The following is a 576,716-nucleotide window of genomic DNA, read 5'->3' on the forward strand; positions in this document are numbered from 1 at the left end:
CGGGGCTTCTTTCCCTTCCATAGGAAATTGGTGATTTGTTTCTCTATCCCCTTAAAATATGACACTTGAATTTGGATCGGAAGTGCGTTATATGTATAGATGGCTTTTGGTAGAATAGACATTTTTACTATGTTAAGTCTTCCTATCCATGAGCAAGGTATGTTTTTCCACTTATGGAGGTCCTTTTGAATTTCTTGTAGTAGAGCTTTGTAGTTTTCTTTGTATAGGTCTTTTACATCCTTGGTAAGATTTATTCCTAAGTATTTTATCTTCTTGGGGGCTACTGTGAATGGTATTGATTTGGTTATTTCCTCTTCGGTGTTCTTTTTGTTGATGTAGAGGAATCCAACTGATTTTTGTATGTTTATTTTACAACCTGAGACTCTGCCAAACTCTTCTATTAGTTTCAGTAGTTTTCTGGAGGATTCCTTAGGGTTTTCCATGTATATGATCATGTCATCTGCAAATAGTGATAGCTTTACTTCCTCATTGCCCATCTGGATACCCTTTATTTCTTTGTCTAGCCTAATTGCCCTGGCTAGGACTTCAAGTACGATGTTGAATAAGAGCGGTGATAAAGGGCATCCTTGTCTGGTTCCCGTTCTCAAGGGAAATGCTTTCAGGTTCTCTCCATTTAGAGTGATATTGGCTGTTGGCTTTGCATAGATGCCCTTTATTATGTTGAGGAATTTTCCTTCAATTCCTATTTTGGAAAGAGTTTTTATCATAAATGGGTGTTGAACTGTGTCAAATGCCTTTTCTGTATCTATTGATAGGATCATGTGGTTTTTATCTTTTGTTTTATTTATGTGATGGATTACATTAATGGTTTTTCTGATATTAAACCAGCCTTGCATACCTCGTATAAATCCCACTTGATCAGGGTGAATTATTTTTTTGATGTGTTGTTGGATTCTATTGGCTAGAATTTTGTTGAGGATTTTTGCATCTATGTTCATGAGGGATATAGGTCTAAAATTTTCTTTTTTTGTAATGTCTTTACCTGGTTTTGGTATCAGGGAGATGGTAGCTTCATAGAATGAGTTGGGTAGTATTCCGTCTTTTTCTATGCTTTGAAATACCTTCAGTAGTAGTGGTGTTACGTCTTCTCTGAAGGTTTGGTAGAACTCTGCAGTGAAGCCGTCCGGGCCAGGACTTTTTTTTGTTGGAAGTTTTTTGATTACCGTTTCAATCTCTTTTTTTGTTATGGGTCTATTTAGTTGTTCTACTTCTGAATGTGTTAGTTTAGGTAGGTAGTGTTTTTCCAAGAATTTATCCATTTCTTCTAGGTTTTCAAATTTGTTAGAGTACAATTTTTCGTAGTAATCTGAAATGATTCTTTTAATTTCATTTGGTTCTGTTGTGATGTGGTCCTTCTCGTTTCTTATTCGGGTTATTTGTTTCCTTTCCTGTTTTTCTTTAGTCAGGCTAGCCAATGGTTTATCAATTTAGTTAATTTTTTTCAAAGAACCAGCTTTTGGCTTTGTTAATTCTTTCAATTGTTTTTAGGTTCTCTAATTCATTTAGTTCAGCTCTAATTTTTATTATTTGTTTTCTTCTGGTGCCTGATGGGTTCTTTTGTTGCTCACTTTCTATTTGTTCAAGTTGTCGGGACAGTTCTCTGATTTTGGCTCTTTCTTCTTTTTGTATGTGTGCATTTATCGATATAAATTGGCCTCTGAGCACTGCTTTTGCTGTGTCCCAGAGGTTTTGATAGGAGGTATTTTCATTGTCGTTGCTTTCTAGGAATTTCCTTATTCCCTCCTTGATGTCTTCTATAACCCAGTCTTTTTTCAGGAGGGTATTGTTCATTTTCCAAGTATTTGATTTCTTTTCCCTAGTTTTTCTGTTATTGATTTCTAGTTTCATTGCCTTGTGGTCTGAGAAGATGCTTTGTAATATTTTGATGTTTTGGACTCTGCAAAGATTTGTTTTATGACCTAATATGTGGTCTATTCTAGAGAATGTTCCATGTGCACTAGAAAAAAAGTATATTTTGCAGCAGTTGGGTGGAGAGTTCTGTATAAGTCAATGAGGTCAAGTTGGTTGATTGTTGTAAGTAGGTCTTCCGTGTCTCTATTGAGCTTCTTACTGGATGTCCTGTCCTTCTCCGAAAGTGGTGTGTTGAAGTCTCCTACTATAAATGTGGAGGTATCTATCTCACTTTTCAATTCTGTTAAAATTTGATTTATGTATCTTGCAGCCCTGTCACTGGGTGCGTAAATACTTAATATGGTTATGTCTTCCTGATCAATTTTCCCTTTTATCATTATATAGTGTCCTTCTTTATCCTTTGTGGTGGATTTAAGTCTAAAGTCTATTTTGTCAGAAATTAATATTGCTACTCCTCTTCTTTTTTGCTTATTGTTTGCTTGATATATTTTTTTCCATCCTTTGAGTTTTAGTTTGTTTGTGTCTCTAAGTCTAAGGTGTGTCTCTTGTAGGCAGCATATAGATGGATCGTGTTTCTTTATCCAGTCCGTGACTCTCTGTCTCTTTATTGGTGCATTTAGTCCATTTACATTCAGCGTAATTATAGATAAATAAGTTTTTAGTGCTGTCATTTTGATGCCTTTTCATGTGTGTTGTTGGCCATTTCATTTTTCCACATACTTTTTTGTGCTGAGATGTTTTTCTTAGTAGATTGTGAGATCCTCATTTTCATAATGTTTAACTTTATGTTAGTTGAGTCGTTACGTTTTTCTTGACTTTTTTCTTGAGTTATGGGATTGATATTCCTTTTTGTGGTTACCTTATTATTTACCCCTATTTTTCTAAGTAAAAACCTAACTTGTATCGTTCTATATCGCCTTGTATCAGTCTCCATCTGGCAGTTCAATGCCTCCTATATTTAGTCCCTCTTTTTGATTATTGTGATCTTTTATCTATTGATTTCCATGATTCCCTGGTATGTGTATTATTTTGTTTATTTATTTATTTTTTAGAATTAATCTTAATTTGTTTGTTTTTGTGCTTTCCCTGTTTGAGTTGATATCAGGACGTTCTGTTTTGTGACTTTGTATTGTGCTGGTATCTGATATTATTGGTCAACTGACCAAACAATCTCTTTTAGCATTCTTGTAGCCTTGGTTTGGTTTTTACAAATTCTCTAAACTTGTGTTTATCTGTAAATATCTTAATTTCTCCTTCATATTTCAGAGAGAGTTTTGCTGGATATATGATCCTTGGTTGGCAGTTTTTCTCCTTCAGTGTTCTGTATACGTCGTCCCATTCCCTTCTTGCCTGCATGGTTTCTGCTGAATAGTCTGAACTTATTTTTATTGATTCTCCCTTGAAGGAAACCTTTCTTTTCTCCCTGGCTGCTTTTAAAATTTTCTGTTTATCTTTGGTTTTGGCGAGTTTGATGATAATATGTCTTGGTGTTTTTCTTTTTGGATCAATCTTAAATGGGGTTCGATGAGCATCTTGGATAGATATCCTTTCGTCTTTCATGATGTCAGGGAAGTTTTGTGTCAGGAGTTCTTCAACTATTTTCTCTATGTTTTCTGTCCCCGCTCCCTGTTCTGGGACTCCAATCACTCTCAAGTTATCCTTCTTGATAGAGTCCCACATGATTCTTAGGGTTTCTTCATTTTTTTTAATTCTTTTATCTGATTTTTTTTCAGCTATGTTGGTGTTGATTCCCTGGTCCTCCAGATGTCCCAGTCTACATTCTAATTGCTCGAGTCTGCTCCTCTGATTTCCTATTGCGTTGTCTAATTCTGTAATTTTACTGTTAATCTTTTGGATTTCTACATGCTGTCTCTCTATGGATTCTTGCAACTTATTAATTTTTCCACTATGTTCTTGAATAATCTTTTTGAGTTCTTCAACAGTTTTATCAGTGTGTTCCTTGGCTTTTTCTGCATTTATCCTAATTTCATTTGTGATGTCTTTAAGCATTCTGTAAATTAGTTTTTTATATTCTGTATCTGATAATTCCAGGATTGTGTCTTCATTTGGGAAAGATTTTGATTCTTTTGTTTGGGGGGTTGGAGAAGCTGTCATGGTCTGCTTCTTTACGTGGTTTGATATGGACTGCTGTCTCCGAGCCATCACTGGGAAACTAGTTTTTCCAGAAAATCCGCTGGTACGCTGGCTCCTGGCTCTGAAAACAATCGCTGTCTCCCCGTATTTGTTCGTTTTCCGTCTCTAAATCTTTGTTTGTTGTTCAGAGTTCGTAGATTGTTATGTATGTGATCGATTCACTTGTTTTTCCGAGTCTTTGTTGCAAGAGGGATCCGCGGTAGCGTCCACCTAGTCCGCCATCTTGGCCCCGCCTCCTGATGCCTAGTTCTTCTTTATGCAGTTCAACTTCTCAGATTATTTGCTCCGCATACAGATGAAAAAGTATGGTGTGCTATGCACACCTTTCCTGATTTTGAACTGCATAGTATTACCTTGTTCTGTTCAAACAACTGCCTCTTAGTCTAAGTACAGGTTCCTCATGACCCCAATTAAGTTTTCTGGAATTCCCAGTATTCACAATGTTATCCATAACTTGTTATGATCCACACAATCAAAAGCATTTGCATAGTCAATTGAAACACAGGTAAACATCTTTCTGGTATTCTCTGCTTTCAGTCAAGATCCATCTGACATCAGCAATGATTCCCTCATTCCACATCCTTTTCTGAATCCGGCTTGAATTTCTGGAAATTCTCTGTAGATGTACTGCTGCAACCACTTTCGAATGATCTTCAGCAAATGTTAACTTGCATATGATATTACTGGATAATTTCAGCATTTTGTTGGATAACCTTTTTTTGGAATGGGCACAAATATGGAATTCTTCCAGTAGGCTGGCCAGGTAGCTGTCTTCCAATTTCTTGGCAAAGACAGAGTAGAATTGTCCCATAGGATTTCCTAGGCTGTAATCTTCAAGGAATCAGACTGCCGTGCCTTTCTCCTGCAGAGTGGCTAGTGGATTCAAACCACCAATATTTCATTTAGCAGCTGACTGCTTAACCACTGCACCACTAAAATAGGGCTCCATAAATCAGCAATTGCCCATAAATCAATGCAGAGCCATTCATTTGGTCATCTCTTTGTCCAGAAAAGGTAGACAGTAAAATGTACTACTCACTGTTCTGCCTACCAGGATGATTTCATTTCACGCTTTCCTTCAGGGCCACTCTTGAGTGGAACGGTAATACTATAGCTATTTACCTGTGCTTAGTGCTAGCAAATCATACATCTGTAAATCAGGCCTCAATTTTTTTCCTCCTCAGGCAACTGGTCATAAAGAGCTCCCCATAGGTCTTAAAAGCTTGCAAGTTGCCATCCAATGTACAACAATTGGTCTCTATTTACCTAGAGTAATAGAGGAAGAAGGAGAATCAGAAATAGGAGGAGAAAATGGAATACATGGCTAATTGTCTCCATGAACAACTGCCTCCCTTGCTATGAAACCAGAAGAACTGGATGGTGCCTGGCTACCATTATTGAACAACTTGATCAAAGAACCTATAAGAATAATCTTTATCAAAAGAGGGAAAATGTGGAAGAGAACTTCAAATATTCATGTAACCCAAACTTTCTGGAGCCATTGAGACTGAACAAGCCCTGATTCTATTGACTTGAGGTACTCTTTAAACCTTAAACCAAAATATCCCCTAAAGTTTTCTTTAAACCAAACAATCAAACTGAAAACCAAACCTACTGCTGTCAAGTCAATTCCGATTCGTAGTGACCCTACAGGACAGAGTAGAACTGTCACATAGAGTTTCCAAAGAGCACCTGGTGGATTCGAACTGCCAACCTCTTGGTTAGCAGCCCTAACACTTAACCAGTAGGCAATTAGTGGAGGATGTTTGCCTTGATCATTGTGCTCTTTTAAAGAACAATCTATATGAGATCAAATCAACAACACCAATTTGAAAGATCAGATAGTAACCTTAGGGGGCAGTGAGTTTATGTCAAGGGAGTAAAACAATTCAGAAAAGGAGGGTGAGAATGATTACACAACTTGAAAATGTAACCAATGTCATTGCATCGTACATGTAGAAATTGTTGAATTGGTGTATGTTTTGCTGTGTATATTTTCAACCATAAAAAAGCAACAACAACAACAAAAAAAAGGGCACAATGCTCCTAGTTTAAAAAAAAAATATTGTCTTCAAGTCCATTCCAACCCATAGCGACCCTTTAGGACAGAGTAGAACTGCCCTGTAGGGTTTCCAAGGATTGGCTGGTGAATTTGAACTGCCAGCCTTTTGGTTAGCAGTCATAGCTCTTAACCGCAGACATGCTTTATTAATTAAGCTAAACTTTTTTTTATAGGGTCACTATGAGTCGGAATCAACTCGATGGCGATGGGTTTTATTGTTAGATGAGAAGTTTAGGGGGCAGTAAATTTACATTAATGGTGGTGGAATGACTTGAAAAATGATGGTGAAAATATTTGCACAACTTGAAGAATGTAATTAATGTCACCAAATTATACACATAGAAGTTTTTGAAATGGTGTATCTTTTGCTATGTATATTGTCACCAAAAAATAAATTTAAAAACTCAAGTAAAAAAAGAGCTCCCCATAATATCCTAAATGTGTCGTGATAGAAATGAGGCAATGCAGGAGGAGTGAATGAGAAAGGAGTCTGAGCCATCTGTTTTACAACTTATTTGTGTCTTTTAGACCCACTTGAGCCCCATCTCTTATATACCATTTTCATTTGATGATAGAATGTTGCTGTGCATGGCCAATCTCATGGCCCGGTTGGTCATAAAATACCCAGGTCAAGACAGAAATCTCAGGACATATGGTCACTTGATGTCCCATGTTTAGGCATTCAGTCTCTAGCAGGACCTGAAGGCAAGCCAGGAGATGTTTCTCAGAGGAAGAATAATCATCTGAAGGAGAGAGCTTGGGTTTACCACAAAACTCTAGAAGTCTGAGATTCTCCTTTGGGTGCTTATCAGAGCCCCCACACTGTTATCACTATTTGCCACAGATACTAAGTATCATTGGATCTGTTTGGTAATAAGGCCCAACTGGCAGAGCAGCTTGTATTGAAGCATTAACTTGCTGCAGAACATTCTCCTGACCTTGTCTTCACTCAAAACGAGGAACCTCATGGGTTACTCAGGAAATGGTCCCAAATAACACACTTAAATAAGGTATAGGTTGTCTCCCAAATCCATAAAGGCCACCAAGCATTATGCTTATTTTAGTGGTAGGTGCAGCATCATGTCTTCTACCCTTGAGGGGATATCTTAGGATCCAGATCATTGGACTTTCAAAAACTTCCCTGAACTGGCAGACTCCTGAGTTTTATGGGATTATCTCCCTACCTCTGCTTTTCATATATCTTACAATCAAGAGCCCTGGTGGCACAGTGGTTAAAAGCTCTGCTGCTACCCAAAAGGTAAGTGGTTTGAATCCACCAGCTGCTCCTTGGAAACCCTATGGGGCAGTTCTAATCTGCCCTATAGGGTTGCTATGAGTCTGAATTGACTTGACGGCAACGGGTTTGGTTTGGTTTGTTTAACCAATCAGAACAATTTATCAATGTAGTTTCTGTTTTGCAACAACCCTAAGAAAACTCTATCTGTGGACTCTCCTTTACAATGATTAGACTGCCTTAGTGGGTACAGTTTTACATAATTCCATGCTTTTAGATGACAAATAGCATACCTTTGTATTAGCTTTCTATCGTTTCTATAACCAACTACCACAAATTTAGTGGCTTAAAGTGGGAAAAAAAAACTCCTATCTTTTAGTTCTGGAGATCAGAAGTTCAAAATGAGTCGGCAGGGCTGTGTTCCTTCTGGAGGCTCTAGGGGTAAATCTGTTTCATCTTTTCCACCTTCTAGAGGCTACCTGCATTCCCTGGCTCATGACACTACATCACTCGGAACCTGTACCTCTGTCATCACCTGTCTTTCTCTGACTCTAACCTTTGTACCTTTCTCTAATAAGGATCTTTGTGATCATATTGGGCCCACCTGGATAGTTCACAATAATCTCCACATCTCAAGACCCTTAACTCTGTAAAGTCTCTTTTACTATGGAGGGTGACATAGTCACAGATTCCAGGGATTGGGATGTAGACCTTTTTAGAGAGCAATTATTCTGCCTAACATGTCTTTCTAAACTGAGAGCTGACTGCAAACTATTTTTAAATTATTCATATCTCTGTTGTTGTGGTTGTTGCCAAGGACTGCTATGAAGATCAAAGGAAATGCTTTTTCTCAGGCTGGTCGCTGAGTGATACAAGTTTTGCCTGTCTAGACCTTGCTTTGCCTTAGGTTGTAATTAGAAGAGTAAGGAATGTGTCTAAGGGGAATAGTGGAAAGAGACGGTGTTTTAGATAGACTGTTTAGGGTTTGAGTTTTGGCATTAGCGCTGACTAGTGGGGGTTCGGGTAAGTTTTCTTATATGTAAAGTAATACCATTTTATTGTAAGATTAAATTGCATGATGTATGTTAAATACCTCACACAATATCTGACACAGAGGGAAACATTTCATAAGGATAGTTATTATTATCAAAGCTACAATTATTAATTTAGATCAGATGTTCCCAAATCTGACTACATATAAAATTCATTAAAAATTTAAATCTAGACACAACCATCAGAGATTATTATTGCATTGGTCTGTGATGGGTCCTGGACATCAGTGTTTTTTTTTAAAGCGCCCCATGCAATTCTAATGACAATCAGGGCTGAGAAAACGCTGACTTAGATGAAGTTAGCTAGGATATTAAACACATTTTTTGGTTATATTTTCCATAAATACCATTGTGGTACATCTAGTAAAAGCTACTGCTGTCAAGTCAATTCCAACTCACAGCAACCTTATAGGACAGAGTAGAACTGCCCTATAGGGTTTCCAAGAAGCCGCTGGTGCATTCGAACTGTCAACCTTTTGGTTAGCAGTTGAGCTCTTAACCACTGCACCAGCAGGGTTCCCATCTTCTAAAACTCCTTTTAAAAGTCCTTATTTAAAAATATCTGATATAAATATAATATGACTAAGACACGTGTGGTGAAAAGATGTACAATGTTTGCAGAAGACTTTTTTCCTTGAATGTATCTAGATTTGGAAAAAAATATTTTCTGATTTTATCTTCTGGCAAGTGATATTTTCATTTGAAATAAAAATTATTTATTTATTGGGAGTTCATAATATACTTATGTTTTTATGTATTTTCCAAAAAGATGTGCAAGGTAACGATTCCAAAAAAATATCATTTGATATTTAATGTTGGGATTTTAACACAACTGAGAAATTATTGTTTCCAATGCACTTGGGGATGTGCGCTTGTTGAAAATAATCTCTGTCATTTTTGCTGTACGTCTTAGAGTATCCTTTGAAATAAAGATTCTAATTTTACCTCCATAAAACTAAACAAGATGATTTAAGAAGTCAGAACAACCAATTGGTGAGGGTAAGAAAATCTTTGAAGCCAATTATGTGAATGGATTGACAGGCTATTTGAATTTATCTAATTTTCTAAGTGTCATCTGCAGATTTCAAAAAAAAATTATTGGTGATTTAAAGAAAAGAGGTTTATATTATATTCCAAATTGCAGGAGGTTGGATTGCTGTTGTTAAGTCTTGGGAGGATTGGTGAATTAACAAAATATTTATAGTTCCATAGTAAAAATTATTGTTTTTATGTTATTTGACTTGTATAATCACGTGACACTTATTGCCTATATAATTTGGTTAATCTGACTAAGATGGGATTGCTTTATTAATGTTAACATTTTAATTGTAACTAGTAGGTCACTGTTTCTCAAACTAGGTCCTGTTGAACACTCTTAGGGAGATGTTAACTGGGGTGGCTGAAAGAAAAATGGCTCTTGATGAAATAATGTTGGGAATCAATATACTGTACTACAACACTTTCTTGGAGATTCACAATGAATATTAGCATACTGAAGTTTCCTGGTAACCCCATAGTAAAGAAACCTTTTGAACTTTGATTTAACTAGCATTTCCCTATTTTCTGTGAGCATGAAAGTTTCTCAGAGTGCATGTAATAACAACCAGTAGATCAATGTATGAAGAACTTCACTATATGAAGAAGAATGGGGCATCAGGATTGGAGGAAGACTCATTAACAACCTGTATTATGCAGATGACACAACCTTGCTTGTTGAAAGTGAGGACTTGAAACACTTACTAATGAAGATTAAAGACCACAGCCTGCGGTATGGATTGCACCTCAATATAAAGAAAACAAAAATCCTCACAACTGGACCAATAAGCAACATCATGATAAATGGAGAAAAGATTGGAGTTGCCAAGGATTTCATTTTACTTGGATTCATAATCAACACCCATGGAACAGCAGTCAAGAAGTCAAAAGACAGATTGCATTGGGCAAATTTGCTGCAAAGGACCTCTATAAAGTGTTGAAAAGCAAAGATGTCGCCTTGAAGACTAAGGTGCAACTGACCCAAGCCATGGTATTTTGAATTGCATGATATGTATGTCAAAGCTGGACAATAAATAAGGAAAACTGAAGAAGAATTGACACCTTTGAATTGTGGTGTTGGCAAAGAATATTGAATATACCATGGATTGCCAAAAGAATGAACAAATCTGTGTTGGAAGAAATACAACCAGAATGCTCCTTACAACAAGGAGGGCGAGGCTGCATCTTACATACTTTGGACATGTTGTCAGGAGGAATCAGTCCCTGGAGAAAGACATCATGCTTGGCAAAGTACAGGGTCAGCAGAAGAGAGGAAGAGCCTCAACGAGGTGGATTGATACAGTGGCTGCAACAATGGGCTCAAACATAGCAACGATTTTAATAATGGCACAGGATGAGGCAGTGTTTCATCCTCTTGTACATAGGGTGGCTACGAGTCATAATCAATTCAATGGCACCTAACAACAACAAAAACAAACCACTGATCTGAAAATCAACCATCGTGGAAGTAATCTATAATATAAAAGTAAATTTACATAAATTTTTGTCATCGCTTTATCACATGAGTGTTTATGGAGATTTTTTTAACCAAATTTAAAGGCTATATTTAGGATGGTCACATTTTAAATATGTTTCACGTGCAATATACAAAATTTATTTCAAATGCTTTGATGAACATCTCAATTTTTTATTCATCAGATTAGTGATATGTTGAATTTAAGCATTTTAACTTTTACACTTTTCTCAAATTTCATGGTTGAGAGGGCCTCAAATGTTCTTAAATTTTTTAGCAAATAATGTTTCTTTTCTCCTGAAGATAAATGAACCTTAATTTGTTAACCATCGACCAAAATTAAAAACATGAGAATTTTGAGAGGATTCTAAAGTCTTGTTAAAATACATAAAATAAAATGACGTTCAACATGAAGAAAATGTAAAGGCCAGTAGGGACAGACATAGATAGGGCTGATGTTGAAACAGAAGCATAGCAATGAAGTATTAAAAAGCCACCCCCTGTAGGGCATGTAAAATGTGTTTCAATAAGAAACTTGTGCAACTGCTCTGGAAGAAGCAAGCCAGACGAAGAAAGAAGACATGAACAGTACTTTAAAATCAATTATGCAAAGGAATTGGTCACTATTTTCAAGCTCCAAAATGCAGAAGTGAGCTTAAAATTACATGCCAGACAATTTGCAAGATTATGATCTAGGCAACTACTGATTCTAACAAGCCACTTAAATCTTTATTAAAAGAGCCACATCTGAATTCAGACATCAAGGATATATATTAGGGTACAGAATAGGTCATTACAACATGGTATGGAAGAGAAGAATCAACATTTATCAATTATTATCAATATTCAAATAATTTATGTGGCAAATCTTGGTGGATCTACTATCCAAATTTATTAAGTATCCCACCAACTCCATGGATCCAATCAGCCATCCTGCAATCTTACCTGGATAATTGCAATGCCTTCCTAAATAGTGTCTTTCCTGTACTTGCACTCCTACATCTGATCACCTACATGGAAACAGGAGTTATAATTTTAAAATAAAAATCAAGAGATGTCAGTTCCTGAAGGATCATGGGGCAGCTTAGTTTTGAACCATCTCACATTTCCTAAAAACCAGATTTTAAGTACAAAAATGGATAACCAAAATATTGATGAAGATGGTCAAACCACATAAAATAGCAGGGCTGGCAAAGGGTCCACAACAGCATGGTGGGAGCAACAAAAAAGAAAACGGAAATGCTGACAAGTCCTACCACCTTGGATCACACAATCTCCAATAAATACTTACCCCAGAAGGAAAGGAACTTTTTTAAGTAGGTCTGGAAATAAACAATAAAGCTATATAGCAGAGGAAAAGAAAATTGCATGCTCCAAATTGCAAGTAACTGCTCCCAAAGACAGAACCCAAGATGGGTGGAACACTTCAAAATCTTGGGAATCTTGAGAAAAAAATCTATTCCAGGAGGGGAGAGTCTCATTTTAAGAAGAAACTACTGAAAAAATGACTCAGAGTAAACCAGGCAAGATTGCTGGAGGGAAACAGAGTTATCAGATAGAATGGGTGGAGAAGTGCAGAGAGGAGAAACCTCAGAAGTGCCGGTAAAACATAACTTTTCAGCTTGGGAGTATCACTTTATAATGCAAAACCTGTGGCAAATTGAAATGAGAAACTTTCCTGAACCAGGTTGTGTTCTAAAATCCAGAGGTGACCCACTTTGACCCCATTCACAACAGGAACAGGGAAGGAAGCCCTTGAATAACAAATCTAAGAAAGCAGCATTGGGCCATTCTCTAGCACTAACCCCAATCTCCTGTAACTTATTCAGAAAAACTGTATCATTTAAATATGCTAATAAGAAAGGAACATGTTCGGCCTTCGAACAAAAATAGTATAAGATAAAGGAAAAAATGAGCGGCATAATTGTTGAACAATAAAATTTCAGTAGAAAAAATATGAGTCCATAAAGGAAATTATAAACTTAATTTTTTCAAAATAAATTAAAAAATTCTAGGAAAGCAATAGAGTATTTGAAAGAGTAAAGGAAAAGAAAATTAAGGGAATAGCTGCAATAACCAGATAACAAATAGTGATAGAAGTGAATGACCTGAAGCAGGAACTTCCAAACTCAGAAAAGAAGGAAGGAAAAAAAAAGGCAAGAGAAAGAAACAATAGAAATAATAAACATATTAGAAAATGAAAACTAAATTTAAAAAAGTAAAAGAAAGAATAAACAACACAGACAGCACAATAACAGAAAAATTGAAAGGAGAAAAGTGAAAGACAATAACATAGTCTTCTATCAAGATTTTAGTTTTTATTTTAGATAGTAGGTTAAAAGTCACTTATATTATAAAATCAATAAAATTAGAGATATGACAGAATTTTAAATTAATAAAATATCTATAATAAATATGTACAGTAAACATAACATAAAGTGGCATGACAATTAAGAACAAATATATTTATCATATCAGTAAGTGTTGCTCTTGTTGTTGTTAGGTGCCATCGAGTTGGTTCTGACTCATCGCGACCCTAAGCACAAGAGAATGAAACACTGCCCAGTCCTGCGCCATCCCTACAATCGTTGTTATGCTTGATCCCATTGTTGTAGCCACTGTGTTAACCCACCTTGTTGAGGATATTCCTTTTTTCCGCTGACCCTGTAGTTTGCCAAGCATGATGTCCTTCTCCAGGGACTGATTCCTCCTGACAACATGTCCAAAGTATGCAAGATGCAGTCTTGCCCTCCTTGTTCTAAGGAGCATTCTAGTTGTACTTCTTCCAAGACCAGTTTGTTCATTCTTTTGGCAATCCATGGTATATTCAATGTTCTTCGCCAACACCACAATGCAAAGGCGTCAATTCTTCTTTGGTTTTCCTTATTTATAGCCCAGCTTTCACACGCAGATGATGCAATTGAAAATACTATGGCTTGGGTGAGTTGCACCTTAGTCTTCAAGGCGACATCTTTGCTTTTCAACACTTTATAGAGGTCCTTTGCAGCAGATTTGCCCAATGCAATCTCTCTTTTGATTTCTTGACTGCTGTTCCATGGGTGTTGACTATGAATCCAAGTAAAATGAAATCCTTGACAACTCCAATCTTTTCTCCGTTTATCATGATGTTGCTTATTGGTCCAGTTGTGAGGATTTTTGTTTTCTTTATGTTGAGGAGCAATCCATACCGCAGGCTGCAGTCTTTGCTCTTCATTAGTAAGTGCTTCAAGTTCTCCTCACTTTCAACAAGGCAGATTGTGTCATCTGCATAAAGCAGGTTGTTAATGAGTCTTCCTCCAATCCTGATGCCTGGTTCTTCTTTATATAGTTCAGCTTCTTGGATTAGTTGTTCAGCATATAGATTGAATAGGTATCGTGAAAGGATACAACCCTGACCCATAACTTTCCTGACTTGAAAACACTCAGTATCCCCTTGTTCTGTGCAGACAACTGCCTCTTGATCTATGCACAGGCTCCTCATAAGTACAACTAAGTGTTCTGGAAATTCCATTCTTTGCAATGCTATCATAATTTGTTATGACACACACAGTCTAATGCCTTTGCATAGTCAATAAAACACAGGTAAATATCCTTTGAGTATTCTCTGCTTTCACCAGGATCCATCTTACATCAGCAATGAGATCCCTGGTTCCAAATACCCTTCTGAATCCAGCCTGAATTTCTGGCAGTTCCCTGTCAATATACTGCTGCAGCCACCTTTGAATTATCTAAGCAAAATTTTGCTTGCGTGTGATATTAATGATATTGTTCAATAATTTCCACGTTCTGTTGGATCACCTTTCTTGGGAATAGGCATAAATATGGATCTCTTTCAGTCAGTTGACCAGGAAGCTGTCTTCCATATTTCTTGGCATAGAAGAGTGAGCACCTCCAGTGCTGCATCCATTTGTTGAAACATCTCAATTGATATTCCATCAGTTCCTGGAGCCTTGTTTTTCACCAATGTTTCAGTGCAGATTGGATCTGTTCCTTCAGTGCTATTGGTTCCTGATCATATGCTACCTCTTGGAATGGTTGAATGTCGACTAATTCTTTTTGGTGTAATGACTGTGTATACCTTCCATCTTCTTTTGATGCTTCCTGCATCATTTAATATTTTCCCCATAGAGTCCTTCACTATTGCACCTTGAGGCTTGAATTTTTTCTTCAGTTCTTTCAGCTTGAGAAACGCTGAACACGTTCTTACCTTTTGGTTTTCTATCTCCAGCTCTTTGCACATGTCATTAAAATACTTTACTTTGTCTTCTCGAGCCACCCTTTCAAATATTCTGTTCAGGTCTTTTACTTCATCATTTCTTCCTTTTGCTTTAGTTGCTCAATGTTCCAGAGCAAGTTTCAGAGCCTCCTCTGACATACATCTTGGTCTTTTCTTTCTTTCCTGTCTTTTCAATGACCGCTTGTTTTCTTCATGTATGATGTCCTTGATGTCATTCCACAACTTTTTGGTTATTAATGTTCAGTGTGTCAAATCTATTCTTGAGATGGTCTCTAAGTTCAGGCGGGATATACTCAAGGTTGTATTTTGGCTCTGGTGGACTTGTTCTGATTTTCTTCAGTTTCAGCTTGAACTTGCATATGAGCACTTGATGATCTGTTCTGACTGATGATATTGAGTTTTCCATTATCTGTTTTCACCAATTTGATTCCTCTGTATTCCATCTGGTGAAGTCCATGTGTATAGTCGCCATTTATGTTGGTGAAAAAAGGTATTTGCAATGAAGAAGTCGTTGGTCTTACAAAATTCTATCATTCTATCTCTTGCATTGTTTTTATCACCAAAGACATATTTCCCAGCTACCAATCCTTTTTTGTTTCCAACTTTTGCAATCCAGTCACCAGTAATTATCCATGCATCTTGATTGCATGGTCAGTCAATTTCAAACTAAAGAAACTGATAAAAATCTTCAATTTCTTTACTCTTGGCCTTAGTGGTTGGTGTGTAAATTTGAATAGTAGTCCTATTAGCTGGTCTTACTTGTAGCCGTGTTGATATTATCCTATCACTGACAGCGTTGTAGTTCAGAACAGATCTTGAAATGTTCTTTTTGACAATGAACGCAACACCATTCCGCTTCAAGTTGTCATTCCCGCATAGTAGACTATATAATTTTCCAATTCAAAATGGCCAATATCAGTCCATTTCAGCTCACTAATGCCTAGGATGTCAATGTTTATACATTCCATTGCATTTTAGATGATTTCCAATTTTCCTAGATTCATACTTTGTACCTTCCAGGTTCTGATTATAAATGGATATAATTAATATCATCCACTCAATAAGTGTAAATAGGTTTAATTCACCCATTAAAAGAAAAAATATTTCCAAATTTTCTCACAAAGCAAAACCTGGCTGTACATGATACTCAAGAGAAGTGCCTAAAACAAATTGATTCAAAGGTGAAAAACAAGGGATTGGAAAGATATCATACACATATTCCTAAAGTGAGTCTCAGAATGAGAAGAGGAAACAGAAAAAAATATATTTGAAGAAATAGTAGCCCAATCTTTTTCCAAATTTGATATGAATTATAAATGACCCCTGGTGGTACTGTGGTTACAGTACTTGGCTGCTAACCAAAAGCTCAGCAGTTCAGACCCACCAGCCTCCATGGGAAAAAGATGTGGCAGTCGGCTTCTGCAAAGATGACAGCCTTGGAAACCACATGGGGCAGTTCTACTCTGTGCTATGGGGTCACTATGAGTTGGAATCAAATTGATGGCAATGAGTTTGACTTTTGGTAGGCAGAAGTAACTAACATATGAAGAAACACATCAAGGCATAGCATAATCCTCTTACTGAAACTAGTTATCAAGGGAAAATCTTAAAAACAGCTAGAGGAAAAAAGATATATTATATATCCCAAAACCCATAGAGGAACAAAAATACAAAACTCAGCAAATTTTTATCAGAAACTATGCAAGTCAGAACATATGGAGTGAAACCTTCAAAGTTTTCAGGGGACAGAGAAAACAGATTTGTCAATCTAGAATTCTATGTTGTTGTTAACTACCACTGAATTTGTACTAGCTCATAGTGACACTGTGTACAACAGAACAAAACATTGCCCAGTGCTGCGCCATCCTCACAATCCTTGCTTTGTTTGAGCCCACTGTCGTAGCCATTGTGTCAGTCCATCTCATTGAAGGCCTTCCTCTTTTTCTCTGACCCTCTACTTTACCAAGCATGATGACCTTCTCCAAGGACTGGTCCCTTTTGGTAGCACGTCCAAAGTATGTGAGATGAAGCCTCGCCATCTTCACTTCTAAAGAGCGTTCTGGCTGCACTTCTTCCAAAACAGATTTGTTTGTTCTTCTGGCAGTTCACGTTGTATTCAATATTCTTAGCCTGCACCGTAATTCAAAGGCATCAATTCTTCTTCAGTCTTTCTTATTCATTGTCCACCTTTCAGATGTGCATGAGGCAGTTGAAAACATCATGGCTTGCATGTTGCTGTGATGCTGGAAGTGATGCCACTGATATTTTAAATGCCAGCAGGGTCACCCATGGTGGAAGGTTTCAGCTGAGCTTCCAGGGTAAGACAGACTGGGAAGAAGGACCTGGCAATCTACTTCTGAAAAATAGAATTCTATACCCAGAAAAAAACTTTCAAAAGCTGAGAGATCTCATAGTCTTGTACTACAAGAAATGTTAAAAGAAATTCTTCAAGCAGAAAAAAAAGAAAATACCAGATGGAAATTTGGATCTACAGAAAGAAATGAAGAGGGTCAGAAATAGTAAATATGTGAGGAAATAGAAAAGAATATTTTTAATCTCTTTAAAAGATAATTGACCTTTTAAAGCAGAATAATAACAGTGGTGTGTAGGGCTTATGACATATGTAAAAGTAAGATATGACAAGTGATTGCAAAGGAAGGTGAGGGAAATAGGAGTACATTTCTGTAAAGTTCTTAAAAAGTATGTGAAGTGGTATAATTCTAAGACAGAATACATGAGCATGAACCATAAAAAAATGTGGTAAGTTGGTTTTCACCAAATTAAATCCTTTCTTCTCTCAAATATAATAACAATACAAAAAATGGAATGGGAAAAAGTAGTTTCAAAATATATCTGACAGGAGATTGTATGGAGAGTATGTAAGAACTCTGACAACTAGACAATAAGAAAATAAACAGGGTTTTTTTTAAAAGGGGAAAATATTTAACACTTCACCAAAGAAGATATATAAACCACAAGTAAGCACGTAAAGAGATGCTCAACATCATCTATACTTAGAAAAACACAAATTAGAACCACAATGAAACTCCACCACAAACCCTCTTAAAAAAAAAAAAAAAACCCAAACCCATTGCCACGGAGTGGATTCTGACTCATAGTGACCATCCAGGACAAATTGGAACTGCCCTATTGAGTTTCCAAGGAGCAGCTGGTGGATTCCTCACCTTTTTGTTAGCAGCAGAGCTCTTAACCACTGAGCTACCAGGGCTCCAGCTAGAGTGGCTAAAATAAAAGGACTAACAATGCCAAGTGTTTAGGAAGTTTTGGAGTAAATGGAACACTTATACATTGCTGGTAGAATTACAAAATGGTACGGCTACAGAGGAAAACAGCTTAGCAGTTTCTTATAAAGTTCAACATATCCTTTCTATATAGCCCAACAATTTCATATACAGGTATTTATTCAAAGAAAAAAAAAGATATATATGTACATATGCATGGTCACACAAGACATATTTTAGTGTTCATAGAAGCTTTGTTTATAAGAACTAAAAATCTGGAAACAAATGAAACCTTTATCTACTGTAAACAAATAAATTGTAGTGTATATATACAATAGAATACTATTCAACAATGAAAAGGAAAAAACTACTGATACATGTGACAATATGATGGAATCTCGTAACCATTTTTCTGTGTAAAAAAGGCCAAACAAAAGAAGAAAATATAACAGATGATGTCATTTATATGAAACTCTAGAAAAGTTCAACTATGTGAAAGAAACCCAATTAGTGGTTGTCTTGGATCAGAGGTGAGATAGAGGCTTAACTGCAAAGGAACACAAGGGAATTTTAGGGATGACCTAAATTGTTCTATATCTTGATTATGTAAGTGGTTGCAACACTGAATACATTTTTCAAAACTTATGGAATAGTACACTTAAAATTTGTGAATTTTATCATATGTTGATTAATTATATCCCAATAAAACTGATACAAATATAGAAAAAGAATGATCAAAGTAAAGAAAGGTGAGCAGGATAATTTAAAAAGATGAAAGAAAAAACTAACGCATTTAGAAAACAGTCAAACGGTAGAATTATAAAATAGCTGGTTCTTTGAAAATGTAAATGGAATACATAAATCACTATCTAACCAATAAAGGGAGAAGTCAGAAACCAAGAACACATGAAATAAAAATTAAAAAGAAAATATAACCTTTGAAACAGAGAGAATTTTCAAAATCATAAGTCTTTGTAATGCATAGGTATATGACAGTATTTTATAAAGTTATATGAAAAGGATAATTTTAGGAAAATATAATTTAATATAATCGATTTCAAAAGAAAATGCTTAAACTGATTAATTTCCACTAAAAAATTGCAGAATTTTTTCAATATTATCCCCAATAAAACACCAGGACAAACTCTTTCCAGGAGATTTTGACTGAATTCTAAGAAGAAGATAATTCCAATGCTATTAAATTGTTTCAAATCATAGAAAATGAAGTAAAACTTCAAAAAATATTTTATGAAGCATTGATAACAAAGCTTAGTAAAGATTAGCAGCATTTTTGTGATAGCAAGATATCACAAACAACCCTTGTCTATAAATAGGGGACTGGTTGAATAAGTTCTGTAGCATATCAACTGAGTGCAGAATTAGTAGTCATACAAAATATGAGAAAAATCTCTTTCTCTGTGTACTGATACAGAGATATCTCAGGATACACCATTAAGCAAAAAGTATAAGAAAAAGGAAGAGTCTAAGAAAACATTAAAAAAAACACACTGAGGAGATGAATAAAAAACTAGCAAAATGGTTATCTACATGAGGAGGGGTGACAGGTGGAAAGGGCAAGCAAGATTTCTCTGTATATAGCTTTTTATATAAACTTTCAAGCTTTGAATCAGGTCTATTTAACAACATTTTTTAAAATAACCTTAAAATTTTTAAAGACAAATGAGTAATGTATTTTAAATTTGGAAAAAAAAAAAAACTGAAACAAGTAAATCCAATCTAATATCTGATTGGTCATTGTCTTAGGCAGAGTTCTCTAGAAAGGCAAAACCACGAAAGCATATAAATATATATAGAGAGATTTATAACAAGGAAATGGCTCACGTGGCTGCAGAGGCTGGATCATCCGATGTCCGTGGGTCAGGATAGAGGTTTCTCCTGATTCACGTAGCTGCAGGGGCTAGCAAACCCAATATCGGCAGGTCAGAGAGCAGGGCTTTTGCTCACAGCTGCAAAGATCAACAAATCCCAAGATCAGCAGGCAAGTCTGCAGGTAAGCTGCTAGTTCAAGTCCCAAGAACCGGAGGTCAGATGAACAGGTACCAGCTGCAGGATCCAAAGTAAGTAAATGCCCACGAGCCTTGCCAGAATATCCACTTATGTTCCCATCATGGAGGTGATGACATTATGTAAAATCTCATCGTGGAACTGATCACAACGTCATACAACTGCCAAACTACATCCTAACTCCCAAACTGCTGAGAATCATGGCCCAGCCAAGTCGACACACATCTTAAGCATCACAGTAATGCTACCCTTTAGAGAAAGAATTTCTTAAAGAACAGTCTTTTCACAGAGTATCTTTAGTCGAATGAATTTCAAGAACAAAAAGAACTACTTTCCTCAGTAATTTTACCATTTGAGCAATAACAAGACTGATAGTTTGGCTTCCTTGTTGTTGTTGTTGTTGTTGTTGTTGTTGTTGTTGTTGTTGTAGGCCAAAGCAAATGTTCAGCAACATTATATTAAGGATGTAAGGAAATAAGATATTCGGTGTAAGAAAAGAGCCATTGTTGGCTTTGAAAAGGGAGGAAGGAGGCAGGAGCCAAGAAATCCAGGAGTCCTATAAAAGCTGGAAAAGACAAGGAAACAAATTCTTCATTAGACCTATAGAAAGAAATGCAATCCTCCCAACACCTTCATTTTAGACCAGTGAGACTCATGCTGAACCTCTGACTTACAGACTATAAGATAATAAATGTATGTTGGCTTAAACCACTCGGTTTGCGTTAAATTGTAACGGCAGGTATGGAGAAATTAGTTTCTTTATGTGGTCTTTTGCCTTGATTCTCTGGAAAAATTGTTTGAAAGATTTTTCCCTTAAGCCCTGAGGAGTTATCTTTGCCCTAGTTTTTACCCCAGAGGATTTGTTACTTTTGTGCAAGTTGATTGACATTTCCTGGGCAAGCTGTAAACAATTTGACTTTTTGTCTGCCCCTGGGCTGCAGCCTGCCCTGTGATTGGTATGCACCTTGCAGGAATAGGTCATTAAACGATACGAATGAGGTGAGTTGTAGCTCATTATACAAATTAAGTGTCCGTGGCTTACTAAGAGAGGATTGGTCATTTCATGGCCTTGGTCGAATGTCATGCCTTGAAACTGACAAAGAGTTTATGCATTTGAGCAGCCAGTCCCACAGGGGTTTTACAGACAGGAAGAGAAGCAGAAGGAAGAAAGAAGAAGCAGAGAGAGAGGAGGACAGTAACCTCCTAAAAGAGTTGTAACATGGGTCAAAGGCTGGAACCCTGAAGACAGCAAGAGGCCTGGAAAGGCCAGTGGTAGAGCTGGGATTGATAGACAGCAGGACCAAGAGGTGCTTGTCCTGAATAGGCTGAGAGAAGCCTGTCCTCAGGGGCTGAGAAGAGGCAGTCCTAAGGGGGCCGACAGGAGACTGTATTCAAGGGGCTGAGAAGAGGCAGTCCTAAGGGGGCCGACAGGAGACTGTCTTCAAGGGGCTGAGAGGAGACCTGCAGTATCAAGAGGAGCTGAGAGAGCTGTCTTGCACTGAAGAAGAGAGACTTTGTCTACACGCTTCTTAATCCTGATCCTGAATTGTAGCCCATTGATCCTGATTCTGAGTTGTACCCTGTTCCTTAATAAACCACTTAACTGTAAGTACAGTTTGTGAGTTTTGTGTGACCATTGCAATGGACTATCGGACCCCCAAGAGAAGTACAGAGTGTCATGGGAAGTATAGCTGGTGTTAGAATTGGTTAAAAAGGGTTGGAGAGTGGAGGTATGTCTGATCTCTACATGTCTGTGAATAATTGATTTGCGTTATTCTCCTTGAAGTTAGACAGGTTCTGATGTTATTACTACTACTCCTACCAGTTTCATTTAACAGCAGCAATAGAAAACTATCAAAGAATCCTTAACAAATTTTATAGTCTATGCATTTCTTTAGTGTTCCAACTATATTAAGATAGAAATTATATTGATGAAAATATTTTCCACAATATAAATGGTAAATAACTAAAAATTTTTATACTTTTATATGACAAAGTCTAGAAGCCAATAACTTTTTACAATTAAGAGGTGTCATTGCTCACAAAAGGGCAAAGAGCTATCTTCATAACAAGTAAGTTCTACAATTCAAAAAAAAGTTCTTGCATAATACCAAAAAATAACTTTATATAATTTTAAAAGTATTATGCAATATTTGACATCAAAAGGAACCACAAAATAAGTTTGTTTTTTTCTGGATCTCACAGTCTATACTAACCTTAGCCAAATAATGAAGTATTCTTATCAATACTTTAAGAAGTAATTAAATTGGAGCTTTTTGCAATATGTATTCATTACAACTCTAAGACTTTGGTGTATGAATAAAAGCAAATAGCAAGATTCATAAACAGATGTTGAAAAAACACATCAACATCTGGAAGTTACGTCATGGGAACAGAAATTATAATGGGAGCAAAAGAACAAAAGATTAATTTTCTGAGAATGTTTGCTTCCTGGAAACTAAAGACTATTTCTTATAAAGTGAGAAATGTTGTGAATTAAACACAAAATCAGGATAAAACAAAACCTAACATACTCAAAATGAAACTCTTGAAATATAATGTTATCTGAACATTTTCTATAATAATATAACATTTGTTAATATACTTAAACAGAACTTGGGAACAAGGCACCAAACATGTTTAGATATCTCTACATGCTTAAACCATTCTGTTAGATATTGTGAGATGATTCAGAAAATCCTATCTCCAACATTAAGGAGTTTTAAAACTCTCAGAGCCATTAAGACAAGTGCAAGTGAAATGACAGAATTATTACATGGCCGCTATCAAGAAGTATAAAATGGCAACTACCAAGAAGTACACAATATTAAAATGATGAGGAAGCTGATAGGAATCAAACGCAATTTCCCAGGGAAGACAAGAAGTGGGCAGACATGCCCAGAAGTACATTGGGTTTCCTGCTGCAAAATGGAAATGGAGATATACTGAGAAAGCCATTTTTAAAGGAAAAATATCTGTTTACTACCCATTCAAGTTAAAATTTTCACCACTAATCTGACCTATAGATTTATTAAGAAAAAAAATTAATCAAGTATCAATCAAACACTAAGCATGGGTGCCAATGTAGGTATTTTCCTTTCTTCCTTCTGGCCTTCAGTTTTCAACCATCTGAAATATGATTGTTCTCTGGAAGAGACAACATAGAAAGTCATTATCAGATGCTAACTTGTAATTATGATCTGCACCTTCCTCTTCTCCTTCACCTCTAACTTCAGTAAAGAATTACAATAGCTTTTTTTTTTTTTTAGCTACTTTCCAATTAAATACAGTACTGCCAGAGCAATCTCTTAAAATCATAATTCTCATTGTCTCCAATTTACTATTCATAAATCAAAATGTATCTCTCCAGTGGCCCTATTTTTAGGTCTCTGAAAGGATAACCGAAGTGAAACCAAGAAAATTTAGGTAGAGGTGGGTAGGGGGTCAGGAAAAGCCTAGACCTGACTACTTTATGAAGTCTATAGGTCCTGGGGAAACCCTGGTGGTGGAGTGGTTAAGTGCTATGGCTGCTAATCAAAAGGCCAGCAGTTCAAATCCACCAGGCATTCCTTGGAAACTCCATGGGGCAGTTCTGTTTTGTCTTATAGGGTCTCTATGAGTTGGAATCGACTTGATGGCAACAAGTTACAGTGGGTTATAGGTCCTGGTGAGAGACTCAAGTGAGAGATAATAGGCAATGATAAAATGGGGAATAAGTGAATGGATACATTTTGAAAGGCATAATCTTCTGGGAAGAAAGATAAAAGTTCAGTATTTAATATGAGCATGGGTGATCTACAGACAACTATAGAGATTTTGGAATTTAAGATAGACATTTAACAGTCAATTCATGTAAAGTTGGTAATTCATATTGAGAATGGAGGCGCTTCTGAGAAGGATAAATGTTAAAGAAGCAAAGAACAAAGGATTAATTCCTGGAAATTTCTGAAAGGTGGTAGAAAAAAAGAAAAGTCAGAGGAAGAGCATTAAGGGAGAAATAAGAAAAGAAATGAATGTGATACAATTTGCATTAGGGCTTTTTAGAAAGTTCTGTCTTATTGCAGTCAAAGAGTTTGTGTATGGGCGCTCACTTTGGCATAGCCCCTGCACAAGGATGACAAGCAGATTCATGAAGTGTTCCATATTTTTTTTTTCCTTGATGGTTAGGAGAGTGGGGAGGGAGATAGAGGGGTATTCACTAATTAGATAATAGGCAAGAACTATTTTAGGTGAAGGGAAAGACAACACACAGTACAGGGGAGGTCAGCACAATTGGACTAAACCAAAAGCAAAGAAGTTTCCTGAATACAACCAAATGCTTCGAAGGCCAGAGTAGCAGGGACAGGGGTCTGGGCACCATGGCTTCAGAGGACATCTAGGTCAATTGGCATAACAAAATGTATTAAGAAAACATCCTGCTTTCCACTTTGATGACTGGCGTGGGGATCTTAAACGCTAGCAAGCGGTCATCTAAGATGCATCAATTGGTCTCGACCCAGCTGGAGCAAAGAAGAATGAAGGACACCAAAGACACTAGGTAAATATGAGCTCAAGAGACAGAAAGAGCCTCATAAACCAAAGACTACATCAGCCCGAGACTGGAAGGACTAGATGGTGCCCGGCTACCACCAATGATTGCCCTAACAGGGAATACAATAGAGAATCCCTGATGGAGCAGGAGAACAGTGGGATGCAGATCTCAAATTCTCATAAAAAGACCAGACTAAATGGTCTCACTGAGACTAGAGGGACCTTGGGGGTTACAGTCCCAGGACTGTCTATTAGCCCAAGACTGGAGCCATTCCTGAAGCCAACTCTTCAGACAGGGATGGGACTGGACTAGAAGACAGAAAATGATACTGATGAGGCGTGAGCTTCTTTGCTCAAGTAGACACTAGAGAATGTGGGCAGCTCCTGTCTTGAGGTAAGATAAGAAGGCAGAGAGGGACAGGGCTGATTGAATGGACACAGGGAATACAGAGTGGAGAAGAGGAATATGCTGTCTCCAGGGAGAGCAGCTAGGAGCACATAGCAAGGTGTGTACAATTTTTATATGAGAGGCTGACTTGATTTGTAAACTTTCACTTAAAGCATAATAGATAAAACAAACAACAAAAAAAAGGGTTTGTGTATGGGATGATGTAACTAAAAAACCAAACCAAACAAACCCATTGCCATTGAGTTGACCACATTGAGTGACCCTATAAGACGTGTAGAACAGCCTCATAAGGTTTCCAAGGCTTTAAATCTTTACAGAAGCAGACTGCCACATCTTTTTCCCACAGAGCAGCTGGTGGGTTTGAACCGTCAACATTTGGGTTAGCAGCTGAGTGCTTAACCATCATGCCACCAGGGCTCCTTGTAACTGAAATAAAGTATCCTGTAAAATTCCCCTTGATTTTCCTTTGGGTCAGGTAGGTTTTGATATTAAGCAGGCTAAATGGTTTCAATTTTTCTTTTCTGGGAATTAAATAAACCAGAGCTGCTTTTTTGACTGTTTATAAAAGAAGAAAATGAGCTGCCAAGACACAGTTAATAATATTACTTATGTTTGAGTTTGTCATGGAGGAACTTTTAACAAGCCCTAGCATGACATCTTGTTTTTCACATATCCCCAGCCAAATAACTTGCCAAATGTCTTATTCTTAAAATGTCTATTAGTGTAAGTTGGTAGCCAAAATGCAGTATTAGCCAAGAAACATCGCTTAGTCAGCCACTAGAACAAACAGAGTTGCTTTAAGTGATTTTACCAATTGATTCATTAAATCAAACCACAATAATCCAATCTTTTTTTTATGTCAAAGTAGCTGAAGGCTAAAGGTGTTTTACTTTATCAAAAAGAGTTTACATAGAACTTGAGTATGAAGAAAAACACTATTTTGGGATGATATCCAAGAACATAGACCCTACATGAAGTCACAGGGATAGAGGAATGAAAAGGCCAAAAGAAAAAGAAAATTCATACAGTCTTCCAACTCTTAAATTGCCATTATCGAAAAGTTTTTGAGGTTGATACGACCAGTAATAGCCAATCTTTGGCATGTACTACCATGTCCTTATCCCTTACCCATTGCCAGTTGGTTAAATCTCTCCTTTCTGCTGAATGGGGCCCTGGTGGTACAGTGGTTAAGAGCTTGGGTGCTAACAAAAAAGTCAGCACTTTGAATCCACCAGCCGCTCTCTGGAAACTATGGGGCAGTTCTACTCTGTCCTATAGGGTCGCTATGAGTCAGAATTGACTCAACGGCAACAGGTTAACAGAGGACTCCAGGCAGCTACTCCCAATTGATTGGACCTAGCATGCTATTTGAAAACAAATTGTCCTCCCCAATACATTCAAAAGCTGTCCAAGGAAAGAGTTCAAAAGGAACCATTTTAATGTACTTTTTGGATTAGAATATGGAGCCCTGATGATGCAGTGGTTAAGTGCTCAGCTGATAACTAAAAGATCAGTGGTTAAAACCTATCAGCTACTCCATGAGAGAAAGATGTAGCAGTCTGCTTCCATAAAAATTAAACCAAAAAAACCAAACCCGTTGCTGTCGAGCTGATTCTGACTCATAGCAGCCTTATTTAGGACAGAATAGAACTGCCCATAGAGTTACCAAGGAGCACCTGGTGGATTCACACTGCAGACCTTTTGGTTAGCACACATAGCTCTTAACCACCACACCACCAGGGTTTCCATAAAGATTACGGCCTTGGAAATCCTATGGGGCAGTTCTACTTTGTCCTATAGGGTCATTATGAGTCAGAAACAACTCGAAGACCCATGAAATATATGATCACAGTTCCATGAATCCATGATCAAGGAGAATGACACATTATTATCTGTCTGTTTGTCCATCTACATTTCCCCTTAGCACAGGCTCCTGGGAGCTACTGCTTTGAAAGGAGCTTTAAATTATCATTTCTGGATCTCACTCAAATTATTAATATAATCTATAAACTAATTGCAAGTGAAGAGTGTGTAGCTACACTTGTATTGATATTATTTTGGCGTTATTGTAATCCTTACAAATCTCTGCTTTATTCTATCTAATCTGCAACTTTTTTCTGGTGCCAATTCCTTCAGCTCTTAAAAGAAAAGCATAGCTTCCATTTATGCTACTTGTATTGACCTGTTGTGTTGTGTGCATATGTAGTGTGTATTATAGTATCAGAAGTTAGGAAGATAACGTGCAAGTCATTTAAAATTATACTGTGAGAGCAGAGCAGGGAGAGTACTAGCTCTTCTTAGGACAGTTGGAAATTCTTCCAGAGGAAGCGATATTTTCCAGAGAAAGGTTGAGTTCTTCAGAAAAGCCATAGAGATGCAAAAAGACTTGGCATTTTCCAAAAGTATTCGGAGTCAGAACCCATGGGATACAGACATAGATATTGAAGTCAATATGATACTTAAGACCAAATGTGAAGTGACTTTGGGTGCCAAGATAGTGTTCGGATTTTTATACAGTAAGTAAAAATAAGTCAGTAGAGATTTTTTAAACTGGAAAGTGAGAGGCATTATCAGATTTGGAGTGTGGCCTTGTTAATTCCTATTTCAGTTTTAGTTATTCTTTTTTTCTTTTTTTTTTTTGCTTTTCAGGAAAGAATATCTCGTTATGTTTTAAATTATAAAATTTTATAAAATTATAACATTAATAAAACCATGGAAAATCAAAATCACCTAAATTCCACTCACTTAGATACAATCATTAACATTGTGGTGGGTCATATGCTTTTTTACATGAATTGCAATAAATATAAATATGACGTCTGTATCGTATTTATAAATATGTATTTTTTTAATAAATCATATTGTTGCTGCTGTTAGGTTCCGACTCATAGCAACCCCATGCACAACAGAACAAAACTCTGCCTGGTCCTGAGCCATCCTTAAAATTGTTGTTATGCTTGGGCCCAATGTTGCAGCCACTGTGTCAACCCACCTCGTTGAGGGTCTTCCTCTTTTCCACTGACCCTGTACTTTACCAAGCATAATGTTCTTCTCCAGGGACTGATCCCTCCTGAAAACATGTCCAAAGTATGTAAGATGCAGTCTCGGCATCTTTGCTTCTGAGAAGCATTCTGGTTTTACTTCCTCCAAGACAGGTTTGTTCATTCTTTTGGCAGTCCATGGTATATTCAATATTCTTCGCCAACACCACAATTCAAAGACTTCAATTCTTCTTCACTCTTCCTTATTTGTTGTCCAGCTTTCACATGCATATGATGTGACTGAAAATACCATGGCTTGGATCAGGCACACTTTAGTCTTCAAGGTGACATCTTTGCTTTTCAACACTTTAAGGAGGTCCTTTGCAACAAATTTGCCCAAAGCAATGAATCTTTTGATTTCTTGACTGCTGCTTCCATGGGTGTTGATTGTGGATCCAAGTAAAATGAAATCCTTGACAACTTCAATCTTTTCTCCGCTGATCATGATGTTGCTCATTGGTCCAGTTGTGAGGATTTTTGTTTTCTTTATGTTGAGGTGTAATCCATACTGAAGGCTGTGGTCTTTGATCTTCATCAGTAAGTGCTTCAAGTCCTCTTCACTTTCACCAAGTGTCATCTTCATAATGCAGGTTGTTAATGAGTCTTCCTCCACTCCTGATGCCCCATTCTTCTTCATATAGCCCAGCTTCTCGGATTATTTGCCCAGCATACAGATTGAACAGGTATGGTGAAAGAATATAACCATGATGCATAACTTTCCTGATTTTAAAACACTCAGTATTCACTTGTTCTGTCCGAACAACTACCTCTCGATCTATGTACAGGTCCCTCATAAGCATGATTAAGTGTTCTGGAATTTCCATTCTTTGCAATGTTACCCACAATTTGTTATGATCCACCCATTCAAATGTCTTAGCATATTCAGTAAACCACAGGTAAATGTCCTTCTGGTATTCTCTGCTTTCAGCCAGGATCCATCTGACACCAGCAGTGAGATCCCTGGTTCCACATCCTCTTCTGACTCCAGCCTGAACTTCTGGCAGTTCCCTGTTGATATACTGTTGCAGCCCCTTTTGAATGATCTTCAGCAAAATTTTGCTTGCATATGATATTAATGATATTGTCTGATAATTTCCACATTCAGTGGGATCACCTTTCTTGGGAATAGGCATAAACATGGGCCTCTTCCAGTCAGTTGGCCAGGAAGCTGTCTTCCATATTTCTTGGCATAGACGAGTGAGCACTTCTGGTGCTGCAGCCATTTGTTGAATCATCTCAACTGATATTCTGTCAATTCCTGGAGGCTTGTTTTTTGCCAGTGCCTTCAGTGCAGCTTGGATTTCATCCTTCGGTACCATTCCTTCCTGATCATATGCTACCTTTTGAAATGGTTGAACGTCTAATTCTTTTTGGTATAATGACTGTGTATTCCTTCCATCTTCTTTTTATGCTCCTGTGCCGTTTAATATTTTCCCCATAGAGTCTTTCACTATTGCAACTCGAGGCTTTAATTTTTTCTTCAGTTCTTTCAGCTTGAGAAACACCAAGCATGTTTTTCCATTTTGGTTTTCTATCTCCAGCTCTTTGCACATGTCATTAAAATACTGTACTTTGTCTTCTCAAGATGCCCTTTGAAATCTTCTGTTCAGTTCTTTTACTTCATCATTTCTTCTTTTGCTTTAGCTGCTTGACGTTTGAAAGCAATTTTCAGAGTCTCTTCTGACATCCATCTTGGTCTTTTATTTCTTTCCTGTCTTTTCAATGGCCTCTTTCTTTCTTCACATATGATGTCCTTGATGTCATTCCACAACTCGTCTGGTCTTCGGTCATTTGTGTTCAATGAGTCAAATCTATTCCTGAGATGACCTCTAAATTCAGGTGGGATATACTCAAGGTCGTATTCTTGCTCTCGTGGACTTGCTCTGATAGCAGAAGAAATCATATTAAATATCCTCATTTTGTAATCTGCTTTTTTCACCTAATAATATACTGTGAACATCTTTTCAGCAAATTCCCATCATTTTCAATTTTTTAATATCAGAAACAATGCTGATGTTCTGCATTTATACTTTTACATGTTTATTTAAATTATTTCTCTACAATAAGTTCATAGAAGTGGAATTGATGGAACATAGAAGATGGATATTTTAAACCTCATGATTCTGTTTTCTACATATTCTGTCTAAAACGCTGCATGTATTTACATTCACATCAGCATTTACGAAAGTGTCTGTTCGACCATGCCTGCAATATTTAGTGTTATCGTAATTTTTCTTTCCCTATTACATTGGGAGAAAGATCTCACTGTAGCTCTATTTTGGAATTGTTGATTATTCTTGAGGTTAAACACTTTATATGTACTTCTTGATCATTTATTTTGGGACTTTGTTTACCCATTGCTTTCTTTTCCATTGGAGTACTTATTCTTCTTCTTATTATTATTATAAATATTAGGAAAGCAAACTTTTGGTTGCAATATATTATTCAAATATTCTTCCAGGTTTCATTTTTATTTAGTTTGTTATTTTCTTAAAGTTCAAAAATTTAAATTTTATGTAGTAAAATCATACCACCAATAAAGAAGAGCTGGGTGTGGAGCATGTCCTTTTTCCCCTGGGTCCCTGTGCTGAGAAGCTCCTAGATAAGGGAAAGACTGATGACAAGGACCTTTACCCAGAGCAAACGGAGAGAGAGAGAAAGTCTTCCACTGAAGCTTGCACACTGAATTTGAATTTCTAACTTCCTAAACTGTTAGAGAATAAATTTTTTTGTGAAAGCCATCTACTTGTGGTATTTCTGTTACAGCAGCACCAAACAGCTAAGGCAGAATTTCATACTGAAAAGTGGGGTGATGGTCTAACAGATACCTAAAATGTGGAGGTGGTTTTGAAACTAAGCATGGGTAGAGGCTGGAAGAATTTTAAGGTGCCTAATAAAGCAACCATGCGTCCGTCAGTTTGTCATGCTGTGGTGGCTTGCAGGGTCACCCATGGGGGGAAGGTTTCAGAGCAGCTTCCAGACTAAGACAGACTAGGAAGAAGGACCTAACAGTCTACTTCTGAAAAAACTGACCAGTGAAAATCTTATGGATAGCAGTGGAACATTGGTATTGTGCTGGAAGATAAGCCCCTCAGGTTGGAAGGCCCTCAAAATACAACTAGGGAAGACTTGCCTCCTCAAAGTAGAGTCAACCTTAATGACATGGATGGAGTCAAGCCTTCAGGACCTTCATTCATTGTGGCACAACTCAAAATGAGAAGAAACAGCTGCAAACATCCTTTAATAATCAGAATATGGAATGTACAAAATATGAATCTAGAAAAATTGGAAATCGTCAAAAATGAAACAGAATGCACAAACATCTATGTTTTAGGCATTAGTGAGCTGAAATGGACCATTTTGAATCAGACAACTATATGGCCTATTATGCCAGGAATGACAAATTAAACAGGAATAGCAAAACATTCATTGTCAAAAAGAACATTTAATGATCTATCGTAAAGTGCAACACTGTCAGTAATAGAATACATCCATACACGTAAAAGGAAGACCAGTTATTACAAGTATTATTGAGATTTTTCCACCAACCACTAATGCCAATATGAGGAAATTGAAGAGTTTTACCAACTTCTGAGGTCTGAAATTGATCAAACATGTAATTAAGATGCATTGATAATTACTGGTGATGGAACTGTGAAAGTTGGAAACAAATAAGGATCAGTAGTTGGAAAACATGGCCTTGGTGATAAAAAGAATGCCAGATATTGAGTGATAGAATTTTGCAAGACCAATGACTTCTTCATTGCAAATACCTTTATTAACAACATAAAGAGTGACTATACATGTGGACCTACCAGATGGAAAATACAGGAATCAAATCAACTACATCTGTGGAAAGAGACAGTGGAAAAGCTCAATATCATCATTCAGAACAAAGCCAGGGCAGACTGAGGACAGACCATCAATTGCTCATATGTAAGTTTAAGTTGAAGCTGAAGAAAATTAAAACCAGTCCATGAGAACAAAATAGGGCCTTGAATATATCCCACCTGAATTTAGAGACCATCTCAAGAATAGATTTGACACATTAAACACTAATGACTGAAGGCCAGATGAGTTGTGGAATGACATCAAAGGCATCATACATGAAGAAAGCAAAAAGTCATTAAAAAGAAAAGAGATAAAGAAAGACCAAAATGGGTATCAGAAGAGACTCTGAAACTTGCTCTTGTATGTAGAGTAGCTAAAGCGAATGGAAGAAATGATGAAGTAAAAGAGGTGAACAGAAGATTTCAAAGGGTGGCTCGAGAAGACAAAGTAAAGTATTATAATGACATATGTAAAGACCTAGAGTTATAAAACTTGAAGGGAAGAAAATGCTAGGCATGTTGAAAGCTGAAAAAACTGAAGAAAAAATTCAAACTTTGAGTTCAAATACTGAAGGATTCTATGGGGAAAATATTGAACAACACAGGAAGAATCTAAAGAAGATGGAAGAAATACACAGAGTCACTATACCAAAAAGAATTGACCAATATTCAACCATTTCAGGAGGCAGAATATGATCAGGAACAGATAGTATTGAAGGAAGTCCTAGTTGCACTGAACGCATTGTTGCAAAAGAAGGCTACAGGAATTGATGAAATACCAATTGAAATGTTTCAACAAAGGGATGGAATGCTGGAAGTGCTCACCTATCTATGCCAAGAAATTTGGAAGACAGGTACCTGGCCAACCAACTGAAAGAGATCCATATTAGTGACCATTCCCAAGAAAGGTGATCCAACAGGATGTGGAAATTATCAAACAATATCATTAATATCACACACAAGTAAAATATGGGTGAAGATAATTAAAAAATGATACCAGCAGTACATTGACAGGGAATTGCCAGAAATTAAAGCTGAAGAGGGCCTGGAAGGAGGGATATCATTGCTGATGTCAGATGAATCTTGGCTGAAAACAGAGAATACCAGAAATAGGTTTACCTGTATTTTATTTACTATATAAGGCATTCAACTATGTGGATCATAACAAACTGTGGACAACATTGTGAAGAATGAAAATTCCAGAACACTTAATTATGCTCATGACCGAGAGAGGCAGTAGTTCAAACAGAACAAGGAGATATTGCGTGGTTTAAGATCAATAAAGGTGGGCATCAGGGTTGAATCCCTTTACCATAATTATGCAATCTGTATGCTGAGCAAATAATCTGAGAAGCTGGACTGCATGAAGAAGAACAGGGCATCAGGATTGGAGGAAGACTCATTGACAACCTGTGATATGCAGATGACACAACCTTGCTTGCTGTAAAATGAATAGCATATGAAGCGCTTACTGATGAATAGCAAAGACTCCAACCTTCAGTATGGTTAACACCTCAACATAAAGAAAACAAAAATCCTCACAACTGCACCAATAAGTAACATCATGATAAATGGAGAAAAGACTGTATTTGTCAAGGCTTTCATTTTACTTGGATCCACAATCAACATTCATGGAAGCAGTAGTCAAGAAATCAAATGATGTAAGGAGAGCTTGACCCAAGTTACAATATGTTCATTTGCCTCATATACAGGCAAAAACTGGGCAATGAATAAGGAAGACCAAAGAAGAATTGATGCCTTTAAATTATGGTGTTGGTGAAGAATATTAAATCTACCATGGGCTGCCAGAAGAACAAATAAAGTTGTCTCGGAAGAAGTACAGCCAGTACGCTCCTTAGAAGTGAAGAGGCCGAGACTCTGTCTCACATACTTTGGACATGTTACCAACAGGGACCAGTCCCTGGAGAAAGACATTGTGTGTGGTAAGGTAGAGGGTCATGAGAAAGAGGAAAACCCTCGACAAGATGGATTGACAAGGTGGCTGCAACAAAAGGTTCGAACATAGCAGTGATTGTGAGTATTGTGTGGGACCAGGCAGCATTTTCTTCTGTTGTGCGTAAGATTGTTATGAGTTGAAACTAACTAAATGGCACCTATCTTAGTTATCTGTTGTTGTTGTTGTTAGGTGCCATCGAGTTGGTTCCAACTCATAGCAACCCTATGTACAACAGGACGAAATGCCACCCGGTCCTGCGCCATCCTCACAATCATTGTTATGCTTAAGGCCATTGTTGCAGCCACTGTGTCAATCCATCTCATTGAGGGTCTCCTTCTTTTTCACTGACCTTCTACTTTACCAACCATGATGTCTTTCTCCAGGGACTGATGCCTCCTGATAACATGTCCAAAGTATGTGAGACATAGTCTCACCATCTTTGCTTCTAAGGAGTATTCTGGCTGTACTTCTTCCAAGACAGATTTGTTCATTCTTTTGGCAGTCCATGGTATATTCAATATTCCTCTCCAACAGCACAATTCAAAGGTGTCAATTCTTCCACGGTCTTCTTTATTCATTGTCCAGTGTTCACATGCATAGGATTCGATTGAAAACACCATGGCTTGGGTCAGACATACCTTAGTCTTCAAGGTAATATTTTTGCTTTTCAACAATTTAAAGAGGTCCTTTGCAGTAGCTTTGCCCAATGCAGCACATCATTTGATTTCTTGACTGCTGCTCATAGGTGTGGATTGTGGATCTAAGTAAAATGAAATCCTTGACAACTTCAATCTTTTCTCTGCTGATCATGATGTTGCTCATTGGTCCAGTTGTGAGGATTTTTGTTTTCTTTATGTTGAGGTGTAATCCATACTGAAGGCTGTGGTCTTTGATCTTCATCAGTAAGTGCTTCAAGTCCTCTTCACTTTCAGTAAGCAGGGTTGTGTCATCTGCATAATGCAGGGTGTTAATGAGTCTTCTTCCAATACTGATGCCCCATTCGTCTTCATACAGTCCAGCTTCTTGGATTATTTACTCAGCATACAGATTGAATAGGTATGGTGAAAGGATACAATCCTGACACACACCTTTCCTGACTTTAAACCACACAGTATCCCCTTGTTCTTTTCGATCAATTGCTTCTTGGTCTACGTACACGTTCCTCATGAGCACAATTAAGTGTTCTGGAATTCCCATTCTTCCCAATGTTATTCATAATTTCTTGTGATCCATGCAGCGGAATGCCTTTGTACAATCAATAAAACCCAGATAAACATCTTTCTGATAGTCTCTGCTTAGCCAAGATCCATCTGGCATCACCAATGATGTCCTTCGTTCCATGTCCTCTTCTGAATCCAGCTTGAATTTCTGGCAGTTTCCTGTCGATATACTGCTGCAGCTGCTTTTGAATGATCTTCAGCAACATTTTGCTTGCAAGTGATGTTAATAATATTGCTTGATAATTTCCACATTCAGTGGGATCACCTTTCTTTGGAATAGGCGTAAATATGGATCTCTTCCAGTCAGTTGGCCAGGTAGCTGTTTTCCAAATTTCTTGACATAGACAAGTGATCACTTCTAGCACTGCATCCCTTTGTTGAAACATTGCAATTGGTATTCCGTCAACTCCCGGAGCATTGTTTTTCTTCAATGCCTTCAGTGCAGCTTGGACTTCTTCCTTCAGTACCATAGGTTCCTGATCATACGCTACCTCATGTAATGGTTGAATGCCAACCAATTCTTTTTGGTATAATGACTCTGTGTATTCCTTCCATCTTCTTTTGAGGCTTCCTGCGTCATTTAACATTTTCCCCCATAGAATCCTTCAATATTGCAACTCGAGGCTTGAATTTTTTTCTTCAGTTCTCTCAGCTTGAGAAATACCAAGCATGTTCTTCCCTTTTGGTTTTCTAACTCCAGGTCTTTGCACATGTCATAATATTTTGTCCTCTTGAGCCACCCTTTGAAATCTTCTGTTCAGCTCTTTTACTTCATTATTTTTTCAGTTTGTTTTTGCTATTCAACATTCAAGAGCAAGTATCAGAGTCTCTTCTGACATCCATTTTTGTCTTTTCTTTCTTTCTTATCTTTTTAATGACTTCCTGTTTTTTTTCATGTATGATGTCATTCCACAACTCACCTGGTTTTGGTCATTAGTATTCAATGCATCAAATCTACTCTTGAGATGGTCTTTAAATTCAGGTGGGATGTACTTAAGGTCGTACTTTGGCTCATGTGAACTTGTTCTAATTTTCTTCAGCTGGAACTTGAACTTGCATATGAGCAGTTGATGATCTGTTCTGAAGTCAGTCCCTGGCCTTGTTCTGACTGATGGTATGGAGGGTTTCCATCATCTTTTTTCACAGAGGTAGTTGATTTGATTCCTGCGTATTCCACCCAGAGAAGTTCACTTGTACAGCCACTGTTTATGATAAATTCATCTGTCAGTTTGTCAAACTATGGGGGCTTGCATGTTGCTGTCATGCTGGAAGCTATGCCATTGGTATTCAAATACCAGCAGGGTCACCCATGGTGGGCAGGTTTCAACTGAGCTTTCAGACTAAGACAGACTAGGAAGAAGGACTTGGTGGTCTACTTTTGAAAAGAGTTATCCACTGAAAACCTTATGAATAGCAGCAGAATATTGTCTGATAGAGTGCTGGAAGATGAGTCCCTCAGGTTGGAAGGCACTCAAAAGACACTGGGAAGAGTTGCCTCCCCAAAGTAGAGTTGACCTTAATGGCATGGATGAAGTCTAGCTCTCAGGACCTTCACTTGCTGATATGACACAACTCAAAATGAGAAGAAACAGCTGCAAACATCCATTAATAACCAGAACATGGAATGTAAAAAGTATGAATCTAGGAAAATATGGAAATCATCTAAAATGAAATGGAACACATAAACATTGATATCCTAGGCATTAGTGAGCTGAAATGAACTGGTATTGGCCATTTTGAATTGGATAATCACATGGTCTACTATTTGGGAATGACAGCTTGAAGAGGAATGGCATTACATTTATCATCAAAAAGAACTTTTCAAGATCAATCCTGAAGTACAATGCTGTCATTTATAGGATAATATTCATAACCCTACATGGAAGACCAGGTAATACTGTTATTCAAACTTAAGCACCAACAACCAAGGCCAGAGATGAAGAAATTGAATATTTTTACCAACTTCTTCAGTCTGAAATTGTGATCAGGATGCATTGATAATTAGGGTTGGCAGTTCAAATCCACCAGGCACTCCTTGGAAGCTCTATGGGGCAGCTCTACTCTGTCCTATAGGGTTGCTATAAGTCGGAATCAAAGACAGCACTGGGTTTGGGTGTTTGAAATGGAAAAGCTGGAAACAAAGAAGAAGGATTGGTAGTTGGACAACATGGCCTTGGTCAAAGAAAAGATGCTGGAGATCACAGGCATGATAGAAGTTTGCAAGACCTACAACTTCTTCATTGCAAATACCCTTGGCTTTAGGCAGCCCCTTTTTGCTAGTCTGTCTGAGTAGCAACCCTACACTTTGAGACCCCAGAGGTTATGCCCCTACTCTATTAGACTGAGGCAGCTCTGCTTCCAGTGTTTCTTGTCTCTTCAGCTTCTGCTTCCTGGTTCCTTAGACTCATGGCCCCTCAGGCCTCTTCGCTTGTGTCTTCCCTGGGGGGACAAGTTTTCCAAAGCTCTTAGCTCCACTGATAAGTGCCTGGAGGCACCCCACTCCACTAGTAAAGGCACTCAGCTGGAAGGCACTCAGCTCTCTTGCTCTATGGGTCTGCAACCTAGTTCTACCAATAAGTTCTTAGAGGCACCTTACTCTGCTAGGAAACCTCCTGTACAAAGACACTTAGCTCTCTCACTCTGTGGGTCAGCTCCAGTGCTATCTTGCACTGGCCTTCTCATTCTGCTGCTGCCATTTCTCTGGTGCTGCTTCTTGCCATCTGCGCCATCATCAGTGTAACAGCTATCCTCATTTCCTTCTGAGCCCTCACCAGAATTGTCTTTGATGTCCATAATTCCACCAACTTTTTCTTCAAGGCAATCTAGGCTTCTGCTGTTAGGCACTTTAAAACTCTTCCATCCTTTATCCATTCACAGTTTCAAAACTGCTTCCACATTTTAGGTATCTGTTAGAGCAACACCCCACTCTCATGGCACCAAATTCTGTCTTAGTTATCTAGCACTACTACAACAGAAATACCACAAATGGATGGCTTTAACAAACAAAAGTTCATTCTCTCACAGTCTGATAGACTAGAAGTCAAAGTTAGGATCAGCTCCAGTGGAAGCCTTTCTCTCTCCATCAGCTCTGGAGGAAGGTCCTTGCCATCGATCCTTCCCTGGTCTAGGAGCTTCTCAGCACAGAGACCCTGGGTCCAAAGGGCATGCTCTGCTCCTGGCACTATTTTCTTGGTGATATGAGGTCCCCATGTCTCTTTGCTGGCTTCTGTCCTTTATATCTCAAAAGAGATTGACTTAAAACATAATCTAATCTTGTAGTTGAGTCCTGCCTCATTAACATAACTGCAGTTAATCCCACCTTATTAACATCATAGAGGTAGGATTTACAACACTTAGGAAAATCACATCAGATGATAAAATGGTGGATGATCACACAATACTGGGAATCATGGACTAGCCAAGTTGATACATACTTTTTGGAGGACACAATTCAAACCATAACAGCACCTAACAACAACAAACTCCTTCAAGATGTTTTTTAAGTCATTGATTCTATTATGTCTGTAATTAATTTTATTATATAATATGGCAAAGGGCTTTAGGCAGTCATTCCAACATTATATATTTAAAAATGTATTTTTCCTTAGGAATTTCAAATGTCACCATTATCACATTTTAAATTATTAAGTAAGTATAGCTGAGTGGATAAGCATATATGAATTGACATCACAGAAAATCTATTCCTAACACTTTGACCTAAGGTCTCAGTTTCCTTAAAAGGGAGAGACAAACCTTTTTAATGTTGTGCTGAAAGTCCTAGGTAGAGCAATAAGGCAAGAAAAAAGAAATAAAGGGCATCCAAATTGGTAATGAAAAAGAAAAGCTGTCCCTATTTGCAGAATGATATGATACTATACATAGAAAACTCAAAAGACTCCACGAGAAACCTACTGGAACTAATAGAAAGATTCAGCAGAATTGTAGGCTACAAGGAAAACAAACAAAAATCAGTTGGATTTTGTTAAAGAGAACAACAAAAGGAAGTCAGGAAAACGGTATCATTTATAATGGCCCCTAAAAAATATAAAATACTTAGCAATAAATCTAACAAGAGTTGTAAAAGGCTTACAAAAGAAAACCACAAAACACTACTGTAAGAAACCAAAGGAGATCTACATAAATGGAAAAACACACCAGGCTCATGGATAAGTAGACTCAATGATGTGAAAATGTCAGTTCCACCCAAAGCAATTTAAAATACAATGCAATTCCAATCCAAATACCAATAGCATTCTTTAAAGAGATGGAAAAACTGATGATTAACTTTATATGGAAAGGGAAGAGGCCCAAGATTAGTAAAGCACTATTGAAAAAGAAGAACAAAGTAGGAGGGCTTGCACTACCTTACCTCAGAATTTACTATATATATAGTTAAAATAGCCTAGTACTGGTACAATGACAGATGCATTGACCAATGAAACAGAATTGAGAGCCCGGATGTAAATCCATTCACCTACGGTCACCTGATCTTTGACAAGGGCCGAAAGTCCATCGAATGGGTAAAAGACAGTCTTTTTAAAGGACGGTGCTGGCAAAACTGAATGTCCGTCTGTAAAAAAAGTGAAACAGGACCCATACCTCACACCATACACAAAAACTAATTCAAAATGGATCTAAGACCTAAATATAAAACCACAAAGTATAAAGATCATAGTAGAAAAAATAGGATCAATGCTAGAGGTCCTAACACACAGCATTAATGGAATACAAACCAGAACTAACAACACATAAACTCCAAAAGATGAAGCTAGATAACTTGGACCTTCTAAAAATTAAATAGTTATGCTCATTAGAAGACTTCACCAAAAGAGTAAAAAGAGAACCTACAGACCGTGAAAAAAAAATTGGCTATGGCAGATCCAACAAAGATCTAATCTCTAAAATCTACAAGAAAAAGAAACTAATTTGCACTATAAACTTTCACCTAAAACACAATAAAATAAATAAATTAATTAAATACTTAACAATATATAACCACAAAAAAAGAAAGGAATAAAATGTCTGAATGTTTTAAGGGTTAAGGACTATCTCTGCTACCCACATGATGTCCTAGACCTATATCATGTATGAATCTCAAGGGCTTCTTTGACTTTTTCTGCTTATGAGCATGAGTAGAGACTACTTGTTCCTTTACTGCGGCATAGAAAATCTGGCCTATATTTCTGTATCTGACATTCCAACTAGGTGTTAAAGAGTAAAAAGTTGCCTACTTCACCAACCCTGTCCTCTGAGCTACACTCTCGTCATACTTGATTATTCAAGACTTTCAAAGACATTCTTTTCAAGAGTGTTCCCAGACATGATACCATACATAAGCCATCTTGGAAGGAAGATACCGAAGAAATAATGATCAAAGGAGAACACACTCAAGACAACAAAGCACCATGAAGAAGTGAGAATTATTAAAAGAACACATTCTATAGAATCATAATCACTTACCTCCACTCCCTAAAACCCCCAACACCTGCCACGTTTAACCCTCGCATGTGCCAACACTTGGTGCATCAATTCTAGGAAGCCAGTGCCCAAAACAGTGGCCTTGACACATGACCTTAATGGTCAAGTTAATTTTTTTTTTTCACTTTTAATTATTAATGGTTTTCTGTCTATTATTATGTCCTAGCCTATTATCATTACCTCCTTTACTACTCTTAAATCTTACCCTTCCTTTCCTTTTTTCAGTGCATTTCATGCTCAATTTTGTTTGAGAAGAAATCTAAATCAGGTTAGAAATTCATGTGGATACCTGTGAAAAGAGCATTCTAAGCAGAGAGGGAAGGAAGTACAAGGGCGTTGAGATGGTAGCTCAGCAAGGAGGTTGGTTGAGCTGGATGCAATGGGTGAAGAGGAAAAAGACATGAGATATGGCTGGAGGAAGTACATGTAAGATCCTTTAAGGCACATTAATCAGACTTTTTTTTTAAATTATTTCTTTGCAGATTTTCAAAAAAGGATACAAAACCCAGAAAGTGTGAAAAAGAAAAAAAGTTTCTTATACTCCCTCCTGTTGTGCAATCATATCAGTTCCAATCTGTCTTTGATTAATGTCAGATTGGCCTCAGGAGAAAAACATGTTGCTTTGGAAAAAATTTTTCTTGGATTAAAAGTTTTGCAAGTGTATTTAAAATTTTTAATATTATGTATAAGTAGGACCTTATTCATGTGACAAGAAACCCAATCCAACCCAAAAAGGTTTAAGAACAACAACAATAACAAAAAAAGCAGCTTGATTGATAATCAAAAGATATCACTTGGGGGGGCAGAGCCAAGATGGCGGAATAGACAGACACTTCTGTCAAGCCCTCTTTACAACAAAGTCCTGAAAAAACAAGTGAAACAAGTATATTTCTGACAAGCTGGGAGCCCTGAGCGTCAAAGGCAAGCTTAGACAAAGAACTGAGGGGCGGGGAAGGAAGAGACCATTCAGAAGCGGAGAGAAGTTACCGGACCTGAATCGCAGGGAGCCCTCAGGCAGCATTCCCTGAGCGGCGGCTGCGGGCTGCTACTAGCCTTCCACCGCGGTTTCCTCAGGGAGAAGCAGCCAGCCACACAGCCCACTCACAACTCCGGAACCTGAGGAGAAGGGCGCTCTCGGCAAAAGCTAAGTACTTGTGTGTATTTTAACGTGTCCCCCCAAGCTGGCTTCAGTGGCTGAATCCCTAGGCCTGAGATGGACCTTGGTGAGCACCTGGAGCTGTCCTCCCAGCCTTGGGGAAGGAAAAAATTTGCAACTGGGGGAAAAAGATAATTTGGTAGCTCCATTAACCGGGGGAGCACAGGACAGAAGCGGCTCCTGTCCAGGCATAAACCGTCCGTGGACCGTGAGCACCTTTCCGTTCTGCATGGACCTGTGTGGGCCTATTTCGAGAGAATAGGCCCTTGTTGGCAAACTCCAACCATTTCAGCGGTACAGTGGAGAGGTGGATATTTGATGTTTGACATTGCTTTGCCTATTAAACAAGGCCCTTTTCACGTACCCACAACAGGGACCTAAGGACTTGTGGCTACACTTGGGTTGCCCAGCCACCCGCGACAGGGGTCCAGGGATAACTGGTACCTCCCAGTCCTTACAACAAAAACTTTGGGTGCCCATGGTCCCTCTGCAGAGCCCATCCACCAGCACGCTCTAGGAAAAAGAGATGCGTTTTCCTCAGAGACACTTGGGGGTTGGTTCTCAGCCACTGCCTTGTTCAAAGCGTGACCCCCTGCTGCAATCAGATACCGGTTTATATGCCAATCACCCCTGCCCCTCTAAGACTTTAGGACAGAGCCTGTACCACACACTTGATATCAGCTACCTGGAAACCTGAGCTGAATTCATGCAAGAAAACTGAATAGACTCCTAGGCTGATATACCTGATAACAGCTCTAGCCAGCTGGGGACAGGACACCAGAGCTCCAAAAGTGAAAATAATCAAGCTAGCTCACTCAAGCAACCCATAGGGGTATACCAAAACAAAACAAACCAAGAAGCTATGGCACAGTAAGCAAGCGCAAACTAATATAATAACTTATAGATGGCTCAGAGACAACAGTCAATATCAAGTCACATAAAGAAACAGGCCATGATCAGCTCAACAGTATCTCAAAACAAAGAATCAAGGGATCTTTTAGATGAAAGTGTATTCCCGGAATTACCAGATGCAGAATACAAAAGTTTAATATACAGAACCCTTCAAGACATCAGGAAGGAAATGAGGCAATACACAGAACAAGCCAAGGAACACACAGATAAAGCAACTGAAGAAATGAGAAAGATTATTCAGGAACATAATGACAAGTTTAATAGGCTGGAAAAATCAATAGACAGCAATCAGAAATACAGAAGATTAAAAATAAAATTACAGAATTAGATAACTCTACAAAGTCAGAGGAGCAGAATTGAGCAAGTAGAAGCTAGAATTTCTGAATTGGAAGATAAATCACTTGCCACTAATATACTGGAAGAAAAATCAGAAAAAAGAATTTTAAAAAATGAGGAAAACTTAAGAATCATGTGGGACTCTGTAAAGAGAAATAACCTATGAGTGATTGGAGTACCAGAACAGGGAGGGATAACAGAAAATACAGAGAAAATTGTTGAGGATTTGTTGGCAGAAGACTTCCCTGATACTGTGAAAGATGAGAAGATATCTATCCAAGATGCTCATCAAACTCCACATAAAGTAGATCTTAAAGTCACCAAGACACATTATAACCAAGCTTGCCAAAACCAAAGATAAAAAGACAATTATAAGAGCAGCAAGGGATAAAAGAAAAGTCACCTACAAAGGAGAGCCAATAAGAATAAGCTCGGAATACTCGGCAGAAACCATGCAGGCAAGAAGGCAATGGGATGACACATTTAAAAAATTGAAGGAAAAAAATTGCCTGCCAAGAATCATATATCCATCAAAAATGTCTCTTAAATATGAAGGTGAAATTAAGACATTTCCAGATAAACAAAAGTTGAGGGAATTCGTAAAAAGCAAACCAAAACTACAAGAAATACTAAAGGGAGTTCTTTGGTTAGAAAATCAATAATATCAGGTATCAACCCAAGACTAGAACACTGGGCAGAGCAACCAGAAGTCAAACCAAACAAGAAATCCAAAAAAACAAAGCAAGATTAAAAAAAAAAGCCCAACACAGAGTAAAGGCGATGTTATTACATAAAAGAAGAAAACATTAAAATAATAAAGAGGGACTAAGAAATGTAATCATACACCTTCCATACAGAGAGGAAGATATGGCGATACAAAGAAATAAAAGTTTGTTTTAAATTTAGAAAAATAGTGGTAAATAATAAGGTAACCACAAAGGAAACAAACTATCCTACTCATCAAAATAAAATACAAGGGAAAAATACAAATTCAGCAGAAACAAAATCAACAACAACAAATATGAGGAAAGGACAGTATATAAAGAAAATCTACTCAGCACATAAAATCAAGTGGGAAAAAGAAACTGTCAACACACAAAAAAAGACATCAAAATGATAGTACTGAATTCATACCTATCCATAATTACCCTAAATGTAAATGGAAAAATGCACCAATAAAGAGACAGAGAGTGGCAGAATGGATTAAAAAACAAGATCCCTCCATATGCTGCTACAAGAGACACGCCTTAGACTTAGAGACACAAACTAAAACTGAAAGGATGGAAAAAAATATATCAAGCAAACAACAATCAAAAAAGAGCAGGAGTGGCAATATTAATTTCTAACAAAATAGACTTTAAAGTTAAATCCATCAGAAAGGATAAGGAAGGACACTACATAATGATTAAAGGGACAATACACCAAGAAGATATAACCACATTAAATATTTATGCACCCAATGACAGGGCTGCAAGGTACATAAAACAAAATTTATCGGCATTGAAAAGTAAGATAGACAGCTCCACAATAATAGTAGGAGACTTCAACACACAACTTTAGGTGAAGGACAGGACATCCAGAAAGAAGCTCAATAAAGACACGGAAGATTTAAATGCCACAATCAACCAACTTGACCTCATGGACATATACAGAACACTCCACCCAACAGCAACCAAGTATACTTTCGTTTCCAGTGCACATGGAACATTCTCTAGAATAGACCACATATTAGGTCATAAAGCAAGCCTTAGCAGAATCCAAAACATTGAAATATTACAAAGCATCTTCTCTGACCATAAGGCCATAAAAGTGGAAATCAATAACAGGAAAAGCAGGGAAAAGAAATCAAACACTTGGAAACTGAACAATACCCTGCTCAAAAAAGACTGGATTACAGAAGACATTAAGGATGGAATAAAGAAATTCATAGAATCCAATGAGAACAAAAACACTTTCTATCAGAACCTTTGGGGCACAGCACAAGTGGTGCTCAGAGGTCAATTTATATCAATAAATGCACACGTCCAAAAAGAAGAAAGGGCCAAAATCAAAGAATTATCCCTACAGCTTGAACAAATAGAGGGCAACAAAAGAAACCCATAGGCACCAGAAGAAAACAAATAATAAAAATTAGAGCTGAACTAAATGAAATCGAAAACAGAAAAGCAATTGAAAGAATTAACAAGACCAAAAGCTGGTTTTTTAACAAAAATCAACAAAACTGATAAACCACTGGTCAACCTGACAAAAGAAAAACAGGAGAGTAAGCAAATAACTGGAATAAGAAATGAGATGGGCGATATTACAACAGACCCAACTAAAATTAAAAGAATCATATCAGATTACTTTGAAAAACTATACTCAAACAAATTTGAAAACCTAGAAGAAACGGATGAATTCCTAGAAACATGCTACCTACCTAAACTAACACAAACAGATGTAGAACAACTAAATAGACCCATAACAAAAGAAGAGATTGAAAAGATAATCAAAAAACTCCCAACAGAAAAAAGCCCTGCTCTGGATGGCTTCACTGCAGAGTTCTACCAAACGTTCAGAGAAGAGTTAACACCATTACTACTAAAGGAGTTTCAGAGCATACAAAAGGATGGAACACTACCAAACTCATTCTATGAAGCCACCATATCCCTGATACCAAAACCAGGTAAAGACACCACAAGAAAAGAAAATTATAAACTTATATTCCTCATGAACGTAGATGCAAAAATCCTCAACAAAATTCTAGCCTATGGAATTCAACAGCATATCAAAAAAATAATTCACCATGACCAAGTGGGATTCATACCAGGTATGCAAATTTTTTTTATGCAGGGATGGTTCAACATTAGAAAAACAATTAATGTAATCCACCACATAAATAAAACAAAAGACAAGAATCACATGATTTTATCAATTGATGCAGAAAAGGCATTTGACAAAGTTCAACACTCATTCATGATAAAAACTCTCAGCAAAATAGGAATAGAAAGAAAATTTCTTAACATAATAAAGGGCATTTATACAAAGCCAGCAGCCAACAACACCCTAAATGGAGAGAGCCTGAAAACATTCCCATTGAGATCGGGACTGAGACAAGGATGCCCTTTATCACCACTTTTATTCAACATTGTGCTGGAAGTCCTAGCCAGAGCAATTAGGCTAGATAAAGAAATAAAGGGCATCCAGATTGGCAAGGAAGGATTAAAAGTATCTCTATTTGCAGATGACATGATCTTATACATAGAAAATCCTAAGGAATCCTCCAGAAAACTACTGAAACTAATAGAAAAGTTCAGCAGAGTATCGGGATACAAGATAAACACACAAAAATCAGTTGGATTCCTCTATACCAACAAAAAGAACATCAAAGAGGAAATCACCAAATTTACAGTAGCCCCCAAGAAGATAAAATACTTAGGAATAAATCTTACTAGAGATGTAAAAAACTTATACAAAGAAAACTACAGTACACTTTTGCAAGAAACCAAAAGAGACATAAGTGGAGGAACATACCTTATTAGTGGATAGGAAGACTTAACATTATAAAAATGTCTATTCTACCAAAAGCAATTTATACATTTAATGCAATTCCGATCAAAATCCCAAGGACATTCTTTAATGAGATGGAGAAACAAATCACCAATTTCATATGGAAGGGAAAGAGGCCCCGGGTAAATAAGGCATTACCGAAAAAGAACAAAGTGGGAAGCCTTACTTCACCTGATTTTAGAACCTATTATACCACCACAGTAGTCAAAGCAGCCTGGTACTGGTACAACAACAAATACATAGACCGATGGAACAGAATTGAGAATCCAGACATAAATCCATCCACATATGACCAGTTGATGTTTGACAAAGGCCCCAAAACAGTTAAATGGGGGAAAAGACAGTCTTTTTAACAAATGGTGCTGGCAGAACTGGATATCCATTTGCAAAAAAATGAAACAAGACCCATACCTCACTCCATGCACAAAAACTAACTCAAAATGGATCAAAGACCTAAATAAAAAATCTAAAACGATAAGGATCATGGAAGAAAAAATAGGGACAACATTATGAGCCCTAATACATGGCATAAACAGTATATACAACATTATAAAGAATGTAGAAGAAAAACTAGATAACTGGGAGCTCCTAAAAATCAAACACTTACGCTCATCCAAAGACTTCACCAAAAGAGTAAAAAGACTACCTATAGACTGGGAAAAAGTTTTTAGCTATGACATTTCTGATCAGCACCTGATCTCTAAAATCTACAGGATACTGCAAAAACTCAACTGCAAAAAGACAAATAACCCAATTAAAAAATGGGCAAAAGACATGAATAGACACTTCACTAAAGAAGACATTTAGGTGCCTAACAGATTTATGAGGAAATGTTCACGATCATTAGCCATTAGAGAAATGCAGATCAAAAGTACAATGAGATTTCATCTCATTCCAACAAGGCTGGCATTAATCCAAAAAACACAAAATAATCAATGTTAAAGAGGCTGTGGAGAGATTGGAACACTTCTACACTGCTGGTGGGAATATAAAATGGTACAACCACTTTGTAAATTGATTTGGTCCTTCCTTAAAAAGTGAAAAATAGAACTACCTTGAGATCTAGCAATCCCACTCCTTGGAATATATCCTAGAGAAATAAGAGCCTTTACACGAACAGATATATGCACACCCATGTTTATTGCAATACTGTTTACAATACCAAAAACATGGAAGCAACCAAGATGCCCATCAAGGGATGAATGGATAATAAAATTATGGTATATTCACACAATGAAGTACTACGCATCAATAAAGAACAGTGAGGAATCGGTGAAACATTTCATAACACGGAGGAACCTGGAAGGCATTATGCTGAGTGAAATTAGTCAGTTGCAAAAGGACAAATATTGTATAAGACCACTATTATAAGACTTGTGAAATAGTTTAAACTGAGAAGAAAACATTCTTTTGTGGTTATGAGAGCGGGGAGGGAGGGAGGGTGGGAAAGGGGTATGCACTAATTAGATAGTAGATAAGAACTACTTTAGGTGAAGGGAAAGACAACACACAATACAGGGGTGGTCAGCACCATTGGACTAAACCAATAGCAAAGAAGTTTCCTGAATAAACTGAATGCTTCGAAGGCCAGCGTAGCAGGGGCAGGGGTCTGGGGACCATGGTTTCAGGGGACATCTAAGTCAATTGGCATAATAAAATCTATTAAGAAAATATTCTCCATCCCACTTTGAAGAGTGGCGTCTGGGGTCTTAAACGCTAGCAAGCAGCCATCTAAGATCCATCAATTGGTCTCAACCCACCTGGATCAAAGGAGAAATGAAAAACACCAAGGACACAAGGTGATTATGAGCCCAAGAGACAGAAAGGGCCACATGAACCAGCGACTACATCATCCTGAGACCAGATGAACTAGATGGTGCCCGGCTACAACCGATGACTGCCCTGACAGGGAACACAACAGAGAACCCCTGAGGGAGCAGGAGAGCAATGGGATGCAGACCCCAAATTCTCCTAAGACCAGACTTAATAGTCTGACTGAGACTAGAGCAACCCCGGTGGTCATGGCCCCCAGACCTTCTGTTGGCCCAGGACAGGAACCATTCCCGAAGCCAACTCTTCAGACATGAATTGGACTGGACAATGGGTTGGAGAGGAATGCTGGTGAGGAGTGAGCTTCTTGGATCAGGTGGATACTTGAGACTATGTTGGCATCTCCTGCCTGGAGGGGAGATGAGAGAGTGGAGGGGGTTAGAAGCTGGTGAAATGGACACGAAAAGAGAGAGTGGAGGGAAAGAGCGGGCTGTCTCATTAAAAAAAAAAGTCTCATTAGGGGGAGAGTAATTGGGAGTGTGTAGCAAGGTGTATATGGGTTTTTGTGTAAGAGACTGACTTGATTTGTAAACTTCCACTTAAAGCACAATAAAAATTAGTGAAAAAAAAAAAAGATATCACTTGGACCCAGAATCTTTCTACTCATTTCTGTTCATCCATCATGCTGGCTCTATTGTCAGACTCCATGCCCTTTTCCTTTGGGTAGATGGCTTCTCTAACTTCAGGCTTACTTACAATTAGAAAATAGCAAGAGACTCTTTCTAGGAATTCCTAGTAGAAGTCCCATTGCTTCTCACTGACTCTGAATATGTCTCATAAAAATCCCTGAACTTGGTGGAAAATCACCATAGCCAACCGGTGAAATATACTTATTTCCATCAGTATGGATCACAGTGGGGCATCCCTGAGCGGATCTCCAAATGACAATACTGAAAATAGGGTAAATTGATATTCAGCAGCAAACAAATGCTGAGCAGGAAACACCCATCCATTTGGCTACCCCATATTCCCATCCGTATACCTTCAAAAATGTCTCAGTCTCAATAGAAAAAAAAAGGCTCAGTCTATACTATGAAATCATATCATGCCCCACAGAAAACACACCCTATCCTGGTCCCCAAGGAAATAAACCCAAGTCTTATTTATTTACTGTGCTCTGCTCTAAGTCCACAATGTCTGTTCAATGCAGTCTTATCAGTCAAACCCATATCTAACTCCTCTTGACCCAGGGAACTAATGCTAAACAGCAAGTTTAATGAATTCCAACACATCCAATACACATTTTTTTCTAAGCTTTCATTTGAGGAAGGAAAAACATGAAGTGGTTACTGATACATAGCACATATTGTATCTTGCATGACAGGTAGAACAATGACTATCACCTAGAGGTGAAATATACTTCCTTTGTCAACCAGTCTGTCTGCCACACTTCCGCTCTCCAGGAGGATCTTTATTATCCACTGCTGTGAATGAAGAGGTTAATGGCAGTTAATAGACCATTTCTTCCCTAGTAGGGTGGAATCAATGACCTCCACCAGACCTCCTTATAAACAGGGATTGTTGTTCTTGTTCTTAGGTGTGGTCAAGTTGGCTCCGACTCATACCGACCCTATGCCCAACAGAACAAAACACTGCCCAGTCCTGTGCCATCCTTACAATCGTTGTTATTCTTGAGCTCCTTGTTGCAGCCACTGTGTTAATCCACTTTGTTGAGGGTCTTCCTCTTTTCCGCTGACCCTGTACTTTCCCGAGCATGATGTCTTTCTCCAGTGACTGATCCCTCCTGACAACATGTCCAAAGTATGTAAGATGCAGTCACACCATCCTTGCTTCTAAGGAGCATTCTGGTTATACTTCTTCCAAGACAGATTTGTTTGTTCTTCTGGCAGTCCATGGTATATTCAATATTCTTTGCTAACACCACAATTCAAAGACGTCAGTTCTTTGGTCTTCCTTATTCATTGCCCAGCTTTCACATGCATATGATGAGGTTGAAAATACCATGGCTTGGGTAAGGCACACCTTAGTCTTCAAGGTGACATCTTTGCTTTTCAACACTTTGAAGATGTCCTTTGCAACAGATTTACCCAATGGAATGTGTCTTTTGATTTCTTGACTGCTGCTTCCATGGCTGTTGATTATGGATCCAAGTAAAATGAAGTTCTTGACAACTTCAATCTTTCCTCCCTTTATCATGATGTTGCTTACTGGTCCAGTTGTGAGGATTTTTGTTTTCTTTATGTTGAGGTGTAATGTGGTCTTTGATCTTCATTAGTAAGTGCTTCAAGTCCTCTTCACTTTCAGCAAGCAAGGTTGTGTCATCTGCATAACGCAAGCTGTTAATGAATCTTCCTCCAATCCTCATGCCCCATTCTTCTTCATACAGTCCAGCTTCTCGGGTTATTTGCTCAGCATACAGATTGAATAGGTATGGTGAAAGAATACAACCCTGACGCACACCTTTTCTGACTTTAAACCAATCAGTATCCCCTTGTTCTGTCCAAACAACTGCCTCTTGATCTATGTAAAGGTTCCTAATGAGCACAATTAAGTGTTCTGGAATTCCCATTCTTCACAATATTATCCATAGTTTGTTATGATCCACACAGTTGAATGCCTTTGCATAGTCAATAAAACACAGGTAAACATCTTTCTGGTATTCTCTGCTTTCAGCCAGGATCCATCTCACATCAGCAATGAGATCCCTGGTTCCACGTCCTCTTCTGAAACTGGCCTGAATTTCTGGCAGTTCCCTGTCAATATACTGCTGCAGTCACCTTTAAATGACCTTCAGCAAAATTTTGCTTGCATGTGATATTAATGATATTGTTCTATAATTTCCACATTTGGTTGGATCACCTTTCTTGGGAATAGGCATAAATATGGATCTCTTCCAGTCAGTTGGCCAGGAAGCTGTCTTCCATATTTCTTGGCATAGACGAGTGATCACCTCCAGCACTCCATCTGTTTGTTGAAACATCTCAACTGATATTCCATCAATTCCTGGAGCCTTGTTTTTTGCCAATGCCTTCAGAGCAGCTTGGGCTTCTTCCTTCAGAACCTGATCATATGCTACCTCTTGAAATGGTTGAACATCGACTAATTCTTTTTTGTATAATGACTCTGTGTATTCCTTCCATCTTCTTTTGATGCTTCCTGCGTCATTTAATATTTTCCCCATGGAATCCTTCACTAACGCAACTCGAGGCTTGAATTTTTTCTTCAGTTCTTTCAGCTTGAGAAACACCAAGCGTGTTATTCCCTTTTGGTTTTCAATTTCCAGCTCTTTGCACATGTCGTTATAATACTTCACTTCGTCTTTTCGAAAGGCCCTTTGAAATCTTGTGTTCAGTTCTTTTACTTCATCAATTCTTCCTTTTGCTTTAGCTGCTCAATGTTCGAGAGCAAGTTCCAGAATCTCCTCTGACATCCATCTTGGTCTTTTCTTTCTTTCCTGTATTTTCAATGACCTCTTGCTTTCTGCATGTATGATGTCCTTGATGTCATTCCACAACTCCTCTGTTCTTCAGTCACTAGTGTTCAATGCGTCAAATCTATTCTTCAGATGGTCTCTAAATTCAGGCGGGATATACTCAAGGTCATATTTTGGCTTTCATGGACTTGCTCTGATTTTCTCCAGTTTCAGGTTGAACTTGCATGTGAGCAGTTGATGGTCTGTTCCACAGTCAGCCCCGGGCCTTGCTCTGACTGTTGATATTGAACTTTTCCATCGTCTCTTTCCACGGATGTAGTCAATTTGATTTCTGCGTGTTCAGCCCGGCAAGGTCCATGTGTATACTCACCGTTTATGTTGGTGAAAGAAGGTATTTGCAATGAAGAAGTTGTTGGTCTTGCAAAATTCTATCATTCGATCTCCGGCATTGTTTCTATCACCAAGGCCACATTTTCCAACTACGGATCTGTTTTCTCGGTTTCCAAGTTTTGCATTCCAATCGCCAGTAATTATCAATGCATCTTGATTGCATGTTCGATCCGTTTCAGAGTGCAGCAGCTGATAAAAATTTTCTATTTCTTCATGTTTGGATCTAATGGTTGGTGCATAAATTTGAATAATAGTCATATTAACTGGTCTTCCTTGAAGGCATATGGATATTATCCTATCACTGACAGCGTTGTACCTCGGGATAGATCTTGAAACTTTTTTTTTGACTATGAACGCAACACCATTCCTCTTCGAGTTGTCATTCCCAGCATAGTAGACTATATGATTGTCTGGTTCAAAATGTCCAATACCAGTCCATTTCAGCTCACTAATGCCTAGGATATTGATGTTTATGCATTCCATTTCATTTTTGATGATTTCCAATTTTCCTAGATTCATACTTTGTACATTCTAGGTTCTGATTATTAATGGATATTTGCAGCTGTTTCTTCTCATTTGGAGTCGTGCCACATCAGCAAATGAAGGTCCCAAAAGTTTTACTTCATCCACGTCATTAAGGTCTACTCACCTTGAGGAGGCAGCTCTTCCCCAGTCATCTTCTGAGTGCCTTCCAACCTGGGGGGCTCATCTTCCAGCACTATATCAGACAATGTTCTGCTGCTATTCATAAGGTTTTTACTGGCTAATGCTTTTCAGAAGTATACTGCCAGGTCCTTCTTCCTAGTCTGTCTTAATCTGGAAGCTCAGCTGAAACCTGTCCGCCATGGTTGACCCTGTTGGTATCTCAATACCGGTGGCATGGCTTCCAGCATCACAGCAACACACAAGCCCCCACAGTACGACACACTGAGAGACACGTGGGGGAAACAGGGATTACCTAACTTTAAAAGTTTTAGAAGGATATTTCTGCTCAGTCTGTTTTTTTGTTATTATATATTAATAAGCCTGAAATTTATGGATTTATGTATGGGTCATGGCTGGCTAAGAATGGATGTAGTCATGTGGTCCATGTAATTAAAGGAGCATAAAATAGAGGAGTTTAAAGTTCAAATGTCTTCCTTTGTGAACGATGTTTCCACGTACAATTCTCAAAACTCATTTTGCAATCTGAAACTGAAGCATGTCCTAATGTTGAAGAAAAGGACGTTTTTGGAAGCTGAGTTGGATGTTTTGGTGATCTGCAGGAAAAGAGTAGTTTTTTTTAAATCTGGTTTTTGCCTGTATTCTTTGAATTATTAATAAAATTTCATGTCAGGTAAGATCTATCGTTTGTGTGAGGTCTGCTTTGAAAATTCAATCTATGACATAGTTGTCTTCCATGACCATATCTGGGGTGATTACTGTAATTCTTTATCAGTGCACTTCCTTTAGGCTCAGTTGCTAGTGAAGGTTTCTTCAAGGCTCGAGCAACCTTAGGCTCTTGTTAGTAAGGTTCAGAGCTGCTTTCACAGTAAAATTCATCTGAACTCTTGATATGCTTTTAGTTTATTACCTTTCACTCTACACCATGGGGTAATGAACAAAGCAAGGTATCATGAAGAATCTGTCTTTAGTTCTGGGAATCAGCTTTGGATTTCCTGTCTTCGAACAGTGTCCATGGCCACTAAGCTCTGCCAGTCTCTTTAGTCCTGTGATTAATGTTCGCCTTCTTGGTATCTGTGTCCTTGTGCTGCATTTCTCCGTGGGGATAATTAATCCCCTTGTCAGGCGATGACTGCTGACGTGGAAGAACACAGGAGAGGATGGACAGACTAGAATATAATTTTCCCAGCTACCAATCATCATTCTTGCTAAGTCTCCTGTCTCTGATTTTGCTTGAGTTTAATGTTAGTTTGGGTGAGAGAGTTTGCCTTTTTCAACCCTGCTACTAGAGTTGTAGCCATCTTGGACTGCAGACTGCAGGTAGAAAAGACCCCTATATCAAAACAATATTTTCTTATCTCTGTTTTCACGTGGAACAGTTCCAGTTTAAAACTTTCTCTTTATTATAGTTTGACCTTACTAAAGGCTTTAGTAGACAACATACCCTAACATGCTGAATTTTTCAAAACAAGATCTCTAATCCTATTGCTTCATTTAACACAACATACACAGGAGACAGTTTAACCAGCTGTTTTTCTAACGCTTAATCAAATCTTCCAACTTCCCAGACTAGAACTGATTGGCCCACACTGCCCTTCACCTGACCTCATATATTTAGCCAGATTAAATACAAAGTCCCTGTGCAAATTTTGGCACAACCACTCAGATACGGCTCAGGTTGCTTCCACTTTGGTTTACTTCATTGTTTTTTCAGTCATGTAACACAGTGACTTTACTGGCCTCTATGATTGCGTACTTTGTTTTGGCTTTGTTCTCACATAGGGTTCTTTGTGGCGGGAAGATGGTTACCACAATTTCAAACTCATATCCTCTCTCACTTTAAACTTCTGAAGACACAGCAAAATAATGGATCATTTTGTTGGCTTTGATTTGGTCAAGTCCCCATTCCTAAGCTTAGTTCTGAGTCATGTGCTCTGAGCTCCACACCTCCAGAAATGCATGTACTGATGAAAAAAAAAAGAAAAAATCTTTTTTTTTTTTTTGGCGGGGGGGGGAAGGACTAAATCCTCACGTGGCCCACCAATGAGGTGTTTCCCCTTTCCTCTATTAGGAAGATAGAATGAGGGGCTTATTAATTCAATCACATATTGAGCTGGTTTGAACTGGATTACAAATTGTTTAAGACTTAATCAACTTCTAGTTCGTCCTTTTTTCTTGAGCATGGCTTTCCTAGGCTTTGATTAAAAGCCTGGTGGATTTATACCTCTTCAGTTCTAGAAGTTCTCCTTTAGAGGTCTGAGGCTTAAGCTCTTCAAATTCCTACCCCATGAAAGTTCAAATTCAGGCAAATCTATTGCAGTGGCAAGGAGTTTTAGGTTTGTTGTAGGTCTCTTCTTTTTAGTAGCTTTTTGTCACTTAAGCAAGGTAAAATTTGGGGAGATTTTACTTTCCCTTTCCAGTGAAATCCAACAATCCCGTGTGTCAGTGCTCTACTTTTATTTTTCCTCCTCCCTATTGCTACATCCCATTGTATAGTTTTCTTTTGGTGGTTTAAAAGTTCTAAATTCTTTGTGTATTTTTGTAGTATTTGTTCTTAATTTAAGCCCTATAGTCATGTTCATTTATCTTATTTACGTTTTAAACTTTTTATCAATATCTATATTGTCGGAATTGACTTGAGGGCACTGGGTTTTTGGGTATATTGTTTTGAGTAGATAAACCATTAGGAAGCTCTCATGTCCCTGGAAAGCCCTGCTTTCCTTCCAAGACTAAAGTTGGATTTTTTCTCTCCCTCTCTTTCATTGGCTCTCACTTTCTTGCTCTCTAGCTCTAGCTTTCTTGCTCTCTCACTCTTGCTTTCTTGCTCTCTCACACTTCCTCTTTTTATCTTACTTTTTTTTTTTTTTAAAACAAAATAACTTGTTACCACCTGGCCATGGAGTTTGGAACAGGATAGGGGAATTGAATACTTGAGAATGTGATGTCTAGTACACCACGGAATTCACATTTCTGGAGCTTAGAGAAAGTCTGGGCTGGAGATTTGTAATCACATATAGCTGAAATCATTGCTCCAGAGAGGGTGGAAAAAATGGTGTAATAAAAAAGAGACCATAATTAAAATACATATATATACTCTTTACTGCTCAGGAATTCATTTTATAGATATTGGGCCCAGGTCTGATTCTGCTGACAGTCCAGTTACTGGTAACTACCAGTGTCCATCAAAACAGACTATTTGCCAGGGCTCATCAAAAACAAGACTGGTCTGAAGTGGCCTTATTAATGTTAAAATCCTTTTTTATAGCTTTTCTCATTATTTACAAAGGCAAGGTGGTTTAGAAGCTCCAAACCCCTGAAATAGCTTTCACCATACCTCCTACAACTTCACAGAGTAAGACATTTACTTGAATTAACCTGTGAGATGGCTAATAAGATCCACCAATCATTCACACTTTAGTATGGATTAATTTAATCAAGCTACTTTCCTAATAATCTGAAACTAAAGCTATGAGGGAAAAGGGGTAAAGAAGACTGTTTTGATCATGAATGTCTTTAAAAAATGGCAAACTAGGATGGTTTGCTGAGGAGTGTTTTGCTTAAGGCAGAAACATGAAGGCACAAGTTTATAGAATATAAATGCTACTTGATGGGATAGACATACACTATCAGTTGATACAACAAATATGTAATTAAAAAGTGAGTTCCACAAAACATAAATTTGCCAGAGATCACCTTCAGAGACTTTTAGGCACTCTTATTTTATCTTATGCTACTTCCCTAAGGGCAGTGAACAGCAAAAGACCAAGTTAGTGTAAATTTCAGGTATCTTAGCTTGAGTTCTAATTTATGCATTTTAATTTAACCCCAACTATAACGGCTATTATACTATATAATTATAATACAATTGCAAATACCTTTTTTCAACAACATAAATGCTGGCTATACACATGGACCTTGCCAGATGGAATACACAGAAATCAAATCAACTATATCTATGGAAAGAGACCGTGGAAAAGTTCAATATCATCAGTCAGAACAAGTCCAGGGGCCGACTTCAGAACAGACCATCTATTGCTCACATGCAAGTTCAAGTTGAAACTGAAGAAAATTAGAACAAGTTCACAAGAGCCAAAGTATGACCTTGAGAATATCCTACCTGAATTTAGAGACCATCTCAATAATAGATTTGTTGCATTGAACACTAACGACCAGAGACCAGAGGGGTTATGGAATGACATCAAGGACATCATACATAAAGAAAATAAAAGGTCATTAAAAAGACAGGAAAGAAAGAAAAGACCAAAATGGATGTCTGAAGAAACTCTGAAATTTGCTCTTGAATGTCGAGACGCTAAAGCAAAAGGAAGAAAAAATGAAGTATAAGAGCTAAACAGAAGGTTTCAAAGGGGGTCTTGTGAAAACAAAATAAAGTATTACAATGACATGTGCAAAAACCTGCAGATAGAAAACCAAAAGGGAAGAACACGCTTGGCATTTCTCAAGCTGAAAGAACTGAAGAAAAAATTCAAGCCTTGAGTTGCAATATTGAAAGATTCTATAGGGAAAATATTAAACAACACAGGAAGCATCAAAAGGAAATGGAAAGAATACAAGAGTCACCATACCAAAAAGAATTGGTTGATGTTCAACCATTTCAGGAGGTAGTATACGATCATAAACTGATGGTACTGAAGGCAGAAGTCCAAGCTACACTGAAGGCATTGGTGAAAACAAGGCTCCAGGAGTTGACAGAATACCAGTTAAGATTTTTCAACAAATGGGTGCAGTGCTGAAAGTGCTCACTTGTCTATGCCAAGAAATTTGGCCAGCTACCTGAACAACTGACTGGAAGAGATCCATATTTTTGCCTATTCCCAAGAAAGGTGATCCAACCGAATGTGGAAATTATCAAACAAGGGTTTGTTTTGGTACCATTAGTATCACATGCAAGTAAAATGTTGCTGAAGATCGAACAAAAGTGGCTGTAGCAGTACATCCACAGGAAGCTGCCAGAAATTCAAGCCAGATTCAGAAGACATGGAATCAGGGATATCATTGCTGATGTCAGATGGATCCTGGCTGAAAGCAGAGACTACCAGGAAGTTTACCTGTGTTTTATTGACTATGCAAAGGCATTCAACTGTGTGGATCATAATAAATTATGGATAACACTGGGAAGAATGGAAATTCCAGAACACTTAATTGTGCTCATGAGGAACCTGTACATAGACCAAGATGCAGTTGTTCAAACAGAACAACATTGTTTTTAAAGTCAGGAAAGTTGTGTGTCAGGATTGTATCCTTTCACTATACCTATCTGTATGCTGAGCAAATAATCTGAGAAGCTGGACTATATCAAGAAGAATGCAGCATCAGGATTAGAGGAAGACTCATTAACAACCTGCGTCATGCAGATGACAAAACTTTGCTTGCTGAAAGTGAAAAGGACTTGAAACACGACTGATGAAGATGAAAGACCATGGCCTTCATTATGTATTACACCTCAACATAAAGAAAACAAAAATCCTCACAACTGGACCAATAAGCAACATCATGATAAACGGAGAAAAGATTGAAGTTGTCAAGGATTTCATTTTACTTGATCTACAATCAACAGCCATGGAAGCAGCAGTCAAGAAATCAAGACACATTGCGTTGGGCAAATTTGCTGCAAAAGACCTCTTCAGTGTTGAAAAGCAAAGATGTCACCTTGAAGACTAAGGTGCACCTAAACCAAGCCATGGTGTTTTCAATTGCCTCATATGCATACAAAAGCTGGACAATGAATAAGAATGAAGAACTGACACCTTTGAATTGTGGTGTTAGCAAAGAATATTGAATATACCATGGATCGCCAAAAGAATGAACAAATCTGTTTTGGGAGAAGTACAACTAGAATGCACCCTAGAAGCAAGGAAGGCGAAACTTCATCTCACTACTTTGGACTTGTTTTCACAAGGGACCAGTCCCTGGAGAAGGACATCATGACTGGTAGAGGGTCAGTGAAAAAGAGGAAGACCCTCAACAAGATCGGTTGATGCATTTGCTCCAACAACGGGCTCAAGCTTAACAACTAACTGTGAGGATGGTGCAAGAGTGGGCAGTGTTTCGTTCTGTTGTGTATAGGGTTGCTATGAGTTGGAACTGACTGGACACCACCTAAGAACAATAATGGCTACAAAAAAGCCTTTGTGGCACAGTGGTTATAAACTTGGCTGCTATCCAACAAGGCCAGCAGTTCGATTCCACCACCTGCTCCTTGGAGACCGTAGAGGGCAGTTCTGCTCTGTCCTACATGGTGGCTATGGGTCGAAATAGACTGGGCATTTTTTTTTTAAGAATGGCTCTGAACTTGTTGGCTTAGATGGCTAAGAGATAAGCATTCATACTAGATTTGTAATCATTTGTTTCCTATCATGACCATCACTGGCAGACATTATCTGTGCTAGCACACATATAATCTAAGCATATGCATCAAATTCCAGTCTAAGTATTGCTGATTAAAAAGTAACACTGTTTACTATGTGCTAGAAAGTGTTCTGAGCAATTTAATTCTTTTAATAACCTTATCGAGGAAAATGTTTTCCCCATTTAGAGATGAGGAAGCAAAAATATACATTAAAAATACTTCCCTAAGTTATACATCTAGTAAGGGTGGTACCAGAATTTGAATCCAGGTGGATTCAGAACTCAAACTCCTGATTATTTCACTACACTGACTTCCAACTGTGTGTGTGTAAAACTCCAAGTTTAACTCTCATTTTCTTCAATTGCTTTCTGTCACTCAGGGTTAAAAATGTGTCACTGTTATGCACTAATTTAATGCATGCCTTTCTCAGATGATTGCTAATAAACATGCTGGCTCTTGTTTGTGGGGGCAAAATATCTATACACTATTGTGTTTTTCATTATAATACTAAAAAGCAATTCAGGTTAAGGTTTTCAAAGTTATCAGTTTAATAGTGAATATTTAGAAATATGGTACACACAGTGATATAAAATGCATACAATTTTATTTTCGTATGGATCCTTAATATGGATGGGTGACAGACTTCAACAGATAAACTCTGGACTCAGGTACCAGATATGTTGGGAGGTTCTTTTTTCATTTTAAATACCATTTAGTCATGCAGACCATTAGGAGGTTTTTAAAAAAATAAATATGACAATATATGGATTTCTGAAGTATAAATCGACATATAAATCTATATACTTCTCTTAGTATTTTTCATTAAAGCATCTTTAAAGAAGCAGTATATAACATCAAGTTGAGAGCTCAAGCTAGATGTAATGAAAAGGCGTGAGGTTTTATTAGAATTGTGCAATTCACATACCAAAAATTTACATAAAAGTAAACACAAAATTGCAAAATAAAATTACATATTAGTTTGTCCTCCAAACCATCAACTTCAGAAAACTACTCACTGGATTCCAACGGTTAATAAGGAAGCATATATAGGAGTAATATGAGAAACTTAATTCTTCCTTCTGAAATGCAGTGAAGTAGTAACAAAATTGACCCTTGGGGATTGAAAAAGACTGCCCAGAACTCCTGGGTAGTATATTCTTTTGTAAAATTAAAACTCCATCCCCTCACCAGCACACAGACCTGTATGTAAAAGACCCCTCACCACCTCTATGAGTTAGATGCTCACATCTCTAAACCATAGGTTAGCAAACTGGGCTTAATTGTCCCCACCTTACTCTGTCTGATGGGGTCTCTATGAGTTGCAATCGACTCAATGGCAATGGGTTTGTTCCCCCACTCCCCAACAAAACAGGCAGCTCCAGAGGAAAAAAAAGTCCATTACTTTTTCTCACCTGAGCAGTTTAAATAAAATTTCTATTATGATTTTGAAAACCCTGGTGGTGTAATGGCTAAGTGCTACGGCTCCTAACCAGAGGGTCAGCAGTTCAAATCCACCAGGCGCTCCTTGGAAACTCAATGGGGCAGTTCTACTCTGTCCTATAGGGTCACTATGGGTTGGAATCGACTCGATGGCACTGGGTTTTGGGTGGGTATTATGATTTTAAAGAGAAGAAATAATCATCTTACATAAGTTTGCTTGAAGGAACTTAAGATCTTAAGTGGCTGCTACCAAAAGATCAGCAGTTCAAATCTACCAGTTTGCTCCTTGGAAACCCTATAGGGCAGTTCTACTCTGTCCTATAGGGTTGTTCCAGAATCGAACGGAAGGCAATGGGGTTTGGTTGGTTGAGTATTAGAGAAATATTCCTTAATGGAATTAAAATATCAAACCTTGAGTTATATTGCTTGTTAGAAACATTAATATAGGAAAAATAAAAGGATTTTCTTGAACTAATTTAGAGCAGTGGTCCTCGACCCTGACTACAAATTAGAATCACTTCCAGAACTTCTGAAAAAACTGAAGCATGGTTCTATCAGAAATTCAGATTTAATTTGTACAAAGTGGTATCCGTATTAAAGGCCCCCTACTTATTTTAAGTGGTAATATGGAGAAAAATTATTTTTTCTATAAAAATCATTGGCTAACAATATATACCATTTATAATTTGCAAAATTATAATTTTATTAAAATATTACTCAGTTTTATTATGATCTGTTGTCATGAAAATGTCTTCATATTCATTCTTCATATTCATATTCATTCATATTCCCTTCTACTATTCTGAACCATGTCATTCAATAGTATAACAGAAGTACACACTCAAACTTTTCCTCAAGATATGTGAAGAGAACATAAGAACAACATAGATTTCATTTTTCAAGTAATGATATATGAGGTATTCTCCACCTTATTTCTGGAGTCACAAGCCATAATTTAGGAACTGAAATTAAGTATTGCTTTGATGCTTAAGAGAATCTCCTTGATCAAAAATGAACTCCCACTGGAGTCAGTACTTGCTTTAAACTCTCTAAAAGAAATCTCTAACAGATCCTCAGGGAACCTAGTAGGAGCAGGTCTTTAATGCAATCCATGTTTCTCATGATCTATTTATAACATTTCCTAAAAAAATGTTACAGGAGTATGGTTTTTGAAACACACATAATTAGGAAGTAATTGTCTTATAGGAATATAGTTTGTGAAATACTACATAATTAGGGATAGTTACTATCCCAGGATAGCTTGAGCTTTAACGTTTTAAATTAAAACTATTAGGTACTATGAAACTAATACGAAATGTATTTTAACTAAAGAATAAAATCAAATTTAAATTAATAAATTTGATTTGTATCAACTCTTCAACCTAACATATTTTATCAGTTTAAATTTTCAAAAACCATCTGACAAATTTCCTAAACCTCTACTAGACTATCTTTTATAGCTGGACAGTAGGCCAAAAATGATGCAGTTTTGGTGAAGTAGTATTTGCATATATATGAAAATAAAACAGCAAGTTTTTTCTATACTTGATGGAATTAGAACAGCTTTAGAATTTTTATGAAAGCTCAGTAGTCAAAATAATTATTTAATAAAAATATACACCACAGCAAGATACAAGAGAACTTAGTGCTTCAAGTTGTCATTGTTCTTTCTTCAGTTAAACAGAATTTAATTTGGTTGCTTAAGGAATCTAAAAGGACATCAAAAGAGTGACTAAAGTGGTGTGATTTGAGAAAAAAAAAATTAAAATTCCAAATAAGACCAGACAGATAACCCTAAGATAAAAGAGAAATCTACTATGTTATAACTCAAAAGTTTAAATACAGCTGTAGTTAGACTTCTCAATGACTACGACCTCAAGAAACATGAATAGTTTGGGGAGCAAAAATCAAAGAATTAATCATGATTGCGTGATTCATGTAAAACTCTTCATATATATATATATATATATAAAACAATATACATGAGCACCAGGAGTGTGTATGTGTGTGTGTGTCTGTAAACCTTTACCTGCTTAAAAATTGCATTTTAGATGAACTTAAAGGCAAGTATACAATTACGAAAATATATTCTTGGCTAACATGTCATATGACTTATTTCAAATGTTTCACCTGGCATTCCTTTAAAAAATTAACAAAATAATAAAGTATAACATAAAAGAAGCCAGTATTCTTTTGCAGTGCAAGTCCCTTGGTTACACATAAGGATTACTGAAGAAAAAAGAATGTACTCAATAAGTGTTCTTAATCCACAGACAGATTCCAACAGGTGGAGGAAAAATGAAATAGGTCAGTAACTGAGAATTACACATAATTAACGAGCCATATGTTGAATCCGTCCCCAAGGGATTATCATTCAGGCCTCAAATTATTTTTGAGAGTAGTATAGATCATTCTGCCAGAAGGACATTCCTTCTGCAACAAAGGATGCAAATTTATCACCTGCAATATATCTGTTATATTCACCAAAACACAAAAAAATCACTGTTATATAATACATCTTGTAGGTTAAGATAGGTCTTCAATGAAAATCTTATTTTGATCCTATGTAGAGAAAACTCATGATTGCTATGTACTCTTGCTATTTTTCAAAGCTCCAGTACGATCACATGATACAGACTGAAGTTCTTTGATATCATTGTAACATGATAAACAGTAATACTATTCACCATTTAAAATACGTTCAATCTCTTCTAGTCTTTTTAAAGCAGCAACTCTTTTCTTCTCAATGTCTTTGATTTCTTTTGTTGTTTTGTGGGGGGTCTCTTTGTCTGTATTTTTTCCTAGTTGTTTGTTGGATCTCGAGTGACTTCTATCATTGCTTGCTTTTATGGTCTGTGTGGGTTTGGGCTCACTTCTGACGTCTTTCATATTTTCAGTTGGGATTTTGTCTCCTTCTTCTATACCTGAAGTCTCACCAGCTGGGAATGTTGGCTGTTCTACAAAACTAGATGAGGAAATCTTATCTCTGACTATATTCAAATGGCGCTGAATATATTCTTCATGTGGTGCTAATGCCAACGTTTCCACCAGGCATCTTTCAGCTTTCAGTAAGTCCTTCTCTTCAAAATAAACAACACAAAGATTGTGCTTTCCCTGCACATTGCTTGGATCCATCTCCAAAATTTTCTCAAAACATTTTTTGGCTCCAAGTATATCTTTCTTCTGATTCATCAGAATGTCACCCTTTAAAATGAGACCCTTGATATGATCCGGGTAGTATTTGAGTAACTCTTCCAATATTGGCAAAGCCATTAATTCCTTTGCAGTCTGAGAATACAGGAGAGCCAGATTAAACAAAGCACTTCTGAAATCGGCTTGTAATTTTATGGCTTTCTTCATCCAAATCTCTGCTTCAGCGTCCTTTTTGTCATCCATGGCAAGCATTCCCAAATTGAAATAACCATTAGCATCTTGTGGTTCTTCATTTATATAGCTTAGAAGTCGTTTTCTAGCTTCAGGTCTGAGTTTAACCTCACCTAAGAATAATTATTTTTATAAGAAAAATAATTATATTGTTAACAAATGAATTCTAAGTCTGATGAATAAAGTCACTGTCAAGTATTTATCTAGCTAGATTATAAATCAGTGACACACCAAAAGCAATTAATTTCTGTACCTAAATAAAAAAAGCAGAAAGTGAAAATCTCAAAGTCCTTAAAGGAAAGAAAGTGTATTTAAAACAGTTAAGTGATAGTTCACCTCCTTTCCTCTCAGGCATTAAGAGTGCCCCAGAAACTAAAACGGGAGAAATATCATCCTCCCTATAGTTTAGAATCTAACTGGGAGTAGCGGAGGAAGAATAGAGAACTAAGAAGAAGAGGCATGGGACTTGCCACCAAAGACATAAATTTAATCATGGTTCTGTTAACATTATGACCTTATGCGTCAAACAAGCTATTTAACTTCTCTGTGTTAACTTACTGAATTTTCTGAGAATTACATGAGATTTCTGTAAAAATGTTCAACAGTATTATCGTATAAATAAAATGTTTCAGTCTTACAGAATCAGATTTTTTGTATGTCACTTCAAATTTTTTATATTCAATGGCAAAAATATACCATTACATATAGCTATAAATTAGCATTTAGGAAATAAATATTTGCTGGGATAATTTCTACTGCAAATAAATAAATTTTTTAAGTTCTATAATTATAAACCATAGGATAGTATTAAGGTTAGTTAACTTTATTAAAAATTAGTTTTTCCTTAAATTTATGGATTTCTTGAATAACAAGCATAAATATCTCTATTTTATTATTTGACAGCATGATGTAGAATAAAGAAAATCTGAAAAGTAATCAGTAGGTGTAAGTTCTTACCCTGTGCTGGCTACTATACTAGGTATATGAAGCTGGGCTAGTCATTAAGTCTATCTGGTCCTCAATTCTTGTAGCTACTAAATGGAAGGTTGACATAAATGAACTCAAAGGTCCTCTTTAGCTCTCAAATATAATTATATCATGATTCTTTCATTTTTGGCAAAGGTTTAAAAATTTTATCTAAGAAATAAGTAAAAATGTAAATACAGAGATTTTTCCAATATAAAAATTAACAAAATATAAATTATATACACTGTTTTGAGGAAAAACTAATATTCCCATATAAATTACAGATCAAATATCCAGATGTATTGTGATTAATAATGGTTTTGATAAATTATAGGGAAATTATAATATCTCAGGAAACTAAGTAAAAATGGATATAAAATTATGCCAAAAGTATTTGGTCTTATAAATCAACAGGAAAGAGAATGCTATTTTTCCTAAGATATATAATGCTGTTGACTCTCCAGAGCTAAATTATGTAAAAAATTTGAAATTCAGATTATTTGGACAGCATATTTATAGATAAGAGGTTTTATTATACTTATGTACATAGAATGACAGAATAATAGATTAATACTAATAACAGTATTGCTTACTAGAATGCCTGAAAAATCAGTCAGCACATTCCAGAAAAACTAACAGTAATGGGGTATATGTTAGTGTATGTTACTTCAAAAGAGTTTATTCCAACTATTTTAAACATTCTTCCCACAAATCATTTATGCATACTTTTGATATAAATTATCCATTCATAAAATGTTTGCTATGGGAAACAGAGTTAAAGTTAAGGCTTTACTACTCCAAACTACAATTTGTTTAAATACAGAAATATTTGAGAAAACATACCTGATTCTTGCATTAATATAGCAGAATTAAAAAGTGCTAGCTTATGCTTTGGATTTAGTCCTAAAGCATGATTAAAATTTTTTAGAGCTTCATTTGGGTCTTTAAGTTCAATGTGAACAATGGCCAAGTTGTACCAAAGATCTGCATTATTTCTGTCCAGCTCTAGAGCTTTAAGATATGCTTCCTTTGCTTTGAGAGGTTTATTCATTTTTAAAAGCAATTCTCCTCTGTGGAAAAAATCAAACACAAGCTTTACTTACAACATTAACATGCCAGTTTGTAGATACCTTTTTCGCCAAGTTTTATTTACAGCTTTCTTTTTTCTTTTTAACTTAGACTCTTACAGTTTTCTTTCAAAAATAACTCTCTGAGACTGCTTCAAACCTGAACTCCCTAGTTTTAGCAAGTTTGGTTTAATATGTTTGAGATATCACTAAAGGAGGAAAAGCATGCCTGACCTTTAAGAGGGTACAATGTGGAGATGTCTTGAAGAAGGGGTACAGAGAAAATATATTCTTTGAATATATCTTGAAAGGAGGCAGAGTAGAGGGAATCAGAAAAATGGCAGCTAAACAGAGTAGGATGATCAATGAATTTGTTGGGAAATGAAGTAACAGTAGTATTTGGAGAAGAAAAATACAGTAGTGGTGAGGGAAATTCCACTATTCAAATCTATGTTACATGTCTTATTGTACAAAGAGCATTCAAAATTTGTAACCCCTTTTTTAAAAATTTGTTTTCTTCAATATATCTTTGCAAAATGACTATTAAAAAAAAATTCAGAAGCTAATCAGGCAGGGTAGGAGGGTGTAAGTACCACCTGCAGATACTTTTGAGGAACATATATGAAAATGAAGATCACAGTTTGAAAATCTTTGTACAAATATGTCTAATATGGTTCTATTTTCTGTTAGGAAGTAAAAAAATCATTTTGTTTAAGTACATATGCACAAATCACATGTAGGGAGAGCTAAAAAGAGAGTCACTCATTGTAACACCACTCCTTATCCTAGAATATCAGCATAGTAATGAAATCAAATGAACAACAACTATTAATTCTCAGTAACAGAATTTTCAATGAGTATCTAACCAAAACGTTATTTTTGGGGGGGCAGAGACTACCAAATAATTCTTCATGGATTAACACATGATAGGTTTTACTTATAAACGTAACTGCATTAAACCTAGTGTATGCCAACAAGTACTGGATAAGGTTGAACAAAGACAGCCCCCAGCTCATGAATGAATTTTATCTCAAAAACTTATTAAATTTTAAATGCGTTTCTCCATAGAAACAAACGATATAAATTATAATTAGGTTTCTGGGCCAAGCTACAAAAAAAAGTTTAACATATAATTTTCTTCAAGTAAAATACAAACGATAACACTTTCATAGGAAAATATATTGTTTTAATGTGATGCCAGAAAAAACGTTTTTTACTCACAACTAAAGAACTTTCTTTGTGACAAAGGCATCAAAAATCAGTCACCTCTCAATATTTACTTAAGAATGCTCCTGCGAGTTAGATATTAGAAGCACTGGTTAAGAGCTACTGCTGCTAACCAAAAGGTCGGCAGTTTGAATCCACCAGTCGCTCTTTGGAAACTCTATGGGGCAGTTCTACTCTGTCCTATAGGGTCGCTATGGGTTGGAATTGACTCGATGGCAACAGGTTTGGTTTTTATTATACACTACCAGTTTCAGGTGTTTTAAGCAGATGATGAAAAGCAAATGAAACTAAGCAGGAGCTTCTTCCATCCCTTCTTTCATACGTAACCTAAGTTTGCTCTACTAAGTCAGAGACTCCCTTGTCAATTTCAAATCAATGACATTTGAGCATCAGACTATGCTCTTCTGCACTCTTAGTTGCCATGTAAGGTTAATAAAAGAAAAAAAGCTGCCAATTTAGTCAAAATGGTCAAAATGTACAGGAAGATGCAGTTTCAATCTTCTATAATCGTAGCTCTACAGTGAACTACGATACCTGCTAATGTAAGCTTGCTTGAAGTCGGGCCTCATGCTTATTGCTTGTCGGTACAGCTGATCTGCTTCTTCCAGCCGGGACTCATTTGCCCGGATCAGGTTGGCCAGATTGATATAAACATTTAGGTGGTTAGGGGCAATTCTGGCTGCATATTTTTTACCAGGAATAATCTGTTTAGAAGAAAAGCAATTTTCATAATTTGTTATTTCAGTACCAAACATAAGTCAAAAGTCCAGTAAGTATTGCAGTGACCTACTTAAAACATATGCAGAAAATAAGATTATCTATTAATCTTATAATAATAATAAAACTCAAACCCATTAGCATCAAGTCGACTCCAACTCATGGCAACACCGTGTGCTTTACAGTAGAGCTATGCATAGGATTTTCAATGGCTGTGACTTTTCAGAAGTAGATCACCAGGCCTTTCTTCTGTGGTGCCTCTGAGCAGATCAACTGTCAACCTTTCCATGAGCAGCTAAGCACTTGCGCCACCCAGGGATTCCTTATTTGTCTTATATTGTTGTATTAAAATAAAACATAAAAATGCAAAAACGCCTGCAGCAATAACAAAATAATATTTTGTGGCACTGAACTATATTTTTTTTCAGTGATGCCAGCACAGCGGACTATTGTTAGCCTTTTATTTAGACCTATCTTTTTGTGAAGTCGTATAAATCAGAATTTTTAGAGGCAAAGGTCTCTTGACAAATTTGTGTCAAACCCAGATCTCTCATTTATCAATTCAATGTCTATTTCGCAGGATGCAAACTTTTGTTCTGCGAGCAAAATTACTTCCTGGCTGTGACAATGTTGTTGTTGTTGGGTGCCGCTCAGTTGGTTCCAACTCATGGCATAACTGCCCCCCAGGGTTTTCTTGGCTACAATCTTTATGGAAGCAGGTTACCAGATCCTTCTCTTGCAGGGTGGCTGAGTGGGTTAAACTGCTAACCTTTTGGTTAGTAGTCAAGCACTTAACCATTGGGACATGAGGGATCCTGGTTCTGACAATAGGGGAGTTAATTTTATTCCAAAATTTTACTAAAAACCTCACATCTGTCTGATGAAGTTGAGAGATAAAATGCTCTAATATCTGATTATTCAGATTAAGTAAACATTATCATATAAAATATTTATGGACCCAAATTTTTAATAAAAACAATAAATTGTATCTGATAAAAAGCTGTACCAAGTACAATTTAACTGTAGAATCCTGGTGCTGAAACAATCTTGTTATGGATTGAATCGTACCCCCCAGTTATAGATGCAATCCCATCTGGAAATAGGCTTTTCTGATATGTTAATGAGACTGTATCAGCATAGGGTGTGTTTTACGATAATCACTTCTGAGATATAAAAAGAGCAGATTAGGCCCAAAGCAAGGGAGCACAAATGGAAGACTGATGCCGCCTGGAAATCACCAAGGAACCAAGGAAAAGAGGCTGAAAGAGACAAGGATTTCCCTCCAGAGCCACAGAGAGACAAAGCTTTCCCCTACAGCCAGCACTCTGAATTCAGACTGCTAGTCTCCTAAACTGTGAGAAAATAAATTTCTGTTCCTTAAAGCCACCCGCTTGTGATATTCTGGAAACCCTGGTGGTGTAGTGGTTAAGTGCTATGGAGGGTAACAGAAAGGTTGGCAGTTCGAATCCACCAGGTGCTCCTTGGAAACTCTATGGAGCAGTTCTACTCTGTCCTATCGGGTTGTTATGAGTCGGGATTAACTCCACAGCAATCTTTTTTTTGTGTGTGATATTATCTGTCATAGCACCACTTAGAAGCAAAGACAGATCCTTAGGATATCATGTGGCCCAACATTTTTTTTTTTAAATATATTACTATTATTATTAATAACCCACTCCTCACTTAACTGTCTTGTTATCCAACATTTTGCATTTATGGCAGGAGTAAAAAAACCTACTATTTATCTTGTGCATTAACGACATATGCCTGCTGGCAGTAATAAATGCAGAGGTGCATGGTGAAGAGTAACACTGGCTGTGATGGCTAAGGTTATACGTCGACTTGGCTGGGCCACGACTCTCTGTTTGGCGGTTATATAATGATGTACTTAGGCAGTCCTATAATGAATGATGCTGTCATCTTCGATTTTGTGACCTGATGTAATCTTCCATTTTGTGATCTGATGTGAGCAGCAAATCAGTTGAAAAGGGAGTTTCCTTGGGGGTGTGGCTTGCATAATGCTGACTTTGATCTAACGAGCTGGTCTGTGGAACCTAACCATGTCATAAGTGAGCAATGGGTGTATTACTACAATTGAGAATACTGCAGCACATGGTAAACTACTTTTCCTGAGGATATCTTAAGGGCAGGATCAGATTTCGCAACTTTGATGCTATATTATTATATTCAGTGAATTTCACAGTACTTGCGTCATAGTAACTGATGGACACAATATAGCTGATCCATCCACACATTTTATCACTTTTTTTTACTCATTTCTTATAGAAATGCTATTTAGTGTTTAGTATATATAAATTTATTCATTTAAAGTAATTTAACTCACAGATAACTTGTAATAAAAAATAAATTTTATACTTTAGTTTTTCAAATGAACTATAAAAACACAGGAAAAAAATTAATTAGGTGAGGTAGAAAAGTAAATGTAATCCTTTATAAAACTTTTAGGAATAGATGGTTCACTGGATACCTTACCTTTATATCAACAAATTAGAGAAAAGATGGAGAATTTCCATCTAGATAATTTTATTCAATATAGACAGCTAATAGGTATAGCACAACAGGAACAAATTATGACAACTTACTTGAGGCATCAGTGATTTAGCCATCATGTAAGACTCTTCAGCTTCTTTGGTTCTATTTAAATTTTTATAAGTTCTTCCTACATTCATGTGGGCACCAATATCATCTAAAATTTAAACAAAATCATTTGTTGGTAAATATACGAAATAGTATTCAATGTAACTTATTGAGGAGCCATGTTTTTAGAAACAAACACACTAGGCAAAAAATGCAAAAGCAGGAAACAGGTCCTACTTTCTCCTTAAAATTGCCTCTACCCAACTTGTTATAATTTATGACCAATGATAAACTAAAAAATTATTTAAATAAAGCACTACAGGGACAAAAAATAAACACATGACATAAAAAATAAACAAAAAGGAAAGACACCTATTTGAATAGATCCTTGAAGAGCTAAGACATGTGAGGAGGGGAGAGGTAACTGTGTTTTACTATACTATACTAAGGCTTGTTTCCATTTCCTTAATCTCAGGGCTTTTAGAACCTACTCAAAAAGCATGGCTCAATTCTACAAGTGAAAAGGATCATCGTGATTCCTAGAATTACTTCAAGCGTTATAACCAACATGTATGTACCCATTGTGAGACAGGTGCAAAGACACTGAAAAAACTGCTGTTAAAAAAAAAAAAAATTGTGAATCTGGTTGGAATGAGAGTACACTGAATGAAATATCAGGATTCTATATCATTCTATATTAAGATGCAGCAGTGTATCTCTTTTAAATTATGATAAATTTCTATATAGCTTATTTAAAACTTTTAAAAAGATTATATTAATATTAGAATGTCAGGACCTTGTCTTATTTTATTATGCAGAAAACTGAATTCCCTGAAAATTCACTCAGTAACGAAGACCAGCAGTTTGAATAAGAAAGATATATGGGTTCACTGCACACTAGTTTTAAAAAAAGACACATTTCCCAGTAAATATTTCAAAGGCATAGAATAAAGATGGAAGGGAGAAGATCTTAAATCAGACAATTTTTACTCAACATGAATCTCTAACAGTCATGACATGGTTTCAAATTATGATTACTACTTGCCTGTGACACCGATGATTTTGCAATTGTGGAATAGTTCTCTGCCTGCAACTCCCAGGACACATAGGAGCCAAGCATATATTTCTTGGGCATTCCCCTAGGAGGAGAGTAACAGTCCTAAGATCTTGCCTCATTGTTTCACGTTGGCAATTGTGTGCACTGCACAAAAACTGTCAGATGCAGTACAGGTTTGTTTAGAGAACTAAGGGACACGGTTGGGAGGAATGCGGTTGACTTTCTTCTTCCTAGATGTATTGCTGAGTCTTATGGAGCTAGGAGGGCATCAAGCCAAAAAAAAAAAAAAAAGCTTAGAGTAGCCAGTCCCAATTTGGCTGTAAATCGGAATACCTGTGTAGCTTTTAGAAATGGAGACACCTTAGCTGTAACCCAGTTCTATCAAAACATATTCTTCCGGAATAGGATCTATAAAAATGTGTTTTTAAAAGCTTCAAAAACAATTTTCACACACAGCCAGGGTTGAAAATCATTGCCTTACCAAGTGCATATAAAAATACAGAGCAGACAACTTTACTCATACAGTTGAACTTTATATTATTTTTTGCATCAGATAAATCCATACCATTTGTTGTAGATGCAGAGATCAGAAAGTTACTTAGGAAAAACTAAAGATATATAGAACCTGAAAAAAAAATTGTATAGTGAGAATTTAATCTAAGGAAAAAATAAAGTCTGAATAAATGAAAGTGTAATTATGCAGCTGAGTATTTAAAATGTTAACGGGAATTAGCCCCAACCAATCTTAGAGCAAGAAGAGGTTCTCTATTTAGATGAAAAAAAAAGAAAGATGAGGCAAATTACTGCCACTGGAATCAGTTCTTAGAATCTATGGCAAGGAGATACTATCATAAATGTAGACTTCAGACACTAGAATAAGGCAACCTTACTTTGATAGTAATCATACACCCTTTAGCGACAAAAGGGCTATGCAATAAAAAAGTAAAATGAAAGGCATCATTTCTAAGCAACTTCTTCGTAAGTTACAAAATTTTAAGATTTCAGCCATCAGTTACAAAGTTCTAAGATTTCAGAGGGGATAAGAAGGCATTACTTCTAAGGTAAATTTAAATTTGAAAAAAAAAATAAAAAAAGGTAAGAAAAGCAGGCAAGATGCGAATGTCAATGACTGATGAAAGGGAACTTCAAAGAGCAAGTTCGCTTTTATGAGTACACTATCCAAACCAGCAGCAACATGAATCCAGCAGTGCGTCTTTTAATTCAATGTAACTGAAGCGTCCACAAATCTCAAATGGACCCCAATCTGTCAATGCCACTATGCTTCTCTAATCAACTCACTTTTCTAGAATCCTAGTTTAGTATTTCTTCTATTTCATTCCCTTTCTCTCAGTCCCTGGGTGGTGCAAACGGTTAAGCACTTGACTACCAGCTGAAAGGTTGGTGGTTCAAACCCACACCCAGAGGTGCCTCGGAAGCTGGGCCTAGTATCTGCTTCTGAAAGGTCACAGCCCTTGGAGCAGTCCTACTCTGCATGCACGGGGTCGTCATGAATTGCGAGTCTTTCTACAAGAGGGAATCAGCTCAAAGGCAACTAACAACATGGTAAGAAACAAAAGACTTTCTTAATAAAAACAAACAAAATGAAACTATGTTATCATTCCTTCCCTCTCCTCAAATTTCTAATACCTTACTTCTCATATCACAAGGGAAACAAGAAATCAGAAGAGAACATGTTTATTTTCTCATTGCCAAATCTATAGCCTATCTATATGAATACGTGCATGTGAGCATATGTATAAATACTAACACAAATGTGCATGCACAAAAAAAAACCAAGCCCGTTGCTGTGGAGTCGATTCCAACTCAAAATAACCCTATGAAGCAGAGCAGAATTGCCCCACAGGGTTTCCAAGAGTGGCTGGTGGATTCAAACTGCCGACCTTTTGGTTAGCAGCTGAACACTTCATCACTGTGCCACCAGGGCTCCAGACACATATATTCTGCTTTCCCTCCTATTAAAATGCATGAGGTATACTTCCCCTCTTACCTAAGGACAACCAATATACTTGTTCACTGGATCCCATCCCCATTCCCAACTTACGAGCTTTGTTCATGCTATTAAACCATCTTTCCTGCAACCTATCTTCCTACTGTTCCAAATGTTTCCCAGTATAGCAAACCTCTTTGAAAATGTTGTTTATATTCTGTTTCTACTTTCTCAATTCTAAGTGATTCATGGTCAGAATTCAGGAAATCTGGAAACTTGTAAGTGGGGGGAGGATGCATTTTTGTTTTCACTGAACTCTACAAAAGTTAGAATGTCCTTCAATTAGAAATACAGGCATCAACTTCCATTAGTATTTCCTATCCACAACACTGTGCATCAATTTATTTGAAAATATAGTTATAAACATATGGAAACTCCTAAGAATGCTTCAACAAATATTTTCATCCTGATGGTATCAAAGTTGAACTACAGTTCCACAATCCTTTTCTTATATAAACAGTTTCAAAGATTTGACGACTTGGCTAAAAATGAAGTCATTGATCTTAGGGCAAAACACCACCATCGCTACCACCGCCACCACAAGAAAACAAAAATTTAATATAATTAGGTTTTAAACCAAAAACCCTTGAAGAATTCTCGTGTTCCTTGAGAACACCCTACTCTTGCCTCGTAAAGGTGTTTACAGAAGCTGTAACTCCATTTGCAAAAAAATTATCTCTGTGAATTGGGATTTCTTCTACACTCACAACCACCAAAACAAACAAATCAAAATCAGAAGGTGGTTGTTTAATGTGACATGCATGTTGCCCGGTCAAAGACCACCACACAGCTTATATCCGTATTCCAGCTAAGCAACATGAGCCTTCACATATAATGCCTTTAAAAAAAAAAAAAAACTTAAAAATGTTAGGAATCCCTACACTATATGATCTTATGCTGTTCCATCTACAAGTGCCATCTTTAAATGTCATCACTACAAAATTTTTATCTCTAGACCTGACTACTTCCATTAGCATGAGAATTATAAATCTCATCAGTATATCTAATGGGGACAAAACAGGACACTTTGATTCTCCTTCCTAACACCCCACTGAAAAACAAGACCAAATAAATAAACAGCACTGCCATGCACCTAGTTTTTCAGGACAGGAACCTTTATGCCTCATTTTTTCTCATATCTCAATCCAATCCATTGATATAATCTGTCAGGTGAACTTCTCGTGAGGAAAACAATATCTGGGATGGAAAATACATTGGATAGGAATAATGACAAATCAGACATTGTATAAGAAAAATCTAGTGGTTTCTAACAAACATTTAAGGAAGGAATTATACCAATTCTACACAAACTCTTCCAGAAAACTGAACAAGAGGTAATACTTTTCAAGTAATTAATTCTATGAGCTCAGCATTCATTGATACCAAAATTAGACAAAAACATCATAATACATGAAAACTCAAACTAATCTCCCTTATAAACCAAAAATCACTATCAGAAGTTTTGGAAATCAAATCCAACTATGTACAGTAAGGATAATACATCATGATCACATAGGTTTTACTGAGGGAAAGTAAGGTTAGTTTAACATTATAAAATCAACCATATTAACAGACTAAAAAATAAAAATCATAATTTTAATAGATACAGAAAAAGCATTTGACAAAATCCAGCATCTATTTGTGATAAAAACTCTGTGCAAACTAAGAATAGAAAGCAATGTCTCAACTTGATAAAGTGCAAAAACAAAAAACCTACAGGCATCAACATTCCTGTGAAAGACTGAATGGTGAAAAGACTGTATACTTGGTGAAAGGCTGAACACTTTCCCATTTAGATAACAAGTCAATCACTTTGATTCAACACTTTAATGAGGGTTCTGACAATGCAATATTATGAAAAAAAAAAAAAGGAAATAAAAGGAATCCATATATGAAAGGGGAAGTAAAACTGTCTTGTCTATATGGAAATTCTTATGGCATGTAGGGAAAAAAAGCTACTAAAACTATTCAGGTTAGCAATGCTGCAGGATACAAGATCAATATAAAAAATCAATTGTATTTATAAAACAGCAAAGGACAATTGAAATTTTAAAAATAAACATTAAATATAATATCAAAGATAAGAAATAATTAGAAATAAATCTGAAAAAAAAAGACGTGCAAGATCTGCACACTGAAAACTACAAAACACTGCTGAGAGAAAAGAAAGAATACCTAAACAAAAAGAAAGACATACCACATTTATGGATCAGAAGACTCAATATTGTTAAGAACCCAATTCTCTCCAAACTGATCTCTGTATTCAATGTAATCCCAATCAAAGATTCCAGAATTTTTTGTAGAAGTTCATATACTGATTTAAAAAATTTAAATGGAAATGTAAAGGCCTAGAATAGCTAAAACAACTTTTATAAAAAAAGAATAAATTTGAAGGTTTTACATTACCTAAATTCAAGACTTTTTACAAACCTAAAGTAATCAAAAACATGTACTATGAGTGTCATAAGAGATAAACAAATCAAAAGAACAGATTAGCGTCCAGAAATAGACCCATACACATATGGTAAATTGATTTTTGACAAAGGTACCAAGGTAATTCAGTGGAGAAGGATATTCAACCAATGGTGCTAGAACTGTGAGATTCCCACACATAAAAAAATGAACTGTGATCCGTAATTTGTACCATATCCAAATGGAAATGTAGCTAAATTTAAAACTATAAAACTTCCAGGAGAACGATAAGAGAAAGTCCTTGTGACCTTAGGTCAGGCAAAGATTTCTTACATATGACACAAGTACAATCCATAAAAGAAAAATATTGATGAATTGGACGTCCTCAGAACTAGGAACTCCTGCTCTTGAAAAGACACTGAAGGAGAATAAAAACACAGGCTGGGAAAAAATACTTCCAAATAACATTTCTTACAAAAAACTTGTATCTAAAATATAAAAAGAACTTTCAAAACTCCATAATAATAATAATAAACTACAAAAAGACAATGATCAATTTACCAAAGAAGAAATATGGATGGCAAATAAGCACATGAAAAGATGCTCCATATCACTATTCATTATAGAAATATGAATTAAAAACACAATGATATACCCTACATATCTATTAGAATGTCTACAGTTAAGAAGTCTGACCATAGTAAGTGTTGGTCACCACTTGAAGGAAAAAAAAAGGTAAATCATGTCTTCAAGGCAAAGCCATATTTCAATAAGAGAAAAAAGGTGAAGGGAAAGATCTAGAAATATAACTGACAGTGTGACCTTATAATTTTATCTCCACAGCCTTTCAAGTAGTTCAGTTTTTCTTAGAACGTAGGGTATATGTCCTGTTTCCTCTCCTCCTCCCTTTCCCATCCATCCTCTACCATAACCTAGGCATCTTTTACAACCTATCTCACGTGCTTCCTCTCCTAAAAAAGCTTCCTATTTTTCTTAAAGTCACTCAGCTGTGTGTAGGTCACTGAGCTATCATCAACTATCCCTCTTAGTTGCATTCACCCACCTCTAGCTTCCTGTCACTGTCCAACGTCACTTTTGTTGAAATTCTCAATGATTTCAAAATCCAAACAGTTGAATCTTCCTTGGCCTTGATGTCCTTTCTTTCAATGACACCCACCTCCACCCCCACCTTAACTACTTAGTTCAATGGTCATAGTCATACCTACCAGAAAAGTATGGGGCTGTGTCTTCCAACCCAACGGTATTTAGAAATGTGTACGGGTACTTTCTGGTTGTCACTCTGAATCAAAAATAATGATGGTATTTGGTGGGTATCCTGCAATATGGTTCTGCATGCCCAAAATGCCAATCACAATTTTAATGGAAAATAACTGCTATAAAACACTCTATTCAGACACCAAAAATTCCTCAGACTTACTGATCCTATTGCCTTTGTGCCATCATTCACCTCCCTCACATTCCTTCTTACCCAGCTTAAATTCTGTGTCTCATCATAATCACTCTCCTATCCCTGTCTTGCTTAGTAATACATACCTGACAAAATCCTAATTCTGGCTAATCAAATTCTCCATGCCTGACCATCACAACTCAAAGTAGCAGAGAAAAATATACAACGATGTCACTGGTCTCATTTTATATGAAGTATTTCTAACCACTATGAGTCAGAATCAACTTGACGGCATGCAACACCACAACCACCTCATGTAGGAGTCATTGGGTGGCACAAATGGTTAATGAGCTCACTGGTTATTGAAAAGTTGGTGGTTCAAGTCTACTCAGAGGCATCTCAGAAGAAAGGCCTGGCAATATACTTCCAAAAATCAGCCCCTGAAAACCCTGTGGAACACAGTTCTACTCTGACACACATGGGGTCTCCATGAGTCAAATCAACTCTACTGCAACTGGTATTGGTAACCTTGAATAGGGTGTTAGAGCTGCCTGGCAACTTACTACATTTTCCTATACTTTTATAGTTTCCTAAATCTTTACTTTTCAAAGTGTAATCTGTAAACTAGCACCACCTGAAAGCTTATTAGAACTGCAGAATCTCAGATGCTACCCTAAACCTAAATCAGAATAATAAGATTTCCAGGTTATTCATATGCCATTTCACACCCTCTCCTCAAAACAAGTGGATACTGTGTGGTTTAAGGTCAGGAAAGGTGTGCATCAGGGCTGTATCCTTTCACCATACCTATTCAATCCTTACGCTGAGCAAATAATCCGAGAAGCTAGACTACATGAAGAACGTAGCATCAGGATTGGAGGAAGACTCATTAACAACTTGCGATATGCTGATGACACAACCTTGCTTGCTGAAAGTGAAGAGGACTAGATGAAGATCAAAGACTACAGGTTTTGGTACAGATTACACCTCAACATAAAGAAAAGACAACAATCCTTACAACTGGCCCAATAGGCAACATCATGATAAACAGAGAAAACACTGACGTTGTCAAGGATTTCATTTTGTTTAGATCCACAATGTCCATGGGCAAATCTGCTGCAAAGACCTTTTGAAAGTGTTAAAAAGCATAGATGCCACATTGAAGACTAAAGTACACCTGACCCAAGCCATGGCATTTTCAATCACCTCATATGCATGTGCAAGCTGAACAAAGAATAAGGAAGATCGAAGAAGAACTGATATCTTTGAATAAAGGTGTGGGCAAAGAATACGGAATATACCTTGGACTGCCAGAAAGAATGAACAAATCTGTCTTGGAAGAAGTATAGCCAGAATGCTCCTCAGAAGCAAGGGTGGTGAGACTTCACCTCACATACTTTGGACATGTTACTAGGAGGGATCAGTCCCTACTTGGTAAAGTGGAGAATCAGTGAAAAAGAGGAAGACCCTCAGTGAGATGGGCTGACATAGTGGCTTCAACAATGGGCTCAAACATAGCAACGATTGTGAGGATGGCCCAGGGCCAGGCTTTGTTCTGTTGTACATAGGGTCTCTATGAGTCTTGATGGCACCTAACAATAAATACAGCCCCTTCTTAGATCTCCAACATTCTCTTCATTCTCTACTGGTGACTTTGCTTTCTATTGCAGTGAGAAAACAGAAGCAAACAGAGGTAACTTCCAGAAGCTTCCTCCATGTCACCTACTCACTCACCTGCCTATATTTATGTTCATATGCTCTCTTCCCTGTTATCACAGGTTAACTATCAGTTCTATTATCAAATGAAGTCCTTGCCCTATTCACCAGATGCTATTTCCTCTCATCTATTCAATAATCTATTGATCTAGTAATTCGACCTCCCTCCCCTACCCTTACACTATTACATTTTCCTAACTTTATTGGATTAGGCTCATCAGCCTACATGTTTTCTTTCTCCCACCTTAAAAACAAACAAATCCCTCTCTTGACACTATACCCACCACTCCCGCCACTTCTTATCAACACCCCTTAAAACAGTTTTCCACACTAATTGTCTCCAATTATTCTTCCCCCACTGTCTTAAGCTCATGCCTTTCTTTTGCAGCCATTGCTCCACCAAAGCTGCTCATCAGTTTCACCCAACAACTTTACTGTGTTTAATTCCTTAAATGTCTGATGAGTGGTTCTGAGTAGATTATAAAATTTCAAAATAAGCCAGCATTTAACCTTGTTGTATTCATATCAGCTGGAATAAAACCTGAAAATAAAGGTAAAGAAAGTAAATTATTCAAATAGTTTTACTAATTAATAATGCTTACCTGGCTGAACATGTGTAGCCTGTAAGAAGTATTTTAAAGCTCGCTCAAAGTTCTTTTCATTTTCCAAGGCATGACCCACATTATTCCACAATTTGGCATTGTTTTTATTTACCTTAAATAAATAAGTTCAGATAAAATTAAATTACAACAACAAAAAAAAGACTTCAGGTCACAGATATTTGGTACACTATCAGAAATGAGGTATTCCATGGAGATGTCCCTGGGGATGAGGAAAGAGCCAAATGAAGACTGTTTCACCAAATTTATTTACCTCTACCCATCAGTATCAAACATATTAAAACCACAGCAGTTTTCATTACGTGCACATGTGTGCTTTATAGAGTTTTACTAAAATTTGAATTTAATCAAAGGATAATGCTACTTAAACACGCCCGCTCTACTATTCATGTTCCTTTGAGAGAGACGATATACAAACATGAGAATATTTTTAAATACTGCAGTGACTATTTTTAGGCTTGATATTTAAAGCTATTTATGCTGTCTATTATGGTAATGTGAACTCTGGGATTAAAGCTCTGAGACAATCTATGCTTTGAGAGTTCACAGATGGGCATGGTGTTCCTGTAGGTGGAAGACGGAACTTAGTTGCAATAGTTGGGGCTATGGTTTCAACCACTGTTCTGGGGGTGAAGACAAGCAGAAGTTCTGAAAGTTATGGGGCTGCAATGGCAACACAGGAGCCTGAATTAATAAATATAGCAATGAGGTCCTATTTGTTTGCAGACGTCTGAGCTGGTGGAGGGGGTGGAGTTACAGATTGGTGTAAGAGGAGAATCATTCCATCTAAGCAGATATCATATCAAAAAGTCATACAGACAACTGGAACAAGGCAGCAATCCCATAAAGCTAGGTAATGAAGAATACAGAAATAGTTAAAAAGAAATAAGCATCTTGAGATTTAAAGGGGGCACAGGTAAGGGAGAACTTAAAAAAAAAAAATCTCTGCTGACAAAACTTTTTAAAAAACAAATTTTATGATTTTTTAAAAAGCCTTACTCCTATTTATGTTGTTCACTCTATACCAACATTATACCATTCCTTTCTGCCCGTCCCTACCCTTCCTATACAATTGTAACCACTGGTTATCTTTCACACAGCAGGGTGTATTTGTTGCTATGTATTTTATTTTACTGAAACTAAGATGCTGTCGATTAAAACACTATTATTTCATGTACCATTAAGAAAGAAATAAGGTCACTAATTCATTGTAGGATGCCTCTCACTGTAAGACTTACTCTGATATTGGAGATGTTAAAAGGTGAAAAAAATGTGACTCTTAAGAACCAACAAAATATAGTACACTCTTAAGAATCAATGAAATATTCTGACTTAAAACATTTTATCGTTTGGGCTTCTAACAACTAGAGAATGCAGGCAGTTATTCATATATGCTTTGGACATACAGCTAAGGTTACTATTGAGAGCATTTGGGTCATGGCATATATGATATAAAGAACAAATAATTTTCATTAATCTTTCAGTGAAGTACTTAATATTATTAAATGTCTAATTAAAAGTAAAGTTAAAACAGCTTAGCCATAGCTATAAGAAATCATTGCTAATATACTTTCCTGTCATTCTGAAAAATACTTTACCTTCAAAGCTGACATAAACAAAGTATATTCAGACTCCCAATCCCAATTTCTGTGGAGTGTTTTTAAGGCATGAGTGAATATCACCATAGACAGACAAACCCAGGATAGCTTTTTTAATACACTGTTTAAAAGAAAAAAGCAAAACAAGAACACATTGTCTATATCACCAAAATCATTCTACCTTTTAGAACAGAGGTTAAGACATATGATCAAGTTCCTAAATATCACGTTTGAATTCATTTGAAAGAATAGGAATAATGCCAATGATCATCCCATCTTTAGAGGGAAAGGCACCCAAAGAATCAAATATTATGAATATTACCTTCCAATTCAGTCTTTCAAAATCTAAACATACAGAACTACATTATATATTCTAATATTTGCCCCTATTTTAAAAGCTCTGTTTGTATTTAATGACACAAAATTGATACAACCAGTTATTACTTGTGATTTTTTTAACAGTCCTTTGTGTCACCACCTATAACGTGAGTGTTCTACCTTGAGTTCACAACAATGCGTACTGCAGCAATTAAAAATGTTGAAACAAAAATTAAGCTGAATTTAAATTAAGTTCCATAATTGTGCAGAGATGTATCACTACATAGTTCAAGTTAACGTTGGGTTTCATTAGGCTAAACTGTAATTTACATCTTCACATTCACTCTCTGAAGATTTGTTCTGCATATAAAATTAAATATAACTGAAGAAGGCACAAAACAGGGTAAAAAAAAAACCTTGAATTGTATTGTCACATAGGTGCATTTGAAAGTGTCAACCTTACTACTCGCTATCTCTGTATTTAAAAATGTTTTTGCTTAAATTTTTTTAATACCTTAGCGAGTTTCATTTCATAATTCCAGTATTGAATACTCAAGCACATTAAGTAACACCTAAAAAGCTCAAAGTACTGCATCTTATTTTAGATTTCTAATAATAAAAAAAGACAAAAACTAGAGAATTATCAAATATTAATTCAGTGGTTCTGTACTTACACTTTCGACATGAAGGATTACGATAAAATTAGGAAACCACCGTCATACCTCCCTCCGTGCACACAGAAAACATGGTGCCAAATATTCCCTTCTTTACAAGACCACAGGTAGTTCTGACCAGTGAAATTTGGAACATACTGGCTTTTAATAACCATCAGACTTTCTTTCTTACTGGCTACGTTTAGTAGCTATCAGAGATCAACATCGGCCAGATTGATTAGGAGCAACATTACGTATAAAGTTTGCTTAAAATTTATATCACAGATTATCATGACATCTTGGAATAATTTTACATGTTAAACATCAGTGTAAAATTAACTCTTTAAAAAATAGATGCAAATTACTTGTACAGTTTTAGGCTAACTGGGATTCAATTCCTCACCTTTAAAAGGATGATTATACTCAAATAATTTCTATGATCTCATTTAGTACTAACGTTCTGAGTCTATGCTTTTGCCTCTATAGCACAGTTCAATTAATTTCATTAGACAGATCCATTTAACCTGAAGAGAGAGCAGGGATCAGAGTGAGCAGGGACATGGGAAACAGTCAGATGTAAATGTGAACCAAGACTCTGCTATTTACTGGTTGTGAGATCTTGGGTAATCAGTTAATCTTTTTGAGCTTCTACTTTCTAATCTACAAAATAGTTAAGGGGTGTGAAGATCAAATGAGACAACAATTTTAAAGGGTCTATCATGGTGTCTGGCACATGGTCAAAACCAAAATCAAACTCGTTGCTGTCGATTCCGGCATGGTAGGCACTCAAAAAGGTAGCCATTATAATTGGATATATGGGTAGGAGCTAAGAGAAAAGGGCTGGTAGATGGTGATGGACAAAGTGGATGTGCATGAGATCATCTAGGGAGAATGTACAGTCTGAGAAAAGTGGCTATAAAAAAAACCCTAAGAAACATCAATATTTACAAAGCAGATATGACAAGAAGAATCTAAGAAGCAACTGAAAAGAACAGATGTGGAAGAGAACTAGAAGAGAGAATTTTTACAGATGCCAAGGAAATACATTGTGAAAGAAAGCAATTATTGGATTTTGCTACTGGGAGACAATCTATTACATTTATCAGTGGAGTGATATAGACAGAAGTCAGAATTCAGAGGGTTGGAGTAACTGTAAAGTGAGAAGAGACAAATTGCTCTTTCAAGTTACAAATCTAAATTTAATACTATTACATTAGTATTACTTAACTACTAAAACTTTGATTTCATAATTTTAGTGCTTCAGCACATATTTACAATGAGATAATATCTATCACTATTAGTCTGTAAATGTACATACAGTGTGACCACTCTCCCCGTTATTTTAAGAAAACTGGGACATGATTAGGATGAAGATAATGATGATGCTAATAAGAAATTATGAATTGCTTACTGTGTGCGTTTTACACAGTATTGACTTGAACACTTTAAAGTTTTTTAAAAAATTAATAATTAATTTTACATATATTAATGCAATTATGGTTTGCTTAAGTAAGAAGAGTACATCTTAGTTCACTGCATATGAAAGTGGTAGTGCTCAAATGTGGCTCTAGGCTCAAAAATATTCTTGTTTTCATCTGGGTCTGATTCGAAGTTTGTTATGTCTCAGGCTGTAAAACAAAATTACAAATACGGAGTAGAACACAGGATGAGGCAGGTGCCATGGAACTTCCCTAACTTGAACTGCAGACAAATATCAAGATGAAAAACAATATAAATAATGACCTATAAAATGACATTAAATAGACAGAATTAAAATACTAGAATGCATCGTACTTAATTCTATAGTTTGTAGGCATTAAATGAACATTTTAATTCACCTTTTGTTTGATATTTTCTGCCATCCATGGGCTACCAAAATACAGAACCCCATGCTAGGAACATATAATACTCGCTCAGCAACAACAAATCCAACAGGAAAAAAAAGGTTTGATGCAGGAATAAATGGTAGCACCATTAAACAAAGTGCCTAGAAGGAAAAGACAAGACAATACATTAAAAAATATATATGGACACTTAACACTCAAATTCAAATACTTGCTATTTCTTTGGCATTTGAGTAATGCACTGTGGATCATTTTTTAATACTAGTTTAAACATAAAAGAGTACAAGATGGTAATAAGAAACAGCAGGGTGTACGCAAGCAAGGTAAGATGGAAGTTTTCTTAGATGCTACAGCTTATAAATTAGAGAATACTCATGGGCTTTCTTTGAAAAAAAGATTCCCGGGGTGCTTAGAAATTATTTCTACTTGAAATTAAAATAGAGCATTTTAAATTTGAAAACCATAATTAGCTATGTGTGACTGGTTTTCTGTGAGGAATACACTTGCATAGTCAAATATAAAAATGGTAAATATTTACACCTTTAATCAAAGCTTAGATCACAAAGGCTCATCCAATTAAATAAGAAAGTAGATGTATCTTTTGAAACTATAACATGACACTGATGATTTTTTACATATCTGACTTACATGTATGTATTAAAAATAAATTGACAGAAAGATATTCAAAGGTTTTCCAACAAAACTACAAAGGTTGACAAACAGCCAGTTTTTACAGCTTTACAACTACATGTAACCACATATTAGCAACCAAAGGAATGGAATAAGGTATGGTTCACACAAGACAGCAGGCTACTGCCTCTGACCTTAGCATTACTTTGAATAATATTCTGATGAGTCACATATATTTACTAGAGGTTTATTAGTGTATGTATAAAAATAAAACTGTCTCAAGTCAATAGTCTGTTATTCTAGGAAGATTTCTAAAGTTATAATACTGGAAACTGAAGAAAAATAAAACCGCAAAAAGGCTTATATTTCTTGGCATTTTGAAAATGGGATGGCATATGGTTTCCACATATAAAGCCATTACAAAAGCTCTCGCACAAATAACCTGTGGAAGGAAATAACTTTGGTCGTCATTAGGACATCTGTTTCAATGAACACCTGCTTCCACATTTTGTTACTCTGGTTTGTTCTACAGAATTTAATTGAATAAATACATCGATTGTTTAGCTCAGAAGTTTGAGACTCTTCTAATGGGTTGAAGGGAAAGTTTTTTTTCTTCATCATTGTTTATCAGGGAATTATGGATGTAGAGATACATAGATACTGTGAAGAATTCTTTCTCCACGAAAGTTTTATAATTTCTGATCTCCAACGAAACAATACTGAATCTGAGGAAAAGCACCATATTATACCAATTTACATCTGGTTTAGTGAGTTTTTTTAATCAAAATGTAAAATGTTTATTTTTAATCAAAAGATAAAATGATATAATTCACTTTCAATTTCTCTGAAATGCTGATAAAAATAAACAGCTAGCTATGAAACAGATAAAGAGAGGTTACTAAATGTTCTTTTTAAATTCATAGCTACCCTAAACCAATTTCATTTAAGGAATTAAACAAGTTAAACTCTCAGGAAAAAACTACTGGTTCTGGAACAAGGAATGTCCTCAATGATTAATTTACTCAGAAGTTCTAACATGTTCTCTATTAATGTAGGCCAAGTGAATTAACTATGACTAACTTAGAATCTTCTTCTTCCAGTAAACTCTCTTTAAAAAAGATGGTAGAGGAAAGAAGCAAAGGATTTGGACATAAATCTTTTACTTCTTACTTGCTAGGTAACAAAAGGTAAACTATTTAATCATCCTGAGACTCAATTTATCAAGAAAATGGGAATAATAACTACTTACTTTACGGTGTTGAGATATATATCCCATCTTTTATCAGTAAGTGTTTAACATACTACATGGTATTTGGAACTTGTTCCTTTGTTCTACTTACCCCTTCCAGAGAACTTTAAAATACCACCATAAAAAGACAGCATGCTTAGGACTACACTTAAAGCAGGATTATGCTCAATGTCAAAATTGTTCTTTTACATATAAATAATACATCATTTACACAAATTTTTTTCATTGGCAATATTCTTTATTTCATTTTTCATCCAGATTACATTATATAAACCACTATTTTATTTATCAAAATTTTAAATTCCTCTATCCTGCTTTTTTAACTGCTCTTTTTGCAGAACCCCACTTCAGGAGGTACTCTACCATTTATTTGCTCTTTCTATATATACTAATGGAAGACACAAGGAGACAGACTTTAGAAAAACAACAACAAAAAGATTTCTCAAATAATTGGAGTTCTGTGACTATAGTTAAGAGCTACGGCATGAAGTAATGAAAATCTAGGTAATGAGAATTGAAGCACTACATGCTTCTAGCTGTATACCTTATATGACATTCCTCTTGGTGTCAGGAAAACAAGAAAGTATACAATATGGTCCTTCCTTCAAAAAGTGTATAATTTATTGCGTGAAGGTAAGAAACATAAGAAAACAAACCAAAAAGGGATTCTTCATGATTTCAGAGCTCCAATCAAATTAGGAAAATTCATGTTGTAGTTGTTAGGTACATCAAGTCGGTTCCTACTCATGGTGATCCCAGGTACAAAAGAACCAAACACTGCCTGGTCTTGTGGTGTCCTCACAATCATTGTTAGGCTTGAAACCACTGCTGCAGCCACCGTGCCAATTCATCTCATTGAGGGTCTTCCTCTTTTTCGCCGGCCCTTTACTTTACCAAGCATAATGTCCCCTTCGCGTCTGTCAGTTTGTCGTACTGTGGGGGCTTGCGTGTTGCTGTGATGCTGGAAGCTATGCCACTGGTATTCAAATACCAGCAGGGAAATTCATAATCAGTGTTTATTTTACGTTCTGAACATATCATGTAAAATTACGCCTGCAAATTATATTCTGATGTATAATTTTAGGATAACTTAAAGTAAGTTCATAAATTGAGCAGATGCGGAGCAAAAGACATTGCCTTTAAAAAGATGTTTTTTATGAATTAAAGATAGTCTCTTACTGAATGTAGTAACACCTGAAAAGTTAAGAAAGTTTCTTACCATTAAAACAGCCTTAGAAGAATCACCAGGGTATCGCAGACTGAATACTCCCAAAGCTCCCAAAAAACAAAAGAAAGTAAACGTGGCAAGATTTCGAATATCCAGAAATGACTCTATAAGTGGTATTGTTCCCATTGTCCAATCACAGCAGAGCTCTGAAGGATTTAAAAGAAGCCAAGCATTCACAGGAAGAAGGTAGTTAAAAGTTAGTTGCCTTGAAGGAGTTGGGCTTACAGCAGCTGGGTTATCAAATCTGTATAAAGGATGAAAAACAGTTCTTTAAAATAAAACATTTTAACCACAAAACCAATACATAACATATATACATAAAATACTGAAAAATAATAAAAGAAATATTTTATATGTAATTTTATCAGATGACATAAATTTTTTTTTATGGATGCTTCAGACTCTTGCCAGAGTTCAAACTGTCTAACCACTATAAAAAGTCTAGCAGACAGAAGTGATATTTATAAAGGACTGCTTGAACAGCAAGCAAGTCATCTATTTCTCTAGTTTATTATTAGAACAATTCAGACATGTATACTATAATAAAATTATGGCACTGTAGAAGTACTTTCATTAAATTGTGATCTGATTAATAACACAAAAAGTTTTACAAGGTTTATTATCACATGTGTTGTATGGATGCTTTTAAGAACACTCATCAGTGGTTTCATACAAAAGACATTTCTTTAATACCTAACTGCTAATAAAAGTTATGCTTCCTAGAAAGAATTACTATGCTTTCCTTCTCTCACGGACAGGAAAAACCATATCACCTAGGAGCTTTCCCCTTCTTTACTTTGACCACTAGAAAGCTTATATACAGACCTATGTAACATTTTATTTGGGTTCTACTTTTTTTCCTAATTTATCCTAGTTTACATTTCTCTAGACCATGATATATTAAACTGTATATATTTTATTAATTTAGTCTATTTCCTGAAAACAAAGTCAAGTCATTTTTAAAACACTTAAAGTATTTCAAATAAATAGCTTCAGATTTTTATTTCTTCAATCTACATTCTAAAATTTTATTGGCTAGATTGATAGTCCTTTAAAAACCTGATTTTTCATTTTAAAATGAACAACTCCATGAATACCAGCCTCTACTACTTCTTTTACTTTTCCTTCTTCAAAACATCAAATGGTTGAGAAAAAGTAAAAACTATTTGAATAAATAATACCATTTTGAAAGCTTTCATATTTGAATCTCTAAATATATACATAAATAAATCTCAAGAGTCAGGACTCAAATTCTCAAAATCACCAGAACTGAATACAATGCTCTTTTTTTCCTGTAATCCATTACTCAGAGTTCAATTTTTATAACAGTTTATTTAGGATCGCTGATTCAATAACTCAACTGTAGAGAAAGAGTTGGCTTTATATAATTATTTTTACATACTCATATTGATCATTACCCATATTTATTATAATGCTCACAAAAGTCAAGCGATATAATCAACTTCACAGGGCAATCTAATAGAATAAAATTATATATACATAATACACATACTGTGTGTGTGGGCCTATGTGTGTGTATGTCACCGTTAGCTGCCACTGAGCAGGCCCATGATTGATTTTTTGGAAGCAGATCATAAATCCTTCCACACACGCACATAAACACCTTAAAAAATGATTACCATACTTCTATGCAGACAATGCGTGCCTTCTACATTTGCCTACTGCGCCCTCCCATGCGAGATATTTTTGTAAGGATGCTATGCTAATTTTTTTACAGCACCATGTAAAAAAAAAAATTGTGTAAAAGTATGGTATATTTTGGAAAAAAACATATGTGGAAAATGTGTAACACGTACCATACACGACAATGTATATATGCAATTTCTGGTACAAATGCAAAGAAAATGTCAATTATAACTGTTTTCAATAATTCTAAGGAAGAAATAGAACTGTTATGAATAAGAAGTTGAAGGCAGAATAAGAAAGTTACAAGAAGACAGACCAGAAAAACAATAACGAAGAAGACTTTTGAAATAACCTGTCCACATATACATAACACAAAACAAAAACACACCTATAAACCATATTTTCAGACTGTAGAAATGAAGATGGAGGATAACTGATTAAAAATTACCTAAGAGAAATGATAGAATAAAAACACTGAAACTGAAAGAAGAGGGCAATAAAAAGTATATACCTATGATTCAATCTATTTTCCATATTTTAACACCTGTATCAGTTTTTCAGTTTAGAATGACAAGACTCAGAGGTAAAAATTCATAGAATTGAAAAGTAATTAAAGAAAAAAAATTGTTATTAAGGATAGCTGTGTGAAAATGTCACACACACACACACACACACAAACACAAAATGTTAGACTTAGAGAATTATCTGAATAAAATTTATTCTAATCAGAGACAGCAATGCACTATCATGGACAGCAACATGAACTACATTCTGGCCTTTTGTTAAAAAAGAGTCCCTGCAAGTGATGCCAGTCACTTACACCTAGCTCTACGTTAAATACTGCCCATGGTCACTTAGAGCTCTACACTAAATACTGTCCGTGGTTCTGCAAAGCTTAAAAGCAAGACTTGAAAAGATGAAACTGTTTCCAAGTAACTTAACTGCATGCCAGAACACAGCTAAAATACTTAAAGGCGTATATCATACTAAATTCACATCTGGCACCCAGTAAAAAATGATCAGGTACATAAAGAAGCAGGAAATACAATCCATAATGAGGAGAAAATTTATTCAATCTAAACTGACCAAAAAAATGACAGATGATAGAATCAGTAGGCAAGAACATTAAAGGTGTTATAACCATATTCCACATGTTCAAGATGTTTTTTTTTTAAAAAAAAGACTAAACATATCAAGTAGAGACACAGAAGACATAAAAACATCAGAATTGAACTTCTTGAGATGAAAACTACAACATCTGAGATGAAAAATAACTAGATGGAATTAAGGGCATATTAGACATGGCAGATAAAGATTACTGAAATTCAAGCACAGCAATATAAACTATACAAAACGAAAAGAGGGAGAAAACACACTGGAAAAAAAATGAACGTGGCATCAGTGGGGCAACTTCAAGAGGCCTAGTATATTTGCAAAGGGAATACCTGAAGATAACGAGAGAAGGAACAGAAAAAACATCTGAAGAAGTAAATTCTCTGATATTTATGTAAAGTATAAACCTACAAGCAGCTCAATTAACCTAAACACAAAAAACATGAAGAATGCTGTTTGAGCACAAATTGCTTAAAACCAGTGATAAAGAGAAAATATAAAAAGGCATAAAAAAAGATAGATTCCATATAAAACCATAAAGATAAGGATGACAGAAGATTTCTTGTTGAAAACAATGCAAGCCAGGAGACAGGAGAGCAACATCTTTAGAGTAGTGAATGGAAAACCATCGATGTAGAACTATATAAAACCAAACCAAACCCAGTGCCGTCGAGTCAATTCCGACTCATTGCGACCCTATAGGACAGGGTAGAACTGCCCCATAGAGTTTCCAAGGAGCGCCTGGCAGATTTGAACTGCCAACCTTTTGGTTAGCAGCCGTAGCACTTAACCACTACGCCACCAGGGTTTCCATAGAACTACATACCCAGTGAAAATATCTTTCAAAAACAAAGGTGAAATAAACACATTTTTAGACATGCAAAAGCTAAAATGATTACTCACCAGCACACTCGCATGACAAGAAATGTTAAAGTCCTTCAGGTACAAGGCAAAATATATGAAAATCTTGAACTAACAAAGGAATGAAGAGCACTGGAAATGTTAACTCCATGGGTAAATATAAAAAACTTTTTTTTTCTGTTTAAAAATCTTCAAAGGATAATTTACTGTTTAAAGCAAACAAACAAAAGCAGCCCCAAAAATCGGAAACAAAAATAATTTTGGATTTCTAATGTATGCTGAAGAAAAATGTATGCAAATAACAGAAAGAATGAGAGGAGAAAAATGAAACGTAAGCTCTTGTACTATACACACACATATATGTACTTATATTCATACTATACATACTTGAAGTTATAATATCCCTTGAAGGTAGACTGTGATAAGCAAAAGATGCACACTAGAAACCCTAGAATGAGACAACAAAGATTTATATCTAATAAACCAAGGAGATAAAATGAAATAATAAGAAGTACTCAATCTAAAGGAAGGTGAAAAGAGAAAAAAGGAAACAAAGAATATATGGGTGGACTAAGGGAACAATGAGCAAGATGATAGATGTGAATAAAACTATATCAATAATCATATTAAATATAAATGACCAAAACCCTGCATTTAAAGGACAGATACTATCCAATTAAACAAAAGAGGAAAATCCAACTATATGCAGCCTACACGTAATACACCTGAGAAACAACCAAAATGTCCATCAACAGATGAATGGATAAACAAAATGTGGCACATATATACAATGGAATATTATTCTACCATAAATAGAAATGATGTCCTGACACATGCTATAACATGGACGAACCTTGAAAACAATATACTGAGTGAAATAAATCAATTGTAAAGGGATAAATATGGTAGGCCTCTATTATATGAAATACACAGAATAGGCAAAGATACAGAGACCAAAGTTTTAACAGTGGTTACCACGGGTAGGAGAAAGGGGGGAAGAGGGAGTCATTATTTAGGAAGCAGTGAGTTTCTCTTTATGGTGATGGAAAATTTGGCAACAATTATTGGTGATGGTTCAACATGATTAACGTAGGTGATATGACTAAACTATAGAAGTAAAAAATGCTGAATTGGCAAATGTTGTGTTTTATATATATATGTACATAAACATATATCTATCTTAACAACAATTACGAAAAAAAAAAAGAATATGAGATTATATCCTCCACCAAGGGAAAAAAAAGTATAACGGCTAAAATATTATGCTACACTTTGATGAGACAGAGTGACACTTGTTAGATTACTACCAATAAAAAACAGATGAAAGCATATATAAAAGTGAACAAAATTAAAAAAAAAAAAGAGAAGCCTACATTAAAGACACAGGAAGGTTATAAGGACTGGAAACAGATACACCATATAACGCTAACAAAATATAGCTAGAGTGGCTATGTTAGTATAACACAAAGTAAATTTCAGAGTAGAGTCTTATGAAAGACAGAAGCTCATTTCAAAATGATGAAAGGGGCAACTGATCAAGAGGATGTAACAATCTTAAATGTTCATGCATTAATAACAGAGTTTCAAAACATGTGGAGCAAGAATTGATAAAACTGCAAGGAGAAATGTACAAATCTACAATTACAGTCAAAGATTTCAACATTCCTCTCTCAATAACTGATAGAAAAAGAAGACAAAAATCACTAAAGACAGAAGACTTAACTCGTCAACCAATTTGGGAGTCATTATTTTTACTGTGATGATAGTTTTATGGTTGTACGCATACATCAAAACTTACTAATCTGTACATTTTAAATATGTGCAATTTTTATGTTAATTATATATCAATAAAGCTGTTTAAAAAACTCAATGTAAATCAAAGACTTTCTGGAACATTTATAATCACTTAAAATCTAAAGTCATGAAAACACAAAAAAGACTCAGAATTTCATACCTAGTGAATACTGGAAGCTGGGACTGAATAATCTGGACTCTGACCACAACAAGTAATAGTGTACTAAACATCAGGACAATAAGTTTTATTAGTGTTTGCAGCATAGAAAATGGAATACTACTCTTTCCACGGAGAAAGTGTCCCGCAGTAGAACATAATAATGGCAAAGTATACTAGGGAAAAAAAAAAGAGTTTTAAATAATGAATAACAATATACTATTATGTTTCACAACATAGCACCTCCCAAATACAACATTAAGTACAAACTGACTCTAATTATAAAACCAATATGGAACAATTTGTGGAACTGGTAATGAATAAAAATGAAGACTACCTAATAATGAATTATATTTTACAGTATTATTCTGCACTGTTCCAAATTGCCTAATAATTTCATTATTGAAACTTAAAAATCAGTCCTTAAAAAATGAAGATGTCTTTAAAAAAGAAAAAATTAAGTTTTAGTGGGTATGAAAGAAAACATGCTTGTTTTATGCAAATTTTTGGTTTGACTTTCTAAATGAATTGGTAAACAGAGTGATTTAAATAGATAGGATAGTTTCTAAAGATAGATTTAGAAAATAAAGACAATCTGATTAAACTAAGATAAACCAAGATAGCAATCAAAAATTTTATGTTTCCTTACCCCCTGGGCAATAAACACTTCATACACACAGCAAATTCCCACAACTGTTATTCCTTGTTCTTTACACAATGTTGCAACAGCCACCAAAAATACTGTCAAAGCAATTGGAGGCCACACTGCAATTTCAGAAAAGAAATAAATAAAACTTCACAAAAACAATTGTATAATAGTACAAAAATTAGACAACTACTAAACATTATGAAAAATCTTGTGATTCCATACCCATATTTCCCATTGACTTACACTGCATAATTTGGAATTTAAAATATATTTAAATTTTCTAAGTAATTGTTTTATATATTCAAAGCAAAGTAAAACCTTAAGATGTGTAACTTGAACTAAAATACATTTTTTGTTTTGGGAGAGGAAAGTTTTCCAACCAAATAGTAACTTTTAAAACAAAGGCTGGGTGGGAAAAATGGAGAAAATTACAGGTGTGAATCATAATTAACAAACTATCAATACAAAAAGAAGATAAATGCTTGAAATTATTGCATAGATAGATATCTATATAGCTTATTACATCTGTACTTCAGGATCAAAACCGAAATCAAACCCAGTGCCGTTGAGTCGATTCCGACTCATAGCGACCCTACAAGACAGAGCAGAACTGCCCCACAGAGTTTCCAAGGAGCGCCTGGCAGATTCGAACTGCCGACCCTTTGGTTAGCAACCGTAGTACTTAACCACTATACCACTTCAGGACAGATCTTGAAATATTCCGTTTGATGATGAATGCAAAGCCGTTCCTCTTCAATTTGTCATACCCGGTGTGGAAGACCATATGATTGTTTGATTCCAACTGTCCAATACCTGTCTAAAACAACTCACTAATGTCTATATCAATCTTTATGCATTCCATTTCATTTTTGATGACTTCCAACTTTTCTAGATTCACTTTATACATTGCATGTTCCGATTATTAATGCATATTCGCAGCTGTTTCTTTTCATTTTGGGTCATGCCACACCAGCAATTGAAGGTCCTGAAAGCTTTACTTCATCCTTGTCATTAAAGTCAACTCTGCTTTGAAGAGGCAGCTCTCTCCCAGTTGTATCTCGAGTACCTTCTAACCTGAAGGAAGCCCTGGTGGCATAGTGGTTAAGAGCTACGTGTGCTAACCAAAACGCTGGCTGTTTGAATCTACGAGGTGCTCCTCGGAAACTCTACCGGGCAGCTCTACTCTGTCCTATAGGATCACTATGAGTTGGAATTGACTTAACAGCAATAAGTTTGATTTTTTTTTTTAGTCCAACCTGAAGGACTCACCTTCCGGCACTATATCTGCTGCTATTCATAAGGTTTGCACTGGCCAATTTTTTTTTTGCAGAAGTAGACTGCCAGGTCCTTCTTCCTAGTCTTAGTCTGGAAGAGCCACTGAAACCTGTCCCCCATGGGTGACCCAGTTGTTATTAGAAACAACAGTGACATAGCTTCCAGCATTACAGCAACATGCAAGCTACCACAGTATAACATACTGACAGACGAGTGGTGGGGACACAAGGGCTCAATAAATAGCTGAAATATGATCCAAACATAATAGAAGTTATACTAGAGTTGCCTAAACAGTATAATTCACAGTCCACCATGTGTTATTTTTAGAAAGGCAAGTGAAGCATTGGTACCTGTATCACTGATAGATAATATCAGGTGGAACTAGGCAATAAGACTCAAAACTCCTATATTCTAGGATAATTTGGTTTTTAAAATTAGGTCAAATAGAATCTCTTAGCTTACAGTAAAATATAAACAAAATGCAGTTTTTAATGTAGACAATGTTGCATACTTTCATATTATCATACATGCTAAAGTAGAACAACGTATAAAGATAAACCAAGTGTGGCATATAAAAGGAGCCTTGGCGGTGCAGTGTTTCAAGAGCTTGGCTGCTAACCAAAAAGTCAGCAGCTCAATCTCACCAGCTGCTCCGCAGGAGAAAAGATGTGGCAGTCTGCTTCTGTAAAGGTTACCAGCCTTGGCAATCCTATGGGGCATTCTATTCCGTCCTGTAGGGTTGCTATGAGTTGGAATCGATTTGATGGCAATGGGTTTGGGTGGCATATAATGTGTAAGAGGCATCTGGCATAAATAAAAATTACATTACCAAGTTTTATAGGTATAGAAAAAAGTCAAATGTTAGACATTTACCTATGGAATTATCTGGTCCTTTAGATTTGGTATATGACAAAAATGCAGCTAGAAAAAAGATAGATGACAAAAGTTCTGCTCTTCCTACAACACCTGTTACCTAGAAAGGAAAAGAGGGAGTGAGTTTCAAATTAAGGAAGAGTATTTTGAAAATGTTACATAATACCAACAGCACTTTACATAGAAATTAAATAGTCGTAACTTTTCAAATACACATTTCTATTTCTTACACAGTCCTTGAGTGCCCTCATGTGGTAAATTTGTATAATATCCATGAATGAAACTATCAGAATGATCATTTGTAACAGTTCTTTTATTATTATTATTTAACTTACTCTGAAATAACTATAGACTCCTGGGAAATTGCAAAAAAAAGCACAGAGCGGTCCTGTGTACCATTTACCCAGCCTCCCCCAATGTAACATCTGACATAACTCCGGTACAATTACCTAGCATAGTTCTCAAAAAAAATTTTAAAAAGAACTAAGCCCTTCTTAAAATTTTTCTTAAAATACAACTGTTCTTAAAAAGCAAAAGTATCATAAATTCAATGTGTTACCTCATAATAAACCAGCAAACTAAAAAAGACGATAAACAGAACCCAATTTAAATAGAAGGGAGAGAACTAAGTTTCAATTAGAAATAAATACTATTTAGGTTGGAGTTTAAATAAAATCTTAATTATAATTTATACTCCCTTTGTGAAATAATGGGGATATATTACAAGTATAAAAGCCATATGTAGAAAGACAATGCAGTATGGGGGTGCGGGGGGAGGCACCAGTAATTAAAATTAAAAGAAGTTATTTCTAATTCTTTCTTTGTGAGCTTGGTCAGACTATCTCCATAGATCTCAATCTTCTCTTCTGTAAAATGAGAGGATTTAGAAGTCTTTTTAAATTCTAAAAATTTGTGTATAAAACCCCCAAGCTTCTTCCTTAAGAGCATTTGGGACTCACAAAATCTAAAACAACCTAACATTTTTGTAAACATGCAGGAAATGTTCAGCTAGACACCAAAAGATAGTGGGAGACGACACAGCATCCCTCCAACCAAAGCCAAAACACACACACACACACACACACACACACGGTTTAAACATAAAGACTTTTGCCTACAAACTTTCATTCGTTTACGTACAAAGTTGTTTTAAAATTTAAAAAAATGTGCGATAGAAAGTTAGACTTACTATTTTAATTCAAGAGTCTTTAAACACTTACCCTTAATGTCATGGTTAATTTTTTTTCTTAAAAACTTATAACATTATAATCAATGCATAGGTTTTCCAATACAATAATGGAAAAAAATTGATTTAGTTTTACTTACTGCTTCTGTGTGTACTGGATGTACTGCAAAAAGTAAAGAAGCAATCACACTACTCTTGTTGTCCAGAAAAAGTTTGCAGACTTTAAGAAATATCACACTAACCACAGCATGGAAAATCAGATTGAGGAGATGATATGACATTGGCTGGAGTTCACTAAACAGATAATTTAAGCGAAATGTCAATACTGTTAAAGGACGGTAAGATTTGTGGCTTCTCTCCTAAAAGAAGAAAACAAAAACAGAAACAAAAAAATCAATCACTGATTATCAAAATAACGTAGTCCCTCAGGGTACATAAATTATCACATTTTTATGCAAATAATGCACCCCTTCTATGTTTGTTTGCCAATCATGCCATCCCCCAGCAAGTTATTTTCTTAAGCACCACTATGCCAATTTTTTTTTCATGTTGCTGTAAGATAAAATTAGCTTAGTATGCTTACAAAAATATCTCCTGGAGAAAGGGCTCAGTTGGCAAACAAACATAGAAGGCGTCCGTTATTTGCGTAAAAACACAGTAATCATGCATTTCCTATTGAAGGTATATCCATTTGGCTGAGAAATAACAATAGAACAATGAAATGCCCGAAGAGTAACGCAAACATAAAAGGTACCTTTGCAATCTATGCTTTCCTATTTCCTAAGTTCAAAACCAAGGTAATCTCCCTCCAGACACATAGGGGTCACAGAATTAACAGCAGAGAAAGAACATTTGACTATTAACTCGTCTTCACAGATATACAGACTAAAAAAAGAAAAAAGTAGGGCATTGGTGGCAGTGATCAAGTTGGGGCACAGGATTCTCTTATTTATTACCAATATGTTATATAAGAGCTTCTACAACTGTTTGGCCAGGTGTTCAAAAGGTAATTTAAGAACAGAATGCTTATTAGCTCAGTTCAAATAGTGATGATTCAAAACCGAAACTAGCTGCCATCAAACCAACTCCTACTCATGGGCAACTCCACGTGCCAGAGTAGAACTATGCTCCACAGAGATATGGATAGTGGATTTTTCCAAAGTAGACTGCCAGTATTATCCACTTGTTTTATGAAAAACATCTCCAATATGTATAAGTCTGAATAGCTTAAACTCAAAATCCCCAAATACTGCATAGAGAGTAATACAAGAGCAAAAATCTGCATGGTGTGCTTTGTTGGCAATAAATCAAATTTTATGTGAAGTACTGAATTTCTTTTTAGGTTAGATGTTACATTTAACCAAAAGAATGTTTTACCAAGCATAATCAAACTAGACTTAAGAATAAAAACACAGTTCAAAAATATATAAAATATTACCTTGGCAATTTTTTATAGTTTTAATTAAACGCACCCACACTCTGCTTCCATGTTCTCCTACCTCTTACCACATTTTGTTGTAACTGTCTGGTACACAGGTACAGACATAACTAGCATGTTCGTCACTATCAGAGAGCATTAGGAAACACAAAACAAACATTCCCCATTTTGGGATTAGGATTATTTCAATATTGCTGCTGGTATTGAATACACACACCATGATATGGCGACCTACTTAGAATGTTCTTTCCTGATAGGCTAATTTTGTACATCCTTCAAACTTCAGCTCATACAAGGCTATCTGAGCACTTATCATTTTTGTTTTTTTAGAGATCGTCATCTTTATTTTTAATTTGCCATTTTAACCATTTTTAAGTGTACAATGCAGTAGCATTAATTACATCCAAAATGTTGTACAACTTTAATCACTACCTACTTCCAAAACTTTTCATCACTACTTCCAAAGTTTTTCTCAAACAGAAACTCTGTAATCATTAGGCAATAACTACCCATTTCCCCCTTGGTCCAATCCCCTCGTAACTTCTAATTTACCTTCTGTCTCTATGAATTTGCCTATTCTAGATATTTCATGTGGGTTGAGTCAGACAATGTTTGTTCTTTTGTATATGTCATATGTCACTAAGCATATTTTCAAGGTTCATTCATGTCGTTCCATGTTATTAGAACTTCATTCCTTTTTAGTCTGAATAATATGCCATTTGTGCATATACATTTTGTTTATCCATGCATATGCTGACAGACACTTCACTTGTTTCCACCTTTTGGCTATTGTGAATAATGCTGTAACGAATATACTGGTGTACATGTATCTTTTTAGTCCCTGTTTTCAATACTTTGGATGTATACCTAGGAATGCAGTTGCTGGGCCACATGGATTTTCAATCTTAAACTTTCTGAGGAACCAACTGCATTTTCTGGCATGTGAAAATCTAGTTGTTCTGGCACCATTTGTTGAAGAGTCTATTCTTTCTTCCACTGAATGAATCTGGTACCCTTGTGAAAAATCAATTGATCATAAATGTGCGAATTAAACTCATACATTTTCTGTGTATATATCTTTCAACTCCTTTGTTGTTGCTAGGTGCCATCGAGTTGGTTCCAACTCATAGCAATCCTATGTACAACAGAACGAAAAACTGTCCACCCCTGTGCCACTGTCACGATTGTTGTTATGCTCGAGCCCATTGTTACAGTCGCTGTGACAATCCATCTCATTGAGGGTCTTCCTCTTTTTGGCTGACCCTCTACCAAGTATGATGTCCTTCTCCAGGGACTGATCCCTCCTGATAGCATGTCCAAAGTATGTGAGACGTAGTCTTACCCCATCCTTGCTTCCAAGGAGCATCTGGTTGTACTTCTTCCAAGACAGATTTGTCATTCTTTTGGCAGTCCATGGTATATTCGATATTCTTTGCCAATACCACAATTCAAAGGCATCAATTCTTCTTCAGTCTTCCTGATTCACTGTCCAGCTTTCGCAGGCATATGAGGTAACTGAAAACACCATGGCTTGGGTCAGGCACACCTTAGTCCCCAGTGTGACATCTTTGTTTTTCAATACTTTAAAGAGGACTTTTGCAGCAGATTTGCCCAATGCAATGTGTCTTTGGATTTTTTGACTGCTGCTTTCACGGGGGTTGATTATGGATCCAAGTAAAATAAAATCCTTGACAACTTCAATCTTCTCTCTGTTTATTATGATGTTGCTTACTGGTCCAGTTGTGAGGATTTTTGTTTTCTTTATGCTGAAGTGTAATCCATGCTGAAGGCTATGGTCTTTGATGTTCATCAGTAAGTGCCGCAAGTCCTCTTCACTTTCAGCAAGCATGGTCGTGTCATTTGCATAACACAGGTTGTTAATGAGTCTTCCCCCAATCCTGATGCCCCGTTCTTCTTTATATAGTTCAGCTTCTTGGATTATTTGCTCAGCATATAGATTGAATAGGTATGGTGAAAGGATACAACCTTGATGCACACCTTTCCTGACTTTAAACTACGCAATATCCCTTTGTTCCATTCAAACAACTACCTCTTGGTCTAAGCACTGGTTCCTCATGAGCACAATTAAGTGTTCAGGAATTCCCATTCTTTGCACTGTTATCCATAATTTGTTACAATCCACACAGTGGAATGCCTTTGCATACTCAATAAAATACAAGTAAACATCTTTCTGATATTCTCTACTTTCAGCTAGGATCCATCTGACATCAGCAATGATATCCCTAGTTCCATGGAATATCCAGTGATATACTCTTCAGAATTTGGCTTGAATTTCTGCCAATTCCCTGTGGATATACCGCTGCAGCCACTTTTTAATGATCTTCAGAAAAATTTTACTTGTGCGCGATGTTAATCAAGTCCTTGGTTAGGCTTATTCCTAGGTATTTTATTTGTTTATAAGTTACTGTAAATGGAATTGTTTTCTTAATTTCCTTTTCGGATTTTTCATTGCTGGTGTATAAATCATCATAGCGACCCTTCTGGGTTGGGTTTGGTGTATAAACACAAAATAGATTTTTCTGTGTTCGTTTTGTATTCTGCAACTTAACTGAACTTACCTATTAGCTTTAGTACTTTTCTTGTGGATTTTTTTTATGTATAGGACCTATCCTTTTTGTTTCTAAGATACTGCACTGAACTGACATGATTTGTATGGAGTCTTAGTTACCTAGTGATGTTGTAACAGAAATACCACAAGTGGGTGCCTTTAACAAACAAATTTATTTTCTAACAGTTTAGGAAACTAGAAGTCAGAATTCAGGGTGACGGCTCTAAGAGAAGCCCATGAAGCTCCACAATTTGAAATCTAGGAGGCTATGGCTCCACCCTGTGAGACCTAGGAGACCCTGACTCCATCCTTTGAAACCAAGTCAGCCTTGCTTCCTTCCAACAGTTCTGCTACCTCTGAGCTGCTACAGAAATGGTCCTTTTCTTTTCTTGGAGGACAACAGAAGTAGCTTCTTTGGCCTATTTCCTGCCTGTAGAATTCCAAGGGAAAGGCAGCTTTTCTCCTTTTTGTCCTATCTCTGACTCCTTCTGTCTAAACTGATGGGTTTTCTGCTGCGGTAGTTGGTTAGATTCATCAGTCACGGGCTTAATCTCTTTAACAAAAGATTGTGAGCCATGTCCTTGGTGAAAATCCTAGAACATGTATCTTGAGTTTGTACAACGGGATTTTCCAAATCTTTCAGTTGTTTTTATTTTGCACAGTTCATTTTTAAATTCATCTCTTTCCTCTTGTATTTTACTCCAAGTGGCAAGAAGAAACCATGCGGCCACTTTAAAATCTTGCTTAGAAATCTCTTCAGCCAAATATCTAAGTTCATCATTTAAAAATTCCACCTTCCATCAAACATGTGAATATAATTCAGTCAAGTTCTTTGCCACTGCATAAAAAGTATCGTCTTTCCTCCACTGTCCAATCCCATGTTCATTATTTCCTTTTAAAGCCTCACCAGAAGCACACTTCAGGTCCACATTCTAGCAACATTCTGTTGATGGTGCCATATGCATTCTCTAAGATGACAGGGACTTTCTCTACAGCTCTCCTCACTTCTTTCTGACTCCTCACCAGAACTGCCTTTGGCGTTCATAATTCTACCATAACTCTGTCTCTTCAAGGCAATCTAGGGCCTTAGCATGAAGCACATCAAATTTCCTCCAAATTGTACTCGTTACCCAATTGGGAATCAACTTCTACATTTTAGATATCTGTTAGGGCAGCATCCCACTCTCGAGTACCAAATTCTGTCTTAGTTATCTAGTCCTGCTATAACAGAAATACCACAAGTGTGTGGCTTTTCCGAACAGAAATTTATTTCCTCACAATTTAGAAGGCTACAAGTCTGAATTCAGGACACCAGCTCTAGAGAAAGGCTTTCTCTCTCTGTCGACTGTGAGGAAAGGTTCCTGTCTCTTTTCAGGTTCTTCTGCTTGGTTCCTTGGAGATCTAGTAGCTTGTATCTTCCCCATCTGTTTTGGTTGCCTACTTAATCTGCTCTTTTATATCTCAAAAGAAACTGACTTAAAAAACACCCTACATTAATACTGCCTCATTAACATAGCAAAGAAACCTATTCCCAAATGGGATTATAACCACGGATATAGGGGTTAGGATTTAGAACACATGTTTTTAGGGGACAAAAACCAATGCATAACATACAGGAAAGCAGAAAAAGATTCTACTTTCTATTGCTCCATTAGGGTATATATTCTAGTCAAAAGAGTGAAGTCAGAAAGTAGAAGGGAACACATTTTTATTTTTAATTTTTAATAGCAGCATATATAATTGCTTGGTTATGTCGATTACATGCACATATGCCACAGGCAATGAGCAACTAAAAGTAGATTAATTATTAACATAATTCACTAGGAAACTAAGACTTTTGAGTAATAATCATCAGCTTATTAGATATCACATTTACTCTGAAAATACAGTAAAGCAGCTGGTTCCATTTTGAAAAAACCAATTCAGATCATTGTGACACTCAGGCATAGTAAAAATAAACTTAATTACTCATGGTATTAGATGGCAACAGAAACAGAAGCATGAATGTAATAAATAAATATGCTAACAGTTTCCTGTTAACGTGAATCTCCATACACAGGCGATAAACAACGCAGTAAGGCAGTATATCTGCAGAGGTTACCATAACACAAGGTACTTCACAGGCCAAAAGTCAGAAGAGTAGGGCTCATTATAGCTCAGTGGTTCTCAACACTAGGTGGACTACAAAATCACCAAGATGACTTAAAAATATACAAACAGCCCTTTCCCATAGCATTGACACCATGGTATGCTAACTTTTATGAGGCTCTTTCATCTGGCCAGCTAATCTTTCAAGTCGAAAACCCTACGTCATGACTATAATCATAAGAGTTACTACCATAAGATGGGGTCATGGGCTCATTTTAAAGGTCTCTGTAGATCAGGGATAGGGATGCAGGGGAATAAGCTGTCTAGAAATACTGGCTGTTCCAGTAGGGCTATTTTTTCCTTTGTTATCAAAAGATTTTCTTAAAGGCTAGAATTGGGTGAGAACAAGAAGGTGGCAGAAATATGAGTTCTACTTATATAAACAAGAAAAAATGTTTACTATGTGGTTGTGACTTGACAAATGACAGATTCCATCCATACCCTTGAGAAGGATCCAAATTTTGGGCATGGGGGAAGGGACCAAAAATGACTACTAAGGATCAAACTATTAAAAAATGTTACATGTTATACTTCAACAGCCACTTATTCAACATCTATGTGTCAGACAGGGGCATTTACGGTTCAGTGGTATAATCCTAAGGAACCCTAGTAGTGCAGTGGTAAAGTGCTCAGCTAACTGAAAGGTCGGTGGTTCAAACCCACTGTCATTCTGTGGGAAAAAGATGTGGCAGTCTGCTCCCCTAAAGATTTACAGCCTTGAAAACCCTATGGGGCAGTTCAACTCTGTCCTATACGGTTGCTATGAGTAGGAATTGATTCAGTGGCAACGGGTTTAGGTTTTTTTAGTAGAATTCTTACCCTCCATGTGGGAGACCTGGGTTTAATTCCCAGCCAATGCACCCTATATGCATCTACCACCTGTCTGTCAGTGGAGGTTTGGCTGCTGCTGTAACAGTGAACATAGCAAAGCTTCCAGACTAAGATGGACTATGAAGAAAAGCCTGGGACCCACTTCCAAAAATCAGCCAATGAAAACAATGGTCTGATCTGCAACCAATCATGGGAACAGTGCAGAACCAGAGAGTGTTCGTTTCACGGTGCACAGAGGTCAACTCGATGGCAGCTAACAACAACGACATGGGCCAGGCACTGTAGACAGATAAATTAATTCATTTATTTATCCTCATACGTAAGAAAAATGCCTTGCCATCTTAAAGTTGTCTTCCCACCAATTTCACACAGTTAATATGGCAGAATTAAAATTAGAACCAAATCTACATGATCCCAAGTCACGAAAAGTTTAAACCCAAACAGTTTAGTACTGACCATCTAAATAAACTATTGGCAGTGTAAATAAAAACACCCTCATAAAAATGAACTACACTTTTGGGTTCTCAATACAAAGCCAAAATAACTATTAGGTAAGAGATATGACAAATTTTACTTATTTAGTAAATGACTTTTTTTTCCCATGCAGAAAAATAGATAACATATATATATCTTTTACCTTTAAAATCTAATCTATTTATACTGACTTTACTATGTTTTACAATTACAGTAGTCGTATCTTTTGCCTGACTCACAAGAGAGAAAAAAGAGAAAGTCAGTTAGCAAGAAACAGGCTTGTACTGCACCTCCTGCTCTCCCTACACATTTGGTTTTCACCCACATATATTATTTTTAAAAAGATTTAAGTACAGGTACACAGCCAAAGAAAGAATCAAGTATGTTTTAAAGACGGTAATCCACGTCTTAAGCTTCCTGTTCAATTTATGACAAAGATGTTATGCCTCATAAAAATTTTGGGGAAAAAAATCCCATAATTACTATGATGACAATGTTGATAAAATATTAGGGGCAATAAACTAATTGAATATTCAAAAATTTGAAATATGATTACTTACCTCAGACATAGGGGTTCCCCAGAAGTCATTCTGAAATAAAGTTTTTAAAGGTGTAGATGGATGTAAGTCTTTATTATCCAGTATTGCTGAAACATCATCAAAAACAAAACCACAAAAAAGGCTGTTCCAATAGCAGGCAGTCACCACACCTACTATTAAGGTTACTTCTTTGAAGTTAATATTAGCCATCTTTTCCATAAGTACTCATGGACAAACACTGGAAAAAAAAATTATGAAGATGATATAAGCTACATTTTTTGATCCAAATAAATACAATTTTAATAGATGGAAAATGAATAAAGATTGAATGCTAATTCTTCCAGAGGATCAATCTTCAAAGCTCAGCTCAAATGCCATCCACCTCTAAGAAGCACTAGCTAACAATCTCTCCAAATTCTTAACATAAGGCAGAATTAACTGCTCCTTTATGTGTGTTTTCATATGCTTATTACAGAATTTTACAGCATCAGTTCATATTTGGAAACATCTCCCTAGTTAACTGGATATTAAACCCCTTATCAACTGTCTGAGGTTATCTAGAAAGCAAATATAAATAAGATAGTTCTAAAACACAAGCACATGATCTATGTCAAAAAAAAAAAAAATTTATGTCAGGAGCATCTAAATTAATCTTATGGGAAAACAAAAAATGACTGAAAAGATACTAAGCATGGAGTTTCTGAAATGTAGATCAAGCTTGTATTTCCACCGTTTATGTATCTAAATATCAACTATTAACTCAATCAGGGCTCCCAACTTATACCATGCAGCCTTGTTCAGTTTGCTCAAAGGTCTTTTAAATTTTTTTTGTCTTACTCTCACTTAAATCACAATTAAAAAAAAATTCCGTCTTGAAATTTCTAGAAACATACTACCTATTTAAACTAACACAAACAGAGGTAGAACAACTAAATAAACCTACAACAAAAGAAGAGATTGAAAAGGTAATTAAAAAACTCCTGACGAAAAAAAGCTCTGGCCCTGACGGCTTCACTGGAGATTTCAACCAAACCTTTAGAGAAGAGTTAACACCACTACTACTAAAGCTATCCATGGATAGAAAAGGATGGAATACTCTCAAACTTGTTCTACGAACTCAGGGTAACCCTGATATCAAAACGAGGTACAAACACCACAAAAAAAGAACATTAAAGACCTATATCCCTCATAGACAATGAGGGCAATCATATAGTTTACTATGCTGGGAATGACAATTTGAAGAGGGATGGTGTTGCATTCACGGTAACAAAGAACGTTTCAAGATCTATCCTGAAGTACAATGCTGTTAGTGATAGGATGATATCCATACGCCTACAAGGAAGACCAGCTAATACGACTATTATTCAAATTTACGCACCAACCACTAGGGCCAAAGATGAAGAAATAGAAGATTTTTATCAACTGCTGCAGTCTGAAATTGATCGAACATGCAATCAGGATGCATTGATAATGGTGATTGGAATGCGAAAGATGGAAACGAAGAAGGATCAGAAGTGGAAAATATGGCCTTGGTGATAGAAACAATGCCAGAGATCGAATGACACAGTTTTGCAAGACCAACGACTTCTTCATCGCAAATACCTTCTTTCACCAACATAAACGGTGACTATACACATGGACCTCGCCAGATGGAACACACAGAAATCGAACTGACTGCATCTGTGGAAAGAGATGATGGAAAAGCTCAATATCATCAGTCAGAACAAGGCCAGGGGCTGACTGTGGAACAGACCACCAATTGCTCCTATGAAAGTTCAAGCTGAAACTGAAGGAAATCAGAGCAAGTCCACGAGAGCCAAAATATGACCTTGAGTATATCCCACCTGAATTTAGAGACCATCTGAAGAATAGATTTGATGTGTTGAACACTGGTGACCGAAGACCAGACAAGTTGTGGGATGACATCAAGGACATCATCCATGTAGAAAGCAAGAGGTCATTGAAAAGACAGGAAAGAAAGAAAAGACCAAGATGGATGTCCGAGGAGACTCTGAAACTTGCTCTCGAACGTCGAGCAGCTAAAGCAAAAGGAAGAATTGACAAAAGTAAAAGAACTGAACAGAAGATTTCAAAGGGTGTCTGGACAAGACAAAGTAAAGTATTATAACGACATGTGCAAAAAGCTGGAGATGGAAAACCAAAACGGAAGAACACGCTCAGTGTTTCTCAAGCTGAAAGAACTGAAGAAAAAAATTCAAGCCTCGAGTTGCAACAGTGAAAGATTCTATGGGGAAAATATTAAACGAGGCAGGAAGCATCAAAAGAAGATGGAAGGAATACACAGAGTCATTATACCAAAAAAGAATTAGTAGATGTTCAACCATTTCAAGAGGTGGCATATGATCAGGAACCAAGGGTACTGAAGGAAGAAGTCCAGGCTGCTCTGAAGGCATTGGCAAAAAACAAGGCTCCAGGAATTGATGGAATATCAATTCGGATGTTCCAAAAACCAGATGCAGTGCTGGAGGTGATCACTCGTCTATGCCAAGAAATATGGAAGACAGATTCCTGGCCAATTGACTGGAAGAGATCCATATTTATGCCTATACCCAAGAAAGGTGACCAAACCAAATGTGGAAATTACAGAACAATATCATTAATATCACATGCAAGCAAAATTCTGCTGAAGATCATTCAAAAACGGCTGCAGCAGTATATAGACAGGAACTGCCAGAAATTCAGGCCAGTTTCAGAAGAGGACGTGGAACCAGGGATATCATTGCTGATGTCGGATGGATCCTGGCTGAAAGCAGGGAATACCAGAAGGATGTTTATCTGTGTTTTATTGACTATGCAAAGGCCTTCGACTGTGTGGATCATAATAAATTATGGATAACATTGCGAAGAATGGGAATTCCAGAACACTTAATTGTGCTCATGAGGAACCTTTACATAGATCAAAAGGCAGTTGTTCGGACAGAACAAGGAGATAGTGATTGATTTAAAGTCAGGAAAGCTGTGCGTAAGGGTTGTATTCTTTCGCCATACGTATTCAACCTGTATGCTGAGCAAATAACCCGAGAAGCTGGACTATATGAAGAAGAATGGGGCATCAGTATTGGAGGAAGACTCATTAACAACCTGCTGTATGCAGATGACACTACCTTGCTTGCTGAAAGTGAAGAAGACTTGAAGCACTTACTAATGAGGATCAAAGACATCAGCCTTCAGTATGGATTGCACCTCAACATAAAGAAGACAAAGATCCTCACAACTGGACCAATGAGCAACATCATGATAAACGGAAAAAGACTGAAGTTGTCAAGGATTTCATTTAATTTGAATCCACAATCAACAGCCGTGGAAGCAGCAGTCAGGAAATCAAAAGATGCACTGCATTGGGTAAATCTGCTGCAAAGGACCTCTCTGAAGTGTTGAAGAGCAAAGATGTCACCTTGAAGACTAAGGTGTGCCTGACCCAAGCCATGGTATTTTCAATCGCATCATATGCATGTGAAAGCTGGACAATGAATAAAGAAGACGGAAGAAGAACTGACGCCTTCGAATTGTGTTGTTGGCGAAGAGTATTAAATATTTCATAGACTGCCAAAAGAATGAACAAATCTGTCTTGGAAGAAGTACAACCAGAATGCTCCTTAGAGGCAAGGATAGCGAGACTGCGTCTTACATGCTCTGGACATGTTGTCAGAAGGGATCAGTCCCTGGAGAAGGACATCATACTTGGCAGAGTACAGGGTCAGCAGAAAAGAGGAAGACCCTGAACGAGGTGGACTGACACAGTGGCTGCAACAATAAGCTCAAGCATAGCAACAACTGTAAGGATGGCTCAGGACTGGGCAGTGTTTCGTTCTGTTGTGCATAGCGTCACTCTGAGTCAGAACCGACTTGACAGCACCTAACAACAACAACAACATCCCTGATGAACTCTAACATGAAAATCCTCAACAAAATTCTAGCCAACAGAATTGAACAACATATCAAAAAAATAATTTACCATGACCAGGTATGCAGGGATGGTTCGACATTAGAAAACAATCAATACAATCCATCACATAAATAAAAGACAAGAACCACATGATCTTATCAATTGATGCAGAAAAGGCATTTGACAAAGTCCCAACAACCATTCATGATAAAAAACTCTCAGCAAAATAGGAATAGAAGGGAGATTCCTCAACATAATAAAAGGCATTTATATAAAGCCAACAGCCAATGTCATCCTAAATGGAGTTAGTCTGAAAGCATTCCCCTTGAGAATGGGAACCAGACAAGGATGCCCTCTATCACAACTCTTATTCAACACCATGCTGGAGGTCCTAGCCAGAGCAATTAGGCTAGATACAGAAATAAAGAGCATCCAAACTGGCAAGGAAGAGGCAAAAGTATCTCTATTCGCAGATGATATGATCTTATACACAGAAAAACCCAAAGAATCCACAAGGGAACTACTGAAACTAACAGAGAAGATTTCAGCAAAGTATCAGGATACAAGACAAACATACAAAAATCAGTTGGATTCCTCTACACCAAAAAAGAGAACATCAAAGAGGAAATCACCAAATCAATACCATTTACAGTAGCCCACAAGAAGGTAATACACTTAGGAATAAATCTAACCAGAGATAAAAAAGACCTATACAAAGAAAACTACAAGACAATACTACAAGAAACCAAAAGAGACCTACATAAGTGGAAAAACATACTTTGCTCATGGATAGAAGACTCTACATTGTGAAAATGTCAATTCTACCCAAAGTGAACTACAGATGCAATGCAATCCTGATTCAAATTCCAATGATATTTTTTAATGAGATGGAGAAAAAAATCACCATCTTCACAGGGAAAGGGAAGAGGTGCTGGATAAGTAAAGCATTGCTGAAGAAGAACAAAGTGGGAGGCATCACACTACCTAATTTTAGAACCTATTATACTGCCACAGTAGTCAAAACAGGCTGGCACTGGTACAACAGATACATAAACCAGTGGAACAGAATTGAGAATCCAGATGTAAACTTATCCACTTATGAGCAGCTGATATTTGACAAAGGCCCAAAATCCGTTAAATGGGGACAAGACAGTCTCTTTAACAAATGGTACTGGCATAACTGGATATCCATCTGCAAATGAAATGAAACAAGACCCACAGCTCACACCCTCCACAAAACCAACTCAAAATGGATCAAACACCTAAATATAAAATCTAAAATGATAAAGATCATGGAAGAAAAGATATGGACAATGCTAGGAGCCCTAATACATGGAATAAACAAAATACTAACCATAACTAACGATGCACAAACACCAGAAGAGAAACTAGATAACTGGAAGCTCCAAAAAATCAAACACTTATGCTTATCAAAAGACTTCATGAAAAGAGTAAAAAGACAACCAACAGACTGGGAAAAAATTTTTGGCTACGACAAATCCAATCATGTACTAATCTCGAAAATCTACAAGGTACTGCAATATCTCAATAACAAAAAAGACAAATAACCCAATTAAAAAATAGGCAAAGGATATGAACAGGTACTTCACCAATGAAGACATTCAGGCAGCTAACAGATACAAGAGGAAATACTTGCAGTCATTAGCCATTAGAGAAATGCAAATCAAAATGACAATGAGATGTTATCTCACGCCCCCCCCCCCCAAAAAAAGGCTAGCATTAAATCCAAAAAACACAAAATAATAAATGCTGGAGAGGTTGTGAAGAAACTGGAACACTTACACACTGCTGGTGGAAGTGTTAAATGGTACAATTACTTTGGAAATTGATTTGGCACTTCCTTAAAAAGAAAGAAATAAAAGGACTGTATGATCCAGCATTTCTACTAGGCCGGGAATGACAACTTGAAGAGGAATGGCCTCGTGTTCATCGTTAAAAAGAACATTTCAAGATCCAGGATAATATCCATAAGCCTTCAAGGAAAAATAGTTAATAAGACTATTATTCAAATTTATGCACAATCCAAGGCCAAAGATAAAGAAAATGTAGATTTCTACCAACTTCTGCAGTCTGAAATTGGTCAAACGTCCAATTGAGATGCATTGATAATTACTGGTGGTTGGAATGTGAAAGCTGGAAGCAAAAACGAAAGATCGGTAGCTGAAAAATATTGTCTTGGTGAAAGAAACAATGCCAGAGATCATAGGATAGATCACAGGATAGAACCAATGACTTATTCATTGCAAATACCTTTTTCCAACAACATAAACACTGCTGACCTTGCCAGATGGAATACACAGGAATCAAAGTGACTATATTTGTGTAAAAAGACTGATGGAGAAGCTCAACATCACCAGACAGAACAAGGCCTGGAGCTGACTGAGGAACAGACCATCTATTTGCTCATATGCAAGTTCAAACTGAAGCTGAAGAAAATCAAACCAAGTCCACGAGAGCCAAAATACGACGTTGAGTATATGCCACCTGAATTTAGAGACTATCCCAGGAACAGATTTAATGCACTGAACAAGAGTGACCAAAGACCAGAAGAGTTGTGGAATGACATCAAGGATATCACAGATGAAGAAAGCAAGAGATCATTAAAAAGACATGAAGGAAACAAAGATCAAAATGGATGTCAGAACAGACTCTGAAATTTGCTCTTGAACGTTGAGTAGGTAAAGCGAAAGAAGAAATAATGAAGTAAAAGAGCTAAACGGAAGATTTCGAAGGGTGGTTTGAGGAGACAAAGTATTATAAGGAAAAGTGCAAAAACCTGGAGTTAGAAAACAAAAAGTGGAGAACTCGCTCATCATTTCTCAACCTGAAAGAACTGAAGGAAAAAATTCAAGCCTCAAATCACCATACTGAAGGATTCTACAGGGAAAATATTGAAGGAAGCAGGAAGCATCAAAAGAATATGGAAGAAATACACAGTCACTGTACCAAAAAGTGCTGGTCAACATTCAACCATTTCAGGAGGCAGCATATGATCAATAATTGATGATATTGAAGGAAGAATTCTAAGCTGCACTGGAGGTAGTGGTGAAAAACAAGGCTCCTAGAATTGAGGAAATATCAATTGAGATGTTTCAACAAATAGACGCAACCCTGGAGGTGCTCACTTGCCAATGCCAAGAAAATTGGAAGATAGCTCCTTGGCCAGCTGACTGAAAGAGATCTATATCTGCACCCATTCCAAAGAAAGGTGATCCAACAGAATGTGGTAAATGTGACACACAAGTAAAATTTTACTGAAAATCATTCAAAAGTGGTTGCAGCAGTACATCAAAAGAGAACTACCAGAAATTTAAGCCAGATTCACAACAGGAAGTGCGATGAGGGATATCACTGCTGTTGTCAGATGCATCTTGGCTGAAAGCAGAGAATAACAGAAAGATGTTTACCTGTGTTGCACTGATTATGCAAAGGCTTTCGACTGTGTCATCATAACAAATAACAGTTAACACTGCGAAGAACTGGAATTCCAGAACACTTAATTGTGCTCCTGAGCAACCTGTACATAGATCAAGAACAAGGGGTACTGCATGGTTTAAAGTCAGGAAAGATGTGTGTCAGGGTTGTATCCTTTCATCACTACTTATTCAATCTGAATGCTGAGCAGATAATCCGAGAAGCTGGACTATATGAAGAATGGGGCATCAGGATTGGAGGAAGACTCATTAACAACTTATGATATGCAGATGACACAACCTTGCTTGCAGAAAGTGAAGCGGGCCTGAAAAATGTACTGATGAAGATCAAAGACTACAGCCTTCAGTATGGACTATATTTCAACATAAAGAAATAAAAACTTCTCACTACTGGACCAATAAGCAACATGATGATTGATTTAAGAAGTAATATTGGAGCCATTATCCCCTGTCCCTGAGTATAAAGAATGTGACTCAGCTGGAGCTGCACTCACAAGAACACATCAACTGGGTCCTAAGTATAAATTTAGATAATAGTTACAACCACCTTGGAAAACATCTGTTAGGGAAACTCTCACATACATAAATCATAAACAGCACAAAGACACACATATTTTCCACTTTTATCTCTTGCAGCATTTAGTCAATAGTAAGATTTGTTGGACCAATGAAGATCCTCTTGACTGTCATTACTGAAACCTGTACCAATGATTATTAAGAAAGACAATTCAAAATGTAGAATCAAGGTGACTTAACAGCTTTTAGCCAATCTGTGAAACGTTAAGCTTTCAATGGTTTTGCCCATTTGTAATCTTAATATATAGTGATTCTATAAAGTAACTTGGACTCAGGCAGACACGGCTCTAGCAGTATGTGTGACTGTTTTCTCACTTTTGCCTATTTGGTAATTTTCCTTGGATTCAGGTAGACATAGTTCTGGCAGCATGCTTGTCCGTTTCCCACTTTTGCCTCTTTGAATATATGCTGAATAAAATCTTTCTTTCTGCTTTACTGTAACTTTGTGGTGTTTTTACCCTAAAACATGATAAATGCAGAAAAGACTGAAGCTGTGGAGGATTTCATTTTACTTGGATCCACAATCAACACCCAAGAAAGCAGCAGTCAAGAAATCAAACAACATATTGCATTGGGCAAATCTGCTGCAAAAGGCCTCTTTAAAGTGTTAAACAGCAAAGACGTTACTTTGAGGACTAAGGTGCAACTGACTCAATCCGTGGTATTTTCAATCGCCTCACAATCATGTGAAAGCTGGACACTGAATAAAGAAGACCAAAGAAGAATTAATGCCTTTGAATTACGGTGTTGGCAAAAAATATTGAATATACCTGGACTGACGGAAGAACGAACAAATCTGTCTTGGAGGAAGTACAGCCAGAACGCTCCTTGGAAATGAGGATGGTGAGACTTCGGTATTAGGAGGGACATGGTATTAGGAGGGACCAGTCCCCGGAGAAGGACATCATGCTTGGTCAAGTAGCAGGTTATAGAAAAAGAGGACGATCGCAACGATATGGATTGGCCTAGTGGCTGCAACAATGGGCTCAACCATAACGACGATTGTGAGGATGGCACAAGACCTGGCAGTGTTTCGTTCTGTTGAACATACAGTTGCTATGAGTTGGAAGTGACTCCACAGCACCTAACAACAACAACAGACATTAACTCGTATATCCGTATTATGAAGAAAAAAAAAAGCTGATGGCGCTTCTGTTTAAAGACTGAACAGAAGTTTACCTGAGTTTCCTCCCAATTCCACACTACAATGACAGTCAAGCTATCAAAAAAAAAAAAAAAAAACCAAGGGTATAAACTCACAAGGACAAAGACAACTAGGAAGGAAATCACAGCAATAAATTTTGGAAGCTGGAAAAGCCACTAAGTGATTAGTAAAACCTATAAAACTGAACCCGAAGTTGACGAGAAAAAGTTGGGAAGTTTTTAAGTTTTCTGGTTCTCAGCACCCCCACCAACATCAGTCTCAACAATTGGTGATGCCCAGGCAGAAGACTGGAAATTTACTTTCTGGAGAACATAAAACAGAAAGTCTCTTCTCTAGGGAAAACTAGATACAAATGAGAAAAAATGCAGTATATTAAAAATGAGGGTTCAAAGTCTGTCTACAAACTGTATGTTGAGATCCTTTAGCCCTCTTCCCCAACTGGATGCAGGATCCTCTAAAATTTTATGCTGGAAACAAAGACAGGATTCTAAAAGCTTCCAGAAAAAAAGCAGGCTCCATACCAAAGATTAGAATCAGAAAAAATCTTTTCAGTAGCAATACTAAAGCTGGAAAAAGAAAACAACAAAAAGGAGTAATGCTTCAAATTTCTGAGGGATAATGATTTCCAATCTAAAATTCCGTGTTAATAAAATCAAAACTCAAGTGGGAAAGTAAAAGAAATACATTTTAAGACATTCAAAGTCTCAAAAAATTTACCTTGGATGTCTCCATTCTCAGCAGATTTACAGCAGAGGGTTTATAGTAGATGAGGTATTTCAATAAAATGAGGGAGTATACTAAGAAACTAATAAGGAAATCAGGTAACATGGGATCTGACACATGGCAGATCCAAGCCAGTCATGCAAGCAGGTCAACCAGCCAGTCCACACCGGAGTAGGTCAGAAGTTCCTGAGAGACAGTCCCAAGAATAAATCAACAGAACACCCGATGCCTTTGAATACACTGAGATGAATAACTATTTGACTCTTCAATCTTAGACATACAAAATTGTGATTTAGAAAAACAAAACAACTCAGGGAATCCATCACTGAGTAGGTGAAAATCAAGTCTTGTGTACTGGTCAAAAACCTCTCTCCCATAAATAACTTAAGGTCCCTAATTGGTAACACCAATTCATTTCGAATGATAAAGCCGTTGTTTGAGTAGTTAAGTTTTTTAACCACAGAAAAGTTTAAAATCAATAGCGAAAAAGAAATTAAATCTGTGGTGTTAATACTTTGTACTTTTTAGGGATAAATGATTTTTAGAGTACTTCTAATGTTTAAATAGAATCTGACATGCTGGAGACTTTGATATATTGGTTTTACAACTATGATTTTAAATACATTATATTGCCTAATATACATAATACTAAATTACTGACCACACAATTTCTGGATGTAGGAATTTTAGTTGAAAAGTATAAGAATTTAACTAAGTTTACAAACTGTATTGGAATTTTTACAAATACTGAGGATTTGCTATAGTTTTAAGATTAATTTATTAGCTTTTTAAGTTAAGTACTGAGAAAGTTTTACTCATCAAGTCAGGCACCTGAAGTCCTTAAATATAAATGAATACATTAAATTTAAAAAGGCAGTTTTAAATTAAAGGAATTTAACCACATTTTAAATGTGCTTCATTAAGGCAACTTAGTTCAATTTATTTGAATATCAAAGAAAAAGTGACAATGACTATTGTCATGTTATTTTAAAATGGAATAAAATTTTTAGGTTGAATTTAAAAGTTTAAGGAATACAAGGTTTTAAAATGTTATTTTAATAACTTGGACAGATCCAATGACTCCTGAATACAAGGTAATTAAAAGTTCTGCAGCCACTTTAAGTTGCAAAAACACTATTACCTAGTAATCGAAACGCTCACCTTCAATATAATTCTTAAAACTATGAACTTGATTTAATGTTGGGGATCCTCTGCTCCAAGCCTGGGATTGCCACAGATGAGAAGGTTGTTGTCATAGAATGGGGATGTGGTCTATACACATTTTTTTTTTTTTTTGAGAGTAGTTAGGTTACAGTAGAATGGAGAGGGAAAAAAGAAAAGCAAAAAAGTACTTACTGTATTTTTATGCAAAATTATGCATATGTTATACTTTTTTTTGATAACTGCACAATGCTGTCGCACATTATTTTTCTGGGCGTGCTGTGTGTGTTATACGTGTGGGCCCATAATTTATGTAGGCACATTACTTGGAGAAAATATGGTGCTTGATTGCTATACTCAAAGCTGTGACTTTCATGAGTGTTAGGGTTCTTGGGAATAAAAACTCCTATTACTGGGGACTGCTCCTTGAAGTTTCTTTTATCTTCAGTTCATCCCGCTACATCAGAAAGTCCCTACTGTCTCCTTGTAAACTGGTAATATTTTCAGCTTTTCTTACTAAGGTCTATTTACAACTACACCTCTTTCCCCAACTTCTGTTCCTGCAGGTTGCTTTTTTGGACAGAACCTAACATGACTCCATAACTGAGCTCATGAGCCTACACTAGAGCCAGCTCTCTCTCCCTTTTTCTAATATTAAGCTCCCTTGGGGAATTTTAAAATTCTATTATCTCTGCCCTTCATAACCTCTGTACAGGTGAGTGGATGAGTTTTAAGAAGCATCATGTTTGTTTATCAATGAGGTGCTAATCATCACTGAGGGGATGGCACTGCAAGATGTACACTCTTCATGCCTACTCACTAAATATTGGTAAAGTACCCCAACTATTATGACAACTAAAATAAAAATGTAAGCTTATAATGTCGTGGCTCAGTAATTTGGGCTGCTGGGTTCAGCTGAGTGGTTCTTCTACTGGTCTTGACTGAGACCACCAACAAGGCTACAGTTATCCCCTGGCCGGACTAGGGCTGGATAGTCTGAAGGATAGGAGTCTCAGCTTGGAAAGCTAATCTCTGCTCAATCACATTCACCAGTAGGTTAGCCTGGGCTTCTTTAAATGGTGATCTTAGAGCAGATAGGAGAATAAGTCCCACCCAATGCGCAAACTCTTTTCAAGCCTTTGCTTATTTCACATTTGCTACTATCAATCAACTAAGTTAAACCCAGAAGCGATGTGGCAGAGGTTCTAGTGGGCCAAGACAATAGAATTTTTGAAGATTCCCCAAGGGAGCTTAATATGAGAGAAAGTTAAAGTTTTAGGGCACGCTCGTGAGCTTAGTTGTGTAATCATCTTAGGTTTTGTCCAAAAATGCAAACTGCAAGAGCTGAGGTGTTTGTGCGTGTATGTGCGTATGTAGTGGGGGAGGGGGGAGGTTAACAAGGGCATAGAGGAAGGCATGACACTGGGAGACTACTTACTATATAACAGTGTAACACACCATTTTTGTTTGCTGTGTGAACTTTTCTTTTTTCCAGGCACGGTAGCATATTCACACACACACATACAATGTTAGTGGCTGGGATCCCTGGTTTATATCTGGTACAAAAACGGGATGTCACTATATATCTTATTATAGGTAGTTCCCAAGTTAGACAACGAGATTCGTTTCTGTCTTTAAGTTGAATTTGTAGGTAAGTCGAAACAGATACATATGGTTCTTACTGAGCATCAGTTAGTCAAACGTTTCTTGTTTTCCTATATAGTATGTATTTTACCTTTCTATGCATAAACACTTAAAAACTACTGTCAAACAGCACAATGTTTTCATGAGCGTCACAAAGTAGTGCCTGCGTTCGTTATTATGAACCACTGTATTAACTCAAATTAACATAATAGGTTTTATGCCAGCCCATTCTTAAGTACGAGTTGTCCTTAAATAGGATGTTTGTAACCTGGGGACTGCCTGTACAGCTATGATTTGTTTTTCCACATCACTAATCATTTTATAGGAAACCCTGGTGGTGGAGTAGTTAACAGTTCAGCTGCTAACCAAAAGGTCAGCAGTTCAAATCAACCAGGCACTCCCTGGAAACTCTATAGGCAGTTCTACTCTGTGCTATAGGGTTGTTATGATGCAGAATAGACTCAATGGCAATGGGTTTGGTTTTTGGTTTTTTTTAGTCAGTTTATAAATAGAGGACTGCAAATTGTAAAACCAAATACCTTCACTTGGCAACAACATCCTTCAATGGACAATTAATTACATTTAATAATACAAATTTAAATATTTCTTCATCATGAACGTTTCCTATTACCATTGCTCCATTTTCTATGTTCTTATTTTTAAGAATACTTATTACCAGGAACTTCAATATCTCAGACCAATAGTCTATATAATTATCTTCTCTAACATTTAAAATTTTTTCTTTACTGCATTTTCAAAGAATTATCAAATTAATTTTTTATGAAATCTATATCCTGAAATTTTATTGGGAGCAGATTTTTTCTCAAGTTTTCTAGCATTTCTTTGAATGAATCTGTTTCAGCAGGGGGCAACTTGTTATGGATTGAATTGTGTTCCCCCCAAAACTGTGCATCAACTTGGCTAGTTCACGATTCCCAGTATTGTGTGATTGTCCACCATTTTGTCATCTGATTTGATCATATGTGTTGTAAATTCTACCTCTATGATGTTAATGAGGTGAGATTAGCTGCAGTGATGTTAAGGAGACAGGGCTCAATCCACAAGATTAGGTTGTGTCTTAAATCGACCTCTTTTGAAATATAAAACATAAAACGGAGAAGCCAGGAGAGTAGAAAGAGGGGGATCTCATACTACCAAAAAAGTAGGGCCAGGAGCAGAGCATATCCTTTGGATTCAGGGTCCCTGTGCTGAGAAACTCCTAGACAAGCGTAACATTGATGACAAGGGCCTTCCTCCAGGGCCAACAGAGAGAAAAAGCCTTCCCCTGGAGCTGGTACCCTGAATTCAGACTTCTAGTCTACTAGACTGTGAGAGAATAAACTTCCATCTGTTAAAGACGTTCACTTGTGGTATTCCTGTTATAAGGGACCCTGGACAGCCAAGACACAGCTCTACCAGAGAACTGGTCCTTTTCACCTGAACCACAGAATAACTTCGAACTGCAAGTGAAGATTACTCATGAATTATAGAGATACAAAATTTAATGCCTTCAACATAACTGAGTGTTCACTCATTGCAATGATCCAAAAATTATTACAGTATAATTATCAGAAAAAAATAAACCTATAAAAATTTTTATATGAATCTGGGAATATTTAGTCTGGAAAGGAAAGTTCTCCCAGGTTAAGGATTCCATTGTGATTATATCATCTTATTCAATAAGAGCAATCTACTACATTCTATTTTTAAAGTCTGCAAAACTTTGTTAGGCCTGCAAAGTTTGCAAAGTCTGCACGTCTGGTGACTCCTACTAATCTTTCCAGTCTCATGCTGTGGGAAGACAAGTATCAGCTTGTTGCAAACTCATCCTTCCCCGTAAGAACAAGGTGAAACAAAACATTTATTATAAACAGTGGATATTAAATTTCTTATGGCCATGCTTTATTTTAGACACTGGGAAAGTAAGCAACCACTCATTTTTCTGATAAACCAAAATCAAAAACCTGTTGCCGGGGAACTCATTCCGATTCATAGCAACCCTATTTTTCTGAGAAGGTAGCTGAAAGTATATGGAAAATCATCTAAGGAATACAGGCTGGTTGGTAGAGAAAACAGAGGTAGCAATTATAAAAGGCAAATCTTTCTTATGAAGTGATTTTGGTCAGAAAAAATTCTTCATAAAGGCCTAAGGAAGAAAAAAGGCAGGTCTAAGCAAGTTATTTATTTATTTATTTTTTAAGCAAGTGTTCCTATAAGAAAGCCATTCATTAAACTGAAACATAAATCCCTTCTCTTTGTGAAAACTGACTGATGAAGAAAATTAGATGAAAAGTAATGAAGAGTTTTAGTGATTTTCCTCAAAATTACATACTGAGTGACTGGACTAGAACTTGAGTTAAATTTCCTCATTTTTTATAGCTAGGTACAAAGAGACTGCAGCACATAAGAACCTAGGCCTTAGCTAACTTGTTTTCTGCTGTATCCCCAGTGCCTAGTGGAGCGTACAACTTCAAGTTTATTATCAGAATCAGTTAAACTATGACATTTAAGTACAATTTCGCTTTCAGTCAGGATCTGTGTTGCAATCTTAGCTTCACCAAATATTAGGATATTATTTAACTTCTCTGAAACTGTTTTCACTTCTGAAAAAAGAGACTAAAACTTATCATTAGGTCAGGTACTTTGAAGTGCTGAGAATATACATGTGAACAAGAGGGTGAGGGAAATAAGGGTAGACAACATCAATACGAACAAAACTAGGGCCCCCCCCCATTGCTGTCAAGTTGATTCCGATTCCAGGACTTCTAATAAATATAGCATGTAGTTACAATGTTTTGAAGAAAACAAGGTGCTGCAGTAAAAAATAACAGATTCTGCTTAAGAAAACAAATATATAGAAATAAGTGTAGTATCTCACATAACATGTGTTCAATAAATATTAAATTTTATCCCTACCTTCCCCCATTAAGTTATGAATTAAAAACACTGAACATGAAAAATACTTAATTCAAATTCTTCAGTAAACAAAGTTACACAGTTAGAAAGTAATACACTTGATATAAACGGAATATTGCACTTTATAAATAATGGCTCCCAGCATGCCTGAGGAGGCAGTATAGCAATTAAGAGTATGTCTTCCAGTCAGAACGATGCCTGTTAAATCACATTATTTAAGTCTGAGAAGGGTACTTGACCTACCTAAGCCTCAGCTTTTTAACTTAGTTGGAAACTGAGGACAATCTAAGCACCTATCTCATTGGATTCCTATGAAAATTAAATGAGATAATGAACAGTTTTTGGCATATAATCTTTCAGTAAACCAAAAACTCCATTGTGGTAGAGTGGATTCCGACTCATAGCAACCCTATAGAACAGAGCAGAACTGCAGCATAGGGTGTCCAAGGAGCGGCCGGTGGATTTCAACTGCCAATCTTTTGGCTACCAGTCCAGCTCTTAATTAACCACTGCGCCACCACTGAGGACAATATAAACACGTATCTCACTGCATTCCTATGAAAATTAAGTGAGAAAATGGATAGTTTTTGGCATGTAACCTTTTAGTAAAGGATTACACAAAATTATCATTCCTCCCAAAGGTCAGCAGTTGGAACCCACCATTTGCTCCGCGGGAGAAAGATATGGCAGTCTGTTTCCCTAAAGATTACAGCCTATGGGGCAGTTCTTCTCTGTCCTGTATGGTCACTAAGAGTCGGAATCCACTTGATGGCAGTGGGTTTGGTTTTTAATACAAACTTGTCTTTAAAACTTATCTCACAAAATCACTACCTGTTTTTATTTTCTACTGAGCTAATTTTTTGTTATTACCCAAACGTGGTTTGGACAGAAATCTATCATTTATCTTCAAAATAAAAAATTACTATCAGTCATAAAAAAATAAGTACAGATGAGAAGCACTGGTCCATATAGTTGGAAAAGTCATTTCAATTTCCAGTCTACTATTGATTTTTTATTGCAGAATAGGAAACCCTGGTGGCGTAGTAGTTAAGTGCTACGGCTGCTAACGAAGAGGTCGGCAGTTCGAATCCGCCACACACTCCCCGGAAACTATCGGGCAGTTCTACTCTGTTCTGTAGGGTCGCTATGACTCGACGGCAGTGGGTTTGGTTTTTTTTGTTTATTGCAGAATAGAAACCCTGATGGTATACTGGTTAAGATCTACGGCTCCTAATCAAAAGGTCCGCAGTTCGAAACCACCAGGCCCTCTATGGGGGGAGTTCTACTCTGTCCTATAGAGTCGCTGAGTTGGAATCGACTCAACCGCAACGATTTGGTTTGTTTAGTCCAGAATGGCCGAAAGCACAGAGATGGACCAAAACTTAATACGAATAGCAGCGACGAACGCCCGACAAGCGCTACCATAAAAGGGCAGCCCCCTCGGTTATCAAGCGACAGAAGCAGGACTAAGACCCCTTCTCTCTAAATCCCAGCACTAGCCTGGATAGGTACTAACCTCTTTGCTCTCGAGTTTTCACTCTACCCTAGCTCCTTAACCTTGGAGCCGTCAATGCGCGCAGGAAAAGGTGCTACAGGTAAGGGGGTAGGGTCAGAAGAATGCGGTGTCCGCTTCTCAATTCCTCAGTAACCCCAAATCAAGGTCTCGGCAGCGTTGCCCCCACTCCCCTGCATGGAGAGAGATTCCGATGCCAAACAAGGGTAAAACTTTTTTTTTTTTTTCTTTTCAGAAGGCACCACCCAGGGCGCCGCTGGCAAACATCTGAGAAGGCGGGGTCTTAACTCCTCTTCAGATCCGGGCGGGGCCCTTCGGACGCAAAGGTAGGAGATTCTGTAAATCCGGACCGCTCCTTTCAACCCCTCCCCCGCCGAGGACCGACAGCTCGACCTCACCTGGGAGCGGCTCCACCGATGGCTGCTTAAGGAAACCTCAGGAAGAGCGGCCCGGTGAGTGACGCTACCGACGCCACAGTCATGGTCTACCTCGCTCAGTCCACCAGCGCCGACGCGCCTCAGCCACCGCGCCTCCAGCCTCCCGGTCCTACCCCCGCCGTCCTGGTATAGTCGCACTGCACGCCGGGAACGCCCTACATCCCAGAGACTTCAGCTCCCAGCGTACACATGCTTCCGAGCAGAACTGCACGCCGGGATTTAGAGTCTTCATCCCACTCCTTGTCCTGCTCCTTAACCCCGAGTCGATGTACCCCCCCGCCCCCGCCCCCGCCCCCGCCCCCGCCCGGGGAATCTGAACGTAAAGCATCATTCACCGCCGTGAAATGTAGCCTCCCCTTGCATCCGGGACCTTGCTCTGGCCTTGGCTGGGTGGGGAATGGTGTCGCCTAGCAGCGGCTGCCGCTTCTGCTTGCTCGGGACCGGTTGGCGGAACCAAGAGGCCGGGTGGAACCGCTCTGAGAAGCGATCGGGGCGCGGCAGCGGGGCTCGGTTTGGTGCGTGCGATAAATGAGGGGCCGCTGGTGGATCCCAGGCTTGGTCTAGGTGGGTGGCTTCCGGTGAGCGGGAGCTACAATTCTGCATAGGTTTTTGGCCTCAGGGCCCATTTGCAACAGCTCAGCTTCCCCGTCTCTTCTACCTCTGGTCTGCAATTCTTTTGCCTTCTTTTTGTTTCAGCCCTGGTTTCCCCGGTCCATCTGCGCTCATAGTAACCAATTTTTTTTACGCGGTTTTTGTACCCAGTTACTACTAATGCGAGCCAGGGGTCATTTTTTAGCCTTTACTGCACCTCTGCGCTTAGCACCCTTGGATGTGCGCGCGCTTTGGTGATAGGAGAGGGTGAGGCAGAGGACCCAGACTCGACCTGAATTAGTTTTAGCCAGAAAGCTTCCATATTTTATTTAGCAGGAACAAGAGTTTCTTCTGACTGCGTTAGTCGTCTGCTGTAGTTCTGATCAGGGTTATTTTGGCTACTTAACTGTTTTGCAGTTAAGCAGCAAAAGCTCTTCATTAACTAGCTCAGGCAGTTATAGTGAGTCAGTAATGCTGTTTACTTTGGAAAATCTGATACTCCGGTTTTGTTACAGAAGGTAAAGCACGGTGAAAGAATTCAACATGCCACCTAATATAAACTGGAAAGATATAATGAAAGTTGACCCAGATGACCTGCCTCGGCAAGAAGAACTGGCAGATAATTTGTTGATTTCTCTATCCAAGGTGCTTAATTGATAAATAACACATGGATGTACATTTTTTTTTGTTTATGTATGTATATGATTAAGTTGTCACTGACATCATTGAATGGTGCAACCGGAAGAGTTCTTGTATTTTGATTAAGGGTTAAAGTTGTTTGTTTGTTTACTTAGGTGGAAATAAATGAAATAAAGAGTGAAAGTCAAGAAAGCTTGATACATCTTTTCAGAGTTACTCAGTCCCTAATGAAGGTTTGTATCCAATAGGCTTAATACTTTTTACTATCTTAAATAAGATGATCTTTGTGAAAGTACTTTGTGAAATCTAAATTGCTATGAGTCAGAATCAACTCGATGGCATACAACAACACAACAAATTGCCACTCAAAAATATCTCCATGTGATTGAGAGCCTTCAGTGTGCAAAACATTGCAGGTTCGTACTGTAATGTTCCTAAAAGAATGTATAGGGGAAACAATGAGTATGTTTAAAGGTAAGTAAGTATGTGCTGAGGTGCAAATGAATAATGCAGACAATGACTGCTATGGGAATTTGTTAGGAGGGGGAGAGATTTAAAAGTTTGAGGGAATCTAATAAAGGATAATAACTAGTCTTAGGAAAGTAGAGGGGAATGGTAAGATGGCAAGGGCATTCTAGAGCTGGGGGTTACTGTAAATAAAGGCAGAATAGATACTATGCTTATTCTTTACATTGAAGGAGATAACCGCAGAAAGCATGTAGCAGATTGTAGAGGAAATAGACATTAGTGGATAGTTTCTTATAGGCTATGGAAGACCTAAAGATATATTTTAAACTATCAACAATGAGGAGCCATTAGACATTTTTGAACCACAATTGATGCAATTGTGTTATGTCTAGCTTCAGCATCAATTCCCTTCAATTCATCCTATGTACCAAGCCCAGTTTATCCTTAGGAAGGATAAACTGGGCTTGGTACATAGGATGAATTGAAGGGAATTGATGCTGAAGCTAGACATAACACAATGGGTTAGAATTAAGAACTGAAATTGACAAAAGAAGTAGTAAAGAAATTTGTAAAGGAAAATGTTGCAATACTGACATAAATCTTGAGGGAAAAAGAAGACTCAAATGTGTTTCCAACTGGTTAGAATCTCGAAACTATAATTTTCAATAAGAAAATCATTAATGTATTCATTCAACAAATAATTACTGAATGTCTCTATGTGTTAGGCATTGAAGGCACTGAGAATTAGGATGGTAAATAAAACAAAATCCTTATTCTTAATGGCTATAGCTAGTGTTAAGACACTGAAATAACTTTTTATTTTTTTTTTAATGTTTAGATGAAAGCCCAAGAAGTAGAACTAGCGTTGGAAGAAGTTGAAAAAGCTGGAGAAGAGCAAGCAAAATTTGGTAAGTGCCTGGGAAGAGAGGTTAACTATGATGTTAAATAATAAAAAAAAAAAAAAAAAAATAGATTCCATTTATTCAGTAAGCACTAGAAAATGAAATCTAATATATTCTATAAAATGTGAATGTTTGATTTATTTTTAAAGATAATTTTCTAGAACTCCTATTTTGTGGGTACAGTACACAATAGTTACTTTTATGTTACTTTGTTATCACCATCCATATAGAATTTTAAATTTTAAAAGAGTTAATTTTATTATTTTATTGAAATTCATTTGGAAGTTTAATTCGAGGTAAATCTAACCAACTGAAATGTTTTCTTGGTTTATTTAATAGAAAATCAATTAAAAAGTAAATTGATGAAACTGGAAAACGAACTGGAGGTATATCCTTTTTTATTCCGTATAATTGTCATTAATTTTATTATTTTGAATTATTGCTTTTAAGTCTTTTGATTGTTGTTGGCTGGAAAAAAATCCTAAGATGACATTGTGTTAATGGTTATTTGTTCAGTATTTATATTGCACGCCTCTTATAGATGCCTTTAATTCTACTAAGGATTGAGCATCCAATTGTGAACAAAAAAATAGTCAATGACCTCATGGAGCCTACAGTCTAGAGAGATATATGGAAGGGTTACCAACTGGGGTGAAGTAAGTTAGGGTGGGAATTTGGGGAGTAGTGACAGACCAGTATGGTAGAAGAAGTAGATTTTGAGAAAGCCAAGAGACAAAAGACAAGTGTGTTGTTGAGGAACCGAATGCATTGAGATTCTTGAAAAGGTAGGAAGGTACGAAGAACACAAATGAATTAGTCTTTGAAAGGAGGATGAACTCTCTTCGTTTGTAATAGGATGATAAGAAGAATGGATGTGTACTGAAGCTTTTATGTTTGTAGGTTTAGTGCCTGAAAATTGAGATGTTGGAAAAAAAGCCATCTGCTAAACTAAGGGTAGAAGATGGCGCGGTCAAAATTTAAAGGAAGGCAGTGAGGCTTGAGATATATATAATGGAGAATAGGGAGTGTAGAAGATCTGAAGTTAGATTTCAGTTCAAATCCTGATTTTTTTTTTTAACTTGTTTACTCTCTGAACTTGGACAAGTTATTTCCTATTATCTATTGTATAGCCAGCTCCTAGGAAAATGCCAAGCAATCTGAGTAAATATTTATTAAATGAATTATGAAGTGGGATTGATTCTGTATTAGTGTTTAGCCAGGCAGCTGGCATAGAAGATTAGAAGGGTAGGGCAGTTGAAGATGTTGGTGGGAAAGAAAGTGAAGTAGTGATTATGGAATCTTAGCTGAATAGACAAGTCAAAATTGGAGGGGGGGGGGATGGTGATGCTGAAAGTTAGGGAGGGAGAAGAGGAATGAAGGGATTAGAGGGATCTGTGAGGACAGAGGACAGGTGGCCAGTACAGTGTGAATAATAGAATGTTCCTGCTTGGATAAGGTCCCAGTATGGGCATGAGGGTAGGAGGCTGAGGGAATTCAAGAAACAAGTAAAAAGAAAAGAGACCAGAATGAAAGTTATGTGGATGTGGATATTATTTAGTGGGGCTTTTAGTGGAAGGTGCCCTGGTGGTACAGTGGTTAAAAGCACTTGGCTACTTAACTGAAAGGTCATGAGTTCAAACCCATCAGCTGTTCCATAGGAAGAAAGATAGGGCAATCTGTTTGGAAACCCTGTGGGCAGTTCAAAAGTGACTCAGTGTTTTTTTTTTTTTTGGAAGGAAGAGTGTGAACCACCTGCCAAAATTGTCAGTGAATTTTGAGGAGGAATGATTGGGAAGTGGAAATGACTGGGAATTTGACTAGAGTAGGTAGAGTTGGGATCAAAAACCAAAAACCAAACCCACTGCCGTCGAGTTGATTCCGACTCATAGCAACCCTATAGGACAGAGTAGAACTGCCCCATAGAGTTTCCAAGCAGCGCCTGGCGGATTCGAACTGCCAACCTCTTGGTTAGCAGCCGTAGCACTTAACCACTACGCCAGTTGAGATAGCTGCATATTAAATGAGCTTCAAAGCAACTAGAGTTTTTACAGGATGGTGAAGCAATGATAGTCTGGAAGTCACAAGATGAATCTAGGTCATATGTGGGGTACGAAAGAATGAGGGGCTTCCATTTGAAAGAGTTCCAAGGGAATCAGTATCCTCAAAGAGTCAAATAACAGTCAAAGCAAGGAGATAGAAGGGAAGATGTAAAGAGGCCAAAGTTTTAAAGTAATAATTTTTCTTGGAAGATTTTAAACAGCATAATGAAGAACTGTTTGAAGGAGATGGAAAGAATGAAAAAAGTTGGATTAACGTAGGGGAGTAACAAAGCTACAGGGTGAAGATAAGAATGTGAAATGAATGACCAAAGAGTTTGGTGTTTTGGACTGTGGCCCAAATTAACAAGAATATTAAGTAAAATGTATTTAGTTGACTACAGAATTTAAAAAATAAATAAATAAATAAATAACCAGGCTGTCCAATACGGTAGTACTAACCACTATGGCTATTTACATTTACATTAATTAAAATTAAAATTCAGTTTTTCAGCTGTACCAGCCACATTTCAAGCTCAATATTCAAATGTAGCTAGTAACTACTGTACTGGACACAGCACAGAGAACATATCCATTAGTCCAGAAAGTTCTATTGAATAGCACTGGTCTAAATAGTGCTAGTATGAAGGTAGTTGTGAGTGGTGGAGGAAGGGCAGGTTAAAAAGACTGAAAAGCCTCAGTAACTGAGGCAGAGGCTCTGTTGGTATTTACCCTGGTTTTAGAACTTTGAGACTTAGGAAAAGCCTTAATATTTTATTACCTACATTATAAGCCTTTGCCATTTAGTGTGGTCCCTATGGCTCAGTGACTGTAGCTGAGCCTGAGTGATTGATGGTCAGTCAATTCTTTGTAGCTCTGAGTGATTCAGGACAAACTTAGGAGGTTGTCAGCCTTTGAACTAAAGCTAAAATAAGCTAAATTTTAAAAAATGGTCATTAAACTAATATCATTTTAAACATTTGCTGCTGAAGTGTAATAAAAATTTAAAGTCAAGATAGTTATTTGCTTGTTGTTGATTCACGTGAATCTCCAAATAGAATGGAATTCATTTATATTTTTGTTCTGTTACATTAAGATGGCGCAGCAGTCTGCAGGTGGACGTGATACTCGGTTTTTACGTGATGAAATTCGCCAACTTGAAAAGCAATTGGAACAAAAAGATAGAGAATTGGAGGACATGGAAAAGGAACTGGATAAAGAGAAGAAAGTTAATGAACAAGTAAGGCACATTTTTCTTAATAACTCTTATCTGTTCAAGTTACCTAAATAGTACTCCTAGTTATGCAATAGTATCAATTTTTATGTTTGTGTGCTACACTTATCTCTAAGGTTTTATATCATTCTTTATCATTATATCTTCAAAACATAATAGACCAGGTACTTCTGGTGAGTATGACTTGGAGAGTTTATATTTTGAGGTACATTTTTCTTAGGACATTAGAATAGCGTGTATAAAATTCATGCTTGGGTCTTGATTATTGGTCTCGAGTATGTTCTTTTTCTGAAGAAATTAATAGACATTCATAAGTAAGCAGTTATTTTGGGGTGAAAAGTTGTATTTATTTGTATTAATATCTTTATACTAATAGTAGATTTAGAAATTCATGTTTTAATGAGTTTTCTATACTGTTGTTGTTGTTGTTAGGTACCGTTGAGTCAGTTCTGACTCAAAGCAACTCTCTAGGACAGAATAGAACTGCCCCATAGGGTTTCCAAGGAGTGGCTGGTGGATTTGAACTACCAACCTTTCGGTTAGTAGCCAAGCTCTTAGTCAGTACACCACCAGGGCTCCGTATTCAATACTAGTCAATGAAATTCCTTATTTTCAGGTATACCTTACTTTTTGTAATATATGGGTTTTTGAAAAATTTAGTTAATGCCAGGATTTTGTAAACTCATTGATATTTAAAATCATGACGTTTTATCTTTTACATAAGCATAGTTTTTTTTTTTATTACCTCTTATATTATTCCTTGTAATTTGTAAAATAATTTGTACAATGTTCTCTTAAATTCAGTTTGAGGAAAAATTGGTCTGTAGGTAAATTTCCTATCAGAAAATAATATGTTTATCTTGTCTTAGCTGCCATTAAACTTAGTACAAAATTTGGTGCCTAGAAGCTTCTTCTACCTTTGTGTCTTTTAGGTTACTGTTTTATGAGGTACTTATAGTTTTATATTGTTCGTTGTTCTCTCAGAAACAGAGGGTAATAAATATTAACTAAATAAACAACAGTGTATGTGAGATAAATGTTGGCATATAAAGAGTACCAAAAAAAAAAAACCAAACCCAGTGCTGCCGAGTCAATTCCAACTCACAGTGACCCTATAGGGCAGAGTAGAGCCGCCCCATAGAGTTTCCAAGGAGCACCTGGAGGATTCGAACTGCCGACCCTTTGGTTAGCAGCCGTAGCACTTAACCACTACGCCACCAGGGTTTCTATATAAACAGTATCTATCATAAATTGGGAAACCCTGATAGCATAGTGGGTATGTGCTTCGGCTGCTAACCAAAAGGTCGGCAGTTCGAATCCACCAGGTGCTCCTTGGAAACTCTCTAGGGCGGTTCTACTCTGTCCTATAGGGTTGCTATGAGTCAAAATTGACTTAACGACAATGGATTTGGTTTTGTTTTGGTATCATAAATTGATTTGTGAGGAGAAGTATTCCCATTCTTGATAAATTTTGTTCTATGATTTAGAAAACTCATATAAAAATGAACTATCTCATTTTTATTCTCAGTTTTTGTAGTAGAAAAAGTATGGGTTAATGCCACCTGAAGGTTAGGAGTTAGCTCTTAGAGGATTGTCTATTTTGTTGACTCCGTACCTGTACCCATTGCCTTTGAGTTGATTCCGACTCACAGCAACCCTATAGGACAGGGTAGAACTGCCCCAATGAGTTTCCAAGGAGTGCCTGGTGAATTCGAACTGCCAGCCTTTTTGTTAGCAGCCGTTGCACTTAACCACTACGCCACCAGGGTTTCCTTCATTGACTCAGCAAAACCTAATGGACCTATAGATTTCTTAGTAATCATTAAATTTCCAACGTATCATATACAGTAACAGAATTTCATAGGGGGATATGTATGTGGTTTTCTGTACTATCGTCATCTGTCTAGTCCATGTGTCAGTCGATTTCTCATCATTCATACCACACACCCGTGATGAATCACAGCTACCCTGTCTATTCATGTCTTAGACTACTACTTTTATACTTGAATATATGTCCTATATACCTTTCTTCTGCTAGTTTCCTTCAGATGGAATGTGGGTATGAGTTGCTTTGGCAATTCCTACCTTGCCCTTAACCAGTCTGTCTTAAGCTGGGTTCTCTAGAGGAGCAAAACTAGTGAAACGTATGTATAAATATATATGAACCAAAAATAAATAAAAAAAATAAACCCATTGCCATCAAGTTTATTCTGACTTATAGCAACCCTATAGGACAGAGTAGGACTGCCCTGTATGGTTTCTAAGGAACAGCTGGTATATTTGAACTTCCGACCTTTTGGTTAGCAGCTGAACTCTTAGGCATTGTACCACCATGACTGCATAAATACGTTTGAATTTATTTCAAGGAAATCGCTCATGCAGTTGTGCAGGCTGCTAAGTCCCAAATCTGTGGATTAGGTGGCAGGTTGGGAGTTTCTCCTGACTCATGTGGTAGCAGGGGCTGACAGACCTAAAATCTGCAGGTCAGGCGGCAGGCAGCTGGCTTACATCTCAAGAACCAGAAGTCAGAGGACGATGAAGCAAATGTAGGATCAAATGCAGGAGCGAGAGAAAGCAAGCTTTGCCACAACATCCATATATATTGGATGCAGGCCACAACTCCAAGGAAACTCCCTTTTCAACTGATTGGCTGCTCACATCAGGTCACAAAATGAAGATGATTATGTAATATCTGCCAAACCACTGAGAATCGTGACCTAGCCAAGTTGACACATAACCTTAACCATCACACAATCATTTAGTTTTACTGGATATTTACAGAATGCCAGATAACTGCTAGATACTAGGGATACTGGGGGCTAGTACATTCTTCTTCTTAAGGGTATTCATAGTTAATAACAAGTGTTAACATAGAGATAACAAGATACTCTGAGGCTGTATCAGGATACATTGGGATACTCTGCCTAAGATACCTAAATCATTCTCGAGGTTCAGGAAGCGATCTGTAATCTGAGACCTGAAGTAGGAGTTTGCCCTGCAGGGAGAATGGGGTATACATGGTGGTTAAAGAAAAAGCATTCTGGGTGGAAGATAACAGTATTTGATAAAACCTAGAAGTAAGAATTGATATAGTGTATTCAGGGAACTACAGCTATTCATCTTGGGTGGAATATAGAATAAAATAGCTAGCATTTATAGAATCCTTATTATGTGCCAGAGCCCCTGGTGGCACAGTGGTTAAGTGTTTGGCTGTTAATCAAAAGATCAGCAGGTTTGTTTTGTTTTTTTTTTGGTTTATTATGTGCCACGTAATTTACATGCATTAAATCATTGTTCCACATTTGATACTTATTGTATGAAGTTGATGTTATTTGCCTGATATAACAGATGAAGAAACTGTGATACAGAAAGAGTTAGTAATTGCCTTTAGTTTTACAGGTAATAAGTGGTAAAGCCTGGTTTTGAATCCAGACAATCAGACCCAGGAGTCTGTGCTCTTAACTACTGTACAGTACTGCCTTCCAATTTTAACACTCATCATTCTCTGGGGAGCTAAGCAAGGGCCAGTTGGTGAGGAGTTTGGTCCATTTTCTAAAAGGAACCAATGAAAAATTTTGAACACAAGGATATCATGATCAGATCTACACTTTAAAAGTTTACTTCATAGAGGATGGGTTGAAGGGGGCTGAGACTGGAGCTGGGGAGATGATAAGTAGACATTTTTTCTAATTTAGGCAAGTGCCAAAGATGGCTCAATTAATGACGAGGGATTTAAGAGACGTAGAGATATGTGAGAGATGTAGACACAATTGGTTGTAGTGATTGATTGGTTGTGAGAGGAGAGGGAGAAATAGGGTCCACCAACTTTTTCGCTTGGGCCACCGGATGGGTAGATGGTGCCACTTACTAAGAAGGAACACAAGAGGAGTTTGGAAAAGTTTGAGATTATTATTTCAATTTTGCACATGTCAAGATTTAAGTCCCTGTGGGGATACCCAAAAAAGGATACCTGTGGATCATGAATTCATGAGAGATACTTACATGGATGACATGATTGGTGGGTCATCAGCATAGATACTGCTGAAGCTGTGAAAGAAGAGATTATCCAGAGTGATTGATTATAAGGTGCATCTCTGATAAGTGTCTAATAAAGGAATGAAAGAGGAAGAGGTTCTTTGAAGAACAGGCATAGGAAGGAGAAACATACAGAAAGTGTGGTGTTTAAGATACTAAGAATGCTTCAGAGTTAAGTTCATGACTCCCTGTTCTTGTTAAAACTTTTCAATTCAAAACAATGAGAATGTTTTTTAATTCCCAGATGATAATAATAATAGGCAAACTTCTAAGATTTGTATAGCACTTTGTACTTTATTATGAACTTTAAACTTTTTATTATTTTGAAAAATTTCATGCCTTTGTAGAGGTTGTAAGTAAAACAAACTCTGATATACCCTATTTGTTAACATTGTGCCACATTTGCTTTATCTTTCTGTACCTTCTACATAGGTATATTTCTCTCTATTTTTTGCTGAACAATTTGAGAATTAAAGATACCAAGGTGCTTAATAGCTAAATATTTTAGCATGTCTCCAAAACAGAAGGGCATTCTACATAACCACATATAATTATCATACTCAGAAAATTTAATACTGAGCCAGTACTATTATCTAGTATCTCGTTTGTAATCAGATTTTCTCTATTAACGATGCCTTAGATAGGCCCATCACCCCCCTCCCACATCATTATCCAAGATCCAGTGAAGGATCAGACATTGTATTTGGTTATTACAGACTTTCAAATATGTTTTAAAACAAACAAAAAAAAACAAACCCGTTGCAGTCAAGTCAATTCTGACTCATACCAACCCTATAGGACAGGTTAGAACTGCCCCATGGGGTTTCCAGGGGGCGGCTGGTGAATTCAAACTGCTGAGCTTTTGGTTGACAGCTAAGCTCTTAACCACTGTGCCACTAGGGCTCCAGGGTTTCCAAGGAGCATCTGGTGAATTTGGTCTGCAGACTTTTTGGTTAGCAGCAGAGCTCTAAATCACTGCGCCACCATAGCTGTATACTATTGAGATTCTGTCTATTCTCTGAATAAGGGGGAAAGTGAGGAAAATGTAAAGTCATAAGAGGACTGGGGTTTGGAGAATAGATGAAAAGACTATCATAATGGTTATAATAATATTTTCCTGTTGGGGAAATAACAGTCAAAAATGACTTTTATATGTGAAAAAGATCTTTTCATAATTTTTAGTTATTCCATCTACTGAGCTTTGTACTAAGGAGTGTGTGTGTGTGTGTTGGTTTGAACCTACCAGTTACCCCGTGGGGATTTTGCTTCCATAAAGATTTACAGCCTTGGAAACTCCGTGGGACAGGTCTACTCCATCCTACCGGGTCACTATGAGTGATCCAACAGCAGTGGGTTTGGTTTTTGTTTATGTATGTGTGTATTTAGTTTTTTGTCAATATGTGAGATGAGAAAACTGAATTTAAGAGAAGTTAAATGAGCTCACTGTACTAGAAATTGGTGGACAAGAGATATAAACCTAGGGGCAGTCTGATTTCAGATTGCTTTTTAACCATTATGGGATACTTACTTATATTTCTAAATAATTTAATACATAATTAGATCAAAAAATATTCTAGACTTGACATGGAAGATTAGTGAAATGATAAGGGTATTGGACAGAAAAACTACTCAGTTTTTCAGGTTTTTAAAAAGATTTTTTTCTATGTCTTTTACTTAGAATTTAAAAAATTTTTTTAAACTTGTTTGATCTTTTCTAATTCTTAATTAGCGTTCAAGAAGTTGTGGCTTATTAGTCATGCCTTGGATAGATATGAAGTTCTTAGTTAAATATTCTATGCTTTATTTGAGAGGATTTAAAATTCAAATTGAGTAGCTAAAAACCTGGCTTTATTTTGAACTGCTGCTAAATTTTATCTTATTTTATTTTTTACAATTCTAGTTGGCTCTCCGAAATGAGGAGGCAGAAAATGAAAACAGCAAATTAAGAAGAGAGGTTGGTAAAAAAAAATTTTAGTTGTGGTGGTGGTTCAACAAAAATAGTTGTTAAAAATGTTTTAAAAAATTTGTGTTGTAACCAGAACTGGAATCTTCTAAGTGACTGATCTTTTAAACGGACTGATTGTATGATATGACTTTGGCTCAGGGATATAGAAAATATATTGAAAGGTGAGGCCAGTAAGTACATTCATCTCTTAGTCTATATAGGTAAATCTTGCTTTCTGTTTTTTATGTAAGGCATTCTTTAATTTACTAATTGATTATCTGTCTGAATTTCTGTTCCTATTTCTCTTATTTTATCCAGCATTCTTTTAAAATTTCTGTTTCTTATGAAATCATATGAACTCTGATTATTTGGTGTTTCTGAGCCAAATAATGTTTTTCCATTGTTTATCCTGGTAGTTCTTATCTTTTTAACATAATCAGAGTGTTCTTTGGTTTAGCTGATAATTGCTATTCTTACTTTCTTTGGTTATCCAAAATAATATATTTCATTTTTTAAAATTTCTCATTTTTGCTTTCTTTAGTTTATGTTATTATTTTTAATTATATATTGCCTTTCTCATTTCTAATTACCCTTTTCCTGTCCTTTTCTGGAGAACAAACGTCTGAAGAAAAAGGTGAGCCTTTCAGGGTGGTGAAACCTTGGGCTTTTAAAGGTATCTTCTGAGATTACTATTTAGAGGAGGACAATTTTTGTTGCTTTTGATAGTTTCTTAATAGAACATGTTTGGTCTATCTACAGAATGAACAACTTCGTCAGGATATTATTGACTATCAGAAACAAATAGATTCACAGAAAGAAACACTTTTATCAAGAAGAGGAGAAGACAGTGACTACCGATCACAGTTGTCTAAAAAAAACTATGAACTTGTACAATATCTGGATGAAATTCAGGTAAAATGGAAAAAGTCAGTTCAAAGCAATGATTCTTATAAAACATTAATTATAACATAAATCTGGTTTTTAGCCCTACATTTCAATTCTTAGTGTAAATCTGCAACTATGCACTAATAAAATAGGAAATAAATTGCATCTTTGAAGTTGTAATTCTTTATACATCCTTTTTATATGTGCTTGTCTTGGGCATTGTTTAAAAAGAATAGATTCTTGTGTAAAATTTTCTTGACATTTAGTTTGATTTAGTTTGTCAATACTAATTGATACTAAAGGTATATAAAGAATTCTCTTTGCTATGGGGGGGCACTTATGACTCCATTTAATTTTCATTTAGCTTAAATTTCAGATTCTCAAAAAAAAATTATTTTAACCATTTTTAACTTTCTTAGGCTTTAACAGAAGCTAATGAGAAAATTGAAGTTCAGAACCAAGAAATGAGAAAAAATCTAGAAGAGTCTGTACAGGAAATGGAGAAGATGACTGATGACTATAATAGAATGAAAGCTATTGTGCATCAGACAGATAATGTAATGGATCAGTTAAAAAAAGAAAATGAGCATTATCGACTTCAAGTAAGAATTAGTGTTAGAATAGTTTATTTACACTGGTGTCATATGGTCTCATTACTATTTATTTGAAGCTAGAAAATAACTTTTTAGGATACAAATTTTTGTTTTAATACTGCATTGTGTTGCCATACTGATAGATTTGTCCAAATGTGTTTCTGTAATCCCCTCACGCACACCTTGTAATTCCTGTCATCTGAGTAATATAGATGATACTTGAATTAATGTATCGATAGCAGTCCTGTAAAGCTAGTAATTATGGGATTTTCTGCTAAAGAGACTTGGAAGTTCTACGGGCCATAACATTTAATTTACACCTTAAAATAAAGTCACTATTAATATCGTTAATTATTAATTGTAATTATAATAATATAATATATTATATTATATGTATTATATATAACATATAGTATGTATAATATATACTATAATTAACATAATCATATAAAATGTATATAAATATGATTATAATGTATAATTATATAGCATATACTATATATAATATAGTATATATTATATGTAATATATATTATAATAATATATAATATATTATTATAATATATTAGTGATATTAGTTATTAATATCATAGAAACCAATAAATTACTCATTTCCGTAGAATTAAACTTATTTAAAAATAGAATACTGTTTATAAATATAATTCTCTAGTAATGGAAAATGATTATGCAACTCTATGCAGAAACCATGAAATGTTGCCTCTTACTACAAAACTACTCAATAAATATGAATATGTAATGTATATGTGAATATATGTATGTAATAAATATGTATATATTGCACCAATTTGCAACAATTCTTGAACTGATTATTGCCTTTTAGGTGCAGGAGCTCACAGAACTTTTGAAAGCAAAAAACGAAGAAGACGATCCAGTCATGGTAGCTGTCAATGCAAAAGTGGAAGAATGGAAGGTGCTTTTCTCAACTGATCCAATGGCTTTATCGTTTTGTATTTTAGGTTTAAGTTTCATAGTCTTAGTTTCCTTCAAAGACCTTATGCTAGTTAATGGCATTTTTATTAGACTTTTTCTTTTTCAGTTATTATATGTCTTAGCTAGAAAAACTCTTCATAAGAACGGCATCAAATATAATCCTCTAGCTTATTTACGACGGCACTGGGCTGGGTTGGGCTGGGAGCCTATATATAGTTGAATAAACTCTTTAACACCAATGAGTAAAACTTTAAACTTTTGATACCTAAGTCCAAAATATAACTGTTGCCTGAAATAGAGGATTCTAAATAAAATTTAGTTTTTTTTAATGTAACTCACAGTTAGCTGGTATATATTAGTTATATTAGTTTCAGGTTTAATTTTAGTTTTTCCAGCTCTACTTTCCATGACAAATTAATCAAACTGCTGGTATTCAATGGGAATGGAAGTAAGAAAAGGGATCTCTCAGAATCATTTGGAAAGCCTTTTCAAAATACACTTATCTTCTTCCTTACCACTCCATTTCCAGCCAAATCCCCTGGCCTTACCCTATAGCTAGGGTTGTGATGGATGCATATTTTGAAAAGGGTTCTGAGATAGTGGTGAATGTGCTACTGATTTTTTTTGAAAGCTAGCAGTTTTATAGTCATCATTTCTACCTGGCCTGACAAAAATTTTGTTGGCTATTTGAAATTTGAAATTAGTTATCATCTGGAAGCTCAGATAACCTGTATTTTAAACAGAAACAGTGACAATAGAAATGAGGCCTATAGTATTGATCAGGGCTTGGCAAACTTTCTGTAAAGAGTCAAAGAGTAAATATTTTAGGCTTTATGGACCACGTGGTCCATGTTGCACTACTCAGCTCTGCTGCGATAGCATGAAAGCAACCACAGACAACAGATGAACAAAATAGTGAGACTGATTTCCAATAAAATTTTATAAAAATAGTGGCACGTCAGATTTGACCTGCAGACCATAGTTTGCTGACTCCTGGCATAAATAGTTGTGTTTACCGTATTTAATTTGGGGAAGAGGGGGGAAAGATAGCATGTTAGATTTATTCTTCAGCACTTTCCTTTTTCAAAAAAAACTTATGTCTTTTAAAGTTATTTTATATTAGTACATATAGTATTGCTTTGTTCTTTTTAGTGTCTATAATTTTTCTTTGTAGATGTGTAATTTACTTAATTGGCTCCCTATTGATTGACATTTAAAAATTTTCAATTTTTGCTCTTAGAAATAATTTTTAATGAATATCCTTATATATTAACTATTCTGCACATGAATAAGTATATTTGTAAGATAAATTACTGTAAGTGTAGTTGTGATATATATTGCAAATGTATTCCTTCAGTTTCTCATTTTTCTTTTGACTATGATTTTTTTTCTATGAGGTGTTTCTTTTTATATTGTGTAGTTAATTTTTTTTTTTTAATGGTTTTTGGCCTTTGTGTCATAATTAGAAAGGCTTCTGAATGTAAAATCATTTTCTCATGTTATAGTACCTTCTGGTTTCATCTTTAACATTTAAATCTTTGCGGCATATATAATTGACTTTGGTATAAAGAGTGAACTATGGATGCAGTAGGGTAGAATGTTACCCTACTGTCCTAATACTATTTATTTTTGTTTTTATTATGGAAACCTGGTGCCATAGTGGTTAAGATCTACAGCTGCTAACCAAAGGGTCAGCAGTTTGAATTCACCAGACACTCCTTGGAAGCTCTATAGGGCAGTTCCCTGTCCTGTAGGGTCGCTATGAGTTGGAATTGACTTGATGGCACCGGGTTTGGTCTTTTTTAAATTATTTTTATTATATATATGTAGGATATATATATATTCCTATTGAATTTGAGATTATATCTGGGCTCTTTTCTGTTATATTGATTTTTTTTTTTTACCGTCTTAATCATTGTATGTTTAAGTATCTGCAAAAGCTATTCTTCTTTGCCCATTATTCTTTTTTTAGACTTTTCCTTATGAACATTTTTTTATGTGAATTTTTGAAACAACTTATCCAGTTCTTTAAAAACAAAAAAATTTTGAAAAAAATTTGTTGATTCTTTTATTAGGTATGTGTTGTGTTTATTGTTTTATTTAGGGTGAATTGACATCTTTCTAATACTTAGTCCTTCTATCTAAGAAAATAAGATGGCTTTCCATTCATTCAAAATATATTTTATGCCTCCCAGTGGCATTTTAGTGTTTTCTTCATAAAAATCAATTGTATAAAACTTTTTGTGTTTGTATAGACGTATTTATAACTTCTTATTTATAAGTGGTTTTGACACCTTGAGATTATTTAAAGATTGAATTGTTAAAAAACAAAGCTTTATGCTATATACTTTCAAACATTTTTTACTTGTACTTCAGGTTGTAAACACAAAAGGTAGAAAGACTGAAAGATTGAAGTTGCTGATACTTTCTTACTTCAAAGTATTTTATTTCTTGTATTTCCTTGAAATATGCTAATGGTATATATTATTCACCATTAATGAGGAATGGCTTATTAGTTTTTCTTTTGTGTAACAGATGTTGTTTTGTTTATTTCTAGTTAATTTTGTCTTCTAAAGATGATGAAATTATTGAATATCAGCAAATTCTACATAACTTGAGGGAGAAACTTAAAAATGCCCAACTTGATGCTGATAAAAGTAATGTTATGGCTCTACAACAGGTAAAACCATCTCAAAATTTGATTATCAGTTTTATCAGAGTTGGTAATGGAACTCTGAAGTATGTCATATTATATCACCTGGGCCTATCCTGCTGACTTGGACTAAACCTATTGTTGTTGAGTCGATTCTGGGGTTTCCAAGGTTGTAAATCTTTATGGAAGCGGACTGCCACACCTTTCTGCCATGGAGCGGCTGGTGGGTTTGAACCACCGACCTTTTGGTGAGCACTTTAACCACTGCGTGACCAGTATCATAAAGTTTTTTAAAATTAAAAAATATCTTTTGAAATCTTTTACACCATCCAATCCCAAGAAAAAATTAGAATTAAGTTTAGAGTTAGGGTTAGAATTAACCTGAAAGGTTGGTGGTTCAAAACCACCCAGCAGCTCTGCAGTAGAAAGACCTGGTGACTTGCTCCTATAAAGATTAAAGCCTAGGAAACCCTATGAGGCAGTTCTGATCTTTTACATGGAGTAGCTATGAGTCACACACATTGTTTAAGTTGAGAATTATTTCGTAAGAAATTTTGTCAAAAACTTGTAGAAATTTTAAAATATTTTTATACTCTTATTAAAGATTATTATACTGTATCTGGGTCAATGCTGACATGCTGTATAAATGTGAAATAAGCTAGCAGTTTGCTTATAATTTGTACCAAATGAAGACATTAGTTTTGGTAAAAATATACTTTCATAGGATGAAGTCACACTTTCATCATCTCAGCTTTCTAGTCATAAACCAAAAAAAGAAGGAAATTTGGGAAGTATTTGAAGAATAAGAAAAATTGCAGGGAATAGTATTTTTGAATGACAGGAAAAATTAAATTTAGTAAAGAGAAAATACAGGGAAAAATACAAAGATACAAAATAGTAAAAAGATGGAATTGAGTGGATTATGAAGAAAAAAGTATATACAAGGAGTCATAAGAAGCCAAAGGTGTTAAGGAGTTCTGGAATTCCTGTTTTTCAGAGTATTATTCATTATATCCATCTTTAAGTATTAGAGTGAGTGGAGTTACTAACATTGTGTGGTGCAGTTAAGGTGTACCAAATAGTAAAAAGCATAGTTTGATTTCTAAAAAACTGTATCCTACAGCCTCGTTGAAAAAGACAGACTTACTTTTTCCAGACATATTAACATGTATGTTAATGTTCATGAGGTGGTATTATGTGACATATTAAAATATCTTATAGGGCATAAAGGAACGAGATAGTCAGATTAAGATGCTTACTGAACAAGTAGAACAATATACAAAAGAAATGGAAAAAAATACTTTTATTATTGAAGATTTGAAAACTGAACTCCAAAGAAACAAAGGTAATTCAATATTTTATAAGTATATAAAATTACTTTGTATGTCATATGTTCCAAAAGTATTTGATTAAAAAATAAAGTCTTGTCAAAAAATATATTATTGAACCTTCTCCATTTATATTTTATCATATTTTCAAAATTATACAGAATGTTATTAATTACTATAAAGATATTGTTGGTGTTGTTAGGTTTCGTCTAGTTAATTTTGACTTACAGTGAACCCATGTGGCAGAATAGAACTGCCCTATAGGATTTTCTTGGCTGTAATCTATACAGGAAGAGCCCTGTGGTGGTTCGATAATTAAGTGCTTGGTTGGTGGTTCAAAACCAGCTCTGCAGTAGAAAGACCTGGTGACTTGCTCCCATAAAGATTAAAGCCTAGGGAACCCTATGAGGCAGTTCTGATCTTTTACATGGAATAGCTATGAGTCAAAAATCAACTCGATAGTACCTAACAACAACAAATGTTTACGGGAGCAGATCATCAGCTCTTTCTCCCACAGAACCACTGGGTGGATTCAATCCACCAGCCTTTCAGTTAGCAGCCAAGCTCATAACTATTGCACCACCAGTGCTCCTTTTATAGATATTTCCAGTGTTTATAAATGAAGAAGGCGTTTTCTATCATTTTCTCCTTTGCTGAAAATTACGTGACCCTCTATTATCAGATTAGTTATATGAAAGACATGAAAACTGATGATACAGTTGGTTGTTTTATTTCTTATAATTAGCAAAGAATGGAGCAGAATAAAATTTTGATCAGTGTAGCACCACTGCAGAAAATAAATTCATGGATATGCTCATTGTAACTGCTGAGCATAAAAAATAAGATATAAAGGAGAAATAGCAAGGCAGTGTGTGTTGTGTGTGTGCAAATGTAATGTGGTGATGATGGTTGGGAGTGAGTTTGTAATTTAGATACTGAGGCAAAAGCCTCATTGAGGAGATAATTGAACAAAAACTTAAAGAAGGTGAGGGAGTGAGCCATGCAAATACTGTATCTGAAGGCTGGTGGCTCTAAGTAGTGAAAATAAGTGAAAAGTCTCTGAAGCAAAAGTATGCCAAGAACTTCTATAGATATATACCTTATATATCAGTAAATGTTTATTGTGGGTGAGTCTGTGAATGAGCTGTGTTAGTAAATTTTAAAGCGATAAGAATATTATATTGTGGTCTAGCCAACAGTGGTAAGATCGTACAAGTAGGCGTTTTTTAGCTGGTAGTCAGGATTAAGTTTAGCTGCAGGTGACAGAAAAATCACACACAATGATAGTTTAAACAGTATGGAGAATTTTTTCTCTCTGATATCAACGAAGCTGATGCAGTTAGTCCACGGTTGGTGTGGCACCTGCACAAATATCAGGTATCTGGCATCCTGTATCTTGTTTGTCTGCCCATCTCAGCATGTGGTTTTTGTCTCATGTTCTAAGAAGATTATTTGAGCTTCAACCTTCACGTCCATATTTGGCTAATAGAACGGAGGAAAGAGAGAAGAGTCACTCCCCTCTGGTAAAAAATATTTCCTCCAAGATGCACGTTACCTTTCCACTTGTATCCTATTGGCCTAACTTAATGACATGGAAACACCTAAGCTGCTGGAGTTGAAGTAAAAACTTAGTCATTATTTCAAGTAGCCATGTGTCTGGCTAAGAATTGCAGTTCTCTTGTGGTGGACAAAAGGGAGGCTGAACATTAGGGACAGCTAGCAGTCTCTGCCCCAGTGGTCATTCTTTGTAAAGCAGTGGTTTGCAACTATAACCCTTCGGCTAATAAGACTTTGTTGAACTCTACAACTTGTCTTAAACCAAAACAGAACTCTTATTTTTCAAATATAAAATCATAACATTAAAGGGCTCTTTAGAGGCATGGTTGGGGTTGCCGGGGGAGGTCTAGAGGCATGGTGCCATAGTGGTTAAGAGCTCGGCTGCTGACTGAAAGGTCAGCAGTTTGAATCTATCATCTGCTCCTTGGAAGCCATATGGGGCAGTTCTGCTCTGTCCTGTAGGGTCACTATGAGTCGAAATTGACTTGTGGCAACTTTTTTTGTTTAGTGGCATAGCATTTCTTCCCCTGCCTTCCCATGTTGTTGTTGTTAGGTGTTGACAAGTCAGTTCTGATCATAGTGACTGTATAGGACAGAGTAGGACTGCCCCATGGGGTTTCCAAGGACTGGCTTGTGGATTTGAACTGCTGCCCTTTTGCTTTGCAGCTGTAGCTCTCCACAGCATGTAACCGATGCATCACTAGGGCTCCTTCCATGTCAGAACCACTGATCTAAAGGACTATGAGTAGGCAGTGTAATTTATTTGTGATTTTGGTTTTTACCCGGTAGGTGCTTCAACCCTTTCTCAACAGACTCATTATATGAAAATTCAATCAAAACTACAAAGTTTAGAAGAGAAAGCTGAAGAGGCTGAGAGAACAGCTGAACTGGCTGAGGCTGATGCTAGGGAAAAGGATAAAGAACTTATTGAGGCTCTAAAGCGATTAAAAGATTATGAATCGGTATGTATTTTTATCTTTTCAATCAAGGAGCTTAGAATCATTGTTATCACTCACCGTTAGACTGTTCTGTGCCTTTTACTGCTTATCATTTATAAACATTTCGTAAGTGTTTTTTGATAAAAGGATAATTTATACTAAACTTTTCAAACTCTTAAGCAGCATTTACTTTTTGGCAGAATTATTTTCAAACCATCTCGATTGAAGCGTTTTTCACTCAGGTAATCAGTTTTGGTAAGGCAACAGGATTAGAGGCTTTGCAGTCTGTGCCATTGTGCCACCAGGTAGATGTAACACCAGTAATTCGCTTGTTAACAGTTATGACAGGAACACTGTAAACTGCTGTGTCATCACAGCCTTAGTGTGTATTTTTTTTAATGTATTTTTAATATGATTACAACTAAGTCAGACAACTAATGACTACCATATCCTGCTGATATAGCTGATTTGCTTAACTGCACCATTTCTGTATTTTGTTAAGTATCATTAAGACTCTGTATTAGAAGTTTCAGTTCTTCCCTTTTCCATTATTATTATTACTGGATTTGTTTTATAAAAAGCACAGTAATAATCACAGTTTGGTGATATAAACTTTAGATATATGTGCATTTCTTCACAGACTTAATAAGAATATAAATTTCTGAATTTGATAAATGTGTTTAAATAAATCACATTAGGTTTAAATTAGATTGGGCATTTTGCAGGGAGTATATGGTTTAGAAGATGCTGTTGTTGAAATAAAGAATTGTAAAAATCAAATTAAAATAAGAGATCGAGAGATTGAAGTATTGACAAAGGAAATCAATAAGCTGGAGTTGAAGATCAATGATTTGCTTGATGAAAATGAGGCCCTTAGAGAGCGTGCAGGTAAGCCATCTTTCAGATATGTAGTTCACTCTAATCTGATTTTCAAGTATTTTTATTGTTATTTTTAATAAATAGGTGAATGCATTTTTTCAAATAAATCCTTCTGTAAAAACATTTAAAACTAATAAAAACGGAGCAGCTCTGATTGAAATGGGATAGAGGATTTGGTGGACTTAAAAACAGCGCGGAGGCAGCCTCGAGCACTGCTTTATCCAGTTCCCTATGTACCTTCTGGAGGCATCAGTGGAATCTCTGAGGATTTTCAAAGCTCAGTTAGAAACCCCTGTGCTAGAAGTAGTAATAATACATTGTTTTAAAAATGAAAGTCTATGATTTTAGTACCACATATTAGAAGCTAACCTTTTTTCCTTCGATGAATGTGGCATTGCTATGACTCATTTAGTTTGCAGAGCGATCTTGTTTCAGATGGATTTATGTAAACATTTTGAAATACTGTTTAAGGCTTTCTCAGACCTTTAAATACTTGGCTTTTACAATTTAAACTGCTTAAGTTTTATTTTGGTTGTGTATTTTAAGGTTGCCATTGATTCTGAGAAGTAATTAGTAAATATGAATGTTATGACAGTTCAATCTAAATTGCTTTTTAAAAACAAAAATAAGTATCTAAATATTGATTTCATTATACCTGCTAATAACAGTTATGGTGCTTCCTAAAAGTTAAAATGACTCGCTGTAAAAATAGCTATTCTCTAAAACCAGACAAACCAAACAAACCAAACCCATTGCCGTCAAATCGATTCTGACTCATGGTGACCCTGTAGGACAGAGAAGAACTGCCGCATAGGGTTTCCAAGGAGGGCTGGTGGATTTGAACTGCCAACCTTTTGGCTAGCAGATGAATGTTTACGCACTGTGCCACCAGGCCTCCTCTACAAGAAAGAAAAATAAATTTTTTATCTGATTCTTTAATAAAAAGTGTCTTAACTAGGGCCCAGAGTTAAGTCAGGACCTCAAGTTGGGCTTCTCATCAACTTAATGTACTAGATCATAGCTTGGAATCTAGAATTAGGAGACAGGTGTGCTGGGGGCATCTGACTAGTAATGATAATACAATTGATAATTAATATTAATGACTACTTTGTGCCAGGCACTGTACTCAGCACTTTGTTTAGATTAGTTTTATTATACCCCTGACCAAACCCCAAAACCAAACCCAGTGCCGTCAAGTCAATTCCGACTCATAGCGACCCTATAGGACAGAGTGGAACTGCCCCATAGAGTTTCCAAGGAGCGCCTGGCAGATTCGAACTGCTGACCCTTTGGTTAGCAGCCGTAGCACTTAACCACTACGCCACCAGGGTTTCCATACACCTGACAGTAAGCTATAAATAAATCAAATACATTATTATCTCTATGACTTAATAGAAGTTAATAGTCGAAAGTAGAATTTAAACCCAGGGTTGTTTTGCTTCAAAGCTTCTATCCTTAATACATTATAGTATCTCTACTACAGCTTGCCATAGAGAAGATAGGTCCTTATATATTTTTGTCAGAATTTCCATGAATAATTAGGATAAAGTTTTAACTTGTTGGGTTCAATTCAAATGTCTAGAAAATTACTGCACCAGAAGTACTAAATTTTTTAATGATGATGGCTAACTGTGTCATGGTATATAAAGTTTTTTTTTAAGTACATTTGAATGTTGATAAAGATTTTAATTTTATTATGTTCAATTTTAGGCCTTGAACCGAAGACAATGATTGATTTAACTGAATTTAGAAATAGCAAAAACTTAAAACAGCAGCAGTACCGAGCTGAAAACCAGATTCTTTTGAAAGAGGCAAGTGCTGTGACAAAATGGCTATTTTCTTTATTAAACTAAAGAGGAATACTAATACTTCATGCTTTGCAGATTGAAAATCTAGAGGAAGAACGGCTTGATCTGAAAAAAAAAATTCGCCAAATGGCTCAAGAAAGAGGAAAAAGAGCTGCAACTTTAGGTATACTCAGTTATCCCAGACCTGTAAAAGAATCATTGAATGAGTTTTCTGAATCTAAAATTTTCTGTATGTTAGAGATATTTTTGCTATGCTACTGTGATTCTGCTAGAAGTTCAATAAATGAAAATAACGGCCTGACGAAGAGTACGTAAGTGAGTGTCATTGAGGTCAGACCTGAACCTGAAACAGTAAAACAAAACCAAACCAAAAATACCTTAGAATTGTGGACATTTGGAAAGCATACAGTATAAAAAAATAGTCTCTGTTAATTTCCAGGCATCCCTGACTGATGTGATGTGATTAATATTGATAAAATATATAATTCATACTTTTTAATATTTTCCGTTTCCCTAAGGGCTAGCCATTGAAAATCTTCTCCATAAATTAGCCTTTACTAAGTGGAAGTAGTGTTTTATTGAATAAAAATTCCCTTTTTTTTTTTGGTTTATCTTACCTGATGTAAAGGTAACAATTGGTTAAATTTTGTAATATCCAATGTAGTGCCTTTTGTAAGAGGAATATGAGGAAGGAATTTTTTTTTTTTTTTTAGCTTGATCCTAGTCCATAACAATCTGTAAATATAGCAGAGTTTTTGCTTTAGCGTTACAATCTGTATTAAAAAAAAAAAAAAAAAAAAAAACTGCTGTTGAGTTGATTCTGACTCATAGTAACCCCATAGAGTTTCCAAGGCTGTAAATCTCTTCAGAAGCAAACTGCCACGTCTTTCTCCCACGGAGCCGCTGGTGGTTTCAAGCTGCCAACCTTTCGGTTAGCAGTCAATTTTTTTAACCACTGTGCCACCAGGGCTCTTTACAACCTACATAGTACATTGAAAAACTCCTAGAGGGGTGAATTTTCGTAATTTATTAGTGTATTAACTAACTTACTCGTTATTCATGATTCTCATCTAATTTTTTGTACATGTCTTGTAACTATTCTAGTACTTATTGGTACATTTAACATAGACTGCACAAAAGGTGATAGAGAAAATAAGAATTCAGATTAGTTTCTCATATTATTAATAGCTTATTAAAAATGAGGTAGATTAGAAGGTTGTAATAATTGGCTACCATGTGGATCAAGGATTTTGAAACAACTCTACCTTTTGTTTGTGTTAAAATTTGATACTAGTTTTAAATAATTAAAAAAATTGGAATAGTGGGAGAGTTATGTTTTTTAATTTGTTTGATTCTCTTATATGTAGGATTGATGATTGAGGACCTGAACCTAACTGAAAACTTTTCTCAAGAGAGTAGAACAGGAGAAAGAAAATTTGATTTCATGAGCCTCAAAAATATTAGTGAAGCTCGATCAAAGGTAAATAGTAAAGTATTGCTATGGTAAAGAAAATGAAGAAAAATATTATTATCAATGCTTTCATTTCCCCCCCATTATCTCATTTTGAACATCTGCTTTTTTATAGTTGTTAAATAGGAAAAAAAAGTTTGCTTATTTAAATAACCTGTTGACCCAAAGATTAATGAGACCTTATTTACTCTGAATACAGATTAGGCGTTCAGATAAAATAGAGCTGCCGCATAGGAGATCATCATTCAGTATTCCACGGTCAGATCAGAGTGAACCAGAAGACAGTGTGACCGTAGGACCATTATCAAGAATCTTACCTGAAATTCATCGTAGTATAGAAAGTGGAGCGAATCCTTTTGCCTCTTTAACTAGACATTCTTCACCCGTGCAAGTAAAAGATGCTAATTCAACTCCAGAAACGATTACAATCAGAGAGATTTTTAAAGCACCATGTCTACAGTCTTTAAGGAATCTAGAATCATTAGTCAGTACCCTTAGTCGGGAGAGCTATGAAGAAATAAATGACCGTTTATGCTCTTTTTCTGATGCCTGTCTGAAGAAAGTGTCAAGAAGTCAACAAGCACTAGAGAAGACTAGTTTCATACAAAAAAGTGATTCTTTTCAAGCTTTATCAACAACTTCAGACTTAACGCAGAGGTTATCACTTAGGCAGAAATCTGCAATATTTTGTCAACAAATTCATGATAATAGCACTGACATGAATAAATCACAAGGAGAAGCATCAGAAAATGAACAGGTTCATACCCAAGTAAAATATGCTGATATCAGCTTGAAAGAAGATGTAAGAAAAAAAGAAGTATCCTTACAGACAGAGAGTTTAAAAAGTGAGTTTGAAGTTAATCTTCCGGACTCTGTGCCTGTTACCACACAGTCAAAATTATCTCAGGTAGACCCACTTGACAATCTTATAGAACAGCTACGGAGAGAACTAGTATGTCTTAGGTCGCAGGTGAGCTTTTGCACAAATTACATTCCTATGATTGCTTTTTTATTAATTCTTTTTTATAACTTCTCTAACACAGTTCTTTAACAGTTATAAGAATTTTTTGTACATTAATACTAATTTATATGCTTTCTATTTTTTAAAAAAGTCTACAAATGCAACACATTTGGTATGAACTTATTAACTTGCCTAATTTATTAAATGTTTCTTTAGAATGAAGTCATAGCACAAGATTTATTGATCAAAGAAGCACAGAATAGAAGTGCAGAAATAGAACTTGAACGGCATAGAAGCCAGGCAGAACAGGTAGTGTAAAGGCAGACTGTTAAGAAAGATGATTGTGGTACTAAAAAAAAAAATTGTATCTGTTTGCCTTTGGCAATGGGCAGAAAGGGAGAAGGTGAGAGGAAGATCACCATCTGTTTTGCTCTTCAGATTTTTTTTTTATGACTGCTGCCATTTTTCTATCACTTGGTTCTCTTATGTTATACTTCAATTGATGAAACTTTAACTTGAGAACTATATATCATTGCAATATTTTAGAAAAAGAAAATCAACTATACCCTATTTTTTGTTTAGAATGAATTTCTTTCAAGAGAACTAATCGAAAAGGAAAGAGATTTAGAAAGAAGTAGAACTGTAATAGCCAAATTTCAGAATAAATGTAAGTTGCTATTACTCTTATTTTTCTGTGTATGTTAAAAGAAATATTTTTATGTACTTAGAGTCATGGGACTTTGATACATTCTCTGTTTTCTAGCCTGCTTTATCCTGATTTACTATTCTCAAGTATAACACTCGGTGTCTCTCATTCGTTTAGTCTGTTTGCCTAACTATTTTCATTGTCAGGAAATATTCGAATCTGAATTTTTTGTGAGGATGAATAAGAGCATTTCTTTTAATGAAAATGAAGTTAGAAAACAGCTTAAAGTGTTTTTGATATAAATCATTGTTTAAGTTATGGCAAAAGTATGGTTATGATTTTTTTTTTCAGTTATGATATAGTGTATGTATATATGCATATGACTTAAATAGATTTACCATTTAATTCAACTATTTACAAAATGTATTTATATTTTAATTTCTAAAACGTTTTTTTACATTTGTATTTTCCAAATGGGTATTTTTTCCTATATGTAAAATATTCTTTATCTGTATCTGTATAGAATGGTGTAAATTAAAATAAAGATCTGTTCATTAAATGAGAAAAATATGTAATTACAGTAAGAGAATTAGTTGAAGAAAATAAGCAACTTGAAGAAGGTATGAAGGAAATATTACAAGCTATTAAAGAAATGCAGAAGGACCCCGATATCAAAGGAGGAGAAACATCTCTAATTATCCCTAGCCTTGAAAGACTAGTTAATGTAAGTTTTTTTTTTTTTTTTCCATGTGAATGGTTTTATTTTATTCTTTCAGCATTTTAAAGATGATGTTCCACAGTCTTTTGGTCTCCATCATTTCTAATCTGTTGAGAAGTTTGACATCATTTTGTGTGTGTGTGTGTGTGTGTGTATGGTAAAATATGTTGTTAGGTGTTATCAAGTCAGCTCCAACCCATGGTGACCTCATCTATTAGAGTGAAATGTTGGCAAGTTCTATGCCATCTTCATGATTGTTGGTATGTTTGAGTCCCTTGTTGTGGATAGTGTGTCAATCCATCTAAGTGAGGGTTTCCTTCATTTTTGTTGACCCCCTGTTTAACCAAACGTGATACCCTTTTCTAGGGATTGGTCTTTTCTGATGTGTCCAAAGTAAGTGAGTCAGCCTCGCTATCCTCACTTTTCAGGAGCTCTGGTACTATTCCTTCCCTGGATTGTTTGTTCTTCTGGCAGTTTTCCTTTTGTTACTGATTTCTAGAATCATTCCATTCTTGCTGGAGAAGATATTTTGTATGACTTCAATCATTTTAAATTTATTGAGACTCATTTTGTGACTAACATATGGTCTATCTTGGGGAATGATCCAGGTGCACTAGAGAAAAATGTGTATTCTGTGATTGTTGTATGGAATGTTCTGTATATGTCTGTTAGGTCTAGTTGATGGATAGTGTTGTTCAAGTCCTCTATTTCCTTATTGACCTTCTCTTTAGATATTCTGTGTATTATTAAAAGTGATGTATTGAAGTCTCTAAATATAATGGTAGAATTATTTCTCCCTTTAGTTCTGATAGTGTTTGCTTCATATCTTTTAGTGCTCTGTTGTTAGTGGCATATATGTTTATAGTTGTTATGTCTTCCTTATGAATCAATTCCTCAATCATTATATAATGTCCTTCTTTGTCTCTTATAACAGTTTTCACTTAAAGCCTGTTTTGTCTGATATTAATATAGCCATTCCAGCTGTCTCTGAATTACCATTTGCAGGAAATATTTTTTTCCTTTCTTTTACTTTCAGCCTATTTGTGGTTTTGAGTCTCAAATTGGTCTCTTGCATATAATTGGATCATGTTCCTTATCCATTTTGCCAATCTCTGCCTTTTTATTGGAAGTGTAATCCATTTACATTTAAAATAACTTTTAATAAGGAAGCACTTCTGCCATTTTGCTATTTATTTTCTTTGCGTCTTATACCTTTTTTCTCACTCATTTTCTCCAATACTGTCTTCTTTTGTGTTTAGTTGATTTTTATACTGAAGCATTTTGATTCTCTTCTTGTTTCCTTTTGTGTGTATTTTTTAGATACTTTTTTTGTAATTACAGTAGGGATGCCTTTAACATCCTAAGTTTATAACTGTCAGGTTTGAATTAATAGCAATTTAACTTCAGTAGGGTTTAAAAACTCTCTCCCTATACAGCTCTTGATTGTTAATCTGAGTAGGTGGTATAAGTTAAACTAAGTTTTATAAACTTAAATTCAAAAATAAGAAGTTAAATTGGCAAATCTTGTTATTATGCATGGCAATTAAAATAGTAAAATGCTTAAATGTTGATTTTATTTAAAGATAGATCCTTTTCTTTTTTTCAAACTATGACTATAGTGTTCCCCCCCCCCTTCGATGTAATCAAAATACATTAGGCTATAGAGTCAAAGAATGCAGAAGGAATCTTTGATGCCAGTCTTCATTTGAAAGCCCAAGTTGATCAACTTACTGGAAGGAATGAAGAATTAAGACAAGAGCTCAGGGAAGCTCGGAAGGAGGCTATAAATTATTCACAGCTGTTGGCTAAAGCAAATTTAAAGGTGAGAATTCCACTAAATAGAAGAAAATGTTAGGCATAGAAACCTAGGTTTAATATGGAACTTTTTTTTTTAATGGTTATTTAATGAGAAAATGTCCATTGGATTCATTCTTTTAGCATTAAGTAAACTCGTGTTTAGATTTTTCTTATGAAATTAAGTGAAAAAATAAATATCTTATAAAAAAGAACACAAATATTCTAAATCTTATATCTAGACATTTTTCAGTAGAAATTATTGTGTAATTAATTCCTGGCAGGGCATCCATATATGTATACTTTTCCAGATACTCAGTAGAAAAAAAAAACATGGTGCATAAGGTACTGCTTTTAATTGTGTCTTTCTTTGGTTGCAAAAGTTTGATTTTTTTCTTCCCTGGATTGTTTGTTTCAGATAGATCATCTTGACAAAGAGACCGCTCTTTTACGACAATCAGAAAGATCAAATGTTGTTTTCAAAGGAGTAGACTTACCTGATGGGATAGCACCATCTAGTGCCGATATCATTAATTCTCAGAATGAATATTTAGTGTATCTCTTACAGGTAAATTTACATGTGAATAACCAAAACCATTGATGATATGTTTCATAATTTAATCTTCATGTATTCCTTTGAGCTCTCAGAATATTAAAAGTGAGATATATTTTTAATGAATTTTGAAGTTGGATGGAATACTATGACTAAAACCAATTTATTCCACTCATCTGCATGAGAGACATGACCACACATCTTGCTGACATTATATGTCAGTCATGTGAAATATATAATTGATGAGTAGGATGACAAGTAGCTACTATAAGATTATTATTATTGTGTGCCAAATTGATTCCAACTCATAGCAATCCTATAGGACAGACTAGAACTGCCCCATAGGATTTTGCAGATGATCAGGTCTTTTCTCCCGCCAAGCGGCTTGTGAGTCTGAACTGCCGCCTTTCATTTAGCAGCTGAGTGCTTAACCGTCTCACCACCAGGGCTCCTTTACTATAAGGTAGTGAGTGATGTGTAAATAAGGTGCACACTTTTATTTGTGGCTGGTTGGAAAAGCAATGCAAGAGAGTAAAGTGGGACACAGCTTTTCAGTGTCATAAGTAGAATTGAACCTTTTTCTGTGTTAATCACAAGAAAAAACTTTTAAACCAAATTATCTTTTATATCTTCTTTTTTCTCTATAAAGTGTTAGTCCATCAGCAATTTAGAAAGAGTACTCTTGTCCTGTGTTTATTTCTTAGTTTTGCTATCTATGTCATGTTATTATGAATGGCCTAATGAGGGAGGAAACCCTGGTGGTGTAGTGGTTAAGTGCTATGGCTGCTAACCAAAAGGTCGGCAGTTCGAATCTGCAAGGTGCTCCCTGGAAACTCTACGGGGCAGTTCTACTCTGTCCTATAGGATCACTGTAGGGTCACTACGAGTTGGAATCGACTCGACAACAGTGGGTTTGGTTTGGGTTAATGAGGGAGGCTTCTCATTATTTCATTTGAAGTATGAATAGCTGTAATATCATATATACTATAAGTATAATTACAAAAATTAGTCAAAATCAATGAAAATTGTTTTTGTTTATTAGCATGTTTGTCGTCTTCTCCTAGATGGTTTATTGGTGAATATACATGAGTTATTATCAAATACCTGTTTTAGTATTTAGAAAGTACGTTAATTATTACTTTTCTGTGTCTTAAAATTTTTATGTTATCTAAGTCAGGTAATGAGACAACCTTAAACTTTTATCATGATATGATTGTATAATTTATATTATGTTGTTGTTAGGTGCCATTGAGTTGGTTCCAACTCATAACGACCCCATGTAACAGAATGAAACTCTGCCCGGTCCTGGGCCATCCTCATGGTTATTGTTACGCTTTAGCCCGTTGTTGCAGCCACTGTGTCAGTCCAGCTCGTTGAGGGTCTTCCTCTTTTTCATGTTATGGCATTACTTTTAAATTTATAATTTCAGCACTCTTTATGCTTTCTCTTATTTCTTGCAATATAAGGATGCTGTCAGCGTGCATTGAATGACAGTATAGTATTTTCCTGTTATTTGACTTAAGAATCTTGGTTTTGTTTTGTTTTCAGTTTTATATGAAAAAGCGTATGAGACAATTATGGTAGATAGAGAGCACCAGATTGGGAGTGTGAAAGCCTGTTCAGAGTGACAAAGCAAATACTTAGACTCCCATTCCTAAGGCAGCATAAAGTGATGAAAATATTAAGGCCTTTGGAGTCAGAGAGACTTGACCTCAAATGTTGAATCTACATATAGCACTGAGCTAGCACTGAGCTTGGCATTTATGCTGGTATATGGTTCAAATCCACCAGGCACTCCTTGGAAACTCTATGGGGCAGTTCTACTCTATCCTATAGGGTCGCTATGAGTAGGAATCAACTCAACGGCACTAGGTTTGGTTTGGTTTTGGTTTATGGTTGCCAAGTGCTGATGAGTTTTTTGATGTTGAGTAAATAACCTAATCTGCTAAGACTCAATTTCTTCAACTTTAAAATAGATCACTTGAAGAGGGTAATTTGAGTGGAGACATGAAAGTGTGTACACAAAAGGGTATGTGGGGCTGAGTGACTAGAGGTGAGTGTGTAAGGGTATGTTGAAACTTCATTGTGAAGACCCTGAGTTTCATTTTAAGGGAATGGATTTTATCCTGTAGTAAATCCTAACTCAAAAGAGAAACATGTTTTAGTAACAGGTTATATTTTACAAAGATACCAGTAGTAGAATAGATCCATACTGCTATTATAGATACAGATCTATATAGATCCTCCATCAATTTTCCATGCCACTGCTAGTATCTAGTAGACTAGACTACTAAAGATTGAGGAAGAATTAAAATATATGTCTAGTATTTTCTGAAGGAGCCATAGTAGCTAGCTCAGCTGCTAACCGGAGGGTTGGCACTTTGAACCCACTAGCCACTCTTCAGGAGAAAGATATGGCAGTCAGCGTCTATAAAGGTTACAGCCTTGGAAACCTTATGGGGAAGTTCTCTGTCCTATAGGGTCTCTAGGAGTTGGAATTGACTCAATGGCAAGGAGTTTTTAGTATAGTAAGAGTTGAAGAAAGTTTGTGCTAAAGTTGAATAGTGGAGGTCAGAAGGGGGACGGGTATCAGTGATCCTGGAAAAATAGAATTTCACAGACCTGATGACGCATGGAGGATGAGGGAAAGAAAAGAAAAAGTTCTCTAGGGTAGCAAATTGAATATTTGATACTGGTATAACTAAAAATACAAACGTAAGAGGAGTGAATTATTTGGTGTTGGAGAAAGATAATTTGGTCTGAGTCATGGTAAATTCAATGTATCTGTAAAAAAATCTACATGGAAATGTGGCATTAGAAATGGGGGTTTGTAGCTCAGTATTGACTAATGCTAATGACGTACAATTGGGAAGTAGTGAACAACGAGGTCTCTTAGTTCTAGTCCTTTTCTCTTACATGTCTGTAACAGACCCTTCTTATTCATTTTCTCTTTGTTTATGCCTTTGAAATCACACCCTCTCCTATCTCTCCTTTTCCTTGTTTTCTTTTTTTCCCACCTTACTCGTTCCTTTCTTTCTTTTTTCTGTAAATTTTTAGAAATTTGTACTTATTGTAACTATTATAACTAATAAAAGTTTGTGTTTATGGCAACTATTTTATTTGAAAATTTGTGTTTACTGTTATTATACCCGGACCCAGTGCTATCGAGTCGTATATGATAAAAATATTTTACCTATTATATAAATGATCACTAGTGTTTATGAATTTGTTGACTTTTTAAAAAATAGTTTTCTAAAATCCTGTCAATATAAATATGTATCTTCAAATTTAAAATGTATATTTTATGCCTTTTTCATTTTTATTTCATTTTCAATTTTTAGGAAATAGAAAATAAAGAAAAGAAGTTAAAGAACTTAGAAGATTCTCTTGAAGACTATAACAGAAAATTTGCAGTAATTCGTCACCAGCAAAGCTTATTATATAAAGAATATCTAAGGTATATGTATTAGCAAAACTTTATAAATATAAGTATGTATATTCTTGTTCATGATTAAAGTTACATAAATGATGTTTAGATATTTCATTTGACTTTTCCTTTTCTGCCTCTCCCCGTCTACTTTTTTTTTTAAACTGGTGACCTGTCAAGAACAGATTTTTAGATAGTGTTGTAGCTTAATCATTAGAAGCCCATCCATTGTCTGGAATTGTTCTGTCTGGATTTGAATTCAGACATTTCCATTTGGTAGCCATGAGACCTTGGGCAAGTTATTTTACCTATCTGTATCTCATTTTTCCTATCTGTAAAATTCCATGATGGGAATACCTTCTTGATAGGGTTGTTATGAAACTTGAGTGAGTTATACATGAAAATGCTCAGTTTAGTACATGGCATGTTATGAACACCACGCAAATGTCAGCTATTGTTAGCATCTTTCATCATCACCGCCATCATCATTTTATATATATTATCATAGGGAACTAACATGTTTCTCCTTACCCCTTTCATCATTTGATTTTAAAAAAATCATCTATAATCTGTAGAATCATTTGCTTAGTATGTATCAGAATACCTGACCAAAGGTGATTTAAACACTGAAGGTGATTATTTTCTGATCTAACAAGAAACCCAAAGCTAGTGTGTTCTCAGAGTTATAGGGTAGGTCGCACTTTTTTTTTTCCTAGTTACCATCGAGGCAACTCCAACTCATGGTGACCTCCCGTGTGTGTCAGAGCAGGGGTTGTCCTTACCTTCTACTTTGGTTGTAAAATAGCTGCAAGAGTCCAAGGTGGACAGAACCATGCCCATTAAAGAAAAGGGACATTTTTTTTACACATAGCTTTTTATTTATAGGTTTAAAAAAAAAAATTTCCAGAGGCTTCTAGTCAATTTTGATTCAGGGCTCATTAGCCAGAATTGGGTCTTATGTTTAAGTCTGAGCCACTTAGTGACAAGGAGAACGATGCCACCATTATAGATTTATGCCAGTCAGTTGGAGGCAGTGAGAAAAGTAGTCAGACATGTCTTCCCCACCCTCTTTTAAATTTAATTATTTCTAATTTTGTTTGCATCCTAATTATTTTACAAATACTTAATATTCAAACTTAAGAGTAGGGTCAGATTGAGTCTTAATTTCCAGAATTAGTTTGAAATACTGATTATTTTTCTAATCTATATTTAATAAAACGTTTATAAGACCTAGTTTCAGTTGTTACCCTTTTGAATGGAATTTGGACTTTAATGTCATCAGCTACCATGTAGCTATGATGTCTCTGTTGTTTTAAGAAAACTTTAAATTTCCATAATGTAGAGTTATCTCTTCCTAAAATTAAAGCATTTTATTATCTTTACTGTATTTTTTTTGTTTTTTTAAGTGAAAAGGAGACCTGGAAGAAAGAGTCTGAAACAATGAAAGAGGAGAAGAAAAAACTTGAAGATCAAATCCAACAAGATGCTATAAAAGTAAAAGAATATAATGTAAGTGAAACACTTTTAAGATCAGTATATAATACTGAAGAAACTAAGAGCTAGATTCAACAAATAATGTAAATATGTCTTTGGCAGAATCTGCTCAATGCTCTTCAGGTGGATTCAGATGAAATGAAAAAAATACTTGCAGAAAATAGTAGAAAAATCACTGTCTTGCAAGTGAATGAAAAGTCACTCATAAGGCAGTATACAACTTTAGTAGAAATGGAGCGACAACTTAGAAAAGAAAATGGAAAACAAAAGAGTGAATTGATATCGATGGAAGTAGAAGTTTGTGAAAAAATTGGATGCTTGCAAAGATTTAAGGTATATCTGATTTTTTTGTTTTGATTCTTATTATAAAAAATTTGAAGTACACAGAAGAGAGAATAGTGTCATGAACAGTCATCACCTGGATTAACAGTTAACATTTATTAATGTGTCACCATAATTATTTCATCTGTTTCTTGTAGGGATATTTAAGCTGCACACGTTTCTCCCCTAAATATTTTAGTGTGCATTGCTGAAAACTTATGACTTTTTTTTTACATAACCACAGTACTTTCATCACAGCTAACAAAATTAATAGACCATGCGCACATTTGTCTGATACTCTCCTTGTGTCATTTAACTTGTTTCTGTACCCCTTGTATTTACTGAAAGTAAGCTTTGAAGACTTAATTAGATTCAAGTTAAATATTTTGTCAAGAGTTCTTCGTAAGTGTTGTTCTATATATTGAACCACTTCATGAGACGTAATGTCCGGTTGCCCTACATTTCATGATTGAATGCTGTATTAAAAGAGAGACAGCTGTGTATCTTCATTAATAAGTGATTTAGTCAACAGCTTGGTGATATTTCGATACCACACAATTGACCGATTCTTTGTCAACCCTCCTAATGGCTTTAGCATTCATTGATGATTGTTACCTGACTCAATTATTTCACTTGGAGTTTCAAAATTGTGATGTTCTTATTATATCATTTTCTACATTTCTTAGCAGACATTGCTTTCTCAAATAGAGCTGTTCCTCTTTAGCTCAGGCTATTTGGTTGTCTTGAAGTATAGTTCCTACTATAAAACAAAATCAATGCTTCATTTTTTCCTTTTTTATTACCAGTCTTCAGAATACAGAGTTGATGTCCTCTGCCCATGCCTATTTTTGTTTTCCCCTCAGGTTTCTTTTTTTAAAATATCATATAACAGACTTCTAGACTTTTAAATAGTCATTGTGCTTCAGTTACCTGGAGTCATTACTCTTCTGTCAACTTTGGCCAGTGAGATCCCTGTAATGCTGGCTTTTTTGTCCTTTTGACAAGGATCTATTAGTCTTTGAGCCAAGCATTGTTGTTTTCTGGCACAACAATATATCCCCGACTTACTGTATGTCCCTCATTACTTGTTTCAGAATGGATTATAATCATAAATTCTTTATCTTCCTCACACTGTAAATTTGGTTATTCCTTGTTTATTCTTTATCAGTATCCATCAGTCTTTATTCAACTTGTGTCTGTAATTTTTATCACAGAGCAACTTACTTGGAAAGAACTAAAAGTTCAAACTTTTCGTTTTGGTGTTACAGAAATATTGCAGTGCCTTTGAGTAGTTTTTTTTTTTTAATAGCTCTGTGATGGCAACTAATAACAATAATAGCTGACAAGTAGAACATGAATCAAATAACATAAACACTTTGATATTATTTATTACAGACAACTATGATGAAGAGAAGTTTTTTCTCCCTAAATAATGTTTTCTTCATGTGAAAATAAAGTTTTCTTTTGTTACAAAGTTAGTCGAACTGTAGTAAGCAAAAAATGTTAAGCTGTAAAAGTTGACTACAGCAATGCTAATTTTGCCATTCAGCTATAAAAAGGCAAGTTGTTTTTTAACTTTATGAAATTTATAAAAGCTGTCCAAAGATACATTCTGAATGATATAATTTCTTGCTATTTATTATGCTTTCCTCAAATTAATTGAATTTCAGTTGATGACAGGAGTTATAAGAGGTATGGCTCATTTACTTTATTTTTGTTATGATTAAAGATTTCAAAATAGCGTTATTTCTCATATGAAAGAAATTAATTTTATTACTATATGTTTTCTTCTTATATGGGAAATCTTTTATGTTTTTTAAGTGGTTTTCAAATCCCTCTTACTTATCTTTCCCCAAAGTGGCTAGTGCTTAACCAGAAGAAAATACATCAAAATAACTCAGTGTATCCTTACTTACATAGGAAATGGCCATTTTCAAGATTGCAGCCCTCCAAAAAGTTTTAGATAATAGTGTCTCTCTGTCTGAACTAGAACTGGCCAATAAACAATACAATGAACTGACAGCTAAGTACAGGGACATCTTACAAAAAGATAATATGCTTGTTCAAAGAACAACTAACTTGGAGCAGTTAGAGGTAAGTTTATATAATGCTTAAGCCCTGTGATATTACCCATTCTTCTTCAGTGATATCTTTATTTTTCTTTAGCGAGAGTTTGTAGATTTTAATATAAAAAAATTTAGTTCTGTTACTGAAAATTTAAGGGGTATCATTTATGGGTGAAACTTAATTGTAAATATTTTGTTCCTGAGTATTATGACACACACATGTATAATTCCTATAGTTTGCAGAGTGACTTCTGGACACCTTCATCCAGGTCGTCTTCTGTAGCCCACTATCACAATTTAGCTGAATAAAGCCTCTTTTTAGCAAGTGTTTAGAAAAGACAAAGCAGCAGGTAATAGGTTATTGTAGTCAAAGGAGGACATGTCATTAAATACTTACCCCTTTTTCTTACCCCTGTTCCCAGAGTAAATTATTCTCATGGTCCCTGGATTCTGTTCCTTGGGATGGATGTGGCTGAGAGTAGATGAGTTACTAATGGCTCTTCCGGGACCATGGATGAGCTCTACTAGTCTCTTCTTGTTTTATTATAGAGTGGAGTATCATGGTTTCATTCAAACAACCTGTAAATATGGCTCAAAACCTTTTACTATTTTCTTGCCACTTGATATCCATACCTTTTCCAGTAGGTAAAACAAGTTCCTAATTTGTTTGTCTTGCTCATAAGCAATATGGGTTTATATCTTCTAAGATCCTCTCATAGGAGTGGGATGAAATCTGATTCTTTTGGTTCGATCACTTTTCCTTGCTTATTGGTATGTGTTTAGTAAATCAAAACATTTCGAATAGTTTTCAATGACTCCAACAAAAGTACCTGAGTCATTATGTATTAATAGTGTCTAGGATTATTCATGGTCAGTTAACTGTTTACATTTGCCAAAAACATTATTATGCTCATTTTTATAGAAAATTGTGAATGTTTAGATGTGATAATAACTTTTTTTTTTCCCTTTCTCTATGCCTTCTTCCCTCTTCCATGTAGCATTAGTAAATCCTAGCTAAGGAAATTGTTGGTACATAATATGTCAATGAGTATTTTTTAGTTTTATCTATTTTCCCAAAGACTATTTCTCCTCTTTCCTCTTTGTACACAATTAGGGGCGTATATTTTAAAGTTGCTTAATTATCCTATATACTAAAGATGAAAACATAAGTGGTCTTTCTGATTCTCAGGTCTAGAATACAAGATAGCAAGTGATAATGCCATAAGAGAGATACAGGTAACTGCACTGTTGGAGTTTAGAGAAAGAAGAGGCTATTTCTGACCTGGCAGAGGAGGTGCAGTTTATGCTGAGCCTTCAAGAGTTTTAACATGCAGACATAGGGTGGGAGTGGAGAAGACTGACTGTTTTACTCAGAGGGAAAAACACAGGCAAAGGCAAAAGATAGAAAAATATGAAGTGAGAACTTCATTTTTTCAAGTGGTATGTATCTGAGTTTTAAGTGGAAAGGATTGAGGCAGATTCATGAAGGACTAGATTAGTTTGGAATATTTTTGATAGGTAGTGGGAAGTCTTTGCCTATTTTTGAGCAGGGAAATAATATGACCAATAATATGATGGTTCTTATGGCTGGAATGGAGCCCTAGTGGCACAGTGGTTAAGAACTCAGCTGCTAACCAAAAGGTCGGCAGTTCAAATCCTCAGCTGCTCCTTGGAAACCCTATGGGGTGGTTCTGTTCTGTTCTTTTGGGTCACTACGAGTCAGAAATGACCCAATAGCAATGGGTTTGGTTTTTTCTATGGCTGGAATATTCATGTGATTGTGTGTGCAGTCCTTGAGCTTCCCATCATTTTGAACCTTTAAAAAAATGTTGATATATTTTCTTTGTCTTTTCATATATGCTAATTACTTCAACAAATTTGTTTAGTTCCTGTGTTTCAGATGTTATTGCAGTATAACAAAATGGCCCCCAAAACTTAGTACGTTAAACAGCCATTTAATTGTGTTCATAGGTTTTGTGGGCCAGGAGTAATTCAAACAGGACAGAGAGGGGATGGCACGTCTCTCACATCCGGCAACTGGGCTAGATTGCCTTGAAGGCTGATTCTCAGCTGGAACTGTTTACCAGAATGTCTATATATGACTTCTCCACATGCTTGAGCTTCCTCACAGCATGACAGTCTCGGAGGATTTGAACTTCTCACATGACCGCTTACTGCTCTAGTACTAGTGTTCTAGTGAATAAGGTGTAAGCCACATCACGTTCTGCGACTTAGCTTTGGAAGTCACATAATGTCAACCTCTTCTGTACCTTATTGCTCAAAGCAGTCACGGGCTGCCCATATTTAATCGGAGAGGACATAGCCTCTACCTCTCAGTGGAAGAAATGCTAAACATTTGTAGTTTTTTTTTTTTTTTTTTAAGACTGATATGAGTGAATTGATTCAACAGCAATGGGTTTGGCTTTTTTTTTTTTTTGAAATAGCCTGCTATTTTCTAGAAAATCTTTGCCTGGCTGATTTACAGCTACCTCAAAGTCAATATATATGAGACTCTGAATGTACTCATTTTCCCAGATACATCATCCGATTAAGAGACCTGTTAGTTGCAGTGTCTCTTTCTCTCCTACATTTGCTGCATCTCAGATATAATTCTAAACATCTCATATCCAAGGTCCCTGGGTGGCACAAACTGCTCTCATTAATGGTACAAACCTACCCAGTGACGCCACAAAAGAAAGGCAATGGCAATCTGCCTATCTGCCTCCATAAAGATTGCAGCCAAGAAAACCCGATGTAAAAGTTCTACTCTGTAACACGTGGGGTTTCCATGAGTCATAATTGACTCGATGGCAATGGGTCTGTTTGTTTTTTTCCTTGCATTCATTTCTACTGGCAACACCTTAGTTTTATTCTTTATCATTACTGTGATAGCTATTGCTCATATCCCTATCTTCGGTCTTAACTCCTTACTGCCACCAGAATAATCATCCTAAACATGAATCTGAACATGTCACTCCCTAGCCTAAAACTTATCAGAAGCTCCCAAAAGTCCATCTTGTGATAAGTCCCCTACTTACCTCATGTCATCTCCTGCTTTAAGAAGCCTCACAACTTATGTTTTATAAACTGAACTATCAGTTTTCTGCAACACAGTATTCCTTCTTTCATATGTTCTGTTGTACAGGCTGTTTTCTTTGCCTACAAAAATATATCAGTTTATCTGCTCAGTGAATCTCTATTCACCTTTCAAAACTCGTTCAGGCATTACCTTTTTTTCTGAAGCCATCAGTTATTTGTGGTCCGTTTAACGGAACAAATCACTCCACTGCCTATACTAGTTCTGTATTTTGTACATAGTTCTACTATTTATATCACATTATATCTGTTTATATATTTGCCTTCTCTACAGGAACATAAATCTTTTAATAACAGTGACTCTATTCATTTTTATGTGTTTAGTACCTCCTTTTTTTGGCAGCATTAGAGCTAATAGGTGTTGAACTGAGAGTGTGATTATTGGTGTAGAGCCACAGTGCATCAAATATGGTCATTAGGAAATCATTGATGTCTTTTAAGAATAAAGTCTCATGAGAATAGATGTGATGAAAATTAGATTTCGAAATGTAAAGAATAGAGTAGGTAATAAGGAAATAGAAAAACTGGAAATTTTATGTAGTAGAAGAAAAGAGAAGTAGAGCTGGAGTAAGGTAGGGTTAGAAGGAGGGTTTGTTTTGTTTTTAAATAAAGGTGACCAATGAAGTTTAATAAGAGGGGAAAAGAAAGTTTAAAGCTAATAGGGAAAGAATGATTGAAGATGAGAGTGGTAATAAGTAGAAGAGCAAGATACCAGGCCGGGGAAAGAAGATGGGAATTTGAGCAAGCACAAGGTTATCTTTAGAGGCTGGAAGAAATAGAAATGATTGAGTAGAAAGATACTTAAAACGTCCTCATCCCTCTTTTCCTTTTTTTTTTTTCTTCTGTATTTTACAGTATCTAGAACAGGGTTGTAGTTGTGCACTTTACCAGAAAGCCACATTTTATTTCCTTATTTTGCTTTTTTTTTTATCATAACACCCTCCCCTTTTTTTCCCTTTCATTACCATGCTTTGTAATTCTTCACAACACGTATTATCAATCATTGAATTATATTTGCTTATTTTCCAGCTACCCTGCTAAAATAAAATTTCCAGAATGGAACTTGTTTACCATTGAAATCCAGTGCTTAGAATATCAGGCACATAGTAGGCATTCTGTTTATTAAAGATTAAATGAACAGATGGCTTAAAATATGTTTTTACCACTGACTCCGACATTTATGTCTCCGGCCTGGCGTTTTCTCAGAGCTCTGGTCCACTGTATGGAATGACCCTAGTTTACAACTCATATGTTTCTTTATGTTTCATAGGCATCTAAAATTTAGTGTGTTCAGAAAAAGCCAATTCATGTTTTTCTCACAATCATTCCACTTTCAGTATATATTATTATCTAACCAGTTAGTCAAAAGCAGATACCTTAGACTTATTCTCTAGTCATTCCTTTCTCCTGTCATTTTTATTTCCTAAATGTAATTCCTATGTGCCCTTTTTTCTCCGTTTTCACTGCTGTGACCCTAGTCAAAACCAGTGTCATCACTCATCTGAACTCCTACGATACCTTCTTGACTAATTTCCCTGATTTTTCTATTTACCACTTTAATTTATTCTCTACATTACAGCCAGAATGGTTGCTTAGAGCTTCCCTGCTCAGAATGATTTCTTATTATTCTTTAAATTAAGTTTCAGTTCCTTTTCCTGATACACCCTGTGCTGCCTGTTGTGGCTCCTGATTACCTCTCCAACTTTAGTGTCTGTCACTCTTCACTTGTTCTTGCTCACTATGCCCAGGTCCTCCAACATTCCAAAACCTGTCCTGCTTTAGACTTCCCCCCATTTTTTTTCCAAATCCTTTCTTGCTTTAGAGCATTTGGGTTTGCCAATTTATTGGCTCTTTCCTTGGCTGATTTATTCTCAATACTACTCCTTCTACTTCCCTTCAATGAGACCTTCTTCAACCACTCTCTAGATGTACATCCTTTTATTAGTCTCTGGATCAGTACCGTGTTTCTTTTTAGATCTTCCCTTGTTAAATAATTTTTTTATTTGTTTACCTGTTTATTATCTGCTGCCTTCCACGCTCTCTCCAACCTCTACCACACACACATACACATAGGCAATAAATGATGAGCCTTATGAAGGCTAAAATTTTGTCCTTTTTTTTTTTTTACCATGAGCAACCGACATGTGTCGCTGCTGGTAGGTTAGGGATGGTCAGTAACTATTTGTGTGAATGAGAGAAACAATAACTGGTTTGTGAAGGCTGTGAAACCCTGAGTACTCAAGCTTGGCCAAAAAGAACATACAGCTTTAATGGTGAAGATAGTACAGATTGAGGGCCCTATTTTGGATATACAGAATTTTAGTGATCCTTTTCTTGCAGCTCGTTTTTAAATAATATTTTGTATTATGAAAGTATTATTAACCACAGTATAGGTTTATCATGCTGTTGTTATTTTGGGAAGAACTTCTAATTTTATAAAAAACTTGATTTGCATTTTTGGACTTATTACATAAACTTAAGGCAATGTCACTTCTGTGGTATTGGTCTGAATTACAGCTTTGTTTCTCAGTGATGTGTCTGTCTTATTCAGTGTGAAAATGCATCCCTGAAAGAACAAATGGAGTCTATAAATAAAGAACTGGAGATTACCAAGGAAAAACTTCACACTATTGAACAAGCCTGGGAACAAGAAACTAAATTAGGTACATGTTTACTCTGGTAGTATGAAATCATCAAGATCTACTAGTAAATATTTTTCATTTAAAGTTCCTTTTCTATACCCGACGAAAAGGAAGTACTTTGATAAAAATTAACTCTATGCTTGAAAGTTTAATTTAGCAGACAGTTGAATAATATCGTATATTAATCCCTACCCAATTTTTATTTTCTGTTCTTAAATTAGTTTTGGTGAAATCATGTATGTTAAACATTTGTGACTAAGCATTAGATGTTTTGAACCATTTAACAATTGTTATAACATTGGTGATAATTTCAAAATATCTGTATTTTAAAAAAATAGTATTATGAGTTCTTTCACCATGTGTAAGGTTATATTAGGAATATATATCATTTGATATTTTTAAATTAAAAGTTCAACATGAAACATAAAACATCGAAGAAAATTTGAAAGGAATTTTTTTGCCCATAATTCCAATACAGTATTGTCACATATTTTGTATTACATTATATGTGCTCACATTTATATGCTTTAATATGATAAATGTATTAAATATTATTATATAGTGTATTCACTTAGTAGATATCAAAAATATTTTCCACCTTTTATTCATTATACATATAAAAGTACATATCACGTAATATCCTACTGTGCTTGTGTGATTAAATCACTAGCTTTTCTTAATTTTGTTATTGCTTATAATGCCACAGTGCACACCTTCATGTACACCTAAGAGAGCTATTACTGTGTCAGAGAATGTTAAAATCTCTATGGCTCCTGCTAGGGTTTTACATATTTTTCAAATGCTCATTCTAGTTTATGACATTTTAACAATTTTGTCTCACTAGCATTGTGATTTCTCATTTTAAAATAAATCTGCTGCTTTGGATAAAGTGTTTTTGTTATGAGACCTTAGGGCTTTAATGCTATTCATGGTTAAATTGGTAACTAACACTTGTGGTTTAGAGAGGCCTAACATTTGGAATTTTAAGATAAGCTAATTTTAGAAATGTAATTTTTAATTCATTAAGAGATTGAATATGAAAGAAGATACCTTTTAAACTAAGATATAAAAGAGTTAATGCATGTCTAGTAGATTTTTGGTTCATTTTACCTTATTTCTGTAAGTGTTTAATTCACTGTAGGAATTACTTAATTTTCAAATACCTAAATCTCTCCCATGCATGGCTCTGTATCACTGCAGTTTTAAAAGCTTTTCTTCATTGCTTGTTGGCCTTATGTCTTTGTTTAAGTGTGCCACTTTCTTCACTTTTTTTTAGCCAGGAACTTATTGTTGGGCTGTTATGCCCTTCCCTCTGTCTAAAAAATTCAGACAAGAACACTTTGATGACTAACCTGTCTCATTCAGCCCCTGTGACATGCCTCTTTGCATCAGCAGAATTTAATACAGTATAGAATGTGGAGGGAGTTTTGTGTTCTTCCTATATTTAGTGCAGTTTTTTTTTTTCCCCCTTGTATCCATGGTGCTTAGGGTTGCCTGAATGAGACTATTTCATAATGGGCTGGTTTTCTAATGCTTTTAGCCTCTCCTGGTAATCTGCTGTGGTTAGCAATAAGATCACTATTTGCAGCAGCTTTGCCAAAATAGTATATTTTAAAGATACATGCAGAACAGAGTAAAATGCTTTTTAAAACTGAGGTAGGCATCAGACAGTTTTTTTGTTTTTGAAAAAAGTGTGTATTACTTTTTCAGTGACTCGATTTTAAAGTCTCATATTCAAGTTGTAAAGTGTAAAAATCTGAAGCCCTACAATTGAGGGATATTTCCAAATATGATCTTCTTGAACCACGAGTATTATTTGGACTTTGTACACATCTAATATCAGTAAAATATTTTACATTCTTTAACTAGTTGTTACACCATAATTTTTATATATGTAGTTGTATGGCTTTTCTTTAGGCACAAGTCTGTAGTTGAATGAAAAGAGAACTAAAACCCAGTTATAAAACTTGAACTTGTGAGGCTAGAAAAATAGGAGGGCATTACTGGTGTTATAAAGGATTTTTACAAAGTGAATTACTGTTTGATTCATTTAAATAATTGACTTCCCTAAGCATATGAGTTTTAATTGGCTCTCTAAAAAGGAAAAAAGTCTTTACCAATTCCCGCCCCCACTTCTGGAGCCTGTCTGTTATGCAAAGCACTGCAAAGCAAAAGTAAAAGTTTTTTCCATCCCAGAAAAAAAGGGCAAGTGACTAATGATACTTCTTTGTCATTCGTTTTCATGGTAAATTGGGGGGTTTTGGTTCTCTTTTCATTCAACCACAGAGTTGCATTGAAAGAAAAGCCATACAACTACATATATAAAATTAGGATGTAACAACTAGCTAAAGAATGTAAAATATTTTACTGATACTGGATGTGTACAAAGTCCAAATAATACTCGCGGTTCAAGAAGATCATATTTGGAAATATCCCTCAATTGTATGGCTTCAGATTTTTACACTTTACAACTTGAATATATGAGACTTTAAAATCAAGTCACTGAATTTATATTCACAAAGTCGTGTGCTTCACCACATCTCTTCTCATACAGCTTATTTCCTTTCAGTTAAAAAAATATATATATTTACTATTTTTTTGATTCCCTACATGTGATACTTCCTATACGGAGTCCTTAATGTGTTACTTCAAAGATCTTATGAGGAATAATTTTTTTTTAATTTTTAGATTAATAAAAAACATGAGTTCTACAGAGATTAAATGAGTTGTTCAGCATTATACAGGCAGGACGTAACAGAGCTAAGTCAGGAATCTAGGTCTGTCATAATTCAAGAAGTTGATGTGCTTTCCCTGGAACTGTACTGCCTTCTTATATAGGTCGTCTGAAATATCTGGCATAGGATTTTGATATGTGCAGCATGAGATTGACTTAAGTATTGTTGCATGTAGGAAATGAATCTGACATGGAGAAGACCAAAAAATCAGTAACCAACAGTGAAATCGTTTCTATTTCAAAAAAAATCACCATGCTGGAAATGAAGGAATTAAATGAAAGACAGCGGGCTGAACATTCTCAAAAAATGTATGAACACCTAAGGACTTCATTAAAACAGATCGAAGAACGTAATTTTGAATTGGAAACCAAATTTGCTGAGGTTCGATATCATAAATTTTTCATGCAATTAGTGAGTAAAGAATTAAGCTTGGAACTTGGTAGACATTGTATTATTCTTTAGAGGCTTATTTGTGTCTCTGAAGTAGTGTATTAATATAGTGGCTGTGTTGCATGTAAATAAATAAGTAAATAATTTCTTTTTAAGTCTGAAATATTTAAAAATAAAGCAGATATTTTCTGTGAATGAGATCTTGTTTCTCACCAGATTACATTATTAGATTTAGTGTGAAAGATGTTATTTGTTTAATAATGGAATTGCCTTCCACTACTATTCATTCATTGAATAAATATTTATTGAGTGCCTATTGCATGTTAGGCACTATATGGGGACTGGGACTATAGCCATAAACAAAATGGACAGTAATCCTAGCCCTCGGAGTTTATAATCTAATAGGAGGGTTTAGACTTTTTTGATGTGATCAGAGTCATTAAGCTTCTTAGCAATAAATATAGTTTGCAAATATTCAGCAATTTATGACAAAGTAGCATGCTTGTAATATTCATTTGCTTACCTGGAGAAATAGTATATGTTCCAAACCATATATATCATCTTTCTTTATTTTAAATCTATATTAATAAGATTTTATTATCTCATTTGGTTGTGCCATATTTTACACAAATAACGTGTGCCTTCTACATCTGTTTGCCAAACGTGCCCTTCCCCTAGGAGGTATTTTCATAAGCACCACTTTGCCAATTTTTTTTTTCACATGTTGCTGTAAAAATAGTAGCATAGTATGCTTGTAAAAATAGTAGCATAGTATGCTTATAAAAATGCCTCGAGGGGGAGAAGGAGCGTTTGGCAAACAGTCGTAGGAGGTGTGTATTATTTGAATAAAAATATGGTACTTGTAGGTGATACAGTATAATTGCAACAAAATAGAATGAATATACTGCATTCCAAGCAAGTTAAGAAAATCAGAGGTTCAGATATTACTAGTGAGTTGCCTAATATAAATTATTTTTGGTAGATTGAAATATAGCTATATATTTATATATATGTAAACAAAAAACAAAATTTTTTTATGTAGGTAGGTTGAAATATAGCTAGAGTTTCTAAAATTGGTTCCTGACTCATTCTCCTTTTTACCCACCCAATTCAGTATGTGAACTGATGCAAAGTAGATTGCAAAGTAGATTGCAGTATTCTAAAAACTAAATTACAAGGAAAACCTCACCAACGTTGATATAGCTCAACATTTTTTTCATGATTCTTTTCCTTAGCTTACTAAAATCAATTTGGATGCACAGAAAGTGGAACAGATGTTAAGAGATGAATTAGCTGATAGTGTGAGCAAAGCAGTAAGTGATGCTGATAGGCAGCGGATTCTAGAATTAGAGAAGAATGAAATGGAACTAAAAGTTGAAGTGTCAAAGTAAGTACATGCGAACTTTTTAGTTAGTTTGATTATATGTGTCTGCTGGAGTTTATCTTTAAGAAACCTAATTATAGGAGAAGAAGGGTAATATTCTTAGTATCAGTTGATACTGCTTTCTTTTTATAAGAACAGAGTTAAATAATATTAACAAGGTTAGTATTTAACAAGGTTAAATAATAATATTGAAGAAGAAATGGTCTCTCAAGATTTACATTTTTTAGAATCTGAATAGTATTGTGGAAAGCACTGAACTTGGAATCAAGACCTTCTGAGGCCTGGACCCTCTACATACTAATTATTTTTTCTGGGAGAAGCAATCAATTTATTTAAACTTCAGTTTCTTCACTTTAATAAACAAGTAATAGTGTCTCTTCTACGTTTTCTATAAGGTTGCTATAGAAACATAATGAAGCATTCAGATTTTGACTTAATTTACATTTATTCGGCATCTGCTGTGTACTAGATAGGCATTGCGCTCGGTACTAAACAGGTACTAACTCATACAGTCACACCTAATAATCCTGAAGTAGTGTTATTGTTTTCATTTTACATGAGGAAACAGGCTCAGCTAGCCTCTCACACAAAATCTTTGTAAGGAGTAAATATGTGTGCCAGGTAGATACTTGTTGCTCATACTCCTTTTGTAATTAGCTGCTGTTCTTGTGTGCCCTCGAGTTGATTTCAACTCATAGCCCTGGTGGCACAATGGTTACGCACTGGGCTGCTAACAGAAAGGTCAGCGGTTTGAACCCTCCAACGCTCTGTAGGGGAAAAGTCCTGGCCATCTGCTCTTGTAAAGATAACAGCCTAGGAATAGGATCACTATGAGATTAGCTGCTACTTCAGTAGAAAAAGTTAAGGAGCACTGGCAATCTGTGAAGAAGAAATAATTAGTACAAAATTGTTTCTATGGCTTACTCATAAAGTTACAGTCACCTTTTTTGGAGCCTTAATAGTCCTTTTGGGAATATCAGTTATTGCCAGCCTTTTTCATTAAGGACTCTTTTTTTTTTTTTCTGTTCTTCCTCTATCTTCATGGAACTCATCTGTTGAAATAAAGTAAATTATAATTATTCATTTTTATTATATTAGTCAAGATTTATATAACTGGAATGAGAACTTCTGCTCAGTATGAGAAAACCAGGTTTATCAATCACACTGAGCTAAAATTATTCCAGCCCAAAGCAAAGAAACTTAACATTTTACTTTGCCTATATAATTTCATCACAGCAGTCATATGGAAAATTGAAAGATTTATTACCATCAAGCGCCTTCTTTTTTTGTAATGCAAGCAAATGCTTACTTTGCTGTTTTATACATTTCTGATAACTTATAAATTAAGATAAATCAAAACATACATTAATCCACCTAGGGTATTTAGGAATTTAAAATTTCTATATTTTTAACTGTATAGTTTTATCAGACATAATTATTACCTTATTCTAGCATATCAAACTTTGGTAGCATTTCATGAAAAAAAAAAAGGTGTGGGAGAAAGTTTCTTTGGCCGTATATATTTGGAAAGTGATATAGCTAAGTCCAGTTTGAGATAATTATTTACTTTAGAACTTATTAGAACATGTAATATAAATACTATGTATTATGAATTTTCAAGGGAGAATGCGGTGTTGAGAATGGAGTCTTTCACAGAACCATTGTTAACTTCCTATGGAATCATGTTTCATGAAACATGGCTTAGGAAACCTTGCTTTAGTATTTTATACAAAGAGAGGTGCTGGAAGCTAATGACTTTTCCAGTGGTCTAGAAATTAGAAATTTTGGTGTTAACTTAGAAAATGTGCTTAATTGTTCCTGAAACATTTTATCACTTCCTAGACTGAGGGAGATTTCTGACATTGCCAAAAGACAAGTTGAAATTCTGAATACACAACAACAGTCCAGGGAAAAGGAAGTAGAGTCCCTCAGAATGCAACTGTTAGACTATCAGGTATGTACTGTATTGGCACTTCTATAGATATTTTAAAAAAACAGACTAAACCCATTGCCATTGAGTTGATCCTGACTCATAGTGACCCTATAGGACAGAGTAGAACTGCCCCCCTGCCCCATAGGGTTTTCAAGGAGTGGCTGATGGATTCAAACTGTCGACCTTTTGGTTAGCAGCCAAGGTCTTAACCACTGCATCACCATGGCTTCTATATAGATATAGTCTCTTTTTTACCTAAATTCACATTAGATATTGGGATGATTTTAGAGTTTTATCAGAAAATATGCCAACCAGAGGGTCCTATTCTTGTTAGTTGGAACCACGTCGGAAAAATACTTCCAGCTTGAAATGCCCGCTATAATCCAGAAAAGCATTTAAGTGTCTATAGCTTCATCGTTCTATTAATCAAAGCTAAGGCGCTGATAAATAATAGTCATTCATAACAATATTTTCTCTTGTATTTATATGTAGTTTTCATATATAAATTTTTTAGGATTAAAAAATAACCATTACATCATCTGCATCAGTATGATACTAATGTTCTTATTTGCATATGCAAGTTAAAAACAGAGTAATATTTCAACTTTAGTTTGATGCCATATTGGGATTTTAAACATGTTTAATTCTATGTTTTTCTCTTTGGTAGTTATTTGTATTAAAGCATGGTTAGATTTTTATAGAATCTAATGTACCATTGCTTTAAAAATTTATTTAGTAAGCTATGATTTTAAATTCATGATAAGTTTAATTGGAAAAATTTGGAATTTACTACAAATATGTATATATATATATATTTTGATATTAGGCACAGTCTGATGAGAAGGCACTAATTGCCAAGTTGCACCAACTTATTGTCTCTCTTCAAATTAATGAGGCTACATCTCTGGGTAAGTTGGAGTCAGTTACATCTAAACTGCAGAAGATGGAGGCTTATAATTTGCGCTTAGAGCAAAAACTTGATGAAAAAGAGCAGACTCTCTATTATGCTCGCTCGGAAGGGAGAAACAGAGCAAAACATCTACGCCAAACAATTCAATCTCTACGACGACAGTTTAGTGGAGCATTACCCTTGGCACAGCAGGAAAAGTTCTCTAAAACAATGATTCAGCTACAAAATGACAAACTTAAGATAATGCAAGAAATGAAAAATTCTCAAAATGAACACAGAACTATGGAGAACAAAACACTGGAGATGGAATTAAAGTTAAAAGGCCTAGAAGAGTTAATAAGCACTTTAAAGGATTCCAGGGGGGCCCAAAAGGTAAAACATGGATTTTAAATCCAGTATTTCCAAATAATTTTAAGCTCTTAATATGTGCCTCTATGAAAAATGATTAGTGTGTGACCAAAATTATAATTTATTAATTTTGATTTTATAAATTAGGAATTTTGACTCTTGAATATGTATTGTTAAAAAAAAAAGATGATTCTAAACAGAGATCTCAATATAAGTGCTTATTTGTATAAGATGAAAGAGCTTTAAACTCTAGAAACCTTCCTATATTAATTGCTAATTGTAATTATTTTTAGCCATCATAGTGCTAATTACTAGAAATCTACTCTTTGTAATTATTAGCTGTTTAAAATTGTTTTAAATAGTAAATTCACATTTGTCTTTTAATATAATTCATGTTTTATCCCGTCTTGATAATTAAATGAAGAACAGTTATCTAGCAACTGAATCTTATTCTGTAGGCTAGAAGTAGCTAGGATTTCCATTTTTTGAAAGTAAAACTAGCATTACTTTGCCTTGCTCAGTTAATTTAAGTAAGTGCTTAATAACTGTGTGAAATGAATAGAAAATGTGAAAGTGAATGTTAAGAGTGATATCCATTCCAACATAATTTGAAGAAGTTTCATGTTAAGATCTGACATATTCTTAGAAAAGAGTCTATGGAAGTTCCAAATAAGTTTTGCCATGTGGCTTGACTAAAGATGTTTTATATCTTATTTTATTATAGGATATTGTTCATTAATTTCAGTTAAAATAATTGGGATCAATGGAGAAATAATTTATATAGCATTTATATTTGTACATATAATTTATAAATCTTTAGGTAATTAATTGGCATATGAAAATAGAAGAACTTCGTCTTCAAGAGCTTAAACTAAATCGAGAATTAGTCAAGGATAAAGAAGAAATAAAATATTTGAATAACATAATTTCTGAATATGAGCATACAATCAGTAGTCTAGAGGAAGAAATTGTGCAACAGAACAAGGTTTCATTTTATATTTATTTATTTATTTATGTTAAGATTTAAATCATATGAACATTGCTTGAGTGATGACTACATTATTCTAATTGAATATAGCTCCCATTATTGTGTTATAAAATATTCTGTTTATTTTCTAAACTACTTCAGATATGCATATTTATTTATTTAGTTGTTGTAATAATAGTTTTGCTTATAAGGAACAACACATAAGCCATCTTATTCCATATGTTGGTTTTTAATTTTGGCATTAGTTATTTGACTGTTCACAGTTACAGTTTCTACTGGCTTTCACTGGTGGAAAAGGAAAAGACAGCTTGTTGTAGAAAAAGCGTATGTACTTTAGAGGCAGAGGGAGTTCATCAAGCACATGCTTGCATTAGAGGTTTTTGTTTTTCCTCTCCCTGCATTATTCTTACCCAGATACCTGTATTGTTTGCTCAAATGTCATACTTTATCAGTGCAGCCTTAACCAACCACCCCATAAAAAAAAAAATTTTTTTTTTTTTTCCCAACTGTAAATCCTACCGTCAAGATTCCCTCAATAGAGATTACCTGGCTTCATTTTTTTTTTTCCATCTGTCACTGCATTTCTCAGTATGTCCATTTTTCTCCAGCTTGTCACCCTCTGACATATTACATATTTACTTGCTTGTTTATTGTCTGTCTCCCCTCACTAGACTGTAAGCCTCATGGCTGTAGAAACGTGCTTTTGTTCACTGCTGTGTTCTCAGTGCCTAGAATAATGCTTGGCAAATAGTATCTGTTATTAAATATGTGTTGAATGAATAGGTGGCTGGGTGGATGGATGAATGGATGGATAGGTGGGTTGAAATTCTAACTCCACATCTATCTCTGTGATCTTAGGCAAGTTACTTCACCTCTGAGTTTGTTTCTTTTTCCATAAAATGAGACTATTAATAGCAACCTCAAAGGATTATTGTGAGGATAAAAAATATATGCAGAGTGAGTGTTATACGCCTGGTGAGTGTTTGCATGTGCATATCTAATAAAGACTGTCTTTTTTCAGTTTCATGAAGAAAGACAAATGGCCTGGGATCAAAGAGAAGTAGAGCTGGAACGTCAACTAGACATCTTTGACCGTCAACAAAATGAAATACTAAATGCAGCACAAAAGGCATGAATGCTTCTGTAGCCTCTGTATCATGGCCTAAAATGTTAATTCATAGGAATACTTCTAAAGTCAGATGTAATTTTAACTGATGTTATCTTTCCGTGTTTAAAATATAAGTGGAGATTTTGTGTTTTGTTATAGTTGTAAAAATTAACATTCTTCTCAGTGTTGCAACTGCTTTTTTTTTTTTTTTTTATTCTAATTCTTAACAGTTTGAAGAGGCCACGGGATCAATGCCAGACCCTTGTTTGCCCCTTCCAAATCAGCTTGAGATTGCTCTGAGAAAAATTAAGGAGAATGTTCGAATAATCGTAGAAACACGGGCAACATGCAAATCATTAGAAGAGGTAACCACATAAATTTGCATTTTAACTAGGGTATTACTGGGTATGTTTGTGTAATTTTCTAAGTTATACGTGGTTATGAGGGCAGTGCATAGAACGATGAATAGTATCTGTTTCTAATTCCACTCTGCTTTTCCTCTCTTCCGTAATGCTTGTAATAGCCAATAAGGAGTAGTAGATATGGCTGTTTTGAATTCACTAGCCATTCAATCACTACTAGTCATTTTGTGTGTACTGATCTGCTGAAAGTAATTGAAAAAACTAAGGTTTTCTTCAGTAATTATAACTAGGTTTATCATTCATGTGAATTGGCAGTGAGTTACTTGATTTTAAAGTATCTGCCTTAATTCTACTGAAGAGTAAACAGCCTTTCTCTGTTTTGTTTTAATAAACTGCAGATTTTATCATGGGGATTCATTGACTCTGGCCACTGAAGTACCAATTTCTGTACTCACCTGACCTTTTCAGATTAGTTTTATAGTGGTCTGATAGTCAGTGGACCTAAATAAAAGGAATGATTTATTAAATTCCCTTTCTAAATACAGCATCATGCATTTCTGGTTCTGAATCTGCAAGATCTAAATAAGTGCCTTAATTAAACTTCATCTTTATCATAAGGACATTTCTACGATGTGATATTCTTATAACTAAATAAAATATGCATACAAATAACTCTTAAGTGGTATTACATAGAAGTACAATAAACTTAACCTTATTTAATATCAGATGTGTATTGTAAGTATGATGTGAAAAGTGAAGTGAAACTCCTGTTTTTCTTTGAACTAATCTTGCTAAAATTCAGATGAAGCATTTTTAAAAGAAAAAATATACTTTAATAATATTAATTGTGATTTGATCATTGCAGAAGCTAAAAGAAAAAGAATCTGCTTTACGGTTAGCAGAGCAAAATATTCTTTCAAGGGATAAAGTAATCAATGAATTGAGGCTTCGTTTGCCTGCCACAGCAGAACGAGAAAAGCTTATTGCTGAGCTAGGCAGAAAAGAGGTGGAACCACAGTCTCATCACACACTGAAAATTGCTCATCAAACCATTGCAAACATGCAAGCAAGGTTAAATCAAAAGGAGGAAGTGTTAAAGAAATATCAGCATCTCTTAGAAAAAGCCAGAGAGGTATTTGGTTATATTATGTTATGCTATTTTATTTATTATCATGTTTTTAATCAACCGTCAAAATTATTTCACCCTGAAATGGTAGTTTATTTCTTGCTTTCAAATGATTCTATTTAGGAATTGTTCCTTTTACATGATTGGGTTACAGATCTGTCAGTAAGACTGACAGTTTATGTATGTGTGTCTTTCTTTTAGGGACTAAATCAGAAATAGCTTCTAGGGTAAGAAGCTATGTCTTTTTTTAAAAAATGACAATTAAGTTTGTAAGTAAGGATTGAGGCAGAGTGAAATCTGTCACACTGGTTACCAGTGGAAATCAGATTTCCTGGAATTTTGGGGAGGAGTGGAATTTAACACTGTAAAATTTTTCTAAAATTAAAACAGGTTAAAAGGTGATGAATACATATTCTTTTAGAGTTAAGAATAAATTATAATCTAAGGCTAGGCTTGACAACTCGAACATGTGCTGAGGAAAGTGAATACTAATCTAAATATAGATGATTGATTGATAGGTAGGTAGGTAGGTAGGTAGATAATGGTATTATACTTTCCCTATCTCATAGGGAGCCCTGTTGGCACAGTGGTTTAAGAGCTCAGGTTGATAACCAAAAGGTAGGCAGTTTGAATCCACCAGCCACTCCTTGGAAACCCTATGGGGCAGTTCTACTCTATCCTGGAGGGTTGCTATGAGTTGGAATTGACTCGACGGTTTTTGGTTTTTAGTTTATCTCATAGGAATTTTAAAAGATTACAGATAATAAGATATTTAAGATATTAGGAATGTGAATTCATTTGAATCACAGTTTAAGGTATAACTTTGATTTGTTGTAAAACAGGAGCAAAGAGAAATTGTTAAGAAACATGAGGAAGACCTTCATATTCTTCATCATAAATTAGAACTACAGACTGATAGCTCACTCAATAAATTCAAACAAACAGCTTGGGTAAGGGTCTAAGAACTTTCTATTTTTTAGTGATTTTTGAGACCATATAATTTAAAATTTAGCTCTTATTTACAATAGAAATACCCCTACCTTTTGTTGCCACAGTAGTCCTCTGAAAACACAGCTCTGATTATTCTTCTCCCTAGACCCAAAGTAGCTCAACATTGTCTGCAAAATCTATGTTCAGACTCCATAGTAATGCCCTCAAAGCTTTCCATGGTCTGACCTCAGTCTGTCTTTTTAAATTCTGCACATTGTAAGTTTCACCTATAACTGATTTCCCATCTTTTCAATTCAGCTTATACTTCACCTCTTTTGATCGTTTTGATCTGTAGGTGTCATGTGACCTTTTATCTCTTAACTGTGCAAATTAACATCCTGCAGCCTTAACCCATTAATTCAGTCAACATTCATTGACCCTGCACTACATGTAGTCACTTTACTAGATACTGGGAATACAAAGAATGAAGCCTTCATTGCCAAATGTTCTGTCTTTAAACTTTCATTGCGTATTAAATTTTAGATTAGATGTTACATTTTGATCATTTGAGGAACTAAATTAAAAAATACAATAAATATGGTATTGAGCTCTACATGTCCTTCCTTGGCTATTCATATTTCATAGGATTTAATGAAACAATCTCCTACTCCAGTTCCCACCAATAAGCATTTTATTCGTCTGGCTGAGATGGAACAGACAGTAGCAGAACAGGATGACTCTCTGTCTTCACTTTTGAGCAAACTGAAGAAAGTATCACAAGATCTAGAGAAACAAAAAGAGATCACTGCATTAAAAATCAAAGAATTTGAAAATATCAAATTAAAGTAAGTGTTAGAAATGTATTGTTATAAAAATAGAGAAATGGTGATATAATACAGATAAATGTAAGCGTTTGCTGTGTCGGGCACTGTTCTAAGCATTTTTTATATATTAATTTATTCTATCCTCATGACAACTTATCACATAGATTATTATTCATTTTTAGATAGGAAACTGGGCCACAAAAAGCCTCAGTAACTTGTCCAGGAGGAGGTAGGAGAACCATATTTGAATCTAGTCGGTCTAACTGAAGAGCAGACCGGTTTTTGTCCTGCATCTGGTTCTTAACCCCCTGAGTTTCAATTTTCTCATACATAAGGTGGAAATAATAATAGTCCCCCTGGCTCTTTCAGGGTGGATATGTGAAGACTAAATACTAAATGGTACTGCTTATGTATATAATTAGAAAATTTGTAAAGTACCATTTAAATATAAAACTTTTGTTTATTGAAATAACTCATATGCCTATAACAGTGCCTGGCATGTAATAAATAATAAATTTTTATTAACGAAAACTTAGCTATATTTTTTATTAACCATACTGACTGTTGAGTATTAAACAGCATTATTTATATTAGAGATTCTAAATGTCGCTCAAGCAAAGTATCAGAACATAAATCTTAAATCCAAACTAGGTTTGTAATTACCATTTTTGTACTTGTTATAGAACTATCTCTGGGCCTCAGTTTTTTTTTTTTTCCTGAAAAATGAGAAAGTTGAGCTACTTAACCCATAATATCTATGCCAACTCTGAAGCCCTTATTATTTCTTTGATTCTTTTCTCACTCCAAGATGCTTCTGACAAAATACTATTTTTACTTTATTAAGGATATGCAGGATATGCTACTTTTGAGAAGTTTGTCTCTAAAATAAACACTGGTTTAGCAGTAGCATGTTATAGTTTCAGTCTTTTTTCCTCCACTCTATTAGAATTTTTCATAAGATTTTTTTTTTGATACAGTAGGTTTCTTGTCACATTTTAGAATTTAAAATCACTTGTGCTATTGCATCTAATTCTTAGGTATAGAAAGTAATCATCCTTTAAAACTACCTTATAAATGTTATTTTTTTAACCACATGAAATACTTGAAGTAGTTGTTTTATACCTTACAGTGTTATTTAACCCTTAAAATTATACTTTTATTCTCTGTATTCACATTGTTGTACCTATTTTAATATATCTTAGGAAACTATATATCAGTTTGATTTCTTCAGTAAAACCTGATTGTTTTCACAATTGGATGATTATTTAAAGTTAGATTTCAGTTTTTCACTGTAAGTAACAAGTCCCAGAAAGTGTAACATTTGTTCATGACAAAACAATCTTCTCTTAATTAGTCAAAGTTTAATATTTGAATCTCCATATTGATGATCTTACTGATGCACTGTGTGTATGCGCAGTTCAGTTTTTCAGACTTAATAATGCTTAACGAGCAATAGGGATTAATTGAATAACTAAGTAGTAATAGTATCCCTGTCTGTTGACATTATAAATTAATAATGCACATGATTTCTGTGAAAGTTTATAGCCTGCCTTCACAACATGTCAATATAGAATAATGGTTCTTGGCTATGGGTAATTTGCCCTCCAGAGGACATTTGGTAGTTTGGAAACATTTTTGATTGTCACTGGGGGGCGCTACTGGTATTTTAGTGGATAGAGGCTAGGGATGCTGCTATACATCCTATAATGCATTGGATGGCCTCTAATAACAAAGCGTTACTCCGTCAAAAATGTCAATAGTGCTATTGTTGAGAAACCTTGATGTAGAGGAAGAAGTCATATCTTAATTGGAATAATAATGCTTAAAGTACTGTTTTGTTCATTCTCTATATTATGTGACTAGAGCCACAAAGTAACACAATGTGATCATTATCAAAAATAGGAGACAAAAAAACTAGAAGGAAAAAACGTCTATTTTATGCTAAGCTTAAGAGAAGTTAAGTGGAATAAAGAATTGTTTTTTTTTTAATTTTGATGTCTACAACAAGACTTTAGATTGTAAGGATTCTTAGGACTGATCATTTGTTCTTTGTATAGTTTGTATCAATCAAAAGAGTATTAATTGCCACTCTACTAAATACATATGCTTGCTTATATTAGACTCCAAGAAAACCATGCAGATGAACTAAAAAAAGTGAAAGCAGAAGTGGAAGATTTAAGGTGTCTTCTGGCCCAGTCACAAAAGGAATCACAGAGTTTAAAATCTGAAGTTCAGGCTCAAAAAGAAGCAAATTCTAGAGCTCCCACAACTACAATGAGAAATCTAGTAGAACGACTAAAGAATCAATTAGCCTTGAAAGAGAAGCAACAGAAAGTAAGTAACAACAGAAAATTATCAACCTGTAGGAAAAATGTGTGGTAAATTGCTTTTATAGGGAACCCTGGTGGTGTAATGGTTAAACGCTTGGCTGCTAATCAAAAAGTTTGTAGTTCGAACCCACCAGTGGCTCTGAGGGAGAAAAGACGTGATGATCTGATCCCATAAAGATTATAGCCTAGGAAATCCTAGGGAGCAGTTCTACCCTGTACTATGGAATGGCTATGAATTGGAATCAACTTGATGACACACAACAACAGACTGCTTTTAGATAAATTTGTACAAGATGATAATATAAATCTCTCTGTTGTGATAAAAAGCATGAGCCTTAGCTAATGCTGTTAAACAGGGTCTTTCCAGATAATACTTTTAAGTAGGTTTATTGATTGTTTTTTATAAATTCATATGCCCAATTGTCGTTTTTATATTGTTTGCCGTTCATTTGATTTGTGGGTTATCTGTAGGAAATGCAGGGGAATCTTAATCACATTATTTTCTCTGCTTTTCTACTGGGATTTTAAACTACAGTTACTGGTGGTATACTATTTCGAATAATTTGGAGGATTAAGAAGGAATTGTACTAATAGTTCAGTGCTAAAATTTTTGCCTTCAGTATGGGAGACCTGGGTCCAATTCCTGGCCACTGCACCTCATGTGCAGCCCCCACCTGTCTGTCGGTGGCGGCTTCCATGTTGATGTGATGCTGAGCAGGTTTCAGCAGAGCTCCCAAATTAAGACTAGAGAGAAAGGCCTGGTGATCTACTTCTGAAAATCAGCCAGTGAAAATCCTGTGGCTCACAATGGTCCAGTCCACAACTGATCATGGGGATGACACAGGACTAGGAAGCATTTCGTCCTGCTTTGAGCGGGGTCGTCATGAGTCTGGGGCCCACTCTACTGCAGCTAACAACAACAGTAGTGAGGAAGAGAATAAAGAAGTGAGTCACAGACATGATCTTGTGGGAAGAAGTTGGCCAGTAGATGATCTGATTTGTTAGATTTCTTCATTTATACCAGATTTTATGTGCTCAGATTGTTATAAAAGGTGCTGCTGTTTTTTATGCCAGCTTAAAAAATTATTGGTGAATTTTACACCTTTTCCAATCATATAATTTTCCTTGTTTACTTCTATTGATTTCAAATGGAAGGATTTAGATAAATAACTAGAATATTTGAAAACAAACCATGCCAAGTTTTTCTAATAGAAATTGTTTGATTTAATGCTGAATTTTCAAAGTCATTATTGTCAAGATTTTGAATTCTCATAGCCAGTTTAGAAAGAATTTGAAAACGTTAGTTTGCAAATTAGGTTTAATTAAACACATGGTATTTTAGGAAAATAGTATAAAGTAATAAAGCTTGTTTGTTTTTATATGTGTATTTTTCAGAAAATATCAATTTTTCTAAAAGAATTTATACGTTGAAATTTTTAGGCACTTAGTAGAGCACTTTTGGAACTTCGGGCAGAGATGACAGCAGCAGCTGAAGAACGTATTATTTCTGCAACTTCTCAGAAAGAGGCAAATCTCAACGTTCAACAAATTGTTGATCGACATACTAGGGAGCTAAAGGTGAACATCAACACACATATCACCGTAACATGAAATTCCTGACAATTCCCCTTGGAAGACAATTCATTTTGATGCGTAGTAATTTTGATAGTGGAATTTAGTCTAATGAATTATTGATGGATAAATATATACAAATACATACACATTTTTGAATAATCAGTACACATCATTGTATTATTAAGTAGTGATGAGGAAAGGATAGTCCATTATGAGCTACTTTTCCAAGTAAAATTACGTTGAAGAAACATTCTATTTACGATTTTGACTTTTATGTTATAAATAAGATAGGTGTGTAGATTTTTTGTTTTATTTCTTTTGTGTTGTGGGAATTTTCTGTCTAGCATTTGCTAGTTCATAATATAAATTATTTTTTCCCCTAAAATACGTTATGAAAATCCTATGGTCCTTAAAACATTTAATCCATATTGCTACCAGGCACTGAAGACTTTGTAAAAGTTATTTATTTATTGACAACATATATTTTTTACCTCATCATTAAGTTTGGTGATTTAAGCTTTTTTTCCAAAACATATATATTTCATCATGATTTTCAAATTTCTTTGCACAAAGTTTTAGATAGCATTTTCTAAGTAAAATGAAAAAAATCTAATTTTTATGTGTTTTGTTTGTAATTTCAATTCAGTCTCTTGGTTTATGTGTGCATGTTCTTCGCCACCATTAAACTATAAATGCTTGGAGAGTAGGAACTGGATTTTACTCAGAATTTTTAAGCCTCCTGTGAGTCGAAAGAACTCCATGGCTGTGGGTTTTTAGTTTGATTGTACCTGTAAAAGGAGCCCGGTAGTGTAATGGTTAAGGGCTTGTCCGCTAACCGAAAGGTTGCCAGTTCAACCACCCAGTGGCTCAGTCGGAGAAAGACCTACCGATCTGCTCCCCTAAAGAATCGAATCTAGAAAGCCGTATGGGACAGTTCTACTCTGTCACGTGGGGTTGCTCTGAGTCAAAATTGACTCGACAGCACCTAGCAACAACACTATTGTATCTATAATGGTTATAGGCATAGTTGACAATAAAATATCCATTAAATAAAAAAAATATAAACAAGAATAGACCTTTGTTTATGCCTTGTATTTACCTTTTTCTTAGCCTGAAATGGCTTCTCTGAACTCTTCAAATCCTTTTCTTCACAGCCTTTTCTGACTTTTCTAAAACAGCTTCTTTTCCTTCGAAGTACATTACCAAAAAAACCAAACCAATTTCCGCGAAGTCCATTCCAACACATGGCGACCCAATGCACAGCAGAACGAGTCATTGCCTGGTCCTGCACCATCCTCACAGTTGTTGTTATGCCTAAGCCCATTGTGGTAGCCATTGTGTCAGTCCATGTCATTGAGGGTCTCCTTCTGTTTTCTCTGACCCTCTATTTTCAACCATGGTGTCCTTCTCCAGGGACTGATCCCTCCTGACAATATGTCCAAAGTGCGTGAGACAAAGTCTCACCATCCTTGCTTCTAAGGAGCATTCAGGTTGTACTTCTTCCAAGACAGATTTGTTCGTTCTTTTGGGAGTCCATGGTATTTTTAATATTATTCTACAACACCACAATTCAAAGGTGTCAATAATTCTTCATTCATCCTTACTTATTGTTCAGCTTTCACATGCATAGGAGGCAATTGAAAACGCCATGGCTTAGGTCAGACCCACCTTAGCTTTCACGGTAGTATCTTTGCTTTTCAACACTTTAAAGAGGTCTTTTGCAGCAGATTTGCCCGGTGCCATGTGTCTTTTGATTTCTTGACTTCAGCTTCCGTGGGTGTTGATTGTGGATCCAAGTAAAATGAAATCCTTGACTTCAATCTTTTCCCTGTTTATCATAACGTTACGTACTGGTCCAGTTGTGAGGATTTCCGTTTTCTTTATGTTCAGGTGTAATCCATGCTGAAGGCTGTGGTCTTTGATCTTCACCAGTAAGTGCTTCAAGTCCCGTTCACTTTCAGCAAGCAAGGTTGTGTCATCTGCATAACACAGGTTGTTAATGAGTCTTCCTCCAATCCTGATGCCCCATTCTTCTTCATATAGTCCAGGTTCTCAGATTGTTTGCTCAGCATACAGACTGAATAGGTGTGGTGAAAGCATAAAACCCTGATGCACACCTTTCCTGACTTTAAACCACACAGTACCCTCTGGTTCTGTTTGAACAACTATGTATTGACCTATGCACAAGTTCCTCACGAGCACAATTAAGTGTTCTTAATTAAGAATTCCCATTCTTCGTAACGTTATCCGTAATTTGTTATGATCCACACAGTCAAATGCCTTTGCATAGTCAATTTGACATGAATAGTTTATTTAATAAAACTTGCATGAAATGCCAGCTGGTATTTCTGTCACTTCACTATGTAGAGCAGCTAGAAACTCCTTTCCAGTGGCTTCTATAAAGTTGTTATATGCCGTTGAGTCAGTTCCGACTCAGCAACACTGTATAACAGAACAAAATGCTACCTAGTCCTGTGCCACCTCACGATTGTTGCTATGTTTGAGCCCATTTTTGCAGCCACTGTGTCAATCCTTCTCATTGAGGATCTTCCTCTTTTTTGCTGACCCTCTACTTTACCAAGCATGATGTCCTTCTCCAGGAACTGGTCCCTCCTGATAATTTGTTCAAAGTAAGTGAGGTGAAATCTCACCATCCTCACTTGTAAAGAGCATTCTGGCTGTACAACTTCCAAGACAAATTTGTTCGTTTTTCTGTCAGTCCATGGTATATTCAGTAATTTTTGCCCAAACCATAATTCAAAGGCATCACTTCTTCTTCGGTCTTCTTTATTCATTGTCCAACTTTCTCATGGATATGAGGCAATTAAAAATACCAAGGTTTGAGTTAGATGCATCTCAGTCCTCAAGGTGACATCTTTGTTTTTCAACACTTTCAAGAGGTCTTTTGCAGCAGATTTGTTCAATGCAATACATTATTTGATTTCTTGATTGCTGCCTCCATGGTCATTCATTGTGGATCCAAATAAAAGGAAAACCCTGACAACTTCAATATTTTCTCCTTTTATCTTCATGTTGCTTATTGCCCAGTTGTGAGGATTTTTGTTTTCTTTATGTTGAAGTGTAAGCCATATGGAGATGTAAGTCTTTGATCTTCATCTATAAGTGCTTCAAGTCCTCTTCACTTACCTCAAGCAGCGTTGTGTCATCTGCATATCACAGGTTGTTCATGAGCCCTCCAATCCTAAAGCTATGTACTTCCTCCTGTAGTCCAGCTTCTCGGATTATTTGCTCAGCTTACACGTTGAATAAGTATGGTGAAAGGATGCAACCCTGACGCACACCTTTCCTGATTTTAAACAATGCAGTATCCCCATGTTCTCTTGTAAAGACTGCCTCTTGGTCCATGTACAAGTTTCAAGTGAGCACAATTAAGTGTTCTAGAAATCCCATTCTTCGAGATGTTATCCATAATTTGTTATGATCCACACAGTTGAATGCCTTTGCATACTCAGTAAAATACAGGTGAACATTTTCCTGGTGTTCTCTGCTTTCAGCCAAGATCCATCTGACATCAGCAGTGATATCACTCATGCCATGTCCTCTTCTGAATCTGGCTTGAATTTCTGTACTGCTGCAACCACTCTTGATGGTCTTTAGCAAAATTTTACGTGTGTGCAGTATTAGTAGTTGTTGTTGTTGTTGTTGCAAAAATGGGCTCAAGAGCATATTCCTGAGTCTCTTCTGACATTCACTTTGGCTTTTTCTTTCTTTCCTATCTTTTTAATGACCTTTTGCTTTTTTCATGTGTGATGTCATCCCCCAGCTCATCTGGTCTTCGTTCCTTAGTGTTCAATGTGTCAAATCTGTTCCGGAGATGGCCTCTAAATTCAGATGGGTTGTACTCAAAGGTGTACTTTGGCTCTCATGGACTTGTTTTAATTTTCTTCAGCTTCAACTTGAACTTGCATGTGAACAACTGATGGTCTATTCTGTGCTTGGCCCCTGTTGGTAAAAATCTTCAATTACCTCATCTTTGGTGTTAGTGTTTGGTGCATAAATTTGAGTAATATAATATTAATTGGTCTTCCTTATAGGTGTATGGATATTATCGTATCACTTAACTTCAGGGTAGATCTTGAAATATTCTTTTTTATGGGGAATGTGACTCTGTTCCTTTTCATTTTGTCATTCCCAGCATAGTAGACAATATGATTGTTCTATTCAGAATGGTCAATACCAGTTCATTTCAGCTCACTAGTACCTAGGATATTGATCTTTAATCATTCCATTTCATTTTTGATGACTTCTAGTTTTCCTAGATTCATTCTTTGTGCATTCCATGCTCAAGTTTTTTAATGGATGTTTTCAGCTGTTCTCATTTTGAGTTTTGCCATATCAGCAAATTAAGGTCCCGAAAGCTTGACTTCATCCACGTCATTAAGGTCAACTTTGAGGAGGCAGCTCTTCCCCAGTTTTATTTTGGATGTCTTCCTACCTGAGGGGCCCATCTTCTAGCACTGTAGACAGTGTTTTGCTGTTATCCATAATTTTTCAGTGGTCGATTTTTTTTTTTAGAAGTAGATCGCCAAGCCCTTCTTTCTAATTTGCCTTAGTTTGGATTCTCTGCTGACACCTGTTCACCATGGGTGACCCTGCTGGTATTTGAAATACCAGAGGTATAGCTTCCAGCATCGTAACATCATGCAAGCTACCACAGTAAGATAAACTGACAGACAAGTGGTGGTATATGTATGTATACTATACTATCTGGTATTATTCTTTTAGGTTTTGTCTTTACTAAATAGATTAAACTACTTGAAGTCAGAGATTATATTTTATACTGTTTTAAGACATTATACTTCAGTGCTTAAAACATTGCATCATGCATGGATACGTACTTATTCCTTTAATTAATTAATTCATCCTTAATAAAACATTTGTTTACTTGATAAAATTTTGTTTCTGGTTGTTCATTGAGGGTAGCGTTTGTATTTTTTTTTTTTTCAAGGTAGCCTTGGTTCAGTGGATGTGAACATGGAAAAATATATGTAGCTTGGGTTTTTTTTTTTAATTGTGTACTTTAAAAAGTTTGGATTAAAATTTGCTTTTTAACAAATATTAATAATATATACTTTCTGGTTTTTATTGCTTTTATCATTGATACTTGATGAAGATTCATAAATACTAACCTTTTCTCTCTCGCTTAGTCACAAATTGAAGATTTAAGTGAAAATCTTTTAAAATTGAAAGAAGCTCTTAAAACAAGTAAGAACAGAGAAAACTCACTAGCTGATAATTTGAATGACTTAAACAATGAACTGCAAAAAAAACAAAAAGCCTATAATAAAATACTTCGAGAGAAAGATGGAATCGATCAAGAGAATGACGAGCTGAAAAGGCAAATTAAAAGACTAACCAGTGGATTACAGGTAATTTTATATTGATAATGCCTTTGATATACAATTTATAGGTTATACTTTATTCCTTTTTTTAATCTGTAATGTTTGCTGAAACTGGCTCTTACATCACTTTGATTAGTTTCACTGACTTCATCTGTGAACTCTGTTGTATTTTTATATCATTAAAATGCTGAAACTGGTACCATTTTATACTTATATATTAATACTATCATTTAGAAAGTGTGGTTAACAGTAGCCTCGGAAAGCTTCTGCAATTGGAATGTTAATTGTATTTTCGTTTGATTTTTTTTTTTTTAATTTCTAAAATGTAAAGATACATCTATTTTTTCAGGGCAAACATCTGCTGGATAATAAACAGAGTTTAATTGAAGAACTCCAAAAGAAAATTAAAAAGCTAGAAAGCCAACTTGAGAGAAAGGTGGATGAGGTAGAGGTAAAACCCATGAAAGAAAAGGTACGTGAAGCATTATACTGATTAATATGTTTAAAACGGTGATGTTGTTGTTGTTAGGTGACATCAAGTCGGTTCCAACTCATAATGATCTTATGTACGACAGAACAAAACACTGCCCAGTCCTGTGCCATCCTCACAGTCGTTGCTATGGTTGAGCCCATCATTGCAGCCACTGTGTCATTCCATCTTGTTTAGGGTCTCCTCTCATTCACTGACCCTCTACTTTACCAAGCACAGTGTCCTTCTCTAGGAAGTAGTCCCTCCTGATAACATGTCCAAAGTATGTAAGACAGAGTCTTGCCATCCTCCCTTCTCTGGAGCCTTCTGGCTGGCTGATGCATAGATAATATATTGTATTAATTTGAGGATCTGTAAATGGTACTGGGTAATGTAGGGGAGTCTAAGACATGTTTCTATCCTTTAGGAGTGTATACTCGAGGAGAAATTTGTAATTCTCTTAATTGAAAATTACTGCATCATGTCCATTCATCTTCCTGATTTTATAATAACTCCAGAATCCCTTCACACCTATGTATCTATCACTTCTCATTCAGTGTAATTTTTTTTACCTAAGTTGGTGATTCTGGCCTTCGGGAAAGAAAGCTAGACATGTTAAGCCCTTTACTTTGACCCAAATGTGTCACTTTATCCTTCAGCAGACTAGAATGTTATTTCAGGGTAAACAAAGTTAATTGAAATATATTCAATATTTGCAGTAATAATCAATAACCAACTCTTCTCAATAGATTGATTTTATAATGTGGGAGACATTGCTTAACATTTTTTTACTGGTTACCTAGTAAACTTTTGTAATAAAAATTAGTGATAGAAATAATCAACCCAAAGAAAACCTAAAAATTTTAGGCTAAAATGCATGTCATTGAATTTGCTGTGAATGATAAACTGAACACTTCTATGTTGTTGGTAATATTGAAAATACCAAAAGTGACCTGAGAAAAATGGCTTTTTATGTCAATATTTGACCCCAAAGAAAATCACAGTGGAAGAGCTATGGTTAGGAAAAACTTTTATTGTAAAATTTACCCAGAAAATATTCAATGTCTATAAAATAATTTCATTAACTAGAGAACGAAGTGTTTTTAATGGCATCGAACAGAAAATAGGTAATAGAATTAAGAAGTCTTAATATACTCCAAAAAAATACTCTCCCTATGAAAATTCGTAAGTGTCAGTATACATCTGATTAAAATGTATTTTTATGCATGAAACTATAACATACTTGCTATCAGAAGCTCTGCTGGTGAAAACCACAAGATCAAAATGTACGTATCCCTCCTTCACTGCCTCCCTGCTTGGGAATAGTGCTGATCATTGCACACCAGTTTCTAACCTGCTTGCTATCAGAATAGCCTTGTGATCTTTGCCTGGACTCCTAACCTCTGTGCATCAGCTTATTCTTCCTTAAAATAGAAATAATAATGTTATTATTAAAAATAACTAGAAAAAGAACAAAAACACAGTGACCAACACCATATATTGAAATTCATATCTCAATATGGATCCCTATGTTGGACTGTAATGAAAATATTCTGTTAGATTCACAGTGACAGGCGTTTCTAATTTATGAATGTTTTCATAAGAGTACATTCATATTGGATGTTTGGAAATTTCAACACCTTTTTGCTCTATTAGCGGTGTTTGTAACCTAATATAATAATATAACAAAACGCACCCCTATGCCTTGCATTCCTATTCTCCTTATGCTGCTTTTCTCCATAGAATTTATTGCCATCTGACATACAACATATTTACTTAACTATGTGTTCATCTTTTGTTTCTCCTCTCTAGGCTGTAAGCTCTGATGGCAGGGACTTTGCCTGTTTTGCTCTTTATTGTATCTCTAGCACCTAGAACAGTCCCTAACATGAATAGATGCTCAGTATGTCTTGAATAAATGGATATTTTAAAATGCGATTATATTATTATGAAATGTATGCATAAATGGATATTTTAAAATGCAATTATATTATTATGAAATGTATGCATAGGAGGCTGTCAACACAAGAAAATATGAAAAGAGAACTTCTCTCTCCATCCTGTTCTCTCCCTAGTTACCTCTGATCCCCAGTTAGAACAGACCCTTGGTGACATTTGCCTTTGTTGTTTTTCTGTTTATCTTTAAATCCTGCCAGCCTTGTTTCCCCTCACTTTTACTTCAGAAGGTATTTTCAGGTAGGATAGAATTGCCCAGTTCCAACAAAGTGCTCCATGCTTCAGAATTATTAACTTATATACCTTTTGCCCTCAAGTAATATTTACATTTCTGGCAGTACAAATAAAGCCTTGTATATATTTCAGAAAAAAAAAAAAGATGCTAATAGCTATCAAACATTTACTGAAGTTTTTTTTTTTTTTTAAAAGGTACTGGTTAGCCAAACTAAATAAATGAGGTAAAAAATTGGGCAGTGTTGGAAATGATAATTTTGGTAAGGCAACATAAGTTTGTTGGAAATTTGACTTTAAACCATGGCTATCAACCCTGTCAATCCTACATCCCCTTTTATGATAAATACAGTGTTTCATAATGCCCCCTTTACTATTCTGAGTGAAATTCATTGTTAATATAAACAACCTGTATACATGCTTTCCAAAATGTCAATATAAATGTCTTAAATGAAATCTAAAGGAAAATAACTTACAACAAAATAATATATTATTTATGTTTCAGTAAGTAAGTGTCCTGGCATGGCTGCAGTGGAAAACGTGATGAAAATAGTCTTGTACACCTTTACTTAGCATTAATTGCAGACTGATACAAATGCATTAGTAGGCAGCTCATAAGTCACAATGGCATCGCCATTTGTAATTTGATTTCTAAAGTGATAAGCAGTTGTTGATGCAGTTTTCAGCAAGAGGGAGTCTACAGTCTTCCCTGGATTTGTATATGGCCATTGTATTCCTAGAAAATTCACGATGTGTATTAAAAGAATTTTAAAATTGCAAGATGTTCATATTTAGAATGGAGGTAAGTTCTTAGCTTAGATAATTTCAACTAGTGTATAAATGTCCAGTTGTTGTTGTTAGGTACCGTTGAGTCAGTTTCAACCCATAGTGACCCTGTGTGCACAAACAGAACACTGCCTGGTCCTGGTGTCATCCTCACAGTCATTTTTATGCTTGAGCCCATTGTTGCAGCCACTGTCAATCCATCTCATCAAAGGTCTTCCTCTTTTTTGATGATCTTTTACTTTACCAAGCATAATGTCCTTCTTCAGGGACTGATCCCTCCTGATAACATGTCCAAATGAGACATAGTCTCGCCGTCCTTGCTTCTAAGCATTCTGGTTATACTTCTTCCAAGACAGATTTGTTCATTCTTTTGGCAGTCCATGGTGTATTCAACACTCTTCGCCAACACCATAATTCAAAGGCGTCAATTCTCCCTCAGCCTTCCTTATTCATTGTCCAGCTTTCGCATGATATGAGGCAATTAAAGACACCATGGCTTGGGTCAGGCATACCTTAGTCTTCAAGGTGACATCTTTGCTTTTTAACACCTTAAAGAGTATTTTGCAGCAGATTTGCCCAACATCCAGTAGAATGTTTGAAAGTTGTTTAGAACATAGGACTGTTTTGCCTTATATAGGCTTTCCTTGGCCACTTTATCTCAATTATAACAAACCATTACATCTACCCTGAAGCTCCCTAATTCCCTTCCTAGCTTTTTTTTTTTTTCCTGGTAGCACTTATTCCCAGTTAGTATACTACCCATTGCCCTTGAGTCAATTCATGTTCATAGTGACACTACAGGGCTGAGTAGTACTGCCCCATAGGGTTTTCAAGGCTGTAAGTCTTTACGGGAACAGACTGTCACATCTTCAGGAGAGCCACTGTTGGATTTGAACTGCTGACTTTTCGGCTAGCAGCCGAGCACTTAACACTGCACCACCAGGGCTCTTTCTAATACACTACAGAATACTAGTTTCCCTCACTACCTGAAAGTAGAAAATTCCTATGAAACCTTCTGTAAGCTGAAATGAAATAAAATGAAGAAGCAATTACCATTAATTTATATGGGAAAATTTTTTGAGCATTCTCAGACTCAAAAAATAACCTATCCAATCATACCAAATAACATATAAAACCTAAAATAACACTGACATATAGTAAAAGCAGGAATGCTGAGTATAGTTTCCAGGGAAGTAGCTTAGTGATGCCATTCTCACTGCTCAGGGTGCGTGGTGCCTATTTAAGGACTCTCTGCAAAGCAAAGGCTGAACCGTATTTCTGCTTTTTGCCTTTTTCCTAAAACTGAAAATCCTCTTGGAATTTCTTTTGATTAGCAAAAACAAGTACTAATGTAGGTCTTTTGTAAAAGTGAAGTGTAATAAAGCGAACTTTCGAAAAGCAGGAGATACCTGTAGGTATTTTTTGTTTTTCTTGTTTATTGTTTGTGTTTTGTGCCCTTCCCCTCAATTACCTGACAAACCAACATAAACTAGACTATAAAATTCATGAAGACAGTAGTATTTTTGTCTAGCTTCTCTTCCTAGTGCTAGATTAGTACCAGGCATGATTAGCACTAAATAAATATCTGTTGAATGAATGAAGTAATTAATATTCATTGAAGACTTGAAAAGGGGCTCTGATGCTAGAGATTGTCATGGGGTGACAAAATTGTGTTGGTCGTTTGTAAATATAGATTCTTTGAAGCTTAACTTTAGTTTTGACTGTCTATTAGAATATTTAAAGACTCCTTAAGGGTGTTGGCACTAGTTTAAACCATCCCCTAGGATTTTATCTACCAAGTTATAGAATAAAGCATACTTAGAATGAAGGGCATTTTTGCTAATAGCTGGCGTACCTAAAAATTCTCGAAGTTACATAGCAAAATGAACCTACTTATGTATTTTCTAGGAAGCATTCATTTACCTTGTTCAATGTAAACTATAATTGATAAACAAATTTCAAAATGTAATTAAAAAATAATATTGTTAATTTTTTTTTTCCTTTGTTATTGCTACAGAGTGCTAGAGAGGAATTAATTAGGTGGGAAGAAGGTAAAAAATGGCAAAGCAAAGTAGAGGGAATTCGAAACAAATTAAAAGAGAAAGAGGGAGAAGTCTATACTCTAACAAAGCAGCTAAATACTTTAAAGGATCTTTTTGCCAAGTGAGTTTAAACTTAATTGTAAAATTAATTATGTGTAGTCTTCTTGTATTTACCCTGAAGTTGTATAGTTGTCATACTTCATAATATGAGAATGTTTCTAATTTTAACTTCTCCTTATTGCCTGTGATTCACTTTATGTTCTTATATTTGTATGTTTTAAATATATTTGAACAATTGTAATTGGAGCTTCCTGTGGTTTTGAAATAAGTTAGCTCATAGAGGATACAGAATGATCTAATTGTCATACATTGGTCTGGTAATGAGTAAGCCACAGATTAATAATTGAACAAGCCAAACAGTGAATTGTCTGTTTTTCATGATTACATATTAAATCCTACAGAGCTGATAAAGAGAAACTTACTTTGCAGAGGAAACTAAAAACAACTGGCATGACTGTTGATCAAGTTATGGGAGTACGAGCTTTGGAGTCAGAAAAAGAGTTGGAAGAATTAAAAAAGAGAAATCTTGACTTAGAAAGTGACATAACTTATATGAGGTAAGCTTTTACATGGAATGTGCTATGCACTTATAAGAAAAAAAAAAATTTCTTATAATGAAGAATAATTGGTTGACTGTAACAATTAGCTCATATTAGTATTTTTAAAATGAGTTTAATGTGCTTTGCTTATTAGTGTCTCTTTAAAATATGGTTCCCTGAGTTGAGTGTTGTGTTCTAGATCTCTAGATCTGACTTGATCAGGGTATAGTATACTATCAGGATAATTTTCCACCCTTAGGCTAGTAAATATGATTTTATTAACACAATATGCTTTTTTTTTTTTTTTTGGCCACCTCGTGTTGAACTTGCAGCAATTAAAATTTCTAGATCTCTCAGCTGTTCAGCTAGATTTTCCCAGCCGTTCTTTCTGTATTTGAGTCTTTGATGATGTACTCAGAGTTTCATTTCTTTTTTTGTAAACCCTTTTTATTGGAGTATATTATTATTCAGAAAAGCATACATATGCTGAGTACAACATGATTATTTAGCACCTAGTGGACATGTCTGTGACCACTTTAAGTGAACAAATAAAATATTCCAAGCACCCTGGAATTTCTCCACATTCCCGATTCTCTCTGTCCCTTCTCCGAAGTTAATCACTGTCCGACCTTCTTACACCATAGGTTAATTTCGCCAGTTTTTTTTTAACTTTATGAAATTGTAAAGGTAACAGTCCTTCCCAGATAAATTTACGTATTGCATGCAATCACAATCGTAATGCAAGCAGGTGTTTGGTAGTAGACATTGACAAACTGATTCTAAAATTTATATGAAAATACTAAGTACTGAAAACAGCCATGAAAATCTTAAAGAACGAAGTTGGAAGACTTTCCCTCCTTTGATAGCAACACTTAAAGCTACAATAATCAAGACGGTGTGGTATTGGCACCAGGATAGACAAATAGACCAGGGAAACAGAACAGAGCCTAGAAAACAGACCCATTCTAATATGGATATTTAATTTATACAATGGTAGGTAGCATTATGCAGCAGTAGGGAAAGAATGATCTTTTCCCTAATTTGTGCTAGACCAATTGAATTTCCATATTGGGGGGACTAGACGTGAAATTAAACACCTACTTCATGCTAATAAAAACAAAATAAAACAACAATTCAGGTTAACTCCAGATTTAAATGTGAAAATAGAAAACACTAAAGATTTCTTAAATAGGATATAAAAAGCATTATCCAGAAAAACACTGATAAATTGTACTGTATCAAAAGAAAGAACATCTAGCCACAAAAATATTAAGAGTAAAAAGACAACCACAGAGCAGTAGAAGATATTTACAATTAATATACACAGAGGGCTCGTATTGAGATTGTGTAAAAAATTCTATCAACAAGAAAAGACAACCCAACAGAAAGAAACAAAAGAAAGACAACCCAACAGAAAGAAACAAAAGAAGAACAATAGAGCCAAGCAAATGAAAAGGTATTTTGTGAAATAAAATACTCAAATGGTCAAGAAATATAGAAAAAGTGGCTTGATATCATTAATTATTAGTGAAATACAAAGTAAAACCACAATGAGATAATTCCATGTAGTGTTATGTTGTTATTATAAGTATTGAATTGAACCTGGCTTGAATTCCTGGAATAAATTCCATTGGATTATGATGTATTATACTTTTTATATTATTGTTGGACTTGGTTTACGATTAGTTTGTTTAGAGTATTTGCATCTGTGTTCATGAGAATGGTTGACCTGTAATTTTCCTTACTGTGACGGTCTCATCAGGAATGGGTATCACAGTTTAGCTAAGGTCATATTATCCTTTGAAATTTAAATATGCTTTAGGTACTGTATGCCATACTTCCTGGGAAGCTGAATACCTTCATGGAAATTGAGGGCTCTGTCAGGATTGAATCTGGATCTGAATTTCTTTTCTAATAAAATCTCGCTCTTACCCCTGAGGACCCGTTTCTCCGTTTTACAGATAACCTGCTGTAGAGCTCAGGTTGTCCTGAAAAGCGCTTTAGCTGCTGCACCACCATGAATTTCTTACTTTTCTTGTCAGCTCTAAGTTTGTCCCGTATTTCTTAGTCTCTCTTCTCTCTTTTATTTCCCTTCTCTGTTTTCCAATCCAGACTCCGTGTCATTTCTTTTGTTGTTGTTAATTTTATTTTTGAAATTATCAAATGGTAGAGTTGAATTTTCTCATTTGGTGTACAGACCTGTGGACTTTGCACAGAGATAGTTTTCCATCACTGTAATTCTGTCCTTTTGAGAAGGTCATATCTAGAATCGTATAGTACACTTCATGACACTCATATCAAACCTTTTGTTACTTCTCCCCGTGTACAAAGCCCTGTTCATTTTGTCTTTCTTTTCCCCTGTATTGTTTACCCTGGATAATTTCTATTGATCTCTCTTGTCTTGCCTTGCTTTTTCTTGTCCCTTGCCTCTGTCACTGTACTCTTCTCTTGAGCCCATCTCCAATCTGCTATTGAGCCTATCTAGTATATTTGTTATATTCTTCAGTTCTAAAATTTCTATTTGTTTCTTTTTTATATCTTTTATTTCTTTGCTGAGACTTTATATTTTTCCATTGTTTCAGTGGTGTTTGGGTTTAATTTTTGGAGTATTTGTATAATAGTCATTTAAAAGTTTTTGTCAGATAATTTCAACATCTGTATTATCTCAGCATTAGATTCTGTTGATTGTCTTTTCCCATGTGAACTGGGATATTCCTCGTTCTTTGTTTGCCACATAATTTTGTATTGTGTTGTTGAACTTGACTATTATGAGACCCTGTGTCTTGTTAAAATCCTATATTAAATATACATTTTTTTGTTTTAGCAGACATTTGATCCAGTTATGTTCAGATTGCAAGTTCCAACCTATTTTTTTTGGTTTTTTGTTTTGAGCTGTGGTTCCTATATCAGTTCCATTTTCAAAGGCTTTACAGTGCTATTTAGGTCTGTCCTGCCTTTGCATCTCCTAGTTGCCAGTCTGGTACCTGGTGGTCTTCAGTCTGTTAGTTCACTTCTCAGAGTCTTTGGTGTTCTGATTAGGGTCCTAGCCATGTGTGTGCAGCTCAAGAGTGAGCACAGGAGTTTTTAAACAACTCTATACAGCCCCTTTCTTGACTTGCTCCTCTGAGATCTTTTAAGATTTTTGAACGTCTTCAGAAGGACATAGATACTATGAAATATATAATGCTTTAAAACTAGTGAATATTTTAATTCAGCTAGCTGTGTGGTTCCATACACATAGATGTATGTTCTTTTAAAATGTTCACGTATTTCTGTAAATCAGGATACACTTTTTAAATTCATAGTTTAAAGGAGCCCTGCAGTGAATCCTCTGTAGAGGATGACTTTATAATATTAGTCGCGTCCTGACTTATTTTTTAAAAATGTTTAAAATTTTTGTAAAGTTTAAAATAAATACAATGTTAATAAATTCATTGCATTTTCCTCCTTTCCTTCCTATATTTTAATATAGGAAAACAGTGAATAGTTGAAGTTTGTATAGTAAAGAGTATGTGGTTGTTTGTTCATAGGACCCACCAAGCTCTTCCTCGAGATTCTGTGATAGAAGACTTACGCTTACAAAATAGATACCTCCAAGAAAAACTTCATGCTTTAGAAAAACAATTGTCAAAGGATGTATATTCTAAGCCCTCGGTAAGTGTGCATCTTTATTTCTTTTCCTTTTTCTATTTTTGATGTGTAAAAGTGAAATCTTTTCTGGCCAAAACATTATATCCCTCTCATTAATATTAATGCAGTAAATTCATGATGCCCTTCTCCAAGGACTGGTCCCTCCTGATAACATGTCCAAAGTACTTGAGTCAAAATCTCTCCATCCTCGCTTCTAAGGAGCATTCTGGCTATACTTCTTCCATAGACCAAGAGACAGTCGTTCAGGCAGAACAATGGGATACTGCCTGGTTTAAAATCAGGAGAGATGTGTGTCAGGGTTGTATCCTTTCACCATACTTATTCACTCTGTATGCTGAGCAAATAATCCGAGAAGCTGGACTATATAAAGAAGAACGTGGCATCAAGATTAGAGGGAAAGTCAGTAACAACCTGCGATATGCAGGTGATACAACCTTGTTGGCTAAAAGTGATGACAACTTGAAGCACTTACTAATGAAGTTAAAAGACTACAACCTTCAATATGGATTACACCTCAACATAAAGAAAACAAAAATCCTCACAACTGGACCGGTAATTAGCAACATCATGATAAATGGAGAAAATACTGATATTGGCAAGAATTTCATTTTACCTGGATTCACAGTCAACACCAATGGAAGCAGCAGTCAAGAAATCAAACAATGCATCGCATTGGGCAAATCTGCTGCAAAAGACCTCTTGAGAATGTTAAAAAGCAAAGGTGTCACTTTGAGAACTAAGGTGCCCCTGACCCAAGCCATGGTGTTTTCAGTCACCTCATACGCTTGTGAAAGCTGAACAATGAATAAGGAAGACCAAAGAACAATTGATGTCTTTGAATTATGGTGTAGGCAAAGTATATTGAGTGTACCGTGGACTTCCAAAAGAATGAACAAGTCCGTCTTGGAAAAAATATAGCCAGAATGCTCCTTAGAAGCGAGGATGGCAAGACTTCCATCTTACATACTTTGGACATGTTATCAGAGAGACCAGTCCCTGGAGAAGGACATCATGCTTGGTAAAGTAGAGGGTTAGTGAAAAAGAGGAAGACCCTCAACTAGATGAATTGATACAGTGGCTTCAACAGTGGTCTCAAACATAACGATTGTGAGGAAGGCACGGGACTGGGAAGTGTTTCATTCTGTTATACATAGGGTCACTATGAGTCAGAACTGACTAAATGGCACCTGACAACAATAATAACAACAACATTATTTCTGTTTTCATGTAAGACTTGGAAAAGCGAGTTACCTCCTTAGTGATCATGAAGATACAGAACCAGGCTTTAAATTCAGGTCTAACTCTACAGTTTATGAACTTACTTTCTATGAGTACACTACTTGGTCAGTTCATATTACAGCCAGAAGACAAATTTGCTTCTGATGGAAATCAAAAAGCATTTATCTTTTTTTCCCTTTATCCTTTCCACCTAGATAATCTAGTTGCCTAAGTCCTCAAAGTATCAACTAAAGTCTAAATGTTAAAAAAATATGGATGAAAATGACTTAACTTCCTACTTCATATCTGTATCCAGGTTCATAATACTTCTTTTTCTTCATTTGTTAATGAGTAATTGAGAATTTGAAACCTTGACTGTAATATCTCTAACTCTCATCAAGTAAGAATTTGATTTCTAGCAGTATCTGACTTATAATGGAATGCTCTTCTGTAAAACAATTTAGAAATACCATGAAGTTCATTATACAAGAGTTCTGTTTATATTACTTTCATGGTATATTTTCATTAAAACTTATTCTCCAGAAATTTGTAAAATCTCAACTAATTATTTTAAGTTTTATTCCCTGAGAATCAGGGGAAAATGATCCATATTCATTTACATAAATAATTACATCCATATTTTAGTGTGGAAAACTATTAAAAATACCCTCATGTGATATCTTTATCATGTAGAATTCCTCTCTTCTGTGAGTGGTATTTAGTCAATTTATATCTGTTAATCAGTGGTGCTCATAGGCACTATCACTGATTGGATAAAAAGCTACCACAGACAACAGAGAGGAGGTAAGGGAGACACAAGAGCTCAGGGACCGGGAATTATCTGATGTACTGCCTTCATTCATAAGATGCAAAACCTGAGGACCTTGTATATGGCATGATTTTCTAGTGTTAATCAATAGTGGTAGCACTGGGGTGTATACTTGGGTTGTCTGACAGAGAATAAAGTGGAGACACATTCTAGTGATTTATAAAAAGTGATTTATAGACGTCAACAAAAACGTCTACTGTCTTCTTTTTCTAGCCCCTACGTATGTACACACGAACACATTCCCTGAAACAAATAGAATTCAGGTGGACAAATGGGAACTTTCTGCCAGTGTTCTTGTATACATACCCTCAGGTCAGAATCAAATGTCTGCCTAGAATTTCTTTACATAACCTATGTTCTGTTTTCTAATTTTTTACTTTTACTACATTTTATCTAAAAAAAATAAATATTTCTTTACTTTTTTACCTAAAACCTAATACTTGAGAAATATAAAATATTTAAAAAAAGTTTTATGGAGCCTTGTATGATAAATATATTTATGTAATTTTATATTTTAACAACTGTAGGATCTGTGGAGTTATTGACTTTATAGCTATCAAGCCAGCAGAGAGAAAAAGGGGTGGGGGAGAAGAAACCAAAGCTGTTCTAAATACTTCTACAAACTTACTTTGTGTGATGCTCAAAACAATCCTATGATGTAGATGATATTCTCCCTACTTTGTAGCAAAAGGTAATCAAACACACATTTCTCTTTCAAATAACTTTTGTTTATAATGAGAAGAGAAAATGTACATAAATAATAACCCAAAGTGGATTTTGCCAGGAGAAATGTAAATATATTATGAGTGATTGCTTTAGCTCAGGGAATGAGGAGGAGCTTTCCAAAGGAGGAACAAATTGAGACAGTTCTTTCTGATGGCTCGATAACAATCATACCATGAATTAGTTTTGATAAAGCTGTCGTAAATTAGTTTAGCCATTATGAGAGTATATATGGAGGTGTTATATGTGTGGAGGTTATTAAGTTATACTTGACTCTGCTTTCTATTTTAATTAAAACAAAATACACACTCTTGCAAGTTTCATTTTCCAACTTACCTATTTTTGGTTGTTTTTCTCTAGAGCTGTCCAGTTTTCTCATTTTCCTTTAAGGAAGAAAGTTCCCTTTTGCCTCTTTTGCCATGAGACCAGAACTGGATGGTACCGGGCTACCATTAGTGAATATTTTGGTCAAAGATTCTACAGGAGAATCTTTGATTAAAAAGGGAAGATGCAGAATAGGATTTCAGATTCTTATGGAATCCAGATTTTCTGGAGCCGTGGAGGCTGAAGGAACCCCTGAAACTTGCTGTAAAATAATCTTTATTCTTAAACCTTAAACCAAAAATATCCTCTGAAGTCTTCTTAAGACCAGTTGTTTAGCTTAACTAGCCAAGAAACCCTGGTGGCGTAGTGGTTAAGTGCTATGGCTGCTAACCAAAGGGTCGGCAGTTTAAATCCACCAGGCGCTCCTTGGAAACTCTATGGGGCAGTTCTACTCTGTCCTATAGGGTCACTCTGAGTCGGAATCAACTCGACGGCACTGGGTTTTTTTCTGGGAGCCAAGAATGCCTGCATTGGGCAGTGTGCTCTTTTAAGGTCTGCCTATATGGCATCAAATTGGCAACAGCAACTTGAAAGATTAGCTAGGAAACTTAGGAGGCAGTGAGTTAATGTTAACAGAGGAGAACAACTCAGAAAAGGAGGGTGAAAACGTTTGCACAAATTGAAGAACGTAATCGATGTCGCTGAATTGTACGTATTGTTGTTAGGTGCCATCAAGGTGATTTTGACTCACAGCAACCCTATGTACAACAGAACAAAACACTGCCTAGTCTGCTAGTACTCAAAAGGTTTTCACTGGTCAAAGTAGATTGTCAGGTCCTTCTTCCTAGTCTGTCTTAGTCTGGAAGCTCCACTGAAACTTGTCCACCATGGGTGACCCTGCTGGTGAAATACTGGTAGCATAGCTTCCAGCATCACAGCAACACGTAAATCACCACAGTAGGACAAACTTACAGATGGTTGTTAGAAATTGTGTATGTAGAAATTGTTGAATTGGTGATTATTCTGCTGTGTATATCCTCAACAACAACAACAAAAATAAAATAAATTGTTAAAAGAAAAAAAGCTTTCCTTTTGGAATACTGATTTCTTATCCAGTATATATTATGTGGCCTTTATTTATAAAGCCTTAAAAACATTCCTAACTTCATTTTCCTGAAGACTTCAGAAATAGGGTCTGATGATCATTGCCAAAGAGAACAGGAGCTTCAGAGGGAAAACTTGAAGTTGTCGTCTGAAAATATTGAACTAAAATTTCAGCTTGAACAAGCAAATAAAGATTTGCCAAGATTAAAGGTAAATTTAATGTTTTTTACTATAGTTAGGAAATCTAATGCCTGAAAATTGTCTTTTCCTCCACTTATTTATTATATTATCTTATGAAGCAAAGAGGTAGAAAACTGCTATGCGTATTATTATAGTGTTAAACTTTATACATTTGTTCCTTTAACAATTATTTATTGAGGGCCTACTTTTTGTTGGGCACTCTTGTAGGTACGGGGCACAGCAGCAATAAAAGTTTTGCCCTTCCTTTTCAATGGCGATAAAAAGAAACCAAACCAAACCCATTGCTACGGAGTCCATTCCGACTCTGAGCAACCCCATAGTTTCCAAGGTTGTAGAGCTCTATAGAAGCAGACTGCCACATCTTTCTCCCATCAATGGCTAAGCTATGTTAATTATGCATTTGCTTTTACCCCTTAGAATCAAGTAAGAGATTTGAAGGAAATGTGTGAATTTCTTAAGAAAGAAAAAGTAGAAGTTGAGCGGAAACTTGGCCGTGTTAGAGGGGTGAGTATGTGAAAATATGCTATACATTTGTTTCAGTTTCAGAAGTGATAAACCAGAAATGAAAGAAAAAGTTGAGATGTGCCAAAACACCAAAGATGTGCTATTACTAGTGCCTCTGGGATTCACTTTTTATTCTGCTGTGTCTTCAATATGAAATATCATTAAGCTTTCTTCTGTGTTCTAAGTTAATTTATTTTCTCATCTGTCACATCTTATATGCTTTTTATTTCACTTGGACTCCGTATCATCTCTCTTTAAATTGCATATCCTACCACATCTTAAAAACTTTTAACTTCCATGAATCTTTTCTTCTTTTGATTGTGGTAACTACTAACTGATCCTTGGCCCGATTCTAACATTTTCTAACTCTTTTTTATGATATCAGTTGCACCAACTTGGTACAATGCTCTGTAAATGTGTTTTCCATTTTTTGTTTGTTTGTTTGTTTTGCTTTGTGTTCTTTTTCTTCTCATCTTATTTTGTATTCAGTTTATACAATTAATAAATGCTGCTTATGAGGCCAAGGCCAAAGATTTAAGTCTCTGTAAACCTCATGTGTGAGTGGTGATGGAAGTACTCATTCAGGTACTAATGTTAAAAATATGATGAACTTGGTGAATATTGAGTATCATCGGAAAATAATTCAGGATAAATAACTTCCTGATGGTCAGTAACCTTTGTTTCATATATTTAAAATAGCTCTGTGTTAATTTGACCTTTTCTATAAGTTAATCATGGAAGTGTGTTTAAATTATGTAAAACTTTATATTTCGGGATTATTTATTGTAAAGTATTTAAATACTGATTAAAATGCAAAAAAAAAAAAAAAAGCAGACTATTTTACCGTCTGTTGTCTCTATTTCAAATTATAAACAGTTATAAGTTGGTGACTCATACCTGTTGATATCTTTATGGTAGGTTTTTTGATTTTTTAACTTCAGGCATCTCTTCTATTTTTTTTGGGTAGATACTGAATTTCTAAACACACTGGGTATTGTTAGAGAAAATCACCTCTGTGTGTTAATTTCCTAGGGCTGCCGTAAGAAAATACCATGAACTGGGTGACTTTATTAAACAACAGAAATTATTGTTTCATAGTTCTGGAGGCTATAAGACCAAATTTAGGGCATGGACAGGGCCATGTTCTCTCTGTCTGAGCGAGGTGAAGATCTTTCCCTGTCTCTCCCATCTTCTGGTAGGCCCAGGTGTTTCTTGGCACTTCTTGACTTGTAGATACATCTTTCCATGGCCATCTTTCTTTCTGTGTGTCTCTCTCTGTCTGTTTTCTTATTTGTGAGGACAATACTCAGATTGAATTAGGACCACCCTACCTTGCCTTGGTATGACCTCATGTTACTGATAACATCTTCAAAGACCCCAGATTTATAGGTAGTATAAAAAAAAAATTTTTTTTTTTTTTTAGGGGTTAGGATTTCAACATATCTTTTGGGGGGACACAATTCAATCCATTACACTCTGTTATGTTGAAACTGCAATTTGGTAGCTCATAAGCTTTTAAAAACAGTTTCTCTTTTGTGGTTTTATTCCATATAAAGAAAGCTCTGGTATAGTGGAGAGTATATTAGCTAAGTAGAATATTTAAATCCTTACGTTTATTCATTTGAATCAGACATCAGGACTACACTTTTGTTCTTGGATGTTACTTATTAACTGCATGGGTTTAGGAATATTAAATTGTCTGAGATTTGATTTTCTTATATGTAAAGTGAGGATTATAATTCCCATGTCACAGGATAGTTCTAAGGATGAATTGAAATAATATGAGCTTTGCCTTGAAATGTTAGAAATTAAGAAGAATGAATATAATAATGAACTTATTCTATTGTTGGTACATTATATTCTCTGAAATATCTGATTAAAAAACATTAACATATTCTTTTGTATAGTCTGGTAGAAGTGGAAAGACAATCCCAGAATTAGAAAAAACCATTGGTTTAATGAAAAAAGTAGTTGAAAAAGTCCAAAGAGAAAATGAACAGTTGAAAAAAGCATCAGGAATACTGACCAGTGAGAAAATGGCTAATATCGAGCTGGAAAATGAAAAGTTGAAGGTAACTTTTTTAATGTGATCATTTTTATGGGAATGTTTTACTATTATAGGTCTTATTAATTTTTTAGAAAAAAATTAAACATACAATATAAAATGGCTTTGACCAACAGCCAACATCATCCTAAATGGAGAGAGTGTGAAAGCATTCCCCTTGAGGTCAGAAACCAGACAAGGATGCCCTTTATCACCACTCTTATTCAACATTGTGATGGAGATCCTAGTCAGAGCAATTAGGCGAGATAAAGAAATAAAGGGCATCCAAATTGGTAAGGAAGAAGTAAAAGTATCTCTATGTGCAGACGACATGATCTTATACACAGAAAACCCTAAGGAATCCTCAAGAAAACTACTGAAACTAATAGAAGAGTTCAGCAGAGCATCAGGATACAAGATAAACATACAAAAATCAGTTGGATTCCTCTACACCAACAAAAACACTGAAGAAGAGATCACCAAATCAATACCATTTACAGTAGCCCCCAAGAAGATAAAATACTTAGGAATGAATCTTGCCAGATATGTCAAAGACTTATACAATGAAAACTACAAGACACTACTGCAAGAAACCAAAAGAGACCTACATAAGTGGAAAGATCTACTTTACTCATGGGTAGGAAGACTTAACATTATAAAAATGTCTGTTCTACCAAAAGCAATCTATAGATACAATGCAATTCTGATCTGAATTCCAACGACATTTTTTAATGAGATGGAGAAACAAATCACCAACTTCATATGGAAGGGAACAAGGCCCCAGATAAGTAAAGCATTATTGAAAAAGAAAAACAAAGTGGGAGGCCTCACTCTACCTGATTTTAGAACCTATTACACTGCCACAGTAGTCAAAACAGCCTGGTACTGGTACCACAACAGATACGTAGACCAATGGAACAGCATTGAGAATCCAGACATAAATCTATCCATATGAGCAGCTGATATTTGACAAAGACCCAAAGTCAGTTACATAGGGAAAAGACAGTCTCTTTAACAAATGGTGCTGGCATAACTGGATATCCATCTGCAAAGCAATGAAACAAGACCCATACCTAACACCATGCCCCAAAATGAACTCAAAATGGATCAAAAACCTAAATAGAAAATCTAAAACGATAAAGATCATTTAAGAAAAAATAGGGACAGCACTAGGAGCCCTAATACATGGCATAAACAGTGTACAAACTATTACTAACAATGCGGAAGAGAAACTAGATTACTAGGATCTCCTAAAAATCAAACACCTATGCTCATCCAAAGACTTCATCAAAAGACTCAAAAGATTACCTACAGACTGGGAAAAAGTTTTTAGTTGTGACATTTCCAATCAGTGTCGGATCTCTAAAATCTACATGATACTGCAAAAACTCAGTTAAAAAATGGGCAAAGCATATGAACAGGTACTTCACTAACGAAGACATTCAGGTAGCTAACAGATACATGAGGAAATGCTCACGATCATTAGCCATTAGAGAAATGCAGATCAAAACTACAGTGAGATTCCATCTTACTCCAGCAAGGCTGGCATTGATCCAGAACCTGCAAAATAATAAATCTTGGAGAGGTTGTGAAGAGACTGGAACACTTATACACAGCTGGTGGGAATGTAAAATGGTACAACCACTTTGGAAATCAATTTGGTGCCTCCTTAAAAAGCTAAAAATAGAACCACCATACGATCCAGCAATCCCACTCCTTGGACTATATCCTAGAGAAATAAGAGCCTTTACACGAACAGATATGTGCATACCCATGTTCACTGCAGCACTGTTTACAATAGCAAAGAGATGGAAGCAACCAAGGTGTCCATCAACAGATGAATGGAAAAATAAATTATGGTATAGTCACACAATGGAATACTACGCATCAATAAAGAACGATGATGAATCCGTGAAACATTTCATAACATGGAGGAACCTGGAAGGCATTATGCTGAGTGAAATTAGTCAGTTGCAAAAGGACAAATATTGTATAAGACCACTATTATTATAATAACTGGAGAAATAGTTTAAACAGAGAAGAAAATATTCTTTGATGGTTACGAGACTGGGCAGGGAGGGAGGGAGAGGGGTTTTCACTAATTAGGTACTAGATAAGAACTATTTGAGGTGACAGAAAAGACAACACACAATATAGGAGAGGTCAGCACACCTGGACTAAACCAAAAGCAAGGAAGTTTCCTGAATAAACTGAATGCATGCAAGGCTAGCGTAGCAGGGGTGAGGGTTTGGAGCCCATGGTTTCAGGGGACATCTAAGTCAATTGGCATAATAAAATCTATTAAAACATTCTGCATCCCACTTTGGAGAGTGGCATCTGGGGTCTTAAATGCTAGCGAGCGGCGATCTAAGATGCATCAGTTAGTCTCAACCCACCTGGATCAAAGTAAAATGAAGAACACCAAAGACACAAGGTAATTATGAACCTAAGAGACAGAAAGGGACACATAATCCAGAGACTACATCAGCCTTAGACCAGAAGAACTAGATAGTGCCCAGCTACAACTAATGACTGCCCTGACAGAGAACACAACAGAGAACCCCCTGAGGGAGCAGGAGAGCAGTGGGATGCAGACCCCAAAGTAAAAAGCCCAGACTTAATGGTCCGCCTGAGACTAGAAGGACTCCAGAGATCATGGTCCCCAGACCTTGTGTTAGCCCAGGACAGGAACCATTCCCAAAGCCAACTCTTCAAGCAGGGATTGGACTGGACAATGGGATAGAAAGTGATACTGCTGAAGAGTGAGCTTCTTAGATCGGTAGACACATGAGACTGTGTGGGCAGCTCCTGTCTGAAGGGGAGATGAGGGAGCGGAGGGGCTCAGAACCTGGCTGAATGTACAGGAAAATAGAGAGTCAAGGGAAGGAGTGTGCTGTCTCATTAGGGGGAGAGCAATTAGGAGCATATAGCATGGTGTATATAAATTTTTGTATGAGAGACTGACTTGATTTGTAAACTTTCACTTAAAGCATAAGAAAAATTAAAAAACAAATAAAATGGCTTTGATGGATACAGTAGACATATTGTACATGTGGAAAAAACTTGTTGCAGACGAGTAGTTATTGAATAGCTTTACTTAGTTATCTTTATTTTGTCATAACTCTGACAGCATAAAATAATTACCTGTGGCTCTTTTTAAAAAAAAATACACATGTCCAGGCTTTAACCTCTACAGTTGATTAGATTGTTTTGGGGTGGATCCCAGCATAGGTGTTCTGAGTTACTTAATAAATTAGTTTTTTTTAATTTTAAATCATCAGGTCATTCTAATATGTACCCAAGGTTGAAAATCTTTGATATAGATGCTCAGTATTTAAGAGACTTTAATTCTAATCATATTAAATATGGCCTCTAAAACAACTTTGAATTAAGATTTATGAGTTTACAAGATCATCTTTCATTTTTTTCCTCACTTTGTTAATGTATCATTTTTTTGTTACGTAGGCTGAATTGGAGAAACTTAAAGTTCATCTTGGACGTCAGTTGAGTATACAGTATGAGTCCAAAACCAAAGGCACAGAGAAAATTGTTGCTGAAAATGAAAGACTTCGTAAAGAACTTAAAAAAGTATGACTTTATTACCTATTAAATTTTATATTAACTAAGTAATACATCTTGGGAAAATTGAAAATAGATTCTTGATGAGAGTGTCTACAAGTAGAGTTTAAGAGATTTAGTTGTCATATTTTTATGTCTGCCATCATTACATCCTTTCACCATGAGTGACATTGATAATAAAAAAATTAATATATTTTGAGTCAGTATAAGCTCGAATTCAAATACTAGCTCTGTTACTTACTGGTCATGAGAACTAGGGGAAGTTACTTAACCCCTCTCTGTCTCAATTTTCTTACCTATAAAATTGGGAATGATAATTACACCTATCTCACAAGGCTGTTGTGGGGTTTAAATGAGTTAATATTTCTGCAAGTGACTTAGAACAATGGTAAGGAGTATGTGAAAGTATTTTATTAAAAAACAGTAAGATTCATTTTTATTTCAATAGCAAAATATATTACTTGACCCAGACAAATTGGTATGGCTATTTATATGGATAATCTAGAAAATTAAATTGAAGTTGAATAATTGTAATTCTCCTCACTTGACTGTCAGTTTGTCATACTGTGGGGTCTTGTGTGCTGCTGTGATGCTGGAAGCTATGCCACCGGTATCCAGATACCAGCAGGGTCACCCATGGAGGACAGGTTTTAGCTGAGCTTCCAGACTAAGACAGACTAGGAAGAAGAACCCGGCTCTCTACTTCTGAAAAGCATTAGCCGGTAAAAACCTTAATGAATAGCAGCAGAACATTGTCTGATATACTGCTGGAAGATGAGCCCCCCAAGTTGGAAGGCACTCAAAAGATGACTGGGGAAGAGCTGTCTACTCAAAGTAGAGTTGACCTTAATGACGTGGATGGAGTAAAGCTTTCGGGACCTTCATTTGCTGATGTGGCACGACTCAAAATGAGAAGAAACAGCTATAAACATCCATTAATAATAGGAACGTGCAATGTATGAAGTATGGATCTAGGAAAATTGGAAGCCATCAAAAAGGATATGGAACATGTAAAGATCTATATCCTAGGCATTAGCTGAAATGAGCTGATATTGGCCATTTTGAACTGGACAATCATATAGAGTACTATGCTGGGAATGACAAATTGAAGAGAAATGGCATTGCATTAATTTTCAAAAAAAAATTTCAAGATCTATCCTGAAGTACAACGCTGCCAGTGATAGGATAATGTCCGTACACCTACAAGGAAGACCAGTTAATACGACTATTAGTCAAATTTATGCACCAACCACTAAGGCCAAAGATGAAATAGAAGATTTTTACCAACTTCTGCAGTCTGAAATTGATCCAACATGCAATCAAAATGCATTGAAAATTACTGGTGATTGGAATGCAAAAGTTGGAAACAAAGAAGGATCAGTAGTTGGAAATACAGCCTGGTGATAGAAACAATGCCGGAGATCAAATGATAGAATTTTGCAAGACCAACGACTTCTGCATTGCAAATACCTTCTTTTACCAACATAAACAGCGATTATACACATGGACCTCACCCAATGGAACACACAGGAATCACGCAGACTACATCTGTGGAAAGAGATGATGGAAAAGCTCAATATCATCAGTCAGAACAAGGCCAGGGGCCGACTGTGGAACAGACCATCAATTGCTCATATGCAAGTTCAAGCTGAAAGTGAAAAAAAATCAGAGCAAGTCCACGAGAGCCAAAATATGACCTTGAGTATATCCCACCTGAATTTAGAGACCATCTGAAGAATAGATTTGATGCATCGAACACTAGTGACCGAAGACCAGACAAGTTGTGGAATAACATCAAGAACATCATACATGAAGAAAGCAAGAGGTGAAAGAAAGAAAAGTCCAAGATGGATGTCAGGGAGACTCTGAAACTTGCTCATGAACATCAAGCAGCTAAAGCAAAAGGAAGAAATGATGAAGTAAAAGAACCAAACAGATATTTTTCAAAGAGCTGCTCGAGAAGACAAAGTATTATAATGACATGTGCAAAGAGCTGGAGATAGAAAACCAAAAGGGAAGAACATGCTCAGCGTTTCTCAAGCTGAAAGAACTGGAGAACTGAAGAAAAAAATTCAAGCTTCGAGTTGCAGTAGTGAAGGATTTTGCTGGTGATCATTCAAAAACGGCTGCAGCAGTATATCAACAGGGAACTGCCAGAAATTCAGGCCAGTTTCAGAAGAGGACATGAAACCAGGGATATCATTGCTGATGTCAGATGGATCCTGGCTGAAAGCAAAGAATACCAGGAGGATGTTTACCTGTGTTTTATTGACTATGCAAAGGCATTTGACTGTGTGGATCATAATAAATTATGGATAACATTTGTGAAGAATGGGAATTTCAGAACACTTAATTGTGCTCATGAGGAACCTTTACATTGATCAAGAGGCAGTTGTTTGGACAGAACAAGGGAAGACTGATTGGTTTAAAGTCAGGAACGGTGTGGGTCAGGGTTGTATCCTTTCACCATACCTATTCAATCTGTATGCTGAACAAATGTTCCGAGAAGTTGGACTATATGAAGAAGAACGGGGCATCAAGATTGGAGGAAGACTCATTAACAACCTGCGTTATGCAGATGACACAACTTTGCTTGCTGAAAGTGGAAATGACTTGAAGTGCTTACTAATGAAGATCAAAGACCATAGCCTTTAGTATGGATGGCACCTCAACATAAAGAAAACAAAAATCCTCACAACTGGACCAATGAGGAACATCATGATAAATGGAGAAAAGATTAAAAGATTGAAGTTATCAAGGATTTCATTTTACTTGGATCCACAATCAACAGCCATGGAAGCAGCAGTCAAGAAATCAAACAACGCATTGCATTGGGTAAATCTGCTGCAAAGGACCTCTTTAAAGTGTTAAGAAGCAAAGATGGCATCTTGAAGACGAAGGTGCATCTGACCCAAGCCATGGTATTTTCAGTTGCATCATATGCATGTGAAAGCTGGGCAATGAATAAGGAAGACTGAAGAAGAATTGACGCCTTTGAATTGTGGTGTTGGTGAAGAATATTGAATATACCATGGACTGCCAAAAAACTAATGGATCTGTCTTAGAAGAAGTACATCCAGAATGCTCTTTAGAAGCAAGGATGGTGAGACTGGTACTTAAATATTTTGGACATGTTGTCAGGAGGGGTCAGTCCCTGGAGAAGGACATCACGCTTGGCAAATTATAGGGTCAGCATAAAAGATGAAGTGGGTTGACACAGTGGATGCGACAGTGAGCTCAAGCATAACAACAGTTGTAAGGATGGTACAGGACCAGGCAGTGTTTCTTTCTGTTGTGCATAGGGTCACTATGAGTCGGAATGGACTCGATGGCCCCCAACAACAACAAAAATTGAATTTCAGAGTTGGAATAGTATCTGAATGTATCACAAAGCCATAGTGATACTATGCATTGAATGTGAATGTTAAATAGTGAAAATAATCTCTGTTACTTGAACATAGTCTTTCAGGTATTGGGGAGTCAAAACAATGCATCTTTTAAATGCTTGAAGACAGAATAATATCCCATTATTCCTAAAATTTTACAGAGAAAACAAAATGACAAAAACAGATTAACCACTAGTGTAAAAAGCTTATGAATGTATTTTTCCAACCTCATTTACATGATGTCTTGTTCTAATTATTATAACCATATTGCTATTTTAGAGTGAAGGAAACATTGCATTTTGATTGAAATTTTAATCAGCACTTAGAACTCCAGGTTTTTAATTTTAATTTGTAATAATAATTTTGAGTATATTGCATCTATGAAAACAGTCATATGCTTTGTCATAATATACTAATTAGTTTTTAATGATAGGAAACTGAGGCTGCAGAGAAATTACGGATAGCCAAGAATAATTTAGAGATATTAAATGAGAAGATGACAGTTCAACTAGAAGAGACTGGTAAGAGATTGCAATTTGCAGAAAGTAGGGGTCCACAGCTTGAAGGTGCTGACAGCAAGAGCTGGAAATCAATTGTTGTTACGAGGTAGGAGTAAATAGTTTAAAACTTGTATAAAGTTTATCAGTTCTATTTCTGGCATCCTTGTTTTAAAGGAATATGTTATGACCTGGTTCATTTAGTTCCTTCTCATGAACATTTTTGTTCTGTTTTTGTTTGTTTTTTTTTTTTTAACATAATACTTTTTTCCTCTCCTAGCATTGGTGAAAAACTTTCTTCTGAAAATGTTTAACTAGTTTGAGTGGGAGGGCATGGAACAGAGCAGAACTCCATCAGAGCTATGGGTGTTGGAGCTGAATGGGCATCATGAAGCTCCTGTCAACTATGTGTCCGGAATGATGGCGCCCAACTTCTCCTAGGTCCTACCTGTCTCCATCTACAGCCTCAACTTCTTGATTGTGTTAATTTTCTATAAGTGAACTCTTCTGTCACAGCCTGTGGCATACTTGAGCTGGGCTTTGCTGCAATTCTTCTGGAGTTATATCCTGGGCAACTCTCTCTTCAGGTAGCCCCTGATGGTTGAGTTGAGAACAGTATTAGTGTCTTATTAGCCTCTGCTTTCTGGTGCTTTCTTCCACCTCATGAAACTTTCCTGCCTGTGAAACTAAAATCTCTGGCTATGAAAGGGTGAAAGATTGCAGTAAACATGCAGATGTTCATCACTACCATCATCACAGTGATGGTGGTGATAATTGTGATGAGTCATCTGATGACTGTGATGAGTTGGTAAAGGCTCTGGTGTCATTCTCATTTCTAACTTTAAGCAGAGATATTTGAAAGCTGGAGATCGATAGGACCCTGGCCATGTGCTTCAACCTTAAAACCATTCTGTATGGAGTTGTGTTCTTTATTCTCCAGCACATCTGCTCACTTCCATTTCAAAGACAAATTCATCTTTATCTTGCCGTATTCATAGAGTTCCTAATGTCCACGCATTCCCAGTTTCCATTTTGATGTCTTCAAGGATTCCATCTGTCCTACTTGCTGTTGGGAATGGCCTGGATGGGGGATGAGATGGCAGCCACCATCATTAAAACTAGAATGGGACCTCAGCACTGAGGCTACCGCAGGTCCCACAGTGGTCCTGCTGTACTGCACTTGCCACTGTCAACCAAGTCTGAAGAGAAAAGAGAAAGGCTAAGGAGGCAGGTTAGAGGACAGCCCAGGTGACCAGGCTCTGGGTTTTTGTCCTAACACCATACCTAGAGTACTCAGAATCCACTCTTCCCTGCTCTGTTGTTGTTGTTGGGTCCTGTCGAGTAGGTTCCAACTCATAGTGACCCTGTGTACAACAGAACGAAACACTGCCCAGTCCCACGCCATCCTCACAATCATTGTTATGCTTGAACGCATTGTTGCAGCCACTGTTAATATATCTCGCTGAGGGTCTTCCTCTTTTTCGCTAACCCTGTGTTTTACCAAGCTTGATGTCCTTCTTCAGGAACTGGTCCTTTCTAGTAACATGTACACAGTAAGTGAGATGAAGTCTTTTCCACTCTCACTTCTAAGGAGCATTTTTGCTGTACTTCTTCCAAGACAGATTTGTTCGTTCTCCCCTTCTAGGCCTCACTTTTTCCATCTGCAAACTAGAAACAATAATCATATATCAGAGGGCTAGTATGAGGGTTAAATGAAATAGTAAGTGTGATAGTATGAAAGTGGGGGAGGGGTCTCTCTTCTTTTGTCTGCTTGGTTCCCAGCAGTGGTTCTCAGCCGGAAATGATACCAGTTGGTCCTTCATTCTTTTCTACAAGCATGTTTGAACTCAGAAAGAATTTTGAGTCACTTTGAAATTCATTTATTCTGCAAATATTTACTTAGTACCTGTACATGCTAGACTCTAGCACTTCATGCTGGATATATTTTTAAAAGGCCTATCTTGCTTAGGTCTCTTCAGTCGGGTAGCTGCCATGGCTTACAAAGACCTCATTCTCACTTTGACTTTAAGTAATTCAGTTCCTTCTGTGGATTCACGTTTTCTCATCTGTTAAGTAGATATGATAATCCCTGCTCTTCCTTTTCTAAAAGGGCTCTGTTGGGCTAGAAAAGAGATTGTCAATGTGAGAAGAGTTTATAAAATGTCTAAACACTTGCAAGGGGTGATAATGATATTTTAAAACATAAGTAGAGATGATTTTGCATTTTAGATCATTTATGTGTTTTAATCTGAGCTATACAGGTAACTGAATACAGAGTAGACCTTCAGTAAACCCTCTTAATGAAGACATAAGTCCAAGTAGAAATCAGTTGAAGGAGAAAAGGCTTATTCTGAGAACCACAAGCCTCCATAGATCAACCCCCCAAAAAATGTTAAAGGCTGGAGTGGGGATTATACACCCAGCTCAGTGAAGGGATTTAGAGATCTTTCTTTGGGACCCATGACACATTAGGTCTTCCTCATTCTGAAATCCTTATAGTTGCTCTGTTATTGACTAAAAAAACCTATTCATACCTATTCTGTGTCAGACCTTGTGATGACCCTTTCATTAAAAACGATTCCTTTCCCATATCTTAGCTTATACACAGGGGTCAGTTTTCACTCCCTGGCTCTTGCAGTCCCAAAATCACACTTTTTTGCCTATTTGTAGATTATAAAACTCAAGCCTGTGGTTATGGAGACTGACATACTCACACACATATGCTACCAGGTTAGCCATAGCATCAACTAACATTTGATTTTCACTTCCCTCTTTGTTTCTAATACCTCTTTAAAGTGAAACCTCAGTCCTGTTTTTAAGAGAGCATGTTTCCATGTAACCAGTGTTTCAAGATTTCTTAGAAGATTTAATAGTAGAGAGCTTATCAGATTAACTAACTGGTCAACTGTATTACTAGAAGCAGAATTTTTCTTATATTTCTCTTCTAAATGTGATTTTAATTCTTTGAATAATGTACTTAGTCTTTAGAATGTATACCATAGATAATCTATATATTAAAATATTGTTAATTTCCTTCAATACATTTGACAAAATGTTGAAAAATATTAATTTTATGTCATACTTTGGAACATAATGGACATATCACTCAGAAAGCCTTATGAAAAATTAAATTTCCCATCTCCTTGGTTTGACCTTTCACAGTCTAGCCCCTTCCTATTCTCTGTCAGCTTAATACCTCCCCATCCTAGGCTGTTTCTCTCACCCATGCTTTTGCATATTCTTTTCCCTCTCCCTGGAATGTCCTGTGTGTGTGTGTGTGTGTGTGTGTGTGTATAACAGAGAGAGAAGCTTTGCCATTTTTTAAATATATTCCTAAAATTATTCAGCAATACAGAATTTCATGAATTTTGCTATTTTCTTGTTTTGTGAGTGAAAAAGATATTAAATTTAAACCTTTATAGTAATTAGATTCAGGTTCCATCTTTTTATAATCTTCGATAACACCTAAATACTCTATAATGATTGGCATATCTGTTGACTAAGGATACTTATCCTTTGCCATCACCTGTTAAAGCTAAATAAATATGCAGCAAAATGTTCTACTAGAAGAAACAGTATAATAAGATATTCTTATTTTTAGTATGCTTAGTTGAATTGACTTTTAAACCATTGGGGGAGAAAACGTTTTGTATGTCTACACAAGTTGTTTCCTTTATACTTTTAGAATGTATGAAACCAAGTTGAAAGAATTGGAAACTGATATTGACAAAAAAAATCAAAGCATTATTGATCTTAAGCAGCTTGTAAGAGAAGCAACAGAGAGAGAACAAAAAGTTAAGAAATACACTGAAGACCTTGAGCAACAGGCAAGTAATTTAATTTTTATTTATGTGATAAAATAGTGTTTTACAACTCAAGCTACTCCTTGGCATTGTTTATTATACAGATAAAAATGAACTTTTCATTAATTCCTCCTCTAGAAGGCCCATCTAAGTGAATGGCATCACCATTCACCTGTTTCTTTAAGCCAAAAACTTCAGGTTATCATTGACTAGTTTCTTTCTCTTATACCCTTTATCTTTTTCATCATTATATCTGGTCCATTTTCAACGTATATCCCAAATCTGATCACTTCTCAGCATCTCTACTGCAACAGTGTTATTCAAGATATTATCTCACACCTGAGCTATTACAATAATTTCCTAATTGGTCTCTCTGCTTCCATTTCACCTTCTCCCTATCCCTAGTCTATTCTCCACATGGTTGCCAAAAGATCCTTTTAAAACAAAGCAAATCAGTGCTCACTTTGACAGCACATATATTAAAATTGGAATGAGACATAGATATTAGCCTGGCTCCTGCATGCAAATGATACTCAAATTCATGAAAATAACATGTTTAATGCTTCTGTTCTACCTCCTCGTTCGATGCATAGTGCCTGGGTTCTTAAAAGCTTGCGAGTGGCCATCCAAGGCACAGTTGCTCCCTATTTTCGTGGAACAATACAGGAAGGAGAGTCAGGGATAGGAGGATATGGAATGTGTGGCTAAGTCCCTCCATGAACAACTATTTCCTTTGCCAGAAGGCCAGAAGAACTGGATGGTGCCCAGCTACCATTACTGAATATTTTGATGAAAGATTTCATAGAAGAATCCTGATCAAAAGTGTTCCCAAAAAGCAGAACAGAATTTCAAATTCTCATGCACTCCAGACTTCTGGAGCCATGGAGGTTGGATGAAGCCCTGAAACTATTGTCCTGAGTTAACCTTTAAATGTTAAACCAAAAACATCCCCTAAAGTCTTCTTAAAACCATTGTTTAATAGTTTAGCTTAACTAGTAAAAAACTTCTGCCTTGAGCATTATGCTCTTTTAAGAACTATCTATATGGGATCAGATTGACCACAGCAACTTGAAAGATTAGATAGGAACCTTAGGGAGCAGTGAGTTTTTGTTAATGACAACAATTCAGAAAAGGAAGGTGAGGATTGTTGTACAACTCAAGGAATATGATCAGTGTCACTAAATGGTACACGTAGAAACTGTTGAATTGGTGTATGTTTTACTGTGTATATTCCCAACAGCAACAACAAAATAAAATTTAAAAAAAAAAAAAGAAATCACAGAAATCCTATCCTCAGAATCTTCTAATGGTTCCCCATCAACCCTGGAATAAAGTTGATTTCATAAATTATAAAGTTCTTTTCATAATCTTTGAGGACCTCGTCTGTCACCTGGTTTCTTCTCTCCAGCCTCATCTTCTACCACTTTTCCCCTCATTCACTGTTTTAGTTACATTGACCTTCCTTCAGTCCTTTTGACAAACCAAAATCATTCAAGCTTTGGGGCGTTGTACTTGTTTCTTTTGATTAGAATCCTATTCATCGAAATATTCTCATAGTTCCTTCCCTCATTTCATATCTCTGATTAAATGCAGGCTCCTCAGACATGCCTTCCCTAACTAGAATATACCACTTCTATCACTCTATCCTCTTACCCTGGGCTCTTTTTTGATAGTCCTTCCTACCATTTGGCACTATTATCACAACAATGTTCATTGTTTATCCTCCCCCACTAAAAGTGTAAGGTCCATGCAAGAAAAGACTGCCTATTTTGTTAACTTCTGGATCCTCAGCGTCTATCTAGGACAATGCCTGGCACATATTATTTAATAAATAATTGTTGAATGAAAGGTGAATAAAACACCATCAGGATGTACTTGTGTGCTTTTCTTTGCAGTACAGTTAGAACAGTTTTAGGTTTACAGAAAAATTACTTAGAAAGTACATATTTCTCTTACATACCCTCCCCCCCACATGCAGTTTCTGTTACTAACATCTTGCATTTATGTGGTATGTGTTAAAATTGATGAACCAATAATGATACAGTATTAACTAAAGTCTGTATTAGGGTTCACTCTTTATGTCGACAAATGCATAATGTATCCACCATTACAATATTATTCCAAATAGTTTCACTGCCCTAAAATGCTTTGTGCTTCACTTACTCATCTGTCCCCATCTCCCCCTCAGCTCCTTGCAACCACTGATCTTTTGCCTTTTCCAGAATGTCAGTATAGTTGGAATCATACAGTATGTAGTTTTTTCAAACTGGCTTTCTTTCACTTTGTCGTTAATAAAGTCCATCAAATCAGCTCATATTCATAGGTTTGTCATGTCTTTTTAGTTTGATTGATCATTTCTTTTTATCACTGAATAATACTCAGTTGTGTGGATGTATCACAGTTTATCCATTCACCTATTCATTTCTTGGTTGTGTCCAATTTTCAGCAATTGTGAATTAAACAACTATAAATATTCATGCACAGATTTTTGTATGGACTCAAATTTTCAATTCAATTAGGTAAGAACTAGGAGCTCAACTGCTGGATTGTATGATAAGCCATATGTGCTTTTGAAAACCCAACTTTTAATATTATGCTTTCTTGAAAATGTGTATCTTTATAAAACCTCAAATTTCCATGTCAGACTTTGTCTTCTAACTTTTCATTGTGCCCAAAGATTGAGATTCTCAAACATGTTCCTGAAGGTGCCAAGACAGAACAAGTCCTTAACCGGGAGCTCCAAGTTCTGAGGTACATTATATGCTCATCTGACTTTTTTCTACTTTTTTTTCCCTTTTTTAATGTAACTACGTTTGCTATAGCTACAAACGAGGATTTTTCAACCTTGCTGCCTAATAGGCTCTTTAGGTACTTAGGGACTCAACAGCAAGGGGTTTAATATGCCGATCACTGTATCTTTTACATAATTGATACTGAAAAAAGGGTAAACCCAATCCTAATGTTTGCTCTTTGTAATTTAAACTTCCTGATAGCATAGAATGTATTAAACATTAGCTTCCCAGAGACAAATACTAATGACAGAGAGGGGAAAATATAGTTGTAATTCCAGTAATCTACATAACCCATTTTCATTAGGCTCTTCCTATAGAAAAACTGCTCTTGAAAATTACATCAAATTAAATATTAAGAAATAAATGAACAATTTTGATTCCATACTGAGAATGGTTTCATTGAAGCACTGAGAGTAAAATTGAGTAAATGTTTGCCATTACAAATATTAGCAAGTTCTAAGGACCGTACTTCACTGGTTTATAAGAAATGCTCGTGTATATTCTTTAGTAATTTTTTTTTTTTTTTAATTATCATTGTGTTCTAGATTAGCTAATCGTCAGCTGGAAAAAGAAAAAGCAGAATTAATGCATCAGATAGAAGTTAACAAAGACCAAAGAGGTGATGAAAGCACCATACCTGGTAATATATTTCATAACATACTTACGGCATGTTAACTAACTCACGTTTTTAAATTAGGATTTGCCTTTTTTGTTCAGAGACTTCCAATAACTGTTGTACCAATCCCTGATAAACATTTTTAGCACTCGTTTTTTTCTCCATGCAACAGAAATATTCCCAATGAGCCCTTTGAGTTGATTATTATGGAGCCCCGGTGGCACTGTGGTTAAGAGCTTGACTGCCGACCAAAAGGTTAGCAGTTAGAATCCACCAGCCATTCCTTGGAAGTCTTATGGGGCAGTTCTACTCTGTCCTGTAGGATCACTGTGAGTCAGAATTGACTCGACAGCAATGGGTCTCAGTAACTCTCATAAGAGTAACAAGTACTCAAGTGTTTTTCTACTTGTGTTCCATCTGAGTGTTACAGATTTTATCAAGGTGCTATGATAAATAATGAATACTAGGTCTGTTGTTTCTAGTTTCTAGGTTTAGGCTCTTCTAAGCCCTCTGAAGAATTTTTTTCTAAATGTTACTAATTGTCATTTTGCTGTTATTGATTTAAAAAATAAAACATTGCTTACATTTGTTTCTTCTTTTACAAAGTAAAAAAGAAAGTCTCTTTCTACCACCATTTCCATTCAGGAGAAATGATTACTAACCCCTTCCCTATTTCATATGTGCATATGTACACACACTTTTTTTATGTATATGTATATACATATATGTTTTTGGAGGGTGGTATAAACTTGGATTCATGCTATACACATTTGTAGCTTTTTCACCTTTAACAATTTATGCATGCATATCATGGGTATCTGTTCATATAGATCTCATTTTTTAAATAATTCCACAGTATATTACCGCATGGATATACCACATTGAATCATTTCTCTTTTGATGGACATTTAGTTTGCTTCTAAGCTTCTACAATTATAATACTACGGTGAACCTCTTAACCTAATCATGCCATTATTTGATAGTTTGATGGAAATGCCAAATTCTGCTCCAAAGGAATAATACCACTTTGGATTTGTACAGTCTTTAAATATTTCCTATGACTTTCTCAACATCTTACCATCAGTCGTGTTGCTACTTTGTATTGAGGCGATCATATATGAGGTGTACCAGGCACTCTGCTAAGTGCTTTACAGGCATTCTGTAACTCCTTATAATCCTGTGTAATAGGTAGTATTGTCTCCATTTTACATGTGATAAAATGGATCCAAAGAAGTAACCTATCCCCAGGGTCATAAAAGCTAGGAAGTGCAGAGGCAGGCTTCAAACCTAAATCTCTGGAACTCCAAAACTCCTCACCACTCCCTACTCTTAACCACTATACTACACTGCCTCTCGGTGACTTAAAAGTATAAATGTCAATCTCTTTTGGCATCTCTCTTACAGAAGCCACCTGCTGTACTAGACACCGTATCAAAGATCTGTTATTTAGGTTGCTATGAGGCAAGTTCTCTAATCTTTCTAAATCTGTTTCCTCAGAGGGAATTTCTGAACCCTCAAGTTTTTTATTGCCTATGTGAAGGAGAAAAGGATACATATTTCAGAGATTGTTATTATGGCTTAGAACCAAACCAAGATTGTTTTATAAGCCTAAGGTACTATCTAAATATAGTCATTAATACTTGGAAAATGCCGAATATCCACTTTTACTGCATTATTTCCTTACCAATCTGGATCAATAAAATATCACACTAAGTCAACTCTAAAAATTCATTAGCTCTTTTCACAACACAAGGGAGGCCTTTGAAATATATTTTGCTCTATCTTCCAAAGGAAGGATGGGTTCTGCCTATTCTAATCCCACAAAATAATACCACAGACCTTTTGGTTAGCAGCCAAACTCTTAACCACAGTGCTACCAGGCTCCACAAAATAATATGAGGAAAGTGTTTTTCTCCCTTGTCCATCCTGTCTCCAAGTTATAATCAGGGGACCATTCCTGGAGCACCTTAAATTGGATCATTTGCTTCTCCCATTCATGAAAATGTGTTTGCTGCCCTTTTTTTTCTTAAATTTTAACATTATTTAAAAGGCTACCTTCCAATGGCTATAGAATAGGACCACATGACACATTATATATAGTCTTCAATTAAAATTTAAATTAAAAGATTTATCTAGCAAAGATGGCATTAAAGCAAAGATCCTATTTGCTTATTCTCATAAAATTAGAAGTATGTTAACTCCAGGGGGGAAATCCAGTAAGTTAAACTGAAGGCTCTTCTGCTAAATTTGTGTATTTTTGTTTTTCTACTTAAGTATCAGGACCATGTCTTAGTCATTTTTTAATTCTTCACCCTGCCTGAAAGTGTTTTTCTTAGTAGTTGCAGGCTAAATGTGTATCTACCTACAAGGAACAGCCAATGCTATATTGGGTAACAGAACATTTGACCAGCTGATGTTTGGCCTATGGTTCCCAACAGTCCACTTTTCTTCTGTTGTACTTACAGTACCTAGCAAATGTTCCTGTTTCTAGGATTTTTCTCTGGAAAATAAGAATTTCTTCTATGTAAAAAAATTAACCTTATTCTACACTTTTAATATCTAGTAGATGCCTCTTCTCTTTGCCTACTATGGAATAAAGCTGATAGAGCCAACATATTAATATTCCAACAAGAGTTTACCAGATGCTGAATTTTCAAGGTTCTGGGATTTTTAAGTTTCTTGCTTATTCTTTAAAACAAATTCTTTGTCTTGAACCTATGCATAGTGAGAGAAAGCAGAGCCTCATTTTTATAACTTTTTTGACAGATACCGATCAATTAAGGGAAAAGGTAAAAGATATAGAGACACAGCTCAAAACTTCAGATCTAGAAAAGCAGCATTTGAAGGTAAATATTTAATTATACTTGATTTTAGAACTATAAATGTTTTGGGGAAACAGCTGTTGAAAACTATTTTTATCATTGCTACCCATGTAAAGTATAGATTCCAAAAATTCCTGTAATTAAATTTTATATTTAAAATATTTGATCTTGATACACAAGGTTCATTATGTTCATGATTCTGTTGTTCAGAGGGTCGCCATGAGTTGGAGCGAACTCGATGGCACCTAACAACGTGTTAAAAAATATCAAACAAAAGCTGTAAACATGCAGACAAAACAAATAGGAAAGATTAAAAAGTAAATTTATTTTTTGTCACAAAAATAGTTCATTAATATTTTCTTAACTTTTGGGTCACATTGGCAACAGTGTTTTTTTTTAACACCTTTTGAAATTCTCAAGGATTTTCTCCTACTGCTTTTAAGACTTTGTAAACAGCAGGGCATGAATAGCAGAATTAGCTAGCGATCACTGGCTGTTCTAAGTAGTCTTTTAAAGCTCATATTATATACATTTTCTCAGATGCCTAATTTGTACTTAGAAGCCCTGGATCTGCCCTAATTATAAATATATTTACAAGAAGGTGGTCGTTATTTATTGAAAATTGTATATTTGTAAATAAAATATAAATGAAGCCTGAAGCCAAAATTTTAACCAAAATAACTTTAATGCTATGAACAGCCAAGTGCTTTGACTGCCTCACTGAGAGTATTGAGTATGCGTCTGAAGAAAGATTAAGTTCCACTACAATCTAAAAAAAATTAAGAAATTTTAGTCAAAGGATAGGGCATAACTTATGGAACAAATAATGTGATTTGACAGCTAATAAGTCAATTGTATATACTGTACAATGTAATCTTTTTAACAAAATCTTAAAATACTTCTGCATTTATTATGTTTACAATTAAATCTCTCTAGTCTAAACCTAGAAAATACATTCCTGTGCACTTCTTAAAGATAATGTTTCTATTAGGAGCAAATAAAAAAGCTGAAAAAAGAACTGGAAAATTTTGATCCTTCATTTTTTGAAGAAATTGAAGACCTGAAGTATAATTACAAGGAAGAAGTAAAAAAAAATATTCTCTTAGAACAGAAGTTAAAAAAACTTTCTGAAGAGTTTGGAGTTGAATTTACTAGTCCTGTTGATGCTTCTGAAAAGCTTGAAGATGAAGAGGAAAGTCCTGTTAATTTCCCCATTTATTAACTGCCACCTCTGTTTATAGTAAATGTAAAGTTAACTATTTATTAACTTTGTTAAGTTAAAATTTCATCTGGAAATCAAGCAAGTTTCTGAACTGCAGAATTTTCCTTTTCCCTGCCTTGTACCTTTTATTCAAATTGCGATTTTTAGTAAATAAAATTAATGAAATTCTTAACTCATTGGCAAAGTGTATTTTTGAAGACAGGATAAGCTATGATTACCAAATAGGTAATGAGCTGTGGTGAGTTGCTATATATTCATAGGTTTTGATTAAGTTTTTTAAAAAAGATTGACATTTTAACATTTAAAGTTGGGGGTTTATATATAGTTTTATACTTATTTATATGTGCTCAGATTCTTGGATTCAAAATATGATAATATATGTAGGTTATAAGGTTGAGCCATGTTTTGCTAAATGTCTATAAAGATTAAATTGAGCTTAAACTATTTGACTTTGAAAATGAATGACCCGAAATTGCTTTAATTGTTGTCAAAATGACTACCCAGTTCTAGTGGACAATCCAGCCTTTGAACAAGCTTGGAAGCTTACAGTAATTTACATTTTTAAGTCTAGAGTTTAAAATCTGTTGCTGATTCTGAATAAAATTTTGAATAGACATTTGCAACTGGAAAATTCATTTCTTTAAATGCTAGAGGACATACTGATATATTCAACATTGAACAATAAGAACCTGCAGGTATTTTTACCTTTTAAACATTGCAGAATATTTAAGATTCAAATATAATAAAGCTTAATTATATTTCCAGTTATACATCAAACATTATATCTTTGAGCCTACTGAATTTCTGATTATCTATTTTTGAAAAATAACTAAATAAACATTTAGAATCAAAGGCATAGTCATATTTGTTCAGGTCCATATTGATAATAACTGGTTTTGAATTCATGAAAGTATCCGGAATTGGCCAATGTAAACCAAGATGATGGCGATGGACCTGGAAAGAGTAAAAAAAAGTATTAGTGTTAGCCTACAGATGCTATGTTCATTCACTTACTTTAAGTGCCTATTATCTGCCAGAGCCCTAGTGGCACAGTGGTTAAAAGCTACAGCTACCGAGGTCGGCAGTTCAAATCCACCAGCTGCTCCTTGTATAATATAACCCTATGGGCCGGTTCTACTCTGTCCTATACAGTCGCTATGAGTCAGAATCAACTTGATGGCAACTGATTTGGTATCATCTGCCAGGCATGTGTAAATCTCTACTTTCTTACCCTTTTTTTTATAGCTGTTCTCCTCCTGACGTATTACAGATTTACTTATGTACTGTCTATCTTCCCATTAGAATGTGAGCTTCAAGAAGGCAGAGACATTGTTTTGTTGACTCTGTATTTCCAGCACCTGGAAACATGCCAGGAACATAATCAGGGGCTCCATAAAAATTTAGTGAATGATAGTCTGTTGCTGAGTACAGGAGCTAGCAGTTGAAAATTTTTGTGGGGAGGCACTCAAGCTAAAGGAAATATGTGATAAACCTCAAGGTAAAAGAATGAATGTTTTTTTACTCTTACTGCAGTTAGTTATATATGGTTAGGACATAACAATGTAGGGGTGTTTATGTGTGGGGGAGAATAGTTCTACAAATTTAAGGAAGGGCCAAATCATGAACAATCTTAATGTCACTAAATAGTTCTATGCAGGGAAGTGTCATTCTCAGCGACCTGTGCAGAATGAACAGGACAAGGGTAAGACTGAAAGATGCCATTTAGGAGAGTGGTAATAAACATGAACCTTTGCCTAAAACTTGTTGCAATGGGTTGGGGAGAGGTAGACAGATTCAGTAGTTCCAAATCTTTAAGAAGTGATAATGGGATGTATGAATTAATAAAAACAGATTAAAAATTATATCCAGTCTTCTGGCTCCAGTGAATTGTGTGGAGTTGGAGGGTTAATATCTCTTGGTCCAGTTTTGAACATTATGAATTTCAGGTAACTATGAGAAGTCAAATAGACAAAAATAGGAGACAGGTATAAAGGGCAAAAATATAAAATGATTCATTCTGTATATATAAACTGTCACCTTGACACTTTTTTTTACTTAATAGATTCTATTCTAGTTTGGGAAATACACTGAATTAAACTAAACCATACAGGATCTCAGAGAGCACTAATATGCAACATCAATCTCCAGGAAGAGGGTTGTAGTATGCAGGGTCTTCCAGAGACTTCGATCACACAACTCTTGAGATCACAGACTCTTGATGTCCCACACAATGCATGCTACATATATAAAGAATGGTGGCATGTGAGATGAGCAAATTAAATTTCTTTACTATACTTTATTTCTTGATAGACTTCTAGTGCCATTTCAACTTTGTCATAGGAATATAAAACATAATCCCACAAGCTATTTTCTGCCATTACCTTGATTAAACAGCCGTCATTGCAATGCCATACTATTCCTTCAATTTTACCCTCTCTGCAACTTTCAAACCAAGACAACAGATCATTGTGCTTCAATGTAGGCAGATTTCTTATGTGAAATGCTCCATGTGGTATAAGAAGATGTAATGGGTGCTTCTTGCTTCCTAACCCTAAGTGATAAAATTTGCCATCAGCCATATTTATTCAAAGGAACTTTTCAGAGAGAATGAGAAAATTTACCTCCCCAACTGAAAAAGTAGCACCCTATCCCATTAAATTCCAGATTCTACATATATCCATGGCCAAATCCAGCCAGACCCCAGTTTTTGTAAATAAAGTTTTATGGGAACATAGCCATGCCCTTTCATTTACATATTGCCTATGGCCCATTCCATAGGTGTGGCCTACAAAGCCTAAATATTTACTATCTGGCCTTCAACAGAAAGTTTGTTGACCCCTGTTTTAAACCATCAGCCACATTCCACTATCACTGAATTTCTGCCAAACAGTCCTGCCATGCCTCTGATGAAGTGTACAATTATTGGTTTAACTTCCTTACACCTGCCAATCAATCACTTGGGATCTCTTTATAGCATTAGTGCTTTTCCAACTTTAACCTCCATTGGTCTATCTTCTCATCCCCCTGTCAACAATGTACTCCTTACTGCCCTCAGGACTTGTACTGTATTCATTGTGATATGTTTTAGTGCTTGATAAGCAATCTGTTGCCAATTTTTTATTTTAATCCCCCTTAGCTGGATCAAAAGCAAAGACATTTTTTTCCTTTTTCATTAATTAAATAGCTAAGAGTAAATAGAAGACTTTGTATCATTAAGTCTTTTATTTACTCTTAGCTATTTAATTAATGCTGAAGACCCTGCCATGAAAAACACATTTTCAGTTAACTCAGTTCACCTAAATTTTAAACAGCAATGAAAAGTTACACCTGAGAAGATTATTTTTCATACACAGTTCTGTCATGCTATCACAGGCAAGAATAAGAGGCTAAAATCAACCTTTTAGATTAGTATATCAAAATGGTTAAAGTCATGCATAAATTGTTCCATAGACAAAACTTAATAGAAATGGTTTTAACCCTAGGAAGTTATGTGTTAAGTCATTTCTTTACATAGGTCCATTTTTTTTTAGTTGACCCTAGCAGGCTGTCTTTATAAATGACTTATTATAGCTGAAAAATGAAAAGACTTCACTCACCATATGGGTTTCCATTGATATTTGTTCCTATAAGCTCCAATGTTTGTTCTAACAGATCGGATAGTGGCACTGCACTAATTTCCAAAAGTCCTGGATCATCAGGATGATGCTTCAATACTAGAGCAATGTCAAATTCATAATTAACTACAGAGGAATGCCAGCAATACTGTTTGTTGTTTTTCTCTACTGGTACCCAACCTATCATTTAAAGAAAAATGGTTTTATTACATTGTTTTTCCTTTGGATTGAGACTACAGTTAACTTTTATTTTTGTTGTAAATTTTCCAGATGTTCTATCACATACAGATATCACTTTTAAAAGCAGTAAAAAGTTTTACCACTTTATTTTAATCATAAAGGTTCATCTTTTATTCTATTGAGAAATTAACCTATAGCTTTTTAATATTTTTTATTGTAGTTCAGATGAAGGTTTACAGAACAAACTAGTTTCTCGATAAACAGTACACATACTGTTTTGACATTGGTTAACAACCCCATGACATGTCAACATTCTCCATTCTTGACCCTGGGTTCCCTTTGACTAGCTTTCCTGTTCCCTCTTGCTTTTTAGTCCTTGCCCCTGGGTTGGTGTGCCCCTTTAGTCTTGTTTTGTTTTATGGGCTGTCTAATCTTTGGCTGAAGGGTGAACCTCGGGAGTGACTTCTTTACTGAGATAAAAGGATGTCTGGGGGCCATATTCCCAGGGTTTTTCCAGTCTTAAGTCTGGTCTTTTTGTGATCCCTTTCAGAGCAGTTGGTGTTGGTAGCCAGGTACCATCTAACTGTACTGAACGCTGGTGGTGGCCGTGGTAGATGTGGTCTGTTAGTCTTTTAGACTAATCTTTCCCTTGTATCTTTAGTTTTCATCATTCTCCCTTGCTCCCAAAAGTAACCTGTAATTAATTATTCACTACAGAGCACCCAGCATTCCCTTACTGAAGAATTTTAAACTCCCTGATTTATTAAGAATTGAGCATCACTCTAAGACATGGAAGTAAAGCTTTTCATAGAGTAAGTTTTTTCTCTACCTTCTCTCCTTTAGGACAATAGACATATGCAAGTAAATATTCTAAAACCGACTGAATTGTTCCAATATTTATTGAACAATCTGTATTCCGTATTTGTTGAATGTTATTGCTATTCCCTACCTCACTCTTGTCAGAATAAACTCCTTCACTGGGGGAATTCTTTCCAAAAATAAGACAAACTACAGCATATATGCCATTGTGACCCCCCTATGTTTGGCCTTCATTACTCACACAGATTACTAACTTCCTAATTAGTCTGCTAGCCTCCAGTGAAACCCACTCCCATTTTTATCATGGTTCTACTTTAAACTTAGTCCCGCTGTACTCTCCTGAATTAAAATCACCATCTTCAAACTCCTTTAGATGCAATACAAGGCTTTTTAAGGTTTAAGCCCATTCTACATCTCCCGCCTCAATTTTCGTAACCTCCGCAAGATGTCATACATCCAGAAATATTCTTGCCACAAGGAAGTTTAATCTGATATTTCCCAAATACACCATGCTCTCTTCTCTTCCTGGGAGTTTGCCTAGGTTTCCCTTCCCTATTCTTTGTCAGCTAACTTCCTGGTTCTTAAGCTTCAGTACAAACATTAATTCTTGGAAGCTTCCTCTAGCCCCACAGGTTAAACTAGGAATTACTCCTCTTCTCTCTCACCGTGCCATCGGTATTCTTTCTTCTTAGTCCTTAAATCATACTATTAGTTGTCAATTTCTCCTCAACGTCTAAAAGATCATCAAGGGCAAGGGGTCTGCCCTTCATTTTGGTATTACCAGAACCAGAACAGTGCTTTGCACAAAAGCAGCACTTAAGAAATGCCTGTTGAGCTGATTCTTAAGCTGGAGTACCTTCCTACCCATCTGCATACATTTCCAAAAACTTTCCCATCCCCAGAAAAACTACAGTGAGATAACTATTTTCAACTCCCTTCATCAAGATACTCTTCTGGGATCACTGCAAAAATAAACAAAAACCAAACCCATTGCCAAGTAGTCGATTCCAACTCATAATGACCCTATAGGACAGAGTAGAACTGTCCATAGGGTTTCCAAGGCTGTAAATCTTTATAGATGTAGACTGCCACCTCTTTCTCCCATGGAGCAGCTAGTGGATTTGAACCACCAACCTTTCACTTAGCAGCTGAGCACTTAACCACTACACCACCAGAGCTTCTCTTGCAAAAACATAAATCCTATATTTGCCTCACTCTCAAGATAAAAATCTATTGATATCTCAGTCCGGACTGGATCATTCTATCCTGTCAAGGACTTTAAGGCTATTTCAATGCTTTATTAATTTTCACAGACCACATCTAAGAAAATATCTTAAAAAAGATTCTAAGCCTGAGATAACATCCTTGATAAGAAACACCTTGGTATTCACATAAATTTGGTCCAGAAATTCTGCATTAATATAACTATTAGCTATACAGATAAATAAGAAAAAGAACCAGAATAGAATTATATTCTATAATTTCTGATTAAATGGACTGTTTGTTCTTTATATTAGTAAACACAAAACTGCATTTCAGAAGAGATTTCAAGATACCAGGAATGTGTCCATTTTCATCAGGGACTGGCTTCCCATCTAACTGTTCTATTTCCTTCGCTGGTATCCAACACTCTGGAACAGGTTTGAAGTCCTCCTCAACGTTCCAAAAAAATTCTAAAAGAATGAGATAATCTTATATGTGGGAGCACTTTAAAAAATATAAAATACCAAACAGATTAAAAGTAACAGGTAATAAACTCCATAACATCAGGTATCATATAATTATTCTCCACACATTATCACACAACATGACTGTACTCAAGGTTAAGGTACTGACACTTTATATTTCTAATTTTGAACACAACACCATTTGTATGTAATACATTTTCTAAAGTAGCCAATATTCCAATATGTGTGTATTTAAGGTGAATTTAATTTTTATGCACTATGAATGCAAATACATAAATTATATACATGAATACATGGAGATATACTAGATATCAACTATATAATACTTACAGGCACTTTAATGTAGTAGTTTAAAATACTAGCTTTCTTTTGAGATTTTTGCCTGATTATAAAATTACGTATTTGTCTCTTTTGTGAAGACTGAAAATCAAAATGTGACATCATTATAATACGTAGCAATTTCTGTATTTTAATTTAAAAAATGACATACTATAAACGAAGAATCACAGAAAAATTAGGAAAACATTCTAAAATATGTTTCAAGAACATTCTTTCATATATAAAAATATTCAATTACAATTTTTTCTCCAAAGTGTTTAAATTATACAGAACAATATAAATTCCATATAAGCTATATATTTCAACTCTTTAAATCATGAAAAGGAAAAATCAAGTCCACCAACCTTTTGAATTTTCTTTTGAATAGAGAAATTTTTTAAATCTTTTCTCAGCTTGTTTGTTGGGTTTTCTATCTAGCCGAGCCCAAAGGTATGGCTGACCTAAAACAAACAAAAATAAAAGGAAAAGAAAGGATAAGAGGCAAACAATAAAAAACCATGTTGGAAGATATCTCAGATTAGAATTTTTCTATAAATAAATAATAGTATCATCTTCTTTAAGAGAAGTGCAGTCTAATGACATACGAGCTAGTGGTGCCTGATATTATAAAAAGGCTGACTCTATGGTTAAAACATAATAGGAATGAGGTAAAAAGTAAATAGTTGGTCCTTTCATAAGAGCATTCCATAGCCACATTTCAACAACTAGCATTTGTGAGAAACTGAGGCTACCTTTTTCCTAACTGGAAACACAACCAGATAATTCTACTAATACCTCCTCTGTGCTGTGAGGGTTAACTCCAGCAGGCCTGCAATTAGCCTGAGCTTCTTTGCATGGCGCTCATCACTGGTCAAGGCATGAAACCATACTAATAGTGTTGTTTGTAACCACGGGTCCAAGGTGTTTCAGGGTAGTATGTCAGTATTCTTCAGTGATAATAGTTAAAACCACTGATATGCACCTCCGTGAAGACTACAGGAGGGGTCTGCTATTGAGACTGGTGACTTAGCAAGGAACATGCCTACATGACCAGTAAAATATAAAAATCCTCAGCTGAGACTCTATTTTGGACTCCTTGGTCCCTGAATACATCAGTGGTCATGATCTGAGACTGCATCTGCCAGGGCCTTACAGAGGGAGGAGCTTGCCCCTGGCCTCTCCAGACCCTCTGCTGTCAGATATGCATCCTTACTTTTAATGCCCTTATTATATTGTGTATCTTTTTTCTTAACAAACTATGGATTTGTTAACACTGTCGTTTTGGATTTTGTGAGACTTTAGCAATTCAACCCTGTTTATTGCCACCAGTATGCAAACTCACATAAAATGATGCAACTGAATGAAGCATCTTAATAAAAAAGCCTTAAAAAATCTTTTACACCTCCCTCAAAATCTAAATCAGAAGTTTATTAAAAAATTATATTTTGGCTAGGACATTTTCTATTTACCTATTAACTACTCAGATAAATAATATGAAGAACCAGATTAAAAACAGATTCTGTCACTTCTGGTTGAATGGACCTTTGTTCTTTAAACCAGTAAACATCAAAAAAAAAAAAAAAAAAACGCAGTTCAGAAGGGATTTCCTGATACCAAGAATGTGTCCACTTGCATAAGGCACTAGATTCCCATTTAACTGTTCTATTTCCATGGCTGGAATCGAGAGGTTATCTCAGCAGCCATAAGTAATCACAAAGAACATTCTTCTTTTCAACTTTTTTTTTTTTTACTTAACATAATTGACATCAATTTTTAAGTTTCTGTCTCTTTTAAAGTACATTAAAATAAAGTCAGAGACATTGCCAATGCGATTGGTACTACACTAGGCTCAGTGGAATGGGGAGAAGCTTTAGAGTTGGACAAACCTAGGTTCCGTGACCACTTTAGCCATTTATTAACAATATGGTTTTGTACAAATTCTTTAATTTCTCTGAGCCTTGATTTCCTCATCTATAACATGAAGCTTACTGTGAGAACATGTATAAAGCATTTATCATACTGCATGGCCTTTAATGAGCATCAAATGAATGTTGCCTTCCTTTCTTCCCCAAAAGATACAATGATATAAAAAAAATACAACTTTGACTTTATGATTTTGCTATTATACATAGGTTTAATCCAAGGGTTTATGAAGAATACCCCATCTCAGACTTATAAGGTTTATAAAATGATTAAAAAAAAAATTATAGTAAAACATTAAAGTTTCATTTTACCTTTGTAAGTAGTAACATAACAACATGTCCCATCCACTTTTTCTGTTGGAACTGCACTGTATATATCTGCATCTAATGCCTTGTGATTTATAGTTTCAGTTGCCAAAACCTTAAATGGCTTAAAGAGAGAGAGAAAACTCGTTTAAAGTAGACAGCTTCTTTACCTTTGCACACACTTTCACCTGTAATCTTTTTAATTTCGTTAGTTCTAAGGATGATCTCCTATTCATTTTTAAGGACAATTTAAAAAATTGCTTCTGTGAAGTGATCCTAAATCACCCTCTCCCTTCTATGCTATTCTAGCAATATGTGTTCTTCCACACAGCTTTGTAATTATTTACATTTGTAATGGAAACCCTGGTGGTACAGTGGTTAAGAGCTACAGCTGCTAACCAACAGGTCAGCACTTTGAATCCACCAGGAGCTCCCTGGAAATCCCATGGGGCAGTTGAACTCTGTCCTTCAGGGTTGCAATGAATCGTAATCAACTCAACAGCCATGGGTTTGGTTTGGTTTAATGTAAGACTACATGAGTACTCCAGAATTAGCTTGATACCACGGACTGTGCCCTATGCAGCTCTGCATCTTTAGCACAGTACAAGGCATTCAGTAAGTGTTCAGTATGTTGAACCATTTGCTTGACAATTATTTACAAAATGTCTGGGAATATAAAGGTGAATAATAGTACCTGTGTAGGTGGAACTTGCATTTTAGTGAGGGAGATAACAACAAAAGTCAGAATATGATGTTAGGGTTGATTAGGCTAAGAAAAATGGGGGAGAGAAAAGTGTGGGGTATATTTTAGATAGGGGGACAGGGACACCTTCTCTGAGGAGGCAACAATTGAGCAGATTTGAAGTGAGGGAATGAGCCTGTAAATACCTGAACAAAAAAGGCCTCAAGTCAGGAAGTTGCTTGATGTTTCAGAGTAGGAGTAAACTTAGGAAATTAGCCCCATTCTGGTACTGATTCATTCATTAAGGACTTATTACTAATTTATGACCTTGGTATCAGTGAATATCAATTATCCTTTGGTGGCCAGGCCAGATGCCAGATGTGTGTTTTATCAAACATCCTAGGCAGAAAAGTTCTCTGCACGTGGAGCTCTTGATGAGCAAATACACTTTCTATAACAACTATCTAGCACTCTTTGCTACTGACATGTCCAAAGGGCAGGATAAGACACTGAGGAGCACACAGGGTTCTCTACTTGTGATCAAGAACTTTAGACTATAGGCCCCCAGACCTTCTGTTGGCCCAGGACAGGAACCATACCCAAAGCCAACTCTTCAGACAGGGATTGGACTGGACAATGGGTTGGAGAGGGATGCTGATGAGGAGTGAGCTCCTTGGATCAGGTGGACACTTGAGACTATGTTGGCATCTCCTGCCTGGAGGGGAGATGAGAGGGTAGAGGGGGTTAGAAGCTGGTGAAATGGATACGAAAAGAGAGAGTGGAGGGAAGGAACAGGCTGTCTCATTGGGGGGAGAGCAATTGGGAGTATGTAACAAGGTGTATATAAATTTTTGTGTGAGAGACTGACTTGATTCGTAAACTTTCACTTAAAGTACAATAAAAATTAAAAAAAAAAAAGAATGTTAATATAATCCAAAAAAAAAAAAAAAAGAACTTTAGACTATATAGTGGAAAACAAGGTATGTGTGTATAAAAATATGTAGTGAATATCAACTGGGTGATCGTCTACAATTTCTGAGCAAGAGTTGATCAAAGATTGTATGCAGAAGGTATGGCTTCAAAAATTAAAAATACTTTACAGGTAATCCAGACAGAGTGACTAGCCTGAACAAAAGTATAGAGACAGAACTGTGCCTGGTATGTTCACAGGATGGAACAGACTTTGCTATAATACAGACTTCACTTTAAGTGAGAAAGTTGACTGGGCCTGATTAATGGCAGGCCTTGAATCAGAGTTAAGAATATGGATGCTATACCATAAACTATACTATAAGCTATTCTCAGCTAGGGAAAGATAACAGAAGGGCTAATTTTTCCTGCGAGAGGGTACTTTACAAATTACACCCCTCCCCGCCAACATACAAAGTTGAGAATCAGCTAAAGTGAGAATGGAAGCTAGAGTGAGAACCACTATTATTAGCTGAGATTGTGTCATAGGGATTATGTTTGTTAGGGCTTTTAAAAAAAATGCTACAGACAATGTGAAGTAATTTTGGGGGTTTGACTAGGGAAGAATGCGGGATGACCATTCTTGGTGGCAAGTAAGACTAGTTAGGTAACATCAGTGATGACAGTAGAAAGAATGGAATTAAAAACAAGCATGAACTGACCCCCAGGTTCAATCTTTAATTCAACAAATATTTACCCACTGCCTACCCTGGGTCAGGTCCTAGAAGCTGGGAATACAGAAACAACAGGATGGGCTCTGTCTTTAAATTTCTTTCAGTCAGGAAGACATGGAGAAGGTCGGTGTCGCTACTGTATTGGAAGTGTGGACGATGTCAAATGGACATGCTCACTTTGTATGATCAGCTGGAAATATCCAATTGATAACGGGATTCTGTTGATCAAGGTCTTTGCTACATATTGAAGAATTATCCTGGTTGAAAACTACTGTTCACAGTAGTCTTTACTGAGGACTACTATGTGTAAAAATGGTACTAAGAGTTTAAAACCTTGACACTGGAACACCAAAATTAGAATTAAGTCAGTAGTTACTGGTAACAATACACGGGGTCTTATCTTTAGTGGCACCCTAATTAGGCCATCGGGTCCCGGTGAGAGAGTAAAGCAAGCCTTCTAACATCTTCAACTTGTGACCACTCTCTTAAAAAATAGTAAAGCTCAGGCTGCGGTGACTATCTGAATACTTACGGGGTATCCCCGAAAAGTGCTAACCTAAAAAGATCCAGGAAAGGAACACCCACTTAGTATGTGGGTTTTCAATTTTCGCGCGAGGTCAAGTTTGAATCGCCTGATCAGAAACATTCTTTCGTAGCTTCCCTCCCTTATAAATAAAAAGGCAGAAGAACCGAGCGCAGAGCGTGCGGGGCCCATTCCAGATCTCGCCAGCGAAACGCCCCCGGCCTGCAAGGCGGCTCCAACGCGCCCGCCAAGCGTCCTCCCTGGGTTCAAACCGAGCCAGCGCCGCGGGAAGAGTCCACGCGCGTCCGCCCCGCCTTCCCAGCGCTCCTCGGTACCTGATGCTCCCTTTTGGCGGAGGGTTCCTCTTTCACCTCCGTCACAAACACGCAGGGCATTTTCCGCTGCACTGAGCCCAGGCGCCTCATGGTGAGTCCAAGAGGCACCGCGGCTAGACAGTTTTCTTTCCAGCCCGGAGAAACTACCCCACAGTCCGCCGCTGCACTCCGGACACCGACGAACTGCGGCCAGGGCGGTGCGAAGTCCCCGCATCGCCCAACCAGAACCGAGAGGCGGGGATTTACGCCCGGAAGCTACCGCTCGGCCGCGACGCCTTCTGGGAATTGAAGTCCCCCCGCCCCCCCACCGCTTCGAGGCGCATCTGCGTGAAAACCAGCGGGCGCCGTCGGTTCTGATAACCATGGGAAAAAAAAGATCGGTTTCCGGGTTGTGTGTACTTAGACACACTTACGACGATATTTTTGAAAATTAAATAATGTCAAGTTGTAAGTGATAAATTACTTCAGATGGCAATTTAACACCATTCTGAGGAAACCTACATTTCTGTTCTCTTTAATGAATTCCTGGGGGGAGTTCTGTAGAAGTTAGAAATATCCCCAGCGGAAAGAAAACTGATTTCCCAGGAACAATGTCAGGGAAGACGCTACATCTAAAACAAATGTTACCAAAAATATAATTTAAAAAATTTACCATTTGGACTGCGCTTTATTGTGCACCATAATGTGATGGAGGCCTGTTCTGATCTTCCTGGAGTAAGCGCAAAGGTTAGCCTTAGACTAATCCAAAGCCACGTGAATACTATTAACCAGATTTCAACCCCAAACCTTATATAAGAATCCCATTTATCTTAAATGTGAGCTCGAACAGAGTCCAAATGGCAGGAATTGTAATCAATAACTACAGAGCTAAACAACGGCTTTATTTAGCTTCATTACTTCAAAAGGATGTTGAAGGGGAAGTGATAAAATGAATATTTAATAAAAGCAGACTTTATATCTTATTGCAGTTCTTAGTCCTCAGCCTGAAGTTGCCATGTTTTAATATGCTTGGACAAAGGCCCAGGTCTCCTTTCTAGAATTTTCTTACCTGCATCCAACTGTCTAGCATTTTAGTGAACTAGCCCTTCAAAAAATTCAAACACTGTATCTTACCCAGAGGTAGCTAAATAATAAGGGCATTTCCAAAGAGTAAAAAAACTTCTAAAAAAGTTTACTGTTCTTTGCTGTATTCAGTGGGGAGGAAGGGAGGAAAAGATTTGCCATTTCAAAGTATTTACTTTCTCTTCTACTATCTTTAATTTTCCCATAGGAAAACAAAACAAACCAAAAAAGGCAAAAGAATAAAAGTAAAAAAAAAAAAAAAAAAAACCTCCTGATGCTGGCTGTGGAATACTGGGACCAGAAACCCTTTTATAGTCAACCACCAGTGATTTCATTGTTCTTCAAGAAGAATCCTGAAAAGCAGCTTGATTCATGGATCTCAAGGGGCCAACAATTAAATAACTTCTACAACTAAAAAAAAAAAAGAAATTTTTTTTTTTTTTTTTTTATAACTACCAACTGTTATTTCCCAAACTGCCACAGTCTTCTAGGTTCAACATTCTGTCATTTCTGTAAAAGGATCATCTTCTAAAACATTCCACGTGCTCTTTAAATAGTAGTAGCAAAGCGACAATCTCTCCAGAGTTAAGTTTCATCAGTGCCTAGAACAAGGCCTCTGACAGAAACAGAGGAGCCCAAGTAAGGGAAGATAAATAGAACCAATTCATACTTATAAACTGGACTTCTGCATATTGCCTGAGTCTCTTAAACCTGAACAGCCAACGAGGAGGTGCTACCAGCCCTGGGCACATAAAGTGGCATTGTAGGATTACAAACTGGAAGAAGGACTTTCTTCTCTGACTGATGTATCAATGTTCTGGCATGCACCCAAGATGAAAGACACTAAAGAGTCTACTTTTGCCAGCCCAATATACTTAAAAAATTTGCAGACCTACTCCAGGTGTGGAGGCAAATTTCCCATCACTGTTCATCACAGGAAGTAAAAATTCTCCTGGACAGAGCTATAGCTTTACCTGAAAAACTAGATTGAATTTCACAACATGAAAGAAGAGATAAGGAAAAAATGGCAGGGGTGCGGGGTGGGGAAGGGAAGGAAGGAAACACAAAAGAGGAAAAAAGAAGAAATTAGGGTTCTAGGTATTCCAAAGACTGCCAGAATACACATACCTATTTACTCTTCTCTGCAATGACAAAACTCGTTCCCCACTTAGGTTTGGTCACTTTTTACTGTTTCTAATTGAATTTAGCTGTTCACACCTAACTACATGAGGTAAAAGCATTTTTTCAGCCTTTCGGCTATGTATACCATAAATTCTCACAATACCCTTAATCATGGTGTTATGTGTAATCGTACAGTAATGGTGTCTGATAGCAGTATTTTCAAACACTCCAGTGCAGCTACAATTTCATAGATGGACAAGGAATTTATTTGAAGTCAAAGACCATTTAAAAATAGTCCTCAGGGGTATTTCTCCCAGTAGTCCACGTGCTTAAGATAGGTACTTGTTGTTCTAGAGTTAGAAGGTAGGGCAAAACAAAACACATGTTATTGTACTTTTCTACATATCTTTTCTAATATTTTCAAGGATTTAGCCACATCTTTTTTTTCTACTCTTTATTCCAATATGGCCATGGTTTTTTTTTTTTGTTTGTTTGTTTATTATTATTATTTTTTTTCGCACTTAAAATTATGGACCAACTCTTCTCTGGAATGTAGTTTCTTATTTTTTTCTAGATTTTTATCTTTTATAAAACATTGTATTCCAGAAGTTCATCCCAAATTGGTCTTATTTAACCAATGTAGGAATCCATATTTATCTTGATCTTTTTAAACTTCGAGTTAAAAACACATCCCAACTTAACATTTTGATCTAATATTATGTCATTTCTATGGCATCTTTTAAGTCAGCTTCTATGAATATTTTTATTAATTTCTGCAAGGTTCTCATTGTTTTAGTAAAGATACTAAGATGAAGACCTCAATAACTGCCAATTGAAATGTCTCATTCTGGAAATCAGATTACTTCACTTTGTTTTCAACAAATCTTCGGAATTTACAAGCACACTGGAAACTTTATGCTACAGGAAGAAGTTTTCCTCTTTTTATGACAAATGAAAAATGAATGGGATGTAGCTATAAGATACATAAGTAGTCCAGTTTATGTTGAGGTATCTATTAAAAAAAAATTTTTTTATTATTATTATATGGCAACCTGAGTATGATTTTTCACTCAAATCAGTGGATCGCAGTGAGTACGTATTTTAATAATTTATTATCTTGAAATATGGATATTTCCTTATTATTTATATTTAGTATAGAAATAAGTTTAGAAAATAGCTATTGTGAAATATTTATTACTTTTTAGTTATTTAAGTATATGTTCCATATTTATATTCCATATTCAATCAGAAGATTGGCAGACAGAATGTGCTATTTTATTACTATGAGCCTTTTTCGGTTAATATACTAGAATTGAAAGTAAGAGAGATACTATACAGTAACCTAAAACTAGGCTACAGTTACATGTGAGGTCATTTATGATGAGCAAACAATGGATTAGGTAACAACGAGGAAAATTCTGGAAGTTTGAGTTTGTATGCTGACTAGCAACCACTTTCAACATTTCTGCAAAGCTAGAGAAGGTATCTTCTAATTTAAATTTCTTTAAGAAAGATCTAATGTGTAATATACTGTCAACAGGAGGTCAGTTTTAAAGGATTATTACTGATAACCTGAAAGACTGTGGAAAAGAAACTTTTCCCCCCTTACACACTGATAGTTCTTATATTTGCATTCCTGCAATTTTTTTAGTTCTTGAGTGTGTGTATATATATATATATATATATATATATAAAAACATTGGATTAGCAGCAAGAGAGTTGAAAATGGCAGAAGTTGGGAATGACTGCTATTTCTTTTTTAATTCCACATGCATAAAGGTAAATATTGTACAATTTACAGTACTTCACACGCTTAAGCTTTTAGTAGGATGAAGGGAGAATAGCAGTAATTTGCATTGTTGAATCAAAATGAACTAATTTCACACAAAATATTTTCTGTACTTAAAATCTAAAGTAAAAGCTTATCATGTGTTTTTCATATACTGAATTTCTCTAAGGAAATCAGGAATACTGTAAACTTGTGGTTTGTTTGAAACTGCCCTTATCTATGGCAGCTAGATGCCTGTGACTTTTTGACATGTGATACTTTTGCCTAATGATGGCACTTTGAGACATAAAATCCCTAATATTGAAACATGTTAATGTACATCATACTTTTTTTAGTGAATGTGATTCCAACCATATGAATTCAAATTGTTGAATTCAGGTCACTATCAAGCTTAGTTTAAAAAAGTCTAATTGATTCCCTATTTGAAATTCATTAACCTAATAACTGAATTTTTCCCTGTCAAAAGTCTAAAAAACACCAAATATTTAAATATCGTGGGGGAAAAAAAGGGAAAGAAGTAATATAAACACATTAGTCAAGTTGTAAATATTAATTAACGTTTATAAAGTTAAAACCCAAAAGCCCGTTGCTGTTGAGTTGATTCCGACTCATAGCGACTCTATAGGACGAAGTAGAACTGCCCCCTGGAGTTCCCAAGGAATGCCTGGTGGATTCAAACTGCCAACCTTTTGGTTAGCAGCCATAGCACTTAACCACTACGCCAGGGTTTCCATAAAGTTAAATAGAAAAAAAAAATTGTTAAAATAATCCAAGGGATTAGGATTAATGAAACCAAATAAACATAGAAACGGTATGATTGGAGCTTCTTCCTCATGGTAGAATGAACCCAATGAAAAAGACTATGTGTCTGGTTTAAAGTGTTTCATCTTTGCTAGGAAACCTGAATGAAGTCAACCTCTTTGACGGTGGAAATTAGATTCACTTCTGTTACCTGTTATTTCAAGACTATACCCTGATGTGATAAATAATAATGGAAGTTATATTCTGTGTGGGCAGAGAGTGCAGTCTGTTTCACACTGGCGCAGTGGTTAAGAGCTACGGCTGAGTAATGTATTAACTTTGTAACTACGGGCAAGTAGAGGAGCCAGAGATTTTGAATACTGATTTATCTGACTTCAAATCTGCCCACAGCTCTGTTGTTTGAGATTCACAGATACAGTTAAAGGGAGGAGGAAGTGAAGATGGGAGTGAAAGGGGGGTAAATGATAAGGGAAAATGGTGGAGCACCTGTCAAAAGACAGAATAATTTAATGGAGTATTTTTATTACATGTTACCCAGCTCTTTTCCCAAGAGACAGTGGCCTGCAGTTTTTTCCAGCTGTGGATCTCTGTGTGTCACTAGCCTCTTGGCTCTATCCTTAGTGAGCCATACAGGGTTATAAAAGTAGTATTGTCTCAGTGACTTGTAGCTTGTACCATATAATCATTTGATTATCTTATCAGTCTTTCACTAAAATTAGATTAATTTGTTAAAATTTAGACTTACACTTTTAGATTTTATAAGGAGCCCTGGTGACACAGTGGTTAAAGCGCTGGACTGCTAACTGAAAAGTCAGTGATTTGAAACACCAGCGGCTCAGCGGGAGAAAGATGTGGCAGCCTGTTTCCATAGAGATTTACAGCCTTGAAAACCCTATGGGGTCGCTAATCCCAATTGACTCAACAGCACTGTCTTTTATTTTTTTTGGGGGGGGGTTACTTGTACATTTGCAGTGCATATTTTTCTGAGTATAATTTGATATTCCATATTTTTTCAGTTAAATAGCAACTCTAAAAAAATTAGCAACTCTAGCATGAAAATATTTTGAGTTTTCTGCACTGATTACTTGTTTTCTTTTAGGGTTCCCAGTGCCGATTCCGACACTGTGAAGAGGCCCTTGGCAGTGACACTGTGTGCTCATTATGGAGAGAGGGAAAATGTTTAGATCCGCTTTGCAGATTTAGACACATGGAAATGCAGGTAGAATTACTCAGCGTCATCATTTTTGTTAAATGTGTTGCCTTTCAGTAATATTCAACTGTATTTTTACAACACAATGATTGTTCCACTACCAATGACAAGTATTTAATCTCTGGCATTTGGCGTTTTGCTAAACTTAAATTCTTGGGAGAATGGAAACATGCTTTAGGAACATCCATTGCGTCTTTTAAAGAAAGGGCACAGCTAAGAAACACAGGACGCTGGGCACACACATGATCTTAAATCAGTAATTAAAACTGTTATAGCACACTGCATGTACTGTGAACATGGCATCTGATTGTTACGCTTCCCCCACCCCATCTGTCTAGCAAAACTGCAGCATTTCATGCTTCTGGGAAACTCAGCCTCTTGGTTGTGTGAAGATCAGTTGTATATTTTATCACAGCAAACCTCGAAATATCAATGGACTATTTTTGCCACCAAGTAGCAGTGAGTATATTTTCTGAATAACATGGACATAGCGTATTAAAATCTGGTTTTGGAGTAGCAGTATAGAATGACATTACATAAAATATGCAGGTGAGTAATGTAGTTTTAAAGCTAATAGATTATTTGAGATGATTCTATGAAGAATCATGATATGTTGCTTAGAATGGGTCGTTAAGGAGCTAACAAGATGTTGAAGTGAACATAGAAGACGTTAAATTTTCTCTGACTTTGTGTGTCTAAAATGGATTTTATTCATCTGAAAAGTGCAAAAACTACTGGTTTCACCAGATAAAAGCAGATTGTGTCCCAGCAAAACGCCATGCAACTGGAGGCAAGCTTAGAGGTTAGGGCCTTACTGATGCTCCTATAAATGTGCAGAAACTTATCTGGTAGGTGGGGAGAGCAAAGGTATGCTCTGGACTGCACACTTCTGCTTCTGGCAGAACAAGCTGTATATTGTACTTCTCCCTAAGACTTCAGTTGTGGAAAAAATAAGATTTCTTTGCTGTAAAAGCTAAAATAACATTGCCTTAGAGCATCCATCTCTATGATAGTGCAGTTGAGTGGCCATGACATGATTCAATTCAGGTGAATGGTACTGGGAGCCCTGGTGGTACAGTGGTTAAGCTGTTAACCAAAAGGTCGGTGGTTCAAACCCATAAGTCACTCCACAGGAGAAAGATGTGGCAGTCTATTTCCATAAAGATAACAGCCTTGGAAACCCTATGGAACAGTTCTACTCTGGAGCAGTCCTATAGGGTGGCTATGAGTCGGAATCAACTGGATGACAATGAATTGAAAGTGGTACTGAGACTGTATGATGTGGTGAACCTTAAGCTAGTCTCTGGGAAGGGGATGCAGAAGACACCATACACTAAAGGAGTGAATGGCAAGAACCTTACTCAAGAGGTTGGGACATCAGGTTTCCATGATGCCGCAGCTACTCCAGTCTCCTGCTGTGGCCGCCATATTTCTCTTCATGTCTTGGTTCTCAAAATGAGCTAAAGGTATATCAGTACTTGAGGATTTTAAAAAATTCACTTTGGATAATTCTCAGCAAATGGATAACTAAAAATTAAGTCTCCTTGCTCTAGTCTTCTGGAGAACACTCTACCTCATATTATTCATCATGCACTTAAGTCATCATTAAGTCTTCTCTTCCTCACTAGACTGTAAACGTCACGAGGATGGGGATTATAATCTGTCTTACCACTGCTTTGCACAGTGTCTGGAATGCTGTAGGTAAACTAGCAAGCTCTGTTGAATTATACATTGAATTACCACATCATGTATTCATTTTGGAAATATTTCCATATCTCAGAAGTCATCATCTGATCCTTGGTAGACCTAATGGCCTACAGTATTTCCAGGAGTACTAATCCAACCAAAGTTTACAGTATGTTAATCAAAATTGGTACATAAATCATCTCACATTAGACAAAGATTAAATTATAAATCTGTGCCTTTATTAAAATTCACCCCTTTTTTGTTTCAGTAAGTACATGTGATAAATTGACAAATTCAGAGTGAGTGGAGGTTATTATAATTTTTCTTGGTAGCAAAATATAACTGGCTAAGTATCACTTCATACATACCAAAAAAGAACTGTTGTTGTCGAGTCGATTCTGACTCAGGACCATATTCGGATTTCCCTAATTGTCCAATTGTGGTCATTAGAGCAGTGCTGCTCAAATCTGATATGCAATGGAATCACCTTGAGATCTCCTTACATTGCAGAGTCTGATTCAATATGTCTGCCTTGGGTCCTGAGGTTCTTCATTTCTAATAAATAAGCCGTCAAATTTCTGATACCACATGGCCTTATAATTTGTTAGTTTTTTTTTTTGGGGGGGGGGTTCCATTTTCAATCTAGGATCCAGTCAAGTATCATCTGTTGTAATTAGTTATTTAAAAAAAAATTATGTTTCTGTTTCTTTAATCTACATTTCCCAGGTTTTTTTTTTTTTTTCTTCCATATCACCAGCATTTTTAGAGAATTCAGGTGAGTTGCTTTGCAGAATATCCCTTAAATGGGTTCGTTTGCTTGTTTCCTTCTAACTAGATTTATATTATCCATTTTTGACAAGAATACTGCAAAGATGATTAATCAGCATATTTTAAAACCTACACAAGTGTCTCTAATGCCTTAAAAGAGGCATTCCTTATAGGTGTTTTTAATGAATTAATAAAAATACAGTAGAACCTCTGCTCTGTGGATTTTACAAAAATTAACACCTTTTTTGTTCTTCCAAGCACAAAGGGAAAGATAGTGCCTGACACCCAGAAAGTTTGAAAACTGAAAACTATTTGGTTATAAATAACGGAATAATAAAAAAAAAAATAATGGAATAGTTCATGCAAAAGATTCTTACCACACACACATTTTGCACTTGCATTTGTGTCATAGTTCTGGAAGGGACTTACAGCAGGAAATGTTGAATTATGACAATTGTCAAAAATTACTGAAACACAGAGAATGTATATAGTGTTTATTCTAGCAGTTCATCTGCATGTGTACAGGGTGACTTTTCTGTTCAAAGAGGAAAATAGCAGGCTAGATGCAGGTTGTAGCAGCCCTGGTGGTGCAGTGGTTCTGAAAATTGTCTTATCAATCCCTGATAAAAAATTCTTAGCACTATCTTTTTTTTCTCCATGCAACAAAAATATTCCCTATGAGCCCTTTGAGTTGACTATGAAGCCGTGGTGGCACAGTGGTTAAGAGCTCAGCTGCCAACCAAAAGGGTGGCCCTTAGAATCCACCAGCTGTTTCTTGGAAACCCTATGGGGCAGTTCTACTCTGTTCTAAAGGGTTTCTGTGAGTCAGGATCGACTCGATGGTATTGGGTACTGGTTATAGTGTTGCTATAGGTTGGAATCAACTTGATGGCAATGGTTGTAAGTAAACACAGTTAAACCTGAGCGTACCTTGTTTACTGTAAGCTCTTGTGTACCTTGCTTATTGGTTAATCCTCCCCTGATTGTAAGGATCATGCAGGAATGGGTAATGTTTCTTACACATAAGGTCACTTCATGGCAACTAACAACAAGAACACTGACTGTGGGTCAGACTGGGTTTAAGTGTTATCTCAGCATATACTTGCCACTGTGACTTTGAGCAATTTAATATTTCTCTGCCAGTTTCTTCTAGGTGTGTGTGTGTGTGTGTGTGTATACACTCACAGTATGTAGTACTGTATATATATATGTATATACATTATATATGTATATATACACATACGCATACACATACACAGTATGTAGTACTTCATACAGCGTATATTGGGTTGTTTTGGAGATTTAATGAATTAATACCTAAAAGTTTAAAACAGTACCTGGCAAAGAATAAGCACTTGGTATTTGTGTTCATCAGAAGCACCATAAAAGGGATGAAAAGGCAAGCTACAAATGGGAGAGGATATATGAAGTACATATAGTTATATGTCCCCAACGAAGGACTCAGTCTCGAAATTTGAATACAAATTAGCAAGAATGGACAGACAAACCTGATGGAACAGGTTTCTCTACATCAGCACTATTGACATTTTTAATTGGATATTTCTCCTAAGCATCGTAGGATGTTTAGCTGTATCTTTGGCCTTGGCCTCTACCTACTAGATGCCAGTAGCATCCCCCCAGTTGTGAGAACCCAAAATACCTCCAGGCATATAAAAATGGACAGAAAGGATAAACAGGCATTTTGGAAAGAGGAAATCCAGATGTTGCCAAAAAATGAAAAGATGGTCAATCTTATTAGTAATCAGGGAAATACAAATGTGATGTGTTATGACAACATTTGTGCCGATTGTTGAATTAGTACCAACTGTACCAATTCTACCAATTGCTGAATATGAGGACATTAGGAATTATTATGCACTGTGTGTTGTAGGTGTAGGGGAAACCCTGGTGGCGTAGTGGTTAAGTGCTATGGCTGCTAACCAAAGGGTCGGCAGTTCAAATCCGCCAGGCACTCCTTGGAAACTCTATGGGGCAGTTTTACCCTGTCCTATAGGGTCACTGTGAGTCGGAATCGACTCGATGGCACTGGGTTTTGGTTTTGGTAGGTGTAGGGTCTCTATGAATCAGAATCGACTCAATGGCAACAAATTTGTTTTTTGTTTTTTTGAGTAGGTGGATATGTAGCTTGGTACAGCCATTTTGGAAAACAATCTCGTGTTATCTAGTCAAGTCAAAGCTATGCAGGCCGTACAACCAAGCATTTTCACTTCTGAGGCATACATCCTAGAGAAATTCATTCCACTGTGCACCTGGATTCATGTACAAGAATTTTCATAGCTGCATTGTTTGTAATGGTCAAAGACTAGAAACATCCCAAATGTTTAACAGTGGCATATATAAATTACATGTGGGGTATATGAATTAAAGTAGAAACAGGAGTTTAAAGAGAAGTTTAAGGAGAATCATGTATTCATTCAATGGATATAGTTACGAAAAGTAATGAATAAGAGTATTATGCAAGCAAGAATGTATCTTACAGACATAATGTTGAAAGAAAGAAGACACAAAATAATAACATACTGTTGGATTACACTTTTAAAATATTTAAAAATAAGCAAAATTAAACTTTATATTTTGGGCATGAGTACACAATAGAAAAACCAGGAAGTGATTACCATAAGAGTCAAGATGGAGGTTACCTATTGTGGGTATGGAAAGGAAAGTGATATAATCTTGAGAGGACATAGAGATTGCTGTTTCTTGACCTGGTTATTGGTGTTGTCATGTTCGTTACATATTTTATGTTTGTGCACTATTCTGTGTATGCGTTGTATTTCACAGTTTAAAAAAGTTAACAAATGCTTGAACAAATTTTTTGTTAACATTTAAAAAATTATCTTTTCCTCTTCTTAAACTCCTGTTTTCATTTTAATTCCTTCACAGATTTTATCCTAACGTTTTTGTGCTTGAAAAAGTTTTATTGATCACTTACCAAGCTTAAATGCAATAAAAAGAAGTATGTTAAATTTAAATTTTGTTTTATTTCTATGACCATAAGCCTCCAAGTGTTAACACATTTCTTTAGGTTTCAGTTATTATTACAACTATTGGCATAAAATTTGTTGAAACAATATAATTGTGTTACAAACTTTGATAATTGTTGCACATTAAAGTACAACTTTATTGTGAAAGTATATCTTTGCGATGAGTAATCAAAATTCTCATCCGTTTATGAAACAGAAAGGTATAGATTTGATAAAACTATTATCTTGAACTAGCATATTCTAATTCTTGCTAAGATAATTAGGAGATATTAAACATTATAAAACCTGAAACAGGATGGTTGGCTATGATTAGAATTTGTAATACTACTTGCCACCACTTGTCTGTCAATTTTTCGTATGGAGGTGGCTTGTGTGTTGCTGTGATAGTGAAGGCTGTGCCACCGGTATTTCAAATATCAGCAGGGCCGTACATGGTGGATGAGTTTCAGCAGAACTTCCAGACTAAGACTGACTAGGAAGAAGGACCTGGCTATCTACTTCTGAAAAAAATCGGCCAGTGAAAAACTTAAGGATAGCAATGAAACATTGATAGTGTGCCAGAAGACGAGCCCCTCAGGTTGGAAGGCACTCAAAATACAACTAGATAAGAGCTAACTCCTCAAAGTAGAGTTGATCTTAATGGCGTGGATGGAGTAAAACTTTCTGGACCTTCATTTGCTAATAATGATAATTAACATCTACAAACATGCATTAGTAATCAGAACATGGAATGTACAAGTTTGAATCTAAGCAAATGGAAGTTGTCAGAAATCACTGTTCCTCTTCAATTTATCATTCCTGGCATAATAGACCATATAATTAACTGTCCAATTCAGAATGGCCAATACCAGTTCACTTCAGCTCACTAATGCCCAGGAGATCTCGATCCTTAAGTGTTCCATTTCATTTTTGAATTTTCCTTGGCAACTCTTTTCCAGCATCACAGCAACACACAAGCCACCACAGTAGGACAAACTAACAGACTGGTGGTGAAAATTATAAAAACAAAAACATAACTATTTAAAGTCTCTGGAAATTGTCCTAAGGATATACAACAAATGCCAAAACATTTATTCAAGAAATCTGCTAAGTTTTTGTAAGAACAACAGGAGCCTGTGACATTTGAGCCACAACCCGTTTCCCACCAACTCAGTGTGACAGAGGCTCCACCTGGGGCAGATGCAGCCAAGAACACAGACTCCCTCTTCCCCCAAATCTCAGTGAATGGTTGTGGTATCTCCTTGGGAGGAGCAGGCTGCCAGCATTTCTCATCCTCCCTTACTCTGTGTTGCAAGAGTGGCTGACAGGTCTGGGGCTTTCTTCTTTTACCCAGCCTCACGCAGAGGACAGAAGCTCTATGCCATGTATGGCAGACTGAGAATACTGGGACCCTGATTGCCCTTACCCCAGTTTGTACATAGAATGGAGATTCCATGCCAAAAAGACCAGAGGATACCACCCTTGCCCATTGTTTTACCTGTAAAGCAGGGGTGTGACTCTGAGAAAAGTGGGCAAATGCCCCTTTGCGCTGTTATGAAGCAGTAGCCCTGAGGTTCTGTCCAGGGTGAGAGGCAGGCCATAAGAACAGACAGCTCTGAAACTCTTCCCCAGGGAACTGGCTTTATTTGGAACTGAGTGTGCAAAAATTTAAGTTTATGAGCACTCTGGAAAACAATGGAGATTATAATAGTAAGCAATCAGCCAGCAATTAATGGAGCAATGGTTAAGTGCTGGGCAGCTCTGAGGGAGAAAGACCTGTCGATCTGCTTCCTTAAAAAGTACAGCCTAGAAAACTCTATGGGGCAGTTGTACCGTGAGTTGAAAATCTACTCCACAACAACAATGTCTAATTTAAGTTGTCTTTGTTAGTTTGTTGTAATGTGAATTAGTAATCTTATCTCTCAGAATACAGTACTGCTTCTCAGAATACAGTAATACTTGTGATAATTTTGCATTTATATCAAAAATATGCTATACAAAATCATGCTAATAATTGTTGTCTAAATTTTAAAGTCTATAAGTCTAATTGTTGCCTAAAAAATGAGGAAGACCTTCAACAAGGTGGATTGACACAGTGGCTGCAACAGTGGGCTCAAGCACAGCAACAATTGTGAGGATGGCGCAGGACCGGGCGGTGTTTTGCGCTGTTGTACATAGGGTCACTGTCAGTCGGATCCGACTCATTGGCACTTAACGACGACAACAACAACAAAGTTTGTAGCATCACTATCAGTCAGAATCGACTTGAGAGCAACAGGTTTGGTTTTAGGTTTTTTTAAAGTCTGTTAATTAGTATGGAAGCCCTGGTGGCATAGTGGTTAAGTGCTACAGCTGCTAACCAAAGGTACGGTATGTTCGAATCCACCAGGTGCTCCTTGGAAACTCTATGGGGCAATTCTACTCTGTCCTATAGGGTCGCTATGAGTTGAAATCGACTTGACGGCACTGGGTTTGTTTTTTTTTGGTTTATTAATTAGCATATTTTCCATGCCTTACAGGCAAAATCTGGTTTCTTTTTATAAGTTGGTTTAATAATCTTTCCAGAAGTAAGAAGGGAGACTTTTTAACAAAATGCAGCTTATTAGGATAATAGTTGCACCTTGAGCATCCTCATCATAGTATGTATCTTGAAAAAACTGAAATACTGCATTTTCTTGGCAGATATCACACTACAGAAAGAAACTCAAGAAGGAATTTCACCCCCAACCCAGACTCAGGAACCTCTGAAACCTCAGGAAAGTATATCACGACCCATTCACCATCCTTTAGTTTTAAAAACTAATTTTGAGGAAGAAGAGGATGAAGAAGAAGAAGAAGAAAATGGTTAGTAAATCTTTTCTCAGATGTACGATGCACATTCAAAAACTTCACAATACTTTCTACAATAATTGCTTAACTATCAGAGGTTTATAATATACTATATAAAGGAGATTTTGGTAAGAAAGTAGCTGTAACTTTTTGTCTATTAAATTCATTGTGTTTCAATTTATTCTCTGTCTACGTGTGCTTGTGGTCACCTGGGTTGGAAGGTTTTTGTTATATGATGGCTAGGAAGTAGTTATCTTGTAGGTAAATATGTGCATGTGCCTGTAGGGATACTAATAACATTTTTTTTTATATTTAACTGTTTCTAAAACACATTGATATATATATGTATATGTATGTATATCTGTCAATTTAATGATCTATCATCTATCTGTTCCACATTTAATCCTTGCACTTATAGAAAACTACAGATTACTTTACAGTTTATAAAGCACTGTCATCTGCATTATTCCATGTAACCCTCACAAAAATATAAACAGGGCTAGAACCCAGGTCTTTCATATCCTAGTCCATCCTTTCCCTTGTACGTCATCATAGCACAGTGGTGCCGGTAAGTGTGAATGTATAGGATAAAGATGCAGAAACAGATTCTCATGCTGTCTTTGCCCTGGAGTGTATCCTTCTGTGGGCAACAGGCCACCATAGTTTCTGGGCTTAGGAATACACAGAATGGTTTTTTACTCTTTTTGTGCAGCATCTCCGTGTTTCCCACGCCTACATCCTCAGCCAAGTAAACACAGATCTCAGTATGTTTATAAGAGTATATACTTTCAGTTCTCATGTCAAGAGACATCATGTATCACATTGTATCATGCAGTCATTTCTTTTCTTTTAACTTAAGCCTTTCTAAAACTTACACTGTAGCACTTAGAAACATTTACCAATGTGTAAAATTCTTGATTTTAAAAATAGAATAACCAGTAATTCATCCATGAGAACACTGTTCGGGATTTTTCTTTCTGGTTTATAAATTTTCAGATTATTTGGCTATGGGACACTTTAATTTAAAACAAATATATCCTGTAGATGCTTCTAGTTTATGGACAAAGACACCTGAAGAAATTGAAGAAAAAAGAGCAATAAAGGAGATGTGTTATAAATCTGGTAAGAAATCAAAAGTTTGTGAGTTTTCTAATACTTGGTGTGACAAATATACTAACCATTATTTTTCCTGTGGGGAGATTAGGTGAATACTACAGATTTCATACTCCTCCAGATACTTCATCATCAAAGAGCATAGCTCCTACAGTGGAAAAAGAGTTAGAAAAGCCTTTGGAAAATGACAGTGACTTACAAGAAGGTAAGAATTTCAAAGGCAGCATTTCAAGGTGATATATAATTGATACTTGGTGATAGACTGAATTATTTAGTAAGATGTACATGAAGAGAAAACTCAAGGCTTGCATTTTTTCTTCAGTTCTTTCAACTTGAAAAGTGCTGATTATGTTCTTCCCTTTTGGCTTTCTAGCCTTAACTTGCAATATTGAAGGTTTCTATGGGCAAAATATTGAATGACACACGAAACATCAAAAGAAGATGGAAGGAATACACAGAATCACTGTACCAAAAAGAATTGGTCAATGTTCAACCATTTTAGGAGGTAACATACAATCAAGAACCAGCGGTATTGAAGGAAGAAGTCTGAACTGCACTGAAGGCATTTGTGAAAAACAAGCCTCCAGGAATTGACAGAATATCAATTGAGATGTTTCAGCAAATGGATGCAGTGCTGGAAAGGCTCACTCATTTATGCCAAGAAATTTGGAAGACAGCTACCTGGCCAACTGACTGGAAGAGAGCCATATTTGTGCCCATTCCAAACAAAGGTGATCCAACAGAATGCAGAAATTATCAAACAATATCATTAATATCACACATAAGTAAAATTTTCCTGAAGATAATTTAAAAAATGATCGGATCAGTACATTGACAGGGAACTGCCAGAAATTCAAGCCGGATTCAGAAGAGGATGTGGAACGAGGGACATCATTGCTGATGTCAGATGGATCTTGACTGAAAGCAGAGAATACCAGAAAGATGTTTATTTGTGTTTTATTGTGTTTTATTGACTATGCAAAAGCATTCGACTGTGTGGATCATAAAAAAAAAGAAATTATGGGAAGCATTGCAAAGAATGGGAATTCCAGAACACTTAGTTGTGCTCATTAGGAACTTGTACATAGACCAACAGGCAGCCATTTGAACAGAAGAAGGGATACTGCCTGGTTTAAAATAAGGAAAGGATTGTTTCAAGTTGTATCCTTTCACCATACTTAGTCTGTATGCTGAGGAAATAATCTGAGAAACTGAACTATATGAAGAAGAACGGGGCATCAGGATTGGAGGAAGACCCATTAACAACCTGATTTATGCAGATGACGCTACTTTGCTTGCTGAAAGCAAAGAGGACTTGAAGCACTTATTGATGAAGATCAAAGACTACAGCCTTCAGTCTGCATTAGGCCTCAATATAAAGAAAACAAAAATCCTTACAACTGGATCGGTAAGCAACATCATGATAAATGGAGGAAAGGTTGAAGTTGTCAAGAATTTCATTTTACTTGGATCCACAGTCAACACCCATGGAAGGAGCAGTCAAGAAATCAAATGACACATTTCACTGGGCAAATCTGCTGCAAAAGACCTCTTTAAAGTGTTAAAAAGCAAAGATGTCGCTTGGAGGACTAAAGTTCATCTGACCCAAACCATGGTATTTTCAATCACCTCATATTCATATGAAAGTTGGATGATGAATAAGAAAGACTGAAGAAGAACTTACACCTTTCGGTTATGGTGTTGGTGAAGAATATTGAATGTACCATGGTCTACCAGAAGAACAAACAAATCTGTCTTGGAAGAAGTACAGCCAGAATGCTCCTTAGAAGTGAGGATGGCGAGACTTCATCTCCTGTACTTTGGACATTGTCATGGATTGAATTGTGTCCCCAAAAAATATGTGTATCGGTTTGGCTGGGCCACGATTCCCAGTATTGTGTGGTTGTCTTCCATTTTGTGACTGGTATAATTTCCCTATGTGTTGTAAATCCTAATCTCTGCCTGTGGTTAGGGAGGTAAGATTAGATTTTGTTAAAGAGAATTAGGGTGGGATGTAATACCCTTGCTCAGGTCACATCCCTGGGGTGTGGCCTGCACCACCTTTTTTATCTTAAAAGAGATAAAAGGAAAGGGAAGTGAGCAGAGAGCTATAGGGACCTCACACCACCAAGAAAGCAGCACAGGGAGCACAGGAGCATAGGGTATCCTTTGAATCCAGGGCTCCTATGCGGAGAAGCTCCTAGTCCAAGGGAATATTGATGACAAGGACCTTCCTCCAGAGCTGACAGAGAAAGAATTCCCCTGGAGCTGGCGCCCTGAATTCGGACTTCTAGCCTCCTTGACTGTGAGAAAATGAATTTGTTTGTTAAAGTCATCCTCTGTTAGAGCAGCATTAGATGACCGAGACAGATGTGTTGTCAGGAGGGACCAGTCTGTGGAGAAGGACATTATGCCTGGTAAAAAAGAGGGTCAAGGAATAAAGAGGAAGACCCTCAAGGAAATGGATTGTTACAGTGGCTGCAACAATGAGCTAAAAGATAGCAATGATTATGAGGATGGCACAGGGCCTGGCAGTATTTTGTTTTGTTGTACATTGGGTTGCTATGAGGGAAAACCAATTCGATGGCACCTAACAACACGCAAAGAGAGTTAAAAGATAAATAATACATCAGAACTGAGAGCGAGAAGGAAGTGCTTTTATGGAATGACCTACATTTAATGTGAAAAGCTGCTTTAATGTAATTATGTTTTCCCAGAAGAGCCACTGAATGAATAAACTTCATAAGCACCTGGTAACAGTACATACCACATGCAGTCATTCTGTAAATCATTTGCTTTTGCATTTTGTTTGTCTGTGCAAATAAATTGCCTTGTGAAATAGGTCTTGGCTTTTCTTTCTGAATAGAGAAGATAACTTGGCCCCAGAAGGACAAAAGATAAATCAAGGAATGAGGTTAGTAGCATAATAAGCATATATTTGTTCATTGAATAAGTTTCCAAGGCATGGAAGTGATGCTGGTGGACAATTTGAAGGGTCTGCCCTTCATGGAACTTACTCTCTGGTGAATCAGGTTTTGCTGTGGGGAAACACTTTGCCCTTTAAAGAATGACAACAAGGAATGATAAGTTCATCCCTAGGATGAACTTAAAAACAGGTTTTGCAACAGTAGGAATTAGTTGAATCTCCCCCTTTGATCAAAAAAATAAAGATCTGAATGAGTACAGGAAAAATAAAGATCTGAATGAGTACAGGAAGGAATATGTAAACTGCAATACTTGTGAGGCAACACATGGCGCTAGGTGGCAGCAACACACTGTCAGATGGTAGGATAGTCTGAAAGCCCTACCTGATAGGTGGGAACTACCCAGGGAAGAAGAGATTACAGATCCTTGTTGTCGTTGTGTGCCCTTGAGTCAATTTCAACATATTAAGACCCTAAATGACAAAGTAGAACTGCCCCATAGGGTTTCCAGGCTACAATCTTTACAGGAGCGGATTGCCAGGTTTTTTCTGCTATAGAGCTGCTGGTGGGTTCAAACAGCTGATCTTTTACTTAGCAGCTGAATGCTTAAAAATTCCACCACCAGGGCTTCTTGTAGATCCACACTACGCAGATAAGGAAAACACACACACACCAAAAAACAAGTTAGCAACACGTATTACAAATGGCAGATTGTAAAGGCAATGCTACATATGTTTATATTAAGCTTTTAACGCTTTTTATTTTGAAACCTCTTAATTCCTATATAAACTTCACTCGCATTTCCCCCAAATCTTAACATTTTACCACATTTGATTTTTAACTCTTTCTATATATATACATATACACTGTCTTAGATCTAGTGCTGTTATAACAGAAATACTACAAATAGGTGGTTTTAAAGAATAGAAATCTATTTTCTCACAGTTCTGGAGGCTAAAATTCCCAATCAGGTTGATTCTTTCCTTGTCAGTAGCCCCAGGTGTTCCTTGGTTGTCTGTACTGCTCCTTTTATAACCCAGAAGTGATTAGGTTTAGGATCCACTCGATTGATTGATTGTGTTATATTAGACTGCATTATGGAAGGTGATTAGATTACATCCACAGGTATAGGAGCCAGGACTTCAGTACATATTTTGGGAGAATAAATTCAATCCATAATGTTGACATTATTATTATTGTCTTCTCAACTGTTTCAGAGTAAGGTTGCAGACAGATGCCTCTTTACTGGTACAGAACAATGTTATATACATCAAGATCAAGATATTAACACTGATAAAAAAACATCAAGATCAAGACACTGATACAGTATATTATTTACGGACTTTTTAAAAGAAAGTTTTACCATTTGTCCCATTGATATCCTTTACAGCAAAATGAGTTTTACTTTTTTCCTGTTCTACAATCCAATTAAGAATTAAATATTTCTTTAGGTTGTAATGCCTCTTTTATTTATACCTTTAACAGTTTAAAGAAAATTATGTAAGGATTATAAGGAAAAAAAAGAGAATAATTTAATTATCACAGTATCATTAACAATTTATGAGCAATAGGAGACTCTAACAAAAAAAGCCAAACCCGTTGTCTTCGAGTCAATTCCAACTCATAGTGACCCTATAGGACAGAGGAGAACTGCCCCATAGGGTTTCCAAGGAACAGTTGGTGGATTTGAACTGTCGACCTTTTGGTTAGCAGCCATAGCTCTTAAGCACTGTACCATCAGGGTTTCCACAGGGTTTCCAGTAGAATCTTACACTGTTTACTTAAATTGATCAGGGTAAATGAATAAAAACAAAGAAATGTTACAAAATCCATTGCATGAAAAAGACATCAAACATGCTATAAACATGTTATGCACACATAGTAGTGTTAGATCTCTCAAATTCTTTTAATGGGCATTTGAAAAAGTATCTAAACAGAAAAAGAAACTTGCCGCTGTGCTGACTTAATTATAAAATTTGCTTAAAATTCATGTGCATTGAAACTTACTGTTCATTAGATCATTGTGCAAATAATACTTGCATTAACTTTTAGACTTTTTACTTTAATTGCGTATTCTATCTTAAACTGGTTATCTGAATACCTGATAGTTCCTCAGCTGACTTAATTTTTTCATATCCAGGGGATGGTCTTACGGTTCCAACAAAATTTAGCCTAATTGAACGGCAAGGTGAGATAAAAGCATCGTTGGATGGGAAACCAAGGACTGACATTGCTCCTTTTGAAAATGGAGGTAGTTTAAAGTCTTACCTGTTGACTATGACTATATTACCTTACAGATGAAAAATGAACCTGGATTTTGTCTCTCATAATTAATTTTGTTTAATGTTTTCCTTTTTTTGTTGTGTTTATGTTAAATGTAGAGACTCTATATATGTGTTACCAAGTCAGACGCTTTCTGAGGTCAGTGTCTCACCAAATGCTTTGGGAATTTGCACTCAGTGTGCAAGACATTCCATTCTTTCATATATTTTATGAGAAATCTTCCAGGGTGTGTGTAGACACAAATCCGGGCTATAATAAATACAGGTATCAAGTAAATGCTATCATATACCATCACAAAGCTGTAAACAGATGAGGCACTTAATAATTCCTTGTTTATTTGAATATGCCTACATGCTGTTGTTGTTAGGTGCCGTCGAGTCGATTCCAACTCATAGCGACCCTATGCACAACAGAACGAAACACTGCCCGGTCCTGCGCCATCCTTACAATTGTTGTTATGCTTGAGCTCATTGTTGCAGCCACTGTGTCAATCCACCTCGTTGAGGGTCTTCCTCTTTTCTGCTGACCCTGTACTCTGCCAAGTATGATGTCCTTCTCCAGGGACTAATCCCTCCTGACAACATGTCCAAAGTATGTAAGACGCAGTCTCGCCATCCTTGCTTCTAAGGAACATTCTGGTTGTACTTCTTCTGAGACAGATTTGTTCGTTCTTTTGGCAGTCCATGGTACATTCAATATTCTTCGCCAACACCACAATTCAAAGGCGTCAACTCTTCTTCGGTCTTCCTTATTCATTGTCCAGCTTTCACATGCATATGATGCGATTGAAAATACCATGGCTTGGGTCAGGTGCATCTTAGTCTTCAGGGTGATATCTTTGCTCTTCAACACTTTGAAGAGGTCCTTTGCAGCAGATTTGCCCAATGCAGCGTATCTTTTGATTTCTTGACTGGTGCTTCTATGGCTGTGGATTGTGGATCCAAGTGAAATGAAATCCTTGACAACTTCAATCTTTTCTCCGTTTATCATGATGTTGCTCATTGGTCCAGTTGTGAGGATTTTTGTTTTCTTTATGTTGAGGTGTAATCCATACTGAAGGCTGTAGTCTTTGATCTTCATTAGTAAGGGCTTCAAGTCCTCTTCACTTTCAGCAAGCAAGGTTGTGTCATCTGCATAACACAGGTTGTCAATGAGTCTTCCTCCAATCTTGATGCCCCGTTCTTCTTCATATAGTCCAGCTTCTCGGATTATTTGTTCAGCATACAGATTAAATAGCTATGGTGAAAGAATACAACCCTGACACACACCTTTCCTAACTTTAAACCAAGCAGTATCCCCTTGTTCTGTCCGAACAACTGCCTCTTGATCTATGTAAAGGTTCCTCATGAGCACAATTAAGTGTTCTGGAATTCCCATTCTTCGCAGTGTTATCCATAGTTCGTTATGATCCACACAAATGCCTTTGCATAATCAATAAAACACAGGTAAACATCCTTCTGGTATTCTCTGCTTTCAGCCAGGATCCATCTGACATCAGCAATGATATCCCTGGTTCCACGTCCTCTTCTGAAACTGGCCTGAATTTCTGGCAGTTCCCTGTCTATATACTGCTGCAGCCGTTTTTGAATGATCTTCAGCAGAATTTTGCTTGCGTGTGATATTAATGATATTGTTCTATAATTTCCACATTTGGTTTGATCACCTTTCTTGGGAATAGGCATAAATATGGATCTCTTCCAGTCAGTTGGCCAGGAATCTGTCTTCCATATTTCTTGGCATAGAGGAGTGAGCACCTCCAGCACTGCATCTGTTTGTTGAAACACCTCAATTGTTATTCCATCAGTTCCTGAAGCCTTGTTTTTCACCAATGCCTTCAGAGCAGCTTGGACTTCTTTGTTCAGTAGCATCAGTTCCTGATCATATGCCACCTCTTGAAATGGTTGAATATCGACTAATTCTTTTTGGTATAATGGCTCTGTGTATTTCTTCCATCTTCTTTTGATGCTTCCTGCATCATTTAACATTTTCCCCTTGGAATCCTTCACTATTGCAACTCGAGGCTTGAATTTTTTCTTCAGTTCTTTCAGCTTGAGAAATGCCGAGCATGTTCTTCCCTTTTGGTTTTCCATCTCCAGCTCTTTGCACATGTCATTATAATACTTTACTTTGTCTTCTTGAGAGGCCCTTTGAAATCTTCTGTTCAGTTCTTTTACTTCATGAGTTCTTCTTTTTGCTTCAGCTGTTTGACGCTCAAGAGCAAGTTTGAGAGTCTGCTCTGACATCCACCTTGGTCTTTTCTTTCTTTCCTGTCTTTTCAGTGACCTCTTGCTTTCTTCATGGACGATGACCTTGATGTCATTCCACAACTCATCTGGTCTTCGGTCACTAGTGTTCAATGCGTCAAATCTGTTCTTCAGATGGTCTCTAAATTTAGGTGGGATTTTTTTTTTTATATATACTCAAGGTCATATTTTGGCTCTCGTGGATTTGCTCTGATTTTCTTCAGTTTCAGCTTGAACTTGCATATGAGCAATTGAAGGTGTGTTCCACAGTTGGCCCAGGCCTTGTTCTGACTGATGATATTGAGCTTGTCCATCATCTTTTTCCACAGATGTAGTCAATTTGAATTCTTTTTGTTCCATCTGGCAAGGTCCACGTGTATAGTCGCTGTTTATGTTGGTGAAGGAAGGTATTTGCGATGAAGAAGTCATTGGTCTTGCAAAATTCTATCATTCGATCTCTGGCATTGTTTCTATCACCAAGGCTGTATTTTCCAACTACTGATCCTTCTTTGTTTCCAACTTTCACATTCCAATCGCCAGTAATTATCAATGCATCTTGATTGCATGTTCGATCAATTTCAGACTGCAGTAGCTGATAAAAATCTTCTATGTCTTCATCTTTGGCCCTAGTGGTTGGTGTGTAAATTTGAATAATAGTCGTATTAACTGGTCTTCCTTGTAGGCATATGGATATTATCCTATCACTGACAGCGTTGTACTTCAGGATAGATCTTGAAATGTTCTTTTTGACGATGGATGTAACACCATACCTCTTCGAGTTGTCATTCCCAGCATAGTAGACTATATGATTGTCTGATTCAAAATGGCCAATACCAGTCCATTTCAGCTCACTAATGCCTAGGATATCGATGTTTATGCGTTCCATTTCATTTTTGACGATTTCCAATTTTCCTAGATTCATACTTCGTACATTCCAGATTCCGATTATTAACGGATGTTTGCAGCTGTTTCTTCTCATTTTGAGTCTTGCCACATCAGCAAATGAAGGTCCCGAAAGCTTTACTCCATCCACGTCATTAAGGTCGGCTCTACTTTCAGGAGGCACCTCTTCCCCAGTCATCGTTGAGTGCCTTCCAACCTGGGCGTCTCATTTTCCAGCACTATATCAGACAGTGTTCTGCTGCTATTCATAAGGTTTTCACTGGCTAATGCTTTTCAGAAGTAGACTGCCGGGTCCTTCTTCCTAGTCTGTCTTAGTCTGGAAGCTCAGCTGAAACCTGTCCACCGTGGGTGACCCTACTGGCATCTGAATACCGGTGGCATAGCTTCCAGCATCACAGCAACACACAAGCCCCCACAGTACGACAAACTGACAGACACGTGGGGGATGTCTACATATATATGTATGTGTGTGTATATGTATATATATATATACATGTCTATTCAAGTATATTGTATCGTTTGTTCCAAGGCGTAACGTTCTTATTGTGATGTATAGCTCTAATGTTTTGGAACTGCTTCCTATCATCTGTTGACAGAAAATTCTAAGCCTTTGTTTAAAAAAAAATAGGGACTGTTTTTTGAAGAGGAAGGAGGGTGTAGTTAGCAGGAAGAATGTGTGTGGGGAGGAAGGAGGTTACGAAAGGGCGTCAGTATATACTGTCTAAGGCACGCTAGTGATGCTTCTTGCAGTTGCTGCTTCATCCATTTTGAATCATTCTCTCCTATCTTTTTTCTGGTACTCAAGTAATTTGGGTCTTTCATTTTCTTTCTCTTGTATCCTTTGCAGAAATTTTAGACTAACTGTTATTGTTTGGCTACCTTGAAGCAATAAGCTTTAGCTATAAATAAGAAACACTGGCAGTTTCTCCCAATGGAGTTTATATTGTCTGTATAACCTAGAGGTGAGCAAAACTGGGATCCACCTAACATGATCAGTTATAATTGTATATTTTGGTGAAATATTATTATATCATATTGCCTTTTTGATTAATAAAAGATTATTTTCCTTAACTGAGAAATGCTGCTTTCATCTAAGAAATAATATTTTTCTTTTGTTGTGACATCAGTAATATATTTTCTACTTTTAGGGGACTTAGAAAATACGAGAGTGCTATTATGCTTTTGTTAACTTGTCTAATAACATTGTTAGAGTAATAAATTGGGTAAACAACCATACCAAGAAAAGGTTAAAATGTTTTCATCCGCTCAGATACTAGGTTTCTGATATAATCAGGCTTATTAATTCTCCAGGCATTGTAACGTTCTCTATGCCACTAAATAGCATGAACTCCTTGGTTCTTATATGCATGTATGAGAACAATGTAAACATATTTAGACCACTGCATTGATAAAGCATCTTCAGAAATTAAAATCATAATAATTGAGCCTTATTAAATTTGAAGGAAAGCTCTTGAGACCGTCTTTTTAGTTTTAATATTATCTTAGTGTTTTATTAGGATTTAACTTACGTAAGTTGCAAATTGAGAATGTATAGCTTGATGAATTTTACATGTGTACAGCCATATATCCATATTTACTGCACTGCAGGAGGCTCCCTTTCTCCAAATCAGTTGCCACCTTTCAAAGGTAACTGCTACTCTGATCTCTCTATTACATAGGTTCGTTTTGTATTTCTTGACTTTATATAAGTAGAAATGTACACCTTGTCGTCTTTTATATTTGGATTCTTTTACCCAGTACTATTTGTGTGAGACAGATTTTTCTTTTGTGGATCATGCTTTTGGTCTTATATCTAAAAAGTCATCACCAAACCGTTGACCACTTAAATTTTTTCCTATGTTATCTTCTAGAGCTTGTATAATTGTGTGTCTGACATTTAAGTCTACGATCCATTTCAGGTCCTTTTCTGTGAAAGGTGTAAGGTCTGTGTCTAGATTCTTTTTTTTTTTTTTTGGCTTGTGGATGTCTAGTTGTTCTAGCACCATTTGTGGTAAAGACTATCCTTTCTTCATTGATTTGTGTTTAATCCTTTGTTAAAGATCAGTTGACTGTATTTGTGTGAGTCTATTTCTGATGATCTCTGTTCTGTTCCACCGATCTGTTTATTCCTTCGTCAATACCACACTGTTTTGATCACTGTGGCTTTATATTAAGGCTCGGATTTAGGTAGTGTTAGTTCTCCATCTCTGTTCTTCTTCAGTAATGTGTTGGCTATTCTGGGTTTTTTTGGTGCCATTTTTAAGATGGTTATTGGAAACAAATATTTTATGTTAAGAAAAGGGTAGCTTGCATGGTAATGAATATGGAAATTACGTATATAAATAATATTTAAAGCAATTATGAATATTTATCCTGAAAAATAGGAGACTCTAAGGGATATAAAAACTGATTTCATGCATCTAAATATGATATATAGAAATAAATTATATTTGCACTGAATAACTCTAGAGGGTGGAGGTGAAGATTGTTATAAGTTAAAAGAAAATTAATTTTTGCTGAATATGAATTTTCTTGTAATTAGCTGCAATATACATGTATTTATATGTACTAATCAAAACATGATATTCACAGAGATGGGGACGTTATCACTGGGAAGTGTTTAAACAAAAGTGGACAAAAGGGATATTTTAGAGGATATTCCTTATTGAAAGATGGTTTTGTATAGCTTTCTGCCATTTTTGCCACTGACTAAGTTTTTTTCGTAGGCGGTGATTGTTATGTTCCACAGAGGATTATATTTCTTGGAGTAGATGAAAGTGAAGCTTTAACTCAAGAAAAAGAAATCACCACATCAAAGTGTTCAAATACTAAAGGTAATAAATCATTCTATAATTTTGATTCATTTGTAACTTGAATAGATAAAGCTTGATTGTTGTATATACCAATGTAAGAAACAAGGCAATAAATCAAGATATACAATGAATAGGAGTCAGGAGCCCTCAGGTTTAGACCTGACTCTGTCACTAATTGTTTGAGCACCAGACTTTTTCTTAGCCTTATTTTTCTTTATCTGAAAAATTACGTTGTTGAACTACATAGTCTCAAGAAAGCTTTCTAGCTCTAAAGTTATGGGTTCTTTTAAATCATAATACCAAATCCTTTTTAGTTTTTTTTCAAATTAAAATACTCAGTATGATGGAATTGTTAGAAAGCTTTGTTTGTAAACACTGAGAATATTAATCTTTGGACAGTGACTTCTTTGTTTTGTAATTGTTGCTAGCTATATCTGTAAATAGCCAAGAGATATGATAAAATATGTCCTTTATAGTTTTACCTGCTCTTACTGTGCTTAGAGTCCCCCAGCGGGTCCCATTCTGCTGGGCATCTCTCAGCCACAGACTAAAAGTATCACTGCACTGTAATTGGGATGCAGCACATATCCTCCATCCAAATATTAACTAGTAAGCACCAGCCACATGTTTAAATTTAAGTTAATTAAAATTCAATACAATGAAAAATTTAGTTCCTCAGTTGCACTAACCACATTCCAAATGCAATAGCCATGTATGACTAACGGCTACCATATTGGACAGCACAGATTTAGCATATTTCCATCACTGCAGAAAGCTCTGTTGGACGGCCCAACTCCCTAGCATAAAACAAGCAGAAGTTGTCACGTTTAAAGTATCTTTGGGACCCCAATTTGTACAATTGCAGAACTGGCACATTTGATGTACAATTGGCTGTCTTTTAATTCTTTTGTGTGGCGTTATTAAAAATATTGTCATAATTATATCATTTACCCATTACATATAATGGCTGTAGTTATGGATTTTTAACATTTTGTTAGTGACAGTATTTGATGACCAATGCAGAAATTAGGGAATTTTAATAATGTATTCTAAAGACAAATATACATATATATATACACACACCTATTTAGAAATGGGTGTGCCCATCATATAATGTTTGCAAAGTGAAATAGCAACTGAAATATTTCTTTTACTAATAGCGATATTTTATTTTCTTAATTTGCTTCAAAAGATAACAAGGACAGTCCTCATCCCAAGCGTTCCCTAACTACCCGACTAGTACCTACAACGCATGTATTAAATGCTACTGAGAATATCAGTATGAAGTGCAGAGAGGACCCCTTTTCAAGTGAGACATTAGCTCTATCACTTTTTGGCCTTAGATATATTTGTCTTATCATGGATTTGTTTGCTTATTTGAAATAGATTTTTAAAAAGAAAGAAAAAATGGTTTGAAAATTATTCAGGACTAAGACACAATATCCCTGTACTAACTCTGATGATGAATTTGTGATGTAGGTCCTAGTAAATTATGTGCTTTCCTACTTGTTTAACTTAAGTATTAAAATTAATAATCTACTATCTACTGGGAAGATTCATTAGTATAGCATTTTAAATTTCACCCATAGTGGAATACATTGACAACTTTTTAATTATATTTTGGATTCTCCATCTTGATTTGACTTCTTGACATTCAGTACACTGAGCTACTTCACTTAATACAACTAAGGCTCATGAATCTTCCTGCTTCCTCTCCTCCTTCCCTTTTTATTTCATTTATTGAACTCCTATAATATTCCTGGGTCCCTACTAAGCACTAAAGGGAACCATGATGGCTTACCCCCAGAAGCTCAGCTTAGTGGTGCTTGTTAAAAATATGGTTTCCAAATCCTAGGACTGGGAGCTTGAGAGTGAGGGTGGGGTGTGATAGTTGAAGAGGAGATAGTAAATCAGAGCTTCATTGAGAACTTAAAACCAAAACCGAGGCTAAGAGATAGGGCAAAAACAGTCAGTCCTGGTGGTGCAGTGGTTACTACGGCACGCTACAGCTGCTAATCAAAAGGTCGACTGTTCAGATCCACCAGCCACTCCTTGGAAACCCTGTGGAGCGGTCTATTCTGTCCTATAGGGTTGCTATCAGTTGGAATCGACTTGATGGCAATGGGTTTGGTTTTTATAGAGAGTTAAAGGAGCTCAGGTGGCACAGTAGTTAAGCACGTGGCTGCTAACTGAACAGTCATTAGATTGAACCCACCAGCTGCTCCACAGGAGAAAGATGTGGCAATTTGCTTCTGTAAAGAGTACAGCCTTGTTAACCCTATGGGGCAGTTTTACCCTGTCCCGTAGGGTCACTATGAGTCAGAATCTACTCAAGGGCAACATGTATAAAAATATATTCTACATTGTGCACTTGCTGTTCATTTTCTCTGTGCAGTAGTCACTTACAAACATTTAGGAGCCCAGCACTGAGAAATAATACCGAATGCTCCTTTTGACCAAATTACTTAAAGATTCTTTGGAGAAATATACCTTAGAAATTCTTGGAGAATTAAGGATACATAAAAAAAATCTCTTGGTGTAATAAAATATGAAAATGAGAAATGAATAATTTGTTGATCTGAGCACTTACAAATCCTAGTTGTTCAATCTTGTTTGACCAAACTATCTGTACACTCAACTTCTTAAAATTCTGAAAGAATAGTAAATTCACTAAGAGTATCTTGTATGAATCCAACTTTTTCTTTAGTAGTTTTGGATAAAAAAGTACAAAAAGATTTATGTTCAAAATAACAATTCTAAAATGACTTAATAATAGCGTAATAAGATTTATAATTATATTTGGAATGTAATTTTATATTCTTATAAAGTAATCCACACATTCTTTTGAAAGAGCAGGTTTTTTTGAGGAATGCTACTTAAAGTTTTCTCATCAGTCTATTCCCAGGATAGATATTTTCAACACTTAAAAATAAATAAGCCTTTGTTCTAGAAAGAAAAGTATTAGGGTTCTGCATTTATGTTTTTTCTCTTACTTGACATGTGAATGCACAGATATATAATTATCACCTACAGTGATTTTCAGATAAAAGCATCTCTTAAAAAACTGTAAAAATTTGTATCTTCTCTAAGTGAATGATGTCCAGCCAGTGAGGAAACCTCATTTTAAAGGTGTTAAAAAAAGGAAGTGGATTTATGATGAACCAAAGAACTTTCGAGGCTCAGGAATGCAGAGAGGTAAAGTGTCCCTGTATTTGTTATTTGTAAATTGTAACTTGAAAAGAGATTAAATATCAAATAATATTTTCTATCTGAAGAACAAAGCACTGGCATACAAACATAAGTGTTATTTTAGATGTCAGTCCAACTTCTATAAACTTAAACTTAATGTTTTTTTAGCTTACATTGCCTTCCATCATACTATCAAATGCTTCAAGTGCAATATGTTCTTTATGGTGTGAAACCAGCTTGTTTTGTCCCTCTCTCCCTCTTTTCTTTCTTTTACAGCAGTGCAGTCCCCAAATTCCAAAAATAAAGTGAGTTACCATCGAAACAATAAAAACCGAAATGCTGAGAACACATCCTATGTCCATGCTCAGAGAGACGCTGTCAGGACTGTCTCGTTGAATGCACCTCCCTGTAGCAGGGCCACAAATGGGTCTAGCAGTAAAGTTGATGTTAACAAGGAACCCAAACTCAACCCCTGTCCAGGTGAGCCTCTTTATGATGTAGTTTACTCTTGTCTGTGGTTTGCATTCCCATGGAATTTCCTGATGGCCTGGCTGGTCTTCATTGCTATCCACCTCCCTCTTCATTTCTTAGGGCATCACCACTATAACATCTTAGAAAAGTAGTGAGAGGATTTCTTCCATGTACGGGAGTGACATGATTTAAATGATTTAAAGGATATGGATAAGAAATCATGTTGGGCACAGATGACTTGATGTCCTGACTCCCTAGAGTTTTGTCTTAGAGCGCTGCACTTTGTTCCCCTGGCTAGCTTTATTTCACTTCTGGGGATTGTTTTTAAGTGGTTGACATTTTCTTGTTCCGCTAACTGCATTGTTCAATTATCACTTTCAGGCTATTGCCTTGGCTTTTCTTTGGGCCTTCATGATTACTTTCTGAAAGGGTTAGTTTGGGGTTAACTGCTATCTTTTTGACACCCTGTCATCTATCCCACAATGCACAGATTGCTTATAAATCATTTCATCATGTAACAGGCAAAGTCATGGTATATGTCAGAAAGTACAAGGCCACAGGGAGGAGGGAACCAAATCATTTTCTTCCTTTCTCAGATGGATTTTGCTCTTTTGAGGCTGGGGTTTCAGTTCTCTGAACTTAACAGAGTACCATTTATTTTTTTATAATTTCATGTCTGTATGTTCCCACGTTCACACCTTAGTTATTTGAGTTCCTAGCATTGTATACTTTTTGAAACATAAAAATTCTTTCTTAGATCCTTTCTTTTACAATTAAAGTAGAAGTTGGCTTTATTTTTTTCTACTCGTTTTAGAATATAATGACATAGGGAGATTTTATATATATATATATATATATATTTATTATATACATGGAAAGCTTGGTAGCGTAATGGTTAAGTGCTATGGCTGCTAACCAAAAGTTCGGCAGTTCGAATCCACCAGGCGCCCCTTGAAAACCTTGTAGGGCAGTTCTACTCTGTCCTGTAGGGTCGCTGTGAGTCAGAATTGACTCGACGGCAATGGGTTTGGGTTTTTTTGGTTTCATAATAAATATATATATATGTGTTATATATAAATATGTGTTATATATACATATATAGATAATATATATAATATCTATATGTATATATAGATAAAATCTTAAATAATTGTAACATTGCAACCATAACCAGTACTATGAAAAAGAGGTGCTTGGTGCTAATGTATACATACCAGATGATAAACAAGGCTCTTTCCTGTGTCTTTAAGTCTTTAAGTAGAATTTGTAGGTAAATCAGAACGGCTACATACAGTTCTTATTTAGCCTTACTTTACTGCAGTGGTTAAGTGTTTGGCTGCTAACCAAAAGGACAGCAGTTTGAATCCCCCAGCCGCTTCTTGGAAACCCTATGGGGCAGTTCTTCTATGTCCTGTAGGGTCACTATGAGCCGGAATCAACTCGATGGCAACAGGTTTGGTTTTTGTTTTTTTAGTGCAAGCAAAGGCTTGAAGCCTTTTTAATGATTTAAAAGCTGCAAGTGCAGCAAGTGAAGGTGATTATAATGAAGAATTTGTTGCTAGTAGGGATTGGTTCAGTTGTTTCTTGAATGAGGACAAATTTACATAACATCATTAACCTGAGATATGCAGGTGACACAACTCTGCTTGCTGAAAGTGAAGAGGACTTGAAGCGCTTACTGTGAAGCTCAAAGACTGCAGTCCTCAGTATGGATTACACTTTAATATAAAGAAGACAAAATTCCTCACAAGTGGACCAATAAGCATGATAAGCGGAGAAAAGATTGAAGTTGTCAAGGATTTCATTTTACTTGGATCCACAATCAACACCCTTGGAAGCAGCAGTCAAGAAATCAAAGATCACATTGTGTTGGGCAAATTAGCTGCAAAAGACCTCTTTAAAGTGTTAAAAAGCAAAGATGTTACCTTAAGGACTAAAGTGCACCTGACCCAAACCGTGCTGTTTTCAGTCCCCTCATATGCATGCAAAAGCTGAAGAATGAATAAAAAAGACCAAAGAAGAATTGATGCCTTCAGTTATGGTGTTGAAGAAGAATATTGTCTATACCACGGATTGCCAGAAGAACGAACAAATCTGTCTTGGAAGAAATACAGCCAGAATACTCATTAAAAGCAAGAACAGCAAGGCTTCGTCTCATGCTATCATGAGGGACCAGTCCCTGGAGAAGAACATCATGCTTGGTAAAATAGAGGATCAGCAAAGAAGAGGAAGATCCTCAGCGAGATGGATTGACACAGGGCTGCAACAGTGGGTACAGGCATAACAATTGTTAGGATGGCACAGGACCAGGCAGTGTTTTGTTCTTTTGTACATAGGGTCACTATGAGTTGGAACCAACTTAACAGCACCTAACAAAATAACAACAAAGGGCAAGCATGAGTTGTTTGTAAGTTGGATGTTTGTAACCCTGGGACTGCCTATATATATATATATACACATACTCCTCACTTATTGACTATTTTTGTTATCTGACATTTTACATTTACAGCGATAGTAAAAAATCTACTATTTGATTATTCTGCACGTTAACAATGTACATCTGGCAGAAGCAAACACCAAGTTTCGAGATGAGAATAACACTGGCTGTGTTGGTTATATGTGAACTTGGCTGGGCCATGATTCTTAGTAGTTTGGCAGTTCTGTAATGATATAATTTGGCAGTTATGTAATGATGTGATTTGGCAGTTATGAAATGTTGTGGTCATCCTCCATTTTTTTGCATTATGCTGATTTTCACATAATGACCTGGTCTTTGGAACTTAACCATGTCTGTAAGTGAGGAGTGTGTGTGTGTATGTGTGTGTATATACATGTAATTTTCTGTTCTGCATATATATGTTCATGATATTTTTCTTATATCTAAGAATAGTATCAGTTTTTCTCTAAACAGCATTGTGTATAATGCAGTATCATATGCAGCAATTTTCATTTTAAACAATATGGTACTGTTTCATCAAAGTCTTGCTATTTGCTGTATTTTTTTTTTCATTCAAGTACTGAGGAAATAATTGATAAAAATTTGGCATATGATACTTATTTAGATGTAGTGTTCTCTCCATTAATAAAAATAGGATTTTTTTTTCCATCTGCAAGAGACACTTTTAGTCCCTCAAAAAGCCTTTAATTTTTATGTGCTCCTAATTTTCCATGCATTTCCTATTTCTTTTTTTTCTTTTAATGTACATATGTATATAATATAGCTTTTAATATTGAAATGTGTGTAGACTAAAAACATTTTGGACATTGTTGGGAGGATACACTGTGAAAAGTAAATCTCCCTCCTATAATAGGTCCTCGTTCCCTAATCTTACTTTGCAGAGGCAGTTACGCTTACCAGTTTCTTATGCATTCTATACATATATTCTGTGAAGAGGGGATCATATATATACATATACAGCTCCCTCTTTTCATCTAACTGTAAGCCTGTACCTTTGACTTTTCACATAACTCTGTGATGGTTTCATATCGGCAGATATATTGTTTTAATGACTTTAGTATTACATTGCGTGGTGGTACTATAGTTTAACCAGGTTGTTTCTAACCTTTTGTCACTATATACTATATTACAGTGAATACTTTTGTGTCTTCTGATCATGTGTTAATTTTACATTAAGGATAAATTCTTAAACAATTCTTAGGAATGAGAATTTTAATGGTAAGACCAAATTTAAATTTAAAGAGATTTACCAGTTTCAACAGTGTGAGACAATTAATAATTTCTTCGCAACCTAGCATCTATGATTTTTCTGACCATTGCGTATCTGATAGTTGAAAAATGCTATCACATTGCTCCTTTTATTTTTTTTTTTAACGTGAGTGAGGTTGAGCTTTTTCTTAAATTTAACATTATTTATATTTTTTTCTATTAACTGGCCATTCAAGTACTTTGTGAATTTTTCCTGTTAGTTCATTGACTCTTTTGTTATTAAATTGTAAAAAAAATTTTTGTATTGATAAAAATATCATTTTGTCATTTACACACTCTTTCATTCATTTGAAAAATATATTCTAAAGGCCTACTTTGTGCCAGGTACCATATAGTAGGTACTAGTGTTGCAAACATGATTTCTTTCTTTGTGGAGTTCCTGTTGTGATAGGAAAGACAAATATTAATCAATAATCACTCAAACAAATATAAAATTGCATCTGTAACCAGTACTGTGAAAAAGGGGTCCTGGGTACTATGAAAGAGGTACTTGGTGCTATGAAAGGTAATTTGGTCTAATCCAAGACATTGTCAGGGAAGGGTGCTTGAGGAGAAGTGATCTTTGAGCTGGTGTCTGAACATTGAATAGAAGTTATATAATTAAAGTAAAGAATGTGCTGGACACAGGAACCAAAATGTGAACATGCTGTGTGAGAGATGACAATGTGGTGAATATGGAGGACCAAAAGTAAGCTAGTGTGGCTGTGGTGGTAAAGCTGAGGGAACCACGGGTGGTGCACATGGTTAACATGGTCAGCTGCTAACAAAATTGTTGGAGGCCCCTTGGAAGAAAGTCCTGGTGATCTACTTTTGAAAAATCATCCATTGAAAATCATATGGAGCACAGCTCTATTCTGATGCACATGGGGTCGCCATGAGTTAGAACTGACTCCATGGCAACCACTTTTTTTTTTTTAATGTGAGTGTAATATGAAGAAAGAGAGAGAGAGAAAGACTATGTAAGACAAATCTAGAGTTATGTGTTTAATCTGGAGGTAATAAGAAGGCATTGAAATGGTTGGTGACATGGCTGGATTTTCATTTTAAAAAGATAGCCCTGGCTGCTTCTTTGAAGAATAGTTTGGAAGTAGAGAAGTTTACATACACATAGATAAGGAGACTATCCCATTGATATTTAGAGGCAAAATCCATAAGATTTGGAGAGGGAAAGGGAGAAAATCAGGGATGACTCCCTGGTTCTGGATATGCCACTGTGATGAGAAAGACTGGAAAAGATCTAGATTTTGAGGGGGGAAGTTATCAGTTTCTTGGATGTTTGCATTGAAAATACAATGAACACAGAAAAAAAACAAAACAAAACCTATTACTTTCAAGTTGATCCTGACTCATGGTGACTCATATAGGAGAGGTAAAATAGGCTATTGGATGGATGGGTTAGGAACTCAGCTCAGAAACCTGGCTGGAAATATGCAGATGTACAGATAACATTTTATAGGTGACATTGCTTAGAAAGAGTATAGAGTAAGAATAACACCTGGGCAAACTTCTTTCCTTCCTTCCTTTTCAAGGTTTGTCTTTGAAGGGAGAAGGTGAGATACATGGTAAAAATTGGAAAGGGGTGAAGAAGTACAGTGTGTAGTTTGTTTGTTTTGGTAGAGGGAAAGAGTTAAACATATTGAGAGCCAGAGGAAGGTTTTAGGCAAGAGGGATAGGTTGAAAATGGAAGAGAAAATGGATAATCAATAGTGTAAGGTTCTGAGAAGGCTGGAGGATATAGAAGCCAAAGCACAGTGAGGCAATTAACCTTAAGTGGATGATAGAACTTTTGTTACAACAAGTGAGGAGGAAGCAGGCAGACGTAGATTTCTCTGTTTGGTATCAGGAATGTGAGGACATTCCCATCTGATGACTTCGTAATGGAAAGAGTTAAATTCTTCTGCTGAGAGTCAAGGAGGGATGAGGGGAAGTAGGATGAAAGGCATTTGAGAAGAACGGAAGATTGAGGTATTTGTTATGGAGAATGAAATATTAAGTTGATCAGACAATATACTAAGATTACTACTGGGCAATATCGAAGGTCCATGTAAGGTGGGGGATCGTGAATTTATAGTGGAATCAAGATGCCTGGTTTTATGATTTTTTTTTATTCCAGCAACTCTGGGCTTCCTGGATTCAGGCCTGGAAGTTGGGGATCAGTAGATTTATCTGAGGCTTATCCAAATGGGTGTGAGGAGAAGATAAAATGCTTTCAAAATATGGTGAAACCTAAGTTGAATATTTTGATCAATTTAGGCCTAATTATGCCATGATAATATAAGAAACCCAAAAAGCTTGCTAGCTTACAACAACAACATATGGTGTCTCTTATATTCTGCACCACTTATCCTCACTTGAAGTCTGTGCTGATAGAGTAGCACCTATCTGGGATGCCACGGGTCTCTTGGTACAGGGAAGAAAGAATATGGAAAAACAATGTGATGGCCCTTGTGGCTTCTTCTTAGCAATGGTACACTCACTTTTGATCACGTTACACTGAACAAAGTAAGGCACATGGATACTGCTGAGTTCAGCAGAGGAGGATGTATAATCTCACAGACGGAGGTGGGTACCTCAAGTCAAATGACTGAGTCTGACGTGACATAAAGAGGTGGGACAGTATAGTCATCCCTCAGGGATGGGCAGTACATAATTTGAATAATGACACAATCAACCACAATAGATAAGTGTGAATGAAAAATAAGAAGGGGAAGGGGGCTGATGGAGCAGGAGAAAGCAGAGGGTCAATTAATTTTTATATCTTGAAAAAGTCGAAGAACAATTGTTGTGGAAATAGTTGAACAAAGAAGGCAGAAGGAAAAGAAATGTTGAGAGCAGGATATTTAAATTAGTGATTTTGGAAGCTTGTGTGGTTGCTAGCTGCCATTGAGTCGAAGCCCAACTCAAGGCAACCCCTTGCACAACTGGACGGAAAGGTGCCTGGTCCTGCACCATCCCCATGATCAGTTGGACATCAGACTGTTGTGATCCAAAGGGTTTTTATTGGCTGGTTTTTGGAAGCAGATCACCAGGCCGTTTTTCTTTGTCTGTCTTAGTCTGGAAGTTCCCCTGAAACCTGTTCAGCATCATACCAACACACAAGCCTCCACTGACGGATGGTGTGGCTGCAGTTGAGGTGCATTTGCCAGAAATCAAGCCTGGATCTCCTGCATAGAGGGAAAGATTCTACCCTTTACCTTAGTTACTAGAAATGACAAAGTCCAAAGTGTGGAAAAGTGGCTTGGGATGATGGTTTCTGGAGGAGAGAAGGCTGAAAAACAAAGAGGTTATGGTGTTTAATGGGGATGTCCAGAGGTATGGTAAGGTCTATGGTGGAAGAAAGAAATGGAATCAGGCAACAAAGTCATCAATGCATGTGGAAGACCTAAAAGTTTGCTGTTGTTATTGTTAGGTGCCATTGAGTTGGTTCTGACGCATAGCTACCCTGTGTACAACAGAACAAAACACTGCCTGGTCCTGCGCTGTCCTCACAATCGTTGCTATGCTTGAGCCCATCGTTGCAGCCAGCCACTGTGTCAACCCATCTTGTTGAGGGTCTTTCTTTTTTTCTCCGACCCTTTACTTTACCAAGCATGATGTCCTTCTCCAGGGACTGGTTCCTCCTGATAACATGTCCAAAGTACGTGAGCTGAAGTCTCGCCATTCTTGATTCTAAGAAGTGTTCTGGCTGTACTTCTTCCAAGACAGATTTGTTTTGTTCTCCTGGCAGTCCATGGTATATTGAATATTTTTAGCCAACAACGTAATTCAAAGGTGTCGATTCTTGTTTGGTCTTCTTTATTCATTGTCCAGCTTTCACATGCATATGATTGAAAATAACATGGCTTGAGTCAGGCACACTTTAGTCCTTAAAGTGACATCTTTGATTTTCAACACTTTGAAAAAGTCTTTTGCAGCAGATTTGTCCAATGCGATATGTTGTTTGATTTCTCAACTGCTGCCTCAATGGATGTTAACTGTGAGTCCAAGTAAAATGAAATCCTTGACAACTTTAATCTTTTCTCCATTTTATCACAAGGTTGCTTATTGGTCCAGTTATGAGAATTTTGGTTTTCTTTATAATAAGGTGCAATCCATACTGAAGGCTGTAGTCTTTGATATTAATCAGTGAGTGCTTCACTTCCTCTTCACTTTCAGCAAGCAAGGTTGTGTCATCTGCATATTGCAGGTTGTTAACAAGTCTTCTGATGCCATGTTCTTCATATAGTGCAGCTTTTTTACTAGGATTACTCGCTCACCATACAGATTGAATAAGTATGGTGAAAGAACACAACCCAGATCCACACATATCCTGATTTTAAACCATGCAGTATCCCCTTGTTCCATTCAAATGACTGCCTCTTGGTCTACGTACAGGTTCCTCATGAGCATAATTAAGAATCCTGGGGTTCCCATTTTTCGCAATGTTATCCATAATTTGTTATGATCCACACAGTTGAATACCTTTGCATAGTCAATAAAATACAGGTGAACATCTTTCTCATATTTTCTGCTTTCAGCCAAGACTCATCTGACATCAGCAGTGATATCATGTGAAATGATGTCATTAAAAAAAGTTTGCTAAATGACAGCAGTGAAATGTAGGAGAGGGTTGTCTAGCTTACTGGTGACATATGCTTTAAAGGAGCAGGTATTTTACAAGAACTGGTCTGGAAGTGGCAGTGGGAAGGAAGGAAACATCTGTTTCATCTTCCCATCCTGGGGTAAGAAAAAATAAACAGCCATTACCTGATGGAGCTACAGAGGAGAGCTAAATATCAGTTAGGACAAGAAATGAAGGAAACTATGAAAGCACTTTGTTTGCCATAATTATTACAAACATTTTTCCTGGATAGTTTGAGTTTGTACTTTGTTTATGCTGATTACATTATTTTCTCCTGTAGAAATTTTCAGTCAAATTATTCAGATTTCTCTCATGTCGTAGTTATATGTCTTGCTTACAAAGGTATTATCCACTTAAAGATGTAAAATAAACAAGAAACAAAGTCCAAGATGTTTTTCTTGTAATACTTTTAATGCTTTCTGTATACTTCTCATTTTTTCACACAGCATATGAAAAAGACATGTAATCATGACTTATAGTTTAGTAACAATAATTTTTACTGCTTCAGTAATGACATTCTTAAGGATATTCTTACGTGAGACTAGCTTTTTTTTATTATTTTACTGTCATTGCATAGCTGTGATGAATACAATGATTCTAGAACAGTTTGGTGCTGATGTCTAGATTTGTGCTGAGATACCAGCAGTTTTACTCACTGTTTTTTTTGCACCATTAGTGCAAATGTCAACACAGAGAAAAACACAAGTAAATTTACAGTGTTCCTATGGACTGCATTTTTTTTTACGGATTGCACTTTGAGAACTGCAGCTACATAATATATTTAAAAACAAAATATAATGTTGTCCAATAACAGTTCAAATGTAGAGATTTCAGAGGTAAGCAGGCATTTAAGGAACAGGTTTGTACATAAATTCTTTGGTTTCCTCAAGCAGTGAGTTCAGTATGCCAGAGCCATCACTGTGTTCATGGGATTCACTTCAGATAAAGAATAGGGAATTGGGCTACACTTTATAGGATTGGTTTTGTTTTTTATCACTATAAACATTCGAATTTTATGTAAAATCATGGCAAAGCAAAGCAATGCAATATTTCGATCACGTCCAGATATCACAGCTTTTTGCTAGCTCAGCCTCATGGGAGAGAGCCTTATCTGAGGAACTGAACAGCCAATTAAGAGACCTATAACTGTGTTCACTGATAACTTAAATGATCTTAATAAACTCACTTGTATCCGTGATGCTTCCTTCAGCTTTGAAATGGTAAAATGAATTACTTAGAGAATAGCTTAACCCATAGGGTGGTTTATAACTTTGAAACACCCTTAGAATATTTTTTTAAAGTTATAAAATATTTAATTCCAGTTTCCTCTTTTTTTTTTTTTCCCTCAGACAAACATATGTCAGCATCTTATAATGGTTCAGCCTGGCGGAAAAGAATTCCTTTTTCAAAAACATATTCAAAAACTGAAAAGATATATACAGGTAAGTATTTACTAGTTATTTTAATGTTACAAAGTTCTGAAAACAGAACATTTTTAAGTTCAAAGGACATTTTAGAAAACTTTAAAATGAATAAAATTTTCAAGATATATATGCACACTTAGTTACTTGGAATTTAGTAGGATTCTTGTCTGTTAGCAATTTAATTTTTTTTTTGTTTTATTGTGTTTCTCTTCACCAGTTTTATGACTTACCAGAGATCTTTTCGTATTTTTCTCTCCTCGTGAACAAGCATAACAGTTGCAACAATTATGTAATATGTTAAGATGCATTCTTTGCTGAACTATAAATTGTATCAGATGTATAAAATTATAAATCTTTGTCATTGAATTGTACTCATACGTGTAGATATTGTTGAATTTGTGTATGTCCTGTTGTGTATATTCTCAACAAAAATAAAATAAGTTATATTTTAAAATGTTACACACACACATGAAATATCATTTAACTAAAAAAAAAAAAAAAAAACCCTATATTTCCACATAAAATATTAAAGCCCTACCACATAGATCTTAGAGCCCTAGTGACACAGTGGTTAAGATCTTGGGCGCTAACCAAACGGTTGGCAGTTTGAATCTACCACCTGCTTCTTGGAAACCCTGTGGGGCAGTTCTAACCTGTCCTGTCGGGTCGCAATGAGTCAGAATTGACTCGATGGTAACATTTTTTTTTCTTAACCACATTTATCTTTGACAGATATTAGCTAGTATAGGCTGACAGAGCTCCCAAGATAAAGTTGTCAGTTCAGGAGTTTTGGAGTTACTGTGTTCTCTACCATGTTGTACCCTGTGCTCTGGGAAGTTACGGGGACCTTGGGAACCTACCCAGAGCAGAGACTTACAGTAGACTGAACCTCAGATTGCTCTTTTGATTGAAGCTTGTTGCCTTTTCCCGGTCTGTCCTGGGCTGGATGAGTAGGTTTAGAAAACCACAGAGAATGAAATGGTTTCAGATACTTCTCAGAAAACCGAACCTATCTGAAAAAGTGCCAGATAGGGAGGTCATACCTAAATCAATAGCTTAGTACTTTCAGAATGATCTGAAATCCCTGAACATCTGCAAATTCCAGAATGAACCAAAACAGGTTCTAGATTAGAAACTTTCCCATTTCCAAACAGTAGCTGATCATCTTCTAAAGCAGTGTCTCTCTAAACCTTTTTGACTGCAGTTGTGACTGAGTGTGCATACCTATGTATGTGTTTATATACTGAAGTCAACTTTTTCTTTCCCACCCCACCATTTCCCACATCATACTCTACTACAGTAGAACTCTGCTACAGTGTTATCTGACTATATTTTCTCTTAACTTTGGGCATATTTGAACATGCAGTTGCACTTAATTTTAGGGGGAGGAGGTGAAGAGTAGACAAAAATCCTGGAGCAGAACTAGAAATTATTGAGTCACAGCTTTTCTCCCGTGGTTTCCTTGTGGCCAAGATGATATTTGGAGCATTAAAGGATGTGCACCTCTCTCCTGTCCCTGTCCTAGTGACTGCACTTGTATATCAGAAGCCTTCTGCCTTCCTATCCTAGATAAAGAATCACAGAAGGATGTGGAAGAAGGAGGAGTGACTTCAGAACTTGCAATAGGTACCATCCACGTCTGGCACAGAAAAGTTTGATGGGGGATGTGAGCTGGCAAAACTGCTTTTTTCTTCAAATCTGGGAATTGAGGAAGAGGGTATGGAGAGTCAGCAATAGACCAGATTCAGTGTGGAGCCATTTATTCAGTATTAATTCCCTTCTCCCCACACCTCTGTCCGTTTGTCATACGGTGGTGGCTTGTGTTGTTGTTGTGATGCTGGAAGCTATACCACCAGTGTTTAAAATACCAGCAGGGTCACACATGATGGCTGTGCTTCAGCTGAGCTTCCAGACTAAGACTATGAAAAAAGACCTGGCAGTCTACTTCTGAAAAAATTAGCTAGTGAAAACCTTATGAATAGCAGCTGAACACTGTTGATATAGTGCTGGAAGATGAGCCCCTCAGGTTGAGAGGCACTCAAAATATGACTGGGGAAGAGCTGCCTCCTGGAAGTAGAGTTGACCCTAATGAGGTGGATAGAGTCAAGCTTTTCGGACCTTCATTTGCTGATATGGCACAACTCAAATTGAGAAGAAATAGCTACAAACATCCATTAGTAATAGGAATGTGCAATGTATGAAGTATGAATCTAGGAAAATCGGAAGCCATCAAAAAGGATATGGAACATGTAAAAATCTATATCCTAGGCATTAATGAGATGAAATGAGCTGATATTGGCCGTTTTGAATTGGACAATCATATAGAATACTATGCTGGGAATGCCAAAATGAAATGGCATCGCATTCATTTTCAAAAAGAACATTTCAATATCTATCCTGAAGTATAATGCTCTCAGTGATAGGATAATATTCATATGTCTACAGGGAAGACCAGTTAATACTACTATTATTTAAATTTCCACACCAAAAACTAATGCCAAAGGTGAGGAACTTAAAGATTTTTACCAACTTCTGTAGTCTGAATTTGATAAAACATGCAGTGAAGTTCCATTGATAATTGCTGATGATTGGAATGCAAAAGTTGAAAGAAAGAAGAAGGAACAGTAGTTGGGAAATACGGCCTTGGTGATAGAAATGATGCGAAGATCACATGATAGAATTTTGCAAGACCAATGATTTCTTCATTGCAAATGCTTTTTTTCACCAACATAAACAGCAACTACACATGTGGACCTCACCAGAGGGAATACATAGGAATCGAATTGACTACATCTGTGGAACGAGATGAGGGAAAAGATCAATGTCATCATCAGAACAAGGCCAGGGGCCAACTATGGAACAGACCACTGTGGAACAGACCATTAATTGTTCATATGCAAGCTCAAGTTGAAGCTGAAGAAAATTAGAACAAGTCCACGGGAGCCAAAGTATACCTTGAGTGTATTCCACCTGAATTTAGAGACCATCTCAAAAATAGATTTGACTCATTAAACACTCATGACCTAAGACCAGAAAGAATTGTGGAATGATGTGAAGGACATCATATACAAAGAAAGCAAGAGGTCATTAAAAAGATAAGAAAAGACCAAAATGGAGGTCAGAAGAGACTCTGAAACTTACTTTTGAACAGAGTAGCTAAAGCAAAAGGAAGAAATGATGAAGTAAAAGTGCTGAACAGAATATTTCAAAAGGTGGCTCAAGAAGACAAAGTAAAGTATTAGAATGAAATGTGCAAAGACCTAGAGTTAGAAAACCAAAAGGGAAGGGCACAATCAGCATTTTTCAAGCAGAAAGAACTGAAGAGAAAATTCAAGCCTCAAGCTGCAATATTGAAGTATTCTTCAGGGAAAATATTTAATGACTCAGGAAGAAAATGGAAGGAATACACAGCATTACTGTACCAAAGAGTATTTGTTGATGTTCAGCCATTTCAGGAGGTAGCATATTGTTAAGAACTGATAGTACTTAAGGAAGAGGTCCAAGCTGCACTGAAGGCATTGGCAAAAAAAACAAGACTCCAGGAACTGGTGGAATACCAATTGAGATGGTTTAACAAATGGATGGAGTGCTGGAAGCACTCACTTATCTATGTAAAGAAATTTAGAAAACAGCTACCTGGCCAACCAACTGGTAGAGATTCATATTTGTGCCTATTCAAAAGAAAGATGATCCAACAGGATGTGGAAGTTATCAAACAATACCATTAATACCAGACACATGTAAAATTTTGCTGAAGATCGTCAAAAATGGTTGCAGCAGTACAGAAATTCAAGCTGGATTCAGAAGAGAACATGGCATGAGTGACGTCACTGCTGATGCAGATAGGTGTTGGCTGAAAGCAAAGAATACCTGAAAGATGTTTAGCTGTGTTTTATTGACTATGCAAAGGCATTCAACTGTGTGGATCATAACAAATTAAGGATAACATTACGAAGAATGAGGATTTCCAGACACTTAATTGTGCTTAGACCAAGAGGTAGACATAGACCAAGAGGCAGTCATTCAAACAGAATAAGGGGACACTGTGTGATTTAAAATTGGGATATGTGTGGATCAGGGTTGTATCCTTTCACCATACCTATTCAGTCCATATGCTGAGCAAATATCCTAGAAGCTGGACTAAATGAAAAAAAATCTGGCGTCAGGATTGGAGGAAGCCTTATTAACAACCTGCAATATGCAGATGATACAACCTTGCTTGCCGAAGAGGACTCGAACCACTTACTGAGGAAGATCAAAAGCCACAGCCTCCAGTATGGATTACACCTTACCATAAAGACAACAAAAATCCTCACAACTTGACCAATAAACAGCATCATGATAAACAGAAAAGGTTGATGTTGTCAAGGATTTCATTTTACTTGGATCCACAATCAATGCTCATGGAAGCAGCAGTCAAGAAATCAGAGGATGCGTTGCATTGGGCACATCTGCTGTAAAAGCCCTCTTTAAAGTTTTAATTAAAAAGCAAAGATGCTATTTTGAGGACTGAGGTGCACCTGACCCAAGCCATGGTGTTTTCCATCTTTTTTTTTTTCATATGCGTGCGAAAGCTGGACAATGAGTAAAGAAGACTGAAGAATAATTGATGCCTTTGAATTATGGTGTTGACAAAGAATATTGAATATACCATGGACTGTGAGAAGAACAGAAACCCTGGTGGAGTAGTAGTTAAGAGCTACGGCTTCTAACTAAAAAGCTGGCAGTTTGATTCCACCAGGTACTCCTTGGGAACCCTATGGGGCAGTTCTCCTCTGTCCTATAGGGTCACTATGAACTGGAATTGACTTGACAGCAAAGGGTTTGGTTCGGTTTTTTTTGATGAGAAGATCAAACAAATCTGTCTTGGAAGAAATAAAGTGAAAATGCTCCTTAGAAGCAAGGATGGCAAGACTTTGTCTCACATGCTTTGGACATGTTGTCAGGAGAGACTGGTCCCTGGAGAACAACATCTTGCCTGGCAAAGTAGAGGGTCCTCAAAAAAGAGGAAGACCCTCGATGAGATGGACTGACACAGTGGCTGCAACAGTGGGCTCAAGCATAACAATTGTGAGAATGGTGCAGGCTCAGTGTTTTCTTCTGTTGTACATAGGGTCGCTATGAGTTGGAACCTATTTGATGGCACCTAACAAGCCCCTTCCATCCCTCTTCTCCCACCACTACCAGCTATGCCAAGTACCAGGGCATATGGATCAATGATAGAATTCCCCCAGAAATTTGGAAGAATCTGAGTATATGGAGGATCTATTTTCCAGATCCAACGTAGAGGCAAAAATTTTGGGGAGAATTTCCCAGTGCCATCTGGTGAAGGGATTGAGAGGAGGTGAAATCATGTCTAGACATGAGAGGGCTAGAGAAAGTTTCTTAAATTTTCCAAGCTTTAACGTTATATGGGAGAGCATGAGACATTCCTGTAAGCCTCAATTAAGAACTCCAGGAAGAGAGGACCAGCAAGTCTACACAAGGTCTTTTGGGTGGGCATTAGGAAGATGGCTTTGTGGTTGGATCCTATAGGTGGAGGACTCAGTGGCAATCTCTGTAGATTTCCTTTGCCAGAGAGCCTAGTAGAAAAAAGGTAGTGTTCACTGATCAAACCCTTGGTATGGACTATGGTCTGAGGACCAGCAGCAATGACACCTGGAATCTTGTTAGAAGTAAGAAATCTCTATCTCAGACCTACTGAATCAGAATCTTTAACAATACTCTTAGGTGACTGGGATGTACATTAAAGCTTGAGAAATCTTAGACTAGGTTATTTGGGCTACCATTCAGCTAGAATTAGAGCCCAGCACAGGACCCAGACATACTAAGATTGTTGAAATGATATTTTCTTTCTGGCTACCCTACAGCAGCAACCCCTTTGGGATCAACAGCAGGGAGGTAGGAGAGAAAGAAAAACATGAGAAAGAATTTTAAATCTGAATACGACTGAAATTATAAATGTGAAGTAAGAAATCACTGAACTGGACTGAGTTTATGTGCAAAGGACTAGGTTAAGTTTTCTACATCAGGAAAAATGGGGACTTAGAGTAAAGAAATGAAATAGAGTCATAACAAAATGAAGCTAACTTTCTTATTTACCCAAACTTTTGACTGAGATTTCTAATTCCTAAACTCTTATCCTTTCTGATTATTGTTGCCATCACCAGAATAGGAAGAGAAAGATTAATGTGTGTTTTCTCCTCCCCATGTTCCTGTTGGGGCACAGAGCATCAATTTTGGCCTTTCTCTGTGGACAGATAGGCTGATGGAGGGACAGAAGCAAGCTGCCACTAGCCTATTTCTCCAAGGTGCTAGAAGCCAAAGCCACAGAAGTGTGAATGGTTAAGAAGAGCCTTTTGGAATAAAGCTGCTGCATGCTGTGCTAGTTTTCTAGGGCTGCCCCAACAAAGTACCATCAACTGAGTGGCTTATAAAAACAGACTTTTATTATCTCAAATAAAGTTCTGGAAGCTAGAAGTTTGAAATCAGGGTGTTGGCCATGTTGATTTTTTCTGACAGCACCGAGATAGAATCTGTTCCATGCCTCTTTCCCAACTTCTGGTGATGGCTGGTGATCTTTGATGATCTTTGGCTTGTAGATTCATCACACATGGCTATCTTACCTCTGTGTTTCTGCCTCCATGTCTCTTCTCTTTTATAAGAACACCACTTATCTTGGACTAGGACTCACCCTACTGTAGTATGACCTCATGTTAATTCAACTGATAACATCTTCAAAGACCTTATTTCCAAACAAGGTCAGCCTCACAGGTACAGGGGGTTAAGACTTCAACATGTCTTCTTAGGGGACACAATTCAGCCCATAACAGATGCCATGAGGACAATGTAATAGAAAATGAAATGCAAGTGTGGGAATCAAGGGGCAAGAGCTAGAGGGGACTAGAGGTAAGGATATAGCTGGTGGGCTTGGAGGCACTTGTCTCCATTGGATGGATATTTATTCTGGGTGCTCCACAGTAGAGCCTTACATATAGTATTTATTTCAGTCCTTTCCACCCCTTTGCCTAAATCCAAAGCAAGATAAGGATCTGAAAGAAGCAGAATTAATTAGTTGGAGTGGTATTTTTGAAAATTTATGAATTAAAAAGATAAGCTTAGTTTTTGTTTTGCCTTTAGATTTATGATACATAATTACCAAAAGAACTGTGAAATGATGGTGCCCTGAAGAATACTGAGAAAGAAAATTGAAATAAATATTTTGTGCTTTTTATTATTAGAGCCAAGAAGAAATGGGAGCAAGTAAACATGGAGGTTGAGAGAAGAGAAAAATGAGAAAAGAGAAAAGTGCCAGACATCATCTGACTTACAATCAAAAATGAAAATTCAAAGAATGAGATATTCAAGTACTCCATACTATATACTGGATAGCCAAAGATGATAAAATGCAAATTCTGAAAATAGGATGCAGGAAGTACATTGTGCTCTTTCAAAACTGATAAAAATGCAAATTACAAACAGCTGCCTGTGTATTTATGTAGGCCTGGAATTCATTCGATGCATTGCCACAAATGTTTAATAAAATTTAAAAGTTTGATAATTAAAGTCATTCTTAATTGTAAACCAAGTTAGATTGCACAGACTGAGGAGTAAAATTGTGCCATTGATCTCCATTGTGGAATATTCTTTTTGGAAGAAACCTCACTGTTTCTTTTTTCTTTATCTAGATTTTAAGTTGAGCCCTCAGTGGTGATAACAGATATAGTGTAAACAAATTCAATGAAACCTCAGGGTTACAGTTTGGTGATGAGTATGTTAGAGAAATTCCCGTGGAAAACATATACTTTGATATATTCTGGGAAGAGACAAAGGTTGTTTATTATGCAGGGTGGTTGTGAGCAATGTCTTTTAATTGGCAGCTATAGAATCTTTCTGCTGAGATGTGCTACATTCAAAGCTGAAAATAAACATTTTCCTACTATGGAAAGAAAAAGTTTGATCATAATGGAGAAAAGGACATATTTAAGAAAAAGAAACGTGAATTAATATGTGACATCCCAAAAGACATACTGAAGTTTTGAGGCTTTAATAACTCCAGAAATTTAGATGCTTATAAACTTAAGTATTTCCATGTCTTTTGTACTTGTTTATAATTCTGTATTTTGAATAATGAATTTTTAACATTAACTTTTTATTTCAGTAAGAGTGAACCATTGCAGAGTGACTGAACCCAAAACTTAAAATTAACAATTCTTAAAACATCTCAAAAAATATGAAAGAAATATAAATAGCTTTTCAAATGATGTTTTTGTGAGTTTATACTTCTGAGTTTAGTAATGTTTAGAACTTCACTAAGATTTTGGGACACCCTGTAATTTTATTTGAATACATTTTGTGGTCATTGGTAGCCTCTTTTTCAGTACTTATGGAGGGAAATCAGGGTTCTTAGAAGTATTTTACTTTAAAACACTTTATAAGCTGTGATTCCAGCTTGTAGGATAATAAACATAGTTTGTGACTTCTGGTGTTGCTCTCTGTACCCACTCTCAACAATATGGGGGGATATAAGTGATTTTGTTTTTATAAGTAGAATGGACAGAAATGAAAACTGTGCCAGCAAAGTATCTCAGTGCAATGGATTTGAGAGGAAGGTAAGAAAATAGCTGAGTTGAAAAGCTATGTAACTGGAAGATAATAGCAGACTTCATTTAATTTTATTTAACAGATCTATGTCCGTCCAAAACTTCAACTAATTATGAGGAAGGAAGGGTTCTAAGCAAAAGGCAACCCAGGATTTTTTGCTTAAAGTACAGATACTCAGCATGTGAAATGCTGAAGAGTCATTGAAGAATGAGAACAATCTGAAGGAAGGCTTGGAAGTGATTATTCTGAATGCGCACATCTATTGTGAATAAATGGGAATTTTTATTGTGATAATCTTCGTCTAAAAGACCAAGTAGACAGTGGCATTAACCAACTCTGTTCTTATGATTTAAGGAAAAGACAATTGCTTTAAATGGGGATAAACTATTAACCAAGAAGGAAGAAAGTAGCAAACCCCAAAATAAGAAAAGCTAGGAGATGACAGAGACAGGTGGACAACACAAAACTTAGAAGCTAGCAAAAAGCTATGCTATGAATATACAAATACCCTATGTACATACAAGTAGTACATTTAAACTTAACGTTGCATGATGCCAATGGTAAGCGGTTGCTTTTCTCACACAGTTAAAGGCTTTCAGTAGATTTCATAGGTGTTCTGTGATTTTCCTTTCAAAATGCAACAGTAACAAAAATGATAATAAAAATAGCACTTATTGGATGCTTAACAAGTGAAAGGATGTGCTCTAATTTACACTTAATACATTTCATCTTCACAAAAATCCTCCTGATTTTACAGATGAGAGTATACACAAACACACTTATACCCACACACAAACACGTGTGTGTGTGTATGTGATATATGTATGTATAATTTCTTAACATATTCACAGGTTCCAGGGACCAGGATGTGGACATCTATGGGAGAACATTATTCTGCCTACCACAGCTTAACTTTCAGATGCATTATAATAATAGCTGTTACTATATATCAGGCACATGAAATAACTAAACATTACCCCTCCAATTTAAAAAAAAAAAAAAAAAACTAAGCTAGAAACTTTTATTACCCCCACTAATGAGAAACTTAAGGCTAGAGTGGCCAAATTATGGATAACATTTTGAAGAATGGGACTTCCAGAACACTTAATGATGCTTATGAGGAACCTGTACATAGATCAAGAGGCAGTCATTCAAATAGAACAAGGGGATACTGATTGGTTTAAAGTTAGGAAAGGTGTGCATCAGGGATGTAGCCTTTCACCATACCTCTTCAATCTGTATGCTGAACAAATAATCTGAGAATCTGGACTACATGAAGAAGAACGGGGCTTCAAGATTGGAGGAAGACTCGTTAACAAACTGCGTTATGCAGATGACACAAACTTGCTTGCTAAAACCAAAGAGGACTTGATGCACTTACTAATGAAGACCAAAGACTACAGCCTTCAGTATGGGTTACACCTCAACATAAAGAAGATTTAAAAAAATCCTCACAACTGGACCAATGAGCATCATGATAAATAGAGAAAAGGTTGAGGTTGTCAAGGATTTCATTTTACTTGGATCCGCAATCAACACCCATGGAAGCAGCAATCAATAAATCAGAAGATGCATTATGCTGGGCGAGCCTACTGCAGAAGACCTCTTGAAAGTGTTCAAAAGCAAAGATGTCACCTTGAGGACTAAGGTGCACCTGAACCAAGCCATGGTATTTTCAGTCACTTCATATGCATGCAAAAGCTGAATGATGAATAAGGAAGACCAAAGATGAATTGATGGCTTTGAATTGTGGTGTTGGCAAAGATTATTGCATATACCATGGATTGCCAAAAGAATGAACAAATCTCTCTTGGAAGAAGTCCAGCCAGAATGCTCCTTAGAAGCAAGGATGGCAAGACTATGTCTCACATACTTTGGACATGTTATCAGGAGGGATCATTGCTTGGAGAAGGGCATCATGCTTGGTAAAATAGAATGTCAATGAAAAAGAGGAAGACCCTCAACAAGATGGATTGACACGGTGGCTCCAACAATGAGCTTAAGCATAGCAGTGATTGTGAGGATGGTGCAGGACCAGGCAGTGTTTCATTTTGTTGTACATGTTGTACATATGGTTGCTATGAGTTGGAACCAACTCGATGGTAGGTAACAACAACAGAGTGGTCACGTAACTTGTAAGTGGTAGAGGCAGGATGGTCCCACACCTGTCAGTCTAGGTCCACTCTTCTCACTCCGCTAGACTGGATGAAGTTCAGGTTATACATTAGCTCCTCTAGCCCCATTTACTTTAAAGCAGTGCTGGATCACTCTGGGCCAGTGATATCAACCCCAGAGCCATGATGATAAAACTCTTAGTCAACCATGATGGTAAAAATTTTAATTTTTGCCCCATCACCTTCCCTTTCCCTTCCCTTTAGTATAGATATATTGTTCACCTTTCTGTCTTTTCCTTACAGAATGAGGAGCAAATACCAAAACATGAATATTGTGAGTGAGCAGTACAACCAAAGCAAGAAAGAAAACATAGATGGTTACATCAGGAAATTATACTAGTATCCCAAGGATTACTTTTTTTTTTGGGTAGCACAACACGTGAAATGGAACTCATTAGGTGTAAACAACTATAATTCAATAAACAGTAACAGAGCTAGCTCCCTTTGAGGTCTAGATGCAACAGATACAAAGATAAACCAAGTACTGATGTCTACAGTAATGAGTGATTCAAATAAATGATTTAAGAATTTAAATGATGTGTTCTGTAGTAGAGGTATAGAATAGGTGCTATAGGGATGTAAAGAAGGTGCACTTCACAAACACTTAAGTGATGTTTCAGCTGGACACTGAGTGGTCACAGGATTGCTCAGAAACGTGTTTTTGCTGCTGACACTCCTCTTTATGACAGGAGTGTGATTATAGCGCTCCCTGAAGTAGGAGCCTGTGGCTAACAGTGGCACCACTGTGGGATGAAAGGTGAACTGCTACAATCTTGAGGAGAAGTTCCTTTCTGCTTCAGGATAGATAGAAACTCTTGGTGCTCAGGTGCTCTCCACAGAGATGTCACTGAAAACACCCATTTTACAGCAGACTTTCTTACTCAGGCACCTACCTGCCATTCCATTATCTAATAGTATTATGTATAATGATTACTTGATTTTTATTTCTTCTCCCGTTTGGCTATGAGTGTTTTCAAGCAAAAAAAAAAAAAAATGTCATTTCTTCTTTAAATTCCTTCCAGCTGGTATATAATAGATACTTAATATTTGTTGAATGATCTAATGCAAGTCTCCAAGGTTTCTTTTCATTGCCTCAACCAATATAGTTCTTAACCTAAGAATGTAGCATTATTGCCAAAGATTTTGTGTTTTGGGGAATCCTGTACTAGGCAAGGTCTCTACAGGGTCATGAGGACATACCCATGTGAATACGTGATCCCCCTTCTAGAGTATGCTCTGGTACCAGGGATGCTGGGAATTCACTGTCCAAATCACCCTGAGTCCATTTCTAGGACTGTATGGGTCTCTTCCCCAGGACAGGATTCCAAAGGGTGACCCTATCAGAGGGATAACCAAGGGAAGCTGTTTGCAGGGTATTGATGAAGGTGGGGAGCATGGGATCTCCTGCTTATACGTGTGTGTGGTCTTTTAAGACTTGGGACATAGAGGAGGATGAAAAGATAAGCAAGCTACGCCTCAGTCCATGAGCCTGTGGCTCTTTAGGCTCTCAATTTTCAGCACAGAATTCTAAGTTATCCCAGAAATCTAAATACAGACCTGTCCTTCCATATCTTTATGTAGGTATATTTATTATCTTGATTTATAAATTTTAAATATTTAGCTATATGTGAATCTCCATATCTACTCTTGACCTGGGCACTGCAAATATTTGGAATAGTCCTTGTCCAACTAGCATACATGGGCAAAAGAACAAGAATTTCTATCCAATTCTCATAATTTCCTGTCAATTTCTGTAGCAGTAGGGATCTTAACACTGATGTTTTATGGTTTCCTTTATTATGCAGACTATGGACCGAACAAGACTGTACTAGCCCTAACAGGATTCTGGCCATTTGCCAGGGATTTGTCACCACAGTGAAGGAGCAAGTCTAAGCAGGAGGGTCAGATTTAAAGTTCTAGAATATTTCAGAAGAAGAATACATCGAATAAGAATATAATTTCTAGATCATTTCTGATTCCTCGATACTAACATTTACACTCCCTAGGCAATTCAGGGGATTATTGCAATATTGAACTGTTATGAATACTAAGGAATCCTGGGAAAAATCAGGAGATCTGTGCACTATCCTGTGAAAAGTAATGCATGCTACTGTTCTTTGCTATTAACCAAAGAGGGATTTGGACAAGTTATTCAAACATGTTTATCTGTTTTCTAATACTTAATATTAAGAATTTAGAGCAAAAGAAGGCTAAGATCTACAGTAGTTTATAATTCACTCCTAGAACAGTACAAGAATCATATAAGTAGTCATTTTTTATCAACTTTTCCCATGCTACTTGCCTCCAGTATCACACTACTATTTGTTGTAATAATAAGGCATATATATAACCTCATAGATAAAAACTATTATATATGTGTATATACCCATATGTACATAACACACACACGTACATACATAACTTAGTATAATGCTGGGTACATAGTAACTGTCCAATAAATTGTAGCTGCTATGAAAACCTAGGTGTAAAGGATGGAAATGTGAAGAGGCTTCAGTTTCCAGTAGTATGGTAAACAACCCATTCAGAGAACCCTTCTTGGAATAACACACCAAAATATGCTGTGTTTAGATGCAAAACAAAAACATCTTTTTCAGTGCATGTCTGAGCAGTTGGGAAAGTAAGGAAATTCCTCAGAGGTCAGAAATGACAGAATCCAGAAGAGTAAGGAAGCATTGATGCTGATGTTTGCCTGGAGGTATCTACAGATTCCTGGTGCTACGTAAACTCTGGGTTTTAATGGTCCACACACAGAAGAAAATAAGAGACAAAGTCTAGGGCATGAACAGGGTGGGAAGTAGGATTGAAAACTCCCCCAACAGTGATGATACCCTCAGAGAGGGAACTAAAAAGCCAACACTCGCTTTGCAGATAATGTAACTATACATCTTTTTCTCTTGGAATTTTATAAGATCTGTTTTCAAGTGAATTTTATGCTTGAATCCACAATATGAGAATATCTCAACAAACTTCAAGTGAAAAATTTTGTATGGAGAAAGGGACTATTAAATGTTTTGGGAAAATTGAGTATCTATATGAATTGGAATTAGCTTGGCGCCAATGGGTTTGATTTGGTTTGGGTTTGGGTATCTGTATCGAGAAAAAAAAAAAAAAAGGCAATGGATCCTTAACTTCATATACACACACAAATCAATTTCAGATGAATCAAGCTAGTATATGCTAAAATTTACAGAAACTTTGTTGAATGTGTAAATAAGTCCTAGCAAATGTAGAAATGTACTGCTGAATGAAAACTCAAGTTTCAACTTACTAAAATGCTTGCCAATATTTGAGTAAAGGAAGACAGGCAGTCAAGCGTGTTACACTCTCAGAGCCACATAGAATTCCCTACAAATAAACAAGGGTGTTCTTAACAAAAAACAAGGCACTAGTTCTCTGGCATTTATCACTTACAGGCTGTGTTTACATGGTATTTCTGTTCTTATTTAATTTTTTATCTCACAATACAACTATTATAAATTTTTACCTAAGTTCTCTGAGGTTGCTTGAGGGACCTAAATAATTTGGTTGCCATTCTGATCTTGGGATGTCTCTATGCTGTCTTTTAAGGAAAGTTTATGTATAGACAGCCTTTCCTTTGGAAATGGTTTTTGGCTCCCTTTACTGGTGGCTGACATTTAACCTGAAAATGAGAATTCTAGCTCAACAGCTACTTTTTACTTTCAATTACTTCATCACAAATTGGAGTCTAAACTGCTTGGCAAAAATAAAAGCCACAATTTCAACTTTGCTCCTGGCCTAAACTCAAAGGGACAGTTTGTACTATTTGTAGGCTAATCAAAAGAGATCATCCACAGTAAGGCAGGGAGAACTTCTGATTCTGATTCAATCTGCTTCAGAGCTGGCTTTGCTTGATGGTATTGTTTATAGAGACAGTTGTCCTTATTGCCAGGCTGATGTTTACGTCCTTTTCCTCCAGGGAAAAGATCGCCATAGAACAACTTAAAGGTAATTAGCACGAATTAGCACCAAGGCTAAGTAATTGCCAATGAATTCAATAAACTCACATGGGTTTTTGAGCCAGAAAGGCCCTCTTTAGGCTCTTGGTTTTTCCATTTACTAGATTGTTGACCTTGGAGGAAATAATCTCTCTGAGCATAAACTTCCTTGTTTGTAATAACTTTCTTAACAGGTTGTTATGGGCATTAGAGATAACACAGGAAGTGCCTATTGTGTCTGGGATGGGGTGATGTCTTAGTTATCTATTGCTACTATAACAGAAATACCTCAACTGGGTGGAAACTCCAGTGGTGTAGTGGTTAACTGCTATGGCTGCTAACCAAAGGGTCAGCAGTTTGAATCCACCAGGCGCTCCTTGGAAACTCTATGGGGGCAGTTCTACTCTGTCCTACAGGGTCACTATGAATCAGAATCAACTCGACAGCACTGGGTTTGGTTTTTTGGGTGACTTTAGCGAATCATTTTCTCATAGTTTAGGAGGCTAGAAGTTCAAATTCAGGGCAATAGCTCTAGGGGGAAGGCTTTTTCTCTCTGTCAGGTCCTTACCTCGTTTGAGCTTCTGCTTCTGGATGACCTTCTTGTGTCTTGGCATCTCTCTTTCCCCATATCTGCTTCCTAGGTTGCTTGTTTAATCTTTTTTATATTTTAAAAGAGATTAACTCAGAATATATCCTACACTAATCCTGCCTCATTATCATAACAAAGACAACCCATTCTAAAATGGGATTATAACCACAGGCATAGAAATTAGAATTTATAACACATATTTTGAGGGGACATAGTTCAATCCATAATAGATAGATTTCAATAAATGTACCCATTTATTATTACTGAAAAATATCTGACAGGTTGTTACCACTTGCTAATCAATATGGTAGAGCTAATGTGATTTAGGAGGTAATCTGATATTTTATTTAATTTGCATGTAAGATATTAAACAGCAACTAAACAGTTGTGAAGTTGGTACAGGACCGGGCAGTGTTTCGCTGTGTTGTACATAGATAGAGCTTTGTTCTGTTGTATGGAGAGTTGCTATGAGTCGGAACCGCTTGATGGCACCTAACAATAACAAGAAAAAAATTAATTTGATACATCATACTAGTAAAGATTAAACAGTGAATCATATAGCAGAATTTAAAATGTGTGTTCATTTTTCTTTTTAAAATTATGATTTAATAATCAACATACCCCAGGAATGCTGCCTGGGGAAATTTCCAGCCTACAGCATTGTAGATTGGCATATAGTCAACTAAATGATTTTCATGTGGCTAACCATAGGGAAATAATTTCAAATTTGCTTCCTCCTGACACTCAGAAGCTTCTCTTTTCCCTTCATAGCTGGTGGGTTATTATGTTTAAAGGACATAAAATTGCTTAACTTCATTCTGAGTAAATTATTATTAGAAGCACAAATTGTTTTATCAAAAAAGTATATTTCAAATTAAATAGAAAATATTCATTGGTTGATGGTCTGGCTTATCCGTATTATGCTTATTTCAGGGACATGAATAATCAAGAGATGGCTATTCACTACTGGGGGGAAAGTAAACTGTCATAAGTTGCATTTTTTGAGTCATCTTCAGAGGAACATTGTATTATTTAATTTGTAAGTATCACACTGGAATATATTAATATATCAATATAAAAATGCTACCATATTAATACCCCCCACCCCACTATGTATTAATATCTTAATATGATATATTAAAGATTACTTACTTTCAGAAATGCATAAAATTCAGATTTCACAGTGTATCAGACTTTATTCAGTGGTACTGAAGTAGAGAAAATACATTTTCTGTAGTGTTTTAGTATTAAAATAAGAGAGAATGTATTTTCTAGTTTAACTGTATAAGCTGTGATTAAATTCTTTTGTCTTTAAAAACGTCGATTATCTGCTCTGGAATCTCTCAGGATTGTTCCATTGTAGAAAAACAAATTCCATTGCAGAAAAACAAGGTAATCAAGATTTTTGTTGTTGATTAAACCATGTTTCTCTCTGAGGTGACAAAAACAGTGAGTGATACCAACAGCAACTGAGATAATTGAGCAAAACCCCGACCCATCCAGTGACCGAAACCAGAATGGCGTAAAGAATCCTGCAAGACGTCAACAATAAGTCACTTTATCATTACGTCTCCCTCAAAGAAGAATCAACATTCCTGGGAATTTGTAAACCCTGACTCTCTCCCTATAAAACCCTTTTGTAGTCCTCTTGGGGCAGACAGAATCTGGGGGAAACTTTGCCCCCTTTGTCTCTTGAACACGGTGTTCAATAAAGCTCTTTTGCTGCTTACCTCCTCCTGTCTCACTATTGGCTTGCGGCAGGCGGCTCAAATCCGCAATTTGCGGTAACAGTACGCTGATAAATGATTGATTCTCTGGAAAAACCATGCTGACTTGTAGCATTGCCGATTTCTGTGGTGTGAAGACTACCAAAGTGAAGTCACTGAAAGCAGATTTAGGAAGAAATCATACAATTGGCGCTCCAAAGTTGTATGAGCTCCCTCCAGCAACGGCTTTGGTGACGCATTATTTTAAAAAATTTAGATTAATTTGTATTTATCCAGTGCCTATTACGAAGCAGTATCTCTTCAAGATATTGGAGATACTCTAACTATATACTATTTATATTTACTTGTTTTTATTTTATTGTCAGTCTTTGTTATCTAGAATGAAAGCCTCCTGAGTGAAGGGCTTCATCTCTTCATTTAGTTATGGATTTCTCTGAACCTAAAATGATGGCTGACACATTGTTATTGTCAGGTGCCTTTGAGTCGGTTCATAAAGACCCTATGTATAACTGAGTGAAACACTGCCTGGTCCTACGCCATCCTCACAACTGTAGTTATGCTTGAGCCCATTGTTGCAGCCACTGTATCGATCCATCTCTACTTTATCAAGCATGACGTCATTCTCCAGGGACTGGTCCCTCCTGATAACATGTCCAAAGTATGTGAGACGATGTCTTGCCATCCTTGCTTCTGAGGAGCATTCTCACTGTACTCCTTCCAAGACAGATTTGTTTGTTCTTCTGGTAGTCCATTGTGTATTCAATATCCTTCTGCAACACCATAATTCAAAGGCATCAATTTTTTGGTTTTCCTTATTCATTATCCAGCTTTCACACACAGTATGAGGTGACTGGAAATACCATGGCTCGGGTCAGGTTCACCTTAGTCCTTAAAGTGACATCTTTGCTTTTTAACACTTTCAAGAGGTCTTTTGCAGCAGATTTGCCCAATGCAATGTGTCCTTTGATTTCTTGACTGCTGCTTCCATGGACGTTGATTATGGATCAAAGTACAATGAAATCCTTGGCATCTGCAATCTTTTCTCTGTTTATCATGGTGTTGCTTATTGGTCCAGTTGTGAGGTTTTTTTTATTTATGTTGAGGTGTAATCTATACTGAAGGCTATAGTCTTCGATCTTCATCAATGAGTGCTTCAAGTCCTCTTTGCTTTCAGCAAGCAAAGTTGTGTCATCTGCATAATGCAGGTTGTTAATGAGTCTTCCTCCAATCCTGATGCTGTGTTCTTCTTCATATAGTCCAGCTTCTCAAATTATTTGCTTAGCACCCAGATTGAATAGGTATGGTGAAAGAATACAATCCTGATGTATACCCTTCCTGACTTTAAACCACACAGTATCCTCTTGTTCTGTTCGAATGACTACCTCTTGGTTTATGTACAGGTTCTACTTGAGCACAATTAACTGTTCTGGAATTCCCATTCTTCATAAGGTTTTCCATTACCTGTTATGATCCGCACAGTTGAATGCATTTGCATAGTTAATAAAACATAGGTAAACATCTTTCTGGTACTCTCCACTTTCAGCCACGATCCATCTAACATCAACAGTGATATCCCTCATTCAACACCCTCTTCTGAATCTGCCTTGAATTTCTGGCAGCTCTCTGTTGATGTACTGCTGCAACCACTTTTAACTGATCTTCAGCAAAATTTTACTTGTGGACGATACTAATGACATTGTTCGTTAATTTCCACATTCTGTTGGATCACCTTTCTTTTGGACAGGCAAAAATATGGATCTCTTCCAGCACATTGCAGGCACTAAATATCACTTTATGAAGCTCTTTCTTCAATGAGCTTACAGTTCATTCAGAAGATGAAAAAGGATACCTTTTAAGGAGAAAAGCAAATTACAGCATATTATAATTAATAAACCTTAGTATTTTCCTAAATTTGAAAATTAAACAGTAATAAGTTGCATCACACTATAATAATAATTTAAATCTCCAGCAAAAAGATATATTTTAGTGAAATGCTATATGTTGATTATGATTCTGCAAAGAATAACAGCAGTAGCATCAACAGTAATAGCAAATCTCTATAGAGTATTTGTTCCATGGCATTTGTTCCAGGTGCTAAGTGAGTTACATGTTTTATTTAATTTATATCTCATAACACTATCATATATTCACAATTTTACCTCTGCATTTCATAAATGAGAAAATTGCAGCTTCAAATGGTTAAGTAACTTGCTCAGGTCAACAGCTGATAAGTGGCAGAGCTCCGTTTTGAACCCATGTTTCTGATTTCAGAATCTATGTTCTTAACGTTTAGTCAGTCTTTTAAACCCTAATTTTCCTCTTTGTTGTTTCAAAATGGTGTAAGTCCTGTGAGTTCATATATTTATTTTGGTGTCCTACAATGTATATATACATAGGTATATGCGAGATCAGCAATTACCAAAGTCTTTCAAAGTAAAAGAAGTTCTACCATTGACAACAGGCTGTGTAAATGGTTCATGGACTCAGCTGCTAATGACAAGGTTGGAGGCTTGAGTCCACCCAGAGGCATCTTTAAGAAAGGCCTGGTGATCTACCCTGACGAATCGGCCAATGAAAACCCTGCAGAGCACAGTTCTACTCGGATAGGCATGGGGTTATCACGGAGAAATCCACCTGACAGCAGCTTGTCACCGCTCACAACGGGGCTTCCCACAGGGTTGCAAACTGGCCACGGGATATGAAGTTCATTATTAAGTTGTGAAAGCAGGGAGTTCTAACCATCTTCTTCTCCTGAGGTTCTCTGCTCCCACTGGCAAACGACTGAATAGCTGCTAAAGATGCCATTTTCTTTAGATGGGTATTTCGGGATCTTATGGCTGAAAGCGCGTGATTATGCTGATTTATGTCAACTACTGCTTATTGTCTTATCTAGCACCTATCAAGATTTTTAAATACTCATTTATCCAATGACTTTACCTGATTCTCTGTAACTATTTTGATTCTGCCACTTACTGGCCATATGGCCTTTGGCAAGCAAATGGGAATATCAATAATACAGCTTCACAGACTTGAAAGAAGTAAGGTTATCCACGTAAAGTATTTTAAATAGCACCTGGTATTTGGCAAGTACATTATGTATGTTAGCACTTATTATTACTATTTTCAATAATATTGGTGAGACCTAAGTTAAGGGAGAGTAAATTTTTAGCATTTCTAAGTTGGGTGCCAGGCTGCTGACCACTGTTTTGTTCTGAAGTATAGGGTTATTTTATAGGGCTTGTATTGGGGTCATGTGAGGGGTGTAGGCAAGGGCAGTGTAAAGATTCTCTCTCCAAAATCATGCACAGATATAGCTGCTGTTGAGTCGACTCTGACTCATGGCAATCTTATGTACAACAGAACTAAGTGTTGCTCCGTTCTGCTTCATTTTCGTAATTGCTGCATGTTTGAATCCATTGTTGTGGCTATCGTGCCAAACCAACTTACTGAGGGTCTCACGGGCACTTCCTGACCCCTACTTCCCCAAATATGATGTTCTCCTCCGAGACTGATCCGTCCTGATCACCTGTCCAAAGCAAATGGGTTGGACGAGGTTCTGTTGTGATTTCATTGGCTAATTTTCGGAAGTAGATCGGCAGGCTTTTCTTCCTAGTCTGTCTTAGTCTAGAAGCTCTGTGACCTGCTGGTGTTTGAAGTACCAGTGGCATAGCTTCCAGTGTCGCAGCAACGTGAAAACCACCACAGTACGACAAACTGACAGACTCCAAAATCATATCCTCCTCCAAATCTTCACGTTAATCAATAGGTCACAAGTTTCTCTGTTAAAATACACCTTCGTTAATCCTTTAGATATTCATTTCAATAATTATTTTTAGTCAATTCTCTAATTTCCATTTCAAAATTTTCTTTCTTATTATAACATTGTCTTGTATAATAGCAATTATATTTTATTCATCACTATACCCCCTAAAATGTAGGTTCTTCAATAGAGTTGCTGAATAAAGGAGAAATTCAGAAGAAACAAAGGGAACAGATAAACCTATGATGTATTTGTTTCTTCTAGTGGAATCCACTTTTTATTATATCTTTGATTTTACTTATTTTACCTGATACCTGTCCAGGTCTGAGGTAAAATACCATTTGAAATGCAGTAAGATACTTATTTCACAGATTATGCCAATTAAAGTACTGACCCTGTACAAGTCAGAACTTGCTGATCTTGGATAATGCCGTAACTGAAGTTACTTTGGGTAACTGAGTTTGGAATTATTAAAGTTCAAATTTTTGCCGGTAAAGAGCCAAAAAGGCCCTGCATTGCCAATGATTTATCAATTAATTTTTGCTTTTTCACTTAGCAGATATTTACTTGAGCACTTCCTTTCTACCTTTATTAAAATGCCAAGGATATAGCAGTCAACAAAACAGAAGGAAAAAAAAAAAAAGAAAAAAAACCTGCCCCGGTGGAGCCTACATTGTACTGGGGGGAGACAGACAGTGAATATATAAGTTTAAATGGTTAGAAGTGCTATGAGCTAAGCCAAAGCAGGTTGAGGGAGATAGAGGACCTGGGGAGGGGTAGAGTTTGATGTTTTATGTAGCCTAGTGAAGCTCACCCATAGGGTAACATTTCGAACAAAGCCCTGAAGAAAGTGAGGAAGCAAGCCCTGCAGATACATGTAGAGATCAAAGCATTCCAGACAGAAGAACTAGTGTGCTTGGTGTCTTGGTTTAAGAAAGGAGGCCACTGCGGCTGGATCAGAGAAAGAGAGTTGTAAACAAGGTTAAAGAAATGGGTATGAGGCAGGCCCTGGTGAGATTTGTAGGCCCTCTAAAGATTTCAGCCATTTCTCTGAGAGTAGTGGGAAGCCATTTGAAGATTTTGAGCAGAAGGATGCCACCATCCACTCTGTATTTCTAAAGGACCCCCATGATTGCTGAGGCTAACAGACTCCACTTAGGAGGCAAATTGTGGCCTAGGGAGACCAGTCAGGAAGTTATCACAATAACCCTGGGTGAGAGAGCATGTGGTTTGGGTTAAGGTAGTGGAGGGGAGAGGCTGAGAAGTAGTTGGATTTCGGATGTGTTCAATAGTAAAGCCTACAGGGTTCCTCATGGATTGGTAGTGAAAGAAAGGAAAGTGTCATGGCTAATTCCAAGGGTACTCCTCTGAGCATATGAAAAACTGGAGACTGTAAAAGGAGGAGGAAATTGAAAGTTTGTTTTGGGACTCTGTTCACTTCGAGATGCTTCAAGGGAATGCCTCTGGTGACAATTGAAAATGTGTATATACTTAAAAAAAAAATTCATATTTAACCAAGTCCCAAAGCCTTAATTCTAATATTCAGTGCTTCAGTTAAAATGCAGTTATTTATTTAATTGCAGTACATAGAATTTTTACCAAATTCCACGAATAATTTGAGGGGACAAAGGCAAGAAGAAAGCTTAAAAATAATAAATAAAAATGAAGTTAAAAAAAAATCAGTGTTCTGAACTCTAGAGGTCAGCATGATTGCAGGGACAGAAAATGCATTTGGAAAGCCTTCACAGAATGACATTTTGTTTGGGCACATTTATTTCTAACTCACTGATGCTAGCCGTAGGAGTCCTCAGAAATGAAAATAAACAAAGCATAACTTTTTCATAGAAGACATTTTATAGAAAGAAAAAAAAATTTTTTTTCCAGTTTAGAAGGATCCAGGGAAGCTACAATGTAGCTTGGGGGCTTCTATAGTGTTCAGAAATAAAAGCATAAAGACAGATGGAGCTGGGGACACTCTGGGGCATATTTTTCTCTTGATGCCCTAGCTGAACTCATGCTGGCAGCAATGAATTGCATTTGAGTAGAGAAGAGAGCAGCTCAGACCGCCCCAGTTCAGTTTTCGTATTCCTCTCAAGGGCTAGGCTACAGCTTTGGTATGTGTGCTTCCTCAGAGAGGCGACATCGCTGCCCGAGGCCCTACTTAAATCAGTTGTAGCTGCTGGGGCCAGCAGGTCATGAGTATTTGAGTCAGGATTATACTCTTCCCGCCATCAGGGACTGGAGGAGGATGCAAGAAATAAAAGAGGGAAAGAAATAGAAATAATTTTAACTTAAGCACTGAATATTAGAATTAAGGAATCTAGGAAGAAAGCGTAGAGTCGATGCAAAACTAAGAAAACTTTAGAGTCTGCATAAAGGATATTTGACTGCTAGTGAGACACACACACAATTGTGTAAAATAGGTAGTATATTTTTGTTCAAAATGGGATAGGAGCTGACACAGGTAAATAAACTCAGGAGCCAACACACCTCATTTAGATTTTAGGGAGCATAATTATCTACTGGAGAAATTAAATTATTTTGATAAACAAGTCGAAAAGCTATGTGTGTGTGAGTGAGAGAGAGACGGAAGGAGAGTGTTTCTCCAGGCACGGTTTCACTCTGTTAAATTGCTATTTATGGCTGGAAATATATTAAAGATATATTTCTCGATGATGGTATTTTAAAAATGTAATGCTTATAGAATGGCATTATTATATGCAAAAACTGCAGCCTCAATTTTTTGTGGAATAGGGAGGAATATAAATATTTATTTATATCTTTTTTATAGGGATACAGGACAAATGTATTATAATTTATTGCCCTGAAACCCTGAAGGGCAATGGACTAAAAAATCATTAAGGCAAATTAGGCACACATGCTTACAAAGCGCCATAAATACAACTCATTATTTGCACCCACTGAATGTTCCCCTTTTCTCCTTACTTCATTCATCTGTAAAATCAATTATAAACCTTCGCTCCTTTCAACCATAGTCTCCTGTCTCTTCAAATACAAGTCACTAGGACTTTGAAGTACTGACAAAAATTGTTCCACCTGCTCTTTCTTACTTGAATCTTTAAACACAGCCTTTTTCCCTTTTTCCTTCCTTTCTTTCTCGCTCCTTTCCTTCCCTTCCCCCTTTCTTAATGTATTCTGTGAATATGTATTAAGCTTATTATATGGAAGGCTATATGGTAAGGTTAGAGAGCTGAAGAGAACATATGGTCCCAGCCCTCAAGAAATTATAGGTCCAATTAAGTAGACAGATGTAAAAACAAATAATCTCAGTACTGTTCAGTAAGTACTATATTAAAGGAATTTGCATTTTCTAAATTTAAAATTTCATGACCCAGGAATGTAAAGCATCTAGTATTTTTCCCACTTTACACATATGATAAAGGATAAAACCCAAAACCAAACCCGTTGCCACCAAGTCAATTCCTATACACAGTCACCCTAGAGGACAGAGTAGAACTGTTCTCCACGTGGTTTCCAAGGAGCAGTTGGTGGATTTGAACTGCCAACCTTTTGGTCAGCAGCCGAGAAGTCAAATGATACAGACAGAGGTGGATAATTGGCAAAAAAAATAGTGAATGGGTTTCATGAAGTCATTTCTGTTGCTGCTTTCAAAATCACCATGCTGCCACCTCTGTCTCACCCCTCGTATGTCCTTTTTTGTGTTTTTCTTTGCAGCTCTTACTTCATTAATTTTTTTTCTTCATGGCACCTTCATTGCTAGGTCTTTCTCAACTACCCCATAGCTACCCTCTACAACCAAGAATTATCAGGTCCCAAACCCCCATAGTGCTGAATTTGAGAAACCTTAAATAAAATATAAACCATAACCTAAATATTGGGAGGCTATGGGAGTTTGGGTTGATTGTATTTCTGTGAAATTGAGCCTGTTAAACAAGATACAGGAGAGGGAACTTCCAACTGTTCCACCTTTACAACTGCAAGTTACATTCATTTCAGAATGGTCCCTGGTTTAAGAATTTTTATTTTACTCTTTATGTTAAGTGTGGATATTTATGGACACACATGTGCTTTCTTGTCAAAGATGTCTGTACACCATTATTCTCCAGAGAAGTGCCTGTGCCTCAGGTTTTCAGTGAGAATGTCAGGTGGACTGAGCTGTTCTCACCACTCTTCAAGAGTTAGACTCTTACACAGTTATAGCCAAGAAAGAACCTAAGGCTTGACATCACTTTTCTCAATGTGGAATTACTTAGGAAATCTTACCATCATTCCTTTGGCTACTGTGCAGTCACAGTGGGAAAGGGGGTGTTCAGTCACTAAGATTAGGAGAAAAATAAGAACATAGAACAGAGTGGAAAAGTGTGTGTCAGATCCAACTTTTGGATCCCTCCAACTCTCCACTGGCCCTGCAAGATCTTTGACTGGGTGACCTTGGGCAAGAATTCAACCTCTTTAAGCCTTTGTCTCATCCCCTGTGTAATGGAGATAATGATAGGTATCTCACAAGGCAGCTGTAGGTAAACTGCTCAGCACAGTGCCTCGTACATAGGAAGCTTTCAAGAATGTTAACCAACGTTATTTCTTTTTTTTGCCCTTTATTTATTCACCAAATACTATTGGGCTCCTGTTAAATGCTAGGTTTTGTTCTAGGCACTGGGGATCAAATGGTAATCCCAAATAGACAGGTCTGTGCTGTAAGGTAGCTTATTATTGAAAAACAAAACAAACAAAACAAAACAAAAACCAAACCCATGGCTGTCAAGTCAATTCTGATTCATAGCGACCCTATAGGACAGAGTAGAACTGCTTATTGTTGAGGGGGTATGAAAGAAACAGATCAAATAATCACACGAGATAAATCATATTTGGTGGTTGTCATAACGAAAGCTACAAGGAGTGATAACATATATTGGGGGATTTGATTCAGCCTGGATCCTAAAGGGCCCTTGGAAAATCCTGTTCATGGGTTGTTAAGCCTTTTGGATCTTTGTCTTGCAACAGCTCTTTCTTTGCCTGAGTGGAGATCTGGTTGAAAAATGGTAACTTGTTTCTAGAGCAAAGTACTACAGGTCCTGACTGTTCCACTGGAAGGAATAATTTGTACATGGTACAACAAGGGGAGAAAATAGGAAGAAGTAATGTTCTATTAAATTCCAGTGTTTCTCTCTGTTCAGAATTTATGTTTGCTGTTTGCTAGTTTTTGAGTTTTCCATTAGAGAACAGAAATAATGCCACTGCCACTCAATGCTTTGAGTATAAAAAGAGAGGTGGTTCTTTGATCTTATCGCCGTTAATCGACCAGATTACAAAAGACAGCGGTGAGAGCTGGGACACTGAGAACACATTCTCTCTTTGGAAGCAGCAGCCTGGTCGCATCTATAGAATGTGACTATCACTCTCTCTTTTTATTTACTCTTGCTAGGGTGATGGGATGTAGGAGGTTGCACTCTTCAGCCATTTAAACAAATGAAGAAAACTTACCAGCTAAGAAGTCAGTGAAAAAAACATCTGATAATTACTTAATATTATCTTGGGTAGAAAATAAATGAGAGTTGTCAAAAAATTATTTTGCCTGTCTTTTCTTAGTCTCATAATTTTTAAAACAGGAACAATCCATTGGTTAGGGCCTGTGGCAGAGACTGCTAGCTGTCCTGTAAAATTCATTGCCCCTTTTTCCCCAGCATAAAGCTAGGCTACATTTAACAGCCCCCTTTGCAGTTATTAGATGAGGCCATCCGACTGAGTTCTAGACCTTGGAAGGACCAGAATGATGGCTGCACTTCTAAGCCTCTCCCATAAAATAGCCCAAGTTGTTCCTTCAGGCTCTTTCTCCTTTCTGGCTGACCAGGATCACAAGACCCTGGGTGAATCTGAAACCTACATGTGTTGAGGATGGCAAAGCCTCCATAAGTCTGGGTCCTTGAAAAATTATATGGAGTAGCCCCTCCTCCCTGGAAACATCTGTCTGGGGTTCTTACAAGGAAAAGAAATACATATTTTTGCTCTTCTAAAAGCTGAACATTGGAGATTTATTTGTTGCTATGGAGACCCTGGAACCTGGTGGTGCAGAGGTTAAGAGCTCTGCTGCCAACCAAAAGATTGGCAATTCAAATCCACCAACTGCTCTTTGGAAATCCTATGGGACAGTTCTGCTCTGTCCTATAGGGTCACTATGAGTTGGAATCGACTCGGTGGCAATGGTTTTTGCTTGTTTCATTTTGTTTTATGGAGACAATGGGTAGTGCAAAAAGTTAATACACTCAAATGCTAACTAAAAGGTTGGAGGTTAAAGTTCATCCAGAGGTGCTCTGGAAGAAAGGCCTGGTGATCTACTTCCAAAAAATCAGACATTGAAAACCTTGTGGAGCACCATTATACTTTCACATGCATGGGGTTGCCATGAGTCAGAATCTACTCGACAGCAACTGGTTGGTTTTATTTGTTACTGTAGCATAATTGCCCTAATTAACTAATATAGGTAAAAAGAGGGGACCCATCCATGATTATGAAATGACATCAAAATGTTCACGAGATTAGAAAATGGTCTCTGAGGAAGTAATGACGGAGTTGCTATCATCATTGCTATTGATATAGTAGTTCTGAAATATTTCCACGCTCACACTTGGGACTGGATTACTGAATCAGATTCGCTGGAAAGAGAGATCATACTCAGTACCAATGTTTGCTGCACGATTATGAGGAACCACAGAATCAAAGGCTCAGGCAAAGCAGAAAGAGGTCTGGGGCACCAAGTGGTGCCCATGGTCCTTCCTTCCCATGTAGAATATGCCTCTTTGGTCCAGAACAGATGAAGTCCCTAATGCAGTTCATTGGCTCTTCACACAGCGGGGACTATTTCAATTAAGAGACATCTTTTTATATCCTAGAAAGTTTTATAGTTTACATGACATCCCTCAGGGAACTAGCCCTCCTAGATATTGGTTTCTCTTTACTAGGTAATCCTTACTAGTGGTATCCTTATTAAGGAATGCCCTGATATCCTTACACTTTAGAGATAAAGACTCCTACCTTAAGATTAATTAATACTATTAATATTATCCTATATTAATAGTCTTATACTAATACCTAGAGGTACGGTTGTCAAGGAGTTTAAACTGACTGGGCCACTTGCTTCTCTTCCTTTCTCTGAAGTGGTCACCCAAGTGAAGAAGGCAAATGAATCCCAGGCTAACTCATTTAATGCCTTGACGGAATACCAATTGAGATGTTTCAACAAATGGATGCAGTGCTGGAAGCTCTCACTCGTCTATGCCAAGAAATTTGAAAGACAGGTACCTGGCCAACAGACTGGAAGAAGTCCATACTTGTACCCATCCCAAAGAAAGGTGACCTAACAGAATGCAGAAATTATCAAACAATATCATTAATATCACACACAAGTAAAATTTTGCTGATGCTTATTCAAAAGCTGTTGCAGCAGTACATTGACAGAAACTGCCAGAAATTCAAGCTGAATTCAGAAGAGGACTTGGAATGAAGGATATCATTGCTGATGTCAGATAGATCTTGGCTGAAAGCAGAGAATACCAGAAGGATGTTTACTTGTGGTTTATTGACTATGGACAGGTATTCATCTGTGTGGGTCATAGCATATACAGCATATTATGGATAGCATTATGAAGAACGGGAATTCTATAACACTTAATTGTGCTTGCGCAGAATCTGTACATAAATCAAGAGGCAGTTGTTTGAACAGAACAAGGGGACACTATATGTTTTAAAATCAGGAAAGGTGTGTATCAAGGTGGTATCCTTTCACCATAGTTATTCAACCTGTATGCTGACCAAATAATATGAGAAGCTGGACTTGAAGAAGAACGCAGCATCAGGATTGGAAGAAGGCTCAATAACAACCTGCATTATGCAGATGACACAACCTTGCTTTCTGAAAGTGAGGAGCACTTGAAGCACTTACTGACAAAGATCAAAGACTACAGCTTTCAGTATGAATTATACCTTAACCTAAAGAAAACAACCCTCACAACTAGACCAATAACAACATCATGATAAATGGAGAAAAGATGGCAGCTGTCAAGGATTTCATTTTTATTTTAACTTTTATTGTGCTTTAAGTGAAAGTTTACAAATCAAGTCAGTCTCTCATACAAAAATTTATAAACACCTTGCTATATACTCCTAATTGCCTTTCCCCTAATGAGACAGCACATTCCTTCCCTCCCCTCTCTATTTTTGTGTCCATTCAGCCAGCTTCTGACCCCCCGCCCTCTCATCTCCCCTTCAGACAGGAGATGCCAACCTAGTCTCATGTGTCTACTTGTTCCAAGAAGCTCATTCTTCACCACTATCACTTTCTATCCTGCAGTCCAGTCCAATCCCTGTCTGAAGAGTTGGCTTTGGGAATGGTTCTTGTCTTGGGCTAACAGAAGGTCTGGGGACCATGACCTCCAGGGTCATTCTAGCCTCAGTCAGACCACTAAGTCTGGTCTTTTCACGAGAATTTGGGGTCTGTATCCCACTGCTCTCCTGCTCCCTCAGGGGTTCTCTGATGTATTCCCTGTCAGGGCAGTCATCAGTTGTAACCAGGCACCATCTAGTTCTTCTGGTCTCAGGCTAATGTAGTCTCTGGTTTATTTGGTCCTTTCTGTCTCTTGGGCTCATAATTACCATGTGTCTTTGGTGTCTTCATTCTCATGGATTTCATTTTACTTGGATCCATAATCAACGCCGATGGAAGCAGCACTTAAGAAATCAAATAATGTATTGCATTGAGCAAATCTGCTGCAAAAGATCTCTTTAAAGTGTGAAAAAGAAAAGATGTCACTTTAAGGACTAAGGTCCACCTTACCGAAGCCATGGGTGTTTTCAATTTCATGTGCATGTGAAAGCTGGACAATAAATAAAGACCGAAGAAGAACTGATGCCTTTGAAGTATGGTGTTGGCAAAGGATATTGAACACACCATGGACTACCAAAAGAATGAACAAATTTGCCTTGGAAGACATACAGCCAGAATGCTTCTTAGAAGTAAGGACAGCAAGACTTTGTCTCACATACTTTGAACATGTTATTAGGAGGGATCAGTCCCTAAAGAAGGATGTCATGCTTCTTAAAGTAGAGGGTCAGTGAAAAAGAGGAAGACCTTCAACAAGAGATATTGATACAGTGGTTGCAACAATGGGCTCAAGCACAACAATTGTGAGGTGGTGCAGGACTGGGCAGTGTTTCCTTCTGTTGTACGTAGGGTGGCTAAGAGTTGGAACCGACTAGATGGCACCTAATAACAACAACAACATAGTGAGATAAATTGATAAGTAAGCAGTATTGTACGTACATTGACAGAGACTGTTTTGAATAAGGCTAAAAAAAGAGGGTAAGGTCTTGATGTGGTTGCAGTCTTCATGCACTAGAAAAAGGAGCTCATTTGTGCTCTTTACCAGCCCTCCGTTTATTAAGCTCTCCATTTTATGCTAATTAAACTGAGGCTTTGCCATAACTTGGAAACTTCTAAGTTCATACAGCTACTTAGTAGTTGAGACTGGACCCCTGGACCAGATCCTAGGTCCTGTGACTCTGTCCAAAATTATTTCTGTAAATCAAGCTGCCTCCCCAGTCAGTGAAGTGCTGTCCTTTGGCCACACTGATTTGTGAGATTCATTTAATTCTGCTGATCAAGTGTTTGTGAAGAAAGGTGGTGCAAGGACTAGTGGGACAAACACTGAAGAGTAGTTATTTCAGTCCCTACTCAAATTCCAAGCCCTAAATTTTAGTGTGGTAGTCTCTACAACTGGTGAATGGGGAAATTAGGGGAAGATCAAGGAAAGGAGAATTCTTTGGAGAATTTAGAAAGTTAGAGTAGAAAACACTTGAGAAATTCATTTAATTCAACTCACTCTTATGAACTGCTACCCAACTCACCATCTTATTATTGAAAAAATTTATGTCTAATAAGATATGAAAACTGAACAGTAAGTCAAAGGAACAGAATCTCGATTTCCTGACGTGCCTGCTAGCTTTAACTATCAAAAACAATAGGTGCATGTGAACAGCATCCAAACCAATTTTTGGAATTTGTGAAAAGCAACGGCAATTATAATAATCAAGATAAAATGCAAAAGTATTAAAAATGTATACAGGTAGATAATATATTAAGGTAGAACAAATATGCATGGAATTTACTCCAAATTTTCTACACTGGGAAATTTTTGAGGACAAGGATATGCCTTACTCATTTTTATATCCTTAATGGCTAGCACAATGTCTGGCTCATATCAATATTCCAATCAAATTTTGTGGTAATGGAATCTTCTTTGAACTTTTGGTGTATTTGTGTGGGTTTTCTCTCATACGAGCAGGCACAATTCTGCCAACAGCCTACTGTGTCCATTCACAAAGGAAGTGAAAGTTTAATAAGCTTTTAAATCACTTTCTTAGCTGGAAGTTTTGTTCATTTTTTCCTAATGGCCTGAGTACAAATGAACACCTCGAGTTTTCTGAAAATATTATATGCCTTTTTTAACCTAATAAAATCAATGACGTTTCTTACATCTATACAGTACATTACATTATAAAAGGGTTTCTTCGTGTGATTTCTCATTTAATTTCCACAACTAATTGAAGTAGGGATATTATTCTTATTTCAGATAGAAGCAAAGTGACGTTAGGATATGTCATTTGATTCTCCGTGTGGTCATACCCCTACTGCATTTAACTGATTCACTCAAATACAAGCTTTATATATTAAGTTGCACATAAGATAGTTTTATTGTTGAAATTAAAAGTAACATTCGCTTATTGTATTGGAAATTACAAAAAATATATAAAGAAGAGAATTAATTATCTATAATCTCACAGTTTAGAGATTACTACTAACATTTTGAATATTTCTTCCCAGTATATTTTCTATCCTTGTGTATAGCTTTTCACAGCTGAAATCATACGGTATATTCAATTTTGTATTTAGTCTTTTTTATTTCCATTTTGGAAACTTTGACTAGATTTATCTGGGCAATTAAGTTTCATTATCCTGGAGACTGAAACAATAATACCTAGATTGTTATAGGAGAGAGGTAGGCAGAAAGGCTTTGTATTTCAGAGTTTCTTGAAGGCACTATTTAGAGTAGCCTACTCTGTGTTGAAGTCCCTGGTGATGCAAATGGTTAAAATGCTTGGCTGGTAACTGAAAGATTAGAGGTTTGAGTCTACCCAAAGTCACCTTAGAAGAAAAGCCTGGTGGTCTACTTCCAAAAATCAGCCATTGAAAATCTTACAGAGTGTAGTTCTACTGTGACACACATGGGGTCACCATCAGTTGGAGTAGACTTAATGGCAACTGATTTGGTTGGTTCTCTATGTTAGGCATCATTTCAACTGCTTTACAGGCATAAATTCATTTAATTCCCACATCAATCCTATAAAGTAGGTACTGTTATTATTTCTAGTTTCCACATTCAAAAACTAAGGCACAGAGATGTTAAGTATCTTACCAAAGGTCACATAAAAAAGATATATTTTTTTTAAAGGTCACATAGATAATAAATAAAAGGCTGAAAATTAAATCTGAGCTTCCCAGATCCAGAATTCATGTTCTTAACTACTACACCTAACTCCCTGTCAGAGTCCTAAGGCTACTCTAGCCTGCTCACCGATGAAGCAAATAGCTATGTGGTTGCCTAATAAGCTTAGCGCTATGAAATAATGGACTAGGAAGGGTAGAGGTGAAACGTTCTGCACGGCATCCCTGTGTGGTGAGAAGGACAAACTGCAGTGACTGCATCTGAAGACTAGAACACAACAGGTCTCTTCCCAGTCTGGGAAAGGAAGTCTGACTTTTTTGTACTGTGTGAGCCTTTATGGACCTCGGATAATGGGCAGAAGGAATGGAGAGGTAGGGAGAGAGGAAACCCAAGAGTATGATAGTAAACTTTCTGCTAATATGTTACATGGGAGCTCAAGCCAATTCTCACATAATTTTGAGTTATAAATAAATATAGGAAATTAATTTGTAGGGAAGACTTCATACATGAAACAGTGACCACAAGAAGACATACTACAACTTGTGTAATCATTGCCCTGTCTTTGGATATTTAGTTTATTGGCATGAATAATACTGTAAAAAGCGTGTTTGAAATTGCACATTTTAGAGTAAGAATTTTGTAAATGATAAATAATTCCTAAGCCATAATGTTGAGACATTGGTGGACAGGTTTCAGCTGAGCTTGCAGACTAAGACAGACTAGGAAGGAGGACCCGGCAGTATACTGAAAAAAATTGGCCAGTGAAAACCTTATGAATAGCAGTGGAACATTGCCTGATACAGTGTTGGAAGACGAGCTCTTCAGGTTGGAAGGGACTCAAAATACGACTGTGGAAGAGCTGCTTCTTCGAAGTGGATGTGGATGGAGTCAAGCTTTCAGGACCTTCATTTGCTGATGTGGCATGACTCAAAATGAGAAGAAACAGCAGCCAACATCCATTAATAAATGGAACCTGGAATGAACAAAGTATGAATCTAGGAAAATTGGAAACCATCAAAAATGAACTGGAATGTATAAAGATTGACATTCTAGACATTAGTGAGCTGAAATGGACTGGTACTGGCCATTTCGAATCAGACAATCTTATGGTCTACTATGCCAGGAATGAAAAATTGAACAGGAATGGCATCGTGTTCATTGTCAAAATGAACATTTTAATACCTATCCTGAAGTACAACACTGTAAGTGATAAGATAACATCCATACTCCCACAAGGAAAACCAGTTAACATGACTATTATTCAGATTTACACACCAACTAGTAAGTCCAAAGATGAAGAAATTGAAGATTTTTACCAACTTCCACAGTCTGAAATTGATCAAACATGCAATCAAGATGCATTAAAAATTACAGGTGATTGGAATGCGAAAGTTGGCAACAGAGAAGAAGGATCAACAGTTGGAAAATATGGCTCAAGGAGACAAAGTAAAGTATTTTAATGATATGTGCAAACATCTGAAGTTAGAAAACCAAAAAGGAAGAACACCCTTGGCATTTCTCAAGCTGAAAGAACTGAGGAGAAAATTCAAGCCTGGAGTTGCAATAGTGAAGGATTTTATGGGCAGAATACTGAATGATGCAGGAAACATCCAAAAAAAAAAAAAAAAAGAAGAAAGAATACACAGAGTCACTCTACCAAAAAGAATTGGTCCATGATCAACTATTTCAGGAAGTAGCATATGATCAAGAACCAATGGTACGGAAGGAAGAAGTCCAAGCTGCACTGAAGACATTGGTGAAACAGAAGGCTCCAGGAATTGATGGAATATCAACTGAGATGTTTCAACAAACAGAAGCAGCCCTGGAGGTGCTCACTCCTCCATGCAAAGAAATTTGGAAGACAGCTACCTGGCCAACCCACTGGAAAAGATCCATATTTATGCCTATTCCAAAGAAAGGTGATCCAACTGAATGTTGAAATTATCAAATGATATCATTACTATCATACGCAAGGAAAATTTTGCTGAAGGTCATTCAAAAGCTGTTATAGCAGTACATTGACAGGGAACTGCCAGAAATTCAAGCCAGATTCAAAAGAAGACTTGGAACGAGAAACATTATTGCTGATGTCAGACAGGTCCTGGCTGAAAGCACAGGATATCAGAAAGATGCTTACCTGTGTTTTATTAGCTATGGAAAGCATTGGACTGTATGGATCATAACAAATTATGGATAACATTGTGAAGAATGGGAATTTCAGAACATTAATTGTGCTCATGGGAAACCTGTATGTAGACCAAGAGTTGTTCAAACAGAGCAAGGGGATACTGCATGGTTTAAAGTCAGGAAATGTATGCTGAGAAAATAATCCAAGAAACTGGACTATATGAAGAATGGGGTATCAGGATTGGAGGAAGACTCATTAACAACCTGCATTATGCAGATGATACAACCTGGCTTGCTGAAAGCAAAGAGAACTTGAAGCACTTACTGATGAAGATCAAAGACCACAGCCTTCAGTATGGATTAAACTTCAACATAAAGAAAGCAAAAGTCCTCATGACTGGACTGATAGGAAACATGGTAAATGGAGAAAACATTGAAGTTAAAAAGGATTTCATCTTATTTAGATCCACGACCAAAGCCCATGGAAGCAGCACTCAAGAAATCAAATGACCCATTGCCTTGTACTATGTTAGAAAGAAAAGATGTCACTTTAAGGACTAAGGTGCGCCTGACCCAAGCCATGATGTTTTCAATCACCTCATATACATGTGAAAGCTGGACAATGAATAAGGAAGACTGAAAATGAATTGGCATCTTTGAGTTATGGTATAGGAGAAGAATACTGAACATACCATGAACTGCTGGAAGAATGAACAAATCTGTCCTGGAAGAAGTACAGACAGAATGTTCCTTACCTTGGACATGTTATCAGGAGGGACCAGTCCCTGGAGAAGGACATCACTCTTGGAAGAGGGTCAGCAAAAAAGAGGAAGACCCTCAAAGAGATGGAATGACACATGGCCTCAACAATGGGCTCAGCCATAGCAATGATTATGAGGATGGTGCAGGACCCAGCAGTGTTTTGTTTTGTCACCATGAGTTGGAACCAACTCGACACCACCTAACAATATAATGTGGAACAACAGAAGCTTCACAGACCAAACTATAAACTACCTAATCACACCTGTATGACGTTCAAGAATAGGCAGCACTTATTTATGTTTAAAAAGTAAAACTAGAGGTTACTCTGTGTGTAATTGATTGAGAAGAGGAGCAAGAGAGCCTTCTGGGGTTGTTGTAAATGTCCTGTATCAGAATCTGGCTTCTGGTTACAGGGGTATATACATATGTACAAATTTATGCTCTTAACTGTTGGGATATTATAGGTAAAAAAAAGATGAATAATCAAATATATGTCAGGTATTTAGGACTATTCCTCTTTTGTTTCTCAACTTAAAGGAATGTCTTCTTTCTGTTTTCTTTTTCCATCTCATGGTAGAATAGTCTAGGCCAGGGGTCACCAAACTACAAACTACAAATACACTGTCTGTATTTGAAAATAAAATTTTACTGGAACACAGCCATACTCATTCATTGTAGACGCTGTCTTAGCACTACAATGGCAGAGATGAGTAGTGTCTCAGACGCCATATGGTCCACAAAGCCTAAACCGTTTGGCTCTTTACAGAAAGTTTGCTGACCCCTGATAAAGAAGGCCTTTTGGATCCCTTTCAATTCTGTGATTTTATGACTGTATGATTCTGGATTCCAGTTCTGGAAACTTCTCCAGGACTAATGCCAATACCTCTTAAGATTTATTTTCTGTAAAGAGAAAGTAAAAGGACCACAACCCTTCTTGTTTTGGTCTTGTATTCCCACCTTACATTTCTATTTTCAAAAAAAAAAAAAAAAGGAACAAAAGTGTTTTAAGCACAAACACTTTCAAAACACTTGCATGGGTTTGGACTGAAACTTAGGTCATGGCTCATAGAAAAAGTGTTCTTTGTGTTGGAAAAATGATAGTGAAATCACACACGGAAGTGGAATTTTTACCCCTGTTAGTTTTTATGATGGAAAGGTAAAGGAAGGAAAGAACTGGGGACAGAAATCACACTGAGAAATCTTCCAGCTCCTTCTCTGCAATGTTTCGGGTCTGAAACTTGGCTAATGCTTAATATTTCTTACCTTGAGGCTGTAGTTACCTGCTGTTTGATTTAAGGCATTAGAAAAGCGATCAGCTTGCTCTGTGATGAAATTGCTGCAAAATAAACAGCCTCATAAGCCTAGCATTTCCACGCTTTCATTATATTATTTGCCCCTTCAGTTTTCCTCCAGTCTTTTGGTAGCTTCATAGGGTTTCACAGCATATATTCGTAGCCTGTGATATTAATGATGTCAATAGGCAGGCCCCAGAGACTGCTGTTTTAAGGAGGCTTTACTGGAGCAATCTTAATATAATTCTCCTGAGTTTCTTTTCTTTACATTTTTTTTTTTTTTAATTTTGTTTGGCTCTTTTTTCCCTTTGCCCTACAGAAGCTGCAATTTGCCATTTCTTACTGCTACTTACATTTTCTCCCCTGCTGAGACTTTGAATTAAGGTTGTTATTAAGTTACCATTCTATTCCTTTGGGACTTCCCTACCCCTATACACTGCAGGTAGAGTCTTTCTGGTAACCTGCTGTTCACAAGGCACAAATTAGGAACTCTAGCAGAAGCCAAGCAATTTCTGTGGTATTGTCATTTCAAACTTATTGAGCACTGTCAATATATAGGGTATATAAAACAGAAGTTTCTTACCCTCTACAAGTTTACAATACTGGTCTTTGAAGCTGTATAAACTCTTTGGGAAAACAAAGCAGTTAAAATTAGTGATATTATCCAGCATCAAAAATGCATTTGGACAATTAATTTTCCAGGTCTAAATCCATGACCTGCATTTCCCATCTGCTCTGTAAAAACACTCTAAAAAACCTCCACGCCCTTTTGAGTTCATGAAAACTGTGTCTTAGACTGAGTTCTCTAGAGAAGCAAAACCAGTAAAGCATATAAATATATATATAAATATATATATAGAGAGAGATTTATATCAAGGAAATGACTCACGAGGTTGTAGAGGCTGGACTATCCCAAGTCCAATGGGTGAGGCTTGAGGCTTCTCCTGATTCACATAGCCATGGGGACTGGTGAACCCTAGATCACCAGGTGAGACAGCAGGGCTCTTGCTCACAGGTTGAGCCACAAAGGCTGATAAATCCGAAGATCAGCAGGCAAGACTTGAGCTAGTGAACTGCTAGCTCAAGTCCCAAGAACTGGAGGTCAGACAGGAGCCCACTGCAGGATCCAGAGCAAGCAAAGGCCCACGAGCCTTGCTAGAAAGTACACTTACATTCAATGCAGGCCACACCCCCAAGGACACTCCCTTTCATCTGATCGGTTACTCATAGCAGATCCCATCACGGAGGTGATCACATTATATCAAATCTCATCATGGAAGTGATCACAGCATCATATGACTGCCAAACTACATCAAAACTGCGAAATCTCTGGAAATCATGGCTTAGCCAAGTTGACACACAACCTTAATGATCACGCTGTGATAATTTGTCATTTAGTCATATTTCTCCTGGCCCTTGGCAGGACAGGATCTAGCATGTCACAACTCTCTGAAGAGGGGCTGTTGCTCAGCTGGTGCTCTGATCTCTGGACTCAGAGGAGGGGTCCCGTGGGGCTGGAAGCTAGACTTCCAAGGAGGTGGTGCCAGTCAGGTTGTGCGGGTATCTGCAAGTGCTGGGAAAACTGAAAACTGGATTCAGTTGCTGCTGTGGGAAGGAACTGACTCTGCCAGAGTCCAAATATGTATTGGGTTGGTGCTCCAAGAAACACTGGTAGAACGGGAATCCCAGACGAAGTATACAATGAACAAATGGGAAGGAGCCTGTCTCTTTCTTCAGCTTTCTAGTCTACCTCTATCTTTTAAAGGAAGGAACTGCCACTGCTAGGGTGAAGAAGCATTTTTGTTATGATGCTCACAGGAACTACAAGAAGTCAGGAAACTCACCAGAAACCAAGAAAGAAAAAATAGAAACCAGCAAGTCTTTTCCTCCTCTTCCAATTTAGCAGTCCTTTTCTAGCACCCTCGTTATGAAAACTTAACATGCAGCAGTTTGTGGACAAGAAATATGGTTTGCAGAGTCACATCACAAGGCAGGATAGGAGAAGGTGGGTTTGGAGTTGAGAGAGAATAATATAATAATTGGCATGATTATCTTCCCTGCAAAGCTCTGTTGTGCTTTCATTTGTCATGTTGGAAGGATGATGTATACTAAGACGTCTACAGCGTTCCTCAACTGCACTGTGGACCTTTAGACTATCTGGGAGTAAAGAAGAGAAAGGGAAAAGAAGAGGAAAGTTTTGAGGAGGGAGCTATAGATACATGTTACCCATTAACTTCACTTGCAATTAGAGACACTAAAAACCAAACCAAACCTGTTGCTGTCGAGTCGATTCCGACTCATAGCATCATTACAGGTTATTTAGGTAAATTCTCCACACGTAGGGAATAGAAAATGAAAAATTGAGAAGAGGCAATTATTTTACATAGCAAGTCGTCCCACCTCCCAAACATCATACAGGTAGTTATATTCGACATATTTGATATATTACAACATATTCCAGTTACCATGATCTGCACTAACAACTGTTTTTTTTTTGTTGTTGTTCTTACGCCTTATTATTAGTAATATATATACTACATAAAATGTTGTAGTGTGTAATTTGCTGATATTACCATTCTCAGATATTCACTACCAGATGTTCAGTGTTATGATTTACTGCTCGAAACACTGCTTTAAAGGGGCTATGGCCTGGTCTACAATGAAATCAGTGTCGGTGTCTGGAGTCGTAAGGGATAGCAAGTTGGACAATGCTCAACTCTAATGACACACAATAATTGAACTGTGCACGTGCCCAGCAACCATTACAAAAACCTTAAGAAACAGCAAGGAGAAGACTGCCACGAGTACGTTAATGCCACTAAGGGCTGGTTTCGTCTCTTGAAACACAGAATATGGCTTACGTAACATGCGTATAACTGGGGAAGCAGGAAGTGCCAATGTTGAAGCTGTTGAAAAATTCAAGAATGGGCTGAACAAGATAATACAAGATGAAGATCTACCAGAGTAGATTATATGTTTCCAACCCCCCAAAACAAATGAAGATTGACTTTATAAAAATACTGATAATAAAAGGTGATAATAATGAAAATGAAGAAAAAAATGAGGTATTTCACCTACCTCAGGACTGACTGACAAGAAAGTCATTGGAATGGAGCCCTGCTGTAAGTCAGGGACCACCTGTATGGTTTCTCTGTCCTAGCCTGTACAATTTACCCTGCACCTCGCACTGCGATGCTCTGGGCAGAACATATACACAAAAAACATGTGATGAGCTGAGCACCTCTGATTAAGAAAGGCACGGCAAGCATATGCTTTCAATTCTCCTCCATGCACGGGAGCCTTAACTTGGTTTCTGTTTGTTTTTCTAGGCTAAATGCTATATAGTTGGCTGTCATCTGGCATGCCAGTTGGTGTAGCACACAAATGGCTTCTGCTTCCTCGTTTCCCACAGGCAGTATTTATAATGGCATGATTATGTGTCCAGAATTCAGGCTAGGAAAAAAAAGAAAGAAGATAAACCAAACTCATGAGTTGAGTGCTATTAAACTCTCAAGTTTTAGCCTTAGATTTTAATGAGATTAGGTGGTTACAGTTGCTCTGGAAAGTGTTCTATGCTACAAACAATAATCGAGACCACTGTGTGTGCAACTAGGGGTGAGAATAAAGACAAACAAGGTGCAATCAACCCAATAGACCAAATTTATTTTTAAACCCTGGAAAAGATAACACTTCAAACATTTAGTGGAAAATAATGTGACTTAGGAAAATAAATGAATCAATAAGTTAAAGTTACAGGTCAACAGATTATATTTTTAGCATTAAGGAATGGGGACTACCCTCTTGTTTTGATTGTGATTTCCAGTAAATTAGTGCCACATTTTTGCAACAGGGTAATACATATTGAGATGTGGACGTTCAGAAGTAATTCTTAAATATCATGTTTTTCTTCAACACATTTTCTCTTTATTTCAACCAGAAGTTTATTCAAATTTTCTTTTCACATCCTTGGAATGATATTGGCCATATTTTATATCTGGAAGAATTTCAAGGGTCTTTAAGGAAGTTATAGCTGGGTGTGAATCTTGCCCTGGAGCTTAGGAGTGTGACACCTTGGATAAAATATTTGGATAGTGCCAAGCCTCACTTTCCTTTCTAGAATATGGAAAGAATAAGCTTAAGGTGGTTATCCATCTCAACACCCTGACATGCCCGTATGTACCCTGAAATATTAGCTCTTATTATATCATTGTAATTACAATATAATATATTGATAATTATTAATATTATAACTAATGACAAAGTATTATTATAGTTATTACATGAACTATATTATTTCTATATAGTCTAGTGTTTTTTTTTTTTATGCTTGCCGATTAAAAGCATCTCTTGCTTTCTTTGCCCATGTGTCTTGCCTGAAGGAGGAGTAAGCTGGAGAAAACAAAACTCTAATAAAGGATGTAAGCGCGAGGCCATTCTGCAGCTGCTCTGGATAATGCCAACATGCAAGAGGACAGCATTCTGTCTCCAGTTCGAACTTAACTTGCTGAGGTGGCACTCACTGTGGGCAAATTTAGTTTGCATGTCTTGATCACATTGGTGATCATGAAGGCATCTAAAATTTAAATTGACATTACACAGCAGTATCCATACAAATGAAATAACTATTTGCATACTTACATATTAACAACAATAATTGATTTAAAATAATACTTGATCTGTATGACTGCTGAGGCACACTTTGCTAACTCTTGTTGGGTCAACACTTGAGAAAATGAGCTCCAGCATAAAAGATGAATGAAAGATTGCTAATTTAGTACAATTAACTGTTCAGGATTCCATTAGAGTTTATGGAATCTCAGAGAATGATTTGAACAGGTTTTTGATCTCTACGAATAATACAACAGGCTCAGGACGTATATAGGAAAAGAATTTTGAGACACAAGACAATGCTACAAAGCTGAAATGATCTGGAAACACTTCTGGAGATTTTGGCTAAATTACTGAAACTTAATTGGTAATCTATTTCCTGAAATGTCAAGTAACTATGACACGTTGAAATGATGTGCTAGGTTTTAACCACTTGCAAGTGAAGTTCCAGGACCCTAGCATCTGCTCATGTGCCAAGCCTGCAACTAACACCTGCCGTTCATGCTGCTGAGAAAGGATGTCATCCTTCCTTGGTAATTATAAAATGTCTTCAAACTCACTGCCCACAGGGTGAAACTTTCAAGTCTTGCTATTTCTCTACCTAGTGCAAACACCTAATTTATAATTGTTGGATGGTAGTGAAGATTTTTTTAGTGAAGACAATTATTCTAGAATTCCAGCCCTTTTATCTAATAGAGCAAATAATCCCGCTGAAAGAGAAAGATCGGGAGTTTTTGATTAAACAGCTAAGTGTTCCATTACTAGCTGAAAGTTTGGTGGTTTGAACCCACCAAGAGGTACCTCACAAGACAGGCGCGGTGATCTGCTTACAAAAAGCCATAGCCTTGAAAAACTCTATGGAAGAGTTTTATTCTGCACATGTGGCGTCGCCATGAATTGGAATTGACTTGAAGGCAACTAACAACAGCCACAAATATGATGCAGGTTAATGAGTGGGCCAATAGTAATGGTAATCAATGTGAATAATGTATGTAAATCTTATCCAAGACTATCCAATATTGCTTGAATCTATCCACTTCTTTTTCATCCCTACTGCATTTTTCTTAAATCAGGTGTGGTGGACAGAATCTTTCAGTAACCACCCCCCACCCCCACTACCACCCGTCTTCCTGGAATTCATACACTTGTATAACCTTCTCCCCTTTGAATGTGGACTTGCTTCTAACCAATAGAATATAGCAAAGGTGACAAGACATACATAATTACATGTATGTGAATAAGACATATTGCCCCTCTTGCAATATGTGGCTGTCATGGACTGAATTGTATCCCCCCAAAAATATGTGTCAACTTGGTTAGGCCATGATTCCCAGTATTGTGTGGTTGTCCTCCATTTTGCGATTGTAATTTTATGTTAAGAGGATTAGGGTGGGATTGTAACACCACCCTTGCTCAGGTCAGCTCCCTGATCCAATGTAAATGGTGTTTCCCTGGGTTGTGGCCTGTACCACCTTTTATCTCTTAAGAGATAAAAGGAAAGAGAAGGAAGCAGAGAGTTGGGGACCTCTTACCACCTAGAAAGCAGCACCAGCAGCAGAGTGCGTCCTTTGGACATGGGGTCCCTGTGCTTGAGAAGCTCCTCGACCAGGGGAAGATTGAGGATAAAGACTTTTTTCCAGAGCCGACAGAGAAAGAAAGCCTTCCCCTGGAGCCAACGCCTTGAATTTGGACTTGTAATGTACAAGACTATGAGAAAATAAATTTCTCTTTGTTAAAGCCATCTACTTGTGGTATTTCTGTTACGGCAGCACTAGATAACTAAGACAGTGATCATGTTGGGGAACACCATGTGGCAAGGAACTGTTGCTCGCTTCTAGGAGCTAAGAGTGCCCTCTCGCCAAAGGTAAGCAAAAAACTGAAGCTCTCCGTCCTACAACTGTAAGGAACTAAATGCTGCCAACAACCATGAGAGTGGGGAATGGATTCTCCTCTATTTGAGTTTCCAGACGAGAGCCCAGCCCTGGCTGGCATCTTGTAAGATTCTTAGTAATACAACAGGTAACTATTATCACAGGTTGAATTACTGTACCTGCTTCCTAACCGACCTCTTTGACTATAGAGTATAAACTTGACCCAAATCTAATTCATTCTTTACTCTGAGTTACTGTTCTTCCTAAAACACAAACCTGTTTTTGTTACTGCCTTTCTTAAATCTCTTCAGTGACTAAACATACCTTCAAAAGACCCTTGATCATCAGATTTCTATGTACCTCTCGTCTCTCATTTCTAGCTACTTTGCCCATGCACTTTACATGAAGCTTTACTCTATGTGACAAACATTACCAGCTAGGATGGTGCTCACTGCAAGCAAATTCAGTTTTTGCACACAACTCCATTCATCGTCCATTTGCCCTTCAAATTAAAATTTATACGTGACTCCCTAAATTTAAGTCACAATTTCTTTACTTGCTCTTGTAGCTCTGTACACTTAGCTCTAACATTGCGTTTATCAAAGTGTATTATAATTATGTAGTGACTTGTGTACCTCTCCCGTACATTAAAAACTTGTGAGGAGAGAAGCCACAACTTGTTCAACATTAAATTTTCATATATAATGCGATGGCTAGCATGTAGTAAGTGGCCAATAAATATCTGATAAATGAAGGTTGTGCAAGTTTCTATATGGGAAGGAGTGGGCACAAATCTCCACTAAACTGACTCATATTGCATCCTCTATTTCATAGTTATGACCACAGCCTCGAATGTCTCCTTTCTCTGGTTCAATTGGTCTAAAATCAGTGCTTCATTAACTTGACAGATTTCAGGAATCATTATGGATATTTGCTTAAATACAAAAGTTTTTCCCTACCTGATCCTTGTTGTGTGAGGCTCTACAGAGGAAGACCTAGGAATCTATTATTTTAACCAAAATTCCTTGCAGCAAGTTTGGGAAACACTGCCTTAAAATCATTATCTATTATTGACTACTGCACATATGTCTTCCATCTTTTGGCTTTAGTTGTCCCGTAGGTTCACTTACATCCAGCCATGTTAATTACCTACTGTCACTAGAATTTTCTAGAACTGACCTCTGAAAATCTGTTCTCTTCTCAGCAGTTGCTTTTTTGTTTTTCCATGACTAAGTTCCCAGAATGCTTTCATTCACTTACCTGGGGTCAATTACCTTTCAGACTCATGACATCACCATTTGGGAAGTGGCCATTGCTTGATGTTGACTAATTCTTTCTCCCTTGCTACTAATTTCCATCAAAATTAAACCTTTATTCAGTGAAGGCTTTCACTTCCTAGGATGCAGTTTTCTATTTTACTTCATGCGCAGGTGTCCCTGAGGCACAAAGCAACAATTCCTGTGAGACTAAAAATGTTGTAACTATACAAAACATTTATTGTATTTTAAGTAAATGCAAGCTTTTTCTCACTTTAAATTATAGTCTATTCTTAGGGGATTTAATTGTGTAAATAAAATAGCTGCAAAGCTAAGTATTCCCCCATGGATCTACAGAGCATAGAAATAAATTCCTTGGCAAATAGAATATTTTGTTAAGCTTTTCAATGCCATTTTTCTTCATACTATAATACTATTTTATTCCAGCTAGTTGGGTCATTTTGGGTGGGCAGCAGGGAGCTATGTATTCAGTGCAGACCCCAAGCCTGGAGAAGTAGTTTCAGGCAGTTTCAGATCCCAATTCAATACACTACTAACTGGGTCACCTTGGGAGGTGGCTTAACTGCTATCCATCTTGATTTTCTTACTTATAAAATGGAGATAATAATAAGGATTTTGTGAAGAAGATAGGATTCAGTATAAATATATTGATTTGGGCAGTAACTGGTACATAGTAAATGTTCAGTACATATCGAATAAAAAAATGCAGGTGGAATTATGGTAAGTAAACTTTAGCAACAATTTTAAGCCAACTAAAACTTGCTTAAAAATAATTTAGAATTTATTAACTCATAACTGAGAGTTCAAAAGTTAGGTTGAGTCACTATAATTTTGCAGTCTGTCCTGGGCTCTGATTTCTTTCTTCATTTGCTGTTGGCTGTATCATTTTCTGTATGTAGCTTTGCCTTAGAATAGCTCCTATCATAATTAAAAGGTGGCTTGCAGAAAAAACAGAGCCCTGGTTAAGAGCTCAGCTGCTAACCAAAAGGTCAGCAGTTCGAATTCATCAGTCACTCCTTGGAAACCCTATGGGGTAGTTCTACTCTCTTCTATAGTGCCACTATGATTTGGAATTGACTCAGCAGGAAAGGGTTTGGTTTTGGGTTTTAGCAGAAAAAACAAGAGTGCATTTTCCCCTATTCCCTCAAGCAGGAGAGAGGGAATGGGATTCCATAGCTCTCATTTATGGGCTAAAATAGAACTTTCCTAAAAGACTTAAGCATCCCTCTCCTCTGAAATGGATACTTGCCCATTCCAGAAGGAATCACTGATAGGAATGATACAATTTTCCTTAAACCAAACCAGATTTTCCCTTCTGCCTGAGATCAAATCCCAAAACAGTAATGCTGCCTCTCAGCAGGGAGGGAATATTAGGAAGTCAACCACAGTGTTCACTACACTTTGTTTTTCAATTCTAAAATGAAGAAGAATTAAATTATTCTAGCTCTAATACTCCATGGCTTTCTATCAGAGACCAGGGTTCTTAACCATTTTTTAGCCATGGGCCTCTCTGGTAATCTGGTAAAGCCTATGAACTCCTCAAAATAATTATAAATGAATTGAGCTATTTTAGCATGTAGTTTGTGTGTGCCTGTGTGTTCCAATTAAACCGTAATTATGGACACTAAAATCTGAATTTTATATAAGGTTCACGTTTCATGAAATATCATTTTTATTACTGTTTTAGCACCTCCCCACTCCTCCCCGCCAAAACCCACTGCTATCGAATTGATGCCAACTCATAGCAACCCCAAAGGGTTCCCAAGGCTGTAAATCTCTAAGGAAGCATAACTTCCTCCTGCAGAGCCACTGGTGGTTTCCAACCACTGACTTTTTCATTAGCAGTCCGCCCTTTAACCACTGCACCACCAGGGCTCCTTACAGTTTTTTTTTCTGGGTGGGGGGAGGCTGGGAAGGTTTTATTAACTGTAATCTTTCAGAAGCAGATATCTAGGACTTCTGTGGCTCTGCGGGGTGCTTTCAAAACACCAACCTTTACGTTAGTAGTCAAATACAAACGGTTTGCGCTTTGTTGTTGTTAGGTGCTGTCCAGTTGGTTCCAACTCATAGCGACCCTGTGTACAACAGAATGAAACACTGCCCAGTCCTGCACCATCCTCAGAATTATTGTCATGCTTTTGAGCCCACTGGGCAGTTCTACTCTGTCCTATAGGGTCGCTATGAGTCGGAATCTACTCGACGGCACTGGGTTTTTTTTTTTTTTTTTGGTTTTGAGCCCCTTGTTAACATGTAGTTTTTAAAATGTCAAAACTATGGTATATAATAATATTTGTACTTTTCATTAACACATTATATAACAATTACTGTAACTTTGAAGTGATGAGAGTCAACAATAGTATAAGATTTCTATTTGTAATTCTTGTTGGTGTCCGTAACACTGACACTGCTAATACTACTGTAGGTTTTTGTTTACATTTATAATTGTAGGAAATCATAAATTTCAGTTAGAAGTTAATGAAAATAAAAAATGTGATTCCGAGAGGAGACAATCCTTCAGCTAGCCCAAATGTCTGTAATTATTCTCCATCTTTCCCCTGCTGCTAGCATCCTTGGGCTTTGAAAACATCACTGCACCTTTCTTTGGGCTTTGAAACAAACCATTGCACTCTTCTGAAGCCTAATTGTTTGTCTAAATAAGTAACAGGTTAAAGAGATACAATTCTGGGCCAGCACCGTCATAATTAACTATGCTTCTCTTCAGGTGATCAGGCAGGAAAGCTTGCATTGTGCCCTGTGCAGCAAAACATACAGCCCTTATAAAATAAAACCAGGTGGGGGAGATCCTTGGGGTCTTTCATTCACAGTGCCAAGGGAGGGGTACCCTTAGAAGTTTTCCATCCTGTCTGACAGCTTTTGAACCAGGGAGGATCGCTGGTGATGGAATTTTCCTGTTGTACTCTGTCTGTTGTCTGTGAGCAATTAAAATGGCTTTCCCATTTGCAACACTGTGTATGTGTCTCATATATAGGATTTGATCAGGATAAATGGATATAACATCCATGGAGTGGTTGGTATCACTGGGGTGAATTCTTATCCCAGTACTCTGGTGGGTATTTAGGATCTGGAGACAATCTTTAACGTAACCTGCATGTGCAACACAAATTCTTTTCCCCAAACCTCCTGACATCGACTCATGGACCTCTTAGAGCATCATGGATCCAGATTAAGACCACTTTTTTATTTTTAATTAATTAATTAATTTTTAAAAATTTTTATTAAGCTTCAAGTGAACATTTACCATTCCAATCAGTCTGTCACATGTAGGTTTACATACATCTTACTCCCTTCTCCCACTTGCTCTCCCCCTATTGAGTCAGCCCTTTCAGTCTCTCGTTTCATGCCAATTTTGCCATCTTCCCTCTCTCTCTATCTTCCCATCCCCCCTCCAGTCAAGAGTTGCCAACACACTCTCCAGTGTCCACCTGATTTAATTAGCTCACTCTTCATCAGCATCTCTCTCCCCGCCACTGACCAGTCCTTTTCATGCCTGATGAGTTGTCTTCGGGGATGGTTCCTGTCCTGTGCCATCAGAAGTTCTGGAGAGCATTGTCTCCGGGATTCCTCTAGTCGCAATCATACCATTAGGTATGGTCTTTTCATGAGAATTTGGGGTCTGTATCCCATTGGTCTCCTGCTCCCTCAGGAGCTGTCTGTTGTGGTCCCTAACAGGGCAGACATCGATTGTGGCCGGGCACCAACTAGTTCTTCTGGTCTCAGGATAATGTAGGTCTCTGGTTCATGTGGCCCTTTCTGTCTCTTGGGTTCTTAGTTGTCGTGTGACCTTGGTGTTCTTCCTTTGCCTTTGTTCCAGGTGGGTTGAGACCAATTGATGTATCTTAGATGGCCGCTTGTTGGCATTTAGGACCCCAGGCGCCACAATTCAAAGTGGGATGCAGAATGTTTTCATAATAGAATTATTTTGCCCATTGACTTAGAAGTCCCCTCAAACCAAGTTCCCCAGACCCCAGCCCCTGCTCCGCTGACCTTTGAAGCTTTCATTTTATCCCAGAAACCTCTTTGCTTTTAATCCAGTCCAATTGGGCTGACCTTCCTTGTATTGAGTGTTGTCTTTCCCTTCACCCAAAGCGGTTCTTATCTACAGATTGATCAATAAAAATCCCTCTCCCTCCCTCCCTCCCTCCCTCCCTCCCTCCCCCCTTTGAAACCACATAAGTATGTGTTCTTCTCCATTTTTTCTATTTCTCAAGTTCTTATAATAGTGGTCTTATACAATATTTGTCCTTTTGCAACTGACTCATTTTGCTCAGCATAATGCCTTCCAGATTCCTCCATGTTATGAAATGTTTCAGAGATTCGTCACTGTTCTTTATCGATGCGTAGTATTCCATTGTGTGAATATACCACAATTTATTTACTCATTCATCCATTGACGGACATCTTGGTTGCTTCCAGCTTTTGGTATTGTAAACAGAGCTGCAATAAACATGGGTGTGCATATATCTGTTTGTGTGAAGGCTCTTGTATCTCTAGGGTATATTCCGAGGAGTGGGATTTCTGGGTTGTATGGTAGTTCTGTTTCTAACTGTTTAAGATAACGCCAGATGGATTTCCAAAGTGGTTGTACCATTTTACATTCCCACCAGCAGTGTATGAGAGTTCCAATCTCTCCGCAGCCTCTCCAACATTTATTATTTTGTGTTTTTTGGATTAAAGCCAGTCTAGCTTGTGTGAGATGGAATCTCATCGTAGTTTTAATTTGCATTTCTCTAATGGCTAATGATTGGGAGCATTTTCTCATGTATCTGTTGGCTGCCTGAATATCTTCTTTAGTGAAATGTGTGTTCATCTCCTTTGCCCACTTCTTGATTGGGTTGTTTGTCTTTTTGTGGTTGAGTTTTGACAGACTCATGTAGATTTTAGAGATCAGGCGCTGGTCTGAGATGTCATAGCTGAATATTCTTTCCCAGTCTGTAGGTGGTCTTTTTACTCTTTTGGTGAAGTCTTTAGATGAGCATAGGTGTTTGATTTTTAGGAGCTCCCAGTTATCTGGTTTCTCTTCATCATTTTTGGTAATGTTTTGTATTCTGTTTATGCCCTGTATTAGGGCTCCTAGGGTTGATCCTATTTTTTCTTCCATGATCTTTATCATTTTAGTCTTTATGTTTAGGTCTTTGATCCACTTGGAGTTAGTTTTTGTGCATGGTGTGAGGTATGGGTCCTGTTTCATTCTATTGCAAATGGATATCCAGGTATGCCAGCACCATTTGTTAAAAAGACTATTATTTCCCCAATTCACTGACACTGGTCCTTTATCAAATATCAGCTGCTGATACGTGGATGGATTTATATCTGGGTTCTCAATTCTGTTCCATTGGTCTATGTGCCTGTTGTTGTACCAATACCAGGCTGTTTTGACTACTGTGGCTGTATAATAGGTTCTGAAATCAGGTAGGGTGAGGTCTACCACTTTCTTCTTCTTTTTCAGTAATGTTTTGCTTATCCGGGGGTTCTTTCCTTTCCATATGAAATTAGTGATTTGTTTCTCTATCCCCTTAAAGTATGACATTGGTATTTGGATTGGAAGTGCGTTGTATGTATAAATGGCTTTTGGTAGAATAGACATTTTTACTATGTTAAGTCTTCCTATCCATGAGCAAGGTATGTTTTTCCACTTAAGTATGTCCTTTTGAATTTCATGTAGCAGAGTTTTATAGTTTTCTTTGTATAGGTCTTTTACATCCTTGGTAAGATTTATTCCTAAGTATTTTATCTTCTTGGGGGCTACTGTGAATGGTATTGATTTGGTTATTTCCTCTTTGGTGTTCTTTTTGTTGATATAGAGGAATCCAAGTGATTTTTGTATGTTTATTTTATAACCTGAGACTCTTCCAAACTCTTCTATTAGTTTCAGTAGTTTTCTGGAGGATTCCTTAGGGTTTTCCATGTATACGATCATGTCATCTGCAAATAGTGATAGCTTTACTTCCTCTTTGCCAATCTGGATGCCCTTTATTTCTTTGTCTAGCCTAATTGCCCTGGCTAGGACTTCAAGTACGATGTTGAATAAGAGCGGTGATAAAGGGCATCCTTGTCTGGTTCCCGTTCTCAAGGGAAATGCTTTCAGGTTCTCTCCATTTAGAGTGATATTGGCCATTGGCTTTGCATAGATGCCCTTTATTATGTTGAGGAATTTTCCTTCAATTCCTATTTTGGAAAGAGTTTTTATCATAAATGGGTGTTGAACTTTGTCAAATGCCTTTTCTGCATCTATTGATAAGATCATGTGGTTTTTATCTTTTGTTTTATTTATGTGATGGATTACATGAATGGTTTCTCTGATATTAAACCAGCCTTGCATACCTGGTATAAATCCCACTTGATCAGGGTGAATTATTTTTTTGATGTGTTGTTGGATTCTATTGGCTAGAATTTTGTTGAGGATTTTTGCATCTATGTTCATGAGGGATATAGGTCTAAAATTTTCTTTTTTTGTAATGTCTTTACCTGGTTTTGGTATCAGGGAGATGGTAGCTTCATAGAATGAGTTGGGTAGTATTCCGTCTTTTTCTATGCTTTGAAATACCTTCAATAGTAATGGTGTTAAGTCTTCTCTAAAGGTTTGGTAGAACTCTGCAGTGAAGCCGTCTGGGCCAGGACTTTTTTTTGTTGGAAGTTTTTTGATTACCGTTTCAATCTCTTTTTTTGTTATGGGTCTATTTAGTTGTTCTACTTCTGAATGTGTTAGTTTAGGTAGGTAGTATTGTTCCAAGAATTTATCCATTTCTTCTAGGTTTTCAAATTTGTCAGAGTACAATTTTACGTAGTAATGTGAAATGATTCTTTTGATTTCATTTGGTTCTGTTGTGATGTGGTCCTTCTCGTTTCTTATTCGGGTTATTTGTTTCCTTTCCTGTTTTTCTTTAGTCAGTCTAGCCAATGGTTTATCAATTTTGTTAATTTTTTCAAAGAACCAGCTTTTGGCTTTGTTAATTCTTTCAATTGTTTTTCTGTTCTCTAATTCATTTAGTTCAGCTCTAATTTCTATTATTTGTTTTTTTCTGGTGCCTGATGGATTCTTTTGTTGCTCACTTTCTATTTGTTCAAGTTGTCGGGACAGTTCTCTGATTTTGTCTCTTTCTTCTTTTTGTATGTGTGCATTTATCGATATAAATTGGCCTCTGAGCACTGCTTTTTCTGTGTCCCAGAGGTTTTGATAGGAAGTATTTTCATTCTCGTTGCTTTCTAATAATTTCCTTATTCCCTCCTTGATGTCTTCTATAACCCAGTCTTTTTTCAGGAGGGTATTGTTCATTTTCCAAGTATTTGATTTCTTTTCCCTAGTTTTTCTGTTATTGATTTCTAGCTTCATTGCCTTGTGGTCTGAGAAGATGTTTTGTAATATTTCGATGTTTTGGATTCTGCAAAGATTTGTTTTATGACCTAATATGTGGTCTCTTCTAGAGAATGTTCCATGTGCACTAGAAAAAAAAGTATACTTTGCAGCAGTTGGATGGAGAGTTTTGTATAAGTCAATGAGGTCAAGTTGGTTGATTGTTGTAAGTAGGTCTTCCGTGTCTCTATTGAGCTTCTTGCTGGATGTCCTGTCCTTCTCCGAAAGTGGTGTGTTGAAGTCTCCTAGTATAATTGTGGAGGTGTCTATCTCACTTTTCAATTCTGTTAAAATTTGATTTATGTATCTTGCAGCCCTGTCATTGGGTGCGTAAATATTTGATTTATGTATCTTGCAGCCCTGTCATTGGGTGCGTAAATATAGTTATGTCTTCCTGATCAATTGTCCCTTTTATCATTATATAGTGTCCTTCTTTATCCTTTGTGGCGGATTTAAGTCTAAAGTCTATTTTGTCAGAAATTAATATTGCTACTCCTCTTCTTTTTTGCTTATTGTTTGCTTGATATATTTTTTTCCATCCTTTGAGTTTTAGTTTGTTTGTGTCTCTAAGTCTAAGGTGTGTCTCTTGTAGGCAGCATATAGATGGATCGTGTTTCTTTATCCAGTCCGTGACTCTCTGTCTCTTTATTGGTGCATTTAGTCCATTTACATTCAGCGTAATTATAGATAAATAAGTTTTTAGTGCTGTCATTTTGATGCCTTTTCATGTGTGTTGTTGGCCATTTCATTTTTCCACATGCTTTTTTGTACTGAGACGTTGTTCTTAGTAACTTGTGAGATCCTCATTTTCATATTGTTTAAGTTTGTGTTTGTTGAGTCTTTACGTTTTTCTTGGCTTTTTTCTTGAGTTATGGAATTGATATTCCTTTTTGTAGTTACCTTATTATTTACCCCTATTTTTCTAAGTAAAAACCTAACTTGTATCCATCTATATCGCCTTGTATCACTCTCCATCTGGCAGTTCAATGCCTCCTATATTTAGTCCCTCTTTTTGATTATTGTGATCCTTTATTTATTGATTTCCATGATTTCCTGTTATGTTTATTATTTTGTTTATTTATTTATTTTTTAGAATTAGTCTTTGTTTGTTTTTGTGCTTTCCCTATTTGAGTTGCGTTGATATCAGGACGTTCTGTTTTGTGACCTTGTATTGTGCTGGTACCTGATATTATTGGTCATCCGGCCAAACAATCTCCTTTAGCATTTCTTGCAGTCTTGGTTTAGTTTTTGCAAATTCTCTAAACTTGTGTTTACCTGTAAATATCTTGATTTCTCCTTCATATTTCAGAGAGAGTTTTGCTGGATATATGATCCTTGGTTGGCAGTTTTTCTCCTTCAGTGCTCTGTATACGTCGTCCCATTCCCTTCTTGCTTGCATGATTTCTGCTGAGTAGTCTGAACTTATTCTTATTGATTCTCCCTTGAAGGAAACCTTTCTTTTCTCCCTGGCTGCTTTTAAAATTTTCTGTTTGTCTTTGGTTTTGGCAAGTTTGATGATAATATGTCTTGGTGTTTTTCTTTTTGGATCAATCTTAAATGGGGTTCGATGAGCATCTTGGATAGATATCCTTTCGTCTTTCATGATGTCAGGGAAGTTTTGTGTCAGGAGTTCTTCAACTATTTTCTCTGTGTTTTCTGTCCCCCCTCCCTGTTCTGGGACTCCAATCACTCGCAAGTTATCCTTCTTGATAGAGTCCCACATGATTCTTAGGGTTTCTTCATTTTTTTAAATTCTCTTATCTGTTTTTTTTTTTTCAGCTATGTTGGTGTTGTTTCCCTCGTCCTCCAGAAGTCCCAGTCTACATTCTAATTGGTCAAGTCTGCTCCTCTGACTTTCTATTGCGTTGTCAAATTCTGTAATTTTATTGTTAATCTTTTGGATTTCTACATGCTGTCTCTCTATGGATTCTTGCAACTTATTAATTTTTCCACTATGTTCTTGAATAATCTTTTTGAGTTCTTCAACTGTTTTATCAGTGTGTTCCTGGGCTTTTTCTGCATTTATCCTAATTTCATTTGTGATGTCTTGAAGCATTCTGTAAATTAGTTTTTTATATTCTGTATCTGATAATTCCAGGATTGTATCTTCATTTGGGAAAGATTTTGATTCTTTTGTTTGGGGGGTTGGAGAAGCTGGCATGGTCTGTTTCTTTATGTGGTTTGATATGGACTGCTGTCTCCGAGCCATCACTGGGAAACTAGATTTTCCAGGTAATCAACTAAAAAAAAAATGCAGTCAGATCCCTATCTGAATTCTCCCTCTGGCTCCGGGTATTCGGATGTTAATGGAGCCGCCTGGGGAGGGTGGGGGAGGGTTCAGAGACCTAGGAGTGTAGCACCACAGAATATAGAGTTGAACACCACGTTCACGCTTCGCCCCCGTCCACCAAAATCCGGATGGGACGGTCCCTGGCTGGGACGCTGCTTTCCCTGCTCCGAGACCAGTCACTTCCTCCCGGGGACTTCTCCCTCCGGTGCGCGGCACTGCTCGCGGGAACTGGGTGGGCGTTTCCCACACGAAAGGGTGTGCCCCCCCCCAGGGTCTATTCAGGCGAATATAATTGGACCCCGCGGTCACGCCCCGCCCGCGCGGGGGTCCAAATCCCAGCGGGACGGCACCCCGGCTGGGACGCTGCTTTCCGCGCTCCGAGACCTGTCACTTCCTCCCGGGGACTTCTCCCTCTGGTGCGCCACGCCACACGCGCAGACTGGGTGTGCGTCCCCCCACACGAACGTGTGGGCCCCGCCTCGGGGTCGCTTTCGGGAAGTATAGCTGACCCCCCCCCGCTCGCGCCCCGCCCGCTTCCCGCCAAACTGCCGGCGGGATGACTTCCCGGCTGGGATGCTGTTCTCCCCTCTCCCAGATCAGTCACTGCCTCCCGGGAGCTTCTCCCTCCAGCTGCGCCACTACGCCGCCCGCACCAACCAGCTGTACTTCCTCCCGGGATGGGTTTGGGGGGGAAGGGCTGGGCCCCCCTTCTGTGCCGTCCGCCCCCCTGGGCTCTGCCCCAGATCGGGCTCCGAAAGTCACCAGCCTGGTAGGCTGGCTCCTAGTTCTGAAAACGGTCGCTGTCTGCCCTATTTGTTCGTTTTCCGTCTCTAAGTCTGTGCTTGTTGTTCAGAGTTCGTAGATTGTTATGTATGTGATCGATTCCCTTGTTTTTCCGAGTCTTTGTTGCAAGAGGGATCTGTGGTAGCGTCCACCTAGTCCGCCATCTTGGCCCCGCCAAGACCACTTTTATGGGGCATTGTTTTAGGAAATCAAGACAGTTTCCCGATACACAGGATCACAACCTGGGAGGTTTTGTTGTAATTATAGCACTTACCACATTTTCTCCCATAATCTGATTCTGAGAGCATGTGGTATATTTTGATAACTGGATTGTAAGGTCTTTAAAGGAGAGAGCCATATGATTTGTATCTTTGATTTACTTACAGCATTATTTTTAGAACCGACTCTGCAGCAAAATCACCTTGTGAGTTTAAAAAAAATACAGATATTCTCAATTTACCCCCTTCATCTGTTGCCATCAAGTTGATTCTGACTCACACCAACCCTAAAGGACAGAGTAGAACTGCCCCATAGGGTTCCCAAAGCTGTAATCTTTACAGAAGCAGACTGCCACATCTTTATCTCATGGTGCAACTGGTGAGTTCAAACTGTAGACCATATGGTTAGCAGCCAAGATTGCTTAACCACTGCACCACTGGGGTTCCTTCAGTTTACACCAAAAAAATCAAGCCAAACCAAACCTGTTGCTATTGAGTCAATTCCAACTCGTAGTGACCCTATAGAACAGAGTACAACCGCCCCGTATGGTTTCCAAGGAACAGCTGGTGGATTCGAACTGCAGGCCTTTTGGTTAGCAGATTAGCTCTTAACCATGGCACCACCAGGGCTCCTCTTCATCAGAATCTTTATGTGGAGGCCTGAGAATCTGTATTTTTTTAAAGGTTTCCAAGAAGATTTTGATGCAGTTAGCTTTTACTAAGTTGATGATTCACGTTAGGGGACCACTGCCAATTAGCACCTAGAATAATGCCTTGCACAATTTGCATCCTCAGTAAATAGTTATGGCTTTAAATGAGAGAAACTTGGATACGTAAAAGAAGTTTATGTTTAGAAATACTACCAAAAAAAGATGTCACATTCAAGTAGGACTTAAAAATGTTCACAAGACAAATGTTTTATTTATTTATTTTAATATTTTTTTAAAACAAAATTAGGTTTGAATACATTTTCCACGGCTCTTACTTTAGCAACCTTGATACAAATTCTCCTTGACTGCAGTACCAGAGAAATTTTAACTCCCCAGAAAAACTTTTGTGATTCTTTTTATTAGAATACTAGAACCAGGTAGCCTGATTGAACAGACTGAAAGTGGCTAGAGACAAGAAATAGAGCTACTGATTAGGAACTCATGGCAGATGACCTGGAACAGTTGATCAAACATAATCCAACCTTAGTACCAAACCAAGACTGGCTGGCCTGTTAAATCCAAATTTCAGGTAGAGTCAGACCAATAACACAGGGCTTTTTAAACTTAGAATTCTGTACCATAAGAGAATAAATTTGTTGAGAATACCTCCAAAGAAACCAGGGGTCAATTATGTGAAGGTTTATTAAATAATTAATCTGTATCCATGTATCACAAATCACTGTAACAGATATTGTCCATATATGTATATACTGTTTGTGCCAACTGATTAACAAGAGTGCTCTTGATTAATCATGAATCCTTCTTCATAAATGGATTGAAAACTCATCGTTGATGGCTAGAGCCAAAGTCTTAATTTTTATCCTCCTTTTTTTTTTTTTTTTCCTCTTATTCTGCACCATTTCCTTTTGCCTGTTATGGCATATGTTGTTTCTTTTTGTCTATTTCAGGAGCTTTCTAAATTCCTTCACATTTCCTCATAGTTTGTTACAACTCAGGATCATGCCATAATAATTTCTCTATGTGTATTCTTTACTCTTTGTAGGGCCCCGTTTTTCTTTGCTCCTTTCTTTTTGCTTAAACTCTCACTTATAATTTCACAGTTTGCCGCCTGGTATCCTCCAGATTAATCCTTGGCATTCCAGCCATTAATGAACTCCATCTGTGGAAGTAACAAAAAGATGTCAACCTAGTTGTTGTTTCTTCCAGGAATCTTCCTTGACATACAAAGTACAGGTTATGGTTCTTTGGTCATAAAAATAACAATTAAATTTGCCTAACTTAAGCACAACAGTGGCTGCAATGTTGAGCTCAAGCACAGCAGTGACTGTGAGGATGGCGCAGGGCCGGGCAGTGTTTCGTTCTATTCTACATAGGGTTGCTATGAGTCGGGACTGACTAGAGAGCACCGAACAACAACAAGCAAAACAGAACATACTGGATGACTATTAGAGGGTCCCTGAATTGACCATTAGGGAAAAGGTGTTAGAGGCTATGGAAGCAGGCAGCTCAGCAACTATCTTGTAGTGAGAGCCATTTGTTTAGGCTATTCTGGCAGAGATGAATAATGAATTCTAACTTTTTTTTTTTCCTGTATTTGTGATGTTCACTCAAGATACATGCTCTGGGAAAGAGGAGCTGATTAGCCAAGCAAGCCCATACATTTATGCCTTGAGTTAATAGGGCAATGCAAAGAAATAACTTGGATTTTTTGATGTCTGTAGTGTGAGGCAAGCATCTGAATTTACCATTTTGCCAATATTCAGTGGAAAGATAATTCTTCAAAAGGAAATGAAGGAGCTTTAAGAAGGGAAGGTTAAGGCAAGAATCTTCAAAAACTCATCAAAAAAACAAATGTTCACCGCATTGTGCTTGTAATTGTTCCCAATATGCTTCCTACATCATTCTACTTAGCATATTATCTTGCCTATTTACTTCTCTAAAAATTTCACTAGTTTTTAAATTCTGTAAGGGCAGAGACCATGTTTGTTTTATCCTGTATCCTCTGAACTTAGCACAGAGTTTTGCACATATAATAAATGCTGAATTAATAAAAGGGTATTTTGACAAACTTGATTAAAGTCATTTTATTGCTAGCTGCCTCTCACCATACTTAGGTAACAATGGCAAAACATCCACCACAAATAGATTAAATCAATAATGAAATTTTGATTGATAAATATATCTGGAAAGTCCAGAGGTAGAGCAGGTTTTAGGTATTAAAAAGGGTCAGTTTCTTTGTTTCAGCTCAGCCTTCAGTACTGCCAGCTTCTCAGCAATGGTTCCCCTATAGCCTTGAAATGGTTGCTACCCCAAAAGCTACCAGAGCTATGGATGTCCTTTTATGTGCAGCAGGCAGAAGAGACAGGTTTGGTCTCAGAATTCCCGGTACAGGGCTGAGGAGAATCATTTCTTCATGTACTGGATTTGGTCATATGCCCCTGAACTAAATACTTAGGCCAGTAGGGGGAAATGGGCTTATTTCTTAGCCTGGAGCTTGGGTTGGATTCCATTTTCCCAGGCCCACTTAATTTCTTAAGGAAATTTAGAAATGGATAATGTCAATGGCTGAACAACATGGTAAATATAATTGATGTCACTGAACTATATATGTGAAGAAAGTAGAAAAAGACAAACAATTTATTACATATATATTTACCACAATAAAAAAAAATATAGTGGAGAAATGAAAACAAAGTGAAAGCAGACCCAGGAATCTTATAGCCATCTGACTATTGCTCCAATATTAAGAAAACTAACCATCTCAAGTATTAATGAAAACAGGGAATATAGTCCTTGTGAGTACTCCTTGAAGATCAAATCTACCATGGCAACTTGCAAAGAAAAAAAAAAAGATGAACCAAAAGAAAGAACTCAAGAACAGAAAATATCTGGTAAATGTAGATATAGAATTAATCTAAATACAAATATACAGCTACAACTTAGCAACTTAAACAAATATAGCTGGAGAACAGACTGAAAAAAGAGTTAAACTCTGATAAAATAAGTGTATATGGGAAGACAAGGGCCCACCCACTGCTGTTGAGTCAATTCTGACTCATAGAAGTCAAGGGCAGGTGCAAGGAAACAGAAAAATGCTTATCTAGTAGTAGTGGAAGAGATAATGGTTCCTAAAATATTTTCTTAAAATTCAAAAAAATATAAAAAACATTAAGAGGTTGGAGAGTTTTTTTCTTTTTTAAGTCTCCATTTTGGACAATGCAGATAAGCACCTTCTAGAATGTTTTTTTTTTTTTTTCAAGTGTCCATCTGATATAATTAGCTCACTCTTCATCAGCATCTTTCTCCTACCCACTGTCCAGTCCCTTCCGTGTCTGATGAGTTGTCTTCGGGAATGGTTCCTGTCCTGTGCCAAAAGAAGATTTGGGGACCATGACCGCCGGGATTCCTCTAGTCTGAGTCAGACCATTAAGTATGGTCTTTTTATGAGAATTTGGGGTCTGCATCCCACTGATCTCCTGCTCCGTCGGGGGTTCTCTGTTGTGCTCCCTGTCAGGGCAGATATCGATTGTGGCCGGGCACCAACTAGTTCTTCTGGTCTCAGGATGTTGTAGGTCTCTGGTTCATGTGGCCCTTTCTGTCTCTTGGGCTCTTAGTTGTCGTGTGACCTTGGTGTTCTTCATTCTCCTTTGCTCCAGGTGGGTTGAGACCAATTGATGCATCTTAGTTTCCTGCTTGTTAGCATTTAAGACCCCAGACGCCACATTTCAAAGTGGGATGCAGAATGTTTTCATAACAGAATTATTTTGCCAATTGACTTAGAAGTCTCCTTAAACCATGGTCCCCAAACCCCTGCCCTTGCTCCGCTGACCTTTGAAGCATTCAGTTTATCCCGGAAACTTCTTTGCTTTTGGTCCAGTCCAGTTGAGCTGACCTTCCGTGTATTGAGTATTGTCCTTCCCTTCACCTAAAGTAGTTCTTAGCTACTAATTAATCAGTAAAAAACCCTCTCCCACCCTCCCTCCCTCCCCCCCTCGTAACCACAAAAGTATGTGTTCTTCTCAGTTTATACTATTTCTCAAGATCTTATAATAGTGGTCTTATACAATATTTGTCCTTTTGCCTCTGACTCATTTCGCTCAGCATAATGCCTTCCAGATTCCTCCATGTTATGAAATGTTTCAGAGATTCGTCACTGTTCTTTATCGATGCATAGTATTCCACTGTGTGAATATACCACAATTTATTTAACCATTCATCCATTGATGGACACCTTGGTTGCTTCCAGCTTTTTGCTATTGTAAACAGAGCTGCAATAAACATGGGTGTGCATATATCTGTTTGTGTGAAGGCTCTTATTTCTCTAGGGTATATTCTGAGGAGTGGGATTTCTGGGTTGTATGGTAGTTCTATTTCTAACTGTTTAAGATAACGCCAGATAGATTTCCAAAGTGGTTGTACCATTTTACATTCCCACCAGCAGTGTATAAGAGTTCCCATCTCTCCGCAGCCTCTCCAACATTTATTATTTTGTGCTTTTTGGATTAAAGCCAGTCTAGCTTGTGTGAGATGGAATCTCATCGTAGTTTTAATTTGCATTTCTCTAATGGCTAATGATCAAGAGCATTTTCTCATGTATCTGTCAGCTGCCTGAATATCTTCTTTAGTGAAGTGTGTGTTCATCTCCTTTGCCCACTTCTTGATTGGGTTGTTTGTCTTTTTGTGGTTGAGTTTTGACAGAATCATATAGATTTTAGAGATCAGGCGCTGGTCGGAGATGTCATAGCTGAAAATTCTTGCCCAGTCTGTAGGTGGTCTTTTTACTCTTTTGGTGAAGTCTTTAGATGAGCATAGGTGTCTGATTTTTAGGAGCTCCCAGTTATCTGGTTTCTCTTCGTCATTTTTGGTAATGTTTTGTATTCTGTTTATGCCTTGTATTAGGGCTCCTAAGGTTGTCCCTATTTTTTCTTCCATGATCTTTATCGTTTTAGTCTTTATGTTTAGGTCTTTGATCCACTTGGAGTTAGTTTTTGTGCATGGTGTGAGGTATGGGTCCTGTTTCATTTTTTTGCAAATGGCTATCCAGTTATGCCAGCACCATTTCTTAAAAAGACTATCTTTTCCCCAATCAACTGACACTGGGCCTTTGTCAAATATCAGCTGCTCATATGTGGATGGATTTATATCTGGGTTCTCAATTCTGTTCCACTGGTCTATGTGTCTGTTGTTGTACCACTACCAGGCTGTTTTGACTACTGTGGCTGTATAATAGGTTCTGAAATCAGGTAGAGTGAGGCCTCCCACTTTCTTCTTCTTTTTCAGTAATGCTTTGCTTATCCAGGAGTTCTTTCCCTTCCATATGAAATTAGTGATTTGTTTCTCTATCCCCTTAAAATATGACATTGGAATTTGGATCGTAAGTGCGTTAAATGTATAGATGGCTTTTGGTAGAATAGACATTTTTACTATGTTAAATCTTCCTATCCATGAGCAGGGTATGTTTTTCCACTTAAGTATGTCCTTTTGAATTTCTTGTAGTTTTCTTTGTATAGGTCTTTTACAGTCTTGGTTAGATTTATTCCTAAGTATTTTATCTTCTTGGGGGCTACTGTGAATGGTATTGATTTGGTTATTTTCTCTTCGATGTTCTTTTTGTTGATGTAGAGGAATCCATGTGATTTTTGTATGTTTATCTTATAACCTGAGACTCTGCCAAACTCTTCTATTAGTTTCAGTAGTTTTCTGGAGGATTCCTTGGGGTTTTCTGCATATAAGATCATGTCATCTGCAAATAGAGATAATTTTACTTCCTCTTTGCCAATCCGGATGCCCTTTATTTATTTGTCTAGCCTAATTGCTCTGGCTAGGACTTCTAGCACAATGTTGAATAAGAGCGATGATAAAGGGCATCCTTGTCTGGTTCCCGTTCTCAAGGGAAATGCTTTCAGGCTCTCTCCATTTAGAGTGATGTTGGCTGTTGGCTTTGCATAGATGCCGTTTATTATGTTGAGGAATTTTCCTTCAATTCCTATTTTGGTGAGAGTTTTTATCATGAATGGGTGTTGGACTTTGTCAAATGCCTTTTCTGCATCAATTGATAAGATCATGTGGTTTTTGTCTTTTGTTTTATTTATATGGTGGATTACATTAATGGTTTTTCTAATATTAAACCAGCCTTGCACACCTAGTATAAATCCCACTTGGTCGTGGTGAATTATTTTTTTAATATGTTGTTGAATTCTATTGGCTAGAATTTTGTTGAGGATTTTTGCATCTATGTTCATGAGGGATATAGGTCTGTAATTTTCTTTTTTTGTGGTGTCTTTACCTGGTTTTGGTATCAGGGAGATGGTGGCTTCATAGAATGAGTTGGGTAGTATTCTGTCATTTTCTATGCTTTGAAATGCCTTTAGTAGTAGTGGTGTTAACTCTTCTCTGAAAGTTTGGTAGAACTCTGCAGTATAGCCATCTGGGCCAGGGCTTTTTTTTGTTGGGAGTTTTTTGATTACTGTTTCAATCTCTTTTTTTGTTATGGTTCTATTTAGTTGTTCTACTTCTGATTGTGTTAGTTTAGGTAGGTAGTGTTTTTCCAGGAATTCATCCATTTCTTCTAGGTTTTCAAATTTGTTAGAGTACAATTTTTCATAATAATCTGATATGATTCTTTTCATTTCAGTTGGGTCTGTTGTGATGTGGCCCTTCTCATTTCTTATTTGGTTATTTGTTTCCTTTCCTGTATTTCTTTAGTCAGTCTAGCCAATGGTTTATCGATTTTGTTAATTTTTTCAAAGAACCAGCTTTTGGCTTTGTTAATTCTTCCAATTGTTTTTCTGTTCTCTAATTCACTTAGTTCAGCTCTAATTTTTATTATTTGTTTTCTTCTGGTGCCTGATGTATTCTTTGTTGCTCACTTTCTATTTGTTCAAGTTGTCGGGACAGTTCTCTGATTTTTGCTCTTTCTTCTTTTTGTATGTGTGCATTTATCGATATAAATTGGCCTCTGAGCACTGCTTTTTCTGTGTCCCAGAGGTTTTGATAGGAAGTATTTTCATTCTCGTTGCAGTCTATGAATTTCCTTATTCCCTCCCTAATGTCTTCTATAACCCAGTCTTTTTTCAGGAGGGTATTGTTCATTTTCCAAGTATTTGATTTCTTTTCCCTAGTTTTTCTGTTATTGATTTCTAGTTTTATTGCCTTGTGGTCTGAGAAGATGCTTTGTAATATTTCGATGTTTTGGATTCTGCAAAGATTTGTTTTAGGACCTAATATGTGGTCTATTCTAGAGAATATTCCATGTGCGCTAGAAAAAAAAGTATACTTTGCAGCAGTTGGGTGGAGAGTTCTGTATAAGTGAATGAGGTCCAGTTGGTTGATTGTTGTAATTAGGTCTTCCGTGTCTCTATTGAGCTTCTTACTGGATGTCCTGTCCTTCTCCGAAAGTGGTGTGTTGAAGTCTCCTAGTATAATTGTGGAGGTGTCTATCTCACTTTTCAATTCTGTTAAAATTTGATTTATGTATCTTGCAGCCCTGTCATTGGGTTCATAAATATTTTATATGGTTATATCTTCCTGATCAATTGTCCCTTTTATCATTATGTAGTGTCCTTCTTTATCCTTTGTGGCGGATTTAAGTCAAAAGTCTATTTGTCAGAAATTAATATTGCTACTCCTCTTCTTTTTTGCTTATTGTTTGCTTGATATATTTTTTTCCATCCTTTGAGTTTTAGTTTGTTTGTGTCTCTAAGTCTAAGGTGTGTCTCTTGTAGGCAGCATATAGACGGATCGTGTTTCTTTATCCAGTCCGAGACTCTCTGTCTCTTTATTGGTGCATTTAGTCCATTTACATTCAGTGTAATTATAGATAGGTAAGTGTTTAGTGTTGTCATTTTGATGCCTTTTTATGTCTGTTGTTGACAATTTCATTTTTCCACTTACTTTTTTGTGCTGAGACGTTTTTCTTTGTAAATTGTGAGATCCACATTTTCATAGTGTTTGAGTTTGTTGAGTCGTTATGTTTTTCTTGGCTTTTATTTTGAGTTATGGAGTTGTTATACCTCTTTGTGGTTACCTTAATATTTACCCCTATTTTTCTAAGTAAAAACCTAACTTGTATTGTCCTATATCGCCTTGTATCCCTCTCCATATGGCAGTTCTTTGCCACCTGTATTTAGTCCCTCTTTTTGATTATTGTGATCTTTTTACATATTGACTTCAATGATTCCCTGTTTTGAACATTTTTTTTTTAATTAATCTTAATTTGTTTTTGTGATTTCCCTATTTGAGTTGATATCAGGATGTTCTGTTCTGTGACCTTGTGTTGTGCTGGTATCTGATATTATTGGTTTTCTTACCAATTTCCTTTAGTATTTCTTGTAGCTTTGGTTTGGTTTTTGCAAATTCTCTAAGCTTGTGTTTATCCGTAAATGTCTTAATTTCGCCTTCATATTTGAGAGAGAGTTTTGCTGGATATATGATCCTTGGCTGGCAGTTTTTCTCCTTCAGTGCTCTGTATATGTCATCCCATTGCCTTCTTGCCTGCATGGTTTCTGCTGAGTAATCTGAACTTATTGATTCTCCCTTGAAGGAGACCTTTCTTTTCTTCCTGGCTGCTTTTAAAATTTTCTCTTTATCTTTGGTTTTGGCAAGTTTGATGATAATATGTCTTGGTGTTTTTCTTTTTGGATCAATCTTAAATGGGGTTCGATGAGCATCTTGGATAGATATCCTTTCGTCTTTCATGATGTCAGGGAAGTTTTCTGTCAGCAGATCTTCAACTATTTTCTCTGTGTTTTCTGTCCTCCCTCCCTGTTCTGGGACTTCAATCACATGCAAGTTATCCTTCTTGATAGAGTCCCACATGATTCTTAGGGTTTCTTCATTTTTTTTAATTCTTTTATCTGATTTTTTTTCAGCTATGTTGGTGTTAATTCCCTGGTCCTAGAGGTTTCCCACTCTGCATTCTAAATCCTCGAGTCTGCTCCTCTGACTTCCTATTGCGTTGTCTAATTCTGTAATTTTATTATTAATCTTTTGGATTTCTGCATGCTGTCTCTCTATGGATTCTTACAACTTATTAATTTTTCCACTATGTTCTTGAATAATCTTTTTGAGTTGTTCAACTGTTTTATCAGTGTGTTCCTTGGCTTTTTCTGCAGTTTGCCTTATTTCATTTCTGAGGTCATCCCTGATGTCTTGAAGCATTCTGTAAATTAGTTTTTTATATTCTGTATCTGATAATTCCAGGATTGTATCTTCATTTGGGAAAGATTTTGATTCTTTTGTTTGGGGGGTTGTAGAAGCTGTCATGGTCTGCTTCTTTATGTGGTTTGATATCGACTGCTGTCTCCGAGCCATCACTGACTGGAACGCTGGCTCCAGGCTCTGAAAACAGTCGCTGCTTCCCTGTAGTTGTTCGTTCTCCGTCTCTGTCACTCAGGTCAACTCTTTAAATCTGTGTTTGTTGTTCAGGGTTCGTAGATTGTCATGTATGTGATCGATTAACTTGTTTTTCCGAGTCTTTGTTGCAAGAGGGATCTGAGGTAGCGTCTATTTGAGGTAGTCAGCCATCTTGGCCCCCTCTAGAATGTTTTTGAATGTATAAAACATATGAGTACAAAGGAAGCTAATTATATTGAAACACAGTTATCAAAATATTAAAAAGAGTAAGTGACATAGAAGAAAAAAAGAATTTGGGAAATAGTAGCAAGGAAAGGATCCTGGGAAGGCCACCAACAAATGTCAACATCACCAGCTAAACTTTATGGCTAGTAATAGCTACCCACTAACCTTTTTTGGCATGACCTCATCCCATACACTGTGCTGTCTGGTGTTCTATTTAGTCTGTTAGTCTTTCCTTTCAGGATTTCAGAAAAGTTTATTAATCTTGCTTCTGTGGTTGAAGTGGAAACAACAACAACAAAAAAAGAGAAATACTTCTGAACAGTCAAGAGCACTTTCACCTTGGGGAAATAGATCTTTTCTGTAATATTTTTCCTGATTTCCTCTATTATTCTTTCCTTTTTGCTGTGTCTGATGGAGATGGCTGCCAAAACTCTGCTTCTATTAAAGTCCAGAGACATAGAAAAGTCTCATAGGCCTTTGTAAAATCCTATACTCTCCTTCCTTAATTTCCACAACTACAATTTAGTCTTGCTGGCAAAATTAAGAAGAGTGACATACTAACCCAGGGAGAAAGAGTCAGCTGAAATATTATTTTGGTAATTTCTAAAAGCTTTTTTTTTGTATCTTCCTCTTCGAGTAAGAAAAAATTCCAGAAGAAAGATTTCTAGAGGATGTTCCAAATACTGTATTTATTGAAATACCATATATTGTATTGGTCTTTCAAGATGAGATAATGGAGTGTAGCATTCAACTAATTTACCATCTTATTTTTCACTTATTAGCATCTTATTCTTTATTGGTTATTATCGAGCATCTATTTATTTTCAAAACACTAAGCTAGGCACTTAGCCATAATTGGTAAAGCACTTGCTCTTTGGTATTCTCTGAAAGCATCTAGAGAGTGAAGTAATTTGTTATCAATAAAGGCATCGTGTGTGAGAGGCATACAATATTAGTATAAATTACCCTAATTAAACATAAGCTTCTTGAGAATGCAAGTCATGTCTAAAGAAAGGTACTGCAAAATATTTTAGTGCTTTAGTATGAGTGAAATACCACCTCACTAAAGCCCTCTAATTCTTAGAATTCTCCAGTTATGCAGAATGAAAATTCTGGAGAAAATAAATTATTTCTGTTACTTCCTTTATATCTGCCAGATATACTACCTCAACCTTCCACAAGCCCTAAAAATGCTTTAAACTGGCAGAACGTTGTTAATGGACTTTTGAAATTGTTTTGCCCTAGAAGTGATATTTTACTAAACCTGAATTCAGCTATAGAGGTTAAAGAGTGAATTTAAAGAGTGAATTTATTCAGACACCCATTTTAACATTTAAGCAATTAAATACCCAAACCATGTCAGAACTTTAAAATAGTCCATGGAATTCAGAATTTAGCTTATGGCAAGCAGAATGGTGAATTTTCTGCCTGTGAGAAATTAAAGATTTATCCAAATTCAGCAACATTTAAGCCTCAAGAAGTTGTTTTTGGAGTATGAACAAGGATTTTCCACATGCAAACAACGTTCTGCATCTGTTTTCAGGCTTTCAATCTCTCTCCACTTCTTGTTGTCTTTCTTTTTCTGTTTTTTTCTTTTTACCTAAAAAATCAATGATCCCTAAGGATTTGTCAATGGATCTCTCTCTTCCCTTAGGCAAGGATAATCAGATCTGCCTTTTTTTTTTTTTTTCATGCTTACTCTATCCTCCGTAGAAGCAGAAATTCCTGCAAAAACTGTCAGCTGGCAAGGGTAGATCGTGATCACGTGCAAAGTGTCAGTGAGCGTTCTTAGAAATCAGAGTATTTCAGGTTGAATTAAAAAAATCCCATTGCCTTCGAGTTGATTTCAACTCACAGCGACCACATAGGACATAGTAGAACGGCCCCATAGGGTTTCCAAAGAGGGGCTAGTGGATTCAAACTGCTATCCTTTTGGTTAGCAGCCGACTGCTTAGCCACTGCACCGCCAGGGCTCCTCATGGCAAATAATCACATGTTGGAGATAAGAGGGAAGTATTTCTTAAGACATAAAATGTCTTTAGGATACAGCCATTCCATTACACATTTCTCCCTTTTTAAATGTATGGTACATGTGATGCTGAGTGAAAATATCTAGTGAATTTACAATGGCTCACTGGAAACCAGGGCTTCGAACTGGTTCTTTCTGGTTCAGTCGTGGGTGAGGAAGTGAAACTGGAATAGAGCCAAATTTTTGAAATATGGGTAAATCAATTTTTTGAAACTTGGGTAAATCAGAATGATAACTGAAATGACGAAAATTTCAGGTCAAAGGCCTGGTAGAAACCTAACAGCTCTTTTAGAAAACAAGGGCAGTGTATGCATTGCACAGCAACCAGATCTCTGGCCCATTTTGAGCAGAGTCAGAAACAGCTGTGCCCTGCTCAAAGATGGTGAGGACTTGCCTCTTTGAATGTGTGCCACTCTCCACAGTCCTGCCAATAACCCAATCTCATGCATCAGGCTCATGAAAGGGCTTGGGAGTCTCCTCCCTGTGTCTCATTCCAGAGCTTCGATCCATAATTTTTCTAATTTTAGTTATTTTGCTGGATCACTCAAATTGTAAAAATTAGAGTCTGTTCCAGTTTCGCTTTGTCGGCTATGACTAAACCAGGAAGAACCAGTTCGAAGCCCTGCTGAAAACATTTCCAAGGGTTTATCTACTTATGCCTTGATACTAATACGTGAGGTACAAGTCCAGAAGCTATCCTTGAGAAGTGACTGACTTATATTCCACTACCTGCCAAAAATTATTTTTTCTTTCATTTTGTAAAATTGTTTCTCCGTCCTTTCCAGATGTTATATTTTACAGGGTCTTCTGGTACTCTCTATCATAATACTATTTGGAGGTTGCCCGAGGAGGGGGCAGGATCATTTTCTACCCACTCAAATTGGTTTGGATGTGAAGACTGATGATGCTGCACAAGCACTAAGAGAGTACGAGAAGGTTTATTATTCACATAATGAGACTTTCTGGGACAGCAGGATAGATACTCAAGCCAGTCTGGATTGGCTTGAGCAAAAGGAGGGAGGAAGACTTTGGTTTTCATGTGGTTAAGAGATGGGGCCTCAGCGTGAGTTCCTGCTCACGGGCCAGTGTTTTTATGGTGTGAACTTTCCTGCTGGTCCCTAGAGGGAGTGCACCCAGCCATTTTTATTGGCAAGAGGGGAAAAAGGAGTAGTGGGACCTGCAAACTCAGTGGTCAATGTAAAAAAATGAAGTGATACCCTATGACAACTGTTCTAAATAAAAATGTTTTCATAGATTTTTTTTTTTTAATTTTAGAGAATTAAAAACATTAAAGACGTTAAAAATCAAATATGTCAATTTTGTTTGGATTAAAAAATGTTTTGAGATTATTTCGGAATTATAGAAAGGTTTATTAATAGGAAGCCCGGGCCTTTTCTTATACCCTATTCCCCAACTCTTCCTCTAGGAGTCCTTAGATGAAGTTGTAGATAATAGTCAAAGCTGGTTATCTTCTGTTCTGCTACTCCTCACTCTAGTGTCTCCCACTCTCATTCGCCTTCTATTCCACTGACAGCTGTTGCCTTTCTTTCCTATGGTAGCTGCCTGTTTTGCTAACCTGGTATTATCAACGTCTCCCCAGCCCCCTGACCTCCAGGCCTTTTGGCCAGCAAGAAAGCTCCTTCTGCGTCTTGAAACTTGCTTAGCTTCTTCAGAGGGGTTTCCGATTGACAGAATCATGGAGCCTATTAGTTTGTTTTTTTTTTTTAAATACCTGAGCTCTCCCTTCTTCCTACTTGGGGCTATGAGGTGGGAAGAGTTCACAGGAGGATGCCTGGTCAGGTCATAATTAAGTAGCTCCTCACATTGGATCTGAAATCACTGTTTCTTCTACATTCCATTCCTTGCTGCCTACTCTTTCCCATTTGGCCATATTTCTTCACTCATAGTACTTTTTTTCCCTTTCTGAACACCTCTTTTTTTCCTCCTTTCCAAATCAGGTACCTTTGGAGTTCGCAGTCCATTAGATAGATCAACCAACCAACACCTCATTTATGGGCTTTGTTCAAGTTTCTTACAGGACTCCTGGGCTCCAGGCACGTCAAAAAGGTGGCTGAGCATTTATTTTCATACCCCTGAACATTTCGTGACCTGAAAAGGAGACACAGTTAAAAGGGACTAACAGGTGGGAAAAGAACCAAGAGAATGTTACTACGGAAATAAAGTGAAAAACATATTTTAAAAGGGATGTTGAGCTATATCACATGTATTGATAGATTTAATAAAATGAGGTCTGAGAATTGATAAAGATTGGCAAAGTAGAGCCAACTGATGACCTTGGATATTGGCATTTTCAGTGAGTTTTGGGAATAAAATCCTTATTGTAGGGTGTTCAAATGAGAACTAGAGGAGAGGAAACAGAGACCCTGAGTATGAACAACACTTCTAAGGGATTTTGCTGCAAGAGACTAACAGAAAAGTGTCTTGGTAGTAGAGAGGAATGTGGATTCAGAAAAGGATCATTGCATAATGAAAGATATTACTGCTTGTATATCCACTGAAGGAAACCCTGGTGGCGTAGTGGTTCAGTGCTGTGGCTGCTAACCAAGAGGTCAGCAGTTCAAATCTGCCAGGTGCTCCTAGGTAACTCTATGGGGCAGTTCCACTCTGTCCTATAGGGTCACTGTGAGTCGGAGTCAACTTGATGGCAGTGGGTTATAACCACCAATGAAAATTATTTAGTAGAGAGAATGCAGGGGGAGAGACAAAAAGGTATCATTGCAATGTCAAAGGCCTTGAATAGTCAGGAGGAGATATGATCCACAACACAGGTGGAGAGGTTAGCCTTAAAGGGGAGCATGAATCACTTATCGTTGTAACAGGAGGGAACGCAGAGGAAATACGGAAATAGAGATAGATGTTGGAAATTTAGTGGTATGGGGTAAAGAATTTACTCAAAGAATTTGGTCTTTGTCCTTGATTCCTGAGAGATAACCTCTGGAACCTTGGAATTTCCCCAGTGATTGAAGTGTCTTTGATGAGGCCTCCAAGCCACACCCAACAGTTTTTGCTAATGCCTCATGGGTGGAGGCTGGTCAAGCCAGAAATACCCACCAGATGATGTCAACCTGACCTCAGGGAAGGAGAGCTGAAGGTTGAATTCAACTGATGTTGTTTACATAATGAGGTCCCAGTAAAGGCAGAAGCTACAGGTGCTTCCTTGTTGGTGATAGACATCAGTGGAGCTTGGACAGTAGCTCATTTTTTGGGACATGGAAGCTCCTTGTTGGGAACCCTTCTGAGCCTTACTCTATGTGTAACCAAACGAGGGTTCTTGTCCTGTCCTCTTCACTGATCGAAATAAGACAGAGGCCACACCAGCAGTTGCAAGGGAAACAGAAAGTGGAAATTTATTGTCTGCACAGACAAGGCTCAAGGGTGGGGTCTAGTGATCATAAGGCCACGTGCTCACTGTCTGAGGGGGTTGGGAAGTTTTTTATTTCTAATGGTGCCTGGGGGTTGGGTTTGGTGCCCGGAACTCTCCACCCTGAGCCCTCCCATGTCCACAATTGGAGGTCAGAAGTTGAATCATCTCAGCGATGTTCAGGTCAAAGGACAGGCTGTGGACACAGCTCTTCAGGGCCTGCACATGCGCCAAAATCTTGATTCGCACATGCTCAGGATTCTGGCACCAAATTCAAACTGTGGTTATGGCCACAGTGTGGTGGAGCCAAACCGCAGTTAGAAGCTGTGGCTTGGCGGGCTGTGAGGAGGGCAGGGAACCACGCAGAGCGAGGGGGATGTCTCGGAGGAGGCTTCATATGTATCTCTTCATTTGTACCCTTTTTGCTATCAAAAAACTATATTTGGGAGTGTAGCACTTTCCTGTGTTCTGTGAGTCATTCTACTGAATTAATAAACCCAAGGGAGTAGTGGGAACCAGCAAGAAAGAAGTGAAAGTAGCCTGGGGACACCTAGGTTAAAGCTGGCATTTTGAGGGGGTAGAGAGAACCCCTCAATTGCAGCTGGCAGGTCAGAAGTGAGGGTATTGTAGGAACTCTGAAGCTTATGACTGACGTCTGAAGTCTTGGGCAAACTTGGTAGTCTGGAGTACTGAACTTTTTAACTTGTGAGGTCTGACCTAGCTTCAGATGATTAGAATCAGAGGAAGAAGTACTGGATGAGCAGTTGGATTGAATTGAAATAGATGTGCAATGTATTCGAGTGATCCTCACAGATGGTAGGCATGAGAGGAATCCTCTTCTGATTACTTCTATTTTTTCAGTGAAATAAAAAGCAAGTCGACACTGTGTACTCATGCTTGTGTTGAAGGTATAGAATTTATTCCATCATTTGGGTCAAAGTTTCCCCAATTAATCTCTTTTTGAAGCCGTCAACTAATAGGTTCTTGTCAAGCAGACTAGCGAAATGAAGTCAGCCAGACGCAGTGTTGGAAGGACAGAAAAGTTTTTTTGCGGTTTGCTAACTGGGAGACAAGCAGAGTCTCCTGCCCTAAGGCTGCCAGCTCTCTGAAGCAGGGCAGATTTGCTCTTTTTTATAGGGAGTGACATACATATGCATGGGCAGCAAGTGGAGTATCTTCAGTCTTGTGATAGAAAGGTGCGGGCACAGTCTGCAAGTGGTGTACACCTAAATGTGCATGGATCTTCGCGTACACTCAAAAATGGTGGAACAGCTCACTACTGCCATCCCAGGAAGGTCATATAGCGGGCAAATTTGGAGTCAATGCGCCTGCGCTTTGGTTGGGGATTTGCCCTCTGATCACCGTGCAATCATGAAGAGGGTGCTGTGGCAAGGTGCTGTTACAAGACCAGAGTTTGTGAAAAGGAGCTATTATGGGATGGTTATGCCTGTCATGACGGCCTGCTTCGTTTTGAGGTCAGTATTCTGAATATAAGAAACTACTTCACATAATGTGAGGAAAATGCTCTTGAATCAGGTGGGCCCATCTAAGAGATTGCAAATTGGTGACCCACCACCTGGAGTAGTCTTACGGGTGGGTTTTGTTTAGCCTTAACAGAGTTTAAAAAATTAATTTCCATTTTATAAATATTGGTGAATTTTATATGAAAGTACGATTTTATATTTCTCTTTAAACACACACAACTAGATCTGCTAGATTGCCTAGCAGATCTGGGCCTGTGTGCCTACACGACAATAACAGAACGAGGTTGAATAACACAGAATTTTTAGACAGGGCACTCCAGTTTACTCCAGTCTCCGACAATCCCCATCATTACCTTATAATTGGCTTTATTTATCCCATTAGATTATTTTTCTGGCTCAGGGTTTGAAATTGAGGCACAGGCTTTGCATGGTAAAACTCCAGGGGGCACCATTCATATCGTAGCTTCAGAAAAGGGCACCTACTGGAGTTCTTCCCTGGTGGAGATCCCTGGCTCAAAAATATTTGCAGTTCCTTTTTTTTTTTTTTGTATTTTATTTTTATTGTTGCTGAGAATATCCACAGCAGAACATAAAGCAATTCAAAAGCTTCTACACGTACAGTTCAGTGAGATTGATTATATTCTTTGACTTGTGCAAACATTCTTATCTTCTTTTTCCAAGGTGTTCCTCTACCATTAACATAAACTCACAGCCCCCTAAGTTTCTTATCTAATCTCTTCAGTTGCTATTGTCAATTTGACTTTCTTGATGCCCACTTTGAGTTAAGCAATTGACTAGCACTCCTAACAAAATGGTGCTCGTATATTTCACCTTCATGTGCCACATCTTTCTTAAGTAAAATCCCTGGAATTTTACTTTGCTTCAGAGCTCTATGAGTTGACTGGACAGTGATGGATTTGGTGTTTTGGTTTCAGGGCTCATACTTCTAAGACTTTTGCAATTGTTTTTTCCCTAAGACTATTTGGAAGCTCTTTGGCATTTTGTATTTATGCTTTACTTTAATCTTATTATTTGAAAGAGCTTCAGCTTCCCAGATTAAAAAAGGATTTCTGCATTTGAATAATTTTTAATTATGTTTATTGTTTTTCATCAATGCTAAAGTACATTTAAAGTCTCTAGGCTATCCAAATACATTTATCCAAATTAATACATGTTTAATACATGTCTTTCAGCCACACATTATATATATGAAGGTTTCTAAAAAAGGATTTAGTTACCCTGCTGTGTTAATTTTTGGACCATAAAGTGCAGAATTATGTCATCTGGTGATTAAGAGTAGATCTTCATTCTTTTAGCCTTTAGAAAAGCCTAAGAGTGACCTTATTGAGTATGATTGTAGTGGATAGACAGTTGGGCCATCAAAATTAGTTATTTGGTAAAAACAAAACTAAAAGTTGCTTTAATGCGTTCACCAGATGCAGAATTTATATTAGAAAAAGGGAACAGTTCTAGTTATAAGCAAGAAATGAAAAGAGATGTCCATAAAATTTTTGTAGAAAACCTGTCTGTGCTGATTACCAATTTGGTTTCAATAGTCGGAAGCACCCGGTAGTAACACTTTGTTTCAAATAGGTTGGGCTATGACTTATAAACACATTAATAAGGTAAAGAGGAAATATAAATGTTATGAGTAATGGATGATCTGCTCTAGGTCAAGAAAATAAGAACCACAGAGGAGCTGATTGTCACTCTCATGTGAGCAGTGTATTCTTTTCTCTTGCATAACTTTACATTTTTGATACAATCAGAAAGGAGTAAACCATGCAAAAATGAATAAATTAGACATTTAACTTTGTGAATTACAGCTACATGATTAATTACGTGAAAAAGATATAAACTTTTTATTAGTTTAACATTTTGGTAACTGGAGAATTAATTGTAAGATGAAAATCTCTCTTCCAAAAGAATGACTCCATTAACACATTTAATAATCACCATCCCATTGAATATATCCCACAATTAAGAATATTCTTAATAATTAAACTGTTATTACTGTTACAAAGCTAGATATTTCCCATTATTTTTCTAAAATGAGTATATTAAATTAAATGCTGCGGTTATAAGTATATGACTGTCTAACCCTAACGGAGAAATGATTTTTGAGAATCCAAAGCAAGCTTTCATAGCAAAGTAATCAAATCGTAGATACATTACTTTTGGTAATAACATATACAGTTACTTTCAGAGATGTGTTAATATTTATTCTAAAGTAGCAAACTATTAGTACAATAAAAAGCTAAATCCTTTTATATTTTAAAATTATTACTTCTTTACTACCATAGGGAGAGGCTTTTTTTTTTCTTTTAGCCACATACACACTTTTTTTAATCCAATTTTTTTTTATTGCCGCACGTATGTATATACGACAAAAAATTTGCCGTTTCAACATTTTTTTACTTATACAATTCAGTGACATTAATTACATTCATCACAGACTCTTTTGTTGCTCACTTTCCATTGAGGAAGTAGCAATTGAAGAAGAATAATCTCTTACCGCATTAGCCTTATTGTTATCATTGTTGTTGTTGTTAGTTGCCATCAAGTAGGCCACTAACTCATAGGGACACCATGCACAACAGAACCAAATGCTGCCTAGTCATGCCCCCATGGTCTGTTCTGGATCAGACTGTTTTGATTCACAGTGATTTCATTGACTGAGTTTTTGAAATAAATCACCAGGCCTTTCTTCCTGGTCTATCTTAGCCTGCAAGCCCCATTAAAACCTGGTCAACATCACAGCAACATACAAGCCTCCCCTACAGATGAATGGTGGCTGCACATGAAGTGCATTGGCTAGAAATTGGACCCGGGCCTCTGGCATGGAAGGTGAGAATTCTACCAGTGAATCACCAATGCTTCACTGCTATCAATATTGTTAGTTGCCGTCCACTCAATTCCAACTCATGATTTTACATGTGTGCAAAATAGAACTGCTCTATAGGATTTTCAAGGCTGTGACCTTTTGGAAGGAAATCGCTAAGCCTGTCTTCTGAGGTGCCTCTGGGTGGGTTTGAACCACCAGTCTTTTAGCTCGTTGTTAAGCACTCAACTTTGCCACCCAAGGACTCCATTGTTATCATTACCCTCTGATAATGGCACCCTATCTAAACCACTGTATCTAAACCAGTTGCCATAGAGTTGATTCTGACTCTTGGTGACCCCATGTGTGTTAGACTAGGACTGTGCTCCATAGGGTTTTATTTTTTGGTTAAAATTTTTTTTTTTTTTTTTTTTTAGTTTTTATTGTGCTTTAAGTGAAAGTTTACAAATCAAGTCAGCCTCTCATACAAAAATTTATATACACCTTGCTGTATTCTCCTAATTGCTCTCCCCCTAAAGAGACAACCCGTTCCTTCCCTCCACTCTCATTTTGTGTCCATTCTGCCAGCTTCTAACCCCCTCTACCCTCTCATCTCCCCTCCAAATAGGAGATGCCAATATAGTCTCAAGTGTCTACTTGGTCCAAGAAGCTCACTCTTCTCCATCATCTTTTTCTACCCCATTGTCCAGTCCAATCCCTGTCTGAAGAGTTGGCTTCGAAATTGGTTCCTGTCCTGGGCTAACAGAAGGTCTGGGGGCCATGAACACTGGGATCTTTCTAGTCTCAGTCAGACCATTAAGTCTGGTCTTATTACGAGAATTTGGGGTCTGCATCCCACTGCTCTCCTGCTCCTTCTGGGGTTCTCTGTTGTGTTCCCTGTCAGGGTAGTCATTGGTTGTAGCTGGGCACCATCTGGTTTTTCTGGTCTCAGGCTGATGTAGTCTCTGTTTTACATGGCCCTTTCTGTCTCTTGGGTTCAATTACCTGTGTCTTTGGTGTTCTTCATTCTCCTTTGCTCCAGGTGGGTTGAGACCATACATCTTTGATGGCCATTTGCTAGTGTTTAAGACCTCAGAAGCCTCTGTCCAAAGAGGGATGCAGAATGTTTTCTGAATAGATTTTATTATGTCACTTGACTTAGATGTCCCCTGAAACCATGTTCCCCAAACACCCGCCCCTGCTACGCTGGCCTTCAAAGCATTCAGTTTATTCAGGACACTTCTTTGCTTTTGGTTTAGTCCAGTTGTGCTGATCTCGCCTGTATCATGTGTTGTCTTTCCCTTCACCTAAAGTAGTTCTTATCTACTATCTAATTAGTGAATACCCCTCTCCCACCCTCCCCCCCATAACCATCAAAGAATATTTTCTTCTTTGTTTAAACTATTTCTCGAGTTCTCATAATACTGGTATTATATAATATCTGTCCTCTTGCAACTGACTAATTTCACTCAGCATAATGCCTTCCAGATTCCTCCATGTTATGAAATGTTTCACAGATTCATCACTGTTCTTTATCGATGTGTAGTATTCCATTGTATGAATATACCATAATTTATTTATCCATCCATCCGTTGATGGGCACCTTGGTTGCTTCCATCTTTTTGCTATTGTAAACAGTGCTGCCATAAACATGGGTGTGCATATATCTGTTTGTGTAAAGGCTCTTATATCTCTAGGATATATTCCAAGGAGCGAGATTGCTTGATTGTATGGTAGTTCTATTTCTAGCTTTTTTAAAAAAAAAAAAAATTTTTTTTTTTCTTTTTAAGGAAGGGCCAAATTGATTTCCAAAGAGGTTGTACCATTTTACATTCCCATCAGCAGTGTATAAAAGTGTACCAGACTCTCCACAACGTTTCCAACATTTATTATTTTGTGTTTTTGGGATTAATGTCAGTCTCGTTAGAGTGAGATAGAACCTCATTGTGGTTTTGATTTGCATTTCTCTAATGGCTAATGATCGTGAGCATTTCCTCATGTATCTGTTAGCTACCTGAACACCTTCTTTAGTGAAGTGTCTATTCATATCTTTTGCCCATTTTTTAATTGGGTTATTTGCCTTTTGTAGTTGAGTTTTTGCAGTATCATGTAGATTTTAGCGACCAGATGCTGATCAGAAATGTCATAGCTAAAAACTTTTTCCCAGTCTGTAGGTAGTCTTTTTACTCTTTTGGTGAAGCCTTTGGATGAGCAGACGTGTTTGATTTTTAGGAGCTCCCAGTTATCTAGTTTTTCTTCTGCATTGTTAATAATGTGTTGTATAGTGTTTATGCCATGTATTAGGGCTCCTAACGTTGTCCCTATTTTTTCTTCCATGATCTTTATAGTTTTAGATTTTATATTTAGGTCTTTGATCCTTTTTGATGTTGTTTTTGTGCATGGTGTGAGGTGTGGGAATTGTTTCATTTTTTTGCAGATGGATATCCAGTTATGCCAGCACCGTTTGCTAAAAAGACTGTCTTTTCCCCATTGAACAGATTTGGAGCCTTTGTCAAATATCACCTGCTAATATGTGGATGGATTTATGTCTGGATTCTCAATTCTGTTCCATTGGTATATCTATCTGTTGTACAAGTATTAGGCCGTTTTGACTACTCTGATGGTATAATAGGTTCTAAAATCAGGTAGAGTGAGGCCTCCCACTTTGTTCTTCTTTTTCAGTAATGCTTTACTTATCTGGGGCCTCTTGCCCTTCCGTATGAAGTTGGTGATTTGTTTCTCCATCTCATTAAAAAATGTTATTGGAATTTGCATCAGAATTACATTAAATCTATAGATGGCTTTTGGTAGAATAGACATTTTAACAATGTTAAGTCATCCTATCCATGAGCAAGGTATGTTTTTCCACTTATGTAGGTCTCTTTTGGTTTCTTGCAGAAGTGTTTTGCAGTTTTCTTTGTATAAGTCTTTTACATCTCTGGTAAGATTTATTCCTAATTATTTTATCTTCTTGGGGGCTACTGTAAGTGGTATTGATTTGGTGATTTCCTCTTCAATGTTCTTTTTGTTGGTGTAGAAGAATCCAACTGATTTTTGTATGTTTATCTTGTATCCTGATGCTCTGCTGAACTTTTCTATTAGTTTCAGTAGTTTTCTTGAGGATTCCTTAGGGTTTTCTGTGTATAAGATCATGTCATCTGCAAATAGAGATACTTTTACTTCTTCCTTGCCAATCTGGATGCCCTTTATTTCTTTATCTAGCCTAATTGCTCTGGCTCAGACTTTCAGCACAATGTTGAATAACAGTGGTGATAAAGGGCATCCTTGTCTGGTTCCCAATCTCAAGGGGAATGCTTTCAGGCTCTCTCCATTTAGGATGATGTTGGCTATTGGCTTTGTATAAATGCCCTTTATTATGTTGAGGAATTTACCTTCTATTTCTATTTTGCTGAGAGTTTTTATCATGAATGGATGCTTAACTTTGTCAGATGCCTTTTCTGCATCAATTGATAAAATCTTGTGATTCTTGTCTTTTGTTTTATTTATGTGGTGGATTACATTAATTGTTTTTCTAATGTTGAACCATCCCTGCATACCTGGTATGAATCCCACTTGGTCATGGTGAATTATTTTTTTGATATGTTGTTGAATTCTATTGGCTAGAATTTTGTTGAAAATTTTTGCATCTAAGTTCATGAGGGATAAAATACAGGTCTGTAATTTTCTTTTTTGTGGTGTCTTTACCTGGTTTTGATATCAGGGATATGGTGGCTTCATAGAATGAGTTTGGGAGTATTCCTTCCTTTTCTATGCTCTGAAATACCTTTAGTAGTAGTAGTGTTAACTCTTCTCTGAAAGTTTGATAGAACTCTGCAGGGAAGACTTCCGGTCCAGGGTTTTTTTTTTGTTGGGAGTTTTTCCATTACCTTTTCAAACTCTTCTTTTGTTATGGATCTATTTAGTTGTTCTACCTCTGTTTGTGTTAGTTTAGGTATGCAATGTCTTTCTAGGAATTCATCCATTTCTTCTAGGTTTTCAGATTCGGTAGAATATAATTTTTCATAGTAATTTGTATGATTCTTTTAATTTCAGTTGGGTCTGTTGTAATATCACCCATCTCATTTCTTATTCCAGTTATTTGCTTCGTCTCCCGTTTTTCTTTTGTCACTTTGGCCAGTGGTTTATCAATTTTATTAATTTTTTCAAAGAACCAGTTTATGGTCTTGTTAATAACTCAGTTGTTTTCCTGTTCTCTAATACATTTTTTTTTAATACATTTAATTCTGCTCTATTTTTTATTATTTCCTTTTTTCTGGTGTCTGAGGGTTTCTTTTGTTGATCTCTTTCTGTTTCTTCAACTTGTAGGGATAATCCTTTGATTTTGGCTGTTTCTTCTTTTTGTATGTGTGGATTTATTGATATAAAGTGGCCTCTGAGCACTGCTTTTGCTGTGTCCCAAAGGTTCTGATAGGAAGTGTTTTCATTCTCATTGTATTCTATGAATTTCTTTATTCCATCCTTAATGTCTTGTATAATCCAGTCTGTTTTGAGCAGGGTATTATTCAGTTTCCAAGTGTTTGATTTCTTTTCCCTGCTTTTTCTGTTATTGATTTCCACTTTTATGGCCTTGTGGTCAGAGAAGATGCTTTGTAGTATTTCAATGTTTTGGGTTCTGCTAATGCTTGCTTTATGACCTAATGTGTGGTCTATTCTAGAGAATGTTCCGTGTGCACTAGAAAAGAAAGTATACTTGGCTGCTGTTGGGGGGAGTATTCTGTATACGTCTATGAGGCCAAGTTGGTTTACTGTGGCATTTAGATCTTCCGTGTCTTTATTGAACTTCTTTCTAGATGTCCTGTCCTTCACTGAAAGTGGTGTGTTGAAGTCTCCTACTATTATTGTGGAGCTGTCTGTCTCACTTTTCAATGCTGATAGAGTTTGTTTTATATATCTTGCAGCCCTGTCATTGAGTGTACAAATATTTAATATGGTTATATCCTCTTGGTATATTGTCCCTTTAATCATTATATAGTGTCCTTCTTTATCGTTTATGATGGATTTAACTTTAAAGTGTATTTTGTCAGAAATTAATATTGTATTTTGTCAGAAAGTGTATTTTGTCAGAAATTAATATTGCCACTCATGCTCTTTTTTGATTGTTCTTTGTTTGATAAATTTTTTTCCATCCTTTGAGTTTTAGTTTATTTGTGTCTCTAAGGTGTGTCTCTTGTAGGCAGCATATGGATGGATCATGTTTTCAAATCCATTTTGCCACTCTCTGTCTTTTTATTGGCACATTTAGTCCATTTACATTCTGCGTAATTATGGATAGGCATGAATTTAGTGCTATCATTTTGATGTCTTTTACTGTGTGTTGCTGAGAGTTTCTTTTTCCCACATAATTTTTTGTGCTGAATAGATTATGTATTGTCCTTTCCTCATATTTGTTGTTGTTGATTTTGTTTCTCGTGAGTCTCTATTTTTTTCTTGTATTTTATTTTGATATGTAGGATAGTTTGTCTCCTTTGTGGTTACCTTATTATTTACCCCAATTTTTTTGAATTTAAACCTAACTTTTGTTTCTTTCTATTGCCTTGTCTTCCTCTCCATATGAAAGATCTATGACTATGTTCCTTAAAAAACCCTCTTTATTGTTTAATGTTGTCTTCTTTTGGATGAAGCATCACTGTTGCCCTGTTTTGAGCGTTTTTTTTAATCTTGATTTATTTTTGTGATTTCCCTGTCTGGGTTGACATCTGATTGCACTGCCCAGTGTTCTAGTCTTGGGCTGATACCTGATATTGTTGATTTTCTAACTAAAGAACTCCCTTTAGTATTTCTTGTAGTTTTGGTTTGGTTTTTACAAATTCCCTAAACTTCTGTTTATCTGGAAATATCCTAATTTCACCTTTATATGTGAGAGACAGTTTTGCTGGATGTATGATTCTTGGCTGGCAATTTTTGTCCTTCAATTTTTTATATACGTCATCCCATTGCTTTCTTCCCTGCATGGTTTCTGCCGAGTAGTGCAAACTTAGCTACTGTTAAAATTCTCTCTTTATCTTTGGTTTGGCTAGTTTGATTATAATATGTCTTGGTGACTTTCTTTTAAATCTAACTTACATGGAGTTTGATGAGCATCTTGGACAGATATCTTCTCATCTTTTGTGATATCAGGGAAGTTTTCTGCAAAGCAATCTTCAACAATTCTCTCTGTATTTTCTGTTATCCCTCTGTGTTCTGGTACTCCAATCAGTTGTAGGTTATTTCTCTTCATAGAGTCCCACATGATTCTTAAGTTTTCTTCATTTTTTAAAATTCTTTTTTCTGATTTTTGTTCAAATATATTGGTACAAAGTGCTTTATCTTCAAGTTCACAAATTCTGCTTTCCACTTGCTCAATTCTGGTCCTCTGACTTTCTACTGAGTTGTCTAATTCTGGAATTTTATTGTTAATCTTCTGAATTTCGATTGTTGTCTATAGATTTTTCCCACTTATTAAATTTTTCATTATATTCTTGAATAATCTTTTTAATTTCTTCAACTGTTTTATCTGTGTGTTCCTTGGCTTGTTTCCTTCCTGATGTCTTGAAGGGTTCTGTATAATAATCTTTTGTATTCTGCTTCCAGTAATTCCAGGAAAGAACTTTCATCTAGAAGATCCCTTGATTCTTTGTTATGAGAGCTTGTTGAGGCCATCATGGTCTGTTTCTTTATGTGACTTGATATTGACTTTTGTGTCGAGCCATCTATAAGTCATTGTATTAGCTCTTTTTTTTTTGTTTGCTTACTGTATTGTGGCTTCTTGCTTTGTTTTGTTTTGATATGCCCAAATGGGTTTCTTAAGTGAACTAGCTTGATTATTTTCACCTTTGGGGCTCTGTCGTCCTGTCCCCAGATGGCTAGAGCTGTTATCAGGTATATCAGTGTAGGAGTCCATTCATTTTTCTTGTATGAATTTAGCTCAGGTGTCCAGGTCGTTGATCATCTAGCGTGTGGTACAGGCTCTGTCCTACAGTCTTAGAGAGGTCAGGGTGATTTGTGTAGGTACTGGTATCTGTTTGCAGCAGGGGGTCACATGCTGAAGAAGGCAGTGGGTTGAGAAACATCCCCCAAGTGTCTCTGCGGAAAGTACGTCCCTGTTCCCTAGAGTGTACAGGTGAGTGGGTTCTGGAGATGGACCATGGGCACCCAATGTTTTGGTTGTAAGGAATGGGAGGTACCAGTTATCCTTGGACCCCTGTCATGAGTGGCTGGGTGACCTGAGTGGAGTCACCAGTCCTTAGGCCCCTGATGTGGGTATGTGAGGACCGTGTTTAATAGGCAAAGTGGTGTCAAATAGCAAACACCCACCTCTCCACCACACAGCTGAAACAGTTGTAGTCTGCCAACAAGGGCCTATGCTCCTGAAATAGGCCCACACAGGTCCATGCAGAGGGGAAGGGTACTCAAAGTCCACTGACTGTTTATGCCTGGACAGGAGCCGCTTCTGACCTGAGCTCCTCTGGTTAGTGGAGCTGGCAAATTATCTTTTTCCCCAATTGTGAATTTATTCCTTCTCCAGGGCCTGGAGGATGGCTCTAGATGCTCAACAGGAGCTATCTCAGGCCCAGGGAAATCAACACCCACTGAAGCCAGCTTGGGAGCGGGAGGGCATGGTAAAATAAATGCAAGTACTTAGCTTTTGCCAAGAACGTTGTTCTCCTCTGGTTCCGGAGGTATGAGTAGGGTGTGTGGCTGGGTGCTTCCCCTTGATTAAACTGGTGCCGAACAGTAATGCCAGCCCATTGCAGCCGCTCACGGGAGTGATGCCTGAGGGTTTCCAATGATTCAGGTCCAGTAAGTCCTCTCTGCTTCTGAACTGCCTCTTCCACCCTTTGCCCCTCAGTTTGTTTTCTAACCTTGCCTTTAATGTTCAGGGCTCCTAGCTTATCATAAAATACTCTTTTTGCTTGTTTTTTTTGGTTTTTGTTATAAGAGAGCTCGCTGGAAGCTTCTGTCTGTTCTGCCATCTTGGCCCCGCTTCTCCATAGGGTTTTAAATTGTTGATTTTTTGGAAGTAGATTGCCAGGTCTTTCTTCTAAGGGCCCTTTGGGTGTACTCAAACTTCCAACCTTTCAGTTGGCAGCCAAGGACGTTAACAATTTGCACCACCCAGGGACTCTACTATCTTATGTAGGTGAGAATTAGTAATTGTAATATGTAATAACAACTCTGCCTCCATGTGATGAATGTATGAATTAGAACCAGTCTAATTCCATTTAGCCAATTTCTTTTGAGTAATTTTGACATGTTAGTACTTTGGTATGCCAGGAACACAAAAGGGCAATATCCAGTGATAAATAGTTTAACGTATTCTTCGTTTTTAAAATATTTACTGAATGCCTACTACGTTTCCAATAACAGGAATATTGTAGTGAACAAAATCTGGAGCTTTTTGAAACTTGGGAAAATAAACAAACATTTCTACAGATGAGCTTTTTTTTCCCCCAAGTTTTTGTTATGTGAGGGAGATGTAAATGTTTGTCCAAGTGAAGAAGTTTTTGTGTTCCTTGCTTCTGTTGAATGAAGGTTAATGATGACAGGTTAATCATTTTGCCTTTGTGTCAATTTTTTTTTATAGAAAGTCAGAGTAGTACTTAATTTCTGCTACATTCTCCTACGCTAGGTATTGGCAAAGATAGTGCAGAGAGTTCCTGTATAATCTTTAACTAGTTTCCCCTAGTGTTAACATTTTATATAACCATGGCATACTTGTTAAAAGTAAGAAATTAACATTGGTACTTTACAATTAACTAAACTCCACATGTCACTTGGCTTTCACTAATTTTTCACTCATGCCCTTTTCTGGTTCCAAGGTTCAATCCAGGATCGAACATTGCATTTAGTGGTGCATCCATTTTATGATTTCCATAATTTTAAATCATATGATTTGACTAATGAGAGGTAATATAGTTTTTCTATTTTTCAATGTTCAATTTCTTTCGATGAAATTACTGTGATTTTAAAAAGTTTATTTTTATTTTTTTTATGCTTGTGGAACCACTCAATAAACTCACAGCTCTTCTCTGTTTCTGGAGGTAGGTAAGTTATTTCCATTTAAATGCAAACTTAGAAAATTTTAGGAAAAGAGAATGATATCATCAAATCTTCTAAAGTTCATAAGATAATTGGATATCACAAGGCCTAGTGTAAGAAATTACCTTTGCTCTAAAATTCCAGAAAAGTGTTTTTTACTTCAAAGTTAGAAGTAAATTGGTTTGATTGCTGCCTGACCTACAAATTCATACTCTTCACAGAGATTGATTTCCTGCTTGTAGAAAATCAAAGTGAAATAATTTAAGAGCTACAAGATCAGAGTTAGAGAGAGGTTGCAGTAAAAAATGTCAGCAGCGAGTACTGGAAACTTTTATACAGGGCTCCTAGCTTTGCTTCAGTTTTTTGACGCCTGTGAACACCATAAAGGTTAGCAAGGTGTTGAGTGGCACAGCTTCTCCTATTTTCCTAAACTCCCTTGTGTGTCACATAATTTAATAGCCCCTAGAAAAGTTTCATTTTAACTTTAACTACAAAGATTTATGATCTAAAAGAATGCCTGGAATGAATTTTCAATTTCCCCATCATGAATGTTTTGTATGTATATATGTATATATACACACACATAAATACTTGTATATGCATGTATACATACATATACACAACTTCAAGTAACTTTCCTACATTTATTTTATTATTATTGTTTTAAAAAATAAGAGAATATATGTATATGGAAAAAAAAAAAAATTACACGATGGAACTTGTAAGGAAGACAACAGATCCCCGTCATTTTTTCCAGGCTCATACTCCAGAAGTAAACACTTTCAAATACATTTCTTTTCATTCTTCTGGTGGTTACCTTTAAAAATCTAAGTAATATTGTTATACAACATTATTATCAACTTCTCTCTAAAGATAAAAAGTTATTCTCCAACATCTCTCCCTTCTGTACTAACTGAGCCTCTGCTATCCTTCTCCCAAATTTTGATAGTCATTATTTTCAGTTTCACACAGAAAACCTTTGTAATTTTAATAATATATTAAACACTCTAGCTCTTGTTTTACTAGCTTTAGACAATATTTTTCTATTATGTACAATAAGGTTATTATGTTGCTGTCAGGTGTCATCGAGTTGATTCCCACTCATGATGACCCTAGGTGATGGAGTCGAACAGCCTCATGGGGTTTTCTAGGCTATAATCTTTACCAGAGCATATCACCAGGTCTTTTCTCTGGCACCACTAGGTGGGTGTGAACCACCAACAATTCAGTTATCAGCCAAAGGTTTAACCATTGTACTATCTTCAGGTAGTGCCTTCAGGTTATGTGTTGTTGTTAGGTACTGTTGAATTGGCTCCAACTCGTGGCAACCCTATGTACAACAGAACAAAATGCTGCCTGGTCCTGTACCATCCTCACAGTCGTTGTTATGTTTGAGCCCATTGTTGCAGCTATTTCATCAATCCATCTTGTTGTGGAGTGTCATGGATTAAATTATTCCCCCCAAAAATGTGTAAACTTGGTTAGGCCATGTGTGGTTGTCCTCCATTATGTGATTGTAATTTTATGTTGAGAGGATTAGGGTGGGATTGTAACACCATCTTTACTCAGGTCACTTCCCTGATCCAAAGTAAAGGGAGTTTCCCTGGGGCATGGTCTGCACCAACTTTTATCTCTCAAGAGATAAAAGGAAAGGGAAGCAAGCAGAGAGTTGGGGACTTCATACCATCAAGAAATAAGTACCGGGAGCAGAGTGGATCTTTTAGACCCAGGGCTCCTGTGCAGAAAACTCCTGGGCCAGGGGAAGATTGACAAGAAAGACTTTCTTCCAGAGCCAACAGACAGTGAAAGCTCCCGAGCCAATGCCCTGAATTTGACCTTTTAACCTACTAGACTGTGAGAGAATAAATTTCTCTTTGTTAAAACCATCCACTTGTGGTATTTCTGTTATAGCAGCACTAGATGACTAAGACAAGGGATCTCCCTCTTCTTCGATGATCCTTTACTTTACCAAGTATGATATCTTTCTCCAGGAACTAATCCCTCTGATAACATATCCAAAGTAGGTAAGAGGAAGTCTTGCCATCCTTGCTTCTAAGGAGTGTTCTGGCTATACTTCTTCTAAGACAGATTTGTTCATTTCTTTTGGCAGTCCATGGTACATTCAATATTCTTCTCAACCATCATAATTCAGAGGCATCAATTCTTCTTTGGTTTTCCTTATTCGTTGTCCAGCTTTTGCATGCACATGAAGTGATTGAAAATACCATGACTTGGGTCAGACGTATTTTAGCCCTTGAAGGCTTTAAAGTGTCTTTTGCGGCATGTTTCTCCAACGTAACACGTTGTTTGACTTCTTGACTGCTGCTTCCATGGGCATTGATAAGGTTATTATAGTCCTACTTATTTCTACATATGTTGATGTTGTTGTTGGATGCTGTTGAATTGGTTCCAACTTATAGTGACCCTATCTGCAGAGGAATAAAACACTGCCTGGTCCTGTGCCATCCTCACAATCCTTGCAATGTTTGAGCCCATTGTTGCAGCCACTGTGTCAATCTATCTTGTTGAAGGTATTCTTCTTTTTCACTGACCTTCTACTTTACCAAGCATGATGTCTTTCTCCAGGGACTGGTCCCTCCTGATATTGCTACGTATAGTTAGGACTATACTATTATATTTATTATATCAATTATTTCATATAATTATATTATAAAATATAATTTTATAATTACATGTAACATATTATATATACTAATATAATATTATAGTATATATTATAATATGAAAACAAAGAAGATGGGTTGGTAGTTGGAAAATATGGCCTTGGTGATAGAAATGATGCTGGAAATCGCATGACAGAATTTTGCAAGACCAATGACTTCTTCGTTGCAAATACTTTTTCTTCAGTGACATAAATGGCAATTATACACAAAGATGTTGATGTGTGGTTTTGGTGAAGAACATTGAATATACCATAGACTGCCACAAGAATGAACAACTCTGTCTTAGAAGAGGTGCAACCAGAATGCTCCTTAGAACCAAGGATGGCAAGACTACTTTGGACATGTTTTCAGTAGGGATCAGTCCCTAGAGAAGGACATCATGCTTAGAAGAGGGTGAGCAAAAAGGAGGAAGACAATCAATGAGATGTACTGACACAGTGGCTGCAACAATGGGCTTAAGCATAACAACGATTGTGAGGTTGGGGCAGGACCAGGCAGTGTTTCATTCTGTTGTTCATAGGGTTGCTATGAGTCAGTCAACTCAATGGCTCCTAACAACAACAACAGCAATACACAAAGACCTCACCAGATGGAATACACAGGAAGCAAATTGACTACATCTATGGAAAGAGATGATGGAGAACCTTAATATCATCAGTCAGAACAAGGGTAGGGGCTATTTATGGAACAGACCATTAATTGCTCATATGCAAGTTCAAGTTGAAGCTGAAGAAAATTAAAACAAGTCCAATAGAGCCAAAGTAAGACCTTGAGTATATCCCACCTGAATTTAGAGACTGTCTTAAGAATGGATTTAATGCGTTGACTACTAGTGACTGAAATCCAGATAAGTTGTGGGAAGACATCAAGGACATTACACATGGAGAAAGCAAAAGATCATTAAAAATCAGGAAAGAAAGAAAAGATCAACATGTTATGTCAGAAGAGACTCTGAATTTTGCTCTTGAAAGTAGAGTAGCTAAAGTGAATGGAAGAAATGATGAAGTAGAAGAGCTGAACAGAAGATTTCAAAGGGCTGCTTGAGGAGTAAGTATTGTAGAGAAATGTGGAAGATCAGGAGTTAGAACTGAAGAAAAAAATTCAAGTCTAGATTTGCAACATTTAAGGTTTCTATGGGCAAAATATTTAACAATGCAGGAAGGATCAAAAGAAGATTGAAGGAATGCATAGAGTCACTGTACCAAAAGGAACTGGTTGACGTTCAACAATTACAGGAGGTAGCATATGATCAACAACTGATAGTATTGAAGGAAGAAGTCCATGCCACACTGAAGGCATGGGTGAAAAACAAGGCTCCAGGAATTGATGAAGTACCAATTGAGATATTTCAACAAATGAATGTAGCACTTGAGGTGCTCACTCCTCTATGCTGAGAAATTTAGAAGACGGCAACCTGATCAGCCAACTGGAAGAGATCCACATTTGTGCTCATTCCAAAGAAAGCTGATCCAACAGAATGTGGAAATTATTGAACAATATCATTAATATGACACAGAAGTAAAATTTTGGTGAAGATAATTTATAAATGGTTACAGCAGCACATCAACAGGGAACTGTCAGAAATTCAAGCCAGATTCTGAAGAGGATGTGGAATGAGGGATGTCATTACTGATGTCAGATGGATTTTGACTGGTTAAATCATGTGGTAATTTTCCTTGTGAAGCCATATGGAGCAGATCCTTTTTTTGGAGGGCGGAGTATCTCTCTTTGGCATTTTTTAAAATTAATTTTTTTGAAATTGTTTGTTTAGATTTCTACTTATATTGTCAGTTTTGGTAAGTTATATTTTCTCTGAAAATTACCCATTTATTTCAGATTTTCAAATTTACTAATAAAGGGTAGTAGAAATTTTTTACTTGTAGCTTAACTAATTTTCTCTGTATTATGGTTTAAACTTTAAAAACTCTTTATTTTCATTGCACAGCAAAATGTGTGAATGATTTAAAATTATTATCTAAATTTAAAGTGTCAACACTTAATAAAAAATCAGTATTTGAGTCAGAATGTAGTTATGTCTTATTTTTAATAGTTACATAGTATAAGAAATCTATTTCTCAAGTGTTAAAATAGATTATCATTTATGTTGCTTAGACGTATGGCTCAGTCTTGCTTGATTTCTATCTTCTATGTCAATTACAAAATTTTCACCTTGAGAAAAGTAGAGAAAAATAAAAAAAACATGAAGCTGGTGATATGTGAGGAATATGAAAAATTCACTTTTGTTATCATTGTAAAAAAAATAAATATAGCAGTCAAATCAAAGATCAATTTGTAGCTGGATTACCAGGTTTAGCAGTGAAGAACTATTGATTAATCATCACATTTTAATCAATAAGTTAGAGAGTGATAGTGAAACTGTGCTGCTAAAATTTGTGGCTAATAAAAATCCAGGTGAGGTAAAATATAATATAATACAATACAATACAATACAATACAATACAATACAATACAATACAATACAATACAATACAATACAATACAATACAATACAATACAATACAATACAATACAATACAATACAATACAATACAATACAATACAAAACAATAATCAAGATTCAAAATAACCTGAATAGGTTAGAATACAGGGCTAAAACAAACAAGATGAACTTTACTGGGAATGAAGGTAAAAGTCAGTATTTTGGTTTAGGAATGAATAGTCATCTTACAGAACGAGGCTTGACAGCAGTCAAGACAACTGCAAATTTTAGTTCACCATAACCTCCATTTGAGCCAAAGATATTTTGCTCGTTTATGCCTACTTAAGAGTTACCCTGACCTTAGTTTGGACTAATAGAAATCTGAAGCACAGATCATAAGAGCCATCCAGAGAATCCAGAATGTCAGCCACATAGAGATGCTTAAGCCAGAGTTGACAACTCTCACCAGGTGGTAGCAAGCTGCAGTTGGAACCAGGATGGTAGCTTCTTGCATTTTAACCCTCTTTTTCCCTGAAATCTTGTACAGGCTCAGTTTAGTTAATTATTTAATTACACTTGCAATAATGTGACGGCATGTTTTATGCAACTGCAATTTTTATACGTCACCTACTACATATGGTAGGGATTTCCTATAATAAAATCCACCCATGCTGTTATTAAGATGATTATGTAAGGCGGTACACATAAAGTGCTTGGTGAAGGGATTTACACACCAAATCACTGTAGAAAAATATCAGTCATCATTATTATCATCATCAAGATTATAATGATTATAACCGGAGTATGGGCAAATAAAAGAGATGAAACTATGTGATTAATTCTAACATTTTTTATATATTTGGGAAATAGAGTTAATACAAATAAAATGACTGACATGATAATCTGTGAATGTCATTTGTGTAAGTTATTTCTGCCTCCTTTACCCAGACTAATTGTCAGTTGGATGCATATTTAATATTTTCCAGAGAAGAACTGGCACGGGGTTTGCTCTGTTGGCATTATTGCTCATACATATGCTGTATTGATGCCTAGAGGTGGTATTATTTTTGCCTTCCATCATCACACTGATCTCTTTTATAAGAGCAAACATTTCAAAATATGAACATTTGGGATTTAACTTATTCATTTTAAAGCACCCATATTTTTAACTTGGTTTCCTTTCCCTTGATAAATGAAGCTTGTAGACTCTGTGCAACTTAGGAGTTGTAAAGCAGTTATTAAAAACCTTTGATATTTATAAAGGATCTGAAACTTTCAGAGTGATTAATTATTGATTCCCCAAATGAATCAACCTATCAAGCCATAATAAATATTTAATGTTTTCTTGGAATGAAGTGGTGCATTTTTTGAAGTTTTTTTTATTATGTTGTTCTCCTGTGTGTTTAAAATTTTGAGTATGCTGTATTTTAAATTAGATGTAACCTACTTTCAGTAAATAGACTTTTTTGGTATTTATATCATGTTTGTTATTTTAAATACACCAAGCATATAATATCGTTAATAGCTGTACATTTATCATTCAAATATAGATGTTTAAATTTATCATCGGGATATCTTTGTGTATCTGATGCTCTTTATTAACAAGAGAAAGATTTATTTTATACATAAAATAGGTTTGGATGTTCTCATTGGTATGACCAGGCATGTCAATCAGTACAAAGTCACACCTCAAAAAATGCCTGGTTGAGTCTAATATTTGAAAAGAATTTGTTAAACCCAAACAAACAAGTAGTGTTACCTGTCATCACAAAATTAAAGACCTTCATAAACAAATTACTATTTAATCATGTAAAATACCAACCTATTCAACAACAAAAGCTTTTAACATCAACAACTGCCTTTAAATGGTAAAATGCTTATCACATACTCCTTGTTTAAACACATTCAAGTCTTTTAGGAATATAGTTATAATTCCTCTTCCTATTGTTAGCAGCATTATTCATTCATTCGACAATTATATATTGTGAATATACTCTTTGCACTATGATAGATTCTGAAGATGTAACAGTGAGAAGGACTGACATGGTTCTTATCTTTGAAAGCTTTAATGTGAGAGATAAATGCCAGGACAATTACATAAAAGTGCTGGGATAAGGAAAACATTGAGAACTAAAGTAGCACATAGTGAGCACTCCTAACCCTGTGTGCATGTGTGTATATGTTTGTGTGTGTGTGTAGGGGATAGCAATAAGTAGAAATTTTCTACATGAAGAAGATGGGGAAAGAATAATTGAAATAGAATGAAAGGTCCAGGCAAATGCTCAGGGTTTTGAAAAAGGTAATCACCAATAGTGACAGGAAAAAGGGGAATGAGAGCTCTGTTAAAGGAACTACCTTAGTCATCTAGTGCTGCTGTAATAACAGAAGTACCACAGTGGATGGCTTCAACAAACAGTTTATTCTCTCACAGTCTGGTAGGCTATATGTCTAAAATAAGGGCGTCAGCTTAAGGGGTGGGCTTTCTCTGTTGGCTCTGGAGGAAGGTCCTTGTCATCAGTCTTCCTCTTGACTAGGAGCTTCTCTGTGCAGGAACCCCAGGCCCGAAGTATACGCTGTGCTTCCGGCACTGCTTTTTTGGTGGTATGAGGTCCCCATGTCTCTCTACTCGCTTTACTCTTTTATATCTCAAAAGAGATTGGCTTAAGACACTATCTAATTTTATAGATCTCATCATGTAACTGCCACTAATCCATCTCATTAACATCATAGTCGTAGGAAACGGTAGACAATCATACGATACTGTGAATCATGACCTAGCCAAGTTGACAGATATTTTGGGGGTACACAATTCAATTCATGACAGGAAGTTAATAGAGTAGATACTTTAAACAGACATTAACCAGAAAAAAACCCATTGCCGTCTAGTTGTTTTTCACTCATAGCCACCCTATAGGACAGAGTAGGACTGCTCCACAGGGCTTCCAAGGAGCGCCTGGTGGATTCAAACTGCGGACCTTTTGGTTAGCAGCCATAGCTGTTAACCACTATGCCACCAAGTCTTCCATAAATAAACATTGATGAACAAAGAGATGGAGTGTTTAAAAATAGGTGAAAGAGCATATAGAGAAATAAAGAGCTGTGAAAAAGATGCAGAGAATTAAAAAAAAAAAGGGGGGGAATGGGAGAAAAACTCAGAAGATATAATATTCAAAATTGGAACATTTGTGAAATGTTTAAAAGATATGTGTGAGAATGAAAGGCAGGGATTGGAGATTGTATTTTTATGAATGTTGTTGCATATTACCTTAAAATATTTTCATTGCAATATAGGTTTGTGAAAAATTGAAGATTTATTTACGAGACTTCTCAGAGCCTTTAATATTCTAACATGATCTGTGACCCTCCAAAAAAGCAATATAGTATGTAACTTTTCCCGAAATTTCTTGACCATAAATGCTTCCTTTTTCTTGTTAGTATTGCCAGGATTAAAGAGATACTAGTAAGAAAAATTAATCAATTCTCAGAAACAAAGTGGGAAATACTATGTTAAAAAGATGTATCAAGAAATGGAGAGGTGATGGGGAATCAAAACCAACTTAACATGTTTTGCCTGAAGTAGGCATTGATTACCCCCTGGCAAACTGTTGCAGTCACTTCTCTTTGTACCCAGTACTCACTCTGCCACAGTTTATCTTTCAAGCATCAATACCATAATCTTCTATATGTGTACATACATTGGTACATACATAATATATACAAAATTTTTATCTATTTTTGGTTCTCTTTAAAAATAAATCTTGGGGGTTTAAAAGTAAAAATCATACTCTCTAGCCAAAGGTATTTAATAATACTGATAGACACTGAGAGTAGTCTATGACACAAAAATTAGTAATGGACACTGATGATTTTAAAGTAAAAGAGTAAAAAATAAAAGACTAAAGGAAAAAAAAAAAGTATTGTGAGCAATGCTGTAGAAATGTTCTCCCAGTCTTCAAACATATTACAATACAAAAAACTCTAGGAGGATCAATAACCAGGGTGTTTATGCATACCATATGGAAATATTTCTTCTGCAGTGTGCCTGCATTGCTGTTTAAATGGAGAATAAATGTTTTGTTAGCAATATTTTTATATAGCCTAGAATTTTTATCTTATTTATTTATTTTTTGCTTCATTGCATCTGGATGGTAAATAAAAGATAAAATCCAACTAGAGAAATAGCTATATAATTGCGGTGCAGTGGTTAAGAGCTAGGTTGCTAATCAAAAGGTCAGCTGTTTGAATCCACCAGCTGCTCCTTGGAAACACTAGGGGGCAGTTCTACTCTGTCCTGTGGGGTTGCTATGAGTCGGAATTGACTCGGCAACAGGTTTGTTTTTTTTTTTTTTTTTTGATACAATATGATTTAAAATGAAACTTCACTATTTTACGCTTGAAAAAATAAGTTTTTCTTTTCCAAAAATAAGTTCAATTGACAGGTAAGTCTGTACTCTTAACAACAAAAAGAAAATAGAATTTGTGGACTGTTATTCTATGACATGAAACCAAATGCTGGACATACCAATAACCTTTATAAACAAAAGTGTTAATTAAAATAGAAAAATTCAGTTTTGACTTTGAAATTTCTAAAGCTAATTTTCCTGGATGTCTGTCCAGAGGACCTAGATGATACAGCAGTTCTTCTACATGATTTTTATCTACCAACTAAGAGTAAAGTTGAAAATCATCTTAACATCTTTAATTCTCATATTATAAAGCGCTGCACAGTAAATTATAGAAAGATGATTAAAATTTCGTGTAATTTAATTACCCTGTTAACCATTCTTAACATTGATTATATTTGTCTACATATGGATTCTATATTCATTTTCCTATAATGTGCTATAGATAAACAGTTTGCTTTTCAGCACAGGCACTAACTGCACTCTAGGGAGGTTCTCATGCTTAGCATCAGTGCCAGTACCAGTTGCCATCTGGTCGATTCCAACTCATGGCAATGCTATGTGTGTCAGAGTAGAGCTATACTCCATAGTGTTTCCAATGGCTGATTTTTTGGAAGTAGATCACGAGGCCTTTCTTCAGAGTTAACTCTGGGTGGATTTGAACTTTCAGCCTTTCAGTTAGCAGCCAAGCCTGTTAACCTTTTGCACTATCCAGGGCAGACATAATCCGTATAGGTTACTACATAGTATCCCCAGCTTGCTTCCTTTCCTGCTCTGGCAGCCCTTTGGTGTTGTCTGTTGAGTCATTTCTCCTAGGTATTGCTATTGGATATTGCAGTGTTTGCTCACAGTAAAACCTATTCCTTCCTCCCCAGTGGCCCCAGCAGAGCTGATTTCTCTGGAGCTACCAAAGTGTGAACTTTCTTCTACACTATGTATATCCAGGGTAGAAATGCAGATTCTCAGCAGGGGGTCAAACCGGAATGAATTGGTTTGAAGCCCTGCCTGATAGCATGTCTTAGAGAAATTGGAAACCCTGGTGGCATAGTGGTTAATTGATAAGGCTGCTAACCAAAAGGTCAGTAGTTTGAATCTGCCAGGCACTCCTTGGAAATGCTATGAGGAAGTTCTACTCTGTCCTATGGGGTCGCTATGAGTCAGAAGTACTCCCCAGTGGATTTGGTTTGTTTTTGGAGAAACTGTCTTGTCTTGTTATCAGGCTTTTGCTAAAAAGTGTTGCAATTAATATTTTTGTACAGTGTTATTTCACACTTGGGTGAGTGTGTCCATTGTTCTTGTTAGGTGCCGAAGAGCCAGTTTTGACTCATAGTGACCCTATAGGATAGAGTAGAACTGCCCTATAGAGTTTCCAAGGAGCAGCTGATGGATTTGAACTGCCCACCTTTCCGTTAGCAGCCAAGCTCTTAACAAATTGAAAAGTGAAATTGCTTGGTCAAAGAGTATATTGTACTTTTGATATATTGAAAATTTTTTTCTTAGTTCAATTTAATAAGTAGGTATTGAGTACCTAGTATTGATGCAGGCAGTGGACATGGATAGGCTGTGAGCAGATGAACGCTATTCTGTTTTCCCTATGCTTACACTGTAGTGGGGAAGCTTAGAGTCTAGGGAGGGACTATTAGTTCCTTTATGGCATTTAAATTTTACTGAGATTTAAGCAGCTTTCTTAATGATTTGGCTATATTTATATATTAGAAATTACATCAGTCAGGACTCTTGTTGTAAACTTAATTTAGGGGATCCCTGGGTGATGCAAACACACAATAAGCTTGGCTGCTAACCAAAAGGTTAGAGGTTTGTTCACCCAGAAGCACCTCAGAGAAAGGCCTGGCGATCTTATTTCAGAAAAATCAGCCTTTGGACTCTATGGAGCACAGCTCTACTCTGACACACATAGGGTCACCATATGTTGGAACTGACTCCATGAAAACAAGCTAAATTAATTTAAGCAATAACGGGATTTATTAAAAAGCATAATGGGTTCCTCCCAGGATTTCTGGGAGAGTGAATGAACTTGCTCGTAAGGCTAACAAGTCAGGAACCATGTTCCAACTTGTGCTGCCAAGTGCAGTGAAGACACCACTGCCACCAGGCATGGCCCCAGCAGCCTGCCCCGTTGATCGGGTAGCTTCTTCCCCTCTGCTGTATGTGGCTACCATAGCTTCTGTCATAAGAATATTGAGGGGTCCCTACTTTTAAGTGTATGAGATAATGGCAATTCATTTTAATTACTTCCCATAGTAAGCTATTTCTTTTTTTTCTTGTTGTAACTGCCAAAAAAAGCAGCAATGATTGCTTTGGGCATTTGTTATATCTGTAGAACAAATTATTGGTATGTAGTTGGGAGATCAGAGTATTTATTTTGAATTTAACAGATGTATCCAAATTGTTTTCTCAAAAGGTTGCAGAAACTTATAGTTCTCCAAATCCCTATGAATACCGAACATTAGCAATTATTTTAATCTTACCAATCTAACAGGTGAAACTTGGTAGCTCATTTTTGTTTTAATATACATTTCTTTAATTATGACTGAGATTGAGTAGGTTTCAAATGTTTATTGGTTATTTTATTCGTTCTGTAAGCTGTTTAGGATGTCTTTTGCCCAATTTTAATAGAGCGTTTTATTAATTTACAAGAGCACTTTTATAGTAAGTAATTTCATCTTTTTCCTGTCACATATGTTGAAAATATTTTTCCTGGCTTATAGTTTCTCAGCTGGGTTATCAATTTTTTGTTTGAACTGTAAAATAAAAAAAAAATAGTCAAGTGTATTAAGGTTTTCCTTTATAGCTTCTATATAATGTCAGACTTAAAAGATCTTCCCCATCACAGCTCTATTAAAAATATTATTTAGTGCTTTTTTTTATACTTTTATGAGCTTAAATATTATGTTTATATTTATCTTTATTTTCAAGTTTATCTCACTATAAGGGTAAGAAAAGCTTTATAATTCTTTTTCCAAATTGCTAGCCGGTTTTCCCAATACTCTTCATTTACTTATCATCTTTTCCCCGTGTGCTTGGAATATGTATTTTCTAAATCTCCTGTGTTACTAGCCCATTTCTGAGCACCCTATTCTGCTTCATTGGCCTATTTGTCTATTCCAGTGTTCCTCAAATTGTGGTTTTTACATTATAGATGTCCCCCTAGCCAACATGATTGGAAACAGTATTTGGTTTGTTAATTAAAACAAAAAGCAACAAACAAACAAAAAACCTAGTTTAAGTGGTTTATCATCAAATATACATACATATCCTAAAATTTTAATTGAAAACATATAAATGCTCATTTATTAGTCAATTTCGTGATTTAAAGCTCAGGTATTTTCTTTGACTTTTATAACACACACTATAAAGCTATGATTAATTTTTGTATAATCAATCTTGCATTAATGAATACTCATATCTTTCTTTAAAGTGGGGCAAGAACTTAAAGACACTACGTATGAGTAATCTTATTTGTGTCCCAACCAGTTGTAGTGTTCTCAACCATACCAGTTCAAAACAATTCTTGTTTTAATTTGTCTTTCTAAAACATTTAACTGAGTTTTAATAGAAGCAACCTTCGTTTTGAACTCACATTTCATGGATTTACGTAAGATTTGATTACATTAGGGAATAGGTTGATGCAAATAGGCGTAAACAGTTCTGAAAAGGAACACAATGGACTCAACTGCAGGGACAGATTAGTACGAATGTAACAGTGTGGCTCATTGAGTTTTCAGTGTGCAGAGTGCATCAGGTAGGGGTCGGTGCTTTCTATATTGTTAATAGCTGGCGGGTTAGCTAAGGGAAGGACCAGTGTATTTTACCTTAGTTAAAATTATCTGGGGGCTCCTATTATGAAAATGCATATCCCCAGGGTCCAGTCCAGACCTAGTAAACAAGAATTTTTAGAGTCTTGACCCCCAGGGAAATTAAAAGATTAATGTGCGTTCTGTGTGATTCTTACACAATTTTTGAAGCTCACGGGTCTTATAATTTCACTAGTACCAAGCTGCGCTAGTTTACATAACTCTGTATAGGGTTGCTATGAGTCAAAATCGACTCAATGGCAATGGGTTTGGTTTTTGGTTTTATTGTATTTTAATATTTGGTTGGACTCCTCCAGGGGCCTGGGTTGTGCAAATAGTTTGTGATCCAGTGCTAACGCAAAGGTTGGCAGTTCAAACGCACTCAGCAGCTTTGAGGAAGAAAGGCCTGAAGCTCTGCTTGCAGAAAGATCGTAGCCAAGAGATTCCTGTGGTACGCATCCCTGTGTAACACATGGAGTTGTCACGAGTCAGCAGTTGATTCAACAACATAACAACAGCAAGCCCCCTCTCATTCTATTTTGTCTTTATTTTCTTGCCTAGTTTGTCATGCTTATTTTACAAGATCAAAGATAACATCCTACTTTCTAAATCTGTTATTCCAGGTTGTATAGATTCAATAGACTAATTTGGAGAGCATTAACGTCTGTACAGTGTGAAATTTTGTTTTCCATGAACAAATTTTTTATTTCCACAACTTAATGAAGGCGTTTTAATGTGCCACAGTAGGGTTTTAAAGTTTTCTTTATAAAGGCCCTACACAATTTTTGCTAAGTTTCTTCCTAGGTATTTTATCTTTCTGTTACTCCTAGTGAAAATAAGATCTATCTTTCCATTAAATTTTCTGTCTAGCTGTGGCTTGTATATTGAAAAGCTGTTACTTTCGTATTCTGATTTTGTAATGTCTCCTCATTGACTTTTTTCCCCAATGTTTGTAATAGGTTTTTTTTTTTTCCTGGTGTTATTGATTCTATTGTGTTTTCTAGATATGTATTCATGCCTACTGCAAAACATGATTATTTTCTCTTTTTTTTTTTCTCCTAGTTTCTCTTTCCAAGTGAACTAACTTCCACTGTGGCACGCTGCCATTCTGTAGCATGGAACTGGGTTCCCTGGGAATGCTGTTTACTCTCCTGTCACTAGCCCGTGCTCACAACTCCTACCAAGTCCAAGGAAGTGATGCTGGAATCTTTCAGAGCAAACACAGGAGCTCATCATGCTATTCTTGCTGCTTTTTGTATGTTTGAAAATTAAAAAAAAAAAAAAAATTTTAAGGCATTAACTGGAAAAAAAATTTCTGTACTCAGATTTGACAAATGTTTTCTTTTTAATTTTATTTTCAGTTAATTTTTTCATTTATTTGGATTTAATTTTTTGTATGACATTAGGTAAAAATATGATTTCCCCCCACCAAAGATATAACTAATTGTCCCAGTATTATTTATTTTAATTGTGTTTTAGGTGAAAGTTTACAGAGCAAATTAGTTTCTCATTCAACAATTTATACACAAATCATTTTGTGACATGGGTTGCAATCCCCATGATGTGTCAACACTCTCCCCTTCTCCACCCTGGGTTCCCTGTTTCCATTCCTCCCATTTTCCTGTCCTTCTTGCCTTCTTGTCTTTGCTTTTGGGCAGGTATTGTCCATTTGGTCTCTTTACATGGTTGAAATAAGAAGCATGTTCCACACATGTGTTATTATTTGTTTTATAGACCTGTGTAATCTTTGGTTGAAGGGTGAACTTTGGGAGTGACTTCAGTTCTGAGTTAAAAGGGTATCTGGATGTATACTCTCAGCGTTCCTCCAGTCTCTGTTGGATTAGTAAGTCTGGTCTTTTTTTGCAAATTTGAATTTTGTTCTACATTTTTTTCCAGCTCTGTCCAGGACCCTCTATTGTGATCTCTCTCAGAGCAATAAATGGTGGTGGCCAGGCACCATCTAGTTCTGGGCTCAGGCTGGTGGAGGCTGTGGAACCTGTGGTTCATTAGTCCATTGGACTAACATTTCCCATGTGTCTTAGGTATTCTTCATTCTCCTTTGCCCTGGGTGGGATGGGTCCAGTAGATGTATCTTAGATGGCTGCTTGCAAGCTTTTAAGACCCCAGATGCTACTCACCAAAGTCAGAAGTAGAACATTTTCTTTTTTTTTTCTTAATAGATTTTATTATGCCAGTTGACTTAGATGTCCCCTGAAACGATGGTCCCCAAGCCCCCGCCCCTGCAACACTAGCCTTCGAAGCATTCAGTTTATTCAGGAAACTTCTTTGCTTTTGGTTTAGCCCTGTTGTGCTGACCTCACCTGTATTGTGTGTTGTCTTTACTGTCACCTAAAGTAGTTCTTATCTACTATTTAGTGAAAACCCCTCTCCCTCCCTCTCTCCTCTGTCTCTTAACCATCAAAGAATATACTCTTCTCTATTTAAACTATTTCTCGAGTTCTTATAGTGGTCTTATACAATATTTGTCCTTTTGAAACTGACTAATTTCACTCAGCATAATGCCTTCCAGTTTCCTCCATGTTATGAAATGTTTCACAGATTCATCACTGTTCTTTATTGATGCGTAGTATTCCATTGTGTGAATATACCATAATTTATTTACCCATTCATCTGTTGATGGGCACCTTGGTTGCTTTCAACTTTTTACTATTGTAAACAGTGCTGCAATGAACATGGGCATGCATATATCTGTTCACGTAAAGGCTCTTATTTCTCTAGGATATATTCCAAGAAGTGGGATTGCTGGATCGTATGGTAGTTTCTCTTTCTAGCTTTTTAGGGAAGGGCCAAATCGATTTCCAAAGTGGTTGTACCATTTGACATTCCCACCAGCAGTGTATAAGTGTTCCAGTCGCTCCACAACCTCTCCAACATTTATTATTTTGTGTTTTTTGGATTAATGCCAGCCTTATTGGAATGAGATGAAATTTCATTGTAGTTTTGATTTGCATTTCTCTAATGGCTAATGATCGTGAGCATTTCCTCATGTATCTGTTAGCTACCTGAACGTCTTCTTTAGTGAAGTGTCTATTCGTATCTTTTGCCTATTTTTTAATTGGGTTATTTGTCTTTTTGTAGTTGAGTTTTTGCAGTATCACGTAGATTTTAGAGATCAGGTGCTGACTGGAAATGTCATAGCTAAAAACTTTTTCCCAGTCTGTAGGTAGTCTTACTCTTTTGGGGAAGTGTTTGGATGAGCATAGGCTTTTGATTTTTAGGAGCTCCCAGTTATCTAGTTTTTCTTCTGTATTGTTAGTAATGTTTTGTATACTGTTTATGCCATGTTTTATGTCTCCTAATGTTGTCCCTATTTTTTCTTCCATGATATTTATCATTTTAGATTTTATATGTAGGTCTTTGATCCATTTTGAGCTCATTTTTATGCATGGAGTGAGGTATGGGTCTTGTTTCATTTTTTTGCAGATGGATATGCAGTTATGCCAGCACCATTTGTTGAAAAGACTGTCTTTTCCCCATTTAAGTGTTTTGGGGCCTTTGTCAAATATCAGCTGCTTATATGTGGATAGATTTATGTCTGGATTCTAAGTTCGGATCCACTGGTCTATGTATCTGTTGTTTTACCAGTACCAGGCTATTTTGACTACTGTGGAGGTGTAATAGTTTCAAAAATCTGGTAGAGTAAGGCCTCCCACTTTATTCTTTTCCAGTAATGCTTTACTTATCTGGGGTCTCTTTCCCTTCCATATGAAGTTGGTGATTTGTTTCTCCATCTCATTAAAGGCTTTCGTTGGAATTTGGATAGGAATTGCATTAAATCTGTAGATCGCTTTTAGCATAACAGACATTTTTATAATGTTAAGTCGTCCTATCGATGAGCAAGGTGTTTTTGCAGTTATGTAGGTCTCTTTTGGTTTCTTGCAGAAGTGTTTTGTAGTTTGCTTTGTATAAGTGTTTTACATCTCTGGTAAGATTTACTCCTAAGTATTTTATCTTCTTGGGGGCTACTGTAAATGGCATTGATTTCGTGATTTCCTCTTTGATGTTCTTTTTGTTGGTGTGGAGGAATCCAGCTGATTTTTGTATGTTTATCTTGTATCCTGATACTCTGCCGAACTGTTCTATTAGTTTCAGTATTTTTCTTGAGGATTCCTTAGGGTTTTCTGCACATAAGATCATGTCGTCCTCCACAAATAGAGATACTTTTACTTCTTCCTTGCCAATCTGGATGCCCTTTATTTCTTTATCTAGCCTAACTGCTCTGGCTAGGACCTCCAGCACAGTGTTGCATAAGAGTGGTGATAAAGGGCATCCTTGTCTGGTTCCCAATCTCAAGGGGGATGCTTTCAGGCTCTCTCCATTTAGGATGATGTTGGCTGTTGGCTTTGTATAAATGCCCTTTATTATGTTGAGGAATTTACCTTCTATTCCTATTTCGCTGAGAGTTTTTTTTTTTTTTATCATGACTGGATGTTGAACTTTGTCAAATGCCTTTTCTGCATCAATTGATAAAATCATATGATTCTTGTCTTTTGGTTTATTTATATGATGGATTACATTAGTTGTTTTTCTAATGTTGAACCATCCCTGCATACCTGGTATGAATCCCACTTGGTCATGGTGAATTATTTTTTTGATATGTTGTTGAGTTCTATTGGCTAGAATTTTGTTCAGAATCTTTGCATCTAAGTTCATGAGGGATATAGGTCTGTAATTTTCTTTTTTGTGGTGTCTTTACCTGGTTTTGGTTTCAGGGGTATGCTGGCTCCATAGAATGAGTTTGGGAATATTCCATCCTTTTCTATGCTCTGAAATACCTTTCCTGGTAGTGGTGTAAACTCTTCTCTGAAAGTTTGGTAGAACTCTGCAGTGAAGACTTCCGGGACAGGGTTTGTTTTTTTTTTGTTGGGAGTTTTCTGATTACCTTTTCAATCTCTTCTTTTGTTATGGATCTATTTAGTTGTTCTACCTCTGTTTGTGCTAGTTTAGGTAGGTAGGTATTTCTAGGAATTCATCCATTTCTTCTTGGTTTACAAATTTGTTAGAGTACAAGTTTTCATAGTAATCTGACATGATTCTTTTAATTTCAGTTGGGTCTGTTGTAATATCACGCATCTCATTTCTTGTTCAGGTTATTTGCTTCCTCTCCTATTTTCTTTAGTCCGTTTGGCCAATGGTTCATCAATTTTTGTTGATTTTTTCAAAGAACCAGCTTTTGGTCTTGTTAATTCTTTCAGTTGTTTTTCTGTTTTCTATTTCATTTAGTTCTGCTCTATTTTTTATTGTTTGTTTTCTTCTGGTACCTGTGGGTTTCTTTTGTTACTCTCTATTTGTTCAAGTTGTAGGGATAATTCTTTGACTTTGGCCCTTTGTTCTTTTTGGATGTGTGCATTTATTCATATAAATTGACCTCTGAGCACTACTTTTGCTGTGTTCCAAAGGTTCTGATAGGAAGTGTTTTCATTCTCATTGGAGTCTATAAATTTCTTTATTCCATTCTTAATGTCTTCTATAATCCAGTAGTTTTTGAGCAGGGTATTGTTCAGTTTCCAAGTGTTTGATTTCTTTTCCCTGCTTTTTCTGTTATTGATTTTCACTTTTATGGCCTTACGTTCAGAGAAGCTGCTGTGCAATATTTCAATGTTTTGGATTCTGCTAAGGTTTGCTTTATGACCTAATATGTGGTCTATTCTAGAGAATGTTCCATGTGCACTAGAAAAGAAAGCATACTTGGCTGCTGTTGTGTGGAGTGTTCTGTATATGTCTGTGAGGTCAAGTTGGTTGACTGTGGCATTTAGATCTTCCGTGTCTTTATTAAGTTTCTTTCTGCATGTCCTGTCCTTCACTGAAGGTGGTGTGTTAAAGTCTCCTATTTTTATTGTGGAGCTGTTTATCTCACTTTTCAATGCTGATAGAGTTTGTTTTATGTATCTTGCAGCTCTGCCATTGGGTGCAAAAAACTTAATATGGTTATATCCTCTTGGTATATTGTCCTTTTAATCATTATATAGTGTCCTTCCTTATTGTTTATGATGGATTTAACTTTAAACTGTATTTTGTCAGAAATAAATATTGCCACTCCTGCTCTTTTTTGATTGTTCTTTGTTTGATATATTTTTCCCATCCTTTGAGTTTTAGTTTGTGTCTCTAAGTCTAAGGTATGTCTTGTAGGCAGCATACAGACAGATCCTGTTTTTTAATCCATTCTGCCACTCTCTTTATTGATGCATTTAGTCCCTTTACATTCAGCATAATTATGGATAGGTGTGAATTTCGTGCTACAATTTTGATGTCTTTTTTTGTGTGTTGTTGACAGTTTCTTTTTCCCACTTAATTTTTTGTGTTGAGTAGATTGTCCATATATAATGTCCTTTCCTTATATTTGTTGTTGATTTTGTTTCTGCTGAGTCTCTGTTTTTTTCTTGTATTTTATATTGATGCGTAAGATAGTTTGTCTCCTTTGTGGTTACCTTATTATTTACCTCTATTTTTCTAAATTTAAGCCTAACTTTTATTTCTTTGTATCGCTTTATCTTCCTCTCCTTATGGAAGATCTATGATTACATTTCTTAGTCCCTCTTTATTGTTTTAATGTTGTCATCTTTTACATAACAACATCGCTGTTACCCTGTTTTGAGCATTTTTTTTTAATCTTGGTTTGTTTTTTTTGATTTCCCTGTCTGGGTTGACTTCTGATTGCTCTGCCCAGTGTTCTAGTCTTGAGTTGATACCTGATATTATTGAGTTTCTAACCACCGAACTCTCTTTAGTATTTCTTATAGTTTTGGTTTGGTTTTTGCGAATTCCCTCAACTTGTGTTTATCTAGAAATGCCCTAACTTCAGTTTTATATTTAAGAGACAGTTTTGCTGAATATATGATTCTTGGTTGGCAATTTTTTTCCTTCAAATTTTAAAATAAGTCATCCCATTGTCTTCTTGCCTGCATGATTTCTGCCGAGAAGTCTGAGCTTATTCTTATTGGCTCTCCTTTGTAGGTGACTTTTCATTTATCTGTAGCCGCTCTTAATATTCTCTCTTTATGTTTGGTTTTGGCAAATTTGATTATAATATATCTTGCTGACTTTGTTTTAACATCTACCTTATGTGGAGTTCGATGAGCATCTTGGATAGATATCTTCTCATTTTTCACGATATCAAGGAAGTTGTCTGCCAAGAAATCTTCAACAATTCTCTCTGTATTTTCCGTTATCTCTCCATGTTCTGGTACTCCCATCAGTCGTAGGTTATTTCTCTTGATAGAGTCCTACGTGATTCTTAAGTTTTCTTCATTTTTTTAAATTCTTTTATGTGATTTTTCTTCAAATATATTAGTGCCAAGTGATTTATCTTCAAGTTCAGAAATTTTGCCTTCCACTTGCTCAATTCTGTTCCTTTGACCTTCTATTGAGTTGTCTACTTCTGTAATTTTATGGTGAACCTTCTGAATTTCTGATTGTTGTCTGTTAATGGATTTTTCCAGCTTATTAATTTTTCATTATGTTCCTGAATAATCTTTTAATTTCTTCAATTGCTTTATCTGTGTGTTCCTTGGGTTGTTCTGCGTATGGGCTCATTTTCTTCCTGCTGTCTTGAAGATTTCTGTATATTAATCTTTCGTACTCTACCTCTGGCAATTCCAGGAAGCACTTTCATCTAGAAGATCCCTTGATTATTTGTTTTGAAAGCTTGTTGAGGTGATCAAGGTCTGTTTCTTTATGTGACTTGATATTGACTTTTGTCTCCGAGCCATCTAGAAGTTGTATTAGTTTATTTCATGTTTGGTTAGTGTGTTGTAGCTTCTTGCTTTGTTTTGTTTTGATATGCTCTAATAGGTTGCTTGTGTGAGCTGGCTTGATTAATCTCACCTTTGGAGTTCTGACTTCCTGTCCCCAGATGGCTAGAGCTGTTATCAGGTATATCAGTGTAAGAGTCCATTCACTTTTCTTGTATGAATTCAGCTCAGGTGTCCAGGTAGTTGATCGTCAAGTATGTGGTAGAGGGTCTGTCCTACAGTCTTAGAGGGGCAGGGGTAATTTGTTGTAGGTACCGGTATCTGGTTGCAGCAGGGGGTCACACTCTGAACAAGGCAGGGGGCTGAGAATCGTCCCCTTTGTGTCTCTGAGGAAAGCGTGTCCCTGATCCCTGGAGTGTACAGGTGGGTGGGTTGTGCAGACGGACCATGGGCACTCAGTATTTTTGGTTGTAAAGACTGGGAGATACCAGTTATCCTTGGACCCCTGTTGTGGGTGCCTGGGTGATCTGAGTGGAGCTACCAGCCCTTAGGTCCCTGTTGTGGGTACATGAGGACCCTGTTTAATAGGCAAAGCAATGTCAAATATCAAGCACTCACCTCTCTGCCGTACAATTGAAATGGCTGGAGTCTGCCAACAAGGGCCTGTTCTCCTGAAATATGCCCACACAGGTCCATGCAGAGGGGAAATGTACTCAAAGTCCACAGACTGTTTATGGCTGGACAGGAGCCACTTCTGTCCTGAGTTCCCCCGGTTAGTGGTGCTGGCAAATTATCTTTTACCCCAGTTGCAATTTTTTTCCATCTCTAGGGCCGGGAGGATGGTTCTAGGTGCTCAACAGGGCCTACCTTAGGCCCAGGAATTCAGCCACTGAAGCTGGCTTGGGGGCGGTGGGTGCACGGTAAAATATACCCAAGTACTTAGCTTTTGCTGAGAGCACTGTTCCTCTCTGGTTCTGGAGGTGTGGGTAAGCTGTGTGGCTGGCTGCTTCTCTCTGAGGCAACTGCAGCCAAATGCTAGTACCAGCCCGCCACTGCCGCTCTGGGAATGGTACCTGAAGGCTCTCCACGGTTCAGGTCCAGTAACTCCTCTCCACTTCTGAACCGTCTCTTCCTCTCCCTGCCACTCAGTTCGTTTTCTAAGCTTGCCTTTGATGCTCAGGGCTCCTAGCTTGTCATTAATATACTCGTTTCACTTGTTTTTTCAGGTCCTTGTTGTAAAGAGAGCTAGCCGGAAGCATCTGTCTATCCTGCCATCTTGGCTCCGCCTCAGAACATTTTCTTTATGACCTATGCTAATCCCAATTGTCATAGATATCTCCTGAGACCACAGCCCGTAGTCCTCAGCCAAGGGACTCCATCCTAGATGGTGTTTGGATGTGCCTATGAAGTTTATATAACTTGGTCTAGGTACCGTTGTAGTGACTACCCCTATAATGTGTTCTGTCTTCCCCTTCCCCTTACTATTTATCCACTATCTAGTTAGCCAGGAGTATTTATTGAATAAAGAATAAACTTTCCTCTCTCTTTATTCTTCCCCCCAGGGGATTGATGAGGCTACTTTCTGTTTCTGGACAATTTAATACATTCTATTTAACTGCCTATCAATTCTGTCACAATACTCCTACTTTAAGTTTTTGCAGTTTTAATTATTTTTAATGTCTAGAAGGGCAAATCTCCCTCATTAGTTTTTTTTAAAAGAAATAGGTATAGCTGTTTTATGTCTTGTTCAACAGAATACATCTGTTCCTTAGATTTACTCTTTATTCTGTCTGATTCTGTTTTCTAATTTATTAATATTTGTTTTCCCCAAGACTGAGAAATATATTGGTGAGGGGAATACTGATATCCTTGAGGAATTCTGATGTGATGTTCTCTGTAGGCAAGGAATCTCAGTGGGAACTGCTGTCATGAAACTGGGATGTCAGAAATAAATGGACATGATGGTATCCCAGGGAGTCAGGGGCCAGGTAATGGAATTTAATTGTCAGAGATACTAGAGGGGAAGAAGATTATTGTAATGGGTAGCAGAGCCAAAGTAGTACGTTCTGACCTCCAGAGACCACCGGCATTGGCTGCTAGGGATACTCAACAACTAACAGAATCTCTACAATTGTTCCCGTCTCTGTAGAGGGAGGGCTAATAGGATAGAAAAGACCAGTGGAAATTACTAACACTGCCTCTACTATTGAAATAGGAAAATGAAAGCAATTTTGAGTTACTGCTGGTAGTGCTAGCATTGAGGGCTTGAAAGATGTAAGGGTAGTGATTTCCATTACATCTCCATTTAACTGGTCCATCTTATTAGTCAGAAGCCAGACAGATCTTGGAAAATAACTGTGATGAATTTTTTACAAACTCGATCAGATGGTGATTCCAATTGAAGTTGCTGTTTCCAGATGTGGTTTTACTGCTGGAAGAAATCAACATATCCCTTGGCACTCTGTATGCAGCTATTGATCTGGCTAATGCTTCTTTCTCTATACCTGTTAGTAAAGAAAGTAGAAGTTTACTTTCAGCTGTCCTATGTGAAGACTGTATCAAGTACTTAGTGCTCTGTCATAATTTAGTCTGCAAGGAGGATCTTGATTGTTTCTCCACTCAGCCGTACATTCCTCTGGTCCACTGTTGGGACCTGTAGGCACGAAATAGCAACTATCCCAGACACCTTGGTAAGGACACATGTGTAGCAGAAAGTGAGAAATAGATCTCACAAGAATTTAGAAGTCCGCAACTTTGCTGAAGTTTCTAGAGGTACAGTGGTTGAGGTATGTCAAAATATTCCTTCTAAAGTAAGGACAAATTGTTGCATTTGGCCCTTACTACCACTAAGAAATAGACGAAGCATCTAATGGAACTCTTTGAATTTTGGAAAAAAAAAAAAAATACATCATTTGGACATGTTACTCCAACCCATTAACTGAGTAATCTTACAAGTCTGCCATTTTTGACTGGAGCAACAGAAAACTGCAATGTAGGTCCAGGCCACTGTTCACGTTGCTCTGCTTGTGTCAGATGAGGATGCTGCGTAAAGCCTTTGGTAGGTCCGTATTTGTGAAGCACAGTGCAGACCTTAAAGATCTTGGAGCAATACTGCACCATCTTCAGCACATATCCGTCCTTCTTTTTAAGAAACAGTACAGATTCTAGTTGAGCCTAAACACTGCGACCATATATTATCAAGTGACCATATGACTGAGCTGCCCATAATATTTGATCTTTTTATAGAATGGGAGCCCTGGTGGTACAGTGGTTAAGTGCCCTGCTGCTAGCTGAAAAGTCAGCAGTTTGAACTCACCGGCCACTCCACGGAAGAAAGATGTGGCAGTCTGTTTCCGTAAAGATTGTCGTTGTTGTTAGGTGCCATCCAGCCGGTTTTGACTCATAGCAATCCTATGTTCAACAGAATGAAACACTGCCCAGTCCTGGTCCTGTGCCATCCTCACAATCATTGTTATGCTTATGCCCATTGTTGCAGCTGCCACGTCAGTCTGTCTCACTGAGAGTCTTTCTCTTTTTTGATGACCTTGGAAATCCTATGGGGCAGCTCTACTTTGTCCCATAGGGTCACTATGAGTCAGAATAGACTCATTGGCAATGGGTTTGATTTGTTTGGCTAACTGTAAACTTAGGCATGCTCAGCAGCACTTATCATCAAATGGAATTATTATAGTGTATGAGATGGGGCTTCACCAGGTCCTGAAAGCACATATACGTTGCATGAGCAAGTAGCCCAGATGCCTATGACACCTACTCCTCCTACACTGACTTCCTTCTCTCAAATTGCACCTGTGATGAATGGCCTCATGGAGAATTTTCTATGACCAGTCGACTGAGGGAGAAAAGCTTGAGGTCTGGTTTGCAGATGGTTCTGTGTCATATAATGGCACCACCTGAAAATGCACACCTACAGCACTACAGCTCCATTCCAGGGTAGCCCTGAAGATCAATGATAAAATTCTCTGTGTGTAAATCTTCAAACAATGCATCTAATGGTTCATTTTGTCTGAAAGGAGAGATGGCCAGAGATGGAGATCCACATTGCTTCAAGGATTACAGTTTTAGATTTGGATAGTTTGTCAAGGGTTTGAAATGAATATGATTGGGAAAACTGATGCCAAAGAAGCCTGGGGAAGAGGTATATGGATGAGCCTCTCTGAATGGGCAGAATCTGAAAATATCCATGTTTCATGTGAATTCTCACAAAAGAACAACCTCAGTTGAGGGTAAAGGGGAATAGGAAGCAGAAGAAGAAAGTTATAAATATCAATTATGGCCATGTGTCTAGTTGCAGAATTGAGGACTATAGTAGTTAAGGATATTTCTTCCTTATTTTGTTGTGAACGTATCTGTGTATTGATGTAACCATTCCAGCAGCTAGGTGTATCTAGCTTCCAAGTTTTGCTGCAAGTTCCAACTTGCTCCCTGGCACCATAGTTTGTTAATGACCTCTCTTTGATCTTTCTATTCATCCTTTTGTGGACCTTTATTTCTACAGTTCCTACTACAATTATGTAAGGTTGAATTTCTATAGCAAATACTTTATTTCATAAAATTCACAGTGGTTCTGCTTCCCTGATTGAACCATAACTAAAACACCTGGCTTATGAACTTCCATATTGTCTAAACTGTGACTATCTTATGATTTAATCTTCTGTTACTCTGCCCACTTTCCATTGGGTTTTACCCACAATAAATTTCTTTTTGCTCACCACACTTGCCAAGCTAATTCTACTCTTATGGCTTCTGCACTATATGCTCTCTCTTCCTGGAATGTTTATTCACCTGATCATCACGTTTCTGGCTCCTTCGTATTGAGATCTCAGCTTAAAAGTCACCTTTCACTCAGCCTCTCTCCACTTTTATTGTCTGCTTAGCAGTTATTACCTACCATCATTTAACAGCATATCTTTTACTGTTGATTGTCTTCTCTACCAGAATGTAAGATCCACAAAAGTAAGGGACTTGTCTTCCTTGTATACCATTATATTCCTAGTATCTTGAACGGTGCAAGTTACGCTGTGAGTCAGAATTGACTTGATGGCAATGGTTTGGTTTTTTGGTTTATTAGACATTATTAATATCATTATTATTTGAATTTTTAGATATGGAAAATGAAGAAATGTATAATGAAAAATATAAATATCGTTTAGCAGTAGAGTAGTCCTCTCAGCAATAACTATTTACATTATCACAAACATACACATATTAATTGACTTGAAAGCATAGAGAGTCCCCTGGGTGGCACAGTTAAGTGCTTGGCTGCTAACCGAAAGGTTGCCAGTTCGTCTCCACCCAGAGGCACCTAGGAAGAGAGCTTGATAATCTACTTCCAAAACGTCAGCCATTGAAAACCCTACAGAGCACAGCTCTACTGTGACACGTATGGGGCCACCATGAGTCACAGTTGACTCAATGGCAACTAGTACTAGTGAATTCATGTACCATTTGGTATATTGCTTTTTATATTTACCATTATATCAATAGCATTTCTTCATATTCCTGAACAATATAATAGTGATGCTCCATTGTACTGATGTACTACAGTTATTTAATGACTTCTTGTTATTATGCCATATATGTCTATCATAAAATAACCAAATGTAAATACAATTAGTCTGTTATTTTTTTTGACTATTAAATTACCTAAAAAAAAAAAACTGTTGATGTCTTTCAGAATCACTCTTCACTAGGTCAGGTGACCTCCATATAAATTGCAAGATTGCCACATGTCTGATTTCCCATTTTGGCTTTTATTTCTCTCAGCTTGATGGAATACTCTAATTGAATCATTTAGGGAGATTTTCATCTGTTATCCTTTAAAGTGAAGATGCCTGATAAAGTTTTATTTCAAAGTACATTACAGAAAAATGCAGAATTTATACTGACATTGCCAACAGTTGATGTGAATTGTTGATAATGTGATTTGGTTGTCATCCTGGATTAAAATTGAATACAGTGTGAAACAAACCTTTATACTTGCTCTATCACATTTGAGCCACTGTGTATTCAGGATCATAGAAAAATAAACAGTCCTAAATTAATCACAGAATAAATTCTATGGTCAGTCATTATACATACCTTGTCAAGTAATAATTAATTACCCATTTTCTAAAATCATGGAATTTTCTGAATACAACTGCATAGCACTTAGCACAGGATGCTTCCTAATCTGTCTTTGAAAAGAAATCAAAGCATTCTCATTCAGGCATTCATAAACTTGAGAACTTGCAGTGAGAAGAACGCATCAACTACAATAAGAAAATAACCTCTGAGAAGTAAGAGTTCTCCCACGTAATTGAATGAGCAACAATACCAAATATCCCTGGGACTGTTTCTTACCCATTGTTATATTTCTGAAAGTGATTTATAGTACAGAATTCATTGACTTCAAAAGCAGATGAGGGGCTTGAAAAAGTCCAAAGAGACAGACTTGCTAATACCTCCAGAGCATTAAAACTTAAGTGTAATTCACACAGAACTCGACATAAGTCTGGACATCGAGATGTAGTTAGTTAGCAGCCACTGGCTGGATAATTAATGTGGATAGGCCATGATTCCCATTTATTTAACACATATTGGAAATTTATAGTGAGCAATTAAAGAAAAAACTGATCTTAGAATCTAAAACAAACTGACTCTGTAAACTATGTATCTTCTATGCTATCATTCAAAAAATTATCATTGAAATCTAAACTGTCACTTAAAAAAAAATTAAACTACACCAATATAAATTCATTGTAATAGTTCTATAAATGGATGCAAAACAGGGAAAATACAACCATAATCTATAATATGATAACAAAATACACTAAGGCATATGTAGATTTCAGTCACCAAGGGGTTGGTTTCACGTGGAGTCATAATTAACTTATGTTTTCTCTCTCCTGTGTGGAGAAAAGTACATAAACAAGAAAGGTTTTCATTCGGAGCTCCTTTTTCACCAAATTCCAAATGAAATGAAAGCAAAGAAAGGGCACTTCAAAATTTGATTCAAAGGAAACCTCAGACACTGAAGCCATTAAGCACACATTTCCTAAATAAAAAGTGAGTTGTCTGCAAGCTGTCTTGACAGGGTCTGCAAAGTCTCACTACGTAAAACAGCAGCTTGGCAGAGTGTCAGAGTACTCTTGAGATAAACAAAAGCCAGATCAAATTTCCTCCTTCCTGTCTTTCTATCTCAGCTTCATCTTGCCAGAAAAGAAATTTTCTTCACTCCTGAGAGAGGGAGCCCCAAATATTCCAATAAGGCATTTGGGAATGCCTTTTGATTCGGAATGGGTTTTCAAAAACCAGGAAGTAATGCACTGACTGCATGTGAAAGATACAGGATTCATTTAGAGGGTTAAAATTTAACTACCTTTGTGAGGTGTAACAACCCTTGTCAGTTAAAACCCACATTTCAGAAAAGATTTTAAGGTTATTAAGTACTTGCAAATGGCTAAGCGGTGGGCTACTAACTGAAAGGTTGCTGGTTTGAACCCACCCAGAAACACCTCAGAAGAAAGGCCTGGCGATCTGTTTCAAAAAGGGTACAGCCATGAAAGCCCTATGGAGTACAGTTCTACTCTTAAACACATGCGGTTACCTGAGTCGGAACTGACTTCAGGGAAACTGGTTTTTAAGTACAGCATAGCATAGTTGTTAAGAGTAAGAGATCTGGAATCCAAAAGATGAGTTTGAATTCTGTTTCTACATGCAAAAGCTCCAACTTTGGACTGTGTACTTAACCTGTCTGTGTCTCAGTTTCCTTATCTTTAAATGAGAATAGTTGTACATACCTCATAGAGCTGTCCTAAGAGTTAAATCAGTAAGTATGTATTTGAGAACAGTTAGTGCCATGTAGTAAGTGTTACATGTATTAGCTATAATATGGTAATTTATTATTATCATAGTTTGGCTAGTTTTCAGTGTCTAGGTATTTTCAGTGAATTTGCTAATCCCTGAACCATATAGCTACTCTCTGTCTTTAGAGGTCTTAGCTAAATATCTCCCATTTGCTTCCTGAATTTCTGGACATCTGGAAAAGCAGAAACCCTGGTGGCGTAGTGGTTAAGTGCCACGGCTGCTAACCAAACGGTCAGCATTTCGAATCTGCCAGGTGCTCCTCGGAAACTCTGTGGGGCAGTTCTACTCCGTCCTATAGGGTCACTATGAGTTGGAATCCACTGACGGCACTGGGTTTTTTTTTTATGTCCAGGGAGATGAGATGGTATGGAGACTTAGCAACAGCGAATGCGCCTTGCTTTTTTTTTTTCTTTTTTTTTTTTAATTAATTTTTATTAAGCTTCAAGTGAACATTTAGCATTCCAATCAGTCTGTTACATGTAGGTTTACATACATCTTACTCCCTTCTCCCACTTGCTCCCCCCTATTGAGTCAGCCCTTTCAGTCTCTCGTTTCGTGCCAATTTTGCCATCTTCCCTCTCTATCTTCCCATCCCCCCTCCAGTCAAGAGTTGCCTACACACTCTCCAGTGTCCACCTGATTTAATTAGCTCACTCTTCATCAGCAACTCTCTCCCCCCCACTGACCAGTCCTTTTCATGCCTGATGAGTTGTCTTCGGGGATGGTTCCTGTCCTGTGCCATCAGAAGTTCTGGGGAGCATTGTCTCTGGGATTCCTCTAGTCGCAGTCATACCATTAGGTATGGTCTTTTTATGAGAATCTGGGGTCTGTATCCCATTGGTCTCCTGCTCCCTCAGGAGTTGTCTGTTGTGCTCCCTGAGAGGGCAGACGTCGATTGTGGCTGGGTACCAACTAGTTCTTCTGGTCTCAGGATAATGTAGGTCTCTGGTTCATGTGGCCCTTTCTGTCTCTTGAGTTCTTAGTTGTCGTGTGACCTTGGTGTTCTTCCTTTGCCTTTGCTCCAGGTGGGTTGAGACCAATTGATGTATCTTAGATGGCCGCTTATTGGCATTTAGGACCCCTGGCGCAAGAATTCAAAGTGGGATGCAGAATGTTTCCATAATAGAATTATTTTGCCCATTGACTTAGAAGTCCCCTCAAACCAAGTTCCCCAGACCCCAGCCCCTGCTCCGCTGACCTTTGAAGCTTTCATTTTATCCCGGAAACCTCTTTGCTTTTAGTCCAGTCCAATTAGGCTGACTTTCCTTGTATTGAGTGTTGTCTTTCCCTTCACCCAAAGCAGTTCTTATCTACTAATTGATCAATAAAAAGCCCTCTCCCTCCCTCCCTCCCTCCCCCCTTTGTAACCACAAAAGTCTGTGTTCTTCTCCGTTTTTTCTATTTCTCAAGATCTTATAATAGTGGTCTTACACAATATTTGTCCTTTTGCAACTGACTCATTTCGCTCAGCATAATGCCTTCCAGATTCCTCCATGTTATGAAATGTTTCAGAGATTCGTCACTGTTCTTTATCCATGCGTAGTATTCCATTGTGTGAATATACCACAACTTATTTACCCATTCATCCGTTGACGGACATCTTGGTTGCTTCCAGCTTTTTGCTATTGTAAACAGAGATGCAATAAACATGGGTGTGCATATATTTGTTTGTGTGAAGGCTCTTGTATGTCTAGGGTATACTCCGAGGAGTGGGATTTCTGGGTTGTATGGTAGTTCTGTTTCTAACTGTTTAAGATAACGCCAGATGGATTTCCAAAGTGGTTGTACCACTTCACATTCCCACCAGCAGTGTATGAGAGTTCCAATCTCTCTGCAGCCTCTCCAACATTTATTATTTTGTGTTTTTTGGATTAATGCCAGTCTAGTTGGTGTGAGATGGAATCTCATGGTAGTTTTAATTTGCATTTCTCTAATGGCTAATGATCGGGAGCATTTTCTCATGTATCTGTTGGCTGCCTGAATATTTTCTTTAGTGAAATGTGTGTTCATATCCTTTGCCCACTTCTTGATTGGGTTGTTTGTCTTTTTGTGGTTGAGTTTTGACAGACTCATGTAGATTTTAGAGATCAGGCGCTGGTCTGAGATGTCATAGCTGAATATTCTTTCCCAGTCTGTAGGTGGTCTTTTTACTCTTTTGGTGAAGTCTTTAGATGAGCATAGGTGTTTGATTTTTAGGAGCTCCCAGTTATCTGGTTTCTCTTCATCATTTTTGGTAATGTTTTGTATTGTGTTTATGCCCTGTATTAGGGCTCCTAGGGTTGATCCTATTTTTTCTTCCATGATCTTTATCGTTTTAGTCTTTATGTTTAGGTCTTTGATCCACTTGGAGTTAGTTTTTGTGCATGGTGTGAGGTATGGGTCCTGTTTCATTTTTTTGCAAATGAATATCCAGTTATGCCAGCACCATTTGTTCAAAAGACTATCTTTTCCCCAACTAACTGACACTGGTCCTTTGTCAAATATCAGCTGCTCATACATGGATGGATTTATATCTGGGTTCTCAATTCTGTTCCACTGGTCTATGTGTCTGTTGTTGTACCAGTACCAGGCTGTTTTGACTACTGTGGCTGTATAATAGGTTCCGAAATCAGGCAGAGTGAGGCCTCCCACTTTCTTCTTCTTTTTCAGTAATGCTTTGCTTATCCGGGGGTTCTTTCCCTTCCATATGAAATTAGTGATTTGTTTCTCTATCCTCTTAAAATATGACATTGAAATTTGGATCGGAAGTGCGTTATATGTATAGATGGCTTTTGGTAGAATAGACATTTTCACTATGTTAAGTCTTCCTATCCATGAGCAGGGTATGTTTTTCCACTTAAGTATATCCTTTTGAATTTCTTGTAGCAGAGTTTTATGGTTTTCTTTGTATAGGTCTTTTACATCCTTGGTAAGATTTATTCCTAAGTATTTTATCTTCTTGGGGGCTACTGTGAATGGTATTGATTTGGTTATTTCCTCTTTGGTGTTCTTTTTGTTGATGTAGAGGAATCCAAGTGATTTTTGTATGTTTATTTTATAACCTGAGACTCTTCCAAACTCTTCTATTAGTTTCAGTAGTTTTCTGGAGGATTCCTTAGGGTTTTCCATGTGTACGATCATGTCATCTGCAAATAGTGATAGCTTTACTTCCTCCTTGCTAATCTGGATACCCTTTATTTCTTTGTCTAGCTTAATTGCCCTGGCTAGGACTTCAAGTACGATGTTGAATAAGAGCGGTGATAAAGGGCATCCTTGTCTGGTTCCCGTTCTCAAGGGAAATGCTTTCAGGTTCTGTCCTTTTAGAGTGATATTGGCTGTTGGCTTTGCATAGATGCCCTTTATTATGTTAAGGAATTTTCCTTCAATTCCTATTTTGGTAAGAGTTTTTATCATAAATGGGTGTTGAACTTTGTCAAATGCCTTTTCTGCATCTATTGATAAGATCATGTGGTTTTTATCTTTTGTTTTATTTATGTGATGGATTACATGAATGGTTTCTCTGATATTAAACCAGCCTTGCATACCTGGTATAAATCCCACTTGATCAGGGTGAATTATTTTTTTGATGTGTTGTTGGATTCTATTGGCTAGAATTTTGTTGAGGATTTTTGCATCTATGTTCATGAGGGATATAGGTCTAAAATTTTCTTTTTTTGTAATGTCTTTACCTGGTTTTGGTATCAGGGAGATGGTAGCTTCATAGAATGAGTTGGGTAGTATTCCGTCTTTTTCTATGCTTTGAAATACCTTCAGTAGTAATGGTGTTAAGTCTTCTCTGAAGGTTTGGTAGAACTCTGCAGTGAAGCCGTCCGGGCCAGGACTTTTTTTTGTTGGAAGTTTTTTGATTACCGTTTCAATCTCTTTTTTTGTTATGGGTCTATTTAGTTGTTCTACTTCTGAATGTGTTAGTTTAGGTAGGTAGTATTGTTCCAAGAATTTATCCATTTCTTCTAGGTTTTCGAATTTGTTAGAGTACAATTTTACATAGTAATCTGAAATGATTCTTTTAATTTCATTTGGCTCTGTTGTGATGTGGTCCTTCTCGTTTCTTATTCGGGTTATTTGTTTCCTTTCCTGTTTTTCTTTAGTCAGTCTAGCTAATGGTTTATCAATTTTGTTAATTTTTTCAAAGAACCAGCTTTTGGCTTTGTTAATTCTTTCAATTGTTTTTCTGTTCTCTAATTCATTTAGTTCAGCTCTAATTTTTATTATTTGTTTTCTTCAGGTGCCTGATGGGTTCTTTTGTTGCTCACTTTCTATTTGTTCAAGTTGTCAGGACAGTTCTCTGATTTTGGCTCTTTCTTCTTTTTGTATGTGTGCATTTATCAATATAAATTGGCCTCTGAGCACTGCTTTTGCTGTGTCCCAGAGGTTTTGATAGGAAGTATTTTCATTCTCGTTGCTTTCTAAGAATTTCCTTATTCCCTCCTTGATGTCTTCTATAACCCAGTCTTTTTTCAGGAGGGTATTGTTCATTTTCCAAGTATTTGATTTCTTTTCCCTAGTTTTTCTGTTATTGATTTCTAGCTTCATTGCCTTGTGGTCTGAGAAGATGTTTTGTAATATTTCGATGTTTTGGATTCTGCAAAGATTTGTTTTATGACCTAATATGTGGTCTCTTCTAGAGAATGTTCCATGTGCACTAGAAAAAAAAGTATACTTTGCAGCAGTTGGATGGAGAGTTTTGTATAAGTCAATGAGGTCAAGTTGGTTGATTGTTGTAAGTAGGTCTTCCGTGTCTCTATTGAGCTTCTTGCTGGATGTCCTGTCCTTCTCCGAAAGTGGTGTGTTGAAGTCTCCTACTATAAATGTGGAGGTGTCTATCTCACTTTTCAATTCTGTTAAAATTTGATTTATGTATCTTGCAGCCCTGTCATTGGGTGCGTAAATATTTGATTTATGTATCTTGCAGCCCTGTCATTGGGTGCGTAAATATAGTTATGTCTTCCTGATCAATTGTCCCTTTTATCATTATATAGTGTCCTTCTTTATCCTTTGTGGCGGATTTAAGTCTAAAGTCTATTTTGTCAGAAATTAATATTGCTACTCCTCTTCTTTTTTGCTTATTGTTTGCTTGATATATTTTTTTCCATCCTTTGAGTTTTAGTTTGTTTGTGTCTCTAAGTCTAAGGTGTGTCTCTTGTAGGCAGCATATAGATGAATCGTGTTTCTTTATCCAGTCGGTGACTCTCTGTCTCTTTATTGGTGCATTTAGTCCATTTACATTCAGCGTAATTATAGATAAATAAGTTTTTAGTGCTGTCATTTTGATGCCTTTTCATGTGTGTTGTTGGCCATTTCATTTTTCCACATGCTTTTTTGTGCTGAGACGTTTTTCTTAGTAGCTTGTGAGAGCCTCATTTTCATAATGTTTAACTTTATGTTTGTTGAGTTGTTACGTTTTTCTTGGCTTTTTTCTTGAGTTATGAAATTGATATTCCTTTTTGTGGTTAGCTTATTATTTACCCCTATTTCTCTAAGTAAAACCTAACTTGTATCGTTCTATATTGCCTTGTATCACTCTCCATCTGGCAGTTCAATTCCTCCTATATTTAGTCCCTCTTTTTGATTATTGTGATTGTTTATCTATTGATTTCCATGATTTCCTGTTATGTGAATTATTTTGTTTATTTATTTATTTTTTAGAATTAATCTTAATTTGTTTGTTTTTGTGCTTTCCCTATTTGAGTTGCGTTGATATCAGGACGGTCTGTTTTGTGACCTTGTATTGTGCTGGTACCTGATATTATTGGTCATCAGACCAAACAATCTCCTTTAGCATTTCTTGCAGTCTTGGTTTAGTTTTTGCAAATTCTCTACAGATAAACTTGTGTTTATCTGTAAATATCTTAATTTTTCCTTCATATTTCAGAGAGAGTTTTGCTGGATATATGATCCTTGGTTGGCAGTTTTTCTCCTTCAGTGCTCTGTATATGTCGTCCCATTCCCTTCTTGCCTGCATGGTTCCTGCTGAGTAGTCTGAACTTATTCTTATTGATTCTCCCTTGAAGGAAACCTTTCTTTTCTCCCTGGCTGCTTTTAAAATTTTCTGTTTGTCTTTGGTTTTGGCAAGTTTGATGATAATATGTCTTGGTGTTTTTCTTTTTGGATCAATCTTAAATGGGGTTCGATGAGCATCTTGGATGGAGATCCTTTCGTCTTTCATGATGTCAGGGAAGTTTTCTGTCAGGAGTTCTTCAACTATTTTCTCTGTGTTTTCTGTCCCCCCTCCCTGTTCTGGGACTCCAATCACTCGCAAGTTATCCTTCTTGATAGAGTCTCACATGATTCTTAGGGTTTCTTCATTTTTTTTAATTCTTTTATCTGATTTTTTTTCAGCTATGTTGGTGTTGATTCCCTGGTCTTCCAGAAGTCCCAGTCTACATTCTAATTGCTCGAGTCTGCTCCTCTGACTTTCTATTGCGTTGTCTAATTCTGTAATTTTATTTTTAATCTTTTGGATTTCTACATGCTATCTCTCTATGGATTCTTGCAACTTATTAATTTTTCCACTAGGTTCTTGAATAATCTTTTTGAGTTCTTCAACTGTTTTATCAGTGTGTTCCTTGGCTTTTTCTGCATTTATCCTAATTTCATTTGTGATATCTTTAAGCATTCTGTAAATTAATTTTTTATATTCTGTATCTGATAATTCCAGGATTGTATCTTCATTTGGGAAAGATTTTGATTCTTTTGTTTGGGGGGTTGGAGAAGATGTCATGGTCTGTTTCTTTATGTGGTTTGATATGGACTGCTGTCTCCGAGCCATCACTGGGAAACTAGATTTTCCAGGTAATCAGCTAAAAAAAAATGCAGTCAGATCCCTATCTGAATTCTCCTTCTGGCTCAGGGTATTCGGATGTTAATGCAGCCGCCTGGGGAGGGTGGGGGAGGGATCAGAGAGCTAGGAGTGTAGCACCTCAGAATATAGAGCTGATCCCCTCGTTTATGCTCCGCCCCCGTCCGCCAAAATCCCGGCGGGACGGCTCTCTGGTTGGGACGCTACTCTCCCCGCTCCGAGACCTGTCACTTCCTCCCGGGGACTTCTCCCTCCGGTGCCCCGCACCACTTGCCCGAACTGGGTGGGCGTCTCCCGCACGATCGGGTGGGCCCGCCCCCGGGGTCTATTCAGGGGAATATAATCGGACCCTGCGCTCACGCCCCGCCCGCGCGCGCCCAAATCCCAGCGGGACGGCTCCCCGGCTGGAACGCTGCTTTCCCCGCTCCAAGACCAGTCACTTCCTCCCGGGGACTTCTCCCTCCGGTGCTCCGCGCCGCTCGCGCGAACTGCGTGGGAGTCACCCGCACGACCAGGTGGGCCCGCCCCCTGGGTCAATTCAGGGGAATATAACTGATCCCCGCGCTCACACCCCGCCCGCTTTAGCCAAAATCCCATCGGGACAGCTGCCCGGCTGGGACGCTGCTCTCCCCGCTCCAAGATCAGTCACTGCCTCCCGGGTGCTTCTGCCAGCGACTGCGCCGCTACGCCGCCCGTGCCAACCAGCTAGCCTTCCTCCCGGGATGGGTTTGGGGGGGTAAGGCTGGGCCCCTTGTCTGTGCCGTCTGCCCCCCTGGGCTCTGCCCCAGATCGGGCTTCGAAGGTCACCTGCCTGGTACGCTGGCTCCTAGTTCTGAAAACGGTTGCTGTCTGCTCGTATTTGTTCGTTTTCCGTCTCTAAGTCTGTGTTTGTTGTTCAGAGTTCGTAGATTGTCATGTATGTGATCGATTCACTTGTTTTTCCGAGTCTTTGTTGCAAGAGGGATCCGTGGTAGCGTTCACCTAGTCTGCCATCTTGGCCCCGCCTCCAATTATGTCTTTTATAGTTGAAGTAGATACAATACTCGTCTTCTAGTCTTTCCCTTACTCTCCCTCCTCTGCTCCTTGCTTTTTAAATGCATTGAAAAGTATATCTATATTTTCTATGGTTCTTGAGACTCTTTGTAGGCAAAACTGTGAAGCTGGCAGTTTGTTTTGGATTTTCTTTTACTGGTTGCTACTTCTTGCTTGGAAACCCTGGTGGTATAGTGTTTAAGAGCTACGGCTGCTAACCAAAAGGTCAGCAGTTCAAATCTACCAGGCGCTCTTTGGAAACCCTATGGGGGCAGCTTTGCTCTTTCCTATAGGGCAGCTATGAGTCAGAATCGACTCGATGGTAATGGGTTTGGTTTTTTGGTTTGGACTCGTTGCTTTATCCCAAAATGAGTGATCCTGCCTTCAAATGTGCCCCTGCCTTCAAAGGGCCTGTGACTATGGGGTTCAACATCTTGAGACAATGGTTCATTCTCTGGATCTTTCTACTATTCTTCAGTTCTATTTGTTACTATCCCTTCTTGCTGGAACACATCCATGTTTTATCTCTCTCTAGGTAATGCTAGATTATAATGTGTTAATCAGAAAAAAGTGAATCTTAACTGTGGCATAAGTTTAATGTGTTATCCTTTTCAAATACTGCCTCAACCTCTCTGCTTTTGCATTGGTTGTCTCCTACACATAAGAAACACATCTTATATAGGCCCAACGCTTATATTCTTTTAACATTAGTTTTAAGGCTGTTCATGGTTCATATGTAAAAGGTAAGACTTCACTATATATCTGCTTAATAAATGACTGAGTTTGGCTCAGATGTCATTTGGGGTATTTTATTCCTTCTCAATCCTGTGGGTTTATTATGTATTGCAGGAATGAGGGAAGCCCGGTCCATTCTCATATATTTTAAGATAAAGTTATATTAATTTGATCAGTGTTTTCTAATTCATCCTTGAAATGACCAGTGACAAAAAAGCATGTTCTTGCCGAATAAGTCGAGAAGCACTGTTTACTGCACTCTACTCTTAGCAATTCATAATACACATTATCATATTAAGGCTTTGAGAATTTTTATAAGAAACAAGCATGTTTAATGTAATTTTAACCTAACATTCCCCTTGTGCTTTGTATAACATCCACTTACATCCCATGAACTAGTGTTTGGGAAAGACTGTTTTGTTTATGTAATTATACACAAATTGTTTCATGACATTGGTTGCAATTCCCTCAATGCATCAACACTCTCCCCCTTTCCATCCTGGGTTCTGCATTTCCATTCATCCAGTTTTTCTGTCACTTCCTGCCTTCTTGTCTTTGCTTTTGGGCAGGTGTTGCCCATTTGGTCTTGTATACTTGATTGATCTAAGAAACACATTCCTCACATGTGTTATTTTCGTTTTATAGGCCTGTCTAATCTTTGGCTGAAAGGGGAGCTTAGGAGTGACTTCAGTTCTGAGTAAAAAAGGGTATCTGGACACCATAGTCTTGGGGTTTCCTCCAGTCTCTGACAGATCAATAAGTCTGGTCTTTTTTGTGAATTTGAATTTTGTTCTACATTTTTTCCCTCTCTGCTTGGGACCCTCTATTGTGATCCCTGTCAGAGAATTGGTGGTGGTAACCAGGCACCATCTAATTCTGGGCTCAGATTGGTGGAGGCTGTGGTTCATGTGGTCCATTAGTCATTTGGACTAATATTTTTCTTGTGTCTTTGGTTTTCTTCATTCTCTTTTGCCCCAAACTTGATGGGACCAATAGTTGTACCTTGGATAGCTGTTTGCAAATTTTTACACCGCCAGATGCTACTCACCAAAGTAGGATGTAGAACATTTTCTTTATAAACTATATTATGCCAATTGCCCTGGATGTTCCCCGGCCCTCAGCCCCAGTAACTCAGCCCTTCAAGGGGTTTGAATGTGTCTAGGAAGCTTCTATGACTGTGCTCCCTTAGTACACTATTATATATGAATATACATGCTGTACATACTAATATGTGTGTAAAAATATCCACAGCCTAACCTATATATGTACATGGTTTTACTCCTATACGCCCTCCTTCCCCTATTCAGCATGTGCATCTGCCTATGTATTTACTTGAAAGTTATCGTTTTTACTGTTGTTGTGTGTTTGTATGTGCTGTATTTACTGTGGTTGCCTCTTGTTTTTTTTTTTTTTTTTTTCTTGTGTTCCTCTAAGTGTCTTTCTTTGCCTTCGTCAAGTTATTCTGACTTCCTGTATATTGTGTATTGTTTCCCTTCACCAAAGTTAATGCTTGACTACTTTTTTACTATTTAGTTAGTGATTTCATCTCCCCAACCCTCCTTTCCCTTGTAACCATCAAAGATTGCTTCTTTCTTTGTGTAAATCTTTTCTTGAGTCTTCCTAATAGTGGCCTCATACAGTATTTGTCCTTTTGCAATTGGCTTATTTCGCTCACCATAATGCCCTCCAGATTCATCCATGTTGTGTGCTGTTCCACAGATTCATCATAGTCCTTTATCGTTGCGTAGTATTCCATTGTGTGTATGTACCATAATTTTTTAGCCATTCATCTGTTGATGAGCACTTAGGTTGTTTCCATCTTTTGCTGTTGTGAATAATGTTGCAGTGAACATGGGTGTGCATATGTCTATTCGTGTGATGGTTTTTATTTCTCTAGGATATAGTCCTAGGAGTGGGATTGCTGGATCATGTGGTATTTCTATTTCTAGCTTTTTAAGGAAGTGCCATATTTTTCCATAGTGGCTATAACATTTTACATTCCCACCAGCAGCGTGTGAGAGCTCCAATCTCCCCACAACCTTGCCAGCATTTATTACTTTTTGAATTTTTGATAAGTAGCATTCTTGCAGGGGTGAGGTGGTATCTAATCGTGGTTTTGATTTGCATCTCTCTAATGGCTAATGATTGAGAACATCTTTCCATGTATTTGTTGGCCACCTGAATATCCTCTTTGGGGAAGTGCCTGTTTATGTCCTTTGCTCATTTTGTGATTGGGTTGCTTGTCTTTTTGAGTTGTTGAAGTTTTCTGTATATTTTAGAGATTAAACCTTTATCAGATATGTCATTGCCAAAGATTTTTTCCCAGCCTGTAGGTTCTCTTTTTACACTCTTGGAAAAGCCTTTTGATGAGCTTAAATATTTAGCTTTTAGGAGGTCCCAGATATTTAGTTTGTCATCTGAAGTTTGTGCATTTTTAGCTATACTTTATATCCTATTTATGCCATCAATTAGGGCCCCTAGTGTTGTCCCTATCTTTTCTTACATGAACTTTATAGTTTTATGTTTTACACTTAGGTCTTTGATCCATTTTGAGTTGGTTTTTGTGTATTGAGTGAGGTATGAATCCTGTTTCACTTTTCTGCAAATGGATATCCTGTTTTACCAGCACCATTTGTTGAAGAGATTATCTCTTCCCCGTTTAATGGACTTTTACCCTTTATTGAAGATCAGGTGTCCATAGGTGGAGGAATTTGTTACTGTGTTCTCAATTCTGTTCCTTTTATCTATGTGTCTGTTGTTGTACCAGTACCAGGCTGTTTTGACTATCATAGCTGTATAGTAGGTTCTCAGATCACGTAGCGCGAGACCTTCTACTTTGTTCTTCTTTTTCAGTAATGTTTTACTTATCTGGGGACTCTTGCCATATACAGTTGGTGATAAGCTTTTCCATCTCATTAAAGAATGTCGTTGAAATTTGTGTTGCATTGTATCTATAGATTGCTTTGGGTAGTATTGACATTTTCTCGACGTTAAGTCTTTCTACCCACGAGATGGTATGTTTTTCCATTTATGAAAGTCTCCTTTTAATTTCTTGTAGTAGTGGTTTGTAGTTTTCTTTGTATAAATTTTTTATGTCCCTAAACCCGTTGCCATCGAGTCAACTCTGACTCATAGCGACCCTATAGGACAGAGTAGAACTGCCCCATAGAGTTTCAAAATAGTGCCTCTGGATTCCAACTGCTGACCTTTTGGTTAGCAGCTGTAGCTCTTAATGACTACGCCACCAGGGTTTCCTTTATGTCCCTAACCCATTACCCTCGAGTCAATTCTGACTCATAGCTACCCTAAAGGACAGAGTAGAACTGCCCCATCGGGTTTTCAAGGAGCACCTGGTAGATTTGAACTGCTGAACTTTTGGTTAGCAGCTGTAGCACTTAACCACTACGCCACCAGGGTTTCCTTTTATGTCCCTAGTTAGGTTTATTTCTAAGTATTTTATCTTTTCAGGGTCTATTGTAAATGATATTCTTTTCCTGAAATCCTTTTTAGAGTTCTCTTTGTTAGTGTAGAGGAATCCAACAGACATTTGTATGTTGATTTTGTATCTGCCACTTTGCTGAATCCTTCTAATAGTTCCAGTCCCTTTCTTGTAGATTTTCTGGGATTTTCTATGTATAGGATCATATTGTCTTTAAATAGGGATAGTTTTACTTCTTCCTTACCAATTTGGATGACCTTTATTTCCCTTTCTTGTCTTATTGCTCTAATGTTGAGTAAGAGTGGTGATGAAGGGCATCCTTGTCTGATTCTCATTCTCAGGGGGAATGTTTTCAGTCTCTCTCCATTGAGAATAATGTTGGCTGTTGGTTTTGTGTATATGCCCTTAATTATGTTGAGGAATTTCCCTTTTATTCTGATTTTGCTGAGAGTTTTTATCAGGAATGGGTGTGGAACTTTATCAAATGCCTTTTCTGTGTGGACTGATATAATCATGTGATTATTTTATTTATGTGGGGGATTACATTGATTGATTTCCTAATGTCGAGCCATTCTTGCATATCTGGTATGAATCCCACTTGGTTATGACGTATTATTATTTTTTTGATATGCTGTTGAATTCTATTCACTAAAATTTTTGTGGAGAATTTTTGTGTCAGTGTTCATGAGGAATACCAAAAAACCCACTGCCATCTAGTTGATTCTGACTCATAGCAACCCTATAGGACAGAGTAGAACTGCCCCATAGAGTTTCCAAGGAGCACCTGGCGGATTTGAACTGCTGACCTCTTGGTTAGCAGCTATAGCACTTAACCACTATGCCACCAGGGTTTCCTCATGAGGGATATTTGTCTGTAACTTTTTTTTTTTTTTTTAGTTTCTTTGGCTTTAGTACCGTGGTTATACTGGCTCCAGAGAATGAATTCAGAAGTATTCCTTCCTTTTCCATGTTCTGGAGTAGTTTGAGTAATATTGGTGTCAACTCTTCTCTGAATGTTTGGTAGAATTCTCCAGTGAAACTGTCTGGGCCAGGGCTTTTTTTTTTTTTGGTGCCCTGTTCATTTTTCTTTTTTTGGTTATGGATCTGTTCGTATTTTCTACCTCAGTTTGTGTTAGTTTAGGTAGGTAATGTGTTTCTAGGAATTTGTCCAAATTTTCAAGTTTGTTGGAGTGTAATTTTTCATAGTATTGTTATGATTCTTTTGATTTCAGTTGGTTCTGTTGTGATGTTGCCCATCTCTTTTCTTATTTCGGTGCTTTTCATCTTCTCCTTTTTTTCTTTTATCAATTTTACCTGTGGTTTGTCGATTTTATCGATTCTTTCAAGTAGCCACCTTCTAGTCTTATTTCAATTGTTTTTCTGTTTCATTTATTTCTACTCTAATCTTTATTTTTTCCTTTCTTCTGACTTCTATGGACTTCTGTTGCTGCTCTTTTTTCTATTTGTTCAAGTTGTAGGGCTAAGGTATTGGTTTTAGCCTTTTCTTTTTTGATATGTGTGTTTATTTGCTATACTTTGACCTCTGAGCACTGCTTTTGCTGTGTCCCAAAGGCTTTAGTTTGTGATATTTTCATCCTTATTTGATTCTAGGAATTTTTTATTTCATTTTTAATTTCTTCTATTACCCAGTAGTTTTTCAGCATGGTATTGTTCAGTTTCCAAGTTATTTGATTTTTTTCCTTGTGCTTCCTGTTATTGATTTCTAATATTATAGTGTTGTGATCTGCGAAGATGCTTTATATTATTTTGATATTTTAAAATTTATTTAGGCTTGCTTTGTGGCCTAGGATATGGTCTATTCCAGGGAATGATCCATGTGCACTGGAGTAGAATGTATAAGGCAGTGCTGTTGGGTGGAATGCTTTGTATATGCCTATGAGGTCAAGTTGGTTGATTGTGTTATTTAGATCTTCTTTATCTTTGCTGAGTTTCTTCTTAGTTGTTCTGTCTATCATCAAAAGTTGTGTTTAATGTCTCCCATGAGTCAGAATTGACTCAATGGCAATGGGTTTACCATGATTATAAAACTGTCTATTTGTCTTATCATTTTTGTTAGGGTTTGTTTTCTGTATTTTGGAGCTCTGTCACTGGGTGAGTAGATATTTATTATGGTATGTCCTTTTTTTGGATTGATCTCTTAATCATTATGTAATGTCCTTCCTTGCCTCTTATGAAGGAGTTTGATTTAAAGTCTATTTTATTAGAGATTAATATTGCCATTCCTGATCTTTTTTAGTTACTGTCTGCTTGATATATTTTTTCCATCCTTTGATTTTTAACCTCTGTATGTATTTGTGACTAAGGTGTGTCTCTTGTAGGCAAGATATTGATGGATCATGACTTTTATTTTCCATTCTGCTACTTTCTGTCTCTTGACTTGTATATTCAGCCCTTTTCCATTAGTGTGTTTATTGATAGATATGAATTACTGCTGTCATTTTACTATGCTTTTTTTTGTAGTGTTGACACTTTCTTTATTCCACTTAATCTTCTGAGCTGAGTTCTTTTGTTCATAGATAGTCTTTTCATTTTCTTCATTTTTGTTAATTTTGTGTTTACTGAGTCTTTTTGATTTTCTTCTTTATTTTGGTGGGTAGGTTTGTTAATTTTCTTTGTAGTTGCTGTGAGGTTTACCTTTATAATCTTATGTTTAAAGCAGCCTATTATTTTTAGACATCGCCTTGACTTTCTCCCCATATGAAAGTTCTGTAACTACACCATTTGTCCCCCCTTTTTGTTTTAAAGTTGTAATTGATTTCAGATAGGTATCTTTGGTTCCCTGTTTTCAGTTCTGTAGCTTTATTTTACTTTCAAGATCTCTTTATCTGGGTTGGCATCTTGATGATGCTGTTGTGTGGCTTGCTCTCAGTTTGTTATCTGCTGTCATTGGTTCTCTATCTGAAAGACTTCCTTTGATATTTCTTGTAAGGTTGTTCTGGTTTTTACAAAATCCCTGAATTTCTGTTTACCTGAGAATGTCTTAATTTCACACCATATTTGAGCCTTTTTTTTTTTTGGGGGGGGGGATATGAGTCTTGTTTGGTAATTCTTTACTTTCGGGGTTTTATATATGTCATCCCATTGTCTTCTTTCCTGTGTGGTCTCTGCCAGGAACTCAGAGCTTAGTCTTATTGGATTCTCTTTGTAAGTGATATTTTGTTTTTTCTGCTGCTCTCAGAATTCTTTCTTTTTCTGTGCACATGAGAAGTTTGATTATGTTATGTCTTGGTGACTTTCTTTTGGGGTCTATCCTGTATGGGGTTCGTTGAGCTTCTTGGATGGAAATCTCTTTTTTCATGATATTGGGGATATTTTCTTCTAGCAAATCTTCAAAAATTCTCTCTGTGATTTTTTTTTTTTTTTTGGTCTCCTCCTGTTCTAGGATTCCCATCATGCATAAATTATTCCTCTTCATAGTGTCCCACGTAACTCTTAGGCTGTCTTCATTTTTTTTCATTCTTTTTTCTGATTGTTCCTCAAATTTGTTTCACGGGATTTGTCCTCTATTTCACTAATTCTTCCTTCCATTGTTTCAATTCTATGCCTCTGTCCTATTGAGTTGTCTATTTCTGATATTTTATTGTTAGTCTTCTGGATTTCTAGTTGTTTTGTATAATTTATAATTGTTTATTTAATTTTTCATTTTGTTCTTGTATTGTTTTCCTGAATTCTTCTAGGGTTTCATCTGTGTTTTCCTTGATCTCTATGAGGACACTATATATAAGCCTTTTGAATTCCTCATCAGGCAGTTCCATTACCATCTCTTTCTCAGTAAGATTTTCTGCCCCTTTATTTTGGTCATTCGGTTGAGTAATCTTGTCTTGTTTCTTTATACCATTTGATATTGTCTGCTGTCTGGAGGCATTAAGGTGTTGTTTATTTATGATTTTGTTTTGTTTTGTTTTTATTTATCAGTGCAATTGAGTTGGACATGTTTTGGTGATCTGGTAGTACAGAGACTTTCACTTCCTGCCTCTAGTAGGATGGGGCAAGAGCAGACAGGGTGAGCCCCCATTGCCTTTCACTGTACATGTGAGATGGCTGAGAGCATTCTGAGTGGGTGCTATCTGGCAGTATGGGAATGTTCACCATCACTCACCAGGCAAGTAAGTGATGGACAAGGAGCCAGGCAGATGTCTGGAGGACACTGATGAGCTTCCTCCATCAGAGGATTTGGGGAAGTCAGCCAAGGGGTGCACAGGCATTCTTTCTGATGGGAGAGAGGTGGAGTGGGCAGCCAAAGAGTGCTCATGTGTGCTTCCCAATAGGTGAAGGGCAGGCTGTCAGCTGGGGGGAGGGGTGCAGGTGCTCTCCTGGGTGGTGCGGGTGACCGTGGGTGGGGGAGGAGTGGGGTGGATGCTGGGGGGTGTGCAGGCGCATTCTCTGTTGGAGGAGGGTAAAGGTGAGTGACTGGGGGTCATGCATGCACTCTCCTAGATGGTAAAAGAACAGAGTGGGCAGCCACAGGTGGTGGTGGGGTAGGGAAGAGGCCACAGGTAGGGGAGGGGCAGGATAGGCCCCAGGGGGTGTGCAGGTGCTCTCTCCAGTGGAGGGGGTGAGTGGGACAAGTGGCCAGGGATGGGGGGAGATAGTAAGGAAAAAAAGAGGGGTTTGCCTACTGCTCCATGCTTGCCACTTACCCCACTGGTCAGATATTGATGCTAGAGAATTGTCCTGTCTGGGTCCTGGCTCCCTCCCTGCTGTGTGTATGCCAGTGTCTTAGGCTGGGATCTCTAGAGAAGCAAACCCAGTAAAGCATGTAAATATATAGAGAGAGAGAAAGAGAGAGAGAAAGAAAGAAATTTATATCAAGGAAATGGCTCATCCGATTGTAGAGGCTGGAACATCCCAAGTGCATGGGTCAGGATAGAGGCTTCTCCTGATTCTTACAGTCTCAGGGGCTGGTGAACCCAAGATCAGCAGGTTAGACAGCAGGACTCTTGCTCATAGGCTGTGAAGATTGATGAACCCCAAGATCAGCAGACAAGATGACAAATAAGCTGTTAGCACAAGTCCCAAGAACTGGAGGTCACACAAACAGAAGCCAGCGGCAGGATCCAGAGCGAGCAAAAGCCCATGAGTCTTGGCAGAAAGTCCACTTGTATATTTGATGTAGGTCACACCCCCAAGGAAACTCCATCTCAACTGATTGGCTACTTGCAGCAGATCCCATCAGGGAGGTGATCACATTGTATCAAATCTCATCATGGAAGTGATCATGTCATCATAAAACTGCCAGACTATATTATAACTGCCAAACCACTGAGAATCATGGCCCAGCCAAGCTAACACATAACCTTAATGATCACAGCTAGGATACCGAAGCTCTCATCCTTCTTCCTGAACTTTACCTCCTTAGCTACAGTTCATGTCCTGCTCACCTTGCTTCACTCTGGTATGTTGACACAGTTTCTCTGTCTCCTATTGAGAGTTCCATGATGTTGTCTTCTTGTACTCCTCACCCAGGGTTGCTGCTGGCTTTGTCTCAAAATGGCCCTGCTGTGCTGGGCTGCCTAGCAGGGTATCTCTATTCCATGTATCTCCCCGTTTTCTGCTCTTGTTTAGTTTCTTTTTCCGGCCTGTGTTTGATCTAATTCTGTATCCTCTCATTTGATGCTCAGGGTTCCCAGGTGGTCATCTGTATCTGTTTTACTTTGTTTCTCAGGTCTTTGCTGTAGAGGGACGGCATGGTGTGTTTGTCTAGGCTGCCATCTTGAATCCTATCCAAGATTGTTTTAAATGAAATACATTAGAGTGAACTTAGATTATTAAAATGATTATATTTAAAGATTAGCTTGACATAGATTAATAAATAAAAAAAAAAAGAAAAAGACCTGAAACTAGAGTCATGCTCAGGCCATCAATTATTTCAAAAATATTTGGACTAATGATTTATCAACTTTTCCTCTACTTATTTGAACACTTGACTCTATAAACAAGTAGATTTTGATTTTTAAAACTGATTAATGAGAGGGAATTAAGGTCCACACACTAATAGAATGGCAAATGGCTCACGGTACAATCTCTGTGTAGCTAACTGCATGCAGTGAGAAAATTAGGTTGTCTTATTCCATGGAGTATACAGTAGCTCACACCATGCTGGGAATTAGCCCAAATTAAATATAGATCACAAAGAGCTTTATATGCTGTTAGAAAAAACTGTAGTTATCAATCCTTTCCCTAATGAGAAGTCAGAATAATTGAAACTGAACTGGACTGATGTGTCTTCAACTCAGTGCAATTTGTGAACATAGCAGCAGAAAGTCTACAATGACTATTATTTATATAGTTCAGCAGCTCTGCCAAATGTACTTTATGCTGGGAAAACTATGTTTTTATTAAATGCTTTAGCTCCTCTTTAGAGACCAGAAGAATATTAACTTACCTTTTTTTTTTTTTTAATACAGGAGTGATGGTCAAGGTTGTGTGTCAAATTGGCTGGGCCATGATTCTCATTGGTTTGGCAGTTATGATGTAGTTTAGCAGTCATATGATGTTGCGATCACTTCCATGATGAGATTTGATATAATGTGATCACCTCTATGATCAAATCTGCCAAACAGTTGAAAGGGAGTTTCCTTGAGCATGTGGCTTGCTTTGAACATAAGTAGATATTCCGACAAGACTTGTGGGCTTTTGCTTGCTTTGCATCCTGCAGCTGGGCCCCGTTTGTCTGACCTCCAGTTTTGGGGACTTGAGCTAATAGCTTACCTGTAGTCTTGCCTGCCTATCTTGGGATTTGTTCATCTTCACAGCCTGTAAGCAAGAGTCTGCCTGTCTGACCTGCTGGTCTTGGATTCACGAGCCTTGTGGCTACATGAATCCAGAGAAGCCTCTATCGTGACCAAGGTACTTGGGATGTTCCAGCCTCTACAACCGTGGGGAGCCATTTCCTTGATATAAATCTCTCTCTCTATTTATACGTTTTTCCAGTTTTGCTTCTCTAGAGAACTCAACCTAAGATATTTGGTACTGGGAGTGGGGTGTTGCTCTAACAGATATGTAAAATGTGGAAGCGGTTTGGAAACTGTGAATGGGTAGAGTTTTAAAGTGTCTAATAGTGAAAGCCTGGATTGCCTTGAGGAGACTGTTGGTGGAATTATGGACCTGAAAGACAATTCTGGTGAGGACTAAGAAGGAAGATACACTGGAGATGGTATGGATAGTGAGAAGCAACAGCAGAGGAGCTGCAGCAGCAGAACCAGGAGACCAACGAGAGACAGACCTGGAGGTGACCCATTTACTGAGTGCCTTTGCGCAAGAGGCTTCCTGGCAGAGTGAGTGTCTTCAGGCACTTATCAGTGGAGCTAAAGAACTTTGGAACACTTGCCCCAGCAGGGCAGATGCGGGCTCAGAGGCCAGAGGAGCCAAGAGGAAGGAACTATGAAGCAGAAGCTAAAGAGACAAAAAGCACAGGAAGCAGAGCTGCCTCAGTCTCGAAGGGGCAGAGGGCATGACCTCTGGGGTCTCAAAGGATGGATTCACAGCTTCCTAAGTTTCAAAGAATCAGATCTTCACCAACTCAGGGTTCTGGAGTGTGGCATTGTCATTCACAAGTACCAGCAGAATGGAGCCAGATCTGCTGCCTAAAGTTGAAAGGGTGTGGCTACCATGCCCAAGGGGCAGAAGAATGGGACCTGTCAGGCTGAAAGGCTGGAGTCGCCACTCAGATGGACTAGGAGAATGGGGCCTCCCAAACAAGGGAGCAGAGTTGCTGTTCCAGTGGGCCTGGAAGGCGGAGCTGAAGCCCAGGTTTGAGGGACCTCTACTCAGAATCCAGAGATTGTGGGCAATATCTGGCATCTGGAGGGCAGAGCCATTGTGTAAATGGTCTCAGATAACAGAGGATTATTTTTAAGCCTTGAAAGATAATGTAATGTGTTCTGCTGATTTGCTTGGTGCCTGTTATCCCTTCTTTCACTTTAGTTTCTCCCATTTGTAATGGATATGTCTGTCTTGTGCCTATTCACTCTTTCTTTCTCCTTTTTTCCCTTCTGCTTTCATTGTTAAAAATGAGCATTAGAATATTAAAGGCTTGGGGAAATTTACTGTGAGTTGAAAAAGAGAGACACGGTGAGTGTGGGGTGTATGTAGCAGCAGGGAAGACGAGGATGAGGAGATTTCTGTGGTTCTAAATGTGCTTCCAAGAGATTTTCTGGCATACAAAAATTATCTAAATTGTGGTTGGCCATTAAAAAAAAAGGAGTGACATAGGAAAAACTAAGATGAAAGCTATTGTCTAAAAAAAAAAAAATTTTTTTTTTTTATTGTCTAACGTGAAAAATACAGGTATTAAAATTGATACAAGTGGATGCAAGAATGAAGTGAATACAAAATTAGAGTGAAATAGTTGGAGTGACGATGAGTCCCAAAGAGGAAGACCGAAAATATACTTTAAAAATGTTAGACGTAAAAATTCAGAAAAGGTACTTGAGAGGTTTGGTAGTAATAGAGATTGAAGAAAACTATTCCACCTGTAGATTAAAAATACCTGAAATGAAGGAGGGGATCATGTATTAGGCATATAAAGATATGAATCAATAACTGAGGACTACAAAATCACATAAACTTGCTGTATCACCTTGAACAAATCAATTAACTCTTGAACATATTTTTTCTTGAATAAAGTGGGCTTAATGATAACATTATTTCCTTCCCTTTATTAAGCACTTTGATTCTCACAGCTCTTTCATAACATCAGCTCATGTCTTTGAACCTCCTAGTAGCATAAAACCAGAAAAAAGGGTCAAAAGTTTTGCAGGTGTGTATAGACTTTCCCAAGTAATAAGATGGGTAAACTGTGACAGAACTCAAGAACAACTAAAACTAGCCTAACCAAATTAAGATTGGATTGGAAAGAGACATTCAGGAAAAATGCCAAAGGAACACTTGAAGTTAAAGGGCTAAAGAATTGGGCCAAGAAAACAACTTTAAGCCAACTCTTACCAGATGAGAATCATAAGGAATTTCTACAGTTACAGATATTTTCTTAAGGAAAAAGTAGATGACTTCTGAATCAGTTATTTCCCTCAATAATATTATATCTGCCATACCAGTTAGTTGCATGGAATAAGAAATAAAGATTATGACTTCCAACTTTCTGTAGGTAATGGCAGCTGCCCAAATCATAATTTCTAAACATCCCTTGACTTAGTTCTCTAGGTCTCTCATGATAAAATACCACAAAATGGCAGCTTTAAAGAACAGAAATGTATTGTCTCACAGTTTTGGTGAGAGTTTAGAAGCCTAAATTTAGGTATCAGCCATGTTGATTCCTCCTGAACACGCTGAGAGAGGAACTTGTTCCATGCCTCTCTCCTAGTTTCTGGTTGCTTTTGGCAATCTTTGGGATTCCTTGATTTTCAGACACAACTTCACATGGCATCTCTCCTTGTGTGTGTTCTCTGTTTTTATAAGCCACACTCAGAAAGGATTAGGGCTCACCCTCCATTGATATGACCCTAAGTAAACATAACTGATATTATCTTGAAAGAAAGACCTTATTTCCAAACAAGATTATGTTCACAAATGGAGAGGTTAGGACTTCAACATATTTTTAGGGACAGTCAATTCAGTCCATAAAATTCCTTGAACACCATTCATGGGAATTGGTTGGAAAAGACAGAAATATAAATGTAAGTTCAACATGTATATACATTTTATAAATTTTGACTTAAGTTTTGAAACCTGCAAGTCAAAACTTAAAATGAAGTCAATAATAATAAAAAATAAAACCTTGTAATTAATTATAACAGAAAGAAATAAACCAGTGTGTTGTATCCACTTGATAACATAGCAAAGTAAGAAAGGAGTTATTGAAGGAACTTTTGAACATAGTCCTCTGAACACCCTTGGTGGGTTATAGACTCAATGGAAAAAGAAAACAAAACTGTAAAAACACTTGAACCTCATTTAATAGTTTTGTTGTTGATAGTTATATTGGTTTAATAGTTCCAAAATATTTTGTGTGTCCTGTTGTGTGCGATCAAGTTGATTCCGAGTCATAGTGACCCTGTAGAACAGAGTAGAACTGCCCCAGGGGGTTTCATAGGCTTTAATCTTTTGAGGGGCAGATCTCCGTGTCTTTTCTCCTGTAGAGTCGCTGGTAGCTGCAGACCGCCAATCTTTCGGTTAAGCAGCCAAGCTCCTAATCATCGCCTCACCAGAATAAAACAAATGAGTAAATATATTGATGTTCTTGGGAACCAGAATTCTTCCCATGGGAAAAGTAGAGGTGAAATCCACGGGTAAATAAAAACCTTGTGGAATATAAATATATGTATATATTTTCTAGTTCTGTCTGTGGGAAGGGGCTAGAATTAGTGAAAAGCTATTAGCAATGAGAACATCTAGTACCTAGATCTTGATTTGTAAATACTCTTGTACGTGAAAAGAAGCTACGGTTCTTTGGAGAAATGGGTGATTCTGTGATAATGTGAGCCTGGGATATTTTGTTGTACCAGAAGGCAAGAAACTAATATTATTCCACGAGCTACATACATAGGAACAGCACTCTAAGTAAACTAAAACAGGAACCTGTTTGAAGAACCTCACATGACCAGCCAAATTTTGGAAAATTTGAACATCCAAAAATAATGGTATTAATGGATTATGAAAAACTAACTCAAGCCCCCATGATTTTCCTGATTTAAAAGGGACAAAAAAAATTATAAGATCTCTTACAAATAAACTGTGCTATCCTCACGCTACCTAAAGTTGCAAATAAGCTGCATCTCCATCTTCCTTCATATTAGAATTTGGAAACCTCAAAAATCAAGCGTTCAATAATTTCTTAATTCTCAAAACTAATAATAGTGGTTAGTATGGGCTATGTGCTAAACACTGTTCCGAGCACTTTTACATGTTTTACTTAACTCGATTAATGCCCCTGAGAGATTAACTTCATTTTCTAGATGACAAAACTAATAGGAGAATTTGAGAAACTTGCTCAAGGTCACATGAAAGAGCCAAGATTTTCACATAGGTCAATGTATCTCTAAAGTCCATATTACTGTTTTTCAACTTGTCATTTTACCAGTTGATCAGTTTTGAAGGACTTTTCAAGTCATTAATCTCTTTGGTCCTCACAATACTCTGGGAACTAGTCAAATTATGAACTATTTATTGCCTTTGCTTAATAAGCAAGGAAGCTGAAGTTCACATGGTAAATATCTTTATCAAACAAGTGACATAGCTGGTGCTTGAATTTGAAACTTTTGGATCCTAATCAGTACTTTTTCCATTCTAGTATGCTGCCAAGAAGCTGCTATATTGGGGAAGTTTTGAAAGAATTAAATAAAATCGTGTCCTGAAGAATCAAGATTGCATTTGTATGAGTTTTCAGGAGGAAATGCTAGAGGAATTTTTGAAGACCGGAAGGTTGAGTAATGGACCCCAAAGATGTTCACATCCTAGTTCCCAGAACCTGTGAATATATTAAATTACTTGTCACAGGGAAATTATGGCAGCAGTTGGAATTAAGGTTCCTAATCCACTGGCTTTACAATAGCTTATCCTGGATTTTCCAAGTGGGTCCAGTGTGATCACAAGGGCCCTTAAAAGTGAAAGAAGGATGCAGAAGAGTCAGAATCAGAGGACATGTGATGACGGTAGCAGGACCAGAGTGATGCAATGTAAGAAGGACTTGCTGGCTTTGAAGATGGAGGAAGGAAGCCATGAGGCAAGAAATGTGGGTGGCATCTAGAAGCTGGAAAAGGTAAGGAAACATATTTTTCTTCCAAAGCCTCCAGAAATAAATACAGCTCTCGAGACACCTTGATTTTAGCCCAGTGAGACCTGCATTGGACTTCTAACCTACAGAACTGTATGGTAAAACGTTTATATGGTTTTAAAGCACTAAGTTTGAGAGCATTTGTTACAGCAGTAATAGAAAACTAACACAGAGACAGAGACAGACTTAACAGGGAAGGAATTAAGTCAAAAAATGGTGGTGAGTTTATTCTGAGCTCGTTCTCATCAGATGGGAATGGGAGGTTATGCTGATGCCATCAATTCTGATAAAGACTAGAAAGTTGTAACAGGTTTTGAGTTAGAAGTTAGAATATCTGACTGAAGAATTATAAAGCACGTCTAGGCTCAAAAGCCATAACTTGATCTTCCTCAGTTTCAATAACTTTCTCATTTGCTCTCTCATCTTTTGGAGAAGAATTAAAGCCTTTGGAAAGAAATTTTGTACTGAGAAAAGAACCTGGGGACAAAACTGTATTTAAATTAAAATGAACTGAGGGAACTTTTAAAAAGGTGAGTAAATGAGCAAAGGACTTTGTCTGATCTCACCCTTCTTCTCAACACCTCTGACTTGCTGTACCTACTGGGTCATAGAAGACTGTTTAGCTTTCTCTTTTGTGAATCAGTTTGAAAGAGAACAAGAACAAATGCCATACTGTGTCCAAAATTCCAGTAAATCTTCTTACGGAAACTTCAGAGGCATATGCAAAAGAGAAATGGAGAAATTTTAAGATCATTCATTTGCACTGATTGCCAGATAAGTTTATATTAGGCTGACCTGCATGATTTCAATATAACTGAAAATGACTAGGTGATTGATTCAAAAGTCCCCCATCTCACTTTCATGCCACATCTTACAATGTATATATTTTCCTTCTCTACCATAAAATGTTTTTTTATGATAGGGCTATAGGTTTAAAGGAACATTGGTATTTTGGATTCAATCGTTGTAGTATTGCCATAGTGATCAGAGCATATATCCTTTTTCATATATAATTATGAAAATATAACAAGGATTAGTTTCACTAAAGGTGGAAGAATTACAGTATTTTAATCATGCTTGAATCTGCACATTATTTCCTGTGGAAAAGCTTTTAGACTCCTAAACTGAATTATTATAGTGAATGAATTTATAATGATACAGTATTGCTATAGTATGGATCCAACAAAGACATTAAAGCCAATGAAACATTTAGCCCATCATTATTATGGAAAAAAATACAACTACCTCAAACCAAGCAGAATAAACCAGAAAACAGTTTGATTTACCTAATAGATAAGACCATAATAGGTTGTCTTGAATTTTCACTTGTTTAATTTACGTATATCAAGCCTCTTTGTAGATGATCTTGAATGTTACATTGAAAAGTTACATCTTAGCTCTTTGGTAGTGGTGAGCCATTTAATATGTTTCTTTTTTTTTTGGAGAAGCCGCGGGTGTATATCAAACCCATTAGAGATTTAGTTTATAGCATTTGTAGATTCTAGTCCACTTTATAGAATCATGCCATGGCCAACAACTTTTTGCTCATGAATTTGCATGAAACTGCAACTCAGGTAATATACTTTCTGGTTACGCTAGGCCCCAGTGAATCAACCTGAACAAAAATGAATTTTAACTTCATAAGAAGGATATGTGTGTGTAAACAAATAGTCTTTGGTAAGCCTGGGAAATGGATTATTTTGTGCTGTAGCAGGATCTTGATTTACAAACTCTCTGGATTTATACAAACATGTTCTCTGAGTCCTTTGTGTGAGAGCCCACTATAGCAGCAAAGGGCTGCTGGGTATAATTCATCAGAAACACAAAAACGTGAGCTATGTTCTGGGCCTCTTAGAAAACTGAATCCTAGTTTTTTCTCAGTATCACTGAAAATATTGGGGTTTTTCTTTTCTTCTTAATTGCAGTTTGCTGATCTGAATAGGGCTGCAACTGAGACTATAGGGACCATCCATGTCAAGTAATTCTAGTTAACTTATATTCAGTGCCACATTCTTAAGTCATAGCTTCATATTTTGTACAGTGAGGCTCAGTTACTGAGCTGGGAGGAGTCCTTCCTCTTGTCCAAGATTCATTTCTCCACGATTGTTCTCCATCACATCCCTGCTCACGTTTTGACTTTGCTTCAATAATTATCTCCTTGCTTCTTCTAGTTAGCATATAAATTGTCTCAAGCTAATCCTATCTTGAAAAGCAAAAATAAAGCCAAAACCTTCACTGGACCTAATTGCTTGTATAGATACTTTCCTCTTCCAGAGTTCTATATGTTACACCTGGGGCTCAAACTCAGCTAGCTGCAGGGAGTGGCTTGTTGATGAGACTGGGACCTGTGAAGCTTGGGGTGGGGAGGGGTGTTTGGGGTACAAGACAATGGAAAATTGCGACTATTACTCAGCACCTGCCAAGGCTGATCTCTGCCATACAAATATGTAGATCCAACTGTCAAAACTTCCCATTTTTCAAGAGAATCTGAAAATCTGGATTTTATCTAAAACTTCTCAAGTGTTAACTGCTACCAACTAGCTAACAAAACCAACAAACCCCTTGCAGGTCAAACAGAATATTCCTATGGGCTGAATTCAACCTATCACCTACTAGTTAGCAGTCTTTGGAGTATTCTCTTTGTCCTCACTTTCTCTCTCCTTACTAATTCTTCAAACCATTACAGTACATCTTCATAAAAATTAAACTGTAAATAAAACCCATGTTAAAAAAAAACTGCTCTTATTAAATTCACTTATGATCTCCTAAATACCAAAATCAATGGCTACCTCTGAGGCATTTGATATTCTTGATCACTCCTTTTTTCCAGAAGTAATCACCTGGCCTGAAGTCCAGTGTAAAAATGGTATGGTGGAGGCTTCTGACCTCTTCTAATCTCATGAGAGGGAAGGAGAATCAAGAACAGCCCAAGTCAGAGGTCAGATATACCTCCATTCTCCAACTTTTTTTTTTTTTTTACCAGTTCTGATGCCTGCCGACACTTCTACGGCATTCTCTACTTCTCTGCTGGGTTGGATAATTCGTTGCAATGCCACACAGAACTCACAGACAATACTCCCAGTTAAAGGTGTTTATTAGGGAAGTAACAAGCTAAAATTCAGGATCAGGGATGACTCAGGATACAAGAAGTCCCTGGATTACAAATGTCTGACTTGCAGAAAACTCATACTTCATACTTATCCTTTAATGTTAAGCAAATTTGCCCTCATTTTGAAATGATTGGTCAACCCCTACTTGCAACAAATTCTTCACCACAATCACCTTCGCTTGCTGTACATGCAGCTTTTGTTGTTGTTAGGTGCCATCGAGTCGGTTCTAACTCATAGTGACACTGTGTACAACAGAACGAAACACTGCCTGGTCCTGCACCATCCTCACAATCGTTATGCTTGAGCCCATTGTTGCAGCCACTGTGTCAATCCATCTTGTTTGAGGGCCTTCTTCTTTTTCAATGACCCTCTACTAAGCATGATGTCCTTCTCCAGGGACTGATCCCTCCTGATAACATGTTCAAAGTAGGTGACATGAAGGCTCAGCATTCTTGCCTCTAAGGAGCATTCTGTCTGTACTTCTTCCAAAACAAATTTGTTTGTTCTTCTGGCAGCATTGTATATTCAGTATTCTTTGCCAACACCATAATTCAAATGGATCATTTCTTCAGTCTTCCTTATTCATTGTCCAGCTTTCACATGTGTATGAAGTGATTGAAAATACCATGGCTTGGGTCAGGTGCACCTTATTCCTTAAAGCGACATCTTTGCTTTTGAACACTTTTAAAGATGTCTTTTGCTGCAGATTTGCTCAATGCAATGTATCCTTTGATTTCTTGACTGCTTCTTTTAAATCATTGAAAAGGCTTCGAGCCTTTTCTTGCACCAAAGTAAGGCTAAAAGAGAACCATATGCATCTGTTCCAACTTACCTACAAATTTGACTTAAAGACACACTTAGGAACAGATCTCGTTTTTAATCCGTGGACTGACTGAACAGCTCTTTGGTCAGGACAGCTCCTCGGCTGTGCCCACAAGCGGGCCCTTTTCTGACCTTTGGCCCTCGTCCCTTGGCCTGTGGGCCCCTCGGGCCTCTTGGGCTGGCCCAGCTTTTGCCCTGCGCAGACAAATGTTACAAAGCTCTTTAATTCTACCAATAATTGCCCAGAAGCACACCACTCTGCCACAAGCCTCAGCCCAAAGGCTCTCGGCCAAAAAGGCCACCACGCTGTCTCATGCCAATCTCCTGTCGGTCTCCTGGCTCTGCTGCTTTGCTGCTGCTGTTTCTCTGCCACTGCTTCTCTTGCCATCTGTAGTGTGATAGCTTTCTCTGTCTCCTGGGTCTAGGAGGTTCTCAGCCAAGGAATCCCGAATCCAAAGGACACGCTCTGCTCCTAGTTCTTCTTCCTTGGTAGTAGTGATGTCTCTCTTTCCTGCCTCTGGGATGGCTCATTTTAAGCCTAGTGGGATGGCAAAACTGAGCAATCCCCTCGTTAGGATTACATATACCTTATTTGCATGGCGTCCCCCTCCCCCCACTGTGATGACATGCACCTTATTTGTATTATTAGCAAGCTGTCCAATCCCCTTGGTGGGCCACAAGCACTTTTTTTTTTTGCATAGTCCCACACAGTCACTTGGTGAGCGTTACAAGACCACTGCGAGAAAGGTCATATAAAGTGACCCATCACACTGCATCCAGGTTACTCTTCTTTTCAGTGTCTTCTTCTCTGAAAGTGTCTCCTTATTCTCCTTTGCAGATTCCTTTTCTTAACTCTTGATGTTTTTAACATTTCTGCTGTCAGCCTTCCCCCTTCTCTTTCTCCTCATTTATTTTTTCTTACTGATATTTTAGCAATTAACCTTGACTAGTTTTAATTAATTCCTTTACTTCATCTCCCATCTGTATTATTAAAAAAAAAAAAAAAATACCAAACTTGTTGCCATTGAGTGGATTCTGACTCATGGTGACCTCATGTATTACAGAGTAGAAGTGTTCCATGGGGTTTTCTTGGCTGTAATCTTTAAGGAAGCAGATTGCCAGGCCTTTCTTACATAATACTATTGAGTGGGTTCAAATCACCAACCTTTAGGTTAGTAGTACAGTGCAAACCTCTTGCTCTACCAAGGTTTTGTATCTGTATTATAGTGACTTTTAAATGTGTATTTCCAGCTTATTCTTCTTTTCTTAATTTCTAAATTTACGTTTACCTATTGGACATCTCTGTCTAGACATACCACAGGCAGCTCATGCTCAGCTAAATACTTTTTCTCCTCTAAATTTTGGGTGACTAACCATCCAGATTTGTCCAGGACCAAGAGATTTCCAAGGATGTTAGACTTTTAATCACTAATACTGGTATTAAAAAAACAAAAACAAAAACAAAACATCTCCATCAAGTCGATTCCAACTCATAGCGACCCTATAGGACAAAGTAGAACTGCCCCATAGAGTGTTCAAGGAGCACCTGGTGGATTTGAACTGCTGAACTTTTGGTTAGCAGCCATAGCACTTAACCACTATCCCACCAGGGTTTCCAATACTGTTATAGTCCCAGGTAAACTGAATTGACTGCTAACCCTACCTCTTCTCTACCTTGTTCCTTTTCCTCTATTTTTAATCTTGGTTCATGGAACTATCAAAAAGTCTGTTCCCCTAACCAGAAAACCAAGAATCATTCTAGAATTGTTTTCTCAAAATTTGGGTCTTAAAAACTCTGGGCTGCTATTTATAAGCAAAGATTCCAACACAAACCCCATCCTATATACCAACTGAAACAAAATATCTGAGGATGGGCCATTAGGACTAGCATTTTAACAAGTCTCCCAGGAAGTTGTCAAACTCACATAGGGTTTAAAACCACTGCTCTATACCCTTTCCTCCCTTGCACTGCCCACTCAATTGATCAATAGACATTGTCATTGCCCTGTCTTTAAATTTTATTTATCTTGTTCTTACACATGCTGCCTAGGTCAGGTGCTCATTATTTTAATTTTATGCTAGAGTAATTGCCTCCTAGTTATTGCCCCAATTCTAGTCTAACCCTTTTTGGAAGCATCTTCTACATTACTGTTGCGATAATTATTCCAAGGTGAAAATATGAAACCTACTAAAAAATCTGAGTGCCTTCTTATGTAAAGTTAACTTTTTTTTTCTTGCATGTTATATAAACTAATTTTAAAGCTATGTTCTTATCTACTTGCATCACAGTGGCCTTCACGTTCCAGTGTATAGCTGGGTGCCACTATCGATCCATGAGATTTTGGTGGAATTGGATGGAATTGGCTCAACACTGACAATTAAGCATGGCCAATCAAATCCTAGGTTTCTCAGAGCATCAAAGTTTGGAAAGCCTTGTCACATGATCCAAAGTCAGTTTGATCTAACCAGAGCCAAACTCTAAAATACACTGCATGAATGACCACAAAAAAGAAAAAAAAAAAGACACTCTTTTCTCATGGCCATGAACCTGGAATGTGGACCTAGAGCTGCTGAGAGCTTTTTACCTAAGACGAAAGCTAATATAGAAGAGATCAAAGCTAAGAGATGGTTCTGATGACATCCTTTAAGATCCTGGATCAACCCTTGCCTACTATGCTGGCGATTTACCTGATATCTTCCAATTCCAAGCCCACTCTTCTAAATTTGGGGTATGAGACTCTGGAAACTAACCTCATAGACTCACCTGACAGCAAACTTCCTAATAGGTTATGCCATGGGGAGGTACTACAGGGAGACTGGAAGGAGGGAAGAAGCCAGAAGGAACTTCCCTCCTGCTTACAGTAGCTGAGAGCATGACTCCAGCAACTGAAGACAGTTCCAACTCTAGCTTCCAGTTTACAAGTAATCCCCAACTTATAACGGGGTTTTGGCTCTGACGTAAGTTAAATACCTCAATTCATTTTTAGTTTTCATTATTATTGCCTTTTATTATCAGTATATATATAAATATGATCTTTATTTGTCTTTTGTTTTTTGGGGTTGGAAACATTACATAAGAACTTACAGATTTATTTTAATACATATATACATATTACTAATGATGTACCAAAAAAAGAAAAAATACAGTGGTTAGCATGGTTCTTATAACTCGAATACATCGTAAGTTGGGGACTACCTGTATTTTTAGCCTCTGCTGTGCTCTGCCCCCTCAGAGGTATGAGCACCATATATACTTCAAGATCCAAAGTTCGGTTTTATTCTACCAACACCAACATTAGGGATAGTAAATTTGTCCTGCAGTTACTAATATCTGAGTTATTTCAGCATCCCCTTTTTGCTTCCTGTAAGTAACTAATTCTCTGTAGTAAATGCTTTCTGTTTGAAATATCTAACACGGTTTCTGCTTTTATTGTTAAGGCTTGACTGATGTATAAAATAACAGATTTCTTTTTCTGCTTAAGCCAGCATGGGTTGTATTTCTTGTCTCTTGTGACCAAAGAAAATAAATAATATACCATATTATTGCTTTTGCTATAATGTGCATATGTGAGACTCAGGTTAAGTGGTCTGTTTTCCTTTTCTAACTACACCTGTCCCCTGGCATTGCACCCAGCCCATTGCACTCCTTCAGTCAGAGTTATATACTTTCTTCTCTATCTTCTTAGTTATCCTTTGGTACTGAATTTTATTTAACTATAGGAGAGTGCATTGGCCATTAAATGAATTTGCTAATAGCCTCCTGATACTTCTTTCTGCCTGCAATCTCATAATGCCTTTAAATTATTGTGATTTTTACAAGGATCAAAGGCACTAAGGCATTTGTATATTTTACTTAGTAAAGATATGGTTCTCATTCCATAGAACATATTCAATTCATTGCTTAATTAAAAAAATGTTTCTAGTATGTCTTTTTCAGTCAGAGAAAGTTGAAGTGGCATAAACATTGACATTGGAAGCTCCCTTGCACATTATAATATATGTGATACCAAAGTTTAGAATGATGCTTCCTGGTATATTGCAACTTATTGCATTGCCCCAAGGACACCTGCTAAATCCAATCATGAGAGCAGAGGTTGCATGATTTAACTCCCTTTGACTTAATCTATCCCTTGGCTTTTAACATGTCATTTTACTTTAAAGAAGCCCCCAAACTAGGTTTAATCTGGAAAAGAAAAGCAATTTGCTGAAAGTAGCTACTAATTTTATATGAGGTGTTGACCAACTCTGCTATCTCTAGGTTTGCTTTTAAAGTTGCCGAGCGTGATAGCATGTGTTTGATCCTTCGTTATCTGTGCATTTAGTGCTGCTTTATTAAAAAGTTTGATCACATGTGGTGCTTTACTCCATCAGGGAAACCTAATGAGTCAGGATCTATTAGCAAGGATAGTTAATAAGATATTTCTTTCTTCTCTCATTTGAATTGCAAAGATGATTTGATTTAAAAAGTAGTGCCATCATATATCCATATGAGATCTGGCGATTTTTATAAAGTTAAAGCAAAGGTGGAATATGGGTCATCAGATCCTGGTGGTGTTTCAGTAGCTCCTAAAACCAAACCAAAAACCAAACCTGTTGCCATTGAGTCAATTGTGACTCATAGCAACCCTATAGGACAGAGTAGAACTGCCCCACAGTGTTCCCAAGGAGAGCCTGGTGGAACTGAACTGCTGGCCTTTTGGTTAGCAGCCGTAGCTCTTAACCACAACACCACCAGGGTTTCCATTGCTCCTAAAGTCCTGTTGAAATGTCTTGGGGATGCCCTCTATAGGCACCCCCAAGGAGTACATCATTAGACCTTCTTTCTACAGGGGAAAGTGACTGAAGTCCCTACAGGTGTGCTGGTGCAAGAACCACCATCCACTCACTTACTCATTCATTCAACCATCCATTCATCAAAGCATCTTCTGAGTGCTAGTCATGTGCCAGGTACCTTATAGGCACTGATGGATAATATGGATGATGAAGAGGAAATTGTATTATACTGTAGAAGTGCAGTAACAATGATCTGCACAAGGTGTTTAGGAAGAATCATGTCAGAGAAGCTAACACAGCCTTGTATCTGGGGAGGATTAGAGGACAAATACCTGTTGTTGCTATCAGGTGCAGTTGAGTCAGTTCTGACACATAGCAAACCCGTGTACAACAGAACAAGATGTTGCCCAGTCCAGCACCATCTTCACAATCATTGCTACATTTGAGCCCATTGTTGCAGCCACTGTGTCAATCCATCTCATTGAGGGTCCTCCTCTTTTTCACTCACCCTCTGCTTTACCAAGCATGATGTCCTTCTCCAGGGACTGATCCCTCCTGATAACATTTCCAAAGTGCGTGAGATGAAGCCTCGCCATCTTCGCTTCTAAGGAGCATTCTGGCTGTACTTCTTCCGAGACAGATTTGTCATTCTTCTAGCAGTCATGGTATATTCAATATTCTTTGCCAACACCATAATTCAAATGCATCAATTTTTCTTCAGTCTTCTTTATTCATTGTCCAGCTTTTGCATGCATACGAAGCAATTGAAAACACCATGGCTTCGGTCAGGCACACCTTAGTCCTCAGATTGACATTTTGCTTTTTAACACTTTAAAGAGGTTTTTTTGCCACAGATTTGCCCAGTGCAATACCTGGTTCGATTTCTTGACTGCGGCTTCCGTGGGTGTTGATTATAGATTCAAGTAAAATGAAATCCTGAGGACAAATGCCTAAGAAAGTGTTAATACAAAGTTATGAAATCTTTGACCCTTTTAATATTATTTAATGTTATTGCAACTACTCAGATCCTTCAAGGGTGTGGCCAGGAAGAAATTGAGGAGAGAGGATTTCACACTTGTAAAATAAATCGACATATGGAAAATAATCTGGAAAACCATAGCAATGCAATAGCAGATCTCAGCTAATTCTAATATGGTCTGATCACTCTGAAGCCTATTCACTGTTTAATGCCATTGCGAATGCTATTGCCCCTTACTAGGTGCTTCTGTTGGAGCACTGAGCAACTATAGATGCTGGAGTCTCTTTTGTCTTATCAACACTGTATTAATTTCCAGTGGCTGCCAAAACAAAATAACCACATACTAGGTGGCTTATAAAAGCAGATATTTATTGTCTCACAGTTCTAGAGGTAAGTAGTCTGAATTCAGAGTGTCAGCAGGGATGTGTTCTCTCTGAAGTCTCTAGGGGAAGATCCTTTCTTGTGTCTGCTGGTAACCTCAGGTACTCCTTGGCTTACAGATGCATCTTCCCATGACCTTTTTTTTTTTTTCCTTGTCTCTATGTGTCTGTTCTCCTTCTTTATAAGGACACCATTCAGAAAGAATTAGAGCCCGTCCTACTCCACTATGAATTAATGCTAACTTAACTGAAAACATTTCCAAATATCCTATTTCCAAATAAGGTCATATTCACAAGTACTATGTGTTAGGACTTCAGCATATCTTTCTGGGACACACAATTCAATCCACAACAAATTTTTAGCATGTTACTAATGAAAATTTTAATGTTACCAGACTTTACATTTCTGCTGAAACTGCTATTTCAATCTACTGAAAAGTCTTTTAGCTCTTTTTAGAGTTCTTACTCTATATTTGACAAGAATAGGTTTTACCCACATCATGTTATATTCTCTGGAGTGGTTCCATTTGGGAGTTTCATGCTATTTCAGTACAATCTCGTTTTGTTATTAGTTTGAGTAATCCACCACTAGGATGTCAGTTTGTTGTACTGTGTTGGCGTGTGTGTTGCTGTGATGCTGGAAGCTATGCCACCAGTATTTCAAATACCAGTATGGTTATCTGTGGTGGACAGGTTTGAGCAGAGCTTCCAGACTAAGACAGACCAGGAAGAGTTGGTGATCTACTTCTAAAAAATAGTCATCCAGGGAAAAATCTTATGAATAGCAGTAAAACATTGTCTGATATACTACCAGAAGATGAACCCCTCAAGTTGGAAAGCACTCAAAGTGTGACTGGGGAAGAGATTCCTCCTCAAAGCAGAGTCAATCTTAATGCTTTAAATGCAGTAAAGCTTTCAGGACCTTCATTTGCTGATGTGGCATGAAATAAAAAGAAACAGCTGCAAACATCCATTAGTAATTGGAATGTGGAATGTATGAAGTATGAGTGTAGGAATATTGGATGCCATCAAAAATGAAATAAGCACACAAAGATTGATATCCTAGGCATTAGTGAGCTGAAATGGACTGGTATTGGCCATTTTGAATAAGACAATCATAAGGTCTACTATGCCAGTAATGACAAATTGAAGAGGAATAGCATCAAATTCATCATCAAAAAGAATGTTTCATGATTTATCCTAAAGTACAATGCTGTCAGTGATAAGATAATATCCATATGCCTATAAGGAAGAGCATATTATTCAAATTTACCCACCAACCACTAATGCTAAAGATGAACAAATTGAAGATTTCTAACAAATTCTGCAGTCTGAAATTAAGCATGCAATCAAGATGCATTGCTAATTACTGGAGATTGGAATTCAAAAGGTGGAAACAATGAAGAAGGATCTGTAGTTGGAGAATAATGGCCTTATTGATAGAAATAACACCAGGGTTCACATGATAGAATTGTGCAAGATCAAAGACTTATTCATTGCAAATACCTTTTTCAGCAACATAAACAGTGACAATACAAGTGGACCTCACCATATGAAATACAGAGGGATCAAATTGACTACCTGTAAAAAAAAAAAACTCGTTGCTGTCAAGTCTATTCCCACTCATACCAACCCTATAGGACAGATTTTTCCAACGTGCCTGGTGGATTTGAACTGCCAAACTCTTGGCTAGCAGCCGTAGCTTTTAACCACTGTACCACCAGGGTCTCCATGGAAAAAGGTGATAGAAATGCTCAATATCATCAGTCAGAACAAGTTCAAGGGCCAACTGCAGAACAGTCCATCAATTGCTCATATGCAAGTTCAAGTTGAAGCTGAAGAAAATTGGAACAAGTATGTGAGAGCCAAAGCACAGCCTTGGGTATATTCCACTGGAATTTAGAGACCATCTCAATAATAGATTTGACACATTGGACACTGATTACTAAAGACCAGATGAATTGTGCGATGACATCAAGGACATCATACATGAAGAAAGCAAACGACCATTAAAAAGACAGGAAAGCAAGAAAAGACCAAAATGGATGTCAGAGGAGATTCTGAAACTTGCTCTTGAACACAGAGTAGCTAAAACAAACGGAAGAAATGTTGAAGTAAAAGAACTGAACAGAAGATTTCAAAAGGTGGCTCAAGAAGGCAAAGTAAAATACTGTAATGAAATGTGCAAGGACCTGGAGTTAGAAAACCAAAAGGGAAGTATATGCTATGCATTTCTCAAGCTGAAATACCTGAAGAAAAAATTCAAACCTCAAGTTGCAGTTTTGAAGGAGTCTATGGGCAAAATAATGAACAACATAGGATACATCAAAAAAGGAGGGAAGGAATACACAGTCACTGTACCAATAAAGCAGAAACCCTGATGGCGTAGTGGTTAAGTGCTAAAGCTGCTAACCAAGAGATCAGCAGTTCGAATCCACCAGGTGCTCCTTGGAAACTCTATGGGGCAGTTCTACTCTGTCTTATAGGGTTGCTATGAGTCGGAATCAACCCGATGGCAGTGGGTGGGTGCCAATAAGAATAGGTCAACATTCAAACGTTTCAGGAAGTAAATATGATCAAGACTAGATGGTGTTGAAGGAAGAAGTCCAAGCCGCGATTAAAGGCATTGGAGAAAAACAAGCCTCCAGGAATTAACAGAATACCACTTGAAATGTGTCAAAAAACACATGTAATGCTGGAAGTGCTCACTTGTCTATGTAACTTGGAAGACAGTTACCTGGCCAGCTGACTGGAGGAGATCCATGTCTGTTCCCATTCCAAAGAAAGGTGATACAGTGGAATGGGGAAATAAACAATATCATTAATATCATATACAATTAAAATTTTGCTGAAGATAATTCAAAAACAGCTGTTGCAGTGTGTCTACAGGGAACTGCAAGAAATTCAAGTCAGATTCAGAAGAGGAAATGGAATGAGGGATATCATTGCTGATTTCAGACAGATTTTGGCTGAAAGCAGAGAATACCAGAAAGATGTTTATCTCTTTTATTGACTTTGCAAAGTCATTCAACTGTGTGGAGCATAACAAATTATGGATAACATTGTGAAAAATGGGAATTGCAAAACACTTAATTGTGCTCATGTGGAATTTATACATAGACCAAGAGTCAGTTGTTCAAACAGAATAAGGGCATACTGCATAGTTTAAAATCAAGAAGGGTGTGTGTCAGGGTTGTATCCTTTCACTGTACTTATTCCATCTGCATGTTGAGCAAATAATCTGAGTATTCAGACTATCTGAAGAAGAATATTACACCAGGATTGGAGGAAGAATGATTAACAACCTGTGATATGCAGATGACACAAGCTTGCTTGCTGAAAGAAAAGAGGACTTGAAGCACTTACTGATGAAGATCAAACAGCCTTCAGTATAGATTACATCTCAACATAAAACAAAAATCTTCACAACTGGACCAATAAGCAACATCATGATAAATAGAGAAAATATTGAAGTTGTCGAGGATTCCATTTTACTTGGATCTGAAATCAATGCCCTTGAAAGCCGCAGTCAAGAAGTCAAAAGATGCATTGCACTGGGCAAATCTGCTCAAAAGACCTCTTTAAAGTGTTAAAAAGCAAAGATGTCACTTTAAGGACTCGGGTACATCTGACTCAAACCATGGTATTTCCAGTTGCTTCAAATGCATGTGAAAGACGGATAATGAATAAAGAAGACTGAAGAAGAATTGATGCCTTTGAGTTACGGTGTTAGCGAAGAATGTTGAATATACCACAGACTTCCAGAGAGCCCTGGTGGCTTAGTGGACTGCCAGAAGAATGAACAAACCTGTCTTGGAAGAAATACAGTTGGAACACATCTTAGCAGCAGGGATGGCAAGACTTAGTCTCAGGTACTTTGGGCATGTTATCAGGAGGGACTAGTCCCTGGAAAAGAACATCATACTTAGTAAATAAAGGATCAGCAAAAAAGAGGAAGACCATCAATGAGATGGGTAGATACAGTGGCTGCAACTATGGACTCCAATACAGCAGTGATTGTGAGAATGGCACAGGACTGGGGAATGCTTCATTGTGTTGTACGTAGGGTCACTATGAATCAGAGCTGACTCAATGGTACCTAACAACGACAACAAAGTTTGAGTAATAAAGTAGCATGGCATAGCTGTGATTTCCAGACTTGTACATTTTATAGTCAACTAAAATTCCAAAAGAGAAACTTGAGAAATACAGACTTGACAATTTTTGATTTTACCTAAAAAGCTATGAAAACACCTCCCATGTACTCTCACCACTATAATAAAAAAAAATATTAAAAAACGTCTTTTATAATAAAACAGGAATATAATCTCGGAATTTAAAAATTTGAATACCTTCTGCTTCATGAAAAATCCCCTGATTATTCCCAATTTTCTGATTTTGCTGCATATCTGAGAAGATTTTTACCAATGAATATTGGTCCATAGACTGAGGCTTGAGAACCAGTGATGAAAAAAGGTCAAGGAGTGGGTTTTGGAATCAGACAGATCTGAGTCCGTACCCTAGTTATTTCACACTCCAGATGTATGAATTTGGGTAATTTTTTCAACTTCCCTGAACCTGTTTCTTTACCTGTAAAGGAGAAATAATTATCTCGTTTGCTTCTAGTACAAGGTTGTTAGAAACGTTAAAAGAGCTAATGCATGTAAAGCAATTTATTAACTAAAGAACAACATTAATACAATTAAAAAAAAATTCTATTGGGGACCCTGAGGGAATTACAAGTATCTTCCCAACTTTTCCTCAAAGGAAGGAAAAGAAAGGAAAGGAACTGAGTTTTAACTGTATTTCAGGGATTGAGTTGGCAGCTTTTCCTTTCTTTTAGTCATCACAGCAAACGCAAAAATTGCATGTTTTTAATTATGATTTAATACCTGATAAAAACCTGAAGCTCAGAGAGTTAAGCAAGTTGCCCCAATCATACAGCTGGTGAGAAGTGAAATTAGGAATTCATTCCAAAGCATGCTCAACTTTCACTGTTTTGGGGGCCTCTCCGAGAGGAAAATCAGCATACTTTCCTTTGTCAAAAAGCATAATTGTTAGTTTTTGGCTCTAAAAAGCATGAAATGTTAATTTGGGGGGTTATCGTATAGCAGTAAGGCTACCGTCTGGGCCAAATTCTGTCAATGTAGTTTATCCTTTAATAAAAATGTCCCTTCTTTATTATAATTAACTGTCAAATTAACTGTGATGATGAATAATTTAACACAATTATTCACATATGCTTAAGGAAGATTATTACAAAGAAAATTAGGCAATGCCATGACAGTCAAATAAGATTTCCACAATTTCTTCTGGGCTGGAACAAAGTGACCTTAGAAGCTAACTGTAAAACTTTGAACTTTGAGAACATGTTTAAAATGACACTCTTGATTACCAAGTATAAGAATGGCATATGAAACTGTTGAATTGTCTAAGCATATCTGTATGCTGCTATTTCACATTTCTAATAATAAAGGTGATATAATTTAGGTCACATAGACAATGTTTGGTGATATTTTCAAATGATCTTCTTCCTTGCAATATATGAAGAATTGTGGGTTATGAGAAAATAGACCTTGTTCATATACAATATATATGACTGAATTTCATCCAGTTTCAATACTTAAAAAAACAACTTTTAGATAAATTGTTTCAATGTCATATTAAAAACAAAACAAAACAAAACATTGCCTTCGAGTCCGTTCTGACTCATAGCGACCCTGTAGGACAGAGTAGAACCGCCCCGTAGGGTTTCCAAGGAGTGTCTGGTGGATTCGAACTGCCGAACTTTTGGTTAGCAGCTGAACTCTTAACCACTACGCCACCAGGTTTTCCTTAGTGTCATATAGGTCTTAAAATTATGGATAAATTTAGAGGCCCTCAGATTTCTAAGATACTGTCTATATTTATCCTAAGCTGAAATGTGAGGGTAAAATGAAAAGTGATAGAAATTAAGAGTGGAATTAAGGTATCTGGACTCACTGCGATAATATTGTCCTTTTGTGTGTGCCCCTTGTATTCTTCCAGCTAAATTTCACCACCAGAGAAAACCTCTCATTTCTTTTGCATCATCTTTTAGTATCTAACACAATGCATGATACAGAGTGAATTCTAGGGAACTCTTCTTATCATGAAAGTCATAGTATTTGGCATCATAGAAAAATACTTTTCTATAACTAACTGAATTTTCTATTTTACAAAAGTTAGGTATACAGAGTTGAAAAGAAAAAAAGGTACTGTGAGTGAAGTGGTGATTTATCAGTGTTCATGTGTCTTTTCTCTGGGCATATCTTGTACATGGCTTTAAAAAAGAGAAAAATCAGATGTGGATTTGATATTATACTAGTTCTATTAGCTATTGCTGTGGCCTCCAGAGCATCACTGGCAATATTAGTCTGAGGTCGTCTCCTGTGTAAATTGTTGGGCTGCACATTTATTTTTGTAAAAATGGCAAATGTCATTCTGCACCTTTTCTCTCCTGTTTAACCTTCGTGTATTGATTCTGGAAAATCATTACTAAGCTGTATTTGTTACCCTAATGTGGTTTCTCAGAAACCTAGATGGGGGATCTAGAGATAAGTAGGGAACAATTTTATTCTTCACTTCACACTGAGCTTTGCTTTTGCAGCTGAAATGGTACGTGACCTCTGTGTTACCTAGTCACAGCGGGGTAACTTTAAAGGATGAGGAATTTGGCTGGAGTTAACACTGCAACCCATGAACATTCAGGTTATTTTTGATATAAGACCAAGTATGTACAAGTGTTATTGGCTGAGCACAGACTGACTTTTTCTCCTTTGTCTTTTTCTTTAAGTTCAAATATAAAATTCATTCTTTGTGCAAGGGTACTGTCTTAAAGTAGCAGTGCCTCAATTTATTCAGCTTTTCTCGGTGAGTAATTTCTTTATGACTATACCAACAACCCAGAACGCCTTGGTATACCTATTAGATATACTTGACTTAAATATGATCACATGGAATCCTTGAGGGTAAAAACCACATGTTCTTTCCTACTAAAAACCACAGAATCTGGCATGATATTTTGCACTTTTTAGGTACTTATAAGAAACAGTCTGGGCTCGACTACTAATCTAAAGGTTGGAGGTTGGAGCCTACCCAGTGACCACAGAAGAAAGGCCTGGTCATCTACTTCCTTAAAGACTACAGGCGAAAAACCTCCTACAGGCAGTCCTGTTCAGTAACACTTGGGATTGCTGTGAGTTGGAATCGACTCAATACAACGGCTTTGGTTTTTGGTTTGGTAAAATATCAGGAAGAAAATTGTTTGATTTTTACTTCTCTGTATTTACGTGAGTCTCAAATACCACCCTCTATTTTACCTGCCAGGTGCTCTACTCTGTCCTATAGGGTCGCTATGAGTCAGAACCGACTTGACGGCACTGGTTTTTCTGGGTTATTTTAAGTAATGATCTTTACATATTATTATGATGAATAAAATCAGCAACAGATAATGATTCCTAATTCCTAATCACTTTATATATGTCAAGCACTGTATTAGGGGCTTTATAGGCACTGACTTAATTCTCACAAGAGTCATATAAAGTAGGTACTCATTTTTCAGATAAGGAAGCATAGAGAGATGAAGTCACATTCCCCACATCATACATTTAAGATTTTGCAGAGCTGAGACCCAAAACAGTTTGTTGTCAAAGCTCATCCTTATCTAGTGTTTTTATAATTACCTGTGGGAGAGAACTGCCCCCACCCGTCTATTACAAACCAAAGATTTTATGAAGTACAATATAAATGAATGATTAGAAAAGTGAAATGGAAATTCACATATTTTACTTTTTAGATTCAACAGACATAAAATTATGCTGTCAGATGGCTATAAATGTTTCTAAGCATTTATTCTCGAGTTCCATCTTTATTTTATTGCAGATCAGTAACAAACAGTCCAAAGACTGGCATTGGCCCACGGACCATATTTTGTTTGAGTAGCATTCCTCTAAACCACAATGACTCAGGGAACTGGGTTTTTTAATACGCAATGGAAATGGCATGGTAATTTTTTAAATAAAAAATACAACCTTATTTACCTGTAAAAGATGGACTTGGTAAGAAAAAAGAAAATACCAGTTAGGAAAACTGAAAATAAAATTATCCTTAATTCTGCTCCTCAGAGATTTTTAAGTGAGATGTTACAGACAGGTTTTAGGATATTAGAAGACTTTTTGCTTTAATAGGCAAAATGAATTTATCTTTTAGCCTTGTCTGCAATTTTTTTAGAGAAATGTATTCTTTTTCTCTTTAAAAAGGATTGCTATTTACTTAGTTCAATTGGATTTTTGCAGCTCCCACGTTCTCTGACAGTGTGCAGCGGCACTAAGACACCTAATCCTCGGGCCTGAGTGCAGAGTCAGGCAGAGGTTACATCAATATTTTTTCTATCATTTCATAAGAAAAATTACACTTTGTGTTATTTATCGATTTTAAACATTCCCCTCTTCTTCAATGATCTCAGAAGAAAATAGAAGATCCAGCAGCACTTCTTGTAACAACATTGGGCTATGGGTCTTCTCACAGATCAGTGTAGGGAATGTCTGACCTCTCTTCCCTTCTTTCATTCACGTGGGGTTTCTGCTTGCTTTCTTTAGAAGAGTATCTGCCACAGTATCACAACTGTCTTACCCCAGAATCACTTGCAATCAGTCTCTTTTAGGGAGGATGATTAGTTTTACTTCCCTCACAATATTTTAGCTTTTTCTGTTGAAGTGGTAAGATTATTTTCTGTTGTGACTATTGATCTAACACTTAAGAGTCAATATTTTATGTTTTATATAACATTAACGTTTTTGCCTGAATGTAGTCCAATTCTAATTTTAAGCAACTAAACATTTCGTTCCTTTGTTCAAAAAGTTTAATTTTTTAAATTAAAAAAAAAAGAATTCCCCATACAATAGAAATTATAGTACAGTTGTTTTAAGTGTACACAAAAGGGCACACAAATTCTTAAACTTTTGAAATAATGTTGTCTAGGGAAACAAACTAAAAAAATAAGTTGACCTTCCTGAGGTTGTACCGTGATACTGTAACACAGCCATACATACGCATGCACGTGCACACACACACGCACACACACACACACACCTGTTGCCATTGAGTCAATTCTGACTCATAGTGACGCTATAGGACAGAGTAGAACTGCCCCATAGGTTTTCCAAGGAGCAGCTGGTGGATTTGAACTGCTGACTTTTTGGTTAGCAGCAGGGTTCTTAACCACATGATATAGCAAGGGAATCTGTATTTCTGAGTCCTAAAGAAAGAGCTCTTCAATTTTCCTAAAATCAATCTTTTGGGGAAGTCAACTTGACATAAAAAGCTTAAACTGACCTAGTTTGCATGTTGCCTCTGTTGCTGCTAGCTCTGTGGCCTTAAGCAAGTTGCTTAACTTCTCTTTTTTTTTTTTAATTCTGAACTATAATATGGCAGTAATAATATATTTACATCATAGCTATTTAGAGATTAAAGGAGGTAGCATAGAATCAAGCATGTTTAAGATGTTCAATGGTGATAATACTTTTTCTTTTGAACTTCATTTCTGAGGGATCATGTGTGGGAAAAGTCACGTTGATGTTTTTGTGTTCATGAACAATATCTCTGAATTAATAATTATTGATAGAAAACTTTTTTTGTGGTGGGATGGAGTATTTTATATCAACATCTATATCAATATATCCATGTTTATGCATATAACTATATCTGTCTCTAACTCCAAATCTTTATTACTCATCTTTATCTATATATTCTATCTCTCTGTATCTCTCTACATCTGTGGATATCTATTTTTCTCGGTGTACCTATCTATCTATCTATCTATCTATCTATCTATCTATCTATCTATCTATCTATCTATCTATCTATCATCTATCTATCTATCTACCTATCATCTATCTAATCTATCTGCCATCTATTTCTCGATCTATCATCTATCTGTGTATCTATCTATCTCTAGTTGTGTATCTATTATATATTTGTCCATCTGTCTTTTTGTTTATTTTTTAATCAGTAGTGAGGAAGTAACATATAATCATGTTGCAACTCAAATGTGTGAAGAAAAAGTACTTCGTTTTTGTTTTTCATGCATAACAGATCAAATATTCCTCTCTTGTTTGCCATCCCACAGGGTATTAAGTTGGAAGGGGAATTTTAAGCATGCCGATTAATAGCGGTCCAGTTTCTTCTGGTTCAAATAACGTCTTTTGGATGACTTGAATTCCAAACGCTTGTTGTTGTTTTTAGGTGCTGATGACTTGGTGCGAACTCATGGTGACCCTATGTACAAGAGGATGAAGCACTGCCTGGTCTTGCGCCGTACTTACAGACATTATATTTGAGTCCATTGTTGTAGCCACTGTGTCAATCCATCTCATTGAGGGTCTTCCTCTTTCTCATGACCCTCTACCTTGCCGCTATGAGTTGGAATCGACTCGACGGTACTGGGTTTGGGTTTGGTTTTGGCTACCTTACCAAGCATGATGTCCTTTTCCAGGGACTAGTTCCTCCTGATAACATGTCCAAAGTATGTGAGACTAAGTCTTAACATCCTCGCTTCTGAGGAGCACTCTGGCTGTACTTCTTCCAAGACAGATTTATTTATTCTTCTGGCAGCCCGTGGTATATTCAATATTCTTCACCATACCATAATTCAAAGGTACCAGTTCTTCTTCAGTTTTCCCTCTTCATTGTCCAGCTTTCACATGCATATAAGGCAACTGAAAACACCATGGATGTTGATTGTGGATCCAAGTAAAATGAAATCCTTGACAATTTCAAACTTTTCTCCATTTATCATGATGTTGCTTATTAGCCCCGTTGTGAGGATTTTTGTTTTCTTTATGTTAAGGTGTTATTCATACTGAAGGCTGTAGTCTTTGCTCTTCTTCAGTAAGATGAGGTCCTCTTCAGTTTTGCAAGCAAGGTTGTATCATCTGCACATCACAGGTCGTTAATGAGTCTTCCTCCAATTCTGATGATCCATTCTTCTTCATACAGTCCAGCTTCTCAGATTATTTGCTCAGCATACAGATTGAATAATTGTGGTGAAAGTATACAGCCTTGATACATACCTTTCCTAATTTTAAACCATACAATATCCCCTTGCTGTTTTCAAAAAACTGCCTCCTGGTCTGTGTACAGGTTCTGCATGAACACCATTAAGTGTTTAGAATTCCCATTCTTCATTATGATATCCATAATTTATTAAGATCTACATAGTCAAATGCATTTGCATAGTCAATAAAACAGAAGTAAACATCTTTCTGGTATTCTCTGCTTTCAGCCAGATCCATGTGACATCAACAATGATTCCCCTGGTTCCACGTCCTCTTCTGAATCCAGCTTGAATTTCTGGCAGTTCCCTGTCAATATATTGCTGCAGCCGTTTTTGAATGATCGTCAGCAGAATTTTGCTTGTGTGTATTCTGTTGGATCACCTTACTCTGAAATGGGCACAAAATATGGACCTTTTTCTGTCAGTTGGCCAAGTAGTTGTTGTCCAAATTTCTTGTGATAGATGAGTGAGTACCTCCAGCGCTGCATCTGTTTGTTGAAACATCTCAAATGATATTTCTTGAATCCCAGAGCCTCGTTTTTCACCAATGCCTTCAGTATAGGTTGGACCTCTTCCTTCAGCACCATTGGTTATTCATCATATGCTATCTCTTGAAATGGTTGAACCTCAACCAATTCTTTTTGGTACAGTGACTCTGTGTATTCTTTCCACCTTCTTTTGATGCTTCCTGAGTCATTTAATATTTTCCCCATAAGATTAGGGGAATACTTAGTTATGGAAAGCTACTCTTTTCTCCTTAAATCTCTGATTTACGTACAGCTTTTTTTTTTTTTTAGTTCTTTTTCTGGAAATCTCTCTGGACAATCTATTCTGACTTCCTGATTTTTGTCTTCTTTATATGATTCTTGATTCCATGTGACCCTTTGGCTTTGAATAAGGGAGCCTCTTTCTAAAAGTCTTAGCTGTGTGGAACTCCCACTGGCTAGGATCTTCCCTCCACCTCTAAATCAGACCCTCTGCGTGTAAGAGAAGACTGGCCTTTAATTAGGATGAGTTCTCAGATTCACTTCCAGTATTTGCTCGTAGATCAACATTTACTGCCCAAGTCCTCCTTTTCCAGTGGAACAGGTGATGAAAAGTTACAGGGTTTTAGAACTGGAGAAGGAGCTTTTCATCTAAGGTTGAGAATAGCCACAAAATTAAAAGGCCTCAGGAGAGTATAGGAGCAAAACCAAAGCTGAGAAACAACTGCAGCAGCAACAACAAAGCAGACATCAAGACCAGAGTACAGTAATGGAAACATAATAGCTAGGTAGATAAGAGCAGTATTTAGATGCCAGCTATGGTGTGGTGGACTACCAAGAAAAAACATGCCAGGGATATTCATTATCAAGTGCAATACTCGTGTTTAAAGTTTATTCATCACAATGATGTTTACTGATGAAAGAAGTAAAATTCAGAGAACCACACCCAGTTGCATCTGATTTCAAAGCTTATGGACACAGTGCTGGACTTGATGGGTGATGCGGTAATTGAATAGGGCCTTGAGTGTTGGATAATAGTTTTTGATAATGATGATTTGTGGGCAGTGAGGTGGGAGAGAATGTATACTGGGCCATGCAAGAATGTAATCAAAGACTCAGAGGCAGGAACTTGTGGAAATGCTAGAGGAATAAAAAGGGGCTTTTCATCCCATCCTTATTAATGTCAGATTCAATTCAACATGTACAAAATTAAAAGAAAAATCTTAATTATACAGTATATATTTTTGTCTCAACCCTAGAGCATATACAAACTTTAATATCAGATATAAAACTTGAATATCAATTTCTGTGGATTACTGATGTACCAAGTGGGGGGAGTCAAGATTTTTCTAGTTCTAATTATGAATTCGATAAACACTTGGGTGTAGTTTATTTAGACACACATTTATTGAGCTTCTTTGTGATAGGTAGTATGTTCAATGAAGGGATTATAAAGATAAATAAGACATGGTCCCTCAAGGGGCTTAGAGTAGTGAGGAAAACAGATTGGTAGATAATTAAAATACAGTTTTCAACATATACTGGTAAAAGTATGCACTCACCACTATTGATGTTTTTCTTACAGGCACAGTTATTCTTCAGTCCAGTAAGGAATTACTTGTTTGTTAAAGAAACATTGCTCTGATTTCAAAGTTTATTTTGTTTTTGTATTTGTTTTGGTTGAACAAGAAAATACACAGCTTTTTTTCTACATTATTCTTAACTTTAGACTTTAAAAATGATTTACAGATATTAATGAATATTTTGTGAACTGGGCATTGAGTGAATTTTATTTAAGGCAAAGTGATAAAAGCAATCATAGCAGAATGTGCTGTGGGGTATGAAGAAGGGCTCCCTGGACTGAATTCATTTCTTTTGTCTTATGTCATTGTATTCCAAGCTTCTATCGCACATCTCTCAATTTCACAAGCTTTCTTTCTTTTTTTTTTTTTTCTTCCACATATCTCATGGAAGCACAATGATTTTTGTTATTTTTTTCCTTGATCTCAATGCCAGGGTGTTTGCCTGCCCTTTCATGTGTGTTTCAGTTGGCAGAAAAAGAACAATTGGCTCCAGATGTAAGTGCCATATAGATCAGTGCTTCTAAGTGGTTTCTTTGAAAGACCTTTATGTAACATTTGATAGTAGCTGGTATCTTTTAAAAATTCTAGATTGAATGAATTAATATTTTTTATGTATAAGTAGGAATTTGATCCTAGGGACAAGAAAAATGGAAACTAGTTACTTGATTCTGTAGTAATCCTTTTTGCTTTGTGCTTCCTGAATTGAATGTGACAATAAAGATAGGATGCCAAGTTCATTAGTTGCTTGACAAAACCATATATGTTTGAAGTCAGTGAGGAATAGGACACAGGTATAAGCTTGGCTAATAGTCTTTAGTAGAAATCACAAAATGGATTTTACACAGTCTGTTTCTAAGGGTTTTATCTTCATATCTAGATAAACCATTAGAGAATATGAAGCTCTAATACTTTTTTCACAGGGTAAATCATTACTTGCCACATTTACTGCTGAGCTTTGGTAAAGTCCAACCTGACAGTTTATAAAAATGGGAATGATTTGCTTTTAACATGTTTTGAATGAAGCAATAACCATTGTAAGCCATGAACACATAGGCTATTTTCTTCTGGTGAGCATATCTCAGATCAGCCAAGAGGGAGGAAAGAAGTCTAGAGATGTAGCTTAGGAGGGGCTGATCCATAAATATTGAGTGCCGACCATGTGCTCAGGCTGTGTTAGGTACTGCACACTGGGAAAGAAGAACTAGGTGGGAGTTTTGAAGGGTAAGGGGGAAGATTAATGGTGTTAAAAATTTAAAACAGAAGTCTGAGACAAATCGCACATTCTGGGGTATTTGATTGCGATTATGAAGCTGATACTCAGAGGAGGGTATATAACTTTGCTAGCGCTGCTGTAACAAAGCATGACAAACTGGGTGGCTTAATGCAACAGAAGTTTATTTTCTCTGTATTGGAGGCTAGAAGTTCAAAATCAAGGGGTTAGCAAGGCCATGCTCTCTTTGAAGCCTCTAGAGGAAGATTCTTCCTTGCCAATGCCAACTTCTGGTCACCCTAGTCATTCCTTGGTTTATGGTAGCATAACTCCAATCTCTGCCGCAGTCTTCACACGGTGTTCTCTCCTATCTCTCTCTCTCTTTTTCTCCTCTTGTAAGAACACCAGTTACGAAGATATTAGGTCTCACTCTAACGACCTCATCTTAACTAGTTACACGTAAAATGACCTTATTTATAAATACGTTCACATTCACAGATCCAGGGAGTTAGGACTTGCACGTATCTTTTTGAGGATGCAATTCAACCCATAACAGAGGGGCCACAATATTATGCAGTAGGGAGACTGCTAGGCTTTGAGTCTGGTCCCAGACGATATCCTGCTCTGGCATTAATTTAGGCAATTAGTTCTAATTTATAACTGTTGGGATATACAATTACCCACTCACTTTTTCTGCCTGTCATGTTCTTTGGGAAGTTGCTTTCCCATTGACAGTGTGTGTTGCCACAAGGCAGGGACCTTTATGACTGTTTGAAACTGAAAAAAACAAGCCTGTGCTGCAAATCACTATGTGCGTTTTTGGTAAGAGATAGACATTCTGAAATTTTTTCTTTGGGGCATGGTGTGTCCCACTGAACTCTAAAGGGTGTCCAGTGGTAGAATTAGTGGGACACTGTATGTCCCTTGGGACTTGGGTGTAGGACTGTTGGTGGGGAGAAAAAAAAAATCCATACTACCTATCAAAAATTCAGCAACACTCAGTGATTCAACATGCTCCCATTAATGAAAACATAGTATCAACAAAAAATTCAAAGCAGAAAATATTGGGTCTTGAAAGGGTTAAAAAACTGAGTTTCAGTTGTGTTAGTGTAACATGGCTTATCTTGATTGGCTCTAAAGGGTTCTTTCAGCTCTAACTAGATGATCCATAATTCTTTGTGTAGCTCTACTCAGAAAAGAATAAGAGAAGAATTTAGATTATAATATGTGGGGTTTTGGTTAGAAACATAGATACATTTTCTGGCAGTGAGAACGACTCAGTATTGGAAAATGTTACTGAGGGAAGCTACAGATTGCTAAAAATGTTTTACTTTCTAGAGAAGCACTGCTTGAAAGGAGTGAGGACAGACAGGGACCAGATGGCTCCATGGACTCCTTTCAGCCTTCTAGATCACTTGCCAGCTTTGAAGACAAACTGTAAAAACTACACTACTAGCTTTCAGAGAGTATATATTTTCTCTCCGTGTTGTCCAAAAATTCCCCCATCAGAACTACAGCTATCTTCCTATGCCATAGCTTTTATTCTTGCAACTCTCAGTTGCCATAAAGAAGGAAGCACATTTGGTCTAATGTGCTTCACCACTAGATGGCACTCTAACCATGTAAGACATGTAATTTAAAAAATCAATATTATTGATTTTTATATATGAAAAATTTTACTTGCTTGCTGTCTTAAAATTGTTTTTCCCCTTTCCACTCAAATGAAAAGCCTAGCTCTCAGAACGGCTGAATTTTTTATACGTAGTTCTAGAAAATCTTAAAGTTGTTATTTTGTTAGGCATTCAATAATTTATAAGGCCTTTCTTAAACATCATGTAACAAGAAACAAAATTCATTAAGTACATGGATGGTGTGAAATATTAGTGTATGTTCAGTTGGTTGAGTTTCATTGTTATAAAGTGAACTGTACCCTTTGTAAACACTACAATGTGATGTGGTGATGTAAAAATTGTAAAATGTTTAAAAATGTAATGGTATGAGCGGGAATGTTATTGCTGTGAAATGATGCAGAAAAATGTATTTTTTTGACTCTCCATTTCTACATCAAAATTTATTTGTTGCTTATGGTATATTTAATAGAAATAAATGGCTTTAAGGCACTTTCTGTAAAAATCTCTTTCAAAGACCTCAACTCTGAAGATGGATAATATTCCTGTCGTCTCTACCTAGTCTTTTAGAAGCCTGGCTTTCACTGATGAACAAAGGAATATGTGTGTGTGTGTATATATATATATAGTTGTTAGGCGCCGTCAAGTCAGTTCTGACTCATAGTGACCCTATGCACAACAGAACGAAACACTGCCTGGTCCTGCGCCATCCTTAACAATCGTTGTTATGCTTGAGCTCATTGTTGCAGCCACTGTGCCAATCTACCTCGTTGAGGGTCTTCCTCTTTTCCGCTGACCCTGTACTCTGCCAAGCATGATGTCCTTCTCCAGGGACTAATCCCTCCTGACAACATGTCCAAAGTATGTAAGACGCAGTCTCGCCATCCTTGCCTTTAAGGAGCATTCTGGCTGTACTTCTTCTAAGACAGATTTGTTTGTTCTTTTGGCAGTCCATGGTATATTCAATATTCTTTGCCAACAGCACAATTCAAAGGTGTCAACTTTTCTTCGGTCTTCCTTATTCATTGTCCAGCATATGATGCGATTGAAAATACCATGGCTTGGGTCAGGCACACCTTAGTCTTCAGGGTGACATCTTTGCTCTTCAACACTTTAAAGAGGTCCTTTGCAGCAGATTTGCCCAATGCAATGTGTCTTTCGATTTCTTGACTGCTGCTTCAATGGCTGTTGATTGTGGATCCAAGTAAAATGAAATCCTTGACAACTTCAATCTTTTCTCCATTTATCATGATGTTGCTCATTTTTTTTTTTTGCTCATTGGTCCAGTTGTGAGGATTTTTGTTTTCTCTATGTTGAGGTGCAATCCATACTGAAGGCTGTGGTCTTTGATCTTCATTAGTAAGTGCTTCAAGTCCTCTTCACTTTCAGCAAGCAAGGTTGTGTCATCTGCATAACACAGGTTGTTAATGAGTCTTCCTCCAATCCTGATGCCCTGTTCTTCTTCATATAGTGCAGCTTCTTGTATTATTTGTTCAGCATACAGATTAAATAGGTATGGTGAAAGAATACAACCCCGACGCACACCTTTCCTGACTTTGAACCAATCAGTATCCCCTTGTTCTGTCGGAACAACTGCCTCTTGATCTATGTAAAGGTTCCTCATGAGCACAATTAAGTGTTCTGGAATTCCCATTCTTCGCAGTATTATCCGTTGTTTGTTATGATCCACACAGTCTAATACCTTTGTATAGTCAATAAAACACAGGTAAACATCCTTCTGGTATTCTCTGCTTTCAGCCAGGATCCATCTGATATCAGCAATGATATCCCTGGTTCCACGTCCTCTTCTGAAACCGCCCTGAATTTCTGGCAGTTCCCTGTCAATATAGTGCTGCAGCCATTTTTGAATGATCTTCAACAAAATTTTACTTGCGTGTGATAGTAATGATATTGTTCTATAATTTCCACATTGGGTTGGATCACCATTCTTGGGACTAGGCATAAACTTGGATCCCTTCCAGTCAGTTGGCCAGGAAGCTGTCTTCCATATTTCTTGGCATAGACCAGTGAGCGCCTCCAGCACTGCATCTGTTTGTTGAAACATCTCAATTGATATTCCATCAGTTCCTGGAGCCTTGTTTTTTGCCAATGCCTTCAGAGCAGCTTGGACTTCTTCCTTCAGTACCATCGATTCCTGATCATATGCCACCTCTTGAAATGGTTGAATGTCGACTAATTCTTTTTGGTATAATGACTCTGTGTATTCCTTCCATCTTCTTTTGATGCTTCCTACATTGTTTAATATTTTCCCCATGGAATCCTTAACTACTGCAATTTGAGGCTTGGATTTTTTCTTCAGTTTTTTCAGCTTGAGAAACGCTGAGCGCATTCTTCCATTTTGGTATTCCATCTCAAGCTCTTTGCACATGTCATTATAATACTTTGTCTTATTGAGCTGCCCTTTGAAATCTTCTGTTCATTTATTTTACTTCATCAATTCTTCCCTTTGCTTTAGCTGCTCGACACTCAAGAGCAAGTTTCAGAGTCTCCTCTGACATCCATCTTGGTCTTTTCTTTCTTTCCTGTCTTTTCAATGATGTCTTGCATTCTTCATGTATGATGTTCTTGATGTCATTCCACAACTTGTCTGGTGTTGGGTCACTAGTGTTCAATGCGTCAAATCTATTCTTGAGATGGTCTCTAAATTCAGGCGGGATGTACTCAAGGTCATATTTTGGCTCTTGTGGACTTGCTAGGAAGGACCCGGCAGTCTACTTCTGAAAAGCATTAGCCACCGAAAACCTTATGAATATGTATATATATACACACACATACATATATGTGTATAGAATGATACCTATATACATATTCTTGACAGTAGGAAGCCTTCAATGTTAGAGTGTAAAGTGGCATTTCCATTTCTAGAATGACCAATAGTAACAGTTTAGTTTTCTAAGTTAGAAGTCAAAATAAGGCAAACAAATAAAAAAAAGTATGCATTACAAAAGTGGTTCCTTTTTTCTGGAAAAATCAAAAGAAACGTCTTTTAGCCAAACAGTGACACCAAAATTAGGAGTAGTTTTCAACAGTGGCAACGACAATAACACAAATCTAAAAAAGAACAAAATGGGAGATAAAAAAACATACAATGCACATTTTTTTTAAGTAAAATCACTACCTGAGAAAATATGATTCATTCTGTTTACTGGCAAATTCTGTAAAATTAAAAAAAAAGCCAGACTATTAATGCATCCTGAGAAACATTTTCTGATTTTAAACGGTAGGCTTACAAAATAGATGATTTGTAAAACAAATTATATACTTTGTAAAAGGATTAATTTTAGTAGTGAGTTATACTAATTTGAAATATGGTTGTTTAGTAAAATTAAATATCTACCTACTTTACAAGAACATATTCTTTGGCACCTATACTTCTCTTACCCTTCTGGAGTAATTCACTTACTGTTTTCAGTTCCTTATAAAAAATTGTAATCTCTTTGTTTAAATTGGGTATGTACCATGCAGTAGATATTTGATAAATGTATGAATAAATTGATGAATAAAGATTGCATGAAGAGACAGTAGTTGACATAGCTAAGAAAACAAGCAACTAAAGTTTATAATATAACTGAAAGGGTAAAAATTGCCCTTCCAAGTTTCATTTTTAAGAATCAAATAAATAGCTATTGTTGTTAGGTACCCTTGAGTTGATTTTGACTCATAGCAGTCCCACATGACAGAGTAGAACTTTCCCATTGGGTTTCCTAGACTGTGACCTCAGATGGAAGATTACCAGATCTTTCTCCCACAGAGCCTCTGAGTGGGTTCGAATTGCCATCCTTTCAGTTAGCAGCTGAGTGCATAACCATTGCACCACCAGGGCTCTTTAAATGGCTATTAGAACATAAGATATGCTATACTAGGTTGCACTGGAAGTCTTTTGCCCAGTTTAAATGCCTAATGAACATCAAGGATGTTTGTGTGTCTTTTCCTGTGACTATCAACCTCAATTGTTTAGCACATATTCCAACCATTACTGTATATTCACACATTCCTATGGAATTTATAAGTTTATCGAAATCAAGGTTTGAGCATATGACCATTATTAGTATTTTATCTCCTCTTGTGGATAGATCATCAAAACTGTTACAATAGATAATGTAATTTCTCCAGTAAGAATGTTAACAGTAACCTGGGGTGTATGTATATTTGTGTTGTTAGTATACCTGCAACCAATACATTGAGGACCCAAATTTAGGAATCCCATACAGTTGATATTCACAGTTTTGAATAACTTTATTAGTTTGGGGTTTGAACTTAATGGATTTCCTGAGTAATAGAGGTTATGCCTGACTACCAGTAATTTTCTTCCTCCTTTCTTCTTCCCCTGCAGCTTCAGCCTCTTTTCTAAACACAAGCTAAAAAATATTTAAAGTTAAATCTGTATGAAGCCTACCATAGGTGCTTAGCTGCCTCAGTCCTGCCCTGAGCACACTGGAGTTTTTCCTCTTTAACCTTCAGCTGTGCCTACTCTCTCATTCCCCAGACACTAACAAATAGATACTATATTATTAAATCAGAGGTAAAATAAATCAACTGGACTGAACACTTTGAAAACAAATTAATGTCTGAGATGACTATAAACTTGCAAAAAATCTGGTTTGAAGAAAAGCAAATTGTTCACTAAAGCATACACACAGGTACATCTATCCAGGGCTGGATTAAGGCCTGTGAGGGCCCAAAACACTGATAACCTGTGGTGCACCCCCTCTGCTTACTCACACAATTCAAACGGGATGTGTTAGTTATATATACATGCACACGTATATGTTGCTGGCCCTTCTGGCTGGAGTTGCTGGATCAGCAGATGTGGATGTATAAGACAGTTATTTCAAAATGGATCTAATGCCTCTTATCTATGAATATAACCCATCATATTGTTTGATACCTTTGAATTATGATGTTGGCGAAGAATTTTGAATATATCATGGATCGCCAAAAGAATAGATCTGTCTTGGAAAAAGTACAACAAGAATGCTCCTTAGAAGTATGGATGATGAGACTTCGTCTTACATACTTTGGACATGTTATCAGGAGGAATCAGTCCCTGAAGAAGGACATTGTGCTTGGTAAAGGAGAGGGTGAGTGAAAAAGAGGAAGACCCTTACTGAGATAGATTGACACCGTGGCTGCAAAAGTGGGCTCAAGCATACCAACGATTGTGAGGATGGCATAGGACCAGTGTTTTGTTCTGTTGTATGTAGGGTTGCAATGAGTTGAAGTCGACTTGATGGCACCTCAACAACAACAACAATGTAACACATACTTGCCCAGTAACCACACATTGAATCCAGTTGCATACTGGGTGAATGTAACAAGAGTTAGACCTGACAGTCCACCCCCACCTCTCGTTTATTAGAAAGAAATGGTATATTGCCAAGAAACCCACTGAGGTAAGGAGTTTCAATTACACCGAGGAGTCTGTAGGAGACAGGTGCCAGTGAAGTTGTTGAAGTAGTAGGGGCCTCATAGCTTAACCAATCTTGGGCATAGGTGCCCTCATGACCCTGTGTGAACTTTATTTCCAGCTGGCACGTTCTCACACACTGGAGCTGCCTTCAGTTTTATTTAGTGCCCTGCCAATTCCCTTCCACTGTGGTACTTGCTTTTCCTGTGTCCTGTCTGCTTGGCATGTGTGGGTCTTTTCTTTGGACAACTGGTGTCCCTGTGTTATTGATGCCCTGAGCACGTGCTTACCTTGCTTATTGGGTAACCTATCCCTGTATCTGGAAACCCTGGTTGTGTAGTGGTTAAGTGATACGGCTGCTAACTGAAAGATCAGCAGTTCGAATCCACCAGGTGCTCCTTGGAAGCTCTGTGGGGCAGTTCTACCCCGACCTATATGGTTGCTATGAGTTGTAATCGACTCGACGGCAGTGGGTTTGGGTTTTTGGTATCCCTATATCTTTTTTTTTTTTTTTATATCTACCTATCTGTGTGTCTTTGTGTTTGTCTGTCTATCTGTATCTATCTGTCTGTCTGTCTATTATCTGTCTGTGTCTGTCTGACCATCCATCTGTCCATCTACCTACCTACCTACTTATCTGCCTACCTACCTTTCTGTCTGTCCATCTACCTGCCTGCCTGCCTACCTACCTGCCTATCTGTCTATCTATCTGTCTATCATTTTACCTACCATCTATCTATCTGAACTAGTTTAATTAAATATAGGTTGTATGTCTACTTAAGCCTTTTTATACCAAGTCAATGATTTTGAACTCATAGGTTTCTATTGTATGTTGTTGTTGTTAGGTGTCGCCAAGTTGGTTCCAACTCTTAGTGACCATATTTACAACAGAATGAAACACTGCCCAGTCCTGCACCATCCTCACAATCATGTTTGAGCCCATTGTTGTAGCCACTGTGTCAGTCCACCTTGTTGAGGGTCTTCCTCTTTTTTGCCCACTCTCTACTTTACGAAGCATGATGTTCTTTTCCAGGGACTGATCCCACCTGATAATATGTCCGAAGTATGTGAGACAAAGTCTTGCCATCTTTGCTTCTAAGGAGCATTCTGGTTGTACTTCTTCCAAGACAGATTTGTTTGTTCTTTTGACAGTCCATGGTATATTCAATATTCTTCTCCAACACCACAATTCATAATCGCCAGTTGTTCTCTGGTTTTCCTTATTCATTGCCCAGCTTTCACATGCATATGAGGTGATTGAAAATACCATGGCTTGAGTCAGGCTCACCTTAGTCTTCAAGGTGAAATCTTTGCTTTTCAACACTTTAAAGAGGCCTTTTGCAACAGATTTGCCCGGTGCAATGCATTTTTTGATTTCTCTACTGCTGCTTCCATGGGTGTTGATTGTGGGTCCAAGTAAAGTGCAATACTTGACAACTTCAGTCTTTCCTGTTTATCATGCTATTGCTTATTGGTCCACTTGTGAGGATTTTTGTTTTCTTTATTTTGGGGTGTAGTCCATACTGAAGGCTCTGGTCTTTGACATTCGTCAGTAAATGCTTCAAGTGCTCTTAACTTACAGCAAGCAAAATTATGTCATCTGCATAATGCAGGTTGTTAATGAGTCTTCCTCCAATCCTGATGCTGTGTTCTTCATATAGCCTGGATTATCAGATTATTTGCTGAGCATACAGGTTGAATAGGTATGCTGAGTGTATACAACCCTGGCGCACATCTTTCCTGACTTTAAACCACACAGTATCCCCTTGTTCTGCCTGAACAGCTGCCTCTTGATCTGTGTAGAGGTTCCTCATGAGCACAATTAAGTGTTCTGAAATTCCTATTCTTCACAATGTTATCCATAATTTGTTATAATACACACAGTTGAATGCCTTTGCATAATCAATAAAACACAAGTAAACATCCTTCTGGTATTCTCTGCTTTCAGCCACGATCAATCTGACATTAACAATGATACCCCTGGTTACATGTCGTCTTCTGAGTTCAGCTTGAATTTCTGGCAGTTCCCTGTCAATATACTATTGCAGCTGCTTCTGAATGATCTTCAGCAAAATTTTACTTGTGTGTGGTATTAATGACATTTGATGATTTCCACATTCAGTTGGATCACCTTTCTTGGAACTAGGCATAAATATGAATCTCTTTCAGTCGCTTGGCCAGGTAGCTGTCTTCTCGGCATAGATGAGTGAGTACTTCCCTCACTGTATCCATTTGTTGAAACATCTCAATTGATATTCCATCAATTCTTGGAGCCTTGTTTTTCACCAATGTCTTCAGTGCAGTATGGGCATCTTCCTTCAGTACCATCAGTTCTTGATCATATGCTACTTCCTGAAATGGGTGAATATCGACCAATTCTTTTTGGCGCAGTGATTCTGTGTATTCCTTCTATCTTCTTTTGATGCTTCTTGTGTCGTTTAATATTTTCACCATAGAATCCTTTGGTATTGCAACTCGAGGTTTGAATTTTTTCTTCAGTTCTTTCAGCTTGAGAGATGCGAAGCATCTTCTTCTCTTTTGGTTTTCTATCTCCTGCCCTTTGTACATGTCATTATAATACTTAACTTTGTCTTCTTGAGTCACACTTTGAAATCTTCTGTTCAGTTCTTTTACTTCATCATTTCTTCCTTTTACTTAAGCTACTCAGCGTTCAAGAGCAAGTTTCAGAGTCTCTTCTGACATCCGTTTTGGTCTTTTCTTTCTTTCCTGTCTTTTTAATGACCTCTTGCTTCCTTCATGTATGATGTCCTTGATGTCATTCCACAATTCGTCTGGTCTTCGGTCATTAGTGTTCAATGTGTCAAATCTATTCTTGAAATGGTCTCTAAATTCAGATGTGATACACTCAAGGTCGTACTTTGCCTCTTGTGGACTTGTTCTAATGTTCTTCAGTTTCAACTTGAACTTGCATATTAGCAATAGATGGCCTGTTCCACAGTCGGCCTCTGGACCCCTAATCAAAATACAACTGTGGAACAGCTACTCCCTTCTATTGTATATCTCTACAAATTATATCTGCTATCTGACCAGGATTGTATTGAATGATCCCTAATATGTTTTTCAGCTCTAAAACTCTCTTATTTAATTAGGGAGTACTTATATATTTATATTTTGTCTTATTCCATATAGCATTGCGTCTGTGCATTCCTGCTGGTTATTCACGTGGGCCTGAAATGTACAAATATGTTGCTGTAGAAACAGGTGGTAAGTATTTTATCTTACAGATAGCCAGCAATTTAGGTGATTATTCCCTGCATCCATCTTGATCAGCAGTGCACAAAAGGATTATTTGGGAGATTTAGTCTTTTAATCTATTTTCTTTCTTAGAATTGAGAATAGCAAAGTGTTGAAGGGAAAAGAAAAACTGATTTACCAAAAAATATTTATGGAGTGTTTTTAGGTTTGGGAATTTACAATACCTTTCGGGTTATGTCTTTACTGTCGCTAAATTAGCATAGAAAGAAGCCTACAAAGCCCTGTTTCTCAAAGTTTGGTCCAAACCACCTGCATTGAAATTAACTTGTTAAAGTTAAGATTCCTTGCCAAACCCAAAACCAAACCAAACCAACTGCCATTGAGTCGATTCTCACTCATAGCGACCCTATAGGACAGAGTAGAACGGCCCCATAGTTTCCAAAGAGAGCCTGGCAGATTTGAACCGCTGACCTTTTGGTTAGCAGCCAAAACACTTAACCACTACACCACAGACATAAAAAATAAAAGTTTTTGGGATGAGACCTGATAATATGCATTTTAATAGGCTTCTTAGATGATTTTTACGTATGTTAAAGTTTAAGAATCAGTGTGCTAGAGGTAATTTATATTTACAACTCAGAAACTTATATTCCTTGGGTGAAATCTTGTTATGTGGCTACCTCAATATAAGAGAAGCTGGGAAAATTAGTCTATGTTTAGGTTCTGCCTTCCTATGACAGCAGGTCTAATTTTTGATGGCTAGCAAGCCATATTGGACACAATCCACCTCTACATTTCAGGTGACTTGGTGAATCATGACGATTGCACTTTGTTTCTACATGGAAAAATTATTCTTTTTACTTTTTTGGGGAAATCTTTTGTATTTGGCCAAACAGCTTGCTCTTTTGAGAATAATTTGTGAATAATTGATCCATCTTGTAAACAGTTTTGATGAGTAGTGGAGAAAATGAGTAAATGTACCTATAGAATAGAGGAGAGGAAGCAGAAAGGGCATGGAAAAGGAGAAAAAGAATTTAAGGCTTCTCATTTGCTTTTTAGTGTAGCATAGTTTGAATTATTTCTCCACATATGTGAGAAAACTTTAAAACCAGTTCCTGTAAATTCTGACGCATGATGACCCCCCGTGTGTCAGAGTAGAACTGTGCGCCACAGAGTGTTTGAACGCTGATTTTTTGGACGTAGATCACCAGGCCTTTCTTCTGAGGCACCTCCGGCTATACCCAAATTGCCAACCTTTTGATTATCAGCTGAGCACATTAACCATTTTCACCACCCAGGGACTCTGCTAAAACTATACCCCTCCACATTTGTCTTCCCTATGATCAAAGCATTTCATACAGCTCTTGTCTGGGGTGAAGGGTACAGCTTGTAGCTTTGACACAAACAGACTAATTCACAATCTTGTCTGATAGGCTAAAGTCCTGCACAACATTGTCCTTTGTGTCTGTTTACCCCAGAAATACACAGAAGGATTCAAACTTCACCCGTATGAATAGGTGCATTTTTAGAGCTTATTCTGCCAAAATGGATTCACTTGATTTTGTTTTGACAGATGAAACTATTGCTTCTAAATAAATAATGGCTTATCCCAATTTCATTTTTAGTGTTTTCCACTCACCCAGTCTCTAGCTACCTCGTTTTAATGTACATGTTCATCTTTTGCCACTGTTTTTGTCCAGCTACTTTATGTACATGTATTGTTAGTTGCATCGAGTTGGCTCTGACTCATGGCGACCATATTTGTAACAGAATGAAACGTTGCCTGGTCCTGTACCATCCTGATTATCTTTGAGCTCATTGTTGTGGCTATTGTGTCAATGTAGCCATTTATTAAAGTCATATTCCTGCAGGAGATGTCATCATCATACACTAGGCGGAGTCCTGGCATGCTCAAATTCTTCTTACCGGCTAAAGATTCTCTCTTATTTTGAGTATCTCTCACATTTGCCTGACCAATTGACTTTAAAATGCCTCCTATAGTCTGCAGCACAATGTAGCCCAACACAATCTGAGTGGTGATAGAACTCATATATGCTGGCTATAACTCAGACAATATCAACAGCAATAAGAAGTTACTGTATAATTTTCAGTCTTTCCATTAGTAAAATCAGAATAATAGTATTACCAAATGTAGCTTTGGACAAAATTAAAGATAAATGAATGTGAGGTGGTTAGCAAAGTGACCAGCATGAAGTTCTCAAGTTTTAATTATTGTTACTGTTAGTGTTATTATAATTAATTTTAGTTTATCTGTCTTATCTGCCATACCTTTTCACTCTCCCACATCTTCGCTTCACATAGTTTCAACTCCCATCTATGTGTAGATGGCTTTCACACCTTTACCAGTAGCCCTGACAGTTCTCTTGAGCTTCAAGTCTAAATTTTCATCTACCTCAATCTATCTAGTGAACTTCTCCAGTGAGATTTTCTGTAGGTATTTCTACCACCCCAACCCACCTCACCTGAAATTCCTTTTCTGATTGAATTGTTATTACAAATACATGACTCATTATTTCCACTTTATTGATGAGGAAATTAAAACTTGTGAAGTCAAACCCATCAAAACACTCACTCCTCAGGCACTTAGGATTGACTTTCCTCCTTTATGTTAAGTAATTTTACCTCTTCCACATCTTCTTTCCATCTTTATATTTCATGGTTTGGTATTACAAATGCTACCTAGGTTTTTTTTTTTTTTAATTTTTCTGAAGGTAGATTTGTCTTTCTGTCACAGGTCTTATATTTTTGGTGATTTTTGAGGGATCATGGAGGTAGAGATGTCTGTGTTATACCATCATGAACCTGGAAGCCCATAGCTGTACTTTCAAAGAATAATTCATCAGCATTATAGTTACTGGGGCAGCTAGAATGCCAGAAGATTTTGAACAAGGGTGGCCAGAAGGATAAATGAGAAAAGAATTAAGAAAAGGCATGTTTCAAAGTAGATTCAATGGGCTCTGTAAAATGGAAAGACACAGTGAGGCGGAAGAGAAAGTGTGGATTTTGGTGTCAGAATGACTGAGGTTAAAACTCAAGCTAGTCATGGTTGTTTATGATCTGGAGCTCGTTATTTTATCTCAGAGCCTTCGCTCAATAAAGATTAATTTCCTTTCCTTCTATCCTGTGCCTCCAAATTGCATATACTTAATAGCTTTGGATGTGGCCATTTAACTGTATTATGGGTACAATGATCTACACCTGCTCATAATTAAGGTTCTTGCTGAAAGTTATTTAGCTGGTGATGGAGGTTGCTTAGTAGATTAGTTGTTCTTAAATGTTCTTCAGACCACCTGCTGGATTTTATGGTTTGAATAGAGTGGTTATTTAAATTTTGATGCATTTATACACAGTTTGCAGTGATATACCATGATTAGTTACATTCATTTAATGGGCACTTAGCAAATGCCCTTGTGAAAGTGAGGAAATGTATATTTTATGCTTTGTAAGAACATTGGCAATGGTGATAAATAATTAATCAACTAATTGTTGCCCTGTTCAGTGTTCTCTGTTCATACATGGTAATAGGGATTTTAAATCCTATTTCAGTTTAGAAGTATAGATGTGAATTGGTTTGCTCTACAGCTTAAGGGCAGAGATTGCTTGTACAGAACCTCTGACCTATAAAAACCACCTATTCTCTCCTCTGCATGAAGACTAACTTTTTTATGAAATGACTATTATACCCTATCCATTTCTTATTGTGTGTATGCTTTTATAGCTCTATTTGAATTTTCTAGTTTTGAGTGTATTGATTTTGCCTCAAATGTGCATACTTAACATTTTTTATGTTAAAATGCTATGATTTAATAAAATGAAGCGGAAGAACAAACCAATAACCTTGTTTAGTGTTACAGATATTTTTGTTTTGTCTAAAATCAATGCATTCACAAGCTGATTTTTTGGTAAGCTTTACTATCAGATCCTTTTTTTTTTTTTTAAAAAAAAAAACCAGGTTCAAGCTTTGAGAGTTTATTTTGTTTTAAATTTCCACAGATTGCTTAGGCATGATTCCCTTTTTGATGAACCTGTACGTGAAATTTGGGTGGGGTAACATCTGCAGCAGAAATCTGGATCTAGCCAAGTGAAGCCAATTTAAACTAATTAAATTGCTGTGACATTCCAGGGGCCCTGATTAAGAGCTCCTCCAGTCCAGGAATTGAATCATTTCACTGCCACTTCAGGCCATTCGATGTTTTACATTATCTCTAGTGGTGTCCTTTCAGATTAAACATAATCCCATTAAGCAATGCTGCTGGCTTTTTGGGCTGTGTATACTGGACTGCGTAAGGCTCTGCTATTTTTTGAGACTGGGTTTTTTAATTCTTCCTCTTGGTTGTTTGGCATACTCAGGCAATGAACTTGCATGCAGTAGACGAATGGATTCTTCATTAGTAGGACTGATTAAGTTGTTATAAAATATCTATGACCCAAATGTCTTCAGGTTGCACTACATTTAAATCTGAATGGTTTGGGTTCATATTTCAGTCTATTGAGAAAGTATACATTTTCTCCTTCTCTCAGCCCCCACCAGCTTGTTGTGGAGTTCTGAAGATGTCTCTTACATACCAGGGTAGATTAACCAGTAAGCACAGTGTCATGGATTGAATCATGTCCCCCCAGAAATATGTGTCAACTTGGTTAGGCCATGATTCCCAGTATTGTGTGGTTGTCCTCCATTTTGTGATTGTAATTTTATGTTAAGAGGATCAGGATGGGATTGTAACACCACCCTTACTCAGGTCACATCCCTGATCCAGTATAAAGGGAGTTTCCCTGGGGTGTGGCCTGCACCACCTTTTATCTCTCAAGAGATAAAGGGAAAAGAGATAAGAGGAAAGGGAAGCAGGCAGAGAGTTGGGGACCTCACACCACCAAGAAAGCAGCACCAGGAGCAGAGTGCATCCTTTGGACATGGAGTCCCCGTGTCCGAGAAACTCCTTGACCACGGAAAGATTGAGGACAAGGACCTTCCTCCAGAGCTGACAGAGAGAGCCTTCCCCTAGAGCTGACACTCTGAATTTGGACTTGTAACCTACCAGACTGAGAAAATAAATTTGTCTTTGTTAAAGTCATCCACTTGTGGTGTCTTTGTTATGGCAGCACTAGATGACTTAGACACACGGTATGCATCGTATTGCATTGAGCAGGGTACACACGGGTTTATCTAATCTGTGATCAGTAATTTCACACAGGTTTCACCATGTCTTTGACATGGTGGGGGACAGGTGAAATTGTATACCGCAGATTGGTGAGAAGGCATATGGGCCCGTGCATACCTTCCTTATTGAGTAATCCAGCTCTGCTTACAGATATTGACAAATCAATTCTGGCTTTCATTTGTAGTCTCCACTCTGACTGGTTTATGCTGAGTGGGATCTCTACTCTGCCAAGCTGTGGTATTATCACTAATAAAGTTGGATGAGATGGGAATATTCTGGAGTCACCATTGCCATCTCTGCTAGGCAGACGCTCTCCAGTAGAAATAAAGATCCTTTCACACTCTTGGTCACTTATGTTCTCAACCCTACTAGTATTGCCACAATTGTAACACTAACATTGTGCCAGGCACTGTTCTAGCACTTTGCATATACTAACTCAATAGTGAAAACCCTATGAAAAGGTGATTGTGATTACCTGCATGTTACAGATGGGAAAACTTAAGGCATAAAACTGTTGTGTAGTCCAGTGTTACATGGCATGAGATGGATTCTGTTTATACTCTGTTAGCCGCTTGTCAACTCTGTGACCTTGAGATTATTTTGTAAGCTCTTTATTTGTAGTTGTCCTCATATATAAGCATAGTTACTGATAGTGCCTATCTCTTTTCATTGTTTTGAAAATTAAATGAAATAATTTATGTCAAATATACACCAAACGGTAGGCACATAACAAATGTTGGCTGCTATTACTATTTTTTTTTTTCCTGGTAAAATGGATTAAAATTGAATTTTAGAAAAATCCATTGCTTTAAATCATTTTATTTACTAACTGAACTATCTTCAAAGTCATAAAAGTGAACCAGAATGATTTTTCAAATTCTTTTTGGAAATGATTTTTTTGATGACTTCATATTTCTCACTTTGAGAAGTGATGGCAAGCTTGAAGTACTGCTGTTGACAGCAAGTAAGCACAGTGCTTATCATCCATTTCAACTTCGGATAGAGGGCTTCTCAGCCCAGTCAAATTGTTTCAACCAACATTTATATGTGCCTGGCTCTGTGGTAAATGTTTATAGGTATTATCTCGAATATTTATGGTAATTGTAAAAAAAAAAAAAAAAAAAGGTGCTGTCATTATTCCTGTTTTATAGAAGAGAAACTGAGGCATACAAAAATTAAGTAATTTGCCCAAGGTTACATAGCTGTTGAATGATGGAGCCAGATTCCAACTCAGGCATTCTGATCCTAGATACTGATCTACTCATTCCCACATCCTATGTCCCTAGGCATTGCAAAAAAAAATCTAGATTAACTGACTAAAATTAATCTTATGTCCTGACCTTTGGGACCTCTAGGAGAATTATATAGCCACCCTCAAAGTTTGGAGGGGCCGTGAGACTATGTAGCTCTGGCCAATGAGCTGTGAGAAGAAGGAAAGGCAGAGCTGACATATTATCATTGGCCCAAGATCATAGGAAGGACTTACTTGTGCCTGAGGGAAGGAATGTAGACAGAGAATAACTTCTTATTTTTAGCCTCACTGGATGTCATGCACTGTACATTATGTGTCTGGAGAACCCACTGGCACCGTGGATTTACCACATCTGAGAGAAAAGTACCTCCTCCCTCAGAAAAGGGCATTTGGGGCATTTATGTTTTTATAATGATGGAAGTCTTAGGCATTAAGATTTATTAAAGTTCTTTTTTTTTCATATACAACATATTCAGATCCTTTTTGCTCACACAAAAATTCTTTGAGCTTTGCTTTATTGTGGCAACAAATGTGGACAGGGTGGCAACAAATGTGAATTCTATCTAGTGGCAAAGCTTTCACACCCAATATAAGTAGGTATTTGTCGTGTACAATGACTTCTCTTACTGCCTCTTCCTCTACAATTGCTTATGTATATAAACCTTTTCTTTCTTTCTTTTTTTTAATTTTCAACTGGAGAATCATTCTCAGTAGACTTCTGAGCTGAAGTTGAATTTTTTGAAACCTGCACACCAGAACCTGAGAACCATAGCTTTGCCATGTATCCCTTGAGATCATCTCTCCTCAGTTTTTGAATTTCTAGGCTTTGAGAAGCTTTCCTTTTTTCTACATGTTTTCCCGGGGGGATCTACCTGTAGTATTTCATTTCCTTTATAGTTCTCTGTCTTCTTTCAAGTAAACTCAGTCATATTTCTCCTTTTCTCCTGACCTCCAAGGTTTCATTTTTCCTTTCGTTTATTTGCAGCCAATCTTCTGAGATCTCAACCTTTCTTTTCGGGAAATTTCTCTCTCCATCTTAATTATTCTGTATTCTATTACTTTTCTATCATTTCCAACTGATTTTGTTCTGATAGTAAGACAGAAGCATATTTTTTAAATTAATTATGTTCTTTTTGGATTTTTTGATTCATAAGATTTTCTTGATACTCCTTGTATTTTCTCCTTTTTTATTAAAATTGGAAGGGAATTTTTAGGGATAATGGAAATGTTCTATATATTGATATGACAGTCATGGGTTAATCTATTTGTCAAAACTCACCAAATTATACACCCCTAGGCAATTAGGTGCTCCTTGGAAACTCTATCGAGCAGTTCTACTCTATCCTATAGGTCTCTGTGAGTCGGTATCAACTCGACAGCAGTGGGTAGGCAATGAGAGCTATGATTTTTTTTATCATGGGTGTTTCATCTGTTCTTGAACTTCATAACTGTGAAATCAATATATACATGTAAGAGGATGGTAGTAGTAGCATCAGAATCTAACTTCAGGGGGATAATGAGAATCGAGATCAGCACGAGGCTAATTCCTATGAGGTAGAGGTCAGACATACCTCCAACCTTTTTACCAATTTGTCACCAGCCATTCCTTCCACAACACTGTCTACTTCTCTGCTGGGTTTGACAACTCATTGCAGTGGCCACACAGAACTCACAGACCGTACTTACAGTTAAGTAGTTTATTAAGGAAGCAACAGGGTACAACTGGGCGTTAGGATCAACAGTCTGCAGCTCAGCATCAGGATCAGGAAGCATGCAGGCAAACTCTGGAGGGATCCCCCAAAAAGGAGAGCATGACCCTTTCTTCTTCAGTGCAGGACAGCTCTCTCAGCTTCCCTTGACCTTGCAAGCAAGGAGGCCCTTCTCTCTGGTGTGTACACTGGCTCTGGGCAGTGCAGGCCTCCTGAGATCAGGCCTCCTCTTGGCCCCCTCAGACAGGCTCCTCTCTGCCCCCTGAGGACAGGCTCCTTTTAACCCCCTCACCACCGACTCTACTGCAGGGCCTCTTCTGGGTCCGCCACTGTCTTCAGCATTACAGCCCTTGTCCTATGTTACAGCTCTTTTAGGAGGTTCCTTGCCTCCTTTCTCTTGCTTCTTCTTTCTCCTCTCTTGCCTTTTCCCTTTTTCCTGCTTCCTGTCTGAAAAACCTCAGTGGATTTGGCTACATATATGAGCAAACTCCTAGTCAATTTTAAGACATGAACCTCCTACCAGGGCCAGAAACTGATCAAACCCCTCTTTGTAGGTCACAGATAATTCATTTGCATAAGTATGCCATAGTCACTTTATTTGCATAAGTATATTGACCAATTTCTGCAAGGTGCATGAAATAGACCAATCACAGGGTAGACTGCAGCTAAAATTATCAAAACATAAGTTGTTTACTGCTTACCCAGAAAATATCAATCAACAAAGACAAAACTAACAAATCCTCTGGGGAGGAAACTAGAGCAAAGGTAGCTCTTCAGGGCTTAAGGGAAAAAAAATCTCATGCTATTTTTCCAGAGAACTAAGGCATATAGCCACATAAAAGAACTCTTTTCACCACAGTACTAATTTGTATCTGGCTTCCTTTGCTCATTATAATAGTCTTTAGACTCATTGCATGTGTCAGTATACAATGTTTCATCTCTCAGTTCATTCTTTTTTATTTAGATTGGAGGATAGAATTCCATTAAATGAGTACACTATGAATATATCGCAATTTTAAAATTATTATCAATGTTTTCCTAATTTTTGTCAATAAACTCATGTTTTAATTTCTCTTGTATATTTTATGCCTAGAGGTGGAATGGTTAAGTCAAAGGGTAGATGTACACATACTTTAGAGGAAATGCTAGGCTTCCAAAGTGGCCATGCCATTTTATTCTCCTACTAGCAATGTATGAGAGTCTTAGTATCTCCACATCTTTGCTGGCATTTGTTTTTGACGGTCATTTTAAGTTTAGCCACTATAGTGCGTGATTAGATATGTTTTGGTCTTTAAATTTGCATTTTCCGGATGACTAATAAAAAAAAAAATAGTAGAAAATATTTTTTATTCTAGTAGAGTTGATTTTATTCCTTGTTAAGGTCGATCTATTTTGACCTTTTTACTTTGTCCTAGTGTATGATCCTTTCTCTACAGTTTGAGCCTTTCTTCTAAAACATTGCCTTCTAGAGATCTCAGCTGAATGTCCAAAGTGCTTTGTGAGATGTCTTCATTTTGGCTCAGCTGGAATGTCCCAACATGGCACTACCTCTGGTATCTCTATTCAGTTATCAACCCTGTAACAAACATTCTCGGCTAGACCTTGTGAATTTTTGCCTTGCGTTTATTCAGTTTTGTTCTTGTTCAAGGACCTACAGGGAACCTCCACAAAGATGTTTTTGTTTCTCCTTCTGCCACTTCCCTATTCTTTAGAACCTTACTCCATAAATTCCAGCTACTATAGAAGCCTACACTTCAGTCTTAGCCTTCTCACCTCAGCTAAACTGCCATACTCTGCTTGGGCTCTAGGTTCCTATATACCATGGTCCATAAAGTGACCGTGGATAAAATGTTGTGTCAAATGTGAAGGCCACCTCCAGTGTTCTACTCTCAAGAATTGTAGTTCTGCATTGGCTGATTTCCAATGCCTAAAAATTGTTGCCTTATATGTATTTTTCATTTTATAATTACTTATAGTTTTTTTTTTTTTTTATAGTGTTAGAGAAACCCTGGTACCAGTTACTTCATCATGACTGGAAGCAAGAGTTTTTTTTTTTTTTTTCTCCGTCTTCTTATTTTTTTTAAATCAGTTACCTCTTCTGAGGTAAATAAGTTTTTGACACTAATCTGATTTTGTTGTCACGCTTCCTTTTTTTGCATTTCAAATTATTCTCAATTACTAGGTAATTGTTTCACAAACACATAGTAAAATATCCTGTGGTATCACAATTGGTGTGTGCTGTATTGAAAGTATTTTGTTACTAATTATACTTAAAATTCGGATGTTGATGAATCTTTTTTTTTCTTTTAATAATTGAAAAGGGATTTAATGTAGTGTTTAACAACGTCACTATCACTCACATTCTTATAAGCTTTCTTAAATTGATGAGAGAACAGTAAACCCATAACCATTGCTCTGGAAATTTTGTCTAATCCTGCATATAACTGAGGGAGTATGTCTATCAGATCATCAGCTGTCATGTATTTCATAAGAAAAGGGTTTTAAATTGTTTATATAGAATTGCTGTTTTAAAGAGGGTTAAAAAGTGACATGCCATTTTTAGTTTTTGCATGTTAGAGAAAACAACCTAAAATTAAAGATACTCAATTCATTTGTCAAGCTTATTAATCATAGAAGTGATTTGTTACTGACCCATGAGAAACCACTGCAGACTTTTAATATTGGTAGGGAAACTTAGCTACTGGAAGGGCAGAGCATTCTGGGAAGGACAAAGTTTCGATGAGCTTTTAACACTTATTAATTCTGGTGAAAAAGAAAATGGAGATGCTTTTTAAAATAAACAAACCAAGTTAGAAATAATAGTTCATTTTTCAGGTAGAAAATGGAAATGCTATCATGATCTGTAGGAAAATTTTTCATAAAGCATATAATCAAATATCATTACTCTAAACAAAACAGTCAAACAACATTTGAGGCAGAAAGTTGTGATGAAAAGAGCACTGAACTCAACAGATGTGATGTGATTCTTAGACCTGGCTTTCTTTGTGGGGTTAGACAAGTCTTTTAACCAGTCTGGGTCATTTTTTTTCTTTTTTACCTGTAAAATGAACAGAAATACTAGATATCTTAATACTTTTTAAAATTCATTATTCTAGGTTATATTATTGTATTTTGGGTAAAATTCTGATGCAAATTTAGGAAAAATCTTCCTCTAGGAAATTTTCTTTAATTTGGTGGACCATAGGGAACAAGTTTAAGTAAATATTTTTAGGAAGAAAATGGGTATTGCAAATATTCCACAGTATTGAATATCATCATATTTCTAGTGTATGTGATTAGAAATTCCATTTTATTATTTTCCATTAACTGAGAGCTGCTATGAGTTTGATAGTCTGACTTAACAGTGTCTTAAGTATTCAACCCATTTTCAGGCATTAGGTAAAATAACTTGAAGATTATCAGGTTATTATTATTTTTTCCCTACCTTACAAGTAAATTGGCCTGGACAGGCCAAGATGTAGATGTTCACTCACAATCACACATGTCCATCCACTCACACAATTTCATGTTTAAAAGTGCCAGAGGCTCACGGTCATGTCTTGCAATGACATTTACAAATATGCTTTTGAACTGGTTTTAATAGCTTAATTTTTCTTACTACTGGCATTCTGTTTTCGAGGTTCTCATGGGAGCTTCTTATTGCTGGCCTGATAAACAATCCATTTCCACGTGCTGCCACCAATTTTAACATTTGTGGTGCTACTAAAAAATGTATGAAAGAAAGATGTTAAGTCTGTATGTCTTCACTGAGTTTATATTTAATCCAATGGTTAGGAGAATTCCATTTGTGCTACCAAGAATTGCTTTTATACTATAAACCTATTTACATCCATTCCACTAGTTTTCCTTTGAGTTCTGCCATTTAAATGATTCCTAGCTCTTTTATTCCCCTAATGATTTAGAGGTTAATAATTCTACTGAAACAGAATGCAACCAAGGGAAATGTGAAAAGAAGACTGCAAGACTTATTTTTTTTTATATGTGAGTACAAGGAAGAGAGTGATTGAAAATACAGTTTTTATAAGATATTTTTGGAGTATGCTGGTGAGTAGGAGGAGGCAGAATAGAAAGACTAGCAATGATTTGCATGTTTTCTGTTTATTGTATGTAAGTAGAATTATTAGATATTGATTGCTAGAGAGTCTCAACAGAATAATGGGAACAAAGATATTGATTACTATCTTGAGAAGCAGCAAGGGCTCAAGATCTGAAAAACAGGTTAAAGTTAAAGAGAAGGATGGAATTGCACGTTTGAATAAAGGTAATGAGCAATAGATAACGGAAAGTAAACAGAAACCATAAAAATCAGTAGCTACGTTATTCTTTAATATTTTATAAACATAGTTCATATCAGTGTTTACACTGAATCCTCACCACATTCCTGTGAAAGTAGGTTTGAGGCGATACCTCATTTTCATAGTTAAGAAATCTGAGGCCTGGAGAGTTTAGATGATTTGCCCAAATTCACTCACTTTTCATGTAGCAGACACAGCACTAGAATTTGTGTATCGGTGGTCCTTTACATGGTCTGGTCATGTTTCCAAATTCTTGGAGGCTCATTTTAAAGTACTGCTTCAGCTTCTCAGAGTCTCTAGTAGCTGACGAGTTCATCTGGTCACTTATTTATACCAGATGGATGAAGGAACAATTTGTTCCTCAAAATTAAATTTTTTTCTGGTGAAATAGCTAGCATACATACAATAAGCATGCATAAAATCTTCCAAATTATTTTTTCAGTGACTGGTAGTCACCATTATGATATTCATCGTTGTGATATGCTGTAATTACTTGTATATAAATATATGGAGATAATGGGCTAAATGAACCACGAATATATAACGTAATTGAGGCAGTGTAAGTTACGTTTAGAATTGGTATAACACTGTCCATCAACTTTTGATGCTCACAGCTTCAAAAGATTTGAGCAGTTGATACATCAGTGTGAAAAAAGATCCATTGCTATTTGCCTGTACTTGCCTTTTCCAGTTTATGGCAGTTGTCCATTTTCCTTTTGAAAACAACAGTCTAACGTTTCACCTAAGAAATTTTATTATAACTGCCTAGGAGGTCCTCTTTATCAATTGCGTCATGTTTTATAGCTTTTAAGTAAAACATCAAAATCTTTAGAGAAAACATGAACAAACTAGAGTACTTTTTTTTTTTTTTTAAGGGTAAACCAACCAACCATAGGAATGTAGGAGTTATCTCTGGATCTTCCCTTCTTTCACCTGTACGTGTTTATTGTCAGGGTCTGATTTTTTTTTTTTTTTTTGAGTGATTATAGATCCCAAGCTAATCACCATGCATGAAACTGTCACAATTATTTGTAGAGTGGAAAAAAAAAAAAATTTTTTTTTTTTTTATTATTAGGTACCAGGTACTCCTATAGGTTCTGAGTGTTTACCGATGAACAAAACAGAAAAAGTGTTTGCTTTCATGGAGTTTACATTACCTGGTGGAGGAACACAGGGAAAATAATTAAAGGGTGTTTTGATAATAGAAGAAGGTTATCCTGTTTAAAATGGGTTGTTAAAGATCAGGTATATTTAAGATACAGATATACTGAGATACAGAACTGGAAATCAACAAGTTGGAAATAAAAGAACATTGTATAATGGCTTAGAACTGGTGATTTAAATGTTTATCTTTATACGTATAGATTTGGTGTGGGGGAGCAAATTGGGTTCACTAAATCAGGGCATGATCCACAAAACTGTCTGATAACACTGAGCCAATAATCTTTAAACTCTGAGACAAAATTCCACCACCCTTACTGTGCAGGGAAATTCAGTACTCTCCCTTTGATTTTGCTTTACTCTCACTCTTTCACATATTGAGTGTTAGATTTTGTATTGGGGATGATTGGGCATAATAGTGTGGTTGGATGGTAAAAGGTGGTGTGTACATTGTTGTCTAGGCCTAATTCTAGGGCTTACCTTCAGGGATTATTTGATGCAGTTAATATTTGATGCAGATGAGCTCTATATCCCTCAAAGTTTAAGAGACTGGGTATTGACCGGGGAGGGCAAACTGTCAGTGTCAACAAAGAGATTATGAGACATCAACTCTGATGTCCTCATATTGAGATCTCCAAAGGTAGGGAATTCCAGTGGCTTTGGCTTGTAGTGTCCATCTGAAGCCTTCTTAAAATTGGGCTGAGGACGTTTATCACCAGGACTCCTAATGTAAGGGACCACTGACTCCACCTTTGTATATTCCGCTGTTCTGCCAGAATCAGTAGATGGCACAGTTAGCCTCTTTGTAGAAGACAGGGTCATCAGATATGCTCGGGGTGGTTAGAACAAATGTGAAGTTCTAGAGCAAGAGGATGCTGAGCGACTGGAGGGCCTCTCTACATGTCTAGTATATTACTGCTATGGAGTTAATGCCATAGTCAAGCTCATGGACTCTGAGTTTAAATTCTAGGTCCTCCACTTTCCAAGGGTGCAATTTTAGACAAGTTATTTGGGTTAATAGTAATAGTTTCTACCTAATAGGAATGTCCTGAAAACATGAAAAGCTGTTAGAGTAATGCCTGGCAAATAGTAAATGCTGGTGGCAGAGCTTGCTAGTTTCCTCTAACCTCTGTATCTGCTTTCTCCGTTTTGCCCTGCCTGGTTCGGCAGCTACAAACTCCTTTCCAGCTTCCCGTGTGGTTAGGTTTAGCCTTGTGCTGTGAGAAAGTATATGCATAACTTCTGAGTAGTGTCTTTATAAGGCAATGCACCTAATCTCATTCCCTTTCCAACTGGCTGGAGGTGGGGTCTAGAGTAGCTATTTTAAACTACAAGATGGGAGTATGCATAGAGCCTGATAGAGCCACAAGACAGAAGAACTCAGGGTCTCTAATGCCCTGGAGCCACTCTATCAGCCCTGGACTGCTTATGCTCGAACAGTATATGAGAGAGGAATAAAATTCTCTCTTGTTTAAACTACTGCTATTTTGTCTTTATATCCTAATTAATGGAAACCCTGGTGGCATAGTGGTTAAATGTTACGGCTGCTAACCAAGAGGTCGGCTGTTCAAATCTGCCAGGTGCTCCTTGGAAACTCTATCAGGCAGTTCTGCTCTGTCCTATAGGGTCGCTATGAGTCGGAATCGACTCGACGGCAGTGGGTTTGGTTTTTGGTGGGTTTATCCTAATTAATACAGTTCTTGATATATGCTGGCAAATTATTAGCACTCGACCAATAATAAGACTGCCTTGATCTCCCTGTTACATTAAGGTAAAAGCCATAGAAGTATTAGTAATCTCGTTTAAGCGTATTTGAGCACTCACTCTAGGCACTTGCATATAGAGCAGTAACAACTGGCTATGCAGAGGGATGATGTGGATCGGCCCCAAGCAACAGAGGAACACTACTGTATCGGTGCTTGCTCCCAAAGAGGTGGGACTCTTGGGGTCAGCTTGGATCATAGAAATAGTTTCTATTTGCCTTAGGCAATGAGGATTGCTCCGCGGTCAGTCCCATAGGAGTTTTGGGTAGATGCTATATCTAGTTGTGTATGTGGTAATGAGAGGAGACATAGGATCACCTAGAGAGAGGAATGCATGATTGAACATAGTGCTTGATCAAAGCATACTGTCAATGTATGAGTGCCCTTGGTTTGAATAGGGAGTCAAAGTGAGCTTTGGAGCAATCCTATAAAACCAGGGGTAATGACGGTGAATCAGAGCAGAGGAAACAGGAGGGAAAAATTCTGGAGAGGCTAATATGGCTATGTTTGTGAGTTGTTATCTTGGGCTTTTGTGGGCTGGGCTGAGCAGAATTTTAAAAATAGGTTAGAATGGGTCAGTCAGAAGGACACACTGAAGACCCTAATGGGCTGACCTATGGAAAACTGATATTTTACAACAGATAGTTTAAATAACTCAGTTTAACTACTGAGTCTTTTATTCCAAGCATGGTTGTATCACTAGGAAAAAATTCTGATAATTTGCTCTTTATAGGTCAAAAATTCCAGTTATTTGACTCTTGGGTTTTTAATTTTATTTTAGGTGAGAATCTCTTTTTTAGAGTTGTCAGAGATTTTTACCCTTTTAAATGAACTTTATTAAATATTGTAGGGCACCTATTTTTATGTTTAGTTAAAAACTGATTTATTCACTGCAAATTGAACTCTGCATCATCTTTGTAAACAAGACAGTATGATTTAGCACAGGAAAGAAAATATAAGTTCGCATGATGAGTGTTTTGGGCAACCTCATAGAATATGCTCTAACTTCACCAGAAATGCTTCTGTCTGGGCACGCATTCGATTACAGGCTGCACTCTCGTGTTTTCTTCCAAATTTCCATTATCCTAGTGGGCAACCAGATACTCACTGAGAAAAAGATATCAGGTTTGAAATCCTAGAATTTTTAATTGCTAATATTCCAGGGGCAAGCTGTTGCTTGCTATTTATGCTTATGATTTCTAGATTTCTGTCCCCAGGCTCCAACTCCAATTTCTGAGTGATAATTCCTTATTTTCTACATCAATTTCTTGTTTTCTGTGTCTTTCTCAGGAAGGAGTAGGTTTTTTCCCAGGTGCCTGCAACAGTCCTAGCGTCCTAAGAGTTTATATTCCTCTGTACATCCTTTTTGATGCAACATTTCTCTTCCTGCTTTTTATCTAAAGAAATGGAAAAAATACTGATTCTCTTTAAAAAAAAAAAAAAAGGATATTTAGAGCAATGACTTTAATAATTAGAACTCATAGGTACTTAAAAATTTTCAAGCTACATGAATACTTTATATTACAGAAAAATAAGGGTTGAATTTGAATGATCACATAATAAAAATTTATTTTTTTTTCTTTTAGGGTGTGCTTAGCATTCTTTTCGTTTTTACCTTTTAATTTCTTAGACAGTGATGGGAAAATCTATTCTTGGATTTCCATGGTAAAAATATTATTACCTCCTTTTCACTCCTCATCCACCACTAAAATTAGGCTCCTATTCCCCTTTCTCCTTGGAAACCCTGGCGGTGTAGTGGTTAAGAGCTACAGCTACTAACCAAAAGGTCAGCAGTTTGAATCCACCAGGCGCTCCTTGGAAACCCTATGGGCCAGTTCTACTATGCCCTTTAGGGTCACCATGATTCGGCATCAACTCGACATCCACAGGTATACAGGTGTTCTCCTTAAGAATATTTTTTAAAGTCTGATATCCCATGAAATCTCCTGAGCTCTTCTCAGATGTAGTGTTCTTTTACTGTATACTTCTAATAAGGACATATCAGAATTGTGTCACTCATCAAAAAAGGGGCAGCAACTAACATGAATATTAAAACTTGTTTTTACAAATCTATGGAATGCTTATTGTCTTTGAGGATTAGCCTGAAGTATTATTTTTTGGCAAGAAATCCAAAGAGACTTTTAAAATACTGGCATAAGACGCATCACTTTGTTTAAAATGTAAGGTAGCAAGAAAGCAGATTGTCATAATATTAGACAAATCTCAGAGGGAAATACCTCTTTTCATTATAGATTTTACATCACTGTTTTATGGTTTTTAATTGTCCTACTAGAGATTATTAGGCAAGCACTATGAAATACAATGTTTGATGGCTTAGATTTGCATTTTAATGCATTGAAAATGCTGTTCAAAATGGTTTTGCAATGATAACAGCAGCATAATATATAGGGTACATAGGCTAGCCACAAAATAAAATAGTAAGCGCTAATAATATTACATCATATTTAACATTGGTTAGTGTTAATGTTGTCATTTGTGCTCAGAGCCCTGGGAAAATCAAATCTTGTTCTTGCTTTCCTCTTAATTACATTTGGAGGTTGAAATGTAATTTAAATGTTAGGTGGTCTATTGTTTGTCTAGGAGTGCTTATGAGGCAATAAAAGTTAAATAGTATAGGTACGGTAAAAATTAAGTGATATAAAAAAAAAAACTACATGTTAATTTTCTTTTACTGTCAGGTATTAGTTACTGAATCCTAAAGAGCACCTGATACGATAAAAAAGTATGGAAATAGATCCGAAGTGATTTGATTAAATAAGAAATGGGAATAAACACACATTTTAATAAGTGCTATCTTTGACTAACCTACAAACAGCATAAGTTGGGAAATTTGGGGAGCTATCTCCAAAGAATAGAAACTAAATATATTTGTTTTATTTTAGGCTGTTTTATTTCCCCTAAACTGTAAATTCTAGGAGGGCAGGTACTGTGCCTGTCTTCTTCGTGGTTATATTTTCACTAGGGGTTGTATGGAAGTCACTCCAGAATATCCTGTATAATCGACAAACTAGGAGCCAAGTAAGCCATCTTTTTACCATTATCACTGCAATCACTGTCATCAGTATCCTGAGATTTTTTTTTTAATAGTCATATGATACTTGAGGCAGAGTCTATCTTATTAGTCATTCTTTGAGAATCTTTCTTTTTAGTGGAAACATGAGACAAATAGAGAGATGATCAAGTCGATAATATACAAACCCATTACACAAAGTCAGAATGAAAACTCACAGAGAAAACCAAATATGAGAGTATATTTTGGGCATAATATAGAAAGAAAATCTATTTTAACAAAATTTGAACTTTCTGGAAGTCTTGTTGCATGGGTTATAAAAAAAAATCAGGCTCTATTGAATAGTGAAAAAAATACCCAGCATGTACTGGATGTGGAGAATTACTTGAATAAAAGATTTGAGAACATGGAAAACCGAAAACCAGAAACCAAACCAAACCCGTTGCCATCGAGTCGATTCCAACTCACAGCGACCCTATAGGACAGAGCAGAACTGCCCCATACAGTTTCCAAGGAGCGCCTGGTGGATTCAAACTGCTGAGCTCTTGGTTAACAGCCATAGCACTTAACCATTATGCCACGAGGGTTTCCTGAGAACATGGAAGAAGAGTTTATTTTTGTGCAAATTGAAGAAAACCTAAGTCAGCTAGTTATGTTGATTGTATTAATAAAACTGGGATTGATTCTGGTCTCCACCTTTTAAAATAAGTAAGCACTATATTCCACAGGGAGCTCAGAGGCCAGGTCTCTCTTCTGGCTAGTTATTTTAATGCTCCACTTTTATTTAACAGAGCTAATGGCAAAGAACAATATCAGTCTGGAGATTTTATTGTTAAAACCAATTATGCTGTGGGGAATCCATGTGAGGTTGGTGAGCATATATGCACAAAAATTCTACCTTTTATGATATGATGATGCTAATTATGAATTCTAGAATTGCACATGCATCCATATGCACATATAAAAATTATGTATTTGATTTTAATCCTTAATACAGAGTTCAGCCCTTGCGTATCACAGGACATCGTAGAAGTGAGTTACTGTTGTTTTTGTTAGATGCAATCAAGTTGGTTCTGACTCATAGAGACTCCAGGCATAACAGATTGAAACACTGCCTGGTCCTGTGACATCCTCACAATTGTTGTTATGTTTGAGCCCATCGTGGAGCCACTGTGTAATTCCATCTGTTGAGGGTCTACTTCTTTTTCACTGACCTTTTATTTTACCAAGCATGATGGCCTTCTCCAGGGACTGGTCCTTTCTAATAACATGTCCAAGTACATAAGACACCTTCCTTGCTTCTAAGAAGTATTCTGGCTGTATTTCATCCAAGACAGATTTGTTCATTCTTCTGGCAGCCCATGGTATATTCAACATTCTTTGCAAACACCATAATTCAAATACATCAAGTCTTCTTCAGCCTTTCTTATTCATTGTCATTGTTCATTGACCCTTAGAATTACTAATGTAGATAGCTGTCACGGCAGTACATCAGAGATAGTGTTTGGATATATTTCAGTGTTGCAGTAGCAACTTCAATGAATTTTATTCCATTTAACTAGGTGTGCAACAAAAGCTCAGAGGCCAACTTTGATAGGAATGAGTTTGAAATAAGATGCAGCAAAGAACAATAAACATGCTTCAAAGGTGTTTGCATTTGCAAAGTGAAACTACATATTAATGTCAATAAATCGAAGTAAAAGAAATTACAGTGTTTTATGGGTCCTTTCTGCTTCATTGCAAATGTTAAGAGAAAGAGTGTTTCTGGGAAAGCAAAATAGTCTCAAAAAATTCTAGAAGTGGCATGATTTAATCTATTGCTGGAAAACAGAAACTTTACTAGAGAATAAAGTTTTCTTCACAAGAACAGGATGGTATATTATAAGGTATGTTAGATACCTTAAAAGAAGAAACAATTTAAGTTCTTCATGTTTATCTTGCCATTGACCTGGTTCTTATTACAGCCTACTTTTGGCATCCCATTTAGCTGTTCCTGAAATTGCTAAATGGTGACCTTGGCACAGGAATTGTGACATTACTATAAGTGTTTAACCCTAACTCTAACCCCAACTCAATATACCTAACCTCTTCGTCACTACCGAAGCAGTAAAAACACAATAAAATATACAGAGCATTAGTTCCATTCTGATTGTTCCTAGTTTACTCAGGAGGCTTTAAATTCTTCACAGATTTCCAGAGTTCCAATGCAAATACTTTAACAGAATATTAACATAAGGAGTGCAGACTGATCCTTTAGTCGATCATTAACTGATATCCTGTTGAGTTTAAGTAAATTAGTGTAATGTGTTTTACTACTGTTCACTCAAGATGAATATCCTAAATTGTTAAAATAAAACCCAACGCATGAGAGTAGCTGATGTGACAGTGTCTTTGCATGTTTGCATGTAGGTTGGAACAAGTGAGATGTGATTGAACTCTCTACCTGCCTTTTTTTTTTTTTTTGAGGGGTGTAGCTTTAAGTCAAATGTGTCTTACTTTGATGGGATTTTGAGGTAGACATTATTAGTGTTCACTAATACTACCAATTCTCCTCACTTTGTTGTGCTTATAGAAGACAACGCATCCTGGCCCCTTTGCACTGGGTGAGGCCATGTGACTGGTTCTGCCCAATGCCAATGGCTGGGAGTGATAGAAATCACTTTGGGGCTTAATCGTCTAAGCGCTGATGTGGGAATCTCCATGTCCTCATCTGCTGCAGTGAAGCCAGAAATCTGGTGTTGAGAAGAAAATACCACGTCATCTAAGTTCCTAGATAACAGCTTTGAGTGAGAAGTAAACTTTTATTATGTTAAGCCATTGAGATTTTGGTGGTGTTTGTCACCACGATAAAATGTAGGCGACTCTGGCTAATATGTTTCTTTCAATTCTGAAGCTTTGTTGAATATGACAGTATATGTCACAGATTAATTAGTAGTCTGGATTTGACACTTACCTGACTTAACCCAAAGTTTTTTTTCCAATGTCTATACTTACTCTTTTTTTCCTGAAAATGCAATTCAATCAATTATTTATTGAATATATTTATAGTGAGGATTATCTATGAATATATATTTAGAAAATGTTTGATTTATGTTACCTTTGACACTGGAATATGGGCAAATAAAGCTCAAAATTGGGGCTGAGCTCTTAAAAAAGCTATTTGTGTTAAGAGGGTTATAACACACATTTTTGTCATTTAACTACTATAAAATTCCCAGTGGTACCACACTGGCAGAAGATAAGACCTTAAAAATTGGTATTTCTATATCAGACAAAATTTTGTTGACCTCTGCTTTAAATCCTATAACTTAGCTTCAAAGGAAAAGCTTTCATTATTGAAAATAAAAATGATAATCTATAGACAATCTTACATTGGCTGCAAAGAGCGCTCTGACATTTCAGTCATATGTTCAACTTCTAACTCCATAATGAGTTTATTTTGAGTCTATTTATATACAGTTCATTTGAAGGGCAAAAATGAGAAGTTATACACAAATGGCAGGGGACCAAAACTGATGTCAGATAAGCAGAGATTTTATGTGTAATACAGCCCCCTGTTAGGGTGTCTGAAGCTCTTTCGAGAATGTTACATAAAAATTCAGGGCTAAAACACAATGGAAAAACTGATTTAAAATTTAAGAATACAATTTTTCCTTAACAAGAGTGGACTAGAAAATGCTTCAAACAAGCTAAAGGTCAGTATTCATTGACCTTATGGAAGAATTAAATTTGATACAGCATGGAAAACCTTCAGCATGAGCTCCCTCTCCAAAGTCAGCTGATTAAATGGCTCTGTTACTGTGTCATGAGGCAGAATGCCAAAGTGACCCTCGAACCTCCAAAGTATGCTGTACCTCAAAGATTCCTCAGAAAACGCTTGCATGCTCACTGCCATAGGTGACTTGGAAAGGATCAAGGTCTTCTAGGAGACTTGAAACCATTCTGCTCTCTTGGCATCTTTCAAATAGAGAAGACCTTGAACCCAGTGAGATATTATATCACCCCTTAACACAATCCCCAGTTATTGTAGACTTGGAGACCTCACACTTACTTCATATCATATTCACAGTCATGAAATGAAGCCCCAATTTTTTTCATTCACTAAACATTTACTGAATATCTCCCTTGTCTCAGATTGTTCTAGAGATGGAAATGTAGCCATGAATAAGCAGACATAGCCCTTGCTTTCATGGAGCTCACATAGCAGGCACTGCATAAATAATCAAAGCAGTAACAATCACAATTGTGTTTCATGACTGCGTTTATGAAAGCTAAATATAATGAATGCTGAGGTCATGTTTGTATCTTCTCGCTTCAAATAAAGGAACTCATGTTGATGGTACTTTTGCAGTTTGACAGACCCCTATTTTGAACTGGGAATAAAAAATACTTAGTTCCGTGTGTTTAATCTACCTTTTCCCATCAACACAAATGGTTTTGACCTTTTGAAGTTTTAATTACAACTATTGAGGGTGTGTAATTTATTTTTCATAAAACCCTGCTGCTAGTCTTGGCACAAATCTCTTTTTCCAGGAGAAGATACGGATTTCAGCAAAATAACCACATAATCCTCTCCCATGTCCAATTTTATGTATATTATCTATCCCAGACTCCAGAGAGTAGGACTATATGTCATATATCTTTATATCCTTGACAGCATCAAACTCAATGTCCGTCAGTAGGAGGTACTGACTGGTGTGAGTTGAATGAGGGGGTATTAAACACTATATTTTATATGAAATGATGGCCTAGAAAAAATAAGAGGTATGTCAGGGAAAGTGTCTGACTTCATATCCTTGACAGTAAATCAGAAAAAAGTGTCATTTATATATGTGTTAAAATACTTTAGAACACTTAAATGGTGTTTATTAAGAACTCAATTCTACTAACCGAGGAATTTCAAGTACTTACTGATGCCATTTGAAAATTCGCATTGACTCTTATCACCCCATAAAGAGTTGGAGTGACTGTTGTTGAGACATACAAGTCAGAAAATGACTAGATAATTGAGATGTGTCCTGTTCTCATATCATCTAGAACCTGGACTTCTACATTTTTTTTTTTTTTTTTACATAAACAGATTTTCATTTTTCTAAATATGTTCAACTTAGTCTGTTTATGTACAGTTCATTTGAAGGGCAAAAATGAGAAGTTATACACAAATGGCAGGGGATCAAAACTGATGTCAGATAAGCAGAGATTTTATGTGTAATACAGCACCCTGTTGGGGTGTCTGAAGCTGTAACCTGGTTAATAATAGTAGTCTCCTTATACCATGGGCACCTAGAGATTTCTCACCAGTCCCTTTGGATTCCTGACTCCCATTGCTACAGCCTGAACACTGTCCTGTTTGACCAACCCATATACCTTGAATCTTCTGTTCCAAAGGCAACTCACAGGTTCCACCTCATATTCCAGGCAATTACCCAAGATTTCCTTGTGCTCTACTCCAACTCTGATTCCATCTCCATTTGCTCCCCAACTTAAGGTACTGCAACCACAGTTGTAATTCCTACCTGCAGTCATTCTGGACCCTCTGGTGTTTGAGTCTCAATTTTTTTTCTCTCAAGTCCAGTGTGACTCACTCTAGATCCCAGAATCTCCAATTACTGTACGATGCTAATGCCAGCAGTAACCTCAGCCACAAGAGAAATAATCATTGCCTCTCAACTGGGCCCTCGACGATCTAGTTCCAGTTCCTGCTAGAAAAAAAAGACTAGAAAATTTATCTTAAGGCTCCCTAAAACTAATTTACCCTGATGCCTGGTGGCTATTTTTCTGCTTTGTCAACTTGAACTTTTCCCAAATAGCTGGTCCCAGGTCTGTCTTTGCCTTGACCGGTATCTATGAGACATTTGACTCTTGGCTGTGGTCTCATTTCCTTATTTCTCTCCTGTTGTTCTTCCTTTGACTTTCCCAGGTTTGATGACCTTTTTATTTCTGTTCTACACTGATGTTTAAAATAGTGGCATGATAAGGTAATTAAAAAAAAAAAAATTAGCATTGGCAAATTAGTGTTAGTCATATGACCTGAACACTGGAGTCAGGTTTGTCAAATTCTTGTTGTACTTTCTAAGAAATCCAGTGTGTTCTTTAAAATATATGGGTTTAAAAGCTTAAAAACTCCCCCTGGCTTATGGCCAAGTTCCATTAGTGATGGTTAATCATAAGAGGCTGAATGAAAGCTCGTGTGTTGCTTAGGCTTTAGATAAAACAATTTGTTTGGATTACCAAGGGGGATTTACTTTCCTGAGTGTTCTGCAGGTAACTTAAACTGAACATGTACAATGGGGTAATATTTTTAAAATTATTGATGTGCTTTTTTATTTTGCCTTTCCGAGTACAAGATCATTGTCTTAGTTTGCCTGAAGCGACAATCTGCCTAGGGAATATTAGAATTTATTACAGAAGGAATGCAAAGAGAAAGCGCCCAAAAAATGAAAATGAGAAAGGAAAATATATATATGCTATAAGAAAGACTACTTGGGGTTGAGGTTAGTGCTGGCAGTCTAGTCTTTTTTTCTATAATGATAAGTCAGTCTATTAGCTATTCTAGACAGAGGAGTTCCATATATTTCATATGCCCCAGGTTCACAAATAAACAACCCATCTTGGTGCAATCGATTCAGAGCTTCCAATAATTTTATCATAATTTAGGATATAACCCTGCCCCCTATGAAGGTTTGGCCCAGGGATTTCTGGAAAGAAGAAGGATAGAGAGGAAAGCAAAGCCAATTAGTTGTTGGTCCAGTATTCCTTTCTCTGGGTCTTGGTACATTAGACAAGAGGTTGTTGTTGTTAGGTGCCATTGAGTCAGTTCTGATTCATAGTGACCCCATGTACAACAGAATGAAATGCTGCCTGATCCTGTGCTGTCCTCACAATAATTGCTATGTTTGAGCTCATTGTTACAGACACTGTGTGAGTCCATCTCTTTGAGGGATTTCCTCTTTTTTGTCGACCTTCCACTTTACCGAGCATGATTCCTTTTCCAGGGACTGGTCCCTCCTGATAGCACATCCAAAACAAGTGAGGTGAAACCTTGCCATCCTGTCTTTTAAAGAGCATCCTGGTACATTAGAAGGTAGAGATTACTAGCAAAGTTAGAAGGAGACTCCTATTTTCTAACTGGGAATCCAGGAGAAGGCTGTCAGTTTGTTGTACTATGCTGGCTTGCATGTTGCTGTGATGCTGGAAGCTCTGCCCTCCGTATTTCAAATACCAGCGAGGTCACCCTGGTGGACAGGTTTCAGCTGAGCTTCCAGATTAAGACAGGCTAGGAAGAAGGTCCTGGCAGTCCATCTCTGAAAAAATTAGCCAGTGAAAGCCTTATGAATCGCAGAGGAACATTGTCTGATACAGTGCTGGAAGGCACTCAAAATACCACTGGGGAAGAGCTGCCTTCTCAAAATAGCATTGAACTTAATGACGTGGATGGAGTCAAGCTTTTGAGCCTTCATTTGCTGATGTGGCATCACTCAAAACAAGAAGAAGCAGATGTAAATATCCATTAATAATAGGAATGTAGAGTATATAAAATATAAATCTAGGAAAATCGGAAGTCATCAGAAGTGAAATTGAACGCGTAAACATCGATATCCTAGGCATTAGTGAGCTGAAATGTACTGGTATTAGCCATTTTGAATCAGCCAATCACATGGTATACTATGCTGGGAATGAAAAATTGAAGAGGAATGGTGGTGCATTCATCATTGAAAAGAACATTTCAAGATCTATCCCGAAGTACAATGCTGTCAGTGATAGGGTAATATCCATATGCCTACAAGCAAGACCAGTTAATATGACTATTATTCAAATTTTTACACCAACCACTATGAAGTTTTTATGATTTTTCATTGGTCAGGTTGTGCTGACTTCCCCAGTATTGGGTACTATCTTATCCTTCACCAAAGTGACCACTTATCTATTGTTCAGTATTTTTCCCTCCCCACCCATCACCTGTCTTGTAACCATCAAAGATTGTTTATTCCTGTGTGTAAACTTTTCATGTTTTTTTTTTGATAATTTTTATTGTGCTTTAAGTGAAGGTTTACAAATCAAGTCAGCCTCTTACACAAAAACCCATATACACCTTGCTACACACTCCCAATTACTCTCCCCACAAAGAGACAGCCCGCCCTCTCCCTCAATTCTCTCTTTTCATGTCCGTTTTGCCAGCTTCTAACCCCCTCCACCCTCTCATCCCCCCTCCAGGCAGGAGATGCCAACATAGTCTCAAGTGTCCACCTGATCCGAGAAGCTCACTCCTCACCAGCATCCCTCTCCAACCCATTGTCCAGTCCAATCCATGTCTGAAGAGTTGGTTTCGGGAATGGTTCCTGTGCTGGGGCAACAGAAGGTCTGGGGGCCATGACCACTGGGGTCCTTCTAGTCTCAGTCAGACCATTAAGTCTGGTCTTATGAGAATTTGGAGTCTGCGTTCCCACTGCTCTCCTGCTCCCTCAGGGGTTCTCTGTTGTGTTCCTTGTCAGGGCAGTCATGGGTTGTAGCCGGGCACCACCTATTCTTCTGGTCTCAGGATGATGTAGTCTCTGGTTCGTGTAGCCCTTTCTGTCCCTTGGGCTTGTAATTGCCTTGTGTCCTTGGTGTTCTTCATTCTCCTTTGATCCAGGTGGGTTGAGACCAATTGATTCATCTTAGATGGCTGGTTGCTAGCGTTTAAGACCCCAGATGCCACTCTTCAAAGTGGGATGCAGAATGTTTTCTTAATAGATTTTATTGTGCCGATTGACTTAGATGTCCCCTGAAACCATGATCCCCAGACCCCTGCCCCTGCTACGCTGGCCTTCAAAGCATTCAGTTTATTCAGGAAACTTCTTTGCTTTTGGTTGAGTCCAATTGTGCTGGCCTCCCCTGTATTGTGTGCTGTCTTTCCCTTCACCTAAAGTAGTTCTCATAAGTTTTTGTAATAGCTGTCTCGTATAGTATTTATTCTTTTGTGATTGACTTTTTTATTTCACTCATCATAATTCCTTCCAGATTCATCCATGTTGTGAGATGTTTCACAGATTCATCGTTTATCATTTCTTAGTGTTCCATTGTGTATATGTACCATAGTGTTTTTATCCATTCATCTGTTAATGGGCACGTAGGTTGTTTTCATCTTTTTGCTATTGTGAATAATGCTGCAGTGAACATGGGTGTGCATATGTCTATTTGTGTGATGGCTCTTATTTCTTTACAATATGTTCCTATGAGTGGTATTGCTGGCTTGTATGGAATTTCTGTATCTAGCTTTTTAAAGAAGCACCATAACGTTTTCCAAAATAGTTTTACCCTTTTTCATTCCCGTCAGCGGTGCATAAGAGTTCCAGTCTGCCCACAGCCTCTCCAACATTTATTATTTCCTGTTTTTTTGATTCATGCCAGTAATACTGGAGTGAGATGCCAGTAATATCTCATTGTAGTTTTGACTTGCATTTCTCTAATGGCTAGTGATGGCAAGCATTTCCTCATGTGTCTGTTACCTGCATATATGTCTTTTTGGTGAAGTGTTTATTCTTATCCTTTGCCAATTTTTTAATTGGATTGTTTGTCTTTTTGTTGTAGAGGTGTTGGTTTGAAGCTTAGACCTTTGTCGGATATGTCATAGCCAAAATTTCTTATCCCGTTTGTAGGTTTTCTTTTTACTCTTTTGGGCAATTCTTTTGGTGAGCGTAAGTGATTAATCTTTAGAAGATCCCACCTATGTAGCTTATCTTCTGGTGTTTGTATATTGTTAGTTATGGTTTGTATCCTATTTATGCCATGTATTAGGGCCTCCAGCCTTGACCCTATTTTTTCCTCTATGATCTTTATAGTTTTTGGTTTTATAGTTAGGCCTTTGATCCATTTTGAATTAATTTTTGTATATGGTGTGACGTATGGTTCCTGTTTTTTTCTTTTTTCTTAACAGATAAGCATCCAGTTTTGCCAGCACTGTTGGTTAAAAATACTATCTTTTCCCCATTTTATGGACTTTGGGCTATTGTCAAAGATCAGTTGACCATAGATGGATGGGTTTATATCTTGAGTTCTCAATTCTGCTCCATTTGTCAATGTGTTTGTCATCGTACCAGTACCAGGCTGTTTTGACTACCACAGCTGTGTAGTAGGTTCTGAGCTCTGGTAGTGTGAGACTTCCTCTGTTATTCTCCTTCTTCAATAGTGCTTTGCTTATCTGGGGCCTCTTTCCTTTTCATATAAAGTTAATTAGTTTTTCCATCTCGTTAAAGAATGCTATTGGTATTTGCATCAGGATTGCATTGTATTTGCAGATTGCTTTGGGTAGAATTGGCATTTTCACAATGTTGAGCTTACCTATCCATGAGCATTGCACATTTTCCCATCTATGTAGGTCTCTTTTGGTTTCTTGAATGGCCATCTAAGATACTTCACCAGCCCCACCCCTTCTGGAGCAAGGGAGAATAAAGAAAACCAAAGACACAAGGGAAAGATTAGTCCAAAGGACTACTGGGCCACAATTACTACAGCTTCCACCAGCACAACTAGGTGGTACCTGGCTACTACCACCGACTGCTCTGACAGAGATCACAAGAGAGGGTCAGACAGAGCTAGATGAAAATGTAGAACAAAATCCTGACTCACAAAAAAAGACTGGACTTACTGGTCTGACAGAGAGTGAAGAAACCCCAGGAGAATGGCCCCCAGAAACTCTTAACTCAGTACTAAAGCCAAAGATTAGAGAGGCCCATAAAACAATAATACATGTAACTCAACCATGTATATGAGATTAAATGGGCACAAGAGCCCAGGGGCAAGGATGAGAAGGCAGGAGGGGAAAGGAATATGGACAAATGGAAATGGGGACCCCAAGGTCAAGAAGGGGAGAGTGTTGCCACATTGTATTGTTGGCAACCAATGTCACAAAACAATATGTGTGTTAGTTGTTTAATGAGAAACTAACTTGCTCTATAAACCTTCATCTAAAGCATCTGATGGCATCAGATTGTGTGCATGTGTGTGTATGTGTATGTGAGAGTACGTCTGCATCTCCTACCCCCAACACACACACACACACCACACTTATGCCACATTATAGGATCTTTCATGAAAGGAAGAGAATTTCTTTTATAACTCACCATTATATCACAGAAACACTAATAATTTTTTAATTTTTAATAGCCAGAAGCATTCATTTTTATTGCCAAATGTTTCTTTAATGGTTTAAAGTGGGTTACTTTTGTGTTTTCAACAAACATGAAATACCTTGGTTGTCCATCAGTGTCTTATCCTTGTCTGTGTCCTCAAAATTTTGTACCATCTTGGGCATATAATGGCACACTCAAAATACTTTCTGAGTCATTACCTTTGATTTCCCAGGTGTATAAATTATTTTTGAGTAGTGGTTTGAGGACTGAAATTTTTTACTTATTTGGCATCTGGATGTGTCTGACAGATGATTTAAAGAGTCCTATAATTATAAAATATGATAGTTTATCGAGACAGATGTACATATGGTGCACCCTTTGAAACTAAATAGAAAGTGCCTGAGTCTAACATCTGTGTTCGAAGGCATCATTCACAGCAGGTCTCCCAGGAACTATTTGATGCATTATTTGCTTCCACTAGAAATAGTCTTTCACCATTCTTGTTCTATAAAAGTTTACTACCTACTTTTAGAGACATATCTTTCTAGATTTCGATTCATTTCACAATCCTAAATGTCCCTTACAGCCTTGAGTTTATTAGGTTATATTATTTATTATGTTAGGGTTCAGATTAAGCTGCTATAACAAGAGACCTGAAAAGTACAAGGGTTTGGATTTGTATTTCTCTTGTATGTAACAGATCAAAAGTGAGCAGCCCAGGCTGATGGGACAGTTCTCCCTTACTAAGCCATTCAAGGGCCCAGCTTCCCTCATCCTATTAACTCCATCATTCCCTAGGGTGCTGTTCTTGTCCACTTTGTCAAAGCTGGATGACCACTTTGCTCACAGTCTATTTGCAGTAATTGAGAAGAGAAAGTCCAAGGCAAACATCTTCGGTTTTAAGAAGATATTCCAGAAATTGCTCACATAACTTCTTCTCACATCCTATTGACTCATACAGAGACACAGTAGTACACTTAGCTGCAAGACAAACTGGGAAACATAATCTGTAAGGTGGGTGAACAGTGCTCAGTTAAAGCCCCCAAAATTCTAATATTAAAAGGTTGAAGTAAGGAACAGATATTGGTGAAGAGCCTGATTTAGTCTATTCCTCTTGTAACCTTCCATGAGCACCTTCTTCCCACATGTTGTTCACACTCTCCCCTTCCTCAAGTGAGACAGCCAAGGTCACATTCCATTTTCACATCCATATACAAATAGGGGCTGAGTGTTGCATTTTCTTCTCTGTCAAGTTCCCAATATCCAGTGATGGAGCTGAAACAGGATAACCACCGTGATATGCTCCTATTGATAAAATAAGAAGAATGAGAGCAATCATTGCTCTATACCAAATCAAATCAAAGCCATTGCCCTCAAATTGATTCCAACTCAAAGTGTTCCAAAAGGACGGAGTAGAACTGCCCCATAAGGTTTCCAAGAAGCAGCTGGTGGATTTGAACTGCAGACCTTTTGCTTAGCAGCCGTAGCTCTGAACTACTGTGCTATCAGGGCTCCCACTAGACCTGAAAAAATCTTCTACATAAAAATTTTGAAAGACCGTTGCTATGGCGATGAAGTAAATTCCTTGCCTGGGATCTTGCTCTGATCTCTAAGGAGAAGACTCCGGTTCATTTTACTTCAAGTCCCTTGGCTCTGTCCTCTGAAGTAGGGGTGGAGTTTTTGGTCTTTTTCTGTCCATTACTTTCCTCTACCACAACCAAAGTGGGCGTTGAGAATATGCCCTCCATAAACAGTGCTTTTGGGACAATCACAGGCTCTTGCTTATCAGATTTGTGCCACCTTTGACAATATAGCCCAGTCAAAAATTTAATAAGTGTCCAGGTCACTTGGTTTCAATAAAATCTATGTGAAAGTCACCACATGCAAAAATTGCTTTTATATGTAGTTCTTAAACCTGCTATATCTGCTTTTTTAAATTTACTGTGTCTGTGTTTGGCTTCTCCTTTCAACTTCAGTTTAACACTGGCTAGCCTAGGAAACTCTGGTGGTATAGTGGTTAAGAGCTATGGCTGCTAACCAAAAGATTGGCAGTTCGAATCTACCAGATGCTCCTTGGAAACTCTATGAGGCAGTTCTACTCTGTCCTATAGTGTTGCTATGAGTTGGAACTGACTCATTAGCAGTGAGTTTGGTTTTTTGGAATATGACTGCTAACCAAAATGTTGGCAGTTTGTGTCCACCAGCCGTTCCTTGGAAACCTTATAGGGCAATTATGTCCTATATGGTCGCTATGAGTCAGAATCGACTCAAGGGCCAAGGGCTTGTTTTTGGCTAGTTAAAGGTCAGTGGGGCAGCGATTAAGTACTCCGTTGCTAACTGAAAGGACTGCAGTTCAAACCTACCAGTCGCTCAGTGGGAGAAAAATGTGAGTCTGCTTTGGTAAAGATCATAGCCTTGGAAACCCTATGGGGCAGTTCTTCTCTGTTCTATAGGGTCACTATGAGTTGGAATTGACTTGATGGCAATGGGTAGTTAAAGGTCAGAGGCCCTAGGTGGAACAAATGTTTAAGCACTGGACTACTAATTGAAAGTCACAGTTCACACCCACCCAGAGACACCTTGAAAGACAGGCCTGGTGATCTGCTTCTAAAAGTCACAGTCTTGAAAACTCTATGGAGCAGTTCAACTCTGAACACATGGGATCGCCGTGAACTGGAATCAACTGGATGGCAATTAACAACAACAGCAGCAGTCAAAGGTCATCTAAAACAATAGGCTTTGAGTAAGAAGTTAATCTAATCTTTGACTCTGGGTTTCCTCCCGTTGTTTGACTGAAAAGTCTTAATAGGTGTCTTAGTTACCTAGTGATGGCTTTAAAGTATGAAATTTATTTTCTCATAGTTCTGGTGGCTAAAAAGCTCAAATTAGTGTCTTGGCCAATTTGATTCCTTATGTGAGCCTCTCTCTTAGTTTCTGGTGTCTACCAGCAATCCTTTGCTCGTAGTTGATTTCTCACATGACATTTATGACCTGTGTGTGCATCTGTGTCTATTCTGTTTCTTTTATAAGACATCATTCAAAAGTGATTAGGTTTAGGACCCACCTTACTCTGGCATGACCTCATTCACATAACAGAAAAACCTCTATTTTCACACAGGATCATATTTGTGAGTACAGGGTTTGGATTTCCATGTTTTTTCTGGGGAGGATACAATTCAATCCGTAACAATAAGGGATTTTAAAGAAGCCGCGAAGGAGAGCCTTAGCTTCTGTTCTTTGCAGCTCGAAAATAGTTGGCTCTTTGCCCCACATCTCTCAGTCAAAGTGGATAGAATGCCACAGGCAAAAATAGAGACACTTGTCCATTAAGAAATCTCTGTTTTCTTCAATTTCTGCTTATAAGTTTGCATGTTCATGCATGGACTCCTTTCCCTCTTATAGAACTTTCCCAAAAGAAGCAAGAAGCTACCATCATTCACCCATATTCTGAACTTTCTAAAGCAACAGGCTCAGCAAGTTCGTTGTCTGCTTTCTGATTTCTCACAGGCTGTATTTTTACGTATTGGTTTTCTGTGGGAAAAAAATAGGTCACTAGCTTCTCATGAATCCGTATCTTTTTTCTTATCACCATGCACCTAATTGGAAACTCTGGTGGCATAGTGGTTAAGTGCTACAGCTGCTAACTAAAAGGTCTACAGTTTGAATCCACCAGGCACTCCTTAGAAACTCTAAGGAGCAGTTCTACTCTGTCCCGTAGGGTTGTTAAGAGTCAGACTTGACTCAATGGCAATGGGTTTGGTTTTGGTTTTTTATATACCTAATCACTAAACCAATGACACATATTTTGAATATTTGTTATTGTAGTATCTCACTTCTTGTACCAAAGTTTATATTAGATAGGTTACCAGATAAATACAACAAGGTGAAACAAAAATACAGTTATTTTAAATAAGACTAAAGGTTATTTTCTCACATTCTCACCAAAGGAGAAAGTTCAAGGCTGGTGGTATATGTCTACTCTAGATATTCATTCATGGGTCCAGATTTGCTCATGGGATAATACCCTAGGTGATGTTTGACCATCACCTACTATGTTGTCCTCTTGTGCATGGGTTGGAGGCAGAAGAAAGAGGAAGTTCAGAATAAGTGGCTTCATCTTCAAGATAATGGTCCTGAAGATGCACATAGCACTTTTCTTTTCACGTCCTATTTCATCCAGACTTAATCCCAGTGACACATACAGCTGCTAAGAAGGCTGGAAAATCGAGTCTGTAGTTGGGTATCCTAGCTCTATGTGCCAAGCTTAAACTAAAGAGATTCATTATTAAAAAAGAAGAACAAGAGGATGAAAAAGATGAGGGAGAAGAAGAAGGAAGAGGAGAGAAAGAAAGAAGAAAATAAAAACAAAGAGAAGAAAGAAAAAGAAGAAAGGACTTTTGAGGTCACTTAGCTATATAAAAGATTATAAAGAACATTTCATTGTACTCAGTTTCAAAAGAAGATTATTGTCTGATACTAAAGATTGATTTTGTCCTTCTGTGTTTCAGAATGAAAGCATTAATAACATAACTCTCAGTGGTTCCTAAAAGTAGGACATAAGAAATTCTTCTATCCTCTTGGAATGCCATCAAAAATGCCATCGAGTAGAGAATTCTTAAAATTTTGAGGAAATAACCCCATCGAAGCAATCAACAATTTACCTACTAATACCTAAAAATTTTCAGTTTGGGGAGGAATACAGTATCTATTAACTGATTTTTAATTTTTTTCTTAAGCAATTTATTTGGGTCACTGCATTTTTTATACTACTCTTTTATATATTCTCTACAGAATTCTCAATTGACTGCAAAAATGATTAACAGTAGGCTTCCCTGCTGTTCAGCTCGGTCAGTCATGACTTCACCAGATGGTTTTGCTTTTGGGGCCAATTTTTTTTTTTTTCATATTGTTTCCTCTTCTGTCCACGAACAACCTGCAATGCAGTCAAGATCCAAAATATGACACTCATTTTTATAGCTAAAATGTAAAATGTTATGCAGATACATCTTTATGTATATTTGAAGCTAATGACCAGAGTATTTGCAATGTGAGTTGTGAGCAGAGGAATTTTAAAGCATACCTATTTTTCTCAATTACTTTTTTCACTTACTCCCTTGATTATTCTTATTCTCTAACAATTTAAGTGTCTTTAGTTTTTACCACCTTTTGCTATCTTCCCTTTGGTTACCCTATTACTTTTATGGATTTCCTGTATTTAACAAGTTTATTTAATGTGTTGGTCAAAATCCTTCTGAGGAAAGTTGTTATTCCTCTAATTATTTCTAGTCTATGTAAATAGTACATAGCTTGAGATACAGTTAAGCAAAGAAAAAGTTAGAAATGCCTGCAAGTTTCTTCCCTGTTTTAATACAGTTGTGCTAACCTATCTGACAGACAGAACATTTATGAGACTTTGGTTCTTTCATCGAGCATATGAAATTTTCAGAAGTTCTTATGTTTCTTAGCGAAAATCATATATTCTCATAATTTACAAATACTTATTTTTAATTTGGCAAAAATTTCAAAGATCTTGCACTGTGTTAGCTTATAAGAGTAATTAACCTGAAGTCATTTGATCTACATTTTTGATACACTGACCTCTAAAAAGTGATATTTGGTTATATATCTAAAATATTTTTTTCTGATATCCCCAAACCCATATAGGAAACAAATTTGAAAAAAGCAGATTTTCAGTTATTTATTTTTTTCACTGGAATGTAGAAATCTAGCCTCAGAAGTAATGAAAATCACTTAGGTCAACTTTGTCATTTTACAAGTAGAAAATCTGGGGATTCAAGTGATTTAGATATCTTATGCAGGCTCACACCCTCAGCTAGTAGGAAGCCTGGACAAATGCTTAAGCCTCTGCTCATCCAATATTTATCCAATGCTTTTTTTGTTTATTACACTTTTAGTTTCAGAATGTGAATCTCAGTTGACCACACTGCATAGATGTCAATGATTCATATTATTTAACAGTCTAAATTAAATATATGAATTATGCATTATTCTCAAGAAACATAAAAATCTTTTCCTTTCATTAGTCACTAATTTCTGAGATACTTCCCTGTGATTGTTGGTGAAATTTGAAATGATTTATATTCCAAAAAAAAGGTCAATTTAAAAAAGAATGACTTGATAAGGCAACTTTACATGTTACTTTTTAAAAATATTTTATTGTGTTTTAGGTGAAAGTATACGTAGCAAATTAGGTTCCCTTTTAACAATTTTTGTACTTGTTCCATGACATTGGTTACATTTTTGACAATGCATCAACATTCTCATTATTTCCATTCTTTTGTTCTGTTCCCATTAATCTATCTTCCCTGCCCCTCCTTAGTGTCTTGTCTTTGTTTTAGGGTAAATGTTTACTGTTTAGTCTGATATAGTTGATTATTTAATGGAGTACAGTATTTACAGGTGATATTGTTTATTTTATAAGCAAATCTATTATTTGGATGAAAGGTGACCACTGGGAGTGGCTTCAGTTCCAAGTTCAAAGGTATCATAGGTTGATAGTCTCTGGGGTTCCTCTAGTCTCTAGAAGTTCAGTAAGTCTGGTCTTTCTTTAGGAATTTGAGTTTTGCTCTACATTTTTCTCCCTTTCTAACCAGAACTTTCTGTTGTATCCCTGGTCAGAATGGTCTGTAATGGTAGCTGGACATCATCTGGTTTCTTCCAGTCTCAGGCTAGATGAGGCCGTCATTCATATGGACTGTTAGTCCAGTGGGCTACATAGTTTCACCTTGAGTCTTTGGTTTCCTTCATTTTTGTTTGTTCCAGACAAGTAGAGATGAATAGTTGTATCTTAGACGTCAACTCACATAACTACTAACCAAACTAGGATATAGAATGTTATCTTTATGAACTATGTTATGCAAGTTGGCTGAGTTGTCCCACTACACTATGGTACCAAGCCTTCAAACCCAGTAATCCAATCCCATGAGGTGTTTGGTTATGTCTAGGACATATCTGTTACAGTGCCGCCTGTGTTGTTTATTATATATACTCTGAATATATATACAGCACACATATACATATGCCTACAGATACACCTGTACATGCACACTCAGATAGTTATATATTATTTTTTGAAGTAAGTTTGTTTTTTTCATGTAGTCACTGATTTTATGCCTCTGTATGCATTTTCAATAAAAAGTTAGCCACTGGTTACCATATATATAGTCTAGAATGTATTTTCTTTGAAGGCAGGCATCTTGTGTTGTCATATTTTAATCACCTAACAAGAGGCCTGGCACAAAGCAGTTAATAAATATTTGTGAATAGAATGAGTAAATAATGAAGGCAGAAATCAAATCAACTACATCTGTGGAAAGAGACGATGGAAAAGCTCAATATCATCAGTCAGAACAATGCCAGGGGCCAACTGTAGAACAAATCATCAGTTTTCCAAATGCAAGTTCAAGTTGAAGTTGAAGAAAATTAGAACAAGTCCACGAGAGCCAAAATACGAGCTTGAGTATATCCACCTGAGTTCAGAAACCATGGCGTGCCAGAGGATGATCAAATCTATCTTAGAAGTACAGCCAGAATGATCATTAGAAGCAAGGATGACTAGACTTTGTCTCACACACTTTGGACATGTTATCAGGAGGGACCAGTCCCTGGAGAAGGACATGATGCTTGGTAGAGTAAAGGGTCAGTGAAAAAGAGGGAGACCTTCAGTGAGATGAATTGACACGCTGGCTGCTACAATGAGCTCAAGCATAACAACGATCATGAGGATGGTGCAGGGCCAGGCGGTGTTTAGTTCTGTTGTACACAGGCTTGCTATGAGCGGAAACAGACTCAATGGCACCTAACAACAACAGAATATATTTTCTCTGAAGGGAGGTATCTTGTATATCATGTGTTATCATACTCTAAGCACCTAACAAGAGGTCTGGCACAAAGTCAGTAATAAATATTTGTGAATGAATATATGTATGTGTGTGTGTGCTTATAGAGAATATGTGTGTGTGTGTGTGTGTGCGTATATATATAGACTGTACCTCTATCTGTATCTTTATATCTGTATACCTATATACGCTTTACTGACCACCTATAATGATGATAAGTTACCCTGTTTAAAATATCACTACTCCCTTTTTTAAAAAAAAAAAAACATTATCGGGGTATTATTTGAGCAGTTTTTCAGTAGGGGGAGGTGTTACTTGGGAAAATGTAAGAAGGACAGAATAGGACATTCTAGGCAGAGGGCAGTCATGAGCAAAGAAATGGAAGGAAATAGAAGGGAAAACTATGTAAAGTGAGCATGTCACTACCAATAATTTGTTGTGCTTGTGTTATAAAACGCATGGCAACAAGTATTAAGAGATAAAACTGGAGATTGGGTATGAGGAAGATTAGAACCACTCTAACACCCAATATGTAATGTAATTTTAAAGGACTATTCTTCATTTCAAGGACATAATACAAGAAGAAAGAAATGGGCTCAAGCATAACAACAGTCCTGAGTATGGTGCAAGACCAGGAAGTGTTTCGTTCTCTTGTACACAGGGTTGCTATGAATCGGAAATCTTGACGACACCTAAGAGCAATAATGACAATTCTTTATTTATCAAATTATACTATCAATGAAAAAATTTTTATTGAGGGTTTACTCTATACTGGGCACTGCTCATGGTGTTTTGACCATCATGGACAATGTGATCCCTGCGTAGAATTCATTCTTCAAATCCTGTTTTGGTTTAGAAAAAATTTTATATGTGCAAATTAGCTCTATGGTTCAAATTTTTGGTTCTTTTGATTTGATGTAAATATTTCTTGCAAAGATTTGGGGTGAATTTGGAGTTATTTTACATAAACTAAGGACTGACTCAGAAAAGCTTTACTTTTCCCCTTTGTATGCTTTCCTGTTTCCCAGCTCATCAGAAGCTGACCAATGGATATTTCCTCTGTCTGTAGGACTCCTAAACCAGACAGGCCAAGGCCCCAGTAGACATTTGCATGACATCTGAGTTTCCTGAATGCCAGTATTGGCTCAAGGTGCTGGATTCTAAGACATCTTTCCCCTTTTAATCTATAATGGCTATAAAATGCCCCTCATAATGGGATGTTAGCCGACATCTTCACAATGGGAAGCCATCAGACAATGGCTTCACCATTGTACTCTGATTATTCTGGGTTAATTTAAATCTTGCTTATCAATTTCATAATCAGAATGTTTTATGATTTTTTTTTTTTTCAGAGTTTCTTAAAATTGGCACTATTGGCCTTTGGGGAAGGATGAATTTTTCTTGTGTTGGGCTGCTTTGTGTGTTGTAGGATGCCTAGTGGCATCATTGGCCTCTACCCACTTGAGACTAGGGACAACCAGTTGTAACAAGCAAAAATGTTTCCACATGTCACCGAATGTCCCCTTGGGAGCCAACTCATCTTTACTTGAGAATCGCGGCTTTAGTTTTAATATCTAGGTAGTACTTTTTATGTAAATTTATTATTTGAGTTAGAGTATTGGAACAAGGTCACCTAAGTGTGCATCTGCATAAAAGAATCACTTTTTCTGTCTATATGTAAACTAGTTTTGCTGATATCAAGGATTCACTTTCTTTTTTCTGACACTTTATTTTTGGTTGAAAAATAGTCTAATTACAGTCTTCTCTCAGAGTTGTAGTTCTAATTATTAGTCACATTGACCTTTTCTGTTGAATAAAAAGAAACAAAAGTTACACCATAAAGCATAAAAGCACTGGCATTAAGTGCTAGCTGCAAAGAAGTATATTAATTATGTACTCCCAAATTAGAATGAAACGTCTTTGCAAGGCCTCTATTTGAATATGTTTGAGATTGTCTCTAGATGATTTCTTTATTTTTAATGGAACAAACAGGAGGCGTTCGTGTCCAAAGTAGCCTCTTTACAAAAAAAAAATCACATTTTATTTATTTTTGAATGAAAAGATTTCCATGGAGTTGTACCAACCTCAAATCCCTTCAGACTTTTAAAATCTGTAAAAGTCAAATTAGCTAAATCATTTTTGTAGAGTGGCGTTGACAATGTAGATAATTTTCTGCAAACGCTCATCAAGGCAGAGTTCTGTTACAGAGCAAGTGAACTGAAGGGGCTCTAAGTCAGCTGGAATCTCCATACTTTGATATTTGGGTGTTTTTGATGCGTCATATCCAACTGCAATGTTTCCTTAATGAAGCAGCTCAGATGTAGACTCTGTTCCTTTGCCAAATCTGGTCTTATTTTAAAGTTAAATATCAAGAAACTCCTCTAGACTCCTTCTAGGGATTGTCTCTGACTGAAATGATTTTCATATTGATCATTCCTTAGTTATAATGTTGTTATGGTGGTTGGTTGTTGTTGAGTCAATTCTGAATCATGCTGACCTCATGTGCTACAAAGTAGAATTGCTCCGTAGTGTCTTGGGGGCTGTAATCTTAATAGAAGCAGATCAACAACAGGCTGTTTTCTTTTGTGGTACCCCTGGGTGTGTTCTCACTGCCAACCTTTAGGTTAAGCAGTTGAGTGCAAACCATTTGCGCTGCTCAGGGACCTTAGTTATAATGTAGTCTCCCTCATTTAATGATTTGCTTTGTTATATATATATTTTTTTCATTTGATTACTTTCAATATTGGTATTTACGATCTGGGTTCAAAAAAAAAACTAAATTCATGTTTAAGAAGCAAGACTTAACTCAGAAATCCAAAAAGATATTTGAGTGACTCTCATAATTCAAAAGGATTAAAGGCTCTGAGTTTAAAGTCTGCAGGGCTTGTGAAGGATGTATCAAATTAATTAACTTTAAGTTAAATGGCCAGATTATTTTAATTGTCAGCGTTATAGTGTTGAGACAGCTTGAAAGAACATAGAACACACAATCCCTAACAGAATCATTTTTACAGCAGGTGAAATTGATCTAGGCTATTGAATCCCAAGGTTTCTAGGAATAGAAAAAAAACCCTTTCAAAAATAAAGATAAAATAAAATCACTGCCTATTCTGTTGAGTCATGCATTCAGCAATGCATATTTATTGAGTAACCACTATGAACCATATAGTTTTGTAGGCTTGGAAATATATCAGTGAACAAAACAAAACAAATGTCCCTGCCATCATGTAGTTTGCCTTATATTAGAAAAAACAAAAATAAATCTTAAACTATGTAGAGATCAGAGTTTAAGAGTGGTTACCAGGGGCAGGAGGGAAGGGGAGAGACGGAAATCTATGTCCAGCTAGCATTACGTTTTTGTTTACGGGGATGGAAAACATAGCAATGGATATTGGTGATGGTTACACAACATGACCGATAATTGGTTTCTTTGAATCCTACAAGTGACAAGTGCTGAATTGGCAAATGTAGTGTTAAACTGTATTTTTTACAGTAATAAAATATATATATTATGCAATATGGTGATAGCAGCTGTGTAAAAAGGTATAGCAAAGTAAAAGAGATAGTGAGCTTCTGGGTTTGTGTGGTCAGGAAAGGCATCTGTCTTAGGTTGGTTTCCTAGAAGTACAGCCTGGATGGGAATTATTGTTTTAGAGATTTATTTGGGAGAGGGGGAGATGTTCTCAGCAGAAGGAAAGTGAGGGAAGCAGGACAGAGCTGGGTGAAAAGTTCTGCTGAGGAATTTCAGGATGTCCACTGGAAGCTCTGGAGCACAAATTGATTTGATTTGTACAGCTGATCCCATCTTGAGGCAAGGCTTGGCCATTTTTAGGCTGTGGCAGTGGCCATTGGCTGAGGTAGGGTGGCGTGGCCTGAGGGGAAGTTACCTTCATTTGGCTGAAAGCAATTCTCTGGAGAAGTGGGGGAAGTTATATGTTTTCATCCAGCCAATCCTAACAGCAGCTGGGGGTGGATGCATCAGACGTAAAGGAGATCAGAGTGGTGTACTCTAACAGTGTCCACTAACTTCTCTAAGAGGGTGACAAGGAAAGAAGGGAGCATGATAGCCACATATTTTGGAGAAAAACATCCCAAGGAGAGAGAACAGTGACATAGAAGCCCTAGGATGGAATTTTGTCAAAGACCCTGAGGCCAGATCTTGCATGGCTTGAGGAATAGCATAACATCCAGTGTGACTAGAATCATGTGAACAAGGGGAAACAGAAAATGGGGCATGCAGGGGTGAGAGCACATCACGTGGCAAGTCACTGGAATTTTTAAACAGAGTGCATGATCAGGATTAAGTTTTGAAATGTTCCCTTTAGCCACCATAGGGAGAACAGACTGTAGGGAAGTAAGGGTATAAGCTGCAGAATCAATACTTGTCTTTTGAGCAACCACATGCTATCAAGAAGCTATTGTGAATTTATTAATGCTTTTACATGTGAAAATTATGATTGCATTCACGATACTATGTGATTGATTCCCAGACAGTGTACCTCATGGGCAGCCACCATCTGTCTGTCAGTGTAAGCTTGCATGTTGCTATGAAACTGAACATGTCTTAATGGAGTTTCCAGACTAAGAAGAAAGGTCTGGTGACCTGCTTCCAAAAAATCGCCAGTGAAAACTATGGATCGCAATGGTCCAATCCAGTTGTGCACGGGGTTGCCATGAGTTGGGGGTGTACTCGATGGCAGCTGGCTACAACAACAACAAGGGTGATATTAAAAATATTTAGCACTACAGCCAATCAGTGTGGAAGCTGCGCTTTAGCCCAAGAGATAGTGTTTATTCAGTCTACAGACATTGTTTGGTATACAAATGTATTTTTCAGACCCTTTGTAATATAACACCTTTCCTTCTCAGGTGTTTCAGGCTCATACACAAAATGGCACTCTTTGGCCTATTCTGGTAAAAACAAGGGAACTCAGTCTTGAGCCAGGCGCGGTGATATTTCATGATGGGAAGTAGAGCTTGTTGCAAAATGCCACATAGCTCTGAATCCTAATCGAAGCCAACCTCATATTTTGCTGAGACCTTCAACTCACTTCTCTACCTTTTTCTACTCTTGTTGTCCACAAACTTCCAGGGTAATCTTTTAAAAATAAAAACCAGTTTGTGTAAGCTCTCCTCTAAAACCTCTCCTAAGTGTCTTCTTATTGTACTTAGAATAAAACCAATAACCTCATCATGGTCTCACAGTCTGGCTCCTGGCTACCTCACTAATTTTACCTTCGACTATTCTCCCCCTTGTGGAACCCATTCTGGTAATGCTGACCTTCTTGCTGCTCCTTGAGAAGTTCTATTTTGTTTCTGCCTCAGGAAATTTGGATTTTGCACTCTGCATTGACTAGGATATTTTCCTCCATAAAATTGTCTTGTTCACTGATTTCAATCAGATTTCTGCTTGGATAGCCCTTGCTCACAATAGCCTCTTCTGACCACCCTTGTCTACATTAACATATATGTACGTCCTATTGCTCCCCATCTCCTTTGCTTGCTTTATTTCTTCTTCCTATTGCAGGCTGGTTTTTCATTATGTATTTGCTTGTTTAATGTCCTTATCCCTATTAGAATGAAAGTCCCTTGAGAGGAAGATTTTGATTTTCTTGTTTAGAGTCTAATCCTCGGAGTTTGGAATAGTGCCTGATAAACTCTCAGGCTCTAAAGTTTTGCTAGGTGCCATTAGGCCTTTAAGGCTCAAACCTTCGTAGATACTTTCAGTGCTCTGGCCTGGGGAACAATAGCCTGGTTAGCACTGAGGACTATTTCCATTCTTTGAGATCTTTACTCCTTTTAAATTGCTGTGTATGTGTATGTGAGTACACACGTGCATGTGTGCTAGATTTAAAGTTATTCTTCTCCACAGATGCTTCTACCATCAATTTAGAATTATATATTCTTACTGAGTGTTCTCTAACAAATGCAGATTTCCTCCAGTCCTCCAAACCTTGATAAAGCAAACCACTGGTAACAGAAAAGCCGCACTCCGCTATGCATTTTAATATAGAGTAGCTTTGTCAACTGCTCCATTATGGCCAGTTGAAGGTAGATGAAAGGCAGTTGAGTTACATATTTAAGGGATAGAGCTTTGGGGAACTGCATTAAGTACTCTATGATGCAGAATTACTATGGCTAGTTTTCCTAGCACTGTATCGTTTACTTAGACTAATTGAGGGTGGACAGGAATGAGAATAAATTGGAATGGGATAAAGACAGCATTTATTGGCTTCAAATGACTTGAGTGTTTCAAGCAGAATTTTATATTAGTTCAGCCTCTTTAATATATCCAGAGGCACTTGGCATCCTTTTCAGTGAAGAGCCTAGAGAGGCAAATATACATGGTTGTGTGTGTGCCCCGGTGGTGCAGTGGTTAAATGATCAGTGACTCCACAGGAGAAAGATGTAGCAGTCGGCTTCAGTAGAGATTTACAGCCTTGGAAGCCCTATCGGGGCGCTATGAGTTGGAATCAACTTGATGGCAGTGGTATGCCAGAATTTACAAAATTTTCATAACTATACATGATACCCTCTTCAAACATTTCTTTTTCTAAAATTCCCTTTCCTTCCTTCCTCCCTTCCTCCCTCCCTCCCTCCCTTCTTTCCTTTTTTGCTACTACATGGACATTACGATTTATAAAGTATTTTATTATATTTCTTGGAACCAGGTTATATTTAAAAGTTATTTATAATAATATTTCTATTTGAAAATTGTGGATTTTTCCTTTACTACTGCCTATTTTTAATTTTAATAGCTGTTTTTCTGCATTGCAAGGTACTTTCCTCTGTTACTATTTTGATGTTTTTATCTTGTTGTAACCCTGGAAACCACATCTTTAAATATGTTGGAAGTATATAGAAAGCAAAGAGTGTATGCTCATATGGGTGTCTGTGTAGGTTTATTGCATGCATTTTTCAGATATATGTGGCAAGCCTAGATAAGATTTTTGCTTATTTTCCAGTTCTTGTTTTCAGAAATATCCCTGGATATCAATGACTTCATGCTATTATTTGAATAGTATGAACTGATTGTAAATTTGATAAGTTTACTGACAATTTGTTCTGTACACACATAAAATAGCTTACCTTTCAATATGCACTTTTCTAGTAGCAAAACAAGTCAGAAAGAAGTGTTTTTAGATTGAAAAACGTGATTCTAAACATTCAAGAAATAAAGAGTTTAAAAGTTGAGTGAATCAACTTAATGCTCCCTTTGAGTTATTTACGCTTGATTTTGACAACAAAATTATATACTGAGTTAAAAAAAAAAATTCAAACTGATGAATCCATGGGGGCAAAAGCCACCTTTCTATATGGAATTTAATTATAACCACTATCTGGATGTTGAGGAATGTACAGGTGTTTTTATCTAGGAGTGATCTTAATCACCGTACGCTGTAACTTTCTAAAGAGAATATATATTTCAGGCCGTTAGGAATAAGGTTTGAATTTTGCCATTTAGAGAGATATTTTAACCAAACTAAATAGAATTAAAATTTCTTCTTAATCGTATTTGATCAATTTAAAGACTTTAAAAAATATCTCGGGAACAATACAGGGAGTGTGTGCCTATGCTACTTGCTGTTGTGAATTTTATTTATGTGTTTATTTATTTATTTTGGCAGTGAAGGTAAACATAAGATATCGAGTGTAAGAAGTTAGATAGAGTATGTCTTTGGCCATGTCTGCATGATTTCAGTAAATGCTTGGAGACGAGTCCCAATGTGTCTCTCATATTTTTGGACATCTTGCAAGTAGAGGCATTGATAACCTTTTGTCCTGGATTATCTTTTCAAGGAAACAACCTTGGAAAACAGAGATGTCATCTCTCTCTGGAACAGAGGGAAGAATTATTTACTTTCAAGTATAATACTCTCAAGTGTAATTATTTACTTTCCTTCTGGGGCAAATATTGGGCAAGCTTGCTTGCAGACCATTTTAAAAGATTACACACACCTCTTGCCGTTGAGTCGATTCCAACTCATAGTGACCCTATAGGACAGAGTAGAATTGCCCCATAGAGTTTCCAAGGAGCACCTGGTGGATTTGAACTGGTGACCTTTTGGTTAGCAGCCATAGCACTTAATCACTCTGCTGCCAGGGTTTCCCCTAAAAGATTAGGAATCCCTAAGTTTGGAATTTCTTAGATGTAAATGTGAACTCACTATATGCATAGATTCAACTGGGCTACTCTGTGTCATCCTGTAGGACTGGGGGAGAAGGGTTACCAACACAAACATGAAGCTCATGCTGTCTACTTTGCTGTCCTTAACAAAGTCCTTTGTCTCTGACCTAGGGGTCTCATATCTTCTGCCAGCATTCATAGAACTGGCAGACTAGCTTGTTAGCTTGCAATTAGGGTAAAATCTCAGATTCGTTTTTTAACAGTAACCTGATGGCAGTGGAGTTTGGGTATGAAAAACACAAGTGATCATCTATTGAGTTGCCTATACAACACCAAATATGAGTTTAGCTACATATTTTCCAATGAATGAATCAATATTGTCTGGATAATAATAATTTTGCACTATTTTGCTCTAAGTTAGCTTTGCAATTCAAATGCATATATGAAGTTAAGAAACACAAAGCAAGGGGCAGACTAGGAGAAAGACTGTAGTTGATGAACTGCTAGTTTTAAGAGATAAATCTAACACCTGTTTTCTTATATTGCCTTTTAAGACACTGTGCAACTTATCAAGAAAACCTTTACTGCTTGGTACAGTTTGGTATTCTTAACAGCAATTTTAAACACTTCAATTGAAGCATCAGAAATATAGAAAAAAACAAAACAAAACACTGTGTCTTCTACTGGTACTATGGGACATGCGACCCAGGTTAAGAACTTCCTTCACCATCTCACTCATTACCTAAAAAAAGGAAATACAAGGAAACTTTATCCATTAACTAGAAAAAGGAAATACATAAAAAAGGAAATTTTGCCACAGAAGCTAAAATTGTAATAACATTTCTCCCCAGTGTAATTGTCAAGATTTTTGCTGAGGATCCTTAAGTAATAAATAATTTTACATGACTTATTTCACTACAGCCCTACAGATGCTGCCACTGCTGTGGACAATTCTGAGAGACCTGGCTGACTGGCATAGCTGCAGGCCTGCATTATAGCTCTTCAGATTCAGAAATTAAATGAAATAGCTTTATAATTTGGGTAATGCTAATGTTTGCATTATTCATATACTGTGGTGGCTGTTCATGGTGGGAGATTATTGTATCGTACCATACCTGTTGCCGTTGAGTCAATCCCAACTCATAGCAAGTGAGTTGGTGGGAGACTAAAAAATATCAGTTAGGGTTCTGTGGTTGTTTACACCAGGTTTAAAATACAGGCTTTATAAATCCAATCTGAGCTTGCCTGTTATGTGATTTGCCAAGATTAATTTATCTCTTAGTCCTTTTAAGTGAAAGACAATTCTAGAAAATTGCCTGGTTGGCATGGTTATGATATACACCCACTGTTATTCTGCTTCCTTTATCTTTTCCATTGGAGAATAGTGGAAGCACATCTGTGAGAATGAAGTATCTCAGATTTTGTGAGGTTGGCTATTGTTGGCCAATAACTCACCATGGGTCTGTTGAGTTTTCTGCAGGACTTGTGGTGAGGCATTGACAAGTTTTGTCCTGGAATATTTTCTCAAGGATTTTTGTATAGTAAACAGCATTGGAAAACAGAGATTGTGTCTCCCTCTAGGGTAGAGAGCAAGTTTATTTTTTACCCTGACTAAGATAAGATAATAATGTCTTTCTGTGGGCCGAAGATTTACCAGGTTTGCTAGCAGTTCCCTTTAAAAGGTTAGGGTTTCTGAAACTCAAGATGCCTCAGCTGTGACACAAATCTACTACATGTGTAGCATCTACCTGGGCTGCTTCTTATTACCCTCATGGGACATAGGGGTCAAGGGAGCCCAATGCAAACATGAAGCTAATGCTGCTTATTGGGCTGTGAGTAATAAAGATCTATGTTCCTGACCCTGGAGATTCATGCCTTCTGCCAGCATCTGTGAAATTGTGGCAGGCAAATTTGTTAAAAGTAGGATAGAATCTCAGGCATTTCATAGGTCTTGAAAATGAGATGAGTTTTGAGGCTTTGTATAGCCCTTCTCCAAGCGGGTTCTGTGGGAAACTTCAATTCTGGTGTCCTAAGACATTTATTGTATACAATGAACTATCTTTTCTCCTGTGCATATGGAATGGCACTGTCACTGGAAAATTGAGAAAATAGTCATTCAATTAATTTTTGTTAGGGCTTAATTCTCTCATGACATCCAGTTGAGTAAACATTTGGCTCTACATCTTCTCTGACTAGTCAGCTTTCTGAATATATTTTTCAAGCACAAAATTAGAAGTAGCCCTTCAGATCATAATAAGAAATATTAAGAATTGCCCCTTCTCAAAAGACTGAATATGTTACTGTCAATATCAGTGGTTTGAGGAAGCAGTTTTCATGAGATCTCTGCTCCCTACTCCCGTGACATTGGTAAGTATGATATGGGGAGAAAATGGTTGAAATTAGTTACACTCCTAGCTGACCTGGTAGAAGTATACCTGGGTGAGGAAAATGAGCAAATTGACTCTCAGGCACAGTGTTAGGGTCTCTCAGGGGCTATCTTGTGTCCTTGTCCTTTTCTTTCCCTCTTAAGGAAGAATAAACACAGCACCATGAGATCTGCAGAAAGAAAGCAATTTTTAAAGTAGCCTCAGGAAGTTGACCGAGTGACATTTCTAAGAAGAATAAGTCCTACCAGATCACCTACAGTTAGACAGTAAAGTTTATAAATTGATGTCTTCCACTAGAGCATAAACCAAACATTAGCTGATGGTACACTGCTGGTTATAGCTCCCCACCCAAGTGTAGGAATTAAAGAGAATGACTAGGAACTTACTTTTTCAGCTTGCTTCTGCTTTAACAGTTCATGATCAAGTTCTATCTACATAACATAATTTCATTCTCAGTGAGGTGCTTGTTTGAACTTCTTTGAATAGTTCATAGTTTAAGTCTGTAGATACAAAATGCTAGGTCTTGGAAAGAAAGAGTGAGGGTATGACTTACAAAGGAGGGAATTAATATTTTCTCGCTTCTCGAATTTCACCGGAAAGCCCTGGGCTTTTGTCCCTTGATCCTAAAAAGTAAAGGAAGTGTTTGTTTCATATCAAAATCTGCTCTTTCTTCTGCTGCCCCTTTTTTATTGTTCTGGCTCTTTGCTTGGTTTCACTCTCTTGTTACTGGAACCTTTTTTAAAAAATTTTTTTGGATTTAATGAACACTTGCAGACCAGCCTGCTTGCTCTCATTCCATTCTCCCCAAGTTTCAGATGTCTGGAATCTTGATCCTGTATTCGTTTTCTGAATTTCTTTGCCTGTCTCACTCCCTTATACTTCACTAGCACAGACTATGGATGCTGATTTATAAAATATTTTGACCTTACTGATTGCATTATGTATTTCTTGGCACATCCCTTTCTTTGTCTTCAGTTATTGCCTATGGCTGGTTTAATAATAGTCCATCATTTGAAGAATACTGTGATTTTTTTTTTTTTTACTCAAATGTTTCCTGTAATTATAGTTTTCAACAATAGATTAAAGTGACACAAAATTGAAATTAATATTAAGCTTTGGTAACTCTTCTACAGAAGTTCTATAAGCCTCCTTGTCAGGTGTAACGCAGATATAATTCTAAACACATTTACAAATCTTGAGGTTTTAATAATATACGAATGCTTTTTAAATGATGAAAAGTTATATATGTATGTATGTATATATATGTATATATGAGTGTGCATTCGTGTGTGTGTGTGTGTTCTGTAATGTAATTCACTTTGTTATTTAGGTATAGTGGAGAAGAAAATATCTCAAAGACTTCTTGAAAATGTCTTAGGGCTTCTTTTACATACTATTTGTCCATGTTTTTGGAGATGTTTAGAAGTGAAAGTGAAAGAAAGAGGAAGGGCAGGTATGTAAGAAGCAGCTGGTGATATAAAAGACTTATGAAATGTTAAAAAATACATGAGAACTTTTGTGAGGTCGTTTAGTAATGCAGAGCCAACAGACACACACATTTGGCTCTAGTGGGAGTATATTAACAGCTTTAAGCTCTCCAGAATTAAAGCTAGTCTCGTTTCCCAAAGCAGCTAAATCTCTGAAGATGTCAGTGACAACACAAAGAACACCCATACAAAGGCAACCTATTTGACAGTTCTGTAAAGTGTACATCTGGGACTATAATGTCACTACTCTGTAATGACCAATATGATGCCCAAAAGCAACAGAGATTGTATGATATCGCCACAGGGAGAGAGGGATAATAACCAAGTAGTATTTGTCATTAGATTCTGAGCAATGAGTGATGTATCAGTTTGTGAGACTGTCTAGTGAGTTTAAAAATGCTTTGTGGGGGGACAAAGATTTCAAGGTTGGGCAGTAGTAGAAAAGGGGAGGTAAGAACTAGCAATTATATTCTCAAAGATAGACTTATAGTCTGATTTGAGCCAACATTCCTTACCTAGTTAAAATTTGACATCAACTGCTTGTTAAAAATAGAGAATGCACAGAAAAGAAATGGTGCTAATTATAAGGATAACAGTAAAGAGATAGTTACGCTTGTTTGATTGCCAAGTGACAGGTTACAAGCCAGGTGCTTGAAGGCTGCAGGGAAATAGGCTTCCTGGGGGCGGGGGGAGGGGGGAATGGATCAAGTAGAAGAAGTAATTATGAGAATTTTGTGATTAGCATTGATCATCAGAGTGTTGACAACTCCGGGTTATTGAATTCCTGGGGTTTGACCCAGAAGTGCGTATGCAGACAAGTCTTCATAATTATTAACTTTGCGGATGAGACCGCCTAAAGGCCAATTATAGTTTTTCTTATCAATTTTTTTTTCTATCATTTTTTTTAATTGGGTGCTTAATCAGTGTTTTACTACTGGAAATAAGTGTCGTTTTATGTTTTAAATAAATTGCCGCATTAAAAATATCTTCACCTTTAAGAGAAATGTTTTACCCTCATATTATTTCTGAAAACTCATACATTGGCAGAGTCACACCTTAAAGTTCAAGCCACAGGACACTGCAATTTTTCAATTTCATGAAGCTTTATGGAGTCTAAATATAGATTAAAAATTTCCTATTTAAAATATAGTAGGCCAGTTAATTTCTTTTACTGATGAACCCAAATACTTTAGAATCCTGACACCAAAGACAAAACTAAGGCTTTATTGTTTTAGACGCAAAACCTCCTCAAGTAAATCAGAGAAAATGCACTGACCCATTGAACTACCCTCTAAGACTGAGGAAAAGATGTGATGATGTTTTTCTAAGGCTGTGACTCAGATCCAGGGAATGAAATTTGTTGGCTTCTCTGTTCATTCTGAATATTCAGAAAGTGATGACTATCATCTTAACTTTGTTCTTTCCGTTTGGCAATTATCAAGAGGTAATTTTATTACATCTACTTTTCTGGAAATGTAATTTATTCTTCTTACTTTTTATGTTAACTTATAATAAACTCAGCTAAAACAAGAAAATATTTCAAAAACATTTGAATAGTCCTTGGTGCAACAGTCAAACTACAGAGACTGTATAAGATCAAAAACTTAAAAAAAAGCAAAAAAGCAAAAACTTAGTTTTTCATTCCAGTGCTTTCCTTTTTAAATAACTCCCTCCTTTGGGAAGCTATTGTTCTTAAAATGTAAATGACTGGGAAGATTTTGTAGGTGAAACCTTTTACAAAAACCTGCTTAAATTGATTTTTAGTAAAAAGGAAGGACAATGACACTTGGATACAGAAAGCACAGGTACTTATCTTTATGACTGGGACGCTATGGGAACCTGAGCAAGTCCCTTAACCTTACTTGGTTTATAAGTCTCCATCAGTGAAGTAGTTTATTCTTGGGATTATTTTTAAGATTAAGTAAGAGAGTACATGTAAGTACTCTTTAACAAAAGTATGACATTCAGAGCAAAGGGGATATTATTTTGAATTAATAAAATATACCTTACCATTTTCTTTCTTGGTCAAAAAAGCTCTCACAAATAATGTATTTAAGCCAAACGCACTGCCGTCTAATTGATTCTGACTCATAGCCACCCTGGTGGACAGAATAGAACTGACCCATAGGGTTTACAAGGCCATAAATCTTTATGGAAGCAGACTGCCACATCTTTCTTCTGAAGAGCAGCTGGTGGGTTTCAACTACCAACATTTTGGTTCGCAGCTGAGCACTTGACTATTGTGCCACTGCCACTAGGACTGCCCCAAATAATTTGTTAGATTGGTTAAATTCTCCTATTTTAATTCAGTCAAAGAAATTTTCTAGGAAATTATGGGATATGTATGCTTATCCTTATAGAAAAATGCTTACATAATATTGTATTTTTTACAAGGTCTGTTTTCCGTTTTAAGTATGTTTTCTTAATCTCCTAGACTCTAACTTCTTTGACTACAGGGGATATGTGTTCAGTGATGGGTCTTTACATGCCATTTTGTGGAATGGTATAGAATTGTCTAAATATATCAGAAAAACAAGGATTACAGAACCATTGATTATCAATGAAATTTATCCTGGAAAAATAACGTTAGATGAACAAGGATCTCTTTCAATGGCATGACTCTTTGGGTTGACAATAGCAGAAACCCACTTAAATTAGATGAAATAAAATGTGAGAACATTAAAAATCTCTGTCACAAAACCAAAGGTAGGCTATTTTTGGTGACCCAATGAGGGACTGGGGCAAGGAATGTAATGTCCAAGAGTAAACCAGGGCAATTATTGTCCCCATGGCTCTCTGGGGCTAAATAATCTTTCAGTTTTTATTATTGTGCATCTGCAGGACTGTTTTCTCTGCTTCTGTACAAGGGAAGTGATCTTTCCACGGGTCTCAAGTTTCCATGTCTTCAATTCAAGAAGATAGCAGGAGCTGACCAGTGCTTGGGGATCCAATTTATGGAAAAAAGAAACTAATCAGCCTGGTTTGGGTCAAATTTCCAACCTAAGTACAAATAACTGAGGCTAATGTAATGGGGCTAAACCAGCGTTACCTGGCTTCTGGGTCCCAGTTCTGTGGTTGAGTGAGTAGTTTTATGTGTTGGGGATTCACAGGCTGAGCACTTACCTTACAATGTAGCTAGTATAGTCAGTACAGATGATTTTCATGGAAACACTGGTTTGGTTGGAAGATTTTTTAAAAATCACTTTAAAGGGACACTTGATACATATATCTACCTTTTCGGAGGCCAAATTAGTTTATGATAAAGCTTATTACATAATGTCAATAAGTTCAAAGTCCATTTAAATTGATGATGATAATTGTTCAATAAAGCACTATTTGGGAAAACTAGTGGTGTAGCCTAAGCTTGTCAGTTCAGGAACATAAAGTGTATAATTCCTGTGCATTTACCAACATCCTCTCACCTCCATATCCTTTGAAATGTTGACGTCAGAGACATAAACTGCACTCTGTAGTATCTTTTTGTTTATGTTGCAATAAAAATTATAAAATATTTAGAACTGAACCTCAAGGAAATTGCCACATATCAAAATATGTGGGATAAAGTAAAGGAAGTATAGGTATAAATGTATGGCGTAGTGGTTAAGTACCACGGCTGCTAACCAAAAGGTCAGCAGTTCAAATCCACCAGACGCTCCTTGGAGACTCTACGGGGCAGTTCTACTCTGTCCTATAGGGTCGCAATGAGTCAGAATCGACTCGAAGGCAGTGGGTTTGGGTTTTTTTTTTTTTTTTTTTTTTATGTGCTTTCACTAAAAAGAACAAGAAAGAATGTTGATAAGTAAGCTACATATTCAACTTAGGAAGCTGGAGAAAAACAATGGAATAAACCTAAAGAAAGCAGATTAAAGAAAATAATAAACATAAGGGACAGAATGAACAAAACAAGAGACAAACACAGTTAATCAATAAGATAAAAAGCTGTTCTAAACAAAGCTGTTTTGAAACCAAACTAAAAAAAAAATTAAATCTTTAGCAAGACTACTCTAGGTATAAAGAGAAGCACAAAGAAATGGAGCAGAATTACAGATATGGTGGAGGTTGAAAATCATTAGACTACTATGAACAACGACATGCAAATACATTTGAAAACTTAAACAGAGTTGATCATTTTGTAGGAAAAAATTATTACAAAAGTTGGTTTAAGGAGATACAAAACCTTAAATAAGTCAATAAAGAACAGAAATAGAGTAGAACTGCCCCACAGGGTTTCCTAGGCTGTAAATCTTTACAGAAGCAGACTGCCACATCTTTCTCCTGTGGAGCTGCTGGTGGGTTCTGGCCTTTTGGTTAGCAGCTGAGTGCTTTAACCACTGTGCTACCAGGGCTCATTAAAAGCCCAAGTAGTCTCTTTTGTCAAGCATCGTGTATATATATATGTATATATATGTAAAAATTCTCAAGCTGTCATATATGTAACATATATATGTATATGTGGAGCCCTAGTGGCTCAGTGGTTAAGAGCTTGGCTGCTAATCAAAAGGTCAGCAGTTGGAGTCCATCAGCCATTCCTTTGAAGTCTTACGGGGCAGTTCTACACCGTCCTTTAGGTTAGCTATGAGTTGGAATCTACATGACAGCAATGAGTATGTATATACATATGTGTGTGTGTATGTATATATATTCCTATAAAATAATCTGGGAGGTATTGATCTCCCAGATTGTTTTACAGAGTAATTTTTACCAGTCAGTCCAAGAACAAATAAGGCTGATGTTTAAAAAATATTTTATAAAACTGAGAATGTAGGCTAATTCTCTTGATGTTATAACCAAGCAAGGACAGACCAAGAAAACTATAGACCAACATCTCTCACCAATTCTAAATAAAATATTCACAAATTGAATTCAGCAGTATTTAAATAAAATACATTATCACCAAGTAGTAAATAAATATTTATTATATTATTCTCTATATTCATGTGTATATTTGAACTGTTTCAGAATTAAAAAATGACATAAAACAGAACTCACCCTCTCTTCACAAGTACAAACCTTCAAGTTTCCTTTAAAAAAGATGTCCTTGGATTTATTGTCAGAACACTGAACTTAAAAATTGTAAAGGATGGGAGCTTTTTACTCTTTTGAAAATAGCTTAATGTTCTTGCCAAATTCATAATTAAACTTCCAAATACTAAGATTGTAAGCCAAAAACATTGTGTAAGTGGTATAAGATATTGGAGTTAATTTTCAAAGAAGACCAAGTGGTTGAAAAATGCCCCAGATTTTCTACTGAAGGCTAGCACTGTGGCCATGGCTTTTCCTTACCAAGTTGTATGACACTAGGCTAATCTCCAAACAATTCTATGTAGTGCTAAGATTCAGATACATGAGGCTCCCTTCTAAATTACAAGGAAAAATTAAAAAGAAGGATATGATATACCCATCAAAAGAAATAAAAACAACTATTTTTGGAAAAACTAGTTTGTAACTATTCTTGTAGATTTTTCCAGAAATTTATTTCCATTTCACTCTAGTCATATAACCGGTTGCTGTCTACTCGATTCTGACTCATAGTGACCCCACAGGACAGAGTAGAACTGCTCCACAGGGTTTCTAAGGAACGGCTGGTGGATTTGAACTGCCAACCTTTTGGTTAGCAGGGCTCCAATATAGCACTTAGAGCTTACTTTTTGAGATATCTGGAAATAACCTCGGAGCCTTTCAAGTACCAGAATTCAGGCAGAACTGAAGAAATAAGAAACAATCCCTTTCCTTACCAGTGAGTATTTTGTTAGCAGATTAAAAATTTCAGCTGGAATGTCCTATTTTATAGGAAGAGAAATTGTTCAACTTCAGGTTTGATTTTTTTTCCTTGTAATAGGAGCTTTGTCAATTTAGAAAATGACATTGCTATTTAAAATGCCATTCCATAGCCGTCTTTAATTAAAGTGCAATATACCATCAATCTGGTCACACTAATGAATTTTTAACCACTAGAATGCGAGCTGCATGATATACAGTTTAATTTTTTTTTTGGAAAGTATGCACGGACTCCTCGGAGATTTGAAGAGGAAGATTAAAATGCAATGCTTTAAAAGTGATAGCTCACACACAATTTAAGGAAGAAAAATGAAAGACAGAAGTCAAGACAGGAGACAGAAAGAGATGAAGAAAGAGACAGACAAATAGAAAGCTGGAATGGGATGGAAGATGTGAATGTCAGTTAACGAAATGATGCTGAACAATCAAATGAATTCTCCTGGTTTAGGTGTTGATGAGGTGTGGGGCATATCTTTGTTAGCATGGAGGCCATAAAAATCCATTCCCTGTCTAGGAGATGACTGTATTTCTTATTCTCATCTCAATCTCATTTCCTGTGGATTTCAGATCATCTTTTATTTCCAATTGTGGTGCTGTTCGCATTATGGATTTGGCAGATTCAATTGATGAATAACAAGAGAGGCAGAAGAATATGGAAAAGACCGAAGTTATTCAAGAAAATTAAGCTGTAAAAAATTTGAAGCACAGGGTACAATCTTACAATTGTAAAAATCAGAAAATTAAGTGGCTTGTGGGTGGGGACCCAAGGATGAGGGTGGAGAGAAGGGCATTTTGCATTGTAAAGATGCAACTGACAATTCCATAACCAGTTACCGTTGAGTGGATTCCAATTCATGGTGACCCAAGTGTGTCAGAGAACTGTGTTCCATAGAATTTTCAATAGTCAACTTTTTGGAAGTAGATCACCAGGGCTTTCTTTGAAAGTGCCTCTGAGTGGACTTGAACCTCCAAACTTTCTATTAGCAGCCGAGTGCGTTAACCATTCGCACCATCCAGGGACTTCAGCAACGCCATAGTCATCTAAAAACTAGAAAGAATAAGTCTACCTCAAGGGGGATAGAACAAACCAGAAAACTGAAAATCTAGAATAAATATTACTTTCTTCTTCATTTTAGAGTTTCATGGTTTCACTCATCTTTGCTTATCTCTATTTGTGTGATTTCTTCCCCTCTAAAAAAAAAAAAAATTAAATAACCAAATCAATACCATTCACAGTAGCCCCCAAGAAGATAAGATACTTAGGAATAAATCTTACCAAGGATGTAAAATACCTATACAAAGAAAACTACAAAGCTCTACTACAAGAAATTCAAAAGGACATACTTAAGTGGAAAAACATACCCTGCTCATGGATAGGAAGACTTAACATAGTAAAAATGTCTATTCTGCCAAAAGCCATCTATACATTTAACGCACTTCCGATCCAAATTCCAATGTCATATTTTAAGGGGATAGAGAAACAAATCACCAATTTCATATGGAAGGGAAAGAAGCCCCGGATAAGCAAAGCACTACTGAAAAAGAAGAAGAAAGTGGGAGGCCTCACCTTACCTGACTTCAGAACCTATTATACAGCCACAGTAGTCAAAACAGCCTGGTATTGGTACAACAACAGACACATAGACCAATGGAACAGAATTGAGAACCCAGACATAGATCCATCCACGTATGAGCAGCTGATATTTGACAAAGGACCAGTGTCAATTAACTGGGGAAAAGATAGCCTTTTTAACAAATGGTGCTGGCATAGCTGGATATCCCTTTGCAAAAAAAAGAAACAGGACCCATACCTCACACCATGCACAAAAACTAACTCCAAGTGGATCAAAGACCTAAACATAAAGACTAAAACGATAAAGATCATGGAAGAAAAAATTGGGACAACCCTAGGAGCCCTAATACAAGGCATAAACAGAATACAAACATTACCAAAAATGATGAAGAGAAACCAGATAACTGGGAGCTCCTAAAAATCAAACACCTATGCTCATCTAAAGACTTCTCCAAAAGAGTAAAAAGACCACCTACAGACTGGGAAAGAATTTTCAGCTATGACATCTCCGACCAGCACCTGATCTCTAAAATCTACATGATTCTGTCAAAACTCAACCACAAAAAGACAAACAACCCAATCAAGAAGTGGGCAAAGGATATGAACACACATTTCACTAAAGAAGATATTCAGGCAGCCAACAGATACATGAGAAAATGCTCCCGATCATTAGCCATTAGAGAAATGCAAATTAAAACTACGAGGAGATTCCATCTCACACCAGCAAGGCTGGCATTAATCCAAAAAACACAAAATAATAAATGTTGGAGAGGCTGCGGAGAGATTGGAACTCTCATACACTGCTGGTGGGAATGTAAAATGGTACAACCACTTTGGAAATCTATCTGGCGTTATCTTAAACAGTTAGAAATAGAACTACCATACAACCCAGAAATCCCACTCCTAGGAATATACCCTAGAGATACAAGAGCCTTCATACAAACAGATACATGCACACCCATGTTTATTGCAGCTCTGTTTACAATAGCAAAAAGTTGGAAGCAACCACGGTGTCCATCAACGGATGAATGGGTAAATAAATTGTGGTATATTCACACAATGGAATACTACGCATCGATAAAGAACGGTGACGAATCTCTGAAACATTTCATAACATGGAGGAACCTGGAAGGCACTATGCTGAGCGAAATGAGTCAGAGGCAAAAGGACAAATATTGTATAAGACCACTATTATAAGATCTTGAGAAATAGTAAACCTGAGAAGAACACATACTTTTGTGGTTACGAGGGGGGGAGGGAGGGAGGGTGGGAGAGGGTTTTTTATTGATTAATCAGTAGATAAGAACTGCTTTAGGTGAAGGGAAAGACAACACTCAATATATGGGAGGTCAGCTCAATTGGACTGGACCAAAAACAAAGAAGTTTCCGGGATAAAATGAATGTTTCAAAGGTCAGCGGAGCAAGTGCGGGGTCTGGGGAACACGGTTTGCGGGGACTTCTAAGTCAATTGGCAAAATAATTCTATTATGAAATCATTCTGCATCCCACTTTGAAATGTGGCGTCTGGGGTCTTAAATGCTAACAAGCGGCCATCTAAGAGGCAGCAATTGGTCTCAACCCACCTGGAGCAAAGGAAAATGAAGAACACCAAGGCTATACGACAACTAAGAGCCCAAGAGACAGAAAGGGCCACATGAACCAGAGACCTACATCATCCTGAGACCAGAAGAACTAGTTGGTGCCCGGCCACAATCGATGACTGCCCTGACAGGGAGCACAGCAGAGGACCCCTGAGGGAGCAGGAGATCAGTGGGATACAGACCCCAAATTCTCATAAAAAGACCAAACTTAATGGTCTGACTGAGACTGGAGGAATCCCGGCGGCCATGCTCCCCAGACCTTCAGTTGACACAGGACAGGAACCATCCCCGAAGACAACTCATCAGAAATGAAAGGGACTGGTCAGCGGGTGGGAGAGAGACGCTGATGAAGAGTGAGCTAATTATATCAGGTGGACACTTGAGAGTGTGTTGGCATCTCTTGTCTGGAGGGGGGATGGGAGGATAGAGAGAGAGGGAAGCCGGCAAAATTGTCAAGAAAGAAGAGACTGAAAGGGCTGACTCAAGAGGGGGAGAGCAAGTGGGAGTAGGGAGTGAGATGTATGTAAACTTATATGTGACAGACTGATTGGATTTGTAAATGTTGACTTGAAGCTTAATAAAAGTTATTAAAAAAAAATTTTTTTTTTTAATACTTTGACTAGCTTTTCCTGCTTGATCATTTCATTCATGAACCAGTATGTTCTACATGACCTGATTCCAACCAGAAACTAATAAATTCCTTCTATGTCTCTTGTAAAAATGACAAAAGAGATATTCTGGTTAGCCAAGATAGTTTATCTTTTTAAAACCATTTTGTACAAGATCACATTCATCATCACTATTACAATAATCACTGCTAACATTTATTGAATGCTTATATTTAGTTGCTGTCAAATTGGCTCTGCCTCATGGTGACCTTATGTATAAGAGAACAAAATGTTGCCCAATCCTGTGTTATCTTAATAATTTTTCGTATGTTTGTGTCCATTGTCGTGACTATTGTATGGTGCTTTCCAACCTAGGGGGCTCATCTTCCAGCATTATATTAGACAATATTCTTTTGTGATCCATAAAGTCTTTATTAGCTAATTTTCAGAAGTAGATCCAGGTGTTTCTTTCCAGTCTGTTGTAATCTGAAAGCTCTGCTGAAGACTGTCCAACATGGGTGACCCTGATAGTATTTGAAATACTGGTGGTATATTTTCTAGCATCATAGTAACATGCAAGCCAACACAGTACAGCAAACTGACAGACAAGTGGTAGACTGAGTGCTTACTATGTGCAAACACTGTTTTACATATATTAACTTATTTAACATTTTTTTATTCTTTGAGGTAGCCCTTGTAGTATTATTCCTATTTTGTAGCATGAAAACTAGAGCATAATTGAGTAACTTAGTGAAGGTCACAACTACTCTGTGCAGAGCCAATACACCTTCTTTTCACTTATTGACATGGTTAGTTTCCAAAGACCAGGTTGTTATGTGAAATGGGTGTTATGCAAAAATGGAGGATGATAACATCATTACATAATTGCCAAGTTACATCATTACATAACTGCCAACTTACATTACTATGTAACTACCAAATTACATCATTACATAGTTGCCAAACCACTGAGAACCATGGCCCAGCCAAGTTGACACATAACCTTAACCATCCAATCCAGCATTACTCTTGCCTCACAAGTTGGCATTTGTTACTGCCAGATGTTCGTCGGTAATATGCAAAACAGTCATATAGTAGATTTTCTACTATTGTTGTAAATGTGAAATGTCAGATGAGATAGCTGATAAGTGGGGAGAAGGTATATTTGAATATCAGAGGCTGGCTTCAGAGCCCATAGACTACACTGTACTGTATGTGGGCATCCCTAGTTCATTCAACAAGGGGTGGGGAGGCATTGTATGATCTCTGCTCACCCAGTAGGGACAGTGGCCAGGGATGTCCTCAAATTTAGGAGCAGATAAAAGCAAACAATGACTAGAATATCTAAATACATTTAAAGGGGTCAAAATAGTATGTCAAGACAGACTGAGTACCCAGAGATCCCAGTACAACATCACCTGGATGGAGTCATCAAGTGCTTATGTCCTCTTAGGGCCTCAGAGTTAATTGGACTGAAGTATATAAACCAGAATATCAATTTACAGTTTTACAATGGACCATGAAAAGTCATATTATAATCAGAGGGGTGTCTGAAAAATGAGAATTAGCTGTATGCATCAACTAAATATTGGAATCATGCTGTTTAGCTTTATGAATCAAACTCACCAAGGAAAAATACCTGCGACATGGACTAAGCACATATAGTTGTCAGTATGCTGTCCCCCAGAATAGTACCTAAATCAGCACTGCCACTGCTTCTTTTGACATTTCCTTTTTAAGTTCTAGTTCTGCTTGTTTCTTCTTCAAATTACTCACACTCTTACTTTAGGTCTATTTAATGATACATATCTTAGAATCACATTTTGCTTGAATCTGAGATTCATTCTCTTTTTAAGATAACTTTGCTCACGTATGGAAAACCTGGTGGCATAGTGCTTAAGAGCTACAGCTGCTAACCAAAAAGTCAGCAGTTTGAATCCACCAGTTGACCCTTGGAAACCCTATGGGCAGTTCTACTCTGTCCTATAGTGTTGCTGTGAGTCAGAATTGACTCGACAGCAATGGGCTTGGGTTTTTTCTTTTTGGTTTTGTTCACTTTTTATATCATGTGATCTATGTGCTGATTTTATAGTTTAGCTTATCTGTGAGATAAACTGTAAAATTTACTTATGTTTGTGTTACTGAAGGTCTTTCACTGTTCTCAAAGTACTACTTGAGGCAGTTCTGTGGAGAGTATAGTGGATAAAGATACAGGTTTTAGAGTTACATGTACCTAGATTTGAATTTGTTGCTGCAGTTGTAGCTGTGTAAGCTTGTGTAAATTCACAAAATATCTCCAATCTCCAGTTTTCAGAGTGATAAAACAGGTAAAATAATAATACATATCTCAGGGAATTATTTCAGGGATTTAAATAAATTTGCATAGTGTCTGGAACATAATAGGAATAAGTATTCAACAAGTGGTAGATACTCTCATCATTATCAACTTTCTATTTATCATTATCATTTTATTAAATGAACCATACACATTTGTAATCTATTTATTGACACATTCCAGGGTAGGCCATTCAAAGGTCTGAAAGTCTTCTCATATGATGGAAGTTGGAATGAATGCCTTGTTAATTTTAATTGTCATAGAACATATGCTTTTCTTCTTGTTTTACAGTTACTTATAGATGTCATTTTCCTTTGGTAGATGTGAGAGCCTTGTATGGCAGTGTACTTGTTATCTATTGCTATAAAACACACTATCTCCTAATGGAGCAGCCTCAGTAAAAACCAGGGCTTCAAACTGGTTTGAACCTGTTCAGTCATGGCTGACGAAGTGAAACCAGAACAGATCTGAATTTTTACAATTTGGGTGATCCAGAAAGAGAAAAACTATGGATCAAAGCCCTGGAATGGGAAAGGTGGAAGAGGCATAGTGAGCCCTTTCGGGAACCTGATACATGAGATTGGATTATTGGCAGGACTGTGGAAAGCAACACACGTTCAAAGCAGTGTGGTCCGCCACCACCTTTAAGTGGGACACCATTGTTTTTGACTCAGCTCAAAAGCAGACATGCAAGAGATTTGGTTGCTATGCAACACATATGCTGCCTTTGTTTTCTGAGAGGGAGATTCAGTTTCCAGCAGGGCTTCGACCCATAATTTTCCCATTCCAGATATCATTCCAGTTCACCTAAATTTTTGAAAATTCGGGTCTGTTCCAGTTTTGTTTCCTTGGCCATGAGTGATCTGTAAAGAACCAGTCCAAAGCCCTGGTAACAAAATACTTCTTATGATTGACTGAGTTGACAGGGCTGACTGGGATGGCTGGCTCCGTGTGGTGCACTCTGATCACTTGTATGGCTGTATTAAGCTGTGAGTTTGGCTAAGGCTAGAATGTCGAAGACAGCTTCTTATTCTTCGGAATCTCTTGCCACATGATACCTCAGATTCCATATGAGATGGGAGTATACATGCACATGAAAATTGGGGTGTATGGTTCATTAGAATCCACCAGTGTAACAGTTTACAGTAGGCGGTGCTTGTATACTCTCACTCTCAGTGGTTGATTTGAACGTGAATATTCAAATGTCATAACATTTTTCTGGAGAGACTGGGTTCTGTTAAGTTTTTAAGAACTTTCCAGTGGTAATAACTGTCCATCAATAGTACAGTTAGCCTTGAAAAAATGAGATCCCAACAATAAAGTGCTCAGTTATAACTGGATAACCAGTTGCTGAAATGTTATGTACATAGTGTATTAGTTTTCCATTGTTGTTGTTAGGTGCTGTTGAGTTGATTTTGACTCATAGCGACTGCATGTGATAGAGTACAACTGCTCCATGGGGTTTTATCGGCTGTAATTTTATGGGAGAAGATAACTAAGTCTTTCTCACGTGGAGCCGCTGGGTGGGTTCAAACTGCCAACCTTTCGGTTGAGCCCTTAACCATTTGTGCCACAAGGGATTCTATTAGTTTTTTAGGGCTGCTGTAAAAATTGCCACAAACTTGGTAGCTTAAAACAACAGAAATTTATTCTCTCAAAAATGTTCTGGAAACCATAAGTCTGAAATCAAAGTGCTGGCAGGGCTGCACTCCCTCTAAAAGCTCCAAGGGGAGAATCTGTTCCTTGTCTTTTTCAACTTCTGTGACTCCTGAGAGTCCTTGGCTTATAGACACATCACTCTGATCTCTGCCTCTGCCTTCACATCATCTTCCTTCTGTGTCCTAATCTTTCTCTTCCTCTCTTGTAAAGATGCCAGTCATTGAATTTAGGACCCACCAGCATGATTTTATCTTGAGAGCCTCAACTCTTAATTACATCTGCAAAGACCCTATTTCCAAGTAAGGTCGCATTCTGATGCTCAGGTGAACATGAATTTGGGGGTACACTATTCAACATACTACAGTTCACCCTCTCATCCCACAAATTCACCTCTTTTCCACATGCAAAATAGATTCACCCCATCCCAACAACTTCGAAAATCTCAAGTCATCCAGCATCAACTCTAAGTCTAAAATCTCATCTAATATGGTCAACTCAAAAAATTCCGAATCTCGTCATCTAAATCATGTAAACCAGATATGGGTGAGCTTTTGGTGCTCTTCAACTTTTAGAGCCCTTGGCTCTGAGTATTTATTGAGCACTTCTTGTATTACAAGCACTCTGTTCTGTGGATGCTACAGAAGCATATGTTTGAGGCCATACAAAGCTGGAATAAAATCTCAGCTCTACCACTTACTGTATTAAGAGGCCAACTCATTTAACCTCTCTTTGCCTCAAATTCTTTATCTGGAAAATGGAAATAACAATACACACCTTTGAGTGTTGGTGTATCAAATTGTGCAATGTATATGTAAAGTAACAAAATGTAGATGCACGATAATTGTTAGAAATAGGCTCATTTTATTAGGATAGAATAATTTTGGTATTTGGTAAACCAAACCAAACCTCTTGCTATTGAGTCAATTCTGAGTCATGGCAACATCAAGTGTTAGAGCAGAGCTGCTCCATAGGGTTTTTTTGGCTGTAATCTTTATGGAAGCAGTTTGCCAAGTCTTTCTTCCGTGGCACCACTGGGATCAAACTGCCAACCTTTAAGTTAGTAGTCGAGTGCATACTGCTTTGTGCCACCCAGACACCGGTGTAAAACATACCTTCCTACCACATGTAGGACTTTTTTTTTGCTTAAATTTTCTTAATAATACTTTTCGATAAGTAAAATAAAAATTCTTCCTATTTCAAAATGCTGACCAAGAGGTACAATCTTGGTTTCCTATTATCTGTCCAAAGTATTTACTGTTAAAGATCTACATGTTTTTGATCTGAAAAGAATATAGATGGGTAAACATGACCAAAAATCAACCACAGGCCTATAGCAATTTTTTCCTCCAACTTGGACTACTACCTCCTTAATATCATGAGCACACTTCTGGAGATGCTGCAGAAAGAAGAACACGAGGTTGTCGACTGAGCCTGTGTAGCACTCACCTGAGCAATGAACGGTAAGACTGGTGTAGAGGCTATGGCTTCAGAAGATCACTGCTATAGAGGAAAATATCGTGGAAGCACTAACTACTGCTGAGTTCAAACAGCTAAAAGGCTTTTCACGTTTGACTCAGGTTTCCAATGATCCCCAATGTATCCAGGGATCATTGCAAAGGTAGATTGAAATGTGTTTTCAAATAAAACTCTCTTTTGCATGACTTTTTCTTCTTCCAAAAACTTTGATTTATTTAACCTTTGTTTTTTTTTTAAAAAGAGCATCTTTGCTTCACATTTCCTAGGTGATGAATTTTTCTCTTCCAAGAAGCTGTACCATCGGGTTGCATTAGTCACACTGCATTATGTTGCACTAAATCAAGTAACACAATGTGACTATTAATGTTGTGATGTGTAAGAACATGTCTCACTCGGGACTGGGGAAAATGTGATTTTCTGAAAACAGCTGTCTCTGCGTTTATTCAATAAAACTTTTCACCTTGAAAACTGTGTTGTTTGCCATCTAAGCATTTTCCTCGGCAATTTGGAGATATATTTTAAAGCCTGTTTTTCTCTCTAGTGTCATTAAATATTCATGATTCCACTAAAACTTTGAGTAATAAAATAAATTATAAAGAGGATTACAGTGAATACCTAGCACCTCAGTGTTTAAATGAATCAGAAAGAATATAGCCAGAATGCTCCAGAACAGACCTTTCTAATAGAGTCATCTGGTAATCAATAGTGCTTAGTACTGATCTTCTCGTTGGCTGTGGCCCCCACAACAGTCCCTTCACTAAGGTGATTCACAGGCAGAATCAGAGAAGACGGCTTCACAGGCATGTTATCTTTCTGTGTCTCCAAGGTTTCTCATACCAAACTCTCTGCATCTTTCTGTTAAGCAACTTTATAGACGTTGCTGCCAAGATCAGGAGACTTGACCAAAATAAAGAATAGTGACCCCTCAAGAAACATTAGATTAAAAAAAAAAATTATCCTTGTTGCCTATTAAAAATGAATCTATTTATTCTAGAAGAAAATATCGTTCCTCGATTTCTGTTAGGAAAGTTTCAATATTATTATTATTATTTTTTGTTGGTTTACTGATATAAAAAATATAATGATGTTCTTCAGTGCTTTTTAAGTGTTTAATCGTTCCCACTTCATGAGTTTTCTTTCCTTTTTATAGAGAGCAAACAATACTTGCTTCTGGATAATGTTACTTTCCATTCCTGTTAGAATACTTAACCCAGCATATTACAAATAAGGATTTTCAGGTTCTTTAAAAATACAAAAAATAAAAAATCAGAACCCTCTGCCCCCCCAAAAACATAAAACCAAACGCTCCCACTTATTTTTCAGTTTCTTTTTTCTCTCCTGCTGTTTCTCCTACTGTCTATTCCTTTGTTTTAACAACACCATTTATTTTTTATCAAAAATGAACAATATGAGTTTTATAAAAATAAACACATAGTAAAAAGTAAATCAAATAATTCAAAGAACTTACAATGCAAAACTTGAATCCACCGTCCCAACACTTCCAACCGCTAGCTGTATTCAGTGAAATCATTAGTCTGACCTAGCTATTACTTCTAATAGTTTTCTCCCTTTCTATTAATAATACAGTATTCCTTAATTTTTAAAATATTGGTCAGTGACCTCTTAGAAGACAACACATATCTCCCATCCTTCCAGCATCACTATACAATTATATATAAAGAAAAATCCTTCATTGGTTAACTTGGCAACATTAGGTATTACACTAAGCCTTCATTTTTTCTGCATCAATGGTAAACAGTACCTTTGATCCTTGTTTTGTATGGCGAGGGTATTAGTGCATCTACTATTTTCTTTACCTTCCTGCCCCTCCTCTACCTCCTCCATTCCCAAGGTCTAGATTTATACTTTTACATGAATGACACTTGCATTCTGTTTTGTAACCGTAATTTGATTTTTTGGTGCTTTCAGTTAATCTGTTTATTATTTTTTCATACACAGTTTTTGTGTTCCTACTGTGTTTAGGTACTGTTTTATGAGCTAGTAATACATCAGTGAAAAAAAACCAAAGTTCTTAACTTCAGGAAATTTGTATTTAGTGAGGAAAGACAGATCATAAACAACAAATAAACCAATTAATGCACAGCATGTCAGATGGTGATAATTGCTATGGGGAAGAAATACAGCATAATGAAGTTGGTGGGGAGTGCCAAGAGTTAGACATGGTTGATATACTAAATCTAAAAGTTAAAAATCAATAATCAAGGTTTTTGTCTAAAGGTAACAGAGTGAACAGAAACCTAATCCTATGTACCTCTGTTCTGAACACATGGACAGATATACATATCCACACCCGAAGATACAACTCACATATTAGTTCAAATTACATAAACCAGTTGCAGTTGAGTGGATTCTGACTCATGGGCACCCCATGTGTCTCAGAGTAGAACTGCGCTCCATAGGGTTTTTAATAGCTGATTTTTCAGAAGTAGTTTGCCAGGCCATTCTTCAGAGGCATCTCTGGATAGATTCAAATCACCAACATTTTGGTTAGCAGCTGAGTGAGTTAATTACTTGCAGCATGAAGGGACTCTTAAAGTTACATAGATATTCTAAAAAACAACACACAAATTCTCATTAGGGCAGAAAAAGAAAGAAAACCCATAGTTTTGAATAAGAAGTAATCATAAACCCTCTGCCGTCGAGTCGATTCCGCCTCATAGCGAGAAGTAATCATATGACCCATAAAATTAAAGATTTGATTCAAGAATTGAGGGAGGGAACCTCAAAGCATGATCAGAAAGAGGGATAGAGCTGGAGGTTCTGATTACATACCTAACTCTGAACTAATTCCTCCTGACAGCCAAGGACTGGCTGACATACTGTATTCATGATTTGGGGTGGTATCAGAGGAAGCCAGAGCCCTGGTGGTGCAGCGGTTAAGAGCTACAGCTGCTAACCAAAGGTTGGCAGTTCAAATCTGTCAGCCACTCCTTGGAAACCTCATGGGGCAGTTGTACCCTGTTCTATAGGGTCTCTATTAGTTGGACTCAATGGCAACGGGTTTTTGCCTTTTTTGTTTTGGAGGCTGCCATCCAGAAATAGGAGCTTGGCCTATGCTTATGCAGGATTACCGTCCAATATATTATTGCCAGTTTCACCTGGAAAGATGGACCTAGTCTAACATGATACCATATGGCAGGAAAGACTTGTGTGTTAAGACCCCAAATATGATGAGCTTTTTGACAAAAGTTATACACATCAAAAAGTTAATCATCATATGAAGGTCTGCTGAGAAAAGAAACATAATAATTAAAGTTTGCAGAAATAAAATTAATGAAATTATGTGAAAAAGTATTAAAATAAATATCTTCAGAGTTTTCAAAGAAGATAAAATGCCACGACAACAGTAACAGGAATTTTCCAAACAAGGACAGGCAGATGTGTGAAAGAACCAATTGTGTAAGTCTTGGAAAAAAAAGAAATATATATATACATATATATATCTTGTTGTTGTTAGGTGCTGTTGAGTTGGTTCTGACTCATAGTGACCCTACGCACGACAGAACGGAACACTGCCCGGTCCTGCGCCGTCCTTACAATCGTTGTTATGCTTGAGGTCATTGTTGCAGCCACTGTGTCAATCCACCTCATTGAGGGTCTTCCTCTTTTCCGCTGACCCTGTACTCTGCCAAGCATGATGTCCTTCTCCAGGTACTGATCCCGCCTGACAACATGTCCAAAGTATGTAAGACGCAGCCTCACCATCCTTGCTTCTAAGGAGCTTTCTGGTTGTACTTCTTCCAAGACAGATTTGTTCGTTCTTTTGGCAGCCCAAGGTATATTCAATATTTTTTGCCAACACCACAATTCTATATATATATACATATATATATATGGGAGAATAAAGATCTACAGAAGAGATGAATAGTAAAGTAAACCATCCGCAGTTGAAGAAGAACGTATTATATTTAAAGCTATCTCAAAGGAAATTAGTAAACAGAAGCAACACAGAGATAAATAAAAAACAAAATATGAAAGAAAAGTTTAGAAACAAGACAGACTAATGAACTCCAATATATGTTGAATAGGCCTTTCAAAAAAGAGGTACTTTTTAGAATGATAGGGAAAGTAATCGTTGAGGAAATAATGCCTTATTACCAGAACCAAAGAAACACATGACTCCTCAGATTGAAAATGTTCCCTGAGAGCTGATCAGGATGAATAGAAAAGATACACACTAAAAGAAAAATAATTAACTGTATAACATCAATGATAATGAGAAAATCTTAAAAGGAACAAGAGGTAAGTCCTATTACTTATAAAGGAAGGGATATTAAATTGACAGAAAACGTCTCACCCACAAAAATAGATGCATGAAAACAAAGAGCAGAAGGAAAATGTCTGTCAAACTGGAATTCAATTCTCAATTAAACCATCACTCAGGTATGACAGTAAGATAAAGATATGCAAAGACTGAAAGAGTTTGTTTCCCACAAACCATTACTGGGAAAAAAAAAAAAAGCTAGAAAATTTACTTCAGTGTGAAAGAAAATTAACCCAGAGAAATAGGTGAAATGCAAGAACCAACAGTGTGCAAATTAATTAATAAAATAAACAGAAAACCTAAGTATTTACTGACTACAAGAATAAAAGCAATAATAATACAAACACATTTAGACAAGAACAGAAAATTCTAGAAGTCAATAAAATGAAAAAAGCATGCAGGGAGTTCAGGGAAATGTTAAATTATGTCAAGCTCCTTGTTTTTTTGGGGAAGGAGGCAGAGGTAACAAATCAGGCATTGTTTACAATTTGAAGATAATTATGCTATAAAATTAAGAGCAAATGTTGAAGAATAGAAATAACATGTTGTTTTTTGTCCAGATTGTTCCGACTCATGAGACCTTATGTATAACAGAACAAAATTTTGCCTGGTCTTGTGCCATCTTCATGTTTGTTGGTATATTCAAGTCCATTGTTACGACTATTGTGTCAATCCATTTCATTGAAAGCTTCCCTCGTTTTTGCTAATCCCCTACCAAACGTGATGTTCTTTTCTTGCGACTGGTCTTTCCTGATACTGTGTCAAAAGCAAGGAAGCCGAAGTTTTGCCATTTTCACTACTAAGGAGCATTCTGGATGTATTTCTTTTAAAGCTGATTTGTTCATGTTCATTTTTCTGGCAGTCAGTGATCTAATCAATATTCTTTGCCAACACCACAATTCGAATGTAGCAATTCTTCTCCTGTCTTCTGTATTCATTGTCCAGCTTTTGCATGCATATGATGTGATTTAAAATAATTGCATACATATTTTTAAACTGCTAGCAGCTGCTAACCAAAGGGTCAGCAGTTTGAATCTGCCAGGCACTCCTTGGAAACTATGGGGCAGTTCTACTCTGTGCTATAGGGTCGCTATGAGTCGGAATCGACTCGATGGCGCTGGGTTTTGGGTTAGTGGAAAAGGAATAAGCAATAAAATATATTAAAAGGGAACAAGAAGTAAGGAAAGGCACAATAGTGAGAATGTACAAATTACTAAAAGTAACTTGAAATATGTTTATAATTATGGTAAATGTAAAAGGTTAGGAAACTCTGGTGGTATAGTGGTTACATGCTACGGCTGCTAACCAAAAACTGGCAGTTTGAATCCACCAGGCACTCCTTGGAAACTCTATGAGGCAGTTCTACTCTGTCCTATAGGGTTGCTATGAGTAGGAATCAACTTGATGGCAATGGGTTTGGTTTTGGTTTTGGTAAAGGGTTCAAATCACATCTTAAATGTGGCTCTCGAAATAATTCACCTGATTGGATACTATTCAGTGATTGAGAAGAATGACTTAGATCTATATCTATAGAAAAAAAATATCTATAGCCATGAATAAGTCTTAAGAACATATTTGTTGAGGGAAAAAAAAGCAAGTGGTATTTCTTTTACAATGCGATGCCATTTATGTAAACAAGACATAAAAAAAGGATATAACAATACCTTATGTAGTCTGTTCAGCTACAATTCACTTCTTGTCAATTAGCACATATGTGTTTGATGACTGAGAAAATAATTCAGATGTTGCATTGATTCGTAAGTGATTTTTTTCAACATATTAATATTTTGTGCCACCATCTGACAGTGGCTGATTCAAAGTGTGGTAACAGCTAGCTCAAGAGGAAAATAGTGCAGTACTTTACCCATACCTTTTATTCCATGTTCTTCCCTTGGCCTAATTTGGTTACTTGTTCTGCTAAGGAGATGCTGATGGCACAGTTCTCCCCAATCTTTTTTTCATCTTTTACTCTTTCTACAACTCAGTAGTCTCATTCTTCTCTTACATCCTCTCCCATCAAGCTACTTTTGCCTTTTATTTTAAAGAAAAATATATAACTGGAATATTTCTTTCCAGTTCACTAGTTAAATTCACTAGTATTTCTATTAAGATTATAATTGTTTTGTTGGTTCTCTGATTACAGACTTGCCTGATTTTCAGTCATCTGTCTCAAGCTAGCTCTATTTTGTCCACAAGCCCTATGAATTTTAGTGCGCCATTTGTGCAGACTCCTATTTTGTAGAATGTGAGACTCTTCACACACACACAGGCGCACCATTAAAGATGAAATGCTTCCATAGGTCAAGAGTAAATATGTTCATGTAAAAATATGAATATTTACTTGAAAAAACAAATTTATGATAGTGGTATTTTCTGAAATTGGGAAAGGCGATGAGATCAGGGGTAATATGAGGATCCAAGAGTATTTCAATTTCTCTACAGTATTTAATTTATAAAATACATACTTGAAAAATAGGGCAAAATTTGGAATGATGACAATGTTTGCTGTTATATTATCTTTGTACTTTTCTGTATATTTTTAATCCTCAAAATTAAAAAAAAAATTCAGTAAGCTATGTTCATAGCGACCCTGTGTACAACAGAACAAACCAGCGCTGGGTCCTGTGCCAGCCTCACAATCATTGTTATGCTTGAGCCGATTTTTGCACTCATTGTGTCAATCTATCTCATTGAAGGTCTTCCTCTTTTTTACGGATCTTCTACGTTACCAAGCATGATGTCATTCTCAAAGGACTGATCCCTCCTGATAACATGTCCAAAGAACGTGAGACATAGTCTCACCATCCTTGCTTCCAAGGAGCATCCTGAAGGTACTTTTTTCAAGACAGATTTGTTCATCCTTTTGGCAAATCAAACAAAAAACCAAACCCACTGCCATCAAGTTGATTCTGACTCATAGCGAACCTATAGGACAGAGTAGAACTGCCCCATAAAGTTTCCAAGGAGAACCTGGCAGATTCAAACTGCTGACCTTTTGGTTAGCACCTGTAGCACTTAACCACTATGCCACCTGGGTTCCATTCTTTTGGCAGTCCATGGTGTATTGAATATTCTTTGCCAACACCACAATTCAAAGGGCTCAATTCTTCTTTGGGCTTTCTTATTCATTGTCCAGATTTCACATGTATATGAGGCGATTGAAAACACCATGGCTTCGATCAGGGGCACCCTAGTATTCAAGGTGACATCTTTGTTTTTTAAAACTTAAAAGAGATCTTTTGCAGCAGATTTGGCCAGTGAAATACAACCTTTGATTTCTTGACTGCTGCTTCCATGGGTGTTCATTGTAGATCCAAGTGAAATGAAATCCTTTTTTAATATTTTTATTGGTGAATATTGTTCACTTGCAAGGGGAAGTGATGCACTATGAATTTATTTCCTTCTTCGTAGTTTTCTAATGTTTAATTGCCTTTATTTTTCTTATACCATTTGTATTTATCGTATTCTATTTTTTTTCTTACAAGTTTCTATTATGTCAGGTATTCTATCCAGGCTCCTTTGTCTCTGAAAACCTCCTTCTGGGCCCCTCTTTCCCTTTTGCTACAACTGGCACTTTAAGACTGTCACAGAGCTATCCTCATTAATTTTATTCACTGATTTTCTAGATGGTTTGTTTCTTCCCTGATTTCTACGTTTTTCTTTTTTTCCAAGCACCATTCTCAGGTAGCTTTGTAAACAATGGTGTATATAATATATGTTTTCTGAGTCCTCGAATATAAATAAAATTGCCAATATTTTATCTTGGGTGTGGAGCCCTCATGGCGCAGTGGTTAAGTGCTCAGATGCTAACTAAAAAGTGAGTGTTTTGAACCACCAGCCTCTCCACGGGAGAAAGGTATGGCAGTATACTTCCATAAAGATTACAGCCTTGGAAACCCCATGGGGGCAATTCGACTCTGCCCTATAGGGTCACTATGAATCAAAATTGACTTGATGGCAATGGGTTAACAGGTACCGTTTATTGATGCTACACAGAGAAATGTAGCACAATGAGGTAAGAATTCTATTGCAAAGACTATATTCATGGATTTTACGTACAATTACCCTCCATAAAAAATTTCCATTTCATTTACTACAAAGCAGCATGTGCCATTGAGCAGTTTTAAAATGCCCAAGCTATCTTTTGTTGTATCGCAGGAGAATATCAGTATATAAACTATATATATATATGCTCAACTGCTTACAGGAGCAATCTCATGAACTGTAACTGGCTTAGCATAATTTTACCATTAATTAATGGACATTCTAGGTGTTGTGTTTTGCTCAGATTCAAGGTGGAGTTGTGTCCTTTAGGACAGATCAGCATTTCTCTGAAAATAAACCCTTGCCTTCTTCAAGATGACATTGCTACTGCCCTTTAAATTCCAGTGCTATCATAAAATGTCAAAAATTTTCTATTAGAATCCTAGGTTTACTCTTTGGCTTCAGGGAATAACTTTTTTTTCTTGAAGTTACTTAAGTAAAACCTTAGCCATTATCCTTTGTACCCGTCTTATAATTCTTTACAATTTTGGCCCTCATATCTCCACTCATGTGCTTTCGGCTCCCTTCAAGCTCACCCCATTTACTCCTCAAGGAGCTGTTTGGGAAATTCTTGGATTAATATTATTATAGCTATTGAATTAATCAGGCTAAGGTATGCTGGAGAAATAAACATCTTAGTAATGGCAGTGGCTTATGACATCAGATGCCTATTTCTCTCTCATGCTAGGTGCCCATCCTCAGTCAGTGGCAGCTCTGGTTCAAGGCAATGTTCCACACCATGTCTTCATCAGGACTCAGACTACAGCAAGAGTCATCATCTGAGACACTGCTGATCTCATGTTTTAGGAAAAAGAACACAAAATCTTATAACTGCTCTTTCTTGTTTCTTCTTGAAAGTGTCTCACATCACTTCTGCTCCCATTTCATTTGCCCAAGTGAGTCACAAAGTAAACCTAATGTCAACAAGTGGCAATGTCTAATTTACTCAGAGGGAGGAAGCAGCAGGTATTTTGAACAACGATCAAATCGAACTCAGCTATTAATAATCTTATAGCTGCGTTTCCATTCAATTTCTCTCATGCCACCAATTATTCAATTATGTGTGAGTCATCTATTTCTTTTTTCTTCTCACTCTCACCCTATTTCATCCAATAAACCCCCCAAAAAAAGAAGTCCGTCTTATTTACATTCTAAAATATTTTCATATATGTGTCCTGTTCTTTACAGCTTCAACCTGGTCAGAACCTCATTGCTTCTCACTTGGACAATTACACAGGTCTCCCAAGTGGGGCTTCTGCCTTCAGTTTTGTATCCCTTCACCTCCATACTCCACATTATAACAGAATGATCATGTCACTCTCCTGCCAAATGTGTGACACTATGCATGTTTATGGGGGCTTCTAAATATAAGCCCTGCCTTCCTCTTTAGCCTCATTGTACCCACCCAGTGACTCATCGCAATACTCTGTAAAATGACATCACACACCACCATATCACCACCCATTCATTTGTATAACTTGACTCATTTTGTAAGACATATCAAGCACCACCTATCAGAAAGTCTTTGCTAATGTTCCCAGGACCTTGGAAGTCACGTGATATATTGTGCATGTCACTATAGTTTCGCTTATGATATTTGGGATCTCATTTTTATATGGCTGTCTTTCCACTAGACTGTAACCCCTGTAGAATCAGGAACTGATTTTTACTCATCTTTGTATCCCTGTGTCTTAATCATCTTTGTGCTCTTGTATTCAACACAGTATCAGCACAAAATAGATGCCTAAAAATTTTGGTTAATAAACAAATGGTCTTAGGCTAAAAAAAAATTTCCTTCCTCAAATAAAAAAATCACAATGATTACAAGGGAGAATCCTTTAAGTATATCTGGACTGGAATACAAAATGACATTTAAAGATTTTATTTGAAAAAGTAGAAGTCAGATACACATTAGCATCATTAGCTTCTTTATTTTTTCCCTCAGAGCCCTGGTGGCCCAGTGGTTAAAAACTCAGCTGCTAACCAAAAGGTCAGCAGTTTGGCCTTGGAAACTATTTTCTATAGACAGTAGTTCTACTCTGTCATATAGGGTCTCTGTAAGTTGAAATTGAGTCAACGGCAACTGGTTTGGTTTTTTTGTTTTAAACAAAGCTGTAAAACACATATTTAAATATATTCAATATGAATTTGCTTATGCACACAAATCTCCCTCTGATTCTGTTTAATAATGGCCTAAAAATGTCCCTTGGTGCTCAAGAAAATTTAGTATTGAGACAAAGAGGTAATTGCAGACTGTGATTTGCAATCACGGTTAAAATATTCTTAATACAGAAAAAATCGTAGGAACCAGTGGAAGAAAATAGTCATAAAGTTGCAGATAATGCTGAATCCATCTCTGGGGTACAAAGCACTTTTATATTATAGCTCCTTTATTCAATGGCACATTGTGATGCTGGAAGCTATGCCACCAGTATTTCAAAAACCATTACGGTAACCCATGATGGACAGTATTCAGCAGAGCTTCCAGACTAAGACAGACATGGAAGAAGGATCTGGTGATCTACATTTTCAAAAAAATTGGCCAGTGAAAATCTTAGGAATAGCAGCCGAACATTATTTGATATAGTAATGGAATATTAGGCCTTCAGGTTGGAAGATACTCAAAATATAACTGGGAAAGAGATGCCTCCTCAAAGTAGAGTCAACCTTAATGAAGTAGATGGACTAAAGCTTTTGGGACCTTCATTTGCTAATGTGGCATGACTCAAAATGAGAAGAAACAGCTATAAACATTCATTAATAATTGGAATGTGAAATGTACGAAGTCTGAATCTAGGAAAACTGGAAGTCACCAAAAATAAATGGAATGCATAAAGATCAATGTCCTAGATATTAGTGAACTGAAATGGACTGGTGCTAGACACTTTGAATGGGACGATCATATGGTCTACCATATTGGGAATGACAAATTAAGGAGGAATGGTGTTACATTCATCGTCAAAAAGAACATTTCAAGATCTGTCCTGAAGTGAAGTATAACACTGTCAGTGATAGGATAATACCCACGTCTAAAAGGAAGACCAGTTAATATGACTATTATTCAAATTTGCACACCAGCCACTAATGACAGAGATGAAGAAATTGAAGACTTTTACCAGCATTTGCAAACTGAAATTGATCAAACATACAGTCAAGATGCATTGATCATTACTGGTGATTAGAATGTGAAAGTTGGAAACAAGTAGTTGGAAAACATGGCATTGGAGATAGAAACGAGGTGAAGATGGCATGATAGAATTTTGCAGGACCAACAACTTATTCATTGCAGATACTTTTTTTCAACAACATAAATGGCAATTATACACGTCAAAGGAATACACAGGAATCAAACCAACTACATCTGTGGTAAGAAATGATGGAAAAGCTCAATATCATCAGTTAGAACAAGGCCAGGAGTCAACTGTGAAACAGATCTTCAATTGATCATATGCAAGTTCAAGTGGAAGATGAAGAGAATTAGAACAAATCCACGAGAACCAAAGTCTGACTTTGAATATAACCCACCTGAATTTAGACCATCTGAAGAATTGATTTGATGCATAGAATGCTAACTATCAAAGATCAGGCCAATTATGGGATGGCATCAAGGACATCAAAAGGAAGAAATCAAAGGCCATTAAAAAAATAGGAAAGGAAGAAGAGACCAAAATGGATGTCAGAAGAAACTCTGAAACTTGTTTTTAAACATAGAATAGCTAAAAGAAATGAAAGGAATGGTGACGTGAAAGAGCTGAATGGAACATTTCAAAGGGCGCCTCAAGGAGAAAAAGTAAAATATAAGAAAATGTGCAAAGACCTGGAGTTAGAAATCCTAAACGGATGAACATGCTCAGCATTTCTCAAGCTGAAAGAACTGAAGAAAAAACCCAAGCCTTGTATTACAATTTTGATGGATTCTATGGACAAAATATTGAATGACGCAGGAAGAATCAAAAGACAATGGAAGGAATACACACAGTCACTGTACCAAAAAGAATTGGTGGACATGCAATCGTTTAAGGAGGTAGCATATAATCCAGAACCAATAGTACTGAAGGAAGAAGTCCAAGCTGCACTGAAGTCATTGGCAAAAAACAAGGCTCCTTGAACTGATGAAATACCAACTGAGATGTTTTAAGAAACAGATGCAGTGCTAGTGGTGCTCACTCATCTGTGCCAAGAAACTTGGAAGACAGCTACCAGGCTAAATGATTGAAAGAGATCCATATTTGTGCCCATTCCAAAGACAGATGATCCAAGGAATGCAGAAATTTTCTAACAATATCATTAAAATCACACCCAAATAAAATTTTGCTGAAGATAATTCAAAAACAGATGAAGGAATACATTGACAGAGAACTGCCAGAAAATCAAGCTGGATTCAGAAGAGGACATGGAACCAGGGATATCATTGCTGATGTCAGGTGGATCATGGCTGAAAGCAGAGAATACCAGAAAGATGTTTATCTGTCTTTTATGGACTATGCAAAGGCATTCAACTGTATGGATCATAACAAATTATGAATAACATTGTTAAGAATGGGAACTCCAGAACACTTAATTGTGCTCATGAGGAACCTGTACATAGACCAAGAGGCTGTCTTTAAAACAGAAGAAGGGTATACTATGTGGTTTAAAATCAGAAAAAGTGACAGAGGGGGGCCAAGATGGCGGACTAGGTGGACGCTCCCGCGGATCCCTCTAGCAACAAAGACTCGGAAAAACAAGGGAATCGATCACATACATAACAATCTATGAACTCTGAACAACAAGCACAGACTTAGAGACGGAGGACGAACAAATACGGGCAGACAGCGACTGTTTTCAGAACTAGGAGCCAGCGCACCAGGCAGGTGACCTTCGGAGCTCGATCTGGGGCAGAGCCCAGGGGGGCAGACGGCACAGAAAGGGGGCCCACCCCTTCCCCCCCGAACCCATCCCGGGAGGAAGCCTAGCAGGTTGGCGCGGGCGGCGTAGGGGCGCAGCCGGCGGGAGAAACACCCGGGAGGCAGTGACTGATCTGAGAGGGGGGAGAACAGCGTCCCAGCTGGGGTGCCGTGCCGTCCGCCGGGAGTTAGGCGAGAAGCCGACGGGGCGCGCGCGGGGGGGGGGGTCAGCTGTGTTTCCCTGGAGTGACCCCAGGGCGGGGCCCACGCGTTCGTGCGGGAGGACGCGCACCCAGTCCACGCGTGTGGCACGGCACACCAGAGGGAGAAATCCCCGGAGGTGTCTGGTCTCAAAACAGGGAAAGCAGCATCCCAGACGGGGAGCCATTCCACTGCGATCTGGGCACGCGCGCGAGCGCGCGGGCGGGGCATGAGCGCGGGGTCCATTTTTATTACCCTGAATTGACCCAGAGGGCGGGACCACCTGGTCGTGCGAGTGACGCCCTCCCAGTTTGCGCGAGAGGTGTGGCACACTGGAAGGAGAAGTCCCCGGGAGGAACTGATTGGTCCCAAAGCGCAGAAAGTAGCGTCCCAGAGTGCCGCCCTGCTGGGGCTTGGGCGCGCGCACGAGCGGGCCGTGAGCGTGGAGTCCATTTTTATTGCCCTGAATTGACCCAGGGGGCGGGCCCACCTGGCCGTGCGGAGGAACTGATTGGTCCCGAAGCGCAGAAAGTAGCGTCCGAGACGGAGTTCCGTCCTGCCGGGGCTTGGGCGCGCGCACGAGCGGGGCGTGAGCACGGAGTCCATTTTTATTGCCCTGAATTGACCCAGGGGGCGGGCCCACCTGGCCGTGCAGGTGACGCCAACCCAGTTCGCGCGAGAGGTGTGGCGCTCCGGAAGGAGAAGTCCCGGGGAGGAAGTGACTGGTTCCCGAACAGGGAAAGCAGCGTCTCAACCCGGAAGTCATCCCGCTGGGATTTGGGCGCGCGCACAGGCGGGGCGTGACCGCGGGATCTAATTATAATCGCCTGAATAGACCCTGGGGGCGGGCCCACCCGTTCGTGCGGGAAACGCCCACCCAGTGTCCACGAGCGGTGCCGCGCACCGGAGGAAGTCCCCAGGAGGAAGGGACTGGTTTCCGAGCAAGGAAAGCAGTGTCCTAGCCAGGGACCCGTCCAGCCCGGATTTTGGCGAACGGGGGCGGAGCGTGAACGTGGTGTTCAGCTCTATATTCTGTGGTGCTACACTCCTAGCTCTCAGATCCCTCCCCCACCCTCCCCAGGCGACCCCATTAACATCCGAATACCTGGAGCCAGAGAGAGAATTCAGATAGGGATCTGACTGCATTTTTTTTTAGCTGACTACTTGGAAAATCTAGTTTCCCAGTGATGGCTCGGAGACAGCAGTCCATATCAAACCACATAAAGAAACAGACCATGACAGCTTCTCCAACCCCCCAAACAAAAGAATCAAAATCTTTCCCAAATGAAGATACAATCCTGGAATTATCAGATACAGAATATAAAAAACTAATTTACAGAATGCTTAAAGATATCACAAATGAAATTAGGATAACTGCAGAAAAAGCCAAGGAACACACTGATAAAACTGTTGAAGAACTCAAAAAGATTATTCAAGAACATAGTGGAAAAATTAATAAGTTGCAAGAATCCATAGAGAGACAGCATGTAGAAATCCAAAAGATTAACAATAAAATTACAGAATTTGACAATGCAATAGAAAGTCAGAGGAGCAGACTCGAGCAATTAGAATGTAGACTGGGACTTCTGGAGGACCAGGGAAACAACACCAACATAGCTGGAAAAAAATCAGATAAAAGAATTAAAAAAAATGAAGAAACCCTAAGAATCATGTGGGACTCTATCAAGAAGGATAACTTGCGAGTGATTGGAGTCCCAGAACAGGGAGGGGGGACAGAAAACACAGAGAAAATAGTTGAAGAACTCCTGACACAAAACTTCCCTGACATCATGAAAGACGAAAGGATATCTATCCAAGATGCTCATCGAACCCCATTTAAGATTGATCCAAAAAGAAAAACACCAAGACATATTATCATCAAACTTGCCAAAACCAAAGACAAGCAGAAAATTTTAAAAGCAGCCAGGGAGAAAAGAAAGGTTTCCTTCAAGGGAGAATCAATAAGAATAAGTTCAGACTACTCAGCAGAAACCATGCAGGCAAGAAGAGAATGGGACGACATATACAGAGCACTAAACGAGAAAAACTGCCAACCAAGGATCATATATCCAGCAAAACTCTCTCTGAAATATGAAGGAGAAATTAAGATATTTACAGATAAACACAAGTTTAGAGAATTTGCAAAAACTAAACCAAGACTGCAAGAAATGCTAAAGGAGATTGTTTGGCCTGATGACCAATAATATCAGGTACCAGCACAATACAAGGTCACAAAACAGAACGTCCTGATATCAACGCAACTCAAACAGGGAAAGCACAAAAACAAACAAATTAAAACTAATTCTAAAAAATAAATAAATAAACAAAATAATACACACAACAGGAAATCATGGAAATCAATAGCTAAACGATCAAAATAATCAAAAAGAGGGACTAAATATAGGAGGCATTGAACTGCCAGATGGAGAGTGATACAAGGCGAAATAGAAGGATACAAGTTAGGTTTTTACTTAGAAAAATAGGGGTAAATAAAAAGGTAACCACAAAAAGGAATATCAATTCCATAACTCAAGAAAAAAGCCAAGAAAAACGTAACGACTCAATAAACACAAAGTTAAACATTATGAAAATGAGGATCTCACAAGCTACTAAGAAAAACATCTCAGCACAAAAAAGCATGTGGAAAAATGAAATGGCCAACAACACACATAAAAAGGCATCAAAATGACAGCACTAAAAACTTACTTATCTATAATTACGCTGAATGTAAATGGACTAAATGCACCAATAAAGAGACAGAGAGTCACGGACTGGATAAAAAAACACGATCCATCTATATGCTGTCTACAAGAGACACACCTTAGACTTAGAGACACAAACAAACTAAAACTCAAAGGATGGAAAAAAATATATCAAGCAAACAATAAGCAAAAAAGAAGAGGAGTAGCAATATTAATTTCTGACAAAATAGACTTTAGACTTAAATCCGCCACAAAGGATAAAGAAGGACACTATATAATGATAAAAGGGACAATTGATCAGGAAGACATAACCATATTAAATATTTACGCACCTAATGACAGGGCTGCAAGATACATAAATCAAATTTTAACAGAATTGAAAAGTGAGATAGACACCTCCACATATATAGTAGGAGACTTCAACACACCACTTTCGGAGAAGGACAGGACATCCAGTAAGAAGCTCAATAGAGACACGGAAGACCTACTTACAACAATCAACCAACTTGACCTCATTGACTTATACAGAACTCTCCACCCAACTGCTGCAAAATATACTTTTTTTTCTAGCGCACATGGAACATTCTCTAGAATAGACCACATATTAGGGCATAAAACAAATCTTTGCAGAATCCAAAACATCGAAATATTACAAAGCATCTTCTCAGACCACAAGGCAATGAAGCTAGAAATCAATAACAGAAAAACTAGGGAAAAGAAATCAAATACTTGGAAAATGAACAATACCCTCCTGAAAAAAGACTGGGTTATAGAAGACATCAAGGAGGGAATAAGGAAATTCTTAGAAAGCAACGAGAATGAAAATACTTCCTATCAAAACCTCTGGGACACAGCAAAAGCAGTGCTCAGAGGCCAATTTATATCGATAAATGCACACATACAAAAAGAAGAAAGAGCCAAAATCAGAGAACTGTCCCGACAACTTGAGCAAATAGAAAGTGAGCAACAAAAGAATCCATCAGGCACCCGAAGAAAACAAATAATAAAAATTAGAGCTGAACTAAATGAATTAGAGAACAGAAAAACAATTGAAAGAATTAACAAAGCCAAAAGCTGGTTCTTTGAAAAAATTAACAAAATTGATAAACCATTGGCTAGACTGACTAAAGAAAAACAGGAAAGGAAACAAATAACCCGAATAAGAAACGAGAAGGACCACATCACAACAGAACCAAATGAAATCAAAAGAATCATATCAGATTACTACATAAAATTGTACTCTAACAAATTTGACAACCTAGAAGAAATGGATAAATTCTTGGAACAACACTACTTACCTAAACTAACACATACAGAAGTAGAACAACTAAATAGACCCATAACAAAAAAAGAGATTGAAATGGTAATCAAAAAACTCCCAACAAAAAAAAGTCCTGGCCCAGATGGCTTCACTGCAGAGTTCTACCAAACCTTCAGAGAAGACTTAACACCATTACTATTGAAGGTATTTCAAAGTATAGAAAAAGACGGAATACTACCCAACTCATTCTATGAAGCTACCATCTCCCTGATACCAAAACCAGGTAAAGACATTACAAAAAAAGAAAATTTTAGACCTATATCCCTCATGAACATAGATGCAAAAATCCTTAATAAAATTCTAGCCAATAGAATCCAACAACACATCAAAAAAATAATTCACCCTGATCAAGTGGGATTTATACCAGGTATGCAAGGCTGGTTTAATATCAGAAAAACCATTAATGTAATCCATCACATAAATAAAACAAAAGACAAAAACCACATGATCTTATCAATTGATGCAGAAAAGGCATTTGACAAAGTCCAACACCCATTTATGATAAAAACTCTCACCAAAATAGGAATTGAAGGAAAATTCCTCAACATAATAAAGGGCATATATGCAAAGCCAATGGCCAATATCACTCTAAATGGAGAGAACCTGAAAGCATTTCCCTTGAGAACGGGAACCAGACAAGGATGCCCTTTATCACCGCTCTTATTCAACATCGTACTTGAAGTCCTAGCCAGGGCAATTAGGCTAGACAAAGAAATAAAGGGTATTCAGATTGGTAAGGAGGAAGTAAAGCTATCACTATTTGCAGATGACATGATCGTATACATGGAAAACCCTAAGAAATCCTCCAGAAAACTACTGAAACTAATAGAAGAGTTTGGAAGAGTCTCAGGATATAAAATAAACATACAAAAATCACTTGGATTCCTCTACATCAACAAAAAGAACACCGAAGAGGAAATAACCAAATCAATACCATTCACAGTAGCCCCCAAGAAGATAAAATACTTAGGAATAAATCTTACCAAGGATGTAAAAGACCTATACAAAGAAAACTATAAAACTCTGCTACAAGAAATTCAAAAGGACACGCTTAAATGGAAAAACATACCCTGCTCATGGATAGGAAGACTCAACATAGTAAAAATGTCTATTCTACCAAAAGCCATTTATACATACAACGCACTTCCAATCCAAATACCAATGTCATACTTTAAGGGAATAGAGAAACAAATCACTAATTTCATATGGAAAGGAAAGAATCCCCGGATAAGCAAAACATTACTGAAAAAGAAGAAGAAAGTGGGAGGCCTCACCCTACCTGATTTCAGAACCTATTATATAGCTACAGTAGTCAAAACAGCCTGGTACTGGTACAACAACAGGCACATAGACCAATGGAACAGAATTGAGAATCCAGATATAAATCCATCCACGTATGAGCAGCTGATATTTGACAAAGGACCAGTGTCAGTCAATTGGGGAAATAATAGTCTTTTTAACAAATGGTGCTGGCATACCTGGATATCCATTTGCAAAAGAATGAAACAGGACCCATACCTCACACCATGCACAAAAACTAACTCCAAGTGGATCAAAGACCTAAACATAAAGACTAAAACGATAAAAATCTTGGAAGAAAAAATAGGATCTACCCTAGGAGCGCTAATACAGGGCATAAACAGAATACAAAACATTACCAGAAATGATGAAGAGAAACCCGATAACTGGGAGCTCCTAAAAATCAAACACCTATGCTCATCTAAAGACTTCACCAAAAGAGTAAAAAGACCACCTACAGACTGGGAAAGAATATTCAGCTATGACATCTCAGACCAGCGCCTGATCTCTAAAATCTACATGATTCTGTCAAAACTCAACCACAAAAAGACAAACAACCCAATCAAGAAGTGGGCAAAGGATATGAACACACATTTCACTAAAGAAGATATTCAGGCAGCCAACAGATACATGAGAAAATGCTCTCGATCATTAGTCATTAGAGAATTGCAAATTAAAACTACGATGAGATTCCATCTGACACCAACTAGACTGGCATTAATTCAAAAATCACAAAATAATAAATGTTGGAGAGGCTGCGGAGAGACTGGAACTCTCATACACTGCTGGTGGGATTGTAAAATGGTACAACCACTGTGGAAATCCATCTGGCGTTATCTTAAACAGTTAGAAATAGAACTACCATACAACCCAGAAATCCCACTCCTCGGAATATACCCTAAAAATACAAGACCCTTCACACAAACAGATACATGCACACCCATGTTTATTGCAGCTCTGTTTACAATAGCAAAAAGCTGGAAGCAACCAAGATGTCCATCAACGGACGAATGGGTAAATAAATTGTGGTATATTCACACAATGGAATACTACGCATCGATAAAGAACAGTGACGAATCTCTGAAACATTTCATAACATGGAGGAATCTGGAAGGCATTATGCTGAGCGAAATGAGTCAGTTGCAAAAGGACAAATATTGTATAAGACCACTATTATAAGATCTTGAGAAATAGAAAAAACGGAAAAGAACACATACTTGTGTGGTTACAAAGGGGGGAGGGAGGGAGGGAGGGAGGGAGAGGGTTTTTTATTGATCAATCTGTAGATGGGAACTGCTTTGGGTGAAGGGAAAGACAACACTCAAAACAAGGAAGGTCAGCCTAATTGGACAGGATTAAAAGTAAAGAGGTTTCCAGGATAAAATGAAAGCTTCAAAGGATAGCGAAGCAGGGGCTGGGGTCTGGGGAACTTGGTTTGAGAGGACTTCTAAATCAATGGGCAAAACAATTCTATTATGAAAACACTCTGCATCCCACTTTGAATTGTGGCACCTGGGGTCCTAAATGCCAACAAGCAGCCATCTAAAATACATTAATTGGTCTCAACCCACCGGGAGCAAAGGCAAAGGAAGAACACCAAGGTCACACGAGAACTAAGAACCCAAGAGACAGAAAGGGCCACTTGAACCAGAGACCTACAATATCCTGAGACCAGAAGAACAAGTTGGTGCCCGGCCACAATCGATGTCTGCCCTGTCAGGGAGCACAAGAGACAACTCCTGAGGGAGCAGGAGACCAATGGGATACAGACCCCAAATTCTCATTAAAAGACCACACCTAATGGTATGATTGCGACTAGAGGAATCCCAGAGACAATGCTCCCCAGAACTTCTGATGGCACAGGACAGGAACCAACCCCGAAGACAAATCATCTGGCATGAAAAGGACTGGTCAGTGGGGGGGAGAGAGATACTGATGAAGAGTGAGCTAATTAAATCAGGTGGACACGGGAGAGTGTGTTGGCAACTCTTGACTGGAGGGGGGATGGGAAGATAGAGAGAGAGGGAAGAAGGTAAAATTGGCACGAAACGAGAGACTGTAAGGGCTGACTCAATAGGGGGAGAGCAAGTGGGAGAAGGGAGTAAGATGTATGTAAACCTACATGTGACAGACTGATTGGAATGGTAAATGTTCACTTGAAGCTTAATAAAAATTAAAAAAAAAAAAAAAACTTATATACACCTTGCTACATACTCCCAATTACTCTCCCCATAATGAGAAGGCTGTAATCTTTATGGAAGCAGACTGCTACATCTTTCTTCCAAGGAGTGGCTGGTGGGTTCAAATGGCTGACCTTTTGGTTAATCGCCTAACTCTTAACCACTGTACCACCAGGGCTCCTTAAAACCAAAACCAGTTGCTGTGGAGTTGATTCCAACTCACAGTGACTGTCATGGATTGAATTGTGTCCCCCAAAAATATGTGTCAACTTGGTTAGACCATGATTCCCAGTATTGTGTGGTTGTCCTCCATTTTGTGATTGTAATTTTATGTTAAAGAGGATTAGGGTGGTATTACAATACCACCCTTACCCAGGTCACACTGTAAAGGGAGTTTCCCTGGGGTATGGCCTGCACCACCTTTTATCTCTCAGGAGATAAAAAGAAAAGGGAAGGGAGCAGACAAGGGGTCATCATACCACCAAGAAAGCCAGGAGCACAGCATGTCCTTTGGACCTAGGGTTCCTGCACCTGAGAAGCTCCTCTACCAGGGGAAGATTGAGGGCAAGGACCGTCCTCCAGAGCCAACAGAGAAAGAAAGCCTTCTTCTGGAGCTGACACTCTGAACTTGGACTTTTAGCCTACTTTACTGTGAAGAAATAAATTTCTCTTTGTTAAAGCCAAAAAAAAAAAAAAAATCAGAAAAAGTGTGCATTAGGTTTTATCCTTTCCCCATACTTATTCAATCTGTATGCCAAGCAAATAATCCAAGAAGCTGGACTATATGAAGAAGATTATGCCACATCAGTATTGAAGGAAGATCATTAGCAACCTGAAATACGCAGATGACACAATGTTGATTGCTCAAAGCAAAGAAGACTTGAAGCACTTACTGATGAAGATCAAAGACTACAGTCTTCAGTGTGGATCACACCTCAACGTAAAGAAAACAGAAATCTTCACAACTGGACTAATAAGTGACATCATGATAAATGGAGAAAAGATTGATGTTGTCAAGGATTTCCTTTGGCTCTGCAATCAACCCCCACGGAAGCAGCAGTCAAGAAATCAAATGATGTATTTCATTGGACAAATCTGTTACAAAAAACCTATTTAAAGTGTTAAAGAACAAAGATGTCACTTTGAGGACTAAGGTGTGCCTGACCCGAGCTATGGTATTTTCAGTCACCTCATACACATACGAAAGCTCGACAATGAATAAGGATGACCACAGAAGAATTGATGTCTTTGAATTATGATGCTGTGCAAAGAATATTGAATATACTATGGACTGCCAGGAGAATGAATAAATCTGTTTTAGAAGAAGCACAATCTGAGTGCTCCTTAGAAGACAGGATGATACTTCATCCCTCTTACTTTGGACATATTATTAGGAAGGACAAGTCCCTGGAAAAGGGCATCATGTTTGGTAAAGATGATGGTCAGGGAAAAAGAGGAAGACCCTCAATGAGATGGACTGATGCAGCTGCTGCAACAATGGGCTCAAAGATAACAATTATTATGACAATGATTCAAGACCAGTTAGTGTTTCCTTTTGTTGTACATAGGGTCACTATGAGTTGGAATAGACTTGATGGATCCTAACCACAACAACAATTCAGTGGTACATGGCAAATGACAAGGTCAGAACTTTAAAAAATGTTGTACTTTTTCGGTGCTGAACAGTAAAGTTTCTTATATTAATGAATTTTTGTTTTCTCTGGGGAAATAATTTTCCTAGAAGTTATGCTATGCAATATTTTCGTTATCTGAACATGCATCAAAAATTAAGAACAAGGAGAAATATTTTAAAATTATTTAAGAAATGTACTATTGAAAGTTCATAAACCTTTCTATATAAATTTACACTTCAAAATAATTAGTAATATAGTGAAGAGGAAAAACCAAAACCAAATCTGTTGCGGTCACGTCGATTTTGACTCATAGTGACACTGTAGAACAGAGTAGAATTGCCCCATAGGGTTTCCGGGGAGCGCCTGGTGGATTAGAACTGCCAACATTTTGGTTAGCAGCAGTAGTTCTTAATCACTATGCCACCAGAGTTTTTAAAGAGGGAAAGAATCTTTAAATTTCATTACATATATTACAGTCTTCAATATTTCAACTTGAGGCTTGAATTTTTTCTTTAGTTATTTCAGCTTGAGAAATGCCAAGCATGTTCTTCCCTTTTGCTTTCCTAACCCAGGTATTTACATGTCATTATAATACATTACTTTGTCTTCTCAAGCTGCCTTTTGAAATCTTCTGTTCAATTCTTTTACTTCATCATTTCTTCCGTTTGCTTTATCTGTTCTATGTTCATGAGCAAGTTTTAGAATCTCTTCTGACATCCATTTTGGTATTTTCTTTCTTTCCTGTTTTTTAATGGCCTTTGCTTTCTTCATGAGTGATGTCCTTGATGTCTTCTCATAACAGGTCTAATTTTCTTTTTTTAGGGTTCAGTGTGGAAATCCTGGTGGCGTAGTGGTTAAGTGCTACGGCTGCTGACCAAAGGGTCGGCAGTTCGAATCCACCAGGCACTCCTTGGAAACTCTTGGGGCAGTTCTACTCTGTCCTGTAGGGTCGCTATGGGTTGGAATCGACTCGACGGCACTGGGTTGGGAGTGTTCAATGTGTCAAACCTATTCTTGACATGGTCTCTAAATTGAGGTGAGATATACTCAAGGTCGTACTTTGGCTCTCATGGACTTGCTCTAATTTTCTTCAACTTCAACTTGAACTTCCATATGAGCAATTGATGTGTTCAGCAGTTGGCCTCTGGCCTTGTTCTGACTGATGATATTGTGCTTCTTCATCATCTCTTTCCACAGATACAGTCTATTTGATTCCTGTGTATTCCTTCTGATGAGTTCTATGTGTATAGTTGCTATTTATGTTGTTGAAAAATGGTACTTACAACAAAGGAGTAATAAAAAAAGCCAAACCAAACCCACTGCTATCGAGTCTATTCCGACTCATAGGGACCCTATAGGATAGAGTAGAACTGCCAAAAGAGTTTCCAAGGAGCACTTGGCAGATACGAACTGCCGACTTCTTGGTTAGCAGCCATGTTAGTTAACCACCACTCCACCAGGGTTTCCAAAGGAGTAATAGGACTTGCAAAATTCTGTCATGAAAACTCTGGTCATTTCTATCACCAAGGCCATATATTCCAAACATTTATCCTTCTTCTTTGTTTCCAACTTTCTGCATTCCAATCACCAGTAATTTATCAATGCATCTTGATTGCATGTTTGATCAATTTCAGACTGGAGCTGTTGGCAAAATTCTTCAGTTTCTTCATCTTTGGCCTTAGCAGTAGGTGCATAAATTTTAATAATAGTGGTATTAACTGGTCTTCCTTGCAGGCATATGGATATTATCCTTCACTGACACCGTTGAACTTCAGGATAGATCTTGAAATGTTCTTTTTGACGATGAATATGACATCATTCCTCTTCAATTTGTCATTTCCAACATAGTAGGCCATATGATTGTCCAATTCAAATCGGCCAATACCAGTCCATTTCAGCTCATTAATGCCAAGGATGTTGATCTTTATGTGTTCTATTTCTTTTTGATGACTTCCAATTTTCCTATATTCATAGTTTGTACAATGCACATTCCAATTATTAATGAATGTTTACAGCTATTTCTTTTCATTTTGAGTCATACCACAACAAAAAATGAGGGTTCTGTAAGCTTAAGTCCATCAATGTCATTACACTCGACCCTACCTTGAGGAGGCACTGCTTCCCTAGTTACATTTTGAGTGCCTTCCAACCTGAGGGTCTCATCTCCTGGCACTATATCAGACAGTGTTCAGCTGATATTCATAAGGTTTTCAATGGCCTTTTTTTTTGCCAAGTTTTTTTTTTTAATTGTACTTTAAATGAAAGTTTACAGAACAAACTAGTTTCTTATTAAACAGTTAGTATACATATTGTTTTATGACATTGGTTAACAAGCCCACAACATGTCAACACTCTCCCTTCTCGGCCTTAGGTTCCCTATTACCAACTTTCTTGTCCCTTACTGTCTTCTAGTCCTTGCTCCTGGGCTGGTGTGCCCCTTTAGCCTCATTTTGTTTTATGGGCCTGTCTAATCTTTGGCTGAATGGTGACCCTCAGGAGTGACTTCATTACTGAGCTAGAAGGGTATCCAGGGGCTATACTCTTGGGAGTTTCTCCAGTCAGGCCAGTAAGTCTGGTCTTCTTTTGTGAGTTAGAATTTTGTTCTACATTTTTCTCCAGCTCTGTTCAAGAGCTGAAAATCTCTTTTGTGATCCCTGTCAGAGCAGTCAGTGGTGGTAGATGGGCACCATCTAGTTGTACTGGACTCAGACTGGTGGAGGCTGTGGTAGTTGTGGTCCACTACTCCTTTGGACTAACCTTTCCTTTGAATCTTTCAGTTTTCTTCCTTCTCCCTTTGCTCCTGAGGGGGTGAGACCAGTGGAGTATCTTAGATGGCCACTGACAGTCTTTTAAGATCCCAGACGCTACTCACCAAAGTAGAATGTAGAACATTTCCTTTATAAACTATGTTATGCCAATAGAGCTAGATGTTCCCCAAGTCCATGGTCACTACAGCCCTCAGCCCAGTAATTTGGTCCCTCAGGTAGTTCAGATGTGTCTATGGAGCTTCCATGACTTTATCTTGTAAAAGTTGTGCTGGCTTCCCCAGTATTATGCACTGTCTTACCCTTCACCAAGGTTACCACTTACCTATTGTCTGTTTAGTGTTTTTCCTCAATGCCCCATTTTTTGAGAAGTAGACCACCAGGTCCTTCTTCCTATTCTATGTTATTCTGGAAGTTCTGCTGATACCTGTCCACCATGGATGACACTGCTGGGATTTGAAATCTGGTGGCATAGCTTCCAGCATCACAGCAATACTGAAGCCACCACATTATGACAAACTGACAGGCTTTGCAAAAGCAGGTGACTGTGTGGATTGTAACAAATAATAGATAACATTGTGAAGAATGGAAATTTCAGAACGCTTTATTTTGCTCATGAGGAATCTGTACAGAAACCAAGAACCAATTATCCATACAGAGCAAGGAGATACTGCACAGTTTAAAGTCAGGAAAGGTGTGTGTCAAGGTTGTATCCTTTCACCATACTTATTCAATCTGTATTCTGAGCAAAGAATCTGAGAAGCTTGATTATATGAGGAAGAACAGGGCATCGGGATTGGAGAAAGACTCATTAACAACCGCCAATATGCAGATGATATTACCTTCTTGTTGAAAGCAATGTGGACTTGAAGCCCTTACTGATGAAGATTAAAGACCACAGCCTTCAGTATGGATTGCAGCTCGACATAAGGAAAACAAAAATCCTCCAAATGGACCAATAAGCAAGATCATGATAAATAGGGAAAATATTGAAGTTGTGAGGATTTCATTTTGCTTGAATCCATAGTCAATGCCCATGGAAGGAGCAGTCAAGAAATTAAATGATGTATTGCATTGGGCAAAACTGCTGCACAACACCTCTTTAAATTGTTAAATAGCAAAGATACACTTTGAGGAATAAGGTGCATCTGATCCAAGCCATGGTATTTTCATTCACCTAACATGCATATGAAAGATGAACAATGAATATGGAAGACTGAAGAAGAACTGATGTCTTCGAATTACGTGTTGGCAAATAACATCGAATATACCATGGACTGCAAGAAGAACAAATATGTCTGGGTACAAGTATAGCCAGAATGCTCCTTAGAAGCAAAGATTGCAAGACTTTGTCTCATGTACTTTGGACGTGTTATCATAGGGGCCAGCCTCTGGAGAAGGGCATCATGCTTGGTAAAATGGAGGGTCAGAGTAAAAGAGGAAGACCCTCAACAAGATGGATTAGCACAGTGGCTGCAAATATGGGGTCAAGCATAACAACTATTGTGAGGATGACTCAGGACTAGGAAATGTTTCCTTCTGTTGTGCATAGGATCACTATGAGTCAGAATCAACTTGATGGCACCTAACAACAGCATATATTACTGTGGTTAAAAGATTAGTTTTGGTTCTCATGCAATTTTAATTTAGTCAAAATATTCTGAATTTGTCAATGAAATTATCCATCTATTTTACTGAGCTACTTTTTTTTAGTATATTTTTAGTGACACTAAATTCATCTAAACAACTTCAAGTATACTTGTTATGAATGACTGATTAAAAATCTGGAGATTATTTCATTTATTCAATAAAAATTGTTGAACTACTACATGTAGGCACTGCTATAAGTGATGGAGGCACAGCAGTGAACAAATGCTTATATTTGTCTTGATGCTTATATTTTGTTGGGGCAAATTATATATTAAAAAAGTTAATATAACATCAGCTCATAATAGTAGCATAAAAAAAAGATAAATAGATAGCATTTTGAAACACAGTTATACAGAGAGCTGAATGAAGTGAAGGGGTGAGTCATGATGATAAGTAGGAGCAGAGCTTTCCACACTGAAGACACAGGGTGATGAAGGCCCATAGGAAAGGACCTACTTAATGTGTCATGTGTGGCTAGTGGGCAAGAGAGAAGTGGAAGGGCCCGGTTCTCAAGGGCCTTGTAGATAACGGTAAGATCTGTGGATTTTATTCTGAGTGATTTAGGTAAGCCATTGAAAAAATTTTGAATAAAGAACCTGTAAAAGGAAGACTTTGGCATTTGTATGAAAAAAAGTACCTTCAGGAAAGGTCTGGTCCACACAGGTTAAGAAATGAAGCATTGACAACTCCCTAGCAGCCCTTCTCATGGTCCATCTTTACACACAAACAGCTATCAAACATTTTAATTCATTTAAAAAACAAATTAAAGTGTTAATTTAATTGTTTGAAATCATAAATGATTTTTTTAGTAGTTGGGTAAAAAAGCATGTGAAACTAAACTCTTATAGCTGGTAGTGTGAGCACAAAGTGGAAGTTAGATAAAAGACACATCTGTGTTACATAAATTCTAAATATGAAAGGGTTTTTTCATATCCTTACAGTTATATTATTATTAGATGCCATCCACTGAGCTCCGACTCATGTTAACCACATGTATAACAAACAATGTTGCCCAGTCCTCTGCCATTTTCGTGATCGTTGGTATGTTTGAGTCCGCTGTTGTGGTCATTCTGTCAAACTACCTCATTGAGGGTTTCCTTCAGCTTTGCTGGCCCACTCACTTTACCATCATGATGTCCGTTTTTAGTGATCTGTCCCTCCTGATGAACCACCCATGGTAAGCAGGTTAAAGTCTTGGACAGTATTTTGTGATCCCTACGGTTTTCATTGACAATTTCTTGGAAGTAGATCACCAGACATTTTTTCTACTATGTCTTAGTCTGGAAGCTCCTTTAAATCTGTCTACCATGGGTGACTGTGATGGGATTTGAAATACCAGCAGCACAGCTTCCAGTATCCACATGCAAGTCACCACAGCATGACCAACTAACAGATCGCTTGTGGCATTACAGTTATAGTACACCTTATATAGGGTATTTTTGCTAGTGATAGATTGATAGCCTCTGCCTCACATAATATACAATCTTCCTCCACTAAGGTCTAGATATTCAATTATATTTCATCTCATGAATCTTATAAAATACAAATAAAGGTGTATATTTGTTCTGAATGAATAATAGGCAATTTGATTTTAATATGCAGCCTACTGACGCTTCTTACAATGTCAGTCATTATTCTATTTGATCTGTATAGCATTCTCAGATTGATATGTTCAAAATTAATGAAGCATTTGTCCTCTCTGTGAAGAAACTAATAAAGAAATTTTATGTCAATGAATTATGTAGACAGAATTAAAACAAATCAATTTTGTATGGGAGTAATATTTTCTGAATTCAGAGGTATTCTAACTATTATGAAGAATTGACATAATGCTTTGGAAAAAAATGAGGTATAATTTTAAATCACAACCAAATAAATATTGTCAGAATACTGAATGTAGGGTTTCATTCCTGAATCTTAAATTTGATACCATCATCTCCCCAATTTTGTCCTCTGGTTGAAGAAGTCATTGAATACCAAGTGCTATTGAGTGTCTCCTATGTGGCAGACTCTAAGGCAGTTACTCGGATCAGTACTCCGATAAGTAAACACCTAGTTTGTCCGCAGTTCAAAATTTAACAGAAAAAAAGTGTTGCATGTACAATTATGAGGTGTTATAGTTGATGAGGGTTGCAGCTTCTCTATAGCGTAACTTTGTGTGGATTAAAAGAAGTAACCCATGCTTTGTGGGTAAATTAGAACAAGCTCTCCCTCTAGATACAGACAGTCCTATCACTATGTAGTTTAAAATACTTACGGCATCTTTGCTTTTAAAAATACATCCTCTTTTTTTTTTTTTTTTCCTGGAGGATGCAGGCTAATGCCAGGACAGAAGGCTTAGCAAGTGTAACACTGGATAGATTTATCCTGTCATTCTCTCCCCTGGGTGTTTTTGTGCAGTGTAGAGTTTACACAACTGTACATGACAACCCCACACTTAATGGTTCCCACAGTGGGATCACAAAGCAGGCAGTTCTGAGAGATGGTATTTTGGGAAGGTTCCTCACAGCATGGGACAGTTCACTGTTAAACTTGGGAGCTAAGAGGTGTTTTTTGACAATCATTGAAGGTACAGGCAATATCAAGAGAAAGAGCAGCATAAGAAAAGAGGTGGAACCATGACATTTTCACATTTTGTGTAATGGCAAGAAAGTTGGTGTGGCTGGAATAAAAGATTCATAGTTGGGAGTAGTATGATCTGTGCCCGGAAAGAAAGGCTTTTGGCTGATTAGGAAGAGCTTGGAATGTTCCAGTAAGAAACTTGGACTAAGTAAAGGAAGTTTGAAATATTTTTTGGAAGAAAAATTAGGACATCGTACAATGGATAGTTAAGTCTGTAAAACATTTTCTTTAGTACCATTTACAGATAAAATAGAGTTAAGACAGTCTACCTGATAATAACTTTGACTTTCAGTATGACAGAGAGGGGTGCTGTCTTTTTCGTGGCAAGAATTTGGACATGTTAATGTAAGTTCAAGTGTCATCACTAAAAGTGAAATTCAATGATGCAGTTCAAATTTCCAAAAAGGATATTTTTGCAGATGGGCTTGTTCTACTATAATTGTCTAAGTAATACATAAAATGAAATAATTAAATAAGCAGGTTCTGTGGATAATGAAAAATATGTGAGAACGAAATCACTGAATCATTTATTAAATCCTGTTAAATTTTAAGGGAATGTCAGCCTTACAATGGTTTGCATGTTTTTAACTAAAACATCTTCACAATGCAACATTCTAGTTTGTATGTCAGTTTGGTAGATCATAGATACTTCTGAAAGAATCAGTGTTTAAATATATTGAAAAAGGGTGAATTTTTGCTAAGCAAGTAGCTTTATAACCATAGAAAAACATTTGTTTTTGTAATGCTTTTTTCAATATCATAATATCTTACTTTTGATTGGTCTAGTACAAATTTATTTCTCTATAGATTTGAAATTTAAATTATTGAAATTAATTTTTTTTAACAACTGTTAAAGATGAACCTATTGTGGACTCAGATTGAAGCATAACTAACTAATGACCCTTTAAAATGATATATTACTGTGTATATTGTCTTACAAGGGGAAACAAAACAAAACAAAAACGTTTAGCTTCATCGGGAAAACATCTTCGAAAGCAATAATGACAAATGATCGTAATAAACTTATATTCCTAAGGATTCATTCATATTGTCTTTTCTTTGTCTTTTCCTCTGCTTTCTGACTTCCAAGGTAAACCCACTCTAAGGACAGGCTTTGGGACAACATTTGTCCCAGTTCTTTTTTTTTTTTTAATTTCATTTATTTTATTGTCTTTGATAATATACACAGTGAAACATAAACCATGTACAATTCAGTGACATGGATTATGTTCTTCAAGTTGTGCAGTCATTCCCACCCCTCTTTTCTGAGTTGTTCCTTCCCCATTAACGTAAACTCATTGCCCCCTAAGATTTCTTTCTAATCTTTTGTATTGCTGTTGTCAAGTTAATCCCATATAGTTTTTAAAAGAACATAATGCTCAAGGCAGACATTTTTTACTAGTTAAGCTAAACTTTTGTTTGGTTTTAAGAAGACTGCAGGGAACATCTTTGGTTTGAGGTTTAAAGATTGTCTCAGAACTACAGTTTCAGGGGTTCTTCCAACCTCCATGGTTCCAGAAAGTCTGGAGTCAATGAGAAATTGAAATTCTGTTCTGCATTTTACCTCTTTTGATCAATATTTTCTCTATAAAATCCTCGATCAAAATGTTTACTAATGGTAGCCAGTTACCACCCAGGTCTTCTGAGTGTCATGGCAAAGGAGGCAATTGTTGCTGGAGGCAATTAGCCACATATTCTATATCCCCCTCTTATTTCTCTCTCTTCTTCTTCCTCTGTTGCTCCAGGCAAATAGAGACCAATTAAAAGGCAAATGCATACACACTGAAGTTTATTAGCGATTACGAGGGACAGGTGGAGCTTTGGTGGTGAAGTGGTTAAGAGCTCAGCTGCTAACCAAAAAGGTCAGCAGTTCAAATCCACCATACTCTCCTTGGAAACCCTATGGGGCAGTTCTACTCTGTCCTATAGGGTTGCTATGAGTCAGAATCGATTCAAAGGCAACAGGTTTTTGTTTTTGTTTTTTGACCAGGGACAGGAGGAAGGTGGATAAGGGAGGCTAACAATGACGGAAAAATTTCATTAAGGGTAGGTTTGCACAGCTGATTATTGTGATTGCTGTCAATAAGTTGTACACCTGTAAAAAGTTTAATTGGCAAAAGTTGTATGATATATTTACAATAATGACAAAAATTTAAAAAAATCAAAAGAGCAGCTATTGCGGCTGCTTATGTACAACCAAAAACCTCATGGGATTTCGTTCCTTGGTTTGGAGTTTAGGATCATGGTTTCATGAAAAATCGTAGTTAATTGCCTAGTGCTTCTATTCTACCTCCTAGGTTGTTGCATAGTGCCTGGAGTCTTAAAGGCTTGCAAGCAGCTATCCAATCACTTCTTGTGCAGAGTACTGAAATGTGGATCAGTAAAAGAAGGCTCTAATTAATTTTATTAGAAAAACAATGCATGCTTTTTAAAAATTGCAAATGATAGCTACCAACTGGGATGTTTCAACATACAGATGCAGGGCTAGAGTTTCTCACTTGTCTATGTCAAGAAATTTGGAAGACAACTACCTGACCAACCAAATGGAAGAGATCCATATTTGTGCCCATTCCAAAGGAGGATAATCCAAGGAATGCAAAATTTATTGAACAATATCATTAATATCACATGCAGGTAAAATTTTGCCAAAGAACATTCAAAAGCAGTTTCAGTAAGTATATCAACAGGAAACTGCCAGAAATTCAAGCCTGATTCAGAAGAGGACGTGGAACCAGAGATATAATTACTAATGTCAGATGGATCCTGGCTGAAAGCAGAGAATACCAGGAGAATGTTTACCTGTGTTTTATTGACTCTGAAAAGGAATTCAACTGTGTGGTTCATAACAAATTATGGATAACATTGAGAAGAATGGGAATTCCAGAACACTTAATTGTGCTCCTGAGGATCATGTATGTAGATCAAGAAGCAGTTGTTTGAACAGAAGAAGGGGATACTGAGTGGTTTGAAGTCAGGAAAGGTGTTGTATCAAGGTTGTATACTTTCACCATATTTATTCAATCTGTATGATGAGCAAATAATCCGAGAAGCTGGACTACATTAAGAAGAATATGGCATCAGGACTGGTGGAAGACTTATTAACAACCTGTGATATGCAGATGACACAACCTTGCTTGCTTAAAGTGAAGAGGACATGAAACACTTACTGATGAAGATCAAAGACCACAGCCTTCACTATGGATTACACCTCGACATAAAGAAAACAAAAATTCTCACGCTTGGACTAATAAGAAACATTATGATAAATGGAGATAAGATTGAGGTTGTCAAGGATTTCATTTTTCTTGGATCCACAATCAACACCCATGGAAGCAGCAGTCAGAAAATGAAACGGCATATTGCATTGGGCAAATCTGCTTCAAAAGACCCCTTTAAAGTGTTAAAAAGCAAAGATGTCACTCTGTGGACTAAGATGCATCTGACCCAAGCCATGGTATTTCCATTTGTGTCCTGTGCATGCCAGAGCTGGACAATGAATAAGGAAGACCACAGAAGAACGGATTCTTTAGAATTACGGTGTTAGGGAAGAATACTGTATATACCATGGACTGCCAGAAGAATGAATAAGTCTGTGTTGGAAGAAATACAACCAGAGTGCTCCTTGGAAGTGAGGATGGTGAGACTTCATCTTGTGTACTTTGAACATGTTATCAGGAGGGACCATTTCCTGGAGAAGAACATCATGCTTGGTAAAGTAGAGGGTCAGCAAAAAAGGGGAGGACACTCGATGAGATGGATTGACACGGTGACTGCAACAGTGGGCTCAAACATAGCAAAGCTTGTGAGGATGGCACTGAACCGGGTAGTGTTTTGTTCTGTCGTACATAGGGTTGCAATGAGTCAGAACGAACTCAATGGCACCTAACAACAACAACAATTAATGAACGCAGAAAAAGCAGAATGTTTCCCTAAATTTCTGTAATTACTTGGTGTAATCACTATTAGTTTTGGGGTGTATTCTTCCATATAGTTTTCTACACATATACAGTTGGAAATAGGTAGATTTGATTAGCTTTCTGATAGTCGTTGCTTCAGTATTCATTTTGTACTTAAGGCTATAATATATTCTTGAGTTTAATAGGATTGTTTCTTGATTTTTAAGTTTATAAACGAGAGATATTTCATAAATAAAATCAAATTATATTCTGTGTATTAATCAGACAACTTTTTAAGGGTCATCATAGGTCTCCTATACAGTGAAACCTGGGAGAGCTGCAACTGGATGGGACTGCCTTGTTTTTCCTGGTCTTACAAAATTTCCACTTTTGACAGGGTACAGCCTTATCACTTTTCTATTGCTCTTTATTTGTAGAAAATATTTTAGTTTTTCTTCTCTGACAGGTTTCCACCTCACGCAGATTCCACATTTTGCAGGTTTATAACTGTATTTAGAAATTCAGAAATTTTTGACAAAGAATATACATTTTGTCCTGCGGTTAATATTGTTGTTTATGTGTGCTGTCAAGTTAATTCCAACTCATAGAAACCCTGTAGGACAGAGTAGAACTGCCCCAGAGAGTTTCCAAGGCTGTAAATCTTTACAGAAGCAGACTGCCAAATCCAGACCTGACCTTCAGATTAGAACTGACACCTAAAGCAAGTGAACCCCAGCTAACTCAAGGATGAATGGCCAAAATATATACCTTCTGTTGTATGACGCTGATATTTTTGTGGTTGTTTGCTACATAGAAATAGCTGATACGGACCTAAACGTTATTCGTGGCAGTAGGAAATGAAAAAATAATAAAGATTATGCTCTTCTTCTTCAAATGCTTTCTGTCCTTCATTTATGTGACATCAAGCTCTCCTATATATTCTTCTACATTTCTGGCTGCTCTTCCTCAGTCTTCTTTGGAGACTATCTTTCTATCTCTTATGTTGAAATTTCTCAAGGATCGTCTTAAGCTTTCTTCACATCTCAATTTACATTCTAATTTTCACCTACTTGCATGGCTTCTGATCTATTGATATAAAATGACTGTCAAATTTATATTTCTGCCCATATTTTCATCTAAGTTAAAGACTTATATGTCCATCTGGTTATTTGCTATCACTACATGATTATTTATGATAATTGACACTTAGCATGTGCCAAACTGAATTCAAGATTTTACGACAAAGACCTAGTCTTTATCCTTTTTTTTTAACTTTTTAAATGAGGTATAATAAGTTCACTAAAAAGTGCATTAATCTAAAGAGTATAATTTGATGGTGATTCAGTGGTAGAATTCTCACTTTCCATGTGAGAGACCCAGGTCCAATTCCCAGCCAATGGACCTTGTGCACAGCAACCACCTGTCTGTCAGTGGAGGCTTGTGTGTTGCTATGATGTTGAACAGGTTTCAGTGGCGCTTCCAGGTTAAGACGGACTAGGAAGAAAGGCCTGGTGGCCTACTTCCAAAAATCAGCCAACAAAAACCCTACAGATCACAATCATTTGATCTGAAACTGATCATGGGGATAGCACAGCAGTAGGCAGCATTTGTTTCATCGTGCATGGGGTTGAGGGTTGACTCAATGGCAGCTAACCACAACATGTAACCACCACACATGAAGTTATAGAACCTTTCCTATACTCAATAAGACTTTCTTGTTCCCCTTCCCAGTCAATGACTCCCCTCAAGAGGTAAACACTAGTTTGATTCCTATTAAATTAGTTTTTCTCGTCTTGAACTTCATATAAACGAAAATATTAAGTATGTACTCATTTGCTCAGAATAATTGTTCTGAGGTTGATCTTTGTGATTGCATGTAGCAGTAGTTTTGTATTTTTTTCATTGTATATTATGTTCATTTACATGAGTATAACAATTTATCCTTTCTATTGTTGATGGTCATTGGCATTGTTATGCATTCCTAATTGTAGATAAAGCTACTATAAATTTTTTTGTTGTACGTCTTTCAGAATAGCTATACATTTATATATCTCAACATTCCACTAGGAGTGGAATTACTGTATGATTAAATAGACATATGTTTATCTTTAACAGATAGTGCTATGCAGTTCTTCAATGTGGTTTTGTCAACTTATGTTACCACCCTCAATGTATAGAGCCCCAGTTTCTACAACTTCTTTCAAACACTTGTTTTCTTCAGTCTTTTTAAATACAACAAGTCTAATGGGTACGACGCAGAGGTTTCTCATTGTAGCTTTGATTATATTTTCATGATAAGCAATACTATTGAGCAATTACTCATATGCCTATTGGCCATTTGATTATGATTTTTTATGAACTGCCTAGTCATTTTTTTTTTTTTGCCTATTTTTTAAATTGAGTTGTTAGTCTTTTTCTTATTGATTTATAGTTCTTTATATATTCTGGAAACAATTTCTTTATTGGATACATGTATTACAAATATTTTCTGGAAGTCTGTGATTTGCTTTTCCATTCTTTTAATTGTATCTTTTGATGAACAGAAGTTTTACTTTAATTGAAATTAAATTTATCAACATTTTATTTTATGGTAAATGACTTTTTTTGTTTGGTTTTAGCAAGTTTTATGTCTCTTGTTGTGATAGGCAGCATAATGGCCTACAAATATGTCCACGCCTTAATACCCAGAATCTGTGAATATATTGTTATATGACAAAGGGGAATCAAGGTATGTGGTGGAGTTAAATTTACTAAGTAGCTGGCTTTAAAGTAGAGAGATTATTATAGATTATCTGGGTGGATCCAATGTAATTACAAGGATCCTTAGAAGTGGCAGAAAGAAGCAGAATGAGAGAACTAGAGAGACAGCAGCATAAGTCAGACTCAACCAGCCATGGCTGACTTTGAAGATGGAAGGGGGACCATCAGAAAAGGAATGTAGGAAGTCTCTAGGAACTAGAAAAAGCAAGAAAACAAATTTTCACATAGTGCCTCCAAAAAGAAGGCAGCCCTGCTGACAACTTAATTTTAGCCCTGTAGGGCTATTTTCAATTCTGGCCTCTAGAACTGTATGGTAATGATATTTTGCTGTTTAAAGCCTCTATATTTGTGGCAATTTATTACAGCAACAATAGGAAACTAACACAAAGTACCATGTATGGTCAGGAAGACAATCTCGTGTTTTCTTCTAGAAGTGGTACTGTTTTACTTTTCACATACCAAAAACCAAACCCACTGCCGTTGAGTCAATTCCGACTCATAGCAACCCTACAGGACAGAGTAGAACTGGCCCATAGAGTTTCCAAGAAGTGCCTGGTGGATTCGAACTGCCAACCTCTTGGTTAGCAGCCGTAGCACTTAACCACTTTTCACATGGAGGGTCTAAAATCCATTTCAAGTTAATTTTTGTTATGGTGTGAGGTGGGAATCAAAGTTTAGTCTACCCCATTGGTATAGCCAATTGCTCCAGACCATTTATTGGTGAAAAGATCATCCTATTGCCACTGATTTCACAAGCATATTTATTTTAAATCGTAAGCCTGGATATGAGTGTGTGTGCCTTGGAACACTCATTTATATTCCATGATCTATTTGTCTAGCATTGTGCCAATTCTACTGTCTGAATTTTATATTTTTATAATAACAGTCACTATAAGTCAGGATTGACTGAACAGCAACAGGTTTGGTTTTGGTTTTATAGTATAGAGATGGGGTCAATCTATACTCACAAACAGAGTGAAAAAGGGTAGCTGCTCAGTGGAAAATCAGGGAGCTCTAGAATTAGGGTAGATGAATAATGGGCAGACAGAAACTTTAGATGTTTCTGAGAAGATACTGGGAAGAAAAAAAGGAATCATTAGCTTGAACTTAATGACAATAATATCATTTACAAGCTTGGATCTGGTCAGTGAGTTTGAGGGAGTTTTGGAATGGTCAAGGAAAAAGATACAAATATGAGATAGCAGTGTTGCACAACAAGCTGTTTATTGGGGCAGGCAATGTTCCTGAGTGGTGCAAATGGTTTGTGCTCCTCTACTAACCTAAAGGTTGCAGTTTGAACCCAAGTGACATCATGGAAGAAAAGTGTGGCTATCTTCTTCTGTAAAGATTACAACCAAGAAAATCTATGGAGCAGTTGTACTCTGTAACATGTAGGGTGGGGTTCCATGAGTCAGAATGGACATCACCGCAAGAGGTTTGTCTTGGTTTTACACATTGACAGCCCCTTGTAGAGGAGAGTTTCCTACAACAAGAGGTTTTCTAGAGGCAAGTGGTGTAGGGAGCCAAGAAGAGAATAAGGCATGAAAGACCCTGGAGAAGAGGAGAGGGAGTGGAGGGAGTTCACATGACCCTAGACAATTTTCCCCTCTGAAAAGATGGGAAATCTCTAGTCAGAGAGAGTCAAAAGACAGATGCCGCTGAGGAGTCCTTATAACCACAGGGTTTTATATTACATAGAACTATCTTCCAGATGTTAGGTGTAGGTTCATGATGTGTGTATGGCAGGCAGGCTCTGTTGTTGTTGTTAGGTTCTGTCGAGTTGGTTCCAACTCATAGTGACTCTGTGCATAACAGAATGAAACACTGCCCAGTCCTGAGCCATCCTTACAATCGTTATTATGCTTGAGATCATTGTTGCAGCCACCGTGTCAATCCACCTCAACGAGGGCCTTCCTTTTATCCACTGACCCTGTACTCTGCCAAGCATAATGTCCTTCTCCAGGGACTGATCTCTCCTGACAACATGTCCAAAGTATGTAAGATGCAGTCTTGCCATTGTTGCCTCCAAGGGGCATTCTGGTTGTACTACTTCTAAGAGAGATTTGTTCCTTCTTTTGGCAGTCCATGGTATATTCAATATCCTTCGCCAACACCACAATTCAAAGGTGTCACTTCTTCTGCAGGCTTCCTTATTCGTTGTCCAGCTTTCACATGCATATGATGCGATTGAAAATACCACCCCTTGGGTCAGGCCCACCTTAGTCTTCAAGGTGACGTCTTTGCTCTTCAACACTTTAAAGAGGTCTTTTGCAGCCCATTTGCCCAATGCAGTGCATCTTTTGATTTCTTGACTGCTGCTTCCATGGCCATTGATTGCGGATCCAAGTAAAATGAAATCCTTGACGACTTCAATCTTTTCTCCGTTTATGCTAATGTTGCTCATTGGTCCAGTTGTGAGGATTTTTATTTTCTTTATGTTGAGGTGCAATCCATAGTGAAGGCTGTGGTCTTAGATCTTCATTAGTAAGTGCATCAAGTCCTCTTCACTTTCAGCAAGCAAGGTTGTGTCATCTGCATAACACAGGTTGTTAATGAGTCTTCCTCTAATCCTGATGCCCTGTTCTTCTTCATGCAGTCCAGCTTCTCATATTATTTGCTCAGCATACAGATTGAACAGGTACGGTGAAAGAATACAACCCTGACGCACACCTTTCCTACTTTCAACCAATCAGTATCCCCTTGTTCTGTCTCAACTGCTGCCTCTTGATCTATGTAAAGGTTACTCATGAGCACAATTAAGTGTTTTGGAATTCCCATTCATTGCAATGTTATCTATAATTTCTTATGATCCACACAGTCGAATGCCTTTGCATATAGTCAATAAAACACAGATAAACATCCTTCTGGCATTCTCTGCTTTCAGCCAGGATCCATATGACATCAGCAATGATATCCGTAGTTCTACATCCACTTCTGAAACTGGCCAGAATTTCTGGCAGTTCCCTGTCAATATACTGCTGCAGCCATTTTTGAATGATCTTCAGCAAAATTTTGCTCGCATATAATATTAATGATATTGTTCTATAATTTCCACATTCGGTTGGATCACCTTTTTTGGGAATAGGTATAAATATGGATCCCTTCCAGTCAGTTGGCCAGGAAGCTGTCTTCCATATTTCTTGGCATAGACCAGTGAGCACCTCCAGCACTGCATCTGTTTGTTGAAACATCTCAATTGATATTCCATCAATTCCTGGAGCCTTGTTTTTTGCCAATACCTTCAGAGCAGCTTGGACTTCTTCCTTCAGTACCATCGGTTCCTGATCATATGCCACCTCTTGAAATGGTTGAACATCGACTAATTCTTTTTTGTATAATGACTCTGTGTATTCCTTCCATCTTCTTTTGTTGCTTCCTGCCTCATTTAATATTTTCTCTATAGAATCCTTCACTATTGCAACTCGAGGCTTGAATTTTTTCTTCAGTTCTTTCAGCTTAAGAAACACCGAGCATGTTCTTCCGTTTTGGTTTTCTATTTCCAGCTCTTTGCACATGTCGTTATAATACTTTACTTTGTCATCTTGAGATGTCCTTTGAAATCTTCTGTTCAGTTCTTTTACTTCATCAATCCTTCCTCTTGCTTTAGCTGCTCGGCATTCGAGAACAAGTTTCAGAGTCTCCTAGGACATCCATCTTGATCTTATCTTTCTTTCCTGTCTTTTCAGTGACCTCTTGCTTTCTTCATAAACGATGTCCTTGATGTCGTTCCACAACTTGTCTGGTCTTCGGTCACTAGTGTTCAATGCATCGAATCTTTTCTTCAGATGGTCTCTGAATTCAGGTGGGATGTACTCAAGGTCATATTTTGGCTCTCATGGACTTGCTCTGATACTTTTCAGTTTCTGCTTGAACTTGCATATGAACAATTGATGGTCTGTTCCACAGTCAGCCCTTGGCCTTGTTCTGACTGTTTATTTTGAGCTTTTCCATTGTGTCTGTCAATTTGTCGTACTGTGGGGGCTTGCATGTTGCTGTGATGCTGGAAGCTATGCCACCAGTATTACAGACATAAGCAGGGTCAACCCATGGAGGACAGGTTTCAGCTGAGCTTCCAGACTAAAACAGACTAGGAAGAAGAACCCAGCAGTCTACTTCTGAAAACATTAGCCAATGAAAACCTTATGAATAGCAGCAAAACATTGTCTGATATAGTGCTGGAATATGAGCCCCCAGGTTGGAAGGCACTCAAAAGATGACTGGGAAAGAGCTGCCTCCTCAAAGTCAAGTCAACTTTAATGACGTGGATGGAGTAAAGCTTTTGGGATCTTCATTTGCTGATGTGGCATGACTCAAAATGAGAAGAAACAGCTACAAACATCCATTAATAATCAGAACCTGGAATGTACGAAGTATGAATCTAGGAAAATTGGAAATCATCAAAATGAATTGGAACATATAAACATTGATATCCTAAGCATTAGTGAGCTGAAATGGACTGGTATTGGCCATTTTGAATCAGACAATCATATAGTCTACTATGCTGGGAATGACAACTTAAAAAGGAATGGTGTTGCATTCATTGTCAAAAAAAAAAAAGTTTCAAGATCTATCCTGAAGTCCAATGCTGTCAGTAATAGGATAATATCCATACGCCTACAAGGAAGACTAGTTAATACGACTATTATTCAAAGTTACGTACCAACCGCTAGGGCCAAAGATGAAGAAATAGAAGATTTTTATCAGCTGCCTCAGTGTGAAATTGATCAAACATACAATCAAGATGCATTGATAATTACTGGTGATTGGAATGCGAAAGTTGGAAACAAAGAAGAATCAGTAATTGGAAAATATGACCTTGGGGATAGAAACAATGCCGGAGATCGAATGATAGAATTTTGCAAGACCAATGACTTCTTTAATGCAAATACCTTCTTTCGGCAACATAAACGGCGACTGTACACTTGAGTTGGAATCGATTCAATGGCAGTGGGTTTGGTTTTGGTTTTATACACATGGACCTCACCAGATGGAACACACAGAAATCAAATTGACTACATCTGTGGAAGAGATGATGGAAAAGCTCAATATCATCAGGCAGGCTCTAAGTAGTTCAAATATGCTTATCTGGGATTTTTTTTTTTTTTAAAGAAAAGCAATTGGATGTGTATCAATTTTAGTTTGAGACCAGCAAATTTTTTGGGCTAATAAGCCTGAGCTTGCTACGAAGAAGTAGATAATTTGGGGCCAATACACAGACACAATTTTTTTTTTTAATTTTTATTGTGCTTTAAGTGAAAGTTTACAAATCGAGTCAGTCTCTCATAGAAAAATTTATACCAAAAAAAAAAAATCTCAGTTTTGTCGAGTCGATTACTACTCACAGCAGCCCTGTAGGTCAGAGTAGAACTGCTCCATAGAGTTTCCAAGGAGCACCTGGCAGATTTGAACTGCTGACCCTTTGGTTAGCAGCCATAGCACTTAACCACACTGCCACCAGGGTTTCCCCCCCAGAAAAAAAAAAAATTATATACACTTTGCTATATACTCCTAATTGCTCTCCCCCTAATGAGACAGCACTGTGCTTCCCTCCACTCTCTCTTTTCGTGTCCATTCCGTCAGCTTCTAACCCCCCTTCCATCTCTCCTCTATATAGAAGATGTCAGCATAGTCTCAAGTGTCTACCTGATCCACGAAGTTCATTCTTCACTAGCATCTTTTTCAATCCCAATGACAGATGCCATTTTTGACTCATTTATATAATAATCATAGAAAAGAATGAAGATAACTGCCTCACTTGGCAATTTATTTCATAGCATTGATACTTTGGGGGCTTAAAATAGTTTTCATCAAATTGTAATTATTTTTACTTAATGCCAATAATCCATTCCTGACAACCAGATATTCTGCATGATTTTGCCAACGAGAATCTACTTCTCATTATTTTAAGTGAGAAAAATTAAAATCCATTTCATGTCCAACCATACCTCAATACATTTTCTAAAATGTTATTAAAACCAACAAATGCCTATAAGTAACAGACTATCAGAGTGTAAAATAGTTTAAAGCATGCACCAAACAATTAATGTAGTTTGTAACACAAAGTACTTTGATCAGGACATGCACAAGACATATTTCTTTCACTGGCACATTTTCAAAATCTTTTCACCTCAGTCTGACATTCTAACAATTCGATTTAGATTATAACTTAAGATTTTCCTACACATTTTTTAATTAAAAAATATATTGAGTTTTGAGGATGAAAATCTATATTTTTCCAATGTAAACATTGGCTGAGAAATGTTATTTTGAGAGACATATACCTTTTATGAAGTTTGAGTATAGAAAAATCAAGAGGCATTTTGCTAGGAAATGTTAACTCGGGAGATTTCTGTAGGATTTTTAGTGTGCTTGTTTGGAAGCGTTGACATGAGTTCATGGTAGGGAAGAATTAGGACAAGATAGAAAAATGGGTAGATATTAGCTGTATACTACTTGAGGCTTAGAATAATGCATGGCAAAAACAGTAATGAAATATGTATGGTACAATGCTAAAGTTTCAAAGTACAGAGAAGTGAGCAATGATCTCTATTTTACTCAAAACTCTCCTAACAATGTGCAATACTTTTAAAACAAGAAGTACTTTCCTGGGCCAAAATGTTAGAGTAAGCAATTTAAGTTAGCAGGTAAAGAAAGTCTCGGATATTAATAAGTGCATCATATTAAGGTAAGATAAAAGTAAGTAACAGAGTTACCATAGACCACTAAAAAATCTTTCTAAATTCACGAGGAATTGCAGCTCTGCAATACTTAAGTGAAGAAAAGTGTTCATAGCCTGGTACACCTGTCAGAAGGTAGCAGGGAAAACATTGGAGGAGTATTCAGAGTGGAGCTAGTAGCTGACTACAGAAAGCAAAGATAACACTTTAAAACACTTTTAGACAATAAAATATACGATTTTTTTTAATGATATGTCTTTTTTTACCTCAAGTGTCTCTCACCAAGGAAGAGAAACTCTTCTAAATTCTAACCGAAAGTATGAGAAGAGAATAAATTATGAGTACGGTGTGGAGGAAAAAGGATGAATTTTATTGTCACAAAAACCTTAAACCAGTTGCCTTGGACTTGACTCCAACTCGCAGCGACGCTGTGCCTGTCACATTAGAACTGTGCTCCATAGATATTCAATGGGTGATTTTTCAGAAGTAGATTGCTGGGTGTTTCTTCCAAAGGGTTTCTGGGTGGACACGAACCTCCAACCCCACCTTTTGGTTAGCAGCTGACAGCGTTACCCTTTTGTACCACCCAAAGACTCCCAGCCCAATAAGACAAGGGACTAAATTACAACCCACAGCTGCATTTTGAAAGTTAAGCTCCAGTGATTTAGATTTGGAGTATCTGTTTTTTCTATATTCACGAAAGATTAAAAAATACATGAATTTTTTTCCAGACTTTCTTGAAAACATAGTCCATACGTAGCACAGGCACAAATGACAGTACCCTTGAATAATGTCAAATTCACAAAGAAACTGTCGGTCCTCTTTTTAACCAATCAAAAGTGGTGATCAAATGCTATATCTGGCCCTCTCACTCAGAGAGATTCTCTGAAGTTGGTCTAGCTTGGTAGGATCCCTCTTGGCTGACAGGCTAATAAATTCAGTGTTGATATAGCCTATTTTGGTAGATTCAATTTGTTGGTGGATTCAATTTGTTCTTGAACTACAGCACCTTAAAACCATATGCGTTGCCTTTGAGTTGATTCTGACTCATAGCGACCCCATAGGACAGAGTAGAACTGCACGATAGTTTCCAAGGAGCCCCTGGTGGATTCGAACTGCCGACCTTTTGTTTAGCAGCCATAGCACTTAACCACTATGCAACCAGGGTTTCCAATATCATCTTAGTATGCATTTAAAACATCTCAATAATTGATAGTCACACAAAACCAAATCTGTTGCCCTCAAGTCTATTCCAACTCATACTGACACTACAGGACAGATTAGAACTGCCCCATAGGGTTTCCAAAGAGCAGCTGGTGGATTTGAACTGCCAACTTTTGGTTAGCAGCCATAGCTCTTAATCACTGTGACACCAGGGCCCCTATAGCCACATTGTTGTTGTTGTAGTTAGGTGCCATCAAGTCAGTTCAGACTTATAACAACTCTATGTACAACAAAACAAAACACTGCCAGGTCCTGCACTATCCTCATAATTATTTTTTATGCTTGATTGCCTTGTTGCAGGCACTGTGTCAACCCATCTCATTGAGGGTATTCCTCTTTTTTGCTGACCCTGTACTTTACCAAGCATGATGTTCTTCTCCAGGGACTGATGCCTCCTGAAAACATGTCCAAAGTATGTAAGACAATGTCTCATTATTCTTGATTCTAATGAGCATTCTGGCAGTACTTTTTCCAAGACGGATTTGTTTATTCTTCTGGCAGTCCATGGTATATTCAATATTCTTCACCAACATTGTAACTCAAAAGCATCGATTCTTCTTCAATGTTCCTTATTCATTGTCTAGCTTTCGCATGCATATGATGCAATTGAAAATACTATGGCTTGGGTCAGGTGCACCTTAGTCTTCAAGGTGACATCTTTTCTTTTCAACACTTTAAGAGGTCCTTTCCAGCCGACTTGCCCAGTGCAATGTGTCTTGATTTCTTGACTTTTGCTTCCATGGCTGTTGATTGTGGATCCAAGTAAAATGAAATCCTTGACAACTTCAATCTTTTCAATATGTTGCTTATTGGTCCAGTTGTGAGGATTTTTGTTTTCTTTATGTTGAGGCGTAATCCATACTGGAGACTGTGGTCTTTGACCTTCATCAGTAAGTGCTTCAAGTCCTCTTCACTTTCAATAAGCAATTTGTGTCATCTGCATAAGGCAGGTTGTTAATGAGTCTTCTTCCAATCCTGATGCTCCCTTCTTCTTCATATAGACCAGCTTCTCCGATCATTTGCTCAGCATACTAATTGGATGGGTGTGGTGAAATGATACAACCCTGATGCACACCTTTCCTGACTTTGAACCATGCAGTATCCTCTTGTTCTGTCTGAACAACTGCCTCTTGATCTATGTGCAGGTTCCTCATGAGCACAATTAAGAGTTCTGGAATTCCCTTTCTTTGAAAGGTTATTCATAATTTGTTATGATCCACACAGTTGAATGCCTTTGCATAATCAATAAAACACTGGTAAAATACTTCTGGAATTCTCTGCTTTCAGCCAGGGTCCCTCTGACATCAGCTATGATATGCCTGGTTCCACGTCCTCTTCTGAAACCGGCCTGAATTTCTGGCAGTTCCCTGTCGATATACTGCTGTAGCTGCTTTTGAATGATCTTCAGCAAAGGGGATCTTCCTTGTAGGCACATGGATATTATCCTATCACTGACAGGGTGGTACTTCAGGATAGATCTTGAAATGTTCTTTTTGGGGATGAATGCAACCTCATTCCTCTTCAGTTGTCATTACTGGCATATGATTATCTGATTCAAAATGGCCAATGCCAATCCATTTCAGCTCACCAATGTCTGGGACATTGATCTTTATGTTTTCCATTTCATTTTGATGGTTTCACATATCCCTAGATTCATAGTTTGTACATTTTATATTCTAATTTTTAATGGATGTTTGCAGCTGTTTCATCTTGTTTTGAGTTGTGCCACATCAGCAAATGAAGGTTCTGGAAGCTTAACTCCATCCATGTCATTTAGGTTGACTCTACTTTGAGGAAGCAGCTCTTCCCCAGTCATCTTTTGAGTGTCTTCCAACCTGAGGGGCTCAACTTCCGGCACTATATCAGTGTTCCGCTGTTATCCCTAGGTTTTCACTGGCTAATATTTTTTCAGAAGTAGACTGCTGGGTCCTTCTTTCTAGTTTGTTTTAGTCTGGAAGCTCAGCTGAACCCTGTCCGCCATGGGTGACCCTGCTGGTATTTGAATACTGGTGGAAAAGCTTCAAGCATCACAGCAACACACAAGCCCCCACAGTATGAAAAACTGACAGACTTTTCACACAGGCCTCTCAATATTCCTCTGTTTCAGGTTCTCTGAATGGTAACTGCCTAATTCTTTGAGGTGACCTTTAGCGATCTAATAAGTTACTTTTGCACATTCCAAGCACCCTCCAAACTTTGTGAAAATTTCCTTATCCTTTATTGTGATGAGTCATGACAGAAAGACATGCCAAAAACAGTCAAATATATACATATATATTTGACTGTTTTGGGCATTGATTTTAGCTCCAAGTTTCCATTTTACTTGGTCACTCCTAAAAAACTTACATCTCTATTTTCCTAGTAAGCATTTTAACTAAAAAACTTGCTTATACCCTCTGAGGCTTCCCAGAATTTTATTGCTCATATCCATCCATTATCTCCTTGTTATTCTGGTTCTCTTACATACTTTCTGATCTCCTTGGACTCCCCATGGTGTTGCTGTAGCTAACCCTGATTTTCTCAAACACAGATATAAATCTGTGTTTATTTACTGTGTTTATTTACTCTGAATGTCTTTATTATTTCTCCACTAATGACCATGATGAAGTACTCTAAAGAAAAACAAACAAACAAAAACCTTGCCATCAAGTCAACTCTGACTAATAGCGACCCTGTAGGACAGAGTAGAACTGCCTCGTAGGCTTTCCAAGGAGCAACTGGTGGATTGGAACTGTTGACCTTTTGGTTAACCATTGCACCACCAGGGGTCCATGTTCTAAAGGAAAAAAAAAAATTATTGGTTTTTTGTTCTAAAGGAAGCACCCTATAAATAGATATAGAAGAACTGATAGCGAAGAAGCACGTACATATTTTAACAGCAGGGCTCTAGATTTTGGTTCAATGAACAAGCTACTGAGAGTGAGGATTTTAAACTGTGAAGGAGAACTCCAGGCTAGTGTTCTGCCACTGCCTTATCCTGCCTATGACTTGTGAGTTAACCTAAGAAAGACTTCTTCATCCAAGAAAGTTAAATACATTGTCGTAAAATATCTTTTCAGGAAGGACAAATCAGCAAGAATTACCACTATATTTCTAATAAATATGTTTGGAAAGGAAGTGAAATGAAGGTAAAAAGAAATAAAGGAGAGGGAAAAAAATTCAGTAGTCAACCTCACTGTGTGACTGTTTCTTTTGGATATAACTCACAGTGACGTTCATAAAATGTGTACAAGTAGGAAGTTCAGTTTTCTTTAAAATAAATGCACCATTACTTTTCAAATGTTTTTGGTAATACTTTTTGCTTATGGCCTTCAGATAAAATAATGCATTGTTGTTATAGATATGCTTCAATTTGAAGGAGATGAACCAGGGTCTTTAGTTAGAAGTCTTTTCAGTAGTCTATAAAGAAACTGTTCAGTTTTCTAAAGTTGTTTTTATCCCTTGTTCTCACCAAAAGACAAAATCCTTGTTTAGTCTTTTCAGATTTCCTGGTAGGAGATTTAGGGCTTTATATGAACAAGTCAATACTTTCTTTTGAACATCTTGCTGATAAGTCTTCTTTATGAGACACATGATTAGGCCTGAATTTGAACAAAAAAGCTTCATCAAACCCATCTCTGGGGTTTCTTTCATTTGAAAGATTAAGTTCTAATGTAATTTAGCATTGGTATAGTAAGGCTTTTTCTTAATAAAGGTCACTAGGACTTAATGTAACTTTCTTCTGGATACTTTGAGTTTATTGTTATAAGAGAAGAGTTGTCTAAAAGAAGAAAAAAAAACATTTATTCTAAAGATTTAACTTCTGTCAGCCCACTTATGAGCCATTAGAAAACATTCTAAAATAAATTAATTGATGAGTTGCTACTATCGAAATGAATATGAGGCTTCTCTGTAGCCAAATGAATTTTTGAAGCTAAAGTAAACATTTTAACAAGGAAAAATAAAATATCCTGTCCTGTCTAATTGGTTTAGACACAATGCAACTCCTAATTGCCAATGATGATGTATGTTGCTGTTGTTAGGTGCCATCGAGTAGGTTCCAACTCCTAGTGACCCCATGTACAACAGAACAAAATGCTGCCCAGTCCTGTGCAATACTTACAATCATTTCTATGCTTGTGCCCATTGTTGCGGCCACTGTGTCAATCCATCTCTTTGAGGGTTTTCCTCTTTTTTGCTGACCATCTACTCTACCAGCGATGTCCCTCTGGGGACTTGTCCCTCTCGATACCATGTGCAAAGTATGTGAGATGAAGTCTTGCCATTCTCGCTTTTAATAGGCATTATGGTTGTACTTCTACCAAGACAGATTTGTTCGTCCTTCTAGCAGCTCATGTTATGTTCAATATTCTTCACAATCACCATAATTCAAAGACATCAATTCTTCCATCTTCCTTATTCATTGTCCAGCTTTCACATGCAAAGAGGCGATTGAAAAGACCATGGTTTGGGTCAGACTCACCTTAGTCCTTAAAGTGACATATTTGCTTCTTAACACTTTAAAGAGGTCTTTTGCAACAGATATGCCCAACGTAATGTGTCTTTTTATTTTTCGACTGCTGCCTCCATGGATATAGATTGTAAATCCAAGTAAAATGAAATCCTTGACAACTTATATCTTTTCTTCATTTATCAGATGTTGCCCAATGGTCCAGTTATGAGGATTTTTGTTTTCTTTATGCTTATGTAATCCATACTGAAGGCTGTACTCTTCTGGTTTTCATCTGTAAGTGTTTCAAGTCCTTTTGATGTTCAGCAAGCAAGGTTGTGTTATCCGCATATTGCAGGTTGTTAATGAGTCTTCCTCCAACCAACGCTGATGCCGCTTTCTTCTTATAGTCCAGCTTCTCTAATTATTTGCTCAGCATACATATTAAGTACAGTGAAAGTATACAACCCTGATGCACACTTCTCCTGATTTTAAACCACACAGTATCCCCTCGTTCTGTCTGAATGACTGTCTATTCATCTATATACAGGTTTCTCATGTGCACAATTAAGTGTTCTGTAATTTCTCATTCTTCACAATGTTATCCGTAATTTGTTATGATCCACATAGTCCAATGCCTTAACGTAGTCAATAAAACACAGGTTAACATCTTTCTGATATTCTCTGCTTTCAGTCACTATCCATCTGACATCAGCAATGATATCCCTCTTTCCACGTCCTCTTCTGAATCAGGCTTGAGTTTCTGGAAATTCCCTGTCCATGTACTACTGCAACTGATTTTGAAAGATATTCAGCAAAATTTTACTTGGGTGTGATATTTATGATATTGTTCGATAATTTCCACATTCTGTTGGATCATCCTTCTTTGAAATGGGCACAATATGGTTCTCTTCCAGTTGGTTGACCAGGTAGATGTCTTCCAAATTTCTTGGCATAGACAGGTGAGTACCTCCAGCATTGCATCTCTTTGTTGAAACATCTCACTTGGTATTCCATCAATTCCTGGACCCTTGTTTTTCACTCATGCCTTCAGTACAGCTTGAGCCTCTTCCTTCAGTACCATTGGTTCTTGATCATATGCTACCTCCTGAAATGGTTGAACATCCACCAATTCTTTTTGGTACAGCGACTGTATTTCTTCCACCTTCTTTTGATGCTCCCTGAATCTTTTAATATTTACCCCATAGAATTCTTCAGTACTGCAACTCGAGGCTTGAATTTTTTCTTCAGTTCTTTCAGCTTGAGAAATGCTGAGCATGTTCTTCTGCCTTGGTTTTCTAACTGTATGTCTTTGCACATTTCATTGTAATATTTTGTATTCTCGAGCTGTCGTTTACAATTTTCTGTTCAGCTCTTTACTTAATCATTTTTCCTTTTTGCTTTAGCTACGCAACCTTCAAGATCAAAGTTCAGAGTCTCTTGTGACACTCATTTTGATCATTTCTTTCTCTCCTGTATTTTTTAATGACGTTTTGCTTTCTTCATATGTGATATTCTTGATGTCATTCTACCACTCGTCTTGTCTTCAGTCATTAAAGTTTAATGTATCAAATTTATTCTTCAGATGGTCTCTAAATTTGGGTGGAATATACACAAGGTCATACTTTGGCTCTTGTGGACATTTTCTTATTTTCTTCAACTTCAATTTGAACTTGCATATGAGCAATTGATGATCTCTTCCACAGTGGGCCCCTGGTCTTTTTGTGACTGATGATATTGAGCTTTTCTGTTGTCTCTTTCCATAGATGTAGTCAATTTGATTCCTCTGTATTCCATCTGTTGAGATCTATGTCTGCAGTCACCAGTTATGTTGGTGAAAAAAGGTCTTTGTAGTGAAGAAGTTTTTGATCTTCCAAAATTCTATCATGCCATCTCTGGCATTGTTTATATCACCAAAGCCATATTTTCCAAGTACCAGTCCTTCTTCTTTGTTTCCAACAGTTGCATTCCAATACCAGTAATTATTAATCCACCTTGATTGTGTGTTTGGTCAATTTCAGACTGCAAAAGTGGGTAAAAATTTTCAATTTTTTTCATCTTTGGTATTAGTTTTGGGTGTGTAAATTTGAATAACATTCATATTAACTGGTCTTCTTTGTAGGTATATGGGTATTATTCTATCACTGACTGTGTTGTACTTCAGGATAGCACTTGAAATATTCTTTTTGACAGTGAATGGGAAGCCATTCCTCTTCAATTTGTCATTCCTGGCATAGTAGACCATATGATTGTCTGATTCAGAATGGTCAACACCAGCCCATTTCAGCTCACTGATCCCTAGGATATTGATCTTTATGCAGTCCATTTCATTTTTGACGACTTCCAATTTTCCTAGATTCATGCTTTATACATTGCGCATTGTGTTTATTAATGGATGTTTGCCACTGCTTCTTCTCATTTTGAGCCTTGCCAGATCAGCAAATGGAGGCTCCGAAAGCTTGATTTCATCCAGGTCATTAAGGTTTACTCTACTTTCAGGAGGCAGGTCTTCCCCAATTGTCTTTTGAATGCCTTCCAATCTGAGGTGCTCATCTTCTGGCACTATATCAGAAAATGTTCTGCTGCTATTCATAAGGTTTTCACTGGCTAATTTTTTTAGAAGTAGACTGCCAGGTCTTTCTTCCTAATCTGTCTTAGTCTGGAAGCTCAGCTGAAACTTGTCCGTGAGTGAACCTGCTGGTATTTGAAATACCAGTGACATAGCTTCTAGCATCATAGCAACATGCAAGCCACCAAAGTATGACAAAGTGACGGAAGTGTAGGAGATCTATCAGTAATATTAATTCAGGACAGTATGATTAGGTTAGTTTCAAATTATTTCTCTTCATGATGTGAATCAGCTTTTTCATGCTCAAAATTAGCTACTGTATACACTCTACATATATAATCCTAAAACTACGCTTGCTGCCAAGTTGATTAAGAATCATAGTCACCCTATAGGACAGAGTAGGTCAGCCCCATAGCGTTTTCAAGGCTATAAATATTTATGAAAACAGTTAGTCAATCTTTCTCCCACAGAGCAGCTGGTGGGTTGGAACCGCCAACCTTTCAGTTAGCTGCTGAATACTTTAACCACTGCATCACCAGCGCTCCTAAGATATAATACATACTTAATTTGTCCCTTCCGAAAACATGGATTCTTCTTCCAAGTATTATGATATTCCTTTTCTTTCAGCTGGTACTGCTTCAGCAAATTTTAATGAACTTTGTGGACCAATGTACTATTTGGTCACATTTTTCTGCACAGTAGAACAATGATGAATCTTAACCTTTCTCCTTACTAAGCTTCCTTCTCTGTAAGTTTGGAATATTTGAATTTGCCATTAGGACAGTGTTTTCCCAATTGTTGCCTACTTAAATCATTATAAGCAAACATGAACTGAATCATATCTGGAGAATTTGAAGCAAATCTTTTTTTTTTTTTTTTCCACTATTGGTTAAGGTTTATGATAATAATTCATGAGCTAAAATGCTCTGTTATTTTAAAGGGCACTAGACAAATGGGAAGAGGGCCCTGGTGGCACAGTGGTTAAAGCACTTGGCTGCTAACCTAAAGTTCAGTGATTCGAAACCACCAGCCACTGCTTGGGAGAAAGACATGGCAGCCTGTAAAAGATTTACAGCATTGGACACCCTATGGGGCAGTTATGTCCTACAGAGTTGTTCTGAGTCGAAACTGACTTGATGGCAGCAGGTTCAGATGAAGGGGTTGTTGTTTTTTGGTGCCACTGAGTAGGTTCTGACTCATAGTGACCCCAGGTATGACAGAATGATACACTGCCCAGTCCTGTGCCATCCTCACAATTGTTGCTATGCTTGAGCCCACTGTTGCAACCACTGTGTCAATTCATCTTGTTGAGGGTCTTCTTCTTTTTTGCCGTCCCTCTACTCTACTAATGATGTTCCTCTCCAGGCAGGGACTGGTCCCTCCTGATAACATGTACAAAGTATGGGAGATGAAGTCTTGTCATTCTTGCTTCTAATGAGCATTCTGGCTGTACTTCTTCCAAGACAGATTAGCTTGTTCTGGCAGTTCATGGTGTGTTCAATATTCTTTGCCAACACCATAACTGAAAGGCATAGATTCTTCTTGCATCTTCCACATTCATTGTCCATTTTTCACATGCATGTGAGGTAATTGAAAACACTGTGGTTTGGGTCAGGCGCACTTCATTCCTTAAAGTGATATCTTTGCTTTTTAACGTTTTAAAGAGATCTTTTGCAGCTTATTTGCCCAGTGCAATGTGTCACTTGATTTCTTGACTGCTGCTTCCATGGGTGTTGATTCTGGATCCAAGTAAAATGAAATTCTTGACAACTTCAATCTTTTCTCTGTTTATCATGATGTTGCTTATTGACCCAGTTGTGAGAATTTTTGTTTTCTTTATGTTGAGGCGTAATCCATACTGAAGTCTGTGGTCTTTGATCTTCATCAGTAAGTGCTTCAAGTCTTCTTTACTTTCAGCAAGCAAGTTTGCATCATCTGCATATCACAGGTTATTAATGAGTTTCCTCTAATCCTGATGCCCTGTTTTCTTCATGCAGTCTAGCTTTTTGGATTAGTTGCTCATCATACAGATTGATTAAGTATGGTGAGAGGATACAACCCTGACAAACACCTTTTCTGACTTCAAACCACTCAGTATCCCCTTGTTCTGTTGGAACTACTACCTCCTGGTATATGTACAGTTTCCTTGTGAGCACAATTAAGTGTTCTGGAATTCCCATTCTTTGCAATGTTTTCTATAATTTGTTATGGTCCACACAGTCTAAAAGCTTTGTGTAGTCTATAAAACGCAGGTAACCATCTTTCTAGTATTCTCTGATTTCAACCGTAGCCCATCTGATATCAGCAATAATAACCCTCATTCCACGTCCTCTTCTGAATCTGCCTTGAATTTCTGGCAGTTCCCAGTCAATGTACTGCTGCAACTGCTTTTGAATGATCTTCATAATCATAATAAAATGCGACAACAGAAAGATATTAAAATAATTTATGCTCACTAAAAAACAAAACAAAAAAACAAACCCGTTGCTGTCGAGTTGATTCCGACTCATAGTGACCCAGTAGCAGAGTGTATAATTCCCCCTTGGATTTCTAAGGAGCAGCTGGTGGATTCTAAAAGCCATCTTTTTGGTTTGCAGCCTAGGTTTTAACCACTCTACCACCAAGGCTCCAATGCTTACTAATGAATAGAATAACTAGAACAAAGGCTAACAAGGAAATAGAAAACTTGGATAATAATATAATCAAGGAGGTTAATTATAACTTCCTACCCTTTAAATGTGGGATGTGCATACTAATTTTCTTCTAAAGAATATGTATGGAAACAGGAAAAATAGGAGTAACTTTTATTGCAGAAACCTGGCAAACACTACCTCAGCCAGGTGATCACATTTAACATTGGCAATAACAAGTCATATTAATAGTATATACCCTTTGTATAAAGTACGTATTATTGATATGGGGTCCTGGTGGCACAATTGCTAAATAGTTTGGCTGCTAACAAAAAGGTCAACAGCTCAAATCCACCAGCCACTCCTTGGAAAACCTATGGGGCAGTTCTACTTTGTCCTTTAGGGTCGCTATGAGTCAGGATCGACAAAACAGCAATAGGTTACTCTTTATATGATGTGATGAGACTGACAATTTACTTCTATGATTCTCCTCCAAAAAATCCATAAACACAGTCTAACCATGAGAAAAACATCATACAAACCCAATGGAAGGACATTCTACAAAATGCCTGACCAATACTGTCAAGAGCATAAAAACAATGATAGTCTGAGAAATTACCATGGTTTAGAAAAGCATAAGGAGACATGGTAACTAAATGTAATTTAATGTCCTGGGTAGATAACTGGGACAGAAAAAGAACATTAGGTAAAAACTAAGAAAATGTAAATAAAATTTGGATTTTAGTTTATAATAATATATCAATTGTGGTTCATTACTTGTAACAAATGAACCATAGTGTGATGGTTAAGGTTATTTGTCAACTTGGCTAGGCCATGGTTCTCAGTGGTTTGGCAGATTTGATGTAATCATCCTTCATTTTGTGATCTGTTGCGAGTGACCAATCAGTTGAAAGGGGAGTCCATAGGGATGTGGCCTGCATCCAATATATGTGGCTGTCCTGACAAAACTTGCTCTCTCTTGATCCTGCATCCAACTCATCATTCTCTGACCTCCAGCTCTTGGCATGTGAACCAGCAGCCTGCTGTAAGACCTGCCAAATTTGGGTTTGTCAGCCCCTGCAACCATGTGAATCAGGAGAATTCTCCAGCCTGATGCCTGACCCGTAGATTTTGGACTTGCCAGCCTCCACAACTGCATGAGCCATTTCCTTGAAATAAATCTCTCTCTCTCTCTATAAATTTATGCTTCATTATTTGCTCCTCTAGAGAATCCAGCCTAAGACACATAGTAAATCTGGCAGTAAGAAAAACTGGGTGTGGGATAAACAGAAACCCTAATATTGCAACTTTGCTTTATCCCTAAAACTATTATAAAATGCATATTTTATTAAAATTTTTGGCATTAAAACTTCAAATATCTCTTGATCATCATTTTTCCTGTCTTCTCGTATTCTGATTACATATACGTTACACCTTTTGAAAATGCCCAACAGTTTTGGATTCTGTGTGTGCGTGCATTTTTCCCATTCTGTTTTGTGTTTGCTTTTAAATTTGGAAACTTTTTATTGATATTGATCTATCCTCAAGCTCACTGTTTCTTTCCTCTTCCATGTCCAGTCTACTGATGAGCTTGTCATAGGATTCTTTGTTTCTGTTACAATGTTTTTGATATCTAGCATTTCTTTTTGACTCTTAGAGTCTCCATCTTTCTGCTTACATTACCCAACTGTTCTTGCATGGTATCTATTTTTTTCATTAGAGACCTTAGTAATTAATTAAAAAAAAATAGTTATTTTAAATTCCTATCTGATAATTCCAACATCTGTATCATACCTGAATCTGGTTCTGATTCTTGCTTCAGACTGTGTTTCTTCTTGCCTTATAACACACCTTCTAATTTTTGGTTAAAAGCCTGCCATATTGTATTGGTAATATGAACTAGGTAAATAGACTTTTAGTGTGAGCTTTTATATTTTTCTGCTTAGGATTAAATTGTGTTTAATGTTTATTGTTGACAATGTTCTGCTGCTATCCATACAACATGTTGTCAAGGATTTCATTTTACTTGGATCCACAATCAACAGCCATGGAAGCAGCAGTCAAGAAATCAAAAGGAGCATTTCATTGGGTAAATCTGCTGCAAAGGACCTCTTTAAAGTGTTGAAGAACAAGGATGTCATCTTGAAGACTAAGGTGCGCTTGACCCAAGCCATGGTATTTTCAATCGCATCATATGCTTGTGAAAGCTGGACAGTGAATAAGGAAGACTGAAGAAGAATTGACATCTTTGAATTGTGGTGTTAGCAAAGAATATTGAATATACCATGGACTGCCAAAAGAAGGAACAAATCTGTCTTAGAAGAGGTACAACCAGAATACTCCTTAGAAGAAGTAATAGCGAGACTGTGTCTTACATACTTTGGACATGTTGTCAAGAGGGCTCAGTCCCTGGAGAAGGACATCATGCTTGGCAGAGTACAGGGTCAGCGGAAAAGAGGAAGACTCTCAATGAGGTGGATTAACACAGTGGCTGCAACAATGAGCTCAAGCATAGCAACGATTGTGGGGATGGCTCAGGAACCGGGTATTGTTTCATTCTGTTGTGCATAGGGTCGCTATGAGTCGGAGCCGACTCGACGGCACCTAACAACAACAACAACGTTTATTGTAGCTGTAGATTCCAGAAACATCAACTTTCTCTAGTGTCCTTGTTTTTGTCTTCTAGGTTGGTGTTTGGAGCCCTGGTGGCACAATGGTTAACAGCTTGGCTGCTAATCAAAAGGTTGGCAGTTCAAATTCACTTGTTGCTTCTTGGAAACCCTATGGGGGAGTGCTACTCTGACCTACAGGGTTGCTATGAGTCGTAATCCATTCAATGGCAATGGATTTGGTTTTTTCTTTTTTGGTTGATGTTGGGCTTCCCTAAGAACTCCTCCTCACCTAGTATCTGCATCTTGCAGTTCTTTTAGCTGTAATTCTCTTATTATACCAGATTCAATTATTGTGGTGGTAAATCCTGTGAAAGGGGGATTATCCTATAATCTTCCAATTAAAGAAGTCTTTTAGTTGGCCAACTCACTGGGCTATAACCTTTCAAAATATTTGTTTTTTCCTTCTTTTGTATGATATGAAGACTATAGCATATTGGATTGGGAAAAATGTTATTCCGTCAGCTGTTATAAGGCTCAAATTAGTCTTTCCTCAGGAATTTCGGCCTTTGTTATGGAGAATTCTCTGGAATTATTTTACAATGGTTACTCTTCTCCTCTCTGTGTCAGAGCAGAAGGGATCTTTCTTAGCTCTTTCACTACAGAACTTGGCGTTATTACTTCAGGTAAAGCACAGAAAAGTATGGAGCCCATTAAGATTGTATTTCCCGTGAGTATTTCACTCCAAGGAGTACATACTGAGCAGTTTCTCAAAATTACTGTTTAAGTGTACCTACCAATTTATGGCTGCAGAAACTTCTGTTTCTGCAGAGCTGATCTTAGCTGTGTCTCTCTGGATTTGTTTGTCTCTCCAGATTTTGGGGTTATGCTTTGTCCTGTTATTTTGTCCTTTTTGAGTCTAAGAAAAGTTGCTGATTTTTAGTTTGTTCAGCTTTTTCTTGTTGTTAATATGAAAGGGAATAGTTCTAACCTCTTTACATATCAGAAGTTCCGACTGTTTATATTTTATATCTAAGTTATATTTGATAACCTGTATAATTTCGTGAAACTGCAAAATGTCCATATACAATGGACTACAAACTGGTATTACAAATGGGATTTTTTATATGTAACACTAATTTTAAAATAAATTATCTGCTGATAGATTTATGATTATACCTTAGTCCCTGTAAATCTAATTAAAATCAAATAAATTTTTTCTTTGCTTTTTGAAAAGCCATATGATGTAATGTCCTTTGTTACCTTATTAAGCAAAGTGTCTGTGATGATGATTTGAGATATTAATAAGCATACACCTCTCCTCTGTACCTCACTCTCCTTTATACTGTGAATATCATCCATTTTAATAATGATACACGGGGCACATTCACCAGGAATCAGAGAACAAATATGGCATTTCTCAACTTTTAAACTCACAAGTTTTAAGCCCCCCAAAAAGTGGAAAATAGATCTGGAAACAATTTCTTCCGTAGTTAAAATTCAGGGTAGATAAAGCTATAATAAAAACAAAAAAGAAAAAACCCTTTGTCATCGAGACAATTCCTACTTATATCAACCTTCTAGGATGGGGTTGAACTGCTACAAGGAACAGCTTGTGGATTTGAACTGCCAACCTTTTGGTTGGCAGGCAAGCTCTTAATATGTGGCCTTAAATCGCAATCTCTCTCTCTTTCTCTCTCACTCTGTGGTGGGGTGAAGGTTGAGATGAGAGAGGAAGGTGACTGAGAGAAGTCATCGAAGACTACATATGTCAGGGGTTTTCTCAGGAAAACAGAAGCCGCTCTATTTATTCCAAGTATGAAGAACAACATTAATATAAGAAATTGAAGGAAATCACACTTTTTAGAAAGATTACGGAGTGAAGATCAAGGAAGTTTCCAATGATTTTTCTCAGCTGTAACACCAAAGTAGAATTTCTCAACATCTCTTGAAGCTGATACAAATTTCATGAACTTCAGGAAGCTTCCATGTATGTCCACAAAGCTGTTTGCAAATATTTGGAGAATATCACAACTAATAAGGTCTCTCTAGATTAGATTGTGATGGGGTGCTGGAGAGTCCATTTAGCTGTGAAATTAGACAATGAGCGTGTGTACTGTCATCTTTGCTTTAGTAAAGCAAGCTGTTTCTGATGGTTTGGCTAAATTATAGTCAGAAAAAAGTAGTGCTTTTCTTAAGTGGCTGCAGATATCTTTGGAAAAAACTAAGACAAAGATATAGAGTATACATTTTTATCGGGAGATCCTGTCTTCTTGATTCAGAAGATTTTCAGTTTGTAAACTGGCTTCTCTTGAGCTGCCCTTTGAAATCTTCAGTTCTTTTACTTCGTCAATTCTTCCTTTGCTTTAGATGCCTGACGTTCGAGAGCAAGTTTCACAGTCTCCTCTGACCTCCATCTTGGTCTTTTCCTTCATTCCTGTCTTTTCAATGACCTCTTGCTTTCTTCATGTACGATGTCCTTGATGTCATTCCACAACTTGTCTGGTCTTCGGTCACTAGTGTTCAATGCGTCAAATCTATTCTTCAGATGGTCTCTAAATTCAGGTGGGATATACTCAAGGTCATATTTTGGCTGTCATGGACTTGCTCTGATTTTCTTCAGTTTCAGCTTGAACTTGCGTATGAGCAGTTGATGGTCTGTTCCACAGTCAGCCCCTGGCCTTGTTCTGACTGATGATATTGAACTTTTCCATCGTCTCTTTCCACAGATGTAGTCAGTTTGATTTCTGTGTGTTCCATCTGGTGAGGTCCATGTGTATTGTCCCCATTTATGTTGTTGCAAGAAGGCATTTGCAATGAAGGAGTCTTTGGTCTTGCAAAATTTTATCATTTGATCTCCGACATTGCTTCTGTCACCAAGGCCATATTTTCCAACTACTGATTCTTCTTCTTTGTTTCCAGCTTTCACATTCCAATTGCCAGTAATTATCAATGAATCTTGATTGCATGTTCGATCAATTTCAGATTGCAGCAGCTGATACAAACCTTCTATTTCTTCATCTTTGGCCCTAGTGGTTGGTGTGTAAATTTGAATAATAGTCATATTAACTGGTCTTCCTTGTAGGTGCATGGATATTATCCTATCACTGAGAGCATTGTACTTCAGGATAGATCTTGAAATGTTCTTTTTGACGATGAATGGAGCACCATTCCTCTTCGAGTTCTCATTCCCAGCATCGTAGACTATATGATTGTCTGATTCAAAATGGCCAATACCAGTCCATTTCAGCTCACTAATGCCTAGGATATCTTTTTTTTTTTTTTTAATGCTTAGGATATCAATGTTTATATGTTCCATTTCACTTTTGACAATTTCTAATTTTCTTAGATTCATACTTCGTAGATGCTAGGTTCCAATTATTAATGGATGTTTGCAGCTGTTTCTTCTCATTTTGAGTTGTGCCACATCAGCAAATGAAGGTCTCGAATGCTTTATTCCATCCACATCATTAAGGTCAACTCTACTTTGAGGAGGCAGCTCTTCCACAGTCATGCTTTGAGTGCCTTCCAACCGGGGGGGCTTATCTTCCAGCACTAAATCAGACAGATGTTCCACTGCTATTCTTAATGTTTTCACTAGTTAATGGTTTTCAAAAGTAGACTGCCAGGTCCTTCTTCCTAGTCTGTCTTAGTGGAAGATCAGCTGAAACCTCTCCTCCATGGCTGACACTTCTGGTATTTGAATACTGGTAGCATAGCTTCCAGCCTCACACAAGTCCCCACAGTACGACAAACTGACAGACACATGGGGTTATGCTTTTGATGAAGTAAAAGAACTGAACAGGAGATTTCAAAGGATGTCTTGAGAAGACAAAGGAAAGTATTATAATGACATGTGGAAAGAGCTGGAGATGGAAAACCAAAATGGAAGAACACACTCAGTGTTTCTTAAGCTGAAAGAACTGAAGAAAAAATTCGAGCCTCGAGTTGCAGTAGTGAAGGATTCCATGGGGAAAATGTTAAATGATGCAGGAAGCATCAAAAGAAGATAAAAGGAATACACAGAGTCATTATACCAAAAAGAATTAGTCAATATTCAACCCTTTCAAGAGATGGCATATGATAAGGAACCAATGGTACTGAAGGAAGAAGTCCAAGCTGCTCTGAAGGCATTGGCGAAAAACAAGGCTCCAGGAATTGATGGAATATCAATTGAGATGTTTCAATAAACAGATGCAGCACTGGAGGTGCCAAGAAATACAGAAGAGAGCTCCCTATCCAACTGACTGGAAGAGATCCATATTTATGCCTTTTCCCAAGAAAGGTGATACAGCCAAATGTGGAAATTATAGAACAATATCATTAATATCACATTCAAGCAAAATTTTGCTGAAGATCATTCAAAAATGGCTGCAGCAGTATATCTACAGGGAACTAACTGCCAGAAATTCAGGTCCGTTTCAGAAGAGGACGTGGAACCAGGGAAATCATTGCTAATGTCACATGGATCCTGGCTGAAAGCAGAGAATGCCAGAAGGATGTTTACCTGTGTTTTATTGACTATGCAAAGACATTCAACTGTGTGGATCATAACAAATTGTGGATAACATTATGAAGAATGGAAATTCCAGAACACTTAATTGTGCTCATGCGGAAACTTTACACAGATCAAGAGGCAGTTGTTTGGACAGAACAAGGGGATGCTGATTGGTTGAAAGTCAGGAAAGGTGTGCGTCAGGGTTGTATTCTTTCTCCATACCTATTCAATCTGTATGCTGAGCAAATAATATGAGAAGCTCGACTATATGAAGAAGACCAGGGCATCAGGATTGGAGGAAGACTCATTAACAACCTGTGTTATGCAGATGACACAACCTTGCTTGCTGAAAGTGAAGAGGACTTGAAGCACTTACTACTGAAGATCAAAGACCACAGCCTTTAGTATGGCTTACACTTCAACATAAAGAAAACAAAAATCCCCACAACTGGACCAATAAGCAACATCACAATAAATGCAGAAAAGGCTGAAGTTGTCAACGATTTCATTTTACTTGGATCCACAATCAACACCTATGGAAGCACCAGTCAAGAAATCAAAAGACACGTTGCATTGGGCAAATCTGCTGCAAAGGGCCTCTTCAAAGTGTTGAAGAGCAAAGGAGTCACCTTGAAGACTAAGGCATGCCTGACCCAAGCCATGGTATTTTCAATCACATCATATGCATGTAAAAGCTGGACAGTGAATAAGGAAGACCGAAGACGAATTGACATCTTTGAATTGTGGTGCTGGCGAAGAATATTGAATATACTGCCAAAAGAATGAAGAAATCTGCCAAAAGAATGTACTGCCAAAAGAACGAAGAAATCTGTCTTGGAAGAAATACAATCAGAATGCTCCTTAGAAGCAAGGATGGCGAGACTGCGTCTTACATACTTTGGACATGTTGTCAGGAGGAATTAGTCCCTAGGGAAGGACATCATGCTTGGCAGAGTACAGGGTCAGTGGAAAAGAGGAAGACCCTCAGGGAGGTGGATGGACACAGTGGCTGCAACAATGAGCTCAAGCATAACGATTGTAAGGATGGCTCAGGGCCGGGTATTGTTTCATTGTGTTGTGCATAGGATCGCTGTGAGTTGGAACGGACTCGACAGCACCTAACAACAACAACATCAAACTGGCTTAGATTTTGAAGTTGGGTGGGAGGCCACAATTCTCTGTTGTAGTGAGATAATTAGGGTCACTTTACTCTGAATTAAACCAGTACAGGACAAAGAAGAGTAAGTTCATGATACAGACTGTGTTTTTTGATATCATTTAAGTTGCTACATCCAGAAGCATCCCTCCAATTTTCAGTCATATGAGTCAATAAATTACTTTTTACTTTTTATCAAACCAACCGAAACTCACTCCCAACGAGTCAATTTCGACTAATAGCGACCCTATTGGACAGAGTGGAACTGCTCCACAGGGTTTCCAAAGCTTTAAATCTTTACGGAAGTAGACTGCCACATCTTTCTCCTGTGGAGCAGCTGGTGGGTTTGAACTAATGACGTTTTGGTTAACAGCCGAGTTGCTTAACCACTGTGCCACCAGAGTGCCTACTTTTTATGTCATCTTAGTTTAGGTTTCTGTGTCTTGCATTTGAAAGAATCATTATGTCGACCATAAATTAAAAATCACAAGTGCAGATGCTCCAAATCTAAGTGTGTTGATTTGTACTCACTTGGGCAACTAAGTGGCCTCTTCCAGGTGTTTAGCAGCAAGGATTTATGCAGTCATTGATGATTACTAATTCTCCCAAACGACACTGCGCCGAAGCTTTATAAATGGAGAAAAAACAAAAACAAAAAAAGCTAGTCTCCTACTCCTTTCCCCTGAAACCTCTCCTCCCTTCACACCTTTTGTCTAAAAAATCCCAATTTGCAGATACTGCCCAAAACTTTATTGACTGTTTCATAGAAAATATCTTAATGGTAGAGATTATAGTCAGAAGAAACACATAGGGGAAAAGAGTATCATTGGTTAACCCAGAACCAAAACCAAAAACCCAGTGCCGTCCAGTCGATTCCGACTCATAGCGACCCTATAGGACAGAGTAGAATCATTGGTTACGTTCTCAATAATGGGAAAATAAATAGTTCTTTTTTTTTTTTTAACACTAATTTGCTAGTGTGTCATGTATTGAATTGTGTCCCCCCAAAATATCTATCATCTTGGCTAGGCCATGATTGTCAGTATTGTGTGATTGTCCACCATTTTGTCATCTGATGTGATTTTCCGATGTGTTGTAAATCCTCCCTCTTTGATGTTAATGAGGCAGAATTAGCGGCAGATATTTTAATAAATTGAGACTCAATCTACAAGATTAGGTTGTGTTTTAAGTCAACCTCTTTTGAGATATAAAAGAGAGGAGCTAGCAGAGAGACATGGGGACTTCATACTACCAAGAAACCAGAGTAAGGAGAATAGTGTGTCCTTTGGCCCGGGGTCCCTGCGCTGAAAATCTCCTGGAGTAGAAGACTGATGATAAGGACCTTCCGCCAAACCCAACATAGAGAGAAAGCCTTCTCTTGGAGCTGGCACCTTGAATGCAGATTTCTAGCCTCCTGGTCTGTAAGAGAATAAATTACTTTTTGTTAAAGCCATCCACTTTGGGTATTTCTGTTACAGCAGCACTAGATAACTAAGACATTATGTCTCCAAAAGATGCTGGGAAGCATCTATGAAGACAATGAAACTAAGCTTCTGTGCAAGTAACTTCCATGTTATTCGGGAAGTATTTTGAAAATTATATCACAGAAAGACGTCTCTTATACAGCTGTGACAGGAAAGAATTAAGAGAATGTGGTCATTTCCATAACTCCTGTGTCACAAATAGCTCACATCACTTCAGTCTGGATGCCTATAGAAAAGTCTTAAATCTGTGTTTACAAATGTATCTTTATAAAAATTTGGGAATGATTTTAATACATTTCTTCATGATATGGATAAAAAAATGTGTTATTTACATTTATTCTCTGAACTACAAAATGAAATAGCTATACCATTCATTGTTTAAAGATATGATTTCACATTTGTATTTAAGATAACCTTTAAGGCAGTCCTCTTGTACCTCTCTGTCATTTACTTTTTTTAAAAAAATTTAGGATTCATCCTTTAACTTTTTCACCTTAGAACAAAGGCTTGTTCTTTGTTGAAAAGCCTTTCTTACTTGATAGAAATGTAATTTTAGTTTATCTACGCTGACATTTGAATTTGTATGCATTCATTAGACATTCAGATTGTATAAATAATGCAATCTGTATTTTAACAAAGGAAGCTTTCATGGCTGAATAACTTCTTCACTAGGCATTATGACAGCTATTGAGAATTGGAAATTTCTGCATTTAAAATATACTGCCTGAAAATACCTTTACAAAAAAAAAAAAAAAGATAATATAAAATAAATTTTTTAAGTGTCATTTTAAAATGTTTTTGGTAATTCAAGATTTTCAAGTATATAAAATATGCACTATAATTTACAACTCCTCTGGAAGAATAGATCCATTAAAAAATAATTTATCCTTAACCAATATATGCACTGTTTTTCAAACCTCTAATACCTGTACTCTCTGTTACTCTTAAGCCAACTTCTTTTATGCTCTCAAACAACTCCTGTCCTCCTATGTTCTTGGTGGCAGAGCCCTGAATTCCTGTTTGTGCAATAATTCATGGTACAGTTCTCCTGACCTTTCTCTCTGCAGTCTTTTGTTCACCACGCTTAATCTACTTGTTTTCTTGACCAGTGACTATCAAACGTGTTTCACCCTGGACCTGGGGCATGTTGTGGAAACACCTTTATTAATTTTTTATGTAACAGAATAAATGCATTATTATAACCACATTGTCACATGACAGAAAGCATAACAGAGTAGCTGTTAGCTTAAACTCTGCTTTATTATCATTTGAAAGTCTAAAACCTAGCACACTATCTGGCAATACCAATGCCAGTATCAGTTGCCTTCAAGTCGATCCTGACTCATGTGTGTGCCACAGTAGAATTGCACTCCACAGAGTTTCCACTGGCTGATTTTTCAGAAGTAGATCATGAGGCTTTTCTTTTGAGGAACCTTTGGGTGGACTTGAACCACCAACCTTTGGTTAGCAGCTGAGCATATTAACCACTGCACCACATGGAAGCTCCATCTGGCACATAGCAGGCACCAAATAAATATTTGCTGAATGAATAAGAGAGAGAAGGTATATGCAAGGGGAAAAATCAATGAGAATTCACAATGGGAAGTGCAGTAGTACTACATATATAAAGAGTATGAAGGAAAGAGAAATTAAAGGGCGAAAGAAGAGCAGGACCATAGAAAGCAACAATGTGGACCCTACTGTGCACCAGATCATAAGGAAGGCAAAAACAAGCAAGGAAGTATACAGCGATTACGGGAAGATTGATTGGATCACTAGGATATGCCAGACATTTTGAATGCAGTCATGTATTCATTTTTTTTTTTTTTATTCATGGTTAATACATCATCAAACTATATTTATTAAGTACCTACTTACTATATGCCAGGAGGAACCCTGGTGGTGCAGCGGTTAAGAGCTCAGCTGCTAACCAAAAAGTTGGTGGTTCAAATCCACCAGCTGCTCCTTGGAAACCCCATGGAGCAGTTCTACTCTGTCCTATAGGGTTGCTATGAGTCAGAATCAACCTGAAGGCAACAGGTTTGGTTTAGGTTATATGCCAGGTACTGCCTTGAGTCCTTGAGATATATCACTGAACAAAACAGATAAAAACTCCTGTCCTCACGTAGCTTCCATTTTCGCACATATTTAAATCATATATAATAAAGGTAATAAGTAAATTATATAGTACGAAAAAGACGAAAAGTCCTACGGGGAAAAATAAAATTGTCCAACAGGGTAAGGCGGATCAAGTGTACTGATAAGGTGTTAAGGAAGGCATCACTGAGAAGGTGAGGTCTGAGTAGAGAGGGAGGGATTGGAGTTAGTCAAGTGCATGTCTGCAGAAAGAGAAATCCAGGCAGTGAGAAGAGTAAAGCAAAGATCCTTGTAAAGGCGCATTCCTGTGGTGTGGGAGGAAGAGCAAAAAGCCAAAAGGCCTGAGCCAGTGAGATCCGAAGAGAAGCAGGAAGAAATTAGGCCAGATCTAAAAGTGGGAACTGGAGAACAAATCGTGGGCATTTTTAAGGAATTTGGCTTTTATTCTGAGTGA

At 37.1% G+C, this 576,716-nt stretch overlaps 4 protein-coding genes and 1 non-coding gene across 23 annotated transcripts; 3 read left to right on the top strand and 2 right to left on the bottom strand.

The window, feature by feature from the left end:
* Nucleotides 1-59,639: 59,639 nt before the first annotated feature.
* Nucleotides 59,640-122,926, bottom strand: TMTC3 (transmembrane O-mannosyltransferase targeting cadherins 3). 7 transcript variants are annotated; one of them, XM_064283770.1, is made up of 15 exons: nucleotides 122,626-122,926; nucleotides 113,876-114,189; nucleotides 105,189-105,405; nucleotides 97,309-97,527; nucleotides 95,983-96,082; nucleotides 93,835-93,950; nucleotides 93,189-93,361; nucleotides 87,605-87,857; nucleotides 84,501-84,649; nucleotides 81,692-81,812; nucleotides 80,076-80,187; nucleotides 70,878-70,981; nucleotides 68,092-68,261; nucleotides 66,107-66,333; nucleotides 59,646-64,410 (listed from the first exon to the last, which is right to left on the bottom strand). In XM_064283770.1, exons 3-15 carry the CDS (start codon nucleotides 105,384-105,386, stop codon nucleotides 63,593-63,595), a joined length of 2,760 nt encoding a protein of 919 aa, XP_064139840.1. In that variant the 5' UTR covers nucleotides 105,387-105,405; nucleotides 113,876-114,189; nucleotides 122,626-122,926; the 3' UTR covers nucleotides 59,646-63,592. The 7 variants fall into 7 exon arrangements, with proteins under 7 accessions (XP_064139841.1, XP_064139840.1, XP_064139837.1 ...); XM_064283767.1 differs by having other exon boundaries at nucleotides 122,231-122,926; XM_064283768.1 differs by lacking the exon at nucleotides 113,876-114,189 and adding an exon at nucleotides 122,231-122,400 and having other exon boundaries at nucleotides 59,647-64,410.
* CEP290 (centrosomal protein 290) lies at nucleotides 122,510-222,999 on the top strand. 12 transcript variants are annotated; one of them, XM_064283759.1, is made up of 54 exons: nucleotides 122,512-122,679; nucleotides 123,771-123,900; nucleotides 124,050-124,127; nucleotides 125,201-125,270; nucleotides 125,604-125,650; nucleotides 128,397-128,540; nucleotides 134,470-134,523; nucleotides 135,274-135,426; nucleotides 135,819-136,001; nucleotides 136,834-136,923; nucleotides 139,501-139,623; nucleotides 140,818-140,941; nucleotides 143,271-143,443; nucleotides 144,145-144,307; nucleotides 146,009-146,109; nucleotides 146,182-146,269; nucleotides 147,474-147,586; nucleotides 147,777-148,547; nucleotides 149,121-149,205; nucleotides 149,766-149,908; nucleotides 151,560-151,724; nucleotides 152,115-152,264; nucleotides 155,591-155,706; nucleotides 157,083-157,185; nucleotides 157,273-157,503; nucleotides 159,412-159,585; nucleotides 165,205-165,316; nucleotides 168,206-168,411; nucleotides 169,656-169,807; nucleotides 171,647-171,758; nucleotides 172,564-173,019; nucleotides 173,816-173,980; nucleotides 175,005-175,112; nucleotides 175,322-175,456; nucleotides 176,319-176,585; nucleotides 177,422-177,529; nucleotides 178,155-178,354; nucleotides 180,454-180,667; nucleotides 182,104-182,241; nucleotides 187,407-187,628; nucleotides 187,951-188,073; nucleotides 193,061-193,206; nucleotides 193,547-193,702; nucleotides 197,215-197,338; nucleotides 201,609-201,743; nucleotides 202,152-202,238; nucleotides 204,146-204,310; nucleotides 207,748-207,870; nucleotides 211,681-211,853; nucleotides 215,430-215,571; nucleotides 218,225-218,298; nucleotides 218,885-218,958; nucleotides 221,722-221,801; nucleotides 222,769-222,999. In XM_064283759.1, the coding sequence occupies exons 2-54, from the start codon at nucleotides 123,799-123,801 to the stop codon at nucleotides 222,997-222,999; spliced, it is 8,172 nt and encodes a 2,723-aa protein (XP_064139829.1). In that variant the 5' UTR covers nucleotides 122,512-122,679; nucleotides 123,771-123,798. The 12 variants fall into 12 exon arrangements, 11 of the variants coding, with proteins under 11 accessions (XP_064139834.1, XP_064139829.1, XP_064139830.1 ...); XM_023559349.2 differs by having other exon boundaries at nucleotides 122,513-122,679; nucleotides 218,885-218,979; XM_023559365.2 differs by lacking the exon at nucleotides 147,777-148,547 and adding an exon at nucleotides 148,755-148,847 and having other exon boundaries at nucleotides 122,515-122,679; nucleotides 218,885-218,979.
* LOC111748481 (U6 spliceosomal RNA) lies at nucleotides 216,003-216,108 on the top strand. Its single transcript, XR_002784200.1, has one exon. It is a non-coding gene; the product is annotated as a U6 spliceosomal RNA (small nuclear RNA).
* Nucleotides 222,083-235,258, bottom strand: RLIG1 (RNA 5'-phosphate and 3'-OH ligase 1). 2 transcript variants are annotated; one of them, XM_003405243.4, is made up of 7 exons: nucleotides 235,030-235,234; nucleotides 231,853-231,970; nucleotides 229,984-230,079; nucleotides 229,169-229,285; nucleotides 226,596-226,793; nucleotides 225,381-225,550; nucleotides 222,083-223,953 (listed from the first exon to the last, which is right to left on the bottom strand). In XM_003405243.4, the coding sequence occupies exons 1-7, from the start codon at nucleotides 235,117-235,119 to the stop codon at nucleotides 223,765-223,767; spliced, it is 978 nt and encodes a 325-aa protein (XP_003405291.1). In that variant the 5' UTR covers nucleotides 235,120-235,234; the 3' UTR covers nucleotides 222,083-223,764. The 2 variants fall into 2 exon arrangements, with proteins under 2 accessions (XP_003405291.1, XP_023415165.2); XM_023559397.2 differs by lacking the exon at nucleotides 231,853-231,970 and having other exon boundaries at nucleotides 226,596-226,712; nucleotides 235,030-235,258.
* A 5,713-nt stretch (nucleotides 235,259-240,971) lies between these two features.
* C4H12orf50 (chromosome 4 C12orf50 homolog) lies at nucleotides 240,972-282,219 on the top strand. Its single transcript, XM_023559388.2, has 12 exons — nucleotides 240,972-240,983; nucleotides 241,313-241,433; nucleotides 249,095-249,256; nucleotides 250,286-250,363; nucleotides 250,446-250,559; nucleotides 255,419-255,529; nucleotides 261,434-261,541; nucleotides 262,713-262,829; nucleotides 264,611-264,715; nucleotides 264,986-265,189; nucleotides 274,878-274,970; nucleotides 282,194-282,219. The coding sequence occupies exons 1-12, from the start codon at nucleotides 240,972-240,974 to the stop codon at nucleotides 282,217-282,219; spliced, it is 1,251 nt and encodes a 416-aa protein (XP_023415156.1).
* Nucleotides 282,220-576,716: the final 294,497 nt, after the last annotated feature.

The sequence above is a fragment of the Loxodonta africana genome, chromosome 4, assembly GCF_030014295.1.
Source record: "Loxodonta africana isolate mLoxAfr1 chromosome 4, mLoxAfr1.hap2, whole genome shotgun sequence".
Classification (NCBI taxonomy): Eukaryota; Metazoa; Chordata; class Mammalia; order Proboscidea; family Elephantidae; genus Loxodonta; species Loxodonta africana.

Coding starts and splice junctions, on each gene's coding strand:
- TMTC3 (XM_064283769.1), bottom strand. CDS start 105,386: ATGGAAAAGATGGCTAATATTAACTTCAAAGAAGTAACCTTAATAGTA. Junction 93,951..95,982: donor AGGACCAGATAATTCCATAG/GTAAATGTCTAA, acceptor CTGAAATTGCAG/TGTGGCCTCCAATTGCTTTG. Junction 64,411..66,106: donor TATATTAATGCAAGAATCAG/GTATGTTTTCTC, acceptor AATTATTCTTAG/GTGAGGTTAAACTCAGACCT.
- CEP290 (XM_023559349.2), top strand. CDS start 123,799: ATGCCACCTAATATAAACTGGAAAGATATAATGAAAGTTGACCCAGAT. Junction 128,541..134,469: donor AGAAGAAAGTTAATGAACAA/GTAAGGCACATT, acceptor TTACAATTCTAG/TTGGCTCTCCGAAATGAGGA. Junction 178,355..180,453: donor TTTGAAAATATCAAATTAAA/GTAAGTGTTAGA, acceptor TGCTTATATTAG/ACTCCAAGAAAACCATGCAG.
- RLIG1 (XM_003405243.4), bottom strand. CDS start 235,119: ATGAGGCGCCTGGGCTCAGTGCAGCGGAAAATGCCCTGCGTGTTTGTG. Junction 230,080..231,852: donor TTATGTTACTACTTACAAAG/GTAAAATGAAAC, acceptor TGTTTGTTTTAG/GTCAGCCATACCTTTGGGCT. Junction 226,794..229,168: donor TGAAAATGGACACATTCCTG/GTATCTTGAAAT, acceptor TTTAAATGATAG/GTTGGGTACCAGTAGAGAAA.
- C4H12orf50 (XM_023559388.2), top strand. Junction 250,364..250,445: donor GGAGATGTGTTATAAATCTG/GTAAGAAATCAA, acceptor TGGGGAGATTAG/GTGAATACTACAGATTTCAT. Junction 265,190..274,877: donor CAAACTCAACCCCTGTCCAG/GTGAGCCTCTTT, acceptor TTTTTCCCTCAG/ACAAACATATGTCAGCATCT.